This window comes from Crotalus tigris, unplaced genomic scaffold, assembly GCF_016545835.1.
Source record: "Crotalus tigris isolate CLP2741 ecotype Arizona unplaced genomic scaffold, ASM1654583v1 scf7180000020347.5012614909:4044961, whole genome shotgun sequence".
Lineage (NCBI taxonomy): Eukaryota > Metazoa > Chordata > Lepidosauria > Squamata > Viperidae > Crotalus > Crotalus tigris.
This window is the reverse complement of record NW_024097978.1, coordinates 2,680,249-3,207,656: the sequence shown is the minus strand read 5'-3', so window position 1 is coordinate 3,207,656 and position 527,408 is coordinate 2,680,249. Positions and strand designations below refer to the sequence as shown.

General features: G+C 40.2%; 8 protein-coding genes across 30 annotated transcripts; 6 read left to right on the top strand and 2 right to left on the bottom strand.

Annotated features, from left to right (window-relative positions):
• Window positions 1–2,516: 2,516 nt before the first annotated feature.
• LRRC58 (leucine rich repeat containing 58) lies at window positions 2,517–22,828 on the top strand. Its single transcript, XM_039366619.1, has 4 exons — window positions 2,517–3,045; window positions 7,224–7,352; window positions 17,537–17,814; window positions 20,994–22,828. The coding sequence occupies exons 1-4, from the start codon at window positions 2,582–2,584 to the stop codon at window positions 21,200–21,202; spliced, it is 1,080 nt and encodes a 359-aa protein (XP_039222553.1). The 5' UTR covers window positions 2,517–2,581; the 3' UTR covers window positions 21,203–22,828.
• Window positions 22,829–44,531: 21,703 nt separating this feature from the next.
• GPR156 (G protein-coupled receptor 156) lies at window positions 44,532–78,897 on the top strand. 4 transcript variants are annotated; one of them, XM_039366621.1, is made up of 10 exons: window positions 44,532–46,414; window positions 47,096–47,254; window positions 48,504–48,640; window positions 51,955–52,090; window positions 55,098–55,208; window positions 57,487–57,612; window positions 69,199–69,294; window positions 71,817–72,053; window positions 74,656–74,817; window positions 77,075–78,897. In XM_039366621.1, the coding sequence occupies exons 2-10, from the start codon at window positions 47,120–47,122 to the stop codon at window positions 78,497–78,499; spliced, it is 2,565 nt and encodes an 854-aa protein (XP_039222555.1). In that variant the 5' UTR covers window positions 44,532–46,414; window positions 47,096–47,119; the 3' UTR covers window positions 78,500–78,897. The 4 variants fall into 4 exon arrangements, with proteins under 4 accessions (XP_039222555.1, XP_039222556.1, XP_039222554.1 ...); XM_039366622.1 differs by having other exon boundaries at window positions 44,534–46,414; window positions 55,098–55,190; window positions 74,653–74,817; XM_039366620.1 differs by having other exon boundaries at window positions 44,534–46,414; window positions 74,653–74,817.
• A 5,230-nt stretch (window positions 78,898–84,127) lies between these two features.
• On the top strand, window positions 84,128–276,727 carry GSK3B (glycogen synthase kinase 3 beta). 7 transcript variants are annotated; one of them, XM_039366602.1, is made up of 13 exons: window positions 84,129–86,870; window positions 140,859–141,052; window positions 176,771–176,854; window positions 181,341–181,451; window positions 192,247–192,377; window positions 198,839–198,945; window positions 203,433–203,530; window positions 220,434–220,529; window positions 229,476–229,514; window positions 231,216–231,302; window positions 232,767–232,953; window positions 239,770–239,868; window positions 242,878–244,643. In XM_039366602.1, exons 1-13 carry the CDS (start codon window positions 86,783–86,785, stop codon window positions 242,919–242,921), a joined length of 1,365 nt encoding a protein of 454 aa, XP_039222536.1. In that variant the 5' UTR covers window positions 84,129–86,782; the 3' UTR covers window positions 242,922–244,643. The 7 variants fall into 7 exon arrangements, with proteins under 7 accessions (XP_039222542.1, XP_039222536.1, XP_039222538.1 ...); XM_039366604.1 differs by lacking the exon at window positions 242,878–244,643 and adding an exon at window positions 272,560–276,727 and having other exon boundaries at window positions 84,130–86,870; XM_039366601.1 differs by lacking the exon at window positions 242,878–244,643 and adding an exon at window positions 265,321–269,690 and having other exon boundaries at window positions 84,134–86,870.
• A 5,753-nt stretch (window positions 276,728–282,480) lies between these two features.
• CFAP91 (cilia and flagella associated protein 91) lies at window positions 282,481–331,388 on the bottom strand. Of its 8 annotated transcripts, none has more exons than XM_039366612.1 (19): window positions 330,689–331,211; window positions 330,144–330,349; window positions 328,899–328,975; window positions 326,979–327,136; window positions 326,497–326,580; window positions 325,499–325,555; window positions 324,692–324,873; window positions 323,456–323,633; window positions 321,988–322,145; window positions 315,264–315,446; window positions 314,868–315,010; window positions 314,312–314,428; window positions 296,414–296,485; window positions 292,842–292,988; window positions 291,075–291,296; window positions 290,103–290,251; window positions 286,223–286,314; window positions 284,605–284,672; window positions 283,183–284,298 (listed from the first exon to the last, which is right to left on the bottom strand). In XM_039366612.1, exons 2-18 carry the CDS (start codon window positions 330,238–330,240, stop codon window positions 284,629–284,631), a joined length of 2,160 nt encoding a protein of 719 aa, XP_039222546.1. In that variant the 5' UTR covers window positions 330,241–330,349; window positions 330,689–331,211; the 3' UTR covers window positions 283,183–284,298; window positions 284,605–284,628. The 8 variants fall into 8 exon arrangements, with proteins under 8 accessions (XP_039222545.1, XP_039222544.1, XP_039222543.1 ...); XM_039366613.1 differs by having other exon boundaries at window positions 284,605–284,669; XM_039366611.1 differs by lacking the exons at window positions 284,605–284,672; window positions 330,689–331,211 and adding an exon at window positions 331,374–331,388 and having other exon boundaries at window positions 282,481–283,321.
• LOC120318669 (cytochrome c oxidase copper chaperone) lies at window positions 331,385–340,763 on the top strand. The gene is made up of 3 exons (XM_039366618.1): window positions 331,385–331,595; window positions 337,284–337,401; window positions 340,485–340,763. Exons 1-2 carry the CDS (start codon window positions 331,453–331,455, stop codon window positions 337,366–337,368), a joined length of 228 nt encoding a protein of 75 aa, XP_039222552.1. The 5' UTR covers window positions 331,385–331,452; the 3' UTR covers window positions 337,369–337,401; window positions 340,485–340,763.
• A 4,984-nt stretch (window positions 340,764–345,747) lies between these two features.
• POPDC2 (popeye domain containing 2) lies at window positions 345,748–370,728 on the top strand. 2 transcript variants are annotated; one of them, XM_039366635.1, is made up of 4 exons: window positions 345,748–346,743; window positions 358,967–359,075; window positions 366,493–366,987; window positions 369,385–370,728. In XM_039366635.1, the coding sequence occupies exons 1-3, from the start codon at window positions 346,253–346,255 to the stop codon at window positions 366,955–366,957; spliced, it is 1,065 nt and encodes a 354-aa protein (XP_039222569.1). In that variant the 5' UTR covers window positions 345,748–346,252; the 3' UTR covers window positions 366,958–366,987; window positions 369,385–370,728. The 2 variants fall into 2 exon arrangements, with proteins under 2 accessions (XP_039222569.1, XP_039222570.1); XM_039366636.1 differs by having other exon boundaries at window positions 345,749–346,743; window positions 366,493–366,865.
• PLA1A (phospholipase A1 member A) lies at window positions 370,597–422,485 on the bottom strand. Of its 2 annotated transcripts, none has more exons than XM_039366632.1 (11): window positions 422,210–422,485; window positions 414,966–415,167; window positions 412,573–412,750; window positions 409,881–409,989; window positions 407,299–407,436; window positions 405,969–406,058; window positions 401,965–402,132; window positions 399,039–399,128; window positions 381,319–381,427; window positions 379,882–380,046; window positions 370,597–371,728 (listed from the first exon to the last, which is right to left on the bottom strand). In XM_039366632.1, the coding sequence occupies exons 1-11, from the start codon at window positions 422,274–422,276 to the stop codon at window positions 371,644–371,646; spliced, it is 1,401 nt and encodes a 466-aa protein (XP_039222566.1). In that variant the 5' UTR covers window positions 422,277–422,485; the 3' UTR covers window positions 370,597–371,643. The 2 variants fall into 2 exon arrangements, with proteins under 2 accessions (XP_039222566.1, XP_039222567.1); XM_039366633.1 differs by having other exon boundaries at window positions 407,335–407,436.
• Window positions 422,486–425,623: 3,138 nt separating this feature from the next.
• LOC120318683 (SLAM family member 5-like) lies at window positions 425,624–490,587 on the top strand. Of its 5 annotated transcripts, none has more exons than XM_039366656.1 (8): window positions 425,624–425,779; window positions 436,972–437,259; window positions 439,759–440,004; window positions 441,142–441,222; window positions 441,696–441,847; window positions 447,478–447,564; window positions 456,616–457,006; window positions 490,242–490,587. In XM_039366656.1, the coding sequence occupies exons 1-5, from the start codon at window positions 425,713–425,715 to the stop codon at window positions 441,830–441,832; spliced, it is 819 nt and encodes a 272-aa protein (XP_039222590.1). In that variant the 5' UTR covers window positions 425,624–425,712; the 3' UTR covers window positions 441,833–441,847; window positions 447,478–447,564; window positions 456,616–457,006; window positions 490,242–490,587. The 5 variants fall into 5 exon arrangements, 4 of the variants coding, with proteins under 4 accessions (XP_039222590.1, XP_039222591.1, XP_039222589.1 ...); XM_039366657.1 differs by lacking the exon at window positions 490,242–490,587 and adding an exon at window positions 479,196–479,431; XM_039366655.1 differs by lacking the exon at window positions 490,242–490,587 and having other exon boundaries at window positions 456,616–457,269.
• The last annotated feature ends 36,821 nt before the right edge of the window (window positions 490,588–527,408 follow it).

Here is a 527,408-nt window from a genome sequence, read left to right as displayed (position 1 = left end):
GGTGCTAGAGGCGGCACTCGGAGCCCTCTCTGTGGGCACACGTGCCATTGCCCCAGCCTTGCCTCCCCCCACAACCCCCTCTCCAGCAGCCTCCGTGAAGGAAACTTGCCCCTGACAGTGGCCCACGCGGAACAGCACAGCCAAAGACATGGCAGCTAGGCAGTGTAGACAAGACGCTGCCCTCACACCCCCTCATGCAGTTGATGCTGCAGGGTGTGGGCAGAGGGTGTGGCCGCCATAGCGCTGCTGGGCTGCCTGGGCGATCTGTGGCGGGCCCTGGAGGTGGTGAGTGGTCCTATGGGCAGGCGGAACGGGATGGGGGGGCAAAGCGGGGTGGGTGGAGCAGGGGCGGGGGCAGTTTTTGGGCACTCGGTCTCTAAAAGGTTCGCCATCACTGACATATGCCACTTCCTTCAGAATCTTTAAATCATCTGGTCCTGACAATTTGAACTCGTCTAGAGTAGATAGGTGCTTTCTTACCAATTTCTTGCCTATTTTGAACTGCATTCCTGTTCTGTCTCCATGGTGCTGCTTTTTGGTAGATTGGACTATTTTTTGCTTTTGCGTGAAGACAGAGGCAAAGGAGGAATTAAGGAGTTCCACTTTCTCTCTGTTGCATGCTTGCCATCTTCTCCCATTATTAGACCAATTATTTCCTTGACCTTTTTCTTGTTCGTATACACTGAAACTTTTGTTGTTATTTTTTGCATTTGTGGCTTAATTTATTTTAAGTCAGCTTTCCTGACTCTAGCTATAAGGGGCAAGGTTGTTTAATTTAGATTATAGCTTTCTATGAAAAACCAAAACTATCTTTGAACTGCATCATTTCAGACTCAGGTAAAATCTCATACAATTGAACATGTATGCAAATAAATACGTAATTAATTTTTCTCTATGGAAAAAATTATACAGAAAGCCAAGCAATTTTTGTAGGGCACCACCATAATAGACAGTTTCTAGCTTAGCCATGACACCATAGACATCTGCAGGAGGGGCAGCAGCTGTCTTTTCAAACTAGCCATTATTTCCCATTCAAAGCTTTTATTTAAAAATAGCTAACCAATAACACTTCTAGAAACAAATGATAACCAAAATATGCAGTCACTTTTCTTTATTCTGTTTATATTTTATAGTTCTTTAGCTACTGAATAAATATTACTAGTATTGGTATACTCACTGGAGATGGAAATTCTCAGAATTTGTTTGCTGCTATAATTAAATAAGAAATTTGGTCTTGTTGTTTTATGCAAAATCAAGACAGGAATAAACATAGAAATTTGTAGCATTTTTAGTATTTGCTTGTGGATGCTTGTTTGCTGTTCGATGCTTAATGCACTGAATAAATTTCTATAGGAATTCCTGCCAAATGTTAGAGACCTCCAAACTGCAGGTAGTCATCAATTTATGACCACAGTTGGAACAAGAATTTTTGTTGCTAAGCAAGGTGGTTGTTGAGTGAGCCACACCTGATTTTACCACTTTTTGTCATGGTTTTTAAGTAAATCAATGCATAAGTGAATCATATGGCCACTAAGCAAATCCAGCTTTCCTCATTGACTTTGCTTGAGGAAGCTAGCTGGAAAGTTGCAAATGATGATCAGGTGATCCTGGGATGCTGCAACTCTTATAAATACTTGATAGTTATCAAGTGCACAAATTTTGAACAAGGACTGTGGAGATGCTGTGATAGAACTAAGGACCAGTCATTACTTTTTTCAGTGCTGTTTTAACTTCAAATGGTTGCTAAATGAATGCTTATAAGTTGGGGACTACATTAATACCTCAGTATTCAACTACTTCAAAATTCATCAAATTCGATACTCAACATGTTTTGAAGAAGATCTCTTATCCCGGTACTTATCTTTCTACCCCTACTTGAAATGCAAGGTAGATCTTGCTGGCATCAGCTGACTCCTTCTGGCTGAAATACAGGGTCACATGGTTTGCTCAGTACCCATTTTAGTACTTGGGAACGAATCCTGGATAAGTACCTAGGTACCACTGTACCTGTATACTGAATAACAGTAGATCCCAAGTGTTTCATACTGGAGTTTCACTAACTTTACCTGGAAAGGCCCTCAACTGCTCCTTTGCATTGCCTATATACAATACCCAGCTAGATGGACCCCGACCCTCTTTCATATAAAGAGATTCCCCATGTTCCTGTTATTTTTCATTTTCACGAAAAACATAAGTTGTCAACTGTGCAGTATGAAAAAGTCATCTTGCTAAAACAAAAAAGTAAAAGCCAAGTTTCTGAATGGAATACATACTGAACGTTCAAGCAAATTACTCTGCAAGAAAAAATACGTCGGCCTAACCCTAACCCTACAGTTAAAAAATGCCCGTGGAGGCCATTGACAGCACACTGGGCCCCTGAACTCCACGACGCCCCTCAGAAAAGCCGAATCAGAAACACCCTCGATCGGCGGGCTAGCCCATTCCTGCGGGACCAGCCCGGGAACCTGTATAAGTCTCGACCGATTGCAGGAGAAAGCGGCCGAAGCGCGGCCTGACGTTCTGCTACTCAGGGCCCTACGAGCGCGATCGTACGCAGGTTCCGGGGCTCGGTCTTGATGAGATGGCGGAGGAAGGAGTGCAGGCCGAAGCCGAAGCCCGACGAGCGGGCGAGGAAGGCGAGCTGCGGGTGAGGGGCGTCGCGGAGCCGTCCTCGCGGCGCCTGGTGCTCCCCCCCTCCTGGCTGTCCCCGGCGGGCGAGTTGCCCGCGAGGCTAGGGAGCTGGTATCCGGCCCTAGAGGTCTTGGACGTGAGCGGGACGGGGCTGTCGGTGCTGGGCCCCGAGCTGCTGGACCTGGCGCATCTGCACACGCTGCTGGCGAAGAACAACCGGTTGGGGTCCCGCGGGTCGCTCCCGAAGGGCCTGGCCAGCGCCCCCCTGGGCCAGTCCTTGCGCCTCCTCAACTTGAGCGGCAACCGCTTCACGTACTTCCCAGCCTCGCTCCTGGGCCTCTCCCGCCTCCAGAGCCTCAGCCTGGGGAGCAACCGGCTCCAGAGCATCCCCCCCGCCATCCAGGAGCTCAGCAGGTGAGCCGGCTCGGAAGAGGGGCCAAGAGGCTCCCGGGGAAGCCGGCTACGGGTGGCCTTCCGAACCGAAGCTTAGGCTGCATTTTGCGGGAGGTGCACCAGTGCCCTCGATCGAAAATGCGGCGAGGCTCGCTGCTGTTCCTCGAAATGTGAGCTCTGCTTCAGTCAAGGCACGCATCTTTTAGGAGGTCTCAGTGGTTTTATACTACCAGGTTATTTCAAGTAGGGCATCAGCTCATTCGGTGTTTTTCTTGAGTATTGATAATCTGGGGGTGTTCTATACACAAACTCCCAGTAGTCTCTTTTAAAAAATGGATTTATTATTTGCTTCTTTAGCCATGCTTTTGGCGGGGGAGAGACCTCATTTCATCACACTTGCCATATTTATCTTTTACTGATTTTGTTGTAATTTGTTTGTTTCACTGATGTGACACAAATTTAATAAATTATTATAATTATTTAGAACTTTTATATTAGACTACTTGTGTACTGCTAAAATATAGGCAACCAATAGTTGACACCAGAAAGCTTTAACCAGCCTTTATGACCATTTAGTAGCCTTCTGGATTATTGTAGCTTTGGTTGAATGCACTTAATACAACATACTTGAATGGCTTTAAAAAATATCAGACGGTGCAAAGATAATATTTATAAAAAAATACAACATTATTTGAATTTTTTTTTTCATCCAGGCTATTCAAAATGTTTCGTATTTTTGTATTTTTCAATTCCCACAAACTTATTTCATAATTATATTTTTGGGCACAGAAAAATCACAATCTGCTGATCTTGTATCTCTAGTGAGATCTACAAAAGAGTGTAGGGCAGACATTACAGTATGGGAGTAGGTGGTCTTTCAGGTAATTTCAACACTTTCATTCATTTTAACTTCAGTTATAGTTTAATATAAGAGTTTAAGAAATGTCTTCAGGATGAGTTTGAGAAGTGAGTTGGAGTTTTATTTTTTATTGGATTGGTTTATTATCGCCGCTTAATGCTCCATGATACAGCTAGATAGATTCACGCATATACACAAAGATACAATATTAGATTGTCAGCTTTGTTTTGGCCCCCTTTTTCACAAGAAGGTCATGTGGGAGAATTGTAGCTTAAAAATAAATTCATAAATCTTTTATTTGGAAATATCAATTTGGCCATCTACAAAATTGTTACCTTGAATCAATTTTTCTCCAGTGAAATGCAAAAGCTAAGTTTCTTCCTCTTTTCCATATTTTCACATTTCAATTGAAAAATACAGCCTCATTTCAGGAAGTAATAGTTGAAAATTATTCTTTTTTAACAGGCAGGGAATAGTATTTGTGACCAATTTAGACCAATTTCATTTAGTTTAATATATTATTGTGTTTTGTATTTTCTCTTTATCTGTATATTTAATGAATATTGTAATTTAATTTTGTTCATATAGATACCTTGTAATGAAAACAATGAGGGGGGTTAATCTTCAATTTATACAGTATTTTTATTTTCTTTCTACTATCTGTTTTACATATTATAACACTAGGAATGTTCAGTCACAGTAAGTGTTTTTCTCTGTTCTGCTGTTTTGGAAATAAAGCATATTAATTACACTGAAAAGCAAAAAATGGGAAATATCAGTGAGTAACCATAAGAAGCCTGGGACATGAACAATGGTTTTTGGGAGTATAATGGGTCTGAGTGTGCACCAATTTTCAGGAATAGTCTTTTATTCTCCAAGGGTCCTAGTCATAGAATCATGACATACTCAAGTAAAAAAGAAATCTTTGTAAAGGGGAGGACATATCTCAGAAATGAGAGTGCAAATGTGCAATTGCAAGCCTAGCTTCCAGTTCAAATACAATTGTTCCAATTTTCATCATTTTAGTCCATATCTTGTTTTCCAGTCACTATTGCCAATATTTCAACTCAGGGACAGTTTGTTTAATCTGTTCTAATCTCTCATTGTAGTTTCCTATGTTCTTCCCTTTTCAGTATGATCAGTTTGCTTTATATATTTAAGAGGCTTCTGTAAATTTAGAAAAAATAGTGCAAGATCCTCTTGAAAATAATTTTAGAATAATACTAGAAATAATATTTGATAAGTATCTGTTTAATACTTTGCACAATTCCATTTTCTTTTAGAATCTATTCATAGCTGATTTGCAGATGCACAGTCATGTAGTATATTTTTCTCACTGTCTTATTATTTTCTGCTAGTATTCTCCATTTTGCTACGATGTAAAGGTGTTGCAGGCATTGCCTTCAAACTTCAAATATCACCTGGTAATTAATTTTGTATATTTAGAGGCATACTATTTCTGAGTATTGTGGTTATGTGTTTAATTACTAAAGTATTGTTACTATTAATTATTAAAGAATAGTTTAATAGAGCTAAGCTTTACCACAAAGTTCACTACACTCTAATGCTAGAATTAGAGACCTAGGTCCAAATATCTATTCATTTGTGAATTTAACAGATGACCTTGTGCCAATTGCTTCCACCAAGTTAGTTTTTATGTGCTGACTTGAGCTTATAAGCAGACAGAATGTACTTATAAGGAACAATATTGTATCACGTCAAGATCAAAGTTCGCTTTTTCCCATTAATGAGCCGAGGTGAGCCGAGGTGGCGCAGCAGTTAGAGTGCAGTACTGCAGGCCACTTTAGCTGACTGTTCAGCAAGTCAGCAGTTCAAATCTCACCGGCTCAAGGTTGACTCAGCCTTCCATCCTTCCGAGGTAGGTAAAATGAGGACCCAGATTGTTGGGGGCAATGTAAATATATATATACATTGCTTACTGGTGTACACCGCTTAGAGAGTGCTTGCACTTAAAGCGGTATATAAGTCTCATAAATAAATAAATAAATAAATAAATAAATAAATAATATACTGAAGAGGCATAAAAACAATTTATTATTTATAATTTGATGTGGACCAATGTGGTTTGTGCCAGTTCTCAATTGGTAATAGATGAAGCAGCAAAGGTAATCTAAATAGGACTCAAGGTAAATCCAATAAGCTTTATTAGAGGAGGAGTGCAGCAGTTGCCTCTCTAGCCTCACTCAGATTTACCAGGGTTCATGTGGGCTTGGCCCAATAATGGCTTGTATTATTTTTCTTCTTTTCCTTTTGCATTTCCTGGGGGAAAATAAAGCATACTTGCCTAATATCAATGCTGTCAATGTATTGCTGTCATTACTAGATCAGGTGTCAGATAGAGCCATGGTGGTGCAGTGATTAGAGCGCACCACCAGCTGCCAGCAGTTCGGCAGTTCGATTCTCACTGGCTTAAGGTTGACTCAGTCTTCCATCCTTCCGAGGTTGGTAAAATGAGGCCCCAGTTAGTTGGGGGCAATATGCTGACTCTGTAAACTGCTTAAAATGGGCTGTAAAGCACTATGAAGCGGTATATAAGTCTTAAGTGCTGTTGCTGTTGCTATTACTTGATCAGGTGTCAAATGACTCCTCCCAAATACTTCGACAGAAATAAACAGAAGAAAATAAAGTCACCATGGCATCTCACTCAGCAAACTGGCAGGGCATTTTATTGTCTTTGAAACCTCTTCTAAAATAGGATTATGGCCAATCAGAAATATCAATCCAGATGCCTGCTACCTTCCTGCAAATACAGCTTTAAGCATAGGCATCTTCAAAGGGGTGGAATGGGAAAGGAATGACAAACCATGTGTTGTAATGCAAACTATGGCTGCTGTACTTGTATCCAAATTGGAATACAAATACAGAGATTGGGTTCACTTCATGATGCATGTTTCATAACTTTTACATGTACCAGAAACCTACTGCTTTGAGGACCTTGTAATGCTGTGCTGAGTATTGATTTCTTTCTGAGTGGTCTCAGCAACTGTCTGGCAGATAGAAATTCAATAGGAAACACTTATTCTCTTTGGGAGGCACATATCAGAGCTTGGAGACAGAAAGAAATTATTTTTCATCTATTATTATTTTCTTGATAGCATTTTTTTTAATTCAAGGGACCTATCTGGAGGAACGTAACCTGATGAACCATTTCCTCTACCTTTGCTTTTAAGTTTGTTTGTTAAAGTTTCTTTAATGTAATCATTTTGTAATATATAAACGGCTGAGGTCTACTGATTTATGTTCTAAATGACATGCTGAATCAGTACTCTTATTGGAAATGGATGCAAACTGTATGTATTGATTTTTATTTCTCTTTCAGTTTAGAATTTTTATATCTTGGAGGAAATTTCATTACTTCCATTCCACCAGAGTTAGCAAACCTGTCTTCACTAAGTTACCTAGTCCTCTGTGATAACAGGATACAGAGTATTCCACCTCAGTTGGCACAGTGAGTATATCTAGCCATGTTACTCTTTTTGATATCTGTGTCCTGAATTTAGTTGCCTATAAAACTGATAACTATTTTCTTTTGAAGCCTTTTTGTGTGAAAAGGAGAATATCTTCTATATATTAACACAATCTCACAATGCTGCATCACAGTCAGCAAATTGTACAATAATTGTACATGCTGATCTATAAATTATACTGGTAGATTGTGATTACTGTGAGCTCAAATAGTGTGATATTTGATTTAGCGAAAATTATATACTATTATATTAGATATACTATTTCCATTGAATGCTGAAACCAATTACAGATAGTGCTTGAGTTACAACAGCATTTGGGACCAAAACTTCCATTGGTAAGCAATACTGTCGTAATGTAAAGTATGACATCACATTATTACATGACTTGTGATGGCAATCCCTGCAGTCTCTGTTGCCATTATTAAAGGAGGATTGTGGCTTGTTAAGCAAGTACCTCCTTGCAACTTTTTGCTGGCTTCCAACAACCAGCAGGAAATTGCAAGTCTTAGGTGGCTTGTAAGCCGGCCACAGGCAGGTAAGTAAGTGGCTGCTTTCAGTGGGAGATCGGATGCATGGGTCACCATAGAGACGTAGCACAAGTGCAGTGAGGCTCAGGGAGCGTGCACATGTGATGGAGATGGACAGCTGGACTTGAAATGGCTGCTGTTGGGTAAGAAAGGTGTGTAAATTTGCCAGGTAACCATAGCAAGAGTGCAGCAGGGCTTGAGGAGAGTGCTCAGGGGTGTGCAAGTGGCAGGGTAGATGTAGCACAAGCTCAGCAAGGCTCAGGAGGATGTGTGAGTGGCTGGGGAGATGCAGTGCGAGCGCAGAGGGTCTGTGACCCAAGCAACTTGTGATCTTCCTTGTCAACTTCTCCAATGAGTTTACTTTTGGGAAGCCTGTAGGGAAGGTCTCAATCATGTGACCTTGAGTAACTGCAACCACCATAAATGTAAGTGGGTTGCCAAGCACCCAGAGCATGATTACATGACTGGAAGTGCTGGGATGGCCAGAACCTCAAGGACTAGCCAACAAATTCCTTCACTTTTTTAAATAAATATTTTATTAATTTTCTATTTTTACAATCAAGTGCCTAATAGACAACATGATGAATGAGTCCATTAGTAATTCCGTGGTACATGTAAGCTTCTTCAAACTAAATCCATTATTACACCCTCCAGTACATCCTCTCTTCTTCTGGTAATAGACATTTTTCCACACTAAGCAAATACAATTTTTATTATTATTAGTAAATATACAATTACCTATCATTTGTTACATTTTTCTAATAGTGTCAATAATATCAGTTTAGAATATCTTTTCTAACCAAAGAATATCTTAATTGCATTTGCACTCAATATCCATTTATTCAGTCCATATCCTGTTTTCGCTTTTTTCAATTTTAATTTCCCATCCATGTTCAAAATATCCTAATCATTTATAATTTCAGAACAAGTTATATTTGGGTAACCAAAAACTTCCCTTATTCAAAGTTCTTAGCATGTTCTTATTTCCCTTTTCATACTAAGATATAATATTCTGATTACAAATCCTATGTATTTAGTTATAATAATACTTCTATTTCTAGCAATCTATTCTTAACTATATTCAAACATCTAATTGGTAATGTAACATCCTCTCTAATAGGTCAAAGTTTCTGTTTCCTCCAGTCTTACTCTAGCTTTCTTCCTTTGATAACTAACTTTCCAAGTCAGTACATCTGGATTGTCAAATAATTCTTCCTCTATTTTTATGTATATTATTTGAAACAAGAAAACAATTTGGTTATCCAATATTATTATTATATCTTCTGAGTTTTCATTTATCTGAGTCTGGTCATTTGTTTCCTCCTTTGAATCATCAATATTTGTGTCAGCATTCTCTAGTTTTCCTTCTATTTTCTGGTTGCTGGTTCCTTCTCTGTAGTATTTTTGGAAGAACTAGCCCATTGATGTTCATTAAACAGCCTCCCTTCTTCTCTGGTATCCCACAATTCTGTTAACGGCTTTAACTTCCATTCCATCAGCTCTCCTTCCTTATCCTCCAGTATGTTCTGAAATCTTGGTTTATAAAATGTCTTTTCCATTTCCAGTATTATCGTTGTGTCTTCTAAGACTTCATTTATCTGAATGATCAGTAGTTTCTTCCTTTAGAACCTCAATGTTTGTATCAGCATTCTCTAGTTTTCCTTCTATTTTCTGGGTTGCTGGTTCCTTCTCTGTAGTTATTTTCTGAGTTTGTAGATTTAAATTAGAAAATTGGTCTTTTATCTCCTTTGTGTTATTTTTAATCTCATCATGAGCTAAAGCAATTGTTTCTTGTATTAATTTCAACATGGAGAGAATTTCTTTTCTTTCTTTTTTTTGGTAATTGTCTTGGTAATATGGCAAACTAAGGCTTCTGGAGACACGTTAAGGATGGTTTTTTACTATTTAGAGCTAAGCATTTTATTTTTTGTAAGCAGCCTTTATACATTTATTCAACCAACCAGCTGTTCTTAAACCTCCCCTAATCAGATATAAGTAAAATTCAATTTTTTCTGTCCAATGAGAAATATATCCTTTCTGTCCAGGGAGAAGAAAGAACCAGTAAACGTTGTTTAACAATCAAGATTTATAATCCAAAGTGTTCCATCATATCAGGCTATTATAATGTATGTTTCTTCTACAGGAAAATAGTTCCACAATACAGTTCTGAAAGTCATTATTTGTGTTCATAGTTCAGACAGGCCAGTTTTAGAGTAATATTATCATCTCTGTCATACAGATAAGCAGCTCCTAAGTCTGTTCCTTTTTCTCAGCTGCAATTCTCAAAAGTAAAAGCCTCCAAGACCAGCCAAAGTCTTATCCAATTTGCCAGGATTCTTTTAGGCATAAATAAGTTGTAGTGCCATAATTCAGCACTAGATGTCATCAACATCATTTTTCAGTTTTTAAATCCAAAACTTATATTGTAAACTTTTCAAGTTTTTTTTTAAAAAGTCTTAAAAACACTTTTAGTCCCCAAATTTCCAAGCCTTATATATGGACGCATATGGTTAACAACAGGCACTCATTCGATTTCAAGGGAGCAGAAGCCATCACCCAGGATGCCTCCAAAGGAGGACACCTGCTGAAGGAGGCCTGGCTCTCCAACATGGATTCAATCAATCGATGCATAGAATTGCCCCCGGCATACCAGACATTAAAAATACACAAGGAGCAAGTCAGAATGCGGATGGCGCTTACCAGAGGCAGAACCAGAACCGGAGAAGGCAGTCATTGCATGGCTAGGCAAAGAAAGGATTTGGAGGGAATAGGGACGATAGGAATGGATGGTGAAATATTGGAACCACGGATGGATGGATGGGGTGAAAAGGAGGGAGGAAGTGAGCATGGTGAATGGTCGATGCTGCTGGATCTGGGCGCGCGGTCTAGGGTGACAACTGAGGGAGAGGGAGAGGGAGGGCGAGTGATGGGCACACTTCCAGGATGGGGTTAATGGGGCTTGACTAACAGGATTCACAGAAATAAAGGGGTAAGAAAGGGTATATCCTGGCCGCATTATTATTTAATCTATACATTAATGACCTGCCAGGGTTAACGAAGGATTCCATGCCGATGATCCTAAATGCATACTGTAATAGCTTGCTCTATGTCGATGATATCCTATTATCGTATTCACAAGTAGGATTGCACAGACTATTAAGAAGGTTAACTCCTATTGCCAGGACACCTTCCCTAATCATCAGTTAATCTAAATAAAAAATCATGGTGTTTGGAAAACATCATGAGAGACATAGATGGCAATTAGATGGTGAACCAATTGAACAGGTTAACACTTTTGTATACTTAGGCATAATGTTTTCCAAGACTGGATTTTGGGTTTGCCATCATCAATGGAGCACACTTAGAGCAAAGGCTCATTTGAATCTACTGCTTAAATTAAAGAATCATAGTTATCCAGGATCCCTTGTTCCATTAATCAAAGTATATATAAAGCTAAGGTTACTCCTATGCTTTTGTATGGAGCAGAGGTTTGGAGTATATACTCAGTTACAACACTAGAACAAACGCAGTCTCAGCACCTGAGATGTATTTTGGGCATAGATCCAAGAACATCTGCTGCAGCAGTTAGAGCTGAACTGGGAATTCATACAATTCATGCTCTATCCAAAATTAGAATATATAATTACAGGCATAAAATTAATGAGTGATAGACTCCCAAGTTATGCCTACTAGAGCAGATAAAATTACAATCACGAACTTCCTGGTTCACTAAATTGACAAATTTTGTAAGAAGCTGTGGCCTTCCTGTCTCTTACGTAATGGGGGAACAATCTAAAAAAAGAGCTGCCCAAAGAATTATGGATACTGAAGCACAAAATGACATAGCCATTCTTAGTAAGATTGGTAACTTGAAATGGCTGAGCAAATACAAACACACTTGTCAAGCAGACAGCTATTTGAAGTTACAACTGCCAAAATATCTTAGGGAAATATTCACACGAGCAAGATTTGAACAGCTTGACACAATGGTCAGATATGAGAAATTCCACTCTATATCCTATAATGGACGTCTCTGCCATCAGTGGAGTGGCAGAGGTTGAGGACCTGGTTCACATCCTATTTTACTGCTGCCTATATAAGAGGGTGAGAGATAGGTACCTTGGCCTATACACTAAACGAATGACCCATTGGAACCCCCATACCAAAATATCTTACCATATGTGCGGTCAGAATTTGAAAATTACATTTAACACAGCACAGTACCTGAGCAAAATGGTTTGGCTGAGATTGGCATATGTGAGACTGATTGGGGTAGATTGTAGGGGTGATAGTAAAATACAATTTTATCATATTTTATCTATTTACATCTTAAATTGCCCTATTTGATTCTAATTTCATTTTAAAAATATATTTTATCCCAATTTCGTTTTAAATTGTATTTTATTTCTATTTTATTCTAAATTATATTTTAACCAATTCCATTCTAAATTATTTTACTGCATTTTAGTATAACATGTGTTTGGAACGCTGCACTTTGATATGGCCCATAGGCCAATCAATAAAGGTATTACTAAGTAAGCAAATAGGGAAAACAAACAGAAGTTTGACAAGGGCCAATGCTACTTCAGAAAGGACTGTTAAGAAGAGATAGGATACAGTTTATAAAACTTGAGAAGGAACCTCACCATTCTCGTCAGGAGGATATCAAATGAGAATAAAAAGTAAGTGTAACTAAAACACAGAATCAAATATACTGAAAATTATGTTATCCTTGAATTCATGATATCTACACTGGAGGAGGACGAACTGAGAAGAGCTACCTAAAAGTTGAACTTTGAAAATGGATTTTAATGAACTTCAAAGGAAGATAGATCAGATCCATTGGCTTGAATTCCTTGAAAGAAAAATGCAGGAAGACGGGAAAATCTATAAAACAATTCTCATAACAGAAAAACAGGATAAATTCAAAGGTACCACTGTGTACATGTGCAGTTTCTCTAAAATACTTCAGAGAAAAAGCAAAATTTACAGAAAATGGAAGAAAGAAAATATAACCAAAGAGGTAGGATGTCAAGAAACTGTAGGAACTAAAGGCTAAAGTTCAGAATGTGGTGAAGCTTGCTAGAGATAGCAAAAAGAATAAAAAGATTCTTTATGTACATTAGAAATGAAAGTAAAACAAGGCACTTCTGAAGAAAAAGTGGTGAAGCAGTAATGGACAATGGTGAGAAGGCAGAATTTCTCCTATTTTGTAACTATTTTCCCCTCTGAAGATAAATAGAGCCCTAGCTGGTCATTATACTGCAGAGGAATGAGAAAAGGGTAATTTAGGATAGACAAGAAAAGAGAACTTAGCTACAAGTAGATCTCGCTTACTGACTGCCTCATTTGGTGTTCACTCAGTTTCCATGGTGCAAAATGAATAACTGATCAATGCAAATTTATGATCTTCAGCATGTCCCTCAGTCATTCAATTATCATTACAGTCTATATACATTATCCTGTGCCTGACCTGTTGCTTCCCTCCCCCTTGCAGAGCAGAAAGATTGGAGAGAAAGAGATTACAAGAGTTAGCAAGAAAACATCAGCAAGAGAGTAAGCAGGGGAATACATCAGCTGTTTGGGTAGAACACTTGCGACTCCCAGTTCCAAGTGTGCTCTGGAATGCCAGTTATTTTGATGTGTATTCCCCAATGTGAGCCTGCTTACTCTCATGTAATCCCTTTCTCCAACAAATGTAAACACAATATTAATTCCGTTCTTGCTAGTTATCCCAGTACCAGCATAAGCATTCCAAAGGGTGGGAAATGGACAAAAGGAAAGCAGAGTCATTGTGCTGGAATCTCCAACTAGACTGGAGGGAGAGATTAAGAAGTTGCTGAGCTTAGACTCCCTGCATTGCAAAAAAGGGCACAGGTCTGAGCTCCCCCAGAATTTCTGAAACTTCATCTGACTGTTCCCAAGGAAATATCACATAGGTGATTAAAATAAACCTTCTGCTTGAGATTATTCACAAGTTGCTTGTGCCTGACATTCACAGTCATGTGATTTCCCACTTAATGATTGCTTGCCTAAAAACAGAGAAGCTGGTCCAAATTGTGGTTGCTAAATGAGGTCTGTGTGTAATTTAAAAAAATTCAGAACCAGTTGACTTACATTCTACAGCACTGTAGTGTACAAACTTGCAGACGTGATTGCAGTACCAATCTTAGTAATCTTGAAAAACTTCAAAAGGTTATATGAAATCCTAGAACACTGGAGGAGGCAACCCATCTTCAGAAGAAGGATTTGAAAACTACAGATTTGATAGCATGACATCTACAGTAGGCAAGGACTTTGACCAGATTGTCAAACAGCATGTTGATAAGTGCTTGGATATTTTCATGCTAAAATTAATAGGCACCAGCAAGACAGCACAAACTTTCTTGCAAATAGATTGTCCAACTTCGTCTCCTTTGATAGAATTGCTGTACTTAATAAGTGTAATCAGGGTAATTCCCTAAATCTATTACACTCAAAAGTACATATGTTTGTTACAGAGCCATGCATATTGTCCTATTTTGGTTTATTACAAATTAGACTCATTTTTAAATTACTGAATTCTAAAAAGCAGCTTCATTATTCTAAAAATTAATAAGTAATATAGAGCTTTCAAAAAATGCAAAAACACTCTATACTATAAAAAGGAAAAGGCCAGCATATAGTGGAGTTCAATGACTAAAGGAATGGTGAAAAGCGAAAGGCTTTGGTTATATTAGTCACAACATCTGCAGCTAGTCTGATAAAAAAAACTACAAAAGAGATGGTTTGCATCCATCAAAGAAAGGGATTGAGTAACTTGGCATTAAATTTACGGATTTTCTGGAGAAACATTTTAACTAAACAATGGGGACAAATAGTTGATTGATACAGAACATTTCTGTCCCCAGCAATCTAAAACTAATAGGGTTATCAGTACTTGTAACATGCTGTAGATGTTTGTGTGCATAAGAATCTCAACCTTGCTGTTAAGGAAAATCAAACTTTTGATAGCGTGTGCCATTTTGATAGTGTGTGCCATATCATGTGCACTAATCAAACTGGTGGTAAGGAAGTAGAACTGGGGCACAAAACAGATTATATAGAAAGTAAACACAGGGTCAGTCAAAAAGGACTCAAATGTCTATATACCAATGCACAAGAGTATGAGGAATAAACAGGATGAATTAGAAAATCAAGAAAATGAAGGGCAGATGTGATATTGTTGCCATTATGGAAACTTGGTGATATGAAACCCACAAATGGAATATACAGCTAGAGGGATTTAAATTATTTTTTAAAAAAACAGACCAAATAAAAGAGGAGATGGAGTTGCACTATATATAAGAAATAACTACATCACTATAGAAATAGAGCACAATGATGAAAACTGTCTTGAATACATTTGGGTCAATATAAAAGGGGGGAAGACATTTCCATAGGTGTATACAATAGGCCACCCAACCAAACAGGAACCAAGCGGAAGATCAAACAGGTTCCTGACAAACCTAGCAGGCAACTTTGTTTCCCAAAAGGTAGAGAAGGGAAATAGGTAATCAGCCATATTGGGCTTAATTCTCACTAGCAGAGATGAAATGATAGAAAGTATTTAAGCTACAGGAACCTTGGGGGGAGTGATCATGCAATATTGAAATTCAACATTATGCAATATTGGAATTCAAGCATTAGAATAAAGTCAAACTAGAGTCTTGGACTTTAAGAGAGCTAATTTCAATAAACTTAGAACTTGGGAAGGATTCTATGGATGCAAATCCTCAAAGGGAAAACAACCCAAGAAACTTGGGAAACTTTGGAAAGTGAGATTATAAAAGCTCAGTCTAGCACAATACCAATGAAGAAGAAAAATAACAGGTCTCAAAAAAACACAGCATGGCTGCATAAAGAACTCTCTGCTACATTAAAAGACAAAAAGGACAAGTATAAAAAGTGGAAACGGGGGCACATAACTAAGGCAGAATGTCAGCAAATAGCCCAAGCCTGCAAAGGTGAAGTGAGGAAAGCGAAGGCTCAAAATGAACTAAGGCTTGTGACAAAAGTCAAAAATAACAGTGAACGAGTGGTCCATTAATGGGAGAAAGTGGCAAGAAGGTGATAAGCAACAGGGAGAAAACAGAACTGCTTAACTGCTCATTTTTTGCATCCCTCTTAGGCAAAAGGAAAAAACAGTCCAACTTATCAAAAACAGTACTATAAAAAACAGATTAGGAATACAAGTTAAAATAGACAAGAAAATGGTAAGTAAGCACATGTCCACCTTAGACAAGTTCAAATCACCAGGACCAGATGGATTACCCACCAAGGTTCTGAAGGAACTGGCAGACGCTATCTCAGAACCACTGAACTATATCTTTCAAAGATCCTGGAGCACCGGGGAACTACCAGAGGACTTGAAAAGAGCTGATGTAGTTCACATCTTCAAAAAAGAAAAAAAATAGATCCAGGAAATTACAGACCTATCAGCCTAACGTCAATACCTGGGAAGATTCTGGAAAAGGTAATCAAGCAATGAATCAGCAAAGTCATAACCAAAGGCCAACATGGGTTTGTCAAAAACAGATCTCATGCCAGACAAATCTTATTGCGTTCTTTGACAAAGTGACAAAATTAGTGGACCAAAGGAATGCGGTGGATATAATTAGTTGGGCTTCAGTAAGGCATTTGATAAAGTAGATCACAACCTACTATTTGATAAGATAGAAAAATGTGGGTTAGGCAGCATCATCAACAGATGGATTTGTAATTGGCTGGCCAACGTGTAGTCCTCAATGGAACTTTATCCACATGGAGGGAAGTATGCAATGGGGTACCCCAAGGCTCTGTTTTAGGCCCAGTACTCTTCAATATCTTCATCAATCATTTGGATGAAGAACTCATTAAATTTGCAGACAACACCAAGCTGGCAGGAATAACCAACACTCCAGAAGATAGGCTTAAGATACAGAAGAATCTTGATATACTTGAACATTGGACGCTATTTAACAAAATGAAATTCAGTGGTGAAAAAAGCAAGGTTCTACATTTAGGCAAAAAAACCCAAATGCACAGGTATAGTATAGATGGTACCTGGCTCAATAGTCATAACTGTGAGAGGGATCTTGAAGTTCTAATAGACAATCACTTAAATATGAGCCAGCAGTGTGTTGCAGTTGCCAAAAAAGCTAACAGAGAGGGATAGAATCAAGATCATGTGAGGTGTTAATACCATTTTATAATGTCTTGGTAAGACCACACTTGGAGAGAAGCGATCTAGAACTAAGGAAAAATTTCCTGATCAGTGGAACAATGTGCCTCCAGAAGTTGTGATTGCTCCAACACTGGAAGTTCTTAAGAAGAGATTGAATAGCCATTTGTATGAAATGGTATATTGTTTCCTGCCTGAGCAGGAGGTTGGACTAGAAGACTTCCAAGGTGCCTTCTAACTATTATTCTGTTCTGCTCTGTTAGTACTGTAAATGCCATAGAAAAATCCTTCTCTGTGTTCATATTTTTTATAATAGCTTCACCATGCATATTAGGGAAGTGCATTGTTTAATACACAGATAAATAATATCTGTCATCCTGGAAGAGGGTTTGTTGCTCCTTTTGGTGTACTTGATGGTAGAGTCTTACCATTATTTTTCCTGTTTCTGATTTTCCAGGTTGCATTCACTTCGCTCTCTTAGCCTCCACAATAACTTACTGACATATCTTCCTCGGGAGATCCTCAATCTAGTTCAGCTTGAAGAACTGAGTTTGCGTGGGAATCCTTTGGTTGTGAGGTTTGTCCGTGAACTGACCTACAATCCTCCAAGCCTCCAAGAACTGGCTGGACGCACTATCAAAACTCGCAATATTCCTTATGTTGCTAGTGATCTCCCTGGAAATCTCCTTCGATATTTGACTCTGGCCAGCAATTGTCCTAATCCTAAGTGTGGAGGTACATTATTTTCTCTGCTTTTAAGAGAAAATTAAGTTTAGAAATCAATAGCACTTTTTTCAAGACATTTGGGAAACTATTTTAATGTTTTTTTCCTTAAATGCTAGGCTTAAAATAAAAAAAAACTCATCAGTAATTTTTATTTTTATTAAAAAAATTAAAATACAAAGCACAAAAAATTAACAAGAATAAACAAAAAACAAAATATTTTAAAAGTGCATTAAAAAAAGACACAAACACATATACATATATTATTCCCCTTATTGAACACTGATAAATATATTGCAACAATATTAGTTTCCCACCCCTTGTAAAACAGGCCCCAAACATTTTTAAACTTCTAATTCTATTTGCAAATTATTAACCTGTTATCTATCTATCTATATTAATGGCAAAATAGTTAACAGGTAGAAAAGTGATGGCGAACCTTTTAGAGACCAAGTGCCTAAACTGCAACCCAAAACCCACTTATTTATCGCCGGGTGGCAGGTGGGCGTGGCCCACTGGGTGGGTGTGGCTGTGGTGTTCATGGCAGACTGGGTGGGTGTGGCCAAGGCGGGCATGGTCACCTCAATGTTGCTCATGGGGAGGGATGCCTGTGGGGGCCGGGCAGGATTGGGGGAGATCCAGGGGGGTCTCTGGCAGGTGGGGCAGTGGGCAGGAGGCTTGTACTGTGGGGTGAGGCAGGGTGGGGCGAGGGTGCCATTGTCACAGGGCAAAGTGAGGCAGGGGCCAGGGAGGCTGCTGCCTCATACCATCGGCCCCCGCACACAGGCCAGTGACTGCATGGGGGCGACAGTGTCCATCAGCAGCCACAGCCTGCTGGCCCCTCGACTGGCGCACTCTGGGCTCTGCAGCCCACCACCAGCAGTTACAGAGAATCTGCTTCTTGAGCTGGACGGCCTGCCGACAGCTGAGGAGGCGATGCAGTGGGAAAAGGAGAGCATGCAAGGCCAGGAGGGATGGGACGGGGGGGAGGGAAACCAGTTGTGCTGGGATGCATCCAGCCACATGGGACCTCGGCAAGTTAGCGGGCGGCTGGTTGAAGAGGGACGGTGGCCATCTCTGGGGCATGGTGCATGTGCCCACAGGTAAGGTGACCAACTTTTTTACAATGAAAAGGAGGACACAAATAAATTGAAGAAAAAATATCGTAAATAAAAGAAACTTTTATTCATTTCAACAATAATACAGACAACTTGCACGTGCAAAGTTTGCTAGCCAGGTGTTTTGGCGTGCTTAGCAGCAATTCCTATTGGCTTTCGAAAGCCAATAGTGGGAGTAGCACAGCTCATGCAAAATTTGAAAAAAAAAAAACATCAAAAAAAGGTGCCGGAATGCCGTTCTGAGCGTTCTATGAGGGGAAAAAAAGCCCTGCAGATTAGTCTTCAAATATCGAAAAGGAGGGCATGAAGGAGGACACTTTTTGAGGGAGGACAGAACTTACAAAAGGAGGACTGTCCTCCCTAAAGGAGGACGGTTGGTCACCTTACCACAGGGAGGGCTCTGAGTGCCACCTCTGGCACGCGTGCCATAGGTTCGCCACCACTGAGGTAGAACAACAACAAAAACGAGTAAAATTTCAAAACCCTCTTGTTAACAAACTATTATTGCATTCAATTTGTAGAAAGTTTACCACAGCTTCTTATCTATCCCAAATAATCCCAATAGATAATTCTGATTCGTCCTGGATCAAATATCCATGTTTGTTTCTTAATACCATCTCTTATCAATTGTTGTCCAGTTTAATATAATAAATCCATTCTCCAAAGTCGATCTACCTTCCCCCAAAAGTCCAGATGAAATTGTTTTCCAGGTTGACTATGATAAATCCATTCCCAATCTCCTTCAATCTTCTTAGGGGAAACCAATTGATCACATACCCTTTCAATTAGTTTTCTGCTGTTGTAAAGGAATGCAACCCTGAACTTCTGGAAGGCATGTGCAATCCTCTCAGTTAGTTCTAAGTCTGTAAGATCCATATTTCTTTTAGTGCCCTTCACCGAATCTACCACTTTCAAATCAAATTTCTTTTATGAACATGATTTAACAACAGTTACTTGCATCGGGGCATTTTTTGTAACCATTATTATTTTGTCAAACATTTTAAAAAAGTTTTCAACATGGGTTTGTATATTACCAAATAGTCTTTTTTTCAAATGCCTATAATCTGATACAATGTGGTCTTGTAACCTAGCAATGAGAGATAAAACTCCTCAGAGAGAGGGAACAAAGTACATTGAAGTAATATTCCTCAGAGTGAGAAAATGGAGAGACAATATTTTTGGATATTTCGATCGAAGATAATAAAAAATAAAAAAATAACCTCCCGACTATTTGCAAGCTAATAAAAGACAAAATCCCTGTAGTGAAAATCCAATATAAATGTAAAACAAGTCCAAACACTTTCACTACTCAGAAACATGCCGTGACTTTCTTACAGAGAGGCAAGAGTTATTCAAAACAGTCAAAAAGATCAAAGGTAAAGGACAAAAAAACCCACAGATAAAGCAGAAGTTTAAAATAAATCAGCATTCAACCAGCCGGTTAACATTTAGACATAAAAAGCAAATCAGAAGAGAAACTTTAAAAAGTGTAATTAAAACCCAGGCTTGCTTACAAGAACGATCATCCTGCCATAAGGATATTAGTTCTGGGTGAAAATGCCAATTTTTATAATTTGTGTTCCAGTTACTTAGAACTGTCAGATTCCAGACATTTTATTAAAAGGTATATGCCTTTTAATAAAACTTGTTAGTCAGAAAAAATGCTGTGGAACTCCAATTTTTTTTTTGTCACAATAAACATGTTCCCTACATTGAACTCAATGGTATTTATTTCTAAATAAAAGTGAATAGATTTTTATTCTCTATACCTCAACCCAATCTAAAACACTGATGTCCAATTTAATTTTTGCACCTTCCAAAGAATTGTGTAGCTGGATTGGAATAAGTTCCATCTACTCTATTGATATGTTTAAAGAGCTGATAGCCAACAGCTATATAACCAACCAACCAGCCCCTCAAACAAGAGACAGTGGTACCATTGACTTGATTTAGTTTAGCAGCTGTCATAAACTAAGGACCTAATGACTTAAAACACATGGAAAATGATGTATGTACATGTTTATACAACAACTGCAAACACTACTTTAAAAACATCCTTTCTTCTCTCTTTAGGAGTCTACTTTGACAGCTGTGTCCGCCAAATAAAATTTGTCGATTTCTGTGGGAAGTACCGTGTTCCACTGATGCACTACCTTTGTTCCCCTGAGTGTTCTTCCCCTTTCAGTTCTGCATCTCAGAGTTCTAATTCCCAGAGTGAATCTGATTCAGAAGATGAAGCCATTGTTGCTGCACGCAGAATGCAAAAGGTTCTTTTGGGATAGGAAGAAAAGATAATACAAGAAGCAAGTGCCTGATGTCCTTTGGAATGGGCTTGCCTATATTATATTATTCACTGAAAATGCACCTGTAGAATTATCCATGAGAAAGCCACTAAATGCCTTAGAGGGAAATTAGTGTAAAGACATCTTACAGCTTGCTACCTGGAAGGACACTCTTAAAGCTTGAGATGTTTCAGGAATTCTTGGCACTGGTGACTTGTTAGAGATGTTTTAAACCAGGGGTGTCAAACTGCCAGCCTCTAGGCCAGATGCGTCATGCCGAAACTGCGCCTACCCCATTGCCGGCAATGGAAAAAAATTGCGATATGTCGCGACACGTCATGTGACATTGCAAGTTTGATACTCCTGTTTTAAACTTCAGTTCTGAGACTGACTTTAAGGTGGATTTTCTTTAATCACTGTGATAACATGCTTATCTAAGAATACAGAGTAGGAGTTCTTTAGTAATGTGTTTAGCAACTGTTGTACTTGAATATTGTTCTTCCCATAAAGCTGCTTGGGCTTTATATATTTATTTTTTAGCAAAATTCCTCCAAAACGCACAAATATCAAAATGTGTTACTTCCTTCTTATTTGGTTTCACTGCCTATGATCAAATGCTATGCTATAATAGCGTTAATGTGCCTTTCCATATTTTTATACCAGCTTCATTTTTCTGTCCTTCAGTGCATTGTTAAATCATACCTCCAAACATTTGGCAGCAAAATTATTGCTTTTTGGTAGCACTTTTCCTATTTTTTTGACCCAAGAACTGAAATAGGTATATTAATGCAGGGCAAAAGACAGACAGAAAAATTGTATTTTGTCAGGTAAATTGCCCCAGTTTCCTCCACAGGGGCTAAATTCACTCGGCTGCTGCAGTGCTCCCTATGGCTTGTGCTCTTGAAAGTTGTGGTTCACCAGAATTGGGAGTTTCTAATTTCTGTGTTATGCTATAGTGCATCACTAGTGCCTTCCTTGGGTTTTCTTCTTGAAGACTACCATTTTCTAACTTGTGAGAAATATAAAGAATTCACTGTTCAAATTCATTTAAAGCAAAATTGCATTTTTTTACATATACCTTGGTGCCATTATTTGCCACCTTTTATGTTATGGGTAGCATTCTATCATATATAATTATCTGTACATGTATCCATATATTTAACATAATATAACTTTATTTTGTAAAAAGTCAGACATTTTTACCAATCCGTTTATTTCTTCTATTCCCTTTATTGCAAAGTTACTTACATTATATCCTTCCTCTCTTCCCTTGTTCATACTCAAATTTGATCTTATCATACATGCATTGCCTTTTTGTAAGACTTTGACCCAAACTTCCTGCCTCTTACATTTCTAAGCATGTTGAATTGTTGAAGATACCTCATATATTTAGGGATACTTCTAGTCTCTACAAAAGATAAATATTCACAGAGGAGTTGCTTTTTATTAGACATCACTAAGTTTATCAGTGACAGTACGTTGGTGAACTTAGGCAATCATTTTTTAGCACACAACAGTCGCACTATCAGACAGTTGTGACTCCCCTTTTCATACAATAGATATGCTCTTCTCTACAGATTTGTGGTTTAATCTTTGTTTTTTTTTTTTGAAGCGGTGTTTCCTTTGCAGACTGAATGAGTATTATCAATAGTAATCCCATGTTGAGTGCTGAGTAAAAGTAATACTTTTGCAATGAACAGCCTCTTTTCTGAATCATGTTAGGAATGCTCTCAGCTACATAGAAGGCTATATGTATAAGTGAGAAGAAGGGAATCTCACATAGAAAAATCCCTCCATTTTAGGGAGAAAGGAATGCAGTATTATTAACTGGGATCTTTGCAAGATTTGTGAAAGAAATTGGGAGCTACAGCTACTTCTACTTTTCCATTGTGGCTTCTGCCTCCAGTGAAAGATTATCAGTTTGATAGGGTTGGTTTGTGGACATTGCATGAATACATATGTATCATTTACTCCCATGTCTTTGAAATATATATATATATATATATATATATATATGTAGGTCTTTGGTTGTTCGGGTTTTATCCCGCGTAAAATTGGAAGTGTCTTGGCGACGTTTCGACGAAGTCCCATTCGTCATCTTCAGGCTGGTGTTTTCAGCTTCGTGCTTCGAGCAGCAATGTGTGGTCTTAGCTGTTTCTTCCTTTTAACTGCCAGTGGGGGTATGAGCTGATTGGGTGGGAGCTTGGCTGTGTTCTGATTGGGTGGAGGTGTGTTCTGATTGGTTAGGGGCTTGGCTGTGCTCTGATTGGCTGGGGGGTTGGCTGTTGGCTGTGCTCTGATTGGCTGGGGGAGTGTTCTGTTTGGTTGTGCTCAGGTTAGTCTGAGTTGCAGGGGGGTTTAAGATTTTGGGCTGCCTTGCTATTTTTTGGCTTCACGTTCGTGGTCGTGCCTGATCTTCATGGAGGGTGTCAGTTTGCTTCATGTATGGATTGGAGGGGTTTAAAGTGGCTAATGATGCAGCTGTGGTCTGGCTTCTGGTTTGTGGTCGTGCCTCATCATCGGTGTGGCTTTGGGTTTGCTTTTTGTGTGGATGTGTGGTGGTGACATCCTGTGTAGTTTTTGTGAGTGTGGGTCTGGTATCATTTTTTGTGTTAGGGAGTCGTTTGTCAACAAGGGCGGGTTTCCAAATGGCTGGTAGGCGGCTTCGTGCTCCTAGAAGCACGAAGCCAAAAGCACCAGCCTGAAGATGACGAATGAGACTTTGTCGAAACGTCGCCAAGACACTTCCAATTTTACGTGGGAGAAAACCCGAATAACCAAAGACCTACATACAAACACCCGCGAAAACCTCAGAAAACATACACATATATATATATATATATATATATATATATATATATAGAGAGAGAGAGAGAGAGAGAGAGAGAGAGAGAGAGAGAGAGAGAGAGAGAGAGAGAGAGAGAGAGAGAGAGAGAGAAATCTTATGGAGTGGATATGGTATGCATCCTTGGCCAGAATCCCCTATCAGATTAATTTATATTTAGATTCAGATGTCATTGAACTCTTGTTTCTACCAACCTCAGCCAACTGCAATACAATAGTGTATTGCAAGTTCTTCAGCATCTAGAGAACAAGGATAATCTGAAATAACTTTCACAAAGAATGCCTTTATAAGTGTTCAAGAAATGCTGCTTTTAACAGTAATATATATTCTTTCCCATATTCCCTTGTTAATATAAGCTAATTTACTAAAATTATCAATAGAAAAAATCCTTTTTTATCATAACATGAAATTAATATTGCAACTTCAATTTAGAATTAACTCCTATATATTCACTAAGTCTGGAAATAGATTTATACAGAGTGTTTTTAGACCTGAACTGGATTATTATTTCATTTTAGCATTATAATTGCAACTGATGCATGTAAGCTTATATTCATTCAATCTGCAATTTCCATCTTGAGAAATAGTCTCATCTTTCCTCTAAATGTTTTATGTCATATCAACCCAATTCATGATTTTGGAGAACTTAAAATGTTTGTAAATTATTTGATGACATTTACGTTGGTTCTAATTAAGGTACAATCTAACTGAATGTTTGTTACTGTTTTTCTTAGGTATAAGATCTCTATTTTCTCTGTTAATTTATTAATGATTTATATGCTTAATTGAATCTTGATACTATTTGATGTCAGTCCTATACAGGTAAAACTTAATATTGATTCTTGTTTAATCTGGCATTTTTGATAATATGCTTAGGCAATATACATTTTCTGGTTTTTCCATGGATTGATCTTATTCTAAACTGTGATTCAAAATATTGTTTGTACATGTGCTCCACTCACAGGCTTGCAAGTTTTCATTAAAGCATTATTTAGATTTTGTTTTGATTCTTTCTTTCCATGGCATAAACAAATGCCAAGTCTGAATGTCCTTAATGTCCTCATTTCTGTGGCTGTGTATTCTTCCAATCATTTCTTTATCCATTAATGCCAGAGGGAAAGTTTATAAATTAAAAATTAGCAGTTTAGGATCTGTACAGAAAGTTTGGAGACAATATCTGAAGCAATTTGCATAGTTTTTGTATATTTATATTTCTCACTAGTTAAACTTTAAACAGTTTTCTTGTTGAATATTTTAATACGCTTTGCTTGATGCTTATCACTCTTTCTCAAAGAAAGTTGAGTAGTTTTTCTGATTTCTTAAATTTGTAAAATAGTTTAGATTTCTTGCCAAATAATATCTTTGTCTTTTAATTTATATTTTATTTAGGATTATAGATCAAAGATATTTAACCAACAATGGGAAATAATCATTTTTATCATGTTGTCTTTTTAACAGTCATCAATGGGCTTTTTGGTGAAAAGAGTATTGATGTTCAGACAGATGTTTATAGTATAATAATAAAGTTTATATCTTAGAAACTGCCAATAAGGAACATTCATATTTGTATAGCAACTTGGTTGAATCTAAAAAAAAGTCACATACATGGTATAGAAAGAGAAATTTAGAACACATATTTAGGAGACATGGTTTCAATAATCTTAGACAAGATCTAGGCAATATGTCAGGAGAAAAGGAATGCAGGAGGGATGGAAACTTACACAAAATAACATATTGAAAATATACTCACATACCATTCCTTTTAAAAAAAATGGAAGGCTGCTTAGGACACTTGAGTTGAAAAAAGAGACTGCTATAATAAATATTAGCAAACAGAAAATAAACTGCAAAAAATAACTAAACGGTGAAAAGAGGCTAGGGTGGCAAGGGAAATTAAAAGCATTGAAAGGATCCCTTTTTTGCTATACCAGTCAAAAAAGAGGTGATTTACTTCTAGGAAATTATGTTTGGTTAGCAACAGGTGACAGGGAGAAGAGACACTTCCTTTGCAGATAGGCCTCCAGCATAGCAACTAACGAAAGGAGAGAAGAAAACAACCCAAGGCAGGTTGGAGTAGATAGGGAAAATTTGGCTAATATGAATCAGTTACAGGTCAATTACAGAAACTTGAAGGGGTTTGTGATGGCATCTTGGAGCCCCTTTCTGTAGTTATAGTGCCTGAAGAACTGAGAAATGCAAATGTGGAAAGGGGGGGGAGTAAATGGTAGACTAATTAACTTGACACATGCTAGCAAAACGTGGAACAATTTATAGGTAGTCGTCAACTTATAACCACACTTGGGACTGAATTTCTGTTGCTAAATAAGCGATCCCCAATCTTTCCAGCTGTCTGGACCAGCGGCAGCAGCTGTGAGGGAAAAGGGGATGGTTTCAGCTGTGCACGCTGCTTGCGCAAATGCAGCTTTGCATGCTCGCCTGCCACTTCCAAGGCCTGGTTCCCAATGAGTTGCAGCCGTTGTACCTGATCTTATCATCCTTTTGGACATGGTGATTAAGTGAATCATTAAGTAACTATGGTCACTAAGCAAATCCAGCTTCCCCATTAATTTTGCATGCTGGAAGCCTCCAGAAGTTCATAAATGACGATGACATAATCCTGGGATGCTGCAACTCTTGTAAACACATGCCAATTGCCAAGTTGATTGTGTGACAGTTGTAAATGCAAGGACTAGTCAAAGATCACTTTTTTCAGTCTTCATAACTTCAACTTTAATGGATGGTTATAAGTCAAGAACTTGTATAAAGCAATTGGTTTATAAACATTTAGAAAATACATAGAAGGTAATAATGAAAATAATGAATTTATGTAAAATAATGCCAAACTAACCTGAGCATTTTGATATAGAGAACAATTTAGTTGACTTTGGGAATACAATAGGCATGGAGTGCGCATAGATTTACTTTGGTAGGAAAAAATAATCAAAGAGGCTCCATTTTAACCAAGTCATTGATTAATATGACTACAGTATATATATATATCCAGTTAGAGTTTGTAACCAACCCCCTTTTTTCTTGCAATAAACTTAACTAATGATCCTTACAAGAATCTAGCTTTTATGGTTGTGAGCAAGAGGCTCAACAATGGTCTTATTGAATGTCTTCCAGCCTTGGGTTTATTTTCCAATATCCTTTTGACACTGGCCTGGTTGTGAATGTTATATCTATTTGCTTTGGCAGAATATTGCAGTCAGTTTCCATGCAGTGTGCTACACCAGTTTCAGCATGCTGTTGACAATCAGCTGTTTAGCGGAGCGCCACAGCTCCTCACTTTCCTTCCAGCTGGCGATGACTTGGGCTGTCTGGGCTTACCAGGCAGCCTTTCTTCCATCCTTTTGGAAGGTTTCTTCAATCCGTCTGGACCAATTGCCGTTTGGTCCGGACTTGCAAAGCATCCCTCCTTCTTTGTTATCCCTCCAGGGAACTTTCCGACCCCTTGGGGTTGCCAGGCAGAATGAAATCGAGCTAAGAAACTGGAGCCCTGGCTTCTTCCACCCGTCTCATCAAACGCCAACTGGAAGTCTGGGACCAAAAGTGTTTTTAAGACCTTTTTATTTTTTTTATTTTTCTACAGAAAAAGACTTGAAAAGTTTAACAATATAAGTTTTGGATCTAAAAACTGAAAAGTGGCATTGATGACATCTAGTGGTGAATTACAGCACTACAACATATTTATGCCTAAAAGAAACCTGGCTTGAAGCCCAGACCTAGATAAGATTTTGGCTGGCCTTGGAACTATTTTATTATTGAGAATTACAATTGAGAAAAAAAAGGCTTGGGGCTGTTTATCTATGTGTCAGAAATGATAAACATTTTAAATTTGGCCTGTCTGAATCTTGAACATAAATACTGACTTTCAGAACTGCATTGTGGATTTTTTTTTTTTTTTTTTGGAACACTTCGGATTATCAATCTTGATTGTTAAACAACCCTTAAAGATTCTTCTCTCTCCCTGGACAGAAAGGATATATTTTTTATTGGACAGAAAAATTTGAACTTTACTCATATCTGCTTAGGGGAGATTCAGGAATAGACAGTTGGATAAATCTATAAAGGCTACTTAATAAAATAAAATAATAAAATAAAATATAATAAAATAAATAAAATAAAATAATAAAATGGATGTTTCATACTCAGCGTTAAATAGTAAAACATCATCTTTAACATCTGTTCCCAGCAGCCTTAACTTGCCATATCATCAAGAAAATACTGATGAAACACAGAAAGAAAGTCTCTCCATGCTGAAATTAATACAAAAAACAATTATTCTAGCTTGTGAGCAGGTTACTAATAACACAAAGGAGATAAAAGAACAATTTTCTAATTCAAATCTACTAACTTAGAAGACAACTACAGAGAAGGAACCAGCAACCCAGAAAATAGAAGGAAAACTAGAGAATGCTGACACAGACATTGATGATTCAAAGGAGGAAACAAATGACCAGACTCAGATAAATGAAAACTCAGAAGATATAATGATAATATTGGATAACCAAATTGTTTTCTTGTTCCAAATAATATATACAAAAATAGAGGAGAATTTTTTGATGATCCAAATGCACTGACTTGGAAAGTTAGTTGGCAAAGAAAGAGAGCTAGAGTAAAATTGAAAGAAACAGAAGCTTTGACTTAATAGAGGGGATGCTATATTATTGATTAGAGGTTTGAATATGGTTAAGAATAGATTGTTAGAAATAGAAGCATTTTTATAACTAGATAGCTAGGATTTATAATCAGAATATTATATTTTGGTATGAAAAGGGAAATAAGAATACATTAAGAACTTTGAATAAGGGATTTTTTTGGTTGCCCAAATAAAACTTGTTTTGAAGTTATAAATGATTGGGACACTTTGAACATGGATGGAAAACTAAAATTGAAAAAAAGCAAAAATAGGATATGTATTAAATAAGTAGAAATTGAATGCAAATGCAGTTAAGATATGTTTTGGCTAGGAAAGATATTCTAAACTGATATTATTGATATTATTAGAAAAATGTAACAAATATTGATATGTAGTTGTATGTTTGCTAACAATAATAAGAATTGTATTTGCTTAATGCGGAAAAATTGTTATTACCAGGAAAGAATGTACTGGCGGGTATAACATTGGACCTAGTTGGAAAAACTTATATGTATCACCGAATTCTTAATGGACTCAGTTATCACGTTGTCTATTGAGCACTTGTTTGTGAAAATAGAAAATTAATAAAACATTTATAAAAAAAAAAAGAGGCTAGACAGTCACTTGTTTGAGATGGACTAGAACAGGGCTTTTCAACCTTTTCACCCATTGTATCACTTTTAAGATATGGCAACATCCGAGTACCACCAGTCGCCTAGCAAGGTGTCAAAAACTTGATGACCCCCCCCCCAAAAGTGATAAAAGTGATAAAAGTACAGGTAGTCCTCAACTTACAATAGTTCGCTTAGTGACTGTTCGAAGTTACAATGGCATTAAAAAAAGTGCCCGCCAAGCCACAGCCGAGCAAGACGCCTGCCCACCTGGCAGCACTCTTCCTGTTTCATTGTTGTGAGCATTTCTGTTGAGGATTGGCAGCGGGGGTGGGGTGGGGGTGTTTGGTTTTTATTCCCCCTGTCTGCTGTGTGGTTGCAACAGGTTTTGGTCACTTCACATGACCCTGGGACACTGTGACCGTCATAAATATGAATCAGTTGCCAAGCACCTGAATGTAAATCACAAGACCCTGGAGATGCTGCAACATTCCAGCTGATCGGTGCTTCTTCTGTGCTCAGCAGAAGCGCCATGATCAGTGCTGCTTTCCAGCTGATTGGTGTTTCTTCAGGGCTCAACAGAAGCACCAGGATCAGCGCCTAGCTCCAGCTGGCACCTGGCGCTTCCACTGAGCCCTGACAGTCCCGAAGCGCCAATTAGCTGGAAAGCAGCACTGATTGATCCTGGCGCTTCCGCTGAGCCCTGACAGCCCTGCAGCTCCAGCCATCTCTCTCTCAGGCTCCCACAGGTTCAGCTCATTCCCCTCCTCCACTACTTTTCTAGGATGATCGCGTACCACCTACAAGGTGCCAATGTACAAGTGGTACCCGTACCACTGGTTGAAAAGCCCCAGACTAGAAGACCTACAAGGTCCCTTCCAGCTCTATTCTATTCCAAATGTGTAGAGACAGTGCAGTTTCAGATGCTTCTGACACTATGTTTATTGTGGAATAAATAAATACAATACAAGCCATCACTGTGCAGAAGCCATCTTTTTTAGAGAGTGAGAATACAACAGGAATAGGAAATGCATCACAGGAACAATAGAGATGAATCATAGAGTAGCAATGTGACACAGGAAATAAATATAATAGAGATGAATGATAGAGCTACATATAACAACCCTAACAGAAACTGTCCCTAGAGAAAGGAGGAGAACCATTGTAAAACTGTTGTGAATTTATATTTAAAAGGTCAGTGGAATAAACATCAGGACCAACCCAAGCTTACAAAACAGAGGACTGCCTTTTGAGTTTCACAAAAATCTTTCGTGAGTTCTGTTGTTCTATCTGAAATATCCTTAAAGTTTAAACAATAATTGTTTTAAAAAGTAAGAAAGATTTCATTTTTTACAACAGTAAAATATATGGCATAATGAAATAGCATGAATTTAAAAGACAAACTCATTCACACTCTTGTCATGTAAATTCCCCCCTTCAAATAACTACATAGCCTGAAATCTAGTGTTGCCCATGTTTTGAATAGTTACTCTTATGAAAGTAAAAAGAATCCTGCTCACAACGTATGTAGGCTAGCATTTTGCACCATATAATAGCCAGCTATATATCTTCAGGAAGCTTGAATCATGGATAGGAGAATGAAGGTCCTCCATTAATATTTTTTTTACACTCCCCTTTCATAATTATCTGCATTGTCATCACTTCTGATTGCAGTGAATTCCTTGTGTAACCATATATTATGTACCAGAGCATTTTCATCATCATCATTATCATCATCATCATCATCATCATCAAATTGGAAGGGACCTTGGAGGTCTTTGAGTCCAACCCCCTGCTAAGGCAGGAAACCCTACACCATTTTGGACAAATGGCTGGTCTATTGGGCCTGAGATATGATACTGTGAAAACAGGATACAAGTTTTCTTTATCCACATTTTATACCATACATAATATTTTGTACCACTATCAATGTAGCATTATATTATGTATCGCTATAAATTAAAAACCCAGCACTACTTTTTAATGTTTTAATTGAAACAACCTGCCTCCAGAAGCGGTGAATGCTCCAACACTGGAAGTTTTTAAGAAGAGACTGGACAACCATCTGTCTGAAATGGTGTAGGGTTTCCTGCCTGAGCAGGGGGTTGGACTCGATGACCTCCAAGGTCCCTTCCAACTTTATTATTACTATTATTATTATTATTATTCACACTTTACCCATTATCAACTTCTCTCAAACAGTTCTTCTAATTATATGTTTGTCATAGTATTAATTATAAACAAAAATACTTTCCCAAAAAGTGTTTTGAATATTCCTCCTGATATAATCTATCCTGATATAATCTATCCATACCCACTATTCAAAATAATTTTATTAACATTTATTTACTAAGGGCTGAGTAAAAACATTTTCTTGCTCTCATAGCAACTTGAATCATCCATTCATTCATTAATAGAAAATATAATATTTTCCTTTCTGATACCCTTAAGTGGTTAATCTGTTGAAATATTTATTGGTCTGCCCTGCTCAGAACAAAGCAGAACAATGAGTTAACCTAAGTAGAAGTAGTGTATACCTTTTTTTAATGACAATTATCAGCACTTTTGATCAGTGACGTCATCAAAGTAAACAAGCCCACGTGCTGATTATGTCAGCAGGGCACGGCCCTAAAAGGAAGTGACGTGCTCAGCCCCCACCTTCCGGATGTGACGTTTTGGCTTAATCCCACATTTTTAATATCGGCATTGGAGTACATCTTTAAAATATTTTCATAGTCCACTCCTTTAGTCCGGTTCAGTAGAAAAAACGCACAGTGTTGCCCGCAGGTCACAGCGCTGGGGTGTTGCAGTTGACGTTGGTGAAATGTGTACTTCTCAGCTTGCTGCTCTAAAAACATCACTATAGAGCCAGGAAAGTCAGGGCTATCCGGCGGTCTTCCATAAGAATCAAAAAATTCACCATATCCAGGAGATGGGAAGTAGAGGGCCAGCCAGTATTCACCAGGCAGAGTGTGAGGGTGAGTATTTACAATTAAACCAAAAGGTCTTTTGGAGATATGTCTCTGGGGTAGCAGATCACAAGGGTAGACCCCTAGAAAGGCAGTATTTCCAGAGAACAATTGGAGGAGCTGCAGTGTATCCATACTCACATATAATCAAAAAGCACATTCCTTGTGTGACTTATTTCAATAAGGTTTTCAAAAATTGCAAAGAGAATCATGTTGACGGTGTTGGGGAGGGGTGGTGCAAATCTAATTTCGGCTCTGAGGTTTCCATTCTTGATCAAAGAATACTGCTCAGAGCATCCCTGATCAGGACTCAAGTCAAAACAATACAAAGTATACCCTCGGTTAAACTCTTCCCGGCTGATTATCAGTGGCCTGTCTTTCATGCTTTTGCCTGTGGCTTGCACCATCTGCATGTACTCTCTCACAAAAAGACTGTGTTCATAATCAGGCTGAAGAGGCTTTGCGGGGATCTGCTCGCCATCACAATACAGAGCGCAAAAATTGACATTGCAGTGTTGAAAATTGAACGGGTTTCTTTCATAATCCCCACTAAAAGATGCATTGTCCACAAATCCAATCACTAATTGTTTAGGTAGCTGCCCCAGAAATAGATTTTCCTGATTACACAGAAGGCTCCCTGCAGGAATGCTGTAAACCTTCATCCCCACTCGATCAATGGGGTATTTGGCATTGGAGGTGAGCAAAGCTTCTGCATGGCCAAGGCGCACTCCCGGGGCTATTTTTACACGTTGCACCTGCCAGGAGTTGTACTTTATAATTCTCATTGCCGTCCTTCATCACACAAAATTCATTTCTGCTTCTTGTGAGTTTGACTTTCACATCAACACCGTTAATCAGCAGTCTGTCTTGAAAAAACAGATCGCTATGCAGAGGCCCTAGCAAATCCCATTTACGACTACCGGCCGTGTGTCTTGCTCTCGCTTTGAAACCGGAGTTCCCAGCAGCTGTCAGCAGAGTACTCTCCATGAGTTCTGAGTCATCTTTGTAAAAACCTCCAGCTGTAAATTGGGTACCCAGTGCATCACTACCAAAGTTCAGAATCAGTTCAATCATGGCCCGATAAGAATAGCAATGATGGCTCTGTGTAATGAGCCGATCTCCCAAAGTAACATCCAGCTGGTTAAATAGTGATGCTATAGGGTAGTTGGTCAGGCCCACCCTTGCCCCATCATCAATATCCGTCCCATCCGCCTTTACAATCTTGCAACTCACATACAGCAGGGTGTTGTTTAAATCCGTGTAATGCTCACCATGCCCCGTGATAAAAAATTCCAGGGGAGCGTTGGGTGTTAGCGCTGATAAAGGAGGGATCTCGACATAGGTACTGTTTTCAATACTGGTCTGTGTAGGCGCCAGTTGAAAAAGATCCAGTTCTGATTTAACACATTCCTCTGAAGCAGAATGAATAAATGACATATTGTATTAGAATATGTCTTCCTTGTCACAGAGCTTCCTCTTCTGCGCACGTCTCCTCTTGGTATGACAGGCCTTTTTCACAAGTCTTCTCTTTTTAAACGGAATAGGCGGGCCCGATGCATAATTCTTCCTGGCTATGAACAACCCTGATCCATCCTGCCCCCTTTCAACAACTTGGGATACAAGATTCCCTGCAACATCTCTGACAATGTTTTTGGCAGCAGATTTCACATGCGGCTTAATGATTTCTAATCAAATGCCTCAAAAAAGGCATTGCTTTTCGAAAAAGCCCACGGAACAGACCCCCTAACCCTGTCCCATACATAATGGGGGCTCCTCGGAAGCCTGGAAGGCCTCCACTGGCTTGTGCCCTGTAGTAAGCCACGTAGTCTTGAGGGTTCCCGTGCTCCTTGATTACAACCATCCTTCACTTTTCCAAGGCCTAAAATGAAGCTTGACAATCACCTTCCCGTTATAAAAACGCACGTTTTTGTCCTGGTTGGTTTTGATTTCTATAGTAACGGTATCGATGTGATGTTTGCTGACTGGTACATAATGTGGACGGTCATAGGTTATTGTGATGAAATCATTGTCTTGCCCTTGCACAGGCACACAGCGCAGTAATGGCACATAGTAGTCACCCACTATCTGGAGCTCTACAATGTCTGTGTAAACATATAAGGTGTTGAATCCAGGGAACGTACTTAACAGATGTCCAAGTTCTCCGCTAACTAGAATGGTATGCGGTTCATCACCTTTAAGGTTAATTTTTCGACCCACTGCATCATACTGTAGGGTTGTCTTAGGGCCGTCCTTGGCACTTGATATAAGCTTGTTCATATTTTCTAACAGTTGTCGGATGCTAGTATAGTATCCGCTTCTCAAAGAAAAATGCCATCTCTTTCTCTCATTAGCAATTTCAAAATATCCAGGAGAAGTTAATGTGTGCCAACTATGCGGATACTGTATCTCTGCTAGCCCTACTTCCCATGACCCTGGAAGATCCAACGATCTTGCTAATTGTATAGTAAAATTAGAATTTCTGTTTTGGGGGAAAATTGCTGCTGACGCATTGCTGGGAAAGGTGATGTAAAACTCTGCCATATCAAAGATGCTGTACTTCAGTCTCCTTAACCCAACTGTTGAACTTCTCTGGCCATCCAATCCATTTGACTAGAAATTCTCTGTGTCTCCCCCGGCCTCTTTTTTGGATAATTTTCTCTATTCTGTATATGCGCTGTTGGTCAGCAGGAACCTTTGGAGCTCCTCAAAGTAAAAAGTCCCCTTTACAGGGTCACCAGTGTAATCATTTAATCTATACACCGCTCTTTCCCCCCTTGTCTGCAGTTCTTTGATGATGAATATCTCATCCGTATAGGTTTGCTGATAGCCCTTTTCAAACTTACCCTTCAGTCTGGATACCCTGACATGATCTCCCATCTTAAGACATTTTTCCTTTCTTTTTCTTTTTAAAGTTGCCCCATAAAGTCTCATCCACACACCCCTTTCGTTAGACAAATTTACGGTGTTAGGAGCAGTACCGATGCTACGATGGTAAGCGCTATTGTACCCCTGAATAGTATCTGCTAAAACGTCCACATACCGGTGGGTATTTCTAGCTGTGAAATATCTCCAGAGTTTGTTTTTTAGGGTTCTATTAAACCTCTCTATAACGGCTGCTTTAGTTTCGCTATGAGTGACAAAATGATGAATGCCATAACGTGCTAAAAGTTTCTTCAGTGGAATATTCAAGAACTCTTTACCTGCATCTGTCTGTAATTTTCGGGGTGCACGTCCTGTTTGAAAGATATTCTGGAAAGCGGATGTAACTTCCCTCCCTGATTTATCAGATAAAGGGGAGGCCCAGGCATATTTAGATAACACATCAATAACTGCTAAGATGTACTTTTTTCCATGATTCTCCTTAGAAAATTTGGAGACATCTATGAGGTCAGCCTGCCATTGATGATCTAAGCCAGACACTACTGTTTTATTTCTAGGAAAATTAATTCTTGCAGGCTTATGAAGCGTATAAGCGTCTTCCCCTGACAGCCACGTCTTGACTTGCTTCATGGTCAGGTTTTTATCATGTTTTCTAGCTTCCTGAAAAAGGGCATTCACACCTCCATAACTCCCTACACACCCCGGAGTATAATAAATACGACTTAAAAGCTTTTCATGCATCGTTATACTGAAAGACCACTGACAAATGTTCAAGTGTTGACATTAACACAGTCTTTTATTGGTTATACAGAATTCAGAGGGTGCACGGCTCCGCCATCAGAAAAATATCCCTCATCACCACTATCAGAATCAGAAGATAATACTATTTTATAATACTCTGACCCGCCTGTGCCCCACAAATCACGTCCGCAATCACAAGCAAACCAGTCTTTACACAAATTGCAGCTCTTTAACTCACAAGGTAGATAGCGTGGTCTCTGGGATAGCTCATAATCCCTGTTATAGTCTAGATCAGAAAAATCTGCAGAAGCTTTCTGACCATGGCGATTACCACAGGAATCTAAAAGCGGGGTGTCTTGAAGTGTTTGCTGTCTAGGTATTACTAATTCAGAGTCTGCAAAATATAAAGCACATCCTGTTAGCGGTGTATCCGCTCCAGCACCATTTACATTATCATAAATAAAAACATATTTACTTACCATTGCTGGGAGATAATGTAGTATCATTCACCATTTCACAGGCTGTCCAGTAAGTACTCTGCATCTCATCGTTAAAGTTACAACACACCATGCTACAGCCATGCAACACAGGTCTGAATAAAAAAATTTCTTTATCATAACCCATGCAACAGATTTTGTTGCATTCTGTTGGCTGGGGCCTTGTATCAGAGTGTCCGACGCTATCTTTTGCTATTGGTGTAAAAACAGCTTTGGAATCAGAGGTTGACATCTTCAAAAGACTGCTGGGGTTAAATCGCTAGCTGTTCAGGCCTGCCCACACAAACTCCCCTGCCCCTTGCAATAACACACCCTTGAGCATTGCGCATGCCCAGATCACGGGGAGCATGACATGCCCGGGCATGTCCCTGCCCGCACAAACTCTCCTGCCCTCTTGCAATGACACACCCTTGAGCATTACGCATGCCCAGATCACGGGGAGCAAACTCCCCTGCCCCTTGCAATGACACGCCCTTGAGCATTGCGCGTGCCCAGATCACGGGGAGCGTGACATGCCCGGACACATCCCAAACAAAGCCTAACCCCCCCTTTTTTACTAGCAGACAGACAGAAACACGCATGGCTATTTGCTGCTTGCCTCTTGTGAGCCTGGTTGGCTGCTTGCCTCTTGTGAGCATTTTAATTCCTGTTAATATTCCTTGTCTTTTGCTATAGTGGGGAGGGGGGCAGAATAAATTTTATTCAGGATGCAAATGGCAAAATATGTGTCTTTAGATTTTTTACAAAGGTAAAAACCAGCTGTTGGTTTTAAAAGGGGCTGTGTTTGTTTGTTTTTCCCCCTGCGTTCGAGGAAATGCTTTTAAAGCCACCTAGAAATAAATACCTTTTAGAAAAAATATCTTTTAGAAAAAGGGGTTAAATGCAGGCTCTGGCTGCCTTTCAGGGGATTCTTTTTCCCCAGCTTTTGAGGCACTGATTTTTAAAACTCCACAAAAATTAAAAGCATCGTTAGGCTAGAATGATTAGAAATAAAAAGCCTTTTTTATTTTTTATTTCACAGCTCCCCAAAGTAGGGCTTGTTTCCCAAAAACACAAACAGCTCCCCAAAGTAGGGCTTGTTTCCCAAAAACACAGGCCTCTGCTAATTATTCACTTAGCTCTTTTTGGTTTTGAATGTCCATAGAATTAGTCTAGGGTTAACCTAATCATGTACCCAGAGGATTGACTGCCAATCTTGATGGGATAGGCCAAAACGTCACATCCAGAGGGTGGGGGCTGAACACGTCACTTCCTTTTAGGGCCGTGCCCTGCTGATGTAATCAGCTTGTGGGCTTGTTTACTTTGATGACGTCACTGATCAAAAGTGCTGATAATTTTCATTAAAAAAAGGTATACACTACTTCTACTAACCTACTCACATTATTTTAGAGCAACATGAAGGGTGCACCCTGATTATTTTTGTTGTTGTTGTTGTTCTATAGAAATGTGCATCCTATTTAGATTGGAAAGTTTCTTATATCTGTAGTTGTGGCACTGGGATTTAGAGAATACAAATGTCACATTAGGGTACAGTAAGTAAGTTATATCCCTTATATATCTGGACCTCAGGTATTTGAAGCTTTTATCAATGTGATGCTTGACAAGTATGTTGGTTTCCAATTCTTACAATGCTCCATTACTGTTCTCAAGGAAAACATCTTTCAGGAAAATAATTATAAAGCCTATATCATTATTAAATTGAGCTAGAATAAACACTAGCTCATTAGTGCAGGAGTATCTCTCTTCTGCCAAACTATCACATTTCTGTTAATAGTAATAATTTATTCTGACTCTTATTTTTCCTTTCAAAACCTCTATACACCTGATGACGTGGAATGTGATCCATGAAAGCTGATAAATAATAAATTGGTTAGTCTTCAAGTGTCACAAAGTCTTGTTTCTTTTTTATCAATATCTGATTTGCTCTAGCAGTTACTATAAGTACTTCCATGAAAAGTAGTGCTATATTCCAAAAAGTAAAGATGACTAGTTAAAAAGTTGATATGAGGAATTAAATATAAGCTTAATCACAGTTATTTATACATGATTGTTCCCCATATATTTAATAATTTCTCCTTTCTTTTATATATAAACTGTAATTTAGAAGCAGTTGATGGAATCTGAGGATTTAAAGTTTTAATGAGCTCAGTCTCCAGGGCCAGATGTAGTACTGGCCCTGTACATTCTAGAGTACTGAAGGAGCTAGCAAAATGATTGCAGAACTGCTCTCAGTAATCTTCAAGAATTGCCGGCAAATTGGTGAGCTCCCACAAGACTGTAGGAGAACAGATGTTGTTCCTATTTTTAAAAAACTGAAGGGAGGGGAGGAGAACCTAGGTAATTATAGATCTATCAGCTTGATATCCTTGAGCAGATTATTAAACAGCATATTTGTGAGCACTTGGAATAAGAATTAGAAAAGCCAGCATGGCTGATTTATAAATAAATTATACCAGTCTAACCTTACCTCACGACCCAATTTGGTGTAGTGGTTAAACAGAGTGGTTAAACAAATGTGAGTTTGTAGTCTTGCATTAGGCACAAAGACAGGAGGGTGACCTAGGTCCAGTCTCTCTCAGCCTTAGGAAGAAGGCAATGGCACAGCACTCCCAAAAATGCTGCCAAGAAAACTGCAGGGACTAGCCCAGGAAGGCACTGACTCAAAGGCACTTAAAACACAAACACAAACACAAATCTTATTTCATATCTTAAGAGTTACTGGCTTAACAGACCAGAGGAGGTTCATGAATTCCAATGAAATTCTCATTAACATATTAAATTATGGCTAGATGATACAACTTCAAATGGATTCATAATTGGTTGAATGATATTCCTCAGAGTACTCATAAATGACTTCATATCAGCTTTGAGAATATTATTAAGTGGATAGCTACAGATTTTGTTCTCAGTTCCGGGCTGTTCAATGTTTTTATTAATGAACTAGATAAAGGGGTAAAGTTTTTATATTCACAGTCTGGGAAGGAGGAGATAGTATGAAAATTAAAGAAAGTTTTAATTTTGTATATTCCTCTTTTACCAGGTAAATTAACAGTGAGCTGTGTTCTGGGCACCACAGCTTAAAAAATACATTAACAGACTGAAATGAGTTCCAAGTTTGAAGGAGAGTTGCTAAAATGATTAGAAGTCTGAAAATCAAGCCCTTTATAGTACATATTAAAGGAACTGGGTATGTTTAGCTTATAGAAAAAAAGACTGGGGAATGATCTGAGGAGATTGGAAGTCAGGAAAGCTAAGGTTCAAAATGAACTAAGATTTGCAACAAATGTCAAAAATAATAAAAAGGAAGATCTTTCAACATGTAACAAACAAGAAAAAAAGTCAGGGAAATGATTGGTCCACAGATGGGAGAAGATAGCAAGGCGGTGATAGGTAGCAGGGAGAAAGCAGAACTGCTAATTCATTCTTTGTATGTATCTTTAGACAAAAGGAAAACCAATCAAAAGCAGTCCCATAGAAAACAGAATAGGAATACAAGTTAAAATAGGCAAGAAAATAGTAAGAGAATACCTGTCTACTCTGGGTGAGCTCAAAAGACCAGGATCAGATGGATTATATTCCAGAGTTCTGAAGGAGCTGGCAGACGTCATCTTGGAACTACTGAACCATATCTTTCAAAGATCCTGGAGCACTAGTGGACTACCAGAAATGGAAAAGAGCTAATATGGTTCTAATTTTCAAAGAGGGGAAAAAATGGATCCAGGAAACTACAGACCAATCAACCTGACAACAATATCTGGGAAGATCTTGGAAAAGTTAATCAAGTAACAGATCTGCAAACACTTAGAAACAAGCAAAGCTAACAGAAGCCAACATAGGTTTGTCAAAAACATCATGCCAGACAAAGCTGAGTAAATTAGTGAATCAGAAATACTGTGGACATAGCTTACTTAGACTTCAGTAAGGCATTTGACACAGTAGACCACAATCATCTACTTGGTGAAAAAGAAAAATATGGACTTGACAACATCACCAACAGATGGATTTGCAGTTTGCTGACCAATCGCACTAAATGTGGAGTCTTCAATGGAGGGAAGCACGCAGTAGAGTACCACAAAGTTCTGTCTTGGATCCAGTACTCTTCAACATCTTCATAATCTGATGAGAGGATAAAAGGAGAGCTCATTTAATTTGCAGATGACACCATACTGGAGGAATAGCCAACATGCTAGAAGATGGGTGAATTCCACTATGTATTTTTTTGAGGACATCAGCTATATTTTTTTTCCTTTGGATTCTTTTTTAAGGAAGTGAGATGGGTGGACCTATCAATTGTTTCAACCAACCAACCAATCCCCCGTCATCATAGATCAGATAAAAAGTCTGTAGTAATTACCTAAATACTTCCACACAAAACAGAGGTCCTGGGTTCCTGTTATTACTCAGAAGATGGTATTTAAGGCAGGTTGCTATCTGGAATAGTGAAGGTAACTAAACCATCAAGGCTAGTTGCTGCTGATTCTACTGCCCTTTATATTCTTTTTTTTTTTATTAAAAAGTTTTATAAATTTTACAGAAAATAAAAGACAATACAAAAACAAAAAACAACATATACAAATAAAAAACAAACATTACCCAACAAAACCCCCCTTCCCCCACCCCTACCCAACCCCCCCTTCCCCCCCCAGGGCCTCCCAGAGCAGAATATAGGCTTAATTAAAAAAAAGTTAAAAAAATTTATATTTATAAAAAAAGAGAATATAAAATAGAAAATATATATATAGAGAGAGTTAAAAATTATGAAAAAACTATATAGTATTTTTTTATATCAAATTTAAATTGTATGAATTTTATCCATTTATCCCAAACAGCAAGAAATTTCTCTTGCGTTTGTCCCTTTAAGAAAGCCGAAATCTTTGCCATTTCCGCCAAATGAGACACTTTAAGAAACCATTCCTGCAATGTAGGCAAAGATTCCTTCTTCCAATATTGTCCTACTAACAGCCTCGCAGCTGTAATCAAATTTAACATCAATATAACCTCCTTTGTATCACAATCAATAACTATACCTAACAAAAATAATTGTGGAGTAAATTTTACCCTCCTTTTAAAAATTCTCTGGATATTCCACCATATCTTAATCCAGAATGCTTTTATCTCTCTACACGACCACCAAATATGATAATAAGTAGCGTCCATACAACCACATCTCCAACATTTAGGTTGTAAGTCAGGGTACATAAAAGACATTTTTTGTGGATCAAGGTGCCATCTATAAAACATTTTATAAAAATTCTCCCTTAAGTTCTGTGCTTGTGTAAATTTGACATTTCTCACCCAAATAGTTTCCCAGGTGTCCAATGGAACTGGCTCGCCAAAATTCTGCGCCCATCTAATCATACAATCTTTAATTAGTTCCGTTTCTGAATCCAATTCAACTAAAACCCCATAAATTCTCTTAATGTGGGTTTGTCTTTGATCCTTCACTTGCTTAATAAGATTTTCATCTTCTCTGAGAAAACCCACCTTACAGTCCATCTTCCATCTATCTGATAATTGCCTATATTGGAACCAAGAATAAATAATATTTTCTTGTGCTAACTCTTCCCGTGATTTTAACTGCCAGTTTTGTCCATCCCATTTAAGTAACTGTCTATAAGACACCATATCCATTTTAACCCCTCTTTTTATTCCTTCTATTGCATGCCAAGGTATAGCCCATAATGGTACTTTGAAATCACTTTTATAATATTTTCTCCAAATCCTAAGTAAAGAAGTTCTTAAGATATGAGATTTAAAAGCCCAATCCATTTTTTTATTAAATATTAAATAGGCATGCCACCCAAAAAGTAGATTCCATCCCTCTAAGTGGAGTATATCAGAATTTGTCAAATTTACCCAGTCACTAACTAATGTTAAAACCACCGCATCATAATATAATTTCAAATTCGGCACCTTGAGTCCTCCCCTCTCACGGAAATCTTGCATAATTTTAAACTTAACCCTTGGCTTTTTCCCTGCCCAAATAAATTTATTAAGGCCTTTCTGCCACTCAGTTAAATTGATCTCATTCTTCAAAATCGGTATCATTTGGAACAAAAAGAGAAACTTGGGTAGAATATTCATTTTTATCACTGCAATTCTTCCCATGAGGGATAATTGCAACTTTTCCCAATTCTTCAAGTCTCTCTGTACCCTAACCCACAACCTTTCATAATTATTTTTAAATAATTTTGCATTAGAAACAGATAACATCACCCCCAAATATTTTACCTTATTAACAATTTCAAAGCCCGTCAAATTAACCAAAGTCTGCTTCTCCCGACTAGTCATATTTTTAGGTAGAATTTTAGTCTTATTAACATTAATCTTAAAACCCGAAACCAAACCATAATTATGAATCAACTATAATGATTTTACTACAGAATAAGTAGGTTGCGACAAAGTGATGACCGAGTCATCCGCAAAAGCTCTTAACTTATACTCTTTTTTTATTAACTTCTATTCCTTTAATTTCCTGCGACTCTCGAATTTTGATCAACAGTATTTCCAGTGTTAAGACAAACAGCAACGGTGATAGTGGGCAACCCTGTCTAGTACCTTTCTCTATTGTAAAAACCTCTGACAAGCCTCCATTAACGATAAGTTGTGCCGTTTGTTTTTGATATATTACCATAAGAGCTTGCAATATCTTTTCACCAAAATTCATCTCTTCCATTACTCTTAACATAAAATGCCAATTCAATTGATCAAAGGCTTTTTCAGCATCTAAAAATATCAGCCCTGCAGGAACTTGGTTGTTTTTATCTAAATATTCTAATAAATTAATAATTTGTCTGACATTATTTTTCATGTACCTTCCAGTTATGGACTGCCCTTTATATTCTTATTCTTTTAAAATTTACTAAAATTTACACTCCAATACATCTGAATATATCAAGCTGTGCTAGGTTTAACCTAGTGGAAAGTAAGCATGCATAAAGATTATAATTGAATAATTCCAATTTTCATAAATGTTTGAAACAGAATATAACCAGTAAGAGAAAAACAAGACAAACAAAGCCATGAATTCATAGATGACCAGGTTGAGCCTGAGGGAGGGGTCAAAGGCATCATCAGTACTGAGTCCCTTCACACCCAAAAGAAATCTAAGTTCAGTCCACCTTGAATTCCATTGACTCTTATCTACCATCAGTTTGCTTTGACCATTAGTAATTCAGATTCTTATAGAGAGCATAAGCTTGGAATATGCCTTTATAGTCACTTGAACTGCCTGGACTTCTGATTTCCTGCACTTAGCAGAATGTGCCCTCCATCCATTATAACTACAGTATATTCCTCATAATGTTCTCCAAGAAATTAATTGGATGCAACAAACTCCTAACTGGTGGCATTATTTTTACACTTTGTGGAATTCTACATCTTCTCAAACCTATCCGAAAAAAGAAACAAAACAGATCCAAATCTGGGATTTTACAGGAATTTTAATATTAAACTATTCAAATGTGTTGTCTAGACCATCAAAGACAATTTTGTACAGATGAGTCAGCTGTCTGTAAGCTACAGTATCACCAATAATAACCTGTTTGTCAAGAAATATATCCACAGTCAATTACCTTAATTATGTATTAATATCAAAGGAGAGGTAGATGGGTAAGCTGGTGAGATGTTATTAATCTTTTTTTAAGAGGAAGAAATGGAACTGGCAAGTCTGAAGAGGTCTAGCTAGGCATATATTTTGATTGTTTTGCAGAAGGGGGATGAGGAAGACAGTAAAATATCTTGGAACCATATAATTAACAACACTGTACACATTTATTCATTTATGAAATTTGTCTACATCCTAAAACTATCTAGACCCTAGCACCTTGCCAAATTCAGAGTGAAAATTCAGTATAGAATAAGAGTTAATTAAAATAGCAATTCCAATTCACAATTCAGCTAATATTAGAAGTAAAAGACTACAATTATGAAAAATGGGATTGCTGGGTACAATTAATCTTCAAGATCCTCTGGAAGTGCTTCACCTGCTGTCAGGGCGCTTCAAATGTATTTGTCTCCACCTTACCTCTTTCATTTATTCCTTCCCTGCTTGAGCTTATGTATTCATTTACAGGGCCTGCCATTCTGTTGGGGTGGGGTGCTTGCATGGGGAGGGGGAATGTTATCTGCTTTGCTCTGCTCTGTACAGGGTGCCCTCCCTCTGGGTGAGAGGAATGTGACCTGAAAACATATGCCTTATCTCCAGACAATGGAACCTAGGACCATTGGGAAATGAAACTGAGAGAGAGAGAGAGAGAGAGACCTTGAGAAGCTGGCTAAATCTCCAGATTCTCATAACAAACTGACACCTGTGGATTGATTGGATTTCAACCAGACAGTTGGACTTGGGTGAGGGGTAGGAGTCCTGAATTTCCTTTTTTATGTAATCCTTTACGTGCTAAATCTTTAGACCTTGCTTTGCTCTCTTGTGATCACTAACTCAATAAAAAGTTCCTTCTGGGACAATGCCTGTTTCAAGAGTTCTGCTTTCTTGGGAGATCTAGTTGAGGCAGGTCAATGTCTTGCATGCGCATCTAATATTTGGCTAAATGTTATGTGCTCCTAAAGTGTCTTGTAAGGAAAGAACCCTCAGAGGGATTTAAGGCATGATTTAATTAATCCTGAATTCCATTCTGTCTCATGCATCACTATATGGGAAAACATATGTACAAAACCAATCACTTTATTTGGAGAGAAGTCTTGTGGCGTCTGAAAGGGGCAGCCATTAGTAATAAAAATACACGAGAGGCAAACGCGATTCTAGGTCATGTACATCTAAGAAACTTCCATTCATTATTGAAGCTGCTCGTTTCTCTTCGAATAGCAACCCAGCTTCAGGCTTGATGTTCCAGCTTTATTCCACCAGCCGCCTTTTGAAGCCTTTGTTTTCCTCTGAAGAAGCGACCAGCTGCTCCCAGCAGCTTGAACCAAGCCCTCTTGTTCAGTTGATGCTTCTGCCCGCAATATCGTCGCCGAATCGGATTCGCCGAAACGTGCACTCAGCTTCGCGCACAGAAGGAATGAGGTGTACAGCAGGGAGTGCGGAGCACCTGTCTTCCAGTCCCGGACCAGCCACCTCGAGAAGAACCGGCGAGAAGCAGCACAGCGGCAGGAGGGGAGCGCTTGCCTGGCTTGGTCAGATCGCGAGGGTGAGAGCAATAGACTCAGCCCAATCTTGTCCCCCCCCCCCCCGCGTCAGCATGATTTTTTTCATTTAAAAAGAAGACGAGTAAGAGGTGTCCGTGTCCTTTCCCCTTTTTATCGATCCAATACTATATCAGACAAACGCAAAGCAAGAGGAGCCAGATTGCTAGAAGAGAAAGTTAATGCAAAGAGGCGATTCTGCTATAAGGTGGAGGGACGTTCCACGAAGTCGTTGCAAATTTCAGGCAAGCGAGCTAAGAAAATGAAATCGGACGGGGTGGAGAATGGAAGAAACACTTAACCGATGGCGGAGACCCGTCTTTCCTGAGTTTTGCAATGTTGCAGAGACCGTGTTCCTTCAAACCATCAAATATGGATTAATTGGCAACAAAGGCTCCCTCAAGGTTACAATTCTTCATCGTACGTTCGTTGTCAGGGCTGGACTCTCTTTTGTTCTTTCTGCTAACTGATATAAGTTAAAATACTTTGTCTAAATATCCTCTTCCCCTCCATTCTCGCATAATAGCAAGTCAGGGCAAATTTCAACAGGAAAAAAAAGATTCTTTCTGATAACATCTACACTCATAAACAACTTTCTCAAGGTCAGGTATACAGTTGTAGGGACCAATAGGAGCAGTTCTCCAGTTTTGCTACACGCCCCGCCCAGAGACCCTTTCGGTGACTGCAGGGTGAGGAGAGGGAGGAGGAGGGGCTTGCCCAAAGCCGGCCCTCCACCTGAGCTCCCCTGCCTTCGCCTTAATTGCACGACAATTGCCGCAAGTAGCAGAGTTAAGGGTTACATGGGGAGCCTCGCATGTCCGACAAGGGCTGCTGTGATCAAAACTTAACTTGAACCCGGGGAGAGTGAGTACAGCTACAGAAGGTAAAACCAACTTTTTCTTTTTTTCTCTCTCACGCTTGTGCTAGGCCGAATAATTTTTACACATATGTTTACACAATTTCTAGCTTTGTTACTCATTAATAACAGTAAAGATTAAGGACAATTGTATTGGTTTAAGCATGTGCACAATTTCTGTCACATTTAATCTGGATTCCTAGGCCAGGCTGGATTCCTGAGTGGCATTACTCAGGCATCATTTTTATTTTATGTCATTTGACGGTACAGCAAATAAATACAGTTTTTATTTTCAAAATACCTGATTTTTGTAGTTCATTTTTCACACTTTTGCAAAAATCAGCATTTTTTAAATAAATGTGTACAATAGCTGGTATTTTGGTTATAGCTGTGCCATGTGGGTGAACAAAGACTTCCTTCAGCTATTTTCATTCTTTTTATATGCATGCATTATAATTTATGAGATAGATAGATAGATAGATAGATAGATAGATAGATAGATAGATAGATAGATAGATAGATAGATAGATAGATACTAAACAAGAGGCCATGTGAGTTAAATTATTACAGTCTAATAATTTTGCTCATGATTCCTATCAGTCAACTCAGGACTTTTAAGGGTAGAGAAATTTCTGTCAAGTAATTCTCAGCTGTTGCTGCATATATCTGAGTCTCAGTTTTTGAGATCAACCTTACTTCCTATACCAGGCCTAACTAAGCTCTGCTCAGATCATGTGGTTGAATCAAGGCTTAGAATGTGCTGTGGAGATGGGGTCCAATTATTCCAAGTTATATGAGAATAATTTTGATTATGAGAGCCAAGAACGACAACAACTGATTCTGAGGGATCTCTGTACTTCAACAATTGTAAGTATCTATAAATAATGATCTATAAAGCCAAACACACACAAACTGTGTAATTGGCTCATTCAAATTGTGTTTGTGTGTGTGTGTGTTTGTGTATGCGTGTGCAAGTAATTTGCAGTACTCAGAACAATAAAATGTTCTTGCCTGATCTTAAGCTATATAATTTAAAAATAACAGGAAAATATCAGCTGTATTGCTGCCCTCTCTGGAGTTATAATACTGATGGTTTTCTCTTAATTTTTCCTGTTTGGGCACAAGCCATTTCTGACAAAATAGAATGGGAATTATATACCATCATTCAAACAAGTTTAAAAAATCTAACTGTTGAGTCAGTATATACTGTATAGACATACGATGTAAAATGTAAGAACATCCAGAAGAAAAGTGCAGCATGAAATGTGACACAGTTTTCTTTTGTTGATAAAATTGTTAAGTAGCACTGGGCCACATATGGAGCTTTTGGAGTATCTGTTCATTGTAATCTCCCAGCAAGAGAGGTCCGAAATCTGTTGGACCTCCTGCTTCCAGATAAAGTAACTGGTGCAGCTGAAATCTTCTATTAGCATTACACGTTGCCTTCTTGAGAATTTGACAAATTGATTCAGAAACATATTGTCCATTGCTTAGGTAGGTGGTAGTAGTAAATTTCTATTTTTATTTTTTTTAATTCCACCAAATTTTTATATTTTTATATTTCTTTAATTTTTTATATTTAGAGTTATTCATTTCTCCATGGGCAATGTGGATTCTTTATATCAGCCTTTCATCAAACTATGCAGGGAAATGAAATAAAGAATTAATATGCAGTATTTTATCCATATAATCAAGCCCTAAAAACTTCAAAACATGCTTTGTTTTGTAAGTCACTTGAATTATGTTGCCTCTGTTTTTGACCAGGTCAATTTAGGGATTGGCTTAATTGTGGTGTAACATCAAGTTTAGTCTACATTGTAAACAAATGCAAGAGTTGCGTGAAACATATCCAGTATTATAGAAATAATACAGACTGTTGACTCAGTTATAAAACAAGTAATCTTTAAAAGTAGAAAAGATAGGTTTTCCCACACTGAAGTATATTTTTTTCTTTTACCCAGAAATGGTTAAGACAAAGGCACTTCTGTTCTTGGTATATGAGATATAAAATATTACAGTGGATTCACAGTGAATTCTTATGAGGCAGGCCGCCTCACCTTTTTGGGAGAGAAATTTCCAAAGAGTTCTTACTCCTTTCACCTTACTTTTTCTTCAGCCATTTCCAGAGACCCGCTGTAAGAACACCTCTTCTTTTTCAGTGGCCCTCTTGGCGATTGTCTGGGCCTTTAACACCAGTGGAGTTCTGCTCAGTTTTTTCCTCATCGTCTTCACAATTCGATTCAGAAAAAATAGGTAAGGCCAAGTCAGTCCTATATTTTTACTCTCTGGGTAAGATCTTCTGATTCTTTGTCATTCAAGAATTTCGCAAGAGAAGAATCTTGGTTTTGTTTACAGCAGTTTTATACTTTCAGGGTCTGCAGTGAACATGGCTGTGGATTCCTTATTGTCACTCATGAGGATGAGGTCAAACCTCCCAAACACAGAGAGGGCAATAAATGGGCCTTGATAAGGCTCTGGAAGTTTTAAGGGCCAGATTTTCTATAAATGCTCACATAATGAAAATTTAAAACTAAGGAATGAGCAGGTTTTTATATTTATTGTTCTGCCTATTCTCCCTAGAGCAAGGGTCCCCAACCCCCGATCCATGGACCAGTACCGGGCCGCAGCATGCCAGCAACTGGTCTGCACAAATAACCAAAGCCCCATCCGTGAGATGCAGTCAGCACACAAAACCACACACTCTCGAGTCCGTAATAAAACTTCTCTCCACAGAACCAGTCCCCGGTGCCTAAAAGGTTAGGGATCTCTGCCCTAGAGAAAATCTTACAATATGTTTATTTCATTAATTCTTACATTTCTGAATTGACAAGGATCTTTAACATCTCCCTGCAAACAGCCTGTGTTCCATCATGCTTGAAAGTAGCCACTATTGTCCCAGTCCTGAAGAAAACAGCAATTAATTGCTTAAACAACTACAGACCTATCGCATTAATGTCTGTAGTGATGAAATGCTTCGAAATTGGTCCTCCAACACCTTAGGACATGCCTCCCATCGGACTTTGACAAACATCAGTTTGCCTACAGGGGGAATAGGTCGACAGATGATGCCGTAGCTACTGCCTTACATTCTGTAGCGAGCCATCTGGAGAAACGCAGAAACTATGTCAGGACGCTTTTAATTGACTACAGCTCAGCTTTCAGTTCTGTTCTGCCGAGCATCCTTATTGAAAAGCTGACTGACTTGGATTTCCCCCCCTCCATCTGTGACTGGATCAAAGACTTTCTGAGGGACTGGCCACAAACAGTGAGGGTCGGGTCTGTCACATCCACCTCCCTGAAGCTTTGCACTGGCTCGCCAGGGCTGTGTGCTCAGTCCCTACCTGTATTCACTGTACACACATGATTGTGTATCGTCTGACCCATCCACTGCGATCATTAAGTTTGCAGATGATACCACCGTATTGGGTCTTATTACAGGTGGAGACAAAACAGCGTACAAAAACTATTCTCATGGTGTCTAGAAAACAATTTGCACCTGAACATTGGCAAGACAAAGGAGATAGTGTTAGACTTCCAGAAGAAAAGAGAGGAACCTGCCCCACTTTACATCAGGTGTGTGTATGTGCGTGGAGTTTCCTTCTTTAAATTCCTGGGAGTCTACCTCAGTGAAGATCTCACCTGGAAAATCAATACAACCCAGGTGGCCAGAAAGGCCCAACAGAGACTCTACTTCCTTAGGGTCTTGCGAAAGAACAAAGTGGAACAACAACTGATGATCTTCTTTCACCGGTCCACTATAGAAAGTGTCCTCTCACATTGCATTATGGTGTGGTATGCTGGCTTGACAGCCGCAGATAGAAAGACATTACAGAGGGTGGTGAGCACAGCACAAAACATCGTGGGCTGTCACCTGACACCACTAGATGACATTGCTAGGGCCCGCTGCCTTAGAAGAGTGAGGAAAATCCTCAGGGACGACTCACACCCTGGTCAGCACTTCTTTACTCTCCTACCATCAGGCAGGAGATATAGAAGCATAGCCAGTTGCACCAACAGGATGAAGAACAGTTTCTACCCATGGGCTGTCAGACTTTTGAGTGGGAAATAACTCCATGTATGATAGACTTGTGGGGCTGGCGCGTTGTGCAATAATTTCACATGGTGCAATAAGATTGTGTGTTGTCACTTTTGAATTGTGTCGGGGGGGTGCACGAAGGGAGGCTTAGCCAATCTTATTGTACACATGTACTTTGACAATAAAGGTTGATTTGATTTGATTAATTTGATTTGCATATATAGCAGAAAATAATTACCAAGGTAGTCCCAGACAAAGAAATGGTTTGAAAGGTTCAGAATAAATTATTATATGAAGTAATTGAAAGCAGAATGAGCCAATCACCTCACAGGCCAAATGCTGAATAGTGGTAGCAGGTATTTGATTTGTTGACCTGTATCCTTAGAGCCTGGGTATTGTGTTCAGATTTGAATGACAAGATTGTGTCCTTACCGCTGATGAAGAAAAACTCAGCTGCCTATCTAATCAGCTGTTGCATGTGAGGAGCCTCCTATTTCCTCAAGTAGCAAAACATCTAACTTGTGCTTAGTGGGATGAGTTTTTCAAGGATTAGCATGGATAATGTGAGCTTATGCAAGAGTTAAGAACATTTTGCCCCATTAAATGCCACCAAAATACAAAAAAGGGGCTGCATTTTTTTTCTTCTGTTCGTTTTGGGAATGAAAAAGAGGTGTTGGTAGGCTGCACAAGGTTCACAGTTTTTGCATCATTGCTCTAAAATAGCAGATGTCCAGCTAGCAAATCCAAGAAAGGAACTCCTGGAACATTGTTCTTTCCAAAAGTAATACTTTTATTGAATACACTACATTGGCTTAAATGAAGCAAAACCGGCTCTGAATTTCCTGCTCAAAGGTCCATATAATTAAACATGAATTTCTCCTTTGGCTATTCTCCTTAGTCCATTGCATTGTCCAATCATCTACACTCCATTTGTTATGGGAGCTGTCTGGATCATTCAGACACCTGTGCAGCGTGTCCTTGAAGGGGGAAGCAGGGCCTCAGGATCTGCAGACAGATTCTTAGCATTCCATTCCCACCCCAGACAATTCAACCACCCCCTCCCTATTATTGTCAAGTTGAGAGCAGAGAAGAAACTAGGTGAAAAGTGAATCATTCTTGACATAAAAGATCACTCAAGCTTGAGGAAACAATTACTAAGTACGATAGTTAATTATCCTGAATTTCTTGACAACTTTAGAAACCTTTGACAATAGGACCCTTCTGCACCAGAATTAGAGGTGGGGATTAGGGACGCTATGCTTCAGAATTCTATTCCTAGTGGAAGAAAATGTCATTTTTAAGATGATACTTCAGGGAATGTAATTAACTTGGAAGGAGGGAGCATTTTGGTTCCGGCTGATACTTTTTCAGTCAGGAAGAAAAGCAGAATAGTGAAATCTAGGTACAGTGTGTCAAGAAACAAACTCTTGTAGCACATGTTGGAAGGAAAGGAAAGGATAAAGAAAACACAGTTACTTCTTTCAATAACTCCTTTTCTCATATTCTCTCCTTTATCCATTATCTTCTGCAGGATTGTGAAAATGTCTAGTCCAAACTTGAATGTTGTGACTCTCCTGGGCAGTGGCTTGATTTACGGCAGTGTGTATCTCTTTGGAATTGAAAAACAGAATCCACTGAGCAGACCATCCTTAGAGATGCTGATTCAAGTAGGTGAATGCACGTTTTGAGAACAATTGTGAGATTTACTATGTATTGATCTTAGTGATACAGTTACACAGCAGATTACTGATATACAGAGGAATATGTGGAAATGAATAAGATTTTATTTTTCAGTATTTTCCTTTCAGAAGCAACCTTTCTGAAGCCTTTAAACATTTTTTTTAAGTTTCTAGCATTTAAAATTCCAGATTCCTGTCAATTAGCACATAATGCAAAAAGGAAAAAAAAGATTTTTTTAAAAAAAATGAAAGGAGAAAAAGAAAAGAAAAAAGCCTTTCCAAAAACTAAGTAGATTGTATCTAGTGAGTTAAAGTGAGAGACTCCTGTTAAATTCACGTTGAATTTCAGCACAAAAATCATGCTTGGGTTTGTAAAATATGCTTAATATTAACCCGAGTAGTTTCTTACCTTTCAATCTGATAGCACATAATCACAGCAACTGGGTCAAGAGCCACATTTGGGAGTATACAGAGAACCCCCCCCCAATTTTCTTCAGGCCTGCCTAGTATTTTCTTTGTATTTGTACTTGAACAGTACTATTGAGGTTGTGTTATGCCAATAGACCAGGGGTCCCCAACCCCTGGTCCGTGGACTGGTACCGGGCTGCGGCATGCCAGCAACCAGGTCGCATAAACAAGCAAAGCCCCATCTGCGTGATGCAGGCAGCACACAAAACCATGTCCCCTTCGGTCCGCAGAAAAACCTCTCTCCATGTAACCGTTCCCTGGTGCCCAAAAAGTTGGGGACCTCTGCAATAGACCCTTCACAGTTTAGCTCCATTTAGTTTTCTGTATCTTCTGGTGCCATCTGGTGTTTACCTGCAATGTTGCAGCCCAAGTATGCTAATCCTAGATATGGAGATTCTCAGTTATCCAGATCATAGTTGTCTCATAGGTGCTTTTTCAAAAGGCAACTGGGCTGTTTTTTCACTGAGGAAGAAGAAGTTTTGCTTCTCATGCAAGAAGGTTCATCAGTTCTGGCAGGATGCTGGGGTCAATAGAAGAATTAGTTCTGACAGGATGGGTGGGGGTAGAAGGATCATATTTCTTTGCAGTCGTCTGGTCGTTAGCATTCTTCCTGAGAGCTCTTGAGGCCACTGGCACCAGTCTGCGGCATGCCAGAAACCGATCCATGCAAACAAGCGAAGCAGTATCTGCAGGATGCAGGCAGCATGCAAAACCATGCCACCTCCGGTCCACAAAAAAAACCTCTCTCCACGGAACTGGTCCTTGGTGCCCAAAAGATTGGGGACCTCTGCACTAGGGGATTTATCTGTGCCCTCAGGGTCACCTGTATCAGAGTACAAATGAGGTGAAATCTTTTGGAACTACTGAAAAGATTGCTTTGTAGAGAGGAGATGTGTCTTATCTGTTGAGAGAGGGCTGCTTGGTGTTAAAATGACCTCTTTTACTCCTCTTTCAAAGGAATGGCCCTCTGTATCCAGAATGTGGGTAGATATACGGCAATATATCACATAGCTGTTCTCAGTTTTTTGGTGCAGACATTTGTGAGAGGATGGTAGAAAGCTTCCCCTCAACCCATTGAGGAAATGCGTAACAAAGTCTGCACGTTTTATATAGCTTGAGGCTTTAAACAAAAAAGAGAATGTAAGATTCTGCCACTTGTTGGTTGGGGATGAGATGAAGTAACTGGGACACAGCAGGAAAATGGTGTTGCTATGGTATGTTTATGCCATAGTCCGGTGCAAGTGGTGCACAAATTAAATCTTTATATTTACAGAATATGAACAGTCCATAATGTAAGAACAAGGGAAATATTAATTTAGCCTAAACTTTACAGTACTGCAACCTCCTAAAATAATACATGGCTTTGTACACCCCCTGAATAAAATTAATGATCATTTTGGAGATGGGGTTGGATGAGAAACATACCATTTATTTTTAATCTTTAATCTGTATATCCCAGTTCTTCAAATTTGCAGTACTGCATCTACCTACTTCAAATTTGCATAAGTGAAGTAAGGGGCAAAGTTCAGAGCAATGTTTGATCGACTCCCACTCTGCCTGATTTTAAAATCTCATCTGATTTTAAAAAAATGTAACTCTTTGCTGAAATTGCTTGTGTCTCCTGGGAGGGAGTTCAAATTCATAATTGGAGAACTCCTGTCCTAGCAAGTGATCAGATGAAACAGGTTTATATAGGACTGCCACTTCCTATGTCTGGTCATCTGTTAAATCATTGGCTAGGTTCAGATAATTTTCTAGGCCACAACCAAACAAACTAAATTTTGGTGTTACATAATTATAGCCACTATAGTTTGTAATGATAATTTATAACTGATGTGAATCCAGTCATTCTGGTTTGTTCAGTAAATAATGGGGGCCTAATACTTTGGGTGAACGTAGTTCAGTAGGTTCTTCATCCCAAGAAGCTTTAGGAATAAACATTCAGGCAGTCAGATGATAACAGATGTATATTGTGATGCACCCCCTCACTTCATACTTAGGTTCTGATGCGAATAGGTGACTCACAGTTATCATGGTTCCTGTTTTATCCCTTGTCCCTAACCTTCCCTTGTTAATAACAATAATAATAGTAGTAGTAGTAGTAGTAATAATAGTAATAATAATAATAATAATAATAATAATAATAATAATAATAATAATCTAGAATTGGAAGGGACCTTGCAGGTCTTCTAGTCCAACCCTGTGCTCAGGCACGAAACCCTATACCATTTCAGACTTAAGTGTACATGTTTTTAAAACAAGTTTTTAAATGTGGCTTTCTCTGTAACAGGTTACAGTAACTATTATCTATCCAGTTATGGTTACAGTTTGAATTTTAGAAACAACCTGAAGCTTTAATTATGAATTTGTTGGGTCAGTTATCTTCCGTTTGTATACTGTACTTATCCTTTTGAAAATATGCTGTGTCTTCTAGAATAGGTTGCATATCACTCATCCAGGAATATTACAAATCTCCGCTACCATGTAATTTTACATTTAGACTGATGGATCTTTCCCATGCCAACAGGTGAGAATTTGTATATTGTACATAAGTGGTTCCTTGGTTTTGGGCCCTATCCTGGGAAAGAGTTGGCGTTTATACAGAGTGTTCACTCAAAAGGTACCAGACAAAAGAGTGGTAAGTCTTGCACACAGAAAGAGGAGCAAAGCTGAACTTTTGGTGGTATTCTTGTTGTTGCCATGCTGAGGTTTGTGTGCAGGCTGTGTTTTTTTTAATCGCTCTTGCTTGAGCGTGCTTCTGGGCACAAATTTGATCAGCATCTACTGCAGCCTGTTTCTATTTAAACACATAGAAACCAGGCTTGATTAGACATCGTGGTTTTATTATTCAATTTTTGCTTCATCCTTCCTCCCAGTCACTGGTTCAAGCAAGCCATTACTTTCCTCACCCTCATAAGTAGGAAGGCTCTATCATGTTACTCAAAACTGAAGTAGTTGCAAAAAGCAAAAGATGTCTGGTTGAAAGCCTAAAAGAAGCAACAATAGCGCTTTGCCCAGCAGAATGGTTTCCTGCCACAATAGGATAAGAGATAAGATAATCTTTATTGTCATTTTTTACTATGAGCACACTGGCCCACATTAAAATGAAATTCTGTTGCCTGCTCTCAAAAGAAAGTATGTATATACCCATACACATACATAATACACATATACACATGCTATATACATACATACATATGTATGTATGTATAGACCTGCTGCATACATACATACCCACATAAATATTAATCACTGTCCATTTTGAATACATACCGGAAAGAGGAAAATTGAGAGTTCATCAGGTTGATGCTATGGAACAAAACTGTGGCTGAATCTGGATGTTCTGCTTCAGATACCACGAAGCCTCCTCCCAGAAGATAACAAGGAAAATAGGTCATGAAGAGGACATGTAGGGTCCCAGACATTCCTGTGGACCTTGCTCAAACATCGCTTATATGCTATGCCCTAGATAGAAGGAAGTGAATTACCAATAATCTTTTCTGGTATCCTCACCACTCTCTGCACCACCTTCCCATCTGAAGCAGTGATACTTCCAAACAAGTAGTGCAATATGACAGGATGATCTCAATCATCCCTCTGTAAAAAGTGGGAAGGAAGTTGTGCTTTCATCCTATGTTGACAGGTGAACAGATAAATGTACACAAAATATACTGAATAAAAATGGGGTTGTTAGCAATTTATTTTAATTTTCTGTGGAAAGGAGGGGAGAAAGTTTTGTTAGTCCAGGAGTTGTGGCATTTGAGAGAGCAAGATGCCTTGTGAAACTGACTTTTAGAACTTTTCTACTGTTATCCTAAGGGGAAACTATTTATTAGCACTGTGTTGAATCATAGTTTGAGGCATATTAGTGCCTTTGCTCGCCAGTTCCAAAAAGTTAGATCAATGTCTAAACAGTGTGGTCCCTAGTTAGGTTTCATCTATTTTACATCTTACAATTTTATGGTCTAACTGGGTAATGATAAACCTTATTGGAATTAATTTCTACATTTATTTTTATTATACCCCATATTATTCATATATATGATTATCATCAACATTTCAGCAAAAGTCACGTCTAGGTCCCCTTTATGGAATTTTTGCATAAAGTGGAAAAATAACATAATTTGTATTTTTGATTAGAAAAAATGGGATAATAGAAAAGAGTAAGCTTTCTTTTGTGATTATAAAGCAAGAGATAATTTAGTAATTGTGCTTATATTTGCTGGAAAGGCAATACAAAGTTTTATCTTTCTATTTCTTTTTATTTTTCCTTTTGCATTTGTGTTTCTTTTCTACTTTTTCTTTTTATTTGTTTGTGTTTTATGTTCTTTGTAATACTTTTAATAAAAAAATATTTTAAATACTTCCAGTAAAAGTCAACAAGAATTGTTTCTTACAATCTAATGTTAGATTGATGTTCCATTTCTGTCTATTTTAGACATATCTTGTTTTGATTTTTATTCTATATAAATGTGTGATCTGTTTCAGCAAATGTCCAATGTTTCCTTTACTTCGCTGTTCCTTTGCAAAGGCAAGTTTTATTGCTGAACTTTTGATAAAACTATTATATTGTCCCTTAGAAGAGAGTAGTTATACTTGTATCAGTTTTTGCTATTGTTATTAATCCTATATTTTGTATGTATGAATTATATTTTATCCCACTATACCAGATCACTCTGTATTTCTAATTTCTATAATTCTATGCAAAAAAAGATCATCAGATTGTTGACCTTGAGGGACTGAATTTGGAAGGAGGGCTTCAGGGAGATGAACAATTCACATTGGTCCTTAAGCAGACTGAATTGCTAAAGAACCAATCAGACTAATGGTTGTATAATCTAAAGAAAAATACAGTATTTTTGTAAATAAATTATGAACACATCATGAAATGGGAATATTGAATATTTGCATTGCAGATTATCAAAGATTTTCAGCTGCTGGTAATGTTATTACTGTTAGTTCTGGCTGATATTATCCTGCTCTTCATATGGATCTCCTTGGACCCAGTCCAGTGTCTCCAAAATCTTAATGTAGATGTGAAGGTAAGACAGAAAGATTCAAATTAGAGGACTGAATAGCAAATAATAAATATTAACTTTTTTGTTTGAAGAATGATGGGAAATGTACAAATTGCCCTGTTACTATAAAAAAATGGGATATTTCTGTTCCCCATGCGTCTGAGAAGCTTCTATGAGCATAATTAACACAAGTTATTCATGGATAATTTCTGAATTAAAAGTTGACAAGGCAAACCAGAGATTATCTGTAAGACATGTACACATACACACCGTTAAGAATATACCATTTTATTTATTTTATGTATTAGCTAACATCAGACTTATATTCTGCTTAAAATCTTTAGTACCCTTTGGTGTTCAGTTACTAAAATCATCACATTTTGTTACAACTTGCAATACTAGAATAGCCAAAATAAGACTGTTTCCCAGGAGAAGTTAATTTTTATAGTAAATTCCAAAAATTTAGAGTAAAAATATCCCAAATTTATTTGGAGCCTTAATCCATTTATAACTTTCCTAGACCAAAAATGTATGTAGATTTTTATTGTTTATTTTAAACTCTTTTAAGTTCGCAAGCTTAATTTTAATTAATTTTTTTGGTTCAGAGTTGAAGGTAAATTTACCTGATGAAGACTTTTTAAACTTGTCATTCCAAAGGTTTCTGATAGCTTTAAGATAATCAATAGGCAATTCCAAAACGGATTAGGGGTACAGATCTGCTTTTTGCGTAACTACAGAGAGGTGAGGGATATGAATCCTTTGGTTCAAGTATCTCTGATTAGAAAATATCCTTCCTGAGAACAATTACAAAACCGGTTGACCAGCAGACTCTGTATTTGCCAGGAAGCGAACATTTTAAAGTTACATTGCCCCATCAAATGTTCAAGGAGAAAGTTGCCAGCTAGGCTTTCTTTTAATGATGATGGGTCTCTGCATTCTTAAACTTGGGATTGTGAAGAAATTCAGTTGTTAGGACTGAATGTTGGTATATGTACAGTAAACGGAATGCCTCTGCACATGTCAAGAATAAATTAATTTTTAATTATGAAATGTAGTTTCTCCCAGCTGTAAACCAAGATTTGCAGAACAGAAGGATTCATCTGAGCCGCAAGAAAAGTAATTTGAACGTTAAGCTTGAATTTTAGAATCTGAAGCAGTTCTACAAGAAAATGCCCAATTTAAACTTTTTGGATCTTAATGTTTATATTGATTTTTTTGTCATTACTGAGTTCACGGAGAATATCTATGAGGTCACTAAGGGTTAAACCTGGCTTGGTAGTACACAATCACTATTGCATAATCCCAAGGAATCCCCTCCAACTGCAAGAATAAATTGTGCTGTGCACTATTTGGACCAAACTCAAAAAACTCAATAGCAGCCATGTGATCTTGCTTGATGAGGGAATTGTCAGACTAGTTGCATTCTTGAATATAGTGAGGAAGAACCCAAGGAATGCACTTAGATACCTGTTTCTGGGCTAAGAATTGGTAAAACAAAAAAGCTATTTTTGAGGATTTCCAGTAGCAAACAGCCAAAAAAAAAAAAAACAACCCCAAAATGTTTTGAGCATTGTAAAATCCAATGAAGGATTTTAACAACATTATATAACTATTAAAGATAATTGGCCTAGAAAAGATACAATACTTCCTCCTTAGAATGCTTAATTTTGAAATGAAAGGTGCAGTACTTACTTTTGTTTTTCTCTGGCTGAACATTTAATAACAAATTACAGAAATCACTAGCACAGCGGTTCTCAACCTGTGGGTCGCGACCCCATTTGGGGTTGAATGACCATTTCACGGGGGTCGCCAAACAACGCAGTCCGCCATTTTCCCCCCTTTTCTTTAGCTGTGCTACTCCCTCTTATTCTATTGGCTTTTGAAAGCCAATAGAATAGACTCTGTTCGAGAGACTCTATTCTATTCGAAAGCCAATAGAATCTATTGGCTTTCGAAAGCCAATAGAATAGACTCTCTTGAATTGTCCAGGCTGTCTCTGCCCTGCTAAGCCCATCAAAAGCCCAGTCTGGAAACGGTGCTGCAAGTTGTCTGCAGCTAAGGCGAGGTTTCTGGACGTTTCCACCCCTCCCTGCTGAGCAACTACTAAATGTAAGTAAAAGAGGGCCAGGGGTGGGAGGTGGGAGGCCGGTGGGCGCAGGGAGGGTTGCTGGTGGCTTACCTCCCTTGGGCTGGGCCAACTGGTAGCCCAGCCGGTGGTTGACCTGCGCCCTTGCTGCCGCATTCCATGACCACCCAGGAGCGCCTGGGCCTGCCTACTGCCACACCGAATGTGCGGGGCAGCGGCGGGCGCAAGGAGGGTTGCTGGCGCGCGTGGGCCCGGCAGATGCCTTACCTCCCTTGGGCTGGGCCAGCTGATGGCCCAGCTGGTGGTCGGCCTGTGCTGTCGCTGCTGCTTGCCAGCTACGCCTCGGCCGGCACAGGGGGCGGCACCACACATGTGCGGCGCTCCCGGGCTGAGGCAGTTGCTGGGCGATGGCCCGTGTGCAGCCGCAGGAGGGGAGGCGGAGCGTGCGGGCCTCCTCCTGCCCTGCCCGCAGGGAAATACAGGTAGTCCTCAACTTACAACCACATGGTTGGGGTCGCGGCATTAGGAAGGTTGAGAACCACTGCACTAGCATATAGTGAGACAAATAAATGATAAGGAGTATGAATGAAAAATAGTGTTTGTGGATCTATATCTATTATCTATAATAAATCTCAATGTAGCTGGTCTGGTCTTACAGAGTGAGATTGAATACATGTAGGAAAGAATAGGTTTAGTTATGAATGAAAGAGCTAAACGTATGCTTGAAATAATAAATTGGTGTCATCTAGGTTCTTGTGAGTATTAAGAAGGAATCTATTGGTCATAGTTGTATTGCTGTACTTCAGTGACTGATAATGAAAGAATCAAAAAGTACTCAGAAGATATGAATGAATGATACGACAAAACTAGATAATACAAAAATAAAATCATTAGGCCATTTGTAGACTCTAGAATGAATGAGAATTGTGACTGGCAAAACTTAGAAAAAGGGTTTTTGGTTTTGAATACATGATTTAAACAAAAATCTGCTCATGCATACATGTGGAAAAGGAATGAGGTGGAAAGTATTGGTTTTTTTCCCTCCTAAAATAGTGTTGGACTAGCAGCTTCTTTAGCTAGCTCTGGAGATATTTTCATTTTATTCAGCTTAGCTTTTGTTATTGTTTTCTCATTCTTGAAATCCTATTTTATCTTATTTGAATTGCTCTTAAGATTTTACCTATTTTATACATTTAAACTCCTGACCTGCAATTTAAAAGCATCTGACACTATGGGTAGGAAAAAGAAACAAAGAACCAGCTCTGGATATTTGAAATTAGTCAAAGCAACAAAATAACCTGAAATTAAGGAGAAACTTCCTAACAGTGAGGACAATTAACCAGTGGAACAGTTTGCCTTCAGATGTTGTGAGCTTCATCACTAGAGTTTTTTAAGAAGAGACTAGACAGCCACTTGTCTGAATTGATACAGGGTTTCCTGCTTGGGGGGGGGGGGCTGGACTAAAAGACTCCAAGGTCCCTTCCAGCTCTATTCTGATTCTGAAAACAACAGTAGATTAATGAGTTTTTCATCTCAAAAGTTTTCTACTGAGAGCAATTTCCAGTAAACAGTTACAAAGTGCTCTCCCAGCAATCGGATTAAATGCCAAATTTTCTTCTCCATAATGAAAATTATGGACTCTTATGCACACTGGCTATTCTGAAGAAAATATATTGCCTTTTAACTATTAATTATTTCTGTAAAACTGAGAATCTGAAGAAAATCTTTGATGTCTTTAGAGGATTCTCTCAAGAAAAATACAAGCAAATTATTCCCAACCTTTTAATTAATAAGCAGCCAGTAAACACCAAATGTTGTGTTCTCTTAAGCTCAGATAATAAAAGGAATATATCAATATGGACATTTATTTATTAAATTTCTACGCCACCCATCTCACCTAAATGAATTTACAACACTATAATAAAATAAGTTCTGCCTTTTTGTAATAACGGTATAACTGGGAAGATGAATATCCAAAGACTTTGTCCTTTTTTTTTCTAAGCCAATTATTTCATAGCTATTGACCTTTGTTCATATTAAATTGAACTATAATTGGCAGACAATGATTTAGTTGTTTTTTTTTTTAGAAATCTAACATTATACCATCATCATCATACTTTTAAAACTGAGGATTTTTCTGAAGATTTTTGAAATTATCCCTATTTGGGTCTTTACGATCAAAATGTGAGAACCTTTCTAAATAACATTACATCAGCTCATACACTTCAAGATGTCTCCTATACCTCGACAGTTGTCAGATTTCTTCTGCCTTATCTCTGACCTTGACAGCAGGAAGTGTAGATAAATGTTTCACCAACATAAGGAAAATATTGCTTGGTCCTTTTGAAAAGGAACCAATTATCTCTTACAGCGTGATGACTAAAGATAAACAGATATTATTCAAAATTGAAGGGTTTGCCCAAGCTGTGAAAAGGTCCAAGAGAAAGTAAAGCAGGAAATCTGGTTTCTAATTCTAACCAGAATTACAAGGTTAGTAAGTGCATTCTGTTAATGCTAGCCCTAGTGTGTCAGTCCCAAGTAGACCAGATAAGAAATACAGACCAGGTAATTCTATTTTAATGTAAGGCTGTGATAACAGATTCTTGTAAGCCTGAAAGTACAAATATCCTGCCATCTCCTTTACTGCCTGAAAACTTCTGAGCCTCTTCTGCCCATTATACAACTGTGGATTATGCCCTGTTTTATCTGACCATCCCCTAGACAGAATCTCTTTCCTGGGTCCCAAAGTCATTGCCACATACCATTACAAATGCCACAACTGATTAGGCATCTCGTATGAAATGACCTTTTGAATCTGATCATATAATTGGAGTCAAGTGAATACCCAGCAATAGATTCTAGAGTCAGTTGAGTCAGGCATGATGTTTTCATTATAAAGTCTAACTTTCCTCTCACAGATTGCTTTCTGGATAGAACAAACTGGAGAATTATCTGTCCCAATTTATTTGGGATTATCCTAACACTGGTTTTAGATTGATAAGTGATTTGAAAGCCGGACTTGGCACTAGTGACAAGTTCAACTATTGGGCCCAAGATTCTACTTAGGGCAATTTAATTTCATACAATGTTTTTAGTCTTGCTAGCTTCTTTAAAATTAGATTGTTGCTAGATAGGGATCATTTCCCACCCTCTCTTCATGTGGACCTTAATCCTCTTTTGACCTCTTTGGATATTCCCATCAAGGCTTGGGTCCAGCCATTCTTAGGCTTAGGTGGCCTGAAGAGATTGCAAGAGCAAGGCAACTCCTTCTTGCCTTTGATATGTCCCTTGAGCTTCATGGGCTTGAGGGATCAAATTTTTTAGGAGCCTTAGCCAATATAATGTTCTGATATACAACCTCTGGAGTTCATTATTAACACATTTGCACTTTGTGAGCTTTTGTCTTAGGCAGAAACCCTAGACTAGAACTGTCTGCAAGCTATGGTAGATCTGGTGATAATTTTCAAACATTACAAATTCAGTAACTGTCCCACTCAGGAATCAGCTATTTGATCTTAAAACAGGTTACAAAACCCAAATAAAAAGAATCAAAATTTTAACACGTGCTACATACACACAATTAGGAATGACTTTTTCAAGCTACAAAGGATAGAAATGCCACCCCTTTTCTGGAAAATAATTTCAATTCAACTTGATAGCTCAGCCAGAAACTAAGCTTCCGCCTTATAGAAAGAGTTCTATAACATGCTGTGCAAGTTCTCTCCTACTAGCCCTCTGCCTCAACATATGCTCAGTAGCTCAGTATTTAGTACACATGTCAATCTTTTATTCACAAAATATCTTTAATATTTAGATTTCTTAGTATCATATGTCTGCATATATAGTGTTATGGTATTAATACTATATTTATTTTTATAGATTTTACTCATTTCTAAGATTTTAGAAATACTCATGCTTTTTAATCAGTATTTTGTAATAACTGACAGTAATTTTACAAAATGTTGATCAGTGACTGGAATAAAGTTGCCTCAATTGATTTTTTTATGATTTAAAAATGAATGAATGAGAGAAAGAGTGTGTTGTGTATAAAAAAGGAATAAAAGATCTTTCGTATTCAGAAGAATGAATGGAAGAGTGATGAAAGAAGATGTGAAAGCTGTTTGGAAAAGACTGAAAACAATGTTACAACATGTTACAAAAGCCTGTAGTTTACATAGTTTACACAGACATGTAAAACTTGTGAAGTAGGGATAAGCTATTTTCAGATTAGACAGAACTGTTAGGTAAACATGAAGCAAGATCAATTCAATACTCAACAGGACAAGAATGACTAGGAGTTGATTGATTTGAAAGGGAAGCAGGAAAGACTAGAATTTCAGGACTTCCGACACAGTTTGCCGCTGTGGTGAGCTCCATCTTCCACATCCGATATCGCACCGCTGGGGGACCCTGGAAAGGGTCGAAAGTTGCCTTGTAGGGGCGACAAGCAAGGAGGGGACCCCCGCTTGATCATGGAAGGGCGATAGCCCTTTCGCTCGATCCAGGGCAGCCCTCCAAACCGGCAGACAAAAGACCGGGCATAGAAATATGGCCTGTCACTAGGCTGCAGACAGCCAAAGTCAAACTTACCACCAGGCACCTATAAAGCAACGTGGATGAGACTGGGTGAGATCTGAACCTCTCTTCAATCCTATTTTTTCTACCTGTATAAGCTGCCCAAAGTATTTTCCCCCCTGTGGAGAGAGGGTAAAGGAAATTCTATCCCACCCTCTAAAAACAGCGGCGACTGTTATCCAGGGGAGTTTAAAATCCTGAAAGAATAACCTGATTTTAACTGGATTTCTATCTTTTTAAAATTTGAGGACTAAAAGATCTTTTATTCTTATTGAAGATTTGGGTTTTTACTTACAAAAAAGAAAATTGGAAAAAAGGATTATAAAAATTTTGGACTTAATTTTTTTTTAAAACAGTATGGCTGACATCTTGTGGCTAAACCTGATATTACAACTTGTTATTGTCTAAAAGAGACTTGGCTTGAAGCACAGACTATAGATAAGACTTTTGCAATCTTGGTAGATATCAGCTGTGAGAAGCCCAGCTGTGTTCTATACTCAGTGACAAAATTATTTTCACTCCCTGATTATAAAGCTTTTAATTTAACACACCACTAAGAGAACATGGATGAAGATCAGGAACAGATTCTCTTTATGTTGAAAGCAATTTATGAAACTATTCTTACAGCTTCTGATGAAATAAGAAGCTCAAGAAAATAACAAGATGTCTGCCTATATATGCGCACCCAAACTTTGATTACAATTAAAAAATCAACTACACAGAATATAATAGAAGAAGTGGAATAATCAAATACTATGATAGAAGATTCAACTGATCAACAAACACAGTTAATGTAAAACCAAGAAAAAGGACTGACAACACTGAAAATGGAAAAGACTTTCTATATAAACTAGAAGAAACCTGAGGATCAAGAAGAACAGACCGAAGGGAAGATAAACATTTCAGGACAACTACGTTGAGATGGAAAAATAGACAGACGATTTGTTAGCTCTTCCAAAAAAATGGCGACTGAATGGCCTCTTTTATCTCAAACAATATATATAATAACAGAGGGAGACCTATTTGATGACTTAAAAGCACGGATATGGAAGGTGAGTTGCAAAGAAAGAAAGCTAGAATAAGGCTGAAGAAAATGGGAGTTTTGACTTATTAATGAGGATTAAAATAGAATATACTCAAATAGACAAGATGTGTACTTTGAACATTAGATTTTGTTATGAACTGAGATAAAGAAAACTTTGGTCATTTAAAACCTGGAAGTATAAATATTAAAAGTTAAATTTAAATATTGATTTGTTTTCTAAAGATTGAATGTAAAAGTAATTAACATATATATAAGCTAAAATCTATTGATAAATGTAATAAACATGTTTTTACTTAGCTGATATAACTGTACTACCTTAAATAGGAGATAGTAGACATTAAGAGAAAAAGACAGGAAGTATTTGATGTTGAAGCAAGAGAAATTTTGGTTACTAAATTTAAGACATTTGGAAATTAATAGAAAATAAGAATGTTATACTGTATTATTAATTAGATGATGTAAGATGATGAGAAATAGAATATATTCAATTAGATAAGACATGTATCCTGAATATTAGACTTTATGATGAATTGTGATAAAGGGAACTTTGGTTACTTAAAACTTGGAAATTATAAATATTAAATGTTAAATTTAAATATGAATGAGAAACTAAAAAAATCGGGAAAAACTAATTAGGACATTGATTGTCTATAAAGACAGTTAAAATAACCAGGATATGTATAAGCTAAAAATTATTGATATATGTAAGAATGTTATTTTTATTTAATTGATATAATAAAAATTGTATTGGTTTAAACATGAGACAGTAAATACTAAGGGGAAGAGAAAGGAAATATTTAATGTGGTAGGTTGAGACTTGTACTAAAGATACTTCTATGTCATTGAGTTATTGAGTAACTCAGCCACCACGCTGCTTTTTAAATACTTAAATGTAAAACTAGGAAATCAATAAAACATTAAAAAAAGACTAGAATTTCAATCTTGGGCTGACAAATTAATATGCCAAAATGTATATGCTGCTTCCTTTTCTGATTCTAGGTAGCCTATAACATATGAGATAAAATAATATCATAAAAGCTATCCATAAAATCCAATAAATAAAAAACAACATTGTTAAAACTGTAAGTAAACGTGTCTTCAAACAATTGTTCTCTTCAAGAAGACTGTTTTCATAATATTCTGAAACCTTATCAGAAAAGTGCACATTTAACATTGGTGCACAAGCTATTGAGGGGATAGTACTGACAGTATCCAAGTAATTCCCCCATGTCTGTTCCTTCCCAAGTTTTTTTTAAATAATATTTTTATTATTACTATTATTAAATAATATTTTACTAAATATTACTATTTTACTATTACTAAATAATATTGTTACTATTACTAAATAATATTTTATTTATTATTATTATTACAGTTAAGTATTTAAAAAGCAACGTGTTGGCTGGGTTAATCAAGTTACAACATCAGATATTTCCTCTCTTTTCCCCTTAATATCTATTATCTCAAATTAGGCTAATACAGTTCTTATTGTTATCAACTAAGTAAAAACATCTTAGTTACATTTATCAATAATTTTTAGCTTACACATATCTTAATTGTGTTTGCATTCAATCCTTATATAAAATCAATGTTTCGTTATTGCTTTCTTCCCAAGCTTTAATTTCCCATCAATATTCAAATTAACATTTGGTATTTACAATTTCCAAGCTTTAGGTAACCAAAGTTTCCCTTATCATAACTTCTTCCTTTTTCCTTTTTCATAACAAAAATCTAACATTCTAAATGCACATCTTATCTATTTGAATATAGTCTTACTCTGTTTTCTAAAAGTTATCTATTTTCCACCATATTAAACCATCTAATTAATAATACAGTTTACCCTCTAATAGATCAAAACCATTATATGTATTGTCTGGGTTAACCAATAAATCAGTAATATACATAAATTCTTTCATTTAGGTCTATTTTTTAAAAGCTCAAATACTCCCTCTCTTTTTCTGGTAATATCTATTTTCTCATATTGGACAAACAAAATTCTTATTTTCAACTGATTTTCAAATATTTTATATTAAGTGATCAAAATTTCCCTTATCTCAACTTCTCTCTTTCCCTTTTTCATACCAAAGTCTATTAGTCTTGTTACACATCTTACCTATTCAATTATAATGCTACTTTATTTTCTAAAAATTATCTATTTTCTACCATATTCAACCCTCTAATTAGTAATATGAAATCCCCTCTAATAAATCAAAACCCTTATTTTCTTCAGCCTTACTCTGGCTTTCTTCCTTTGCCAACTAACCTTCCATGTCAATGCTTTTGAATCATCAAATAGTTCTCTCTCTATTATTATATATATTATTTGGAATAAGAAAAACCAGTTGGTTGCAGTTTTTTGGGAAGAACTAGCCCAGTTGTATTCATTAGATCGCCTCCCTATTACTCCAATTTCCCACAATTGTCCTGATAGGTTTTTCTTCCATTCAATCTGTTCTTCTTCCTTTTCCTCAAATTTCTTCTGATTTTGTAAAAAGTCTTTTACAAAAGACTCCCTTTTCTAATTTTTCCGTTGGCTGGATCTGTTAGTCAATTGAGTCCTCTGTCTTAGTGTTTGATTGTTCCACTTCTCCTGTTATTTTCTGCATTGTTAGTTCTTTGGTTGTAGTCAAGATCTGGGTTTATATATTTAAGCTGGCGTCTTGTTCCTTTATGTTGCATCTTATTTTGTCACAAGCTGAAAGAATGGTTTCGTGTATTGATTTCAACATGGAGAGGATTTTTTTCCTGATCTTCATCCATATTCTCTTGATAGTATGTTAAGTTGAAGACTTTAGAATCAAACGTTAAGAATAGTTTTTTGTTTTTTATAGCTAGGTAAGGGACATCTATTTCACGTGTTATAGGTGGTCTTTATAATAGAAATTGTTTGTCAAGTAAGAGTTTGTAGTCCAAGGTATTCCATCATCTTGTGTGATAACATATGCTTCTCATGTAAAGAAATAGGAAAGCAATTCCTCACATGTTCATAATTCAAACAGGCCAGATATGCCACCCAGAAGTTCCTTCTTTGCAGCTGAGTTTTTCACAGGTGGTAGCTGTCAGTCAGAGAAGTTTTTTCTAGAGTCTGGGCTTCAAGCCAAGTCTCTTTTAAGCAATAGCAAGTTGTAATACCATACTTCACTACAAGATGTCACTGATGCCATTTAAAGTTTTTTAAGTCCAAAGTTTTTATGATAGTTTTTCCGAGTCTTATTTCTTTTTTTTGTTTTAGATAAAAACAAACGTCTCCAGTAAGAATAGAAATACTTTTAGTCCCCAAGTTTCAAAAGCATATATATACAATTAGATTAAAATTGTTCTTATAGTTGCTCTGTTTCCCCTGGTTAGTTAGTGGCCGATGTTCTTAGAGGGTGGGGTAGAAATTCCCTCTCTTCTCACAGTGGGAAAAATACTTTGGGCAGCTTTTACAGAAAAAAATTCTTAAAAGTCTTAAAGAGAAGATCAGATCTCACCCAGTTTCATCTGCGTTGCTTTAAAGGTGCTTGGTGGTGATTTTGACTTCGGCTGTCAGCAGCTTAATGATGAGCCATATTGCTATGGCCGATCTGTCCCCTGCCGGTTTGGAGGGCTTCTCCAGATCAAACAGAAGGCCCACCGTGATCAAGCGGGGGTCCCCTCATTGCTCGTTCCCCCTACAGGGTGACTTTCGACCCTTTCCAGGGTCCCCAGCGGGACGAATTCGGACGCGAAAGACAGAGCTCGTCTTCCAGCATCCGCGCTGCTGCGATGGCAAACCGGAAGTCGTCCTTCCCAAGTTTTTAATTTCTTTCTTTAAAAACAATATCTTAGAATTAAATTCTATGATAGGAATATGGAAATAAAGTGTTAGGATTTTGAACATCTTGCAAACTAAGAGATTCTTAGCTATTTTAATCTTCGGCAGGTCACTGACAAAGGATTGAGTTACACACTGAGTTATGGATACGTCTGTAAATCGCTCTATTCTGAATTTTGGTTTATTCTTCTTCTGGGATTTAAGGTACATAATTCATTCCAATATCTCATTGATAAAAGAAAGGCTTACAAGCTCATTGTCCATTATACCTAGATATTTAAAGATTAGAGTTATTTAATGTAGGGACAATCTTTTTGTACAAATATTCTTATATTTATTATGCTCAGTTGTGAAAGTTACTTCTGATTGATGAAGGTGTTGCTTCCTCAAGACGAGAAACACTTCTTATGCTTCGTTCCCTCTACTTCTATATGGACATTGAATTCAAAGCAACTTGTGGTATATCTTGAAACTTTATAAAATAAGCTTAAAATAATTGCTACCATCCAGCTTTTTCATTCAGCTATAACGTAACTTATATAAAGGGCAGGGGGATAATAGGTCATCAAAACAGCCCCCTCCCAAGTTGTACCACCAAAATTTAGGGACAAAACTCTGTGTTTTGTTCACTAATATGGACTTGACATTTACCAGCATCAACCAAAATCCAGGGCCTCCAGCAATCTGGCCACCTAGCCCTTGAAATGGGTTCAGTGAGTAACTAGCAGCCAACTGAAGGTATCCTTTCCCTTGGAATGATCCATGTTTTTCTGGTAAAATAGCATTCATAATGCAAAAGCATTAAGTTATGGGACTGTAGTGTAATTTCCTTCCCAATCTGCCCTCTACTACCCAAAGTACCAAGATTCCATCATCAGATTGGAGAGTTACTTCACATATCATGGTTGTTGGAGAGTATCCTTTTGCTTTTGCATTAGGAATGCTATTTTACCAGAAAAACATGGGTCATGGGAAAGGCTGCCTTCAGTTGGCTGCTAGTTACTCGCTGAACCTATTACAAAGTTTTATTAGTTTATAATATACGATACAATCGAAATACAGAGTAAATAGCGGAAAAGATGGGGAAGGGAAAAGGGAATAGAAAAGTGAGGTAAGGGAGAAAAAAAGGGGAAAAAAGGCATTCAACTTTCTTCAGTGCAATAGAGTATCAACTTCAAACCTCAACTTTTTACGTTTACAAAATAGTATAAACTAGCCATTTCAATAACATCAAATCTATCTAATTGGTAAAGCCCACAATCAAAATTTCATTTTTTTCCCCATTTCAAGCACAAAATCTAGAAGTGGTTTCCATGTGGCAATAAAAGAACCTATTACTAGGGCCAGAGAGCCAGACTGCTGGGGGCCCTGGATTTTGGTTGATACTAGTAAATGCCAAGTCCATATTAATGAACAAATGGATTTGACATGTATTACTGAAACCTGGTTCAGCAACAGCAGCACAATCACACACACTGAAATCTGCTTGCTCACATCTGAGTTTACATCTGCTTTGAATGCCAGGATAGGGGGAAAGGTTTGGTGGCATTCAGGAGTACTGATCATGTGGTGGGCTGTAAATGCTTTTATGTGATATTGGGTAGTATAGACAAGCTAGGAATTTTACTCATGTGTCACCTGGCTTCTGCAAAACAGTCGCTTTCTGGCTGTCCAAATCTCATGGCTGGGCTGGTGTTGTAGTCCTTCCAGCTTTTACTGTCAGGGGACTTCACTTACCGTGTTATGGAGCTTCTTTGCTAGGTTTCTAGGATAATCTAGAAATTCATGGCAGTCATAGGTTGAACTAGTTTATCATAGGCACATGTGTTGGGCATATAATTGGCATTATTTCAGATCTAGTCTTTACTAGAGCAGCTGTTATGTGATTTGAAGATAGAGGATATTGCTGTATTCAAATCACTTCCTGGTTTGTATTCAAATCACTCCCTGGTTTGTCTGATTGCCTGGAATCCATACTGGTTGGGAGGTTCTATTAAATCCCCAGACCCCTTAGGGTTCTGATAGGCATTTGGAGAGTTTTCCTGCTAATTGCAGGCAGTTCGTTCAAGCACCTAGTTAATCCCTGTGACTGGGGTGTAAAATGAAAATGCTCCTGGGTGGCTTTATCCCCTTCCACAAATATGCAGAGGATTCTTGGGTCAACAAGAAGCACTGGGAAATAAGAGGGCTGGAGAAAGACTGGAAGTGAACTTGACCAAACCTTTGTATGAATACCTACCTGGAGGTGATAAAAGACAGAGAAACACTCTAACATCATCCTTCTAATAACTTTCTTTTTTGGGGGTCTGAGAGTTAGCAAGATCTGCCCACAGGCTCTTATGAAAATTTGGTCAATATTTTGCCACAACAGGGATCAAATTTACATAAGCCTAGGCTCTGTATGGGCAGTTTGTACAAACCTGGCAGAAGTAGAATCTTGAAAAGTAAACTGGAAGTCATTCCATGTGGCAGATTTCAGTGAAGAGGATATGGTTCAGGGCAGCATCAGCTCCATCATAAGTGAACTGGATGCCTATCCCTTCTAATATTATGCAGGGATGATTACTAGAGTATGGCTGCTATTGTTCCATCACTGATTTTGAATCAAGTGAGCAGTAAGGATATTTTATTAAATTTTATCAGTGTATGATTAGATTAACAAAATGGAAGTTTAGACTTAACTCATGTTTGAACCTACTAAAATTTTTTTCTGTGTTATTTTTCAGGGAATCCTACTGATATATGGAATTTACCTTGCAGGTCTAACAGATAATCTCAGTTGCCCACCAGTTAATCAGTCCCTGACACTCATAAGTGCAGTAGCCATTATTTTCCTCTTTATTGGAATTATGCTGGTGGTTAATAGTTTTTTCTATTTGTGGCACAATCTGATATATGGATTAACTTCAGGAGGAATCTTTGTCTGTATGTCTTCAATAAATTGTTTGATCTTTATCCCACAGGTAAGAAAGCGATGAGCGGTATTGCAAATTACTTTTCCCCAGAGTCTTGCATATAAATGGAATTCCTGATACATAAAATATACAAATTAATTAAAAATGGTTAATCTTATTGGTAAGATAACTATAGTTTACTTGGCAAGAAAATGCAATTATATATCCTCAGCTCATAATAAATGTATTCTGCTTCACATTTCAATAAGCCCATGGCAGGACTCTCATCATACTGGAACTTGCAAATACACTTTCTTAGCTGTGCTGTACAGTGATTCAAGGACTTATATAGTTGGGTGCCACACCACATATCCTATTTTAATACTACATAGATAGTTGTAGAATTGTAAAATGGTAAGAAAAGGAATAATTAAAAACCCTCATAGTATACACCTTTTTGATTTTAATGTCAGGATTTCATTAAAATGGTTTAAATCTGGTTCTTGTTCCTTTATATAATGTTACCATTTTTGACGTATGATTTCTCCAAAGATGAAGTATCTCTTTTAGCCTGAAAAAAATGCAAATACAATTTAAATGAGCACATAAACTCACACACTTTGCCTCTTGTGAGCAACTGTCCTTGACTTATTAGATAAGGATAGACAAAGCACAGAAAGAAATAAGCCAATTGTATCGGACTGTGGATTCATGAGACAGTATTCTTCTGTTCAGATACCACAGCTTCCACACTGTAAAGGGAAATAAGGTTGAACCAATTTTACAAAAGTAAAGTTCAGGTCAGCTCAAGATATCAATGGCAAAAATCTAGGGTTTTGCTAATAAAAAATCATTTAAAACCTGAAATTTGCCCTATTAAATTCAACAGTCATGATTATATTGCACAGCAGAGTCTGTGCCTCCTTATAACATCAAAATTCCTTGAATGCTACTTGTGAGTGCAAGTTGTTAACCTTTATAAAAGGTGACATTACTTGCTTAAGAGCAACTAAATTGCATTGATTGACAGGACAAAGGTTCAGTTCCAAGTCACTGTCAGATAACCTCATGGAAACCATGGGCTATCCTCAGTTGATTTCAGTCTAGATATTCATATATTTTAGTGTGGCCTATTTATCTGAATATGTCTTAAATATTTGGCTTTATCTCCTGTAGTCTGTAAAATGCAATAAAGTTTGGGAGACAGGAAATTGTTTAATGAGTGAATTCCCACTGAATTTGAGGTTACAGTGAAATCTAGAATGAGTTTGTGAGCTCATTTTGTAGAAAGCAATTAAGGAATTTGTTTCCCAGTTTCAGCACCGTTTTGTTCATAATTTGTGTTGTGGTCAAAATTTGATAAACAATTTTATCCCTAACAGTATATAACTTTTAGTATTATTCAAATGATAGGTTATAATCTTTACTTTATTAAATGTATTGTGGCTGTCCAGTAGAGAAGATTCTGGGCAGTTTACAGTATCAATTAAACAAGTAAAAACAGCTAAAAATAAGTATGCCTATAAACTAAGACTACATAATAATGCAAAAAACAAAACAGAAAAAAATCTCTCTTCACCCAGCCACATTCTGGGTGTCATGTTCCACCACCATGTTCAATAAAATATCAAATTATTTTTCTCTTTATGATCAGGAGATTTTTATATTTTAAATTAAAATATTAGATTTAACAAATTACTTATTAGAAAACCACCGCTGTGAAATAGGAAAAAAGAGATTCCAGGACCTTGCAGATTATAGAAAGTTGGGCAATCTGTCTAGAGTAGGTGGATTAAAAATTGAAACAGAGCTAAAGCAGAGCTTTAGGATTCTAAAGCAAAAATACTTCTAGGAGTGAAGCTTGAGGGTTAGCTTAGAACTTTCTTATGCTGAGGAAGCAGATTTAAATGATTTTAGGAGGCTGGGAGATATGGTGAGTGGGGCAAAGATGCAAAATGTGAGAGGCTACATTGTGAGAGTATACTGAGGTGAGGCATAGGGGTTATACTCTTAAAAATTTGTACTCAAATTATTTCACAACAAGTTTGATGTGTTTTCACCTCAAAATAGTTAGGCTGTGCAGCTGGAGAGGCTTTGGCGAGGCTTTGAGGGCCATTTTTGAATCTAGGATCACAGGTATATCTTTTCTTTCCATAATTTGTGTGGTAATAACTGACAAATGATATAACGCAGGTAATAAATAAGTAATATTAATCTTATCCCAAACTTAGGATAGGATGCCCGTATTCCTCAGTGATTAAAAAAACCTCAGGTATTTGTAAGAGTTGATTTCATATATGTGATTCAAACATTTTGTATTGTACTGTGAAACATTTTGATGCTATAGCTGCCAACTGACAAAGCTGCTCCATTGCTTTGTTGCCTTCTTTCTTTAAATAGTGAAAAGGCCTGCAATAAAAGACTTTGTCCCAGAAAAGCGTGTTCAAGAGAAAGAGAGAGAAACGTGGACAAAGGAAATGAACTTTGCCTTCCAAATGAAAAGTGTGCATGTGTACAAAGGAATGAGATCTTTACCTATGAGAACAAAACAACCCAGCAGTTTCAAGACATGCCCCCCCCCCACTATTTCTCCATAGCTTTCACTTTTTGTCTACTGTACTCTTTCTATCTTGATTCTTACTTCTGAAAATTCTATTTCAATATTCAGCAGATCAGACAGTGGAAGACTTTTGAAAAACAAGAAGTTGATACCAGCAACATGGCCAAATATTTTACAGGTTCCAACAAGAATTTCCATTCTACAATGTATAGTGATGAAGAGATATACCAGCTGCTCGGCGAAAAAAATACTATGGCGCAGCAGCTTACAGAGGTGGGAAATACTTACATAATCAGTAAAAAAGAATGAAAATACAATAGCTCCTCACTGTGCAACCATTCTCACATGCTGTATGAACATATTTAAAGTATCTCATAGAATAAAAACTGAGCTTCAGATAAAATGGGATAAAAACAAGAAAAAGGATTAAGTCTGCTTCATCCTTAAACGACTGATTTAAAAGGTAAAGTTTTCCCTGTCAGTCGTGTCTGACTCTAGGGCATGGTGCTTATCTCTGTTTCTTGGCTGAGGGAGGCAGCGTTTGTCCGAAGACAATTGCTGTGGCCATGTGGCTAGCATGGCTATATGCCAAAGGTGCATGGAATGCTGTTAGCTTCTCACCAAAGTGGTACCCATTTATCTACTTGCTTTTGCATTGTTTCAAACTGCTAGGTGGGCAGGAGCTGGGCTAAGTAACGGGAGTGATAAATATGGCAGACGTGAGGGAAAAAACTACTATAGCCCATGGTGTGTTTTTTCCCCCGTCAGATATTTTAGAATGGTAGGGAAAATGTACAGGTGACCAGAAATCTATATTATTAAAAAAATGCTATCTGGATGTCATAAATCATAAAATAACATGCTCATTTCAAAGAGGATATAGATACAAATTGCTGAATAAGAAATTGTGCGAGAAGACAGTTGCTGTGCACACCTATCTGCATGGAAATGGACTATTTTCGTATTTCCAAATACCTATTAAGTGGAGGAAAATTTGAGAAGTTAGCCTTTTATAGGATCTTTCAATGCATACTGAAAAAAATAGTTCATTGATTATCATTCCAGGAGTATGAGAGGACTTTAGCAAATACTCTATGATTTTTGCTCCCATGATGGAAGCGGTTTAAATATAGCCACTTCTCTGGCAGATATGGCATATAACCAATCCATTGAAAATTTTATCAACTATCTTGACTTAGTAAACAAGACAGAAAATCCTTGGAATAAAAGAAGTAGCAAGGTACTTTTTATAGCAACATTTCCAAGAACAGAACCCTAGGTTAAACAGATAGTTCTCCTGAGCAAGCAGAACTATTTTTAGAATATGCTTTGGCTTCATTTGGTTGAAACATGTCAGAAGAATACTTAGTAATTTTCAGTGGGGAAAAATCCCCAAAGCCATGCAACCTGATCTTACATATGAGTTGTGTGATGTTCCTATCTTGTGTTTCCTTTTTTTAAAGTTTTTTAAAATACTTAAAAAAAATGAGTATCAATTGAGATTCAGGTCATGGTTGTTCCAAAGGTGCTTTTTCAAAAGACAAGTGGACTTCTATTTTTCCTTTCGCTTCTCAACCAAGAAGCTTCTTCAGTTCTGATTCTGAACTGAAGAGCCTCTTGGATGAAAAACAAACGTCTGCAAGGAAAAACAAAGTCCAATTGCCTTTTGAAAAAGCACCTTTGGGACAATTGAGTACTGTAGGTAAATCTTTGTATCCATAACCAATGCTTATGCCACTTTAATCAAGCAAAAATCTAGTTGGCTTATGAAATAAATGAAGCATTTCATAAAGAGGAATCATAGCCTCACATATTAAGTGGAGATTTCAGCATTTGCTTTGCTGTTTAGTCTGAAGTAATAAGTCCGTTTTGTGGCGTTTCAGATTAGGTCCAGATGAAAGGAATACTTTTTTACAGTATATGCCAAATATTTGAAGACTGAGGTTAAAAGGAAAAATTAAAAAGTGCAGTGGTACCTTTTTACTCAACTGCTTTGAAATTCATCAAATTTGTTCTTCAGTGCATTTTGACATGAAAAATTTGTCCCAGTACTCATCATTTGTTTGGTATTCAATGCATAAGCTAGAAGTTGATGATGTGATCTGCCTTTTAACTCACTATATTATAACTTATGGGAAAAAATTGTTTGCCCCTCATCATTTTTGGTACTTATCCTGCCTCCCAGAACCAATTAAGGATGAGTACCAAGGGACCATTTTATCTTATAGTTGCATTTCATTAACAGTGCATACAATGTTAATGCTTTGTGTTTGGAAAGACTTTTAATATAAGATTGATAAGCAATATTCTGCTTTTCTCCTCCTGTGTTTCTTGTTTGTTAAGTACATTTAGTATGTATATCATTATTAGCTAACGTGATAATTTTTATTGAAGTATAACATTTATTATTTATTCCAGCTCATTCATTTGCATAGCAGGCCTATTTTTTTCAAACATTCATTTTATACAAACTCTAATTGTGTTTTGGTGCATTTAAATCAAAATATTTATTATAGTTTATTTAAAACAGAAAGATACAGCAATTGCAAATCTTCAAGAACAAATGAACACTGTTAAGGAGAAGTTGATGAGACTGGTGGCTATAGAGCAGGGGTCTCCAACCCCAGGTCCGTGGATCAGTACCAGACCGCGGCATGCCACAACCGATCCGCACAAACAAGCAAAGCCCCATCTGCAGGATGCAGGCAGCACACAAAACCATGCCCCCTCCGGTCTGTGGAAAAAACTCTCTCCACATAATCGATCCCTGGTGCCCAAAAGATTGGGGACCTCTGCTATAGAGGATAACCACAGTGTTGTTGGTTCTCCATTTCTTTCTATGTCCCATTTATTGCCTTCTCATTCTACAGCTAATTTTTCTTCAATGGCAACTGAAAATCTACCATTTTCATTTAGCCAGGAGCTGAAACCATTGCAGAATTCTAAGCTCTCAAATTCACAATACTTAGCAGGATTACTTAGTAAAAAAAGGTCTATTGATGACCTAGAACATACAGATCAAGAGAATATATCATTAGACATTACTGCTAAGTGTAAACTAGTGAATAAGAAGAATTCAGGTGCTAAGTATGATGAAGATCAATGGTTTTCCCAATCCAGCACTTTACTTACTAGGGAGAAGCTACATGAACACAGTTTCAGCACACTGAGCAAAGGAGCAAGGCAACAACATTTTTCAGCACTGAACCAAAAGCAAAGCCCAGAAGTAAGTTCTCCAAGCAATAAAAAAATTCAAAAAATCTTGCAGGACCTGAGTGAGAATCACATTACTATAACACAGCCATTTTCCAGGGAACTCAAGTACAATTATGAAAGGAGAATGATATTGCAACCGAAGAAGATTGGAAAGAAAGTCCCCTTCAATTTTTCTAGTTCCATGGCCTCCAGTATTCAGTGTGGTGTGAATAAATCAGCCAGCAGAATGCAAAGAATGAGCAGATTAATAGAATACCCTTCTTCAGCACCAAGAAGCACCGAGGATGGAGATTCTTTGCATCAGCTTCCACCTTTGCCATCACTGATGCTTAAGAACTCACTGCAAACTAAGCCTGACAGTGGGTTTGGATCATTATACAATGAAGGCTATGGCTTGCTGCTAGACAATCATCTAGTAGGGAACTATGCATCCACATTGTATCCCACAAACATGAGGAATTTTCATTATCAGCAGAAAGATTTTCTGACAAGAGCTATTCCAGGTCTTTCTCCCTTGCAGCATTTTTACTTTGATTCTGGCAGCAGTTCTTCTGGTGAGAGAGCCTATTGTCACCAAACACAGGCTTGTGAAATTTGCCATTGCAGTCTCTCTTCTTCTAGTGACAGCTGCATGATTGACACAGATCCTGAATATAGTACATTAGATTATGCAAGACGTTATAGCAAAGCTAAACAAATTGTGAATTTCAATGAAGATTTGGAACCCACTTATGTATAAAAATTTGAAGTTATTATACATTTGGTTTTTGGTAGTAAATGAGAATATTCTCAAAAGCATGGCTTCTCCTGTAAGTTGTTTGAGCCTATAAAAAATAAGTTACATAGAAACCCAGGTAATATATTTTCTATAGAATAATACCAATTTCATTTGTGATTTACTAGACCTCTTCCAAAAAATTCAGTATCTATCTATCCACCCATTCATTTATTACTTTTTTCTAATGCCTGTGCATAAGGAAGAAGCATGTTTGTGAGCAAACTCAAATTACTCTCAGTGTGTTAATTACCAGAAACAAGCTTGGTTTATCAAGAAGTCTTTCATGACTAATTAGAGATAGGTATCCTGAACAGCTATAAGGAACATTTCTGGATCTACTTTTCAGTCTTTTGATTAAAGACTTGGATGAAGAGGCAGAAGTAATTATTAAAGTTGCAGATAGAAAATTGAAAGGGAGAATACCACGGAAGACAGACATACAATTCAAAATTCCTAGGTTTGAGAAATATACTGAAAGCAACAAAATGAAATTTAATAGAGGCAAGTGCAGTGTTCCTCACTTAGGAAACAAAAATCCAGGCACAGGTAGGGAATATTTAGTTTGGTTGTAAAAAGTATCTTGAAGTAGTAACTTCTTGTAAGCTGAGGATGAGTCATCAATGTGATATGGCTATATAAAATATAATTAAAGTCTGAAGTCTGTTTAGCATCATAGAAGGGTGACATAGAAATAGTGACATGGTCCCCTTTTTCTCTTTGCACATATATACCTGTGTGGAAGAGATTACTTGGCCAACTCAACTATTTGTATGTAATTATTTTTACTTGGCAAATTTTCCAAATTGCATTAGTGAATTATAAATTCTCTTATCTTTTAGCTGTGTTGCTACTTGGAACAATTGATGATAATAAGAGTTTTGTAATCTGACATCTGCAGAACAGAGGGAAAATAATGGTGTATCTACATATATTTTAGCGGAAGATTAGTTATCTGGGTCCCCAAGTTAATTGAGATACATAATCACACCATCTCTAGGTGTCCTCTGCTAGGAATCTTGTATATTGACAATGGGTCAACTATCTAAATGATGACCAATGATGTCAAAAGCTCCCAGATGCTAAATCTTGGCCCAGGCCTAATAACCCAGGAAGAAAACTATTATGCATCTGCTAGATCAGGAGGGATATCCTCTGTGGTTTCTTTGGAGTTACTGCCAAGCTGAAGGAGCATGGATTGGTACATTTATTAATTTTTTTATTGTGTTTTTCCTCATAACAACCTTATGAGGTAGGTTGGGCTGAGGAAGAATGACCAACACAAAGTCACCCAGCTGGCTTTTCATGCTAAGATGGGACTAGACTCAGTCTTCTGGTTTCTAGACCAGTACCTTAAATACTATTTTTTTAGTTTTTTCCTTCATAATTGTATATTGTTTATTTTTGTGTTTAATAAAAATAAACTGTCCATTTGATAGAAAATTTCTTTTGTTTAAAGGAAGTTGTTGCAACTCAGAAATACAAATTGCTTGAATATGAACTAGTGAACAATTTTCTGAATGGGAGATACTCCAGTGATATGAACAAAAAAAACGCTTTGAAAGCTTTTACAGAACCAATGCTGCCACCAAAAGGGTTTAAAAACAGATTAAACTCACTTAACGCCTTGCTTAACAACAGAAATTCTGATCCCAATTTTAGTTATAAGTTGAGGATTACCTGCATGTGAAGAAAAATACATGTGAAGAAAAATACATGTGAAGAATTAAGCCTAGTATTTAAAAATTACCTGAGATAAATTAACTTCAGATCAATTAATGTTATTTCTTTCAAGATGATATCTGTTGTATGTGAATGGAAGTTGACTAACTTCTTACCTTGCAAGTTTGCATCTACCACTTTCTGTACTTCTAAATCTATTGTCCACTGGGGCAATATAGCAGAAGCATTTTCCTTGTCTAAAAAGTATGACTTAACGTTTTCTATAACATGCGTCCTGTTGGTTGGACTGATGCTCTCAGAGCTTCCATCATTTCCATGCACAGTTTCTCACTTGATCCCACCAACTGATGACCTTCCAACAGTGAACTGGTATGCAACTTCCCTATAGTCAAACATGGCTATTTCAATTTTTTTCCTTAGAATGATGCACCACAAGGGTAGTGGTCACATATTATCCTGTTCTTCTGAAAACTGAAGCCAGATCTTATCATCCCAGAAATGCCATTTGGGGGAGACTTTACAGAGAACCATACATCATTTTCATTATCACCTGTTCCTAGCATTGTTATTAATTTGAAAATGGAATCAATGGTTTTAGTTAATTCTTATTTTCCTTCATATCTTGTCTGAAACCAATGATCAGGACTTGTTTGAGGATCACTTAGTGGAACAATGGTTGAAGAATCCCAACTGATTCTAGCAGATCATTTCATATATAACTCCACAACTTAAAAAAATCAAAGAATTAATTGTAGGAGATAATTAATCAAATTTGATCTCTTTTTACAGTACAGTAATTGATAACTTTAAGGAAGAATTTACCTTCTAGTTCGCCATAGGCACTAATCCTGGCAATTACAAGATAATACTTTCCAATCTTTTTAGTAAGTTTATCCATTTACTGCTATCTGGATAGCAGTTTCATGTCTTGTTACACTGCCCCTTGTATTATCCTTTTATTCCAATGTAATAATCTTCTTAGCTGTTTGGATCCGGTTGTAGAAGAGAACAATGTTTTAATTAAAATATCCATCTTCATAAATTTCTAGGAAGATTATGAAATTTTGTTGTCATTTCTGACTTTTGCACTCTTCTTCTTCACCTGCATCAAGAGGCTCTTTAGTTCCTCTTCACTTTCTGCCATTAGAGTGGTATCATTTGTATATCTTAGGTTGTTGATATTTCTCCCGGCAATCTTAATTCCAACTTTTGATTCATCTAGCCCTGCCTTTCTCATGATGTGCTCTGCATATAAGTTAAATAGGCAGGGCGACAGAATACCGTCTTGCCGGGCTCCTTTCCCAATTTTGAACCAATCAGTGGTTCTGTTTCCAGTTCTCACTGTTACTTCTTGACCTGCATATAGGTTTGTCAAGAGACAAATAAGATGGTCTGGTACTCCTATCTCTTTAAGAACTTGTCACAATTTGTTGTGATCCACACAATCAAAGGCTTTAGAATAGTCAATGAAGCAGAAGTAGATGTTTTTCTGGAACTCCCTAGCTTTCTCCATGATCCAGTGTATGTTGGCAATTTGATCTCTAGTTCCTCTGCCTCTTCGAAATCTGGCCTGTACTTCTGGAAGTTCTCGATCCACATACTGCTGGAGTCTAGCTTATAGGATTTTAAGCATAACTTTACTTGCATGTGAAATGAGTGCAATGGTGCAATAGTTTGAATATTCTTTGGCATTGCCTTTCTTTGGAATTGGAATGTAAACTGACCTTTTCCAATCCTGTGTTGAGTTTTCCAAATTTACTGGCAAATTGAGCGTAGCACTTTTACTGCATCGTCTTTTAAGATTTTGAATAGCTCAGCTGGAATACTGTTACCTCCACTAGCTTTGTTGTTACTCAGCTTTCCTAAGGCTCATTTCACTTCACATTCTAGGATGTCTGGCTCGAGGTCAGCGACCACCCCATCATGGTTATCAGGGACGCTAAGCTCGTTCTTGTATAGTTCTGTGCAATTTTGCCACCTCTTCTTAATCTCTTTTGCCTCAGTTAGGTCCCTGCCATTTTGGTCCTTTATCATGCCCGTCTTTGCATGAAACATTCCCTTCATATCTCCAATTTTCTTGAAGAGATCTCTGGTTCTCCCTATTCTATTGTTTTCTTCTATTTCTTTGCACTGTTCATTTAAGAGGGCATTCTTATCTGTTCTAGCTATTCTCTGGAATTCTGCATTCAATTGGGTGTATCTTTCTCTTTCTCCTTTGCCTTTCGCTTCCCTTCTTTCCTCAGCTATTTGCAAAGCTTCCTCAGACAGCCATTTTGCTTTCTTGCATTTCTTTTTCTTTGGAATGGTTTTAGTTGTTACCTCTTGTACAATGTTGCGAACCTCCGTTGATAGTTCTTCAGGCACTCTATCAGATCTAATTCCTTAAATCTGTTACCTCTACTGTATATTCATCAGGGATATGATTTAATTCATATCTGAGTGGCCTAGTGTTTTTCCCTACTTTCTTCAATTTAAGCCTAAATTTTGCAACAAGACACTCATGATTTGAGCCACAGTCAGCTCCTGGTCTTGTTTTTACTGACTATAGAGCTTCTCCATCTTTAGCTGCAGAGCACATAATCAATCTGATTTCTGTGTTGACTGTCTGGTGATGTCCATGTGTAGAGCCGTCTCTTGGGTTGTTGGAAAAGTGTGTTTGCTATGGCCATCATATTCTCTTGACAAAATTCTATCAGCCTGTGCCCTACTTCATTTTGTACTCTAAGGCCAAACTTGCCTGTTATTCCAGTTATCTTTTGGCTTTCTACTTTAGCATTCCAATCCCCCATGATGATAAGGACATCATTTTTTGGTGTTGATTCTATAAGGTGCTGTAGGGCTTCATAGAACCACTCAATTTCATCCTCTTCAGCACTAGTGGTTGGGGCATAGACTTGTACTACTGTGATATTGAATGGTTTGCCTTGGATTCGAACGGAGATCATTTTGTCATTTTGGGGATTGTATCCCAGTATTGCTTTTTCTACTTTTTTATTGACTATGAAGGCTACTCCACTTTTTCTGAGGGATTCTTGCCCACAGTAGTATACCTGATGGTCCTCTGAATTAAATTCACCCATTCCTGTCCATTTTAGTTCGCTGATTTCTAAGATGTCGATGTTCAGTCTTGTCATCTCTTGTTTGACCACATCCAGCTTGCCTTGATTCGTGAATCTTACATTCCAGGTTCCTATGGAGAAAAGATTTTTACAGCATCGGACTTTCCTTTCACCACCAGATATATCCACAGCTGAGCATCCTTTTGGCTTTGGCCCAGTCGCTTCATTCTTTCTGGCCCTACTAGTACTAGCCCTCTGCTCTTCCCCAGTAGCATATTGGACACCTTCCGACCTGAGGGGCTCATCTTCCAGCGTCATATCTTTTTGCCTTTTGATACTGTCCATGGGGTTTTCATGGCAAAGATACTGGAGTGGGTTGCCATTTCCTTCTCCAGTGGATCACATTTTGTCAGAACTCTCTGCTATGACCTATCCGTCTTGGGTGGCCCTGCATGGCATAGCTCATAGTTTCATTGAGTTATGCAAGCCCCTTCGCCACAACAAGGCAGTAATCCATTAGGACTGTGACTTAGTTATTAAGCAAAGTGGTTGCTAGGTGAAACTGCAACTATATGACTTACTTTAGCTTGCCTTTGCTTTACAGACCTGCAAAGATTGTAAATACAAGAACTGGTTGCAAAGTTATTTTTTTCATCACCATCGTAACTGCGAATGGTCACTAAATGAGGCAGTCATTAAACAAGGACTACCTAAAGTTGTATTTTTTTTAAAAAAATACCTCACATTTATTTTTATAAATAACTCAAAGTGACAAACATTCTTAATATTCCCTCCTCTTCTTTTCCCAACAACATGCATGGGAGGTGAATTGGGCTGAGAAAGAGTGACTGGTTCAAAGTCACCAGCCAACTTTGATGCCTAAGGTGGAACTACAACTGTTTCCATGTTTCTAGCCTGGTGCCTTAACTAATTTCTTATAGAGCTTAGTTTCCAACCACTTGATCAACCTTGTTGCCATTCTGTAAACTTATTCTACTACCGATATGCTGAATAGGAGAAAGATTTCTACAAGGCATGATATGGTCAATGCAAAAGACAGTTAACTCCTGATGATTTGGCAATTACATTTATATCAATGCAGTATAATTACAGTTCATTTGCAGTAATGTTATACTGTTGACTAATTCAAATTCTGGTCAACCACAATTCCAAGTGTTATCTCATTTAATTTTTTGTTATGTATTTCACAGCCATCCTTTCAACTCTTGTTAATAAAAATGTGAATGGAGCAGAAACCTACAGCATACCGTTTAGTATTTCCTTTCAGTTTGATGAACTAATGAACTCTTTTCAAGAGTCTTGAGCCAACAGTATTCACGTAATTAAAGCCATAATTATGTATTTTACCAATCTAAACTTCTGAGGTATTGTTTAGATGTCATGCTGTTGATCAAAAATGAGATAAGGTTAGCCTGTCAAGACTTGTTCTTGGCAAATTAATGCTGACCTAGCAAGAGAAGTTTTTGGGCAATGCACAAAATGATTTTTTAGACGGTGCAGCTATTTGGTACGGTCTTCTCAAAGGTTAATATATCAATACTTGTGATTGAACATTTAGAGGCATCGTACCCTCGAAGGCAAGTGGAGGTAAACTATAGGAGAGAGCTAGTTCCTTGTTCGGCAGCACAGTGCAAGTAATCGTGGAAAGCAAATTGCTTAGCTAAGCGGATCCACCTGGAGTCGTGGTGGAACTTCCTTTCTTCCCTCAAACCGCGGCATCACTAAGATTAACTCGGTTATCGGCGCGCAGGGCGACGACTGCAGTTTACTGCGTCCCTTAAGCGGTACCGACACATTTGACTGGGCCTCCCTCCCCAGCGGAGGAGGCGACATACGGCCATCAAAGCACAGCAAGTTCCAACAAGAGAAAATCCGAGTTACAGCCGTGCTTTCGGGGCGACGGAGCAGCTCTGTCCCGCCTGCAGTGCCTACTGGAGGACGCCCTTAGCGCCCCAATAGGGGCTCTGGCGCCCCAGAGAAGTTCCCGTTGAAGCTCCGCCCATTTCGCATCAGCCTCCTCTCCGAGTTCGTCCAAATGCCGTGGGAAGTATACGTGAGTTCCATTGGTTCTGCAGCGGTGACAATTCAGGCCCCGACGTTTTTCATTGGATCCCAGAAAGGAAAGAATGTGCTGCCCGATTATTTTCGTAGCTCTTCTGTCATTGGCTGCTTATATAGCGCGGATGCTTCCTTTCCACAAGCGGCGATTGGTCCCGATGTAGTGCTAGAAGGGAGGGCTCTGTGCGTTCACTTTCTTCTGATTGGATTTTTCTCCGAAGCTATTCGGCTCGGAAACCGTTCGGGTGTTCGGCTCGGCATCCACGGAAGACGCTTAGCAAGGCTGCGTAACTGGGCTTTGAGGGGAACGCGTGCGTAATACCGACGAGAGCGCAGCGGTTCTTTCCGAGTCCAGAGAAATGGGGCGGTCGGTTCCGTATTCCCGAAGAGTAGTCCGTAGGGGCGCGTAAGCCGAGTAAGGAGCTAGAACCTGGTGGCCGTACCAACAGCAACCGAGAGAGAAGCTGCTGCAACGGCCCCGTAAGCGAGTAGCGGACAAAGGAACCCGAGCGAAGGGGTGGCGGAGGCGGGGCCAAGCGAGACCCATCGCCAGCAACGTCGCAGCCGGCTGAGTCGGAAAGATCTGCCGCTTAGCAGAACCATGGATCACCCCGCCGTCCTCCAACTGCACTGCAGCGCCGTCCGCCTGAGCCGCCCCTCCGGACGCGATTTGCCCGCCCCACGGGCGCTATGAGAACTCCGGCGGCACTCGGCCCCCGCGTTGTCGAGCGAGAGACGGAGTGACCAGGCAGGTAGGCAGGCAGGAAGGAAGGAAGGCAGGAGCCCGCTCCTAAGGCCGCCCCTCCCCCGCGCCCTTCCTGCCCCCGCCGCCTCTCCTCATACGGCCCCGGCGGTTTGGCCGCCACTCTGTCAGGTTCTTTTCGGCAGCGGACGCGCCACCCTCGCGTCATATTCCTCCGCCGGCAAATAGTCCGTCCCTTCACTGTGTCTCCCCAGCGCCCCCATCCCGAGGGAAAAAAAAAAACCTCTCTTCTGGCCGTCGCCTTCTCACGTGACTGACTCGCTACCTAGGAAAAGGAAGGAAGGCGGGCGAGCGAGGAAGAAGAAAGGCGTCGCATCGGAGAGCCGAGCGGTGCTGCTTCTCTTTCCTGCCCCTCGCATCAGAAAGGGGCGGGGAGTGACTGGATTGTAGGGCTGGGCGGAGGCGGCCGCAAGCCCAGGCGCTGCCGCTGCTATTGCTACGGTAATAGGAATGAAGAGGATGGTGGCCTGCTGACGATAAAGCGAAGTGGAAAAGGGGCTGGGCAAGACTAAAGGCGGGCGCCCTCCTTTAAGGGTGGGGGGCCTGATCTTCACACTCTCCTTTTCTTCGCTGAGAGGACGAAACGGAGCAGAGAAAAGGAAGAAAAATCAGAGGAGGAGAAAGTCGATCCGATAGGGAGGAAAAGCTAACAGCTAACAAACCATGTCAGGGCGCCCGAGAACCACCTCCTTTGCAGAAAGCTGCAAACCGGTGCAGCAGCCTTCAGCCTTCGGCAGCATGAAAGTTAGCAGTGAGTATTGATTTCCATCCTCGGTCCTTTTTACATAAGCTATTCCAAAAGGAAGCATATGGTTTTTATATTTTTTAAGAATATTTCATTTTTTGGTTTCCATACATTCAGAATTGTCAGATCCATGCTGTCTTTTCAGCAGCTTTTTCTTTTTTCATCCACCCATATCTTGATTAGGCCTATCCTATGGCTTCCAACTAGGGAAGCCTTCCAGTGTATTTTCTCTATATTCCATGGTATGTTACCACAGGTTTTTATCGTACAGAAGTGGCAGATATGCTTGGTGATTAATAATGCTGTACGTATTTTGTGTACAATTTTTAAGATTGGTTGGATTCTGCAGAGGTATCTGGAACTATGTATTTGATTCATGGCACAAGCTTTTAAATGATTAGGCAATGACTGCATTCTCTCATTCTATTTCATGTATGGTAAGTAAGAAAAAATGTTTACTATGTACATTTTAAGGATTTTTCATCTAGAATATAAATTTTCATTTGATTGGTGGTGCAATACTTTCCAAAGTTGAGGGCTGTGTTCTGCATGTTTTTAGATCTCTCTGTTTCATACTTGACAAATAATTGGGATTTTGTGATGAATAAATCAACTTTTCAGTGTATAAATCGTGATGGGTATGGCACTGAATACTTTATCTATTAATACAACTTTATATAATTCTATTTTTCCTAGTCATAAAAATTAAGGTAGGATAGTAGACAAAACTTGTTTTTAAAGATACTGTGGTATTGATAGTTATATTTTGAAGCAGTGATGTGCAACAAAACTTTAAACCGGCTACTTCCTTTCTTCTGAGAGTGGCTCTCCCATCCAATGCAATGATTACCAACATACTTCTAGATATTCTATTTTATTAGAATAAATGGCCTTAGAACTTTTATTAAAGATTATTTCTGAAAAAATGTGATTGAATATTCTTCCCTTATTTTCTGAGAAGTCTTATTTTTGTTTGAAGAGGCTGACCTCCAGAAAACTAAAAGAATATGTAAATCTACAAGCCAGACAATCAATAACTAAAATGTGTGACAGCTACCTCTTTGTTGTTGAAGTTCCATGCAGTAGCAACAACATGTTTATGAAGTCTCAAGTAAACTGTTGACTTGGTGAATTACAAGTTACGCATGTTTAAATTAAAGATTAAATTCTACCCAATCCTAATTTAAAATTTAGATAGTATTTCAGATTTTTAAAAGCATTGCTGACAATCATACAATCTTTGATTACTTTAAAACATAGAATATTGTATATTTTGCCAATTGTTTCATGTAAATATTAGATGAGAACCCTTGTGTTAATTTATTTCTCAAAACTTTACATCCTACATCACCTTAATAACATAGTATATCAGTTTGCAATTCTGAAAGGGTTCAATCAGTTTATTGATGGGAGAAAGTTAAAGCTGCCCATAAAAAATGTAAAATTGTATCTTTTTCTGTCAATTATGATGAAGAAACATGACATAGGTTTTGTGGTATGCAACTGTTATTTCAAATGAAGAAATTACCATAAAAACCAATCTATTCAGAAACAGTCCCTATTGACTTAAATTACCATATGTATAGTAACTTATGCAGCTTGTGAATGCAATCAGTATATGACCCATAGTGCTACATATAAGCCTTTCTCAGTCCAGAGATGTTTAGTCATGATGTGACTGATTAAGGGATTTCCCAGCCAAAATTGTCATTTTGGGAAATGTTGGGATTTCAAATCAGTACATTTCAAGGGTGCTATGGTTGGAGAATCATAGGTAGAATTGAAACCTAGGTCAGATAATGCCTGAACTTACAATTTGCAACAAGTCAGGATTTTTTTTTAAATATTAATATTGTATCTGATTTGCATCCAAAACTAAGCCATAATGGATAAATTCATTTTTCATGCTGATGCCAAAATCAAACAAGTCATACTGTGACATAATGCTGTGATTCACACACTTCTTTTAAACATGTTTGAATCCGAGTGGGTCACATACAGTATAGCATCCAGAGACCTCCAAGATTGTGATACTGCAGTTACAGGAATGTAGTTCGGCCCATTAAAAAAGGGAGCTTGGAAAAAATCTGTGCAATGAAACAGGTGTGTTATTAGAAAAATGCTCCCATTTTTAGTACCACCTAGGAAAAAACCTCGAGTGATTTCTGCACAATCCTTAGTGATTATCACATATCTTACAGCATTTGGAGATGGAAATGCTGGCACTTGGTCATAAGAAAGATTGGCTATTCTTTAACTAGTTACAATACTAAAAACAGTTTTGATAATGCTATCAAGGCAAACTAAATGTTTCCTTATAGAATTAGGATATGGCAATATTGAAGTACCACCAGTTGTCTAGCAAGGTGTCAAAAACTTGATAACCAAAAAAAAGGGGAAAAAGTGATAAAGTACAGGTGGTCCTTGACTTACAATAGTTTGCTTAGTGACTGTTTGAAGTTACAACAGCACTGAAAAATGTGACTTATGACCATTTTTCACACTTGTGACCATTGCAGCATCCCCAGGGTCACGTGATTTACATTCGGATGTTTGGCAACTGATTCATATTTCTGATGGTCAGAGTGCCCCAGGGTCATGTGATCCTCTTTTGCAACCTTTTGACAAAAAAATCAATGGTCGGGTGCGTGGCCAACTCAACGTTCAGGTCGGGGGCGCCTGTGTGTGTGGAGGGGTGGGCGGAGCTGTGGGAGGGATCCAGGGATCTCCAGTGGAAGGGGTGGGACTGAGGGCATGGTCCAGTGGAAGGGGTGGGCATCAGGGCATGGTCCATCGGAGGAGCCTCACAGTTCTGGGGGACTCCCAGTTGGGCAGCAGAGGGCAAGCGCCCAGCCCAGCCCTTGAGCTCTGGGGCACCAGGACCCTGCAGCTAACCCAGTCCAGCCCCACTTCCCTGAGGGGGCGCCCAGCTCTGCTTACTACCTCCTCAAGGCTGCTGCTGCTGCTGTGCTCACTCTCCTTGGCTAGGTTGCTCATGGTGAGTGCAGGAGGGCAAAGTGCGTGAATCAGAGGGACGCCGACTTCCTCTCCATGTGAGAGGAAGGAGACCCGGCTTTGTAACCAAAGCATCCTTTGTGATAGGATGGGAGACCACCATGATAGGCCAGGAGGAGGGACAAGGGGATGGCGAAAGGGCAGCAGGGCTGCTGGTGGCCAAATGCTAAGGCAGGACTTCCCTCAGAGCCTCCCTCTCTCTCAATATAATCTTCCTTCCTTCCTTCCTTCCTTCCTTCCTTCCTTCCTTCCTTCCTTCCTTCCTTCCTTCCTTCCTTTTTCCCATTTCTTTTTTTCCTTCCCACTTCCTTCCCCTTTCTTTTTTTTTCCTTCCCCACTTTCCTTGTTTTCCTTACTTGCTCTCTTCCCCTCTTTCCCGTTTCTTTGTCTTTTCTCTTTCCCTTTCTCCTTTCCTGTCCCTTCTTGGATGCTCAGATGCAAAGGGGAAACATTTCTGATGCCCCTTTTCCTTGTGATCAAATGCCACTTTTTGCTAGTAGTTTGTGGCCACTTAAAAGATTGAGAAAAACCAGACTCAATTTGTGCTTGGATTTAGTGGGGGCATCCAGACAACAGTAGAGCAAAACTGTCAAAATTGTTGTGATAGTTGATCAGAGCTCCTCTGTTTTTTATGTGCAACAGCTTTACCGTTTAGGAACAGAGGTAGCTTAGTTGCTTTTCTATTAATATATAATCCTTAAAAGGGCTTCCCTATAGGGACTCTGCCTTGGTCTAATTCAGACTGGAAATATAGCAAAGTAAAATATATCCCCCCACTCTGCTTTGTCTTATTTTCCCACTGGAAATGGCTGTTAGCAACACACAGGGAAGGGATACTTTCCTAAGAGCTCACAATTCAAGAATACCAATGTTAAAAATACCAATTGCCAACAAAGTTCTGTCTGTGACAAAACAGAACACAAAATTGCTTTCTCTTTTTTATTGGAGCATTTCCTATCAAGTTGCCTCTCCCTCCCTCCCCTGCCTTTTTTTTAAAACTGCCAGAAGTTCTGGGCAGAGGTGGCCACAGGCAGGCAGCGGTGGGCAGAGGCTTTCCATTTTGACCCCTATCCCCTGTCGTTGCCTCTGTGTGGCTCTCAGCTCAGCTCACCTCTCCCAGACCTGGCACGTGTTTGTGTGTGTGCGTGTGTGTGCATGCGGGTGGGGGGGAGTCTCACCCCTTGTAGTCCTGCGCCCTTAAAGAGACCTTCTGTGATGGCAGGCTGCAACTAATGAAAACTGGTTTTCTTGGAGTACTTGTTTCTTTTTCTCAATGTGCCACCAATCGCATCGTGCCCTGCCCCTCCTCAGCTCCCGCCTCCAGGCCCGTGGAAGGCTGCAAGAAACTCTCATCATAGCTTCTCTTGTCTCTCCAGTTCTTTTCCTCCCCAATGTCACAGCATGGGGCTGCAAGGAATGAGACACCCCCCCCACGCGCGCGCGCGCGCGCACACACACACACACACACACACACACAAACAAACAAACAAACGTGCATGGATCTGGGAGAGGTGAGCTGAGAGCCAACCAGAGGCCCTTCAGGCACAGAAACAACGGGGGGGGGAGGGGTCAAGATGGGAAGTTTCCTGCCCAGAGCCTCGGGAGCTTAAAAAAAAGAACCTGCAAAGCACTCAGAATGTGGTCCCCAGGGATGCCGGACCCAGTGTGCTTGCTGCCTTCTTTGCATGCTCCCAAGGGGCTGGGCGGGGATGGGGCTGAGGCAGCGACGTGGCCTATTGCTGGTTCCAGGGCTGCCCCATGGATCTAAGGCTGAGCACATTCTGGCTTTGATGGTAGCTACGAGGTTGTAAATTAGCATCCAGTTGGCCTGGGCTGTCCTCTTTTCTTTCTAAGTGGTCAGTAGAGATGGTCAGCAGGGATGCCGGGCACTTGTTGCTGCCTCCTGGGCGCACACCCAGGGGGTGGGGCTGGGGCAGCCCCTCCCCTCCAAAACCTCTTTTTATATCCTTTCCTCTTCCCCCTTCCTTTTCCATGCACCTCCAGCTACGCGCTGCTTCTGGAAGCGACAATCAGCCGGAGAGCGGAGCTTATCTTGGGGCTTCTGCTGGGTCCCGACAGCTCTGCAGCTTCAGCTGTCTCTTCCTCAAGGCTTGTGCGACATTGCCACCGCTTCAGCTAATTCCTCTCCCTCCCCACTACCACTTCTCTAGGATGGTCACGTACCACCTGCCAGGTGCCAAAGTACTACCAGTGGTACACGTACCACTGGTTGAAAAGCCCTGATCTAGGTGGAAGAGGATATTTAATTTTTAAAAATCTATATCCACAGTAATTGCTGTTAATAATGAAGGAAATTATTCAGTGTTTACTTACGTCAGTGTTTCCCAAACTTGACAATTTTAAGTCATGTGGACTTCAACTTCCAGAATTCCACAGCCAGCGTTGCTGGCTGTGGAATTCTGGGAGTTGAAGTCCTCATGCCTTAAAATTGTCAAGTTTGGGAAACACTGACTTACGTTATCCAATATTATACCTGCCCATTATGCTGTTTCTTTCATAAGCATAAAATATTTCAAGAAAAAAATTAATAGTAGGGTTTCAGCCCATTTAAATGCATTTTCAGTGAGAAATACCAATATGTATTATTCCTGACTAACTGATTGAAATATTAATAAATTTAAATATAAATAATACATTTGAAATCAACACACATGTTAAGTAAAAGTGTGCATCATCATTTCTCATTTGTGAGAAATGGAAGAATGGCAACTCTAGTTTGTATATCCACAGGTCTTAAGATAAATAAAATACATTGTCCAATTAGTCTACGATACTGTTTTATTCAGTGTTTTTTTAATTGATTAGTAGAACAGATGCATCCACTAAAATCTTACACATATAATGTAGTATTTTAATGTAAAGATTTGCATGTATTGAATCTTTTGTCAAAGAATAGAATCAGCCAGTTTTACTTTAAAAGCAGTCATGCTTTAGACCAGGGCAGTGATAGCAAACCTTTTAGAGACTGAGTGCCCAAACTGCAACCCAAAACCCATTTATGCATTGTCGAGTGCCGGGTGGGTTTGGCCCATTGGGTGAGCATGGCCCATTGGGTGGGCATGGCTGTGGTGGTAACGGCAGACTGGGTGGGACTAAAAAGTTCAATCAATCAATTCCAACTTTGCAAGATCTTTTTTTTCCCCGCGAGAAGTTACAATTGACTGAACCTTTTTTTTTTTTTTTTGCCTAAAGCGAAAACGTTTTATAAAACCCAGCTGAAGGCTTAGGACTGGGGCGACAGCGCACATGCCCACAGAGGGGGCTCTGAGTGCCGCCTCTTGCACCCATGCCATAGGTTCGCCACCACTGGACTAGGGCTCTCAAACCCCAGGCTGGATTTTGACAGATTTTAATACCAACAACATAACCTAGCTCCTGTGCATACACAAATGAAGCTTCACATGTATGCCCACTGCTTGTGCGGACTGGTTCTCAAAGAGTGGCGGACCGGATCAATACATAAAGTTTGCATCCTTTTCTGATAGATCAGAGCAGTGTCCTCAACCCTTGGTCTGCGGCCCAGTACCAGTCTGTAGCCTGTTGGGAATCAGTCTGCTCAAGTGGTGGGCAAGCATGTAAAGCTTTGTGTCGACAACCCCGGGAGCTAAGTTGCGCATGTGAAACTATGCCTTCTTCCCCGCTGCCACTGCTGCCACTAGTCTGTGGAGCAAGAAAGATTGGGACCGCTACTTTAGGCTATTAATCCTTAGCTCTGCTTACTGTAGTTTATGGAATGTTTAGTCCAGAAAATGGGGCCTTTCCTAATTTGGGCAATAGCAATGGCAGTTTCAGTTAGGGAATTCTGGAGATGGAAGTGTGTCTTGAGTTGGAGAAGGCTGATTTAAGTACTAGATTGGTTATCCTGATATCAACTTTGTTTCTTTTGCATTTTAAACTATTGTGTTATATCCTTTAATACTTTTTAAAAGAAAATCTTGGATAGCTAAATCTATATATGCACACATTCACAAATGCATGCACACACATTTTTCAACCCGAGGTCATGCTGTTGATTTTAAATCTGTCAAAATCTATTGTGCATTTTACATTTAGCATAGGAACTCAGTAGATTTAGAATGTGAAATAGCTACGCACTAGTGGTTTCACAATCAGTTAAATGGAGTATCTCATGTTTTAGGTAAAGTGAAGTGAATGCACTTTTGAAATAAATGTTTTAAATCTAATTCCTATATAGTAACCATTTGCTTATTGATGAAGCATAGCATGATTCAAACTTTCATTTAATATTTCAAGTTATGTGGGGTCCTTGGTGCTCTCTGAAAAATGTTGTACCATTTCTGTACCACCATTTCTTTATCAATTTTCTTGTGATAGATTTTATTTATTTTAATCTCACCTTTATTATTTTTATAAATAACTCAGTATGCCTAATACTCCTTCCTCCTATTTTCCCCAAACAACAATCCAGTGAGGTAAGTTGGGCTGAGAGAGAAGTGACTGGCTCAAAGTCACCCAGCTGGCTTTCATGCCATTGTCTCCATATTTCTAGCTGGTACCTTAACCACTAGCCCAGGCTGGCTCTCTTTTTGGATATATCCATCTTTTACCATGTCCTTGTTTTCAATTTATTTTTAGATCAAGAAATTGTTTTACATGTAAGGCTGATATATGCATTATACAGGTTTCTTTGATGAATGCTGGCATGAAGTGTATGATTTTACATTTTCATCATTACTATAATGGAATGTGAAAACAAATTTATCAGGGTAAAAGAAGATGGTGGGAGATTTGTACTTTCAGACTTGCAAGAAGTTTCTCTTAATGTATCCTTACAATACAGTGTCATAGAATCATAAGGTCCTGGACAAATTGTTGTCCAATCTTTTCATGTAAACCTCCAATGCTGGTGCTTCCACAACTCTGGGAGACAACTCTGGGAGCTGTTCCATTGATTAATTGTTCTCACTGGCAGGAAATTCCTCCTTATTTCTAGGTTAGATCTCCTCCAATGAGCTTCTACCCATTGCTTCTAATCCTACTCTCAGGGGCTATGGAGAATAAATTGATACCTTCTTCTCTGTAGCAGCTTTTCAAGTATTAGAAGACTGCTATCATGTCTCCCCTCAGTCTCCTCTTTGTTAAACTAAACATTACCTAATAAGCTAACTATACCCAAGTAGAATTAGTTCATCTTGCTGTGTTTCCTATCTATTTCTCTTGAGAGGCTGACAGTTACAATGTACAAAATAGTTTTATCACTTAAGTTTTTTTAAAATATTCTTAAAGTCTTGTGATGAATTAGAAGATTCTTTCCTTCTTTGACTTTCTTCTTTTACATATTATTGTATTTATCAATACGATTTATAAAGTTGGATATTTTGTGGAAACCAACATAAATTTCTTACCTATCTTTTAGGCTTTGACTTTTCAAACCAGATTATGGGCTGATTTATATGAGCAGGTTGCCCTAGCTCTGGTATTGGCCGATAATCATTTGCTGAGTGTAGGATCCATGATGGCATCCTGTCTATGCTCCTAGCCCACTAGAAAGGCAGCCACAACCCAGTTATAGATGGTACTGCTCAGCTACAACTTCCTCACCTGTGGTTGAGTACTATGCAACAGGGCAAAAATGCATCTTCCCTACCAGATCCTACAGATACTAGTTGCTGCTCTCCTGCTGGACAAATCTTTTGAAAAGATTCACTGAAAAGCTGGACTTTCCCCCCCTTTTTTTCTTTTACAAATTCATTGGTGGAAAGGTCAAAAGGTGCATCTTTCTTTTCTCTTCTTAAAATCAGATGAAGTCGACAAAGAGTTCTACCAATTTCTTTTTTTAGTTCAGATGATTGGAATAATGGTAAAACCTGTGGTGTTTTCTTTACTATTATTATATTGACGCCATGTAGGAGGGTGTCAAATCTGAGGGTGATTGTGTGGAGGGAGATTCATATAAAAGGTATAAAAGTGAAAAACATATATCCTCAAAGATGGATCTATCCCTCAAGGATGGAAAGGAAAGTGATTAGTGCATGGATTCCAGTCATGATCAGAAGAGTAAGGAATTAGAAAAGTCACCTGTTAGGAACCAAGATAAGCCATGTTCCAGATAATATCAGACTGTCACTACAGCCAAAATGAAAGAAGGGTTGAAATCTGGAAAGGTATTGTTTAAGTTGATTTCATTTCTAGATGGTTTACATGCAGGAGTCAAGCAGCCTAAGGCTCCTGTGTGAAAAGTGAAAAACCCTACAATAGATAACAGTGTTACAGAATGAACAATAGAGTTAATTGTTTTGGATAAAAAAATCAATTATATATTTGTAAGAGTAATTAATTGTTTAAAATGTGTAATCCATGTAGAATGTTGGTTAGTGAAATTTTTGGTCAAGTTTAAAAAAATGAAGGTGGTTAGTACATTTGATTAAGAAATAAAATAATTGTAGACTTAAAGCAGTTTATGAGTTTAAGTTTTATCATAGGTACTATAAAAATTGTAGTTACATGTAAACTTGAAAGGTCTTAGACATAGCTTTCCAAGTCACAAGAAATAATCTCAACTACTTTTGAAGCATCCATTAAAGTAAAATGCAAATTATGTAATCAAAATAGTTTTATCAATAAGTTTTCTCAAAAATCTGGAATACTAGCAAACTGTAAAGTAGCAAGTGCGTACATTGCATATATTATTTCAGGCCAGGGTAAAATGTCATCTGACAAAAATCTGTATTCTTTTGTCAGATTTGTAATTACTTGGATCTGTACTGTACAGTATTGTAATGAAGAGTAGTATAGAAAAGTTAGTTAAATGTGTGTGTGTGTGTTTGTGTGTGTAAAATATGTTAAATGATAGAAAAATTTCAGTCACTGGTCTTCAGTTTTTTGGCAAGGTTTTTAGAAGTGGCTTGCTGTTGCCTCCTTCCTAAGGCTGGACAAAAATAACTGGCTCGGGGTCACTCAGTTGGCTCAGTGACTTAAGGCGAGTCTACAATCATGGTCTCCTGGTTTCCAACCTGCTACCTTAACCACTACACCAAATTGGCTCTCATATTCATTTAGATTACAGGGATTAGTGCTCAGAATATATCCTATAATAATTCTATAATTGTGTTTTCACATTCAACCAATTAAATCTATGGTTCTTAATATATTCCGGAGTAAAAAACAAGCAGTACTGTGGATACAGATATTGGCTATTTAGAGTGTCAATATGCTGCAATTGTTCTGTTGCCTACACTGTATAATTGAATGAAAATAATCCTAATTTCTGCGCATTACCCAGGGTCAGAACCAGGTTTCCTATTGCCCTGATTTAGTGATGGATGATTATATCCATTTTCCTTTCTCATTGCAAATATCTTGGTCCTCTTTCCATATCAGTTTATTGATATAAAAATAATATATTTGTTTCAATGCATTATTTTAAGACTCATTCTTATACTTGCTTTTCCTTTTGTAATACTATTTATCTCTCCATCCCATTATAAAATAGGAAAAATAGTGCAGTTTTTTAAAATAGATTTAATATATGGATTACTATTGTGAAATATACTACAAAGTCAGGCTAGGATTGGCAGAAAAAAAGACTCATTATTCATGCTCAGATATTGCAAAATGCAGCAGCTAGGTCACGGGTTGGCAACCCGTGATCTTTCAGCCGTCTCCTGCGGCTCCCTGTCCTCAGCCACCATGTGCAGTCTGAAAAAAAAAGTGGGACTAAAAAAAATTCAATCAATTCAAACTTCTCATGAAGTTTGAATTGATTGGTTGAACTTCTTTCCTTCTTCGTACTGCACGTGGTGGCTGGGAGGATTGCTGGAAAAGTGTCCCTGGTAAGGAGCCGTGGGTGGTCGGTCTCAGGGTACCTTGTCCCTGCCCAGCGGGTCTCCCTTCGCCCTGCTCCGCCGCCACCTCTTTTAGTTGGGGGGGTCACCGGGGGTCTTCCGGAGCTTCCCCTCTCTGCCTGCGCCTTTTGGCCATCTCATGGGCAGCGGATTCCCCCGTGGCGCCCTCTTACGATGGCAAAGTGGCTGAGGATGTGGCGGGGTGGCAGCTGGGCCGTGCTGCCGCCACTGGAGCCATTGCCTCCCGTCCTGCTTCTCTTCCCCGCCCATTCGGCTGAGGACATGGCGGCTAGGCCGCGCCACCACCATTCGGAGCTACTGTCTCCCGTCCTGCTCCCCCTTCCTGCCCGTTCAGCTGAGGACTGGTGGGGGCGGCAACTGGGCCGGGCCGCACCACCGCCACTAAAGCTGTTGCCTCCCATCCTGTTCCCCCTCCCCACCTGTTCAGCTTAAAACGCAGCAGCCGTGCCACCACCAACCAGAGCTACTGTCTCCCGTCCTGCTCCCCCTCCCTGCCCATTCGGCTGAGGATGTGGTGGGGCGGCGGCCGGGCCGCGCCACCGCCACCGGAGCCATTGCCTCCCATCCTGCTCCCCCTCCCTGCCCGTTCGGCTTAGAACGCAGTAGCCGGGCCGCGCCACCACTAACCGGAGCTGCTGCCTCCCGTCCTGCTCCCCTCCCTGCCCAGTTCACCAGGGTGATTTCATTGCCATTAAGACACTGCTTCTGCCCAAAAAATTAATGGCATAAGGGAGCTTTATTGGTGTTCTTCCTCTTGTCTTCTCTAAACATCCTATATATCTGGGAAGGAAATCTTTGATCCTCCAGATAGGATTGAACTACAACTCCCAGAGTCTTATCAGCAGGTGTTATAGTTCAGCAACACCCAACTGAGTTCCTCAGCTCACTTCTCCAGCATGATAGATGTAGCATCCACTGGTGGGTAATCTCAGCCTTCCTGCTCAGTTGAGACTAAGAAAAAAACTTCAGCCACACCTCCTTTGGGCGGTCCTTTCCCAGTTTTTTTTTAGTCTCAGCTCAGTAGGATGCAACTTTGGTGGCTCTTCTGTTAGATTAGTTTTAAACTAATTTGATTCTGGAAAATAGAGTTATTTAGAATTTAGACTTAGGTTTGTTTTTGTGTTTTTTTTGCAGTTAGCAGTTTTAATTCACTTGTTTTAAGTGCTTAGAGGCAGTTAGAGTCCTAACTTAGAAGAGGATCTTAGGCCTCTGTGAGCCGATTGCAGCTGACTCTGACTGGCTGAGGAACAGCGCTAAGCAGCTGTTCTGCGCTTAAATGGAAGCTGTTTTTTCAGCGATTTGGAGTGCGGCTTGATTGTCTGGTCCTTTTGGAGCGTGGCCGGGCTGGGAGGCCTCATTTCTTACCATCGTGGCCAGGACGCTCCAGCAGGTGCAGGACTCGATCTGGATCGCAGCGGAGGCTGCGCAACTAATCGCAAGTGTTCTGCCTTATAAATAAAGAGGGGAAAGAGCAATTACTGCAAAGGTCCCTCATTGTTATCAATCCAGACAGATTGACGGTTGGAAAGTTTCTCCCTGGGGCGTCGCCATTTTGGGAGACGAGGAGGCTTGCGGCCGCCATTTTGTTTTAGTTATTGGCCGTGATCGCCATTTGACGGCCTTATATATCCATAGAGGCCTTATCAGGCCTGATCCTTTAATACCGTAGCCTGCTGTGTTAGGCTCTCAAGGGGGGAATTACACAGCACTCCATTGCATACTTCCTAAAGGAAAGGAGCGGCCTCATTCAAGCAGGAATATACATACACAATTCTACTCTGTTTATAATTTCTGAGGGACAGTTTGCACTACCTGTTCCTAGTAGTTCACGATGCTGTGTCAGCAGGGCCTAGTCAGGCAGTTCTAGTGGACTGTCTGGCTGTTTGCCATTGCAGTTGTTCAGAGTGTGGGAACCTCCCTCTTTGAAAACCAGATCTGCGTGTTTTTTCCCCCATTCCTGGACATCTCCTATTCGGAATATCCAGCGAGCGATGGCAGACAGTGAAACTCCTCAGACATCGCAGGGTTCTGGAGTTCCCCACACACAAACAAAACACAGATCTTCTGAATTGGACATGGGGGGGGGGAGAAGAAAAAGGCCAAGACAAAGCATTTAACTACCAAGGAACCCTCCAAGGCTGCTGAGCTAGGGGCCTCGAGGAGACATCAGGCATTGAAAAAGGAATTTTCCAGAGTTCAAAGGCTCAGATCCAGTGAGGCTGAAGTGGTTCCCCCTGTTTCACTTGACCGGTCCCCATTTGAGCCTCCATGTGTGCCTTCTTATGACGCTCCCAGGGTTTGGTCTCCTCAAGGGGAAACTGAATAGGTTGGTCCCTCTCCTCCTCCTCCTCCTCCTCCTCCTCCTCCTCCTCCTCCTCCTCCTCCTCCTCCTGTTTCTTCTGCTTCCTTCACACAACAAGTTCCGGCAGCCACAGCAATTGGAGTTCGCTCTACAGAACTAGGCATGTGGACAGAGCAGTTCCAGGCATTCATGCACCATTCGTTTAACCAGTTTATGGCTTCTTCCATGGGTCAAGGGTTTCCCCAGGTACCACCGCCTCCGCCCATATCCATCTCAAGCAGGGCGTGTTCAGTTAGCTGGCTCAGGTGTCTCTGAAACATCTCAATTAGGAGAAGGGGAATCTGTGGACCTGGAGTCGGTAGACATCCCCATGTCAGAGGATGAGGAGGCGGCTCTGAATCTGACCCTGACAATGGGTCTCTTTGATCCTTCCCTGTTCAGGTCATTACTCCTAAAGGCCTGTAGCACGGCCAAATTGGTCACAGAGCAGGAGCCTAAACCATTTATCTCCTCTACACAGGAGTCTAATCCTTGGTTTGCTGAAAAGATAGTGGAGGAGAAACAGATTTCTTGCCCTGCTGTATTCCACACCACTGTGGAGAAACAGTGGACCTCATTGGCCACTTTGCCTTCTCCCAATAGCACGGAAAAGAAACTCTTTAATGTCTCTTCCTCATTTGACTCCCTTCTAGAGGTGCCTACTGTGGACACTCCTCTCACTTCACTATTCTCCACATCTACAGTCCCGGGGGATATGGCGGAAGCTCTAAAGGCAGAGGACAAAAGGTTTGAGTTTTCCTTTCGCAGAGCTCACCAGGCCTCGGCATGGGCGATTAAGGTGGCAATGTCTTCGTCCTTTTTCATGAGGATGTCCATTATGTGGCTCCGTGAGCTACAGGCTCTGATCCCTCCTGACCAGGTATGTACACACCAGACGTTGGGGAAGCTAGTAGCTGCGTCAGAATACACGGCAGACTCTTCCCTCCAATCGGCCAAGTTTTCCGCTAGGTCCATTGTGGTCACTGTTTCATCACGCAGACTGCTGTGGCTCAAACAGTGGAGGGCGGATTTAAAATCAAAGTGGCGCCTATCAATGGCAGCCTATAGTGGAAAACAGCTATTTGGTCCGGTTCTTGAACCATACCTGATAGAAGGGAAGAACACACGAAGGGTCCTGGCGCACCCCTCTAAGAAGGTGGATAGAAGGCCTCAGCAGGAATTTCGCAGGCAGGCCTTTCGTGCCGGGGGTTCTTGGGAGTGGAGGCAGCCCTTTCAAACCGGGCAGTCCTGGGAATGGCCCAGAGGTTCTCGATCCTTCTCCCCCAGACAAGATCGACAACAGGACCGCCAAAGTTCTGGAACTAAGGGTTAATTCCAGTCCAAACGTCCCTTTTGAGGGGCAGGGGGTCGTCCTTTCAGGAAATCCAAGTGACGCCAAGGCGGATCCTCCTATGGGCGGTCGCTTAGCGCTGTTCAGCGACACTTGGGAGGTCACCACCAACGACTCCTGGGTAAGGGAGACCATAACATATGGTCTCGCCCTAGAGTTCCTATCCATTCCCTCAGACCATTTCATTCAGTGTCCCACATCAAAAAAAACACAAGGCCGAGTTAGTGTCCAAGGCCATATCTCATCTGCTAGAAATAGAAGCCATAGAACCAGTACCTCAGGATCAGACAGGAAGAGGGTTCTACTCCATCCTGTTAGTAGTTCCCAAGGCCTCGGGAGGTTGGAGGGCAATTCTGGATTTAAAGGGACTAAATTACTTCCTAGCCTACAGGAGATTCAAGATGCAGTCCCTCAAATCCATTCTTGCCAGTATCAGAAAAGGGGATTTCCTCTCCTCCATAGATCTGACCGAAGCGTACCTTCACATTCCCATCCTCCCTCAACATAGAAAATTCCTCTGGTTTTGTTATGCGCACCAGCATTACCAGTACAGGGCTCTACCCTTCGGCCTCTCTTCGGCCCCTCGGGTATTCACAAAGATATTGGCAGTCTTAGCAGCCCACCTAATATTGATGCCGATGCACGTACAATGTTACCTGGACGATATAATTATCCAATCCAGTTCATTCCGTTCCGCCCAATCGGACCTACAGATTACAATAGAGACACTACAGAAACACGGATTTTCAATAAACTTCAAAAAGAGTCACATAATCCCTTCCACTTGAATTCTCCATCTAGGAAAAATAATAGATTCCATCCTTTGCAAGGTTTATCTCTCCCAGGAGCGCAAAGACAGTATCAGGTCGCTTATTCATGGAATCTGGAGAGAGAAGGTAGCTCCACTGGTCCAGCTGTCTCAGCTGTTGGGCAAGATGGTTTCCTGTCTTGGGTATTGTTCCGTAGGCCAGACTGCACTCCAGAACTGTCCAGTGGTTCCTCCTTCCCTTCCAGAGACGGAACGTGAGTGCCTCAACAAGGAACGTGAGAGTTCCACACCACACTCTATTGTCCCTCCTATGGTGGACGTCGTCAGCACTAAACAGGGGGTCCCTGTTCAAGGAACCTCCCAGGCTCACGTTGACTACGGATGCCAGCCTATTCGGTTGGGAGCACACCTACAGTCTCACATGGCACAAGGACAATGGTCTCTCACACAACATAAATTGGCTAGAACTCAGAGCAATACATTTAGCACTCTGTCAATTTTCCGACCTTGTGGCGGGGAAGCACATCCTGATAATGACGGACAACGTAGCAGTCATGGTCCCTCATGCAGGAAGCACTGGATCTGGGTCTGTGGGCAGAATCCAATCTGAGATCTATCAGTGTGTAACACATATCAGGGGAGGCAAATCGCCAGGCCGATTCACTGAGCAGGGCGACGGTCGACCACTCGGAGTGGCGTCTAGATCCAGCTCTGTTCAGGGAAATTTCGGAAAGGTTCGGACAGCCACAGGTGGATCTGTTTGCCTCAGCGACAAACTCCCAACTCCCCAGGTACTTCACAAAGTTCCGGTCACCGGGGGCGGAGGGAACGGACGCCCTCCACAGCAAGTGGCCCAGGGGACTGCTTTACACATTTCCCCCTCTGCCACTAATACCGGCAACCATCCGGAAGCTACTTCTAAAACAGGCGGAGGTAATCTTAGTTGTTCCACACTGGCCAAGGTGACCGTGGTTTGCCGACCTCGTAGATCTGTTGCTCTCTTCCATGGAGGATTCCGCCGGGTCGCGTATCTCTCAGTCAAGGGAATCTCCAACACCTAGAACCCCAGTGGCTTCAACTAGCCACTTGGCACTTGAATGGGAGAGTTTAGTCAGACAGTCCTATTCGTCTGGGGTGATCTCCATGATCCAAGCCTCAAGGTGACCCTCCACTAATAGAATTTATGATGCCACGTGGAAGAATTTCTGCATGTGGTGTAATTCACATAATCTTAGACCTTTATCGGTCACCATCCCTGATATTTTAGACTACTTTTTGGAGGGACTGAATAAGGGTTTATCAAATAGTACCATCCGCAGGCAAGTTGCGGCATATCAACGGTCCTCACGTGTGACAATCTACACTCATTATCACAATACCCGGCAGTTGCCGCCTGTCTAAAAGGGGCAATTAACACCAGACCCCCTATGATGCACCGATATCCCTCATGGGATCTACCAAGAGTGTTGCAAGCCCTCTCGACGTCACCATTCGAGCCTCTAAGGTCTTGCTCACTTTACTCCCTCTCTGAAGGTTGCCTTTCTGGTAACCATCACGTCAGCAAGACGTATTTCGTAACTGGCTGCCCTCTCGGTCAGAAATGATCTGTGTATATTTCTGGAGGACAGAGTCGTCCTTAAATTGGATCCTTCTTTCATTCTTTTTTTTTTTCAAAGATAATTTTTATTAAATTTTGACATTTTACAAAAAACAAAACAATCTTCCCCCCAACCTCCCCAACCCTCCCATTCCCTCCCCCGACCTTCCCAGAGCTGGATATAGGCTTAATTAAAATTTCATCAAAAAATCTTAAAAAAAAATATAAACCATAAATAAATCTAACATTAGTTAAAAATCTAAATACATTAATTAGAAAAATTATAAAATAATTAACAATAGTATATATATAAAGAAAACATGAATACAAAAAATAAATGTTTAGAAAAGAGAAGAATGAAAAAAAGGAAAAAAGAAGAACAAAGAAAGAAAAAAAAACCAAAATATTCCATTTTAAATATAAATTGTTAAAAAACTAAATAATATTTTTTTATATCTAACTTATGTTGTATAAAATCTATCCATTTTTTCCATACCACAACATACTTCTCTTGCGATTGATCCTTCAAGAAAGCCGAAATCTTTGCCATTTCCGCCAAATAAGAAACTTTAAGAAACCACTCTTGCAAAGTAGGCAAAGATTCCTTCTTCCAACATTGCCCTACTAACAACCTTGCGGCCGTAATTAAATTTAACATCAGTGTAGTCTCCTTTGTATCACAATCAATAACAATACCTAACAAAACAATTGAGGGGTAAATTTTACCCTCCTTCTAAAAATTCTTTGAATATTCCACCATATCTTAATCCAAAAAGCTTTTATATTTTTACATGACCACCAGATATGATAATAAGTGGCGTCCAAACAGCCATATCTCCAACACTTAGGCTGTAAGTCAGGGTACATAAGAGACATTTTTTGTGGATCAAGGTGCCATCTATAAAACATCTTATAAAAATTCTCCCTTAAGTTCTGGGCTTGTGTAAATTTAACATTTCTCACCCAGATAATTTCCCAGGTATCCAGTGGGATTGGCTCACCAAAATTTTGTGCCCATTTAATCATACATTCTTTAACTAATTCTGCTTCTGAATCCAATTCTATTAACACCCCATAAATTCTCTTAATGTGAGTTCTTCTTTGATCTTTTACTTGTTTAAAAAAATTCTCATCTTCTCTAAGCAAACCCACATTACAATCTACCTTCCATCTATCCACAATTTGTCTATACTGAAACCATGAATATATAATATTTTCTTGTGCTAAATCTTCCAAAGATTTTAACTGCCAATTTTTACCATCCCATCTAAGTAATTGTGCATAAGAAACACTATCCATCTTAACTCCTCTCCTTATCCCCTCTATCGCATGCCATGGTATGGCCCATAATGGAATTTTAGAATCAGTTCTATAATATTTCCTCCAAACCCGAAGTAAAGAAATGCTTATAATATGAGATTTAAAAACCCTATCAACCTTTTTATTAAAAATTAGATAGGCATGCCATCCAGAAAGTAAGTCCCAACCCTCCAAGAGGAGTATTTCTACATTTGTTAAATTAACCCAATCACTAATTAATGTTAAAACCACAGCATCATAATACAATTTCAAATTCGGTACCTTGAGTCCACCTCTCTCACGAGTATCTTGTATGATTTTAAGTTTTACTCTTGGCTTTTTCCCTGCCCAGATAAATTTGTTGATACCTTTCTGCCATTCATTTAAATTAACCTCATTCTTTAAAATAGGTATCATTTGAAATAAAAAAAGAAACTTTGGCAGAACGTTCATTTTAATCACCGCAATTCTTCCCAGAAGAGATAATTGCAACTTCTCCCAATTTTTCAAATCTCTTTGTATCTTGACCCACAGCTTTTCATAATTATTTTTATACAATTTTGCATTAGAGACAGATAAAGTAACCCCCAAATATTTTACCTTGTCAACAACCTCAAAATCTGTCAAATTAACCAAAGTCTGCTTATCGAGATTAGTCATATTTTTGGGTAATATTTTAGTCTTATTATTATTAATTTTAAAACCCGAGACCCATCCATATTGATGTATCAATTGTAATAACTCTACTACAGAATAAATAGGTTGTGATAAAGTAACCACCAAGTCATCTGCAAAGGCTCTTAATTTATATTCTTTTTTATTAACTTCTGTTCCTTTTATTTGCTGTGATTCTCGAATTTTAATCAACAATATTTCCAAGGTTAAAACAAACAGCAATGGTGACAATGGACATCCCTGTCTAGTCCCTTTTTCTATTGTAAAAACCTCTGACAAACTCCCATTAACTATAAGTTGTGCCGTTTGTTTTTGATAAATGAGACCAAGAGCTTGTAAAATTTTTCCTCCAAAGTTCATTTTCTCAATTAATCTTAACATAAATTGCCAATTCAATTGATCAAAAGCTTTTTCAGCATCTAAAAATATCAATCCTGCAGAAACTTGATTATTTTTATCTAAATATTCTAATAAATTAATAATTTGTCTAACATTATTCTTCATATACCTTCCAGTTATAAAACCTATTTGGTCTGTGTGTATAACATGATGCAAAACCCTCATAAGCCTGTCGGCTAAAATTTTCGCAAAAATCTTATAGTCTACATTCAAAAGAGATATAGGTCTGTAGTTCTTTGGTAAAATAAGGTCTTGATCTTCTTTTGGAATTAAAGATATAAAGGCTCTACCCCATGACGAAGGAATCTCTAAGCCCTGTAATATATTATTAAAAAGTTCACTTAAAGGTTGAACCATCTCTTGTACCAAAGTTTTATAATAAATAGATGTCAAGCCATCCGTACCCGGTGCTTTACCTAATTTTAATTCTTTAATCACCATCTCAATTTCCTCATTAGTAATCAAACCATTAATTTCTTGTTTCTGATCTTCTGTTAGTTTAGGGAAGTTGGCTTCGTTTAAATAATTATCTATATCTGAAACCTGTACTTTGGTACTCTTATATAATTTTTGGTAATAATCTAAAAAAGATTTCTTAATCAACTCCTTCTGATAAACCAATTTACCATTATAGTTTATTTTATCTATAATTCTCTGTCTCTGTTTCTTTCTCAATTGATATGCCAACCATCTCCCTGGTTTGTTAGCATTACAAAATGTATTTTGTTTCATATACAATAAGTTAGTTGCAGTTTGATCAGCCATCAACATATTAAATTGTGATTTAAGCATTTTTATAGATTGTTTAACCTTCTCATCTGTAGGATTTAGAATCAAAGTTTTTTCTTTTAATTTAATCTCATTTTCCAATCCCTTACGTTTCTGAATCTGCTTCTGTCTGTGAGCATTATTCATTTGTATCAAAATCCCTCGCATAAAGGCTTTACCTGCATCCCATACCATAGACATTGAAGTTCCCTTATGCATATTTAAAACAAAATAATCCTTTAAATGCTCCTTTAATTTTTGGACGTTCTTTTCTTGTCTAAATAAGTTTTCATTCATCCTCCACGATCTCCTCTCCTCTTTTTCATCGACCAACTCCATCCAAACTGGACTATGATCCGTCAATGTCCTAGGAAAAATTTTAACGTTCTTTACCCTGAAAAATAAATCAGTTGTAATCAAGAAGAAATCAATTCTTGAAAAAGATTGGTGTCTATCTGAAAAGAAGGTGAAATCTCTCTCCTCCTGATGCGTTCACGCCAATAATCTCTCAGCTCCCAATCCTCTTTCAACTCAAAGAAGGCTTTAGGTAATTTAGCCTGTTTGAAAGAAGTAGAAGATCCTTTTTTATCTCTTTGAGTATCTGACACACCATTCCAGTCTCCCATTAATATAACAGATCTGTAATCCAACAAAGTTAGTTTCTGATGTAGCAGTCTATAAAATTGTTCCTGTTGTTGATTTGGTGCGTACAATCCCACTATAAATACTTTCTTACCATATAAGGCAATTTCAATCATAACATATCTCCCTTGAAGATCAGATTCTACCAAACAGGCTGATAAATTTTGCTTAACATAAATAACTAATCCCCCTTTTTTCCCAGGAGCAGAAGTTACAAAATGAGATCCCAAGTGAGCGTTAACTAGATATTTTTGATCTTTAAGTGTAATCTGTGTTTCCTGCAAACAAATAATATCATTATTATGTTGCTTTAAGTAGTGAAAGATTTTCTTTCTCTTTTGAGGGGAATTAAGGCCATTAGCATTCCAGGTCAGGAGCTTTACCATCTCCCTTAACCAGAAGCCTGGAGAAGACTGCTTGAAGATCTGCCATTGAAGAATGTGCTGCAGAACTCTTGGGTCTTGCTCCTCCCACCGGCAGTGAAACAATTTCTTGAAGAGATTCTTTAACTTCTTTCTTCTGTTGTTCCTTTTCCTTACGTCTATGTGCTGCACGGGTCATTCTTTGCTCTTTGATCTCTGTTTGTTGCGACCACTCCGCTTGTAGCTTTCCAGCAACCATCACACCTAATCCTTCAGACTGCTGTTCCACCTCTTTATCATCCAGACCTTTCTGCATCATAGATGATGGTGAGCCTGCTCCCAGGACCGAACTGTAAAACTCCTTTGCTTTAGTAACTGTATTAAGTCTATAGCGCGTCCCCGCATGGCTCACAACAATACCCATCGGAATCTCCCATCTAAATGGCATCATTCTTTTTTTAAGCTCATTAGCTTAAAAAGGCAAAGTCTTTTCTCTTTCTTAAAATTTTAGATGGGATCTCCTTTAAAATAATGACATCTTGAGCAGCAATCTGGAATCTCTTATTATAGAAAGCTTGTATGATTTCATTACGCAGAGATCTCTTTGCAAAATAAATCACCACATCTCTTGGTAAGTTTTTTTGTTTTGCGACCCAGGAGTTAACTCTGTAAATTTTTTCCACTTCTCTAAATATCTCTTCTTTATTTCTATTCAAAATAACAGTAAGGTCATTTACCACAATCTCTGTCAGGTCCTGCTGCATATCCTCTTTCAGCCCCCTAATTCTTAAAGCATATTCTATTTCCCTATACTGAGACATAACAATATCATCTTGTGAAATTTCCATCTTTTTTTCCATGCCTTCAAACTTGTCTTCCAGAATATCAACCTTGTCTGCAACCTCTTCCACTCTAGAATCTAGCTTCTCAACCACAGAAGCAAGTCCTGTTAATGCCATAACTATGTCTTGCCTCAGAATAGTATTGTTCTGCTCCAAAAGCTCCTTCATTTCCCCTCTGATTTGGATTTTATTCTGCTCTAAAAGCTCCTTCATTTCCCCTCTGATTTGAGATACAGCATTTCCCATTATATCTTTCATATCTTGTACCGTTATTGTTGGCAAAGGAGGAGAAGGTGGTGGTGTAGCTTTAGGTTGTTGTGCCGGTAGAATCGCAGGAGAAGAAGCCACCTTTGGAACTGTAGAAGCTGCTTGTCTCTTTGAAGCCATTTAAAAAAAAAACAAAAAAAATCTTGTTTCTTCTTTCTTCCTTCTTAAAAAAAAAGCAATAAAAATATCCTCAAAAAAAACAAAAAAAACAAAGGAGAGTTTAAAAATCTCAAATCCACCTTTTAAAAAAAAGGAAAAAAGTTTAAAAGAAAGCTATATAGTCCATAACGTTCCGTTTGACTCACTTTTTTCCGAAAAAAAAAACTTTCAAATCGCCATTTTACTTTCACTCTCCACTCAAACAAAAAAAAAGGAAAAAAAGAAAATCAACCTAAACTAAAAATCAAATAAAAACCAATAAGTTCAATCCTTTACCCAGCTCTGTCCGCTTTAAAAATAACTCACCAGGTTTCTTTAAGCACGGAGGTGATAGCAGCGTTTTGCTTTGTTCCCAAAGGATCAAAGACAGCTGGGAGGTGGAGGCAACCCGAACTCTGAGGGAGCTCTCTTTTCACCCCCCCAAGAAAAAAATTTCCTGGGGGATTTGAGAGGCTCTACCTCTATTCGGGTGATTCTCTTCCCCCCCCTTCGCCTGGGAGGGGGATTTCGAGCCGCGGGACAGCTGAGATCTGCTGCGCTCCGCGGTTCTCACGCTCTCCCAGGAGGACGGCTACAAGGTAGCCGCCATCATCGACGCTATACACCGGAAGTCCCTCCTTCTTTCATTCTGAAAGTCAATGCATGGTTCCATAGGTCCCAGGATTTGATTCTTCCAGACTTTTGTCCCAACCCGTCACATCGTCTGGAGAGACAGTGGCATAAACTAGATGTGCGCAGGGCTTGCAGCATTACGTTAAGCAGACTGCCGCCTTTCGCAAGTCGGAGGCCCTGTTCGTGCCTTTCAGCCCTCTTCCATGGGTAAGAAGGTATCATCTTCAACCATTGGGAGATGGATCAGGGCATGCGTTGCTCACGCATATAGATCCCAGTCTTTACCAGTGCCGACAAACATCACCACTCATTTAACACGTAGCGCGCCACATCAGCGGCCTGGTCTACCCAGGCTTCTGTTGAAGAGATCTGTAGGGCAGCGACTTGGTCTTCTCCCTCTTCATTTATAAGGCATTACAAACTTGATAAGTTCACTGCAGCGGATGCCTCATTTGGCAGAAGGGTTTTGCAGCAGGTTGTTTCCTCACGGGGACATCCTAGATTGTCCCTCCCGGCAGGGACATGGGTAGCTTTGGTATGTCCCACCGGTGGATTCTACATCTGTCATGCTGGAGAAGGGGCGTTGTCTTACCTGAACGCTTTTCTCAGCATGATGATGTAGCATCCACACCCACCCTTAACAGTCAGTCTAGGCAGGTGTAATTACAGGAGGAGCCATTGCGTCAGACTTCGTCATGGTTGCTTAGCCTCATCAAAACTGGGGAAAGGACCGCCCAAAGAAGACATGGCTGAAATTTTTTTCTTAGTCTCAACTGAGCAGGAAGGCTGAGATTACCCACCGGTGGATGCTACATCATCATGCTGAGAAAAGGCTTTCATGTAAGACAATGCCCCTTTTCAGTGCAGGATTATATTGCTTATAAACATCACGCTGTCTTCTAAGATTACCAGAAGATGCATCTAGTTTGCGCCCCTTCTTTTCATGTTACTGTGTCAGCCATATAAGACAACATCATATAGATTACTTTTACAGAGAGAGAGAGAAAGAGAGAGAAAAAAGAAAGAGAAAGAGAGGAAAGAGAGAAGGGGAGAGAGGAAAGAGAGAGAGAAAGGAAAGAGAAAGAAAGGGAGAGAAAGAGGAAGAGGAAAAAGAAAGGAAAAAGGGGGAGAGGAAAGAGAAAAAGAGGAAAGGGAAAGAGGAAAGAGAAAGAAAGGGGGAGAGGAAAGAAAAAGGAAAGAAAAAGAGGAAAGAGAAAGGAGAAAGAGGAAAGAGAGGAAAGAGGAGAGAGAGAGAAGAGAGGAAAGAGGGAAAGCGAAAGGAAAGAGAAAGGAAAAAGGGAAAGAGAAAGAAAGAGGAAAAGGGGAGAGGAAAGAGAAAAAGAAGAAAGGGAGAGGAAAGAGAGCAAGGGAAAGGAAAGAGAAAGGGGGAGAGGAAAGGGGGAGAGGAAAGAGAAAAAGGAAAGAAAAAAGGAAAGAGGGACAAAGGAAAGCGACAGACCCTTTTGACATCTAAAATGAAGATAACACTGCATATATCCTTTTTTACCTTTATTTTATATATAATACACACAAACACACACACACACACACACACACACTCTCTCTCTCTCTAAAGGTAAAAGATATATGCAGTGTTATCTTCATTTTAGATCTCAAAAGGGTTTTTGCGGCTCCCAGTGTTTTGTTTTCGATGGGAAACGGGTCCAAGTGGCTCTTTGAGTGTTTTGGGTTGCCTACCCCTGAGCTAGGTTGTTAACAGCTGCAGCCAGAGAGAATCATATTATACTGCTCATGAGGGCGCTGCAGTGCTTGTCTGTTTTTTTCTGGGCCCATTTCAAGATACTGTACTGACTTTGACCTTTAAAGCCCTCAACGACTCAGGACTTCATTGTGACAGGGAACACCTACAGTGGAGCAAAAAAGTATTTAGTCAGCCACCAGTTGGCAAGTTCTCCCACTTAAAAAGATGAGAAAGGCCTGTAATTGTCATCATAGGTAGACCTATGAGAGACAAAATGAGAAAACAAATCTAGACAATCACATTGTCTGATTTGGAAAGAATTTATTTGCAAATTATGGTGGAAAATAAGTATGTGGTCAATATCAAAAGTTCATCTCAATACTTTGTTATATATCCTTTGTTGGCAATGACAGAGGTCAAACGTCTTCTGTAAGTCTTCACAAGGTTGGCACACACTGTTGCTGGTATGTTGGCCCATTCCTCCATGCAGATCTCCTCTAGAGCAGTGATGTTGTGGGGCTGTCGCTGGGCAACACGGACTTTCAATTCCCTCCAAAGGTTTTTTATGGCGTTGAGATCTGGAGACTGGCTAGGCCACTCCAGGACCCTGAAATGCTTCTTACGAAACCACTCCTTCGTTGCCCGGGCAGTGTGTTTGGGATCATTGTCATGCTGAAAGACCCAGCCACGTTTCATCTTCAATACCCTTGCTGATGGAAGGAGGTTTGCACTCAAAATCTCACGATACACGGCCCCATTCATTCTTTCCTGTACACGGATCAGTCGTCCTGGTCCCTTTGCAGAGAAACAGCCCCAAAGCATGATGTTGCCACCCCCATGCTTCACAGTAGGTATGGTGTTCTTTGGATGCAACTGAGCATTCTTTCTCCTCCAAACACGATGAGTTGTGTTTCTACCAAATAGTTCTACTTTGGTTTCATCTGACCATAGGACATTCTCCCAATCCTCTTCTGGATCATCCAAATGCTCTTTAGCAAACTTCAGATGGGCCCGGACATGTACTGGCTTAAGCAGGGGGACACATCTGGCACTGCAGGATCTGAGTCCCTGGCGGCGTAGTGTGTTACTGATGGTTGCCTTTGTTACGTTGGTCCCAGCTCTCTGCAGGTCATTCACTAGGTCCCCCTGTGTGGTTCTGGGATTTTTGCTCACCATTCTTGTGATCATGTTGACCCCACGGGGTAGATCTTGCGTGGAGCCCCAGATTGAGGGAGATTATCAGTGGTCTTGTATGTCTTCCATTTTCTAATTATTGCTCCCACAGTTAATTTCTTCACACCAAGCTGCTTGCCTATTGCAGATTCAGTCTTCCTAGCCTGTGCAGGTCTACAATTTTGTTTCTGGTGTCCTTCGACAGCTCTTTGGTGTTCACCATAGTGGAGTTTGGAGTGTGACTGTTTGAGGTTGTGGACAGGTGTCTTTTATATTGATAACAAGTTCAAACAGGTGCCATTAATACAGGTAATGAGTGGAAGACAGAGGAGCCTTTTGAAGAAGAAGTTACAGGTCTGTGAGAGCCAGAAATCTTGTTTGTAGGTGACCACATACTTATTTTCCATCATAATTTGCAAATAAATTCTTTCCAAATCAGACAATGTGATTGTCTGGATTTGTTTTCTCATTTTGTCTCTCATAGTTAAGGTCTATCTATGATGACAATTACAGGCCTCTCTCATTTTTTTAAGTGGGAGAACTTGCACAATTGGTGGCTGACTAAATACTTTTTTGCCCCACTGTATTTGCTTCTGGTTAAAGGTCTTGCTGGAGAGATTCTTCTTGAAGTACATTTTATATATTCTAATAGTAAAACTTCCCTGAAAGTATGTCCCATTTGTGGAATTAGAATTCAATTACAATTTTGGCTGTTTAATTTAGGTTGTGTTAAACACTGCAAGTTTTATAATTTTCGTTCGTTTTATCACATATGTTGATGACTGTTTATCTGCTTGTATATGTATATAACATATAATGACCTTTTGGTAACTTATTTTGTACACTATCCTGGTGTATTTTGATTAGTAATTTTAAAATCAAATCTGATGTTAAAGGAGAAATTACTTATCTATTTCTCCTCTTAAATCCTCCATAGAAGAAATTGTGTGTTGTTAGAGGGGGTGTGTCTTCAGTTTAAAGGAAAATGTCTACAACATAGAGTTGCTATCTCTTTGAGTGTTTCTTATCCATTACTTGTATTCCCAATCATGATTGTTCATTCCCATTATACATCATGTGTTGTTTCTTTTATCCTGGCTTTGTCTTTTTTTGTATTCATGACATTAAAACTATGGAAGTATAAAAGCAAAAGGAAAAAAAAGAAAGAAATATGAGAGAATAAAATAAAAAGTGAAAGATAACAAGGAGAAAAATATATCTAAAATGATTTTTGGTGGTTTTGTCTTACAAACATAATTGATCCACCCAAATAACATATGGTTCCCTTCTTCCCATAAAAAAATCTTTTTAATCAAAAAATCCCAAAATCACCAATTCATTTTTATCCATTTTCAGCAAAAAGTCCATGCCAGGCAACTACATGTTTTATATATCTCATTCAGAAAAAATTGTACATCTCCCTTTAGTTTCACTTTGAGCAAACCAAGAGATTCATGGGGAAAAAAGCAAATACAGGTAATCCTTTGGTTACACTGATAGTTAGGACTAGAATTGGTATTGACATGGTCATAAGTTGCTATGTCACATGGACTACATGCATCATTAAGCAAGGATCTTACGTGACACTGACTTTAGATTTCTCCATTGACTTTTGCAAGCTTACAAGAAACATTCGAAATCGTGATCATGTGACTGTGATAATCAAAATTCTGAGGATTAGTTAAGTCCCCATTATTCAGGACAATTGCAAGGTTGATCACTGAATGAGTGGTTGTAACCCAAGAACTCCAGTACAAGTAATCCTTGGTTTATGACAGCATTTGAGACCGAGATTGCTGTTGTTAAATAATGCAGTTGTAAAGTGCAATATCATGTAAAAGCATAATATAGCAACGTCAGTCCTGGCAGATCTGGTTGCTATTGTATCTCTAGGACGTATGGGTCATTAAGCAGGAAGAGGAGACAGTTCTCAAGTGTTGGGGAGTCCCCATTAAGTGGGAAGAGGTGGAAGTCCCCAGTTGAGGGGGAGTGTGCAAGGGCCATGAGTGGCTCAATGGGGGCTCAGTGGGTAGTTCAATAGTGGTCCACAGGCAGTTCAGTGAGGGTTGCAAGTGGTCCCTAGAGGGTGGAGACCACAGGTTGGCAGAAATAAATACCCATAAGTAATATTCTTAGTATTATCTGTTCTAGTGTGGAAGGAAACTTATAGAAAACAGGCGAGAAAATAATCAAAAATTTGTTAAAAGCATCAGAGTGACATTTTCCAAAGAAAATTACTAAGTAAAATTTATCTCTTGAAGAAACGGTTATCTAAATTGCCAAGTTAGGTAATTTTGAAATTAGTCCTTTATGAGGAACCTTTACATTTTTTTCACCGATACTGAAATAATAGCATCTATTTAGAAACTTTCTTTCCATGGGTAGGTACTTTATTATAGACATCCCTTTTTTCATATGATTTCCTATAACATTTGAAATATTAGATTGTAACAGCCTGAGTTTAGGATTACTATCTTTGTTTGTCCGTTTTAGTTTAGTAAAATGGAACCTTTTAGCTTGATGGTACATGTGGAATTCTTGAGAGATATCAAGAGTCCATAATAAAAAAGCAGAAATGGAAAGAGGACAATTTACAAAATGAGGCAGAGCTAGATCAAGGAATTAATGTAAAGCAATGTTAGCAAACAAGTGTATTAATGAAATTTTGGCATATATCTTTGATTATTAATTTCTTGCATTTTTAGGCTTCTTTGAGTATCAACCTGAGGGTCAGACTCATCCTCTGCATTACCAGACATGCAAAGGCTTTTATAAAGAACTTGATTAAGATGGCAGGTGCCCTAGGCTTATAAATTAAATTATCTCTGGTTAATAATCAGAGCCATGGTGGTGCAATGGTTAGAATGAGTATGTATGCTAATTCTGCTGACTGCCAGGGGTTCAATCCTCACTGGCTCAAGGTTGACTCAGCCTTCTATCTTTCAGAGATCTGTAAAATGATTGTTGGGGGCAATATTTTTTTGGGGTGTGTTGTGCTATAATTGCTTTTTTCACACAAAAAGAAGTTATAGCATAACATACCAAAAAAACTACTGTGAAAGACAAACTAGAAACAAAAATTAAAATAAGCAAGAAAATGGTAAGAGAACATCTATCTGACCTTGACAAATATAAATAACCGGGACCCAATAGTTCTCCAGCACTGGAGATGGATAATCCACTCAGTGGGTTGAGACTGTATTTCCTGCCCAATCAGATCAGTCAGCCAAAGTTGCCACGCCCGTCCTGGACCATGACTTCCCAGTCTTGACTGATCTTGCCCAGAAGATAGACGTCTCAACTTTGGCTCCTAGGCAGGTACAGTCTCTCCCATTGGGGGATTATTTCTACTGTAGCTAGGATTTTTAGCTTAAGCTAGTTGGAATTAAACAGGTTATTTTAATTGAATACTCTAAAAATTTCTAACTGAAACTTAGACCCCAAAGGGGATTTTTTCCCTAGTAAGGAAGGGAGGGAGGCTCTTAGAATCCTTCCTGTCCCAATTGCCTCCCCCTCTGTTACCCACGTCGGACGGGTTTTCCTTTTAACATACGATAGTGCCGGGGAGCGAAAAGGACACGCGCGCGGGGAGGAAACGCCGGGGACGCTGGCGGGCGGCGCTAATCAGCTGGGGAAGCGAGTCGCCGTTTGTTTTTTTTTAACTCACCGGGCGATCTCTCAGAGTTTTCAAAAGAGCCGCCATTGCAGGGGCAGCTCAGCGCACGCGCGGCCTTTGTCTTCCTCATGCACATGGCTCTGCGAACAAGGAGGGCTACTGAGCATGTGCGGCAGCCATTTTAGCACATGCTCAGTAGCTACCGGCCTTCTTTAGAAACAGACAAAGAGCCATAAAGCGTGGACGGCCAGAGGGGGCGCACGCACGGCCGGGTTTTTGGATTAGGATTTAGAATAAGGACATTTAAGACCACTTCTTGGACGGCCTAAGGGTAAGGAATTCTTCTGCACAGGAGAACAGAGTTCCTTGCAGTGATACAACTCCCTTAAAAGGGCGTTTTTCTCAGAGCTGTACTCCAGGACTTGGTGCCTTCCAAAAAAAAAAAAAAAGAAAGAAGAGTTTGTCTTTGGCTCCCTCCAGACTCGGGTCCCCCATTAGTGGCCCGTACACTTCCAAATTTTGGTGGTGGGTTCCAGGCATCCCCAGTTGCGTGCCTGTCCTTACCCACCATAGTCAAGCCGGATTCCAGGCATTCCCATTAGCGTGCCTGTTCTTATCCGTGCACAGTGACTAACTCTGACCATTTTGCAGAGTCTGCTCCTGAGTTCCAGACGCCCCCTGTAGTGCGCCTGTCCTTACTCTGTATTGGAGCTCTCCTACTACCTGGGTCCCCCCTATCGTGGCCCGGTGTTAGTGGAGAATGGAGGAAGCAATCATTCCCTCCACTGGAGCCCTGCCTTCATCCTCTGGAGCACCCGCTTCAGAGGATTCGGAATCCTCTGCAGCCCCTAGAAAGGCTGCAAGGAAGTCATCAAAGAAGGCTGACAAGCAGGCAATCAGAAGACACCAAGCCCTAGAAAAAGAATTCAACAGAGCCCAGAAAAGGGCCAGAATTGAAAATAGGCAGAGTGGGGGGATAGGCCCCGAACTACCGCTGGGACTCCCTTCATCCCCACGGGCTGTTTGGTCAATGGGGAACTCATCACAGTCCCAGACAGGGGGCGGGACAGGCGAATTCTCATCGCTCTCCCGATCTCCCTCCCCACGGAGGATACAAGAAACCCTGATGACCATGCTAACCACAGCCCCAGCAGGGTCGCAGACAATGGTTACTCCTCCTGCACTGATGGGGGATCTGCTAGCTACCCTAATAGTGCAGGCAGTAGACAGGGCATTTGAGGCCAGGGCTCAGACCTCCAAAGCCAAACCTCTAGGACTTAGAGCGAGGCATCGGGAGGAAACGGAGGATCATCAGGATCTCTCCTCCCTCTCAGACTCGTCGGTCTCCGAGGAAGCTTACCTGGACCAGCCAGGTACGTCACAGGGGATTCAAATGTCCGAGGAGGAGGAGGACAACTCACCTCAAGGGTCGTCCTTCAGCGGCCTGTTTAACCCCTCTCTTTTTGTTACCATTCTGCGCAAGGCTGAGGCCACAGCCCATCTTGGGCATGGAACAACAGCGGAAAATGTCACAGTCGACACGGAGGCTGAGCCAACGTTCGCCGAAAAGGTAACCACTCAACACCGCATACCATGCCCGACCATGTTCCTAAACACAATAAGGAAACAGTGGGCAACGCCAACCTCCCTACCGCTTCCTAGCAATGCAGAGAGGAAGCTATTTAACGTGGCAAGGGAGCTAGAGGGAACCTTGGAAGTGCCGGTGGTGGACGAGCCCATAGGACCCCTGATATCGGACACGGCCATATCAGGAGATTTTGCTGAGGCTCTTAAAGCCGAGGACCGAAAGAGTGAGTCCAACTACAGGAGAACGCACCAGGCAATAGCTTGGGCTACCAGGGCGACCACCTCCACATCCTTTTTCACCAGAGCCACACTATGTTGGCTCCGTGAGTTACAGGGCTAGGTTCCCATGGAGGACGTACGTACTCACCAGGAACTCAGCAAAATGGTAGCGGCCACGGAGTATGCGTCAGACGCGACACTCTTAGCGACCAGGTTTTCAGCCAAGGCAATGGCAGCAAACAACACGAGCAGGCGCCTCCTCTGGCTAAAGAACTGGCAGGCTGATACCAAATCCAAGTGGAAGTCGGCTTCGGCCCCGTACCAAGGCAGCGAAGCTATTTGGTGAGGAGCTAATGCCTTACCTTACAGAGAACAAAGACAAGCGCAAGGTCCTTAAACACATACTTAAAAGGCAGGACAAGAGACCCGGTTCCTGGGGAAGGAAGCAATCCTTTCGTACGGAAACCAGGGTCAACTACTTTCAAAATTCCCAACCCATCCAGGCTAGACAGGATAGGGAAAGACAGGGAGACAGACAGAACACAAGACATAGACAGACACAGGGAAGACGGCCCTTTCGGGGGAACAACCGCCCATAGGGGGCAGACTAGCAGGGTTTGCCCCCCAGTGGGAAGAGACCACCACGGACGTATGGGTTAGAGACACCATACGTCACGGCCTATCCCTAGAATTTCTCTCAAAGCCCCCGAACCGTTTCCGCCCATGCCCCTGTCCCACGAACCCAACAAAAAGGAGGCTCATGAACGAGGCCGTTCAACATCTCCTAAACATACGGGCCGTAGAACCGGTGCCTATGAACCAGAGAAATCAGGGGTTTTACTCTATCCTCTTTGTGGTTCCAAAACCCTCGGGGGGGTGGATAGCCATTCTGGACCTAAAAAGGCTAAATTTCTACCTAAAATACCGCAGATTCAAAATGCAGACACTACGCTCCATCCTTGGAAGTGTAAGGAAAGGGGATTTTCTGGCATCGATCGACCTCACGGAGGCATACTTGCACATCCCTATCTCTCTGGCTCACCGCCGCTTTCTACGGTTCGCATACAGGGGGGACCATTTCCAATACAGGGCGCTTCCATTCGGCCTGTCATCAGCACCCAGGGTGTTCACCAAGATTCTGGCGGTTCTGGCAGCACACCTAAGGAACATTCCGGTCAGAGTCCAGTGTTATCTGGATGATATTCTAATCCAATCATCGTCCGCCCAACAATCTCAGGCGGACCTAAGGTTGGTGATAAAGCTGCTACAGGACCACGGCTTCTCGATGAACTTTCCAAAGAGCCACCTAACCTCAACTACGAGAATACTCCATCTGGGAGCTGTCATAGACACAAAGGAGTGCAAGGTGTACCTATCACAGGAACGCCTCAGCAGCATAAGGAAAACTGTAAAACAGGTAAGCCGCGGTCAGTCAGTGACGCTGGTCGGCCTCTCCCAGCTGCTAGGGAAAATGATATCGACCATAGCAATAGTTCCTTGGGCAAGGCTGCACTCAAGAGAACTGCAGTGGTTCATGCTCCCGTTTCAGAGACAGCAACTCAGTGCATCCCGGAGAAGGGTAGGCATATCTCTGGGAGTACGACACTCCCTCAGATGGTGGCTATCTCCGGCCCTCCTCAGAGAGTCCCCCTTCAGGGAACCAGACAGAATAGTAGTCACGACAGATGCAAGCCTATTCGGCTGGGGAGCCCACTTGGGGACCAAGTGGACACAGGGCCGCTGGTCATCGGTGGACCTCCTACACAACATAAACTGGTTCGAGCTATGAGCTATTCACTTAGCGTTAAGACATTTCCGGAGCAGCATAAAAAGCAAGCACGTACTAGTCCTGACGGACAACGTGACAGCCAGATCATGCCAAACCAATCTTATTTCATTCTTTGATAAAGTGACCAAATTAGTAGACCAGTGAAATGCTGTGGACATAGTATACTTAGATTTCAGTAAGGCATTCGACAAAGTAGACCACAATTTTCAAGATGGACAGTATTTAATATTTATTTGTTATGTATATGTAGGGGTGTGGGTCTATACATACATTGTATGTAGTATGTTTAGGTGTGTGTCATGTATGTGTTTCACTTTGAGAGCGGACAACTAAATTTCAATTTTGATGTGTGCCGTTGTGCCCACAGTAAAAAAATGACAATAAAGCTTATCTCATCTCATCTCATCTCATCTCACAATCTGCTCCTTGGTAAGCTTGAAAAAGGTGGAATAGAGTAGACAACATCACCACCAGATGGATTTGTAGCTGTCTGACAAATTGTACCCAACGAGTAGTCCTCAATGGTACTATATCCACACAGAGAGAAGTAAGCAGTGGGCTACCACAAGGTTCTGTCTTAGGCCCAGTATTCTTCATTAATGACTTAGATGAGGGAATAGAGGGGAACTCATCAAATTTGTATATGACACTAAAGTGGCAGGAATAGCCAACACCCCAGAAGATAAGCTCAGGATTCAAAAAGATCTTGACAAACTTGAACAATCGGCCCTATCCAACAAAATGAGTTTTAATATGGAGAAAAGCAAAGTTTTACATTTAGGCAGGAAAAATCAAAGATATAAGTACAGATTAGGTAAGACTTGGCTCAAAAACAGTAACTGTGAGAGAAACCTTGGAGTCCTAGTGGATGATCACTTGATTATGAGCCAGCAGTGTGTAGCAGCAGTATTCCAGTATTTGAGGGGCTGCCACAAAGAAGAGGGGGTCACGTTATTCACCAAAGCACCAGAGGGCAGGACAAGAAAGAATGGTTGCAAACTGATCAAAGAGAGAAGCAACCTGGAATTAAGGAGAAACTTCCTGACAACGAGGACAATTAACCAGTGGAACGGCTTGCCTTCAGAAATCATGGGCACTCCATCACTGGAGGTTTTTAAGATGAGACTAGACAGTCACTTGTCTGAGATGGTATAGGTTCTCCTGCTTGAGTGGGGGGCTGGACTAGAAGACCTCCAAGGTCCCTTCCAGATTCTCTTCTCCAGCAATTGAGATGGAGAATCCACCAATGGGTTAACTCTGCCTTCCTGCCCTTTAGACCAAGTCAGCCAAATTTTGTATGCCCGTCCTCGGGTGACCACTCCCCATTCTTGACTTGGTCTTCGCCCAGACGGATGTGACAAATTTGGCTCCCGGTCTAAGGCAGGTAGTAGATATTAATTGATTGTGGATTCTCTCTCTCCTCATTCACAGCCTTTCCAACAGCACTGGGATCAGCGCTGGATGAAATAGGCTGTAGAAGCCAAGGAGGGTCCCCCCCTTTTCATATCCGCAGATCTGAAGCTTCCTTGTGACTTCAAATTTAAAGAAGGGGGAAAAAGACCCAGATCAATTGCCTGTGCTGGGACCAGCGCAGCAGCCGTTCTCACCAGAGGGAGTCCCTAGGAATCAGAACTCAGGAAAGGGGAAACCCTGTGGGAAGCCCTGATCAGCTGCTAAGCGCTAGAAACAGCGCTACAGCCGGCAGGGCTCGCAGCAGCCAGGCCAAAGGGGAAAGCCCCAAGAAGGATTGGATCAGCTGCTAAGCGCTAGGTTGAGCGTGGCAGCCGGCAGGGCTCAGAGCAACCAGGCAAAGGGGAAAGCCGAGGTGGTGCAGCAGTTAGGGTGCAGTACTGCAGGCCACTTTAGCTGACTGTGTTCAGCAGGTCAGCGGTTCAAATCTCACCGGCTCAAGGTTGACTCAGCCTTCCATCCTCCCGGGGTAGGTAAAATGAGGATCCAGATTGTTGGGGGCAATGTAAATATATATGTATACATTGCTTACTGGTGTACACCATTAGAGAGTGCTCGCACTTAAAGCGGTATATAAGTCTCATAAATAAATAAAAGCCCTGGGAAGGAGCGAATCAGCTGCGAAGTGCTGGGCTCAGCACAGCAGCCGTCTGGGTTCACCCATCGGAGCGGCGGCTGCCATTCTTCCAGGATGTCTCTCTTTCCTCTCGTTTAGTTACGGGGGGAAATTTCCTAGCGACACAGAACCTTCGGCTTGTGAGGCGTCCTGAGCGATCGCTGGATTAAATGCAGGGATCGTTCCTCTGTTGCTTCTTGTTGCTCCGGCCACCATTTTGGAAAGCGGAGCACGCAGCGGCTGCAGGAGGCAGCCTTCTTCCATCTCAAGTTTCCTGCCATGGAAACTGTAGCCGGGCAAGCACTGCCCCCTCTTTCTCTCCAGGAACTGTTCCGGTTGCCATTTTAAAGCCAAAACAGACATGGCAGCTGCTCCATCATTTAACACAATCCCTCATGGGGATTCCTAAGCTAACTTTATCCCTTCACTCCCCCTCCCCTATAAGCAGGGGAGAGCTGCACAGAAACGACCCTCGTTGCCGATGCTCTCCTTTAACACACAATCCACTCCTTCTCCCCCCCTCCTTAGTTCCTATTCTTCTTTAACAATAAATAATAAAGACATTATAATAGATAATAGATAATAACAGATTTTATTTAATAGGAAATTAATTAATAACAAAATTTTAAATAAAATAAAATAAAATAAAATCTACTCAGTCTTACACAATCCATTCTTAAAAACGCCTGCCTAGTAATCTGGTGCAAATTGTTAACCTGACCACATTAAGCATATCTGCAGTCTACAGCGAGCAGGATTGCCACAACAGTAGACAGACCGGACAACCTCCTACCACCGGTCAAGTGGTCAGAAGAGCAGGACAACCACTCCCTGCTGTACCTGTTCAGCCTATCGCCAACTGATCCCCTGCCACTGAGAAAGCTCAATTCAGGATGGAGGAGCCCACGGTGTCTCAACCCAAGAACACCACCTCCCCTTCCACCAGCTGCAGAAGCCAGAAATCCTCCAAGCAGGAGGTGGCAGGCAGGATCAAAGCCAGAGCTAAGTCCATTTCTGGAAGGAAACCTTCCAGGTTGGCAGAGAAACAGGCTAACAGAAGGCACCAGGTTCTGGAGAGGGAATTCTCCAAAGCACAAAAGCAGGCCAGGACAAAGGCGGAGCAAATGGAGGAGGCGCCTTTCGATCTGCCCTTGGGACCCTCTACCCAAGGAGTATGGTTCCTGAAAGGGACGTTCCAGGTCCCTGAGGAGGAACAAGCCCAAGCAACCACACCTGAGGCCACCCTCAGCCCCACAGCGGCAGGGCTAGGAGGGGCGGAGACCAAAGGTCTCCCCTCCGAGGATCGGTTCCAAACCTTAATTGAGCAGGCACTCAACAGGATACTGACTACTAGGGCTAACCACAGGTCGAGGACCGAATCCGTAATGGCCATTATCCCAACCTGCTTCCAACCAGGGGAAACCGGACACTAGGACTCCTCCTCTCTACCACGGTCCTTTCAAAGCAGGGACTCCTTCCCTATGGAGGATGTCCAACAGGACCTGTCATGGTGGGAGGAGGAAGACCCTATTCCAGACCCCCTCCATTCCGAGGGGTATTCAAATCGTCGTTTCTTCCTTTCCCTGCTCCACAGAGCCAATGCTATGGCCAACATTGGACCGGACCATACCCACAGCCAGACCCACCGCCCGATGCAGACCCATTGTTGTGGGTCAGCACCACGTTCCCTATCCGACACTCTTTCGGAATGTCATCAAGAAACAATGGTCATCATCGGGCACCTTCCCCCCCAGGGGGGAACAAATAGGAAACTGTTCAGCGCAGCACCAGAACAGTCAGAGGATCTTGAGGTGCCAAAGGTGGATGAACCTTTCGGTTTCCTTTTCTCCCCGTCTCCAGTGTCGGGGGACATGGCGGAAGTCTTAAAGTCCGATGACAAGAGATGGGAACTCACATTCCGCAGGACCCACCAGGCGGCGGCATGGGTAGTAAAGGCCGCCACCTGTGCATCCTTCTTTGCATGAATCTCCTTGCTCTGGATTTGTCAACTATAAGCCAGACTCCCCCAGGAGGACGTGCATACACAACAAGACCTGAGCAAGCTTGCTGCAGCATCAGAGTATGTCTCGGATGCCACGCTACATGAGGCCAGGTTCTCATCCAGAGCGATAGCATCCAATGTCTCAGCACGCAGGATGCTATGGCTCAGACACTGGCAAGCCGACCCACACCTAGGCAGGACCGCCAACCAGACAGGCCCGGCCCCAGACCCAGGCCCCTGAGCCAGAGCAAACGGCCCTTTTGGGGAGGGGGTGCCCCTACAGAAGGTTCAAATGACTCCCAAACCTCTCCCCCATAGGTGGCAGACTGGTGCTCTTCACCTGCCAGTGGGAAGCCACCACCACAGACTCCTGGGTTCGCCAAACCATTTGTTATGGCCTGTCCCTGGAGTTCGTATGCAGTCCCCCAGAATGCTTCATCCCTTGCCCCCAATCAAGGAATCCCGCTAAAAGCAACCTCTTGTGAGAGGCTATCTGACACCTCCTAGAGATAAAGGCAATAGAACAGGTTCCGGCCGGAAACCAGGGGCGAGGATTCTACTCCATCCTCTTTGTGGTCCCCAAGACCTTGGGGGGGGGGGTTGGAGGGCGATTCTGGACCTCAAGGGTCTGAACCATCATATTGTCTATCGAAAGTTCAAGATGCAATCCCTCCAGTCCATCTTGGGCGGCATAAGACACCGGGATCTCCTGACGTCCATAGATCTCACGGACACGTACCTCCACATTGCCATCACTCCCAGCCACCGGCGCTTCCTCAGGTTCTGTTATGCGGGACACCACTACCAGTACCGGGCCCTCTCGTTCGGCCTATCGTCAGCCCCAAGGGTCTTCACCAAGATCTTGGCAGTATTGGTTGCCCACCTACGAACGATACCGGTGTGCGTTCCATGCTACCTGGACGACATCCTCATCCAGTCCCCCTCCAGGTTGCCCAATCGGACTTAGTGCTGACAATCAGGGTTCTCCAGGAACACGGATTCTCGGTCAACTTACAAAAGAGTCAGACCAGTCCATCCACCTTTCTCCTACACCTGGGCGCCATTATAGACACTATCGGGGCAGGTCTACTTATCACAGGAACGTTGCGACAGCATCTGGTCCCTAACGTTAGGGTACGCAGGGAACAAACAATTCCACTGGTCATGCTATCCCAGCTCCTGGGGAAGAAGGTATCATGCATTGCAATAGTTCCTTGGGCCAGGCTACATTCCAGGGAACTCCAATGGTTTCTCCTTCCATTCCAGAGGTTGAGACTCAGCTCTTCCAACAGGCGAGTAAGGATCCCACAGGAAACCTTGCGGTCCCTCAAATGGTGGGCATCACCAGCAGTAGCCAGAGGATCACATTTCAAGGAACCCGACCGGTTCACACGACGAACGCCAGTCTGTTTGGTTGGGAAGTGCATCTGCAGTCTCAGTGGGCACAGGGACAATGGTCTCAGGCGGATCTGGAACACAACATCAATTGGTTGGAGTTAAGGGCCATACACTTGGCCCTTCTCCACTTTCACGGCAGGGTAGCGAGGCAACACATCCTAGTCCTCACAGACAACGTGTCAGCAAAGGCATATATGAACCAACAGGGGGGCACCCAGTCCAGATCCCTCATGTCCGAGGCCCAAGCCTTGGGATCCTGGGCGGAGGTGAACCTCGCCTCCATCAGGGCCGAACACATCTCAGGGGAAGCGAACAGACAAGCAGACTTCCTTGTTGTTGAAGGGCTGCCTGTCTTTGAGTTTTCCGTCCTTCTCCAAAATATCTTTATAACTAACAAGTTTATCATAATTAATCAAATTCGGGTAAGCAAATGCTTCCATCCTTGAAAGCCACTCAGGAATTTTCATATACATTTTGTGTCTAACTTTCTCCCATTTAGAAAGTAAAACATTTCTTATAGCATGGTTTTGAAAGTACTTATGTGTTTTAGCTTTCTCGTACCATAAAAAGACATGCCAGCCTAGTTGAAGGTCATATCCCTGTAAATAGAGAATTCGCTTATTTCTCAGAGTAATCCATTCTTTAAACAAAAGCAAAATAGCTGCTTGATAATAAAGTCTCCAATCCGGAAGTCAAAAACCTCCTCTATCTTTCGAGTCTTGTAGAAATTTACATTTAATTCTTTCTTTCTTTCTTTGCCATATAAATCTTAATATTATTGCATTTAAATCGTCAAAAAATTTCTTACCCAGCTTTACAGGAACTGTTTGAAATAAAAAAATTAGCTTTGGTAAAATGTTCATTTTAGTAGTCGCTATTCTTCATAGCAATGCCTGGTGGACATGTTCTATTGCAAAAAAAAAAAAAAAAAAAAACATTGGTCTAAGATTCATAGATGGTTAGAAAAGATGATGAAAATCCAGATAGAATTTAAACTGGAACTGTTCCTGTTAGGTATATTAAGACCTAACTATGGCAAAGAAAATGATTATTTAATATTACATGTAGTAACAGCTGCAAGAATATTATTTGCCCAATTTTGGAAAAATGAAAATCTACCATCAGACCAGATTATAATTTGGATTGTGCAGAAATGGACAGATTAATGTTAGAGATGGAGGAAAAAGAAGATTCAATCTTTTATAAAACCTGGGGAAAATTTTATCAGTGGGTTGAAACACGTTAGAACAGTGGTTCTCAAGCTTTATAATGCCGCGACCCCTTAATACAGATCCTCATGTTGTGGTGACCCCCAACCATAAAATTATTTTTGTTGCTATTTCATAACTGTAATTTTGCTACTGTTATGAATCGTAATGTAAATACCTGATATGCAGAGTTTATTTTCATTGTTACGAATTGAACATAATTAAAGCATAGTGATTAATCACAAAAACAATATAGCAATGCTCGATGGAGAAGCTTACTCTTCCTTGCTCAAAAATGTTGGGAGGGAGGGAAGGGGAAGGAAGGAAGGAAGATTGAAGGGAAAAGGAAGGAAGGAAGGAAGGAAGGAAGGAAGGAAGGAAGGAAGGAAGGAAGGAAGGAGAGAGAGATTGAAGGGGAAAGGAAGGAGATGGAGAAGGAAGGAGGTCCATTGGTCGGGCTGGCTGGGGATCGCAGGGGTTGGTCTCCCTTGGGCCACGGCTTGCGGGAGGGCTGGCCCGCTCAGCGGAGCCTCCAGTGGGCCGCTCCCAACAAGGATCCCGGGGCTTCCCCAGGCGGCTCCAAGGCCATGAGCCCTGGCTGCACTTCTCCCAGGGGGTGGGGCACCTGGGCGCAGGGCCAATCAGGAGCCCTGCAGGAGGTAAGTCCTCCTGAGAGAGAGAGAGAGGGGGGGAAGCGAAAGTGCCTCCCCCCCTCTCTGCAAATGGCGGAGGAGGCCATGCGGAGATGGATGTGGAGCGGTGTCTCGCTTCCAAAGACCATTGGAAATATGTGTTTTCCGATGGTCTTAGGCGGCCCCTGTGAAACGGTCGTTCGACTCCAAAAGGGGTTGCGACCCACAGGTTGAGAACCACTGAACTAGCAGAAGGTAGCTGTGATTTTCGAAAGTTTTTTTTTTTTTTTTATCATTTGGGAAATACAATGGTGCTTTTGCAATTGAGCTCTGTGAGTTTGTAGCATGATAAGCCATTACTTGTGGTATGTAATAGTTTTCTCACTTTCTCATGCTGTCTTGTTTAAAGGAGAAATTAACTCATCAACATAAGCAATAGAGACAGGTTCAATCTTCATGGCTTTTAATTAATTAATTTGTTATAGTATATCTCTTGATATTTATAATATTTGTAACAAGTAGCGAACCAAAGATAGTGCTCTCTCCATATACTTCTTTTCTCACACAAATAAAGAAATAAAAGAAAGTGATAAATTGCATCTTGATCAGTTTTTGGTGGCCACCATAGCATTAGCAATAGCAATAGCACTTAGATTTATATACCGCTTCACAGTGCTTTACAGCCCTTTCTAAGCGGATTACAGAGTCAGCATATTGCCCCCAACAATCTGGATCCTCATTTTACTGAAGGGTGGAAGGCTGAATCAACCAGAATCAAACTCCTGGAGTGAGCAGTGAGTTAGCCTGCAGTACCACATTCTAATCACTGTGCCACCACAGCTCTTAGAACAGTGGTTCTCAACCTGTGGGTCGGGACCCCATTTGGAGTCGAACGACGATTTCACGGGGGTCTCCAAACAACGCAGTCCGCCATTTCCCCCCCTTTTCCTTAGCTATGCTACTCCCTTTTATTCTATTGGCTTTTGAAAGCCAATAGAATAGACTCTCTTGAATAGAGTCTAATTCTATTGGCTTTCAAAAGCCAATAGGAATTGTCCAGGCTGTCTCTGCCCTGCTGAGCCCAACAAAAGTCCCATTCTGCAAACGGGGCTGCACCAGTTGAGTAGTCCTCGACTTACGACCGGTTGAGTAGTCCTCGACTTACGACTGGTTGGGGGGGTGGTCGCAGCATTAAAAAGATTGAAAACCACTGTCTTGGAAGAAGTTCTAGTAGAAGTTCAAAAATTTCCTCTGAATATTTGGATTATTGTCAGTTGTTATAGGATTGGCAAGTTTATTTAGAAGCATAATTTTCCATCTTGATGATGTCTACTCTATGCTGATAGATTAATACATTTATTCCACATCAGTTTGAGACCCAGCTTACGCTTATATGGTCTGCTTGGCTCTGCCATAAGGTACTATCAGCTTATCTTGTGTTACCAAAGTTGATGTCTACACTTTTAATTAATTAATTTTTCAGTCCATTTTCTAATTCCTTATCAATTATACTGTCTCACCTCTTGAATATTAGAAAGGTCTTTAGCTTCTACTGGATGTGATTACTTGGTTTGTACTTGAACAGGAAGACAGAAGAGGAATTCCAGGGCTGGAGACTAGTCAGAAAAGTAAAAAAGGAATATACTGTGGAAGAAGGCAGTGGCAACCCACTTTTGTACCATATTCTTTTGTCTCGTAAACTGCATGGGTGGTTTATGGTATCAAACTCAAATGACACTTTATCTTTACCTTAGCCTAAAAATATTTTCTTAACCCCAGAAGAACTAATTTTGAACTTGAAATTTAAGTTGGAAATATCTGATTTTCTACAGTCATTAATGATATCAGAATGGAGCAATAGTTTGTAGAGAATTGGATAACTTTATAGTTAATACTTTATTTTTGTTTTGTTTTAGTAACAAACTGAATGAAACACAGAATTTAAGGGTCAATTTCCTAAACCAGGGGTAGGCAACCTTGGCTCTTTTATGACTCGTGGATTTCAGCTCCCAGAATTCCTGACCCAGCTTGGGAGTTGAAGTCCACGAGTCATAAAAGAGCCAAGGTTACCTACCCCTGACCTAAACAATCTGTGGAACTATATTCACAGGATATAGCACGAGGAAGCAATTTGTTGTTTGCTCTTCCAAACTTTCATGTACCCATTCCATATATATGTATAGTTTTATTAAGAATGTTGATTGTAGTAATAAAATCTAATACTATTTAAAAAAAAGAAAAAAGATCCTACAGAAAGAGTAAAAAATGCAAGAAAGGAAAGAAAATAATATAAAGAAGTTGCCTCCAACCTTCACCACAAGTATAAACAGATTTAGTGAGTCTTCATTGCCTAAAAGATTACAAATATTTATCTCTTCATCCAGTATCTCAACTCTCATTTGTACACATCTATAAAACATTATCTTTTTAGTCCTGGTGTCAGCAAAAGTCTAAAAGTTGCCAGAGGTAACAATGTATCTTGTTTTAATCTTGATCAAATAAACCCACTTTATATTCCTTTTATTTCTTACAGTCTTATTCTTTAGTTCATTCAAATATTGTCATAGGGTTTGATTTCATTTCTTCCTTGACTCATCCCACAGAATTCTTCTACACTTTAACAAGCCACTTCTGTAAATCTAGTAGGAAAAAATTATTCCAGTCACTCTATTGGTTTATCATTTGTATTTTTCTTTTGTAGATGTGAAACATTCTTTTCTAAGACATTCTCTTAGCTGTCAGTTGTAAATCCATTATTCATACCATCTCTATCTTATCAGCTAAAATTTGCTCTACATCTGCTGTTTCTTCAGTAATATCCTTTGGACATAGAAGCAGACATCATTACTGACATTCTTGATACCATGACTACTATTTTCCAGCATGACAAGTGGAAAATCCACCAGTGGGTTCTGCTTGTCTTCTGCCTGTAGACTAAGTCAGCCAATTTTTGCTCTGCCTCTCCTCCTGAGATGCCCCTTTCCTAGTCTTGACTTAGTCTCAGCCTGGACAGACAGGTTTTTCTTGACTCCAGACTCAAAGGACTTTAAATCAGGTTGTATTCTTCTATTATTTTCATCCAAAGGGGGGGAAGCGAAGGACAAACGGAGATTCGCCTTTTACTGCCTTTTCATTGTGGCAAATTGCAGTGCAGCCACGAGGCTTGATTTTAGGACAGCTGATCCCGGAGGGAGAACAAAGAACTGGATGCCATTTTGGCTCTGCATGGGCTCCAGGACTGGGGAGGATTCCACCCCCACTCCCTCCACACCCCAACTATAGGGATTGCCTCAGTTCCCCCTCTTCCGGGACAGCCAAGGATTTTTAAAATTTAAGCCACAGGGACCGGGATTCCGCGAGGATTCCCTGAAGCCCAGCTGATCCGCAGAAGCCCAGCTGGCCCACAGATAACGAACCGGTCCCCGAAGCTTACTGAAACTCAGCTGGTCCATGGAAGGCATCAGATCTCCTGCGGTTTCTAATTTTTTAGTCCAGCTGATCTGCGGTGAGTGTCAGGGCTCCCACGGCTTCCATTGGCAGCCCACTCTCTCTGAAGCTCAGCCGGTCGATGGGGAGCCTTAAATTGCCGCACGCTTTTTTCCTGGACCTCAGCCAGCAGGCGGAGCGCAGGGAGGCTTCTAACGAGCTTGGGGGACTCGGCCGAGCTGCAGAAAGCTACTCAGGGAACAGAATCTTCCTCTGCTATCCCTAACCTCCATCCTAAATATTAAATATTAAATAAATAAAAAATAATAATAACTGCAAGACTCAGTCCAGATCGTCCCAGGACTAGAATCTACAAGGCCTCCTAATAGAGACCTCTCTTTCTCAGGCTTGCACCGGGATTATATCCCATTGACAAATGGCAGACACAAGCGCTATCCAGACAGCGCAGGAAATCTCCATTAGCCCCCTGATCGCAAGAGGCAAAAATCATCCAAGCAGAAAGCGGCTGGCAGGATCACAGCCAAGACAGTATCTGGTAAAGACAGCGGACAGGGAGGCCAAATGTCAACACCAGGCTCTGGAAAAAACAGTTTTCTACAGCGGAGAAGAGGCAAAGCTCAGTGGAGGAGGGGCTAGAACCACCTAGTTACAAGGACGAGGAAATATTTGGCCCGAGAAAGCCTAATCAGGAACCTCTGGAAGCAGAGGCTGACACAGAGCAGGGGAGCGGATCTCCCCTAAATGAGGGGTCTGGAGGTCCAGGGATGGAAACAGGCACCCGTATTTCAGACAATCATGGAGCATTGTCATCAGAACACTTACAATCCCTGATATCTCAGGCCGTCTCTCAAGCCATGGCATCTTCAAGACATCATTGCTTCAGAACAGGGTCTGTAGCTTCCCAAGAGGAAGCCTCTGTGTACCAGGATTCAATTTCCCCCTCCCGGTCCTCCAGAGGCAGGGGATTTCCTGCGGAGGACCATGAGCTGACAGATCAGGGGCTGTCAGAGGAAGAAGACATATCCCTAGATCCTCCACCATTCGTGGGCCTCTTTAATCCATCCCTTTTCAAACCCTTGCTTCAGAAGGCCAGCAGCACCGCAAAGATTGAGAGACCTTTGCTTCCTCAGAAGGGACCATCAATTAGTCAGGTCACAAACAACGAGGTTTTCACAGCCCACTTACACACAACAATTTATTCTCTGCCCCCCTCTCTTCTTTGATTCAGTTCAGAATAACATGGGGCCATCGGGGTCTTTCCTTCCAATGGGGGGAACAGACAAGAAAATGTTCAACGTAGATCCGGCTCTATCGGAGGTAATAGAGGTTCCGACAGTAGATGAACCCCTAACTGCTCTTTTTTTCTCCATCCATGGTAGCCAGGGATGTGGCGGTGGTCCTGAAATTAGAAGATAAGAAGATGGATCTCATCTTCTGCAAGGCACACCAGGCCTCAGTGTGGGCAATCAAGGCAGCCGTCTCTACATCCTTTTTCACTAGGAATTCACTTCTCTGGCTGTGTCAGTTCCAGGTGAGTATCTCTCCAGAGGAGGAGAGAACCCACCAGAACTTAAGGTTAGCGGTGGCAGTGGAGTTCATGTCAGATTCATCCTTACACGCATCAAACTATTCTGCAAGGGCACCGGAGCATGCAGATTGCTGTGGCTCAGACAGCGGAGAGCCGACATTAAGGCAAAGTGGCAGTTGGCGGCAACACCCTACAAGGGCGGCTGCCTTTTTGATGAGGCCCTTGATACTTATCTTATAGAGAACAAGGACAAATGCAAGATTGTGGCCCACCTGTCAAGGAGAACGGAGAGGAGAGTCACGTCCTACCCGCCCTTTTGATCTGACACAGGCACAGAGTAAGGTTCCCATTCTCGTCCCTATCAGCCTAGGTCAGACCGACAGGGTGATAGAACCGGCAACAAAGACAGGTTCAGACAACAGTTCCAATCAAAGCGGCCCTTTCGAGGAGCGGGAGGTCGCCCCTACAGGAGATCAAATGACGGCGGGGAGGACTTTCCCATTGGTTGCAGGCTTGCTCTCTTCGCTTACAAATGGCAAGCCACCACCATGGACCTTTGGGTCCTAAATACCATCAGATTCGGCCTCTCACTGGAATTCATTTCAACACCCCCAAACCGCTTCATTCCTTGTCCATCTCCAAGGGATCCAACCAAAAGGAATCTTATCAAGGAGGCCATCCAACACCTACTGGACATCCAGGCCATAGAACTGGTAGAGAAAGATCAGTGGGGACAGGGATTCTATTCCATCTTGTTCATAGTCCCAAAGAGTTCGGGGTGGGGTGGAGAGCAATTCTAGACTTAAAAAGCCTCAACAACCACTTGGCTTACAGAAAGTTCAAAATGCAAACCCTACAGTCAATATTAGCAAGCATCAGAAAGGAGACCTCCTGACATCCATAGATCTGACAGAGGCCTAACTTCACATTCCCATACTTCCGGAACACCGGAGGTTTCTCAGATTCTGCCACACAGGGCAGCATTTTCAATACAGGGCCCTGCCTTTTGGACTTTCTTCAGCTCCCAGAGTATTCACAAAGATACTGGCGACACTCGTGGCACTTCTGCGAACAATTCCTGTGCGCATTCAATGTTATCTGGACAACATTCTCATCCAATCTCCGTCAGTTCAGACAGCTCAGTCAGATCTAGCACTGACCCTAATAACCCTTCAGGAACACGGCTTCTCAGTAAATTTTCAAAGAGCCAGACGGTCCCACTGACCCAGCTTCTCCATCTAGGAGCTGTGATAGACACAATACAGTGCAATGTCTACCTCTCTCGAGATCATCAGGACAGCATTCGAACCATGGTCAGATTGATTCGAAAGAAGCGAACCACAACACTGGCCACACTTTCCCAATTACTAGGAAAGATGATTTCATGCCTTGCAATCGTGCCCTGGGCACGACTACACTCCAGAGATCTGCAGTGGTTCTTACTCCCATTCCAAAAGAGGAGAATGAACTCATCCAACCAAAGAGTAAAGGTACCACCAGGGGTCCTGGAGTCACTCCAGTGGTAAAAAAGGGACATGTGTTCAAGGAAACTGACCGAATCACTCTGAATACGGATGCCAGTCTAGTCGGTTGGGGAGCACACCAACAGTCACAGCTGACACAGGGCCAATGGTCAAGGGAGGACCCAAAACACAACATAAACTGGTTAGAGCTCAGAGTCATTCACCTGGCCCTTCGCCACTTTCACAACACATTAGCGGATCAGCATTTCCTGGTTCTCACAGACAATGTGGCGGCCAAAGCCCAGTCAACCAACAGGGGCACACGATCCAGGTCCCTCATGACCGAAGCACAGGCTCTGAGAACCTGGGCTGAGAGCAACGTAGCCTCCATCAAGGCCGAGCACATATCAGGAGAAGCAAATCATCAGGCGGACTTCCTAAGTAGGGCAACGGTAGACCACTCATAGTGAACCTGCACCCTGCTCTCTTCAGGGAAGCATCAGAGAGATTTGGCCACCCAGTGTTGGACCTATTTGCCAGCTCCAAGAATGCTCCCAAGGTTCTACTCCCACTTTCCATCACCAGGGGGCAGAGAGAGCAGATGCACTTTGAGGTCATTGGCCGGAAGGACTGCTATACGCCTTCCCACCGCTTCCTCTGATACAAGCAATCATCAGAAAGATATTGCAGGAACAAGCAGAGATAATTCTCATTGCACCACACTGGCCAAGATGGCCGTGGTTTGCAGACCTCGTAAGCCTTTCTACATCCCCACTATGGAGGATTCCACACGATCAAATCTCCCTCAGCCAGGGGGCTCTACTTCATCCAGGGCCACAATGGCTCCAATTAGTCTCCTGGCACTTGAACGGAGCATCCTAGAAGGGGAGATCTTTTCACAAAGAGTCATCAGGACAATCCAGGCCTCTAGAAGGTCTACAACTAACAGAATCTATGACTCCAAATGGAGAAATTACTGTAGCTGGTGCACAAAACAACAGCTAGACCCCTTTAGCATCTCGATCCTAAGGATCTTAGACTACCTAGCAGAAGGCTTGGATAGGGGATTAGCGCCCAACACAATTCGCAGACAGATGGCCGCCTTATCCACCATTCTTACCTATGGCAACTCTGAACCACTAGCCAGGCATCCAGTGGTACGATCCTTCATTAAGGGCGCAACAAACAACAGACCACTCGTGGTCCACAGATATCCTTCCTGGGATCTGCCTAAGGTTCTACAGGCCATTACCTTACCCCCATTTGAACCTCTTCGGACCTGCGACTTACAATATTTGACCTTTAAGGTCGCCTTTTTGGTCGCTGTTACTTCAGCTAGGCGCATTTCAGAGCTGGCAGCACTATTAGTTAGAGAGGATCTGTGTATCTTCCACACGGACAAGGTAGTCCTACATTTGGACCCTTCCTTCATTCCCAAATTAATTCCCTATTTCACAGAACACAGGAGGTAGTGCTACCAGACTTTTGCCCTGAGCCCTCCTATGAATTGGAGCGCAAGTGGCACACCTTAGACGTTCGCAGGGCTTTAAGACAACACATTAAACGAACGACACCCTTCCGCAAATCAGAAGCCCTGTTCATCTCCTTCCACTCTCATGCAAGAGGTCAAAGGGTCACAGCATCCACAATCAGAAGATGGATTAGGAGGTGCATAGAAGAGGCATACAGGGGACAGTCGTTAATAGTCCCCAAGCAAATCACTGCACACTCCACTCGCAGTGCTGCCACTTCAGCAGCCTGCGTGACTCAAGCACCGATTGAGGAAATATGCAGGGCGGTGATTTGGGCATCACCTTTCCCCCTTTATAAGACACTACAAGTTAGATAGGTTCGCATCTGCAGAGGCCTCCTTCAGCAGGAGGGTCCTCCAAAGTGTAGTATCAGAGAGTGGGACACAGGCCCAGACTGACTCCCATCTGTAGGGACAGTGAGGCTTTGGTATGTCCCATTGGTGAATTCTCCACTCGTCATGCTGGAGAAGGGGCATTGTCTTACCTGAACACCTTTTCTCAGCATGATGATGAAGAATCCACTCCTGCCCTTAGGGTCAGTCAGGTCCTATGTGGGGAGAGAATTGAGCCAACACAAGATTACATAGCCAACAGCTTTTGCCTCAGTCGAGACTGGGAAAGGGGCGTCTCAGGAGGAGAGGTGGAGCAAAAATTGTCTGACTTAAGTCTACAGGCAGAAGACAAGCAGAACCCATTGGTGGATTCTCCATCGTCATGCTGAGAAAAGGCGTTCAGGTAAGACAATGCCCCTTTTCTGATTTCAGTTTTCAAAAATCTCCTTTAGTATTTTCATTGTTAGAAGGTTTTGCAACATTTTACAAGTTTGTAAATCTTTCTTCTCCCTAAAATCTTTGGTCCCCTCTAGCGTTCAGTTTTTGAAATCATGAAATTACTTAACTTTGCTTTGTGTTGTAAAAACCAAGACAGAATCTATTTCTGATAAGAAGTTACTTATTCTTTATAATTAATTTCAAAATCTGTAATAAATGTAAAAAATTGAATATTCCAATTTTATCTGACTTCTTAGTCTATTTATAACTTTGATCTCAGAGATCAAAATCTTGCTTAGGTTTTTTTTGCTGTTTATTTCAGATTATTTACATTCTTCAATTTATGATTAAAATTTTCATTCAGGATTGAATGTAGACTCACCTGGTGTTTTCAACATCATTCCAGTGGTCTCAAATAGCTTAGATGTAGTCAATGAGCAATTTCTGAAAATAATTATGAAGTGAGGTTTGCAAACTTAGTGTCTTTTAAAAGTCTCCACATGGTTGTGAGCAAGATAGCAAATCTGTCAATATCCATCTCGAGAATCCAAATAAAACTCCAGGTTCATTCCGTTTCCAAAATTCTTACTGTTTATTGAACACACGGCATGGTAATGTTGAAGCAAAACTAACTCTGAAGTTCCCAGAAACCAGTTAATAGAATTAAACAATAATTTCTCCGGCCAAACCCCCACCCTCTCATGTAGTTCATGTAAACAATTTCACATTGTTATGGGAACTGTCTGCTTCCTCACCTGCTGTAGTGTGCTTGGAAAGGTTCCAGTCTTTCACGGTCTTCAGTGGCATTGTAGAGATTTTATTTCTCCATCTAACCAATTCTAAAACAACACCTCCCCCTTACTCTAATGGCAAGTTGAAACAAAGAGGCACGTAGCTGCCAAAGTTTCATTCTTGACATATTGACGCCCCCGAAAGAAGAATGAATCTGGAAATCGTTCTTGACATACTCTGTCTAAAATGCATGTGGGCTATCTCCAATCCTCTCCTTATCCATAGTGGTTCCAAGGAACTGGTCTGCTCAATCCCAGATTTTCCTGTAGCCATTTTTAAGAAGTACTGTGTTTCCCCAAAAATAAGACCCGGTCTTATATATATATATATATTTTTGTCTTATTTCCGGGGGATGTCTTACCTGCTTACTTTAGGACTGCTGCAGCCAGGCCTCCCATGACATCAGTCGCGCTGCTGCCTGAGTTCTTCTGTGGCCACTTGTGGCAGCACGCCATATGGTGTATTATGTCACTGAGCTGCTCACACCAGGAGGCTGCATGATTCATTGTGCCAGTGCTGCTGCTCGTGGCAGGAGGTCATGTGGCTCATAGTGCCGGTGCTGCCGCTCGCAGCAGGATGCCATATGGCTCGTCATGACAATCGTGCTGGTGCCACCGATCGCAGCAGGAGGCCATGTGGTATGTTGTACAGTGGCACGCGTGAGGTTAGTCTCAGTCACACTAGCCACCCTAATAGTATGGTGCTAAGCTGCAGCCAGCCCAGCTTAGCAGCATGGTATTCTGCAGTACAGTATGCAGGGTACTCTCACTGCCCTGTACTCCCAACGCCTTGTTTTCTGCCCCCCCTCCAGATGATTTTTGCAATTTTGGCCCTTTGTGAGACAGCTGCTGACCATGCAAGGCCTTCTTCCCAAAGTCCTGCAAGGAACGGGCTATGTACAACCTGTGAGAAGAAGGCCTGGCATGGTCAGCAACTATCTTTCCTGGCCTTCCATGCTCACCTCCTCTTCAACTCCCTCTCCCACTAATTCACTTAAACCCTCACATTTTTGCCCTTTTAGCTACCCTGCACTCTGCTGGCTTTGCCTCTTGCAAGGAAAGCAGATGCCTCATGAAGGGCCAGGCTGGGAGTGCTTTTTCAGCAGTGGGAGCAAGAAGACAACAAAGGCAGTTGGGAGCAGCAGAGTATAGGGCAGCAGGGCAGCAGAGGGCAGGACAGTAGAGATGGCAGAATGCAGGGTGGCCAAAGGGGCAGAGAGGAGGGAAATAGGTGGGTGTGAGGACTTGAAGTTCCTCTGCAGTTGCAAGTGCCAGGGCTGTTTGCCAAGCGCCTGAGTTTGTATCATGTGACTGTAGGGGCATTCCAAAGAGATAACGTGGGAGACTGGGCACAACTACTGTTTGTTCAGCATCACCATAACTCTGAATGGTTGTAAATTAATGGTTGTTAACTAAGTTCAGATTGCAAATCTGCAAGAGCCGTCTGCAGCTGTCATGTGCAATGCAATTTTTGTCTTGAATCCAAAGATTTGCACAGCTTTACTGGTCAACAGCTTTCTGCTGTTGAAACAACTACAGACTAGATACTCTACTGTAAGAGATGTTCTGATCAGGAATTAATAGGATAGGGAACTCTCTCCTGTTTCCAGGCAGATAGCAGCAGGAAGGCCTCATTTGGTAGAAAAAAGCAACACAAGTAAATCAGCCTTTGAAGACGTTCTGCTTATCATTCATTGTTGCTTCCTATATTTAGAGACCAAATTATGATTTCTGATTATGGTTTGTTGCTGGGAAATAGTTTGCTGTAAGGGTCAGATGAAGGTACAGTGACAAGCACAAGTTTTTGTTGTGTGCTGATTTTCCTATTTCCAGGACCAGGAGGCCTTGCTCAAGCGCTCAAGCCTTAGTCATCCTCTATTGGATGACTGCAATATGCTCTACATGGGGCTGGCCTTGAAGACCACTTGGCCATTACAACTATCCAGCATGTAGCAATGCACTCAATTCTGGGTGTTTCATAATTTTCCCACGTTACATTGCTGTTGTACAAGCTGCATTGGCTTTCAGTTCCTTCCAGGTGCAACTTAAAGTGCTGGTTATTGGCTTTAAAGCCATAAATGGCATGACACCAGGTTCTCTGCAGAACCATGTCTCCTTCAGGATAACTGCTCCTACCATCAGGTCAGATAAGGTGGCATACTCCAGTGTTGCCATCTGGCCAATGCCTTGGAGGTGCATCTTTTCCATGGATGCCCTTGTCTTTTTTGGAATAGCTTCTCTGAAATTCAGAGGGCTACTACCCTTTTAACCTTGTGGGAGGGTTGTGAAGACCTGCCTCTTTCCCCAAGCACTGGGCTGGGTTGGAAATGAGTTTAGCAAATGTAGAGTTGATAGGATATTGTGGTGCTGTGGTTGTAAGTATGATGTCTTTTGGGAGAAAGTTATATTTTTTCTTTTTGTTTTTTCTTTTTGATGTTGGTATGAGCTGCCTAGCATTATCATGCATAAGATAAGTGGCCACATAAGTTTTGTAAATGAATAAATGAGTCACAATCTGCATTACTTATGAACTATACTTTCTCCCTTTTTATGAGAATCTAAATTTTACACTGAGAATGGGTAATCTTTGGAAAGGGAAGGGTTACATTCAGTATTTTTATATTATATTTTACACTCAACATTATATACAAATAAATGAATAACAAATTTTGTGTGGGTTGAGGGTTGCAAAATTGGTGGCATTACATGACATGGGAATGATTGGTTTTGTGGAGGAATAGGAATGGGTTTTTTTAAAGACAAGTAGTGTATAGAATGCAAGAATTGGACCCATCCCTACATGTGCATATCCCACAAGCACATACCTTTTTAATTATTCATCTTTCTTAGTTATTCTTTTTCTTAGATATCAACTGTGAATTACGATAGGAAATTAGCAATCTGGCCTGGCCCTCTGTTAGTTGACAATCAGTGGCTAATGAGGTCAAAATGTTTGGTTTTCTGTTTTTAATGGTGGCAAGAAACAGTGATCTGTTAAATGCAGGTCATGTAAATCTATTGGTCAGAGGTAAGATTTAATTGGGGGACTTTACAGGGCATGCCTTTTGTATCTAAGGTTGAACATTATTCTTTCATAGTATAGACATTAAAAATATTATTTTCATAACATATTTATTAATATAGAATATTCTTGTAATGGCCAAATGTGATTGGACGCACAAGGAATTTGTCCCCAGTGCATAAGTTCTCAGTGTACATACAAACAATAAAATGATAAAAATAAGATACCAATAGGAGAAGGTAATAGGAAAGATGAAAAGGATAATATTAATACAGCCCTACTACATGGGTAAATATCCTTAGGCATAAGATAATGCTGTGGAAATTAAGTCTTTAGTAGAGTGATGGCATGAGGAAAAAGACTAGTTGTTTTGGCATTCAATGCCCTCTAGTGGCATCCCAAGGGAAGGAATTGAAACAGTTTATATCCAGGATATGAAAAGTCTGTAGATATTTTCTCAGCCCTCTTTCTGGCTCATGCAGTATATAGATTTTCAATGGAAGACAAGCTGGTTGCAGTTGTTTTTTCTGTAGTCTTGACTACCTGTACCTGTCCTGTTTGGCTGCTGTACCAAACCACAGTTATAAAAGTACAAATGACAGATTCAATAATTCGTCTGTAGAAGTGTATCAGCAGCTCCTTGGGCAGTCTGAGCTTTCTGAGTTGATGCAGGAAAAACATCCTTTGTTGTGCCTTTTTAATGATGGTTCTAATATTAGGTGTCCATTTCAAGTCCTGGGAGATTATAGAACCCAGAAACGTGAAGGTCTCTACTGTTGATACTGTGTTGTCTAATATTGAAAAAGGTAGTAGAAAAGGAGAATTCCTCCTAAAATCCATTGTCATATTTACATTTTTAACTGTTCAGCTCCAGATTGTTCTGGCTGCACCACAGGACCAGTTGTTCAATCTCCTGTCTGTATGCAGACTCATCATGGTTTCAGATGAGGCCAATGATTATTATATCATTGATAGGACCAATATATTATATCATTCATATGACCAATATATTAAATTATGCCTTGCAAATTTTTCTCCTCCAGCATAGATTTAACAGTATCTCATCTTTTTCTTATTGTTCCAGGAGACAAAGATGGCAGCAAAGTGACTACAGTAGTAGCAACTCCTGGACAAGGTCCAGATAGGCCCCAAGAAGTTAGTTATACAGACACTAAAGTGATCGGGAATGGATCTTTTGGTGTTGTTTATCAAGCCAAACTCTGTGACTCAGGAGAGCTGGTTGCCATTAAAAAAGTTCTGCAAGACAAGAGATTTAAGGTAAAGAGATAAAAAATATTATTAAGAATAACTTCTGTCCTTCTCTTTCATTCCTTTCTGATTGATTTTTCTCCAAATAATAAATATATTATATACATTGATATTTCAAATATAGTCTGGTGCAAAACAAACCTTGTGCTGAAATATAATGTATTTTTAATTTGATAGATGGACAATAAATAAAGAAAAAGAAAAATTGACTGATTTAGTGTTTTTATTTTAGTCATAAAGATGAAGGTTTCCCCCCAAAAAACTGAATGTGATTGCTTAGGGAAACTAAATTAATAGGATAATTTTAATAGAATAATTTTACAACAAGCATTCAGTTACTATTTTATAGAGAATTTGTTGCTGGGTTCTTGCTTTGCACTAGAGCACAGTTTATTTTCATTGTGGTCTATTGAATAACAGTTGGTTGAGTTATTTAGTGCATTGAGTTCTAAACCATGGTTTACAAAGTATAATGGCTGAGGTTGTGTAATACTTGAAACTTATACATATAAATAGATAGCTATTTATAATGTGATTTAATATGTATAAGTTTTAAGTATTGCACAAGCATGGTTTAGAACTCAATACATTAAATAACTCAACTAATTGTTATTCAGTAGACCACAATAGCTAGCTATTTATAATGTGATTTAATATGTATGTTTCAAGTATTGCACAACCTCAGCCATTGTACTTTCTAAACCATGGTTTAGAACTCAGTGCACTAAACAACTCAACCAATTGTTATTCAATAGACCACAATGAAAATAAACTGTGCTCTATTTGTAATTTTACATAAGGTTTTATTTGGAAATGGCTTTTTTAAAACTTCTGTTCTTGGTTTATATCCAGCTAGAATGGCTATTAGTTTACAAACACCAAGTAGCACTTAAGATGCATTTTTATTCAAGTACATGAATTTCTGTATCTTATTCTACAAAAGCTGAGATAGTGAAGTTTCAAAAGAAGTGCCCAGAAGTTAATTTTTCAAAAAGCAACCTGGCATGATATTTTTAAAATTAAGGTTTGGTTATTTGGTTATTTAAGGTTTGGTTGGTTTATTAATTTATACTTGGTTATTTTTGAGTAAGTCTTCTTAAATTTAATATTATAAAAGAAATTACATATATACATACAGCTGGACAGGTCATTTTGGGCAACAAATTCACCCTCATGATGTATGGAGAATTCCAAGTGAAAGCATCCCCAGAATTGTCTTTGTTCTTCGTTAAAACACAGTCAGTGAAGAGGAGCTTGTCACTTCTGTACTTAATTAAATTCATCATTGAACTGCTTTTATTGTTAGAATATTTTTCCCTAACATTCTGCCAGTATTTGACTTCTTTTAATTAAAATTTATTGATCTGGAATGGTATAGAACAAATTTTGAGTGTCTTCTGACGACATTGTTTTAGATGCATGAAGGATATTTACTCCTCTGTTCTCAAGGCTATTATTCCCAAATGTTATTCAGAAGTATTGTTGCCAAGCCAGGTCTCCCCCAATAAAACCTTTCATTTCCATTTCTTGAGTGAAGAAATTTGTATTTGTCTTGATTAAATCTTGCTCTGTTATTTTTGTGTGTAGAACCATAAAGGAAGTAAAGATGATCTAATACAGCGGTTCTCAACCTATGGGTCGCGACCCCATTTGGGGTCGATCGACCATTTTTCGGGGGTCGCCAAAGGCGGCGATCCGCCATTTTCTCCCCTCTGGGGGCGGCGCCGCGTGTATGCGCCGCGCATGGGGGCGCTGCTGCGCGTGCGCGCCGCGCATGGGGAGACGCCCCCATGCACGCCGCACTGCGCATGCGCATACCATTTGTGTGACGGGGGTCGCCGTTACACAAAGGTTGAGAACCGCTGATCTAATAGATCCTACAATAAATGGGAAGTTAAAGACCATAAGATTTAAGATTCCTTACAACCATAAAGTTGTAAGGAATCTTAAATCTTATGGTCTTTAATTTCCCATTCATTGTAGGATCTATTAGATCATCTTTAACAGATGACCATTCAGCTTCTCTTTGAGGAGTTTTCTAGCAAAGTAGAACTCACCACTTTAAGCAGTAGCCTGTTCCACATACTGACATTTTATATAGTCAGGAAGTTCCTGTGTTACTTAAATTTACTTCCTTGCATTTTCAATTTATTGGTTCTGTCTTTCCTTTTGAGGCAACAGTGAATGCCCACTTTCTCTTTTTGTGACAACCTCTGAACATATTGAAAATTGCTATCATATCTCCCCTTGGTTGTATTTTCTATAGCACAAGTCCCCAACCTTTTGGGCACCAGGGACCAGTTATGTGGAGAGAGATTTTTTTGCGGACTGGAGGGGGTTGGTTTTGTGTGCTGCCTGCATTCCGCAGATGGGGCTCTGCTTGTTTGCTGACATGCCACGGACCGGGGGTTGGGGACCCCTGTTCTATAGGCTACACATGGTAGAGTCTTTGGCTGTTCTTCATCAGGTTTGTTTACTGATCTCTCAGTTTCCTGGTAGTCTTCTGAACCTGTTCCAGTTTGCTACCCTCATTTTTTTAATGGTGGTGCCCAGAGTAGACTTTAAATAGGAATTTTAATAAGGCAGAGTAGAACAATCACTTCCTGTGATCTGAATTCTGCATTCCTGTTAATGCTTCCCAAGTTGACATTTGCCCTATTCGTAGTATTATAGTGCTGTTGGCTCTTGTTTAACTTGTAGTTGACAAGGACATCCAGATTCTTTTCATATATATTACTACTAAGCTAGGTCTCCCACAGCCTTTCATTTTCTTTACCCAAATTTGGAACTTTATATTTTAGACATTTTATTCATTTCAGTTCATTGCTGATTTTTTTTCTCTCTCTAATAATCCATCCCAGCTTTCTCTCATAAACTTAATGGGTTACCTTCAATTCCCTTATCCAAGCAATTGTGCTTTATTTATGTTATAATAAGCTAACCCTCCCACCCAATTTTGTGTCATAAGAAAATTTGATAAAACATTTCTTTTATTTCTTCATTTGAATCATTAAAAAGAGTTCAAGAGAATACATCGTGGACCAAACTTTGATCTTCCTTTAAGGAACCATTGACTACTTGATTGTTTGAGCTAACTGTTGATTCACTTAATTGTCATGGCATGCTATCTATAATTAACAAGTCAGGTGATGTGATGAACTCCTACAATTCCTGCAATTTATTAAGTATAAAACAGTGAAACAAAGTTCATATGATTAACATGTTTTTGACAAATCCTTACTGACTTACGATAATTGTGCATTGTTGTTAAGTTGCTTAGATTTGTTCAGTTTGTGATCTACTATGGAATATTCCAGGTATAAGTATCACATTCAGTGATGTGCTCCGTGGATTTTGCCCTCTTTCTACCATCTGATACTTTATTTATTCTCCAGATATCTTAGAGATAATACATAAAGATTCAAAAAACATTATTGTTCCTAGGATATACTTAATCTAATCTTGGAGATTAAAACTGATTAAAAGTTAGGAAGTATTAATCTTATTGTATTTCTGTGAATCTTAACCTTCAATTTTATTCCTTCACCTGAAGAAACTTTTAGTGTTTTACCTACTTCCACCAAAATATATACCCTTTTTGTTTATGCTTTTACTAAAGTTAGAACCGTTCTATTAGTAAATAGCAGAATCTTGGTAGTTAAAATAGCAGTATAAATTGTATTATACTCTCAGCATTTTCCAGATTGCTTTGATTATCCTAATTTTCAAATAGGGAGATATAGCACACACAGACCTGGAATACTGTCTCAATCTCTGGGGCAATCCATATAATTGTTTTATTTAGATGTTGCATAACATCTACTGTTATTGACATTATTTTCACATAATAATGCTAGTAACAGGCTCTGGTTATTATCCTGAGTCCTATGACTGGCCTATTCTTCCCTGGCCATTGCTAGCTGCTGCTTCAATGATAATTGTTAGATTGGAATGCTTTACCTTCCAACTGTTACATCAGACAACTTGGGAGAGTAGCCCAGCTTCAACTACAATCTTTTTGGCCTGATTTTCCTGGGAGTCTAGGGATAGGGATAGATGGAATTTTGGTGAAGTGTGATGAGCAGATGCTGGTGATCCACTTCAGTAGGCCTTCCTCCAGATTGCTGAATACTAGAGGTAGGGGCAACTTGTGGATATTTGTACTGGGGTGCACTAGATGTGAGAATGGAGCATGTTGTCCAGTTCTAGGTGGGCATTGAGATGGGCAGAAAAAAAACTGGGAAGGGAAGAGGGCAAGTAGTTCCATCATTGTTGTGACCAAGGAGGAAGATATAGTGGGAGGTTGAGGGTGGGTCACTCAAAGGGGCAACAGGACCAGTGTTAAAACTTGTCCTGCCTTCCAGACCTCAATATTTATCCTGGAAGCCAGGTCATTGGATCCTTGGTGGCCCTGGACTCCAACAGCTGCTTCTGAATGCCAGACGGGTATGTAAAGACCTTCTTCATCCATGACTTAATTATGGATGAGGCAGCTGATCAGGCATGTATAATTGAGACCTGGGTGAGTATGCAGCAGGGGTGCCCCTCTTAGAGATATGCCATCTGAATTTGGAGTCTGGCATCAACTGCCACTCTAGTACAAGAAAATATGGTACTTGTTATCCAGGAAGCCTTGATGTTTTCATAGGTTCTAGTCTGCACCTAGTTGCATACGAGTCTCTGGTTGAAGATGATTTTAGGAAACAACTGAGTTTGTTATTGCTATACTGGCTTCTTCTTTACAGCAACATCCTTGCCTGAGTTGATAGATTCTGTTGCTAGGTTGGTGATGGAATCCCCAAGGGTTTCTTGGGCCTTGGGGGTCTTAATCTCCCCCTGGGTGATACTGAATGATAGGCAAGTCAGGAGTTCACATGCACCATAGTGACTAAGGATCTGACTCAGATAACTGAAAGTTCAACGTATTGGGGGTTGCACACTAGTTGTGGCGTTTATCTTGGAGCAGTTGCAACATGATCTGCATATAGAAGATGTTATCATAGACTCTCATAATGGACATCTCCTCTCTGATTCCATATTGGTATTACCCTCCAATAGGGAGGTGGGAGCTATTAGATTGGTGCACCTCAGACAACTAATAGACCCACAGTGTTCCAGAAAGAGGTCCTCCCCCCCGCCACAAGGATCTGATGGATTATTAAGCTGAGGTCCTAGTGGTGACTTGGAATTAGCAATTGACAAGGGCTTTAGACTCTGAGTGGAAATGATAGCAAGAACATCGTTGTCATTTGTGGGTGCAGACGAAATTTGAAAAGTTATTCCAGTGTATGTTATTCATGTAGGGTTTGGTGATTGAAGTCCTTTAATTCAGGGCTTTTCAACTGGTGGTACTTTAGCACTTGGCTGATGGTACGCGAGCCCTAGTTAATTGTAGTGGGAGAGGGAACCAGTTAAAGTGGAGCTACACGGACCTGGAGGAGATCAGCCGGAGCTGCAGAGCTTGGCAGAATCCCCAGGATCTGTGCACGTGGTAACATGGTAATTGGAGCTTCCAGTGCACCCGGAAGAGAAAAGGAGGAGGAGGATGGAGAGAAGAGAAGGTATAAAAGGGGCAGATGGAAAAGAAAAGAGGCTTTTCTTAGCAAAGCAGTGAGAGACAGAGTGAGAGGCCTGTTTTCGGAGGAACAGCGACCGAGCGGTCCGTTTTCTGAGGAAGGGTGAATGACCAAATGGCGTGTTTTTGGGGGAAGGGTGAGCAAGCGAATGGTGTGTTTAGCAAGCACGTGTTTTCAGGCGAAGGTTGAGTTAGTGAGCAAGTGAGTTGGGTAGGAGCGCAGCTATAGCTGATTTGCGCTTCTGCGGAGCCACCCAGAAGCGTGGATCAGCTGGAGCCTGGTGCTGATCCTGGCGCTTCTGTTAAGTTAGCAAGCAGCATGTTTTCCAGTGAAGCATGAGCAAGTGAGCTGGACAGGAGCCCAGGATCGGTGCACGCAGCTTCAGCCAATCAGCTGTAAAACCACATTTCTGGAATTCGGGTTAATTTGGGGTAAATATTAAGGCAGCCATAGTTTATTTTCCAAATCTGGATGAAGGAAGTTTAGAAAGCTTCAGATGGGATGGCTTCCTTGTTCCTAGGTATCAGGCTGAGGAGGGATAGGAAAACCTTTTTTTGTTTGGGGGTCAGAGGGGCTCCATTGGATGTGGCTTTTGGTGGCCTTTTGTGGGGGGAAGAGTGGAGGTTCTAATGATTAAAATGGGGAAAATAGGCTGCTAATCTCCTGGGAATGCAAACAAAGGTGCTGGGAGTCATCTCTAATTATGGACTGGTCATTTTTGTCTTGAAAAATAGACTTGTAGAAACCCTGGAAAAATATCTGGATTCTTCAGAAGGACCCTGTTGCCTTTCCTGTTTTGTTAACTATTGCTGAGTTATTGCTAAGGCTCAGAGTTGCTCATTGGTCCAGAATTTTTTATTTCAATAAAACAGTATGTTTTATTTTATTTTTTTACTGTTGCCTTAAGATGAATTGGGAATCTCTGCCCAATCATATTTGCTGGAGTATATTTCCCCTCAGTCTACCCAGAATGGTCCTTCTACCTGTGGCTGTGTTGTTGGAGTTCAGCAACAACAAATGTTGTAACTTTAATTTGAGAGGGTTGCAGCTGGCCTGTCTGATAGAATTGATCCTCTCTAGAACTTCTTCTCTCTGATAAAAACAGGGCTGGGAGGGAATGGAGCTTTGAATGATCTCTATGTAAATCAGGTGGTTTTGAAGAAGGATATCCATTCCTTTCTGAAAAGTACTTAGAAAGGTGCTCTCAACTTGAATAAAATGTGTAAAATTCTTCAGTGCAGTTTTGTGGGTGGGAGCAGACGCTCCTAGGTAGCTAGGCAGCCACATCAGTAAAAGGTCTGAAGCAGCAGTGCTTTAATTGAAAAATGAGCTCTGACTGGTAGGCAGCTCACTGAACACCTTGCATGTGGAAGTTGGTTGCACAACAGCTAAATTATTAGACATATGAATATTTCTGTGATAAGGTAATCATTACTAGAAAAGTGATTAAGTATAAATTACTGATAAAAGTAGTCATTATTTAGTGACTGCCTCATTACCAACTGATGGCAAAAATAACTGGGCAACCTATCCTTGCATTTAGAATCTTTGCAGGTCTGTAAAGCTGAACAGAGTTCATAATCACAGCAGTGGCATCTCTTAGCTACTGCCTTACTTAATGACCAAGTAACCAGTTCCACATGTGGATGGTAATTGAGGATATCTGTATTGTCAAAAGCCAAAGTGCAGCTATTTTCAGAATGAGTGACCAGCTACAGTAAATCTATCTGAAAAGCTTCTCAAATGTGGAGCATCTGGGCGGGTGTACTTTATCACTTTTTCCCTTTTTTTGTCGTTAAATTGTTTTACACCTTGCCAAGCCACTGGTGGTACTCAAATATTGTCATGTCCTAAAAGTGGTACAGTCTGTGAAAAGGTTGAAAAGCCCTGCTGTAATTCATAGGAAGAATATTAGGTGCTCCCAAAAGTGACTGAGAGGATGGGTGAGAGTAGCAATGTTCTTGTACAAAGCAGGGTTATGTGCAGCATCAGTATGGGGTGGGAAAGAAGACAGTTGTAAAGCATCTCAAGTGTTGGTTCAGCTTCCATTTTATAAGTAAATTGAATTGAAACTTTGCCACTAAGATTTCTGGACTGCTGATGCTGATGTTTAGTGCCAAGTCACTTCACAATAAAATCTTGCTTATCTGTTATTTGACCGTAGATGACAAAATGACTTAACACTGTAGCTGCTAATGACCCAGAGTCAAAACAGTCATTGCTTCCATTTTCTGTTTGTTTCTTGACAATGATAAAATATTTGATAAAGAATGGCAACTACACTCACCTAATGCTAATGCATGTGACTAATGGTAGTCATACCATGCCTTGTAGCTACAAGAGGTGGAGTTAAATATTTCCTGTCATGTCCGACTTCCGGTTTTGCGTAGTAGTGCAGCAGCTGAGGGATCACGGGACTCTGATTTCTGCCTGCTAGGAGACCCTAAATGGGCTTGAAGTTGCCCTGTAGAGGCAATATAGAAGGGGGGAAGTACCGCTGATTGTGGAGAGACAGCGGTCAATCTGATTGGTTTGAGAAAAGCTCTCCAGAAAGCAGCAGGAGAAAGGCTAGCTTAACTTCCAAGTCTAGCCCAAGCTACAAGCAACCAAAGTCCAAAAATACTACTTCAAGCTGACTATAAACAATGTGTTTGGAACTGGGTAAGAACAGTGATTTTCTCTCTTCTACTTGGAAATTGATTTCCTGGAAAAAAAAGAAAAACCCCAAGAAGCAAAAAGCCTCCAAAGGTGAAAAGGAGGGGGACCTTTGCCCCACCCTCCTGCAGACAGAAGCAACAAATTAAACTTTTCAGGGGGAACAGAAATATACTGAAATAAAAAGAATATAAGACTAAATTTGGATAAGTTTGAAATTGGTGGAATCTGTTAAGATTTTCCTTTTATATCATGAAAATAGAAGTAAATAATTGTCTATTACTGAAAGAACTGGTGATGACATATAATGGTGGATGAAAATGTGCAACAGCAGCTTTTCTATTACAGGGACTGGCAAAGCCCAGAAAAAGATAAATTTGATTCTGGTGACCTTCAGTATCTTAATAACAGAGAACAGCTGTGACAAAAAAGAAAAGAAAAGAAAAAAGAAAACATTTTGGGCTATCTACAAAGTGAGAATTATAAACTCTTAAAAAAAAAAAAGATTTGACCTTTCTGGATTACAAATACTAACTCAACTGTGACTTTAAAGCTATCTGCAGAAAAACGAAAACCCTGATTTTTGGCTATCATGGAAAACCAGAGATCTGCTGAAAGAATATACCAAGAAAAAACAAATACTTTCCAGAAGGAGATATATGCTATGTTGCAACTAATCCAAACAACCATAATCTCAAACTGAGGAAATTAAAAATAATTTTGAAAACATAAATGAACACATTTCCAATTTAACTTTACAACATAAACATTCTCAGAAAATAAAAACAATGAGTGAGCAGAAAAAAACAAGACAACTGAATACGAGACAAGAGAGAGATTCCAAGGTGGAATTTAACAATACAAGGAAGTATGACTTAACCCAGATGGAAAAAAATTAGAGGAAACTCTGGACATGGAAAAGACAAATTATACTTTAATATTACAAAATGAGTTTGAGGACAAGAAAAAAGATTTGGCGAAATGGAATTTGCCAGGAGGATTACAAGAACTTGAGAGACAAAAAATAATAAAATCAAGAAAGAAAAAAAAGAAAAGATTTTCAATGAATACGAAGGGGCGAAACCTTCCTCTAAAACAGTGGTGGCAAACCTATGGTGCCAGAGGCGGCACTCAGAGCCCTCTCTGTGGGCACACGCACTGTCGCCCCAATCCTGGGCCTTCAGCTGAGTTTTATAAAACCTTTTTGCTTTAGGCCTCTACCGCTGTGTGGAAAAAAAAGGTTCAATCAGTCAATTTCAACTTCTCGCGGGAAAAAAGATCTTGCAAAGTTGGAATTGATTGAACTTTTTAGTCCCACCCAGTCTGCCATTACCACCGCAGCCATACCCAACCAATTGGCCACACCAATGGGCCGGCACTCGACGATGCATAAGTGGGTTTTGGGTTGCAGTTTGGGCACTCAGTCTCTAAAAGGTTTGCCATCACTGCTCTAAAACATCTTACCTGTTTTGCCTTTTGTACCTGCAACAACATTTATAAAATTATGGGAAGCATATTGAATAGGAAAGATGTTGGGCAAAAAAAAAAAGTTTAAAGTGAGAATTAAGAAATTAGATGATACTCCAGAGGGAGTATTTAAAAATTAAATATTTGTTTGAATATGTTTAAAAAAATAGAAAGATTTTGAATATAAATGAAGATTAGTTTAAGAGGGATGAACCCCTCAAATAATATAGTATGTCTTCTTTCTTTTTTCTTTTGTGTTTGGTTTTTTGACATGAGAAATATAAACATTTTGGGATGGTTTATATAAAAGAAATGCTTTCTCTATTTTGTCTTTTTTTCTTTAAGATATGAGAAATGTAAAAATGGGATGGCTTGTATGAGAAAAAAGATTTAAATACTTAAGTGTAACTAATTTTGAAAAAATCTTAACCAGTAAGAACGCTTTGAATATTGTAGGGAAAACAAATTTAAATAAGAATTTTGTAAACAGGATTTATGATGAGGCAATCAAGATGATCAATGAAAAGAAGCTTTATATTAATGTGGTTATTATTTGCAGAAACATGAGAAAAATGTCTATATTTAATTGTCATTTATTTAAATAAGAACTGTATTTAAGGTTGGTGAAAGAATATTATTGGAAGAAGATGAAATAAAGTAAAGCTAGTATATGGACTATAGAATTATAGAAATTAATTGTTATTGATTGTTTTTTAAACAATTAATCCAAACAATTGGATTAAACAATCCAAACAACACGCTTTATACGAAATGTTAAGGTATATGTTAAAAATCAATAAAACATACCGTATTTTTAAAAAACATTTCCTGTCATATCCCTAATTTGATATCCATAAAGTTTGTAATATCTATCTTGCAACCCAGTGGCATTCCTAATTACACAAGTAGTTGAAAAAATCCCAAGATGTTGTTCATAGCAATTTTAACATCCATGCTGAGGATATCTTGATAGAGCCAAATTGGGACATAATTGCTTCCAAGACTACCATAGAACAGTGTTTCCCAAACTTGACAATTTTAAGGCATGAGGACTTCAACTCCCAGAATTCCACAGCCAGCAACGCTGGCTGTGGAATTCTGGGAGTTGAAGTCCACATGCCTTAAAATTGTCAAGTTTGGGAAACACTGCCATAGAATACTTCCACATTGTTGTGTGACCATTGCATAGTGCAAGATATGCTCTTGATTTAGTTTTTGCCTCAGCTTGTGTTGATCTGTACATTGAGGGAAATGAATAATAGCATTCTCAAAATCAGATTTAGTGAAATTTGGTCTTATTGTAACAGTCCCTGTAATCTGCCTGAGTAGGAAAATACTCATCTATCCATAGAGACTTAAGGAATTCAGTGAACTATTTATATTTAATATTGTATGGTGACCTATAGTAATTAGGGCTGGTAATTCTGCTATTTTCATGTTCTCATTATGTAATGCTTCAGTTTGTTAAGTAGCGACAAGATTCATTCGTTACTTATAATAGATCATATACTACCCACTATCTTCTAATAGCATTTGAATGTCTTAAAATTTCTTTACTCTTCCATCTTTGGTAAACATTCTATCCAGCTACATATTACCAATTTTTTGTTCCATTTTCCCTCTCAAACTCAACTACTTTGATCTTTGACACAGTAATTTCCAGATCACTACTCCATGTGGCATCATGTAATCTGTTTCATTCTCCAGCATGATGAATGTAGCATCCACCGGTGGGTAATCTCAGCCTTCCTGCTTAGTTGGGACTAAGTCAGAACTTTAGCCACGCCTCCCCTGGGCGGTGCCTAACCCAGTTTTTGACTTAGTCTCAGCTCAGTAGGACACAATTTGCTTGGCTCTGACGTTCCCCCCCCCCGCACAAAAAAAGAGCAGATCTTTTGATTTGGAAGCGGGGAGAAAGAAAAAGGCCAAGACAAAGAACATAGAGCCCTCCAAAGCAGTTGAGCGAGAGGCCTCTAGGAGACATCAGGTGCTGGAGAAGGAGTTCTCCAGAGCTCAAAGGCTCAGGTCCAGTGAGGCTGAAGTGGTTCCTCCTGTTTCACTGGACCCATCCCCATTCGGGCCTCAATTCGCGCCTTCTCATGATGCCCCTAGGGCATGGTCTTCTCAGGGGGAAACTGAACAGGTTGGTCCCTCTCCTCCTCCTCCTCCTCCTCCTCCTCCTCCTCCTCCTCTTCCTCCTCCTCCTCCTCCTCCTCCTCCTCCTTCCATCACACAACAGGCCCCTGAAGCAGCATATACTTCCACTGCAGCTGGAATTCGTTATTCAGACCAACAGGAGGCATGGTCAGAGCAGTTCCAGGCGTTCATGCATCATGCCTTTGGACAGTTGATGGCCTCATCCATGGCTCAAAGGTCTCTATAGGTACCACCACCTCTGCCCATATCTTTACCTCAAACGGGGCGTGCCCTGTTAATTGGCGCTGCTGATTCTGAGACAGCCTCTCAGTTAGGGGAAGAAGAATCTGTGGACCTGGAGACGACAAGACATTCCTATATCAGAGGATGAGGAAGCTGCACTGGATCCGGCCCTGACATTGGGTCTTTTCGATCCTTCCCTGTTCAGGTCATTGCTTATGAAAGCCTGTACTACGGCCAAATTGGCTGCTGAGCAGGAGCCTAAACCATCTACCTCCACTGCACAAGAGTCTAATCCCTTGTTTGCAGAGCAAGTAGTTGAAGAAAGACAAATTCCTTGCCCAAGTGTCTTCCGCACCACTGTGGAGAAACAGTGGTCCTCATTGGCCACTCTGCCTTCTCCCAATAGTATGGAAAAGAAACTCTTTAATGTTTCCTCCTCATTTGCTTCCCTTCTAGAGGTGCCTACTGTTGATACTCCTCTTACATTATTGTTCTCCACATCCACAATTCCGGGAGATATGGCTGAAGCCCTAAAGGCGGAGGACAAGAGGTTTGAATTTTCTCTCCGCAGAGCTCACCAGGCCTCGGCATGGGCGATCAGGGCGACAACGTCTTAATCCTTTTTCGCAAGGCGTCCATTATGTGGCTTCGTGAACTGCAGGCCCTGATTTTTCCTGACCAGGTGTGTGCCCACCAGACATTAGGAAAATTACTTGCTGCTTCAGAATATATGGCAGATGCATTTCTCCATTCTGCCAGGTATTCTGCCAGATCTATTGCGGCCACTGCCTCATCCCGCAGTTGCTGTGGTTGAAACAGTGGAGGGCAGATTTAAAATCCAAGTGGCGCCTGTCAACAGACACGTACAGTGGTACAAAACTGCTTGGTCCTATTCTAGAACTATACCTTATAGGGGGGAAAGATAAGCGCAAGGTTCTTGCGCACCCCTCTAAGAGGCCGGATAAAAGGCCCCAGCAGGAATTCTGCAAGCAGGCCTTTCGTGCTGGAGGTTCCTGGGAGTGGAGGCAGCCCTTTCGGGCTGGGCAGTCCTGGGAATGGTCCAGAGGTTCTCGATCCTTTTCCCCCAGACAGGATCGACAGCAGGACCGCCAAAATCCTGGAACCAGGGGTCAGTTCCAATCCAAGCATCCCTTTCAAGGGTCCGGGAGTCGTCCTTACAGGTGGTCCAAGTGATGCCAAGGTGGATCCTCCTCTAGGCGGTCGCTTAGCACTATTCAGCAATGTTTGGGAGGTTACCACCACTGACTCTTAGGTAAGGGAGACCATAAGATACGGTCTCGCCCTGGAATTTATAACCACCCCTCCAGAACGATTTATTCAGTGTCCCACCTCAAGAACCTCAAACAAGGCCGAGTTAGTATCCACGGCCATATCCCATCTGTTAGAGATAGAGGCCATAGAACCGGTACCTCTGGAACAGAGAGGAAGGAGATTTTACTCCATTCTGTTTGTGGTTCCCAAGGCCTCGGGGGGGGGGTTGGGGGTTGGAGGGTCATATTGGATTTAAAGGGACTCAATTACTTCCTAACCTACAAGAGGTTCAAGATGTAGTCCCTAAAATCCATTCTGGCCAGTATCAGAAAAGGGGATTTCCTCTCCTCTATAGACCTGACAGAGGCGTACATCCACGTCCCTATCCTCCCACAACACCGCAGATTCCTATGGTTTTGTTACGTGCACCGGCATTATCAGTACAGGGCTCTACCCTTCGGGCTTTCCTCGAGTATTCACAAAGATATTGGCAGTCCTGGCAGCCCATGTCAGATTAATTCTGGTGCGCGTACAATGTTACCTGGCGATATAATTATCCAGTCCAGTTCTTTCCGTTCCACCTGATCAGACCTTCAACTAACAATCAATACTCTTCAGGAACACGGATTTTCTGTGAATTTCAAGAAGAGTCACACACCCCTTCAACTTGTCTCCTTCACCTAGGAGCAATAATAGACTCAAATCTTTGCAAGGTTTACCTCTCACAGGAGCGCAAAGACAGTATCAGGTCACTTGTCCACAAGATCCGGAGAGAGAAGGTGGTTCCACTGGTCCAGCTGTCTCAGCTGTTGGGGAAGATGGTCTCCTGTCTGGGAATCATTCCGTGGGCCAGACTACATTCCAGAGCTCTCCAGTGATTCCTTCTTCTCTTCCAGAAACGGAACGAGTGCTTCCACGAGGAAGGTGAGAGTCCTACATCACACACTGTTGTCTCTTCTGTGGTGGACGTTGTCAGCAATGAACAAGGGATCCCTATTCAAGGAGCCTCTCAGGCTCACCTTGACTACGGACGTCAGCCCGTTCGGCTGGGGCGCCAACCCACAGACTGACATGGCACAGGGTCAATGGTCCCAGTCAGATTTATCGCACAACATAAATTGGCTAGAACTCAGAGCAATCCATCTGCACTTTGTCAATTTTCCGCCCTTGTGGTGGGAAATTACGTTTTAATTCTGACAGACAACGTAGCAGTCAAGGCCCATGTCAACAGACAAGGATGGACTTGGTCGTGGTCTCTCAGGTTGGAGGTCCTGGACCTGGGTCTGTGGGCAGAGTCCAACCTGAAATCTATCAGTGAGGAGCACATATCTGGGGAAGCGAATCGCCAAGCTGAGCAGGGTCACGGTTGACCACTCGCAGTGGCGTCTGGACCCGGCCCTGTTCAGGGAGATCTCGGAGAGGTTCAGACAACCACAAATGGATCTGTTTGCCTCCCCGACAAACTCCCAACTACCCAGATACTTCACAAGGTTTCCCTCACTGAGGGCGGAAGGAACGGATGCTCTCCGCAGTAAGTGGCCCAGGGGGCTCCTTTATGAATTTCCTCCTCTCCCCCTGATACCAGCGACCATCCGCAAGCTTCTTCAAGAACGGGCGGAAGTAATCTTAGTTGTCCCACACTGGCCAAGGTGACCGTGGTTTGCTGACCTCGTGGATTTGTCCCTCTCCCCACCGTGGAGGATTCCGTCGGGTCGCATCTCTCTCAGTCAGGGGAGACTTCAACACCCAGACCCTCAGTGGCTTCAACTAGCTGCTTGGCACTTGAACGGCAGAATTTAATTAGACAGTCCCATTTGTCTGGGGTGATTTCAATAATCCAGGCCTCAAGGCGACCCTCAACTAATAGGATTTATGATGCCACATGGAGAAACTTCTGCACGTGGTGTTCCAAACAGAACCTTAGACTGTTGGTGGTCACCATTCCTGACATATTAGACTACCTACTGGAGAGCCTGAATAAGGGTCTATCGCATAGTACCCTCCGCAGACAGGTTGGGCCTTATCAACTGTCCTCACATGCGACAAAGATCCACACCACAACAAAATCAGCCATTAACTGCAACTCACAAGATGGAAAATGGCCATTTTTGCCGTGGCGCAGATCTGTGCCTCCTCTTGGCCTCAGCCCTGGCGGTGTGCTTTCCTCCTGCCAAAGCGCCGCCCGCCTTGCCTGGTACTGCCCCAGCCAGAGGCAAAGATCCGCGAGTGTGTGCCCACAGGGACGGCTCCGCATGCCACAAGTTCGCCACCTTGGTCCTACAGGAACAATTTGCGCTTCCATTTGAGATGCAGAGAACATAGACTCATCTCCAACAGCCTGCACTGTCTTCAACAAAGAAGGGACACAGCGTAGAAAACATCTTACAAGCCAAGAAGGCTCCATACACATTTGCACTACTCAGGTGACCCCGAGGACACAGAAAACTTCCAAATGACCTCAACAACTCTCTAAAAAAATGCTAACGACCAGCATCTATCCTTTCATTCCTCACCATCCTTGGGTGAGAAGTGAAACATCTTCAAAGAAAAACAAGAAAGTTCCAGTTGCCTCCTGAAAAAGCACCTTTGGGACTCACTACTGGGACTTGCAATGCAGGAAAAAATGGCCAGAGACATATCTGATAAATTTGTAATGATTTTTTTCCTAGACAATTCTGATGTTTCATAGATTCAATGGCACAGAAAAGGGTGACCAGATATTTAGTGGCTACAGCATTCAACATGCTGTAAGGGAATTTTTCAATGTTGGGGAGGGTGTTATGTAAAGAGATGTGCTAAAGTCTTTACAGTTATATTTATGAAGAAAGAAAATAGAAAAATGTTTTCATCTCTATCCTCCAATTTTGCAATCCAGAATCATTTAAAGCTGAATGATAATATTCAAAGCAGACAAAAATGAAGTGTATAAAACTACTTGTGAGATTTTTATCATGAATTGAGTGGTATTCGACTGGACAGTTTAAAAAAGGGTTTACACAAATACATGCAGGATAACATTATTGTTGGCTTTATGCTAAATCCAGTATTGAAGAAACTAAGCCTCTTGATACCTGTTGTGTGGGAAGGTGCTGTTGAGCCCTTGTTTTGCTTGTGAGTGTCCAGTTAATAGTTGGCTTACCATTGAACAAAATGCTACTGTATGTATACTTACGTACATTTATTCATGGAGATAAAAAATATCTCTCTGGAGCCGTGGTTCTCAACCTTTTTAATGCCGCAACCCCCAACCGGTCGTAAGTTGAGGACTACTCAACTGGTGCAGCAGCACCGTTTGCAGAATAGGACTTTTGGTGGGCTCGGCAGGGCAGAGACAGCCTGGACAATTCCTATTGGCTTTTGAAAGCCAATAGAATTAGACTCTATTCAAGAGAGTCCATTCTACTGGCTTTCAAAAGCCAATAGAATAAAAGGGAGTAGCACAGCTAAGAAAAAAAAGGGGGGGGGGAAATGGCGGACTGCGTTGTTTGGCAACCCCCATGAAATGGTCGTTTGACCGCAAATGGGGTCCCGACCCACAGGTTGAGAACCACTGCTCTGGAGTTTAGATTCCTCTCCCCTTAGATTTTTTTTTTTTTGGTATTCTCATCATAGAGCCATGTAGTTACGACAAGATTTTTAGCCACTGAATTTAGTGGGGAAAATAATTACTTATAAAAAAATCAGATGTATGTATGATAATTCCAAATTATTCTTGATAATTGTGGTCTGAATAGATCATTATCATAGATTTAGCAGGGGACATTCTTGACCCTCTGCTGAGTCAGGTGATCCAGATGAAAGTGTCAGATCTGAGATTCACTTGAACATAACCTGTAAAAGAGAAACTTCTCATCTCAGGGTAATTTTTATTGTGTAGCTCCTAATGCTATATTCTAATAATACTACTAATAAAACAATATTTTATTGTTCCAGTAATAAAATAAATCTGCAGTAGGAATGTAGGCAAAAATTATTCCTTGACCTACATTCCAAAATTAGAGAAAATGTTTTGATGTTCTATATCACATCCTGTCAGTTTCTTGACAAGTACTATCTTATCTCTGTTCAGCTTGGTTTCCAGTGCTAATAATGCCCAGCTTTCAATCACTGTTTGTAGGACTTAGTGTCTAGATCTCTGATTATTCTGCCTGCCCTTCTCGGAATTTGTTTGAATTTATCTAAATTGTTCTTAAAGTTGGAGTGCAGAACTGGACACAGAGCTCAAAACAGAGTTTCACCAAAGTAAAAATAATTTAAGTGCATGTCTTTATTTGTATTTTTGCAGCCCAAGTTTCTATCTTTACAGGTAAATATGTATGTGACATGAGGGCATGTGTTTCTGCTTATAATTTTTCTCATGTTTTCCATTTGAGGCTTTCTTTGTATTATGGCTTCTGATCACCAGATGTCCTTGCTTATCAAAGATCAAATTTCTAATCTAGTATTTTTCGAACTACAGAAAATGTATTATTTCTTCTAACCTCCATATGTCAATTGTTGCCAGAAATAGTTTTCAAAGAGATGAAAATATTTTTGGTGATCTCCCCCATTGTTCCAGTCTTCTCCAAATTTTTGGTGATCTCCCCCATTGTTCCAGTCTTCTCCAAACTTCAAACAATTAAGTTGCAGCTGCTGCATGGCTGTTTTCCAATGACCTTGGTATTTTGCCTTTTCCTTCAGCTTATTTTATTTTTATTTTGAGACCATTCCCAGTTGATTCTGTTCTATCAACAATAAAACAGCAACATTACAAACAACTTGTACTTTAGTATTCTTATTGAAAAAAATAATTGAACCCTCATTAAGCTTGAGGCAAAGGTACGGTGAAATAAAACCGTTTTAAGTTGTTTAAGCAAAACCACGAAGGTAAGAGTGGTATGTACTTCTCTCAAGCAAGAGTTCTATAAAGGAAAGACTGTTACTAAGAAGACTTGCCTTTTATCCATGCCCCATGTAACTTGGAAAAAGAGAAAGAAGGAATAAGTAAAACTTCCTCATAATAAAGGTAGTATGCTTGTTTCCTCTAAGGAGAAGTGCAAGCTTTAAAAATCTGAAACTGACAATTTCAATCTAAAACAAAATGCTTAATCAAAGCCAAATCAAAGCTTAAAACAAGGCCATTTTTGAACAAGTAGTTTCAACGTCTAGTAATCATTTTACTTTTTTAAAATTCATGATGTACTTGGATTTTAGAAGAATTTCTCTAGCATTTGCAAATACTGTAATCCTACTTTTCTGCTCCTTGGCCTGAGGCTGAGAGGGGAGCATAATGAAAGCATAAAAGCCCTGCTACATGAAACTGTAGGACCATGTAGTGTCACATATAGTGGCCACCTGACTGCGTTTAGAAGTGGGTGAGGGAGGCTGCCATTTATAAATCTAATTGCTCAAACTGAAACTGGCCATTTTGGACTATCTGTTATGGAATATGTAGAGAGAAATTAGAGTGAAATTTGGTTCTTGAGTCATCTTTGTTGTCCCCCTCTCAGCATTTAGTGTTCTTCTTTTGCAGGCTCTACACTTGGGTGTTACTCGTGGTAGTGTTTTTGACTGAGCTTACTTCGCTGAGAACGTTGCTGTGTTAATATTTTGAAATAGAAAAACATGCAAACTGCTACTACTCAAAGTTTTCTTTGGAGCAAGCAAGTAGTATTTATTTTTTAGAGTTGCTGCAAGCAAAGTTCATAATGGAAAACGTATTTACTCATAATAATATGAAGAAACATATTTCAAATCTATAGTCACCAAAGTATTTTTTCCTACTGCAGTTCTTTCTTGGGTATTAGAACTTTGGACATTGAATTATAATATCATAAAATATTAAGAATTGGAAAGAATCTTGAAGATCATCTAATATAAATCTTTCCCCAGTCAATAATATATTACTACAGAATCCCCAAGAGATGGCCATCCATCTTCTATTTAAACATTTCAAGAAAGGAGACCCTACCATTTTCCAAGGCAGTCTTTGCCACTGTTGAACAAAAATGAATTTTATCAAGAATTCATTGTTCATTGTAAGTACCAGCTTCAAACAACTTAAACTTTATCTCAGATGGACAATATGAAAAATGAGGCAACTGCATAATAGGAAACAGAAAATGGAAAACTGTAATCCAATTAACTAAATACATATTGTTGAACAGGACAAGTATTAGTGATGCTAAATACATAGTTTATATTTAGAAAATTAAATAGAGTGGGTACTGCAGCAAGTTTTAATCTGAAAGATATACATTCAAAATGAAAAGTTTGGTTTAAAAATTTAGTGTGCTTAACTAGTGCTAAAAATTTGGGAAGTAATGGGAAAAGTTAACATTGTGAAAACTGAAGTAGAAAAAATATTAATATATGAAAGAAAAGTTTGCAGTGTTAGTCACAGTAAAGTTCAGAATATTAAAGCAGTAATTTTCTGGTGAAATGTAAATCTATAAAAGCTGAGCACAGGGAAGAGACACTTTTGAATTATTGATTCAGGGGTGATTACTGAAATTATCAAACTAAATCAAATTATCTTTATTCGGTCAAAGATCAGAAAATAAAACACAAGAGTCACAATTAATATAAAAGGAAAAATTAGTTATTTTAAAATATCTAAAAGGGTTAAAGTTAATACTATGGTATACTGTGCAGACAATAGAACAGTGCTTGGCTGTGTTCAGTGAAATAAAATCAGATTGATCTGATAATAATCTCTTGAGATAAAACATATTGGAATTACCAGATATTTAGTAAAAAGTGGAAATAATAATTCCCGGTGAGCATTGGCATAGAGAGAGCAATAGAGAATAACATGTTCCATTGGTTCAATTATTCCTCAATTGCATGGACACAGTCTCTGTTTAAAGGGAATTTTTTGGTATCTTTCTTCTGTTAATGGCTATTGGGAATCTGGTTAAGGATAAAACTTTTCTGAATTTTGGGATTGTTATGTGACTGAGATATTTCGGATTGTGGTTGAAGAAAATATGCAGTGTCAAAAAGGTATTTCTGGATAGTTCTGGAAAGTCTGCTTGCAGGTCTAAATTAACACAACCCCCCATTTGAGATCAGCTGTGCATGTTCATAACCCATCACGTTGATGTCTGGTCATGAAAAGCCATAAAGTTGCAATTTGGCATGTTTTCCTAACTCAAGGAACACTAGAAGCAGTCAGTCATAATTAAAGGGACCAAACCAACTGGAAAAAAGGAGAGCTTAAGCCAGTAAAGCAAGATGAAAGTCCAGGCAGAAAGAAGTTTCAGTTTAACTAGGACAGATTCATTGTGAAGGTCCATGTTCAAAACACAGTGAGATGCTTGAAAGATGGTTGTCAAAAACTTAAACTGAAGTCTTTCCAAAGGAATGATTGTATGGGCCAAAAAGGAGCTAGGCTCAGATCTTAGCTGATTTAAGACTTTAATTGCTGCAGATATACTATTCGAAAAATAAAATGGATGTAAAGCCAGCACTGTTTTTTGTGCATTTAAAATAATATGAGATTTATGATTGCATGTAGTTTGGAAGACAGTCTCCAAGGCCTAGAATAGACCTCTATAGACATGCAACAGCCTCCCCTCCCCAGCCTCCATTCTGGGCCTCGGAGGCCTGGAGGAGGCCTCCGACGCCCAGAATGGACCTCTGGAAGCACACAAAAGTCCCCCGGCCTCCTTTCCGGGTGGGAGTGGCCTGGAAAAGACCTCAGATGCCCAGATCAGGCCTCCGGAGGATCTTGGAAGCATACCCTGGCTTCCTTTCTAGGTGGCAGTGGCCCGGAAAAGGCCTCTGATACCCGGATCAAGCCTCCAGAGGCTCATGGAAGCCTCCCCTGGCTTCCATTCCATTCTCTGTTGCAGAGAACAGAAGTCAGTAGCGTGAGATCTTGCACCACTGATCTTGTGTGATCTTGCGTTACTTTAGGCCTCCATTCTCTGCAAACACACTGAAGGCCTGGAGCAGCCAAGAAAGTGAAGGATCTCTCAATCTTCACAAGGTGAATATCCACAGACCTAGTGTCTAGGGAGGCCTGAATGGGGGGGGGGGAAGAAATAGCCAGGGTGAACGTTGCAGTGCTACTGCAGTCATTTGTAAGGGTGAATGACTGCCATGGTGTGGCAACATTCATAATTTTGGGACTTTTCTATAAACATTAGGGGCGCTTATCGTGTAGCTTCGAACATTTGCTAAGGGAACACTCGTATCTTGGGGATTACCTGTACTAGCAATAGAAAAAAGTGATTGCTGATTTGAGTTTTCATGTATCACAACAAAACCATTCCAATAAAAAAGATAAAAAGAAATAGAAGGCCAAAGATATGGACATCAGAAATAAATCATAGTTACTGTAAAATATCCCCGTCATATTTTTAAAAATAATCTAATATTGTTATTTCCAGTGAGGGAGAAAGGGAAAATTTGTTTCTCTTTAGTTCATTTATTAAAATATGTGTTTAAAAGAATAATCCAAGTTATGGAAAATTGTTTATCATCTTTTAGTGAGAATCATTTACAAAAGTAACTATTAGATGCTGAAAACTGAAATAAAATTATATTAAAGCAGACAAACAAATGAACTTTTCAACCATCCAAAGCAGAAAATGAAGCTCTTGGAGAAAAAAAAAATATCCACAGAAGCATGAAAGGATTTATTTGCAATGCTTTGAGGACAAAAGGGCTACATTAAAAAAAACCTTGAAAATTCCTTTCATAAATTAAATTTTCAGGCAGCTATATGGAAAGGAGTAGCTGGGATGATAATCTTGGCATTCTCTGAACATTCTGGTGATGTTAGTACTTCTTTTATTAGTGTTTCCATAGCAGGAATAGGCTGATTGTTCTGTTTTGAAATTCCAGCTGTCTATGATTATGCTGCAAAGTGGTCAAGAATTTAAGGATAAGAGTTAATAATAGTAGTAGTAGTAGTAGTAGTAGTAGTAGTAGTAGTAAAGTTGGAAGGGACCTTGTAGGTCATCTAGTCCAACCCCCTGCTCGGGCAAGAAACCCTACACCATTTCGGACAAATGGCTATCCAGTCTCTTTTTAAAAACTTCCAGTGTTGGAGCATTTACTGCTTCTGGAGGCAAGCTGTTCCATTGATTAATTGTTCTCACTGTCAGGAAGTTTCTCCTTAGTTCTAGGTTGCTTCTCTCTTTGATTAGTTTCCACCCGTTGCTTCTTGTCCTGCCTTCAGGTGCTTGGAAAATAGCTTAATTCCCTCTTCTTTATGGCAGCCCCTGAGATATTGGAATACTGCTATCATGTCCCCCCTTGTCCTTCTCTTCGTTAAACTAGACATACCCAATTCTAGCAACCGTTCCTTATATGTTTTAGCCTCCAGTCCCCTAATCATCTTTGTTGCTCTTCTCTGTACTCTTTCTAGAGTCTCAACATCTTTTTTACATCGTGGTGACCAAAACTGGATGCAGTATTCCAAGTGTGGCCTTACCAAGGCATTGAAGAGTGGTATTAATACTTCACGTGATCTTGATTCTATCCCTCTGTTAATGCAGCCTAGCACTGTGTTGGCCTTTTTGGCAGCTGCAGCACACTGCTGGCTCATATTTAAGTGATTGTCTACTAGGACTCCGAGGTCCCTCTCACAGTTACTACTATTGAGCATGGTGCCACCTATGCTGTACTTGTGCATTTGGTTTTTCTTGCCTAAATGTAGAACCTTGCTTTTTTCACCATTGAATTTCATTTTGTTAGTTAGTGCCCAGTGTTCAAGTCTGTCCAGATCCTTCTGTATCTTAAGCCTGTCTTCTGGAGTGTTGGCTATTCCTGCCAGCTTGGTGTCGTCTGCAAATTTGATGAGTTCCCCATCTATCCCTTCATCCAAATCGTTGATGAAGATGTTGAAGAGTACTGGGCCCAGAACAGAGCCCTGGGGCACCCCACTACACACTTCCCTCCATATAGATGCAGTTCCATTGAGGACCACTCGCTGAGTACGGCCGGTCAGCCAGCTACGGATCCATCTGGTGGTGGTTCTGTCTACCCCACATTTTTCTATCTTGTCAAGTAGTAGGTTGTGATCTACTTTATCAAATGCCTTACTGAAGTCCAAGTAAATTATGTCCACAGCATTCCTCTGATCCACTAATTTTGTCACTTGGTCAAAGAATGCAATAAGATTTGTCTGGCATGATCTATTTTTGACAAACCCATGTTGGCTTTTAGTAATGACTTTATTTGCCTCTAGGTGTTCGTTGATTCGTTGTTTGATTATCTTTTCCAGGATCTTCCCAGGTATTGAGGTCAGGCTGATAGGTCTGTAATTTCCTGATCCATTTTTTTTCCTTTTTTGAGGATGGGAACTACATCAGCTCTTTTCCAGTCCTCTGGTAGTTCCCCTGTGTTCCAGGATCTTTGAAAAATATAGTTCAGTGGCTCCGATATCACATCTGCCAGTTCCTTGAGAACTCTGGGGTGTAATCCATCTGGTCCTGGCGATTTGAACTCATCTAGGCTGGACAGGTGCTCACTAACCATTTTCTTGCCTATCTTAACTTGTGTTTCTGTTTTGTTTTTTATGGCACTATTTTTGATAGGTTGGTCTGTTTTTTTTTCCCTTTGTGTAAAGACAGATGCAAAAAATGAGTTAAATAGTTCTGCTTTCTCCCTGTTGCTTGTCATCTTCTTGCCACTTCCACCCACTAATGGACCAATCATTTCCTTCACTTTTTTCTTGTTTTTTACATGTTGAAAGAAGCTTTTTTTGTTATTTTTGACTTTGGTCGCAAGCCTTAGTTCATTTTGAGCCTTGGCTTTCTTCACTTCATCTTTGCAGGCTCGGGCTATTTGCTGATATTCTGACTTAGTTATGTTCCCCTCTTTCCACTTTCTATACTTGTCCTTTTTATCTTTCAGTTTGTCAGAGAGTTCTTTATGCAGCCATGCTGGTTTCTTTTGAGAGCTGTTATTTTTCCTCTTTGTTGGTATTGTGCTAGACTGTGCTTTTATTATCTCATTTTTCAAAATTTCCCAAGCTTCTTGAGTTGTTTTCCCCTTGAGGATTCTCATCCATGGAATCCTTCCCAAGCCCTCTCTAAGTTTATTGAAATTAGCTCTCTTGAAGTCTGAGACTCTAGTTTGACTGTGTTCTATTGGTTGTGCTTCTATAATGTTGAATTCTAATATTGCATGATCACTTCCTCCCAGGGTTCCTATGGCTTCAACACCGTCTATCATTTCATCTCTGTTAGTGAGAATTAGATCCAAAATGGCTAATCCCCTAGTTCCCTGCTCTACTTTTTGGGAGACAAAGTTGTCTGCTAGGTTTTCCAGGAACCTGTTTGATCTTCTACTTGGTGCGGAGTTTGTCTCCCAGTTGATGTCAGGGTAGTTAAAGTCCCCCATTACTATTGTGATGTGCTTCCTACATACCTTAGTTAGCTGACTAGCAAAAAGTTCATCTATTTCCTCTGTTTGGTTGGGTGGTCTGTAGTATACACCTATGGCAATGTCATTCCCCCCCCTTTTATATTGACTCAAATGCATTCAAGACAGTTTTTATCATTGTTGTACTCTATTTCTGTGGAGATGTAGTTATTTCTTATATAGAGAGCAGCTCCACCTCCTCTTTTATTTGGTCTGTTTCTTTTAAATAATTTAAATCCCTCTAGCTGTGTGTTCCATGTGTGGGTTTCATCCCACCATGTTTCCGTAATGGCAACAATATCGTATTTGCCCTCATTAACCTGAATTTCTAGTTCACCCTATTTGCTGTTCATACTCTGTGCATTGGTGTATAAACATTTGAGTCCTTTGTGGGTGGCCCTGAGTTTCCTTTCTACATAACCTGTGTGGTGCCTGAGTTCCCCTATTGTCTTACTACCAATTTGGTTAGTGCACTTTATGTGGCACTCGCTATTAGAGGCTTCATTTTGCTTGATAGCAAGGTTGGTGTTCTTGTCCACACACACATCTATGCTACATGCACTGATAGCCCTATAGTTTTTAAATTGCCGGGGACAGGGTTGTTCCGTATCAATTAACTCTCTGTCCCCACTGTTTAGTTTAAATTTCCCTCCAGAAAATCTGTGAATTTATAGCCGAGTAACTCAGTCCCTTTTTTTGATGGGTGCAAACCATCTCTTTTGTACATCTTTTGATTGGACCAGCTACTAACATCGTGACTAATATATCCAAAGCCTTCCCCTTTACACCACTCCTTTAGCCACATATTGAATTGTGCTATGCGCTGGCCTTTTCCGTTTTGCGCCTTATAGTTTGTCTTGAAATGTGTTCTACAGTCTTCCACAAATTGTCAACATTGGTTTGTTGTGCTGTTCATGATTTTTTTTCTCATTTGAATTGTTTGCAATTGTGCTGTTAGTATTTTGTTTTTAGATACTCCATTTTTTATAAAAATCCATTTTCTTGAAGTCCTAGATGAGCATTTGACATTGGTAGGACACACAGCTTCGTCATTTGATGGTTACTGTCCACCTTTCCACTCCACCTCTTCCCCATTATTTACTATCATGTCCAAGATAGCTGATATCTTTTGTTCTACCACTCTCCAAAAAACAATTACTTGGAAGGATCTGTTGTTATGGATTTTTCTTAAAATAGCCATAATCACATGAATTCTCATATGAAAATAGAATTTGCAAGAGTTAGCTATCTCATGGGATTTTGGTAGTGTTTAATTTAATTTATGGAAGCTATTTTTCTATGCATGTATAATCAATCAGAAACTAATCCCTTAACCAAGACTTACATTAGCACTCTCTCATTTTGTATTTTGAATACTGTATTGTGTGTCCTGTAAATGTTATGTTGGTGGGGCTCTTCAAAATCATTTCAGAAGAGAGCCAATTTGGTGTAGTGGCTAAGGTGCTGTTCTGGAAACCAGGTTACTGTGAATTCTGCTACAGTTCTGCCTTCGGCATGAAAGCTGGCTGGGTGATTTTGGGCCAGTCACTCACTCTCAGCTCAAGAGTTGTGGGAAAAATAGGAGGAAAGAGTATTAGGTATATTCACATCTTTGAATTACTTACAAAGTAATAAAAGTGGGATGGGGGTGAAATCAAATAAATAAATAATAGTTCTTGATGGAAAATGTTGAACAATTGGAGCACTGGATAAATGAGGCTTTATTACTTCAAAGGAAGGCAGCTTTCAGCAGAAGGAGACAGTGGAAGCAACTTTCAATAAAAATGATAGACAAGCAGAAGACAAGACAGCAGATGTGAAGCATATTGGAAGTAAAACATATAGGAAATACTCTGCTCTGCTGGATGTCAGAAACAAGTGATGATTGATTCAGCACATCTGCAGGTTCCGTCACTGTAAAAAGTTTATCCAGTGTAAGCTGTTTGTCTGCTTTGGCTCCCAACCATCCACACAGGGCCTCTGGCATTTCTTCACAGCCCTGAAAGTTACATGAAGAGAGGCAGCTTCTTCCATTTCCATCTTGCCTTGCTTCTGAATCAAGTATCCCCCACTGAGCAGTTGCGTTTAACTTATGCTTCCAGAAACAGGACTTTACAAGCCAGCAGGAAAAGGTAGTGTTCAAAAGTATATACAGTACAGGTAGTCCTTGACTTATAACATTTCATTTAGTGATTGTTCAAAGTTACAATGGCACTGGAAAAAAGTGACTTATGGCTGTTTTTCACACTTATCACCACTACAGCATCTTCTTGGTCACGTGATCAAAATTCAGAGACTTTGCAACTGATTCTTATTTACGATAGTTGCAATGTCTTGGAGTCATGTGATGCCCTTTTGCGACCATTTGATAAGCAAAGTCAATGGGGAAACCAGGTTCACTTAACAGCCATGTTACTAACTTAACAACTGCAGTGATTCACTTAACAACTCTGGCAAGAAAGGTTATAAAATAGGGCAAAACTCACAACAGACGTTTTACTTACCAACATAAATTTTGGACTTGATTATGGTCGTAAGTCAAGGATTACGAATACTTGCTGCCTTGCTGATCCTTGCTGATTACATGCAGAGAAATATAGCATATCATGACTGAATGATAAAACTTATTTGTTTGAACTTTAAGCTCTAAAGCAGGGGTGTCAAACTGCCGGCCCATGGGCCGGATGCATCACGTGAAAGCTGTGTCCACCCCATTGCCAGCAATGGCAAAACTGTCTCGATACATTATGCAACATCATGTGAAGTCACGAGTTTGACATGTCTGCTCTAAAGAGTTAAAATGGAAGTATGTGACATGTAGAAGGAAACACAATACTCAAAAGAAAGAAGCAGCATACAACTAATAAACCCCTTCTGCCCAATCCAACCCAACCCAACCAGAAACAGCCCCACTAAAACTGCAATCAATTTCTTCCCTTAGATCAGGGGTGTGAAACTGCCGGCCTGCGGGCCAGACATGTCATCCAGAAGCTGCACCCACCCCATTGCCGTTAATGGCAAAACCGTCCCGATACGTTGCACAACATCATGTGACATCGCGAGTTTGACATGTCAGCCTTAGATGGAAACACGCAAATCCATAACCTCCCCCTCAAAGAAAACATGCAGACGTCTAGCAAAGAAACAACTTCAAATATCCCTAAAAAAGTCACTTCAAATGTCCCTTATAAAGTTACATCAACAAACACACCAGAGATAATTACAAAAGCACCCCAGACTACAGCCCCCCCCAAAGGAAAGCGAGTGTTGGTAATAGGAGATTCTATCCTCAAAGGAATGGAATCATCCATCTGCAGACCAGACATACAATCCAGGGAGGTATGTTGTCTCCCTGGAGCAAAAATCAAAGATGTGGCTGAGAACCTAACCAAAATAATTAGGCCTACTGATTATTACCCTTTCCTCCTCCTCCACATTGAGACAAATGACACAACAAAGAACCTGAGTACAATAGTGAGAGATTACAAACAACTAGGGCCTAGGCAATAAAGTTAAGAACTAGGAGCACAGTAGTGTTCTCATCCGTACTCCCAACGAAAAGCCAACACCCATTGAGGGGAAAAAGTATTCTAGAAATAAACCATTGGCTAAAGCAGTGGTTCTTAACCTGGGCGATATTGCCCCCCAGGGGGCGATTTCACTTTTCAGGGGGGCGATGGAACGAAAAGGGGTGACACGGGGGCAAAGGAATGAAAAGGGGGCGATATGGGGGCAATGAAGCGAGAAGATTTGGGGACACTTTTGAGACTTTTTCGTACAGTGAATCGCTGTATATCTGTCGTACAAAAACATCAGATCACTCGCTATTAGTGGATTGAATTGTGTTTTCAAATGTTCCTCCAGCTGGCTTCAGTACAGAATGCCCTACATATGTGAATACGCATCGCTTATCTTCATCCGCATTGCGCAGCAGCCTTTACCCATACAGTGGCACGCCATTGGCCAGCATATGGGAGATACGGGAAAAAGACTGGAAATAAATTATTTGCATCGATATGTCCTGATGACAATTTTAAAGAAAACAAAAAAAAAGTGTTTGCATAAATTGAAGAATTATTTCCTATGTTGTGATTGAGAGGTTATGTTGGGGGAGGGGGGCGATGACAACTTCCTCATTGGCTCAGGGGGGGGCGATTCGTTCAAAAAGGCTAAAGGATTGGTGTCGCCAAGAAAACTTTGGTTTCCTGAATCATAGACTGCATTTCCTATGCAAAGGACTCTTGGCAAAGAATGGGCTGCATCTCACAAAACCAGGGAAAAATGTACTCGGAAAAAGACTGGCCCAGCTCATCAGGAGGGCTTTAAATTGAATCTGAGGGGGGAGGGTGATCAATCTTTAGAATCTCTAGAACCCAAAACCAATTATAAATCCCAAGAAAACAAAACAAACCAAGAGGTAGGGAGTGATGATAAAAAAGAAAAACCCAAACAATAATCAGGAGATGCAGGAAACACGCCCATGAACAGGCATAAAAGTCTTAAATGCTTATATACAAATGCTCAAAGCTTGGGGAACAAACAGGGTGAACTAGAAGCAATAGTATATGAGGGAGGATAGGACATAGTTGGTATTACAGAAACCTGGTGGGACGAAACCCATGAATGGAATGGACTGATGGATGGATACAAATTGTTCAAAAGAAACAGGTCTACAAAAAGAGGAAGGGGAGTTGCACTATATGTAAGAGAACACTACATATTTACAGAAATGCACATGATCCAACATAAAATCTCTCCAGAATATATATGGGTCAATATAAAAGAGAAAAAAAGTGACATTACCATAGGTCTATATTACAGGCCACCCAACCAATCAGAAGAAATAGATGAACTCTTTGCCAACCAGTTAACAAATGTATGTAGGAAGCATACCACAGTAGTAATGGGAGACTTCAACTATCCAGATATCAACTGGGAGACAACCTCTGCAGCGAGTGGGAGATTAAACAAATTCCTAACTAACCTAGCCGACAACTTTGTCATCCAAAAGGTGCAGTAGGGAACTAGACATAAAGCCATACTGGACTTAATTCTGACTAATTGAGAAGAAGTGATAGAAGGAGGGAGTTGAAGTTGCTGGAACCTTGGGCGAAAATGACCTTGTCATATTGGAATTTAATATAACATAAACACAAGCAACAGAAAACAATCCAACCGGCTTCCGGTTTTGTGTAGTAGCGCAAGCAGCCAAGGGATTGTGGGGCTCCGCACCCTATGGCTGATTCTTCTCTGTTTGGGGATCCTAAATGGGCCAAAAGTTTCCTCGAAGAGGCCACAAAGAAGGAAGGAAGCCTTGCTGACCATGGAGAGATGGCAGTCAATCCGGAAACCTCCAGAAACCAATAGAAGAAAGGCTAGCATCACTCCAGAATCTAGTCCAAGCTACAAGCAGCCAAAGCCAAAAAACACTAAGTTAAGCTTGATCATAAACAACGTGTCTGAAACTGTTTAAGAATATACCTGATTGATCTCCTGGGGGAAAAAAACCCAAGGAAAAAAATCCTCTGAAAGTGAGAGAAGGGGGATTTTTGTTCCATTCTCATAGACAGAAGTGGCAAATTAAATTCATATGAGGGAAAGAAACATATTGAAATGAAATAAATATAAGACATAAATCTGGATAAGTGTGAAATTGGTGGAAATAGTTAATATTTTCCTGGCAAAAGATTATTAATGAAAATAAAAGGAAATTTTCTGTTTTAAAAATTGAAAAATGAACTGGTGCTGACATCTAGTGATGGATGAAAATACATAGGAATTGACAATACAGGAATTGACAAGCCTAGGAAAAGAGAACTTCTTATTGTGACCTTCAACGCTTTATCTAAACAAAGAACAGCCATAATAAAGAAAAGAAAAGAAAACATTTTGGGCTATCTATAAAGCGAGAACTATAAATTTTTTTTAAAAAAGTGACCTTCCTAGATTATAAATACTTACTGAACTGTGACTTTAAAGCTATTTGCAGATAAAGGAAAACTTTGATTTTTTGCTATCATGGAACATCAGAGGTCTGCAGAAAAAGCATATCAAGAAAAGACAAATAGTTTCCAGGAGGATATGTATGCTACGTTACAACTAATACAAATCACAATGACTTCAAATCATGAGGAAGTCAAAAATAATTTTGAAAATTTAAATGAACATATCTTCAATTTAACTTCACAGCAAACAAACTCAGAAAACAACAAAAGAGAGCAATCAAGTAAAGCAGATAACTGAGCATAAACCAGAGGAAAGAGGCTTAAAGATGAAATTTAATAATGGAAGGAGCTATGATTTAACCCTGGTGGAGAAAAACCTGCAGGAAATATTGGACATGGAAAAGACAATTTATGCTTCAAGGTTGCAAAATAAGTCTAAGGACAAGAAAATAAAGGAGAACTACGAGAATTGGAGAGACAAAGAATGATAAGAGAAACTATGAGACAGAAAGAAAGAAAAAGATTTTCAAGGAATATGAGGCGAAGCATCCCCACAAAAACACCTTACTTAACTCATCTCTCATACCTACAACTATATTTACAAAACTATGGGAAGATTCTTTGGTTCAGAGGAGCACACTTATTAGGAAAGATGCTTAGCAAAAAAAGGGCTAAAGTTAAAATTAAGAAATTAGATAATGGGACTTATCGGATGGAATATTTAAAGATTAAGCACTTGCTTGAATATGGTTAAAAATAAAATTGTGGATATAAATGAATTTTAGTTTAAGAGGGATAGACTTTTTAAGCAATATAGAATTCTTTATTTATGATAAGAAAAATATAAAAATGGGATGATTTATATGAGGGAAATGTTTTAGATACTTAAGGATAATGGATTTTGAGAAAATTTTAATTAATAAAAATGTTTTGAAAAGTTTTAAAAGATTAACTGTGGATTTATTAGATGGAATACTTAAAGATTAAATATTGGTTTGAGTATGTTTAAAAAGAATAGAATTTTTTGGATATAAATGTAGTTTAGCTTAAGAGGGGCATGTTTTTTAAGTAGTATATTCTTTCTTTTTTTCTTTTTTGTTTCAAGATATGAGAAATGTAAAAGTGTTGGGATGGCTTGATGAGGAAAAAGACTTGAATATTTAAGTGTAATTAACTCTAAGAAAATCTTAACAGGGAAAAATGTTTTTTGAACATTGCAGGGAAAACAAATTTAAATGAGAACTTTAAAAAGGATTTCCTAAAGAGGAAAACAACCCAAGAAGCATGGGAAACTCTGAAAAATGCAATGACAAAAGCCCAGACCAGCACAATACCACTGAAAAAGAAAAACAAGAAATTCAAGAAGAAACCAGCATGGCTGCACAAAGATTTTTCTGACAAACTGAAAAATAAAAAGGACAAATACAAAAAATGGAAAGAGGGGCACATAACTAAGGCCAATTATCAGCAGAACATGTAAAGATGAAATCAGGAAGCAAAGGCTCAGAATGAACAAAGACAGAACAGAAATCATGGATAATAAAAAAAAAGCCAAGGAAACTGTAGGTCCACTAAAGAGAGAAGATGGCAAGGAAATAATAGGCAATAGGGACAAAGCAGAGCTGCTTAACTCATACTTTCAATCAGTCTTCACACAAAAAGAAACTATACCCCAACATACCAAAAAAACCACTGCAAAAGACAAATTAGAAACAAAAATTAAAATAAACAGGAAAATGGTAAGAGAACACCTATCCAACCTTGACGAATATAAATCACCAGGGCCTGACAGATTACATCCCAGAATTCTGAAGAAGCTGGCAGATGTTATCTCAGAACCATTGCACAACATCTTTCAAAAATCCTGGCGCACCAGGGAAGTACTTGAGGATTGGAAAAGGGCTGATGTTCCTATCTTCAAGAAAGGGGGGAAAAAAACAGATCCAGGAAACTACAGACCAATCAGTTTAACATCAATACCTGGGAAGATTTTAGAAAAGATAATCAAAACACAGATCTGCGAACAACTAGAAGCAAGCAGATTTATAATGTAGCCAGCACCGGTTTGTTAAAAACAGATCATGCCAAACAAACTTATTTCATTCTTCAACAAAGTGACCAAATTAGTAGATCAGCGAAATATTGTGGACATAGTTTACTTAGACTTCAGTAACGGATTTGATAATGTAGACCACAACCTACTCCTTGGTAAGTTAGAAAAAGGTGGAATAGACAACATCACCAAAAGATGGATCTGTAGCTGGCTGGCAAACTGTACTCAACGAGTAGTCCTCACCGGCACTATATCCACATGGAAAGAAGTAAGCAGTGGGGTACCACAAAAGATTCCATCTTAGGCCCAGTACTCTTCAATATCTATATCAATGACTTAGATGAGGGAATTGAAGGGAACTCATCAAATTTGCAGATGACACCAAACTGGCAGGAGTAGCCAATGCCCCAGAAGACAAACTCAGGATCCAAAAAGATTTTGACAAACTTGAATAGGCCCTATCCAACAAAATGGGTTTCAGTGTGGAGAAAAGCAGGAAAAATCAAAGGTACATGTACAGATTGGGCGAGACCTAGCTCAAAAATAGTAACTGTGAGAGGGACCTTGGAGTCCTAGTGGATGATCACTTAACCATGAGCCAGCAATGTACAGCAATACCAAAAAAGCTAATACAATCCTGGGTTCTATAAACAGAGGCATAGAATCAAGATCACACAATGTATTAGTACCGCTTTATAAAAAGCTAGTAAGATCACACCTGGAATACTGCAGCGAATTTTGGTCACCATATCACAAAAAAGATGTTGAGAGTTTGGAAAAAATTCAAAGAGCAACTAAGATGATCAAAGGCTTGGAGACTAAAACATACGAAGAACGACTGCAGGACTTGGGTTTGGCTATTCTAAAGAAAAGAAGAAATAGGGGAGACATGATAGCAGTATTCCAGTATTTGAGGGGCTGCTGCAAAGAAGAGGGGGTCACGTTATTCACCAAAGCACCAGAGGACAGGACAAGAAAGAATGGTTGGAAATTGATCAAAGAGAGAAGCAACCTGAAATTAAGGAGAACTTCCTGACAGTGAGGACAATTAACCAGTGGAATGGCTTGCCTCCAGAAATTGTGGGTGCTCCATCACTGGAGATTTTTAAGAAGAGACTATAGACAGTCACTTGTCTGAGATGCTATAGGTCCTCCTGGTTTAGCAGGGGGCTGGACTAGAAGACCTCAAGGTCCCATCCAGCTCAGTTATATTCTATTCTAAAAAGAAAAGAAAAGGAAAAAACCTCAAGCAGTCTCAAACAGTCCTAGCAAATTGGGGCAACTTAAAATAATGAGGAATAATTTACAAAGACAAATGCAGAAACCAATAGAGGCAGCTCCACTCCTAACTGAAAATATATGTATATTGACTTTGATATGATCAGTTACAAGGGAACTTACAAAATGTAACTTCTTTTGCCCTTGTGATTCTTCCCCCTTTTTGTTTCTTCTTTTCCCCTATTTATTTCCCCCCTTTTTGTTAAACTGACCATTGAAAAAGATGTTCCTTCATTAAAATTTATTTCATTTCTATTTCCTATTGGTTTGTATAATGTTTACAGTAAATTACTTAAGTAATTTGTTAATTTCTGTAAAGAACAGCAGAATTGCATTGTAATATTTGATTACTATCAATTGGAAATTAAATATTTAATTTTATCACGATAGTATTTGTATTTTCTTTTTAGGAGAGTCTGGGCTTTTTTGGATATAATCCAAATATGGTATGGATTGCTATGGCATATGCTTTTTTCTTTCTTGCACACTTTACATATTTATAGCATCAAATGACAGTGAAAATAATAATAAAAGTTAACAGATGACTGCAGAGTTCATGACTTCGGAAACAAAAATCAAATGCATCGCTGTAGCCTGGGGAATACTAGGGCTGATACTTGAGAACAAAATTTGGGAATAGTAGATGATTGCAAATAGAATCTGATCCACTAATGTCATGTGGCTTCAGACAAGGCAAATACAAATTTAGATTTCAGCAACAAATTATAATTTGAAAATCATGGGAAACAGTCATTCTATCTTATTCTACTTTGGTGAGACTCCCATCTCAAAAATACTCCTCAATCCTTTACCCTACTCTTTAAGAAGGATTTAGAGTAGAGATCCCTAACCTTTGGGGCACCAGGGACCGGTTACATGGAGAAAGGTTTTTCCACAGATCGGAGGAGGTGCTGTTTTGTGTGCTGCCTGCATCCTGCAGATGGGGCTTTGCTTATTTGTGTAGAGCAGTTGCTGGCATGCATGCCACGGTCCGGTACTGATCCATGGATTGGGGACCCCTGATTTAGAGAACTTGGGGCAGGATCAGAGATGAGATAACCATAATTAGGAAATTAGAAACTAATTCTTATGAAGAGGAATTTTAGACCTTATTGATAAGAAAATATTGGCTACCCAAAAGGTAAAGATACTATATAGAAAAAAGTAAAGTCCTGTTTTATATAATCTTAGGCTGTAAGTCACAGAATAAAAAGACAGATTCCAGCTGAATGTTGGAAGAAACTTAATGTAGAAGCAATTGCCCAAAATGATAATAGAGTTCCATTTGCGGATTCATGAGGTAGCTAGATAATCTTGCTAGAATGGATGCTTTAATTTAGATTCCTGCATTGAATGGAAGTTGGATTTAACAGACATAATGGGCCTTTTCAACTCTTCGATTCTGTAAGCAGTCTTTGCAGGAATCTAATATATTGTAAGACATTTTTTCTTAGGAATTGAGAAATACTGGGTTAAACTTTCCAATTTTTCTGGTAATTTGTATGGTGCTTTAATTTTATTTGAACCTATTTTGTTAACTTATACTTTAAATGGTTTAAAATACTGAACATATTGTCTAAGTGCACTAAAAAAATTCATACTACATGTTATTTCAGTAAAAATTAATGCAGAATATATTGTATCTTTTTTCAGACTGACAAAATGTACAAGCCCTATAGCAAATCATATGAAGTGATAAGATTTTAGAAAATGACCTTTTAAATAATATCCTTTCTTTTTTTAGAATCGAGAGCTTCAAATCATGAGAAAGCTTGATCATTGTAACATTGTCAGATTACGTTATTTCTTTTACTCCAGTGGAGAAAAGGTAAGTTGAAAAAAAGATATTCTAGAATGTCAACAGATGTGTAGAACAAATGCAAGCAACAGACCAAAGTGTCTGTCTGTTTGAAAATTCATTATCTGACAACAAAAGTAGGGGGTGGTTGAATGCATACACATAATACGTACACAAAAGCAGCATGTATTTTGTCAGAGCATGCAGTCTTATTGTGCGAAATAACCCAGGAGTAAACACAGTAAACATGGTCTATAGTAAATGGTGGTTTATCTTACACTATCTACAATATCATACACCAGGAATAATATATATACATGAACTAATACAGCAGAATCCAACAAACCAACAGTTACAGCAGGAAACGGAAGAAAAACACATCAGCAGAGCCTTCCCTTTATACAAAGGCTCTTAAAGACTCACAGACCCTGCTGAGTCATTCCCGTTATTACATCTTATATTACATAAGCTGGTTAGCTGTTAAATTAATACCTTGACACTCCTCCCATTTAAAGCTAAACAGCTGTCAACCCAAATGCTTTTACATACTCTTGATGCTTACCTGCATTTAAAGGCTTAGTCAACCTATCGGCTATATTGTTGTCAATGGAACAATGCTGTAACTTTATCAGTTTATCTTTTACAGTCTCCCTGATGTTATAATATTTTATATCTACATGTTTGCTTCTGCTTCCAATGTGTTCTCCCGTTGCCATCTTTATACATGCAGCATTGTCCTCAAATATTGGCACAGCTTCTTTTACATCAATATGTACATCTCTTAGTAATTGGACATACCAGATTAATTCAGAACATGCTTCAGACAGTGTTATAAATTCAGCTTCAGCAGTTTGCAATGCTACTGAAGGTTGTTTTGTGTACTTCCATCCAATTATGGTGCCAGTAAACAATATCACAAACCCTGAGTTTGACTTTCTGTCATGCATTTCATTTGCCTAGTCACTGTTTACATAGCATTGTAATGATAAGCCATCAGATAGCTTTATCCTTAGCCGTAGGTTCATTGTGCCTTTTAAATATCTGAATATTCTTTTTATCCCTAACCAGTGTTGTTATTTGGGTGCTGAAGTGTGCTGACTCAAAATGCTAACCGCATTGACTATATCTTGTCTTGACCATTGGGATAAATACAATAAGCTACCTATAGCTGAATGGTACACTTCTTGGTCACATTCTGTGTTGTCTGCTATATCATTCTGGAAGCTTGGTGTCATAGGCGTTAATACACTGTTATAGCCTAGCATTTCCTAACAGCTTATTTTATTTTCCTTGTTTGGCTTAACATATATCCTTCCTGTTTTGGTTTTCTTATCTCCACACCTAGATAATTCTTTATTTCCCTCAGGCTTTTTAACTGGAACTTATTTTCAAGTTGCTTGAAAAAGGAGTCAACCTGGGAGCGATTCTTAGTAATAAAACACAAGTCATCAACATAAACTATCAGGAAACATTCTCCACCATTATACTCCACCGTTATACTGTACAAACATGGATCTGCCTTGCTGCTTCTAAAACCTAGCTCTTTGAATCACTAAACACTGATTCCAATTTCTTGCTGACTGTTTTAACTCATATGGCTTTATTCAATTTATATACATACCCAGGGTGCTTAGTTTCATAACCTGGAGCTTGTGTCATTCATATATATATACATACATACATATACATATACATACATACATACATACATACATACATACATACACACACACATATATATTTTACCTTGAATGTGCACCCTGTCAGCCCAAATATGGGAGAAAGAAATCTTCTTTCTTTTCTTTTCTTTTGCCTGTATCAGTTCAATCCAGAGCCATCCACAAGCAGCAGTCGCCAACTGCGACATCATTTTACATTTTTAGGTTGCTAACAAAGAATAAGAAAAATAACAAAAAAAAAGAGCCGAGGTGGCGCAGCAGTTAGAGTGCAGTACTGCAGGCCACTTTAGCTGACTGTGTTCAGCAGGTCAGCGGTTCAGATCTCACCGGCTCAAGGTTGACTCAGCCTTCCATCCTTCCGGGGTAGGTCAAATGAGGACCCAGATTGTTGGGGGCAATGTAAATATATATATACATTGCTTACTGGTGTACACCGCTTAGAGAGTGCTTGCACTTAAAGCGGTATATAAGTTTCATAAATAAATAAATAAAGAGAGAACTGGTATAGCTATTTCGAGTTCCTTTAACTCTCTTCAGCCAGACTTACTCTTCTGAGATTCGAACCTGGGCTATCTGCATGTTAGGCAGTTGTTATAACCTCTAAGCCACTGAGGTTTTCGCGGGTGTTTGTATGTAGGTCTTTGGTTATTCGGGTTTTCTCCCACGTCAAATTGGAAGTGTCTTGGCGATGTTTCGACGAAGTCTCATTCGTCATCTTCAGGCTAGAAGCATGAAGCCGAAAACATCAGCCTGAAGAGGACAAATGAGACTTCGTCGAAACGTTGCCAAGACACTTCCAATTTGACACGGGAGAAAACCCGAATAACCAAAGACCTATCTACCTACCTACCTACCTACCTAGCTACATACATACATACATACATATATATCTTCCTCTAATTCAGCGTTTAAATATGCAGTGGTACTATCGGAGTGATATATGGTATAACTGCGTGCAGCTGCTAAAGCTAATGCTAGCCTTATGGTCTCACCTCTTACTGTTGGTGCAAACACTTCATCATAATGAACATTTTTTCTCAATGTAAATCCTTGCAAAACTAACCGTGCCTTATACTGCAGTTCATTATTGTGTAAAACCTTTTTATGTAGCCATTTGCACCGCACGGCCTTTTATCCTTCTGTTAATCTCATAAGGGTAAACACCTGATGCACATTCATAGGCTCCATTTCTCTGTCCATAGCCTCCTTCCATTTATCCTGTTCTACTTTAGGTAGTGATAACATCTCTTGGTAATTACGGGGTTTATATCTTACACTATACACCAGGGGCGTCAAACTGCCGGCCCATGGGCCGGATGCATCACGCGGAAGCAGTGCCCACCGCATTGCCAGCAATGGCAAAACTGTCCCAATACGTTGTACGATGTCATGTGACATTGTGAGTTTGACATGTCTGCTATACCTGACTTGCTGAGAACCAGTCAGGAGGTACGCCTTTATTGCTACATTCAGACCTCCTCAGTATCATCTGTTCCTGTGTTTCTGCGACTTCTCTCTTTACCTCAGATCTATCCTCTTCTATTCCTACTGTTTCTGAGCTTCCATTCTGTTCTTCCTTCATTGGGCTTTGTGTAGTCTCTCCTTCCTGAGAACTAGCACTACGTGTTGGTGTGAATACCTCAGTGTTAGCACACACCCTGTCCCAATTGTTTTGTTTTGCAAAACTAGTAGACTTTGAAATCACAACCTTCTTTGTTCCATCTGTGAATCTATACCCTTTGGAACCTGGCTCATAGCCAACAAACCTAAGTTTCCTGGCCTTTTTCTGTCCCTTCCTTCTGGTGTTTCTGGGAATAGCACCCAAGCATAACTGCCAAATGTCCTTAGATGAGCCAATGAAGGTTTCCTTACGTATAACAGGTAATATGGAGTTTCATTGAAAGTAACACAGTAACCTCCTGTGTAATAAATGTACGCAAGAACACATCAGCAGAGCCTTCCCTTTATTCAAAGGCTCTTAAAGAGACACAGACCCTGCCGAGTCATTCCCATTATTACATCTTACATTACATAAGCTGGCTAGCTGTTACATCAATACCCTGACATATTTTAAAGTAGTTTATTAAAAAAAACATAGAAGACAGGATGTTTGAACCAATATTTGCAGTCTGGCTCGTAGTTGAAAGCAACACATATACATCTCATTCTTGTGAAATACTACATTAATCTTTGTGCTTTGAGAAAGAAGCTGATTAAAGTGGATAAAGAGAAAGAGCTATTCTAACTAGTAGCAGACCTCTTAATAGTTAAGTAAATGTTACATCATGACATTATAGGTTAGGGGTGTCAAACTCGCAATGTCATGTGAGGTATCACAACATTTTTTTCATTACTGGCAATGGGGTGGGTGCAGTTTCACCATGATACATCCAGCCCACGGGCTGGCAGTTTGATACCCCTTCTATAGGTCAAAAGGTAAGTACACCTTCAGGGAATAGAATCTGTTTTTAGGTTACATTTTGAATGTTTAAAATGTTGAGGGAGGGTTATAACATACTTATAATATATTTCACTATCTAGTTCCTCGTGAGCTCTTTGGTCACTTCCCTCTTTTTATTCTTTCCCTTTAACGTAGTAGATGAGATTACTTCATAATATTCATATCTCTATATCTCTGTTTTAAATAAAAACTATATGATAAATAGTTGCATAAGTCAAATTTGCATTTGTCAGATAACAAATTTTAGCAAAACGTTATTAAAAATTTCTATACTATTATACTACTATACTATTATACTACGCTATAATAGTAATGAATGTTATGATAGATACCTTATTATTGTTTTTCTTGTTTTCTTGCTTTTTCTCCTTTCCAGAAAGATGAGGTATATCTTAATTTGGTGTTGGACTATGTTCCTGAGACAGTATACAGAGTGGCAAGGCATTATAGTAGAGCCAAACAGACACTCCCCATGATATTTGTGAAGGTAAGTGAAAAGAATTGAGAAACTTGATAATTCTTGGTTATGTTATTTGTCTGTATTTGTACCACTCAGAAAGTTTTGGAAGTGAATTTACTTAGTAGGAAGGCCATCCTTTTTATCTTTGGAGTCAGTATGCTCTAAAGTTGTAACTCCTATTATTTCTCCTTAATCGTTATTTGATAGCAGAATATCCATCACCTCTGTAATGGGGGGTATTCAAGGCCATGTACTTTCACATTTTATTTTATTTGCTTGTTGTTTCTCTTTCTTTTGTTTTTCTTCTTTCCATTTTGCAGTTTGTTTTATTGGAATTGATGCTGACTGTGAGTGATTGACTTTTCACCTCCTGAAAGATTTGTGGAACTTGGGGCTCTATTTAGAATATAATAATAACTTTATTGTCACTTTGAATGTACACTAATCTGCATACATTAAATTGAAATTTCGATGCATCAGCTATCAAAGGGTCACCACCTCTTTTTTTATAAATTTTTATTGATTTTTATTATAATTCAAAAGTACTTATTCAACAAACATTGTCTGAGTTTATCATTTACTAATAGAAATTGAATTCCTAATCCCTTATTCTTTTCTCCAGCCATTGATAAATTAAGTCCCAAATTTGAAAGTATTCTGTTTTGTCCAATATGGTTTTCTTTGTAAGAGGTTGACGTTGTCAATTTATAATTTCTTTCCCACAAGTTTTGCCATTTCTCTAAGTCTATATTGTATCCAAAATTCTTTGCCCATGTTATCATTGTTTCTTTTACTTGTTCATTTTCCATTTTCAAATTCAATAAAAAGTTATACATTTTCTTAATTAGTTTATCATCAGAGGTTAATAATATCTGATCAAACAAGGTCTACTCTTTATAAAATCTGTACAATTTAACATCTTTCTCATATCTCACTTGCATTTGTAAATATGCCCACCATGATAGATCAGTACCCTGATTTTCCATCTCTTGTTTAGATTTTAAATTCCCTACAGAGTTTAGAATATCTTTATATGTCCATATTTTCTCAAGACTGACTAAATTTGGATATACAAATGCTTCCATTGTTGAAAGCCATCCTGGAATTTTCAAGTATATTTTACATTTTATTTTTTCCCATGTTAGTAATAATGCATTTCTAATATAGTGGTTTTCAAAATATTTATGAATTTTATTTTTCCCATACCACAGGAAGGTATGCCAACTGAGTTGTAAGTCATGTCCCTCCAAATACAGCAACCTTTTATTTCTAAGAGTTATCCATTCTTTTACCCATGTTAGTGCTAATGCTTGATAATATAAAACCCATTATGGCAAGCCAAAACCTCCATTTTCCTTAGCTTCTTGTAACATTTTCAGTTTAATTCTAGCTTTCTTTCCTTGCCAAATAAATTTTAAAATTAGAGAATTTAAGTCTTCGAAAAACAATTTCTCTAGTTTCATAGGTATCATTTGAAATAAAAACAATATGTTTGGTAATATATTCATTTTCACCGTAGCAATTCTTCCTAAGATCGACAGTTGCAAGTTTTTCCATTTTTCCAAGTTAAGTTTTATTTGATTCAGTAATTTTATATAGTTATCTTCTCTTATTGTTGAACATCTTGCTGTCAGGTATATTCCCAAGTATTTAACTTTTTTGACTATTTGTAATTCTATTTTTTCTGACATTGTTTTTTTTTGTTTTATCTGTAAGATTTTTAACTATAACTTTAGTTTTTTTCTGTTTATCTTCAGTCCTGCTATCTCTCCAAACTGTTCTATCTTTTCCAATGATTTAGGAATCATCTCTAAAGATTCCTGTAGGATAAACACCAAGTCATCTGCAAATACTTGCAATTTATAAGTTTTACCTTTTATTTCTAGTCTTTTAATTTCTGGGTCTTGTCTAATATTTCTATTTAAAATTTCCAAAGTTAAAATAAATAACAATGAAGATAGTGGACATCTTTGTCTTGTGCCTTTTCTTAATTTGAAATTCTCTGTATAATCTGTATATTGTTTTAATCATATTTATAAAATTTTGTCCAAAATTGTTTTTAGTTGTTGAGTCATAAATTGCCAGGAAACATTATCAAATGCCTTTTGGGCATCTAGAAATACTATTGCCAATTGTTTCCCTGGATGCATTTCATAATATTCCAATATGTCCATTATAACTCTTAAAATTATTTTTTATTTGTCTCTTTGGTAGAAATCCATTTTGATCTGGATGTATAAATTCAGTTAGAAATCTTTTCAGTCTCTTCGCTATTATTGAAATGAAGATTTTATAGTCCACATTTAGTAATGATATTGGTCTGTAATTTTTTATCTGTGTCAGGTCTGAGTCCTTTTTTGGTATCAAAGTAATATTTGCTTCTGTCCCTGTGTTTGGGAGTTTAGCCTCCAATAAAAGTTCATTACACAATCTTTCAACGGTGTACTTAATGTAATAGTAATAGTAGTAAAGTTGGAAGGGACCTTGGAGGTCATCTAGTCCAACCCCCTGCTCGGGCAGGAAACCCTACACCATTTCGGACAAATGGCTGTCCAGTCTCTTCTTAAAAACTTCCAGTGTTTGAGCATTTACTGCTTCTGGAGGCAAGCTGTTCCACTGATTAATTGTTCTCACTGTCAGGAAGTTTCTCCTTAGTTCTAGGTTGCTTCTCTCCTTGATTAGTTTCCACCCGTTGCTTCTTGTTCTGCCTTCAGGTGCTTTGGAAAATAGCTTGATTCCCTCTTCTTTATGGCAGCCCTGAGATATTGGAATACTGCTATCATGTCCCCCCTTGTCCTTCTCTTCATTAAACTAGACATACCCAATTCTAGCAACCGTTCCTTATATGTTTTAGCCTCCAGTCCCCTATCATCTTTGTTGCTCTTCTCTGTACTCTTTCTAGAGTCTCAACATCTTTTTTACATCGTGGTGACCAAACTGGATGCAGTATTCCAAGTGTGGCCTTACCAAGGCATTGAAGAGTGGTATTAATACTTCACGTGATCTTGATTCTATCCCTCTGTTAATGCAGCCTAGCACTGTGTTGGCCTTTTTGGCAGCTGCCGCACACTGCTGGCTCCTATTTAAGTGATTGTCTACTAGGACTCCGAGGTCCCTCTCACAGTTACTACTATTGAGCATGGTGCCACCTATGCTGTACTTGTGCATTGGTTTTTCTTGCCTAAATGTAGAACCTTGCTTTTTTCACCATTGAATTTCATTTTGTTAGTTAGTGCCCAGTGTTCAAGTCTGTCCAGATCCTTCTGTACCTGAAGCCTGTCTTCTGGATTGTTGGCTATTCCTGCCAGCTTGGTGTCATCTGCAAATTTGATGAGTTCCCCATCTATCCCTTCATCCAAATCGTTGATGAAGATGTTGAAGAGTACTGGGCCAGAACAGAGCCCTGGGGCACCCCACTACACACTTCCCTCCATATAGATGCAGTTCCATTGAGGACCACTCGCTGAGTACGGCCGGTCAGCCAGCTACGGATCCATCTGGTGGTGGTTCTGTCTACCCCACATTTTTCTATCTTGTCAAGTAGTAGGTTGTGATCTACTTTATCAAATGCCTTACTGAAGTCCAAGTATCTTGTAGACGTTTGTACAACTCTGCCGGGAGCCCATCTGGACCCGGTTTTTTTTTTTTGTCTTCTTATAGCCTCTGTCAGTTCCATCGTTATTTTCTCATTTAACATGGTTTTAATGTTTTCTGGAATTTTTGGTAAATTATTTTTTTCCATATATTGAATCGTTTTCTCACATGAAATTTCTTCTATATCATACAGTTTCTCGTAATATTCTTTAATTATCTTTTTTTATTGCTTCATTTTTAAATTGCAAACAGCCTTTTTCATCTACTAAATTGTTTATCATTTTTTCTCCTTCTGTTTTTTTAAGTTTGTAAGCTAGTTTATTTGCATTTTCAAAAAAAGTTTTGTTTTGCTCTTTTAATTTGCTGTGCCAATTTTTCTGATTCTATTAAATTTAATTTATGTTTTATTATTTCCATTTGTCTTTTCAGTATTTCCTTTTGTGAATTTATTTGTAGTTCTAATTCTAGTTTTTTAAATTCTTCCCTTAACAGTATATATTGTCTTTTTGGGGGGGGGGTTTCACCATGTATATTATAGCTACACCTCTAAAGTATGCTTTGGCTATATCCCATACGTTTTGTAATGTTGTATCTTCTTTTTTATTTTCTTTTATTTTAAAAAAGCTCCATTTCTTATATTGCTAATTCTATACATTCTTTCTTTTTTAATATGGATTGGTTCAGTGTCAATCTTAATTTTTTTTGTATTCCTTTCTACGTCATTTTTACAGGATTATGGTCTGCCCAAGTGCCTAGTTCTATTTCAATCTCCTGCATATTAGTTCTTAATTCAGGCATCATCCAAATCATGTCAATTCTGGACCAAGATTTATGGCTATTCTTGTAGAACGTATATTGTAATTTTTCTGGATTGGTTTCTCTCCAAGTATCTTGTACACCAATTTCCTCTATCATGTTAAAAAAAGTCTTAGGTAATCTTTTTCTTCCTCGTTTTCCTGTTTTGCTATTTTTATAGTCTAATGTTCCGTCTACTACTGCATTAAAATCCTCTACTAGGCAAATGTTTTGATATTCCATTTCTGCTGTTTTTCTATGAAGATTTTGATAAAATTCTTCTTGTTTATTGTTTGGTGCATATATTACTACCAAAATCAGCTGTTTTTGATGTAAAAATATTTCTACCATCACAATTCTTCTTTCTTCATCTGAATACATCATTTTAGAATCTATTGTCTCTTTAACGTATACCGTTACTCTTTTTTTGTTGTTGTGCTGATGCATAATAAAGTTTCCCAATTTTTGAGTATTCCAAAAGTTTATAGTATTGTTTTTTTATATGTGTCTCTTGCAGACAAATTATATCAATATTTAATTTCTGCAATTTTTTTAAGATTCTGTTCCTTTTTGATGGGGAATTTAGTATTCACTGAAAATTTTTTTTTCCTTTTTCCTTTTATTTACTTATATTTAGGTCTTGTCGCTCTCGTAGTCGTCTGCTCTCTTGCCATTCCCTCACCCTCTTGAACTGGCTTCTTTTTCTCTTCTTCTGTTTATGTAATTGTTTTCCTCTTGTTTGTTCTGTCTGTTTTTGGTCTTTTCTGTCCCCTTGTTGATGTTGTACTCTTTCATCCAGGAATGCTCTGTTTCTTTCGTCAAAATCTTCTGCCTTCCAAACTGAACCCAATTGATATCTTGTATTATTCAAGTTGATTAAGATCCCTTCTGGCATTAATCATCTAAAGTTTACACCTTTTGCAATTAACTTTGTAATCAAAAAGTGATACTGTTTTCGGGTGTCTCTTATTCTCTTAGGAATCTGCTTCAACACCACAATTTCTTTGTTTTTGTATTGTAATGGGTCATCCCTAACTCTTCTCAGCATCTCATCTCTTATGGTTTTCTTTAGAAAGCTTACATAAACTTCTCTAGGCAATTTGTGTTTTCTCGCATAGCTTGAATTCATTTGAAATATTTCATCAATTTCCATTTGTGTCTGCTCTATTTGTTTTTAGAGCTTCCGCCAGTAGATTGATAATCACTTCTACTATATCTTCTTCCTTATCTTCAGGTATATTCTGGAATCTTAAATAGTGTACAGCTTTCTCCATTTCTAAGCTGCAACTGCTCCTTCTAAGCTTTGATTTGCTTGTTCTAACCTTTCATTTTCTTTCATTAATGCCTCCATTTTTATCATTTCTTCTGATTTATCTTCCATTTTCTGAATTCTTTGTTCATTTTTGGCAATCATTTGTTGATGGACATCAAATTGTGTTTTGATGTCAAACATTTGCTCATTTAGCTTATCTAAGTTGCTTTTTTGTCTCTTCATAAATTTTCTGCATTGTTTTTTGAATTAGCTGTAGTGTAGCTTGCATCTCTTTTTTGAAAACTATTGTTTTTTTCTCATTGTAACATTGTTTCAATAGATCCCTGACTTGCTGGGCTAGATGTTCCAGAAGAGGGTGCAGAAGAGGGTTTTTTTTTCATGATTTTAGTGAGATTTGGCACACTCATTTTTCAGTTGAGCAGGTTTTGTAAATCCAGAAAGAGAAAGGGGGGGGACCAACTGCCTTAGCCTATAATCCAGTGGTCTTCAAACTTGGCCCTTTTATGACTTGTGGACTTCAACTCCCAGAATTCCTCGGCCAGTGTGCCTGGCTGAGGAATTCTGGGAGTTGAAGTCCATAAGTCATAAAAGGGCCAAGTTTAAAGACCCCTGCTATAACCCATCCGTGAAACAAACCAATTGCTTTAGGTTAATCCAAATGTTCCAGTTAGTTTAAAGATGTAAAATGCCCTCTATTTCCAAATAGTTTCTATTATGGTTATATCTGGGGTCAAAAAGGTCTTTTATAGCATAGAATCACAAAGTTCTTTTTGTTTACAGCAGGTGTTAATTCAAGGTCAGCAACTTCCCCAATTCTTTTGGTGTTATTTGTAGTATCTACTCTCACCACTAGATGTCCTTATTTACTGGACTGTCTATATCCAGCTTTTAAAAAGTTCTTTTCAAAATGCTTTCTCACAGAAAATAAATTAAAAAATTTTCCACGTCGTAAAGGTTAGCCAAATTTTCTTTAAATCAGTCACAGTTTCATTTTTATATAGTCTTTTGTATTCCTTAATTTCGTTCCCCCATTTAAAATTGTTCTCCAGTACAGGAGATGGAGAATCCATCAATGGGTTTTCTCTGTCTGCCTGCTCTTGAGACCAAGTAGCCAAACTTTACACGCCCCCTGTTGCTAGGAGATCCAGTCTTGACTTGGTCTCAAGCTCTTGAAGAGGTATCAGGTTTGGCTCTCAGAGCATAATAGCAGGTTAGAGATCCATTTGTGAATTCTCCTTACCCAATAATTTCCAGCACTTCAGGGATCAGCGCTGCCTCAAATCAGCTGATTTGAGGCTTGACAAGTGGGGGGGGCAGCTGCAGCTTCCCTGTTCTCCTTCCCCAGGGCTCTGGGGAAACTCCTCGCAGCCATTTTCCCCTCATCAGCTCTCCCTGAGCACTCCAAACTCCCTCAAAGTTTGCTGCCCAAGACCTCCAGAGCCGTCCCTAACAGCTGCGGCTGCCATTTTGGCTGCCACTAAAGGCACCGAGCTTCAGACACTGACATCGGAGCCCACCTCTAATATCGATCTCAGGCAACTCGCCAATTTAACACTCCTGCACAGCATCTGGTGCTGCTGCTACGGCCCCCTCAGATTCTGGCAACTTGCCTTCGAGGCCTCCGGAGACCATCCACAATGGCCCCAAAGTAGTGGCCGCCATTTTGGTGGCTGTCGAAGGCAACGAAAGTTCAAACGGAACTCCCTGTCGCTTCTCTTGCCCTCGGAGGCTTGGATAATTCTCTCGTCTCCTCTGGTCTAGGGTCCCGGCTCCAGCGCAGCCCTGAACAGCCCAGTAACAAGAGCCCTACCCCAGTGGCTGCAGCCCCAGTAATTCACTAGGCAGCAGTAGGGAGGCGTTCAAACCTTCTTAGCTACCATTACAGCCACGCCCAAATACTTGGGCCGCCATTTTAATCCCCAGCCGCCATTTTGAGTTATCACCATTTCCTTGCCAGGCCTTCCTTTCAGGCCCTCTGAGCCCTTCATTGGGCCATCTGGTGCACCTTGACTGACCACCTAAGGCTTCCGGGTGGAGCCCAGAGCGGGTCCCAACCATGCCTTCGGCCTTACCTTCACAGCCGTGACCTAATTCCCAGAGAGATTTATTATCTGGTCAGGTGGTCGGGAGCAATCCACATTACTTGCTCCAACTACTCTTCCCGCCAACTGCTTGCCTGCCAGAGCTCCCTCTCAAGTTTCCTGAAATAGCTCAACCCAGGATGGAGGACTCCATGGTACCTCAACTCATGAGCACCGCCTTCCCATCCTCAAATTACGTCCAGTACAAAACCTCCAAACAGGAGGCAGCAGGCAAGCTCAAGAACAAGGCTAAGGCAACCCTCAAGAAGCCTTCCAAGTTGGTGGAGAAGCAAGCCAGCCGCAGGCACCAGACTCTGGAGAAGGAGTTATCCAGATCGCAGAGACAGACAGGACACAGACGGATCAATTGGTGGTCCCTGAATTCGACCTTCCTATAGCCCTTCGACCTCTGCTCAGGGCATGTGGTCATTAGCGGAAGCCCCCACCACACATTGCCCCCCTTCAGTGGCAGCTCAAGACATGGCTATCAGCCCTCCTACGCTTCCAGCAGGCTCGGCTCCCAAGGCCACCTTCACTCCAATGGCTGCCGGACTCGGGACCAGAACTTGGGGACATTTTCTCCAATGGCCGCTTTGAGGCCCTGTTCTCTAAGGTGGTAGACCGGGCACTCGCGGCACGGTCTTATCAAATGCCTGGACAGGAGGCTTCTAACTCCGTTATTCCGCCTTATGTACCTCCAGCAGGGATTTCCCTATATCAGGAACCCGCATCTCCCGCCCATTCCTCAATTAGCGGCTACTCATCCCCGACGGGAGGTGATCAACCGGAATTCAACTTGTCAGAGGAGGAAGAGCTTCCCCCTGACCCCTCCCCGTCGGGAGGCCTTTTCAATCCGGCCTTATTCCTTCCCTTGCTTCGCAAAGCCACCCCGATAGCCAACATAGGGTCCAATCAGTTTCTTCAGCCACAATCCACATCCAAGACGAGCCAGAACCCAGTCTTCTTCGAAACCGTGGCAGCCCAGCACCATGTTCCCTGTCCTTCTATTTTTCTCAAAGGGGTTAAAAAGCAATGGGTTTCCCCATCATCTTTCCCCTCCATAGGTGCCACAGACAAAAAGATATTTAGCACATCTACAGGCCTAACTGAGGCCCTGGAGGTACCAAAGGTGGATGAAGCCTGGACCCCTTTCGTGTCCCAGACTGCGGTTTCCGGGGTCATGGCTGAGGCGCTCAAGGCAGAGGATAGAAAATGGGACTTAGCCTTCCTAAAGACCCATCAATCGGCCGCATGGGCAATTAAAACAACCACTTGCGTGTCCTTTTTTGTCCGAACCACCCTCCTATGGCTTTGTCAGCTTCAGGCCAGACTCCCTCCCGAGGATATTTGGACCCATCAGGACCTAAGCAAGATGGTTGCGGCAACGGAGTATGCATCGGATGCAACTCTACAGTCGGCCAACTTTGCTTCCAGGTCCTTAGCCTCAAACGTTACCGCTAGGAGGATGCTATGGCTAGTCAGCAATGTTTCTTCCTTGGTTATCCTTCATGCACATTACTCCTGTTCCATGATTTTCTTCACAAGCACTGGCATTAGATAATGTAAGTGATCTACAAATCCTTTGCCATTACCCTCTGCTGATCCTCAGAGAATTGTACCTCTTGCTCTTGGGCTGAGTTTTGCTAGACAACCATTCCTGGGAAGGGTAACAATGATATGTATTTTCTTCACCATGTGGCTGCCTATGGATTGATGGCCTCATACTTCCATAACAGTCTTTTCCAGCCTTATGAACATTAAAAAAACTTTCCTCAGCTTTATTCAGTTATTTATACTCTATAATATAAATATAGGATTTATATCTTATAGGGATAGGATTCATTTGTACAAATTGACAAAAAAGAACAGACTCTGATGGTAACATCTAACGTGGGCTTTTTTAAATAAGGGTAAGCTCCTCAAACTCACATTTTGATTGCCATCTAACTCTGGTTGAGCTTGATAGCATAACCAGATCTTGAGGATTTTTTGTAATATCAAAAGGGATGAAAATAATCTATTGGCTAGGGGCATAATATTTCATTACATCCTGATATGTGCTCCTTTACTCCTGGATTGAAAGGTGCTGGGCCTTTTTTTCTTGGACTGCTTAATGGCTTTTGATGCTATTTACTAGACTATTCACTCCTCTTTAATAGTGATCTTTGTGATTTATATACATGAGTTATATTTTTATGGAGATAAAGCCCTTTGTGCTCAGAACATTCTAATACTTCCAAACTGTTTGCAGGGGCTTTCCATTTCCACTTCTCTCCTTGCTAAGTGACTAGGCTTAGTTCCCACTTAATTTTCAACTACCCAGTGTTAACCCTTCTCTTCATGAGAACTTCCTTCCTTCCTTCCTTCCTTCCTTCCTTCCTTCCTTCCTTCCTTCCTTCCTTCCTTCCTTCCTTCCTTCCTTCCTTCCTTCCTTCCCTCCTTCCCTCCCTCCCTCCCTAATACATCATAGAATGGAGGAGTTGTACATGTTTAGTGTACAAGTTTGCAAAATTATGGTTGATAATGGCTATTAAGCTTCTGTTTGAAAACATTCCAACAAACAGGAGACCCATAATTTATTTTATGTTTGCACTGAATAAGACATTCCAAGTTCCTTTCGATTGCATTTCAGGTAAATTTAGCTAGCTTTTTCCAAACGGGACGACTTATATGAAGTACTATTATATAGAATAATATAAAGACATGTTCTTAATATTCTACAAGTAGGGTTGTGTTACATAAATAGATTTTGTCCAATGTGAGAAAAACATATTAATGATGGGAGCTTAGATAACTTTTATATTTTTGTATCATGATAGTTTCTATGCACCTAACTCCTTTGATTTCCCTAATGCAGCATTCTTTACAATTAGCCATGCTTGTTGTGGCTTACTGGAAGTTGCGGTTGAAGAACATCTGAACTATACCTGCTGTACCAAAAGAAATGTGAAAAAATGTTATGAAGAAAAAATGCTTATTGAGATAGTATTTCAAGTATTATAAAAATCTTATAAAATTACTATTTGCCAGTGTTTTGATATGGAACATATGATCATAATATTTGCTTTTTATGTTACAGTTGTATATGTATCAATTATTCCGAAGTTTAGCTTATATCCATTCCTTTGGAATATGTCATCGGGATATAAAACCACAGAATCTTTTGTTGGACCCTGACACAGCTGTTCTAAAACTTTGTGATTTTGGAAGGTAAATATTTTCAGGACTTTTCATCAGGATGTAAAGAACTTTGTATATTTGTCTCTTCCTTAGGCCATGTTAATTAGCAATATATGTTAAAAGCTTTGTATGAACAAGATTTTTTTTTTAAAAAAAGTATATTGGAACAAATTTTACTGATCTTTTGAAAGAACATAGTATATTCTGCTATAGAATTACTTCAATCGAATCCACCTTTGCTGGAATCAAAGCTGTTTAATTGCTGAGAATAGCTGTAATCAGTCTTCTTTATCTAATTTATCTCCCAGCAGCAAAAAAGCAAAATAATTAAATTATGTCAGAAAGGAGCCAGAACTCATAGATGCTATTGTGTTAAATTTGTTCTTCTTGTAAAGCTTTGTTTTAAATCTCCGAACCATAAATAGATAAAGCCAAAGAAAGACCAATCAGGATTTCAGATACTTAGTGTAGTCAAGCTACAAGGTTGTTCCATTCCATTAGAATAAATTCAGGTCCAATGGATTTCCTGAATCCAACTTTTTATCGAAGCTAACCCTAACCCTATCCAAAGTATGTTGCAGACATGCTTTGCCACCCTTACTTTGCCAGTAAAAAAGACAGATTAAAAATTGTGCCATGTATTCTAGGAGAAAGATAATTAAATGTTATTATCTGAAGACGTGTCATATAGGTTTACAACAAGACAGCACTTATTTAGCAAAATAATAGGCTGATCTGGTTTTCTCAGGAAGTGAAGAGGTAATGCCATTGAAAAGTGGTTTAGAATGCCTTGGCAGAACACCCAAAGAGAATTTGACTGAGCACTGGTAAAAGCTCATCCTAGACCCCATATGGTGGCAAACCATTGTCTTTTCTGCACTTACTGAGCCTGAAGAGTCCTGTTCAACAGCCCATTCAATATTACCTGGATCTTTAGAGAAAGTTGGAAGGGAAAGGTTGCTTGCAGACACCCCAGATGATTTTGAGGGTTTCATGGCAGACCAGATGAATTCCATGGAGCCTTCCCAATGTCATATTCTATGATTCAAAGCTATGTGTTTGGGAGAGTATGGCTCCCAGCAGATGTCAAGAGATTTATAATTCATGGCCCCATTCATGGTGTTTGGAATGCCTGGATTAAATATTGAAAAGCAGCATAAGCCATGTCACCTTCAGGATTAAATTAATTCTGAATGACAGAATAGAGGAAACTTTTATGTTGTAGGCTTATTCTGGATTGTTAATTATCAGAGATGTTCCACATATAACTGCGGTTTCTTATGCAAAAAAGATAGCATTTCTTGTTGCATATTTTCATAGGATAATCAACATGTACTTAGTAAGAGATATTTTCCCTTAAAAAAGTAAAATATGGATAAATGTGTAAAATGAAATTTTCAACTGGTGCAAACTGTGGAAACCTATATGCAGGCAGACGAAAGCAAATACAAGGGGCTGATCATTACCTATAAAACTCTGTGGTGCTTAGATCCAGACTGTTCATTGGATATTCTCCTCCAGAGCCAATCTACCCAAAGTCTCTTCAATCCATGCTCTAGATTCTTCCACCACAACATATCAGAGTGGGGAAATCCATATGTGGGGGTCAGTTGATACGTCTTTCCCAGCACCCGGTAATAGGTGGAACCTCTCCTTGTTATATCTTGATTGTGTCCAATAATTATGTTGGGGAGAATGAACGGTTTCTATATCAGACTAATATTGTGACATCACCCACACCGTAGTTACATTTATCATTGCAGCAGTTAAAACTAGGTAACAGTTAACTTCAGTCAGCTTGATAGCTCAGCATCCTTGGATTATTTTATTTTTCTTTCTTTTCTCTTTCTCTCCTCCAATACTATAACCCTATATAGTCCGATTATAATACACAACCAAGTAGGCATTAAGTAAGCATCATCAATTATGCCCAAAATATTCAAGATAGAATTTTATTATTATACATTTTACATTCTATCATTATATTTTTAATTAAGTATTTTAATATTTTAATACTCCACTAGACTTTATGTACCAATTTAGCTTCAGAACTATTTAATAGATAAACATTGATTACAACTTTTGCTGTTTCATAATTTAAATATGCTCCGGTATTCCAGTACCTACTATTTCCCTTCTGCTTTGTATAATTTTTTGGCTACCTTTATCCCATTCCCCTTTCCCCCTATAATATTGTAACTGAATCGTATCTATATTTGGTCATTGACCATGATAAAGTATTTGATTAATCAATATGATTGATAATTTAGTTTAAAACTTGCCTGTTTTGCTTGGAAATCTTTGGAGGACTGATGTTATATGTTACTTTTAGAGTTCTCTGTATTAATTGAAGAATCATATGGACATGGTTTTTCATGTATATCACCCGGATGGTCATCACCATGAACTCCTGAAAATCTGCAATTCGTTTAGAAAGAATTCCTTAGAGCGAGAGATAACATATTGCCGTCTGCCCTTCTCTATGGCAGATATAATAAAATACCTATAAATAATTATTCCTTGGTATATAATAAAATCAGGACAATTAAAAATCTTATTTTTATCTATATCTATAGGTACCTTTTTATTAATTAGCATAAAATTAAACTTATCCAAAGTTAATGTATATGCAGAGTATTTATTTTATTACTGTATCATTTTTTTTTCATTTTAATTCCAAGACAGTAAAAACAGAAAGGTATACATTATTGGACTGGATGTAGTTGCTTGAAGTTTGGATGAAATTGAGAAAGTTATGTTTCTTAATACATTTCAGACTTCCCTTCCCTAGTGAGAAGGGAAATAAACAAGTCAAGTCATCAATTTGATTTTCATGTTTGCTGAAGGAAGATGCTACCATGCTGTAGATAAGACACTGTGTATCATACTGTAAAGTCATAAAAATAGGGACATTTTGTTTGGAATGTCAGCTGAATATATTCCAAATGTAGACTGTGGTTAGAAATCAAAACTCATCTGGAGTAGCCCAGAATAGGGCATAAGATTCAATCTGGCAATCAATTTGAGTTGATATCTAATGCTGATATGTATGAGTTGTAAAAGTTGGAATGGGCTATCTGAGTTACAGAGAAATCATCTCTTGGCTGAATTCTGCTGAACAGTGGTCTGGAATGCAAAGGCACTATGGTCAGAAAATAACATGCTTTGCCATTTCCACAGGAGCTGTTTGAAAAACAATATCTCATAGTTCAGGAGAGTAAGTAAGATAGGCTGGATAGCAGATCAAGCAGACTTGGATAAGAATGAGGTAGAATTGGTCCCATAAAATGGCAGGGAGCTGGCTTAACTACTGTTGTAATCAGGAAAGGTGGAAGTGATGGGGAGACCTGGTTTAGTAATGTGGATACAGATTGCATGCGAATCGAGCATTGTTTCATGAGGCACAAGAAACAGTTGGGGCTGTTTTAAGCAATGCAGTATTAATGCTTAATTTTAGATTCTCTTATTTTGTTTATTTGTTTACATTTATTGGCCACCCAACTCCAATTTGTAACAGATAACTGTCTTTTTCAATCTTAGTTACATGTCTGGAGGAATTTTTTTTACCAAAGTTTCTTTGAGGTTGATACCTTAAGGGCATTAGAACAGGGCTTTTCAACCTTTTCACCGACTGTACCACTTTTAGGCTATGGCAGTGGTTCTCAACCTGTGGGTTGGGACCCCATTTGGGGTCGAATGACCATTTCACGGGGGTCGCCAAACCACGCTGTCCGCCATTTTTTCCCCTTTTCCCTAGCTGTCCTACTCCCTCTTATTGATGGTCACACCCACTTGGGGGTCACCACAACATGGGGAACTGTATTATGGGGTCACGGTATTAGAAAGGTTGAGAACCACTGGGCTATGGCAATATTCAAGTACCACCTAGCAAGGTGTCAAAAACTTGATGACCAAAAACCAAAAAACTGTTCGAAGTTGCAATTGCACTGAAATGATTTATGGCCATTTTTCACACTTATGACCATTGCAGCATGCCCAGGGTCATGTGATTTATATTTGGATGCTTGGCAACTGATTCACATTTATTATGATTATAGTGTTCCAGGGTCATATGATCCCTCTTTGCAACCTTTTGACAAGCAAAGTCAATGGCAGGGCTGCTAGTGTCCAAGTGCTAAGGCGGGACTTCCTTCCCTCCCTCCCTCCTTCCCTGCCTCCCTCTTTCTCATGCCCACCTCCTTCTGAAGGAAAAATTTGAACCCCCCCCATTTTCCCTCTTCCATATATTCATCAAACAAGGAAAAGCCTCCAGAGACAGAAAAGTGAAGCTGCTGAGGGAACTAGCTTAAAAAGGCACATTCCCCTTTAAGAATTAGCTACTAGCTAGAAAGGAAAGTTAATGAGTGCAGCCGGCTAAGACAGCCTCCCCAAATGGCTCCACTCATAAATAAAGGAATGCTACAGGCAAAATCCATTCAGGAGAAAAATACTTCAAAATCCCTTGCAGTAAAACTTACAGCTAACAATAGCAGAACAATAGAAGCTAACAGGAGACATCAGCCAAATAGAAATTGCCAAATACTCCTTAAGAACACAAAACCCACATTGCACAAATCCCAGAACTTCAAAGTCACAAAAGCATATAAGAATCCTTCCACTCTTCATCTCCCTCCCTCCTTTCCTGTCTTATCTCCAGCTGATGCTACCTTTCTTCATTCCTCCTGGAGGGCAATCCCTCCCCTGCTGCATTTCTTGCCTGTTTGTTGCTGCCAGCACAGGTGGCTGCCACAGAAGTATCAGATCGGCTCATGTCCGGCTTGCTTGGACTCCTTGATCTCCTCTCCTTCCCCCCCTCCTTCCCCTTCGGTGCAGCTCGAGCTGACTCCACATCCTCCCGAGGCTGCTTCTTTTTTTCCTCTCCCGCCCAAACTGCCTCCTTTCATAGCTTCTCCTGTCTCCGCCCCCTTCCTCTTCCTTTCTCATGGGGGAGGTGAGCCAGAAGTGAGCTTGGGGTGAGGCTCAGCCTCAGCCACTCTGCAGCTCCAGAGGACTCTCTCACAGTAAGCCCTTGCCTGCGCTGGCTCTTTCCCTCCCCCATTACACTTGGCTAGCAGGGCTGCGTACCACCTGCCACTTGTTAATGTACCACAAGTGGTACGGGTACCACCGGTTGAAAAGCCCTGCATTGGAAGACTTAAGTGGTCCTTGGGCAGATCTTTGTTAGCTGTACTCAAAACTAGCTTATCTTAGGAGTTGATGTCTAGAAGTAGTTTTGTTCTTTTCTGAAGTGACTTAGAATATTTGTGTTTTACATTGGGAAATGAAGGCTTGATATTTAAGTCATATAAATATATTTTAGATAGACTTGAAAGAATTCCAGATATTTTGTTTTGAGTTGAGTGAACAGGATACTTGGAGTTTTGAATTTCCTTAATTTATTTGCAGTTGATGGGGCTAGTTGTTGTATTTATGTCTGTTGTATTTATGTCTGTATGAGGATTGGAATTTGCAGCAAATGGCACAAAACCAGAATGGCAGACTTGTATTGGTTAGTGATTAAAAACTCTTGTCATGTCCTTGCATCAGAGGGTAACAGTGTTTTTAACTAGGGTACCTCAAATTGGCTAATTTATAGAATGTATCCAAAAATCTCATGACTTCCAAGGGACTGAAATGTGGGAAAGCTAGCCCTGCTTCAGTGCTATGGGCTGCTGCTGCTGTGATCATTTTCAACAATCAATTTCCCAGCCAATCCCTCACTCTCTCCCCCACCCAGCAGCAGCAACTTACCTGTCTGGTGGAAGAGAAGAGAAGGGGGAAAGAAGGGAGGGACAGAAAGGAAAGAACCCCTGCACACCCTTCCTGGCTCATGCTGTTCCCCCAAAGCCTTCCCTGACCTTAACACTTCAAAAGAAATCATACATTTTAAAATTTATTATAAATATGAACTATATCCTTGTTTTTTTTTTAGGATAATATTTTTGTTCATTTTGTTCATTGATTAAAAAATTAATTGGATTATTCAGTATATAAATCTTCAGGGTCTTTATGTTTACTCTTTACCTTTTAAAATATTTTTTTAAAATAAATATGTCTGATCCTTTGGGATCAATTAACAAATATTTCCTGGAAAAGTGATAGATTTGTGCTACTAATATTTGAAGAGTTTTGTATTAAGAATTTATATTTTATCCAGGGAGATTTGAAAAAAAATATTTCTGAATTTTTGATGTTATCTGCAGACATAGTTCATGTTGCTTTTTCCTGTTTGCACTAAATTTCATTTAACTAGAGTATCTGGCTCATTAACATTGAATTATAAAATGGTTTATCTATCATAAATCTTAAGTATTAATGCTAAATAAATTTGCATTTTTATATTTATCTTAATACTTGCATTTATGATAAATGCCATTTCTGCTTTTTTAAATTTTAGAGGAAGCATGTATACTCCTTTAAATATTATTTTACTGAAAATTATATATTTTGAATATTGAACACTAAGTTTTATATTATCATTCCATTTACAGCGCAAAGCAGCTAGTTCGTGGAGAGCCTAATGTCTCTTACATCTGCTCTCGATATTATAGAGCACCAGAGTTAATTTTTGGAGCCACAGATTATACTTCTAGTATAGGTATGTATTTGTTTTTTCACTTTTAAACTGAAGTGATCAGTATATTGAATAGAGAACAAAAGTTTACATGTGGCATTACATAAACATATTTCTTCTCATAAAGGAAAATAGAGGAAATCCATCCAGTTGGTAATTTCCTTTTTTCCTTGGTTACTAAAGCTCTTATATATGATCCACCATGGCTCTTTAGAGTCCTCAAAAGAAATGTAGCAGACTCCCAACTGGACTCCTTGATCTATAAATATAACCTCTACATTTTAGAAAGTAAAGAACCTGGTTTTATATACCATTTAGGAAACACTATAATGTTTTAGATTGTTTAAATGTTGCATGAAAAAAGATTGGGCTTCTTTTCAGGTATCCAAGCCCGTATGAAGGAGGATAATGATCATCAACCAATCATAATCCATTTCCAAGGCAGATGTGGTACTAAATTGTTTATGCTTCATGATAAGATATTATTAACTAATCTCAAGTGAGGTATCTTTCATTGGGAGAATTTTAAATAGATAAAAGTTCCCACCAGAGCTTGTAACCAAGCTACAAAAAAAATCTGTCTACATGTCAGAAAGCTACTAAGGGTAGTAGTGTATGGACAAAAATACTGTTTTGCTTCCAAGGAATTGCAGAAGAGCAAGGTGACAAGTCACAGAAAGAAATGGATTTTCATATTTTTAAAGGGATTGGAGTTTTATCTTGTTTTTAATAAAGCAGGTTTGTTAAGACAACTGGAAAGTTTTTAAAAGGTCCCTTGAGGAAAATTTTATTCTTAGGATAAGAATATACATTTCTTCGTAACAATCCATATGGAGTTTGCCATTGAATTTTTTTTCTCAAACTACAATCCAGCCTTGGATTACTGGTATTAATCAGGTCTGATCCTGCTTATCTCTCCAAGATCAGATGTATCTGGCGAAGTGCTACCACTACTAACACTCCAGAAGCTTAAAAAGCTTATTTTTGTTATTATTATTATTTAAAAAATAAATAGAACATTTCCCTACCAAAAATCAATGAGTGTATACTAAATTTATTGAAATAATCTGTGGGGCTATAGAATAGTGGCCAGCAAGATCTCAGTTTCTGGACTAGTTGATGAGTATTGTTGGATATTTTCAACTATATTTTACCAGTATTTGGTAAAAATAGTACATTGTATTTACGAATACAATACTTGCAGTTTGGATATGACTTATCTGTCATTTTCTTAATTTTAATATTGCTGTTGCTCAAAATTGGTTCAGGCAATGAATAATGCAAGCCATATTTAAAATTGATTCCCTCCCAAGCCGTGCTTTATTAAATTTACATTGCATTTTAAAATTATTTCTCCTTTAAGTCTATTTCCATTTTAAAATATAAGTTAAAATAATTTTTCTTTGAAATCCATCCCTTGTCACCTTTAGACACTTTAGCATTTAATAATTGTTATGCAAAGCTCACTTTCTGTCAAGAAACTTCACATTGAGCTATTGTTTTTTTTCTCAGGAGTCTTGGCTGTACTGAAGAGAATAGTTGGAAACAGATTTCTGAGAAGACTAAAGCTACTTCCCATTTATCTAGCCACTCCTAAATTATCACTATTGCAGCCACTCCTTCTTTTGCTGAAGCTTCTAAAAGCTCCCATGATTACTGTTGCCACAAGACCCATCAGCCATAAAGTCTTCTTATTGAAGAAGGAATCTAATAGTTGCTAAGGCACCAGGTAGAAAGTGGGAGACTGTGAGTTCTAGTCCTACCTTAGTCATGAAATCCAGTTGGATGACTTTGGGCCAGTTGCTCTCTCTCAGCCCAATGCCCTTCACAGGGTTTTGTGGGGAAAGCAGGAGGAAGAAGTGTGTTGGATAAGTTTGCTGCCTTGAGATATTTGTAAACAAATAACGGCAGGGTATAAACAAATGTTTCCAGAATTAATTTTTCTTCATCATTGTATCATTTGCAGAATATGGCTGATATCATATGATGGGGATTGGCAACATGCCATGTAAAACTTCTTTGATGCTATTGACCTTTCAGAATGATATATTTTAGATAAGATTGCATGAAATGTTTGATGTTTTGATTACTTTAAAATTGTTTAATTTCTTTTCAACACCCACAAACTCACATTAGGGTACCTACTACCTGAAAAGATTGCTGATTCCTCGGCTGTGTTGTGTCGCTTGACTATATCATTCTAGTCATTATTTCAAGGATAAGGCAGGAATAAGAATGATGTGTTGAAGCAGCTGAGCTACAAGAAAATACTAGATTTGTGCCTTTTTTTAGCTCCGAGGAATTTATAAGTATGCATAGCATGAAAAAGGTGTATTTAAACTTTTTTTTTCTATCTCAGAATATTAGAACTGCAGGCAGTTCATTGAAATTAAATATGGGGAGATTCCACAACAGTAAAAAGGCAGACAGTACTTAAAAATGCTTATTTAAATACACACTAAACTGTTGTACAAGGAGAGCCATGTTAGCCTATGTGGTGAAAACTTCCAGTTAACTTTGCAATATTTTGTTGCCAAATGTATTAATGGCCACCACGTTTTAAAAGAGGAGCAAATCTGTGGAGGATACAGTTAGCAAAAGTTACTAATTGTCATGTTTTTATTCTATAAAATATAAATGATATACTTTGAAATCAATTTTTAGGGAGAAAACAGTGTAAATTACTCTGTAAATTAGCAGTTAGTAGTTGTGTGACACACAGTGGTGGGCTAGATATTGTGCATGACAAATTAGTGAATCAGAGAAATCTGTGGATATGGTTTACTTGGACTTCAGTAAGGCATTTGATAAAGTAGACCACAACCTACTACTTAATAAAATATAAAAATGTGGGTTAGACGGCATCAATACCAGATGGATTTTTAACTGGCTGACCAACCTCACTCAACATGTAGTCCTCAATGGAACAGCATCTATATGGAGGCAAGTATGCAATGGGGTACCCCAAGGCTCTGTCCTATGCCCAGTACTCTTCAATATCTTCATCAATGATTTAGGTGAGAGGATAGATGGAGAACTCATCAAATTTGCAGATGACACCAAGCTGGCAGGAATAGCCAACACTCCAGAAGATTGGTTTAAGATTCAGAAGGATCTTGACAGACTTGAACATTGGGCCCTATCTAACAAAATGGAATTAAACGATGAAAAAAGATTCTACATTTAGGAAGAAAAACCAAATGCACACATATACGGTAATATAGGTGCTACCTGGCTCAATAGTAGTAATTGTGAGAGGGATCTTGGACTTGTAGTGGAAAGTCACTTATATATGAGCTAGCAATGTGCAGCAGCTGCTAAAAAAGTCAACACAGTTCTAGGCTGCATTAACAGAGGGATAGAATCAAGATCACGTGAAAATACCACTCTGTAATGCCTTGGTAAAGTCACACTTGGAATACTGCATCCAGTTTTGGTTGCCACGATGTAAAAAAGATGTTGAGACTCTAGAAAGAGTACAGAGAAGAGCAACAAAGATGTTTAGGAGACTGGAAGCTAAAACATATAAAGAACAGTTGTTGGAATTGTATGTCTAGTCTAATGAAAAGAAGGACTAAGGGTGACATGAGAGCAGCGTTCCAGTATCTCGGGTTGCCACAAAGAAGAGGGAGTCAACCTTTTTATAAAACCCTAGTAAGATCAGAATATTCTGTTCTGTTCTGTTCTACTCTCCTCTCTCCACTCCACTCCACCACTCCGCACCTGAAGGCAGGACAAGAAGCAATGGATGGAAACTAATCAAAGATAAGCCACCTAGAACTAAGGATAAATTTCCTGACAATTACAACAATTAATCAGTGAACGACTTGCCTCCAGAAGCTGTGAATGCTCTAACACTGGAAGTTTTTAAGAAGAGACTGGACAGCCATTTGTCTGAAATGGTATAGAGTTTTCTGCCTGAGCAGGGAGTTGGACTAGAAGACCTCCAAGGTCCCTTCCATCTCTGTTATTCTGTTCTGTTATATACCTTTAGTTCTAAATTAGATTAGCTCTCCTTATTTTTTAAAAGCTCTAATCATGTATGGCCCATATAATGTAGTATAAGATACTGGACTAGGAATGGGGAGAACCAAATTGGAATCTACCCTTCTAGCTCTGAATATTCATTGGATAACTTTAAGCTAGCACTCTTTGTGACCCCAGCCTCCCTCAAAGCTTGTTGTGGGTGAAAAAATTCTAGATCCACTATCTTGAGCTTATAAAAAAAAGGCAGGACATAAATTTGAACACTAAATAGCAATACACTAATTGCAAAAATGAGAGTATTGGAATATAAAGGCCCTGAATGCTGCATGTGCCCCTGATCTCCAGATTGCTTATTCCTTCTCTAACAGAATGAACTTAAAAGGTGAAAAATAATTGATTTATGTATATGCTGTCTTCTTCCTTGTGTATAAATTACTTATATTTGTGAAGTAAATATAGACATAATTGGATATGCAAATTGTAATTTTCCTCTATGTTTTCTTTTTCTCCCCCTTTCTCTCCAGATGTTTGGTCAGCAGGTTGTGTGTTGGCAGAATTATTATTAGGACAACCAATTTTCCCAGGAGATAGTGGTGTAGATCAGTTGGTGGAAATAATTAAGGTAAGAGGGTTTTTATTATCTGAACGTTATTTTAAAATATAGAACAAACTTATCTAATTTCTTCTTTCTAGTTAAAACTAAATACGATACCTTTCAAAATAAGGAGCAGATATTGTGGAGATAACCAACTGCAATTGTGGTATCTTAACTGATTTTCCAAAGATGGGGAAGTTAATCTTCCATATTCTAGAAGATTGCTCAAGCCAAAAAACCAACAAAAAAAGCAAACAAAAAGTAAAAGGTTGAAAATTTCTTAAATTAAGGAAAATTTTATTCTAACCTGGTTACCATTTCTTACCTATATTCACAGTAAAGAGATTAGGTACGTACCTGAGCCTTTGGAATCTTCTAGAGATAATAAAATTTGGAGATGGGGGAAGTCCTTTCCTTTGTCCTTACTTTACATAACTAGTGCATGGGTCGGCAACCCGTGGCTCCGGAGCTGCATGTGGCTCTTTGAGCCACCTCCTGTGGCTCCGGAGGCTACTCCGCCATTTCCAGAGAGACAGAGAGGCACTTGCACTTCTCCTCTCTCTCTCTCTCTCTCTCTCTCTCTCTCTCTCTCTCTCTCTCTCTCTCCCCCCCTCTCTCTCTCTCTCTCCCTCCCTCCCTCCCTCCCTCTCTCTCTCTCTCTCCTTGCCCCCTCGCAGGGCTCCTGATTGGCCCTGCGCCTGGGTGCCTCAACCCCTGGGAGAAGGGAGGCCAGGAAATTCCTTTCCCAGGCTAGCTCAGTCCGAGGCGCACATGGCCGGAGAGCCGTGTGGGGAAGCCCCGGGATCCCCCCAGGGAGTGGCCCACCGAAGCCTCCGCTAGCATGGGAGGCTCCAGCATCGCTGGTGGACAGAGCTGACCGATTGGCGGGCCATTGCAGCAGTTCCAGCCCGAAGATGCCGGCAGCGCAGAAGGTGGCCGGCTCAGCTGCCCAGGAAGCGGCCTGGGGACGGCCCGGGGAATGATGCCGTCGCTGGCCGCCGCTCCAGCTGGGACTCCGCGCTGCCCAGGCTCGCCCTCTGCCCATGGGATGTAGCCCCGGCGCCGCTGGGGGGGCTAGTGCAACAACAGGCCATCCCTGGACAGTGGCGGCACTGGTGAGTGCTGCTCCAGGGTTCCTGGATGGCATAGCAGAGGCGGACAAGGAGGCGGCGGCAAGCAGGATGCGCAGCATGTCGGGCAAAAGGCTCTCCAGGCTCTTGTTGGCCTGGTGGCGCAGTGCCACCTGGGCGGCCATGACGCGCTGCCACTCTTGTGGCCTTTCAGCTGTGAGAGCACACCGTGGTTGCGGCAGCGCATGCACTTGGCTGTCTGCTGCAGGGGCGCCCAGGCCGGCTGAGCCACCGGGCTGCCCATGTACAGGGAGCCATAGCCGTTCATGGCACCCTCTCACCGAAGCCGCTAGATCCACCTCACTCGCACCAGGTCCATGTTCGTCCAAACGCGGTGGCGCTTCCCTGGCTCTCTTGGCGCCGAAGCAGGCGCTGAACTCGCCCTCAGCTCAAGTGCAAGTTGGCTGATGGCTCCCTCGCCCACCTTCCCCACCTCTCAGGCCAGTCTGCGGTGCCCTGGGTGCCTTTCAGCGCCTTCTGCCTTCTGCCTCCTGCCCCCCTCCCCACCCATTTGGTGCCAACCGCCCACTCACCCCCTTCCCGGCTCGAGAGTGGAGGCCCTGACCATCTTTTCGCTGGCCAGCCCGGCATTCACACAACGACGCGGGGCGGGGCTGGCGAGAGGGATGCACCTTCCCGGCCTGCAAACGCCTGCAATCCAGGTGGGCATGGTGGTCAGGAGGGGGAGAGGCCGGTGGAAGCTCTTGCGGGGTCCCACTTGGACCTGGTACTGCCTGTGCTATGCCAGCTGTCTCCAGTGCTGCCCAGCTGAGCACCCGCAGGGTCCGGATCACGCTGGGCGGAGGGGCTCAGGCAGGGCATGGAGGGATGCAGAGGAGCTGCCCCCAAATGCTAAGGCGGAGGAGGGGACCCCAGTCATTCACCAGAGTCCCGGTATGTCTTGCTGGGCGTGGACCTGATAGGTTTGTTCACCAGGGTCCTGGCTGGAAGAGGAGAGGTCCCGGGCTGGGCTCGCTCTCTATCTCTCTCTGAGCATCACTGCAAACTCGCTGTGTGCCCAGGGAGGGGAGAGCTTAATAGAGGCGCGGGGGGCACGCTCAGCCACCATTCTGGCTGCTGCGCCTGGGCTCCAGGGCCACTACCCTCTTCGTGGCAGCGGCATTACCTTCCATGCTGGTCCTATGGCAAACTAGGCACGCCCCCGCATGCTCACGGGAAGGATGGGAAAAGGGGTGGAAAATGCTGGTGTTGGAGTGGGGGGAGGGAGTTGGGGGAGGAAGAAGGGACCTGTGGTGGTGGGGAGTGTGGGAGGAAGAGTCGGAATCCAAGATGCTCAAATCTGGGTGGGCTCCCAGCAAACACGCGCCAAAGAAGTGAGGGGAGAAGGAAGAGAGGAAGAGAAACAGCGGGTGGGGGGAGAAGCGCCCCGTTTCTTCTTCTGGGGCAAACTCTGTGCTGAAGCCAGAATGGGGGGGGGGATAAGGAGGAAGAGGAAGAGTGTCGATTGACAAACTGTGCCAGCCAATCTCTTTGGGGGAGGCGGCGCAGGATGGAGAGGGCAGCTTACCTTGGAGAGGGAGAGAAAGAGAGAGGGGAGAGAGGGATAGGAGAGAGAGACAGACCCTTTTGACATCTAAAATGAAGATAACACTGCATATATCCTTTTTTACCTTTATTATACACATACATACACAAACATACACACACAAAGGTAAAAAAGGATATATGCAGTGTTATCTTCATTTTAGATATCAAAGGGGTTTTGCGGCTCCCAGTGTTTTGTTTTCGGTGGGAAAAGGGTCCAAGTGGCTCTTTGAGTGTTTTGGGTTGCCTATCCCTGCTCTAGTGCAATGCCTACTAATCTCCTTAAGTTTGTTTTCAGCTGCAATGACCAGAACAGTCTTTTGAAGTTTCATCATTCAAGTGTTTTGAGAATTTGTCCAGATGAGTTAGCATATTTGCCTCTCCATATTGGATACAGCACCCATGATCATTCTTTCTCTAAACACCTCATCTTAGCTTTCTGGCCTTGAGGGCTATATCGGTTAGGACAAGCCTACTAACAACATAGAACAATCCAGCCAGAGTTCAGTTCTTTTTCTTTGTCTGCATTAAACTTTAAACTGGCAGATTGAAGCCACTTTCTTAGCTTTGTTGTTGGCCAAAAACAAGTCATTATTGTTACTATGTTTCTGGTACTGTAGTAGCTGACATACCAGCAGATGGGCCGGGTTCTGTCTCTCTCCACATTCACATAGTGTGTTGTTATCTGCTAAGAGCCTTCACTTGAGCATATTGGTTTTACATTTAAGCACTCCAACTTTATTTGACTACACCATATAGACAGAATCTTGCTAGATTAAATCTACATTACTCTTATTCTAACAGGATATACTCTGGGAAATTCTAGGGAGTGGCTATCCTAAATCTCTTCCGGATTCTCCCATCCAGCTCTGGGTTATGTTTTCTCTTGTCTCTCCCCCCCCCCCCTTTGGAATATGTTCCCTCCTTCCTGGGAAACTGCCACTTCACCATCTTGTAATTCTATAGCTAGTCCTCTAGGGAAGATTCTCCCTTCAGATAAATAACCCTTACCTTTGTGCCTTGAGGATACCCACACAATGAACTCTTACAATCACTGTTAAACTTCTCCAAAATGGGTTTAGTGCAGTCACTCATCCACAATAATTCTCTGTTAAGACTTTGCCATTTTTGTTTGTCCTAAAAAAATGTAAATTGTGATTCTCTTCCTCTATAATTCAGACCAATTGCAGAACATCTTCCCATAGTGAAACATATGCATGCACACATGATGGGGGGGGGGAGAGACACCATGGGACATACATCACAAAACACTCTATAATAACAATGTGCCATGTAGTTGAATATTGAAATCCAGAAAAATAAATAATATTCCATTCCCTTCCTCCAGTGTAGTTTCTGACATAGGTCATCCACCAGGACAGCCAAAGCAGTCTCAAACCATATCTCAGATGAAATTCTAATTGAAATTAGTTTGAAATGCACCTGCAGCTGTGAGTCTACCCATTTTTTTTCTGTCACCATATTCAGGAACGGACTATTTGATGTGTGTGCGTGTTTGTTTGTGTAATTTTTATTAAGGATTTTAATTACAATAGAAGAAATATTGAAAGAGAGAGAGAGAGAGAATATATAAAGAAATTACTTCCAACCTTCATCACATCTTACAAACATTTTTATAACTCTTCACCCCCTTTTAGTTTATTTACAGCCAATGATGGTTTTATCCCATATTTTATCTATAGACATTCCATAAAGCATCATTTTTTTCAGTCCTAGTGTCAGCAGAAAGTTCATTTACGATTTGCATGTCCAGTGTGATTTGTCTCCATGTCATTCTGTCATTTGTAGATTCATTTTCAATACTATCTCTGCCTTGTCAAATAAAATTGTTCCTTTTCTGACATTTCTTCCAAAACTTCTATTGGATGCAGTCTATCCATGTAAGCAAACATCACTATTGCCATCATGGATAATAACTTCTAATTCCATTTTTCAAAAGTTTCCTTCAATATTTAAAATGATTTGGGTCATTTTACAGCTCCCAGCTAATTAGTTGTTAATTGTGTATTTTTCTCCATGAACTACAAACTTTAGTTCCCTCTAGTGTCCAGTTTTAGAAATTGCTTATATTTGTTTTGTAAAAGCTGAAACAAATCTATTTGCATTGGGAAGGGTCCTGTATAATTAATTCCAAAATTTTATTCCAAAGTTATCTGGAACCTTAATCCAGATTTCCAAGTTTATGGTTATCTAGGATCAAAGCCTTACTCCTCTTTTTGCTTTTTATTTCAAACTTTTTAAATTCTTAAAATTATTTTTTAAACCAACTTAAAGTTTCAAGGAAAAATAAAATACAAATTAACAAAAAATAAAAAATGACAAGAGAGAAGAAAGAAAAACAATCAGAAATGACTTCAAACTTTCTCTAGTACAGGTACACATATACTATAAAGTAATCTTTAAATTGATTAAAATTTTCTTTCGTGAAGGATTAAAAGAAAACTCACATGACATTTTCAGATTTGTCAATCAAAAGGTTTCTAATAATTTAAAAGTAATTAACAAACAATTTCTGAATGTAATTAGAAAATGCATTTGGCATACGTAGTGTTCTTTGAAAGGTGCTGATTGCGGTTGTGAGCAAGATGTTGTCTTCGGTACTCAAAATGTTCCAGAGACTGCTGTTTTATGATCTCTTCACAAGGAACAACTATTTAGAATACATGTGAGCAGTCTCCAGTCTTCTTCTTGTCTAGGGAGGTTTTAAAGAGTTGGTCCACTCACCAGCTCTTTCTTTTTTGCAGTTGTTAATTCTCCTTTTTGTGGAGGCAACTTTAGTTGACCATTTCTATCCAATTCTCCAGGAATGAACTATTTGAGATTGGCTTACAGAGGTCACTTGGATCCAGGGACGATTTTTTAAATTAAAAACATTTTAACTGCTTCCTTTAAGCAGATAGAACACATTCCACACTTAAGTAAGCATTGATTACCCACCCATCCCTTAACTGGGCTTTCTGTCTGATAAGCAAGAATAAACGTCAAGCGGGCATGTTAGCCTATATCTCTACATCTCATGAAAAAAAGAATTTACAGTTATGTGAAAAAGTAAGTACACTCTCTTTGAGTTCTATGATTTTATATATCAGGACATAGTAAAAAAAATCATCTGGTCCTTAGCAGTTCTTAAAAGTAGGTAAATACAGCTTCAAATGAATAACAATATCATTTATTTTACAAAAAGAAAATCAAAATGGAGAAACCATGTGTGAAAAACCAAGTATACCCTTACTGCTTCCCTAGGTAATGAAGAGGCTAAGTAGATTAGCTAAATGCTACTAATCAAGTGCCCTTGATAAATTGATTATCAGCAAGTGTGACTACCTCTATAAAGCCTACGTTAGCACTGAGGTGTGTACTAACACAATGCCAAAGAGTAAAGATATCAGTAATGATCTTAGAGAAGCAATTGTTGCTGCCCATCAATCTGGGAACCGTTGAAAAGCCATTTCTAAACAATTTAAGAGTCCATCATTCTACAGTGAGGAAGATTATTTACAAGTGGAATACATTCAAGACAGTTGCCAATCTTCCCAGGAGTGTATGCTACAGCAAATTCATCCCAAGGTCAGATGGTGCAATGCTCAGAGAAACTACAAAAAAATCCAAGAGTTACATCTCAGACTCTACAGGCCTCAGTTAGTATGTTAAATGTTAACATTCATAGTACAATTAGAGAAAGAATGAACAAATATGGTTTGTTTGGAAGGGTTGCCAGGAGAAAGCCTCTTCTCTCTAAAAAGATCATGACAGCACAGCTTGGGTTTGCAAAGTTGCATCTGAACAAATCACAAGATTTCTGGAACACTGTCCTTTGGACACATGAGACCAAAGTGGAGATGTTTGGCCATAATACAGGTAAGCCCTTGACTTACAACAGTCTGTTTAGGGACCATTCAAATTACAACAGCATTGAAAAAAGTGACTTATGACAGTTTTTCACACCTATATGACTGTTGCGGCATCCCCATGGCCATGTGATCAAAATTCAGACACTTAGAAACTAACTCACATTTATGATGGTTACATATCACATGATCATGTTTTGCAACTTTCTGACAAGCAAAGTCAATGGTGAAGCTAGATTCACTTAGCAACCGTGTCACTAACTCAACTGCAGTGATTCATTTAACAACTTTGGCAAGAAAATCATTAAAATGGGGCTAAATTCACTTAACAAATGTCTCACTTAGCAACAGAAATTTTGGGCTCAATTGTGATCATAAGTCAAGGACTTCCTGTACATAGTGTCCTGTTTGATGAAAACCAAACATCTCATACCAAATGTCAAGCTCTGTGGTAGAGGGGTGATGATTTGGGCTTGTTTTGCAGCCACGGGACCTGGGCACCTTGTATTGACCATGAACTCCTCTGTATACCAAAATATTCTAGAGTCAAATGTGAAGCCATCTATCTGACAACTAAAGCTTAGCTGACATTGGGTCATGTAACAGGATAATGACCCCAAGGACACCAGTGAATCTACAACAGAATGTCTGAAAAAGAAAAGAATGTTGCAATGGCCCAGTCAAAGTCCAGATCTCAGCTCAATTGAAATGCTGTGGCGGGACCTCAAGAGAGCTGTGCATAAACAAATCTCACAAACTTCAATGAACTGAAGCAGTATTGTAACGAAGAGTGGGCCAGAATTCCTCAAATGTGAGAGACTGATAATTACTTCAAGTTATTACTGCTAAAGGTGGTACTGCAAGCTATTGAATCATAAGTGTATTTAATTTTTCCACACATGGCTTCTCCATTTTGGCTTTCTTTTTGTAAAATAAATGAGGATACGGTGTAATATGTTATGTGTTGTTGTTCCTCTGAGGTTGTATTTACCTACTTTTACGAATTGCTAAGGTCCAGATGATTTTACCTATATTCTGATATGGAAAACCATAGAACTCAAAGAGGATGTACTTGCTTGTTCACATAATCGTATGTAAAAAGAAAAGCCCTCTGCAGTATCAGCCCAAACACTTGTACTGTGGACCCATATCCTTCTTGGTTGATGATGGCCTCCATGGAGTTGACAGGTAGCTGGGTTGGGGTGGTGGTAAAGACGTAATATTCCTCCTATCTTTGAAGGAGGTAGTGGTATGCCTCTTGCTTATGAAGCCATTGCTTGACCCGTGGGACAATTATCAGCCTGTCTCTGTTCCCCCTCTGCCTTCCAATTTGCAGAATTTTGTAAAGAACGTGGTTGGGCTACAACTACAGAGAACTCTGGACAAAATGAACAACCTGGTTTCAGACCAGAAATGGCATTGATTGCACTTACTGATGGTCTCTGGTAGGATAAGCTTAGAAGTAAGGTGGCCCTTCCAGTTGTTGTCAACTGGAAGGGCCACCTGTCATCCAGAATCTGTCATCAAGTTAATGGATGCCACAAAACAAAACTTACCATGTTTTGGATAGCTCTGCCTCGTATTAATTTCTGTAGTATAGTTATATCCAATTCTCTCTCTTCATCTATCTGTAAAAGAAAACAAAAGCCTTGAGAAATATGGCAATAAGCTAAAACTTCTGTTTTCAAGAATTATGACCTGTCTGATTCTGGATAAATTAGTTGGTACATTTCACTAAATTTGCTTATTGTTTCTGGCTACAGTGTACTGCCCATATTCTTACAGACATAAAGAAATGTAGTATAATAATAATAATAATAATAATAATAATAATAATAATAATAATAATAATAATAATAATAATAATAATAATAATAATACAACTTTCAAATTACTAACTGGTGTGGTAGCTGATGCAGTACAACAGCATCTAGTTGAAATCAATCTCTTTCCACCTGAGCAGAAAGGAAACCGCCCCAATAGCAGAGGAACAAAAGATCAACTCCTAATAGACAAAATGATGTTGGAAAACTGCAAGAAAAGGAAGACCAACCTGAATGTGGCATGGATTGACTACAAAAAGGCATTTGACTCTCTGCCACATGACTGGATAATCAAGTGCCTAGAAATAACAGGAGTCAGTAGAAACATCAGAAAATTTGTGCAAAGATCGATGGCACAATGGAAGACACAGTTGCAGATCAATGGTGAGAGGCTGGGAGAGGTTAATATCAAGAGAGGAATATTTCAAGGAGATTCATTATCACCATTACTATTTGTTATTGCACTGTTTCCTCTGTCAACAATACTGAATAACTCAGGACATGGCTATCAAACATCAAAAACATCTACCAGACTATCCCATCTCCTTTACATGGATGATCTGAAGCTGTATGGAAAAACATCATCTGAAATAGAATCGCTGCTCAACACTGTCCGTATATATAGCCAAGATATTGTTATGGAGTTTGGCTTGGACAAATGTGCCACACTTACTATCAAACAAGGAAAAGTAGTGAAAACTGAAGGAATCAAGATGCCCCACGAAAATAATATTAAGAGTCTGGATGAGGAAGATTACTACAAATACTTGGGTATCCTTCAAGCTGACAACATCAAGCACACTGAAGTCAAGAAAAAGATTAGAAGTGAATACATCAAGAGAGTGAAGAAGATCTTAAAGTCCAAACTCAATGGAGGAAATACCATAAAGGCAATCAACACCTGGGCAATGCCAGTCATTAGGTACACAGCTGGAATAGTGGACTGGACTCAAGCAGAACTAAAAGCAATGGATAGGAAGACCAGAAAAATAATGACAATGAATCACGTCCTTCATCCACGCAGTGACATTGACAGACTTTATCTACCAAGGCAAATAGGTGGGCGTGGAATGCTACAAGTAAATCAGATGGTTGAAGAAGAAAAAATGGCTTTGGAAGAATATCTGAAGAACAATGATGAAGATGCAATGAAATTAGTATATCAGGAAGGCTTACTGACTACTGGAGAGACCAAACTGGCCTACAAGAAAGACCAAATGAAGAACAGAATAGAGGCATGGGAAGACAAAGCAATACATGGCCAATACATGAAAAAAATAGCTGGGAAAGCAGATAATAATAAAACCTGGCAATGGCTAAGAGCAGGAAAATTGAAGAAAGAGACCGAGGGACTAATTCTGGCTGCACAAGACCAAGCCTTAAGGACAAATGCATACAAAGTCAAAATTGAGAAGACAGCAACAGACAGTAAGTGCCGCCTATGCAAGAAGCTGAAGAAACAGTGGACCACTTGGTAAGCTGTTGCAAGAAGATTGCACAAACTGATTACAAGCAGCGGCATGACAAAGTAGCAACAATGGTGCATTGGAAGATCTGCAAAAAATATCATTTGCCTGTAAGCAAAAACTGGTGGGATCATAAAATAGAGAAAGTCATAGAAAATGATTAAATTAAACTGCTCTGGGACTTCAGAATTCAAACAGACAAGCACCTGCAACATAACACCCCAGACTTAACAATTGTCGATAAGAAAGACAAAAAAGTCTGGATGGTGGACGTGGCAGTGCCTGGAGATAGCAGAATAGAAGAGAAAGAACTGGAGAAGATAACAAAATACAAAGACCTACAAATAGAAATAGAAAGACTGTGGCAAAAGCAAGCAAGGGTAGTACCAATAGTCATAGGCTCCTTGGGCGCAATCCCAAAACAACTGGAGCACCACTTGAACACCATTGGCATTGACAAATTTGCTATTAGTCAAGTGCAAAAGGCGGCCTTATTAGGAACTGCTTCCATCCTGCGACGATACCTGTAATACCATCAAACATCCACATCTGCCTATCCCAGGTCCTGGGTAAGGACTCGATAGGTAGACAAAATGCCAAATCCAGTCTGAACATCTGGCTGACTGTGTGATGATCCATAATAATAATAAAGTTGGAAGGGTCCTTGGAGGTCATCTAGTCCAATCCCTGCTCAGGCAGGAAATCCTTTACCATTTCGGACAAATGGCTGTCCAGTCTCTTCTTAAAAACTTCCAGTGTTGGAGCATTCACCACTTCTGGAGGCAGGTTGTTCCACTGGTTAACTGTTCTAACTCAGGAAGTTTCTCCGTAGTTCTAGTTTGCTTCTCTCCTTGATTAGTTTCCATCCGTTGCTTCTTGTCCTGCCTTCAGGCGCTTTGGAGAATAGCTTGACTCCCTCTTCTTTGTGGCAGCCCCTGAAATATTGGAACACTGCTATCATGTCCCCCCTCGTCCTTCTCTTCATTAAACTAGATCACGAGTCGGCAACCCGCGGCTCCGGAGCCGCATGCGGCTCTTTGAGCCACCTCCTGCGGCTCCGGAGCCTTCTCCGCCATTTTCATAGAGAGAGAGACAGACAGAGACAGAGAGGCACTTGTGCTTCCCTTCTCTCTATCTCTCTCTCTCACACACCCATGCAGATTTGCCCCTTGCTCCCGATTGGCCCTGCAGCCGGATGCCCTGCCCCCTGGTGGCCAGGAAGGGCCTTTCCGGGGCTGGCCCAGTCCGAGGTGCATGTGGCCAGAGAGCCGCGCGGGGAAGCCGCAGGATCGATGCTGGGAGCGGCCAAGCAGAGCCTCCGTTGAAAGGGCCAGCCCTCCCGCAAGCTGCGGCCCTAGTGGGCCAAGCAGGAGCAGACCCGGAGATGGAGGGTGAGTGGGGAGGAGGGAGGGGACTTACCTGCACCAGGCGGAGGGGCAGCCGAGCCGGCCTCGTGTCTCCCCGGGCTGGGCAGCAGGCCTGGCGGGGCCAGCGGCCGGCAGGGGCATTGGTTCCTGCCCTTCCCCGGGCCAGGCGGTAGGCCCAGCGGGGGCAGCAGCCGGCGGGGGCATCGGTTCCTGCCCCTCCCCGGGCCGCTGAGCCAGCCTCGCGTCTTCCCGGGCTGGGCGGCAGTGGCGGCCGGCAGAGGCATTGGTTTTTGGCCGTCCCCGGGCCGCTGAGCTGACCTCGCATCTTCCCGAGCTGGGCGGCAGGGGCATTGGTTTGTAGCCGTCCCCGACCGCTGAGCCGGCCTCGTGTCTCCCCGGGCGGCAGACGGTGGGGATATTGGTTTCTGGCCGTCCCCGGGGCGCTGAGCCTGCCTCGCGTCTCCCCGGGCTGGGCGGCAGTGGCGGCCGGCAGGGGCATTGGTTTTTGGCCGTCCCCGGGGCGCTGAGCCAGCCTCGCATCTTCCCGGGCCGTGCGGCAGGCGGCGGGGGAATTGGTTTGTAGCCGTCCCCGGGCCGCTGAGCCGGCCTCGTGTCTCCCCGGGCAGCAGACGGTGGGGATATTGGTTTCTGGTCGTCCCCGGGGCGCTGAGCCTGCCTCGCGTCTCCCCGGGCTGGGCGGCAGTGGCGGCCGACAGGGGCATTGGGTTTTGGCCGTCCCCGGGGCGCTGAGCCTGCCTCGCGTCTCCCCGGGCTGGGCGGCAGTGGCGCCTGACAGGAGCATTGGGTTTTGGCCGTTGCCGGGCCGCTGAGCCGGCCTTGTGTTTCCCCAGGCCAGGCAGCAAGCCCGGCGGGCAGTGGGGGCATCGGTTCCTGCTCGTCCCCGGGCCGCTGAGCCGGTCAAATCAACGGACGTGGAGGTACTGCAGCTGGCTTTTTGATTCGCCGCAGACCTCCATTGACTTCCATGGGGATTCTTGGCAATGAATGGGGCTGATTGAAATCGCTTCAAGAAGCAAGCTGCAGAGACACAGAGAGCAGAGACACAGAGAGCTGCAAATGATCTCCACAGGAGATGCAGCAAGGGCAGGAGACGAGAAAGAGTCCGCTATGTCTGTGCAGAAGCCCCGAAAGCTTTCTTCCTCTCCCTGCCTTTCTTGCTGGCCCTCTGATGTAAGCATCTGCTGGGTTTCCTCAACCTCCCCCCCCCGTTTTATTTTAATCCCACCATCGCCTCCCTCTTTCGCAAAGTTGACATTCCTAGGACTCGTAGCTCGCTTCGCTCCTGGAGTCACTTGGCAAAGTTTGAAGGAGAGGCTGCCTGCTCCCACCTCCCACGGAGCAGAACTGCTGCTTCCTCACCTCCCAGCGAAAGAACCCCAGAGAGCTGGAAGGCGTCCTTTCTCCCACTTTCCGCTTCCCATCCTCCCTTTTCCAAGCACCCCTCCCAGAGCAAACCAGAAGCCTCAACTCCAGCCTCCTGCAGCAGGCTGAGATAGGCGAGCCCGAGCGACCGTCTTCTGCTGCCTCAGAACATTCACTGCAGCAGCTCTTTCTCCCCGTCGGCTTCCTCCTCCGCTCCCTGGGAACCTTCGTGCCAAAAGGCAGCAAGAAGAAAGTCCCAGAGAGGGAGAGCGCGGGGTGAGGGGAGAGCAGTCTTTTCCGAAGGGAAGAGAAGCCAGGACTGCAGAGCCGTTCATACCAGAGCTGGATGGGGGGCAGGGCAGGCGCACGTTTCGCCTTAAGCTCCTCTCTTCAATCAAGCCCTGTGTTCTGTGCGCATGCGCGTGCGCGCGCGCACATTTTGCGGCTCCCAGGATTTTTTTTTTGTGAGGGAAATGGATCCAAGTGGCTCTTTCACTGTTGCAGGTTGCTGACCCCTGAACTAGACATACTCAATTCCAGCAACCGTTTCTTATATGTTTTAGCCTCCAGTCCCCTAATCATCTTTGTTGTTCTTCTCTGTACTCTTTCTAGAGTCTCAACATCTTTTTTACATTGTGGTGACCAAAACTGGATGCAATATTCCAAATGTGGCCTTACTAAGGCATTGTAAATTGGTATTAATACTTCACGTAATCTTGATTCTATACTTCTGTTAATGCAGCCTAGTACAGTGTTGGCTTTTTTGGCAGCTGCAGCACACTGCTGGCTCATATTTAAGTGATTGTCCACTAGGACTTCAAGATCCCTCTCACAGTTACTACTTTTGAGCAAGGTACCCCCTAGACTATACCTGTACATTTGGTTTTTCTTGCCTAAATGTAGAACCTTACATTTTTCACCACTGAATTTCATTTTGTTAGATAGTGCCCAGTGTTCAAGTCTGTCCAGATCCTCCTGTATCTTAAGCCTGTCTTCTGGAATGTTGGCTATTCTTGCCAGCTTGGTATTGTCTGCAAATGCGATGAGTTCCCCATACTAAGGCATTGTAAATTGGTATTAATACTTCACGTAATCTTGATTCTATACTTCTGTTAATGCAGCCTAGCATTGTGTTGGCTTTTTTGGCAGCTGCAGTACACTGCTGGGTCATATTTAAGTGATTGTCCACTAGGACTCCAAGATCCCTCTCACAGTTACTACTATGGAGCAGGGTATCACCTATACTATACCTGTGCATTTTGTTTTTTCTTGCCTAAATGTAGATCAGCGGTTCTCAACCTTTGTGTGACGGCGACCCCCGTCACACGGATGCGTCGCGGTCGCGACCCATAGGTTGAGAACCGCTGATGTAGAACCTTACTTTTTTTAACCATTGAATTTCATTTTGTTAGATAGCACCCAGTGTTCAAGTCTATCAAGATCCTTCTGTATCTTCTGGAAAGTTGGCAATTCCTGCCAGCTTGGTGTCATCTGCAAATTTGATGAGTTCCCCATCTATCCCTTCATCTAAATCATTGATGAAGATGTTGAAGAGCACTGGGCCCAAAACAGAGCCCTGGAGCACCCCACTACATACTTCCCTCCATGTAGATGCGGTTCCATTGAGAACCACACACTGAGTATGGCCAGTCAGCCAGCTATGAATCCATCTGGTGGTGATGCTGTCTAACCCACATTTTTCTATCTTATCAAGTAGTAGGTTGTGGTCTATTTTATCAAATGCCTTAAGGAAGTCCAAGTAAATTATATCCACAGCATTCCTCTGGTCCACTAATTTTGTCACCTGGTCAAAGAATGCAGTAAGATTTGTCTAGCATGATCTGTTTTTGACAAACCCATATTGGCGTTTAGTAAAGACTTTGTTTGCCTCTAGGTGTTCGCTGATTCGTTGGTTGATTATCTTTTCCAAGATCTTCCCAGGTATTGAGATCAGGCTGATAGGTCTGTAATTTCCTGGATCCATTTTGTCCCCTTTTTCAAGATGGGAACTACTTCAGCTCTTTTCCAGTCCTCTGGTAATTCCCCAGTGCTCCAGGATCTTTGAAAGATATAGTTCAGTGATTCTGAGATCACATGTTCCAGTTCCTTCAGAACCGTGTAGTCCATCTGGTCCTAGTGATTTGAACTCATCTGGGGTAGACAGGTGCTCATTTACCTTTTTCTTGCCTATCTTAACTTGTATTTCTAATCTGTTTTTTACAGTACTATTTTTGATAGAACTTTTTTTCCCTTTGTGTAAATACGGATGCACAAAACGAGTTGAGTAGTTCTGTTTTCTCCGTGTTGCTTGTCACCTTGTCACTTTCTCCCACTAATGGACCAATCATTTTCTTAACTTTTTTCTTGTTTTTTCTATGTTGAAAGAAGCTTTTTTTGTTATTTTTTACTTTTGTTGCAAGCCTTAGTTCATTTTGAGCCTTAGCTTTCTTTCCTCATTTCATCTTTGCAGGTTTGGGCTATTTGCTGATATTCTGCCTTAGTTATGTGCCCCCCTTTCCACTTTTATACTTGTCCTTTTTGTCTTTCAACTTATCACAGAGTTCTTTATGCAGCCATGCAGGTTTCTTTTGAGAGCTGTTATTTTTCTTCTTGGTTGGTATTGTGCTAGACTGGGCTTTTATTAGCTCACTTTTCAAAATTTCCCAAGCTTCTTGAGTTTTTTTTCCCTTGAGGATTCTTCTCTATGAAATCCTTCCCAAGGTGTCTAAGTTTGTTGAAATTAGCTCTCTTAAATTCCAAGACTCTAGTTTGACTATGTTGTATTGCTTGTGCTTACATAATGTTGAATTCCAATATTGCACGGTCACTCCCCTCCCCAAGGTTCCTATGGTTTCAACACCTTCTATCATTTCATCTCTGTTAGTGAGAATTAAGTCCAATATGGCTGATCTCCTAGTTCCCTTCTCTACTTTTGGGGAGACAAAGTTGTCTGCTAGATTTGTCAGCAGTCTGTTTGATCTTCCACTTGGTGCAGAGTTTGTCTCCCAGTTGATATCAGGGTAATTAAAGTCCCCCGTTAATATTGTGATGTGCTTCCTATATACCTTAGTTAACTGACTAGCAAAAAGTTCATCTATTACCTCTGTTTGGTTGGGTGGTCTATAGTATACACTTAAGGCAATGTCATTCCCCCCCCCTTTTATATTGACCCAAATGCATTCAAGACATTTTTCATCATTGCTGTGCTCTTTTTGTATAGAGATGTAGTTATTTCTTATAGAGAGAGCAACTCCACCTCCTCTTTTATTTGGTCTGTTTCTGTTTTCTTTTAAATAATTTAAACCCCTCTTGTGGATTTCATCTCACCAAGTTTCTGTAATGGCAACAATAGCATATCTGTCCTCATTTATCTGAATTTCTAATTCACTCTGTTTGATGCTCATGCTCTGTGTGTTGGTGTATAGACAATTGAATCCTTTATGACTAACCCTGTGTTTACTTTCTACATAAACTGTGTGGTGCCTGAGTTCCCCTATTTTCTTACCACCTGTTTGATTAGTTCACTTTGTATGGCACACACTATTAAAAGCTTGCTTTTGCTTGATAGCAAGGTTGGTATTTTTGTCCACACACACATCTATGTTACATACACTGATAACCCTATAATTTTTAGATTGCCAGAGACAGGAATGTTCTGTGTCAATTAACTCATTGTCCCCGCTGTTCAATTTAAAAATTTAAAACTTATTTTTTATGATCTCATTTGATTATCAAAGCTGGTGGCTGATGCTCACATTTATCTTTGCAAATACCACACTTTCAATAGCCATGATATTAGCTTGCCAAGAGGGAGAGTTATATGGATTGCATCAGGATTGACTGTTCCTTAACTTTTATTGGGATAAAATACCTTTCATCCAGGTATTTCATTTCCATCAGATTCCACTTGGGACTGGACATTTTCTCTGCCTTTTTCCTTATCATATGTGATATGGGTAATGGAAGGATTTATGTCAGAAAATCGGTTAGCAATAAAAGTTTTTGAACAGGCTCTATGCAGGCACAAAATTCAAGTCTGTGAATCCACAAAAAGCAACTTAAAAGTTCACCAGTACTGCATAAGTGTGAATATGACTTAAGATTACTGTAATTTTTTTTTGTTTTGCTGGTCAGTTGGTTTGGTTTACTTTGAAAACCAGTTTTGCCTTTTGTTTTGTGCCAAAAAAAATTCTGATATTTCAGACAGGCTCAAGGAAATTAAAATGCATATCATCCTGGATAGAGATCTATGCATTTGTATTTTTTTGCAGTGAATTTACTGTGTGTTAAGGGTAGCGATCCCTTTCTTGAAGAAATGTTTAATATTTCATCCTTTTTATTTTCCAGGTCCTTGGAACTCCCACAAGAGAACAAATTAGAGAAATGAATCCAAACTACACAGAATTTAAATTTCCTCAGATTAAAGCACATCCATGGACTAAGGTGAGTCTGTTTGAAATGGTGGTATTTGTATGTATGGTGGGTCATATTCAACACTGAGGTCTGTATATTTATTTTCAAAAGCAATAAACAGAACCATCACACTATATTATGTAATAGTCCTACAAATTGCTAATCTAATTATTTATATTCAGAGTAATATTTTTGTTAATATATTATTTTGTTAATATTATTATTTTTCTTCTCATCTATAATCCTCCATATTTCCACACAGCTGTTTAGAAGATTTTATGATAATTACTGATAGCAATTTGGGATGGGTATGCTGCCATATATATTAAAGGACAGGGAAATAGCAGAAGTGTATAGAAAATGCATTTTCTGCATAGAAAATGCCTTTTGCTTAAGTTATTTGGAAAAAACTTTCAGAGTAGGTCTTTCTTGAACAGCATCGCTTCTTCTATATGAAAAGAATGCCAGACAGATTGTGGCTGAAACAAGGTCATTTAGAAAGAAACAGTGAGAAAGTATTGACATCTTTACTGAGATAGCACAGTTTACAAAAAAAAAAGGGGGGGGGGTGTGAAGGGAACTAGAAAGCACAATTTCTGGCCTCCAAATAAAATAAAGGTCCAGTGAGGCTAAACTATACTAAGTGGCAATCAAAATGGAATGGAATGGAGCAGAATGGCCAATCCACAGACTGTGGTTATACTCCACTTCTATCTTGGTTTTTGAAAAACTACTTCATTGCTAAGATTTGATGTTTTTGCAAAAATAATAAAGTTACAATTTTAAGCCCATTTCTGTTTCTTAATGTTTCCAAACTTTTCCTAAAAAATGAAAATATTGAAGATTTCACTCTCCCTATACTCCTCAGAGGTTAAACATGTATTTTAGGGTAAAATTGTGGTTTAAAAACTTTACAGTTGAACTATTTAAAAAGAACCCAGAACTATTCACATGTCCATGCAACGTATCAGTTTTATTTCCATTCAAAAGCATAATACAAAGTTCTCTTTCTTCCATAACAGTTAAATCAGACTGCTCTTTTTTACAAGAATGAGAAAGTATATTTATGAAGTTTGTTTCTCTCTTGTTAAAAAATCAGGCCAGGCCTTCCCTTTCGCAAGGGGTTCTTCCTGATAGGTGAAGTTTGCACTTTCACAGTAGCTTTTACTCCAATCGTAGACTCATGTTTGCAATTTGAGGATGTCTTGAATTGTAACAAAGTTTACTTGCTGGCAAGGGATATAGTGTAAAGATTGTTGAAGCTATAGGATGATATGAGAATAATCAACTAGGTGAAAAAACACTGCAGCCATTGATCACTAGCTGTGAAAGTTCATTCTTGCTCATTTTATTTCTATTTCAATGATCAATGTGGACGGTAGTTTTGCAGAACCTTAGTTAAGCTCTGTGGTGTGTAGTCTGTTGAAAGGAACAGATAGAGCATTAATAGAAGAACCTATTTTGTTGATCCAACAGTTTGGAAGCAATATTTCTGAATCCCAAAAAGATCCTGCCAGTAACATTTCTATTTTGAGTTGCTAGAATTCAGAACCCTAAGACATGATATTGAAGCCAATCTGAACTAAAACACATTCATGCACCTTTTATTAATTGATTTTTAGTTATTGAAAAAGAAAGAAAAAGAAATGAATGTTCTTAACCGATACATAGTGTTCTGTAAAAGACTATAGACTAGTCTATAGAAAAATGTTAAGCTGTAGTATACTGAAGTGTTCTGGGCAGAAGATGGAATATTGCAAATAGAATCTTCTTTTTATGAGACAGCATTCTGAATCAGACATATGATACTCGAACCAGTCCTCTTAGTCCTGATTTGTTCCTTTGCTTATAAATGAGTTCATTTCATGTTAAGCGCTTGGACTAGCTTATATGCTAGTATTAGAAATTAGTCCAGTTTTGGAAATCAAGACATTTTGTTGATGTCACTGTTTTCTTTGACATCTCCGTAACTCTGCTTCTCATTTACTATTTTAAATCATATAGAAAAAATTGTTCCTTTTGGAATTTTCCATACTATTTACTAGATCATGTCTTTCCTTTTGTACATCAGATTTCCTTTCAAAGACTGGTGATTCTTTTCTAAGACTCTTCGCTAAGACTCCTCATTTAAGATTTATCTTATTTTATGTATACTTGCAAACTAAACAAAGCTTAAAAAAAGTCACAGCATAAACTTCAGTAAAAAGCATGGGAATATACAGGCTTGTATAAAAAACTTTTTAGACAATACCAAAATGACAAACTTTTGGTAGTGTGATTGCCTCCATTATAAAAATGTTCAGACTTAAATGTGCTTTAATTCTCTGGTATGTTTAATACATTTATTTGAAGAGTTCTTTCCCCTCAAAAATACTTTTAAAATGCTTTGAGTTAATTAATGGTAAGTGGAATTTGCCATGCCACTAACACATCTCCTGCAACCTTTGGAGCCAAAGAAAAATTAGTTAAATATGAGCCCATATTGGGGGAAACTGCCAGCATTGCTCTAAGATAACAAACATTTAAACAGAATGTTACTTTGGATCCATTCCTGGTAACCTCTTTATCCATAAGAAGGAAGAAAAAGTATATGCTTGTTTATCTTCAGACCAATATGATTTTTTTTATCTTAAGAATTATAAGAGCTTTTTATATAGTAATAATGCAAAAATTTTGGTATGTTTGGGAAATGATAGGGTAAATTGAATGTAAGGACTACTGTGGAGTGCCTGATGAACCTAATCTTGAACGTTGTAAAGAAGATGACTTTTGGGTATAATGTTAAAAAGGAAGGCCAGGTCCTGTAACATGCAGAGACTTATTGTAGCACTGTAACTTTGTCTGACTTAACTTGGGAGGATGAAAGAAATTCAGTTTAAAAAAAACCTCTAAAATTAGAATATATAAAGTGTCCATAAACACAACATCAAAACAGCAATCTGCACAAACAGAAAAATATCCACCATCCTTAGAAACCCCAAAGATAAAATTGAATTAGAAAATCAAGGAGTATACGAAATCCCATGCACCACTTGTCCCACCACATACATCGGACAAACCAACAGAAGAATAAGTGCACGCATTGAAGAACATAAGAACTCAGTCAAAAAAGAGGAACCAACATCTTCCCTGGTCCAACACCTTAAAGCCACAGGACATGAAATTGACTTTAAAAATACCAGAACCATTGCCAAAAGTGAACATTTTAATAACAGAATAATCAGAGAAGCCATCGAGATAGAAAAACGCCCACACAGCATGAACAAGCGAGATGATACCTCCCGCCTACCAGCCATTTGGAAACCCGCCCTTATTGACAAACGACTCCCTAACACAAAAAATGATACCAGACCCACACTCACAAAAACCACACAGGATGTCACCACCACACATCCACGCAAAAACAAACCCAAAGCCACACCAATGACGAGGCACGACCACAAACCAGAAGCCAGACCACAGCTGCATCATTAGCCACTTTAAACCCCTCCAATCCATACATGAAGCAAACTGACACCCTCCATGAAGAGGAGGCACGACCACAAACGCGAAGCCAAAAAATAGCAAGGCAGCCCAAAATCTTAAACCCCTCTGCAACTCAGACTAACCTGAGCACAACCAAACAGAACACTCCCCCAGCCAATCAGAGCACAGCCAAGCCCCTAACTATTCAGAACACACCTCCACCCAATCAGAACACAGCCAAGCTCCCACCCAATCAGTTCATACCCCCACTGGCAGTTAAAAGGAAGAAACAGCTAAGACCACACATTGCTGCTCAAAGCACGAAGCTGAAAACACCAGCCTGAAGATGACGAATGGGACTTCGTCGAAACGTCGCCAAGACACTTCCAATTTTCCGCGGGAGAAAATCCGAACAACCAAAGACCTACATACAAATACCCGCGAAAACCTCAGAAAACAAATAAAAATAATTATATATACAAATTTAAAATTATATATACATTCATAAAATTAAATCCAAATATTAAAAAAAGTAAAATTACTTCACTCCTTTGAAGTCCAGTTGTACCTTTTAATACTTTACTAGCTCCTTTCTGCAGTGGTTACTAGTGTATTTGTCACTGTGTTATATTTTCCCAGAAACAACAGAAACAATAATGAGCTGGCCCTAGAGAAAAACTACAAATTTTAAATTCAAACATTTGCAAGGATTATTAATATATATAACTGTATATTAAATAGTTAAAATTATGTGTATTATATATTTGAAATATATACAGTCATAAGTGATAGATGTATTTGTGTACTATATTAATATTTACATTACACAATAATGATAGTGAGGAGTTTTAGCCAAAAGAAGCAATACTGCATGGATAACAGTTATGAATTCTTGAAGGTGCTTTGCCTAGTACAAATATACTTGCAAACTTTTAAAAATAATTTATCAGACATTTCTGCCCTTTCTTTATGTTCTGTAGTACCATATATATATTTTACCAGTTAGAGTTGTTTTCTTACCATGCTAACCAAAACCTAACAAGATGAAGATTCAGAGGCTATAATGTTCTTCAGAATGAGGATGATCTTTTAGAATTTTATATGGTTTTATTTGTTCTCTGATAGTATTTATGAATATGTCCCAAATTAGCTAACTTGTTCATGGGTTAGTTTGGAGTTAATTCACATTTCAAAAAGCTTCCCACCTTCCTGTGGGAGGTTTATCATGGAATATAAAGTGGAATCTAAAATGGTTATCATACTTCACTTTAGCATTGCAGGTCTGTTTTGTGTGTGTGTGTGTGTGTGTATGCATGTAAATTTATTGTGATAAATCTAGAGTCAGTTGAAGTCAGGCAGTGCCCACATTGAATTAATTAACTGAACAAATTTGACAATGTTCAGTGAGAGAACTAATGACAGTTAAAAAAAAAACACTTGAATGCAATTTGTCATTGGAAAGGGCAGGGTTTAGCAGTTGATACTCAGATGCCCACTCTCCCCAGGTAAGGCAGTTGTGCTCATGATGATTCATCACTCTGAGAAGCAGGCAATGGGATTTTCAGGTGTTTTTTTTAAGAAAACAAATTGATTCTGCAACCTGAAAAGATTTGCAAATACCAGACTGAGATTATTTCTATGATTTCAGCCATGAAGACAGCAAAGAACCCCTTTTGCATGACAAACATTTAAGTCTGACTGAAAAATACAATTTTTGGTTTATGTGTTTGCATCTGTATATGGCAGAAGATATAGCCTTTTCCTCTCTGATTTGCCAGAAGACAAGAGACAAGTTTTTCAGAATAAAGCAATTCATTTTGCTAAGCAGGAATAAAAGATAATTTTTCATGAAGCTGTTTTCAGCAGTCAATCCATTCCATTGGCATCTCGTTGGAGGCTAAAGCTAGAAGCGAAGACCTATTTTCACAAGGATAGTTTATATAAGTAAAACTCAATGCTCCTTGGACAGTGTTCAAAGGCTTTTATCAACAGCCCACAAATGGGACCTGTAACATTTTATTTATTTTCTTCTCACTACCATCCATGGGTTTGTTGACACTTGTTTTCTCGATGGAGAGCAACTCGTGGTAAGATTTTATTCTTATGTATCTTCATTTCTTGATCTAACGAAGGGAGCTTAATATGTTTTGTGCCCTACCAGAGTTTTAGCTTGATTCACAACAGTTTTTTCTTTTTGCTTGTTATGGTTAAGAAAAAAATGTACAGAACAGATTAATAATGCATTCCTATTTTATTGGACATTTGAGTTCCAATTTTTAATGGGAGGAATTAGTGTTCTGTTCTGATGAATATAGTGAACAATTATGTTAGAGCAAACTGAAAAACAAATACATACCATGGGAAAAACCCAGGAAAAAGAAATGAGTCAAATTAGTTTTGAAGAGTTTGCAAGTGTATTTATATCAACAAGTAGCCAATTCAAGAGTTTGTAATAATATATTTTCAGCTATTTTAATTTATTTATTTAAAATTCAGTACCTTATTTATTATATGCAGTACATATTAGAATATAGAGTAGATTAGAGAAAAAATATAGAATGAGATACGATTGCCTGAAAAGACTTAAAATGTATGTCAACACTATCTAATTAATAAATGAAGTAAATGATGTCATATAATAATAGCAGGATCAAGATATTGTAAAATGAATTTAGGATTAGACTGCCAATAACTTTATGAAGCTATTCTCTGAAAAATAAGTATATATGGTTTTCTATAAGTATTCAGTAGAAATTCTTAAAAATTCCCATTTTGGCTTCTTTTTCATAAATATATAGTATCGCCAGTACATTTTTCCACATGTCCTTTTTTGTTAAAAAAAATCACTTATTGACCCACCCCCCAAATAAAACTTTTTTAAGATAAAAGAAATTCCTTTAACTAATCTTTTGAACTCATGGTTTAAAAATGTCACTTTATATAAACGAAAATTAGAATTCTCAACCACTTTCTGAATGCAACACAGTTCCATGATCAGAACATTGTGGGTAGGATCGGATTCATGGAGAATTATGTAACATTGTGCTTTAATCCTTGACTTGATTCATTGCCTTTCTCCTTTTTCTCTTCTATGTTAAGATTACTCTGTTGAGGTATATAGCTGCTGTATTCTTTCATATTGCACTTGAATAGGCCACATTTGTCCAAAAAAGCAAAATTTCTCAGCATCATATTGTAGCCTTGTTCATAGTCTCAGTTAACTACATTTCACCACTACAACAACACAAAACAGCAGCTAAGATTTTCCAACAGTGTTTCAAAGAACAATCTTTGAGTGGCTATAATTGTTTCATGCCTTTAATGAGTAGTTCTAGAAGTTCTGTTTCACTCAAAAAGCATTTGTACAGTGTTATTGCTGAATACAATTTTTTTTATTACAACCAAGTAAAATTCCATAATACTTGTACTCCAGTGTGCTGGGCCCATGGTAAGTGGTACAGCATGTGGGACAAAGTTGTAGAAATTTATATTGAACTTGGAAAATGTGCCACTTTAAAAATGGTATAAATGCACACTAATATTTTGCTTCCAAGATACTACACAGTGTTAAATCCTGTCCAGATAAAATCATGAATGTATAATACATAAATTTTAATGGACAATTATTATGATAGATTTTTTAAACCATTATTCCAGGTTGAAACCTTATTATGATCTTTTAAACTTTTCCATAAAATAAGAAGATGCTACTAATATTATCAAATCTTAAGGTTTTGAGAACTATAAAAAGAATCTTTAGCTAAAAGAATTGATGGGCAAAAAATCCTACAAACAGTACTAGGTTTAATGTATTAAATATAAATATGAAAGATATCAATATGGGAATGAGAATAACTAGGTAGAAATAGAACATAAATGAGGAGGGATAGAACTCTCCATAACAATGCAATGCAAATTGAACATGTTTAGGGGCTACAAAATGGTAATTCCTATATGGCTGCAGAGGAAAATGAAATGGCATATCCTGGAGAAAGTTGGAACATTCCACGGAAGTATATTCCATGGCAATATTCATGATAGGGTTTTTTTTTCCAGCATGGCATTTTATGTCATTTAACATACTATATTAATAAGTAAACTGAGCAAATTATTTAAAATACTATCTGTGATTATAGTAAATTATAATTTACTAAGAATTGAAATCATATAAGTTCTAGTCAGCATTCACATGTGTCACTTTAGTTTTCTGCTTCTGGCTTTCCTGTGCATTTATTTGGCCGTATTTAGTCTGCATACTAAAGGTTAGTCTGCCCACTTGCATTATTCTTTGTGTTGTCAGCTTTTCCTTTCCTTGGTCAAGATTGCTTCAGATTTCAATAGATTTCCTTGAGACGGGCCGGCTTTTAGACCCAAGTGCTAAGTTTTAGTCCGCAGACTAAAAACTAATCCGCGGATTATTTATGCAAACAATTCCCTCACTGAAAACTACATGAAAAAACAGTAACTATTCTCTTCAAAACATAATAGTGAGGGCAGTTCACAGCTAACAGTGAACCTTACAATATGTCCTTTGACACCTATGCACAATAGAATGCTGAAAACATCCTTTGTTTTGGTAGCCCCATTGTGCTTAAGTGTTGGCAAACTGTATTATTGACTGCTTGATCTGTAACTGTGACAGTCCCTTGCTTTTAATGTTAGTTGTTTGTATGTTGTTAAGTAGTTCTTAGTGGGTGAATAAAACATCAGAACAGTTTGGGGTGGGAAGAATTAAAGAATGCAGTATCTTTCTGTCATCATCAGTTGCTCTTAAAAAAGAAAAACATAAATCCCCTGCACTTATAAATGACTGAGGGCATAAGGGAGGAAACCACAATAAAGGGGAAAGTAAGTTAGATCCTACCATCACTCCTGAAGTGTCATGTCCAGTTCCTGAAGCATCCTAATGAAATATCAGCTAAAAATCTAAACGCTAAAAATCCATTGGCGGGGAAGTCAATCCAAGATGAAGAATAATCCGCGGTGGCCTGATGTAGCTTATAGACATTTAAAGTGGTCATCTTAGAAATGAGAAACTTAATGATTCTCTCTCTTAGAAGTGTTATATCAGAACACTTTTCAGCTTGTGCTTTTAGGATAAATAAACAGGAATAAATGAGTCTGCGCATGATTGCATGTCTCATGCTCCTTCCTGTGTCTATCTCTCTCCAAGATAGGGAGGAGATCTATAGCTTAGTTTTGAAAATTCAATATAATTTTACTTTTATACAGACATTTGATTTCATATTTTTGTTACCTTTTAGTAAAATCGCTGGCATTGGAACATGCATTAAAGTAAAATGTTTCTATATTATGCCTCAGCTTTGCAAAATTATTTTTATTAATTTTTGGACTTGCTGCTGGTGTTTAAAGGTTCTAATTGTATTAAACATTTAATATTTCCCCATCACTTTGGATTTCTTATAATATTGGATATATTTTTCCTTGCTGGACTATACTTTTGGATTGACTCCCCCTGTTTGGATTATTTCACTGCATTATCATCCTTAGGACTCGTCAGGAACAGGACATTTCACCTCAGGAGTACGGGTATGTATATAATTTTTTTTCCATATCACCAGGTTAATTGCTGGGGAAACAAAAACAAAATTAGGATTGAAAAGTTTACACCAAGTTATTAGACTACAAGGAGCAGTCAGCTTAATATTCTCTTCCTATTGTAAAATTAGATGTTTGGGAATAGAAGTAATGTTTACATTTTTCAACATTTATGCAAACATCTCATGATTCATTTCAAGTTTTCAAAGAAAACCTGATAGTGCTTGCAATTATGTTGGCTGCTTCAATTTTAATTATAGAACATGAGAAGAAATATGAGAATAATTTCTGCTAGCTTATTAATGAATGCTATATTAATTGTCTCCCTCAAAATAAAAGCAAATTAAAGATTGTCATAATTAGAGATGATAAGAATGATATTTTAAAAGATCTGGTAGATACTAGATTAAGTATGTTTCTTTACAAATATTCCCTTTGGCTGTAATCATTAGATTGAATTGCACTTGGAATTTCATATTGGGACAGAAATACCTAATCTATGTGTGTAATGTGTTTATGAGTGAACATTGTATAGATCACAAAAAGGTATGAAAATATTATGCCAAAAAAGATATGGCATAAGGTAAGAAAAGGGAATATAGCTAAAACTAATTCTCCATAGTCTTCCATTCATTTCTGTCCTCATACAAAGCATCCTTGCTTCCATCACATCCATTGCCTTTTGTTTTGTTTCACTTTTGGAAATTGAACAAAATCTAGTAATCATGTACTGAAACGTCATTCAGAATAATGATCTGACTAAGAAGTTTGTTTACCCTTGAGGGAAAAAAAGGTTGGTCTTACTACACAAACTCCCAACATGAATTTGAAGCACATGGATTTCACTTTTTGATGAGATTTCAAAAAGCAACAATTGCATCCTCAGTAGAAGATTCTCAAATCCACATACTCTTCTGTGTTTCAAAGAGAGATCATACAATTCACCCCAGGGCTTATAGTGGAAAAATACTTTACATTTCCTTGTTCTGTAGTATTTGTGTTTGCCCATATCACTAAAGTAATAAACCTTTCCTAAGAACAAGTTGAAACAGGGAAACAATGTAGAGCAGGAAGCAGAAATTTTTTAATAACCGGGAGCTTTGGTGGCACAGTGGTTAGAATGCAGTATTGCAGGCTAACTCTACCCACAGTCTGGAGTTCGATCCTAATGGGGCTTAAGATTGACTCAGCTTTCCATCCTTCCGAGGTCAGTAAAACAAGGACCCAAATTGTTGGGGGAAATATGCTGACATTGTAAACCACCCAGAGAATGCTCTAAAGCACTATGGAGTGGTATATAAATGCTATTGCTATTAAAATAATAATGTGACATTAATGTCCCATGTCATTTTAATACATAACTCTCAAAATTATCTAAGAATAATAAAATTATGCACATCTAATGAATCAGTTAAAACATTTTAGAATAAAAATCCAAATTAGTTCCCATATTGAATATCTGGAGGAAAAGTTTGGACCAATGGCATTGATTTCTTTGCTCTTAAATTCTACCTCCACTGTTCATCTCATCATATATATTTTTACATATGTAAGACTATTTTTCAATCTCTTATCCATTCACTTTATTTCAAAATGTGTGCCCAAGCACAATTACTACTGTATTGTGTTTTCTATTCAGAAGCTGCTATTGCAATAGTTCCCCTCATATTATTTTCATCTGAAAATTATCAGGTCTATAAAGCAATTGCCGCTCTTGGAATGAAAGAATTAGGAGAACAGCTGAGAGTGCCTCATCACTCTCCTGGCTTAAGTTATAAGGTAAGGCAAGGCTAAGTGAGATGAAACAATATTCACAGGATTTCAAATCCTGCTTTTTCAGGTCCTTTTACAGAGGGAAATATCCTAGTGTATGGATTTGGGAGCATCTTCTCTTTCACACAGTTTACTCCTACAAATCAAAAACTGGATTTCAGTGCAATTAGAAGAAAGGAGCTATATGGGGATGGGTATTTAAATATATGGGTGAGTGAGAGGTGTTTCTAGTGATGAATTGGAGTAGGAAGAGTTGTACTCTCCTTTCATCATCCAATCACTCTGTTACATCAAAGTTGCCTTGTCAAAAAATGCACGGCTGCTCCAGCATTAATTTGGGATTTTTATATAGAGGTTAAAAATTAATAAGCATTTTGGTTCTTTTGGTTTTCATTTACTCTAAATTCTATTCTGTTCTGTTTTAATCTGGTGTTTGGACTCTCCCTCATAAGTTTGGATTGCTTTGTAGAAACTCATCATTTTTGTAGTAGTATATAAAATTAAGCTCAGTCTCTCCCCATCTATATTAGAAATTAGAATATCTTTGAAGCACTTTCCTTGTGGTTGAAGTTAATGTGTCTTTTAAAAATGTATTTATGCAGATCTGCATTTGATTTTGCATGTGGTCTATATGCTATTGCATTCATTTTGTGGAAATGTGAATTCAGTTTATTACACAATACACTAAGGGTTTAACCATTGTTTATCCTCCCAAGACCTTTCACATAGGTAAAAAAAACAACACAGTTTAGAACTAGAACACAACCTATGGAGGCAACCCATTCCACTGATTAATTGTTTTCACTATCAGGAAGTTTAACGTTTAAGGCAGTCCTGAATTTCCAAGAAAATATGCAGTGCAAAAGTGATGATTGCATGTTGAGAATGGAATGGAATAGAATAGAATAGAATAGAATAGAATAGAATAGAATAGAATAGAATAGAATAGAATAGCAGAGCTGTAAGGGACCTTGGAAGTCTTCTAGTCCAGTCCCCCGCTTAAGCAGGAGAACCTACAATATCTCAGACAAGTGATTAATACCCCTATTAGCAAATTAGCATAAACCAGTTTGGTAAATCCAAATCTACGTTTTGGATTTAGTCAGGTTTAAATAGGATTATATAACACTCAATCCTCAAAATATCCCATCACTTGCTTTTTTCCTCTTTTCCAGCCATCTGCATAACCTAGTGGCATCATTTATGTTTTTAAAGGTATTGTTTCCTTTCTTCCCAAATTTCCTCAGCTTGGTGCCGTATATCTGTCATATCCTCAGGGATTTTGTAAATTCAGCTTTATTCAATATAACTCCTTGCCAATAAGCATTTTTGCCTTAGCCAGTTGGTAAAGATATTAGCTTTTTTAAAAATACAAAACAAAATAATACCTACACCAGCTTAATTGTTCAGGCTCATAGTCTATTAATATGTAAAACAAAATGGTCAGCCTGTCCTCTTTTTTTTCCATAGGTCTTCCGACCCCGCACTCCACCAGAAGCAATAGCTCTATGTAGCCGCCTGTTGGAATATACCCCAACTGCCCGCCTGACTCCACTGGAAGCATGTGCACATTCTTTCTTTGATGAATTACGGGACCCAAATATCAAATTGCCAAGTGGTCGAGAGAAACCTGCACTCTTTAACTTTACTACTCAAGGTAATTTGGAAACATTATGCCAGCATATGGCATCCTATCAAGTAAAGTTAGGTGAAATGATGAATAAAGTGTTGGGCGCTTCAAAAGAAAATACTCTTTCCACAGCATAGATGATTGGAACAAAAGGAAACATTTACAAATTGTGTGTGTCTTTGTCTGTGTCTCTGTGTGTGTGTGTGTAGCCAGTTCATTCTTGATAGAGACAAGATGATGTAAAATATAATTGAATCCATAATTTAAGTGATCTCTATCACAGTTAGCAAGTCATTTCCTAGTTGATTATTAATAAATGAATGTAGATGAAGTTATAATCCATAGTGCAATTTTTACTAAGCAATGAAAATAATAATTAATTCAAAATAAGTAAGCTAGAGCACCAAATAGTCAAATTTTAAATATAAAATAGTAAGCTTATACACACAGTGGGATTAAATATATTTTCAAATTGTGCTAAATCTTCTATCCTCTATATAAATAAAAATGTAAATGTTCATTTGTTCAAAATCTTAAATCTCTGAAAGTTCTTCTCCGATTGCTTTGAAATTTTGACACAACGTTGCATTTGAATACGCACGTGTTTTTATATACTACTACTACTACTACTACTACTACTACTACTAATAATAATAATAATAAAAATAATAATAATAATAATAATAGTAAAGTTGGAAGGGACCTTGGAGGTCATCTAGTCCAACCCCCTGCTCAGGCAGGAAACCCTACACCATTTCAGACAAATGGCTGTCCGGTCTCTTCTTAAAAACTTCTAGTATTGGAGCATTTACTGCTTTTGGAGGCAGGTTGTTCCATTGATTAATTGTTCTCACTGTCAGGAAGTTTCTCCGTAGTTCTAGGTTGCTTCTCTCCTTGATTAGTTTCCACCCGTTGCTTCTTGTCCCGCCTTCAGGTGCTTTGGAAAATAGCTTGATTCCCTCTTCTTTATGGCAGCCCCTGAGATATTGGAATACTGCTATCATGTCCCCCCTTGTCCTTCTCTTCGTTAAACTAGACATACCCAATTCTAACAACCGTTCCTTATATGTTTTAGCCTCCAGTCCCCTAATCATCTTTGTTGCTCTTCTCTGTACTCTTTCTAGAGTCTCAACATCTTTTTTACATCGTGGTGACCAAAACTGGATGCAATATTCCAAGTGTGGCCTTACCAAGGCATTGTAGAGTGGCATTAATATTTCACGTGATCTTGATTCTATCCCTCTGTTAATGCAGCCTAGCACTGTGTTGGCCGTTTTGGCAGCTGCAGCACACTGCTGGCTCATATTTAGGTGATTGTCTACTAGGACTCCGAGGTCTCTCTCACAGTTACTACTATTGAGCATGGTGCCACCTATGCTGTATTTGTGCATTTGGTTTTTCTTGCCTAAATGTAGAACCTTGCTTTTTTCACCATTGAATTTCATTTTGTTAGTTAGCGCCCAGTGTTCAAGTCTGTCCAGATCCTTCTGTATCTTAAGCCTGTCTTCTGGAGTGTTCCTGCCAGCTTGGTGTCGTCTGCAAATTTGATGAGTTCCCCATCTATCCCTTCGTCCAAATCTATATTGTATAGATGTCATACCTGTAACAGGTAAAAACATGCTTTTTGTGAAAAACAGCGCCATCTGTTGGACATAAAAGCAGCACACGCTACGATTTCAGACAATCACTATATCTGCACAATGGAACAACAAAAAATATTGTATACCCACAAGCATTGTGAAATTAAACATATTATAAACGTGCACTTTCTCTTTTCTTTCTTTTCCATTTAACCAGCCTGAGCCACAGCAATGCATGGCCAGGAACAGCTAGTATTAAATGAAATCATTATTTATGTTTCATATTTTTGGGAATCATGTCTGCAGCCCAAACTTTCTGAAGAGGCAAAGTAACCAACTAAATAGTTCCTTCCAAAGTAACCAATAAATATACATCATGCACACACATTTTAAAAGTGGTGTCTTCTAAGTACTATAAGGGAGACCCCCCTTTTCAGATTATTTTTCCTGCTCACATTTAATAGTTAAAATAATACTTCTTTTTCTAAAAGCAGTATTTTTTAATTAGAAATGTTTTTACATATTAATGTAGGAAAATCATACCGTACTTTCTGGCGTATAAGATGACTTTTGAAAGCATTGAAATCGGCGCCGAAGTTGGGGGTTGTCTTATATGCTGGAAATAACAGTAGTTTCCGGTGTATAAGATGACTTTCTAGACATGCGACTCGGTGCTGAAGTCGGGGGTCGTCTTATACGCCGGGTCGCCTTATACGTTGGAAAATACGGTAAGTTCTATATAGCTCTGAATAAGTTGCCTCTGAATAGGTATACATTTGATGTTAGCCAAAAGGCTAAGAAATCTTCTGAATAAGTATGTGTAGGTCTTTATTATTATTAATGCAGTTCTATTTGGAAGAATAGTTATTTGTACAAAAAGTGAAAGTAATTCTTCACTCTGAGCATTTTTTCTTTATTGTCCCATGAAATTGTGGAGTATATTTTTTTGTACATGGTCCAATAGCACTTGAACAGCACAGCTGCTTTTTAAGAAGCTACCATGCTAAGTCAGATCATTGATCTGTCTGTATCAGAATTATCCATGCAGCTTATCAGTGACTCTCCAGATAGATTTTTCCCCCAAACTTCAAGAGGAGTTAGTAATAAAGCAGTTTATTCTTCATGATAGAGTTTAGTAATAAAGCAGCTTATTCTTCATGATAGAGTTTAATCAGCTGGTTTCAAAGATGAACCATTATCATCTTCGATCTGCAACGTAAAAGACCCAGTTTGGTCTACTGTAGTGATTAAGACATGAGTTTTAGTCCTGCCTTAGCCATGAAATCCAGCTATATCAGACATGTCAAACCGATGGCCCGGGGGTCGGATGCGGCCCACAAAGTGGTTTCATGTGGCCCACCAAGCCATCCTGGAAACAGTGAGGGAACGGCCCCCTCTGCCTTGGCTCTGGCCCAGGCCAGCCGGGAGCCAATGTACAATTTTGTGGTGGCTATCTATGCTGAAACGCATTCAATCTTAGTTCCACAAGGCTGTCTGGAAACAGCGAGGAACCAGGAGAACCTTGAGCAGCAGCCTTGAGGAAGTGGGGCTGGGCTTGGTGCTGCAGGTGCTCAAGGGCCAGGCTGGGCATTTGACCTCTGCTGCCCAGGGCTCCGGGCAGCTTGCACCACCATCCAGCCCCCCCTCCCCGCATGGCCTGAGAGGAACAGTGAGGCTCCTCCAGTGGACCATGCCTTGGCACTTGCCCTGGTCCCACCCCCTTCTGCAGAGACCCTCATATCTGAGCCACTCCTGCCCAGGCCCCCACAGGCACCCTTGACGTGAACGGTGTAGAGCTGGCCACGCCCACCCAGTAGGCCACACCCACCTGGACCCCTGAGGGCAACTGCAATGCTGATGTGGCCCTCAATGAAATTGAGTTTGACACCCCTGAGCTACATGATCTTAGGCCACTCTCTCTCAATGTAATTCACGTCACAGGGTTGCCATGAGGAAAATAAGAGGAGGAAGGGGTGTTGGATATGTTTGTTGTCTTGAGTTGTTTGTAAAAATAATAAAGGAGGGATGCAAATAAATAAATACATGCAGATAGTTGCAACTTCTTTGAGCAGTTCTTTTTTATTATTTGTTAGACAAGTCCGCTCAAATACAATTATAAAATCATTTTTGTTTTTTTATACCTCTGAAAATATGCAATTGTGATAAATTTATAAAGTGAGCGGTATTGCAGGCCAGCTTCCTTATAATTCAGTGGTTCTCAACCTGTGGGTCGGGACCCCATTTGGGGTCGAACGACCATTTCACAGGGGTCGCCAAACAACACAGTCTGCCATTTTTTCCCCCTTTTCCTTAGCTGTGCTACTCCCTTTTATTTTATTGGCTTTTAAAAGCCAATAGAATAGACTCTCTTGAATAGAGTCTAATTCTATTGGCTTTCAAAAGCCAATAGGAATTGTCCAGGCTGTCTCTGCCCTACTGAGCCCGCCAAAAGTCCCATTCTGCAAACGGTGCTGCACCAGTTGAGTAGTCCGTGACTTACGACCGGTTGAGTAGGCCTCGACTTACGACCGGTTGGGGATCGCGGCATTAAAAAGGTTGAGAACCACTGTTATAATTAATTAGAAATGTTAGTACTCTCTGCCATTTGGAAAATACGGAACAATCTACCTCATCTTCTACATGAGACTGCTTTTCAGATATTTGGAGACAACCATTGTGTCTGCCCAAGTGTATTGAGTATAGAGTGTGGCTTTGAATGATAAAGGAAAGATCTGTTGCCAAGACAACAATCAGATAAATGAAGCTTGAGCCCAAACCAAGAAGGTGGTTGAGGTGTGGGAAACTGACTGAGGCAGCATCTCCTACCTCTCAATTCACAGGAAGATAAGAGGAAGGGAACCACATTCAAACTTGCATGATTCTGTTACTGTAGCTCTGCTAATAAAAGTGGCTTTAGAGCTACAGGACGTCTGTTTCTTAGTCTGGTCTACCTTATAGAGCTGGCATCAATCTTCCAAGTCTAAGTGTTCAGAAAGTAGCTTATGAGGAGGTATCTGACATTCCGCAATAGTCTTGCTGTTTATATGCTACTATCCAGAGTATGAAAAAAACAAGATGAGCTTTGAACTCTCTCTATAAAGAAAAATACAACCTGACCAAGCCTCTTTGACTGGAATATATTGAAGTAAAAGATCAAGTTGACTGGGATCCTTAGCAAAGCAGGAATGGAAAGCACATTTAAAAGCACTTCCAATAAAAAAAACAGACACCAGAACAAGCCAACTGACTACATAGAATGCCTAGTAATTATTTAAAAACGAACATGACACATAAGAATATATAAGAAGGATGAAAGATCACTAAGGCAGGGTATACACTCTTAGCCCATAATTGCAGAGATGATATATTCAAATAAAAGAAAAGGTGTTGGTCTATAGATGTTCCTGTTCTTACGAATAGCAAAGAAATGATAGAAATGTTCCATTTCTTTGTCTTCCCTAACAAGAAGGATTTCGTTTCATTGGAGTTCCAAAGAACACGAAGAAGTATGATTGCAGCTTGAGACTAATGAAAACATGGTCAGGGAATAATTATTTATTTTAAATGAGTTAGAATATAGAGGGTGAATAAGTTGCATCTTGCAACACTGAAAGAAATTACTGATAACACACAAAGACAAATGGAACAAACCAAAGTTTTAAAAAGTGATTTTTGAGGACCATTGTTTGATAGTAATGATAGTAATTTTTTAATGAAAAAAGTAAAAATACAAAAACACAAGTATTAAAATTTAATGAGCTGCTTCCAGCTGAGAAAATATGAAAAGGTGCATCAGAATCTGCTGCAAAGCTTTTGTAAGATGCTGATTCTGTTGCTTTCATATTTAAAGAATTTTTGTAAAGCAACATTTTTCCTTTAAGTTTTCTAAGAGATATTATATTGTAAGCTGATTATTATAATATATGATACTAATGTTATAAAAAAAAGTTGACAGGATTTTTTTCATTACTAGTAAACAACAGAAGACATTTCTGTTCATGTACAATTCTGAGGCAAATGCATAGATAATTTCAGTCATTGAGAAGGTCTTCCAGAACTCTAAGCTTCGTTCCACATGCAAAGGCTAAAAGTAGATTTTGGTTTGTTTTTCAATTTAATTGTGCAGCTTATGTGCTATATTAAAGATGGAAAAAAAGTCTGAAATGATTTGTCTTGGTCTGATGATTATTTTTTTACCTCCCCAAAACCTTGCATTTTAACCCACTCTAGATAGCAAATTACCTTGAAATGCCCTCTAGCTGGCTAGAGTAGTAAAATTGTAAAAAAATATCCTGGAAAATGGCAGTGGCAAACAATTTTTGGAAACTGCCTTGGGAATTGTGTGGATTGCAGTTATACAGGAAGTTAATCTTGTCACTGTTGTCAGAGAACATGGTAGCCAATCTTGACTGATCTCGAAAAAGTTTAAGCAGGATTAAAACTGGGAATCCATGAGTAAAAGCCTGGGCTGCAGGCAAGTAAAAAAGAAAGTATGCAAGAAAAAGATAATGGCTAAACACCTTTGTATTGTTACCAAGAAACAACATGGACTTACCTATGTGGGCACCAGGAGCTAACTGTTCTTTTTCATAACTTCACTAAGATATTTGTAACAGTAACTAAGCCAAGGTAAACCAATATAATTTGAATTTCTTTACTTTTGTGTTGTTGCCAATAATTTATTATTATTATTTTAAATAATATTTCTGACTGATATTCTCCTCTCCCCCCCCCCCCCATTCAACCATCTCTGAATCTTGGAAACTGCCTGGACAAATTACTATAGGTTTTTTTTGCAAGATTTTTCAGAAGTGGTTTGTAATTGCCTCTTTTTTAGGGTTGAGAGAAAGTGACTGGCCCAAAGTCACCTAGAACTCAGAGTCTCCCAGTTTCTAACCTGATGCCTTAACCACTACACCAAACTGGCTCTCATGACATTTTTAGTCTCTTATGATGGACTGTTTTATTTTTTTGAGAAAAAAGATTGTGGCACATGATCTACAATTTTAATAGAAAAAGGGCAATTTTGTTGTTGTTAAAAACAATATTGGCATTCTTCTGTCCTTCCCATATACTTCACAGCATGGTGTTTGGCAGCACTGGTGGGATTTAACCTTCTTCCTCTATTCTTCCATGGCAGTAATGATTATCGTAGAACTTTTCATAGAGTATCCTTACATTTCTGGCTTCATCAGGAGGTCTACTAAATTAGGTAATCGAGTCATGTTTTGTTATAAATGATCTTTCTTCAACTTCCTTCTAGAATTGTCAAGCAATCCATCTCTGGCTTCAATCCTCATACCTGCTCATGCTCGAAATCAAGCCGCTGTTTCAACTCCTACCAATACTCCAGCAGCCTCAGGTGAGATCATATTTATATCTACCATATTTTTTCTTGGTGTGCAGTTCTTCCACTCACAATTTTCAGTGACACAAATGCTGACCATCCCAGTGTTGTTACCATTATTAAATCTAGAATCAATATATTTTACAGGTTTGTCACAAATCTCTAATGTAAAGTTTTAGAAAATTACATGCAGATTTAGCATTGCTTGTCCAGCATCATAGATTAGGACCTCAGCACCATTGGTTACATTAAAACTAAGTGTGGTGTGTCCAATGATGACTGGTCAGGCCAATTTGGGCATGGAATGTCCTGGCACATATTGGGCAAACAGGTGCAGTTATTGCACTGAAAGCTCTAGACCAGTGATGGCGAACCTTTTAGAGGCCGAGTGCCCAAACTGCAACCCAAAACCCACTTATGTATCGTTGGGTGCCGATTGGGCGTGGCCCATTGGGTTGGTGTGACCAATTGGGTGGGCGTGGCCCATATGGTGGGCATGGCTGCGGTGGTAACAGCAGACTGGGTGGGACTAAAAAGTTCAATCAATTTCAACTTTGCAAGATCTTTTTTTCACTACAAGAAGTTAAAATTGATTGATTGATTGAACCTCTTTTTTTTGGCACATGGCACAAGGCCTAAAGCGAAAAGGTTTTATAAAACCCAGGTGAAGGCCTGGGACTGGGGCGACAGCGCGTATGCCCAAAGAGAGGGCTCTGAGTGCCACCTGTGGCACACGTGCCATAGGTTCGCCACCACGGCTCTAGACTTATGCAGCTAGCAAGATATAGGTCAGCAAGCTTAGTTACTAAATCTTCAGCCACTGCTGAAACCATGCTGGGGTTTTTCCACCTAACCACATTAATTCTTTTCATAGTTTTGCTTCCTTTTGGTTATCTTTTGAGTCTGATGTGGAGCTTCATTTTGGAGAGAACGAATAAGATGCCAAGCTTAGAGCGGAGGTGCACCCAGGAGGTTGTGTTACTGGTAGGCAAACAGAAAGTGGTTATTGGTGATGAGTTTGTGGGCTGCACAGGTCTTCACTAGGAGTAGACCATTACTATCACACTTGTTCACTCCATGTCTCCCAATGATTCCCCTGCCAAGCTGTAGAAGCATACCTACTATTGCATTAAAGTTGCCCAGCAAACTGCGAACAGGTCATCTAATTCTTCATAGAATCTGTCTTTTGTCTCTCAAGGATACACAGGCACTGATCAGGTTAGCTTAATGGTAACTGCAATGATTCCAAACAAAATGACTTCTGTCAACCACTTCCAACCCAACTCCAGCATCATGACACTCATCACTGCCATATACTGCTCCAGAAAAAAGTGTATCTACCTTCAGTTCCAGCCAGTTGACATTCGTTGAGAAGAGTTTCACTCAGGGCCTCATTATACAGTGAGGGGGGAAATTATTTGACCTCCTTCTGATTTTGTACAAAGAAATGATCAGTTTATAATTTTAATGGTAGGTTTATTTTAACAGTGAGAGACAGAATAGCAACAAAAAAATCCAGAAAAATGCATTTCAACAAAATTGTAAGTTGATTTGCATTTTAATGAGTTAAATAAGTATTTGATCCCCTATCAATCAGCAAGATTTCTGGCTTCCAGGTGTCTTTTATACAAGTAACGAGCTGAGATTAGAAGCACTCTCTTAAAGGGAGTGCTCCTAATCTCAGCTTGTTACCTGTATAAAAGATACCTGTCCACAGAAGCAATCAATCAATCAGATTCCAAACTCTTCACCACGGCCAAGACCAAAGAGCTGTCCAAGGACGTCAGGGACAAGATTGTAGACCTATACAAGGCTGGAATGGGCTGCAACACTGTCATTAAGCAGCTTGGTGAGAAGGTGACAACAGTTGTGCGATTATTCGCAAATGGAAGAAACACAAAATAACTGTTAATCTCCCTCAGTCTGGGCTCCATGCAAGATCTCACCTTGTGAAGTTTCAGTGATAATGAGAATGGTGAGGAATCAGCCTTGAACTACACAAGAGGATCTTGTCAATGATCTCAAGGCAGCTGGGACCATAATCACCAAGAAAATAATTGGTAACACACTACGCCATGAATGACTGAAATCCTGCAGTGCTCACTAGGTCCCCCTATTCAAGAAAACACATGTACAGACCCGTCTGAAGTTTGCCAATGAACATCTGAATGATTCAGAGGAGAACTGAGGAAAGTGTTGTGGTCAGATGAGACCAAAATCAAGCTCTTTGGCATCAGCCCAACTCGCCGTGTTAGGAGGAGAAGGAATGCTGCCTATGACCCCAAGTACACCATCTCCACCGTCAAACACGGAGGTGGAAACATTATGCTTTGGGGGGTGTTTTCCTGCTGAGGGGACAGTACACCTTCACCACATCAAAGGGATGATGGACGGAGCCATGTACCATCAAATCTTGGGTGAGAACCTCCTTCCCTCAGCCAGGGCATTGAAAATGGGTTGTGGATGGGTATTCCAGCATGGCAATGACCCAAAACACATGGCCAAGGCAACAAAGGAGTGGCTCAAGAACCTTAATGACTTGGAGAGGATCTGCAAAGGGGAGAGGGGCAAAATCCCTCCTGAGATGTGTGTAAACCTGGTGGCCAACTACAAGAAATGCCTGACTTCTGTGATTGCCAGCAAGGGTTTTGCCCCCAAGTACTAAGTCATGTTTTTCGAAGGGGTCAAATACTTATTTCACTCATTAAAATGCAAATCAATTTATAACTTTTTTGAAATGTGTTTTTCTGGATTTTTTGTTGTTATTCTGTCTCTCACTGTTGAAGTAAACCTACCATTAAAATTATAGACTGATCATTTCTTTGTCAGTGGGCAAACGTATAAAATCAGAAGGGGATCAAATAATGTTTTCCCTCACTGTATCTTACAAGCTCTCTGGCAACTTAAGCTGTTCTCCTAGTCTGCCTCTTTCTTACAGGGTTGTCCAAAAGCACGAACATATTCAAGTGACAATGGTGAGAGGTATCATCTTGTGTTTTTTTCTATGTTTGTTCAACCACCAAGATGGGATCCCCACTAGTTGTGGGGAACTGACCAGGATGCAGTAAAGCAGGCAAAGTTTGGGGCAGCTGTTCTAGTCTCTTCCTCATACTGTGGAGGTGAGCAGTGCATATCTCACCTAGGCAGGTACTGGTTTCAATGCTGTTTTGGTCAGTGAAAAGTGACTATTAGATCCGAGTTGCTTGTGTGCAGGTCCCTGACTACAACTCCCAGTGTATTTATGCTTAGTACTTTGTCACTCATAGCTGGAGGACTTTTTTTATTTTTACTCCTTTCAAGATGATGATGTTGAGACTAGTGCATAATTTTGATTTAAATGAAGGAGGGTTGCACAGTGTCAGCCTTAGTCTCTCTTCCCAGTTCCCATCTGAGTCCCAAGTTGAGACCAATCAGACATAGCACTAAGCACAATGGATGACCAGGACATCTTGTGCGCCTTGTTGTGCTTTTCATAAGAAACAAGGAAATTTTATCTAACTCAAGTGGCAGCAACCAACAATCTTTGCATCCTTTCTCTCCCTTTCTCTCTTCCCCCTCCCTCTTGTGTGATTCGTTTAGTGATTGTTTTGCCCAAACCAATTGTGTTCTTAAACCAAGACTACCTGTATTGAAGGATTTCCTAGTGCATTTTACCTTGCTAGATTCCACCCTAAAATGACAAATCTTGAATTGTCAGCACTGCCTGCTTTGAGACCTGCTAACACTTAACTGAAGCAGAGTGTGCGGGATCTAGGTATCCATAATGACAGAGCCCATCCTTTTATAGTATGATTGTCCCTAGATACTTATTTAATATTTTATATCCTCCACATCAGAGACTATTTATGTTCATTCATAGCCTATTAAAACAACAACTAGCAGATATATAAGTCTCCCATATAAATGCAAAACATGGTGTTCAGACTTGACAAAGATAGAATCTATCTCACAAGTGCTTTTAAAGTATTCATTGTACACCCAATGGTGATCAAGTTTAATATTTCCACCTCTACATGGCTGGCAAAATGCTTATCAATTACTATAGTTGTTAGACACTGTCTGGTTCCCTCCTCATGTTATTAATAGCTGCTCTTTTAGAATTTTCTCATAATTTTATATTTTCCTTTTAGAGTTATTGTATTGTATGGTCTCTTGTGTGTGATTGGTCTTGAACTATAAATGAATTATAAAATAGTTATGAAAAAGTGACAATAAGAAATTAGTAAGCAATTGTAAACACGCTTCTAGTAAGTACTATTTTGTTCCAAAATAACAATGTTAAATGCTATAAAAATGTTCTTTTAAGTGCTGATCACAAAAAACTCTAAAATATTTATTCTTTGACTGACTATTTAACAAAATGTTATCCTTCCTGGGTGTAGTTCTTTTCTGTCTTGAGGCATAGTGCAAAAGAACTTACATTTTAGAAACAGAGATAAGACACCCTGAGCAAAGGGAACAGAGATAAAATAAACTTTTCCAACATACTTCTTGTAGAAAAGCTTTTATTAAAGCAGTTGGCTAGTTTTGTTCAGCATAATTTAGGATCCCCAAAAGTCCCATCTGTTCTATAATTCTATTGTATTTCTAGCAACAACAGCCATGCAGTCTTTTCTGACTTCAGTATTCAACTCTTTTGTAACAGCAGCAACAATTCTATTGGAAATTTTACTGACTGAAGCAATATAAACTTAAACTATAATAACATTTGGAGCTGTGATAAAAGAACTAAACAGGAACCTGAATATAAAATATTTCAAGAAGTGTTTTGAGTGTACAAGAAGACCAATGTAAGATTTCATTCTTCTCATACTTAGCAATGAAGTAGAGAATGTCAATTAAAAGGATAATTGAAAGAAGAAATAAGGTTATTTACTTAACTGCATTAATATAGTAGACTCAACTAAAATAGCCTTCTTCCTACAAACATGTTTCATCCCTAAGATGCTGATAATACAAAAGATTTTAGCACACCTTCAAGTTCACGTGCCAAGGAGTCATAAAACACATGACATATCCTCTGTAATTTTTCTGCTTCTCAAAAAGAGAATCTGCTTTTTCTGCTGCTAAAGCACCTTTAGAAGAAAGTCATTTTGCAACTAACAGTTATTTCTCCCTCCTAAATTAAAATAATTATATTATGAAATTACTTTTCAGAAACAAGTCCATGTTTTTTTTCTTTTTTCTTTGAATCAATAATTGTGTATAATCTTTTTAATATCAAATCAATGTCAACTCTGTTGGCCTTTCAATCTCCCAGTGGCCTTTTCAGGGCTCTCAAAATCAGCATGAACATCTTGCTTCTTTTCATGTAGGAGAAGAAGCATTATTTTATCAGCATGTGAAATTGTGCAAATGAACAAATGTTCCCTTTCTTCTCCTACTCTCTCTCTCTCTCTCTCTCTCTCTCCTCTCTCCTCTCTCTCTCTCCCTCCCTCCCTCCCTCTCCCTCTCCCCCTCTCTGGGGAGGATGTACAGAATTTCAGTATACTCCTTCCCTCTTGAGGGTATTTAATTTGAGGTTGCAACTTCCTCTGAGTTCGGAGATATTTTGAAAAACTCATTATTTTTCCAAGTCTGTCTCCATCTACAATTTCTTTAGAAAGGTCAAGTAATAGTTCTTGTCATTTCTAACCTCTTTTGAAACACTTTGTTAAGTTTCTTCCTGAAACCATGCTTATTTTTTGCTTTTTGTCTATTTCTAGCAATATCCATTGTTTCTTTTTAGTAAATTAGTGGGGAATGCTGTGGGCATAGTTTACTTAAACCTCAGTAAGCCATTTGACAAAATAGACCATAACCTACTTCTTAATAAGATAGAAAAGTGTAGATAGCATCACCATCAGATGGATTTGCAACTGGCTGACCAGTCGCACTGAATGTGAGGTCCTCAATGGAACTACACCTACATGGAGGGAAGCATACATTGGGGTACCTCAAGTCTATGTCTTAGGCCCAGTATTCTTCAACAGCTTCATAAACGATCTAGATGAGGGGATAGAAGGGGAACTCATCAAATGTGCAGCCACCTAGCCAGGAAGAATTGCTAACACTTTAGAAGATTTAAGATTCAGAAGGATCTTGACAACTTGAGCATTGGGCCCTATTAAAAAAAAAATTAGTTCAGTAGTGAGGAAAGTACAGTCCTACACTTAGACAGGAAAAATCAAATGCATAGGTATAGAATAGGTGGTACGTGGCTCAATAGTAGTAACTGTGAGAGGTATCAAGGTCCTAGTGGACCACCTAATTATGAGTCAGCAGTGTACTGCAGTTGCCCAAAAAGCTAGTGCTATCCTAGGCTGTATCAACAGAGCAATTGTTAGAAATCCCTTTATACATTTTCACTAGTCATCTGGGGTCAAGTACCAATGATACATCATTTTGTAAAAGTTTTCTTTCATACTACAATTTAATGAGCCATGGTAGTGCAGTGGTTAGAATGCAGTACTGCAGGCTACTTTTGCTGACTCCTGGATGCCAGGAGTTCGGCAGTTCAATTCTCACTTGCTCAAGGTTGATTCAGCCTTCCATCCTTCCGAGATCAGTAAAATGAGGAGCCAGATTGCTGGGGGCAATAGGCTGGCTCCGTAAATCACTTAGAGAGGGCTGTAAAGCACTGTGAAGTGGTATATGTTTAAGTGCTGTTGCTATAGTGCTATTAATGTGAATTTTAGTCCATACATTCCCCCATTTTTCTAGCATTATATTATACCCATTTTTTGCTCATTTTACCATACACTCTAACATATTCATCTTCTAGGTTCATCTTAAGTAACATTTCATACACTTTAGAAATCAAGTGGTCATCTCCAGAAGATAAATTACACCCAATTCAGATTTCCTGTGAAAAGAAAACTTTTTAGTCAAATGTAAATCTTTCAAAAGTTCTATAATAATTAAACCAATCACAAGCAACTCCTTTACTTATTAGTTCTCTTTATCTTAAATCTCTCTTTTTCAAATATCAATAAGTCTCAATAAGTCATCCATTTACATTTTGAAATCGTCTCTTTTTTATATAGCGCTTCATGAGATGATAGCTAAAGTGGCACTTTATGAGCTAATCTTTTATACTTCCATCACATACATGCAATTCCATCATATATTTACAATCTTAAAACCAGGGTTAACTTTTACTTTGTCATATCACAGATAGGCATGTCACCCAAATCTCAAATCAAAATCTTCAAGGTCTAATAGCCGTGGATTTGTTAAAGTTATCCTGTAAGGATCTGCTTCAAACCCTCATCCCAAGAAAGCAGAACTCTTGGAACAATTCCATTCCAAAAGGAACTTTTATTAGGTGAAGTTGACAGCAGGCATAGAAGGTAGGATCTGAGGGTTTTCCATTCAAATCAATAGGTTAAAGGAGCAAAAAGCAAACCCCACCCCAATAGTTCATCCGGTCAGTTCAAACGGCCCAATTCCCAGGTGTTACGTCTGCTGTGGGAACGAGGCTGATAATACTCCTTTCTCCAGCACAGGAGATGGATAATCCACCAATGGGTTAACTCAGTCCTCCTGCCCAATCAGATCAAGTCAGCCAAACTTGCCACACCTGTCCTGGGCCAGTTTTCCCAGTCTCGACTTGATCTTGCCCAGAACAGACGTGCATGTTTGGCTCACAGGCAGGTAGATCTTAATCTATTGGTGAATTATCCATTAGTCCTTAACTTCTAGCCCTCTGAGTAGCGCTGGGACCAGCACTCCTCTAGAGGACTCTCCCTTCATCTGATCCCCATTGGGATTCGGCAGCAAACGGAGGCTTCCGTTTATCCCTTTCTTTCTGGGCTCAGCGCTGCTGCAATTTCCCCCCCTCACTCCAGCTCACCTCGGCGTCAGAGCTTGCAGCTGCAGCTCCGACAGCCTTACGGCGATCGGATTCAGCTCCGTGGAGGCCGCAGGGCCTCATTTCACAGCCACTCGCACAGGAGGCTTCCAGAGCTTCCGAAAAGCCACTGATCAGATGGGGAGGCCGTTTTTCCCCTGCCGCCTTCCTCCCGTACCGCGTCCGGTTGGGTGAACAGCTTTTCGTCCGTTCGGAGACGAAGAGGGAGAACGGTGTTTGGGACACGGCCACCATCTTGCAGACCGCATGGCCATTGCAAGTCCTTGCTGGCAACAGGGGAGGCGGGGGAAAGGGATTCCCCCCAATCTACTTCACCTTTGTTTGGAGTTTCCTTCCAAGGGGCATCTCTTCTCCCTCATTGTGCATCAGCCCCTGGAAAATAAAAACACATAATAAAAAGAAAGCCCAGGCCTAGTCAGGAGCCTCACCGGTTGTGGCCGCCATCTTGGAAGCTTCATCATCTTCCCAAGGCCGCCATTTTGGAAGCTCCTCATGGTTCCAGTCCAAGGCCCTACTGGGGCCTTTTCTAACCAAGGCCCTTCCAGGATTCCTTCTAGCCAAGGATTGCCTGGGACCTCTCTCGTCAACCTTGGAGACTTTCCTCTTGTGGCATTTGTCTTTTCCTCTTTTCATTCCTTGGCATAGGCCCAATTGATTTCATTGGGCCCTCTGGTGTCTCCAGACCTGGTCACCACTTGGCTAGCTGATTAACACAGTAGTTCCCAGCCCCTGACTCTGTATTAGTTGCCACCTTTTACATTGCTGGCTTGGCAACACAGCAAGCCTTACTAACAGGCCGCAGTCCATGTCCACCCTCTGGGGGACATTATAGCGTTGGCAAGTAGGACCGGTCTTTTGGATACCACCGGTTCGGTGACTGGGGGGGGGAGGACAGTTCTTACCAGCCGTTGTCCTACACCCTTACTAGCCAATTGATCCTTTTTTCCAGGGGTACCCTCTCGTACACCTGAAAAATTTATACTAGCATGGAGGATTACATGGTCTCCCAATCCAAGGATGCCTCCCTTCCTTCCTCCATCCGGAAAAGGCACAGGTCCCCTAGCCAAGAGGCTGCTGGTAGGATCTCAGCCAAGGTTAAACCCAAGGCTGTCTCTGGGAGGAAAACCTCCAAATTGGCTGAAAAACAGGCCAGCAGGAGACACCAGGCATTGGAAAAAGAGTTTTCAAAGGCTCAAAAACAGGCCAGGGTTGAGACTGCTCAGACTGAGTCCACCTTCTTTGCCTCTTGGTCCCTCCTCTTCTGCCTGGGAAGTCTGGTCACCGGTAAAGCCTTCTACTTCCTCTGGTCAGCCCGGTCCGGAACCTGACACACATACATTCAGGTCTCTGACCACCCCACGGGCCCAGCAGGCCCCAGAAGCCACCTTCATACCCACGGCTGTGGGACTCAGAGTGGAGGAGTCGGCCCTTCATCCCCTAGAGGATAGGCTCCAAGTCCTGGTTGCTCAGGCGGTGGAGAGGGCTCTCGCGGCCAGGTCTCCACTGGTACTCAGGGCAGATTCCTTGCTTTCCCTTCCTCTTTCTCGCCCAGCTTATCAGAGTTCTCACGATCCTCCCTCCCCATCCCATTTCTCGTATAGTGGGGTTTCATTAACCCTGGAGCAGGCACTTGATGCCTCGTGGTCAGAGGAGGAGGAATCGGCCCCGGATCCGCCTCCATTCGGTGTTCTATTTAATCCATCTCTCTTTCTACCCCTACTTCGGAAGGCCAGCTCTGCAGCGCACTTGGGACCTGACCGGTCCGCTCTAGCAACAGCTGCACCGGATTCAGAGGTGGACCCCATTTTCATCGAACCAGTTGTTACCTAACACCATGTTCCCTGTCCACCATTATTCCTCAATGCAGTTAAGAAACAATGGGCTTCCCCGGGTACCTTTCCACTTGCAGGTGGGAACAATAAAAAACTGAGGCACTGGACGTGCCCACGGTGGATGAGCCCCTGTCTCACCTTTTCTCCCCTACCACTATTTCAGGGGATATGTCTGAGGCCTTAAAAACTGAGGAACGCAGTCGGAACTGGCGTTTAGGAGGACACACCAGGCAGCGGAGTGGTCTATCAGGGCTGCTACTTCAGCCTTGTTCTTCACTAGATCCACCCTTATTTGGCTTCATCAGCTCCAGGCCAGGATCCCCCCGGACGATGTCTGTACGCATCAGGAGCTGAGCAAGTTAGTGGCCGCAACGGAATAGGCTTCTGATGCAACTCTACATGGTGCAAGGTTTTCCTCCAGGTCCTTGGTGTCCAATGTGACGGCCTGTCGCATGCTATGGCTAAGACACTGGCAGGCAGACGCCAAGTCCAAGTGGCGTTTGGCAGCAGCCCCATACCAGGGTAGCAAATTATTCGGGGATGCCTTGGCCCCATTTCTGACCAAAAATAAGGATAAAAGGAAGATTCTGGCCCACCTTACCAAACAGTCCGATAGGCGGACTAATCCTTATAACCGTAAGCAGTTCTTTTGATCTGCCCCTATTCCTTTGACTACACAACCTTCATGACCCTTCATGCCCAGACAAGAGTGTCCGGTCGATAGACCAGCCTCAAGACCTAGGCAACAGTTTCAGTCCAAACGGCCCTTTCGAGGTGGGGGACGTCCCTTCTGCAGGAAGTGACTCCAGAGTGGATCCTCCCGTAGGGGGCAGGCTGTCCCTATTTGTCAATCAATGGGAGGTCACCACCACAGACGCCTGGGTCCTGGACACCATTCGACATGCTCTATCCCTGAAATTCACTTCCAGTCCACCAAGACAGTTCATTTCTTGCCCCCAATCAAAAAAATTATTAAGGAAAGGTCTCATGCAGGAGGCCATCCGTCACTTATTAGACATAAGGGCCATAGAACCGGTACCTCCAGTTCAATGGGATCACAGATTTTACTCCATTCTCTTTGTGGTTCCCAAGACCTCAAGAGAATGGAGAGCAATCTTAGATCTAAAAGGCCTAAACTTTTATCTGGTATACCGAAGGTTCAAAATGCAAACACTTCAGTCCATCTTAGGCAGCATCCGAAAGGGGGACTTTCTAACGTCCGTAGACCTCAGAGAGGCGTACTTACACATCCCTGTCATTCCCAGCCACCGCCGTTTCTCAGGTTCAGTTACGTGGGGCACCATTATCAATACAGGGCACTCCCGTTCGGCTGTCATCGGCTCCAAGGGTGTTTTCCAAGGTTCTGGCGGTCCTAGCCACACACCTGAGGTTGGTGCCAATTCAGGTGCAATGTTACCTGGACGACATCTTAATCCAATTGTCTTCCCCCTAGGGGGCTCATTCAGACCTGAGACTGGTGATCAAGGTCCTACAGAGTCACGGCTTTTTGGTAAACTTCAAGAAAAGTCAGACGGTCCCATCGACCAGACTGCTCCACTTGGAAGCCATAATAGACACAATAGAATGTCGGGTTTATCTGTCCCAGGAATGCAGGGACAGCATACAGGACCTGGTTCTCAAGGTCTGCAGGGACAGGACTCTGTTACCCTCCGGTCTCTCCCCACTACTGGGAAAGATGATATCGTGCATAGCAATCGTTCCCTGGGCCAGGTTACACTCATGGACTCTCCAGTGGTTTCTGCTTCCCTACCAGAAGCAGGGTACCAGCACTTCCGACCGAGAGGTAAAGATTCCAACACAAATCCTGCGCTCGCTCAGATGGTGTATCTCTCCCGCCATGGCCAGAGGATCTCTCTTCAAGAAGCCTGGTCAGCTCACGATCACAACAGACGCCAGCCTGTTTGGCTGGGGAGCACACTATCAGTCGCAGTGGGCCCAGGGACGATGGTCTCGGTCAGACCTGAGACACAATATCAATTGGCTGGAACTCAGGGCCATACATCTAGCTCTTCGTCACTTCCACCACAGGATTGCGAGACAACACGTGTTAGTCCTCATGGACAACATGGCGGCAAAGGCCCATGTGAACCGGCAGGGAGGTACCCGATCCCGTGCCCTCCTGACCAAGGCCCAGCTGTCAGGGCAGACCACATCTCGGAGGAGGCAAACAAACGGGCAGACTTTCTGAGCAGGTCGACCGGGGACCACTTGGAATGGCGTCTGCACCTGGATCTATTCAGGGAGATCTCCTACAGATTTGGCCTCCCCATCATAGACCTGTTCGCTTCCCAGGCAAACACACAACTGCAGCGATTCTTTTCGCACTTCCCGGCTTCGGGGGCAGAGAGAGTAGATGGCCTTCGGGTTCCATGGCCGGAGGGCCTCCTCTATGCTTTTCCCCCTCTTCCTCTTCTTCCGGCGGTCATCCGCAAGCTCCTGCAAGAGAGGGCAGAGGTTCTCTTGATAGCCCCTTACTGGCCGCAAAGGCCATGGTTCGCCGACCTCGTCAGCCTTTCCCTGTTATGTCCTTGGAGACTTCATCGGACCGGGTGTCCCTAACCCAGGGGGATCTGATTCATCCGGACCCTCAATGGCTTCAGTTAGACGTATGGCACTTGAGTGCCGGCTCCTATCCCGGGAGTCCTGTTCGCCGGGGTCATTTCCATAATCCAGGCATCTTGTAGACCGGTTACCAACCGCATCTATGATGCCATGTGGCAGAATTTTTGCCGGTGGTGTTCCACTCACCATCTGCCTTTATCGGAATTGATCATTCCAAATATTTTGGACTACTTACTCGGGGGTCTGAATAAGGGATTAGCACCTAATACATTGTGCAGACAGGTGGCAGCCCTTTCTACATTGATTACTTGCGACACTGTTAGTTCTCTGGGCCAACATCCCTTGATCCGTTCTTTCCTCAAGGGCGCAACTAATACTAGGCCTCCTGTCATCCACAGATATCCCTCTTGGGAATTGGCTCGGGTCCTTCAGGCTCTCACCAAAGCTCCTTTCGAACACCTCAGCTCGTGCAACATGAGATCCTTATCTCTCAAGGTCGCCTTCTTGGTAGCCATCACTTCGGCCCGGCAAATTTCTGAGATGGCAGCACTCTCAGTCAGGGATGATTTTATGTATTTTTCACTGGGACCGTGTTACCCTTTGCTTAGACCCCACCTTTGTCCCTAAGGTTAACTCCCTATTTCATAGGGCTCAGGATATAGTTCTCCTGGATTTCTATCCTAATCCTTCCCATGATCTGGAACGTCAGTGGCATTCCTTGGATGTTCGCTTGGCTCTCCGTTATTATATCAAGTGGACGGCTGCTTTCCGCAGTTCTGAGGCACTTTTTGTCTCATTCCATCCTTCCTTCAAGGGTCAAAAGGTCTCGGCCTCCACGATCGGCCGGTGGATAAGAGCCTGCATTGCAGGGGCGTACCAGTCCGATTCCTTGCCGGTTCCACATTGTGTCATGGCTCACTTTATGCGCAGTGCAGCCACATCTGCGGCTTGGGCCACTCAGGCTTCCATTGAGGAGGTGTGTAGGGCGGCCACGTGGTCTTCACCTTCGCCGTTTATACAGCATTACAAACTGGACAGGTATGCATCTGCTGAGGCCTCCTTTGGCAGGAGGGTTCTGCAACAGGGGGTGCCCCGTGGCATGGTTCCAAACTTGCCCGCTTCCCTCCTGTAAGGACAGTGGGCTTTGGTATGTCCCATTGGTGGATTATCCATCTCCTGTGCTAGAAGGGGGGCACTGTCTTACCTGAACGCCTTTTCTTAGCATGGAGATAGATAATCCACACCCACCCATTTAGGTCCTTAGGCCTAGGGCTAGGTTCAGTTAGCCAACATGTCATGCTGTCAGTCAGTAGCTGCGCCTTCGTCGAGACTGGGAAAACTGGCCCAGGACAGGCGTGGCAAGTTTGGCTGACTTGATCTGATTGGGCAGGAGGATTGAATTAACCCTTTGGTGGATTATCCATCTCCGTGCTGAGAAAAGTCGTTCAGGTAAGACAACGCCCCTTCCCAAGGCTGTGAAAATGATGTTGGGTTTTCGGACCTTCCTTTCTGCAGCGAGAGATAAGTCCCCAAAAGTTATAGAAACGCTTTCCAAAACTCCAAGGTAAATTGCACTCCTCTGTCTGATATAATCGTTATGGAGCTCCATGTAGTCGATAAATATGCTGTGCAAACAATTTTGCTAAAGTTTTTGTGGTGAGAATTTTTGGGCATGGATAAAATGTACCTGCTTGGAGCTTCCGTTTCCAGATTGCGGCGCTGGTGGACGTGCGGGGCAATCGCTTCCTCCGCTGTCCGGTTTTCTCCTGCTGGGGACCCTGAAAGGGGTCGAAAGTCACCTTGAAGGGGCAATGACCGTGAAGAGGACTTCCTGTTTGATCACAGAAGGGCAGTAGCCCTTCCATTTGATCTGGAGCAGCTTTTCGGACCGATGGGGAAAAGATTGGCCATTCACATGGCCCATCATTAAGCCGCTACCTGCCGAGGCCAAATTCACAACCAAGCACTTGAAAGCAGCATGGAGGAACCGGGTTAGACTTTACCTTCTTGTATCCCAGGTACTTTCCTGTCAAAAGCCCTCTGAAATTTCTTCCCCCTGCGAGGAGAGAGGGAAGGGAATGTTTTTTTCCCACCCTCTAAGATGGCGATTCCTGACTATGCAGGGAAAACAAAGCCCTGAAAAATACAATTAAACAGCTGGATTTATTTTACCTTGATATTTGGGGATGCAAAACTCCTATTTTCACTGGGACCTGTTACTTTATCTACGAAAAAGAATTCAATCTGGATAAAAACCTAGCCTGATCTTGAAAAAGATTCTAAATGCTGTCAGGGACATCTAGTGGCGAAGATTGGTATAGCAAGTAAATACTTTTCTTAAAGAGACCTGCCTACAGCCCAGATTTGTCCTTGGTATTATCTAAAAGAGATAAAAAGCTGGGAAAACAGCTGGGCAGTGAACTTGCTTTATAGGAACTGTGGAGATGAACATTTACTGACTTTTATCTAAGAAATAGCCTTCACTAAAGGACTATCCATCACTGTGTTGGAAATGTATAAACTTAAACTTGAAAAAATTATTGAAGCTACTGAAATAATTAAATCCAGATTGAAAGATAAAGGTGCCAGCTTAAACCTACAAAATGAAACTCTGAATTCAATGAAAGAGCCTACAATCCAAAAACCAACAGAGGTGGAAGAAACTAATACCAAGACAGAGCAACTTAAAGATCAACAAATACAATTTACGGAAAACCTTGACAGACAAACCCTGATCGCAACTGAAGAACTTACAACCCAAAAAGCAACAGAAGTGGAACAAAGCAACACCAACATGGAGGCTGTTAAAGACCAACAAATACAGCATACTGAAAACCTAGATAATCAAATAACAACTTTAAAGCCGGACGTGATTCTCTACCTAAACCAGAGGAAACCTGAGGAACAAGATAACCAAATTGTACTGAAGGAGCCATCAGGACAACAGCCTAACGACTATGAATGGACCAGCCTTTCTGGAAAATTGATAACTAGATGGTCTCCCTTGGTTCAAGCAATATGTGCAACAATGAAGGGAGATCTGTCTGATGATTTAAAGGCATTGGTATGGAAGCCTGTTTGGGACAAAAAGAAAGCCAGAGTTCGATTTTTTTAAAAAATGGGATTTTTTGATTTATGATAGAGGATTCTAAAGCCTCAACTAATGGGCTAACGGGAGATTTTTAGATGAAGGGAAATATGATTATTGCATTTAAATATTCTTGTTAAATGATAAAAAAATAAGGGATTAACTGGCTTAATATTTAGGATTTAGACTTATAAGGGAAATGAAAATTAACAATTAGAAATTAGCTTCGAACTATTGTTTACCCCAAATAATATAGATGATGGACTTGAGACAGTAAAGAACACCCTATCAGCAAATGATGATGTATTAGGATGAGAAATAGAAAATGTTTATGAAATAAGATAAGAATATATTTAAGTAAATAATATGTATGTTCTAGATATGATAACTTTTATGTAGTGAAATAAAGGAAATTTGGACTACCTGAAATTTAAACACTATGGATATTAAAGGTTAAATTGGAATATTGTAATAAAAAATTAAAAACTAGGTAAAACTTAAAAACAGGATATGGATATGTATTAGCAAAAATATATTGATAAAGGTTTTAATTAACTTTGTTATAATTAAAAATCTATTAGCCTAAATGTGATATAACAATTGTTAAGGGAAATAAAGAAGGAATTTCTGATGATGTAACCTAAAATATGTACTAAAGATTTTATTATTGAATTACTGATTACCTAGTCACCACACTGCTTTCCGAATACTCATTGTAAAATTTGAAAACCAATAAAATTTGTTTAAAAAAATGCACCTGCTTGGAAAATAAGTCCATTATGACCCAAATTACCATATTTTTCCCACTTTCTGGTAGCTCTACAATAAAATTCATAGAAATCTCCCTCCAAGGAGCTGATGGGGTAGCTACAATTTGTAATAATCCTGGGGCTTTCCCCTGTCTTCTTTTGGCTGCTGTGCATATTGGGCAACTAGCCACATAGCTTTCAATGTCCTTTTTTATTGCCAGCCACCAAAATTGCCGTTCCACCAAATGGAGTGTTTTCACGAACTCAAAATGTCCAGCGAATTTGCAGTCATGGCAAAACTGCATGAATTTTAGTATTTGGCTCTTTGGAATGTAGAGTTTCCTCCCACTCATGGAAATCCGTCGTTCATGGTGCACAAATTTTTATGGCTCAGTAATCATTTGTCTTTCTCTAGCGCCTTCCTGAACTCTACCCCAGCTTGGCTCATTAGAGTTTTTGGTGTTTTGATTTGCACTCGAGTGGTGACTGGTGCAGCTAATTGTTTTGATGGCATGAGTGGGTCTGTTATCTCTGATTTGTTGCTGTTGTATTGCAGTAATCATGATAATGCGTCTGCCTGGTAGATGTTTTATGGTGAAGTTGAACCGGTGGAAATACTGGGACCACCTCGCCTGTTTGGGAGACAACTTTCTAGGTGTTTTTAGGGCTTCCAGATTCTTGTGGTCAGTCTGTACTTGGAAAATGATTTTATTCCCTTCCAAGAAATGTTGCCAGGTTAAAAGTGCCCACCGGACAGCGTAAGCTTCCTTTTCCCAAATTCCCACCTTTGTTCTGTCTCTGTAAGTTTTCTTGATGTGTAAGCACAAGATTGTAATTTTCCTTCATTATTCTCCTGAAACAGTACTGCTCCCACTGCTACGTCACTAGCATCCGCTTGAATTACAAAAGATTTCTCAGAATCCAGGTGTTTTAATACTGGTTCTGCTGAGAAAACCCTTTTTAATTTCTCAAAAGCAGCCTGGCATTCTACAGTCCATTTCAATGGTTGACTGGGCTTTGGTTTTCCCTCCCCTTTTGTCTTTAATAAGTGTGTGATGGGCAACACAGTTTGTGCAAAAGAGGGGATGAATTGGCAGTAAAAGTTTGCAAATCTGAGGAAACTTTGGAATTGTCTCCCGGTGCAGGGCGGAGCCCATTCTAGCACGGCCCATACTTTTACGGGGTCATCTGCCATTTGATGAGATGCAATACCCAAGGTAGTCGATTCTATCTTTATGGAATTCACACTTGGATAATTTGGCAAATAAATGGGCCGCTCGCAGCTTGTTTAATACAGCTATGATCAGTTTCTCATGTTCCTCCTTAATCTCAATTAATATCAGGATGTCATCTAGGTAGACAAGCACCCCCTTATAGAGGTGTTTCTGGAGCACCTCATTTATCAATTGCATAAACACTGTGGGTGATCCCTGAAGCCCAAACGATAGAACTCTGAATTGGAAACAGCCTAAGGGACAATTGAAGGTGGTTTTCCATTCATCCCCTTTTTTTAATTCTGACTCTGTAATAAGTCTCTCTCAAGTCCAACTTTGAAAAAATCTTCCCCTTATACAGTATACCAGCATATTCTTCATCAAAGGGAAAAGGTAGAGGTTACTTTCACCCACTGCACTGAAAGATCTTTAATATACACAGAGACAAAGAGACCCATCCTTCTTTTCACAGAATAGCATGGGGGCTGCTGTTTTCGGCTTCACCAGTTGGATGAAACCCCTTGCTAAATTCTTTTCCACAATTTTTTTCATTTCTTCTAACTCCCACGGGGTCATGGGGTATAGTTTTGGTTTAGGCAACTTGGCCCCCGGGAGTATTTCAATGGCACAGTCTGTGAGTCGGTGGGGAGGTAATTCGTCCAACCTCTCTTCGCTGAATACTTCAGCTAGATTTCAGTATTCCTCTAGTATGCTTTCCAACTCACCCTCGCTTACTACGGCGGCACTTTCCGGGGACTTCATCCCCCCTCCCTTTGGCATGGGTTACCTTCTGGGCATTGGGATTTCCTTTCGGGAATCTCAGTTCTCCAGTCCTCCACTCCACCCTGGGATTCCATTTCGTTAACCATGCCATGCCTAATATGAGAGGGCATTCCATTCCAGGAGTCACCACGAACGTTAAAGTCTCTGTGTAGTTCCCTATGGTTAGTTGAATGAGTAGCGTGGCAAGAGTGGCCGGGACTCCCATTGCAATGAACACATCTAGTTGGCCAAAACAAATTGGCTTCTTCAGCCCCTTCACCGGGATTCCTAAGTTCCTCAGCAGGGTTGGGCTTATGAGGCTATGAGTGCAGCCGGAGTCTATTAGGGCTCTTAGGGGGACTTTTTCCGACATCCCTGGGCTAAACAGTTCTACAGTTCTGGTGAGGGGTGCAATGGGTCCACTTACCAGGGGTTCATCCTCTGAACCGTCCTCCAAACACTCTGAGGGTTCTCCAGTCTGGGTTGAAGTTCCTCCCCCCTTCTTGGATGGGGTTAGGACCTCAACAACCTCCATGCTTTTCATCACTGTTTCCTTCGGTTTCAGTGGGGTTTTCCTTTGCTTCCCCCCTGCAGCTCGATCGGGTTTCCAGACGGGGTTTTTTGAGCGACACTTGCCAGCACAGTGCCCATTCTTCCCGCATTTGAACCAGCCCATTGCGCTTGAGGCGGCAGGGGTCTGCTTCGTCAGTTGTTGAGGTGGCTCTGCTGGTGATCTTCCCATGCGTCGTTGTCTTCTGGTACGATCAATTTCAGCTTCCTCGGCTAGGATGTACCAATCTTGGAATCGGTCAGGATCTCCCTGAGGAATGCAGGCATAATACAAGTCATCATTTAGGCCGTCTTTGAAATGCCTGACCAGGATGTCCTCCGGCCACTTCAGCTTGCTAGCTAGTACTCGAAATTCTTGAGTGTATTCTGCTACTGGCTGTCGTCCTTATCTGACAGTTTTTATGCATTCTTGAGCCTTCCAGTTGACCAAGGAGTCCTTGAACTGCCACATGAGAGCTGCCATGAACTGGTTGAAATTTCGCAGCTCTGGGGCATCAGCGTCATGGAGGTCCACCACCCATTCGGCTGTGTCGCTATCTAAAGCCATTGACACGATTCTTATCCAGCCGTGGTTGCTAGGTATTTCACAGTCATACTCTTCCTTATAACTCAGGATTTGTATCAGGAAGAATCCTAGCCAACATGGCTCTCCACTGTATTTCACTCCCAGCGGAGGGAACTTTTGGATGGATCAATGTCCTCTCCGTCTCCTGGGTCGATGTCCATCACTATCCCCTGGTGCAGCTCGCCCAGGGTTGGCTACAGTTGCAACGATGGTTGCTGCCTCCATAGCACTGGTGGAAGGGCCTGGGGTTGCTACTTCGGCCCCTCCTTCAACTGTCCCCTCGGCTGAGCCTGGATTTGCGGTACCATGGCATGGGTCAGCTTTCTCCTCCTTCAGGGAATCGAAGGCAACTCTCAGCATGTTGATAGCTTGCTCAAGGAACCGGTTGGAGCAGGGTGGCCAGTCATCTTTGTCTTCACTGAGGCGAAGTGATCGCTTCGTCTCGACCTTCCAACCTGGCTGGTGACTGCCGTGTTTGAGGGTCACCTTTCTGGCTCTCTTCTCCCAGTCCTTTCTTCCAATACCCATCGAGCACCTTGGCTTGTCTTGGCGCTTGGTGACCACTACTTCATCCAAGGAGCTCGAGGACTGCTAGTTATATCTGCTGGGATCTGCCTGGTGGGAATCTCCCCTCCCATAGCGGTCTCTTCCCTTTCTGTCCCGATTTCAGATACCATTTGCATGGTCCCACGGTAAGGGTCTTCCTTCCAGGTTGACCGTTTCTGCAGATCCTGCCTAATGTAAGGTCCCGCTTCAAAACCTCATCTCAAGAAAGCCTGACTCTTGGAACAATTCCATTCCAAAGGAACTTTTATTAGGTGAAGTTGATAGCAGCCATACAAGGCAGGATCTGAGGGTTTCTCACTCAAATCAATGTTAAAGGAGCAAAAATCAAACCCCACCCCAATAGTTCATCCGGTCAGTTCAAATGGTCCAATCCCAGGTGTTAAGTCCACTGTGGGAACGAGGCTGATAATAGTCCTTTCCCAAGGCTGTGAAAATGTTGTTGGGTCTTCGCACCTTCCTTTCCACAGTGAGAGATAAGCCAGATGTCTGAAGGTACATTCCTTTCTCACCCCAGGTTGGGATCAAGGGGGGAATAGTTCAAAGAGCAAGCAGATAGAGTAAGCAGAGAGGATACATTGTAGCAGCTAAGCGAAAGGGCAATCCCCCTTTACAATACATACAATCCCCCAAAAGCCTCCCCTCTTCCCCCAGGAGTTTGGCAGAATCCAGAGAGAGGAAAAGGAAAGGAAAGGAATAGGAAAAGGTACCCCATCAAAGAAATGGGTACTGACATATCCAATCTTTTAACCATACTAGACAACAAACATCATAATATAAACATAGATTATATTATGAATCGGGATCCATTTCTATTCCCTCATGGGAGGTGCAGTAGCCCAGATAGTTAATTTTACGACGGTGGAATTCGCATTTGGATAGTTTGGCTGCTCAAAGCTTCATGAGCAGGCTCTGAGTAGTTTTATGTGTTCTGCCATTGTCTTAGTATAAATTAAAATGTCATCCAGGTAAATTAACACTCCCTTATACAGGTGTTCATGTAGTAATTTGTTTATTAGTTGCATAAACACAGCAGGGGCCCCTTGCAGTCCAAAAGGGAAGACCTGGAACTGGAAGCATCCTAAGGGGCAATTGAAAGCTGTTTCCCACTCATTTCTGCTTTGATCCTCACTCAGTAGTATACCTCCCACAAATCCAACTTGGTGAAGACCTTTCCCTTGGCCATATGGGCTAACACAGAGGTACCCAACCCTTTTGGGTTGGCAGCCAAGTGGGAAAGGGAGTGGCAGACACCTTTACACACGCATGTGCTAAAGGGGCTGTGAGCACCTCAAATGGCAGTGCTAGCACCTGTGCGACACTCGATGCGAGTGGGAGGGTAAGTGCGTGTACATGTGTGCTGGCCAGCCTTTCACATGGCCCAGTGGCTAACAGGCCATGGCTCGGCAGTGGGCCATGGCCCACAAGTTGGGGACCCCTAGGCTAGCATGTCCTTCATGAGGGGGAGTGGGTAAACTTTTTCCACACACACCGCGTTGAGCCCACAATAAGACACTCATACATGAAGGGACCGTCCTTCTTTCCCCTAAACAGTATCAGGGCAGCCACCCTCAGTCTTGCGGGTTGGATGAATCCACAGTTCAGGTTTTTGTCTATAAAAGTCCACAATTCCTCCAGCTCCCTAGGGGTCATGGAATACAGTTTAGGTTTGGGTAGTTTGGCCTCCAGTAGGATTTTGATGGAACATCTCAGAAGCATCTGATCAAGATGTCTTCTGGCCAGTCAGTTGGCAAGCAGGTCGCGAAACTCCTGGGTGTACTTGGCCAGCTCCCTGCGCCCTTTATGCAATTTTTGGCTTTGCAATCAGCTAAGAAGTCCTTCTAAGTGCAACCAAGAAGCAGTTTCTCAGCTCCAGGGTATCATTGTTGTGGAGGGTGACCATCCATTCAACTATGGCCCCCTCTAACGCCATGGTCATGCACAGCACCTTAGCCCCTTCGGTGGCTGTTTCTGGACCATACTCTTGCATGTATGTCTAAACTTGTGCCAGGAAGAATCCCAATTTCTCGTGGTCTCTGTTGAACTTTACTTCCAGGACTGGTATCTTGCGCCCTCTCTGTGTTGCTGGTGCTGCTCCTGCAGACCGGGCTGCAGGGCCAGGCATTGGGGCAGTTGGGGTTGCTAAGATGGCAGAGGTAGTTGCCCCTTTGCTTGCCATGGCTGGAGATGGCTCGTCAGCAGATGTGCCACCCGGGCTAGGACTTCTCGAATCTTGAGACTACCAAAAGCCCACCCCAGGAACTTTATGGCTTGCTCCAGCATCTAATCCTCTTGCTCCGGTTCGTCTGCGCTCGTTTCTTCTTCCATTCCTGCAGCTCCACTCGGGTCTCTCACCAGCAGCTGCCACGGTCCCCATGGGTGAATGTTACTCCCATGCATTTCTTTTCCCATTCTTTTTCCCAACCATCGAGGTCTAGGTGGGTCATTCTCTCCCAGCCATCTGGATAGATCCAGCCCTCCAGGAGCAGATTTCGAGCATGCTTCTCCCCCAGGCCTCGCTCTCTTAGTTGCTTTCAGAGAAGAGCAACTAAGATGATCAAAGGTCTGGAGACTAAAACTTAAGATTGGCTATGGGATTTGGGTTTGGCCAGTCTAAAGAAAAGAAGAAATAGGGGAGACATGATAGCAGTGTTTCAGTATCTGAGGGGCTGCCACAAGGCAGAGAGGGCCAGGTTGTTCACCAAAGTACCAGAGGGAAGGGTGAGAAACAATGGTTGGAAACTGATCAAAGAGAGAAGCAACCTGGAATTAAGGAGAAACTTCCTGACAGTGAGGACAATTAACCAGTGGAACAGCCTGCCTTCAGAAATTGTGGGTGCTTCATTACTGGAGGTTTTTAAGAAGATACTGGACAGTCACTTGTCTGAGATGGTATACGTTCTCCTGCTTGAGCAAGGGGCTGGATTAGAAGACTTCCAAGGTCCCTTCCAGATTCAATTCTGTCCCGTTCCATTCCATTCCAGGTTGCTTCCTTGAGCCGACATCATTTGCATGGTCCCCACGGTAGAGGCAGTTTCCTCTCTGGGTTGTCCACAATTGCAAAGCTGGCTTAATGTTACATCTACCCCAATCCAATCCCTTAGGAAAGAAAAGCCATTTGGCTAAAGCATTTGGTTAAAGCAAAGGATCCTTTTACTAAGGATGTTGGTTACAGTAAAATCAAGCCAGCTCTGAAATCTACATGCTCACTAGATAGAAAAAAAGTGTAGTTTTGCCCCCAGCCCATCCCCTCCCCCCATGACCAGTCCATTTCCAGCCAACTGGAACTTGCCAAGATGTTTTGAGAATTCTGAGGTATTTGGGGGGGAAATCTGCATATTTCTCAGTGTGTGGGATGCTGTACAAACAGGATCCGGCTGCTCTGGTGCTTATCACCTGTCATTTCCCCCCCTCCTGATATCCTATCATGTACACACAAAACTATGTTGCCCTTTTATCCTTCTCCTTTACATCCTTCTTCCCCCTTCTTTGTTTGATGGCAGGATGCCTGTGAGGCGTCAAGCCAACCAGGCAGAGCTGACAAACTCTATTAGTATTCCAAAATATTTTCAGCTGTTTTCAGTAACATGTTCACTGTCATCCAGTCTGAGGAACTGCCGGCTTTCCCAGGTAGACTAGACAAGAAACACAACCAGATGAGCTAATTGTACTTTATGGTCAGACTACATTAACAGAAATTGCCAGTGTGAAAGAACAGATCTCCCACTGGCTCTTTTATAGCCTAAGAAGCCAGGGAGTCTCTTTCTCCACCCATTATGCATCTGTGACCTGTACCCTCTCTCATCTGACCATTCACATGGTTTTCTATAGTAAAATACAGGGGTGATTTTCTTCCATGTAATATGAAGGATGTCTTTGCCATTGATACTCATGTGATATCCCTGTACAGCATTTTTCCATATTCCTAAAAGAATCCGTTTGTTTAAACTGGGCAACTGGAATAGGACACACATACACTGCCTTGCCACTGTGGAGAAGCAGAGTAGGACTTGGGAGATATAAAGAATGGTTTCTATAATTGACTGAGTGAAAATTTATTCTATCAGTTTTTAATGATTACTTAAACCTATTCAAGAAAGGAAAATCATCAGTGAGACTTGGAATGGGAGGAAAAGGAATAGAGGGGCCTGCATAGTTATATTGTTTTAACAGAGTATAAAGAGTATAAAGGCAATTTATCTTGAATGAATTAATCTAAAAGGCAAATAACGTATCTGGGAGAAGGCATTGGCAAACCACTCCTACAGTGGTATTGAGAAAACTGTATGGACATGTTCATGAAGTCACCAGGAGTTGAGTTTCATTCAAGGGAACCCTAGTGTCAGCTTGATGAGGTAGACCAAACAGGAAACACAACCAGATGAACTAATTCTTCTTTATTGTAAGGCTACATTAAGATAATCTGGCAAGTCTGAAAGTTCATCCCTCCCTCCATCTTCTTTAAAACCCAAGGAATTAGGGTTTTCTCTTGGCCCACCTACAATCCCACTGCAGGCTAAATTGCCTTTTATCTGGCTATTCCTTTCTACATGTCTCATTGCCCTGTATACCAAGATCATTCCTACATATCTTTATACACACAGGTCAAATAATTTGCAAATCTCTGGAAGTGTTTAATGCATTTTCCACCACTAATAACCATTGATACATACTCAATATATTGTCCTCTAAAGCTCTTTTGTCTATGGCTATCAATCACAACCATGACAAGAAGTCCAGTAAATCATGTTTCACAAAAAAAAGTGTTTCTGAGTATTTCATATACTTGGCTACTATGCCATTTAGGATTGTGAAGTCCAAAAGCAACTCTGAATTGAGCCCAGAAACAATGGGATAGTGAAGCTGTTGATTCAACCAGTATTAAAACTCATTGAGGAGAAAATGGATAAATACTTTCTCCTCTGTATCTAGCTCCAGCAGAGGTAATCCATCAAGGTGTCTCAAGTGGTTTCACTATCATAGTCAAAGTAAAAGCCCAATAGAAATCAGTATCATTTACATGTATCTTGAGTTTGTTGATTATCTTTTTCAGTTTTTCGACAGATAACAAGCAGACCAGCAGCTAGCCAGATTGTTAAAACCCACTTTACTGTCTTATTCACTATCTGCTTTGCACAATGAATGAACATAGGGGAAAGTTGCTGTTGGTGATCATTTCTCTATTGTTTTATTTGTTTAATATGCGGCATCGATTTGATTAGTATTTTTGGTTTATCTTCTAATGGTGTCTCAAACAGATTTTCCTTTTTCAACTCTTTGTTTTAAAAAAAATCATTCTGTGAGCCTGCTGAAAAATTACCTTGTCAAACAGAAATAGGACCATGCCTCTTCCCTCTTGCTGAATAATTTTGCTTATTTAGTAGTTGTCTGTTTTGTCATATTAGCCTCCAGCCATACTGAGCCCAATGTTAAACATTGTTATTACTCTTCAATAAATAAAATGTGTGGAGCATGTCCAATAGCAGATGAAAAACATTCTGAATTATAACTTCTGATGCCAACGATGCCATTCCCTCTGGAATACACCATTTCTAAATGACAAGTTGGGTCTTTCCTGAGTTCATTTATTCTTCCTGAGTCAAAAGGCAGAATAGAAACTTGTCCATAAAAGTTTATATTATTGACATGTAACCAGCTCTTTCATATTTTTTTTTCTGATATTTGCAGATGCCAGTGCAGGTGATCGAGTTCAGATCAATAATGTAGCTTCAACATCAGCTTCCAACTCCACCTGAAATGATCTCAAGCAGCAGCTTGTACAGGAACAATCACCAGTAATTTTGAGTCTTACTCAGCAATACTGGTCACGTTTGGAAAGAAAATGTAAAAAGAAGGGGAAAAACTGTTCATTATAGTGTTGGATTTTTAAAAAATTGTTGTTCTTATTTAACCTTGTAAAAAACCAGTTTCATTGTATACTTACTCTGCAGGCTCTTTGGGGCAGGGGAATAAGTGGGGTGGGGAAAAGGGAAATGGATTATTAGAACACCAATTTCTCTTTCCATGACAATCTTCTAATTTCAGATAATTGCTGTTGTGTACTTTAGAATCAGGAATCTTATCTGACGACCTCCAACAATCACCGTTATCATCAGAAAAAAAGGAAAGGAAGAAACCCCTCATTCTGTTGAAGCCTTGTATTTTTAAGTGAAGTTTCAATTTTTGGTGTAGTGCACAACTTGAATTTGGTTAGGAGTTTAACAGAAGTTGCTCATCTTGAGTATTATTTGCTGGAATTAAATGTCTTCATGTTGGGTGAGGAGGAAGAACAAGATGAGGTGCTACACTATGCTGAGTTGCCAAAGGGAACTAGGAAGGAGGGGGGGGGGAGTTACAGTGTGAAAAAAAGCTTGAAATAATAAGGAACAAATCATCTTAAATTTTCATTTGCCTCTGAAGAATTCTGCAGACATTATACTATTGGCTTGAATATACCTATCCCAATGTTTTAGGAGTTGGATAATAAAAAAAAAGGGTCTGGAAAACATAGAAGAAAGCCTGACTAATCTATACCCACACCTCAGTAGATGGGAGTTAGGTGTACATGTCCCTCCATGCCAGAAAATACAAAAATCCTCCTGCATTCTGTTCATTCCTTTTGATTCTAAATTGATTCTGTTCTTGAGGAGGAACATTGGGGGGAAAGATGCAAGGATATAATGTGAATGGACATACTATTTTCATAGCATACAGGGCTTTTAAGTTGATAGATTTATTTAATGGGTAGAATTAAATCCTGATTTATATTTAAATTCACCGTTTTCAGCCTCTTCTTTTCTAACCTTTGTTTACTGGTTTTCAGAAGTTGCTTTTGTCACAGTGGAGAATATTAATCTGTAGAAAAAGAGTTCACTTGCTCCAAGTGTCAAGTATGTGTGTATGTATATATTTTGTGTTTTATATGTGCACACAAGCATTCGTGCATATATATAGCGCTACTTTTATTTTTTACATCTAGAGCAGAAATGCCTGTTTGCTACGTCTTTGTTCTGGATAATTAAATTGTGGCCAAAGGTCTCTGTGACATGAAAGCAATATGCCTTGAACAGTTTGAGAAAGAATGTCATTACTAATGCATAAAGCACTAATGGATTCTTGTGACTAGCTTCCTCTTTGAATTGATAGCTGTACTTACTTAGCTTTGCATCAGATTTGCTTTTCCTTGCAATATCTTTCATTGGTGAACCTTTTGAAATTAGATTTGGACCAAGGAGAGTAAGTAGTTTATATTCATTTCTTAGGTGTGAAGTCATTGGGGGAAGAAAAGTAGAGTCTCAAATGGAGAATGGGGCATGCCCAGAAAGGAGTAGTGGCTTCTCTAAAAAAAAAAAAAAAAAAAAATCAGATGACTTTAAAGACCATACGCATCACAACTTAAACTAGACAGTCAGGAAGCTTTCTTTCAAAAACTAAAGCTAGAGAACTAGAAAAGAACCCATAATGGGTGAGAGGCCTGGAAGACTCTCTTGCTGCATGGCTTGAGCCTACTGGCATCTTTCATGTTGAGCAGGCGGCCATCATAGTCAAAGCTCAGTTTTGTGGTCTGAATTCAGGAAGAGGAGATCTTAGGAGGTTTTGTATTATTTTCATTGATTTAAATAATAGGAGAGAAAAATTAAAAGCTTTAACACTTTTTTTAATATGTGTGTCTGTGTGCGTGTGTGTGTGTATATATATATAAAAACTAGGATCCTGATTTTTTTTTCCCTAAGGATCATGGCAGAACTGCAAGCAAAATTTTATATAAATCTAGATCTAGGTGTTTCAGTATCATTTTTTGTAAATAAACTGACAAAAGCTCCTCACCAAATTCAAGTTTGTACATTAGTTCTTAAACTTTTAAGTTGTATTGCTTTATATGTAAATACGTGGACACAGGAACTGTTATTAATGAACAAATGTTATCATTCAGGGCAGTTAATTTGTTTTAATAATCAGACAAAATGTAGACAAGCTTTTTAAAGCCATATAGTTCTAACTATGTACAGTAGATAACTGGCCTGTATTATTGTAACAATAACTCTAGCAATGTATAGTGTATCTATATAGTTTGGAGTGCCTTTGCTTCCATGATTTTTTTTCCTTCCTTTTTGTAACAGATGCCTCATATGTGCAGATATGCTTCCCTTTTTTCAGCCATTTCATGGTCAGTAGCAGCGTTAAAAAAAAATGTGTCCAAACATCCATGGCTGTGTTCATCCTGCTGAATTGATAGCAACGAGTTACAGCTCAACAGTATCTGGATAGCCACCATTTTCCCAGTATTTTTGCACACTTATTTAAACATATCTCCACTGTAACTGGTTTCATTATATAGATAACACTTTGGTATCTAAAATGACAGGTTTATCGTTTACAGATTCTTGCCCAATATGTTGTTCGGTAGGTCTTGTTTGATCACTGCTGCTTAGAGCTTTTGCTTGGTCATGTTGTTTATTCAGAGACAGAATTGGAGATTGTAAAATAAGTAAGCAGCTGTAACTGGGGAGGGAAGTACTGGGATCAAATACATACACCTGTATATTTTAGATTTAAAAATCTTGTAAGCCTTTTTGGACAGAAAGAAAGTTGTGGTATTAAGTGTCTATTACAAGGGTAGGCAACCTTGGCTGTTTTATGACTCGTGGACTTCAACTCCCAGAATTCCTGAGTCAGCTGACTCAGGAATTCTGGGAGTTGAAGTCCACGAGTCATAAAATAGCCAAGGTTGCCTCCCCCTGGTCTACTTCCATAGATTAGCAACTCTGTTCTCTGTTCTCATTTACTTGCCAATTTTTTATGAACATTAATTTTTGTGCTCAGCACAAAGGCCTTGCTTTTAAAACTCTGCTCATATATATTCAACTTGTTAATATTCTACATGAGGTTTTCTTTAATGACAAAATGCTGAACTTTTTATCAAACCAAAGGTTGCTTTTTTAAAAGTTTTTTGTAACCATCTTCTGTTCATTCCAGTAAGACAGAGGATGCCATTTTTCTGGTGACATAAAAGTCAGTGAAAATATTTTGTTTCTGACAGTCCACTTGGAATTTAAATTTTATGGTTTGTTTTTAAATGAAGTACCGTATAGTCTCTCAATCTATCCTTTGCGTTGCAGTTGTGCATAATCCTACAATGGCATTAATGATATTCTCTGTGTCATTGACTGAAAATCAGAAAAAAGGCACTAGTAATCTTAATTTTGAAGTATGTCCTTTCAAACAATGTTATGGATTTTTTAAACATATTATTTTAATGCCATCTAGCTGGTGCTTGAATAAGCTTCTATGAATAAGCCAAGAAATAGTTGATGTCTGTAATTAGTGTTAATTTAAAACAATCCCTAATTAAAAATATTATCAGCATTTTTCTCCATTAAATATCTTAGCCTCTAGAGATCAAAGCCAGTAATAAAAAGCACAGTTTGTTGTTTAGCCCAGAACTGATATTTTTCAGATGTGCTCATCAGAACTCCTTTTAATTCCTAATATTTCTACAGGAACTAATTCCTTGCTTCATTTTGCAACAAGGCAATAAAAGCAAAATGACTGGTACCTAAAGGGTTAGCTTGAGATATGTCTCTTTCTAGTGTTGTTTGTTCTTGGTTTTTTGGGGAAAAACACAAAAAACCATTTATATATATAAATAATACGCTTGCTTGTAAAATTTGCATTTGTTACTATGTTGCTGATCACTTGGGCTTGTACACACAATTAGCGTGATCACTTTCATCTTAAAAGCAGAGTTCTAAATATATATATAATGGACTATGGGTTGTATACAAACTATTGCATACACACGCAAAGCTGTCTTGATTCAAAGAAGCAAAACATGTATAACGTTATTACTACTTGAATGCCTCTGTGACTGATTACTTTTTCATTTTAAGTATAAACTTTTTTGTGGTATGTATGCTTAATGTTCATTATTTTATCTCCTCCCTTCGGCTCCTTTGTAAATACATTATGTTCTGTGTGACTTGGTTTGGAAATAGTTAACTGGTACTGTAATTTGCATTAAATAAAATGTAGGTTAGCCTGGTCATGAAATTTAAAAATTACAGTGTGTGGTCTTCATTTCAAAATATTTCCTGTCTATTACCTGCACTCTTTGCTGTGGCCTCTTTTCTAGACCTGTCCCTCTTCTCCACTCAGAAGGTGGGTTGGAATATAATAATAAAAGGACAAGGAATTGGCATCTTTTCTTTAAGTCATGATGTTATTAGAAGCCAAAACAGGTCCTGTGTTGTGTTTGTTTTGGTAGGGAAAGAAGGGAAGCCTTTCATGAAGCCACAGCCTCTACTGAACAGTTCACCCAGGGGGTGGGCTTAAGGGCTTTTCTAAAGCATTCTTTAGATCAGGTGCTGCTTCTAAGAGGGCACCCTATCGTATCAGGCACCCTTTACCGTATCAGCACACGTTGTTTATCTTTGAACTGACCTTTTGTCCTTGATAATGTATTATCAAATGTGATGTTTATTTGCACAAGCAAAAATTTAGGTCAGATGACCAGACAAATCTGTTCTGTCAATATACTAGAAAGCTAGATGCACCATCATGTGACTACTGCTTCAATAAAAAAAAAACCCAATATATTGCCAGAGACTCTTCATTTGTTATTGACTACACAAGCACTTGCTAGCTGGAGTAGGACAAAATGGGATTGGAACGTATAGGAAGTTGACTGAAACAAGCATAAAAGCCTCATTTTCAGATTCCCTGCCACCTGCTTCAGTCAGCTAAATGGATTGGAGACAGAAGTAAAACCATCCTTCAGTGTTTTCTCTCCTCCCCCACCCTGCTTTTCTATAGCATATTTGCTGCATTTTTTTTTATTTTGCTTCTCCTAAAATGATTTCTCTTAATAATAATAATAATAGTAGTAGTAAAGTTGGAAGGGACCTTGGAGGTCATCTAGTCCAACCCTCTGCTCGGGCAGGAAACCCTACACCATTTCGGACAAATGGCTGTCCAGTCTCTTCTTAAAAACTTCCAGTGTTGGAGCATTTACTGCTTCTGGAGGCAAGCTGTTCCACTGATTAATTGTTCTCACTGTCAGGAAGTTTCTCCTTAGTTCTAGGTTGCTTCTCTCCTTGATTAGTTTCCACCCGTTGCTTCTTGTCCTGCCTTCAGGTGCTTTGGAGAATAGCTTAATTCCCTCTTCTTTATGGCAGCCCCTGAGATATTGGAACACTGCTATCATGTCCCCCCTTGTCCTTCTCTTCGTTAAACTAGACATACCCAATTCTAGCAACCGTTCCTTATATGTTTTAGCCTCCAGTCCCCTAATCATCTTTGTTGCTCTTCTCTGTACTCTTTCTAGAGTCTCAACATCTTTTTTACATCGTGGTGACCAAAACTGAATGCAGTATTCCAAGTGTGGCCTTACCAAGGCATTAAAGAGTGGTATTAATACTTCTTGTTCTAATTTCTCCTAACTTACTTAGATATGCTGTCTTTTTCTCTTCCCCTCTTTCTGTGTCCTGGTTTTCATGTGAGAGATCCTTTTTCCATTATATTTTCTTAGTTTCACATCTTTACTGCAAATGTGTCTATATACATATGCATACACATTTTTCCCAATGTTTTTTTTCTAGAGCAGAGAAGTGTTTTAATCTATAGTAAGGATTTTTTTTTAAAAAAAGTTATTCCGTTTCCATTATACCCTTCAATTTTTCAGATTCTGACTTGGCTCTGTCAGGAAGTTGTTCTAATTTTTCCATTTTGTGGAATAGCCTTCCAAAATCTTGCCAGCTTTGCTGGCCTTAGTCATAGATTTCAAACATCAAGAATAAGTACTATTTCATCAGTGTTGGTAAAGAGCATGGCTAAACTGGTGACTATTATTATGCAATTCCAATTGTTCTTTTTGAAATTAGATTATCTTGCCAGGGTTGCTTGCAACATGTTAATTGTGTTATCAGTTAATGAACTTAAAGGGGTGATCAGGGCCTAATTAATGGAATCTGAAATCTAGTCAGGAGTGTACCTTAAATCCTATTGAACTAAGCCCTTCCTACACGTCTGACCACTATTGCATACTTCCCATTTTTTCCTATGAATTCTTTGCTGTTACCCACTGTGATACTACCTAATGCTTCATTTCTGCTGTTAACATTAACTGATTCCAGTTCTGTGTCAATTTCCTTTTCTTTCTTAAGCTCCTTGCATTGCTCTCTTAGCAAGCCTGACTCTCCACACTGCCCAGACCAAAAGGATCTGGTTTGTTGTAATACTTTCTATTACGTCATGGTACTACACCATGGTAAAATACAAAGGTCAAGTCTGCTGATCCACTTGGCGATGATGAATCCATTAAACTACAAACTTGCTTTGTAGATTGATGGCCCAGTTCTGATTCCATCCCCTTAAGATTAGGAATCTTATTCTAAAAGTGTATATATGCATTATTTGATTCTTTCCATTAAAATATCTTGTGAAATTGCCAATGTGTACACACACAAACACACACATATGCCTTTTAAGTCAGTGTTGATTGGTCTCTTTTATAATACGTTTGATTTATGCATTTTATTTTGCACTCATTTTACTTTATTTGTATGAATTTAAAAATATGTTTCTAAGAAGTCCATAAGTTTTACCAGACTCTGAAAGGGATCCATGCCAAAATGAGACTTTGAACTCCTGAACTGAAGATGGCACTAATGCAGACTATCTTTAGATATTGCAGCACATGCCAGTAACTAAGGAAGATCATAGGAGTGTCATTCACTCCTGGAGCAATTCCTTTAATTTAAAATGTATTTTAGTGAATTGAATGAAATTATGTGGGTGCTAAGAACATCAATTTTTTTCTAAACTTTTAAGCAGCTTGCTTATTCATAGGATAAAAAACGTTCTGTTAGAATTGCTGCATGTTATTTGTTTCAAGCTATTAAAATCTTCCTTTTTCTCTTAAAATCATAGTAAACTGATGATGCATGGATGCTGATGCTGCGAAACAGATCAAATCAGAACTTACAGAACAATCCTTGGGACTCCAAGGACAAACAGAAAAAAAAGGCTGTGCTAAAGAATATGAAAAAGAAAAAAGTCTTATTGTTACATTTATCCTCTGCTGCAATCAAATTGATTTCTAGGTTCTTTTAAAAAGATATAGTAAATACAATATCAATAGTTATACAGTAAAATTGTGTGTCTGTGCGTGCGTATGTAAAATTGATCCATCCTGAACCAAAGCATCCCACTCTTCATTGGTTTTATCAATTCTTCCTTGGATTATTGCTCTGTAGCCATTCAGATGTGGAACAAATGGGTAATATAGCTATTCTACTAGACAAATATGACCTCATCTTATATAAGCTCCTCACCTGAAATTATGCCTATAAATACACTCGCTACCTATGCTCTAGATCTCTGCCAGTCTTAACCAGCCTTAAGTGTTAATCCTGGAAAGCTAGGTGGGTACAGCTATAAAAATATGGGGGCTGTTGTCAGATTTAGAATATAGAAAATATGCTATGCTAGCCATCTGATGCTGCAGACACCCTAACTTCAGAATATTTCAAAGGTTTGCAAAATCCCAGTCATGTTGTGATTTGAATTAGTTTTTATTTTCTCAACTGTCATCTGGAAACGGTTCTCTTTTGTAAGACCTTAAATTTTGTTACATCCCATTGAAACAGCTTGTTGAATGTATTTTATTGCCAATTTTAAAGTATAAAACAGGACAAGCAGCATACTATATAACATGTCCACAGAATGAATAATGTTCTGGTACAAGACTAGCAAAACTGTCAAGTAGCCTGTTCATAACTAGTATTTCCTGTGTTGCGCTAGACAAAACAGACTTTCTTGGACTTTCATGTGAACCAAGGTCACGGCTGCTCCCAAGACTGCAGGCTGGGCGTTTCATAAAAAGCCCACCAACAAGCTGAGTGGGGAAACATAATTGCTTGCATAGTTTTGGGGGTGGGATTTTCTTAACTTTGTATTGGGGAATTGCTGTGCATCTCTTCAGACTTGGTTTCACTTTTGAAATACCGATACTCTGTATCAATAAACATGTTCTTTGAGGAATTTGCAAGCCTTGGAGTTCTGCTTTATTTGTCTTTGTCGATCAGAATCTTGACGTTAAACCAAGTCTCATAAAACTTTGTTTCTTGGGGTGCTGGGCCACTCACTTTTGGGAGAGCAGTAAATACCTGGTGAAAACTCGAGATGGAGGAGAAAGTTGAAAAAGACTCTAAATGTTATTGGGGACATCTTGTGGCAAAGCTTGGTAGAGCAGTTTATTCCCTCAGGCCTGACCATGGTATTATCTATGAGAGTTTCTACTCAGAGAACAGCTGGGCATGCAGTTGGTTCCTGACTCTTGTTTAATAAATAGCCTTCACTAGAAAGACCGTTTATAACTATGTCAGAAAGGGAGCAAAAAACTTTGGCTATGTTAAAATCCTTATTGAAAGTATGCTTGCAAACACTGAAAAACTCAAAGCTCTTTCGAAAGACAAAAGTGCAGCCTAGAGCCACAAAGTAAAATCTTGATTGCAGCTAAAAAACTACTAATTCAAAAAACAACAGGAGTGGAAGAAGTGGATACCAAGATAGAGGGCTTTACAGATCAACAAGTGCAGCCCACTGAAAATCCAGACAATGAAACAATGACTTTAAAATTGGAAATGACTATCTATACAAACCAGAAGAAACCTGCGAAAGAAGATGACCAGATCGAATTGAAGACAACTATACCAGAACAACCACGGGGATCTGTGTTATCAGGGCAAAAACCCAATGATTATAAATGGGACGGATCTTTCAGAAAATTGGTTACGTTTTTTTATTATTTTTATTATTTTTGGAGAGAGAGTGATGGGGTAGTATTTCCATCGTTGCTCTTTTTGATTTCCTAGTGGCCTTCAATGACATTAATCATGGTATCCTTCTGGATGGACTGCAAGGTTAGGGGTGGCACTGGTTGTGCTGGTTTTCTTCCTTCCTCTGGGGTCAGTTGCAGTCAGCGTTGTTTGGGGGCAAAAGCTCCTTCTCTGAGCCTCTACTTTGTGGGATTCCATGAAGTTCTGTATTCTCTCTGCTTCAGTTTAACATCTACAAAAAGCTGATGGATGAGGTCACCTGACAACATGGAGTAAGGTACCATCCATATGCTGAATACACTTTCATCCCTGGCAAATAAAGCAATGTCCTTTCTCGGGATTTGGAGGCTGTGGTGGTTTGGGTGGGGAACGTCAGTCTTCAGTACAACCTTGGCAAGATTGAGTGGCTTTGGGTTTTGGGGCTTTCAGGTTCTGAGAACTTACCATGTTTGGTGCTGGATGTCCTGTGTACAATCTGAAGATTTCTTTTGATTCACTATTCTTACTTGATGGACAGCTATCAGTCATGAGTAGGAAGGCCTTTGGTGGTAACATCAATCCTGGATCATAAGGCTCTATGCTCAGTCACTCATGCCCCAGTTTCCCATATGGATTTTTGATTTTGTGTTCTACATGGACTGCCTTGAAAAGTAGCTGGAAAGCTGCAAATCCTCCTGGGGTAAAAAGTTATGTGTGTCCCTGGATCAATGCACATTACACCTCTGCACTGGTTGCCAGTTTGCTTCTGGGTTTAATTCAAGATACTGGTAATGAGCTATAAAGCCCTATATGGCATGGATCTGGGTTATTTGAGGGCTACCTCCCCCCAGTTGCAGCTCCCCATCCCATCTATAAAGAAATGTCATCTGATGGGATTCAGAAGAAGCTTTTTTGTGACAGTGCCTGGCCTCTGGAACTTCATCTCCACTGAAGTTAGATTGGTCCTGACGCTCACCTTTTGGAAGTCTGGTGGAGGAGCACCGGTGGATTCATGTTTTTAACTCTTGGACTGGTGTCCTGGGAGTCTCCTGTACTTTAGGCCCAGGCTCACTGCTGCCCCCAATGACTAGTGCAATGCAGGACTGGGCTATGGTCTCTGTGGTTTTGCATCACACCGAAGCACACACCCCAGCTTGTATGTGGCCTGTGCCAGGCTTCCCACAACTTCCATCACCCTGAGGCATGCTCCACTTAATGACTCATGCAATTGCTTAACAACGCAATCAAGAGTGGTTGGATTGTACTCATTGAGCAAAGTACTTGACTTACAACTGCAAGGATTTATTACCAAAATTCCAGGGTCCATTTTGGCTGGTAAGTGAAGAACTACCCTGTAGTGCCAAATTTACATGCTTTCAAAATTAGCCTTCAACATCTTGCATTTATTCCTGTTTGTTTCAATAAGGAATGCAATATTATTTACTAATTTTTGAGGATTGCCATGATTGCTGGCTGTTAGCAACTTTACAGAAATATTTATTTCCTAAAATTTGCATTTGAACTTAGAAAAGCATTCTCAATGAAAACATTGGAAAGCATAACAGATCAAAATTTTCTCTCCTCAAAACAGAAGCATTGCTTTTTCTTTGGAATGTCTCTGAAATGTTTAGCTGTTCCATGATCTCTATTGGTCAAACTAAGACTGCACCATTACAACTGTCCACACTGTATTAATATTAAAACCCTGGCTCCACTACACATAGGACAGAGCATTCTTTTATCTGCCCAGTGCCATTCCCTAAAGATGGCATAGGAGGATTTGTATACTAAAGGAAGCTATCTCATTTCTTTCTTTTTGCCAACTGCAGACTACTTAGCCTAAAGAGTCTCAGCTGTTTGCTTGCACAAAGCTTTCGAAATTAAGTTAAAAGTGGCAGAATCCTGAGAGCTTCCGGTGGTTCGTGCCGGTGATGGCGGCTACTTTGTAGCCGTCCTTCTGGGAGAAGCGTGAAAACCGCGGAGAACAGCAGACATCAGCTGTTCCGCGGTTTAAAATCTCCCTCCTGGGCGAAGGGAGGGAGAGGAGTATCACCTGAATAGAGGTTGAACCTCTTAACCCCCCCAGATTTTTGGGGGGTGGGGGTGTAAAAAGAGAGTTCCCTCGGAGTTCGGGTGCCTCCGCCTCCCAGCTGCCTTTGATCCTTTGGGATCAAAGCAAAACGCTGTGGCCACCTCCGTGCTTAAAGGAGACTGGTGAGTTATTTTAAAAGCGGGCAGAGCTGGATAAAGGATTTGATTTATTGGACTTTATTTGGACTTTAGTTTGAAATGTGATCCTTTTATTTCTCTTCTTTTGCTTTTTTTCTTTGTCTGGAGAGTGAAAGTAAAATGGCGATTTGAAGGTTTTTTTTCCGGAAGAAAGTGAAAGTGACTGTAACGTTATGGATTAAACAGCTTTCTTTTAAAAAAAAATTTTTTTCCGTTTGAAGGTGGATTTCTCTTTGGTGTTTTCTTTTCTTTTAAACTCTCCTTTCCTTTTTTTGAGGATTACTTTTATTTTTAAGAAGGAAGAAAGAAGAAATAAGACTTTTTTTTTCCCTTTTGAAAATGGCTTCAAAGAGGCAAGCAGCTGCTACAGTTTCTAATGTGGCTTCTTCTCCAGCAATTTTATCGGTACAACAATCTAAAGCTACACCACCACCTTCTCCACCTCTGCCAGCAGTAACGGTACAAGATATGAAAGATATAATGGGAAATGCTGTATTTCAAATCAGAGAGGAAGTGAAGGGGCTTTTAGATCAGAACAAAACTGAAATCAGAGGGGAAATGAAGGAGCTCTTAGATCAGAACAAAATTCAAATTAGAGGAGAAATGAAGAATCTTTTAGAACAGAATAACACTATTTTGAGGCAGGATATAGTCACGGCCTTAACAGGACTTGCCTCTGTGGTTGAGAAATTAGACTCTAGAGTTAAAGAAGTGGCAGAGAAGGCGGATATGTTGGAAGAAAAGTTTGAAGGTATGGAGAGAAAGATGGAAATGTCACAAGAGGATATTCTTATGTCCCAGTACCGTGAGATGGAACATGCATTAAGAATCAGAGGCCTGAAAGATGATAAGCAAGATCTGACTGAGATTCTTGTAAATGACTTTGCTGTTATTTTTGAATAAAGAGAAAGAGGAAATATTTAGAGAAATCGAAAAAATTTACAGAGTTAACTCCTGGATTGCTAAACAAAAAAATTTACCAAGAGATGTGGTGATTTACTTTGCAAAGAGATCTCTGTGTAATGAAATTATACAAGCCTTTTATAATAAAAGGTTCCAGATTGCTGCCCAAGATGTCATTATCTTAAAGGAGATCCCATCTAAAATTTTAAGAAAGAGAAAAGAGTTTGCCTTTTTAACTAATGAGCTTAAAAAAAGATTGATTCCATTTAGATGGGAAATTCTGATGGCTATTGTTGTGAGCCATGCGGGGACGCGTTATAGACTTAATACAGTTTCTAAAGCAAAAGAATTTTATAGTTCGGTCCTGGGAGCAGGCTCATCATCATTCATGATGCAGAAAGTTTTGGATGGCAAAGAGGTGGAACAGCAGTCTGAAGGAGCAGGAGTGATGGCTGTTGGAAAGTTACAGCCGCAGTGGTTACAACAAACAGAGATCAAAGATCAAAGAATGACTCGTACAGCACATAGACGCAAGGAAAAGGAACAACAGAAGAAAGAAGACAAAGAATCTCTTCAAGAAATTGCTTCGTTGCCGGTGGGAGGAGCAAGACCTAAGAGTTCTGCAGTACATTCTTCAATGGCAAACCTTCAAGCAGTCTTCTCCAGGCTTTTGGTCAAGGGAGATGGTAAAGCTCCTGACATGGAATGCTAATGGTCTCAATTCTCCCCCAAAGAAAGAAAAGAAAGAAAATTTTCCATTATTTAAAGCAACATAATAATGATATTATTTGTTTGCAGGAAACACACATTATATCCAAAGATCAAAATTTTTTAGTTAATCCTCGTTTGGGATCTCATTTTGTATCTTCAGCTCCTGGGAAAAAAGGGGGAGTAGTTATTTATGTTAAGCAAAATTTAGTAGCCAGTTTGGTGGAAGCTGATTCCCAAGGGAGATTCGTTATGATTGAAGTTGGTTTGTATGGAAAGAAAGTACTTATAGTGGGACTTTATGCACCAAACCAACAACAGGGACAATTTTATAGATTGTTACATCAAAAATTGACTTTGTTGGATTATAAATCCGTTATTTTAATGGGAGACTGGAATGGTGTTTTAGATACACAAAGGGACAAAAAAGGATCTTCTATTTCCTTTAAATAGGCTAAACTACCTAAAGCCTTTTTTGATTTGAAGGAAGACTGGGAGCTACGAGATTATTGGCGTGAACATAATCAGAAGGAGAGAGACTTTACCTTTTTTTCAGATAGACACAAATCTTTTTCAAGAATTGATTTTTTTTTTATTACAACTGATTTATACTTCAGGGTAAAGAATGTTAAGATCTTTCCTAGGACATTGACGGATCATAGTCCAGTTTGGATGGAACTGGTCGATGAAAAAGAGGAGAGGAGATCGTGGAGGATGAATGAAAATTTATTTAGACAAGAAAAGAATGTTCAAAGTTAAAAGAGCACTTAAAGGATTATTTTGTTTTAAATATGCATAAGGAAACTTCAATGTCAATGGTATGGGATGCAGGTAAAGCTTTCATGCGAGGGATTTTGATACAAATGAATAATATTTATAGACAGAAGCAGACTCAGAAACGTAATGAACTGGAAGATGAGATTAAATTAAAAGAAAAAATTTTGATTTCAAATCCCATAGATGAGAAGGTTAAAGAATCTATAAAATTGCTTAAATCACAATTTAATATGTTGATGGCTGATCAAACTGCAACTAATTTATTATATATGAAACAAAATACATTTTGTAATGCTAATAAACCAGGGAGATGGCTGGCTTATCAACTGAGAAAGAAACGGAGACAGAGAACTATAGATAAAATAAACTATAATGGTAAATTGGTTTACCAGAAGGATTTGATTAAGAAATCTTTTTTAGAATATTACCAAAAATTATACAAGAGTACTAAAGTGCAGATTTTAGATATAGATAATTACTTAAATGGAGCCAACTTCCCTAAATTAACAGAATTTCAAAAACAAGAAATTAATGGTTTGATTACCAGTGCGGAAATTGAGAAGGTGATTAAAGAATTAAAATTAGGTAAAGCACCGGGTACGGATGGTTTGACATCTGCTTTTTATAAAACTCTGGTACAAGAAATGATCCAACCTTTAACTGAGCTTTTTAATAATATATTACAGGGTTCTCAGATTCCCCCGTCATGGGGTAGAGCATTTATATCTCTAATTCCAAAAGAAGATCAAGATCTTACCTTACCAAAGAATTATAGACCTATATCTCTTTTAAATGTAGATTACAAGATTTTTGCAAAAATTTTAGCTAATAGGCTTATGAGGGTTTTGCATCATGTTATACATACAGATCAAACAGGTTTTATAACTGGAAGGTATATGAAGAATAATGTTAGGCAAATTATTAATTTATTAGAATATTTAGACAAAAATAATCAAATTCCTGCAGGATTGATATTTTTAGATGCTGAAAAAGCCTTTGATCAATTGAATTGGCAATTTATGTTAAGATTAGTTGATAAAATGAATTTTGGAGAAAAAATTTTACAAGCTCTTGGTGTTATTTATCAAAAACAAACGGCACAACTTATAGTTAATGGGGGTTTGTCAGAGGTGTTTACAATAGAGAAGGGGACTAGACAGGGTTGCCCATTGTCACCGTTGCTGTTTGTTTTAACTTTGGAAATATTGTTGATTAAAATCCGAGATTCACAGCAGATAAAAGGAATAGAAGTTAATAAGAAAGAATATAAACTAAGAGCTTTTGCAGACGATCTGGTGGTTACCTTATCTCAACCTACTCATTCTGTAATAGAGTTATTAAAACTGATATATCAATATGGACGAGTTTCGGGTTTTAAAATTAATAATAATAAGACTAAAATATTGCCTAAAAATATGACTAATTTGGATAAGCAGGTGTTGGTTAATCTGACAGATTTTGAGGTTGTTAATAAGGTAAAATACTTGGGGGTTACTTTATCTGTTTCCAATGCAAAACTGTACAAAAATAATTATGAAAGGCTGTGGGTCAATATACAAAGAGATATGACAAATTGGGAAAAGCTGCAATTATCTCTTTTGGGAAGAATTGCGGCGATTAAAATGAATGTGTTGCCAAAGTTTCTTTTTTTATTTCAAATGATACCCATTTTAAAGAATGAGGTTAATTTAGATGAATGGCAGAAAGGTATTAATAAATTTATCTGGGCAGGGAGAAAATCTAGAGTAAAACTTAAAATTATGCAAGATATTCGTGAGAGAGGTGGACTCAAGGTACCGAATTTGAAGTTGTATTATGATGCAGTGGTTTTAACATTAATAAGTGATTGGGTTAATTTAACAAATGTGGAAATACTCCTCTTGGAGGGTTGGGATTTAATTTTTGGATGGCATGCCTATCTAATTTTTAATAAAAAGGTTGATAGGGCTTTCAAATCTCATATTATGAGGACCTCCTTACTTCAGGTTTGGAGGAAATATTATAGAAATGATTTTAAAATCCCACTATGGGCTATTCCATGGCATGCGATAGAAGGGATAAGAAGAGGGGTCAGGATGGATAGCGTTTCTTATGCACAATTACTCAGGTGGGATGGTAAAAATTGGCAGTTAAAATCTATGGAAGATTTAGCACAGGAAAATATTATATATTCATGGTTTCACTATAGACAAATAATGGATAGGTGGAAGATAGATCAGAATGTGGGTTTGCTTAGAGAAGATGAGAATCTGTTTAAACAAATAAAAGATCAAAGGCGAACTCACATTAAGAGAATTTATGGGGTCTTAGTAGAATTGAACTCAGAAACAGAGTTAGTCAAAGAATGTATGATTAAATGGGCACAAAACTTTGGTGAACCGGTACTATTAGATACCTGGGAAATTATTTGGGTGAGGAACGTTACATTTACGCAAGCCCAAAATTTAAGGGAGAACTTTTATAAAATGTTTTATAGATGGCATCTTGATCCACAAAAAATGTCTCGTATGTATCCTGATCTACAGCCTAAATGTTGGAGATGTGGAAGTTTGGATGCTACATACTATCATATTTGGTGGACGTGTAAAAATATAAAAGCTTTTTGGATTACGATATGGTGGAATATTCAAAGAATCTTTAGAAGGAGGGTAAAATTTACCCCACAATTGTTTTTATTAGGTATTGTTACAGATTGTGATACTAAAGATATCACATTGATGTTAAATTTAATCACAGCTGCAAGGTTGTTAGTAGCACAATGTTGGAAGAAGGAATCTCTGCCTACCTTGCAAGAATGGCTTTTTAAAGTTTCTTACCTGGCAGAAATGGCAAAGATTTCGGCTTTCCTGAAGGATCAATCTCAAGAGAAGTATGTTGTGGTATGGAGGAAATGGATAGATTTTATACAACACAAGATGGATATTAAAAAATATTATTTAGCTTTTTAATAATCTATATTGAAAAGCCAATTTTCTTGAAAAGCCAAACTTTTTTTCCCTTTTTTTTATTATTATTATTTTCTTCTTTCTTCTTTTCTATTTCTCTTTTTTTATATATATATTACCTTTAATTATTTTATAATTTGTTTAAGTAATGTATTTAGATTTGTTTATAGTTTTATAACTTATATTGAAAAGTTAATTTTCTTTTCATATTTTTTATGTATTTTTTTTGGGTATTTATGTTTTTCTTTTTTATATATATATATATTGTTGTTAATTATTTAGTAATTTGTTTAAGTAATGTATTTAGATTTATTAATATTTTATACTTTTCTTAAGATTTTTTGAAGAAATTCTAATTAAGCCTATATCCAGCTCTGGGATAGTCGGGGGAGGGAAGGGGAGGGTTGGGGAGGGACGGGGAAAATTGTTTTGTTTTTGTATTGTAAAATCTTATAAATTTTCAATAATAATAAAAAAAAAGTGGCAGAATCCTCATACTTGTTGAAATTTTAAGATAAAAGAATATGTGAGTTGAGTTAAACATCATATAGGTTTTGCCTTCTTGAGAATATTTATGTTAGCCTATTTATTTTACAAATAGAGTTGTCTGCCCAAGGGGAATGGCACATAGGTTGATTTCCAAGATCCTAGTGGTTGGAGCATAGAGTCATCACTGAAGAACTGCTCAGGTTCTTTCAACCCATGAGAAGATGATTCAAGCCACCTCTATCAGCACAAAGCTTTCCCCATCTCTGTGCCTCAAGTGTGGGAGCCAGATTTACTTCTTCCCAAAGCATTTTCTTGTAGAATTACACACATAGAATCAAACTGCATCTATTTCAGAGTTAAAGCAGCAATAGTTTATTGACAGTGTTGCTGACTAACAGGTATTCACTTGCTAGATCAGTGTTTCTCAACCTTGACAATTTTAAGGCATGTGGAATTCTGGGAGTTGAAGTCCACATGCCTTAAAATTGTCAAGGTTGAGAAACACTGTGCTAGATAGACACACTTTAGTATCCTTGAGGAGGCGATGCAAGAAATGTACCATATTTTTGCTTCATTGTTCAGGAGGCTTGGCAGATTCAGTGCAAGGGCTATCTTCGTGCATTTTATCTTGCTGGATTTGACTGTCTGGTGGCTCAGCAACATCTTGACCAGTAGGTGTAACAGAAAGCAATCCAATCTGAGGAACACCTACACTGGATGCTTGTTGAAACCCTGGGGAAAAGAGCTGTTCTACTGCTGTCTCTGTGTTTCCATGGATAATCTGATGAGCAGCGTGAATATGCTTTCTCTGAGCCTGCCTCACTGTTTTGAGAAAAAGAATGAAAAAAGAGAAAGAGAGACCAACAATGGGTTGGGAACGTTCAGTCCCCCTTTTTTCCCTGCCCTCTCCAATGAAATACACATATGAAGACAACAGTCTTCCAAAGCACAGGACTGTAACTAAACCTATTTCAATGTGATATTTGGTTCTAATAGTGTACAAACCCAAACTTTTAGGGTGTGCCAGTCATTCCCCTACTACAAGAGATGTGACATAACTGGGAAAGAGACCGAGTTCTTTCTCATCAAACAAGTCCCAACAGGCCCTTAACAAAGTAGAAATTATTTCTCTATATTGAGCCACAAGCCAAGGCATCTGAAAGATAGAATATAATAGTGAGATAAGCATGCAAAATGGAGTAAACAAGTATCACTAAAAGCTAATTGCCAATGCATGGAATTACAATGATTTCCTTAAGATGGAGGTCAGCAACTAGGACCAAATAAAATCAAAGTTAGCTTCATAATGCTTTCCAAGCACTTAGGCCGGAAAACTCAAATGCACAAATACAAAATAGGTGGTACTTGGCTCAACAGTAGTGCCTATGAGAGGGATTTAGCTGTCCTAGTGGACCACCACTTAAGTATGAATCGGCAGTGTGCTGCAGCTGCCAAAAAAGCAGAGAGGGACAGCACCAAGATCATGAGAAATGATAATAGCACTTATTAGTACTGCACTAATAAGATCACATTTGAAATATTGCATTCTGGTCACAATACAAAACAGATGCTCAGGTATTAGAAAGAGTACAAAGATGAACAACAAAGATAAGGGGTCTGGAGGTTGAATAGTATGATGAATGGTTAAGGGAACTAGGCATGTTTAGCCTGAGACCTAACATCAGTCTTCCAACACTTATGGGGCTCTCATAAAGAAGAAGGGGGACAATCCATTCTCCATAGCACCTGAGGGCAGGACAAGAAGTAATGGGTGAAAATTCATCAAAGGGAGATCCAACCTGAAAGTAAGGAGAAATTTTCTGATGGTGAGAACAATTAACCAATGGAACAGTTTGCCTTCTGAAGTTGTGGGTGCTCCACTGCAGGAGGTTTTTCAAGAAAAGACTGGACAACCATTTGTCTGGGATGGAATAAGGACTTCTGATTTGGACAGAGGGTTGGATTGGACTGGAAGACTTCCAAAGTCCCTTTCAGCCCCAGGATTCTATGAATCATACCATCCCTAAAAATGTGTATCTTAGAGGGTGGTATCATTATTATATCATTATTGTTGCAAACAGTAAAATAGGAGGAACCATATCTACCTGGAAGAAAAAATACACTGCCGTTCATTTCTTCAAGCTTAGGTCAGATGTCATTTCTGCCTCTCCTACTAAAGGAAATGATTTGAGAAAGTCAAAGAATATCAAAAAGAAGTTAGTAGGTGCTTCATTGATGACAGAAAAGCCTTTGATTGGGTTGATCACATCAAACTGTGGAAACTGTTAAAAAATTGGGAATCCCAGAATATGTCATTATCTTCATGAAAAATTATATGTAGGTCAGGAAGCACTAGTATAGACAAAACATGGTGAAACAGACTGGCTCCAGGTTGGCAAAGGAGAGTGGCAAGACTGTATTCTCTGCCCTTACTGTAGTTACTCAACCTATATGCAAATACATTGTATATTGGAAGCTGAATTGGAAGAACATGAGCATGGTTTTAAAATCAAGGGATATGCAAGCCTTAGTACTAAATGTCAAAAAGCAAAGTGAAAAAATGGGATTAAAATTAAATATAAAGATGACCAAAGTAATGACAATAGATAGAACAACCAACCTTAAAATTGCCAATGAAGATATTGAAGTGTCTGCCTTTTATGATCAACCATCAACAGTAGAGGAACAAGCAATCAAGAAATATGTTGCACACTAGTACTTGGAAGTTCATCTTTACTTTTTCTTTTTTGGACTACCAGTAGAAAATCTCATTTCTCGCTTCGTGAGGGTGTTAGTTTGCATAGATGCTGCTGTCTTCTTTAACCAGAATTTACTTTCTCAATTATGTACATATGTGAAGCTCAAAGGGATAAATTATCTATTTGTAACTGTGGTTTTTCAAGTAATTCCCTGCGTTTTTCCTCAACTGTAGCCTATCTGCCCTTATCTGCCTTCTTGTACCATCAGTTTCTTGGCTACTGTTTCAAAGTTTTAGTTTTGAAAATGTGAGAGGAACAGCAGGGACTACCATTTTTATTCATGTGCAGTCAGCATAAGGGTTGAAGCTGATAAGGCTGAAAAGATCAGATTCTTGTGCCAGAAAAAAAAAAGAATAAATAAGGGAGATTACAGAACATTCTAGATTGGGCATCAAGAAGCTACAGAACCAGTGACTTGAAAAATGAAGAGGAAGAAATCCAAAATTCAAACTCTGAAACCTTGAAGGTAGGAATCCTGCATGTAAAGACACAGAACCTCGTGCACATTGGGCTTTATTCTGCAATTCTCTAAAATTAGTTTATTCAATTTTCATGAGACTGCTTAGAAATGATGAGCAGGAAGAGAATCTAACTGCCATACTTGACAGGGAGGATGTGACAATAGGCTGCTGTGAAAAAACTCAGTTTTAGAATGATCCAAAGGATTTGTGCTTTGTATTGGCATAGAGCCTGGTTGTGCAATTGCAGAGATTAAAAAAAACCCTACAATGTTAAGTTATAAATCCCATTACACAATTATTGGCAGACTGAATCCTCTATTGTCTTTGCTAAGTTTATTTTGGGCAACATATTATACCAAGTTACCCATTATTTGCTGCAGGTTTACTGATGATGTATTTGAATGAATTGTTCAATAGATAAAGCATTGCATAGCTGGATACTAGAACAAAGCAGCCAGAATAAAAATTAACACAAGAGGTAAACATGGCGCTCTTTTTCTCACCTTTTTCCTTAATGGTCATTTTTCTCACTTCAGGGATCAGGAAGCCATAAACTAGCTCTGCCACAATCTCTTCAGACTGTAGATTACTCTGACTATAGGGGGGGGGGAAATCAGATAAATGAAAATGGTTACATTTTTGGCATTTTGTTCTTTTCTCTTTCATACCAAGAGCATTAGTTATTCATGTACCAATCAATGAGACAACCTCACCATCTGTTTAAATAATGCAGGTAAAAAAAAAGAAATGTTCTTTGGTCCGCATTTATTTCAATCCTAATTCAGGATCAGTGACATCTCATCTCCATGCACAATTATAAAAAATGATAAGAAAAAAATATTGCTGCAGGAAAATGGAAAAAACTGAATTGCATTATTTTTTTCATGAAAAGAGAGGGAAGATCACTTTAAAAATGTATATGTGATATCCTCTTAACTTCAAATCACAAATCATGAGTTAATAGAACAGACTATTTGAAAGTTCAGAAAAGAGAGACTCCCCAAGGAGTCTGAAATCCAGAGGAATTTTGTTTGGAATATAAAAACTATCTTATTATATGCAATTAGTGGGCTCTAGGCCCCTTTATGGATTACTGCCTTGTCGTGGCGAAGGGGTTTGCGTAACTCAATGAAGCTATAAGCTATGCCGTGCAGGGCCACCCAAGACGGACAGGTCATAGCAGAGACTTCTGACAAAATGTGATCCACTGGAGAAGGAAATGGCAAACCACTCCAGTAACTTTGCCATGAAAACCCCATGGACAGTACTAAAAGGCAAAAAGATATGACGCTGGAAAATGAGCCCCTCGGGTCGGAAGGTGTCCAATATGCTACTGGGGAAGAGCAGAGGGCTAGTACTAGTAGCGCCAGAAAGAATGAAGCGACTGGCCCAAAGCCGAAAGGACGCTCAGCTGTGGATATATCTGGTGGTGAAAGGAAAGTCCGATGCTGTAAAGATTTTTTCTCCATAGGAACCTGGAATGTAAGATCCATGAATCAAGGCAAGCTAGACGTAGTCAAAAAAGAGATGACAAGACTGAACATCGACATCTTAGGAATCAGTGAACTAAAATGGACAGGAATGGGTGAATTTAACTCAGATGACCATCAGATATACTACTGTGGGCAAGAATCCCTCAGAAGAAATGGAGTAGCCTTCATAGTCAATAAAAGAATAGGAAAAGCAATACTGGGATACAATCCCCAAAATGACAGAATGATCTTAATTCGAATCTAAGGCAAACCATTCAATATCACAATAATCCAAATCTATGCCCCAACCACTGGTGCTGAAGAGGATGAAATTGACTGGTTCTATGAAACCCTACAGCACCTTATAGAATTAACACCAAAAAATGATGTCCTTATCATCATGGGGGATTGGAATGCTAAGGTAGGAAGCCAAAAGATAACCGGAATAACAGGCAAGTTTGGCCTTGGAGTACAAAATGAAGCAGGGCACAGGCTGATAGAATTTTGTCAAGAGAATACGATGGTCATAACAAACACTCTTTTCCAACAACCCAAGAGACGGCTCTACACATGGACATCACCAGACGGTCAACATAGAAATCAGATTGACTATGTGCTCTGCAGCCAAAGATGGAGAAGCTCTATACAGTCAGTAAAAACAAGACCAGGAGCTGACTGTGGCTCAGATCATGAGCTTCTCGTTGCAAAATTTAGGCTTAAATTGAAAAAAGTAGGGAAAAGCACTAGGCCACTCAGGTATGAACTAAATCATATTCCTGATGAATATACAGTAGAGGTGACAAATAGATTTAAGGAATTAGATCTGATAGACAGAGTGCCTGAAGAACTATGGATGGAAGTTCGCAACATTGTACAAGAGGTAGCAACTAAAACCATCCCAAAGAAAAAGAAATGCAAGAAAGCAAAATGGCTGTCTGAGGAAGCTTTGCAAATAGCTGAGGAAAGAAGGGAAGCGAAAGGCAAAGGAGAAAGAGAAAGATACACCCAATTGAATGCAGAATTCCAGAGAGTAGCTAGAAGAGATAAGAATGCCTTCTTAAATGAACAGTGCAAAGAAATAGAAGAAAACAACAGAATAGGGAGGACCAGAGATCTCTTCAAGAAAATTGGAGATATGAAGGGAACGTTTCATGCAAAGATGGGCATGATAAAGGACCAAAATGGCAGGGACCTAACAGAGGCAGAAGAGATTAAGAAGAGATGGCAAAACTACACAGAAGAACTATACAAGAATGAGCTTAACGTCCCAGATAACCACAATGAGATGGTCACTGACCTCGAACCAGACATCCTAGAATGTGAAGTGAAATGGGCCTTAGAAAATCTGAGCAACAACAAAGCTAGTGGAGGTGACAGTATTCCAGCTGAGCTATTCAAAATCTTAAAAGACGATGCAGTAAAAGTGCTACACTCAATTTGCCAGCAAATTTGGAAAACTCAACAGTGGCCACAGGATTGGAAAAGGTCAGTTTACATTCCAATTCCAAAGAAAGGCAATGCCAAAGAATGTTCAAACTATCGCACCATTGCACTCATTTCACATGCTAGTAAAGTTATGCTTAAAATCCTACAAGCTAGACTCCAGCAGTATGTGGATCGAGAACTACCAGAAGTACAGGCAGGATTTCGAAGAGGCAGAGGAACTAGAGATCAAATTGCCAACATACGCTGGATCATGGAGAAAGCTAGGGAGTTCCAGAAAAACATCTACTTCTGCTTCATTGACTATGCAAAAGCCTTTGATTGTGTGGATCACAACAAATTGTGGCAAGTTCTTAAAGAGATGGGAGTACCAGACCATCTCATTTGTCTCTTGAGAAACCTATATGCGGGTCAAGAAGCAACAGTGAGAACCGGACACGGAACCACTGATTGGTTCAAAATTGGAAAAGGAGTCCGGCAAGGCTGTATACTGTCGCCCTGCCTATTTAACTTATATGCAGAGCACATCATGAGAAAGGCAGGGCTAGATGAATCAAAAGTTGGAATTAAGATTGCCGGGAGAAATATCAACAACCTAAGATATGCAGATGATACCACTCTAATGGCAGAAAGTGAAGAGGAACTAAAGAGCCTCTTGATGCGGGTAAAGAAGGAGAGTGCAAAAGTTGGCTTGAAACTCAACATTAAGAAAACCAAAATCATGGCATCCGGCCCTCTCAATTCCTGGCAAATAGATGGGGAAGAAATGGAGGTAGTGACAGATTTTATTTTTCTGGGCTCCAAGATCACCTCAGATGGGGACTGCAGCCAAGAAATTAAAAGACGCTTGCTCCTGGGGAGGAAAGCTATGGCAAATCTAGACAGCATACTAAAAAGCAGAGACATCACCCTGCCAACAAAAGTGCGTATAGTCCAGGCCATGGTTTTCCCAGTTGCAATGTATGGCTGTGAAAGTTGGACCATAAGAAAGGCTGAGCGCCAAAGAATTGAGGCCTTTGAACTATGGTGCTGGAGAAGACTCCTGCGAGTCCCTTGGACTGCAAGGCGTTCAAACCGGTCAGTCCTAGAAGAGATCAACCCCGACTGCTCTTTAGAAGGCCAGATCCTGAAGTTGAAACTCAAATACTTTGGCCACCTAATGAGAAGGAAGGACTCACTGGAGAAGGGCCTAATGCTGGGAAAGATTGAGGGCAATAGAAGAAGGGGACGACAGAGAATGAGATGGCTGGATGGAGTCACTGAAGCAGTAGGTGTGAACTTAAATGGACTCCAGAAGATGGTAGAGGACAGGAAGACCTGGAGGAACATTGTCCATGGGGTCGCGATGGGTCGGACACGACTTCGCAATTAACAACAACAGGCCAGAAGGAGATCAGTCTTTATAGTACCATAACCACTTTTGTTATGTTCACTTTATGAATGCTGCTATTTCTTCAGGAGCCCATACCGTGTTTCCATTTCATAAGCAATATTGTTGATTTCTACAGCCATTCTTTGAATCTCTTCCCTAGATTGTTCTTCAGCTGTACTCTCCATGCTGTTCAAGATAACATCTTCTAGATAAGAATCAACTGTTTTTTGGTGTACTTTAATAACCTGAAAAAAAAACCCAAATCAAAATATTTTTCCCCACTGGTATAAGCATATTTATCTTGGGAATAATTTATTATTTGGCTCATTTTTCACTATTCTTTTTCTTTGGAATTATCCTGCTTCATTCACTTACTTTTTATAAAGTAAGTGAATGCTTACTTTATGCTTGGATAATATAATTTACCAGATCAGACTCCTGTTCCTTTCAATACTCTTTTAATGAATGCTTCTAGACCTAGTTTGCAAAGTTGTTTAAAATGTACAACACTATTGCATCTCCAACATGTTCAATGTGGGATAGTAAATTCTGCCTTGAGTTATGTTCAAAGATTACCACTTTGGGGATATTTTTTGCCTTCCCAGCCTAGCCAAGAGGTCTTCCCAGATGGCCTCCATTCCACACTAACCCATTGACAACTCCTATGTCTCTAAATGAAGTAAGTCCTCCTTATTGATCTTACTGGTGTAATGTTTCCTATTGTTCATTTGTAAATGAGTAATTGTACTTTAATCAGCTTCTCTGAATTACCCAAGCACTATTGTGATTAAATGCAGAGCATGATACAAATTTAATCCTCCAACGAGGAGGCTAAAGAAGCACTTAGTGGAAAACTGGATGATGTGAGATGAAAATGATAATACAATACTACTACAGTTGTAAGCTATATCCACTTTCAGCAGTTTGATTTCCTTCAAAGAAGTATTACCTATGCACATATTGGACACAGGTTTAAGACATATTGTGAGGTAATCTGAACAAATACAATTGTGCCATGACCTAGCTTAAACCTCCTTGAGCTTATTTAATAGTTTTTCCCACACTTGCCTGTCTAAAGATCTCATCCTCTTCACGTCTGCGTCTCTCCTCTACCTGTCGACGTCCACTTTCCTCTGCTTCCCGGATTCGGCGCTGCCTTTCTGCTAGCATAGCAAAAGCATGGATTCTCCGCTCATCCTGTAGTCGAGTCAGTTCTTTAGAGAGGAAATCCAACATATTTGCAAGGACTCTTCCTTCTACACGAGCCAAATGCTTTTCCATGAGAGACATCTAAGGGAGTACGGAAATATTTCATTCCTTTTTTTATTTAATTTGTTTATCATTTCAACAATTTTATCTGCCTTTCAGAGCTAATGTTTAAAACAACCTCTGCATTATACTAAATTGTTAGTCATAACTCCATCAACATCATCTTTAATGAGATTGATTGATGTCTAAGCCTAGAATCTAACACCAGAATCAAACCCTGAGGGGGGACTAAAATTATATTATTTCTGATATTATGAAAATAACCAGGCTTTCCTGAACAATACAAGTCTTTACATACTTTCATATATAAGAATTGGCTTCCAAAGTTTTCCTCAGAAAAAGTAGATACTGGTACAACATAGCGAATTTGATAGTAATGCTCTATGTTCTCTAATGAGTTGTCAGCAACCATTATTTACCCAACTACAAAGAAAAATAATTGGAGACTCATTCTGATATGTTTAAACATTAGGTCAGTGATGGCGAACCTTTTAGAGACCGAGTGCCCAAACTGCAACCCAAAACCCACTTATTTTTCATTGGGTGCCAGGTGGGTATGGCCCACTGGCTGGGTGTGGCGAAGGTGGGCGTGATCACCTCGATGTTGCTCATGGGGAGGGATGCCTGTGGGGGCCAGGCAGAATTGGGGGAGATCCAGGGGGTCTCTGGCAGGTGGGGCAGTGGGCAGGAGACTCGTCCTGCGGGTGAGGCAAGGCAGGGCTGGGGTGCCATTGTCGCAGGGCGAGGTAGTGGCCGGAGCGGCTGCTGCCTGATACCATCGGCCCCCGCACAGAGAGGCTAGCGAGCGCATGGGGGTCAACATTGTCAGCAGCCACAGCCTGCTGGCTCCTCGACTGGCGCACTCGGGCTCCGCTGCTCGCCACCAGAAGTTCAGAGAAACCGCCTCTGAGCTGGACAGATGGCCGACAGCTGAGGAGGCAATGCAGTGGTTCGTGCCCAGGAAAAGGAGAGGCCAAGAGGAATGGGACGGGGGAGGGAAACCAGCCGTTCTGGGATGCATCCGGCCACATGGCACCTTGGCGAGTTAGTGGGCGGCTGGTTGAAGAGGTATGGTTGCCATCTCCGGGGCATAGCGCGCGTGCCCACAGAGAGGCCTCCGAGTGCTGCCTCTGGCACATGTGCCATAGGTTTGCCACCACTGCATTAGGTTGATTTTTTTTATATTTTAATCTTTTAGTTCAGTTTTAGTTGTGGTTTTTATAAGTATTTCATAGGTGCTTGCTCTTTCGTTCACATAACAACATTAAAGAAGAACATTAGTATATTTATTAATTTTTAGTATTTCACTTTTGATGTTGGACTGAACAAAACAAGTGATTTCCCAGGAACGTAAAATTATAAAAGTACCATAGGAATGAACTTTCCTAACATTCACCACACCCTTCTAACTATTCTAATTAACACCAAAGACTGAAATTGGTTGAAAACTCTGCCCTGAATACCGTATTCTTCCCTAGATGGGAAGTTACCATCATTAGCTTCTGTTACACATATTTTGCAAAAATAAATTACTATAAAATCAATTTCCTCCATTTATAACCAAACCTTATGTTCGTGCAAATCCCGCTGCCGTTGTAAGGCTAAAGTCACTTGTTTTTCAGCCTTCTTCAACAACTGTCCATCTTCCTGAAGTGCATGTGTAGTGCGTAACTCATAAATCAATTCTAGACGTTTTTCCTTTCCTTCAAACATCTGTTTTTAATATTGAGAAAGCCAAGGACATGGTTGATTTAAGATAGTCAAAGTGAATGGCATCTTCCAAATTTGTTTCTTAACTTTTTAAACAAATATTTATAATGAAATATTTTTATAGCATATGTACATAGGAAATGACAATAAAAACACATATAAATATATAAAATACAGCAACTTATTCATATAGTTTCTATTCTATGTCAGGACACCCAGGATAGATAGAATCTAACCACAGAAGAGTAGCTTTGGGTATTTTCCCTCAACACCTGTGAAAGTCTTACTTCTACAGTTTTGCAGCTGTGGTACTGCTAGAAACAAAAATAGAATGAATGAAAGAAGCAGAATATGTTGCTTGCAGTGAGTTTAAATTGTTCATTCAGCATGCAACTACTCCAGAAATACGTATGTTCCATCATATATCTTATGAGCTGGAAAGAAAAGAAAGCAACTACAACAAATGCCTTTTTTTTTCATTGCTGCCTAATGGGCAGCTCCTTTAATGAAGAATCTATATACGTAAAAAAAGCTCTGAAGCAACTCAGAAGTAAATACGCTGCCATGTGTGTGTCAAAATTTAAAATACAACTTAATTTCTGTTTCACCTCCAATTTATCAATCTGAATTGAGAAAGGAAGCCATATGCTCAACAAATAATCATGCATACTTTTAAAGTTAGCTCTTCATATTGGATGACAGGCATTAATTAAGACTCTTGTTTATCTATACCTCAAAAGTGGAGAAAGCATACAGATAGTTCTCACTTATCAATTGCCTCATTTAGTGACTGTTCAAAATAATAATGATGTAAAAAAAAGCTTTGCATTTATGAACCTAGAAGTACCCTGTAGTCAAGTAATTGCCATTTCTGCGCTTCACAACTAGCTTGTGATAAACAGAATAAAGGCACAAGTAAAATTGCAAGTCATGGTCATGTGGTGTTTCACTTAATGATGATGATGCTTTGCTTAACGACTGAAGGGGTAGTGAAGTTTTAAGCCCATCACAATTATGCGGTTTTTGTTTAGCAATCTGAGCGCTTAGCAAAGTTGCCATTCAAAATTGTGGTTGTTAAACAAGGATTATCTGGACATTAAAGTACTTTAGATTGCAAAGGTTAAATAAAAAGATTCTTATGTCGAAACAAGAAGTTGGCAGCTTTGGTTGCTTATTTTTTAAGTTTTATATCCTATCTTTTCTCCACAGCTCAGGGCTGCTTACTATACTATTCTCTTCAGTTTATTCCAATAACAATCCTGTAGGAATAAGTTACACTTTTGGGTTGTTATGGGAATAAACTGAACTGGGAGATTATGAATGGACCTGAAGTCTTCTGCCTTCTGAAATGGCTTTAGCACATCTTAAATTATATGCTCCTATGGCTTGCAGACTGTCCTGCATGTGATGGAAATGCCCATTTTGTGAAGTGCCTCAGGGTTCTATTCTTTTAAATCATGTTTTCTTTATATCAGGTTGAACGTACACTTACTCCTTCCTTGAATTTCCTATTTAATCAAAGAAGCTCTTGTTAATTGACCATTCCTTGACAAACTTCTTAATTTTTTGAATTAATTCTTCATTCAGTGTAGCTTTATATGGTTGTACCATATTTCCATTTTTTCACCTTCTTCTTGTCCTAGGTATAACCTTACCAGAGAGCTCCAATTCAATTATACTGGCTTTCTCATTACCTATTTGATTACATTGCTTTTTCTTCTAATAAACATAGTATTCAGTTGTTGCTTTTATATCTTTGTTTTTGCCTCCAAAACTATTTTATTTCCTTCAACATCTATCCAAGTTTATTGTGGATAAATCAGAGCATATTATTGGCCAATAAACCATGATCAGAAATGAAAATCTAAAATTATTGCAGAATAACTAAGATTTGTCATGGTAACTGAACTAAAAAAACATTTAGACCTGCTTCTTTGCTCCTTAAGCTACTACAGAGTTTGGAATACAAAAGAAAAAGGAATTAAAACAGACTAACAATGTTAAATCATTATTTACCTCTGTAGTTTTGTAAGTTTGGACTCAATTTAGAATTTGAATAGTATAAAACTGGGATGTCAAACTGCCGGCCCATGGGCCAGTTACATCATAAGGAGGCCGCGCCCACCCCAACTCTGGCAATGCAAAAAAAGTCATGAGGCGAGTTCGACACCTGTGGTATAAAATATGGCTGCAATAGAAGGGAACATAAGTAGCTCAGGGTTGAATAAGGAATCCTTGGTATTCTTTGAGCTTAGTTGTTTGCTTGCAGATATTTTATTATACAACTAGGTAACTTTATCAGTGCTAGAGAGTGTGGGTTTGTTGCCTGCTTACGTACAGTAGCTTGCCTGCCAGTATTTGTAGGAGTGTGGTTTTCTCTCTGATAATTCCTGAGTAGGGTTTTCTGCTTGATTGTTTGTCTAGTGCTCATCCTTGCTTATCTGGATGTTGGTTGCTGGAGAGGATGTGTTCTGGTTTTTTTGTTTCCTTCTTAGCTTTTTTATTGTCTCTTTTGAATGGTATATAAATGTGGTTTATCTCTATGTGTTTATTGATACCTGATTTGCCTGAATGTCAAGTTTTTAGGCATTTCTTTTGGATTTAGTTTGGTATAGGATGTCCAGTTTCCCAGTTGAAATTATAGTTCAATCTGTTCATGTGTTGTGAGGTTAAACAGTTTCATTGTGTCAGTGGTTGTTATAGTCACCGTCACCTCTTACACCAGGCATGTCAAACTTGTGACGTCATGTGACGTATCGGAGCTTTTTCGCCATTGCCGTCAATGGGGTGGGCATGGCTCCGGTATCATGAAACCGACCCGCGGGCCGGCAGTTTGACACCCCTGTCTTACACTGTATGTTGTAGAGGACTTGTTTTTTTCTTATTGGGCTACTGGGCCATTTGGTTTACTTAAGATATTTTGGAGAGCTTTAATTGCTTTGTGTGCTATGGTAATGCCAAGTGGTTGTAAGTCTATTGGTTGTTTCTGAGGTGTTTTGGATATATGGTAGTGTTATTTTTTTCATAGCTAGTTTGGTTGGGCTGTAGGGTTTGAGTGGTTAGGCACTTTTTGATAAAGTTATATGGGTATTCATTTTGTTGGAAGATGTACAGGTGATCATTTCCCTTTTTCTGGGATTCTGGCTGGTTGCAATACATTTGTACTGGCTTGAATAATGTTCTTACACAGTTCTTGTTAGGTTGTCGGAGGATAGAGGATATATAAGATATAGTTCCATGAGATATCTTAGTTGACCTAAACACCCTATTATAGTTTATAATGCCTTCAAAACAATTGGAAGGACATGATTCATATGGATGTGAATTTTTTTCTTGTTGAAATCATTTAATATAAACAGTTGGGAGACAGATGCAAATATTGACAGAATCTGTCATCAAGTTAATGGATGCCACAAAACAAAACTTACCATGTTTTGGATAGCTCTGCCTCGTATTAATTTCTGTAGTATAGTTATAGCCAATTCTCTCTCTTCATCTATCTGTAAAAGAAAACAAAAGCCTTGAGAAATATGGCAATAAGCTAAAACTTCTGTTTTCAAGAATTATGACCCATCTGATTCTGGATAAATTAGTTGGTATATTTCACTAAATTTGCTTATTGTTTCTGGCTACAGTGTGCTGCCCATATTCTTACAGGCATAAAATATGAAGAGAAACAATTTGTGTATCCAAATGAAAGTGGGAAATTCAAACAATAATGACATAAATAAATGTATAATAATAATAATAATAATAATAATAATAATAATAATGCAGTCTTACTCAGCAAACAACAGAATAAGGCTGCCTGCATTGAAGCTTGTTCCAAAGAAACAGCTAGCACAAGCATTAAAAAATGCAAATACTGCAATATCAAATATAAGCACCAATTCACTGCAAGAAACAAACCAACTAATGTACAGCACAGCTGCAGTTATAACTGAATACCTGGGATGCAAAATCAACAAAGAAGAAAAACAAACAAACAGTGCACCACAAAAAATGGAAGGTTAGACTAGAAAATAAGATCAGCAAGTTAAGATCACATGCAAGCAAGCTAGAACAGATGAAAGAAAAGAAGCTGAAGAACAAGAAGACCAAAGAATACCTAATCAAGAAATACCACTTAGAAACAAGGAAGATCAAGGAAGCACTGGAAATAATAAAGCAACAAATAACAGCTATAGCCAGGAAAATCAGTAGATATGAAGCTCGAATTGCAAACTATAGGCAGAACCTCCAATTTCAATCCAATCAGAAATGTTTCTACCAATCCATCAATGGAGAAACTGCAAGAATCAGTCAGTACCTGACAAGGAAGAAACAGTGCAGTTCTGGAAGCAGATATGGGATAACCCAAAGAAATACAACAAGGATGCGGCTTGGTTAAAAGAGGTGGATGCAAATAAAACAGAAGTTGAAATGAAAGAACTAGTAATAACAAAAATGGTAGAAAAAAAGAGCAAGGAAAATAAAAAATTGGTCAGCACCAGGTGAAGATGAACTGCATGGGTTTTGGTTGAAACATCTAACTGTTATACACCCACTCATTGCCAAACAGTTCAACAATATACTACAAGGAGGAGAAATTGAAAAGTGGCTAACAACTGGGAAAACCTACCTAATAATGAAAAATCCAGCAAAAGGGGCAACACCAGGTAACTACAGGCCAATTACCTGCTTACCAACAACTTTCAAATTACTAACTGGTGTAGTAGCTGATGCAGTGCAACAGCATCTAGTTGAAAACAATCTCTTTCCACCTGAGCAGAAAGGAAACCGCCCCAATAGCAGAGGAACAAAAGATCAACTCCTAATAGACAAAATGATCTTGGAAAACTGCAAGAGAAGGAAGACCAACCTGAATGTGGCATGGATTGACTACAAAAAGGCATTTGACTCTCTGCCACATGATTGGATAATAAAGTGCTAGAAATAACAGGAGTCAGTAGAAACATCAGAAAATTTGTGCAAAGATCGATGGCACAATGGAAGACACAGTTGCAGATCAATGGTGAGAGACTGGGAGAGGTTAATATCAAGAGAGGAATATTTCAAGGAGATTCATTATCACCATTACTATTTGTAATTGCACTGTTTCCTCTGTCAACAATACTGAATAACTCAGGACATGGCTATCAAACATCAAAAACATCTGCCAGACTATCCCACCTCCTTTACATGGATGATCTGAAGCTATATGGAAAAACATCATCTGAAATAGAATCACTGCTCAACACTGTCCGTATATATAGCCAAGATATTGTTATGGAGTTTGGCTTGGACAAATGTGCCACACTTACTATCAAACAAGAAAAAGTAATGAAAAATGAAGGAATCAAGATATCCCACGAAAATAACATTAAGAGCCTGGATGAGGAAGATTACTACAAATACTTGGGTATCCTTCAAGCTGACAACATCAAACACACTGAAGTCAAGAAAAAGATTAGAGTTGAATACATCAAGAGAGTGAAGAAGATCTTAAAGTCCAAACTCAATGGAGGAAATACCATAAAGGCAATCAACACCTGGGCAATTCCAGTCATTAGGTACATAGCTGGAATAGTGGACTGAACTCAAGCAGAACTAAAAGCAATGGATAGGAAGACCAGAAAAATAATGACAATGAATCATGTCCTTCATCCACGCAGTGACATTGACAGACTTTATCTACCAAGGCAAATAGGTGGGCGTGGAATGCTACAAGTACATCAGATGGTTGAAGAAGAAAAACTGGCTTTGGAAGAATATCTGAAGAACAATGATGAAGATGCACTGAAATTAGTATATCAGGAAGGCTTACTAACTACTGGAGAGACCAAACTGGCCTACAAGAAAGACCAAATGAAGAACAGAATAGAGGCATGGGAAGACAAAGCACTACATGGCCAATACATGAAAAAAATAGCTGGGAAAGCAGATAATAACAAGACCTAGCAATGGCTAAGAGCAGGAAAATTGAAGAAAGAGACCGAGGGACTAATTCTGGCTGCACAAGACCAAGCCTTAAGGACAAATGCATACAAAGTCAAAATTGAGAAGACAGCAACAGACAGTAAGTGCCGCCTATGCAAAGAAGCTGAAGAAACAGTGGACCACTTGGTAAGCTGTTGCAAGAAGATTTCACAGACTGATTACAAGCAGCGGCATGACAAAGTAGCAACAATGGTGCATTGGAAGATCTGCAAAAAATATCATTTGCCTGTAAGCAAAAACTGGTGGGATCATAAAATAGAGAAAGTCATAGAAAATGATAAAATTAAACTGCTCTGGGACTTCAGAATTCAAACAGACAAGCACCTGCAACATAACACCCCAGACTTAACAATTGTCGATAAGAAAGACAAAAAAGTCTGGATAGTGGACGTGGCAGTGCCTGGAGACAGCAGAATAGAAGAGAAAGAACTGGAGAAGATAACAAAATACAAAGACCTACAAATAGAAATAGAAAGACTGTGGCAAAAGCAAGCAAGGGTAGTACCAATAGTATAGGCTCCTTGGGTGCAATCCCAAAACAACTGGAGCACCACTTGAACACCATTGGCATTGACAAATTCGCTGTTAGTCAATTGCAAAAGGCAGCCTTACTAGGAACTGCTTCCATCCTGCGACGATATCTGTAATACCATCAAACATCCACATCTGCCTATCCCAGGTCCTGGGTAAGGACTCGATAGGTAGACAAAATGCCAAATCCAGTCTGAACATCTGGCTGACTGTGTGATGATCCATAATAATAATAATAATAAAGTTGGAAGGGTCCTTGGAGGTCATCTAGTCCAATCCCCTGCTCAGGCAGGAAATCCTTTACCATTTCGGACAAATGGCTGTCCAGTCTCTTCTTAAAAACTTCCAGTGTTGGAGCATTCACCACTTCTGGAGGCAGGTTATTCCACTGGTTAACTGTTCTAACTCAGGAAGTTTCTCCGTAGTTCTAGGTTGCTTCTCTCCTTGATTAGTTTCCATCCGTTGCTTCTTGTCCTGCCTTCAGGCGCTTTGGAGAATAGCTTGACTCCCTCTTCTTTGAGGGAGATATTGGAACACTGCTATCATGTCCCCCCTCGTCCTTCTCTTCATTAAACTAGACATACTCAATTCCACCAACCGTTCCTTATATGTTTTAGCCTCCAGTCCCCTAATCATCTTTGTTGTTCTTCTCTGTACTTTCTAGAGTCTCAACATCTTTTTTACATTGTGGTGACCAAAACTGGATGCAGTATTCCAAGTGTGGCCTTACTAAGGCATTGTAAATTGGTATTAATACTTCACGTAATCTTGATTCTATACTTCTGTTAATGCAGCCTAGTACAGTGTTGGCTTTTTTGGCAGCTGCAGCACACTGCTGGGTCATATTTAAGTGATTGTCCACTAGGACTTCAAGATCCCTCTCACAGTTACTACTTTTGAGCAAGGTACCCCCTATACTATACCTGTACATTTGTTTTTTCTTGCCCAAATGTAGAACCTTACATTTTTTACCACTGAATTTCATTTTGTTAGATAGTGCCCAGTGTTCAAGTCTGTCCAGATCCTCCTGTATCTTAAGCCTGTCTTCTGGAATGTTGGCTATTCTTGCCAGCTTGGTATCGTCTGCAAATGCGATGAGTTCCCCATCTATCCCCTCATCCAAATCGTTGATGAAGATGTTGAAGAGCACTGGGCCCAAAACAGAGCCCTGGGGCACCCCACTACACACTTCCCTCTATGTAGATGCGGTTCTATTGAGGACCACACGCTGAGTACGGCTGGTCAGCCAGCTATGAATCCATCCATTTTTCTATCTTATCAAGTAGTAGGTTGTGATCTACTTTATCAAACGCCTTACTGAAATCCAAGTAAATTATATCCACAGCATTCCTCTGATCCACTAATTTTGTCACTTGGTCAAGGTATTTGTCTGGCATGATCTGTTTTTGACAAAACCATGTTGGCTTTTAGTAATGACTTTGTTTGCCTCTAGGTGTTTGTTGATTTGTTGTTTGATTATCTTTTCCAGAATCTTCCCAGGTATTGAGGTCAGGCTGATAGGTCTGTAATTTCCTGGATCCATTTTTTCCTTTTTTTTGAAGATGGGAACTACATCAGCTCTTTTCCAGTCCTCTGGTAGTTCCCCAGTGCTCCAGGATCTTTGAAAAATATAGTTCAGTGGTTCTGAGATCACATCTGCCAGTTCCTTGAGAACCTTGGGGTGTGATCCATCTGGTCCTGATTTGAACTCGTCTAGGCTGGCCAGGTGCTCACTTACCATTTTCTTGCCTATTTTAACTTGTGTTTCTATTAGTTTTTTATGGCATTATTTTTGATAGGTTGGTCTGTTTTTTCCCTTTGTGTAAAGACAGATGCAAAAAACGACTTAAATAGTTCTGCTTTCTCCCTGTTGCTTGTCACCTTCTTGCCACTTTCCCCCACTAATGGACCAATCATTTCCTTCACTTTATTCTTGTTTTTTACATGTTGAAAGAAACTTTTTTTGTTATTTTTGACTTTGGTCACAAGCCTTAGCTTTCCTCACTTCATCTTTGCAGGCTCGGGCTATTTGCTGATATTCTGCCTTAGTTATGTGCCCCTCTTTCCACTTTCTATACTTGTCCTTTTTATCTTTCAATTTATCAGCAAGTTCATTATGCAGCCATGCTGGTTTCTTTTGAGAGCTGTTATTTTTCTTCTTCGTTGGTATTGTGCTAGACTGGGCTTTTATTATGTCACTTTTCAAAATTCCCCAAGCTTCTTGAGTTGTTTTCCCCTTGAGGATTCTCATTCTTTCCAAGCCCTCTCTAAGTTTATTGAAATTAGCTCTCTAGAGTCCAAGACTCTAGTTTGACTGCGTTTTATTGCTTGTGCTTCCATAATATTGAATTCCAATATTGCATAATCACTTCCTCCCAAGGTTCCTGTGGCTTCAACACCTTCTATCATTTTGTCTTTGTTTGTGAGAATTAGATCCAGAATGGCTAACCCCCTAGTTCCCTGCTCTACTTTTTGGGAGACAAAGTTGTCTGCTAGGTTTGTCAGGAATCTGTTTTATCTTCCATTTGGTGCAGCATTTGTCTCTCAGTTGATGTCAGGGTAGTTAAAGTCCCCCATTACTATTGTGATGTGCTTCCTACAGACCTTAGTTAGGTGACTAGCAAAAAGTTCATCTATTTCCTCTGTTTGGTTGAGTGGCCTATAGCCGTGGTGGCGAACCTATGGCACGCGTGCCACAAGTGGCACGCAAAGCCCTGTCTGTGGGCACGCGCGCCGTTGCCCCAGTCCTAGGCCTTCAGTTTTAGAGTTTTATAAAACCTTTTCGCTTTAGGCCTTCACCGTCATGTGCAAAAAAGAGAGGTTCAATCAATCAATCTATTTTAATTTCTCGCGGGAAAAAAAAGATCTCGCAAAGTTGGAATTGATTGATTGAAGTTTTTAGTCCCACCCAGTCTGCCGTTACCACCGCAGCCATGCCCACCATTTGGGCACGCCCACCCAATTGGCCATACTCACCAAATGGGCCACGCCCAATCGGCACCCAGTGATAAATAAGTGGGTTTTTAGTTGCAGTTTGGGTACTCGGTCTCTAAAAGGTTCGCCATCACTGGCTATAGTATACACCAAACATGTCAAACACAAGGCCAGCGGGCCAGATATGGCCTGCCATGGGCCCAAATTTGGCCCCTGGAGCTGTTCACAGAAATGGCAAGGGACCGGTCCCTGCTGCCCCAGCCCTGGCCCACCCCAACCCGGCTGGGCAATCTCCTGGTGCATGCACAGGAAATGGTGAGCACTCGGAGGCTGGTGGTGCGCAGGAGCAGCTGCAGCTCATTTGCCTCACCCCACCCCACCCGGCCTCGCCCCACCCCTCCCAGTCTCGCCCGTCATGCTTTCACTGGGATCGCCCCACCCCTGAGTGGGAGAGCCATGGCCGGCAGCTTCCTTCCTTAGCATGCAGGAAAGAGAATGGGAGCGTTAGGATTCTGCCTGCCAGCATGCAATAAGAGTTTGCAGGGGCTGTCAGGGGAACATGGCAGGTGAACGGCAGCAGTTTTTGGTTTCTGGAATGGGGGTGTTGAAAGCAAAACTGCCCCTTTGGCAGGTGTAGAGTGGAGGCAATGGAGGAGAGGATGGACTGAAAGGAAAGTCACTGCTCCACACGGTTTTTTTTTTAAGCTGCCAGAGGCTCCGGACAGAAGTTTCCCATTTTGACCACTTCCCCTATCGTTTCCTCCTGCTCCATGGCTCTCAGCTCACCTCTCCCAGAACCTGCTCGAGGACCAGGCTGGATCCCCCCAGCCCTGCCCAGACCACACAGGTGCCCCCAACACAAGTAATGTTGAACTGACCATGCCCACCCTGACCACACCCACCCAGCCCCCCGAGGTCAACCACAACCCTGATGTGGCCCTCAGTGAAATTGAGTTTGACACCCCTGGTATACACCTATGGCAATGTCATTCCCCCCCCCTTTTATATTGACCCAAATGCATTCAGGACAGTTTTCATCACTGTGCTCTATTTCTGTAGAGATGTAGTTATTTGTTATATAGAGAGCAATTCCACCTCCTCTTTTATTTGGTCTGTTTCTTTTAAATAATTTAAATCCCTCTAGCTCTGTGTTCCATTTGTGGGTTTCATCCCACCATATTTCCGTAATGGTAACAATATCATATCTGCCCTCATTAACCTGAATTTCTAGTTTGCTGTTCATACTCTGTGCATTGGTGTATAGACATTTGAGTCCTTTATGACTGACCCTGTGTTTACTTTCTACACAACCTGTGTGGTGCCTGAATTCCCCTATTTTCTTACCACCTATTTGGTTAGTGCACTTTGTGTGGCACACGCTATTAAAAGCTTGATTTTGCTTGACAGTAAGGTTGATATTCTTGTCCACACACATCTATGTTACATGCACTGATAGCCCTATAATTTTTAGATTGCCGGGGACAGGGATGTTCTGTGTCAATTAACTCATTGTCCCCACTGTTTAGTTTAAATATTCCTCTAGAAAAACTGTGAATTTATTGCCAAGTAACTCGGTCCCTTTCTTTGATGGATGCAAACCATCTCTTTTGTACATTTTTTCATTGGACCAGCTACAGACATCGTGACTAATATAACCAAAGCCTTCCCCTTTACACCAGTCCTTTAGCCACATATTAAATTCTGCTATACACTGGCCTTTTCCATTTTGTTCCTTATACACTGATAAAACCTCTGAAAAAGTAAGCCTACAGCCTATTCTGCTAAGTTCCTGCCCCAAGCTCTGGAAATCATTCTGCACAGAGTACATCTTTTTGGGACAGATTGTTAGTGCCAAGATGTACAATAGCCTTCACATCACAGTCGTTGCTGGCATTTTTGATTATTTTAGAAATACGCTTCTTGTCCCTACTGGCAGTAGCACCTGGAAGACACCTGACCTCTATCAAAACCTCAGTGTCCTTTCCTAAATTTACATCCCTTATAATTGAATCACCAACCAGAAGGTGGCTTTTCTTTTTGGATGTCTTTCTGTTCTTGCATGACTGATGTGTAATACTTGGTTCGCACTTCTCCCTGTCGAAAACAAATTCTTCATCTCGGACCATGATCCCCTGTTTATTTGAGTTATCATCACAAATACCTTTACCTGTCTCCTTAGTGTCCCTATTAAAGTCAGCAAGGGCACTGTATCTATTGTGAAGGGACACAGTGAAAGCTTTGTGTTTATGGTTCACAGCTCTCACCCTGCCAGATCCCGTGGTTGTTTACACTGCCCTTCTCCTGCAGGATCTTTGTGGTAGAGGGGGCTGATAGCGTGGAGGCTCGATAGAGTAGAAGGGCTGACCTGGACTCCTAATTTCTGCCTGAAGAGCACAGATTACAGACCCTAGATAAATGATCTGACCTTGTAGAGTAGTTATTTGTTTACAGATAGGACAGTTTCCAAGTTTGAAAAGGGTACTGCGAAAGACAGCTGCAAAACAAGTGTTGCACTGAACTAAGCCAGTAAATTAAGAGTAATAAGCTAAAAAAGCAGATCAGGAGGAGATATGAGCCAATCAACTATCAGATCCTCTAGTACAGTGGTTCTCAACCTGTGGGTCGCGACCCCATTTGGGGTCGAACGACCATTTCACGGGGGTCGCCAAACAAGGCTCGCCAAACAAGGTCGCCAATAGTCTATTCTATTGGCTTTCTATTTGAAAGCCAATAGAATAGACTCTATTCAAGAGACTCGTCTAGTAAGTCAAAATAAGCAACTGTTATCAGCTGCTGTTTGCTGATTTGCTGCCTCTCCTTAAAAGCAATCCTAATTGGCCCAATGTACTGTTTCAATGTTCCAGTTAAATCAGGGGTGTGAAACTGCTGGCCTGCACCCACCCCATTGACAAAAATGGCAAAACCGTCCTGATACGTTGCACAACATCATGTGACATTGCAAGTTTGACATGTCTGAGTTAAATCATGAGGCCAAACATGCTGGTTGCAGCAAACAGCACACTCCTAGAATGAAAGTGTGATAGTAGAAGATGGCTGACTATCAGGCAGAGTGATTTGTAAAGAGACCTTCACCAGTAGATAAACAAGGTGCCCTCAGCAAAAGAACAAAAAAAAAACAAAAATCCCTGGCTTTAATAGGGAATAAAAGTAAATTGAAGGCTGAAGTTTCTAAGTGAAGATATAACTCTAAAATATAATCATACCATATCCCCACCTCTTCAATTTTACATCTTTAATTGTTAATACAAGGATGGAACCTGGATTTCTTTTGGCAAATAAGGTCTTTAAAACCAAAGCTTTCATTATTCACTATTTTTCAATTTTACTTTCATAAGATCTTTCAAGATACAGGCTTTTTCTTATCCATTCAATACTCTCTCTGGTGCTTGATCTATATAGATAACAAATCTTATTCATGTTTTTCTTTTTCTCATGCTGAAATATGAAGGAATAGACTAATCTTCATATTGAACTAATCTGTAATTCACCCTTCAAAGCTTATCTTGTTAGATGATGACAAATCTGATTGCTTCACTATAGCCTTTTGACTAAAATAATAATTAACAGATCTGGCTGCTCAGTGCTCACTGTGTTAAAGAATTTATTTTTTCCTCTCTCCTCAGTCTGGGAAGGAGAAAACAAAGCATATTTTCTATTTCTTCTTTTTTTCTGATTTGAAAAGTATTACTGTTTTCTTGAAAGGCTTGGTTTTGCTTTTTTATTTGCAAAATTTCCAAAGAAAATTTTAAAAAGTCTTTCATGTTCCAGTAAGTCAAAGAATAGAGTGACATCTCTGTGGTCCAAGTTTCTTTCTCCAAAATAAGCCAAGCCAGTTTCCAAAAGTGAGCAGATAAGGGCAAGTTATTCATTTTCATATTTTTCCTGATTGATCAGAAATAAATAATCTTTTCTCTGTTATGTCCTTGTTCTTACATTTGTCCTATGAGCCCATTATCTACAATTGCCACTTCTCTTTCTTTTTCTTAAATTTGCTGTATCGACTTTTCTCTATGTTTGCAAACCGGAGCACTGATCAATCAATCCCAGATTTTTGTCTTAGCCTTTAAGCTGCTAACTGCTTTAGATCCCTCTTAGTTTAAAGTATTGAATATCAACTGATTATTTGATTGTTTACAAATTATTATCCCCAAATATTTAATAATTTCTATGTATTGCTTTTTAATTAGTTTTATTTGTTGTTTTTAAAAATATTTAAGTTTGTTAAAAAAACCTACAGGGTGTGGTCCCAACAGAATTCACCCAGTTTGTTATTGTGCAAAAATGTCAATAAGGGAGTTGCAGGCTTTCTATCACCAATGAACATATTATGTTAGATTGCAATAATGAAGAACTGTCAGAGCAGTAGGATGCACTAGAGGACAGAGAAGATGATTCTGCCAGATTTGGTTATTAAGAGCTCTTGTTAAAAAATTCCATAAAGAGTGAAGCTTCTGTTTAGGGTTTAATTTGCATTGAGTAGCTAAAATTACCACAAAAGCTTACTCATGCCTTAGCCATGAAAACCAGCTGAGTGTCTCTGGGCCAGTCATTCTCTCTCAGCTCACAAGGTAGTTGTTGTGGAGAAAGTAGGAAGAGAAAGGTGTGTTGGATATGTTTGCCACCTTGAGTTATTTGCAGAAATGATAACAATGGGGTGCAAATAAATAAATAATAAATAAACAATTAGCCAAATAGTGACTGCTAAGAATAAAAAATATAAACTTAAAATTATCTTTAGGAAGTACATATTGGGATTAAAATTAAAGGAGAATCGGAGTAATAAGAAATGTAACAGTAAGTGGTGATCTGAATGGAAGAAATTCAGCATTAAAGGAAATTGGGTGTCAATGCTGCTAACATCGGATGTTCTTGCTTTGATAACAGATGAAAATGCAGCCATTTTCTCTATTGCTTTTAGAATTAGTTGATGCTGGGAGGGGGAATAGGGATGAGAGTCCAGCTAGTCATAATAATAATAACTTAGTCGTGGGAACCCAAGGACATTGGGCCCAGAGCTGATAGTGTTTTGGTAGGTTGGAGGGCTGGGGAGAAAGCCCGCGCTTCAAGCTAATTGGGGAATGTGATTTATGACTGTTTATTGGAGGAGGGAATTGCACTTTGTTACTTTGTATCCTGGGGAGGGGAATTTAGTTTCTGGTTTCAACTATGTAGTGCCGATACGTTGTTTCTCAAATAAGAGATTCTTTAAAGTAAACAATGCCTCGAAGTTCTTTTGAAGAGTTTTATCAGTTGGAACCATGACATTAAACCAGAAACTACAAATTTTACCTATCTATCTTGGGGTCCCAAGCCCCAGTCGCTGTCCCTAGAGTTGATTGATAGACCAACAAAGATTTGGGAAAGTTCCCAATATGGAAAAGGAAGGGATGCCTGAAACCAGCACACTGGCAGTGGCTACTATCTCAGGGGAGGGAACGCAGGGCAGTGCACTGGTGGAGAAGGATCCTTTTCAGGTCTCCCAGATGGGAGCAAGGCCCAAGCCGTGAGGACAGCTGATCTGCTCGTCGGAATGGACTTTGCCCAGTGGAGACTCCAGACAACTCAAGACGGCCTTGCCATAATCAGGTGCTTCGAAGGCAGATGAGGACGAGCTGCAAAGAGGGGCTTCCTGCAAGTCGCGTTCCCCGGACCAGTGGAGAGCCGCGAAATCGACTACCGCTGAGAACTCTGGTGAGTGGAAGTACCTGTCTGCAGTCGGTAGCCAAGAATGGTACCAGGCAGCAGTAAGACTGGATGTCTAGCTTGCCCACTATAAGAAGCCCCCACTGCAATAAGCCGGGCTGAGAGAGATCAACCCAAACGGCTGTTACCTCCCCGAACGCCTCCAATCGCCGTGGCTACTGAAAACCCCAAGCTACCTGCAAGTCCACTGATTAAATGCTTCAGATGTTGCCCAGTCCCTTACCCTCAACAGCAGAATAGACCAGGACCACCAGTGAGGAAGAAACCAGCACAGCATCTGGCAAAAGTGAAATCCAACTGGATCACACAGGAACCCATTACCCAAGTCACATCCCCCACGCAGGAGAGTGCTGAAGTCCAAGCCAGACCTGCTGCTGTTCTACCCTGCTATGACAGCGACGACAACAAGAATGAACCGATGGTGAGTTGACCCATTCCGCCTTTTTCTCTACCTGCCAAACTCACAATCAATAAGACAGGCGCAGGTAGATCTGAAAGTGTTGGTGGACTCAGGATGCTCCCAGTGCATTATTAGTTTGCCACTTGCCCTGAAAATGGGCATACGAGCCAGGCTGCTCTCCAAACCGATGAGGTTTGAGCAAGCCAATGGCTCCCTAATGGGAGGAACTTTAATCACGCAATTAACTGAACTCCTCCGCTTAGAAATAGGTAAGCACTGGGAGTTCATTCGTTTCATGGTGGCTCTGAAAATGACTGAGGCTGTGATCCTAGGGATAGCCTCGTTAGACAAATGGAAGCCATTTATCTGGTGGGAGAAGGGAATGAGAACTGTGAGGTTAGCTATAGGAACCGAGCCCCCCTTAACTCAATGGACGTTACAGGAGAACTTAGCCCACCTAATGAGCTAGCGCAAATAGCTGTCCTGTGTCAACCAGGTGAGTCACTCATCCCCAGCGAGTACTGGGACCTAGTGGAGGCGTTTAGTGAGAAAGAATGTGACACCCTGCCTCCCCACCAACCTAATGATTGCTCTATCGAACTATTACTGGGAACCAAACTCACATGACGCTATGTCCCCCCCTGAAATGGAGGAGATGTAGCAGTATGTGGACAAGAACCTAGCGAGAGGATTTATTGAACGGGCCAAGTCTGCTGTGGGAGCCCTGGTGTTATTTAAAGAAAAAAAAAGATGTGTCGCTTCATCTCTGCGTGGACTATAAAGGACTAAACGCTGTGAGTGTGGAAAACAAATACCCTCTCCCCCTCCTGAAGGACTTACTAACCCACCTGGCAAAGGGGAGTGTCTTCACTAAGTTGGATTTGAGAGAATAAAGGAGGGAGATGAGTGGAAGACTACTTTTAACTGTCCCATGGGGAGGTACCAATTTAAAGTCATGCCATTTGGACTACAGGGGTTCCAGCAGCTGATTAATCAGGTACTACATGACCATTTATATCAGCGGTTCTCAACCTATGGGTCGGGACCCCATTTGGGGTCGATCGACCATTTCACGGGAGTCGCCAAGCAAGACTGTCCGCCATTTTCCCCCTTTTCTGGCGGGTGCCTTACCTCCCTTGGGCTGGGCCAGCTGGTGGTCCAGCCGGTGGTCGGCCTGCTCCATCTCTGCTGCTTGCTAGCTAAGTCTCGGCCAGTGCAGGGGGTGGCACCACGCATGCGTGGCACTTCCGGGCAGGGAAAGTCCTCGACTTACGACCGGTTGGGTAGTCTTCGATTTACGACCGGTTTAGTCCTCGACTTACGACCGGTTTAGTCCTCGACTTATGACCGGTTGGGGGTCACGGCATTAAAAAGGTTGAGAACCACTGATTTATATAAAGGGGTTTTGGTATATCTTGGTAACATCCTGATATACAGCATGAACTGAACTGACATCCTCCCTTTCGCAGAGGTGGCTTACAATAACTCTGTTCACAGCAGCACCGGCTTCACGCCTTTTAAAGTGGCCACAGGGAAAGAGTTCAGCCCAATACCCGAATATCCTCAGGGACCTTCCACTTCCCAAAGTCTTGATCAAAATACCTAAAGTCCCTACAGCTCTGTAAAAAACTTGGACCAAAATATATAGGACCTTTTCCAATTAAAAGAATCATAAGCCCAGTAACAGTAGAATTAGAATTACCCAAAAATCTCAGGCAAATACATCCAATTTTTCATTGCAGCTTGCTGAAAAGAGAGCATCAGTCACCTTTACGGCCAAAAATCCCCACCACCACCACCTCCAATCATGGTGGAGGGCGAACAACATTTCAAAATAAAGGAAATCCTTGACTCTAGGAGATATGGAGCGACTCAGTACCTAGTTGCCTGGAAACACCTCCCTGCCTCACAAAATGAGTGGGTCCATAAACGTCATGTCAGAGCCCCGAAGCTATTAAAGAAGTTTCACACAGAGTACCCTAACAAGCCTGACTAACTTTTATACCTGTTTTGTTTTCTTTCAGGTGGATCTGTCTTTTTTTTAAGGGGGGTAGGATGTCAGAATCCAATTATATTTCATCTCTAGTTATCAACTATAGAAAACCCCATTTCTGCCTTCCCTGGATTCTGCCATACGGTGAAGGGAAGGGAGTGAACAAAGGGGCTTTATGGCCCTCACTTCCTTCAGTACACTTCAAAGAGACTGAATGTGGATATCGCCAAAAGGACTAACCATAAGGATGGGGCTATTACCTTTCATGTAGTTCTCTCTGAAGTCTCCATCCAGCCGGCAGTTCTTAAGGAAAAGAGGGTGGGAGCGTAATGCCTGAGACTGTCGCTGGAAGAAGGGGGTGATTGGGTGGGGCTACTGGGGAACCCCTTAAAACCTTGAATGGGAGAGCTTGGACCCCAAGTCCTGTCTAGAACGCCTGCAACCATTTTCTCTTAATAAAGGATGCCTGTTGGAAGAATTATTCCAAGAGTTCTGTCTTCTTAAGATGCAAAGTGGGGTGGGTCCTTACAGTGTGAGGGGGTGAGAAGAAGTCTGGAAAACCATGAAAACTGCTTTAAAAAGGCTTCTGAGACATATAAAAAACAGGCAGATAAAAAAGGGCTCCTCAAAGGACATTCCAAGTTGGGGAAAAGGTTTATTTGTCCACAAAATATTTACGGCTTAAGTTACCTAGTAAGTAGCTAGGACCAAAGTACTTAGGACCCTTCCCCATTGCAAAGATTATTAACCCGGTCACGGTAGAACTAAAACTTCCCAGACGTTTAGGGAAAATTCACCCCGTATTTCATTGTAGCCTGCTGAAAACTTTTCGGGATTCCACCTTAAGACCTCCCCTTAAGAAGGCACCTGGACCTCTCGTAGCAGCAGGACAGACTCACTATGAAGTGAAGCGTATTCTTGATTCTAGATTTTTTAAAGGGAAATTGCAGTACTTAGTGCAATGGAAGGGGTATCCATTGTCTGAAGCCACCTGGGTGAAATCTAGCAATGTAAAAGCTGACAAACTCATTAATAGATTCTATAAAAAACACCTAACAAACCTAGAGGCAATCCTTAACCTATGATTTTATTTGCATTACAGGATTTGTCCTTTTTGTAAGGGGGACTGGATGTCAATGCTGCTAACATCGGATATTCTTGCTTTGACAACAGATGGAAATGCAGCCATTTTCTCTATTGCTGTTAGAATTAGTTGATGCTAGGAGGGGGAATAGAGATGAGACTCCAGCTAGTCATAACAATAATAATTTAATCATGGGAACCCAAGGACATTGGACCCAGAACTGATAGTGTTTTGGCAGGCTGGAGGGCTGGGGAGAAAGCCCGTACTTCAAGCTAATTGAGGAATGTGATTTATGATTGTTTATTGGAGGATGGAATTGCACTTTGTTACTTTGTATCCAGGGGAGGGGAATTTAGTTTCTGGTTTCAACTATGTACTGCCAATACTTTGTTTCTTGAATAAAAGATTCTTTAAGGTAAACAATGCCTCGAAGTTCTTTTGAAGAGTTTCATCTGTCAGAACCATGACATTGGGAAGAAAAAGAGGCAGCAATAAAAGAAGCATAAATATAACAAACTAGATTTCATTCGGAAGCCCACTGATTTTGGGATTCTATTATCTGACTCTTGGTGGGCTGCAACTCTCTTTTGGACTGAGGCAACCAAGAACCAATCCAACTTTTTTGGTTTGAACATCTTCTCTATGGCATGAGAAATACCTACTCTCTGGCTTCCTTCCTCCTAATTACTACTGTCATCTTTTCAGGTTGTGACCTCTCTTTGTACTTGAACACTTCACTTGTGCTACTGGTTTTTAATCTTTCCTTGTCAGCCTGAATTTATACCTGATGTGAAACTTGATGAAGATCTCATCTATGTTCTTCTAACCTGCATCCTTGTGCATTAATAGCTTCCACTTATAAATGTTTTTAGAACTAAGTTAAACTCTTTTTTTTTTATTAAAGAGTTTTATAAATTTTACAAAAAATAAGAAACAATACAAAAACAAAAAACAACATATACAAATAAAAAACAAACATTACCCAACAAAACCCCCCTTCCCCCACCCCTACCCAACCCCCCCTTCCCCCCCACAAGGACCTCCCAGAGCAGAATATAGGCTTAATTAAAGAAAAAGTTAAAAAAATTTATAAAAAAAGAATATAAAATAGAAAATATATATATATATAAAGTTAAAAATTATGAAAAAACTATATAATATTTTTTATATCAAATTTAAATTGTATGAATTTTATCCATTTATCCCAAACAGCAAGAAATTTCTCTTGCGTTTGTCCCTTTAAGAAAGCCGAAATCTTTGCCATTTCCGCCAAATGAGACACTTTAAGAAACCATTCCTGCAATGTAGGCAAAGATTCCTTCTTCCAATATTGTCCTACTAACAGCCTCGCAGCTGTTATCAAGTTTAACATCAATATAACCTCCTTTGTGTCACAATCAGTAACTATACCTAACAAAAATAATTGTGGAGTAAATTTTACCCTCCTTTTAAAAATTCTCTGGATATTCCACCATATCTTAATCCAGAATGCTTTTATCTCTCTGCACGACCACCAAATATGATAATAAGTAGCATCCATACAACCACATCTCCAACATTTAGGTTGTAAGTCAGGGTACATAAAAGACATTTTTTGTGGATCAAGGTGCCATCTATAAAACATTTTATAAAAATTCTCCCTTAAGTTCTGTGCTTGTGTAAATTTGACATTTCTCACCCAAATAATTTCCCAGGTGTCCAATGGAACTGGCTCACCAAAATTCTGCGCCCATCTAATCATACAATCTTTAATTAGTTCCGTTTCTGAATCCAATTCAACTAAAACCCCATAGATCCTCTTAATGTGGGTTTGTCTTTGATCCTTCACTTGCTTAATAAGATTTTCATCTTCTCTGTAAAAACCCACCTTACAGTCCATCTTCCATCTATCTAATAATTGCCTATATTGGAACCAAGAATAAATAATATTTTCTTGTGCTAACTCTTCCCGTAATTTTAACTGCCAGTTTTGTCCATCCCATTTAAGTAACTGTCTATAGGACACCATATCCATTTTAACCCCTCTTTTTATTCCTTCTATTGCATGCCAAGGTACGGCCCATAATGGTACTTTGAAATCACTTTTGTAATATTTTCTCCAAACCCTAAGTAAAGAAATTCTTAAGATATGAGATTTAAAAGCCCAATCCATTTTTTTATTAAATATTAAATAGGCATGCCACCCAAAAAGTAAATTCCATCCCTCTAAGTGAAGTATATCAGAATTTGTCAAATTTACCCAGTCACTAACTAATGTTAAAACCACCGCATCATAATATAATTTCAAATTCGGCACCTTGAGTCCTCCCCTCTCACGGAAATCTTGCATAATTTTAAACTTAACCCTTGGCTTTTTCCCTGCCCAAATAAATTTATTAAGGCCTTTCTGCCACTCAGTTAAATTGATCTCATTCTTCAAAATCGGTATCATTTGGAACAAAAAGAGAAACTTGGGTAGAATATTCATTTTTATCACTGCAATTCTTCCCATGAGGGATAATTGCAACTTTTCCCAATTCTTCAAGTCTCTCTGTACCCTAACCCACAACCTTTCATAATTATTTTTAAATAATTTTGCATTAGAAACAGATAGCATCACCCCCAAATATTTTACCTTATTAACAATTTCAAAACCCGTCAAGTTAAGTTAAACTCTTAAGAACAATCAAAACTGCACCTACTAGTGATGGTATTTCCAATTCTGGAGTGGGTGGATGAACCAAAATCTTTGATAACCTCTGAAGAAAACGTAGTGGCTTATGTGGCTCCTTAATATGATATTTCCTGTCTTGCAATATCTGGAAAAGTTGTATAATATAAAAAATCAGTCCATATCTAATTGACCCAACATTATTTTCTTATTTACTATGTACTTTGTTCACAGTAAATAAAATTGTTCATACATTTTACTATATTTATAGAAAATTTCTGATCCTTGAAATTTACTATATTTTTACAATCTAATAAAAAAGGAATTTGGAGGAGAGAACCTGGAGAAAATATAATATTCATTCCGCTTTTAAAGGACTGTATGAAATAGAAATGAAAACAGAAGGAAACAAGGAGACAATATAACTCTGAAAACTAGGAATAAATAACAATTTGGCATATTTTGAATCTGTAATTTTTCTTGATTTCTTACTACAACTTAAGTTACATTCCCAAAACCAAAAGGGCCACTTATATTGCAGGTGCCATGTACCAAAAGTTGAAATGCAATCAGAAGGAATAAAATACCTGGTAAACCTGTGCTAATTCCATCTCTAGTCTAGCAGACCGTTTAGTGAATCCATCTTTTGTGGTTAAACTTCTGGGTTTTGGAGCTTCAGTTCGGGGCTGTGTAACGGAATTAGGAAGAAATGCTTCTAGTTCAAGTAATCCTAAGAAAAATAGATGATGAACATAAGGACTAGAAGATACGTTTTAATATTGATGTAAGAGAACTAACCTTTTTGTCCAAGATATAAATGGAGTTTTCTCATTCATAAGAGTATCTCTATTGGTTTCAATGGAGAAACATAGCTTCCAAAAGTACTAGTGCACAGGATGCATATGAATCTAAGTTCCCACACTGGCAGCTTTGTGTAAACACAGTGATCCTGGAATGAATGAATGTATTTGAACATGACTCACCTTCGTAGGTGTTGAGAAAGGAATTCTTCACTACATAACGATCTGCATGATTATCTGGAAAGTAGCCAATTCTTGATAATGGAGCATAAGGCTGTGATTCATATTCAGTGTATTCCTTAATTACATTTCTTCTCTCTAGTTTTCCCTCCACATTTTTTCCCTTGGCTATTAATCTTCTGATTGCTGTAAATAAATTGCAGATAAAATTACACTGGTTTTAAATATATCAGTTGACCTCTTCATTTCCTTGAAGATTAGGATTTGGCTAATTATTTCCATTTGCTAAGAATGGGATGCTGAAACATTTTGTTGCATTTTTGTTAGCAGCCAGTTACCCAGAGCAGGAATGTGGAGAATATAAACAGGCAATTACAAACATGGTCAGCTGCAATGAATTCATACTATACAAATGCAGTTGTAAGAACCCACCCCACTTTGCATCTTAAGAAGACAGAACTCTTGGAATAATTCTTCCAACAGGAATCCTTTATTAAGAGAAAATGGTTGCAGGCGTTCTAGACAGGACTTGGGGTCCAAGCTCTCCCATTCGAGGTTTTAAGGGGTTCCCCAGTAGTTCCACCCAATTACCCCCCTCTTCCAGTGACATTTTCAGGCATCACAATCCCACCCCTTTTTTCCTTTCTGCCGGCTGGATGGAGACTTCAGAGAAAACTACATGAAAGGTAAATAGCCTCCTTTGTTATGATAAGGCCTTTTGGTGCTATCCACATTCAATCCCTTTGAAGTTGTACCGAAGGAAGTGAGGGCCATAAAGCCCCTTTGTTCACCCCCTTCTCTTTCTTTATGACAGAATCCAGAGAGGGCAGAAATGGGGTTTTCTATAATTGATAACTGGAGATGAAGTATAATTGGATTCTGACATCCGGCCCCCTTAAAAATAAGAGAGATCCACCTGAAAGAAAACAAAACAGGTATAAAAGTTAGTCAGGCTTGTTAGGATACTCTGTGTGAAACTTCTTCAATAGCTTTGGGGCTCTGACATGATGTTTATGGACCCACTCGTTTTGTGAGGGAGGGAGGTGTTTCCAGGCAACTAGGTACTGAGTCGCTCCATGATATCTCCTAGAGTCAAGGATTTCCTTTATTTCGAAGTGTTGTTTGCCCTCCACCATGATTGGAGGTGGTGGGGGGGGATTTTTGGCCGTAGAGGTGACTGATGCTCTCTTTTCAGCAAGCTGCAATGAAAAATTGGGTGTATTTGCCTGAGGTTTTTGGGTAATTCTAATTCTACTGTTACTGGATTTATGATTCTTTTAATTGGAAAAGGTCCTATATATTTTGGTCCAAGTTTTTTACAGGGCTGTAGGGACTTTAGGTATTTTGTAGATAAGTACACCATTTCTCCTATAATGAATGGTGTAGGCTCAACCCTTTTTTTATTGGCTTGTGCTTTGTATGCCTGCCTAGCTTCATCTAGTGCTTTTCTAACTATTGGCCAGGTGTTTTGTAGTTTTTCCATCCATTCTTTCAGTGAAGGGATCGTTGGTTCGTTTGGGGTTAACTCTGGCATGGGGTTGAAACTTTGACCGGTGGCTATTTGAAAAGGAGTGTAACCTGTGCTCGAGTGGACTGCATTATTGTAGGCAACTTCTGCAAAAGGGAGTAAGTCCACCCACTCGGTCTGCTGGAAACTAAGAAAACATCTTAAATATTGCTTAAGTACGGAGTTCATTTTTTCAGCCCCCTCCCCATTTCCTTGTGGGTGGTGGCTAGATGTCAGTCCCTGAGTGGTTCCTAAGAGGCATAAAAATTCCTTCCAAAATGCAGACGTAAATTGCAACCCCCTGTCAGAGATGATGCGTTGGGGTGCCCCATGCAATCTGTAAATGTGCTGGATGAAAAGTTTTGCTAAGGCTTTTGCAGTGGGAATCTTTTGGCAAGGGATAAAGTGCACCTGTTTGGAAAACAAGTCCGTGACCGTCCAGACCACAGTATTCCCATTGCTTTCTGGCAATTCCACTATAAAATCCATGGCTATTTCTCTCCAGGGGGCTGAGGGACTTGCCACTGTTTGCAATAGTCCTGGTGTTTCCCTTGCAACCTCTTTGCCGTGGCACATTTTGGACAACTGGCTACATAACTTTCAATGTCCTTTTTCATGGATGGCCACCAAAATTGCCGTTTAATTAAATGTAAAGTTTTTACAAATCCAAAATGCCCTGCTGATTTTGTGTAATGGCAAAGCTGCATGAAAGTGACTCTTTGGGTTGTTGGTATATATAACTTTTCCCCTACCCAAGGCAACCCGTCTCTCATTGTGTACACACTTTTGTTTTTCTGGAACCATTCATCTGTTTCCAAACTTTTTCTGAATTCAATTCCAGTTTGGCTGTCCAGTTGTGGTTTTAATTTGGCTTGGGTTCTTGTGGTTATTGGTGCTGCCAGTTGTGACTCTGCCATTATTGGTTTAGAGTCTGTGGTTCGTGTGCTGTTATATTGAGGCATGCGAGATGGGATGGGACCAGCGGGCTTGTTTGGGATTGAGTTTCCTGGACGTTTTCAGGGCTTCCAAATTTTTGTGATCAGTCCACACCTGGAAGGGGATTTTGTTGCCTTCCAGGAACTGTCGCCACGTGAGTAATGCCCAACATATCCCATAAGCCTCCGTCTCCCATACGGGCCAGCGCTGTTCTGTTTCCGTGAGTTTCTTGGATGTATATGCACAGGGTTGCAATACTCCATCATCATTTTCTTGTAATAGAACAGCCCCCACTGCCACATCACTTGCATCTGCCTGTATTACGAAGGGCTTGTCCATGTCTGGGTGCCTTAGTACTGGTTCGGCAGAAAAAAGTATCTTTAGTCTCTCAAATGCTGCTTGGCACTCCATTGTCCATGTTAGTGGCTGGCTAGGTTTTACTGAGGATGCTCCCTTCGTTTTTAGTAAGTTAGGGAGGGGCAAGGCTATCTGGGCAAATGAGGGGATGAATTGGCGGTAAAAGTTTGCAAAGCCCAGGAAACTTTGTAGTTGCTTTCTTGTGCGGGGTGGTGCCCAATCTAATACGGCTTTGACCTTCTCTGGGTCCATTTCAATGCCCTGGGGGGATATGCGATAACCTAGGTAGTCTATCCTTTCCTGGTGGAATTCGCATTTTGAGAGTTTGGCATATAGGTGGGCGGCTCGCAGCTTCTTTAAAACCGCTATGACAAGGTTGACGTGTTCCTCTTTTGTTTCAGTAAAGATAAGAATGTCGTCCAAGTAAACAAGGACCCCCTTAAACAGGTGCTCCCTTAGAACGTCATTGATTAATTGCATAAAGACTGCAGGGCCCCCTTGTAATCCAAATGGCAAGACTTTGAATTGATAGCACCCCATGGGGCAGTTAAATGCAGTCTTCCATTCGTCCCCTTCCTTAATTCTCACATGATAGTAAGCTTCCCTTAGGTCTAGTTTAGAAAAAATGTTCCCTTTCGATAGGTGTGACAGCATGTCTTTCATGAGGGGCAGAGGGTATAGGTTGCTTTCACTGATTGTATTCAGGGCTCTATAATCCACGCATAAAAGTAAAGAGCCATCCTTCTTCTCTCTAAACAGGACCGGGGCAGCCACTTTAGGCTTGGCTGGCTCAATGAAACCTCTCTCTAGGGTTTTTTTATGAATCTTTCCATTTCCTCCTTTGGGCTCATGGAGTATAATCTGGGCTTCGAGAGTTTTGCCCCAGGCTTGAATTCAATGGTACAGTCTGTGGGTCGGTGGGGGGGGAGCTCATTCGCCCTCTCCTCACTGAAAACTTCAGCAAGGTCTCTATATTCCTCTGGTATTTCTGTTAATCTTTTTTCCTCTCCTATGGATGCTTTTTCTATTCTTGATTCTGGTAGCCTCCCTTGGGGTTTTAAGTCCATAGGGTTCCCCTTCGGGAATTTGATTTCTGTCGTCCTCCAATTTACCCAGGGGTTCCATTTTTTCAACCATTCCATCCCTAGAATCATTGGGCATTCCATACCTGGGGTCACCACAAACGTTAAGTCCTCTTCATGGTTGCCCAGGGAGAGGTGTATTGGCAGAGTGGCTAGGGTAGCTGGCACCCCCCCTGCTATGGATCCATCTAGCTGGCCAAATGAGATGGGTTGTTCCAGTCTCCTGGATGGGATGCCCAGATTCCCCACTAGTGTTGGGCTAATGAGGCAGCGGGTGCAGCCAGAGTCTATTAAGGCTTTCACCTTCACAGCTTCGGGCATGGGGGGAATTAATATAGTCACTGTCTTGAGGATGGGTGTAATGTGTCCACTTACCAGGGGTTCGCCCTCCGAGCTGTCATCTGAGGCATCCACCGGCCTGTGGTGTAGGCTGGAGTTCTTTCCCCTTGGTGAGCAGAAGTGGGGGGTTCCGCAATTTCCATCATTCTCATGGCAGTTTCTTTTGGCTTACTGAAGACTTTCCGGATTTGTTGATTGGGGATCTGTCTGGGTTGTACTGGGGGGCTTTGGAGCGGCATTCTACAGCTCGATGCCCTTCTCTTCCGCACTTGAAACACCCCATTTGCTTCTTGGCTGTAGCCGATGATTTCACCGGTTTGTGTGTCAGCTCAGGCGGCTCCATTGTTTTCCTCAGCGGTGTCTTTTCAATATATCGATCTCTGTTTCCTCTGCCAAGATGTACCATTCCTCAAGTTGGTGTGGGTCCCCTCGGGGCAGGCAAGCGTCATATAGATCATAATTTAGTCCGTCTTTGAAATGGCTAAGGAGGATGTCTTCTGGCCAATTCAGTTTGCTGGCAATGGCTCGGAATTCTTGTGTATATTCAGCCACCGGGCATTTGCCTTGCCTCATCGTTTTTATCCTTTCATGGGCTTTGCGATCAGCCAGGGGGTCTTCAAATCATCTTCTCAGAGAGGACATGAAACGGTTGAAGTTACTGAGTTCTGGGGCATTGGAGTCATGCAAGTTCACCACCCAATCTTCAGCCGGTCCGTCCAGGGCAGATTGCACGATCCGGATGTGGGCTTTGTCGCTGGGGATGTCCTGCCTGTATTCCTCCATGTAGCTGAGGACTTGGATTAGGAAAAACCCCAAGCGTGTTGGCTCCCCTTTGAATTTCACCTCCAATGGCGGACGTCTTGGAATGGATCAGTGCCTCCATTGTTGGTGGTAGTGTCTTCCGTCCAGATTGCCATCTGTGGTCCGGTAGGGGGTGGGGACTACTGGATCAGCAGATGTCCCCAGGGTTGCAGGTTCCACGTCCCCCTCGGTGTGTCTCCCTTTGCGGCTCCAGGAGCTGGGGCGGCTGTAGGGCTCAGGATTCTCCTCTCTTAGGGAGCTGAGAGTTCTCTTCATCAGGTCAATAGCTTTCTCTAGGATCCAGTCTGAGTACGGTGCCCAGTTTTCTCCCTCTTCACTTGCGTGCAGGGATTTCTCCATCTCCTGTTTCCATTATGGTTGCTTGGTCCCCCGTCTCAGGGTCACCTATCTTGATTCCTTTCCCCACTCACTTTTCTTTCCAACGCCCATTGACCAGCAAGGCTTGTGGTCCCGTGTCTCCACCACTTCTTCTCCTGAGGAATCTGACCTCTCGGATCCCAACATCTGGCAAGGTTCCAATTTGGTCAGCGGCTCTCTTTCCAGGGAGTTTTCCCCCTTTCTTGCTCCATTGTCTGACATGGTAATTTTTTGCAAAATCCCCCGGCAAGGGTCTCCCTTCCAGGTGGATTAATTTTGCAAGTCCTGTCTAATGTAAGGACCCACCCCACTTTGCATCTTAAGACAGAACTCTTGGAATAATAGTCCTAGCCATGTTGTGTTGCATCAATTTTCTGAAGCTTGAATCAAATCATGCTGGCCAAATGGATAGCTCTAACCTAGGGGTTCCCAGCCGGGGGTGCGAGACGATATTCCAGAGTGCGTGAAAACTTGGGTTTAGAAGTTTCAAAATTATAGTGTATATGCATAATTCATTTTGAACTTTTGTATATTTTGCGAGAATATATCAGAAGCGTTCTAGGGGGGCGGGGTATAGAAAAGATTGGGAACCACTGCTCTAACCAATTATTGTCCTTGCAGATCTTTAGATGTTAATATAATCTATGCCAGACATCTATACTGGAAGTTATTACATTAATTTAGTGCTGAGAATAAATTGGCAGAAGATGAAACTGATTTTGAAGATAAGCATTCTATCATGGACCTAGTGTTAAACCATTTAGTCAGAAACAAAAAAATGACTCTACATGTAGCATTTGTAGACTTCAAGATTTGTAGAATTCAAGATTCTTTGACATTTTGCCAATGAAAAAGTTTCTTGCCATCCACAATCATATTTCTATAGGTTCAAAATTATGATCAGAAATTAGGAATTATTTTGTGGATATTGGGAACAATCTATATGTCTTGACAGACAGAAATTAAAATATTCAGCTAATTGCTGAAGATGTGTTCAACAATCAATACTGTGATTAATCTTAGATCCTTTATGTAGAAGCAATCTCATTTTGTTTTGGAAGATTTATTGGTTTTGTAGGTGTTCAGACTCTTTTCAATTACATAGTAGTAGTGTGAAAGCTAACAAAAAGACAATGGAATATGCTTGTAAATAGGGTTGTTACTACCAGAGATGAATGCATGCGTAGTCTCTGTCAATTATTCAATGATGTGTGTGTGTGTATGGGGCAGGGGGTTGTTCGCTTTCTATTTCTCAACAAGCCTTCTATTGCTAGAAATTTCAGCTCTCTTGAGAGTATACTTACTATGTAATGATTTTGCTCCATACCTTTTATGTGTTCATGTTGAATCTTTTTCACTTTTTTTTCTTTTTCTTGCATGAGTTTAAACCAGTGTGTATCTAAGCAACTGACATTTAATTCATTGTGCTTCTCTTCTCGCTTCATCAACAAGCCCTTTAGAAGGTTTAGTCTCACTTCTTGCAGTCTTCAAAAGAGCAAATATATGTCCATTTGTTATAAATATAAATATTATTATATCCCTTATCTATTAAAAGGAATAATGATGAGTTCTTTATGTAGAAGATATAAAATAGATTCTCAAGAGAACTTTATATGAAGTTCTACTAAACCTGGTATTGGAAATAGTGTATAAGAAATTAATAATAACATAATTTAGATGTCTACAACAAATGGCTAGGGTACTATGTAGCACCAACCATGCATTGCCAAAAACTTTAAAAAACTTGTTTTCTGAGATTGCAGAACCCAAAGGCAGATCAGTAAACATCTGACAGGATAATGCGCCATTAGTAGACTGCATGTAGCTTAACACAAATCTCTCTTATGCTAAGGTTTAATCTTATAAATTGTTATATTACAATATAACATACAATCTCAATAGTGAATATTGTATATAAAAAGAAGACTTTCCATAATCATTATTAGGTTTGATTTTGACTGACACATATTAGCTAACAATTCATTTTCAGGCCTACAAATACAGACTATCAAGCTTATTTCTGTTTCCAGTAACCAAGAGAAATAACCAGTGTATTGGTTAAGATATGAGGCTATAAATCAGAAGATTATGAGTTCTAGTCCTACCTTAGGTACAGAGGCAGCTAGATTACCTTGGGCCAATCACTTGCTCTCACCCGCTAGGAAGGAGACAATGGCAAATCACTTCTGAAAAGCCCCAACACGAAAACTGACAAAAATTCATTTGAAGGCACACACACAGAGCCAACAGAAATAGTAACTTTATATACATTTGAAAACTGTGTGGATTTTAGTTCCTGAAATTTATATTTAAAAACGGGAGGTTAAAAATTGCAAAGGCTTGTGTACCTCCCAAAATCCTTATAGAATGCTCTTGTTGTAAGTTAGCAACATGAGGCCTTGGATAACATTTAAACTGCATTTAAATGCATACTGCATTTCAGAATGCAATTCTATATGGACAGTTCATAACCAGCCAAAAATTCCTGTCTTCCTTTTAAGTGCTAACTTGAAGAATTTTAAGAAATTCAGAAGCTTACACATATTATAAGTATTGCCTCTTTGATATTTTATTCTAATTATGTCTTAGTGTTTCAGTTTAGCAGAATTCAGTCAAAGAGCAACAAGGGGCCATCAGAAATCCAAGAAACCAAATTTGAACCGAGTGACATTTGGGGCCAAGAAGTATTCAGATAACACACACAGTTTTCCCTCCAGATATTGCTTTATCCCATTACCAAGTCTGCAGATTCCAAAGGATGAGGGTAAGAACACAGGAAGATAACAGCTACCTACTCTTCTATTTCTTCCTCCCGAAAGGCCCACTCCTTTCTCTCCATTTCCTCCATCATTTTCCTCCGTTTTGCAATGTGTGCAGCATCATTCAGCGGTGGAAGAGTGGCCTCCCAGGCTCGTTTCTCCCGGGCTCGTTCTATTACTTCTACTTCTGCCTGAGTTGCTGGAAGGCCATGACCTTGAAAGAACAGGAAACAATAAACAGACAGACAGCTCAGAACACAGTATTGTGAGGCATATGAGCCAAAATATTATTTTAAATTCTAGTATAATGCAAAATTCTAAAGCTAAAACTACCCCTTGAAAAATAAATGATTAGAAGAGGCCATTTTAAGCCATCATATCCAATCCCTTCCTCAATGCTGGAATCCAAAGAAACGCATCCACCCATTTACCACCCCATTTGATAATCCCCATCAAACCCTTTTCATAATATGAAAATTGGAATCTGCTGTCCTATAATCCAGAACCATTATTTTATTCCTTACACATGTTTGAAAAGTGCTATCATATCCCTTCTCTAGTATCTTAAAATTTAAACAAATCAACTTCCTTAGATGCTCTTGGAATTTTTTATTCCACTGATTCCTGTTGTTAGATTCCTTTTTCTGAATCTATAAATCTTGATCTGCTTCTAATGCATCTTGGGGTGTATCTGAAGAGTATAATTTCATTTTGCTCTATGCAGAATTTTTAAAGAGGAGTTGTGTACAAAAATAATATTGTTCACAGTAATGTTTTAATAATATGATTAAGTGAAAAGATCCTAATTTTTTGTTCTACCCTTGTCTTCTTTTGGGAGCTTGCTCTCTGCTATACAATTTAGGTATGAAACTCCTTTATTTTATAATTAATATTATAGTTTCTTTCCTTCAGATGATAAAGTGTATGCACTGATGAGGATACAATGGATGTGACTGGTCTTAAAATCTACCTGCTTCCATTATATTTCTGTAACTTTACTACTTAGCTATTGTCAATAAAAGGGGAACAATTGGCAGGATGGAAGACAGGCAAATAGGGATGGAGTTCCTGACACAAATTAAGTCAATGAACTTTGTAAAGCACCCTGACTATTGGAATTGCTAAAAGTCTTAAGTGCCCTTGTAATAGATATGAGGTTGTTTCTTCTTTGACAGCCAAAGGTATGAAAGGTCACGTCATGGGAGGTTAACTGTATTACAGAAAAACATTGTACCCTGTGTGCCTCATACATTCATCAATTCCTAAACTCACCCCAAGTCAGCGTGGCAAGAGTTAACAATTCAGGTATTGAACCTGAAGGTATTATGTATTCAGGGCTATAGGGGTCTGTCTGAGCTTCACCATCCCGATAATCTGTTTGTGTTTCCACGGTTCGTGAAATGAGATAGGCTGGTTTGTCCTTGGATTTGGAGGGATGAGTCTGTAGCTCTGACCTAATATGCAAGGAATCAAGCAACATCTTTCAAAAGTTCCTACATGATTAAAATAAGATTTTAGTTATGTCACATTATAGTATGCTCTTTTATTATTGTTATTCCACAATGTTAGTAACAAAGTTCAAAAATATTACATTCCATCCTTCCTAAACCACCTTAATCTTGTTATTTCCTTTTATAAATTACTTTCCTCATTATTTTGTTGCCCTTGGATTCTGTTATTAACTTAACGCAACACACACACACACACACACACTTCATTCATTTTCCCAGTCTTCCACCTAGGACAGGGGTAAGCAACCTTGCTTCTTTTATGACTTGTGGACTTCAAGTCCCAGAATTCCTGAGCCAGTCATGTTGGCTCAGGAATTCTGGGAGTTGAAGTCCACGAGTCATAAAAGAGTCAAGGTTGCCTACCTGACCTAGGACATAGAGATATATAAATACATGTGTAGTTCATATGAGCATCCCAGGAATTGAGGGAGGCTCTGTGTGTGCCTGCCTATGCTTAACAATATTTAATCTAAACTGTTTTTATGCTTTTTAATGCAATTATTAGAAAAACTAATATCTTATCATTTCAGTGATTAAACATTAGAGCTAATACTGATTTATTACTTACTTTGACATTGCATAAACAACATTCAGTGGAATTGGCTTATCAAATGGGATGAAAGGTCTAAAAATAAAAACAAAATTAAGAATAAACCAATGAAACAAAAAGGATATTTCTTCACTTATAATCTCAGGACTTTTATTTCACCAGCAACTACATATTACTTAACTGATTACTTTTCAATAACTTAACTGATTTGAAATTGTCTATGGATATTTTAATTTTTGTTTTATATATATTTTAAACTGCTGAGAGTTGCTTGATTGTGGTTGGATAAAAGTTTGCTTAAGAAATAAATAAATAATAACTAGTCTCCCTTACCTATTGCAGAAATATATGTTTTCATTTCAATTTTCATTTCAAACATATGATACTAAGCTTTTTATGTATATATATAAAAAAATCTGCAAACTTTTTGACTTATTCTTGACAAGTTTGAGAGTAATGTATTTTCAATACATTCAAGCCTTTTCTGTAGTGGCTCCGACCTGGTGGAATCAACTTCCCCCCGAGGTTCGAACTACTCCCACACTGCCGGCCTTTAAGAAAGCCATTAAAACTCTCCTGTTCCGGCAGGCCTGGGGCTGATGTCCCGGGGGGGGGGGGGATATGATCGGATACGCTGTATGAATGTATTTATTTTATTGTTTTATTTTCAGATTATTGTTTTAATTTTGTATGCCGCCCTGAGTCCCTTGGGACTGGGCGGCATATAAATTTTAGAAATAAATAAATAAATAGTTGAAAAACTTTGTATTAAAAAGATAAAAACAATTAGTATTGTTTCTTACAACACATATGGAACTCTTGTAATCTATACTATGTCATATTTATCTTTAACCAAGGCATCTGATCAAGACGCTCCTGAACCTATAAGTACTTGGGGGAGGGTGCATGTGTATAATTGAAATTAGGAAAAAAACTTTATTTCTAAAGTACTTTGGGAAGTATTTTGGCAATAGCTATTAATTTGGTCATTGAAATTTAGTTTATATGCTTTCCACCTTTCAAAATATTTCCAGCGATTCCTTCCACTAACTTCAGGATCTTCATATTCAATTCTGGGCACCTGAAGTGAAGGTGGGGTTCTATAAAGAAAAAATAATATATACAAATTATTAGTAATCAGATATTTCAGAGAAATGTAACACTCTAATTTTTTTATAAAGCTTGTTTTTAAAAGTTAATGGGGCTTCAATAGGTAACTACCAACAACACCTTGAAGTGACAAGGGTGAAGCTTTTTCAAACTTTACTAGGAACTTTTGTAGCTGGACCACATTTACATAGCTTTCCTCAATGGGATCTGCTTTTCATGCTTTAACAGTTACTCATTCCCAGAGATTGCATAACTCAAAGCAAGTCTGAACTGCAGACTTCATGGTCTGCTAACAATATCATGAGTCACTGTACAGGAAAACTTACAACAATTGCAAACGAATCATCATTTGGCTTTCTTTAAAAATATAAAATATAAGGACACTTACACCACAAGCTGCTGAAAAGTCTCAAAGCATTGTTGTGCCCTTCCTCTCCACCTTCGATCAATGAATGGAGGAACAGGATTTTTTTCTTCTAATTGCACAAAGTACGATGGATAGTGAATCAAATTACTAAACATGGCTTTAAATTCTGGTACTTTTCTCTTTTTATATGAAAAAAGACAGAAGTGCAACATTAAATATTATTATGTTATACCTAAGGCTTAAATACAAATATAATTAATACAAATATAATTCATCATTCATCACTGGTTCCTTTTGCGCGAAGCGCCTAAGGCAGCAAATTTCTTCCAATGAATCCTATCTGTGGCAGTGTCTTTGGCATCTTCAAAAATGAGAGCCAAGTCTTAATATTTTCTTCATATAAATGACTTAAAACAAGCAAAATCTTAAAAAGTTTGACAATTATCATAAGAATTATATCTGTAGTTGTATATAATTAGTTTTTCATACAAATATAATGATATACAAATACAAATATAATTCTTATGATAATTGTCAAACTTTTTAAGAATCTACTGTTTTAAGTCATGTATATGAAGAAAATATTAAGACTTGAACTCTCTTTTTTGTGGGTTTTTTTTCCTTTTGGAACTTGTTTATTCTTAGACTGTTCAAATAACTAAAATATTCAACTGCTAATATAGGATTTACCATACTTTCCAGACAGAAATAACAGCTTGTGCAACAGAATTTTATTTTTAGTAAAACATTACAAGTAAGCTAAATCTATACTAATTAGTAATTTAATTTTCTTCTTTACTATATACAGTATAAAAATTATTGAAGAATTGTATTAGTCATGGATAGAATAGTTTTATATTTAACTTGGCTATACACTTATATACATACATATATTCCACTATTCGGGTAGCTTGACATGATCACAACTCAAACCAAAATTTCTGTGGCTAAGCAAGACAATTAAATGAATTTTGCCACATTTTATAACCTTTCATGCCACAATTGTTAAGTTAATGACTGCAGTTGTTAAGTTAGTAACACAGTTGTTAAGTGAATCTGGCTTCCCCATTGACTTTGCTTGTTAGAAGATTGCAAAAGATGATCACGTGACCATAGGGCACTGCAACCACCATAAATATGAGTCAGTTAACAAGTGTCTGAATTTTGATCATGTGACCATGGGGATGTTGCAATGGTCGTAAGTGTGAAAAATGGTCATAAGTCACTTTTTTCAGTGCCATTGTAACTTCAAATGGTCATTAAATGAACTGTTGTAAGTTGAGGACTACCTACATTTCTGTGTGCTAAAAAGGTTGGAAATTTCTGTTTACATAAACATCTCAAACTATTATTAAAAGAAATCATGCAACAATCTATATCAGTGATGGCGAACCTTTTAGAGACCGAGTGCCTCCAAACCACCCCGCCACCTGTCCTCGCTCCGCCGTGCCTGCTGGACCACCCACCACCTCCATGGCCCACCACAGATCACCCAGGCAGTCCAGCAGCGCCATGGTGGCCACGCCCTCCACCCATGCATTGCAGCATTATCTGCGTGCGATGGGGTGCAAGGGCGGAGTCTTGTCCCCGCTGCCCGGCTATCATGTCCTTGGCTGCGCAGCATTGCGTAGACCATGTCCAGGGGTGACTCTCCTCCGGAGGGCTGCTGGTGAGGAGGGGGTCGTGGGAGGAGACGGGGCTGGGGCGACAGGGTGTGTGCCCACAGAGAGGGCTACGAGTGCCGCCTCTGGCACGTGTGCCATAAGTTCGCCACCACTGATCTATATCTATATGATATATGTAGATATAGGTACAAACAATGCATTATTTTTAAAGTTATATTTCCTGTGAAATAGATTTCAAAATACCTAGCAACAGCAAGTTATTTTTCACAGAAATACAAGTACTCTGAAAGAATAGTTTTAGACTGTAATCACGTACCATTTCATCATGAATAAGATGAGCTTGGACATTTGCCTGTGCATGATCTTTTTCACTTGATAGCTCATACAATGGATCTAAAATACATATATAGAAATGGAAACATTTTAATAAATTTAACAAAATATATTAGGCTAAACAATCCTGTTAAGCATCTATTTATTCGTAGCTTATATCCTTTCTACTTGGGCTTCAAGTTTAAGAGTGAAACTACCTTGCAAGCTCTGGTATAAATTCTGATGTAAGAAGTGGATATGGGAAATTAATTGTGATGATACATTGGGAATTCTCAATAGCTTTTATTTATATTTGTCTTTTTATAAATGAGGTGGAGTAGAGAAATACAAAAGCAATCAAGTCATTCAATGAAACAGTAAATGCATACAAAAAGCAAGTTAAAATTACTCTGTATTTGCAAATGAATGTTAGGATGAAAAAATTGTGATTCAGTTTGTCATAAAAACATTTTTAAGAAGTACCATTCACAATCAAGACAGTTATAATTATGATATCCATAACAATCATATAAAGTGCAAAATAATGATCAATGCCTATTACATAGATTAATTTTTAGTGTGAATGGTCTATAACAGTACAGGTAGTCCTCAAATTGCAACCACAGTTGACCCCCAAATTTTCATTGCTAAGCAAAACAGTTAAGTGAGTTTGGCCCCATTTTATGATTTTTTTTTTGTGCCATAGTTAAATGAATAATGCAGCAAGTGAATCTGGCTCCCCCCACTGACTTTGCTTGTTGAAGCCGGCTGGGAAGGTTAGGAATAGTGGTAACATGATCCTAGGACAATCTGTCATAAATACATGCCACTTGCCAAGTATCCTTCATGACAATGAAGACACAGCAATGGTCATAAGTGTGTAAACTGATCATAAGACACTTTTTTCAGTGCTGTTGTAACTGTGAACAGTTAGTAAGCAAATGGTTGTAAGTCAAGAATTACCTGTAATAGAAAAATCTAGGATATATATGGATTTTATAACTACCAATTATCAGTGACTCTGATTTCAAGATGTGTTTACCTACACTTAGTTTAATTAAGATGACCAGTCCAATTTTCTTAGTCCAGAATACACTGAATCACAGAATTACTTCAGAAACTGGACTAAAATTGGCTGGATGGTTTGTGGCTCAGTGTGCCCTGCAAATCAAGCCAGTCGATTCCCGAAAGTTCACTTCCCCGGCCGCTATAGAAAAGCAAGCCCCATCAGCCCTATCCCCTTGGTTACCATAAAGGAAATCAAAAGCCCGGTTGGGAGCCATCTTCCTCCGATACCGGATCCCAGTGTGGTCCAGCGGCTGAACAACGGTCACCGATTGAGTCATCTTGCGGCCACCTTGGTCTCAGCCGCCGCTTCGGATGGTTGTCGGCGCCGTTCACATAGCAACCGTTTCCCCAGCAACAGAGCCGAACTAAAAAGACTCATGTCATTTCCTGGAACGATACCAAAAAGCGGACGTTGGAGTGCAAATTGCCGAGCCGCTGTGTCGCTTGGAGTCTTGACGCTTTGGCCAGAAAAAAGGAGCAATGCGTCAGTATCAACAAGGCTTTTCTTTCACATTTGGACGAGTTAGGAAAAGAGCATTTCCATTAAGAATATATTTTTGGGAGAATTTGTCTCGAAAACTCAAACTAGTCACCCAGAAAATTGAAAAGAAGCCACCGGGTATTATAAATTCCAATGTAATGAGCCATTTGTATAACATCTATGCGCCTGGATGGGCGAATTTGCTTCTAGTCGACTTTTGTGACTTCACGGACGTATCCACTTACCGTCTTCCATGTTTTGTTTTGTTTATTTACCCCCTACGTCCAGGGATTGTCTTCTCTGTTCTGATCAGATCCGACGTTGTTTATAACATTCTGCTGCCACCTAGTAGAGCTTTACGGGCATTACCTCAATAAAAGCATTTATTTTAAGAATTCAAAATAAACAACGAAACTACTATTTAAAACTACAGTATACAGTAGTTCGAAAGTCCACCTGACCTAGTTGACAATTCCTTAGAGAATGAAGGGGAAAAAGTCATATTGTAGATCAAAAGGAATAATGATCTTAAAATTAAAAAATAATGATCTTAAAACTAAAAAACTAAAAGGATTTATTTGCGGCTCGGTTACTTCGGGGGCCATTAGACAGTCTGCCGTAAAAAAAGTTGACCAGTAATCTTAAATGCCTCGTTGTCCTCCATCAGAAGAAGCATCGCCGCATTTCCTTAAGAAACTTCTTCATCCTCTGCTCGATCTTGGATTATTCCAAGACAAGGTTTGCATATAGAACAGGGGTCTTCAAACTCGGCCCTTTTATGACTTATGGACTTCAACTCCCAGAATTCCTCAGCCAGCGTGCCTGACTGAGGAATTCTGGGAGTTGAAGTCCATGAGTCATAAAAGGGCCGAGTTTGACGACCCCTATATAGAACGTGGGAGATGTGACGTCACAAACAGCTGGGAGTACCGTAACCTAGTGGCGACGACGGAAATCCGAGACCGAAACTGTCCTTCCCCATAGGCCTGCGTCCTGGCTGCTTGGGCGCATGCGCAAAGCAGAAGGGATGTCGAACCTAGCCTCCTGTGATCCGGCGGGTCTCCAAGCCCCCACTCAGGCGGAGCAAAAGCCGCCTCCTTCGCTGAAGCCGTGTTGTGCCTGCCCCGAGACGAAGCAGGCGCGCGACGCCTGGTGGGTAACGGGGGTTACGGGAGAAAGGGCACGTGGGCAAACTAGGAACCTCGCTGTGACGTGCGTAGGCGTGGGGCGCCATGGTCAGTTTTGCACTTCGGCAAACGGTATCGAAGTAGCCAAACCTCAGAAGTCAATTTCCCCGGGTGTTTTTAAACGCTTCTTCTAGACTGGTCCAAAGTCGGGAAATGGCTAGTAGAACGTTTGTCCTAGTTATTCCGTGATAGGAGAAAGCGCCCCTCGTTGCTGGAGCAACAGAAATGTGCTGTTTCTCGATTAAGTCATAAAATAGTCTCGCGTCTTGTTCTAAAATGAATGCGTGTATTTCTTCCTGGGTAGAAATGGTGATATCAGATAATAGACGAGCTTAAGATTATTGTTAAATGTTTTAAACTCGGTTTTCAAACATTTAAAAATGAAGCCTTGCCAGTACTAGTACGAACGATTTATTGGAAAAGATTGCCTGGAAAACAAAATCATATTATTATTGAAATTTATTATGGCACTTTATATTTAGATACATACAAAATATGTTGTGGCTTCAGTCATAGATTGTCAGAGCACGCATAGTCTTATTGTGCTGAGGTAACCCAGGAGTAAATACAGTAAACAGTGGTTTGTATTAAATGTGGTTTATATTACACACTATCTACAACTATACACTAGGAACAAAATATATACACGTGATCATTCAGCAAACTCTAATACATAGCAGTTACAGCAGGAAATGGACTGGAGAGAAAGACTCTAGCAAGGCCTTTCCTTTTATACTCAAGCTCTTAAAGGGATACAGACACCTGCTGAGTCATTTCTAACATTGCATCATTCATCTCATGTTATACAAGCTGGTTAGCTTCTAAATCAGATGTCAAACTCGCAATGTCATGTGACATCACGCAACATATCGGACCTTTTTCCCTATTGCCAGCAATGGGGTTGATGCGGTTTTCTGGTGACATGTCTGGCTCGAGGGCCGGCAGTTTGACACCCCTGTTCTAAATCATTACCTTGACATAGACCAGGGTAGGCAACCTTGGCTCTTTTATGACTTGTGGACTTCAACTCCCAGAACTCCTGAGCCAGGAATTCTGGGAGTTGAAGTCTACGAGTTATAAAAGAGCCAAGGTTGCCTACCCCTGACATAGAGCATGAAGTGGCTAATAATTATTGAACTGCCAACTTAGTATTAATACTGTATGGAGCAATTTAACACCCCGTTAGTATTAAAAACTTGCTGAATAATGTGCTTTAAGTCGAATATAACAACCTTCATTCTCGAAAGCTATGCAGAAGACAGTTATTGGGTATGGATATTGCTTTTTGTAAGGGAAACTGGGTTGGTCTTATTTAAATTAGAGGACTGGAGGCTAAAACATATAAGGAACGGTTGCTAGAATTGGGTATGTCTAGTTTAACGAAGAGAAGGACAAGGGGGGACATGTTAGCAGTATTCCAATACCTCAGGGGCTGCCATAAAGAAGAGGGAATTAAGCTATTTTCCAAAGCACCTGAAGGCAGGACAAGAAGCAATGGGTGGAAACTAATCAAGGAGAGAAGCAACCTAGAACTAAGGAGAAACTTCCTGACAGTGAGAACAATTAATCAGTGGAACAGCTTGCCTCCAGAAGCAGTACATGCTCCAACACTGGAAGTTTTTAAGACGAGACTGGACAGCCATTTGTCCGAAATGGTGTAGGGTTTCCTGCCCGAGCAGGGGGTTGGACTAGATGACCTCCAAGGTCCCTTCCAACTTTACTACTACTATTATTATTATTATTATTATTATTATTATTATTATTATTATTATTATTATTAAATACACTGAAGTTATTCTTTAATCCTAAAATTTTCAAGCCTCAGGGGAACTTGTTAATTACACTTTTGAAAATACCTAGCTTAACAGTGTCTCAATTCATTTTACCATATATTTAAAATATATGTGGACAGATTCTCACAATTTCTAATACCTAGTTAAAAAAAGATTTACTAAGACAACTTTTTAGAAATTAAAAAAAACAGTTTAAAAACAAAGCATACTATAGCTCAGGGGTCTTCAAACTTGGCCCTTTTATGACTTGTGGACTTCAACTCCCAGAATTCCTCAGCCAGGCATGCCAGGGCCAAGTTTGAAGATCCCTGCTATAGCTGAACGTGCCTCAAATTTACACTCAATCAAACCTAGCCCTGGGTGCTATGGAAGTCCTGAACTTTGATAGCAGTTCAAGGCTAAATTTCTCCTCTACAAATGTTTGGCCAGTCTTGTGCAATACCACAGTCTCTAGCATGAAGGGCAGAATACCCTGCTTCTGGAAATTTGATGAATCTATATGCTATGTTTTGCTCCCAACCAAACTAGAGGACTAATTAAGGGGTAGAGGATTAATCAAGGGGTTAAGCTAAGGCAGGAAGCTAGCTGTCCAGTCTCTCTTTTCTATATGAACCCAGTTTTTTTAAACCTCTTCCTACAAAACTGTGGAAGTCTCCCAATCTTTACTGAAGCAGTTATATAGTGGTTTTATTTTCCTTTAGCCAGCATAAGGGCTGTATGTTCCTGAACAAAAACTTCTTAATTCCAACAATTGCCAGCTAAAAATTAATGGAATTAAAACATTTGCCTTCTCACTGTCCAACACCTCACTCTCTGGAGAAAGAGGCTTGGTAGATGCAGAATTATCTCTTTAATCTTTTCTAGAAAAAAGAAGGCAGTTACCACCCATTATTTTCAAAGGTGGTTGAGAAACATATGTATATTTGTATATTTACATCTGCATCTACATCTTTATATCTCCATCCATCCATCCATTTATTTTTCACAGTTTTGGTGGTGTTCTAGGAAGAAAATTTCCATTTTAAAACTTTAAACCCTGAAGTTTTAGGAGGAAGTGGTAAAATTAGATATGTTTCCCCTTACTCCTCAGCATCACTAACGTTTGCATTGTTTTGCTTTGGGGATTGTAGTGCACTCACTGGTGCTTCATAAACAATGAGGTCACTTTGGAAAACAATTTGCTAAAGAGTTGTGGGTGGCTGTGAATGGCTTTGGCATTGATTACACTGTTTGCTTCATTTTTCTTCTTCAGAGCTCAAGTCCCGCTCTTTCTTCTGCTGCTTAATACAACTTGCTTCCAAGTCTTAAATTTCTTCATGTTAAATTAATTTTATTCATTTCAAAAATTTAGAACTGTATAATGATTCTGGGTATTGTCTCTTTGTGTATGTGTATATTTGTAAAAATAAAAATCCATATATTGCTAGCGTGGCCCAGGTTAATATTGAACATTATTTTACAGTTGATTCTTGTTATTTGCAAATTCCATACTGCAGATTTATCTACTCACTAAAGTGTATTTGCAAAATCAATTCTTATGATGCTTTTGCAAACATGCCAAGGAGCAAAAATGTGAGTCACCCAACACACACATTCCCAGTTGGTATTCACTAATTCAGTGATTGCAGCAACTTTATAAAATGCAACTACTGCATATAACAATAATTCTTTATAATGAGGTAATCAATTGAGTGTGGCGTGTTCTATTTAAAATGAGGCCTTTGTGAGCAACCATGCCTAAATGTCAGCAATTTTATAAATCAATATAGTTCTGTGGTAGCTATTTTGAGGTGGTCATTGATACCTCCCAAGGAAATATTCCAAACCTCAAACAGATTGACTAGTTTTTCAAGTTTGTTTGTTTCTTTATTCAATTTATAAGCCATTTATCTTACATATGTGACTCTAGACAACTCACAATACGAAAATACACAGTATAAAAAAGAAAACACAAAAGTTGACCATCAGAAAACAACTATCAAGATAGCCAGGAAATGGGCTGTGTCACATGACCAGGGCCCCATAATTGGGCATCCAGTTTTCAGGGCCTTATAAAAGGTTAGTAAAGATATGGCTAATCTAATCTCACAGGGGATATTGTTACAAAGGGCAGGTATCATGGCAGAAAAGGCTGTCCTGGGCTCTGCCAGCCAGTCCTCCATGAGTGGTGGTACCCAGAGCATCCCCCTTCTGCTGAATGGGGTAGAGACAATTGAGGAGAGATGGTCCTATAAGTAACCCATAAATTGGATTTTAAAAGGTCGCTACAGCAAGTGTAACTATCACTTCTATATGTTTTGGTCTAGTGGCCTGCATCAGTATTGAAATAGAAAATTCTGAACCATCTTCAAAATCAAGCCTATATAAATACATTAAGTTAATGAAGCTTGGAAGCAACTTGATACATCAATATCCAAAGTCAAATCTGTCTGGTAAGACAGATTTGTTGCTGGCATACTAATTTAAGATAGTATAATGTACTCTTACTCAAGAATATGTAGATCTACACAGCAGGTAAGCCCATCTTGCATACATTGTTCAGGGAAAGTATAAAAAAACAAATATTGTAATTCATACTATCACCTGTGTTGGTGAATTCTTCAATTCATAGTAATTTAATTTCATTAGGGTTGAATTGTGTTTTATTCAATGTCACAAATAATTTGGTGGAAAATTTAAATACTCTTTCACAAAGTGCAATTAAAAGCAGCTGAAAGGTGAAAAAAGAGCCAAAAAGAAAAGGAACAAGAAGCTCCTCTTCTCTTGCATCTGACTTTCTCTTCAAATTTAACATGGTTCTGCTTTTTTTGTTTGCCAGTGATGATAATGTTGGTAGTGTCCTGCTCTTCCAGGTCTCTCCACATCTTCCAATCTTTGAGTTGGTCTGGTTGGTGTCACCTTTGAATAGTGTCCAGCAACCTTGTTCTTTGGCCTAGTTTCCTTTTGCTGCTAACTTTTCCAAAGATAATTACCTTATCCAACGAATTCCCCCACATGACACAGCTAAAATAAGTGAGATGCAGTTTTGTGATTTTGCCTTCCAGTGACATGTCTGATGTTATATGCTCCATTACTTCCTTATTAATACCTTTGCTATCCAAGAAATATGCAGGAGCCTTCTCCAGCATCATAGCTCAAAAGAGTTGATTTTCTATCTGTCTTGCTTTTTTAAGGTCCAAGCATATGTAGCTACAGGGAACACAATAGAGTGGACTAACCTACATTTGGTTGCCAGACTGATGTCCTTGCTTTTTCATATTCAGCTCATGTTCATCATTATTGTGTGACCCAGTGCAATCGAATATTTTATTTCTGGGCTGCATTCACAGCTTTGAGTGATCTGTGATCCTAGGAGAGTGAATTTTTCCACACATTCTATCTCTTCATCATCAGTTTCTATTTTGAGGTTTCCGTTCGTTGCAGTGGTTATGAGCTTGGTCTTTTTGATGTTTAGAAAGAGAACAAAATTCTCACTTTCTTCTTTGATTTTCTTGATCAGAAGTTCCTGACCCTCTTTGGTTTCTGAGAGGAGAGTTGTATCATCAGCATATTGAAGATTGTTGATATTTCTTCCTCCAATCTTAACTCTGATTTTTGATTCTTCAGGATCTAGCTTCCTCATGATTATTTCAGCATACAGATTGAATAAGAAAGGGGAAAGAATGCAATCTTGTCACCAGTGCTTTTTATTTGCCAGTAAAGCAATTCAAATAAGATCTGACTATATTAAATGACCTGGATAAGGGAAAGAGGAGAACTTGGTAACATAGGAGTATTATACCTAGTCAGAGCTGAAGTCCAAGGCCTTAGTTGAGGCCTTAATTTATGAAATCACTTAAAGGGGAAATGTTGTGTTGCAGCATCATCGAAAAAGGAGAAGAAAACTGTGGCCATCTTATTGAAGCTCACAAGGAGTGCATGAGAGCTTTGGGTTTTAAGATATGAACAAGATGAGTCATATATTGGAATCTTTCATAGGTAGGTAACTAAATTGTTATTTATCAAAACATGACAATAAAAAAATACGGGAAAAATATAATAATTTCCTAGCAATTACCACTGCATTTGTGAGTATAGAAATTTTTGTGAAATGCGAAGATTATTTTTGTAATAATCTATAATATGCCTATTGCATTTTCCTGTTTCCAATTTGTCATTCAAATGTGTTTTGAAAATTTTATTTTAGTTTGAAAAACTGCCTTGTTTTGCTGCAATGAAAGTGAAATAGTATTTCTTCTTCTCTTAATCCAGGGGTTACAAACTCACAACGTCATGTGACATGTGACGTATCGCAACTTTTTTGCCAGTGCCGGCAATGGGGTGGGCGCGGTTTCGCCATGATGCATCCGGCCCGCGGGCAGGCAGTTTGACACTCCTGTCTTAATCATATTTTCTAGCAGTCTTTCCTATTTTCCTTTTTAAACCTAAAACTCTTTAATTTCTTCAGAGATATAAATATCCCAATGTATGGATGAAATAGCTCCTTTTATCTTCTCTATTTCTACTTGGAAATAGGACTTGGCACAATTAAACTGAATGAGCCAAGTATTCTTTCTAAGGTAAAAAGTTTTTTTTGGCAAGTAGTATAATTTTATACTTTAATTATACCCATTCTACTTAATAATGCATGTATGAATTGAAGGTTACTATCAAGCGTACATTGGCTGCATCCTCACAGATTGAATCACTTTTAATGTACACTTTAGGGATATAGACCGAGTTTGAGAATCAATGAACTTTGTCACTTTTTGTCTGCAGGAGATATGTTCCAAAAGTGTTATTTCCTTAAAAGTTATGTATTTCCCAATAACAGAGTATCTTCATTTTGATTTCTATCAACAGCAAAATGAAAAGACCCTTATAACTGATAGTCCTACACATATCTAGTAACATATAATAACCCCACCATAGGATTCACATCCTGCTGCTGATTTGGGAATTTAGAAAATCTGAAAATATATTAATCCTGAAAGAATAAAATAACCAATGTGTAGGGTCATTATATGTGAAGCAGGTCCCCAGTGTTCTGTGGTCTTTGTTCTATTTTAACTCTAACTAATTGATATATATTTATAAATTAACTGTGATTTTTGGCTTGTCAGAGGACTCCTGCTTTCCTTTCTCTGTTGAAGGAACTGCAGGACCAATCTCCTGTGTTATCTTTTTTAATATAAAGACAGGCCTCTATAATAGAATATATATAACTGGAAGGGATCTTGGAGGTCTTCTAGTCCAGCCCCCTTAGTTGTTGCCATCTTTTGCTAAGAAATGTGAAATATATATTTTCTACTATCTGGAAAATAGTTCAGCTTATATATTTTTTGTCTGCTACAAGCATTTGCATACTCCTTCTAAGATCTAAGGCTTGCATAATAGAATTAATTGGAATAATTTTCACACACATAGTCCAGATCATTATCATACATACCTCAGCCATCAACTAAAGTAACAAGGTCATGATAACCAGATACTGCAGGGATCCTCAGTTTACATAGCATATCCTGCCTTAACCCAAACCCTAGAATAGGGAAGCTACAAAGAATAATACTCTTTGCCAGCAAAATGGAATAAACTTTGCAAGTTTTGTTAGAATGGTAATAAAACATATCAAATATTTGACAAAAGCACTACAAGAATGTTTATGTTCCTTTAAAATCTGGGAGGTTTTTTGAAAAGGGAGGTACGCCATTTAACTTAATTGTGTTCAAATCCATCATCATTTTTTCTGTCAACAATAACTGAAGATTCATCCTGAATATGATTTGAGTTTGAATATATACTAATATACATAAGAATCAGACTTTTGTTGATTTCTTTGGGCAATTAGCAAAAATTCTGTGTATAATGAGATAAATATATAATACTGGGGAAGAAAACCATTAAATTACAGCCAATAGTACATAATAACTTACAGTATATGATATGATATACTATGCTATGCCCTGCCCTGCCCTGCCCTGCCCTACCCCACCCTACCCTACCCTACCCTACCCTACCCTACCCCATACCATACACCATACCATAACCATTACCATACCATATCATACCATACCATACCATATTTTCTGTGTGTAATATGTAAGGACTTTTTAAAGAATTACTTAACTAAAGAACTATAAATGAAAAATCTACTGAAAATTAACAGTTATATAGAGCAAAAACGTAACAGGATCATATGCTGCCATTGCAACATTAAAATGGAATAGGCCTGCTTGTTCTGAATTAGTTCTGTGATTGAAATCCAGTATTCTCTCCATTGGTATTCTGCCTTCAACAACAGTTTGCAAAAGTTTTTTTTTAACTTCTGCTCTGATAGCCAAAAGTTCCAAGACAGAGGACTAGAACATTGGAGAGATCCAAATCCAAAGGAAGCTGAATTAAAGTAGTGCTGGTTTTTCCACAAGAATGTAAAATATCTGTCCCAATTGTCTCTAAGTTTATTCAAACTGAATGTATAAACTAGAAGCATTACTTATTACAGTATATGCATAAAAGCATTGCATAAAAATGTTATTTGATTCTGTTTTTAATGTCTGGATATTCCAAATCTATTTTTTTATTGTTAAGTCCTAGATAACTATAATTATTACTAGAGAATTGGTGACCTGTTGGGTTATTCTTTCAGAAATATTTCATTACAAGATTCCTCAAAGCTTTCAACAATGACAGAACTTCTAATGTATTGCCTTCACTGGAAAAGTTGGTATACATTGAGAGATCTTTCTGTCTTGAAAATAGCCCATGTTGAACTGTATAGTACAGTCAAGCATCAGCACAGTAAATATTTTATGACATTTTGTAATGTCATAAACTGTTTTATAGTCAATTTTATGTTTTAAAATGTTTTATAAAAATTGCCATATTTAATTCCATGGGAGTCATGGGTCCTGGATTGGGGATGCATTCTGTAAATTAACCCATTTGCTGTATCTCAAATGGTTCAGAAATTGTTGCCCTATGCTGCACTGTTTCCTCCAATTAAAACTTATGGGATTGAGAGTTTTAGTAGTATATAGATAAATAGTAAACAGTTTCTTATATTTTTTCCCTTTTTCCTTTAGGTGATTTACTGTGGATAATTGGAAACTTTACTTCCACAACTGGTTGAATTGCTTTTTGATGTTTTTTATGAGAAGATGAAGTTTTGGGAAAAAATATTTAAAATAAGTTTTAAAATCACAACAATATATTGCCTTAATCTATAGTTTGGATTTGAGAAATTGTGATACTAAATTATTCTTAGTATTTAAAGTTCTAATTTAAATAGAGCATTGTTTCTTTCCTGTATATAAAATATTATGAGAGTGAGCAATAAAGCAATTTGGTCTGAATACAGGTAATTTTGTTGAAATTAATAAATTTGTCTGCATGGATTGAGTTTTGTTCAGTTTCCTGAAGCCTATAAAGTGGCAGAAGAATTGTTCACATTTTAATTTCAAAGTATGAAGAGTTTGGAAGAAGCCATTTAAGTCATCAAGTCCAGCCTCCTGTTTAGTGCAATAATACAAAATTCTGTTCAGCTTATAGTAGAACAAGCAAAGAAGATTTGACCACCTTCTCCCATCATTAAGAATTGCCTAACACAGTGGTAACACCTATGGCACGGGTGTCAGAGGCGGCACTCAGAGCCGTCTCTGTGAACATGCGTGCCGTCGTCCCAGTTCTAGGCCTTCAGCTGGGTTTTATAAAACCTTTTCACTTTAGGCCTCCGCTGCCATGTGCAAAAAAAAAAAGGTTCAATCAGTCAATTTCAACTTCTTGCAGGAAAAGAAAGATCTTGCAAAGTTGGAATTGATTGATTGAACTTTTTAGTCTCACCCAGTCTGCTGTTACCACTGCAGCCATGCCCACTCAATGGGCCACACCCACCCAATGGGCCACACCCACCGGGCACCCAAAAATGCATAAGTGGACTTTGGGTTGCAGTTTGGGCACTCGGGTCTCTAAAAGGTTCGCCATCACTGGCCTAACATTTTACTGGAATCTCCTTAAGTTAAGAGAGTTATCCCTAGCCTGCAGTCTGGAGTAATATAAAAAGGAGTAATATGAACTTCAGGAGTGTTATATAGGAAAGAGACTGCCATAAGAAAGACACACTCCCTAGCTTTCATTAGATAGCAATATTTAGGACCCACCCTCTCTGACCTAGTAGACCAGTAGATGTTCTTAGGGGAAAGTATAGGTGTCATATAAACCAGGGGTCCCCAGGCAGCAGCCTACTACTGGGCTGCAACCTGTTCAAAACTGGGCTGCACAAGCAGCAGGCAAGCACGCGCGTGAAGCTCCAATCGCGCGAGCGGTAGGCCTTTGCACTTGCACGTAAAGCTCCACTTGCACAAATGGAGGGTGCTTGATCGGAGCACGAAGTTCCACTTGCGCACTCTCCGGTCATGTGAGTGAAGCTTCCCATGCGAGCTCAAGAGCCCTCTGCTTAAGGGTCTTCCACTCATGAGTGGAGCTTCACACATAAACATGATGTCAGAACCCATTTCTCTATTGGATTGGTTCTGTTTCTTTCCCATTTCTCTATTGGGGTTGGTTCTGTTCCTTTTGGGTTCTTTCTGTGGGTTCTGTCATTCTCCTGGGGCAGGGGTTTGGCTCCAGGAAATGCATCATTTTTCCTTTTGCTTAGTCACAATGTATCTGCTCTGCCTTTCCTATCTGCTTGCTCTTTGAACTGTTTCCCCTTGATGTCAACCTGGGGTGAGAAAGTAATGTACCTCCGGCCATCTGGCTTATCTTGTGCTGCAGAAGAGAAAGGTGCAAAGACCCAACAACATCTTCACAGGCATGGGAACGGACTCTGTTATCAGCTGTGTTCCCACAGCAGATCTAACACCTAGGGATTGGCTCATTTGAACTGACCGGATGAACTATTGGGGTGGGGTTTGCTTGATGCTCCTTTAACCTATTGATCTGAGTGGGAAACCCTCAGATCCTGCCTTCTTTGCCTGCTGTCAACTTCTCCTAGTAAAAGTTCCTTTGGAATGGAAATGTTCCAAGAGTCCTGCTTTCTTGGGATGAGGTTTTAAAGTGGGCCCTTACACGTGAGTGCCTTCCACTTGTGCATGAATGGAGTTGTGAACAAGTGTGTGTGCCTGCCACTCACATATCCTCCCCCCCCCAGGCCAGCCCACCAAGATGGGAATGCTGATACAGACTTTTAAAGGTGATAAGCAGCACCTTGATTAGCATCTGGAAAGAAACTGCAAGCCAGTGCAGCTTGTACAACAGGTGCTACATTGGCTACCTTACTGTGTGTGCTGCTGCATTCTGGATCAGTTCTAGATAATCTTCCAAGGGCAGCTTCACGTAGAGTGCATTGCAATAACCCAAATGCGTTCTCATCCAGGCTGGCAGCAGCTCTTACTTTCTTTCATACTTCTTTAAGGCAAGCAGTTAAGAGACTATAATGCTAATATATACCCTAATCGAGTATCTTACACTGTATGTTCAAGTCACGTTAATTTCATTTATAAACCTCTGATTTTTGTCTGGAACTTAATGTTTTTATCAGCTACCTGGACATGCTCATTGAGATAGCTCCTGTTGCATCGTTCTGGATGCCTTCACCAGTGTGACAGGGGAAATAGGATAGCCAGCATATATTTTTGTGCATACATGCAAAATTGTACTATGACAATATTACTCATTATTCTTTCTGGACAGTACTTCTCAGAATTGAGAGTGACTACAGTTAGCCTAAAGTCCCCCAGCCGCTTTTCATGCCTAAAACAGGAGTTGTGGTCTCATTTCTAATCCAGTATCTTTAAGCCCCACAAAAAATTGTACTCTAACTAAAACTAGCTTGCATTAAAATATTCCCCTATACATCTCAGTATCTTTCTATATATGGAAATCATTCTTGCTTTCTTCAGGTTCATATACTGATTTGTACACCACAGCTGTTATGACTACCATTCCGATGCTTGTCAGCCTGCCCACACTTAGGAATTTTGACCACATGCTGGCCGGGGCTCTTTAACTCCTCCACCATCTCTGCCCTTTTGACCATTGTGCAACTGGCATTCCTTGGTGGTGGTGGCAGCACTGGTGCTGACCAAGTGCCCAGGGTTCTCTGCAGTCTCAGCCAGCTGCCTCAGCCTCCAGGCTTCTATTTCAGACCAGTTCCACCATCAAGGAGTGCTGTCTCAAGCCCCATGCCACAACCTGCCACCACAGCACCATAGTGCAAAGCCTCAGCTGCGCCTTACACCCTGTGCTTGGTTCATCTCGCCAGCCCTGCTGTCTTGCACTCTGCTCTCCCTGCACTCCATTTGCCATGACTATCTAGCCTCCCTGCTGCTCAATGCTCCATTTGCCACCTGGTGCTGCTGACCTGTGCTCTCCTCACCCTCCAGAGGTAATGGGGTGTAAGGCAACCCCCAGACAGGAAGAAGGAAAGGAGATAGGTGGGCGATGGAAATTCTAGTCCCAAATTCCATTATTTTCTGAGGACTATCTTGGTAACATTTTGGCTCTGGAAATCTCTTATGAACCTTTTGCATAAAAATGGGGGAAAAAAACCCTTGTGATTTATAATTTTCATGATTAGGCTAAATTATAGACAAAAAGTATTATGATATAACTTTTAGACAGGTTAAATATGTGAAGAACACTGGAAGCTACTTCTTTCCTAATTTCAATGTTTTGCTTGCTTTCTCTTTTTCTTTATTTTAAAATATTTTGCATTAGTTTTTAATCCTTTTAAAACATTTTTAATAAAAATCATAAAAATACCTCAAACTATTTATTTTCATTGTTTAACTTTCTTGTTCTCCTCTGTCCAATAATAAGCCTAAAGTAAAAGCCTGTAAACTCATTCCAGTTTCTCATGTTCTGAAGAGAGCATGTGATTTATAAATTTATATTTTCATTCTTGTTATTTTCGCTCATACTGCCAAGCAATTTGAAAATATTAGCATAATATGTATGTGGATATATTTGATAAAACACATGCTAGTGATCTTTCAGTGGGATTGATAAGGAGGATGTACTACTAACGGTAGGACGAACATGGAAAATTCAATGGATTTAAAATCCTCCCAAGTGTTGATGAATTTTGATTTAATCATGCCACCCAGTAAACGCAGTGGGAACAACATCACTCTTTTTAGATTTTTTTCCAACATAGTTTGCAATTTCCTTTAAATCACAGTTTAAAAAATTGGTAAGTAAAAGTTTGCATAAATGGAATAGCTGAAAAATATTAATAAGAATAAAAGTCACTTCATCTCACTGCATTGGAAAAAGAATACACTGGTGCCATCCCAAAGCAATTATAAAAACGTTCTGATAATTAAACAACAATGACAAAACTGAAACTTTCCGCTGAGTACAGAATAGATTTGACAAAAATTATCTGGTTTAGGAATTGGGAGAATTGTTCCTTTTGTATTATGTCAGAGTGCTTCAACTCCAGTTACTAATATGCTTGTTTGGATCAGTCAATCCCTTTAGAATTAGACAAGAATGCACACTGGAGAGTGAAGAAACAAAGAATGCACTATGCAAGATGTAGCACACTCACAAGCTGTCCCTATTTCTGGACCCATGTTGCCAGGAATAGATTCAAAGTATTCCACAAAACAAGGGAGCCAGCAATCCTAGAAAGTACTATAAAGACTATATTTTCTTTCTATAACTGATATTTTCCCAAATGGAAGACAACTCTGAATATAAGCTATACCAATTCAAATGTAAAATTGGACACTAAACTTCTTACCTGCTTCATTTAATATATTCTCAGTTAATTGAAGACAACCTTCTCATTTTAATTATAAATTACTTGGGGTGGGAGAAACCAGCTTCAATTTCAGAAAAGGAATCGTCCTTGCCTATTCTGATTTTCTGCTGATATTCTCTTAAGTATCCCAGCTATCTGCATCTTCTGTATTATTATATAAAACTCCCTTTTTATGATCCTACAATCTCTTAATTTGGGGTAGAGTCAGAATGGCTGAATGAAGCTGAGTGTTTACTGGTTGGATGCCCTTCCTGACGTCACAGAGTTCGCAGTAGATATTTTTTCTTTGCGCTCTAGGAGAGAAATATCTGCCACTACTTAGGATTGAACTCTCAACCTTCTGAGTGGACACCACACCACTCTTTCTGTATGATTATATATCATATTATGAAGATATTTATTCAAATCCTTTTTAGTCTCTTAATTTATTGCTTTAGTTGTAATAATGAACTCTTCCTCATCCTCCTCCATGTAAAAATACTCTGGTGATAAAGGATATCAGAACAAACAGAACTCTGCGCAGTATTCACAAACAATGCTCTGTAATCTAGTTCTCAGAGTTATGTTAAGTGGCAAATGTCTGGCTGGTCTCTCTTCCCGTTCTAGCCTTTGCTTCTTGGATTCCAATTCCAAACATGGTTATCTATGTAGTGCCTTGCTCTTCTTTCATGCCTCAGTGCTATACATTCCAAATTAAACACTAGTGCCCTCTGCTTGTCTTCCCCACCCCTTTAGCTCTCCCTGCTGCTCTTTCACTGTGTCTATTTTAATTTATCTCAAGGCAGGGGAGAGAGAGAACAAGCTGCAAATACTCTTAGCTACTCTGATTTTTCCAGTTCTCAAAAGGCACTTCCGGGATAGAATTTCTCATGCTTCTACAAGTTCATCAGCCAGGTCTCAAATCCCATCAAGAAGGCGGGGTATTGATTGCAATTGGTAGAAAATAACTGCAGGAGTTGTTGGATGCAAATACATAATTTCAGAAATGTTCCTCTAAAATCTCCATAGAGGTGTCGGTGTGGGAATTGGCTTCAGTGTATTCCATTAATTTCAAAGTGAGTTAGGTGTAGAAATTACGGGAAAATGAGTGAAGAAAACACTCTTTTGGATCGGATAATTTTTAATCCAGTTTTGTGTGAGAACTGGAAATACATTATGGAAGGAGCAGCCTATCACCTCGCTAGTTTCTTCCTCCTCCTTGGCTATATGGGAGGTAGTGGAACCTTTGGTGCCATCTATATTTTTGGATTGTTGTCCATTGGCTTTCTTTGCTCTGCCATATGGGGCTGGCTCAACGCTTGTGGATTAGACATCATCATTTGGAATGTGCTTTTATTTCTGATCTGCTTGTTTCAGCTAGCACATTTAATTTACCAACTCCGTAAAGACACTTTTTCTGAAGAATTTGATCTCCTGTACAAACAAATTTGCCAGCCTTTGCAAGTGCCTCTCCAAACTTACAAAGAAATAGTCAAGTGCTGTGAAGAACAGGTCTTGCCTTTGGCCAAAGATCAAACTTACACTGTGGAGGGCAAGACACCCATAGATCGTTTGTCCTTCTTGCTCTCTGGCAGGTAGGTCTCTCTTTCTCCTGAAAAAATACCCTGTCATAGTGGTGCTTTTGAAGACTACTAAGTGGTTTCAAAGGATAGAGAGGCAAAGGAGCTGCATGCTTTGCTCTTTCTCACACTATGGAAGAAAAACCCAATCTGCATTCTGAGGAGTTGCATAAGTGTGTGCATGGTCATTATTTCTGAGAACGGCCTTTTTACCTGGATAAAATGGGGACGGGGAGCATACGAAGAAGCATTTGATCATGTGACTCATCATTTTCAGTGTGTATTTGAACCGCCCAGAAACAAAGTTTAAGTGAAGGCCTTTAGCCCTCTTAACTTTAAAATATGAAAATAAAATATAAAAGGAGGGTGATCAGTGGGGAAATGAAAACTAATGGGCTGAGGCCCCATTGCTTCTCTGTTGTAAACTGACTCCTCCAAATTTAGGAAGGTTAATATATTGCGGACACGGGAGGCAGAACATAGGTTTCCATTACCAGGAGATATTGGGGTGATTTGCAATATATTCGCAGTTATTTAACAATAATAAAAAGAATTTTGTCTGCACCCTAAATGGTTGAATGAAAAATATTTGGTTAGTCAAAAGGATTTCATTGTTAGTTAGAAAGTCAAGCCTTATTTCAAGTTAAGAGTTCAAACCATTTTTGAATTCAGAATTCTTTAATTCTATTTCCTATACTTCTCTCCAGATTGGGGGGGGGTTCCAAGTTTTTAATAAAAAAACAAAGTAGACCCTCCTACCCTGAAGATTGTTCACTCCTATGTACAATCTTTGAAACTGAATATACTGTATATTATGTACAAATATATGTTCACAAATGGCAATTTTTTTAAAAAAAAGAGCTTTAAAAATTATAGGTTTTATAGAATCATATTACAATGAGACATATCTGAAGTACATAATAAGAGATCGGCCCTATTAAATGCATGTCTGCACCTCTAATCCCTACTGCCATGGAGCATTGTATATTAGAAAAGATACAGTTTCTAAAATATTTTATAGATCACTTATATCATTACTACTTGTGTAATTATTAATTACTCTTTCCTAGCTTCCAGAGAAGTTCTTATTTTAGATGTTGTTATATTTGTAACATTGTCTAACTGTAGTAGTTAACTATTGTATAAATAAATGTAAGTCAGAAGGATTTAATCAACTGAAGGTTTATATTAAAGAATCAGGCAGAGAAATGATCAGAAATAATTAATTGTCTTTCCTTTTAAACAAAATAAAACCTAATAAGGAATCTGAATGGTAGGAATATATTCTGAAATTTGCTTGAGAAAAAGGCATTCAAAACTACCAGCATGCAGTCTTACTGTGACCCAGAGATAATGTATTTAGACAGGGAAAGAAAAGCAAATGCCTGCAATGGGAATGCAGGGATTTGGGGATCTGTTTTATGCTCGCTAAAAATATCTTTGCTAAAAAATTTAAAAATCAAGAGTCTCTGGCAAAGAATAAAGAAAAGCAGAGCCAGGAACTTATTTTTTAAAACGCCTAATTTTTATTGAAGAAGATGAAATACATGCAAGATTGTATAGAGCATCAACAGATAATACATTCATTTACAGTAGCTATTTAAAACCCCACAAAACAATATTTGCAATAAAACTACTCTGGTTGAGGCAATGCGTTATGTTTTTCAGCTTTTCTTACACACTTCCAGTATTATCATCTTACTTTTGTGATTTTTCATATATTCTACAAATATCTTCCATAACTATTTGAAAAAGATCTACTAGCCCCATATATCGAAAACTATACTTTCAAACTTTGTTGAAAATCTAGCAGGCACTGTTCCTGCTGTTGACGCAGCTTACAGTTTCACTTTTTTTCTCCTCCCTCCCTCCCTCCCTCTCTTGGAGATGCATCACACTTTTGATTGTGGGTGAAAGTTCGTTCTCCGAGCTTGTGGGTTGGTTTCTGAACTTTTCATTACCAGGCTAGGTAGCATCTTCAGCTCGGAGAACGAACCTTTCACCCTCATCCTACACCCAAGCTACAGATATTCACCACTATTGCAAAGTTTTGATTGTATGCAACTTTTGATAGATCAAAATGCTCATCTCCTTTTTGTATGCATTGTTCCTATTCGGATGATCTTCTATTCCTCCTCCTAAAACTAAACTTAATAATAATAATAATAATAATAATAATAATAATGATGATGATGATGATGATGGTGATGATGATGATGATGAAGATGGGAGGGACCTTGAAGGTCATCTAGCCCAACCCCCTGCTCTGTTTTTCATTTTTTTTTCATTTTTCCTGCCAAACTTTTAATTTTTCCTGCCAAATTGCCAAATTTGCATTTCTCTTTGTTGAAATTCATCTTGTCAGTTACTGCCTGGTGCTTCACTTTGTTAAGATCTTCTTGAATGCTGAATGTTGACACAGTCCTCCAAATTATTTGTGTGGTCCATAGATTTCATAGTCTCCTTTTCAAATCAACTCAAATTTATTACAGTCCCAAGGTCAAATACAAACCAGTATCTAATAAAAGGTTCTATGCATAACAAAAAAAAATGCGATAGAATCTAAAAAAATTAAGAACAAAGATACTAAAATAAATCTAAATAAAATGCTAGTATAAGAAGTTCCAGATCTAAGTAATGGTTTACTTGGTAATGTACAAACAGTGGCAGAAAACTGGGTAATCTCACAGGTTATTTTCAAATAGCCAGAAGGAGTTTTCCCCCTACCCTGAAGACAAGAGGAAAATGCATCAGACTCAAAACATCATGTCACTTTCTGAACCTCTGGAATGAGGCCAGCAGAGCTGACGCCTTGACACAAGACTGGCGCTTGTTGCACCAGCTGCTCCAGAGGAGGCAGGGCTGGTGCTTCCTGAGGAGTTCTGGCTGGGGGCACATGCAGTGGCACCCCCAGCTGCAAGAATGCTTCTGTCCTCGCATACCAGCAGACTACTGTAGTAGCTGAGGGGCTTGATAAGCAAAACATAGTATCAGTCACGTAGGCATTTAGAAGAGGATCTTTTTCTGGCATTTAAATTCATTATTTCCTGCCTTTATTAATAATGGCTCTAATGGCTCTAAATCAAAAGTCAAAAGCTGTCAGGAAAGGAGGTAGCTTTGTTTTATCCTTGGAAGTATTTGAATTACATCCGGTTCAGCCCACATTTCCATAGAACTGTCAATAATAGTTCAAATACTAAATATAAAAAATATGTAAATTAATTTGGTCTAGTGATTTAGTTAACATTTTAATAGTTTCTTTTATTAGCATTCTTTTATTACTCTGGGTATTTGGCCTACTCCTTTCTTCTTTTGATTGTACAGATGTTATATTAATACTTTTTAACTAAAGCCTACTATTAGTTTTATCTGCTTGTTTGAATATGAATAAATTAAAATAAAATTCTGAAGTTCTTCTGCAGTGAACTTTGACCTATTTAAAACTTTCCACCATATAGCACTGCCTAAAGTCTTTTATTGTCTTATTGTCTTTTACTGTCTATTGACTGAGTTTTAAGACTTTATCAGTGTATTAGCATACCAATACACACCCATACCCATATACATATAAACATAGATACATGTATTCACACTAACATACTGAGAGCCAGTTTGGTGTTGTGGTGAAAGTGCTGGTCCAGAAACCAGGAAACCTTGCATCCCAGCTTTAAAAACCTCTGTGTATCCAAACCGAGATATATCTTTCTTGTGAATAGTCCTTCAAATAAGTGGAATTTTTTGCCATTTCTGCTAAATTGGACACCTTGAGTATCCATTTTTCCATAGTAGGCAAAGAATCTTTCTTCCAATATTGCCCCACCAATAATCTTGCAGCTGTTATAAGATTCAATATCAAATTAATTTCTTTAACATCAAAATCTACAATAACACCTAACAAAAATAATTGTGGCGTAAACTTTATCTTTCTCTTAAAAATCTTTTGAATGTTCCACCAAATCTTAATCCAAAAAGTTTTTATATTTCTACAAGTCCACCAAATATGAAAATAAGTTGCATCTAAGCTTCCACATCTCCAACATTTGGGCTGTAAATTAGGATACATACAGGACAGCTTTTGAGGATCCCAGCTTTAAAAACCTCTGTGTATATCTAGTGATATGCGATCATACTCCATTAAATAATTGTTTAATATCTTATTTAAGAATGTGTGACATCACTGGTTAAAAAAATAATGTACGATTTAATTTAATTTCCATTGGTGTAAATTAGTTTTCTTAATTGAGGTAGATAAGATCATGGAAACTGGTGGGCTTTATGCTATTTTGAATTTCAGTTCATATACCCACGGATCTTGTGGAAAACCTATTATGTTTTTAAAAATGTTTTCTGGAGAAAAATGCAATTTGTATTTCCATATCCAGGTAATCCTCAACTTACAACCTTTCATTTAGTGACTGTTCAAAATTATAACGGCACTGAAAAAAGCGACTTACGAACTTTTTTCACAGTTACATTTTTTGCAGCATCTCCATGATCATGTGATCAAAATTCAGATGCTTGGCAAATGGTTCATATTTATGACTGTTGCAGTATCCCGGGGTCATGTGATCATCTTTTGCAGCCTTCTGACAAGCAAAGTCAATGGGGAACACTTAACAACCATGTTACTAAGTTATCAACTGCAGTGACTCACTTAACAATTGTGGGATGAAATGTCGTAAATGGGGCAAAATTCACTTAACAAATGTCTCACTGAACAATAGAAATTTTGGGCTTAATTGTGGTTATAAATTGAGGACCTCCTGAATTTCCTTTAGCGATTAGTTCTTCTTTTCTACAAAACTTTTTATAAAAATATATCTCCTTTTTAGCTTGTTAAATGATTGAAATGCAAATGTGAAATTGGAAAATCTATACTTGATATATTCTTTATATTTTTTTTCCAAATCACTTACCGCATATTGTAAAAACTAGCAGCCTTTCATTAACTTTATGTACTTCTCTAAGGAGATAATATCATAGAATAACAGAATTGGAAGGGACCTGGATGTCTTCTAATACAATGCCCTGCTCAAGTATTGACTCGTTGAACAGTTTAGTCTCCAGACTCTTATCATCTTTGTTGTTCTTCTCTGAACTCTTTCTAGAGTCTCAACATTAGGTTTCATACTCTTTAAATAAAGTTTCATGTTATCTTTATCCTTTAATATTGACTCTAAATGACCAAGTAAAGCTAAAATTATTATATTTGTTTTATTTATAACTTTATTTTTAATAACTTATTTTATAATTACCTTTTTTCTTCACTGTTGTAGAACAAAGTACTTGAGAAGGAGGCAGGATAGTTACAATTATACTAAGAATTAGGAGTAATTGTCGATATAACTGAAATCTGTTGAAGGTAATAGCAACAACAACAACAACACCCTTAACAGCTCTTAGGTCCTTGGTTAGGACTTGAATTGTGGAGTTTTTACCAGTCCAAGACTGTGAATCGAATTGAAGATAACAACAACAACAAAAACAGCAGCAATAATAATAACCACCCTATTTGGAATTGCCTATATACTCATGCTACTTTAACAGCTCTTAGGTCCTTGAATCAAACTGAAGATTAACAACAACAACAACAACAATAATAAAGATCTGCAAGAATATAATTTGCCTGCAAGCAAAAACTTTTGGGACAGATTGAGACTTTTATGGTGGGACCATAAAATAGAGAAAGTCATAGAAAATGAAGAAGCTAAATTACTCTGGGACTTTAGAATTCAAACAGACAGGCATCTGTTACGTAACATCCCAGACGTAACAATTGTTGATAAGAAAGACGAAAAAGCTTGGATAGTGGATGTGGCAGTGCCTGGAGACAGCAGAATAGAAGAGAAAGAAATGGAGAAGATAACAAAATACAAGGACCTACAAATAGAAATAGAACAACTGTGGCAAAAGCAAGCAAATGTGGTACCAATATCAGTAGATGCCTTGGGTCTAGAGCACCACTTGAACACCATTGGCATTGACAAATTCGCCATCAGTCAATTGCAAAAGGCAACTTTACTGGGAATAGCTTCCATCCTGCGATGATATCTGTAACACCATCAAACATCCACATCTGCCTATCCCAGGTCCTTGGAAAGGACTCAATAGGTAGACAAAAAATGCTGAATGCAGTCTGAACATCTGGTTGACTGCGATGAACCAATAATAATAATAAAAATTTATCCTTATGTTTCCAACTTTTAGTAAAAGGGTAAATCACCTTAGTATAGCTGGGTAAAATTATTTGCAGGATCTGAACACAACTCCCAAGGAACCTGAAAGTATGTACCTATCATGAAATGGGCTGCCTTTCAAACCCAAATATTGGAAAAATGGGATCAATTTATTAAACCTTTAGAGGAAAATTATTGTTGATAAGCAAAACATTAAGGAAACAACAAAAAACCTGTTGAGTGTTAAATATATGTAAAAAATGGAAGTCAAAATTTATGGACTTGCAGATGGAAAACAGATCAGAGACAAAATAACACAATATGTAACAGATTGAGACTTTGAATTTAAATGGGAGAGGCTTTGTTGTTGTTATTGTTAATTGCGAAGTCGTGTCTGACCCATCGCGACCCCATGGACTACGTTCCTCCAGGTCTTCCTGTCTTCTACCATCTTCTGGAGTCATTTAAATTCACACTTACTGCTTCAGTGACTCCATCCAGCCATCTCATTCTCTGTCGTCCCCTTCTTCTATTGCCCTCAATCTTTCCCAACATTAGGCTCTTCTCCAGTGAGTCCTTCCTTCTCATTAGGTGGCCAAAGTACTTGAGTTTCAACTTCAGGATCTGGCCTTCTAAAGAGCAGTCGGGGTTGATCTCTTCTAGGACTGACCGGTTTGAACGCCTTGCAGTCCAAGGGACTCGCAGGAGTCTTCTCCAGCACCATAGTTCAAAGGCCTCAATTCTTTTGCGCTCAGCCTTTCTTATGGTCCAACTTTCACAGCCATACATTGCAACTGGGAAAACCATGGCCTGGACTATACGCACTTTTGTTGGCAGGGTGATGTCTCTGCTTTTTAGTATGCTGTCTAGATTTGCCATAGCTTTCCTCCCCAGGAGCAAGCGTCTTTTAATTTCTTGGCTGCAGTCCCCATCTGAGGTGATCTTTGAGCCCAGAAAAATAAAATCTGTCACTACCTCCATTTCTTCCCCATCTATTTGCCAGGAATTGAGAGGGCCGGATGCCATGATTTTGGTTTTCTTAATGTTGAGTTTCAAGCCAACTTTTGCACTCTCCTTCTTCACCCGCATCAAGAGGCTCTTTAGTTCCTCTTCACTTTCTGCCATTAGAGTGGTATCATCTGCATATCTTAGGTTGTTGATATTTCTCCCGGCAATCTTAATTCCAACTTTTGATTCATCTAGCCCTGCCTTTCTCATGATGTGCTCTGCATATAAGTTAAATAGGCAGGGCGACAGTATACAGCCTTGCCGGACTCCTTTTCCAATTTTGAACCAATCAGTGGTTCCGTGTTCCAGTTCTCACTGTTGCTTCTTGACCCGCATATAGGTTTCTCAAGAGACAAATGAGATGGTCTGGTACTCCCATCTCTTTAAGAACTTGCCACAATTTGTTGTGATCCACACAATCAAAGGCTTTTGCATAGTCAATGAAGCAGAAGTAGATGTTTTTCTGGAACTCCCTAGCTTTCTCCATGATCCAGCGTATGTTGGCAATTTGATCTCTAGTTCCTCTGCCTCTTCGAAATCCTGCCTGTACTTCTGGTAGTTCTCGATCCACATACTGCTGGAGTCTAGCTTGTAGGATTTTAAGCATAACTTTACTAGCATGTGAAATGAGTGCAATGGTGCGATAGTTTGAACATTCTTTGGCATTGCCTTTCTTTGGAATTGGAATGTAAACTGACCTTTTCCAATCCTGTGGCCACTGTTGAGTTTTCCAAATTTGCTGGCAAATTGAGTGTAGCACTTTTACTGCATCGTCTTTTAAGATTTTGAATAGCTCAGCTGGAATACTGTCACCTCCACTAGCTTTGTTGTTGCTCAGATTTTCTAAGGCCCATTTCACTTCACATTCTAGGATGTCTGGTTCGAGGTCAGTGACCATCTCATTGTGGTTATCTGGGATGTTAAGCTCATTCTTGTATAGTTCTTCTGTGTAGTTTTGCCATCTCTTCTTAATCTCTTCTGCCTCTGTTAGGTCTCTGCCATTTTGGTCCTTTATCATGCCCATCTTTGCATGAAACGTTCCCTTCATATCTCCAATTTTCTTGAAGAGATCTCTGGTCCTCCCTATTCTGTTGTTTTCTTCTATTTCTTTGCACTGTTCATTTAAGAAGGCATTCTTATCTCTTCTAGCTACTCTCTGGAATTCTGCATTCAATTGGGTGTATCTTTCTCTTTCTCCTTTGCCTTTCACTTCCCTTCTTTCCTCAGCTATTTGCAAAGCTTCCTCAGACAGCCATTTTGCTTTCTTGCATTTCTTTTTCTTTGGGATGGTTTTAGTTGCTACCTCTTGTACAATGTTACGAACTTCCATCCATAGTTCTTCAGGCACTCTGTCTATCAGATCCAGTTCCTTAAATCTATTTGTCACCTCTACTGTATATTCATCAGGAATATGATTTAGTTCATACCTGAGTGGCCTAGTGCTTTTCCCTACTTTTTTCAATTTAAGCCTAAATTTTGCAATGAGAAGCTCATGATCTGAGCCACAGTCAGCTCCTGGTCTTGTTTTTATTGACTGTATAGAGCTTCTCCATCTTTGGCTGCAGAGCACATAGTCAATCTGATTTCTATGTTGACCGTCTGGTAATGTCCATGTGTAGAGCCGTCTCTTGGGTTGTTGGAAGAGAGTGTTTGTTATGACCATCGTATTCTCTTGACAAAATTCTATTAGCCTATGCCCTGCTTCATTTTGTACTCCAAGGCCAAACTTGCCTGTTATTCCGGTTATCTTTTGGCTTCCTACCTTAGCATTCCAATCCCCCATGATGATAAGGACATCATTTTTTGGTGTTAATTCTATAAGGCTATAAGGGATAGGCTTTGTAGAATACCAAAATGAAATTCTTTCTCAAATGTTGTTAACAGGGTTAAAGAAATGATACTACAAGTGGAATTTATCTAGGAAGATATTGAAGTAATACCTGAACAGATGCTGTGATATTCCCTTCCTCTCTCTTCAAAACATTATTGTAGCCCTTGACAGATTTATCAAGAGTGATGGGGGAGGTGATGGCAGCTTGGTAAAAATGAACAGATCTCCCTTACAAAAATAGTAACTGGAATGATTCTTCAGAACAAGCACTCGGAGGAGAAGAAAGGTATTCCAAGATTACATGACAGTTCTGCCCCAGGCCAAGATCTGCTATGAAGAAAAGCTCGTTATCTATAATAGAGCCACATTGGTGCAGTTTTCATATGCTGTAGTAATATTATCTTAAATATGGAACTTAAAATTTCCACATACAGCAGGTGTAGACCTGTAAGGTGAAGGTCAGGTTGAAATAACTTCACAAAAGTATAGTAACATGCACAAAACCAGCTAACATGCTAACAAAATTTGAAACTTTCATAGATTATAAAAAAAGAAGAGCATATCCAGCATTCACATGATTAGCTGAGGTATTACACACACACACACACACACACACACACACACACCCCAGTTCTAATAATGGACCTTTGCTTCCTTTGAACAGGAGAGCATAGGAAAAAAGAGCAGAATTATTTGTTGTTCCAAATCAGGAGACTCATCTTAAAGGCCATACTTCAGACTATCTCAGTACAATTCTCACAAAATACATTGTGCCTTGATTATCCTAGTGGACCACCACTTACGTATGAGCCAGCAGTTTGTTGCACCTGCCAAAAAAGCCAATGCATCAACAGAGGGATAGTATCAAGATAATAATAATAATGATAAAGTTGGAAGGGACCTTGGAGGTCATCTAGTCCAACCCCCTGCTCAGGCAGGAAACCCCATACCAGAAGAGACAGTTATCAAGAAGGATCATGGTAGCCAGGGTATTACTAGAAAAATTAAGTTTACGCCAGAAATACAGCTGGGGTAAATGGCCTCTGAAACCCAAGGGAATTAACACAGTTTCTGAGTTAAATGAAATGCAGGACGGTCCTCCAAATATTACTTTTAAGAATCTGGACTGTGCTATTTCTGTAGGTTGTTGTGTGTGTCAGAAGAATAATTTTGGGTTTCAACTCAAGCCAGGGTTGTGCAAGAGTAAATAAAAATGAAATCCAGACAGCTGTGAGGAAAGGAGAAGTATTTATTTTCAAAAGCAAAGAGGTTTGGCTTGGGAGCAACTGCACAAAAATGGGATATAGAGAGATTGTTTTATAGGGGAGCTTGTCCTGAGTACGAAAGTGCATACATGCTGATTCTAGGATGATATTTAAGGGTGTGGGTATGTGTAGATAGATGTCATCTATGATATTTATTCTTGTGAATATGAAGTTCCGCTGGGTGACCATTTTAATTTACTCTGATATGTGAGCTAGGTCTGGGTAATTTATCTGGGGGTTTGAAGAGGTTTGAGTAAAAGATTTTTTCCCCATTTGCTATTTTTACTTGATTAACTTACTTGATTAATTGACAGCTTGACTGTCAATTATCTAGTGGAGACAGATTCTTAGTCCATTGTGGATTCTGTAAATGTTTCATGGAAGATAGAGACAGCATAAGGAATAAAATATATTTTGATATAAAATTTGCCATATAATATAATGGGTGAGAAATTTTACTATAAGGACTCTTATTGCATGAACGTATTCTTGTTTCCTTTAGAGTAAAAGAAACTGAGTATAGCCTTAGTAATATGATTATTAGCTTTATTGGAAATAGATTGAATTTGTTCACACCCAACTTTAGAGTGTTGAAAAATTTTACATAAGATATCTAAAAGTTAAAACTTGGCCTCTAGTGTTATTCTTTATCTGCCATATCTCAGTCCCTTTTTAGGAATGTGTTCAAATTAGCAGTACAGCCAAGTGAATGGAGGCAGTCTGGAGCAATAGCAAAGCCAAAAGAAGTCACAAGATTAACCTTTACTCTTGACAATAATGTTTTAATGTAGCAATACTGGATGGTGTTCTGGAATTGGTTTCTCATTGTGATGAAATTCAGAAAACTTTTATCAGGTATGTATCTTTAATCATACTGTTCAAAATTTATTCTGTTGAAAGAAACTAAAGAGACTAGTCAGCTTGAATGCAAAATATTTAAAATTTCTCTTTAAAGTTCCTAGACCAGTTCCTAGACAATTGATGTCTTTTTCCCTGGAAGCATTCAATAATGCAATGTTTATTAAAACCCTAGGATAAATTTGTCCTCTGTTTTAAGAAAGAATAGTACCTAGTGAGCATTATATGGTTCATATACAAGCGTCAGCAACAATGTAGAAAAGCAGCTCTGCAACAGAAAGAGGTGAAGATCATGATCCAGTCTGGAAGGTGGGAATGCTCTCTAGGCAACGGTCTTGGTGAATCCAAGGACCTTGCCTCATCTTCTCTAAGGTCTCTTTTCAAATGAGAAAAGTCTTTTGATTGGTGGGACAAGATTATAGGTTGTCACAGACCCTTAGCTTTTTTTCATCATAGACAAAATGGATAGATGCATACAGGGCTGAACTAAATGGTTGTCCTGTACACAAAATGGCCACACCTGATGAGGGAGGCGAACTCTGAAAAGGCTCTGTCTAAAACAGGATAGTTGACACATGGGGTATCATTGCTCTGACAAAAAGTATTCCCCTTCTTCAGTTGTGCACATGTGCTTCGGAACAAGGACGAAGCCAGAAAGGGAAGGGAGTTGTTGCATCAAACCTTCCGCTTGCAATGAGTCATTGTTTACTAGCCCTGGTTAGAGCTGTGAAGCTTGCTTCCTGTGAAATGCTTGCTTCTTTTAGGAGCATATTAATGAATAGCAGTTTGCACACAGAGCTTGAAGCCTCACTATTGTTTCCTTCTTCCTGGCTATTCTTTGCACCTGCCTGCCTTGTCTTCATGTTACTTATATTGTGTGCAGAACAATCTGCTATTGTTGAATAGTATTTTTTTTAAACTGCCACTTTGTTTCCACAGATATTGATGTCTAAAACAACTCTATCCTATATAAAGGTGTTGTTTGTATTTAAATGACCACCTGCATGGACCTTATCATATGTCTTTTAATTGTTCAGCAATTGCACAACAGCCTTTTTAATTTTAATAATTTCCCTGCCCTCCTTTTTCTCTTTCTACAGGGTTAAAGTAAGTCAGGATGGACAGTTTTTACATTATGTTTTCCCATATCAGTTCCTGGATTCCCCAGAGTGGGAATCATTACAGCCTTCTGAAGAGGGAACATTTCAGGTAATGTTCTTCATAATGTTCTGATTTCTTTATAATTTCCATCTTTCATTTTCTATTGAGGAGCAAAGAAAATGTTTGTGTAGTTCAGCCTATTTACTACATCTTGGGATGTTTGCCTCCATTCTTCCTGGCTAGAATAGAATAGAATGGAATAGAATAGAACAGAACAGAACAGAACAGAATAGAATAGAACTGGAAGGGACCTTGGAGGTTTTCTAGTCCAGCCCTCTGCTCAACCTGTACTGTCTCAGACAGGTGAATGACTAGTCTCTTCTTACAAATCTCCAGTGATAATAATAACAATAATAGTAAAGTTGGAAGGGACTTTGGAGGTCATCTAGTCCAACCCCATGCTCAGGCAGGAAACCCTACACCATTTCAGACAAATGGCTGTCTAGTCTCTTCTTAAAAACTTCCAGTGTTGGAGCATTTACTGCTTCTGGAGGCAGGTTGTTCCATTGGTTAATTGTTCTCACTGTCAGGAAGTTTCTCCTTAGTTCTAGGTTGCTTCTCTCCTTGATTAGTTTCCACCCATTGCTTCTTGTCCTGCTTTCAGGTGCTTTGGAAAATAGCTTGATTCCCTCTTCTTTATGGCAGCCCCTGAGATATTGGAATACTGCTATCTTGTCCCCCCTTGTCCTTCTCTTCGTTAAACTAGATGGAGCACTCATGATTTCTAGGGGTAAACTATTCCACTGGTTAATTGTCCTCACTGTCAGGAAGTTTCTCCTTAATTTCAGGTTGCTTCTCTCTTTGATCAATTTCCAACCATTGTTTCTTGTCCTTCCCTCTGGTGCTTTGGTGAACAACCTGTCCCCCTCTGCCTTGTGACAGCCCCTCAGATACTGGAGCACTACTATCATGTCTCCCCTGTTTCTTCTTTTCTTTAGACTAGTCAAACCCAAGTCCTGTAGCCATTCTTTGTATGCTTTAGTCTCCAGGCCTTTGATCATCTTAGTTGCTCTTCTCTGAATTTTTTCCAAACCCTCAACATCTTTTTTGTGACATGGTGACCAAAACTGGCTGCAGTATTCCAGGTGTGGTCATACTGGGTTTTATAAAGCGGAACTAATACTTAGTGCGATCTCGATTCTATTTCTCTGTTTATACAACCAGGATTGTATTAGCTCTTTTGGTTGCTACTGCACACTGTGATTGTTCACTAGGACTCCAAGGTCCCTCTCACAGTTACTTTTTTTAAGTTAGGTGTCACCCAATCTGTTTTTGTACCTTTGTTTTTTCCTGCCTAAATGTAAGACTATGCTTTTCTCCACACTGAAACTCATTTTGTTGGATAAGGCCCATTGTTCAAGTTTGTCAAGATCTTTTTGGATCCTGAGTTTGTCTTCTGGGGTGTTGGCTACTCCTGTCAGTTTGGTGTCATCTGCAAATTTGATGAGTTCCCCTTCAATTCCATCATCTAAGTCACTTATGAAGATATTGAAGAGTACTGGGCTTAAGAGGGAACCTTGTGGTACCTCACTGCTTACTTCTTTCCATGTAGATGTAGGCCATGGAGGACTACTCATTGAGTACGGTTTGTCAGCCGGCTACAGTTCCATCTGGTGGTGATATTGTCTACTCCACCTTTTCCTAGCTTACCACAGAGTAGGTTGTGGTCTACTTTGTCAAATGCCTTACTGAACTCTAAGTATACTACGTCCATTGCATTTCACTGATCTACTAGTTTAGTTTAGTATATACTAAGCTGCTCTTCAAAGAGGAGAAACTTTCCAAAACCTCTTGCAAAAACTCGACTTGCAAAGAAGAAACTAGGCATACTTCAAACAAATCCTAACTGAAGAGATTAGATATTCGTGAGGTCCAGGATAGGTTTCCAAACTGTGGTGTCCTGGAATCTTTTCCATAAATTCTTTTTGAATTTCTGAATTGATGGAGGTTCTATTGATTCTCTTTGTTCATAAATCAAAGAAGGAACATTAAAAGAACGGATATTGCAGCAGTATAAAACAAAAGCAGTTGTGCTGATCATAAGAGATCAAATCTAACCCCATAATTAAAGTAATACCTTTCTTGACCAGCTGCAGATTAACACATTGCAAAGAACTCCTAATTTGACAAGATGCTTTTACAAAGTATAGCAAAAAAAGAGAAGCCACATTTGTAACCACAACATTCCCTCCTTTGCTCAGTTCTAATTTTTGACTTGGAGTTTTCTATTTTGGCCTCTTGCACTGGTATGTGAGACTAAGATCAGGACATTTCCCCCCACTGTTATGCATATCAGGAGCTGATAAAGGATTACCGTGCATTGGCCGGCCATGCTATGTTTGTCTGAATCAGCTGAGCGCTCAGTTGCCTCCAGCTCCTGCATTTTCACAGTATACTTTTTATACACTGCTCAGCATAAATGATTTCCATAAATAAGCAGATATATGGAATTATTGAATTCAAGCAGTCAACAATCAAGTCCAAGGCTTTGTTTAGTGCAGGAATTGAAATGAAAACCCCCTATTAGATGCTGGTTCAACTTTTTGAACAAAGCTTTTTGAACAAAGGGCAACCTTGAGTATTTTGTTCTACTATTAAATTGCTCTTGCCATTAGAAAGTTTCTCCTAGATGGACCTGTAAACTCCTTTCTTATATAAGGCCATAGGATATGTATCTTGGTACAAAAGTGAACAGGGCTTTGTCTCTGTGTACCTTTTCAATCTCTGAAACAGACATGTCAAACTCGTGACATCACGTGACGTCACGCAATGTATCGGAGCTTTTTTACCATTGCTGGCAATGGGGTGGGCACGACTCCGGTATGATGAAACCAGCCCGCGGGCCAGTAGACACCCTGCTCTGAAACAATGCTTTCAAATCCTCTCTCACCCACTTTTTACTTGGTTCCTGCAATTTTTCTTCATATGAACCAATCCCTGGTTATCCCTGCTATCCTTTTCTGCATCTTTCTTTCTTTCTTTCTTTCTTTCTTTCTTTCTTTCTTTCTTTCTTTCTTTCTTTCTTTCTTTCTTTCTCTCTCTCTCTCTCTCTCTCTCTCTCTCTCTCTCTTTCTTTCTTTCTTTCTTTCTTTCTTTCTCCCTCCCTCCCTCCCTCCCTCCCCCCCTCTCAAAATTGGAAACAATACCTTGGATCTAAGAGTACAAAATATCAGTTCTCCTTCTGATGATTTGGAAACATTTCAGTTAAAGTGTCTTACAACTGAACTTGCAGTTTTAGTACCCACATCCTGCTGCTGATTTATATTCAGCTTTCTGTCAACTACAACAATCCTTTTCACACCTATTTCCAGGCCAGGAAGCCCCCATCTCATCTGCACATTTGATTGCAATAACATATACTCAGTATAAAAAACCCTAAATAAATACTTTGTTATTATTTTAATTTCACTGCCCAAAGTCTTATATCATTAATTTATTTAATAATAGCCATGGTTACACTTACTATTATTGACCACTAATTTAATAATAAGCGTAATTAGAATCCTTCTCCTGTTGTGTAAGATGCTGCCTTCAGGCAACAACAAGCCCTGCCTGCACACATTGGCAGTGATCTCATAAAGTACAGGAAGAAAGAAAGAGCAACAATGCATTGTTATGCTAGTGCATCCACAGCAGGAAATAAGGCAAATGCCAGTACAAAATGGCTTTCTTGTTTGCAAGCTTTCAGGGTAGAGAGATTAGGGTGGAGAATGGGGTGAATAAGATGTGATAGTTATAGAGAAAGAAATATAGAGGACTTTTTATAGGACTAGATATAAGCAAAAGATTGGCAGAAGAATGTTATAAATATGTTGTACAGTTAACATATGATTGACCTCAAAGCTCTGTGTGTGTGTGTGTGTGTGTGTGTGTGTGTGTGTCTGTTTGTGTGAAGAGGGAATGAATGGCCTGTGGTTTGTGGGTTAACTTTCTGTATTTTAGAGTGCCACTTAATACATTTCCTTCATTGTCATACCATCCAGTCCACAATTAGCAACCAGCTTGTTAATTAGGATGCCATGATATAAACACTTTGTTGAAATGAAGATATATTGTTGAGTATTCCTACAATTTATTAACAAAATAACTCAGTCCAGAAATGAGACAAATTTAGTTTGATAAGACTCAATCTTTATAAATCCATGCTGGCTACCAGTAATGCCTGCATTACTTTAAGAAGTTTGCAAATTTACTCTTCATGAATTGCACTAGCTTTTTCTCAGGTCCTAATAGAACATAGAATTGGAAGGGACTTGGAGGTCTTCTAGAGCAACTGTCAATAGTCCGACTAGCAAACCTAACAAAAGTATCCCACAAGGCAATTGAGTCCCAAAAGGTAAAGTTTTATTGAATACATCATCTTGGAACTGAGGAAGGAAAACCAGCTCTGAGTTTTTCTGAGCGAAAGCTTGCTTAATTAAACAATAGATTCCCTTGCCCCCACTCACTAGATGTTCACAATATCCAATAGTAATACTCCTTTTTGCTATGGGAACAGTTCACTTCTCCACTGAGCACTTGTGGTAGTGACCTTGGCATTTTCCAGGCTCTCATGGTCCGTGAACAGCTTCTTGGCATTCCATTTCATCCCTTCACTATCTACATCTCCCCCATTTCTATGGCAAGTTGATTAGTGATAGAAGATAGGAGGCATCATAGTGATTCAATCTTGACACCAACCCCCTGCTCAGGCAGGAGACCCTATACCATTTTAGACAAATGGCTGTCCAGTTTCTTCTTAAAAGCCTTCTGAAGGCAAGCCATTCCACTGCTTGATTTTTCTCACTGTCAGGAAATTTCTTCTTAGTTCTAAGTTGCTTCTCTTTTTGATTAGCTTCCATCCATTGCTTCTTGTCTTGCCTTCTGGTGTTTTGGAAAATAGTTTGACATCTTCATCTATGTGGCAGCACCTCAAATATTGGAACATTGCTATCATGTCTCCCCTAGTCCTTCTTTTCATTAGACTAGACATAACCAATTCCTGCAACTGTTCTTCATATGTTTTAGTCTCCAGCCCCCTAATCATTCTTCTTGCTCTTCTTTGTGCTCTTTCCAGAGTCTTTTTTATATTGTCATGACCAGAATTCCAAGTGTGGTCTTACTAAGGCTTTGTAAAGCCATATTAAAACTTCCTGTGATCTTGATTCTATCCCTCTATTAACACGGTCCAGAACTGCATTGGCTTTTTTGATTGCTATTGCACACTGTTGGTTCATATTTAAGTGATTGTCCACTAGGACAGGGCTTTTCAATCGGTGGTACACGTACCACCAGCGGTACTTTAGCACCTGGCAGGTGTACGCGACCCCTAGCAAGTGTAGCAAGGGAGGGAACCAGCTAAAGCGATGCTGCAGAGACCTGGAGATCAGCTGGCGCTGCAGAGCTTGGCAGAATCCCCAGGATCTATGCACGTAGCGACATAGTCATTGGAGCTTCCGGCACACCCAGAAGAGAAAAAGAGGAGGAGGGCAGAGAGAAGAGAAGGTATAAAAGGGGCAGGTTTGACAGGAGAGGGAGAGAAAGAGCGAGAAGTAAAAAGGTTTTTCTTAGCAAAGCAGTGAGGAGAGACAGAGTGAGCGGCCTGTTTTCGGAGGAAGGGTGAGTAAGCAAGTAGCGTGTTTTTGGAGGAAAGGCAAGCAAGCGAGCAGCTTGTTTTTGAAAGGGTGAGTGAGCGAGCGGTGTGTTTTTGGGGGAAGGGCAAGCGAGTGAGCTGGGCAGGAGCCCCAGGATCGGCATGCACTTCTGCAGGGCTATGGGGGCTCAGCAGAAGCCCCAGGATCGGTGTGCCCAGCTACAGCTGATCGGCAGGAGCCCGGCGCTGATCCTGGTGTTTCTGCTGAGCCCTGACATCCCTGCACAAGTGCCAATCAGCTGTCAGGGCTCAGCAAAAGCACCAGGATCAGTGCAGGCAGGCAGGCAGGCAGGCAGGCAGGAAGGAAGGAAGGAAGGAAGGAAGGAAGGAAGGAGATGGGAATGAGAAGGAGGGAGGCAGGGTGGGAGGGAAAAAGGAAGGAAACCCTCCCCACGGTAACCACAATGCTAATGTGGCTCACAATGAAATTGAGTTTGACACCCCTGATATAAAAGGTTGTTAAGTAAATCTGATTTCCCCATTGACTTTGCTTTTCAAAAGGTTGCAAAGGGGGATCACATGACCTTGAGACATTGCCGCCAGTGAAATATAAGCTGATTAAACAAGATGTCATATCTAGATATTATAAGATAGATAAAAAGTATAGTATTTTTATAATACATGATATAAAATATTGGGAGGATATACCTAAACGGGAAAATTTGGACAGATGACTAATATGAAGAAATTATGACTGATAAAAATTGGATTGAATATAAGGGGATTTAAGCGAGCAAAAATTATAAAAATAGGATGTATGCTGAACTAATGAGATGAAGGTTATGAGAATAATATAAGCTGAAAAAATGTTATATATATAGATTATTATTATTTGTATAAATATAAAAAATGCCTATATCTAGTCAGTTTATATATTGAAAATATTAAGAATTATATTTTGAAGGAGAATACAAATGGGAGAAGGGAAGATCAAAGAAATGTATCATTAATTAATATATTAATTATGGAATTATCAAATTTAATTATTATTGATTGTTAATTAATTATTATTGTCCTTTTTGTCTTGTCAAAATATAAACCAAGACAACACGCTGTACACCAGGCACTGGAGATTGTTATACTTAAAAACTAATAAAATATCTATATATATATAAAAAGAATTCTTCTACCTCTCTCAACTGTAATTCAGAAAACGTCAGCCAGACCATCAGAGAGTTCCTTCAGTATCTTTGTATGTGGTTTATATATCCCTGTAGATTTTACACAATGCATAATTCAACTGTGGAATTCATTACCATAAGATTGGGTGCTGGCTACTAATTTGGTGGCTTCAAAAAAAGGGTCGGACCAACACATGGAAGTCAAAGCTGCTAGCCTTAATGATGGTGTAACTGCCTCTAAAGACCATCTGCTCTGAGACTGGTGGGCTTCCTTCTGCACTTGGTAGGGCGCTGTGAGAACAGACTAGATGAGCCAGGGGAATCTGCCCCTGCTGGACACTACTTATGTTCTTATTTAGCTTTATTCAAAATAAAGAAATACTCTGTATGCTTCCCTTGTTTTTGTCAATCTCAAACATCAATCCACTTTCCCAATGTCACTGAGCTTTTTAAAAGTACAAATGTAAAAATACATTCGCAATAACTGTATACACTGCGTTCCAAACTATTCAAGAAATATTTGATCAATGTATTGTAAAAACTCATTTTCAAAGATAATAATGCACACAAATAAACATATTCAATATGAATTTCTTTCAAAATGTGGATTTCTTGTATATTTGTATAAGTCTAACAATATGTGAGGTAATACAGTGAATTTGTTATCCTTAAAAACAAACAATTGAACTTTTTTCTTTTCTTTCTTTGGCAGGTAACTTTGACAGCAGAGACTGACTCCTGTTTTATTACTTGGCAAAGAAAAAAGCTCTACTTGCTTCTGGCTAAGGAGCGCTACATTGCCCGACTCTTCTCTGTCCTCCTTGGCTATGACATCTCAGAAAAGCTCTATGCCTTGAATGAAAAGCTTTTTGCTAAGTTTGGCCTTCAATTTGACATCCGCTTACCCAGCCTCTACCATGTCTTAGGACCTACTTCAGACACAGAGGTGGAAAAGGCAGAGTACGAAGAGGCAGTGGTGCCTGTAGGTGATTTACCTGCGGTTGGCCAAAGTGCTCCTGGGGTTTCTTGCACTGTGCCTCATTCTACTCATCCTAGGAAATCTCGGCCTGACAGTGACCTGTCTGGTGAGGACTCTACCAGTCTTGTATTGGAAGATTTTGCTGAGTTGACAGGGTCTTTTATGGACTATATGAGTGAAGGGGAGTATTTGAAGTGAGTAAACATGGGCACACTTCACCCTGAATAAGTAAGTATTCTTTGTGCCTTTAAAAAGAAACATATCTAGATATGCAACGAAAGGGTAACTGATGTATCCAGCATACTGATTGCCCCACATTTCCTTAGAACCTGTGGTATATCAATTCTTAGTTCATTTGCTGCAAAAAGAGTGCTTTGGGTCATGATTTTGTCAAACTTCATCTCATTTTTGTATGAAGAACTACTAGCTTCCTTAATGACTGTAAGAATGCTGTTGACCTGATTTTGGTATTTAACAACATAGCCATGGCATTCTGCTTAGCCAATTAACTAAATGTAGGCTAAATGGTTTGAGAATTAGTTCAATACATTGTTAGCTCAAAAACTGAACTTGGATAATGCTCATTAATGATTCTTCATCGAACTAGAGAGAAGATACTACTTAGAATGCCATGGGGTTCAATCCTAGGCATGTTACTCTTCAATATTTTTATTAGAGATTTGGATGAGGTGGAAGGAATATTTATTACATTTAGAGATGACATAAAATGATATTAGACTTGTATGAAGCAATTTAGATTTAATACAGTGATAATCACTGCAGGGATCATTTGGAACCATGCCCCGTTGCCATGAAATCTTACAGTATCCCTCACACAGTGCCCATCCTAGGAAGGGGAAGGAATGGATATTGGAGTGAATAATATAACAGATTCACTCTTCTGTCTATGTGCTTGTCCACAAGAAGATTGAATTACACCATTTCATTTTTCATTGGTGACACCAAGACCATGGATTTTTGCTATGATACTTTTGTCATATTTATCTCTGTCAGCTTTAATATCTTTTTCAAAAATGGTTAGAATCATGTGCTGCATACTATGTCCTATTAATTGATGTTTTCATGAGGTTTTGGTTTGAAGGTGAATATTATTAATATACTTGTTTGTTTGTTTTTAAATTTGTGTTTGAAACCATTCTGCAGAGCAGGGCTAGGCAAATCAGGCTGTATTCCCCATCATCCCATTTTTTGTGATTTTTCAGTTCATATACATGCAGTTCGATGACAAAAGTGCCATTATTTGGTGATGTTATTTTTAGGAAATTTGGGCAAAATGGAAATCTTCAAATTTTAACTGTTCTCCTTCACCCACCAATTTGGAGTTATTTGACCAAAGATCAAGAATTCAAAATTTATTTATTTATAAATGTTTAGACCATCTATCTCCCCTATAAGGCAACTTTGGGCAGCAAAAAGTTGTTCGTTTTATTTTAAAATCTTTTATAGGCTGCATTTTAAAACAACACTTTGCCATAGCTACACTTCTTAACAATAACAACTTTACAAATTAACAAAACTCTTGTTAAAAATCCCATGAATACGTAATACTATGATTCAGCTTAGAACATGTGAAAGGTTTAAGTAAGACGGTCTCTTTAAATATAGTACAACCAAATATCAATTTCCAGAAAGGAGTTTGTGAGCATAGGAAAATAGGAAGAACATAAGGCTCCAACAATACATTTATTGATCTAAATTAGCTAATTGCAAGTTATCTTGAGAAGCAAACAAAATTTACTTTAGCAAAGGATTTGAAAGAGAAGATCTTGGTCTCCTGATAAATTAGATTCAAACTCTCCTTAAGAATATTTTTTCACTAATTCTTATTAATCTGAAACAGCTTTTTGGTGGAGGCTGACTGCTTTATTGGTTATACTCTCCATTTCTGATATTCAAAGGCAAGCACTAACTGTAAAAGTCATTGAGAAAATCCATTTTTAAATATGTCTATGGAGATTCTCAATCATCCAGGTCATGGCTGCTTTAGAAGTGCTTTTCAAAAGGCAACTGGACTTCCTTGGTTGTTTTCCTGGAAAACATTTCGCTTCTCATGCAAGAAGCTTCTTCAGTTCTGGCTGAAATGAACCAAAGCTCCCAGAACTGAAGAAGTTTCTTGGATGAGAAATGAAACATCTGCAAGGAAAAAGCCAAGGAAGTCCAGTTGCCTTTTGAAAAGCACCTTTTAAAATATATTTTCTGTCAGTTCTAACAGGAAATCTATTGCATGGAAGAGTGATGAAAAGAGAAAAAAAAAAGTAAGGTTTGCTCTGATTTCCTGCAATGCAACCTGTGCACCCTCAGATCTGTTGAGTTTCATCACAATGTTGGGATTTGATTCAACAAGATTACAATTCTAAAGCTTTTCTCCTTGAGATGCCAGGTTTACCTCCCTCCCCCTGCTTATTCAAGGTGGGCAGGACTTAGATCTCTTGTGGGTATGAAGGGACCTAAGGCTGATGATGCACTTGATCCCCCGCTCAGGCTCAGCTTGGTCATCTCCTTGGTGAAACATTAGGATAATGTTAGCTTAGGCAATAGAGTTGCTTCCTTTAAAATTGGGCATAAGCTAGTTCTTACAATAATTATGGCTTCTCTTTCCCACAGCTTTGGGAAACCACCTGAGGACTAATCATCCTGCCTTTGCAAAAGGACGAGCCCCTCTGGCTCCAACTCAGACCCCAGAACTCTAGAGAACAGCTATTGGGAATCCAAGACCTGTATGAAGCAATCAGGTCACTGATTGCCAATCAGGATGCCCTTCATTGTTTGTCTATTAAAGCATATATAAAATTTTTGTCCATATGATGCACTTTGAAAGGTATGCATAGAACAGAGAGGCAGCGATGGGATATTTTCTAGAGTATATCAATCTGCTCTGCCACCTGGATGTTTGTATTCTTGAACACTTGATATATGTTAAATATATTACATGTCTTGGAATTATGATGGTATAATTAATTGATGGAACATGATGGAGGTTCTATTGATTCTCTTCTTTCATAAATCAAAGAAGAAAGAAAACTATCTTCCATTTATTCCTTCCATTTTGGTGATCATTAGTGTGCTTGCTAATGTGAGGAGTCTTTCTTCACACCAAAGCTATATTCTTCACAAAGGCATCCCACGATAACACAGACCTTAAATAAACTTTCCCCCCATACCTGGAAGATTCGGTATAACATGCAACAAGTAGGCTGCCATCTGATGTATAATACTAGATACATATTATAACTGTGAGGCAAGATCTGTACTTTCAGGGTAAAATTGAAAGATTTGCCTTTAAATTTTAAACAGTTCACAACATAACTACCTAGGGACCACAGGATGAATCTATTAAGACAGTAACATCAACTGGAGAAATTCTCTTGAAGATGCATCTGCTTTCCAAACTCTGTTTAATAGGAGCAGAGTAAAAGGCTTTCCTTTTGCTCCTTATTGGTATTCAGAAAGGATCAATATATCCCTTTCCAATTTGGGCTAGTTTATAGTGATTTATAATATTTTAAGTGTTGGCTTTTAATTGTTACCTTAGCTGTTTTGAGTAAGTTATGGAGAGAAAATCAGGATATAAATTAATATAGCAACACTGTCTTCTTTCTTCCTGCAAAGGATAATATACCAATTATAGGGATGCAATGAATTGAGAGGATGAAGCATATAGTATATGCCACTATTAATTTCCATAATTCACCCAACTTGCATGACAGAAATGAAGTTGCTTTTCAGTAGGGCTGCCTCCAGTCACATCAGATTCTCTTCAGAAAGCACTGGTGTATAAAAGACTTACAAAATGACTCTAGGAAGCCCAAGTGAATGGAAAGTTAAATCAAAACTTTATTTTATATATTATTAATGAGACAAAGGTTCTACAGTTAGCAGTTTGGAGGGTGTTGCTTTTAAAACCTACAAAAACATCTTTACAAAATAAAATTAAAATAGTGATGCCAAGTCTGGCAACCTGTCCTGATACTGTTACTGTCTTTGTTTTAATACCAAAGGATTTTGCTGAGACAGAAGGAAGATCTTCACTTCTCCCACAGAAATCAAGATCAGACAAAACATATATATGTCCATCTTCTATACTTTTCCTGTTTTAGATTAGGTTATATGACATAGAAAATCTTTATATTTTCAACATGCCAGTTGTCTTGAGCAAAGATTTTAGATTAAGGGGTAGAATTTTGCTTCCATTTACTGCAAAATACTAGTTGGATACGAATGGAAAAAGTTTTTGCTGTATTGTGTAAAGTCTTCATCTGGTGCACGAGTGTCAAACTCAAACTCACCGTGTCACGTCATGTGTCACAACCTATTGTGATTTTTTCACATTGCCGGAGCTAGGGTGGGTGCGACCTCTGCATGATGCAACTGGCCTGGGGGCCGGCAATTTGATATCCCTGATCTAGTGGGTCAGAAAACTGAATTGAATGTGCTAATGAACATAAGGAGTAGAAGAGAAATTCATGAAATTCCCTCTTCCTTGATAATGGCCTTCCACTCTTAAAAACATGCCATTTGTTTCCTTCTAAATGAAGAACTGCATTTATACTGTAAGGAACACTTCAAACAATTAGCACCATGTACTCATTTTCACTCCAGATTTATTAGTAATAGGTCCTGTTCAATTAGGTGCTGTTCCATTTTATGTACATTGTATTTATTTTCTTCATAGTTGTAAAACTATTTAATTTTTCCTAAAAACAGGCTTAAAATTATTAACAGTTGAAGTGAAACAAGTATTCTGTGACAGAAAACACATATTCAAAAAATTAACGCTACACATTTGATTTTAAACTTAAGTATCTACTTTCTAAGTTACCTGTCTACCTGTTATAATCTCTGTGTCCACAAGGGAAAACTGTGCTAATCACACTGAATATTGAGATTCTGGAGAAGGGGGTTATGGTTTGTAATAGTCATCACTTGTGGCAAGCATATCATCTTCTCACTGAAGAAAGAACAGAATAAAGTTAAAGCTTGTAATGCATTTTTGGTAAATTGCCATGCAACAATAATAATTTACAATAAGAACTATAATTCCAGTTCTTCAACCCGCCTTTCTGAATTAATAGCAGATACTTTTCTGCTCTGTGACATTATTTTTAATAATTTGTTTTGTCAGAACACTTTTTTGTGATGGTGGTGGTAGTGGTAGGCTTTCAGTCCTGGGCTATCTTTGCTAAGATGTGTTATCTTCTACAACAGAGGTCAACAGCCTTCTGCTTGCAAGCAACAGCGCTTGGCCACCAAAGCGCCTCAGGGGCATATGATTAGGATAAGTTTGGAGTTTTTGGAAATATGCAAAATAGATGCATTAAGCACCTGGGCTAAGTTCTTATGTACCTAGTTCTTTCAATCTATTTGTCTCCCAAATGCTACTCTTTGTTTTTCTCTTGGAAAAGGACATGTTGATCTAACATGACATGTTAGGCTGTATTGTCTCTTTAAACAGCTACTACTCAGAATTCAGCTGGCAATGGAAAAGGCACATCAAGAAAAGTAAAAGGTATGGAGATAAGGCTACGCTGGGAAAAAGAAACAACCAATGGCTCCTGAAATATATTAACTCCTTAATGGCTTGATCAATTTTCATTTTCTAAACTGCTTTTGCAATTACTCAAAGAAAGGATGACAGTTGCAACCAACATTACCAGTGGTAATGTGAAGAAATGGAGATGGGTCAATTTGTGTTAGTCCTTAATTTTAAGTTTGGTTCCTGTTGTATTGAAACTGATTTCATCTCATTCACTATTCATACTTGAAAAACCTTAAATTATGGCAGTTTTGCCTGTTCTAGTTTGTTTTAGCAACCTTTGTCAGCTGTCAAAACTTGCCTTTTCCTCCAGCCCCACCATCAACTCACGTTAAGGAGAGCAAGTGGTAGATATTGTAATGCTGGCTGGTGACGCTTCATGGGTGGAAAGGAAACCAAGGAAATCCCTAATCCCTTTTCTTAACTTCCTCTGCATGTCACAAATATGAAAGCTACCACTTGGCAATAGTTATGGTGATGGGACAAGATTGAGGTCATATCAAGCAAATATGCCAGTTTACAAGCAAAATAATTTTACCATTGCTTTCAAAAAAGAGGGATTAAGGAATGGAAATGGTGCTTCTTGAGGCTGCCTCTGAGTCTGTTTAAGCTAAAAGCAAACAAAGGGTTCCAAACTCATATATTTTAAAATAAATATACCATATAGACAAGGGCTTTTCAACCAGTGGTACAGGTACCACCTGTTATGTTTTCCGTTTATTGGCAATTGACGAAGACACATGGTGAAAACAACAAGCTCTTTATTACTCTTCTCCTACAACCAAACAAACAGCAAAAGGCACGTAGGCCTTTTATAGTGCCTGAAACCCTGACAGTGTGAACCAATAGGAATTGACCATTTTCGCGCCTTGCGCATGCGCACAAGGCTGGCGCCATTCTGTCTGGTCCTGGGCAGCTTTTGGATTGCCGGTGACCAATTGCAACAATTCTGAGCCTGCTTTCAGCTCTTGCAGGCTCAGGACACAACACCCCTCCCCCCTAGATGAAACACACCTAGCTTACGCACAGGTGCATCATGCAATGCAGGGAGAGTGGAACACAGATGCATTATTCAAATGCACAGAGGGTGGAAATGCTCGGATCTGCATGCAGGCAGACACCTTTCAAAATAATTATTTAACTCAGTTAAATATATCCAAAATCAAAATAGTATATGAGACTCTCTGAGTGTTACCCCCTCATTCAGCGACCTCATAGCAAAGTTCCTTATATGTTGACAGGAACCTCACATAATCTCCTAGATGTTTATGCGGGCACTTTGCCCGCTGCTACCTTCTAGGGGCTGGTGAGGGTGCCTGGCCTACCTGCTCACCTACCAGGCTAGGCAGGCCAGGACTTTGATGCCCTGAATACCCAGGTGGCCCCGGTGAAGGTGCCTGGCCTACCTGCTCGCCTACCAGGCTAGGCAGGCCAGGACTTTGATGCCCCAAATACCCAGATGACCCTCTGAGTCTGCTGACTGCTGACTGGCTGGCTGGACCCTCTGAATCCAAGCCAGTATACCTTGGGGGGGGGTGGAAGTCCCCGAGTCCACAATGGACTTCTCTTGGGAACACTGTCCTTCGAACCCAAACAGCCTCCGCAGCTTATGAGGCCCTGTTAGGCCTGGGAACCTGTGACCCAGAATGCATATTATGGTCCTCCCCCCCCCCAGAGCAGAGCCAGGAACGGGAACGTTGCTGTCCAGTCTCCAACGCAGTTGGTCTATGTGCCTGCAAAGAACGCGGCCATCCTCCAAGGCAACTTTGTATGACAACGGCCCAGAGACCTTGCAGACCACAGCTGTGTCCCAGAGATGTCCAGGCTCATAGTTCCGTGCCCAAACTGGTTCATCCACCAGAAGTCTCCTAGGTGCCCACAGTTGTGACACATGTGAAGCCACTCGGTCTGAGTGCAACCTGTCCAGTTTGGTGATGAGGTGGCGACCCCAGCGGAATTCTGCAGGGCTCTTCCCTGTGGCCATGCAAGGTGTGGTGTGGTGTGCAAGAAGGAAATCTGCTAACCTGTGATGCCAGTTACCATAAGTCAGTTTCTTGACAGCATCCTTGGTAGTGCGCACCATTCTCTCTGCCTGTCCGTTGGAAAATGGGTGGAAGGGAGCAGAAGTCACATGCCGGATCAAGTTGGCTTGAAGAAAAGCCTGGAACTCAAAAGAGGTAGATTGAGGGCCATTATCTGAAACCAGGACATCTGGAAGCCCGTGTGATGCAAAAATTCCTCTCAACACCTGGATGTTCCTGGCAATAGTAGTGGAGGAAACAGGAACAACCTGTAGCCACTTGGAATGGTTGTCAACGATGATAAGGAAGAATTGCCCCTGAAAAGGCCCAGCATAATCTATATGCACCCGTGACCATGGGGTTTGAGTTTCCTCCCACCTATGTACTGGGGCCTGAGGCATTTCAGGCCATGACTGTTGGCACACTTGGCACCCGTGCATCTGAGCCTCGATGGCTTTATCGAGTCCAGGCCACCAAAGATGGCTGTGCACAAGTGCTTTCATCCTTACTAAACCAGGATGTCCCTCATGCAGAGAGAGCAAGATTCTAGACCTCAATGAGGCTGGGATTATTACCCTACTACTCCATAACAGGCACCCCTTGAAAGTGGAAAGTTCATGCTTCTTGTGCCAGAAGCTTTGGAACTCAGTGGACACATGTCAGGCCATCCTGACAACACCCAGGTCAGCATGCGTGTGAGCGTTGATCAGTGGCAGTTTCTGCAGCCACGTCCCTAGTATTTAGGGGAGATTCAGGGAACTCCTGAATGGAAAGAATATTAATAGCAGGGGCAGGATCTGCCTCTATCTGTTTAAGAGGTAGTCTGCTTAGGCCATCTGCATGACCCATCTTTTTTCCAGGTTTGTGAATTAGAGTGTAGTCATATGCTGACAGGAAAATGGACCATCTCAGCATACGTGGGGAAGTAATATGTGGTGTCTGTTTGTTAGTGGTAAACAAACCCAGAGAGGCTTATGGTCTGTGTAGACTGTGAAATGGCGACCATATAAGAAATCATGGAATTTCTTTATGTCAGCCACTATGGCCAAGGCTTCTCTGTCAATCTGAGCGTAATTCTGCTCTGCAGATGACAGAGTCCTTGAGTAGTAGGCCACAGGGACTTGTGTCCCATCAGCCTTCAGATGGCTAAGTACTGCTCCCACCCCATAAAGAGATGCATCGCATGTGATGCAAACAGGCAGTTGCTCATTGAAATGCGCTAAAACAGCATTTGAAGCGAGCATGGCCTTAACTTCATTGAAACTCCTGTCATGGACTTTAGTCCACTGCCATGGAGCTTGCTTGTCTAAGAGCCGGTGTAACGGCTCAGCCACTGCAGCCTTATGTGGAAGGAATGCGTGATAGAAATTTAAAAGCCCCAAGAAAGCTTGCAGCTCACTTTTGGACTTGGGCTTGGGGCCTGCTGAATTGCTTGAAGCTTGGATTCAGCAGGATAAATGCCTTGGGCATCAATCCTGAACCCTAAGAAGTCAGTGGAAGTGACTCCTACCTTGCATTTATCCTGCTTCAATTTAAGGCCTGCTTTGCGAAAATGAAGCAAGACAGCCCTTAACCTTTCTGCTAAATTTTGAGATGAGTCATTGCTCATCCCCAGCAATGAGGACGTCATTGAAGTAGGGACAGACCCCAGGAATACCACAAAGTGTGCTCTCCATGACACTTTGGAATATGCCAGGGGCTACATTTACCCCAAATTGCAGTCATTTGACTTTGAAGGCCCCCCTGTGAGTTACAATCGTCTGGGCCTCTGCAGATGCCTCATCAACAGGTAGCTGTTGATAGGCCTGTGCCAGGTCAAGTTTCGCAAAAATGTACACCCCCTTGAAGGAGGCCAGAATGTGGCTTACAACTGGCACTGGATATGGGTGCTGTTGCAACGCTTTATTCAGTGTGCACTTATAGTCTGCACATATACGGACTTCCCCATTAGCCTTTAGAGGCGTTACTATGGGGGTTTCCCATGGACTAGAATCTACAGGTTCTAAAATGCCGTGCTGGAGCAATTTGTCCAGCTCAGAATCTATCTTACTTTTGAGGGCAAAAGGCACCCTTTGGGCTTGACCCTAATGGGCGTGATAGTTGGATCTAACCATAGTGCAATGGGAGGCCCCTTGTAGGATCCTAGCTCTGAACTAAACACATCCTCAAACTCCTTGCAAAACTCTGCAAGGCCCAACATTTGCAAATTGTGCAGCCCAGTTATTTGGATTCCCAGAGCCTCGAACCAACCGAGTCCAATAAGACTCATAGGTTCACCCCCAACTACCACCACATCCAGGAAACCTTCAAAATCCTTATGCTGTACCTTGAGCATGGGCCTCCCCTTTTACACAGACCTTAGAATTTTGAAAATCAATGAGTATTAGATTCGATGGCCTGAATTTAACTCGAAGCCCACTACTATTGCAAATCCTTTTAAAGGTGTCCAGTGAAATGATCGATAGAGCGGACCCTGTGTCCAGCTCCATCAATAAGGGAACCCCTTGCAACTTCATGTTAATGCGAAGTTTTTTCTTAAGGGGCTTGTGTGTTCCTGTTGTTAGAATGCTCCTGCGCGATGCGCAGAAACCCAACGTGTTTTGGCTGGGGACCCTGGTACCTTTCTGAAGCAATTCTTCCCGAGGTTGGACCTTCTGGCAACCCAAACAGACAGAGGCTATGTGGCCTTGCCTGCCACACGCCCGGCAAATGGCGGAGCGAAACCTGCAGTCATCTCGCTTGTGGTGTCCTCTGCACCCGAAGCACTGAAGAGATGTTTGGGCGCCCCTTCAGCCTTCTTTCTGCTGGCTGGTGCAGTCTGTCCACCTCCTCTTCAGAATCTGCTTCGGATTCTTCTCGAGCGTCCTCTTGATGGATGGTAGTGGTAGCTGGAGGGTTCCTGGCGAGCCGCAAAGCCTTCACAGCACCGCCTGCTGCTTCTTCAGCTGCCACCTCTCTTAACGCGTCTTGGAAGGAGACATCTTCTTTTGCAAGATCTTTTGTTGTAGGTCTCTGCTTCTTAAGCCACACATGAAGCGATCACACAGCCTCTCTTCCAGATCCTTGAACTCACAAGGCCTTTTTTAAAAAATATTTTTTATTTTTAAACCAACAAAACAAAACAAAACACAACATACATACATACACAATATATACTCCTCCCCCTTTTTTTAACAGCAATTATGTAATGGTAATCTTCTATTATTTACATTTCTCCCCCTTCTTCTTTAGAATATTTATCCTTATTGCCCCATTGTTTCTTATTTACATTTTTCTTCCTTCATACTCTACTTCTTACTAAGAATAATTCATATTATTATTATACATTATTATACACATATTTTCACTTTTGACCTTTCCATATTTATTCTCCTCTATTATTTCTAGTCTCCCACCAGTCATACCACTTGTTCCATGTTAGATAGTACTCTTCCTTTTCTTTTATCTCTTTTGTTAATTTGTCCATCTCAGCACAGTCCAGGATTTTTCTTATCACTTCTTCCTCTGATGGTATATTCTCATTTTTCCAGCACTGTGCATATGCTATTCTTGCCGCTGTTATTATATGTAAAATTAAGTACCATATTTCTTTATTATATTTTCTGTTTAAAATACCCAGCAAAAAGATCTCTGGTTTCCAGTCTATGGGTTGGTCTATTATTTCTTCGATCCATCTTCTTATTGTAGTCCAATATTTTTTCGCAACTGGGCATGTCCACCATAGATGATAATATGTTCCGTGTACTTTTTTACATTTCCAGCATGTTGGCAAATTGTTCTGGAACATCTTGGCAAGCTTTGCTGGTAGAAGATACCTGGCCGCTTGTCTTAAGGTAGCAATAAAGTCCGCAGCAGATTCACCTGGCCTCTGGTCTATCTGCTTGAACGCGTGCCTCCAAGCGATCACAGATAATTTCAGATGGAAATGTTCCTTCAATATTTTCTTCAAGTTAGCATACGATACTGACTCCAGAAGTGCAGGGGCCACCAGATTTTCTGCGATGTCAAAAGCTTCCTGTCCACAGGCACACAAAAGAGTTGCTGCCTTCAGGCCGTCTTCTCTTATTTGATTTACTCTAAAGTAGTTCTCCACCCATGCTACGTATGAATTCCATCTCTCTGGGTGGGAGACATCAAAATCAGTCAAACAGCCAATCTTCGACATCGTAAGCTTGACGGTCTTCGCTAATTGCCTCCTCTGCAAGCTAAGATTTGGGAAAGGGTCCTTTTGCCGAGCTCACCTCCAGCAACGCTGTATTGGTAGGCTGAGTCGCGAATGCAGGACGCCGTCTTCCTGATTATCAGGACTTCCTTGGTGAGTCCTAATCCTTTTCCTTGCTTGCAGGGATCCCACCTTCATCGTCAGTGTTATGTTTTCCATTCATTGGCAATTGACGAAGACACATGGTGAAAACAACAAGCTCTTTATTACTCTTCTCCTACAACCAAGCAAACAGCAAAAGGCACGCAGGCCTTTTATAGTGCCTGAAACCCTGACAGTGTGAACCAATAGGAATTGACCATTTTCGTGCCTTGCGCATGCGCGCAAGGCTGGCGCCACTCTGTCTGGTCCCAGGCAGCTTTTGGATTGCCCGGGACCAATTGCAACAATTCTGAGCCTGCTTTCAGCTCTTGCAGGCTCAGGACACAACACCAGCTATGGTACATTGGCATCTGGCATCATGACCATCCTAAAATAGTGGTAGCAGGGGAGGGGAATGAGCTGAACCGGTGGCAGCACCGCACAAGCCTGAGCGAGAGATGGCTGCAGCTGCAGGGCTGTCAGGGCTCAGCGGAAGTGCCAGGATCAGTGCTTCTTTCCAGCTGATTGGTGCTTCTTCACGGCTGTCAGGGCTCAGTGGAAGTGCCAGGATCAGCACCAGGCTCCAGCTGGAGCTCGGCGCTGATCCTGTTGCTTCCGCTGAGCCCAGAAGAAGCACCAATCAGCTGGAATGTTGCAGCATCTCCAGGTCTTGTGATTTACATTCAGATGCTTGGCAACTGATTCATATTTATAACGGTCACAGTGTCCCAGGGTCATGTGAAGTGACCAAAATCTGCTGCAACCACCCAGCAGATGGGGGGAATAAAAACCAAACACCCCCCACCCCACCCCCACTGCCAATCCTCAACAGAAATGCTCACAACAATGAAAACCTCGGACAGAAGGAAGAACGCCACCGGGTGGGCAGGCAGGTGTCTTGCTCAGCTGTGGCTTGGGGCACTCTTTCGGTGCCATTGTAACTTCAAACAGTCACTAAACAAACTGTTGTAAGTCAAGGACTACCTGTATTTTATCACTTTTTTCCTTTTTTTGTGGGGGGTCATCAAGTTTTTGATACCTTGCTAGGTGACTGGTGGCACTCGGATATTGCCATATCCTAAAAGTGGTACAATGGGTGAAAAAGTTGAAAAGCCCTGATATAGACTAAGCGCCTCAAATGCATCTTAATTAACTCTATGCAGTATCCCCAAATAAATTAAAATTCAGACAAAGAATCTTTCAATACTTTTTTTGCTAAGTAAAAAACAGTATTTCTTGCTTACTTTTTATCCACAGGTAGAGGTGCAGTACAAAAGTGCCCAATAATAGGTGGCTCATCTTTCTTCCTTTTCCAGAACTTGTGATGGTGCTGCAACATCACACTTTCTATCTGGCATAGTGGAGCAGAATGGATCAGCAAGCCTTTGCCCAGCATTTGCTGCTTGGGTCTGTGAAGCCCAACAGAATATAAAGTGTGAGAAGAGGAATCAAAATTTTATTGACTTTTTGTAGGAACATAAATGGATTGTAGTTAAGCTGCAGAATGAGCTCCAAATCACTCTTAATGCAAGCCAGGCCATTTTCCATGAAGATCCAAAGGAAATTCTATGCTCTCTGCAACACCTTTATTTTGTACATATTAGCTGAAGTGCAAGAGGAGAGAAAATCACATTGGGAAGAATCAAGCACTGAAGGAAAAGCAAAATCAGCATTCCCAAATAACTGCAATTGTTTGCTCAGCTTTGCTTCAACTCTCTCTGGGCTGTACATTCAACATTGCTGTGCACACATAATGCATATATAAGATTGCACTTAGCATTTTCTTGGTTATTCATTTAGCTGCACAATTAAGAAGCTGATAGTAAAGAAAATTGATGTGGCTCCAATACTTACACAAACAATCAAAGTCATGATTTTCTGAGATTTCAGTAAACCCTGATTTTGAACACTTAGTTAAACTCTACAGAAAATTCTGCAATTGAACAATTGCTCAAGTTTTCATAGACTAGCATCGCAAATCTATATGCTTCAAATACAAATGTATCTGGTTTTATTGTTATTATAACATGTGGAAACATCCAAGGCACAATCCTAATTAAATAAGTGTTAGTGGGTGGTGTTAGGGCAGGGGTCCTCAACCCCCAGTCCATGGACCAGTACCAGGCCGCAGCATTTCAGCAACCAGGCTGCCCAAACAAGCAAAGCCCCATCTGCGAGATGCAGGCAGCACACAAAACCACACACCCTCCATTCAGTGGAAAAACTGTCTCCACTGAACCGGTCCCTGGCGCCCAAAAGGTTGGGGATCTGTTTGTTAGGGTGTGTTCCAGAAATCATTTCTATCAACTAAGATTATTTTTTTCTGAAAAAAAGATCTGCCAATATATGCTGTGAAAAATAAAATATGCGATGAGAGTGGACTAAGAGAAAAAACATGTTATACCACGTCCCAATTTTAGTCAGTCTGGGTAGATATTCACAATGCTAGTGCAAAGTGAAGCCAGGCTGGGGTAGTTTTCTATTATCTTGCAGCACACTGAATCCAAGAGTAGCATAAAGCAAGCAAACATGCACCACATATTTGGAGTCAAGAGGTAGTTAGATTTGACACAGAACAGATTCAGCAAGTCTGACAGCTCATTTTGGCTAGTTAGGATTAGGAAAATTGTGCAAATTGAAAGGAACAAAAAAGGACATTGGAACTGTCCATTATTACTCACATGATGAAGCTGGTGCTAGCTGAGGAGTTGCTCGTGAGAAAGGTTATCTCAATATTGGTATCTGAAGCTCTCCTCTGCTGCAAGTGGAATTCCACAAGTGTATGGTGTACTAAGCAACAGAGAAAACACATTCTTGGCAGGAAGCACTAAACATAATTAGCCTCCATTATTAAAAAGAAAATTGTTGCTAGGTTCTTTGTAAACTCATCCAAGAATATCCTCTCCCCCATCAGTCATATCCTTTAAAATCAATAATTGGTCTGTAGTACTTTTTATTGTAGGAGAACATATGTGAGCTGTTGAGTAATACACCACAAATAGTCAATTAAAATGTTATAAGCTTCTCAGTTATCAATGGCAGAGTTACTGGTTTCTGGTCATCCAGATCCTGTTTTTTTTTTTTTGAAGATAGGAATAAGATTTGACTTCTCTTGTTCTCCTTATATCTAAAAGACAATGAATCCAGCCAGACCATTAACAATTTTTACCATCCTAAATGAAATACTAGTTTTTCTCCCAGATCTAGTCTTGCATCTGTTCCTCATTTGAACATATTAGGTTAGTTAGTTTTATCTTAATATATACTGAGATAAAATCTCCCACTTTTACATTTTTTTTAATCCTTAAAAGACCCAGCAAAAAGAAACAAACTCATGGAACAGGTGACTGATACTATTGTGGTATGCAGTCTATGTTCCATGTATGTGCTTATCCCCAAAGAACGCCCAAATTATACATATATTAAATGTAAACTATACGAACTACTAGAAGAAAAAGTAAAGCATCTTGTCAGAATCCAATTATATTTCATTTCTAGTTATCGACTATGGAAAACCCCATTTCTGCCCTTTCTGGATTCTGTCGTACTATGAAGGGGAAGGGGGATGAGCAAAGGGGTTTTATGGCTCTCACTTCCTTTATTAAAACTTCAAAGGGACTGAATGTGGATCTCACCAAGAGGACTGACCATAACAATATGGCCATCAACTTTCATCTACTACTCTCTGAAGTCTCCCTTCTGCTGGCCGTGAGGAAAAGGGGGTGGAAATGTAATGCCTGGGATTGTCGCTGGAAGGACGGTGGGGTGGGGGCTGCTTGGGAACACTTAAAACCTTGAATGGTAGGGGTTGGTCCCTCAGATCCTGTCTAGAATGCCTGCAACCATCTTCTCTTAATAAAGATGCCTGTTGGAAGAAATATTCCAAGAGTTCTGTCTTCTTAAGATGTAAAGTGGGGTGGGTCCTTACATTAGACAGGATCTGCAGAATTAGTCCACCTGGAAGGGAGAACTTTGCTGGGGGACTTTGCAAAAATTACCATGTCAGACGATGGAGCAGGGAAGGGAGAAAACTCCCTGGAAAGGGAGCTGCTGCCCCGACTGAAAGCCTGCCAGATGTCAGGATCTGAAAGGTCAGATTTCTCAGGAGAAGAGGTGGTGGAGACACGAGACCCCAAACCTTGGTGATCAATGGGCGTTGGAAAGAAAGGCGAGTGGGAAAAGAAATCAAGAAAGGTGACCCTGAGACAGGGGGCCAACCAACCAGAATGGAAGCAGGAGATGAGAAATCCCTGCACGCAAGTGAAGAGGAAGGGAGCTGGGCAACATACTCAGGCTGGATCCTAGAGAAAGCTATCGACCTGATGAAGAGAACCCTCAGCTCCCTAGGAGAGGAGAATTCTGAGCCCTATGGCCGCACCAGCTCCTGGAGCTGCAAAGGGAGAGACACCGAGGGGGAAATGGAATCTGCAGCCCCGGGGACGTCTGCTGATCCAGTAGTCCCCACTCCCCGCCGACCCGCAGATGGCGATCTGGATGGAAGACACTACCACCAACAACAAAGGCACTGATCCATTCAAAGACTCCCGCTGCTGGACATGAGATTCAAGGGGGAGCCGACACGCTTGGGTTTTTCCTAACCCAAGTCCTCAGCTACATGGAGAAATACGGGCGGCACATCCCCAGTGACAAAGCCTATATCTGGATCGTGCAATCTGCTCTGGATGGGACGGCCGCAGATTGGGTGGTGAACTTGCATGACTCCAATGCCTCAGAGCTCAATGATTTCAACTGTTTCATGTCCTCTCTGAGAAGGTGATTTGAGGACCCCCTGGCTGATAGCAAAGCCCGTGAAAGGATAAAAATGATGAGGCAAGGCAAATGCCCGGTTGCCAAATATATGCAGGAATTCCGGGCCATTACCAGCAAACTGAACTGGCTGGAAGACATCCTCCTTAGCCATTTCAAAGATGGGCTAAACTATGACCTATATGATGCTTGCCTGCCCCAAGGGGACACACACCAACTTGATGAATGGTACGTCCTGGCAGAGGAAGCAGAGATTGACATACCGAAGAGGCACTGCCGAGGAAAACAATGGAGCCGCTCACCGCCTGACACATGAACCAGTGAAACCATCAACTACGGTCAAGAAGCAAATGGGGTGTTTCAAGTGCAGGAGAGAGGGGCATTGGGCTGTAGAATGCCACTCAAAAGCCCCCCAGCACAATCCAGACAGATCACTGGCCAGCAAATCCGGGAAGTATCCAGCTAAGCCAAAAGAACCTGCCATGAGAATGATGGAGGCTGTGGAATCCCCCACCTCTGCTCATCAGGGGGAAAGAACTCCAGCCTACACCTCAGACGACAGCTCAGAGGGCGAACCCCTGGTAAGTGGACCCATTGCACCCATCCTCAAGACAGTGACTATATTAATTCCCCCCATGCCTGAAGCTGTGAGGGTGAATGCCTTAATAGACTCTGGCTGCACCCACTGCCTCATTAGCCCAACGCTAGTGGGGAATCTGGCATTCCATCCAGGAGACTGGAACAATCAATCTCATTTGGCCAGTTAGATGGGTCCATAGCAGGGGGAGTGCCAGCTACCCTAGCCACTTTAACAATACACCTCTCCCTGGGCAAACATGAGGAAGACGTAACATTTGTAGTGACCCCAGGAATGGAATGCCCGATGATCCTAGGGATGGAATGGTTAAAGAAATGGAACCCCTGGGTGAATTGGAGGACGGCAGAAATCAAATTCCCGAAAGGGTACCCTATGGACTTAAAATCCCAAGGGGAGATACCAAAATTAAGAATGGAAAAAGCATCCATGGGAGACTACCAGAAATACCAGAGGAATACAGAGATCTTGCTGAAGTTTTCAGTGAGGAGAGGGCAGATGAGCTCCCCCCCCCGATTCACGGATTGTGCCATTGAATTCAAGCCTGGGGCAAAACTCCCGAAGCCCAGATTATACTCCATGAGCCCAAAGGAGAAGGAGGAAATGGAAAGATTCATAAAGAAAAACCTAGAAAGAGGGTTCATTGAACCAGCCAAGCCTAAAGTGGCCGCCCCGGTCCTTTTTAGAGAGAAGAAGGACAGCTCTTTATGCTTATGCGTGGATTATGGGGCCCTGAATACAATCAGTGAAAGCAACCTATACCCCCTGCCCCTCATGAAGGACATGTTGCCACACCTCTTGAAAGGGAATTTTTTTTTACTAAACTAGACCTAAGGGAAGTTTACTATCATGTGAGAATTAAGGAAGGGGATGAATGGAAGATCACATTTAACTGCCCAATGGGGTGCTACCAATTCGAAGTCTTGCCATCTGGATTACAAGGGCCCCAGCAGTATGTATGCAATTAATCAATGACGTTTACGGGAGCACCTATTTAAGGGGGTCCTGGTTTACTTAGATGACATTCTTATCTTCACCGAATCAAAAGAGAAACATGTCAACCTAGACAGAGCAGTTTTAAAGAAACTGCGAGCCACCCACCTATATGCCAAACTCTCGAAATGCGAATTCCACCAGGAAAGGATAGACTACCTAGGTTATTGCATATCCCCACAGGGCATTGAAATGGACCCAGAGAAGGTCAGAGCAGTATTAGAATGGGCACCACCCCACACAAGAACGCAACTGCAAAGTTTCCTGGGCTTTGCAAACTTTTACCGCCAATTCATCCCCTCATTTGCCCACATAACCCTGCCCCTCACAAACTTACTAAAAATGAAGGGAGCATCCTCAGTAAAACCTAGCCAGCCATTAACATGAACAATGGAGTGCCAAGCAGCGTTTGAGAGATTAAAGAGACTTTTATCTGCCAAACCAGTACTGAGGCACCCAGACATGGATAAGCCCTTCGTAATACAGGCGGATGCAAGTGATGTGGCAGTGAGGGCTGTACTATTACAAGAAAATGATGAAGGGGTATTGCAATTCTGTGCGTATACATCCAAGAAATTCATGGAAACAGAACAGCGCTGGCCCATGTGGGAGAAAGAGGCACATGGGATACTTTGGTCATTACTCACATGGCACCAGTTCCTTGAAGGCAACAAAATCCCTTTCCAGGTGTGGACAGACCACAAAAATTTGGAAGCCTTGAAAACACCCAGGAAGCTCAACCCCAAGCAAGCCCGCTGGTCCTAGCATTTTCACCAATTCCACTTTACGCTCAAGCATTTGCTGGGGGGAAGGAACTTCCTGGCAGATGCATTATCTCGCATGCCCCAATATAACAGCACGCGAGCCATTGACTCTAAACTGATGATGGTAGAATCACAACTGCCAGCGCCAGTAACCACCAGAGCCCAAGCTAAATTGAAACCACAGCTGGGCAGTCAAACCGGAATTGAATTCCGGAAAAGTTTAGAAACAGATGAATGGTTCCAGAAAAATAAAAACGTGCACAATGAGAGAGGGGCTGCCTTGGGTGGGGGAAAAGTTACATATACCAACAACCCAGCTTTGCCACAACACAAAATCAGCATGGCATTTTGGATATGTAAAAACATTACACTTAATTAAATGGCAATTTTGGTAGCCATCCATAAAAAAGGACATAGAAAGTTACGTGGCCAGCTGCCCAAAGTGTGCAACTGCAAAGAGGTTGTAAGGGAAATTGCCCGGATTGTTACAAACAGTGGCAAATCCCTCAGCCCCCTTGAGGAAAATAGCCATGGATTTTATAGTGGAATTACCAGAAAGCAATGGGAATACTGTTGTCTGGATGGTCACAGACTTGTTTTCCAAGCAGGTGCACTTTATCCCTTGCTAAAAGATTCCCACTGCAAAAGACTTAGCGGAACATTTTATCCAGCATATTTACAGATTGCATGGAGCACTCCAAGGCATCATATCTGATAGGGGAGTGCAATTTACGTCTGCATTTTGGAAGGAATTTTTATCCCTCTTAGGGACCACTCAGGGACTGACATCTAGCTATCATCTACAAGGGGATGGACAAACAGAACGTTGTCACTCAGTACTTGAGCAATATTTAAGATGCTTTCTTAATTTCCAGTAGTCCGATTGGACGGACCTACTCCCTTTCGCAGAAGTTGCCTACAATAATGCCGTCCACTCCAGCACAGGTTACACTCCTTTTCAAATAGCTACTGGTCAAAGTTTCAACCCATGCCAGAACTAACCCCAAACAAACCGGTGATCTCATCACTGAAAGAATGGATGGAACAATTACAAAACACCCTCGCCAATAGTTAGAACAGCACTAGATGAAGCTAGGCAGGCATATAAAGCACAAGCCAATAAAAAAAAGGGTTGAGCCTACACCATTCATTATAGGAGAAATGGTGTACTTATCTACAAAATACCTAAAATCCCTACAACCCTGTAAAAAACTTGGACCAAAATATATAGGGCCTTTTCCAATTAAAAGAATCATAAACTCAGTAACAGTACAATTAGAATTACCCAAAAATCTCAGGCAAATGCACCCAATTTTTCATTGCAGTTTGCTGAAAAGAGAGCATCAGTCACCTTTATGGCCAAAAATCCCCCCACCACCACTTCCAATCATGGTGGAGGGCGAACAACACTTCGAGATAAAGGAAATCCTAGATTCTAGGAGATATCATGGAGCAACTCAGTACCTAGTAGCATGGAAACACCTCCCTGCCTCACAAAACAAGTGGGTCCATAAACGTCATGTCAGAGCCCCAAAGCTATTAAAGAAGTTGCATACAGAGTATCCTAACAAGCTAGACTAACTTTTATACCTGTTTTGTTTTCTTTTCAGGTGGATCTCCCTTATTTTTAAGGGGGCAGGATGTCAGAATTCAATTATATTTCATTTCTAGTTATCGACTATGGAAAACCCCATTTCTGCCCTCTCTGGATTCTGTCATACTATGAAGGAGAAGGCGGATGAGCAAAGGGGTTTTATGGCTTTCACTTCCTTCATTAAAACTTCAAAGGGACTGAATGTTGATTTCACCAAGAGAACTGACCATACTTAAAACCTTGAATGGTAGGGGTTGGTCCCTCAGATCCTGTCTAGGACGCCTGCAACCATCTTCTCTTAATAAAAATGCCTGTTGGAATAGATATTCCAAGAGTTCTGTCTTCTTAAGATGTAAAGTAGGGTGGGTCTTAGAGGCAACTCTAGCCAAACTCCAACCTACCCAAGAAAGCTTTACCCAAATCAAACCAAATAATGACCCTGCAGATAAATCCTTGGAGGAAGACAAATGGAGGTATGCCATACATAGAAGGAAACACAATAATCAAAGAAAAAAGCAGCATACATCTATCAAACCCCTACTGCCCAATCTAACCCATCCAGAAACAGCCCCATTAAAACTGAACAATTTATTTCTCCCCCGGATGAAAATATGCAGACCCACAACCTCCCCCTTAAAGAAAATATGCAGACACTTAGAAAAGAGACATCATCAAAACTCCCTAAAAAAATAAAACCATTAAATACATCTGTGATAAACAGAAAAGCACCCAGACTGCACCCCCCCAAAAGGAAGGCGAGTGTTAGTGATAGGAAATTCTATTCTCAGAGGAACAGAATCAGCCATCAGCAGACTTTTTTGGATGGAACCTTGTGGGGTAGGCAAGGAGTGTATGATGTGTGTGAGTTCCGGCACCTTTTTTTTTTTTTTTTAGAAAAAAAAGCACTGGTAGGAAGCATACCACAACAGTATTGGGAAACTTTAACTACCCTGATCCAACTGGAAGACAAACTCTGCAGTGAGCAAGAGATCAAACAGATTCCTAACCAACCTAGCCGACAATTTTGTCATCCTAAAGGTAGAGGAGGAAACTAGAAGTGAAGCTATACTGGACCTAATTCTTACTAATAGAGAAGAAGTGATAGAGTTGAAGTTGCCGGAACCTTGGGGGAAAGTGACCACATCATACTGGAATTCAATATAATGCAAACACAAGCAATAGAAAATAATCCAACCAGTGTCTTAAATTTTAAAAGAACTGATTTTAACAAACTCAGAGACAACCTAGGAAAGATTTCATGGATGAAAATCCTAAAGGGGAAAACAACTCAAGAAATGTGGGAAACTCTGAAAAATGAGATCATAAAAGCCCAGTCCAGCACAATATCACTGAAAAAGAAAAACAAGAAATTTAAGAAGAAACCAGCATGGTTACACAAAGATCTCTCTGATAAACCAAAAGACAAAAAGGACAAGTACAAAAAATGGAAAGAGAGACACATAACTAAGACGGAATATCCCCAGATAGCTAGAACCTGCAACGATGAAGTCAGGAAAGCAAAGGCTCAAAATGAACAAAGATTTGCAGCAAAAATCAAAGATAATAAAAAAAGTTTCTTTCAACATATTAATAACAAGAAAAAAGACAAGGAAACCATTGGTCCACTAAAGAGAAAGATGGCAAGGAAGTAACAGGCAGTAGGGAAAAAACAGCTGCTTAACTAATTCTTTGCATCAGTCTTCATGCAAAAAGAAACCGTAGCCCAACTTACCAAAAAAATTGGTAGAAATAAAAATTAAAATAAGCAACAAAATGGTAAGAGACTACCTATTTAATCTTGATGAATACAAATCACCGGGACCTGACAGATTACATCTCAGAATTCAGAAGCAGCTGGCAGATGTTATCTCAGAACCATTGTATCATATCTTTAAAAAATCTTGGAGCACTGGGAAACTACCAGAGGGTTGGAAAAGAGCTGATGTGGTTTCCATCTTCAAGAAAGGAAAAAAAACAGACCCAGGAAACTACAGATCAATCAACCTGACATCAACACCTGGGAAGATACTGGAAAAAATAATTTAAAAAACAGATCTGTGAACATCTAGAACCAAATAAAGTTATGACTAGTAGCCAGCACGGGTTTGTTAAAAACAGATCATGTCAAACCAATCTTATTTCATTCTTTGATAAAGTGACTAAATTAGTAGACCAGCAAAATGCTGTGGACATAATATACTTGGATTTCAGTAAGGCATTCAACAAAGTAGACCACAACCTATTTTTTGGTAAGTTAGAAAAATGTGGACTAGATTTTACCACTGGATGAATTGTAGCTGGCTGACAAACTGTACTCAACAAGTAGTCCTTAATGGTACTACATCCACACGGAAGGAAGTAAGCAATGGGATACCACAATGTTCCGTCTTAGCTCAGTACTCTTCAATAACTTCATAAATTACTTAGATGAGGGAATAGAAGGGGAAGTCTTTATTGTCCTTTATTGATGTTTATTATTACAGCCATGGGCCAACACAAAAAATTAAATGTTCAAATAAAACAAAACTAAACAGAACCGAACAAAAGAAGGCATAGCAATATATTACAATTAATGATATAATCAATGGGTAACTTAAGTCTGCCTAATTTTACAGACAGTATAACAAAACCTAGTTACCTTCAGAAAACTTAATCATACTGACGTGACAATAAAAATACATTGAGTATGGCCTAATGATGCATAAAAACACATAATAAAATTAAAAGATCTAAAAATATTTATATATGTTTCTGGTAAATCCCCAGTGCTGCTGCACAGAATCTAGCTACCTGCGCCATGATCACTGCCTGCTCATCCTTAAACAGCCACTGGAGATAGATGCTTTCCGAACAACCAGGATACCTATCGATTATGGAGAGGATATGATTTTTCCAAATAACTCCACAGAAGGAACATCAAAGGAGTGTCCAATGGTCTCCACCTCTCCTGAGCCAGAGAAGCAGAGTCTTTCAGTCAGTGGTGTCTTTTTATACTTGCCGTACAGGACAGCTGATGGAAATGCATGGCATCATGCGAGTGAAAATTCTTTCTGGTGGCTTACTGACTCCAACTGGCTAAGATAACTGGCAAGTGTAGCAACATATCTAATAGAGTCTGGAGCCAGAAACAGTGGAGCTTTAACTAAGTCTGCTTGCCTCTATATGTCCTCTATCCTTTGTCGCAAGGTTTGTTTTGTTTGGTCGTAGTCCAATTTGAATATTGAGGCTGAAGAGAAGCCTAGTTTGGCAAGGTTGAACTTGACTGCCTTGATCCATGAAGAGGAGAATTTGTCTTGATGTATTAATGGAGCAAGGCCTTGCAGAGAGAAATTAAGTCTTAGCCAGATATTTAAGGAAGCTATACAGATTCTTGCTTCAGCTTTTATCAATCCTGTCTCCAGGCACAGAAGTGCATTTGAGACACAACGTAGCATCTGGAAAATTGTTCTAATAAATCTGGATTGAACTCTTTCCAATGGTGTGAAACACGAAGCTGAGGATCTGAGCTAGGTCCCGTAGAGAAACTGTGCTAGCGACTTGGCTAGAAAGAGCTTAATTGTGGCTGGAACATAGTGTCCTCCCTTTGTGCAGAAAAATTTAAGGATTGCGTTCGCTGATTATTGGCTAGAGGCAGTTGCATATTCTCCATGTGCTTTTTGTGAGCCAGTGGCACGGATGACCACTCCTATGTACTTAAAGGTGCCCTATTTTATGGCTATTTAAATACCATGAGTACAGTTTTGGCCTTTTTGCAAAAGCCATAAACTTTGTTTTCTCATAATTTATGTCCAGTTTATTTTAATTGCAATACTGGACAAAGGCTCACAAGGCTCTTTTAAGGCCAACTGGAGTCCTGGAGAGGATCACAGCATCATTTGCATAAAGCATCAGAGTAATGCTTCAATCACTTATTTTTTTGGGGTGGTAATTTGGTTTATTTGACCATTCTACCATGTTATTTGTATAAAAATTGAAAAGATTGGGGGCCAAAATGCACCCCTGTTTAACCCCCTTTTGAGTTTCAACTGACCTTGAGAGGGACCCTTCCATGTTGCACCTCACCTTGAGGGGTGTTTTAGTATTTAAGGCACGTAACAGATGGAGAAGCCTGTGATCAATTGAAGCAGCTTCCAGCTTCTCCCATAGCTTAGTCCAGGGGTAGGCAACCCAAAACACTCAAAGAGCAACTTGGACCCATTTCCCCCCAAAAACAAAGCACTGGGAGCCGCAAAACCCTTTTGATATCTAAAATGAAGATAACACAGCATAAATCCTTTTTTACCTTTATTATAGGTGTGTCTGTATATAATATAATATATATATATCTCTGTGTGTGTGTTTTCTGAGGTTTTCGCAGGTGTTTGTATGTAGGTCTTTGGTTATTTGGGTTTTCTCCTGCATCAAATTGGAAGTGTCTTGGCGACGTTTCAACGAAGTCTCATTCGTCATCTTCAGGCTGGTGTTTTCGGCTTCATGCTTCTAGGAGCACGAGGTGCTTCTAGGTGCCTCTCCATTGCTCCTAGAAGCACGAAGCCCAAAAAACCAGCCTGTGAAGATGATGAATGAGACTTCGTCGAAATGTCGCCAAGACACTTCCAATTTGACGCGGGAGAAAACCCGAATAACCAAAGATATATATATATATATATATATATATATATATATGTATGTATGTATGTATGTATGTATGTATGTATGTTATGTATGTATGTATGTTATGTATATATATATATACTATATATATATATATGATTATATATTGATATATGTATAATGTATATAATGTTTTCTGGAGTGTTTTCGCGTGTATTGTATATAGGTCTTGGTTGTTCGGGTTTTCTCCGCGTAAAATTGGAATAGTTGTCTTGGCAACGTTTCGACGAAGTCACATTCGTCATCTTCAGGCTGGTGTTTTTAGCGTCTTGCTTTGAGCAGCAATGTGTGGTTTTAGCTGTTTCTTCCTTTTAACTGCCAGTGAGGGTATGAACTGATTGGATGGGAGCTTGGCTGTGTTCTGATTGGGTGGAGGTGTGTTCTGAATGGTTAGGGGCTTGGCTGTGCTCTGATTGGCTGGGGGAGTGTTCTGTTTGGTTGTGCTCAGGTTAGTCTGAGTTGCAGAGGGGTTTAATATTTTGGGGTTAGGGAGTCGTTTGTCAATAAGGGCAGGTTTCCAAATGGCTGGTAGGCGGGAGGTATCATCTCGCTTGTTCATGCTGTGTGGGCGTTTTCTATCTCGATGGCTTCTCGATTATTCTGTTATTTAAAATGTTCACTTTTGGACAATGGTTCTGGTATTTTTAAAGTCAATTTCATGTCCTGTGGCTTTAAGGTGTTGGACCAGGGAAGATGTTGGTTCCTCTTTTTTGACTGAGTTCTTATGTTCTTCAATGCGTGCACTATTCTTCTGTTGGTTTGTCCGATGTATGTGGTGGGACAAGTGGTGCATGGGATTTCGTATACTCCTTGATTTTCTAATTCAATTTTATCTTTGGGGTTTCTAAGGATGGTGGATATTTTTCTGTTTGTGCAGAATGCTGTTTTGATGTTGTGTTTATGAAGGATCTTACTGATTCTGTCTGTGGTGCCTTTTATGTATGGGAGGAGGGCTTTGCCGTTTTCTTGTTCTTTGTCTTGGATTTTGGTGGGGGTTTCTTTTTGGATTAGGTTTGTAATCTTATTTCTATGGAATCCATTGGATGTTAGTACATTGGTGAGAGTGTGTAGTTCGGGTTTTAGGTGTTGTTCGTCAGCTAAGCGTTTTGTTCTGGAGATGAGTGTCTTGGCTACAGAGTTGATCTGTGCTGGGTGGTGGTGTGAGAGAGCGTGCAGATAGCGGTTTGTGTGTGTTTTCTTCTGGTAGATGGTGTGTCCTAGGGAGCCATTGGATTTCTTGTAGACTAAGACATCCAGGAAGGGAAGTTGGTTGTTAGCTTCTGTTTCCATGGTGAACTGTATTTTGGGGTGTAGGCTGTTGAGGTGTGTGAGGAAGTTTTCCAGTTTTTCTTTCCCATGTGGCCAGATTATGAAGGTGTCGTCTACATATCTGAGCCAGAGTTTGGGTTTGTGATCCGATTTTTCTAGAGCTTGGGTTTCAAAGTGTTCCATGTACAGGTTGGCAATGACAGGTGAGAGGGGTGATCCCATGGGTGCTCCTTCTGTTTGTTTGTATTTTTGTCCGTTATAGATGAAGTATGTGTTGGATAGGCAGTGGTTGGTCAGATCTAAGATGTGTTTGGGGGGGTTATATTTGTTTTGAAATATATATTTGTATATATATTTGTATATATATTTGTATATATATGTATATATATGTATATATGTATATATATATAATGTTTGTGTGTGTGTGTGTGTGTGTGTGTGTAAGTTAAAGGTAAAAAAGGATATATGCAGTGTTATCTTCATTTTAGGTGTCAAAAGGGTCTCTGTCTCTCTATTTCCTCTTCCTCTCTCTCTCTTTTCTCCCCCCTCTCTCTGTCTCTCCCTCTCTCCGATCTTCTGCTCACCTGGCAAGCTGGCTTCAAGCTGTTCTCCAACAAGCTGTTCTCCAACAAGGCAACCTTGGCTCTTTTATGACTCATGGACTTCAACTCCCAGAATTCCTGAGTCAGCATAGCTGGGCTAGCTAGCTCTCTCCTGCCCTTCCTGCTTCCTGCAGAGATGCAGCAAAGGCAGGAGCCCCGCCAGTAAGCTTTTCAGCTTGTCGGAGAACACCGTGAGTCTACTCTCTTTTACACGCACACGCACACACACACACACACACACAGAGAGAGAGAGAGACAGAGAGACAGAGAGAGAAGGGAAGGGAAGACAAGTGCCCCCCCCTCTCTCCAAATGGCGGATGAGTCTGGGAGCCACAGGGGAAGGCTCAAAGAGCCACATGTGGCTCCGGAGCCGCAGGTTGCCAACCTGTGGCTTAGTCCTTGTAACCGTATTAAAAGCTGTCTTGAGATCTATAAAGGTGGTGTATAATGATACAGTTCTATTTGATACATATTTTTCAATCAAATGTTGAATAACTAAGCACTGATCTATGGTGCCTTTCCCTTCTCTAAACCCGGCTTGTTCTTCAACAATCAGTTTCTCAAGATCCAGCCATTTCTTTAATTTATCTTGGAGGTGTTTGGAATAGAGTTTCCTGATTATATTTAGCAGACATATTGGTCTGTAATTGGTAGGGTCATCTCTCTTTCCCTTTTTATAAATTGGGGCCACAGTTGCCAAGCCCCAAGCCTCTGGGACATGGCCACTGGGTCAATATAGGTGAATAGCGCTGCCAGGATGGGTATCCACCACTTCATGTTGTTCTTTAGTAATTCAGCCAAAATGAAGTCAGCTCCTGGAAACTTTCTGATCCTGAGTTGGCCAATGAGGGATTTAATTTCAGACTCTGAAACTGGAGCTCATTCAGGTAAATCCTTCATTGTATATCTTGTACTCTTGCTGGATGGGTCTTCATACATTCTCTGAAAGTGAAGTTCAAGTTCAAGTTCTAGGAGATATATGGCAGTATAATGGGGTATAGATTCTTTCAGAGTAGCAAGCTATTAGATGCCAGAATAAAGAAGAGTTCTTTTGCTTTGCTGCCACAATGAGCTGTTCCCAGGAAGACCTTGTGTCTTGTCTCTTCTTGAGTGCAAACAATTGCTTAAATTGTTTTTGGAGTGTGAGTAACTGTTTAAGAATTGCTTTACTGTCATATCCATTCTCACTTTTGTACTCCTTGTATGCCATGGTAAGAGCTTTCTTGACTTCTACACAATCTTTATCAAACCATCATTTGGAGGCAATGCAGGGCCTCTTAACTGAGAAATTTTGGTCATGTGCTAGTAATGGTTGTAGCTCATAAACTAAGCTTTTATATAGTTCTAATAAGTCTTGAGTCAGGTTCGTTGATATAAAGTCTGTACGGATATTTTTGAAAATTATCCTCTGTTAGGGCTCTCCTCACCTTCTGATCAAGTTGTTGGGTCCATTTTACCTGACATCTTGTTAGGCCTGCTGTAGAGATTGCAGGGATAAAACGGTCCTTGGAAGGTATCTGCCAGATAAAGGGCTTCATGTGTATACACAGTGGTAGATGATCACTTTCTAGGTATGGCAGAACTTCAAAATTTTCTATATAATGTAGTAACTCCATAGAAGTTAAGATATGGTGGTGCTAGTTTGGTCCCTGTCATAAATGTAAACTCACCAGGGTAGTCGCCAGCCCATGAGCCATTAGATATGAAAAAGGTAAATTTATTAGCCAACTTTGCAAGACAGAGGCCAGCATAATTAGCTCTAATGAGAGTCGTATGAAGGAGATGCTGGTTTGTATAGGAACCTCTGATGGTGGGTACTGATTATATTTCATAAATAACGTATAATCATCTGGTCCCAATCTAGCATTACAATCTCCCCCTAGTAGGACCCTGGCATTTGGGTGTTCCATGACTTGTTTATTAACATAGTGTTCCAACTCCAGCCATACAGCAGTGGTTTCAGCTTTTCTTAGTGAAGGAGGGAGATAAACATTAATTATTAAAAGCAAGACCGAGTCCAACTTGAGAAGAAGGGCCATAGCTGTATGTTTTAAAGGGGTGATGTGTGGGCTCTGCTCTCAAGTTGCTAGAAATAAATATATCCAGCCCTCCTTTCAGTCTCCCTGGGCCTCTACCTGGCCTTGCTTCTACCTTATATGAATGACAGCCATTAAGCAGGAGATCATCAACAGTCCAAGTCTCTTGCACTAATATAATATCCTTATCTATCAGAGGATCAGAGTAATTAAGGCCTCTAAATCGATATTACCCAGCTACGTTCCATGACATGATGTTTAAAGTATTTTTCTTGCACTGGCCTTTGTATAATCAGTTCATGTTCTCAGTAGGAGCACTCGTTGGAAGACAGTAATAATAATAATTGTTATTTGATGCATTTAACCAAGAATTAGGCAAGTTGTGCGAGACTATGGGGACATCATCTATAACAGCAAATTGAGCCCCATCATTTATGTGGGGAAGGAAGCATGCCTCTGTCTCTGCCTCTGGAGCAGAGAGTCTTCACCTTTCTCAGCAGAATCCCCATCTAGAACTCATATAGATTTATGTCCATTTTTGGGGGGTGCAGTTGGGGGTTCATCTTGTGAGGGAATATTAAAGGCACTTTTGACTCAAGTGAAGGTGGAAGATGGATAGTATCCTTAGAGTCTGCATGCTTAGAGGGTGCTGAATGCTGGAACAGGTTTTTTTTGCTGTTTATCAGGGTCTGAGTAAGTCAGTATACTTACCCCACTGTCAGCCTGAGTAACAATACTTTTTTTTACAATTGAAGAAACTGTAAGTGGTTGGATAACTATATTGCCACAAATCTGAGCATTTGGTGAAGCCAAATTAAATAGAGGCTTTGCTGTAGATTGAGTTTATGTCAATGCTTTTTTTAAATCGTCCAGTCTCTGAGTATTATTAGCTTGCTCAGATTCTGGCAATACACCGATAAAGTCTATCAACATTTCTTCTGGCATGTTCTCAGCAGATGCAGTAACTGTGGATAACTCAGTTTGTGGATCACTTCTCTGCTTTCTCAAGGTTGATTCAGCTGCCACTGCTTCAAGCTTATCAGTATGAGGTCTGTTGCTGCTTGAATGTAAAGCAATAGTTCCCTATTGCTTTACATTCAAGTAAAGCAATAGGGAACTATTGCTTTACTTGAATGATCCAGGAGTGGGCACACTTTCTCTGAGCAGAAGACATGTATTGGAAATATTGAAAAACTGCTCAGGAAGGGCTTCATTCTAAAAAGCATTGAAGGAATTATGGACTGCTTGAAAGATAACAAAATTTGCATATATTGCCTTCTTGCTGGCAACCATTCTGTGTGTAGTAAATCTATCATAGTGTACTTGTAGCGGAGCAGCTGGCTCAGAGACAGACTAACAGCTTGTCTATCACTCCAGTGCCCTCTATTCCTTCTGTTGTTGTAAATTTGCAAGGTAACCTGGTTGGTCTGCAAACTGAAGTTATAATGGTCACCTCTTGAACTATCTGATTGAGTGTTGTTTTCTTTGTAGGTATTCTTTCCTCTCACGTTTTTAGAAGGGAGAGAAGGATCTGTTCTAGTTTCCATTTCTGTATTAGTCATCTCATGTCTATCATTAGATGTCCTCCTGGGTCCTTCTGCAATGTTTGGGTGACTTGTAATAAACTTTGCAAAAGACTCTTTCAAGCAGTCAACCTTATTTGTGACAGTTGATAAAAGCATTGAATTTACAATTTGAGCTGTAAGCAAACATTGTCTGAAAAGGAGATCTATGGCATTCTCCCTTTATAAATTTGTTACTATCCCATCCTGTGCAAGGAAAGTGGGTGCTGAGTTCCAAGGAGGGGAGATAATTTCTGTGAGAGAACAGAAAGTTCTATAATGTTGTTTGCTTTCAAGTTTGGTTTGTAAATCCCATTCCAATGAGTCACATCTTCGATTTTCTGCTGTTTCAGTGGCTTGGAAGAATTCTGTGCTGCCGTGTGAACATGCTGTCTCTTTCTCCTTTTTCCTATTCTTGAAAAATCCTGAGTTCAATGGTATATTGTTATTCTCAGACCAGGAGAAAAGAAATGTTGAAGGGGAACTCATTAAATCTGCAGATGACACTAAGTTGGCAGGAATACCCAACACACCAGAAGACAAGTTCAGGATCCCCAAAGATCTTGACAGACTTGAACAATTGGCCCTATCCAACAAAATGAATTTTAATATGGAGAAAAGCAAAGATTTACATTTAGGCAGGAAAAACCAAAGGTATAAGTATGGACTAGGTGAGATTTGGCTGAAAAACTGTAACTGTGACAGGGACCTTGGAGTCCTAGTACAGTATATGATCACTTAAATATGAGCCAGCAGCATGTGGTAGCAGCCAAAAAAGCTAATACTATCCTGGGTTGTATAAACAGAGGCATAGAATCAAAATCACATGAAGTATTAGTACCACTTTATAAAACCTTAGTAAGACCACACCTGGAATACTGCAACTAATTTTGGTCACCATGCTACAAAAAAGGATGTTGAGACTAAGATGATCAAAGGCCTGGAGACTAAAACATATGAAGAATGGTTGCAGGATTTGGGTTTGGCTAGTCTAGAGAAGAGAAGGACTAGGGGTAACATGATAGCAGTATTCCAATATTTGAGGGGCTGCCACAGAGAAGAGGGGGTCAAATTATTCTCCAAAGCACCAGAAAGCAGGACAAGAAACAACATTTGGAAACTGAACAAAGAGAGAAGCAACCTAGAATTAGGGAGAAACTTCCTAACAGTGAGGACAATTAACCAGTGGAACAGCTTGCCTTCAGAAACCATGCATGCTTCATCACTTGATGTTTTTAAGAATAGATTAGACAGCCACTTGTCTGAAATGGTATAGGTTCTCCTGCTTGAGCAGGTGGCTGGATTAGAAGACCTCCAAGGTTCCTTCCAGCTCTATTCTGTTCTGTTCTGTTCTAGGTACTTAGATCTTTTCTAGTAGAGATAGATATAAACAATTCAATCTCAGTAAGGAGCTTTAAAGCAGAACTTTAACTACAAAATCAAGAAGAAGATTATCCATACTATGTATTCATTTTACATTTGAAAGCTATCAGTATCTTTGGTTCTGAATTCTAAATTATTGTCCTCTGATATTACGAAGAAAGTTTTCAATTTTCTGTTACTCACCACAGTATGGTGCTGATGCAGCTGTGGCCAAGTAAACTTTAACCTCTCTAGGCAATGTTTTCATGTTGAGTCCTCCATTATCCAAAAGTCCTAAATTAATATTATAATACAGAAGAAAACTGAATTTCATGGTGCATAAGTAAAAAGTGAACATGCCGTTAGTACTGGGTATTGAATATGAGATTTTGTAGGTCTCACTTTTCATTTAAATAATAAAATTAGGTTTGAAGAGGGAAAACTTAAATGTTTGAATCAGGTGAAATTCAAAGTGTGCAAGGTAAAGGCAGCATCTGTATCCTTTTCCTCCTATCCATTAATTATACCAGCTATAGCAGGGCTTTTCAACCAGTGGTACGGGTACCACCTGTGGTACATTGGCACCTGGCAGATGGTACGTGACCATCCTAGAAAAGTGGTAGCAGGGGAGGGTAAGGAGCTGAACTGGTGGCAGCACTGCACAAGCCTGAGTGAGAGATGGGTGGAGCTGCAGGGCTGTCAGGGCTCAGCGGAAGCGCCAGGATCAGTGCCAGGCTCCAACTGGAGCTCGATGCTGATCCTGGTGCTTCTGCTGAGCCCTGAAGAAACACCAATCAGCTGGAAAGCAGCACTAATCCTGGCACTTCTGCTGAGCCCAGAAGAAGCGCCAATCAGCTGGAATGTTGCAGCATCTCCAGGGTCTTATGATTTACATTCAGATGCTTGGCAACTGATTCATATTTATGATGGTCACAGTGTCCCAGGGTCATGTGAAGTGACCAAAACCTGCTGCAACCACCCAGCAGATGGGGGGGGAACCAAACACCCCCACCCCACCCCCGCTGCCAATCCTCAACAGAAATGCTCACAACAATGAAAACATTGGACAGGAGGAAGAGCGCCGCCGGGCGGGCAGGCAGGTGTCTTGCTTGGCTGTGGCTTGGGGGGCACTTTTTCAGTGCCATTGTAACTTTGAACAGTCATTAAGCGAACTGTTGTAAGTCGAGGACTACCTGTAATTTATCACTTTTTTCCTTTTTTTTTTTTTTTGATCATCAAGTTTTTGACACCTTGCTAGGCCACTGGTAGTACTCGGATGTTGCCATATCTTAAAAGTGGTACAATGGGTGAGAAGGTTGAAAAGCCCTGAGTTATAGCATTGACTCTTAGAAGAATTCACACATAGGATATTTCTCTTCCAGTAGGGGCAAGCAATATCCTGTGTGCTGTGAGTCAAAATGCAGGGTCTAAGGGCCTAGGCCTTTCAGGAAGCTATTTGAGGATGTGGTGAAATCACTAGAAAACAGCAGGGACCAATCTCAGGGAGACAGTTTCAGAAATGAGAGAGTTAATTATGACAATGGGAGCAGACTCTTTTGTAAACTAGATAATTTCCATTTCTACCTTTTAACTCCCCCCCCCCGTCAAATCTGAAAAAGGGTTGGGAATGTTAAATTGGGAATGTTAAGGGTCAAAATGGGGAACAGTATGTTTCTACAAGTTTTCTTTTTACAACCGCACTCTTAATTTGAAAAAAAAAAGAGCACTGAAGAAGTTTTTCTTAAGTTATGCTTAAAGTTGGAACCTCAACTAAGACCCAGTTTGTAAGATCTATTTTGATTTTTACTAGAAACCTAAAGTCTGCTACTGTAAAGTAAGTATCACTTTCCTTGGTGCTGAGTTTAAGTGCTCTTCACCCATCCTTGACTGGCAGATACTTATATTGGCATGAAATCTGCTTTCTCATATAAAATGTTGTTCTTATTGCTTATCTTTATCCTCCTTCCATTTCCTCTGTTTTCAGTCTCTGTCAGTCTCCTATCTTCCTTTTAAGATAATGAATGACAAAGTCTTGATATTTAGAAGCACCTTGAAGCTGTCAGATAGCAGGGGAACACTATTTTAACACTGAAATAGCACATGACAACTTAAACCACTCTTGTATGGGCTATGAATGAGATACAGCAGGGATATCCACAGAGTATAATTTAAAAAATCGAGATGGTGGCCATGATTTTGTAATCAAAGCTCTATCTGATTTTTAGGTGTATTGCACATTAAAATGGGTAAAGCTTCAATCACAGCCTTGTAGCTGATCTCTTATTCTTTTTTATCATGCCTATACAGTATACACCTCTGAGATGAAGGCAATGTCATGGGGAGAAAGTTGGAAAAAAATATATGCTGCTTTAGCATATTTGTAGTATTGGAGTTCTGTGCAAGTAAGTCAAGGTCTTAGAAGATATACTCATTTTTTAAACACAATAGGCAGCATAACTACCCTATTTTAATTGCCATCTACATTATCCTCGTCTCAGTTCCAGTCCATGTTTTCTGCAGACTTAATGTGTAACTTTCATGCCATTAAACACAGGCAGCGGATAGATAAGAGAGTGGGAACAATTCATTGTTGTCTTTGCAGCTTTTTCTGTTGTCATAGCAAAACCTCTATTCCAAAATTTGGTACGGTAGAAAAACTCTAGGAATCTGTTTTGAATCTTAGGATTGGACTGAGTTCTTCAATATGAAAATAGGTTCCTACTCTTCTCCCTCCCCCCCCCATGTAAGTATGGATAGTTCATTCTTTCTTTTTCCTATTCCTTTTTTTAAAAAATAAATGAGGGAATGGGAACAAAATGGCTTTATTACTGCTACAGTCTGATTTACTGTGTACATACTTGGAAAGTAAACAGCAAACTCTGCTGCGGAGTTGGAATCAAATGTTTCAACAACTTACATTTTAGAATTGTTCAGATTTGGGGTATGCAAGTTTCAACTTTGACAGAATTTTCAATAAAATATTATGTCCTCAACAGAGACTTTGATTTCATTTATCATTTAATGGGAAACACATTTCTCACTGAAGATGGAAGGCCTGCCATATCCTGACTCCATTCACATTCCAAATTTTCAAAGTTTAGATTTTGAGATCACTGGAGAAGTAACATACCTAATGTGGGACAGGAGAGCAAGAAAGGATCGAAGCAATCTAAACAGTGACCAGCTAAGAAATTCTTATAACTGGAGCAAGGGAAAGCCATCATTGGACAGGAATCTTTCAAGACACTGATGTAGAAATGCACAGCTCTCATATGGTCACAGATCAGGTACTGGTAGCCTGGAAAGGGAAAGAGACGGAGCATATGAAACTGCGTATCAGTCATCATCTTGGTGGATGATGCCATGTCTCATTATTTTTAATTTTTTTGTTGGCCATCAAAATATAAATCTGATTACAGTTTTGCTATTTTTTTAAAAAAATAAGTTAATTGGCATAACAATTGAAAAGTAATAAAAAGGGGGAAATGGTCTGGCAATGGGGAAGGTGGGTTATTGGTGACGGCTTGCAACTCCTTGGACTAATTCCTGGAGTTTTCATGGCAAGGTGTTTTTTTTTCCAAAATGGGTTGCCTGCTTTTTAGAGAGAATGACTGACCCAAAATCACCCAGCTGGTTATGTGCCTTATGTTCTCAGAGTTTCTGGCCTGATGCCTAAACCAGTACATCAAATAGTCCTCTGTGGAAATGTATAGGAATCTTTTCTTAAAAAATGGTCCAAATTGGATGAAATGTGTAGGGCTGAAAGACCTGAGAACAAGATCCCCTTCCCCCTTTTCCAGGAGAGGCAGACAAAGGCATGGAAAACAGAGGATAAGAAAAGGGGAAGTAGAATGGGGGGGGGGGGTTTAGCTTGCAGACAGAGTTTGAAAAAGCATTAATACCGTGGTGGTTAAAGAAAGATAGGCAAACAAAATGAGGAAATCACAGATGAGGACAAAAGAAAGCTGGATTCTGGTAAAAGAACATAAATGAAAGGTCTCACTTCTGAACTGAACATTTGCAACATGTTAGAACTTAAGGACCTACAACTTGAAAAATGCTGGTCATGTTTCAGGAAAAGGATAGACAGATAAAATCCATTTACAACACATACAGTAAATGAAAGGGTGAAACTTTTCCAGCAGGTGAACTTAAAACATTCCCTCCTGGTAACTTTGAGCTGTTCTTAAGAGTACAGAGAGAGAAAGGGAGAAGAAAGAAAAAACAAACAAATACATTTTTCTTCACTCTGTTTGTTGGCCAGACAAACAGAGTGAGGGTATTTTCCTTTTGGTGGCTTATTTTAAGCAGAATTTTAAAATTCTTTTCTCTTTGGATTAGAGACAATTAACAGTCACATTTGCCTCACACACAAAGACTTTGACACACATATATACACAAAGACAATGAAAAGAGAACAGAAAAGGGAAACAGAAATCTTAGTTTTACATATCCTAGTCATTCTCACCATAAATCTCAGTTAACTCAAATTAAGGAAAGCACAAATCTTAAACATACCGTGTGGTTGGAGAGAGAGAGAGAGAGAGAGAGAGAGAGAGAGAGAGAGAGAGAGAGAGAGAGAGAGAGAGAGAGAATCACTATTTTTTATTTTCCCCTTGAGTACCTTTATTTAGCCAAATTGGTTTCTTAGCAAAGCCCTGAGCAAAGTCTTTTTTAAAATAGTTTTTCTACCTATCTCTTTTTCATACCTGCCTGAATGGGTAGCTGATTCCCATCCCAGCCCTCAAGCAAGTTTTCCATTGGGGAGCCTAGCATGACCCTCAAGCTAGAGCTTCCCATGTTTCCCTATTCCCGATATAAGGATTCACTTTGTCTCTGCTGGGTCCTGGCAAATTTTGGGGTTCCTAGTGAAGCCCCTCTCCCAGTCTACAGTTTTCAAACCAAAAAGAGTCTGGGGGGGATTCTGCTTCCTTTTACAGAGTATGGACCCCCCTCCAAGGGAACTCCACTGTCAGTTTTCAGACCAAAAAGGGGTCTGGGAGGACTCCAGCTGCTTCCCGCAGTGAATATGTGCACCTCCTTCCCTGGCCTTTTCCTCTTCCTGTCTTCAGTTTTCAGACTCACTAAAGTTCGGGAGGACCTCTGCTTGCTTCTGAGAGGTATAGATCCCTCCTAGCCCAGGGCTTAATTTCCTAACTTGGGGCTTTGCTTACAGGACTTTACCAACTAGTTGCCCAAATCCAATTCTCTCATTCATTCATTCCATTCCATTTTCACACAGCCTCTCCCTTTTCCCTAACACTCTGGCCAAACCCCCATGCTTTCCATGGTCTGCCACTTGAACAGATCCTTTCTGCGGTTAGGAAAGGCTGGAGGAAGCAAAATCCAACTGTGATTGGGAAAAGGGTCTTCTCACTCACACACAGAGAGACATATACACATTTCCCTCACTCCCCTGGGTTTTAAAGTTAAAATTTAGAGGTATTCACCTTCACCTTCTTTCCAAAGCAGCCCTTGAGCTCAAACCCAAAACTCCCTTTACTACCCTGGCTCCACATGGGTAGGGCCTGGGAAACCCATCCACAGACATAAGGGGTCTGCTGCCAGCAACATGGGGCTTACCAGTCTCAGCCCATTGGAGAGGTTAGCTTGGAGTCCCATCTGGAGTGCCACATTGTTGAAGGAAAAGTCTTCATCATAGTTCAGTCCAAGTCAAGAATAAACAACATGGTGACTGCTTTAGAAAGAAGGTTGCAGTTTATTGAAAAGGAGAGCCAAACAGAAAAATGGCTCTGGAAGAAAAGAGAGAGAGCACATGTAGGGAGTGGGTTTTTATACTTTCTTGAGCCTTTTGTTTGGAGCTGTTCCTGTGGCATGAACTTTGACCTAAGTCTGAGTGTGACTTTCTGGTATTCTGATGGTGGTGGGTTAATCCTATTATGTCCCAAAGATCAATCCTGCTTCCCTGGGGCTGTGGCTGATGACTCTTAGATTTTTGGTGTGAGGAATGGTTGATTCTAGGGATCTTTCTTCCTAATCCCAGTTTCTTGACTCCAATCTTTCTCACAAGATTATCACATCTGCTATTCTACAGATTTGGTTTCTGTTTGGGACAGAGAGACTTGGGGGCAGGGTTGGTTTCTGCTTTTAAAATCCTTTAGGGAAATATATTCTGCCTTTTAAAATTTTCCAAAAATATTTCTTTCTTGGGGGGGGACTTCCCACAATAGCCTCCATTTGAGCTTATGTCCAGTTCAAATGTCCACTGTCCAAATGCTCTTGCATTTTCTACAAATAAATATCAGATTTTTTTCAGCTAGCTGGCCAAGCCACAAACATTGCAGGCCACGACTACAATGCTGGCATTATCTTATTAGGCTAAAATCATTAGAAAAGCATTTTCTTTATCCCTTCTTAGGCTCTCAGTTTTCCAAATTTAAGTACAAATTCTTAATTAAGGGCCTTTTCCCACTGCTGCTCACCACTTATCCTTGAGTCAATAGAGAATTGTAGCAGCCTGACCTTTAATATCCCCAATGCTGATAACTACCCTGACTGCTTCTATTGCCTCTGCAGTTACTACAGCCTTCTGTATTTGTTCCAAAATAATGAGTGACAAATTGTATATAATTTGAGACTGTCCTTGAATAGTATTAGAAGAAAGGAGAAAAAGCTATTTTAACTTTTGTAAACTACTTAATAGCACCTCATAGACCAGGGGTCCCCAACCCCCAGCCCGTGGACTGGCACTGGGCCGCAGCATACCAGCAACTGGGCCGCTCAAACAAGTGAAGCCCCATCCACTGGATGTAGGGAGCATGCGAAACCATGTCCCCTCTGGTCTGCAGAAAACTCTTTCTCCACAGAACCAGTCCCTGGTGCCCCAAAGGTTGGGGGCCTCTGTCATAGACATAGGAACTCCACAGAAAAAAAAGAGACTGCTACCTGCTCAGTTTGTGCTGTGGTTTAATAGAAAGTGGAAAAGACCCTCAAAGGGAAAATTTATCAGAGACTTCCCCTTAAAATCCCTTACTGAACTCCTCTGAAACCTCCTGTTAATTCCCATTTATTGATACAGATATCCCTCATGAGATTATATCTACTGTATCTGTGCAAGCTACATTGCTTTGACAGAAAAGAAGCTTCAAATAATCATCCAAGAACCATTATTACCATATAAGATGAAACGGGGACATCCAGGCTGATCTTTCCCTCCATTAAGATAGTAATCAATGTGCCCCACGGGTATTCGGATACCAAAATCTAAAAAAAAACTGTGTTAGAATTTATTTTAAAATGATGCAAGTATCTAGAGCAAAGCTGCAGCTGGAAGCACTGATCACACATATGTAGATACATAGAGGCATGAAACAGATCTTTCCACAAGATTTTTTTCCCCCAGAATATTTCATCTAATTCTGTTCCAATTACTGGCCAAGCAAATAAAAGAAAGCTAACTGTTGAAACACACAAAATATGCATGCATTTGAGCTGTGCAAAGTATTACAATTACTGATTAATTGCAAATTGTAAAATTCATTATGAAGAAGTTTGAACTTTGAAAGACTGAAGTTTTTAAAAAGGCAAAAAATCCAAATAGCTTCACAGTAACGGGGGCAAGGGGGGAGGGGATCCAAATCATTTGTGTGCTGGATCACCCCAACAATTGCAAAATACATTGCTCCTTGGATAGATGGAATAGCAGGGTCATAACTGTTCTCCTGAAATCCAAGAGACAAAGAATAGAGTGGATTTCTATATGGAGGATGTTCTAAAATTAGGGGCCACTGCTGAGAATGTTTGTTTCCAAGGTCCTATCAGATAGCATCCCTAGACAGATGGGGCTTAGAAGATGTTTGATACTCTTTGATTTGATTAGATGAGCAGATGCATAGAAAAGAATATCTGAATCCTTAAAGGCCCAGAAGCTGATTGGGAACCAGTGCAATTCCAAAGGATTGGGTCACCCCTGTGTAACAAGATACCCCATCACAGCCCAGCCTGCTGCATTTTATACCAGCTTTATATTTCAAATGTTTTTCCAGGTAGCCCATTTGTACAGCATTGACAATAATCTAAGCAGGAGGTGACTAGGGCATGACTATGAGCAAGAATTCCCAATTCTGGAATGATCATAATTAACACCCAAAATGTAATTTTACAAAAAAAACCTTTGGGCCACAAAACCAAATGCTTCTTAAGCATGAACAGGAGGAAACCTAGATTGCAAACCACTTCTGAGAGAGAGACTTCAACCCCATTCAGAGCACAAGGTAGTATAGTAGTACCCTGGAATTGTTGGTCCATAAATCCAAAGTCAACCCATCAGAAGAACTAAGATGAAATAGTATAGCTATGACACAGAAACAGCACCTATTATCTACAATTATTACCCCATCTTAAAAAGTAGAAGCTAATAGTAAACAATGATTTTCAAGAAGGATACAAAAACAATTTTAGAAATGAATACACCTGAAATGTTACTGTCTTTAAAAAAACACACCCTGAAATATAATTGGAAAGCAGGTCATTAGCTTACTATCCGAATCTGTGTGAATGGCTTCTACAAAGAGAGCATCCCCAGGATCCAGACGGTCCTCAGGGCTGGCTCTGGTGTATTTTGGCCCCGCTGGATCCAGAGCTGAAATATGATGATGAACAATAAGTGGCAACCAGTTACACTTTTCATTTGGTGAATTTGGAGGACAGCAAGTGATTGTGTGGTACAAGGTCACCTGAAATGGATCATTTGTGATTCAGAAGACAGAGCCTGAACTGTTGAAACAGTTGTTAGAGGTGGCGCAGCAGTTAGAGTGCAGTACTGCAGGCCACTTTAGCTGAGTGTGTTCAGCAGGTCAGCGGTTCAAATCTCACCGGCTCAAGGTTGACTCAACCTTCCATCCTTCCGAGGTAGGTAAAATGAGGACCCAGATTGTTGGGGGCAATGTAAATATATATATACATTGCTTACTGGTGTACACCGCTTAGAGAGTGCTTGCACTTAAAGCGGTATATAAGTCTCATAAAATAAATAAATAAATAAATAAAATAAATTGAACTTATGGCATTTTTCATAAGAAACAAAAACAATACTAAATTCTTCAGTCATCATAATCCTTTCTGTGTTGCTATTACTATTATTTTGTTTGAAAAAAGGTTTGAGAGATGGGATTAGGAAACAACCCAAATCACAATGAAAACATTTCTTTGAATAAAATAGTAAAAAAATATATGTCCCTTATTTATAGGACTTTTATTCGATACTATGGCTAAACCTCTATATTTATAATTATTGGGAACTGCTTAAATCTTTTGCAAAACCAACCAGTTGTTTTGTCAGCAAGATAGCCTAACAGAAGGTTGATCAAAGCTATAGAGCAAGATGGCACAATTTATTGAGAAATCTAAAAGGAATAAAATCTATATGACATTAATTATGTTTTTCTTCATAAAGAAGATATTTTAAACAGAGGCTAGAGGGAGGGAGAGTGGAGTTTTATTGCTTCCTTCGTAAGGAGGATATCTCAAACGGAGGCAAGAGAGAGAGAGTGTGTAGAAAGGAGCTAGCTGAGGCTCCTATCCTCAGATTTTAACAATAAAGATAAAGGGGGGGGGGGTTTGATGCTGAAACCTGACTGAAGAAGAAGCAACAGAAGGAGAGGAGAGACTGGTGGTGGCTATTGTTGCTGCAAAGCCTGGAGGCTATTTGGACTGTGACTATTGCTGCTGGTACAGGTTTTAGACATTATGGGGGAGTTGCCCTGGGGGACGAGCTATTGCTACAGCACACTGACTGTTGTTGTTTCTACTACCGTCTGGAACCGGGGTTTTCCTCCATCCCACTTGACTCTCAACGATTGCTGAGGAATCTTTTATTCCTGCTGCTATACCGTCCTTGGGCTGTTGGATATCATCATAGCATTGACTATCGTGACTGGTTATTTCCATTTCTGGAAGCCCCTCCTTGACGACAAGAGCCTGCTACCTACTAATTCTGCATGGGCTCCGGCTGGAAGAGACATCTTATCAATCCCTAGAGAACACTACTGCAGGGCTTGACAAAGGGGGCTGGGGCTGGGAGTGCCTGGTTTTTGGCGGCCTCTGAGGCGGTAACGCTACACTTCTACAAAGTTGGAAAAGTGAAAAATAGGACAATATACTACTCATCAAACTCTCACGAAGGAGGATACCAAATCCATAAGGGTTTTAGATATGTAAGAACAAAATAAAACATGTAACAAATTTAAAGATATATTACATCACAGTTTTGGCAATGCAGATCTTGTGGCTTCACATTGGCCTAATGTTTGGACATTCTTGTTTCTTCAAAGTACCATAGCCAAAGGCTCACCCATTCCCTTACTTATCACAGGATTATAATTTTTAATTTTATATAAATTACGTTATAAGAAAAATGTGTTACGTTTTGCTACTGTAAGCATATGCTCAATTCAGTTCAGGTTTATTACAGGTACTGACCAATCTTTATACAAAGCTAAAATAATAAAATACCAAGAAATTAAGAACAATGAAAAAGAACTAAAGAAATAGATGGATAAAATGCATAAAAACTTTTAAGTGCAGACTTTACAATACTAAAAGAGAAATAATATGTTAGCAATAAAATATTAATAAAATATAATTAAAGATAAAGGTTTCCCCTTTCCAGTTGTGTCTGACCTTAAAGGGTGGTGGTCATCTGTTTCTTACTCAAGGGAGACAGCATAGTCCAATGATATTTCCATGATCATGTGGCCAGCATGATTGTATGCCGAGGCACACAGAATGCTGTTACCTTCCCACCGGAACGGTACCTATTTATCTACTCACATTTGCATGCTTCCGAATTGCTAGGTGGGCAGGAGCTGGGACAAGTAACAGGAGCTCATTCTGTCACGCAGTGCTCATATTTCAAACCCAGGCTATCAGCTTACCAGCTGGCAATCTCACTATCTTTAACCACTGAACCATTGCGCCCCAAAATATAATTAGTTAAGAGCTAAAGTAAGCTCTCTTCAAATATCAATTATTAAGAAAAATGGCATAAACCATACTAACATATATTCACCTTGCTGCTTTCCTTACCAGTAATTCTTCCAAGGTGGCCTTCATAGAATTGGCCCACCAGGCCCCCAACGTGTGCTCCAAGGCTCACCCCAATAAGATGGATGGATGATTCTGGCACCCCCACAGCCTGAAGATTGGGAAAAATAATAATTAGGACTTCAAATTTTTCTTCTAAATGCCCTCAAAACATACAGATAATTTCCCCAACAATCTAACCAATTGGTTCATGTTTTTCTCTGGACTATTTTGCTTAGATGGCAAAAAAAAAAAAGCAAAATGAAGGTAACTCTAAAAGAGTTAAGAGTTTCACATATACTTTATTGCAATAAGACTTTGTTAGTTGCAGCAATACTTTTTAAATTTTATTATGAACAGCATTAGAGAATAGACAAAATACAGAGGAAGTAAGGGTAGTTCATATATGTAGTATGACAAAGGGAATCTGGACAGGGCTAATCTGCAAGGCAATAATCAGAAACATGGTTGCAGAAATATTATTTTTTAAAATATGTATCATTTGAAGGTAAAAAGGTATATGTGATACCTGTCTGCATTTCTTTAAACAAAGTGTGTCTTTTCACAATCACATAATCACAAGGTAATGCAGGTGCTACTTTTGTGTACATGTAGGTTCCAGAGGATATAGAATCATAGACTCATAAGGCTGGAAGGGACCTTGGAGATCTTCTAGTCCAACCCTCTCCCTGAGGCAGGAGTTCTTATTCCATCCCAGACAAATGGTTGTCCAATCTTTTCTTGAAAACCTCCAATGATGAAGCACCCACAATTCCCAGAAACAAGTAGTTCCATAGATTAATTGCTCTCACTGACAAGAAATTCTGCCCCAGTTGAATTTTTCTCTGATAGGTTTCTACGCATTGTGTCTTGACCTACCTTCCTTTGGAGAATAAGTCGAACCCCTCATGTCTGTGACTGCCCTTAAGTATTGGAAGACTGCTATCACGACTCCCCTCTAAGCTTCTCTTCATTAGGCCAAACATACCTAATTCCCTTAGCTGTTCATCATATGGCTCCATATCCCTTATCATCTTTGTTGGGCTTTGTCATTCTTTCTAGGGCTTCAGCATCTTTTTTGTATCATGATGTCCAAAACTAAATGCAGTATTCCAAATGTGGCCTCTAATACAATACAGAGTGATATTCTAACTTCTTGAGATCTTGATGCTATCCCTTTGTAATGCAGCCTGCTGAGGTCAGGGCCATGTTAGAGTGGCAGGTACCATGAACCCGCCGTCAGCTGCAGAGCTTCCTGGGATTTGCAAATTTCTACCAGCAGTTCATCCCCTCGTTTGCTACAGTGGCCCTACCCCTAACGGACCTGCTCTGCACGAGACACACAAGGGCAAGCCTTGCCCCAGTCAACCACTGGCGTGGACTCTAGTCTGTCAGAAGGCCTTTGAGGACCTGAAGGCTCTCTCCCAGAATTCCTGAGCCAGTATGTCTCAGCTTAAAAACCTCTCCCCTTCCCTTCAGTATGGTTGGCTCAGGAATTCTGGGAGTTGGAGTCCACGAGTCATAAAAGAGCCAAGGTTCCCCACCCCTGTCTTAAATGGTTGCTCTGTGGGAATTGCTTCCCATGAGGAAAGCTGAGTGAGAGATTTACTAAGGCTTTGGAAATGGGCAGAGCAAAGAGGAACACGGCATCCGCCAGGCATTTTTTGTCCAAATTGGGCATCCAAAGCAAAGGGAATAAACAGTTGCGGAGTTTTGAAAAACTGCCAGGGTTGCTGCACCTCTTCCTGAAATGAAGTGCTCCGCGCAGCCCAGCCTCATCCTGCATAGCTGCCACGATGCCTGGCTACTTGTCCAAAATGAAGTACAGGTCAAAGTCCCCATAGCAGGCAGCAATCCCTCCTCTCGCTGCCCCCCTCCCCCATCACAGGGGACTACCAGGGCAGCCAGGAAGAGCCACTGCAAGGCCCAGGGAAGAGGTCTCTGCACTGCACAAGCCATTCCCAAATCCAGGCAGCCCAAGGCAGCAAAGGTCCTGGGGCTCTGATCCTCCCAAGCTCCTTCAGTGGATGGTTAGGCAGTAGTGGCAGCGGCTTCTCAGGGGATCAAATCCTCACGCTCAGAAAGAACAGGAAAAGGCTGTCTGGGGGTGGGGTTTTTTTGGGGGTGGTTTCAGATTTCCCTTCTGCTCTGCTTTCCCTCTGGTCCATTTTCAGAGGCGCCTCTGCCTTGTGCTTCCAGTGCAGCACATGCGAGCCCGCCACTGTTGGCCAGGCGATTGGCAACTTCCAGACGGTCTTTTTTCCCCGTTGCTTTGTTTTGCCCCAGATTTGAGGAATGTGTAAGCTCCATCCCCCCTCCTGCCCCCTTCCCCACGAAGAAAAGACCTGGAATCTGGCGCTGAGCCCCAAAGAAGCACCGATCAGAAGAAGCAGTGATCAGCTGGAGGCCAGTGCTGATCCTGGCGCTTCTGATGAGCTCTGACAGCCCTGCAACTCCAGCCATCTCTCGCTCAGGCTTGTGCGGTGCTACCACTGGTTCAGCTGATTCCCCTCCCCTGCTACCACTTCTCTAAGGTGGTCGCATACCATCTGCCAGGTGCCAATGTATCACAGATAGTATGTGTACCACCGGTTGAAAAGCCCTGGACTAAAAGACCTCCAAGGTCCCTTCCAGCTCTATTCTATTTTACTTGAGCAACGTTTGATCCAGTATTTTCTCAGGGAGTTCTACTTACCAGTAACTTGCGGATAAAACTAGAAATTTCCAGTCCCAATTTCATAACATTTTCCACTGCAGTAGGATAGGCTGCTGTGGCTCCCTGAACCCAGTCTACAGCAATCACGTTGACTCTGGCTACCTCTAGGAAGGCTTGAATTAGTGCATCTATCCATGATGGTTTGGTGCCTAGTGCCCTAAAGAGAAATAAAAGTAAGAGAATGTGGGAGGGCATCTCTATTTATAAAGGAAGAGTGAAGCCTGATCTGCAATGTTTAATGTCCAACAAATCATGAGACCCTCAATTTACAGTAATGCTGATGGGCTCAAGCTGCGTTCATAGCAGATATCTCAGCTTCCTAGAAACTTAATTTTTCAAAATTTGGCTTATTCAACAGCATGTTCATAACCAAGATTTGTCGCTTTACTAGATAATAATGAAGCCATATACTGTATACAGAGATTTGTCTGCTGCAGTATACAGAAGTCAAGGCCCACACTTAGATCTGTGACTAGGATTAAGATTCTAAAATTTTTCTTCACTATTCAGTGGATACCTTGCTGTTCTCTTGATGGCCTTGGAAGGCACCTATGTGCTTTGTGTTGACTTAAAAGTTCTGTCTAGCCTAGGACTCTCTGACTCCTTCCTGACTATGTTCATTCATCCCTTGAAGAACATCCTTCTCTATATTCTCCTTCTCTTCTTCTTATGGGTCTGGAAGTGCCAGGTGCCTGTAGTCTGTATCAGTGTTTCTCAGTGTTGACAACTTTAAGCCGTGTGGATTTTAACTCCCAGAATTCCCCAGCCAGCATCATTTCCCATTTTAAAAAAACGTTCTAAGTGTACAAATTGGCATATGCTTATGCTAAATGTTATTGTCAAGAAGGGGACTCCCCACCACCACCTCTGTCCCTGTCTCCTTCCATTTCTATTTTTCCCATCAGTCAGAATTTCCACTATTTTGTGCATCTCTATCCATTGTTCCTTCTGTCACTTATCAGCGGGAAATGTGAATGTTTTCATCTCTCCTAGGTTTTTTTTTTTTTTTTGAGGAACTCTCTCCATTCCAGAACTCTCCCACCATCTTCAGATGCAGCAATTTCTGCCTCTCATGAAGTCATACAAACCTCTCCTTCCCTGTCCGTAAACATGTGGGAACTGCTGACAGGTGAGTGAGAACTGCAGATGGAATGAATGAAGATGAAGAAGATGAGCTTCATGAACACCATCTGGTAACTTCCCAAAATAGCCAGTAACTGGGTATCTTTATCAGCAAATGAAATATTTCAGCCTGCCGTTCCTGCACTGAGTCCAAAATATACTCAGATTCTTCTTCCCATCACAGGATGTGGGAACTTTGAGGGAAGAGACATGCAAAAGTAAGGGGGGGGGGCGGCTTCCAGGACCCAGAGAGAATGATGGGAAACTAGGTATGTGTTCAGTGTGAGGGGAACCTGCAGGCAAAAGGTCACAAGAATGACATGTGTAGCTACAAAGAATGGACCTGGGCATATAGTTTCTTAGAAAAGCATATAGAAGGGAGAAATTGGAAAGAAAACAAGATGTGAATTCCAACATGGACGGGGATGGGTGGAGTTCCCTTCCTGACAATGACATTTAGCATAAGCATACGCCAATTTGTACACTTAGAAAGTTTTTTAAAAATGCCCTTGGAAATGATGCTGGCTGGGGAATTCTGGGAGTTAAAATCCACATGGCTTAAAGTTGCCAAGATTGAGAAACACTGATAGAGACTATTCTCAGAGACATTCCCACTGAAGCAATGGGGTGCTAGAATTGGCTTACACCAGCTCAAGAATGCCGAGATTATTAAATTTTCTAGAATTTTGTGAGCTGGTCAACAGCCGAGGCAAACCTCAATGCCTAGCCCACTGTAGCTAGCAGTGCAGTACAAGGACTATGGAGCCAGCAGAGCCAGTTCTTAAGCATTTAGCAGTACACTGACTTTGGAGAGTCAGTCATTAATGATCAATTCAATGGATCTGTTCTCTTATGTATGTACAGTATATTCATAGATATTACTTCGAATGATTACTTTTCACTGTTAAAGCAATCCCAATTATCAATACACTACTTAGTCCCATAATGTCAGCCCTCCAGACAAGAAGCACAAACCATGAATATTAACACTACCTTTATTGTAAGTTTACAGTAATAGTGTCCAGCTAGTCTGAAAGGACTTCTCCCCTCCTTCACTGTTACTTTCCAGAAAGCTAGGGAGGAGCTCTTCTGGAGCTACTTCTCACACCCCTTTTCCTTCTGTGGTCTGAGATGCCTTTTGCATGACGGTTGCCTAGGCTGTGGCTCTTCCTCCTCTCTCCCAAGATCATTCCCACATACCATTACATATAACTGGTGGAGGGCATACGTTCACTTTTGAATATTTGTACCTGAAACCATGAATGATTATCTTAGTTCCCAAGCTGGCATTGAATCCGGCCTCCTGGATGTCCTCCTGTTGTGAAAGCAGCTCTCCACAGCTGGGATTGGAAAAGGGAAACAGAAGAAATCGAACTTGGAGATTTGTACCCCATAGTAAATGTGCAGATTGGAACTCAGCACACTGTTGATTTTTCATAATATTTTTAGACTCTGAAATGTAACAATAACAATAATAAACATTAATAATAATGTTAATATGTCAACAGTAGGAGAAGCATCTTCCAGGGAGACTCATTTAAATCTTTATTATTTGTCATTGCTATGATCCCACTTTCAATTATTTTGAAGAAAACAAATCATGGCTATCAAATAGCACAAAATGCTAATAAAAATCTCATATGCGCTTTATATGGATCATCAGAAGCTTCATAAACAATTAGAAGTGAAATCCAGTCACTGACAAACACAATAACACTTTTTTAGCACAGCTATAGCAACAGTATTTGGCCTAGAAAAATGTGCTACAGTAGCAATAAATTGGGGTAAATGGAATTGAAATGCTGAATGGCCAAACAACAGAAACCACCAGGATGAAACCTACAGGTATCTGGGTATTTTAGTGGGATAACATCCAAACATGGACAGGTTAAAAATCTGATTAGTAAAGTGTTATATCTTTAGTTCTTTAGGCATTGAATGAGGCAGAGTGTTGAAACAGCAACAAGTTTATTAACTCAGAACAGAAGCAGCCCTAAAGGCCGCTGCAAAGCTATTTATACAGTTAGCCTCTAGGAGGCAACCAATAGGTTTAAAGTAACAGTTTCCCACCCCAAATCTCATTATCAGCTTAGAGACAGCCAGTCTGGCTTTCAGTAACAGCAACTGTTAAACAATACAGCAATGTAGGTCAGACATTAAGCAAGTGATTTAAAACAGTTGTGGCCAATACATTACATCCCTTCCCGCTAAATGGCTCAAATTCTCAATAGCTGGACATAGTCCTGCAGATATTTAGGCGGCCTTCTTGGCTGTTCTGAACGTCTAGGGGTTGCAGGGGTCTCCCGGTTTACCTGCTTGCCTGCCCGGCTGGGTAGACCATGACTCTGAGGTCCAGTGAAGTCAGGTTGACTCGGGTCCCTTTGGCTGGCCAGTCCTGGTCAGCCCAAACCAAAGTCCAATCATGCAGCAAAGTCTGCAGGGCTGTCCCTCAGCGCAGTTTGCCGGTCCTGTTCAGCGGATACTGTCTGTCTGTCTGGGGGAAGCTCTCCTATGGCCTTTTCCCCGTCTCCTTGAGTAGGAGTTCTGTTGGAGCTTGCAAGCTCCTCTGTTGGACCGCTGTCGCATGGCCCTTGTGTGTGGCCCTCTTGAGAGGCCTGAGCCAGCGACTGGTTTGCTAGCCTTACGCAGGTGGTCAATGTGCTGATGAATGACTTGCCCATCTTCCAGGACTACCTCATAAGAGAGTGGTCCTGACACCTTAACAACCACGGCTGCCATCCACAAAGCCTCTTACCTGTAATTCTGGGTCCAAACCTGGTCACCCACTTGCAATTTCCGAGATGCCTTTGGCTGAGCAGAGTCCGAGGCACCCTGGTCGGGGTGCAGCCTGTCCAGCTTGGTGATCAAACGTCGGCTCCATCTGAGTTTGGCAGGGCTTCTGCCCATGGTGGTACAGGAAGTTGTGCATTGGCAGAGTAGAAAATCTGCCAGTCTGTGGTGCCAATCCCCTGTGACAATCCATTTTAGTGATTCCTTGGTTGTGCGGACCATGCGTTCTGCTTGGCTGTTCAAGGCCAGGTGAAAGGGAGCTGACGTGGCGTACCGTATTAGATTTGCCCTGAGGAAAGACTGGAATTCAGAAGTGGTAAACTGAGCCCCATTGTCAGAGACTAGCATGTCTGGAAGTCCATGTGTTGCAAAGATTCTGCACAGTTCTGGATGGTCCTGGCAGTAGTCATAGTAGAGACTGGTGCGACCTCTAACCATTTAGAATGGCTATCTACCACTATTAGAAACAGCTATCCCTGAAAGGGCCTGGCAAAATCGATGTGGATTCTTGACCACGGTGTGTGTGTGTCCTCCCATTGGTGGTCAGGGGCTTGCGGCATCTCCAGTCTGGATTGCTGGCGCGTGTAGCAACTATGTACTTGGGCCTCGATGGCTTTATCTAGCCCTGGCCACCAAAGGTAGCTCCTCACAAGTGCCTTCATCCAGACTATTCCTGGATGACCCTCGTGCAGAGACTCTAGGACCCTGGGCCTTAAAGAGCTCGGGACTATGACCCTACTTCCCCAAAGAATGCACCACTTATGAGCTGAAAGCTCATCTTTTCTCATGAAGAAACTCTGAAATTCTGGCCCTGGACATTTTCCAGCCATCCTGTGTGTACCCTATTTAGCACACAACTCAGCGTTTTGTCAGCTGCTGTCTCAGCAGCTATATCTCCAGCGTGAAGGGGAGATTCCGGCAAATCCTGGATAGCCAGGTTGCATGCAGCCGGTGCTGGATCTGGCTCCACATGTGGCAGGGGCAGCCTGCTCAGGCCATCTGCATGGCCCATTTCCTTGCCCAGTTTGTGAATCATCCTGTAGCTGTAGGCTGACAGGAAGATAGACCACCTCAGCATCCGAGGAGACAGAATCTGAGGTGTCTGTTTATTTGTGGTGAACAACCCTAGGAGTGGCTTGTTGTCTGTGAAGACCATGAACTAGTGGCCATACAAGTAGTCATGGAACTTTTGAACTCTGGCCACAATGGCCAGAGCCTCCTTGTCAATTTTCACGTAGTTGCGCTCTGCAGACGATAGGATTCTGGAGTAATACGCGATGGGCTTCTGCCTACCATCAGCCATTAAGTGGCTTAACACAGCCCCAATCCCATATAGGGATGCATCACATGCAATGCAGACAAGCAGATGCTCACTGAAATGAGTGAGAACTGAGTTCGACGACAGCAGTGATTTGACTGCTTGGAAGCTATTCTCGTGGACACTGGTCCACTGCCACTGAGCTTGTCTATCCAAGAGTCAGTGTAATGGCTCTGCCACTGTGGCCTTGTTTGGGAGGAAGGCATGGTAAAAATTAAAAAGGCCTAGGAAAGCCTGAAGCTCTCCCTTTGACTTCAGCCTTGGGGCCTGCCGGATTGCTTTTAATTTGGATTCCGCTGGATGAATACCTTCGGCATCGATGAGTAAACCAAGGAACTTGGTTGACACTACCCCAATCTTGTACTTTTCTTTTTTTAGTTTAAGTCCTGCGTCGTGGAACCACTGAAGGACGGCCTTAAGCCATCCAGCCAGAATCTCAACCGGGTTTTGGGTTTTAATGCGAAAGGCACTCTATGAGACTTGATCCGTATTGGAGTTATCATAGGATGAAGCTTGAGGGCGATTGGAGGACCCTTGTACTCCCCTAGACTAAAACTGAAAACATCCGTGAAGTCTTGGCAGACTGCTGACAGATCCGCCACTTGTGTTCGGTGAATGCTGGTTACTTGAATGCCCAGTGCATCAAACCAATTGAGCCTTATGAGGCTTGTGCATTGGCCTTCCACCACTACAACATCTAGTGGCCCACTGAACCACTTGAATTCCACCAGAAATGTGGCTTCGCCTTTGGCTGCCACTCAGGAGTTTTGGAAGTCTGTGAGTAGTAGATTAGATGGCTGGAGCTTGGTCCATCTGTTGCTACGATGGCATAGGTGCCTGAATGTTCCTTGTGAAATGATGGACATGGCTGAGCCTGTGTCTAGTTCCATCTTGCATGGAACTCCCTGAAGTTTGACCTGTAGTCTAAGCTTCTGCTTTAGGGGGCGATGGGCACCAATGTGGAACACGCTTCTTTGGCTGGAGCAGAATCCTACTCAGTGATGACCTGGGGCCCTAGTACCTCTCCTGAATGCATCTTATTTCGGGCGGTCCCTCTGATGACCTCAGCAGACGGCAGCAAAGTGGCCTGGTTTGCCACAGGCCTGGCACGTTGCAGTTCTGAATCGGCAATCCGTGCATTGATGGCAGCCTCCGCAGCCATTCATCTAAGGAATGGAACTGCCTTCCCATCTGGCTGCGGTCCCTTCTCCAGTGCTTTCATAGCTGGTTGACTTCGTAGTCTGAGTTGGTGTCTTCCATCCACTCGGCGTCCTCGTAGTGGACAGTTTCAATGCTTGGCATGCTTTTGGAGGGCCGCAGCGCTTTAATGGCCCCTCTGGAGGCTTTGTCCACCATGACCTCCTTCAAGGCCTCTTGTAGCGAGAGAGTCTCCTTAGTGAACAGTTTTTATTGGAGCTTTCGATTCTGGAGTCCGCAGACTAAGCGGTCTTGTAGTTTCTCCTCCAAATCTGTGAAATTGCAGAGTCAAGACGCTTGACGAAGAGCGGCAATGAATTCTGTTGCAGACTCGCTGGGTTGTTGCTCCTGCTGCTCAAAAGCATGCCTCCATGCTATAACGGATAACTTGGGCTCAAAGTGGTCTCGGAGCTTTTTTTTCAAGGGGTGACCAGGTTCTCTGCAATGTCAAAAGTGGTGGGGCTGCACACACAGAGAAGCATTGCGGCCTTCAATCCATCTTCGGTGACCTGGTTGGCGCGGAGGTAATTTTTGATGCGGGAGATGTAGGACACCCATTTCTCCAGGTGAGTTACGTCGAATTCTTTGAGCTTCCCAACCTTCGCCATGGTGGTTTGTTTCTTCATGCAATGCCTTGCGCTGCTGGCTTCTGTGTAGGCCCTAGGACAGATTCTTAAGGCGTGGTGGTCTCCAGCATGGCTTGCTGGCAGACCGAGGGGGAGGGGGACATAGTTCCTGTCAGGCTTTGTGCTGATCTCACCCCCTAGTGACTTCAAGCTCTCTCTCAATGAAGCAGCACATCCCACCTTCATTGCCACTGTTATATCTTTGGTTCTTTAGGCATCGAATGAGGCAGAGTGTTGAAACAGCAACAAGTTTATTAACTCAGAACAGAAGGCCGCTGCACAGCTATTTATACAGTTAGCCTCTATGAAGCAACCAATAGGTTTAAATTAACAGTTTCCCGCCCCAAACCTCATTATCAGCTTGGAGACAGCCAGTCTGGCCTTCAGTAACAGCAACTGTTAAACAATACAGCAATGTAGGTCAGACATTAAGCAAATGATTTAAAATAGTTGTGGCCAATACATTACATAAAGAATACATCCAAAGAGTGAAAGAACTGGAAATGCAATCAAAGCTGGGCCATATCTGTGATATGATACATCGCTGGATTAATAACTGAACACAAGCTGAACTGGATAGTTTGGAGCAAAAAATAAGAAAACTGATGACTAAAACTACGAATTACATTCCAGTAGTGATATTGATAGATTATACTTGCCCAACAGAAATAGGCCCAGAGGTTTACTTCAAGTCACACAAAACTGTGGAAGAAGAAAAGCATGCGTTGGCTGATCATGTAAAGGACAGCCAAGAACAAGGATTAGAATCATAGAGTTGAATGGTCCATTTAGAATATCAAATCCAAATCCGTACTCCGTACAGGAATTCAAATTAAAGTAACCCCAACAATTTAACCTCCACAGGAAAACATTTACTGAAGAGGCACCCACAACTTCTTTGAGTAAATTGGTTCTTCTGTCAAAGTTATTGAACATTCCCAATTCCTTCTTTTTCTTCTCACAAGATTTAATTTCTATTCCTGATCTTCCCTATTATGCTTCTCAGATCCTATAAAAGTTTATCTCTACTTTGTTTGTTCTACAAAGGCCAAAAAAGAAAAAAAGAAACTATATTCCACTTAATCAAGCATGACAGACTGAAAAAAATGAGAAGATAAAGTTGGTTTATCAGGATAATTCCTAAAACTGTAACCTTAGAAATTAAGTTAACAACTAAAAATTTCTTTCTTGAGATCCTTGATTTTTCTTATACAATTGTTCAGATCCTCACATGAATCCAGTTTTTGCTGAGTGAATAATTTCTAAGCTCAGATGGCTGTCGAAATACTAGCATTCAACATTTAGAGTACTGAAAGTAATCTTATAACCGGAACATTTAATGCTTCTTTCCCAAATGAGTAATAACATTAATGGCTACCAGCCCTTAGCAGTCTCAGGAGAATTACCTTTATTCATCAGCATCTCGAGAGATTGTTGAACTGAGCCACAACAGAGGGCATGATATGTATGCAGGCATGTACGTAGAATGAATGAATGATTGAATGATCCTCAAAAGTAAATAGACACGTTTAATACCCTAAATGTAATTGCAGAAAGCTACTAATTCAAATCGTTGTAAGGCTGGTTTAAATGTTTAAATGATATCCTCTTTCGAAAAGTTCACAAACATTTTTCTTGAATATGAAACCTATCACTTTTACTTATATATGTTTCTGTTTTATTATTTGAGAGGTAAGTTTTAAAGTTTATCTATTATTACCATAAAATTAAAATTGAGAGAAAATAATGTTCCTTTTCATGATTTGTTTCTGTTCCTTTATTAAAAAGAGAATTTAATCCATATAGCTAATAGCTCCCAAACGTTGTTCCCTTTGCATACATTTTCCCCTGGTACAGTGTGTCCTGCAAATTAGAATATTTTGAGTTTTGCTCTCCCAAATGTTCCATGGTTCTCTATGAAGAATTTTGCAAAAAGTGTTGCATAGCTTGGATTGGATAATGCACACTGTTTGTGTGATGGAGTGTTGCCCTGTGCATTATCCAATCTTATTTCTGTGTCTTTGATTTTAGAGGATTTTGCTATTTATTAAACTTCATCCACTTTACAGAATTTGAAATTTCTTATCTAATCCCTTTTTGTTTTGGACACTCTGAATCATTAGCTGTTGTTAGTGAAAGCGACCACCTCACTGGCAAAGGCAAGTTTTTAAGAAAAAGCATGAGATTTTGATACATTCATTGTCAGGAGTCCATCTTCTTGTATCCTTCCATTGCAAAAGCTTTCCACTGATTTCTGCTTCTTTCCAGGTATGCTCCATAAGAAGCCTATTATCTAATAAGTATTACATTATTACATTACATTTCAAAAAACTATTTGAAATATGGTACAGTAGTTACTTTTATCAAAGTAATGTTGATTCTTCTTCAGCCAGACTTGCTTTTAGATGTTTGATAATCTTTTCATCTAAGCTTTTCACTGATTTACCCAAATAGATATTAAATTTGAAATTGCTCAGAACTTTTTTTTATAACTTTGTTTAAAAAAATGATGCTTGCCATCTGAATAAGTTGACCCTCCATCTATCACCCATAATTTCCTTACCTGCAAAAATGAAAAGTGGTTGTACCATGAGTACTAAAGCTGACCATCTTCTGAGATTCATATTCATCCTTCCTGCAAGATTTTTTGGTGGATGATGAAATCCAAAGTAGATGAAAAAGTGTGTGAATTCCAACCCTTCTTCTTGTCTATTTTTCTTTTTTAAAAAAACTGGTCAATTATCCAGATGCCCTGAGACTTGGGGATGAGGGAAGAATTGGGACATTTGTCTCTCTTTCTTTGCTTGTAATACCATTTGTGGAAAGAGAATTTATTCAATTGCAGGAATATGCTAGGAGGAGGAGGAGTTACAAGCCCTGTTTTCTGTTTTGTTTTAAAGAATGGTTCATTTCAATAGCTCTCTGTTAAGTTTGCTGGATAAACACTGATGAATCCAAGCTTCATAACCATCTGGGCAAAGTATCAAAGTACTATTTACCATCTCCTCTTCAAAGACGGGTAAAACGAGACAACTGATTAGAGATCTGAAATCAAGGTTATGGGTTTAGGTCATTCAGTGTAAAGAATGTTGTCTGGCATACACAATTCTACTGCGTTCCCTTTGTAGCTGCTAGAGTAGGAGAGACCAATGTGGTGGTGGAGGGAATTGTTTTTCTTTTGGGGGGGAATTTGGCTAAGACACAAGATAGGCATCTTAAGCCTTGAAGGTCTTTGATGGTTTGGATAACGGGTATAATTAGCAATTTATACAGATAATTACTGTACATTCATAATAGGACATTATTTATTCATTCATTGATTGTTATAAGAACACAAGAAGTGATAATACTGCTTTATATTGCACTATTGAGGTCAGACTTGGAATATTGCTTTTGGTCATCACAATACAAAAAAGATGCTGAGACCCTAGAAAGTGTGCAGAGAAGAGCAACAAAGATGATAAGGGGGTCTGGAGGCTAAATCGTATGATGAATGGTTGAGGAACTAAATATGCCTCGCCAACCAAAGAGGTTTAGGAGGGACACGATAGCTTTCTTCCAGTACTTGAGGGGCTGTAACAGGGAAAAGGGGGTTGACTTATTCTCCAAAGTACCTGAGGGCAGGACAAGAAACAATGGGTGGAAGCTCATTAAAGAGAGATCAAAGAAGTACAGAGATATTTTCTGAGAGTGAAAGCAATTTATCAGTGGATTAGTTTGGCTCCTGGGTTTGTGGGTGCTCCAGTCACTAGAGGTTTTCAAGAATAAACTGGACAACCATTTGATCAAGGTGGTATAAAATCTCCTGCCTTGAATGTTCTAATTATTTCAAGTGGACTATGGCCTACTGTATTCACAATAAAGAAGAGTGAATGTTGTCCTGTTGCTGTTTGAGAGAAAAGATTAAACATCCTTTCTCTGCTGGGCTTCAGAGGAGTCCTCGTCTATCAGCCAGGTCTTCTTCATGTACTGCAGGGGCAGGGCAAATTTATCTAGAGCTGCTTCATCTTCTGTGAAAAGGGAAGCTGTTCCTCAAAATGTATCACATTCAAAATACTACTCACTTGGCTAACCAGTTTGCATTGTCCCTGATCTTGTTGGGATTTTCCCATTTTGTCTTCTTTGTTAGAAACTAACATAAAAATAGGAAGGGGTGTCATGCAGAATTGGGGAAATAGAAGTAGGGGAGAAAAGCTATCTTGATTCCTTCTTCTTTTTCATGTAAAGTCAGTAATGGTGATCACTAAATAAAAGGGCTATAATTACTGGTTGTCACTCTTCATGGCACAGGGCTAAGATATTTGAAGGCCCATCTCTCCAATGGTCTCTGCCCACCCACAAAGATCATATAGAAACAGTATGCCCTGAGTCTTTTCTATTAAACTGTGAGACCCAGGAAGTGTGCCTTCTCTGTCATTGTGTCTGCACTGCAGTTGGGATGGTCTTGATCCTGCTGGGCTCTTCCCTTGCATGAGCCCTTGGTGTGGGTCAGTATGGGTTCTGTGAATTATTGTTCCTGGAGCTATGGGTGTTATAATGATAGGTTTTGTCTATCATTGGAATGCTACTACTGAGGTCTTCTTTGCATGACATAATGTTGTTAAATTAATCATTCAGTATAAATTGGATGACTAAGCAGGGGGAGAGGAGTAAGGACCTGTATGCAGCTCATTGCTGCGGTATTCACAGGTGGTTATATCATCCAGCAGATTGAGAAGAGTTGCCGGACAGGACAGATCACTTTTTGAGCAGGTTGGGGTTGTTCTCTGCTGGTCTTCGCTCTCTCCTCTGATACAGAGGACTGGCAAGGTTGAAAGAGGCGCAGTCACAGAATAAAGTATAAAGGATTAAGATGAAAAATTTCCTAGACAATCAGGCATTGAGAGAGAAGAGGAAGAGATGATAAGCTTGTTTCATTTGAGGAATCTAGACTAGAATAACAGGATTGGAAGGGACCTTGTAGGTCATTTAGTCCAACCCCTTGCTCAAGCAGGAATCCCTAAACCATTTGTGACAGATGGCGCTCTAGTCTCTTCTTGAAAGCTTCCAGTTATGAAGCACCAACAACATCTGAAGGCAATCTGTTCCATTAGTTGATTGTTCTCGCTGTCAGGAAATTTCTCCTTATTTCCAGGTTGAATTTCTCCTTGATCAGTTTCCATCCATTATTCCTTGTCTGGCCTTTGGAAAACAGGTTGACCCCCTTTTTCTCAGTGAGATCTCCTCAAATATTGGAACACTGCTATCATGTCTCCCCTGATCCTTCTCTTCACTAGACTAGCCATGCCCAGTTCCTGTAACCGTTCATCATATGTTTTAGTCTCCAGTACCCTAATCATCCTTGTTGCTCTTCTCTGCACTTTCTCCAGAGCCTCAATTTCTTTGTTATAGTATAGAGACCAAAATTGATTGCAGTATTTTAGGTGTGGTCTTACTATGGCTTTATAGAATGGTATTAGTACCTCATGTGATCTTGATTGAATCCCTCTGTTAATGCAATTTAGGATTGCATTGGCTTTTTGGGCTACCACCGCACTGTTGGCTCATATTTAATTGATTGTCCACTAAGACTCAAGATCCCTCTCACAGTTCCTTCTATTAAGCCCAATTTCACCCAATCTGTATGTGTACTGCCCCCCCTCTTGCCTAAGTATAAGACTTTACTTTTGTCTATGCTGAATTTCATTTTGTTAGTTAGGGCCTAGTGTTCAAGTCTGTCAAGATCCTTCTGGATCTTGAGCCTATCATCTAGGGTGGGAACCACATCAGCTCTTTTCCAATCCTCAGGTACTTCCCGGGTTCTCCAGGATTTTTGAAAGATATGGTGCAGTGGTTCTGAGATGACATCTGCCAGCTCCTTCAGAACTCTGGGATGTAATCTGTCAGGTCCTGGTGATTTATGTTCATCAAGATCAGAAAAGGGGTTCTCTTACCCTTTTTTGTTTATTTTAATTTTTACTTGTAGTCTGTCTTTTTCAGTTATGTTTTTGGTGGGTTCAGCTATAATTTGTTTTTGCGTGGAGACCGCCCATTTTCACTTTCGATATTCACTGTTCAGCTCCGACTATGACCATCTGGAAATGTCTCCTCTGGGCGGTCCTGGGGGCAGCGGCCGCGCTCTGTGTTGCGAAAGGTAAGGAGACGCTCCCTTTGCTCGCCCCCCCTCCCCGCGCCCTTGTTCTCCGTCTCCGTACTCGGATCTTGGCTTGGCTGGCCTGAACGGGGTCCGGTTTCAGCGGGGCCTTCTTACCAACAAGCCTCCTCATCACGGAAGAGGTGGTTTGATAGGGGCCCGTCCATACAGGCGACTTACGCCGCCTCCTCGCATGCCTGGTTAGAGAGGGCGCGGACTTTTAAGAAAAGAAGAGTTACAAACGCGTTGTGAGGATTTTATGATGCACCCGAGACGCCAAGTCGCTCTCTGCCACCCTCGGGCTGCCCTTGGCCACAGGGCAAACGTTTGAGTCCTTCCGTTTCTCGAGGACTAAAGCGCTCCCAAAGACCAAATCCGGAACAGACGAACTCTGGCACTCACAACGCTCTCCCCTACAGCAGTTCGGGGGGGGGGGGGAAACCAAAAAAATCCCATATGAGCTGAGAATGACAAGGGGCCATGGAAACCACAGCTCCTCTTCCCTGACATGGCAGCTTTTATAAGAATTCAAGGACTCATTTTATAACGAGTTACCTGGTAAAATATCCGGGAAATTCTGGTCTCTTTTATATACAGCTATTACTATCAGATCAATATGATACAGTTTCTTTGAATGTAGCTAAGTTCTGCTTTACTGTCTGTAAAATTAGGCAGACTTGGCCACTGTTGTTCCATTATCTCAGCACTAACTACACTATAGTGTTAAGTCTTGTTCTGCTTTGTTTTATTTTATTTCAGTGTTTAATTTTGGTCTGTGCCATAATAACACTGAAAGGCCGAGCCTCTCTTTTTCCCATGGCCCTCCGAGCAAGGGAGGACACCGGAAAGGCTGGGAACGGCGAGCGTTGCCGGAAACAGGGTTGCGACTTCGATGCAAGTGGCTTGTCTTTTATTTGTTGAAATTTCTGCTGGAAACGCTTATGGGTGATGTTAAATAGCGCTCTCCGTTAATGTAGTTACCGTTTATTTACTTTTCATGACATTTGTACTCTAAACTATGCACATTGGCTCTATTCACCCTATCCTTCAGTTTAAAAAGTTTGTGAGGCGGATAGAAACCCACTTTATCCTTAGTTGCTTTGGTGCTGCTTTCTCTTCCCAATGTTATCTGAATAATAGCCGGAGCCATGGCAGACATAAGTTGTTGATTGAAGGCTACCCAGTGAGCTTCAGGACTGGAGGATTTAGAGCAAGCATAATGCATTTTCTCTGGGCAATTTAGATAAGAGGAACCATGCTGGATCATACCATGTCCAACCAAAAGCATTTAAGAAGCTCCAGAAAGCAATAACCCTCTTTCCATCATTGGGTAAAGGGTTTCAGGGTTTAGTGACCCTAGACTAAACAACAGAGTTGCCAGTGAAATATCAGGAAATCTGTCTAGACTCTAGACTGCAGTCACTAAATCTTGAAACTCAGTCCTGCCCAATACATACTAACCATAATAATAATAATAATAATAATAATAATAATAATAATAATAATAATAATAATGTACTAAAGTACTAATAATGTACTAATATGAACAATAATAATAATAAAGTTGGAAGGGACCTTGGAAGTCATCTAGTCCAACCCCCTGCTCAGGCAGGAATCCCTATACCATTTCAGACAAATGGCTGTCCAGTCTCCTCTTAAAAACTTCCAGTGTTGGAGCATTCACCGCTTCTGGAGGCAGGTTGTTCCACTGATTAATTGTTCTAACAATTGAAAGCATAAACTAGTATACAGTATTCCTCTTTCTTCTATTGTTCCCCTCCAACAACTGAAGTTTAAGGCATATTACTTTGGGTCATTTGGCATTATTTTTATATTGATATTCTGCCTTTCACTCAGTAACATTCATAGTACCCCCTACTGGTATCTTTCCCTACAACTATTCTATTAGGTAGGTTGGGGAGGAGGTGAGTAAGAGACAGTGGCAAAGACAAAATCCATCACACTACTCTCCCATTTTATGTTTAAAAATCAACTGAAATAAAATAGTCTGGGCTAGTTTACACTAATAATGTGTATTTTTACTGAAGGGAAAATGGGAAAATCCTTCTCAAATTTGCTGTCATTAAGAATAACTTCACATTTTAGTTGCAATAAAAATGATTTTATGATAGAAGCTTTGGTCAGTTGGTGGTACACAAAGGTTGGATTTATTTAAATCAAAGTAACTTAATTGATGTGTAACATAAAATAACAAAAAGTTCTGTTTTCTGATACATGTCAAGTGGCTTTTACAATATTTTAATTCATTCCTTATTTATTTATATCCTGCCTTTATTATTTTTTATAAATAATAATTCAAATATAAGGTTGCAGTTGATTATAACTATTATATTTAAAGGACATAATAAAAAGTTTCCATATGTTTTATCTATTATTAAAGTTAAATTGTAAATTAAAAATATCTGATCATTTCTGCTTTATGACACTAAATTATTACTTGCTTGAAAACTAATTGCCTAGGAGAGGGATATCAACACTCCCTTTATGAAGTTTCAGATTGTTTATAAGCCCTCAAACAATTATTATATGAAAATAATTTAATTAATATTACTTTAACTAATAGTATTATTAATAATAAGAAAACAATAATAGAACAGAACAGATCAGAATAACAGAGTTGGAAGGGACCTTGGAGGTCTTCTAATCTAACCCCCTGCTCAGGCAGGAAACCCTACACCATTTCAGACAAATGGTTGTCCAATCTCTTCTTAAAAACTTCCAGTGTTTGAGCATTCATAACTTCTGGAGATAAGTTGTTCCACTCGTTAATTGTTCTAACTGTCGGGAAATTTCTTCTTAGTTCTAGGTTGCTTCTCTCCTTGATTAGTTTCCATCCGTTGCTTCTTGTTCTGCCCTCAGGTGCTTTGGAAAATAGCTTCACTCCCTCTTCTTTGTGACAATCCCTGAGATATTGGAACACTGCTATCATGTCACCCCTAGTCCTTCTTTTCATTAAATTAGACATACCCAATTCCAGCAACCATTCTTTATATGTTTTAGTCTCCAGTCCCCTAATATTTTTTGTTACTCTTCTCTGCACTCTTTCTAGAGTCTCAAGAACTTTTTTACATTGTAGTGATCAAAAAACTGGATGCAGTATTCCAAGTGTGGCATTATAGAGTGGTATTAACACTTCATGTGATCTTGATTCTATCCCTCTGTTAATGCAGCCTAGAACTGTGATGCCTTTTTTGGCAGCTGCCACACGCTCTTGGTTCATATTTAAGTGATTGTCCACTAGGACTCCAAGATCCCTCTCACAGTTACTACTATTGAGCGAGGTGGCACCTATACTACACCTGTGCATTTGGTTTTTCTTGCCTAAATGTAGAACCTTACTTTTTTCACCATTAAAATTCATTTTGTTAAATAGCACCCAATGTTCAAGTCTGTCAAGATCCTTCTGTATCTTATGCCTATCTTCTGGAGTGTTGGCTATTCCTGCCAGTTTGGTGTCATCTGCAAATTTGATGAGTTCCCCATCTATCCCCTCATCCAAATCACAGCTGTTGAAGAGTACTGGGCCTAAAACAGAGCCTTGGGGTACCCCACTGCATACTTCCCTCCATGTAGATGCATTTCCATTGAGGACTACATGTTGAGTGCAGTTGGTCAGCCAGTTACGAATTCATCTGGTGGTGATGCTGTCTAACCTACATTTTTCTATCTTATCAAGTAGTAGCTTGTGGTCTATTTTATCAAATGCCTTACTGAAGTCCAAGTAAATTATATCCACAGCATTCCTCTGGTTCACTAATTTTGTCACCTTGTCAAAGAATGCTGTAAGATTTGTCTGGCATGATCTGTTTTTAACAAACCCATATTGGCTTTTGGTTATGAAACCAAACAGAAAATAGATAAATGTCACCTTCAGGATTAGGGAATGGTATGGAATTCAACAGAGATCTCAAAAGAATAGTTGAGCCCAGTTGACTTTCCATCATTCACCAACACCCTTTTGAACCTCAACCATCTGTCACCCAGAATTCAGCATTTACCAAAAACACTACAGCATTTGAGAGGTAGGACTTCACCAAACTGCACCAAATTATTGTTTTGGTTTCAAGCTACTGCTAGAATAATGTTTATGTGTTGTAACTACAGACTTGTTTTTCTAGTTTATCTAACCTGTTATTATAGTTCTTTAAAGCAGAAAGTTTGGACTTTATTTCAGATGCTTTTAATTGGCTTAGTAGTATAGGTATTGTTGTAATATGAAGAAAAATGTTTCTCTAAGAGAGAAAAAGTAAATGTCTACAGCATATCTTTTGAATTCAATACATGGATTATATGAGCTATACTAGTAGTATACTAGACTAGTACTCCCACTAGTAGTAGTAGATTAGGAATGAATCAGAATAATATTCCTAGGTCAGCAGAAACAGAAAAAGATGGCAGAAAGTTGATACAAGAATTAGCCGAAGCTCTAAAGTTTGGAGAATGGGGAAGTTAAAGTGTATGTGTGGGTAGACCACCTTCTTCAGATGCTAGTCCTGCCCAAGTGAAGTTTCTTACCATATAAGGAGTCCTAAGTCAGCAAAGGAGGAAAATAGAACACCTTCTTGGAAAGCAGAAGTAGTTGGCTGGGAGTTTCCAAGTTTGGTAGAAGTGCCAGAAGAGGAAGTGAAACTCCAAGGGAAGAAGCAGAGGCTCAAAGTGAAAAACCCTTAAGGGAGTGAGAAATTCCTAACAGAGAAAAGAGGAGTGAAAAGCCATGGTAGACAAACTTGTTTGTGGGGTCTTTGGTGCTGTCTGAGCTTGGTTGTTTTCTTGCAGACATTTCATTTCCCAATAGGTAACATCATCAGTGCATCATCTAAAAGTGATGATGTTACCTATTTACATAATTGTAAGGACTTGCCTCAATTAAGCCTCCCAAGAAAGCAGAACTCTTTTTTTTATTGAAAAGTTTTATACAATTTTTTAATACAATATAATATCCCCCCTACCTCCCCCCCACCTGACCCTCCCCCCCTCACTTCCCAGAGCTGATTACAGGGTTAAAAAAATAAACAAATTCTAGCTTAGCTTATCCAACTGTACAAATAATAAAATCCCTAAAATACTTTAACTCAAATACAAAAGAAAAATTTCAAGCAAAAACATAAATAACAATATAAATAATTCGCACTTTAAATTTTAAGTTATTCAAAAACTAAATAATACTTTCTAATTCCATATTTGTTCTGTACAAAATTTATCCATTTTCTCCACACCGAGATGTATCTTTCTTGTTAATGATCCTTCAAATAAGCAGAAATTTTAGCCATTTCTGCTAAATTAGAAACTTTAAGCAACCATTCTTCTATAGTAGGCAAAGAATCTTTCTTCCAATATTGTCCAACCAATAATCTTGCCGCCATAATAAGATTCAACATTAAAATAGTTTCTTTAACATCACAATCTACAATAATACCTAACAAGAATAATTGTGGTGAAAACTTTATCTTTCTATTAAAAATCTTCTGAATGTTCCACCAAAGAAAGCAGAACTCTTGAAACTTGCATTGTCTCAACAGGAACTTTTATTGGAAGTCATTGATAGCAGGATAGTAAGGCAGGATCTGAGGATTTCCTGCACGAAACATTACATTAAAACAGCCCTTTCAAACCCCACCCCAACTGTCCATCTGGCTGGTTTGAATTGAGCCAATCCATAGGTGTTAAGTTGTTGTGGGAAAGAACCAATAAGACACCATTCTCAAGGCTGTCAAGTCTCTCTGCAACTTCTTCCCATCCGACTTGAGATAAGGCAGATAGCCGGAGGCAAATTCCTATCACATCCCAAAGTAAGATACTTCAAAGAGGATAAAACAAAGCAAAGGAAGTACATTACAGAAAACCCACAAGTCATTCCTCCCCATTCCCAACCCAAGCTTTCCCGCCCCCCATAGAATGGCAGCATGAAATGAAAGCATAAGAAAGATATACATTGAGGTTCTGACAATAATAAATCATCTGCAAGAAAACAACCAAGCTCAGAAAGCACCAAGCAGCCACAGTTCAACCCTGAGATACAAATATTCTCTTATATTGGTACAAACCTTTATGGAACAGTGTGACCTTATATAGATCTAAGATGTCTCATGTAACAAAACTTCAAAATAGTTTGAAATATTTTTTTATTGCAGTCCATGACTAGTAGTAATGCAATACAGCAGTTTCCTGATGCCTACAGTAGATGATCTACTGTAGGTATATGAAATACCTATTCAAGGGCATAACCAAATGCAAATATGAGATACTGAATATCTCTGGAAAGGAATTCTGAGTAAAAGACAGCCTTTGCAACAACTCAAATAGTTGTCTAGAAAAATAACTTGATTGTCATGGTGCACCAACAGCCTTTTAGAAATTATGGACAAAGTTCTTCTAGGCAGAATTGCAGCAGTGTGCAGCAGCCGCCAAAAAAGCCATTACTAGAGGGACAGAATCAAGATCACATGAAATATTAATACTACTTTACAAAGCCCTAGTAAGACCACACTTGGAATACTGCATCCACTTTTGGTCACCACATTATAAAAAATGTTGAAGCTGTGGAAAGAGTGCAGAGAAGTGTAACAAAGATTATTAGGGGACTGGAGGCTAAAACATATAAAGAACTGTTGTAGGAATTGGATATGTCTAGTTTAATGAAAAGAAGGACTAGGGGTGATATGATAGCAGTGTTCCAATATCTAAGGGGCTGCCACAAAGAAGAGGGGGTCAATCTATTCTCCAAAGCACCTGAAGGCAGGACAAGAAGCAGTGGATGGAAGCAGTGGATGGAAGCTAATCAAAGAGAGAACCAACTAGAAATAAGGAAAAATTTCCTGACAGTGAGGACAATTAATCAGTGGAACAAGTTGCCTTCAGAAGTTGTGGGTGCTCCATCACTGGAGGCTTTTAAGAAGAGATTGGACAGTCAGTTGTCTGAAATGGTATAAAGTTGCCTGCTTGAGCATGGGGTTGGACTAGAACAGGGCTTTTCAACCAGTGGTACGGGTACCACCTGTGGTACATTGGCACCTGGCAGGTGGTACGCGACCATCCTAGAAAAGTAGCGGGGGAGGGGAATGAGCTGAACCGGTGCTAGCACCGCATAAGCCTGAGCGAGAGATGACTGGAGCTGCAGGGCTATCAGGGCTCAGCGGAAGCACCAGGATCAGTGCCACTTTCCAGCTGATTGGTGCTTCTTCGGGGCTGTCAGGGCTCAGTGGAAGTGCCAGGATCAACGCCAGGCTCCAGCTGGAGCTCGGCGCTGATCCTGGTGCTTCTGAGCCCTGAAGAAGCACCATCAGCTGGAAAGCAGCACTGATCCTGACGCTTCTGCTGAGCCCAGAAGTAGCGCCAATCAGCTAGAATGTTGCAGCATCTCCAGGGTCTTGTGATTTACATTCAGATGCTTGGCAACTGATTCATATTTATGATGGTCACAGTGCCCCAGGGTCATGTGAAGTGACCAAAATCTACTGCAACCACCCAGCAGACAGGGGGAATAAAAACCAAACACTCCCCCACCCCACCCCCGCTGCTAATCCTCAACAGAAATGCTTACAACAATGAAAACCTTGACAGGAGGAAGAGCACTGCCGGGCGCTGTCTTGCTCAGCTGTGGCTTGTGGGGCACTTTTTTCAGTGCCATTGTAACTTTGAACAGTCACTAAGTGGACTGTTGTAAGTCGAGGACTACCTGTACTTTATCACTTTTTTTCCCTTTTTTTGGGGGGGGTCATCAAGTTTTTGACACCTTGTTAGGCGACTGGTGGTACTGGATGTTGCCATATCCTAAAAGTGGTACAATGGGTGAAAAGGTTGAAAAGCCTTGGACTAGAAGACCTCCAAGATCTCTTCCAATTCTGTTATTCTGAATGTACTATAAAGCTTATCTGAATGATGTTGCAATTTACAGGATTATCCATAAGGAACATTTGTAGCAATTAAATAATGTCATCTCATTTCCAGTTTCGAAGAAGAACTCATCAGTTCAGCCAAATGTCCTCTAGATTATTCTGAACTGCAATATTTCAGCTATGTAATTGGTCAACAAGTAATTTAACTAGAAGAGAAAAGGTGCAAGCTAATCAATAGATTGAACTCTAATGACAAAGAAAAATGTAAAATGATTCTTAAGTTATTGTGGATGGTTTATATCTGATTTTTCCACTAAAGAAAAAGTTTTCAAATTCTTAATTAAGAAGAGTAAACCTCTGAAGCTTCATTGGATTCCTGAATGCCAAAAAGCCTTCTAAGAGTTTAAAAATTGTTTTGTGTAGTCAGCTTGTGTTAAGAGCTCCGTACTTTAATCTTCCATTTTTTAAATGTATCTGATGGGGAATTAGGAGCAAACCTGTTACCACACTTAGAGATGGAGGGTATTCAATTTTTTTTTAAAGCTCTTACTTAAATAAAAAATGTATTCAGAAAAGAAGGCCTATGTTCTGGAGCAGGAGGTGGAAAGTTTTAAAGTGAATTTTGATTCATGTGTGTCTATTTAAAAAATGATGGGATTGTAAATTACTTTAGGCATAGATTACCAACCATTACTTTATCTTGAAAAAATTAAAGTCACTAACTGAAGACTCACCCAGTGATATCTCACACTATAGCCATACAAGTTTGTAATTCAAACTTTGTAAATCAGTCAGGAAACAACAAAAATGGATGGTTATCTGTTTAGATATGAAAATGATTCAGAGATTGCTATCTGCAAAACAGGAATCAATGAATCCAATGGAAGATTTGGAGAGCACACCCCACCCTTCCCAAAAGAAGGGCTATGTGAGAAAATGGAAAACTGATACCTGCTACCCTGTTATGTAACCACCAAGACTTACAAACTGTACTTTCTTGCTGATAATTTGAGTTTGAGAAATAGCTGACAGAAAGTTTTATAGAGAGCCTCTCATATGAAGAGAGTAGTTACAAAATATACTTTGAAATGGGCTAGGGGCTAGAGACTAAACTAGAAGAGATGCATGATTCAGAATTAATGTAAGGGAGTTGACCTAGTAACTGGTACACAAAGAGAAGAATGATATGGCCTGGGATTGTCTCCCAGGCCGAGATAAGGAGAGTAGGGAGATTGTCTAAAGACATCAGAAGGAAGATTAAGCCTGTGTAGCTGGTAGAGATTGCCAGCTGAAACTTATCTGAAGGCCTTGATTTGGAGAATTTAGTAACAGTTACTGCAAAAGGACTCTTTTGAGAAATGGAACACTAGCAGAGCGACTGTTGTCATCTTCCCTGTATTTCTAGAGAGATTTTTATTATAATAAAAATCCTAATCTCTAGATTTAAAGAGCTTTAAACTAAATACTAAACCTGTGCTACACTTAACACTAATGTCTATGTCTATTCCTCTGTGTTGATCTAGTTCCTAAACAATCCTATGGACTTTTCTGTTGTCCTTTCTTGCCTGAATTTATAAAAACCTTAATTGGCTTCTGATGCTGCCAGCTACACTGAACTGCTGCCAGAAACATTGGCAAACCCAGTTTCAATCAGTTTCTCAGTTTGCACTGGGAGGGGCCAGGGGACAGGAAAGGAAGGTATCTTATCAGCTGTTGGTTGGCTTAGACTTTCAGTATCTCTGTAGGAATATTGAGACTGCTGGGTTCTGTTTTCCCTTTCAAATTTCATGCTGTTGACTTGTCCAAGCCAACTCCTCCTTCAGTCTTAGCTAAACTGTCTAAGTCAGTGGTTCTCAACCTTTTTAATGCCGCGACCCCCAACCGGTCGTAAGTCGAGGACTACTCAACTGGTCGTAAGTCGAGGACTACTCAACTGGTGCAGCACCGTTTGCAGAATGGGACTTTTGGCGGGCTCAGCAGGGCAGAGACAGCCTGGACAATTCCTATTGGCTTTTGAAAGCCAATAGAATTAGACTCTATTCAAGAGAGTCTATTCTATTGGCTTTCAAAAGCCAATAGAATAAAAGGGAGTAGCACAGCTAAGGAAAATGGGAAAAAAGTGGCGGACTGCATTGTTTGGCGACCCCCGTGAAATGGTCGTTCGACCCCAGATGGAGTCCCGACCCACAGGTTGAGAACCGCTGTTCTAAGTGCTATTGCTATTGCTATCATTGTGATGGAATTTGCAGCTGAAGGAGTGGGGAGAAGGGAGGAATGCCACTAGTAGCCTCAGGGCTTCACAGAGAGACGCAATGCTTTAAAGAGAAGGGGCCAAGACAGGAGAATGCACAGTCCTGAACTGGATGAGGGAGGAAGGAAAAGGTTCAGGGTATCCATGCTCTAGAATCTTCCAGGGTATATCTACTAGGTTAGATAGTTATAGCTTTAGTCTGGCAAGATTCTGTCTATTAAGTGTCTAAGCAAATAAAGAATTGGATTGGATTGGATTGGATCTCACTGTGTCTCTTTGGGCTTAGCCTGACAATAATCCTTTGAATGCTGATAACAGAATTGGGGTAGCTGAAGCTCTGTTTGTATCCATTAGCTGATCATAGTTGGCATTGCTATCTACTTAAAAGAATCAAATTCATAAACAAATATTTTTCTACATAAAGAACAAAGAAAACAAATAGATCCAATTCACAAGAAGGGCTTTGGGTGCTGTGTTTTAATTGATCCATTCTGAGAAACAGGGACACTGCGGGTCTCTGTTTCCACAGTTAAAGTTCTGTTTCCCTTCTATAAGGACTTAGGTGCAAAACAGGAGTTATGAAGCTCTGCCTTCTAATCATCACGTTTTTGCACCCTGAATACTGTCTTTCTGATACAGGTCTATATCTTCTAAGAGACTGTGTGCTCCTTCTCCTACTTCTTATTTTTGTCCCTTTTTATGTTTAGTGTTCCAGAGTTCTGTCTGTATCCATGATGGCCTTTGTATCTTCCTTCCATTTTAACCTCTTATCAAAATTAGGCAACTATTGTCTTTTCAGTAACTTCCCATCTTCAGGATTTAAAGCCATTGGAAGTGACCTACCCTGCTGAAATTCTGTATTCAGACCTGACTCTTCTTAGTACCTCATCAGCTTCATATTACAATTTCTGGACTGCTCATCTATTATATGTAAGCGCACAGACTCGCACATGTCAATGCACAACTTCTTACTCCCTTTTTGTATTTTTACAATATGCTTAACCTAAAAGCATAATGTGATAGATATGATGTAGCTGATTATTACAGGCAGCTTATTTTCTATTTTTCTATTTCTTTGATTGTAGATTGCAGTAATCATAAATTCATAGTTGGTGTTGAAGGAGAAGACATTGTTTTGTCACCATCAGTTAAAGGCAATCTAACAAGAATTTATTGGAAGAAAGGAGAAAATATAGTGGCTAAATCCAGATTCAGTTTTCCTCCTGGAAAGGAAAATCAAAGACTGAGTCTTGATTCTTCCTCTGGCAATTTGTTTCTCAAAAATCTTTCAAAAGAGGATACTGGAAATTACACAGCAGAAGCTTTCATTAATGAGGAAATCAAAGAAACATGTTTTGATCTGAAAATACTAGGTAAGTAGCAGTACACTAAGTCATATACTAAAGAGGCAGAAAAGTTCTATTTTCATTTTAAATTAACATTACATTAATGCTTATATTATCACAGTGTAAAGTAACATGCCATATTCTGTACTGTTGTAATATAATGGTATTAATAGACTTTATAACTATAAAAATGAATATTTGGCATAATTGTAAAACCCAATATAATTAAAACAGAAATTTTGGTCAAGTCTTTATGTGCTGTGTGCTCACTCACATGCACACATGATGGTGGTTTAGTGGTTTTTGGGAGGACCCACCGCACTTTGCATCTTAAGAAGACAGAACTCTTGGAATATTTCTTCCAATAGGCATCTTTATTAAGAGAAAATGGTTGCAGGCGTTCTAGATAGGACTTGGGGGTCCAGCCCTATGGTTCAAGGTTTTAAGGGGTTCCCAGCAACCCCACCTCACCCCACCATCCTTCCAGTGACAATCCCAGGCATTACATTTCCACCCCTTTTTTCCTCACTGCTGGTGGAAGGGAGACTTCAGAGGGAAGTAGATGAAAGCTGATGGCCCCATTGTTATGGTTAGTCCTTTTGGTGGTATCCACATTCAGTCCCTTTTGAAGTTGTACCGAAGGAAGTGAGGGCCATAAAACCCCTTTGTTCACCCCCCTTCCCCTTCATCGTATGACAGAATCCAGAGAGGGCAGAAATGGGGTTTTCCATAGTCGATAACTAGAGATGAAATATAATTGGATTCTGACAATTTTATTCTCCAGCAATTCCCAGAACAGCTAAAAATAAACCAATGCTAGTCCACAGAGCAATGGCCAATGAGTCCACAAGGCACTCAAAAGTTCCCAAACAAGATAAATACACCAGGCAGATTAAATTAAATCTGCAATACAAGAGAGTCCAGGAGGCAAGAGTCCATAAGGCATGGTCCAAAGTCAAGGCACAGTGTCAGTCCAAAGCAAGGCAGGAATCGCAATGATCAGGAGACACACAGCTAGGAAATGAATATATTGTTCCCAACATTATCTCCATCTGTCTGCTGTGCTAAATAGTCAGCTTCTGGTGCATACTATCAAGAGGGACGAGGCTGCCTCCTTGCCAGTAATCGGGATAACCTTCGCTGCTCCTGTCTTTTTGGGCCAGGTGCAGAAGGCAGTTCTTCTTCCTCATTTCTGACCTGCTGTACCTGCATGCTTTCCCCACCTGAAGTCTTACGGCTGTTCTGCTGCAGCTGTGCTTCAGCCAGCTCTCTCTAGCCGCCTATTCATCAACTGCTCCACCTTGCTTGGACTTGCAACACTTACCTCAGAGCCATCAGCTGATTCCCCTCCTGACATACCTGGGATTGGTTCATCATCCTCCCAATTAACATCCAGAGAGGCATCTGGGGAAGCATCTGGGGGAGTCATCACACTTTATGGGGGAAGGGATGTTCAGTTGCTGTAAGTCCAGTCACAGGCATGTCAAACTGCCGGCCTGCAGAACAGGCATGTCAAACTGCCGGCCTGCAGGCTGGATGCATCACGCCAAAATTACATCTACCCCATTTTCCGGCAATGGGGAAAAAGTTGCAATATGTCACACAAAGTCACGTGATGTCGCAAGTTTGACATGCCTGATCTAGAATGTCTCTATTGATTTCTATATCATAATTCAACAGTTCAGCTGATTATCCATAGAAGCAGCAAACATCCTTCAATGTTATATCACCAAAATTCAGGATCAAAAAGGCCAGATTTAACCAGTGCATTTTTTTTGTTTTTATTCACAACTGAGAAAGAGAATGGCAGCAGGAGGTCTCCCATTTATACAATCATAAAACAATATAAAAGAGACATAATTAAAATGAAATGCATTTTGCCTTTGAAATACCAGTTTCTACCAGGTATTGACCTTATTTGGTTTCTGAAACACCCATTTCAAGGTAATTACACTATGGTATGATCAATAGCAAACATCAATATTACATTCTTTAATTTGGTGATATAAAATTAATGTTATTAAAAATAATCAAACCTAAAAAAATTTGATGCACACTTCAATAAAATATATATATATTTGGTAGTTACACCAAATGCCAGAAGTCTATTGAATACATTTTTTACATATAAGTTTTAATTGTTTCCCTCACTAATGGTTGTTTTTTTTAATGCCCAACAGATATTTGTGCAGCTAAATTAAGCTACCTGTTGAACATTTAGGTGCCATCCCAATAGTTCATTAAAAACAAAATAATATGCAATGAACAATTTTATTTACCTGATGATGAAAGTCTTTATACACACAATCCGATAAGTCAAAGTTTGAAAACACTTTGATTAGGAGAGAGGCGAAAGACATTTTTATTTTGAATAGGAAAATGAGTACCTGTTCTAAGAAGTGGGGGGAGGCATTTGGCTAAAAATCCAATTTAAAGGAAGCTATAGAAATATTGTCATGTAACCCTTATACATGTAACTGAAATTTCTATTTTATTTATCACTTTGTCCTTCTCTTGCATCTTCAGTACCGCCTGATATAAACTGCACTGTTAACAATGATGCCATTCAATTAAGCTGTACATCAGCAAGTCAGGATCTACCTTTGACCTACTCTTGGGACTACATCAGAAATGAAGAAATTATCTATGTAAAGGATTCAGTTATCCAGCTTCAGAGGAACTCAAACCATTTTCAGAAAATTATATGCTATGTTACAGCTTCCAATACAAACGCCAGCACCTCCATCAATCTGAGTGACTGTATTACAGAAGGTAGGTTTTGGGATTGTTTATGGATAGTCTTTGCCTTAAAACCACAATAGATACTGGAAAATTCATTGTTAAACAGTATGGTCATTAATCATGTGGCTGCACCCAGTTTTATGACCTTTTTTGCTGCAGTCATTAAGCAAATCACAGCTGTTAAATGAGACATTTGTGACTTCCTCTGTTAGCTTTCCTGGTCGAAAGCCAACCGAGAAGGCCACAAATGGTGATCCCTTGACTGCGGGATGCTGAAACTGCTGTAAAGCACCCAAAGCACCCAAGAGGAATAACTGAAGTGGGCCCAGAAGATGGGTTAGTAATTCACTGCAGATGTCTTAATAAAATTGCAGTACAGGTAGTCCTCAAATTACAACAGTTCGTTTAGTGACTATTTGAAATTACAACAAGACTGAAAAAAAATGACTTATGACCATTTTTCACATTTACAACCATTCTAGCATCCCCATGGTCACATGATCAAAATTTGGAAGCTCAGCAATTGGCATTTATTTATAACAATTGCAGTGCCCCAGGTGCACGTGGTCCCTTTTGTGATCTTCTGAGAAGCAAAGTCAATGGGGAAGCCAGATTCATTCAACAACTATGTTACTAACAACTACAGTGATTCCCTTTACAACTGTGGCAAGATAGGTCATAAAATGAGGCAAAATTCACTTAACAACAGTCTCGCTTAATAGCAGAAATTCGGGGCTCAATTTTGATCGTAAGTTGAGGACTACCTGTACAACAATTTAGATTCCTGGAAGACAGGAGGAGGACGCAGCACCTAAATAGCCCCTTCTAATTCTGTGATTGTAAGAGACAGGTTCCTTAACTTTGTCTAAATTACCTCGTTTCAGTTTTTATGTTTGTCTCTTCTATTATTATTATTTAATTTCAACATATTTTCCCTCCTTTATATTTATACATGATTGTGTTCATACCTAAATAATTATTGGTTTAATTTTTTGATACTAGTTGTATTCTGTTGCAATGTAATTAATACTTATATATGTTGTCTGGAAAACTTGAAAAAAATCAGCAAAAAAATGCTAAATTTAAAATTCTGGACATATTGAACATAAGGATGTTTTCTGATTTTGGATTATTTTTAATATAATATTTTCAAATTTGTTTTTTAAGAACCTGGTCATCAGTCAAGAAGTAGAATACATTTAATCGCAATACTAATAATTCCAGTTCTAATATTTTCCTGGTGGCTAAGTAAGTGAATTTTTTTGCAGTTAATTTTTCTTCTACTACTCTTTTTCTGGAAATAAGTAAGAAATTCTGAGTTTTGTTCTGTGCTCACAGACACACATAGACAGCTAGCAAGCAGAAGAAAAGCTGCTTAATACTGTATAAACATAAGACAAAGTTTACTTACAAGACTGTGTATATACATTTTGTAAACACATTTATAGAGTAACCAAGTGTAAATTAATTCTTAGAAATTAATTCTTAATTTGTAGAACTTAACTAAATGATTTAAATTTCTGCCACTTTACGGTACTTATACTATAAAAATCTTTCACTGTTTTCCTTCCTTCCTTCCTTCCTTCCTTCCTTCCTTCCTTCCTTCCTTCCTTCCTTCCTTCCTTCCTTCCTTCCCTCCCTCCCTCCCTCCCTCCCTCCCTCCCTCTCTTCCTTCCTAGAAGTCAGAACTTCATTTTCTCTCTGCTGGTTCTTTTTTGCAGATTCTTCTTCGGCTTCAGCTGCCTCAGGTTTCTTCCTGTTTCTTCCCTTTGACTACGGTTTGTCTGGCTCTGGCTTCCTTTGCTACATGTCCCATCTGGTCATCTCTCCTTGCAGCAACATCTTCAGTCAAACCTAAAAGAAATTACCTGCTGTAATTGTTGCTTTTAGTTCTTTCTTTTTTAAACCTACTTTATGAACAGCTTGAAATTAATTCTAAGATGTTTAAACTCTCTCTCCCCTTCTGTGCAAGTACCCATGTGTTTAAACTGGGCAGGTGTCAGAATACTGCAGCAAAAAAATCTTGAAAGTCTCACATAGCATTTTTTTCTGATTCAGGAAAATTCATCTTTCCATGTACACCATGTTCCAATGAAAAGGAATCTGATATGTTTAAGAGTGTATACTAATTATGAGAATTGGAAACAAACGTCTGAATTCCCATATTTTGGGGCTTCAGTTCAGCCTTAACAAGACAGATTACTTGTGTTTGGGGACTATCAAATTTTGAGAACTTGCCTTCTTTGGTCTATCTGCCACAAACAGACCCGGTACACCACTGGGAAGGTCCTTCTGTTCAATGAGCAGGTGGTAGTTGTAGCTAAGAGTCCTTTTACACAATTTCAGGTTGTGTGTCAGAATAACAGAGTTGGAAGGGACCTTGGAGGTCTTCTAGCCCAACCCTCTGCACCAGCAGGAAACTCTATACAGTTTCAGATAAATGGCTGTCCATCTCTTTTTTTTTTAATTGAAATTTTTATAAACATTTTACAATAAAATCCCTCCCCACCTCTCTCCCTCCCCCCTCCCACTAACCCTCCCCCCTTCCCAGAGCTGAATACAGAGCTAAAAACAACAAAAAACATAAAAAATTAAATAAACATCAAACAATTATACATAAATCCTAAAAAGTTTTTAAACCTCTTTAACTCCATTACAATAAAATCAACAAATCTAAACATAACAACTTTATACAATAAGTTATTCAAAAGCTAAATAATACTTTCTAATCCCATATTTGTTCTGAACAAAATTTACCCATCTTTTCCATACAGAGTTGTATCTCTCTTGTGAGTGGTCTTTCAGATAAGCCGATATTTTGGCCATTTCTGATACATAAGAAACTTTAAGAAACCATTCCTCTAAGGTGGGCAAGGAGTCTTTTCTCCAATATTGCCCAATCAATAACCTTGCTGCCGCAATAAAATTCAACATTAAAATAATCTCTTTACCATCACAATCTTCAATAATACCTAACAAAAATAATTGTGGTGTGAATTTTATCTTTCTATTAAAATTTTTTTGAATATTCCACCAAATCTTGATCCAAAAAGCCTTTATATTTCTACAAGACCACCAAATATGATAATAAGTTGCATCCATACAACCACATCTCCAACATTTGGGCAGTAAGTTAGAATACATACGAGACATCTTTTGTGGATCAAGGTGCCATCTATAATACATTTTATAAAAATTTTCTCGTAAATTTTGAGCTTGGGTAAACTTAACATTCCTAACCCAAATTATCTCCCATGTATCTAATAGAATCAGCTCTTCAAAATTTTGAGCCCACTTAACCATACAATCCTTAACTAATTCTGTTTCTGAATCCAATTCCACCAAAGCATTATAAACTCTTTTTATATGGGCTCGATTTTGATCTCTGATTTGTTTCACCAAATTGGTGTCTTCCACAATAAAACCCGTTTTTTGATCTATACTCCATCTTTCTAATAACTGCCTATACTGAAACCAAGAATAAATAATGTTTTCTTGCAATAAATCCTCCATTGATTTTAATTGCCACTTATTCCCTTCCCACTTAATCAATTGCTTATAAGAAATCCTATCCATTTTCACGCCTTTCCTTATCCCTTCTATAGCGGGTCCAGGAATTCCCCACAATGGTATTCTAGAATTTACCCTATAATATTTCTTCCAGACACGCAGTAGAGCAATTCTTAAAACATGGGACTTAAAGGCCCTATCCACCTTTTTATTATAAATTAAATACGCATGCCATTCAAATAATAAATCCCATCCTTCCACAGAGAGTATATCTAAATTTGTTAAGTTAACCCAATCACTAATCAAAGTCAAAACCACCGCATCATAATACAATTTTAAATTCGGCACCTTGAGTCCACCTCTCTCTCGAACATCTTGAATAATTTTGAGTTTGACTCTTGGTTTTTCCCCAGCCCAAATGAATCTATTAATCCCCCTCTGCCACTCTTCTAAATTTACCTCATTCTTTAAAATAAGTATCATTTGAAACAAAAAAAGAAATTTAGGCAGAAGATTCATTTTCACTGCAGCAATTCTCCCTAATAAAGATAATTGCAATTTCTTCCAATCATTCAAATCCTTCTGCATTTTAAGCCATAATACTTCATAATTATTTTTATAAAGTTTTGCATTAGAAGCAGTTATATAAACCCCCAAATATTTTACCTTTTTTGCAATTTCAAAACCTGTCAAATTAACTAACATTTCCTTATCCAAATCAGACATATTTTTTGTTAAAATTTTAGTCTTATTGTTATTAACTTTAAAACCAGAAACTTGCCCATACTGGTTTATAATCTGCAACAATTCTACTACTGAGTCAACTGGTTGAGACAAAGTTACAACCAGATCATCTGCAAAAGCTTTTAATTTGTATTCTCCCTTATTAATCGTTATTCCCTTTATTTTAGATGATTCACGAATTTTAATCAGCAAAATCTCTAATGTTAGAACAAACAACAATGGAGACAGAGGACACCCCTGTCTTGTGCCCTTCTCAATTTGAAAAACCTCAGATAAGCCTCCATTAATTATAAGTTGCGCTGATTGTTTTTGATAAATACTTCTAAAGGCTTGCAAAATTTTTCCCCCAAAATTCATTTCTTCAACCAATCTCAACATAAATTGCCAATTCAACTGATCAAAAGCTTTTTCCGCATCTAAAAAGATCAAACCCGCAAGGATCTGGTTGTTTTTGTCCAAATATTCAATTAAGTTAATAATTTGTCTAACATTATTCTTCATGTACCTCCCAGTTATAAAACCAGTCTGGTCTGTGTGTATAATTTGACTCAATACAACCATGAGTCTATTCACCAAAATCTTTGAAAAATTTTTATAATCTGTATTCAAAAGAGATATAGGTCTATAATTCTTAAGTAGAGTAAGATCTTGATCCTCTTTTGGAATCAAAGATATAAAAGCCCTTCTCCAAGATGGAGGTACCTCCAAACCTGATAAGATACTATTAAAAAGTTCCTTTAAGGCAGTGGTTCTCAACCTTTCTAATGCCGTGACCCCATAATACAGTTCCCCATGTTGTGGTGACCCCCAAGTGGGTGTGGCCACCAATAAGAGGGAGTAGGACAGCTAGGGAAAAGGGAAAAAATGGCGGACAGCGTGGTTTGGTGACCCCCATGAAATGGTCATTTGACCCCAAATGGGGTCCCGACCCACAGGTTGAGAACCACTGCTTTAAGGGCTCAATCATCTCCTTCTTTTCACTAGACTAGACATACCCAATTCTTGTAATCATTCTTCATATGTTTTAGCCTCTAGCCCCATAATCATCTTTGTTGCTCTTCTCTGAACTCTTTCCAGACTTTCAACATCTTTTTTTATTTTGTGGTGACCAAAACTGTATGTAGTATTCTAAGTGTAGTCTTACCAAGGCATTATAAAACAATACTAACATTTCATATGATTTTGATTCTATCCCTCTGTTAATGCAGCTTAGGATTGTGTTGGCTTTTTTGGCAGCTGCAGCATACCACTGCCTCATATTTAAGTGATTTTCTATGGTTCAGTGGTTAATGGCACTAAGCTTATCAGTTGGTAAGCTGATAGTCTGGGTTCAAGACCAGTGCACCATGCAATGAGATGAGCTCCTGTTCCTGCCCAGCTAGCAGTTCAAAAGCATGCAAATGCAAGTAGATTACTAGGTACCACTTCGGTGGGAAGGTAACAGTGTTCCATGTTCCTTTGGCATGTAGCCATGCTGGCCTCATGAGTATGAAAATGTCTCTGGACAATTCTGTCTCTCTTGGCCAAGAAATGGATATGAGCACCATGCCCTAGAGTCGGACATGATTGGATAGGTGAAACCTTTTACCACTAGGATTCCAAGATCTCTCTCGCAGTTGCCAGGTTCCACCAATTCTATACCTGTAGGTTTTTCTTGCCTACATGTAAAAAATTACTTTTCTCTCCATTGAATTTCATTTTATTACACTGGGCTCAGTATTCAAGATCCTTTTGGAACTTGAGCTTATCTTCTGGGATATTCCTTCTAGCTTGGTGTTGTCTGCAAATTTGATGAGTTCCTCTTCTATTCCCTCTAAATCAATTATGAAGATATTGAAGAGTATTGGGCCAAAGACAGAACCTTGGGGTACTCCACTACTACTTCCCTCTATGAAAATGTAGTTACCTTAAAGACTACATTTTGAGTGTGGTTTGTCAGCCAATTACAAATCCATCTGGTAGTGATACTGTTTGTCCCATATTTTTCTAGCTTACCAAGAAGTCTACTTTGCCAAATGCCTTACTCAATGCGAATGCATTTTGCTGGTCCACTAATTTAGTTACTTAGTCAAAGATTGAAATAAGATTTGATTGGCATGATCTCTTGGCTTCTAGTTGTAGCTTATAACTTTGTTTGCTTCTAGGTGTTTACAGATCTGTTGCTTGATTATGTTTTCCAAGATCTTCCCAGTTATTGACATCGGGCTGATTGGTTTGTAGTTTCCTGGATCCTTCCCCCCCTCCCCCCCCGTTTTGAAGATGGGAATCACATCAGCTCTTTTCCAGTCCTCTGGTAGTTCCCCAGTGCTTTATCTTTGAAAAATAGGGTTTAATGGTTTCAAGATCATGTCTGCCAGCTCCTGCAGAACTCTGGGATATAATCTGTCAGATCCTGATGCTTTGAACTCATCTAGAGTGGACAGGTGTTCTCTTACCATTCCCTTGCCTATTTTAAGCTGTATTCCTAATCTGTCTTTTACAGTTCTGTTTTTGGCAGGTTGAGTTACTTTTTCTTTTTGTGTGAAGACAAATGCAAAGAATGAACTAAGCAGCTCAACTTTCTCCTTGCTGCCCATCACCTCCTTGCCATCTTCTTCCATTAGTGAACTAATTATTTCCTTGACTTTATGAGTGTCATAAATGGGTGTCAGTTACACCCATTCCTAGATCAAGAGGTTCTAATTCACTCATGCCCTGTTCACCTCCAGAATAGATTATTGAAATGCATGCCATATGGGGCTGATCTTTAAGAGCATCCAGAAGCTACAACCGGTGCAAAATGTAGTGGCAGGGACAGTTGTGTGCAATCCTCGATCAGTACACATTACATCCCTGCTTTGTGAGCTGCACTGACTGCCAGTTTGTTTTTGAGTTCACTTAAGGTGTTGGCAATACCCTATAAAGCCATACATGGGCTGGGGGTGACTGTCTCTCCCCAGTTATATCTACCCATTAGGTCTTGCAGGAGAGGCATGTTATGGCTCCCATCCACTAAGGAATGTCATCTGACAGGACACAGGAGAGCCTTTTCTGCAGCAGCGCCTGCTTTTGGGGACATCATTCTCCAAACGTTAGGCTGGCCCCAACCCTGTGTTTATGACTTGAGTTGAGTGTGTGAGACATTACAATTGAAATATACTGTATTAATTTTTGAAATACATGAATTTACTGTATTTTATCATCAGGAGTCTCTTTAATAAATGCTATTTAATGGTTTATTCTAAATTGGCTCCTTTTGTTTTCTATTAGAGAAATATCTGGAAAAAAGGAAAGAAAGAAAGAATCTTAATGAATCATAATCTGGAGTAAAGAATCTAAGAGGAAATTATAAGGAAGGTAATAAGATTGTATCTTTTGTTGCATTTGTATAATAACCTCCCCTTGCATAAATATGCTTTCGAGTTTCTTTTGAAATGTTTGCTTTTTTACTTTCATTTGTTAGTGTATTGGAGGGTTCTAAGCATCTTCTAAAATGATTGAATCTTAATTAATCAAACTGCACAGCACTGTTTGAACAACCTCCCCTAAAAATGAAAGATTGGAGAGAGACCAGGATCCAAAATAAATGGCTCAAGTACAAGTATTTTTTTGACTTACAACTGTAATTGAGCTCAAAATTACGGTGATAAGTTGTGGTCATTAAGCAGGTTACCAATGTAATCATGCCTGATTTTAAGACCTTTTTGGTGGTGATCATTAAGCAAATCCATTTTATCCTATAAGTGTTTTTTTGCTGGAAATTGGAAGTATACACTGGAAAACAGTAAAAAAAATGACAAAAATCATAGACGTGCAATTGCAAGATGCTGCAAATGGCTATAAAGTTGTTAAGTGCTCAAAATGTGATCACATGATCACAGGGGAGGTGTGACCCTCAGTAAATTGAAATTGGGTCATTTTTTTTGGGGGGGAAACCTGTTTTAACTTTGACTGGTCACTAAGGAACTAGTCATTAAGTGAGGATTATCTGTAATATCTTTTTTTTGAGAAGAGGGAGAAATCTGTGTCTTCTTCAAGGATGATGTATCGCTCTGTTTCCCAAGAATCTATGAACCACTTTTCCCAGGCAACCTTGTCATTTCCACAGGTGTCAAAGTGAACCTTTTTGGCTTCATAGTCAATGTGTTCAGACTGATCCCTCATAATCCCACAAGACTTTGCCTCTGCATCAGTATTGGACTTGCCCAGTCAATATCCTGCCCCAAGTGAATGTAAAGGATTTTATCCTTTAGAGGTTTTGCAACTTTATCAGAATAACCAATCTTCTGTTCCATCTTTTCCTAAAAGAATCAGGTCATCTTTGAGAAGGCTACCAGGTAGTAATCTCACATAAACGAGCTCTGATTTTCACTGTGTAAGGTTGAGCCTTAGTTGTGCCCATATTTGGTCATATTCACCCATTATTGTCCATCAGCATTGCTACAGAATCTTCATCTTCAAGAACTCTTGAGTATACCAAGGCAGTTCCCCATCAAGCAGTTGCTGTACACGTGGTCCTTGTTTAGTGACTGTATCAGGTGATGAAAAAATAACTTTGTGAACAATTCTCACATTTACAACTTTTGCAGACCACTAAAGTAAGATCATAAGCATAGTTGTGGTTTCACTTAGTGATTGCTTTAATTAACCAAATTGCTAGTTGCTTAGCAAGGACTACCTGTACAGGGAAAGACTACTCAAATAGGAGATCAACACAACTGCCCATCAAATCCTTGGGAAACTCAAGCATCCTCTAGAAATTGAGCAAATCCATAAGATATCTGAGGCAGATTAACTCAGTGGATCCCTGTATAGGTTGCAGATAATTATCTAACAAAGACTGACATCAGTGATGCTCACTTTTGGATCTCATCTGTTTAAAGACTATAACCAGGTATAACAGTGGCTTCACATCATGCCTCTACCCCAGCATAAGTTCAAGTCTCCTAGCCCAGGGCTTTTCAACCAGTGGTATGCGTACCACTTGTGGTACTTTGCCACATGCCAGGTGTTACGGCGATTGCTAGCCAAGTGTAGCAGGGGAGGGAAATGAGCCGAAGTGAGCCAAGTCTGAGGGAGAGGTAGCTGCAGCTGCAGAAATGTCTGGGCTTGGCAGAAGCCCCAGGAGCCAGCAGAGCTCCAGCTGATTGGCTCCAGCTGATTGGTGCTTCCAAAAGCAGCTCTGAGCTGAAGATAAACTGAAGAAAAAAGGGAGGGGGAGGAGAGGAGAGGCTATAAAAGAACGTGGTTAGGGTGGGGGAAGGGAAAAAAGAAAACAGGAAAGGTTTAATCCCTTTAAACAAATGTAATTAGTTTTACCCCCCTTAATTGAGTCTGTCTGTGGCTTTTAAAAAGTTTTCTTTGAAGGTAAACTGGCTTAACGTAAAGGTAAAGCTTTTTGCAATTGCCGGAGTCTTTCAGTCTAGAATTGCAACATTGTGACATGTGACATGCCTGAGGCAGCTTAAATTAAGAGAGAGAAAAACGGAGTTTGTGTTTCTTTATTTTCTTGCTTTGCACTTGATTCTTGTGTCTTTAAGGATACAGGGAAGGGATTGGGGTGTGTGCGCATTCTTACTACATTGTTGAAGAGCTCAGAAGGGCCAACTAACTAGCTCAGGAATCTACAAACTTAGCAACTTTAAGACCTGTGGACTTCAACTCCCAGAATTCCTCAACCAGCCATGAGGGCTGAGGAATTCTGGAAGTTGAAGTCCACAGGTCTTAAAAGTGCCAAGTTTGAAGACCCCTGAACTAGCTGGTAGTGGTTTATATTAATAAACATGGATAAATCCATCATACATTTGTCAGTGCAAAGTGATTCAGCAAAGGAACAGCTACTGAAGAAATTAAAACTGGTATTTTTTTATTTTTTTCTACAGTTTGTAATATTTTATTAGATTATAGAATAAAATAATAATATACAAAAGCAAATAGTAGGACACAGTGGGGAGGAATTTCCCATTTTAATTTCCATTTTTATTGTTTTAGAACTATTTATCTTTTATGATTTTAATGTAAGCCCCTGCAATTGCTTCAAAATGAATGGGTGGCAAATAAATTTAATAAATTAAAATACATTTATCTTTATGTAGCAATTTATCAAACAGAGCCAAAATATTGATGTGTAAAAAGGTGTTCGTGTTAACACATATTATTCCTGCAGAAAACCAGATGTAAGCTCTTACTTGTGAGGTTGGGCTTAAGTGTCATGTTGCATTTATGATACTTCTGGTGGTGAACTATATGTAGAGAATAAGAAAAACAACTTTGACAGAAAAATACAAGAACTGTTACCTAGTCAAAGAGGGCTGAAATAGTATTTAAGTTCCCAGAAGCAAGATAATATTCAGAAATGACTCAGGCACATACCTCACTGATCATTGGCATGTAAAAAGGTTGGGAGATACAGCACCAACAGATCTGTAAGATTCTGTTATTAAAGCCAATATCAATAATAGTAGTCCTAGTTTTCTTGCAGAGCTGATTTTCCAAACTGGTTTACCTAGTGGAGCTGATACATGTCTCTGCTTGAGTTGCTGGATCTCACCATTCACTCCTAGACTGATCAATTTCATGTGCTAGGATATAGGGCTTGTCAACCTTCTCACCAATTATACCACTATTAGGATAAGGCAATATTCGACTACCACCAGTTGCCTAGCAAGGTGTCAAAAACTTGTTCACCAAAAAAAAAAAAAGGAACAAAGTGATAAAATACAGGCAGTCAAAATGTAAAGCAGCTAAAAAAAGTAAACCTGAGAAGCGCTCAGAAGGCAGTCCCTTTCCCAGCAACTTACTTACTTACTTACTTACTTACTTCCTTCCTTCCTTCCTTCCTTCCTTCCTTCCTTCCTTCCTTCCTTCCTTCCCTCCCTCCCTCCCTCCCTCCCTCCCTCCCTCCCCTGCTTCTCTTTCCTTCCTCCATGCTCAGGAAGGGATAACGGGAGGGGGAGAGATTGCCAGCGCTGCCAGTGGCCATGCTGCCCCTGGCTGTTGCTATCCCACACAGGCAGGGAAAGGGAAGTCTGCTGGCTGCGAGGCTAGGTCAGCGAGCGGGTGTGGCACTGATCTACTGGTGGAGGCCATCAAAGCTGGAACACGCTCAGCCTTAGACCCACGAGGCAGCCCTAGAGCCAGTGAGGCCCCCCGCCGTCTCTGCCTGGAGGTGCACAGAGAAGGCGGCGAGCGCATGAGCGCTGGCATCCTTGGGGAAAGGGAAGTGCTTCTCTTCCTTTTTTCTTTCTCAGTGGGCAGCAGAACGGTCAGCAGGGATGCCAGGCACTCGCCACCTCCTCTTTGTGTGCCCAGGAGGTGGGACGGGATGGCTCTTTCCCACCAAAACCTCCTTTTATATCCTCTCCTCTCTTCCCCCTCCTCCTCCTTTTCTCTTCAGGGCACCACCACCTTCCAAAGCGCCAATCAGCTGGAGACCGGTGCTGATCCTGGGGCTTCTGCCAAGCCCTGACAGCCTTGCAGCTCCAGCTGTCTATCCCTCAGGTTTGTGTGGTGCTGCCACCGCTTCAACTTATTCCTCCCCCCCAATACCACTTCTATAGGATGGTTGTGTACCACTTGCCAGGTGCCAAAGTACCACTGGTGGTACATGTATCACTGGTTGAAAAGCCCTAATTTAGCCATTGGTTTATTTCTAGATTTTTTCCCCCTCATTGGGTGTTGGCCTTTCATTGGAAGTACTGATCAGAACACTACTTGTGCTCCTAGCTTTTTAACTTTATTGCCTAATTGTTTGTAGTCTCTCACTATTGTACTCAGGTTCTTTGTTGTGTCATTCATCCCAATATGAAGGAGGAGGAAGGGGTAGTAATCTGTAGGCCTAATTATTTTGGTTAGAATTCTCAGCCACATCTTTGATTTTTGCACCAGGGAGAACACATACTTCCCTGGATTGTATGTCAGGTCTGCAGATGGATGATTCTGTTCCTTTGAGGATAGAATCTCCTATTACCAATACTCACCTTCTTTTTTTGGGGGGGGGGCTGCAGTCTGCGGTGCTTTTCTGTTTATCTCTGGTGTGTTTGTTGATGTGACTTTTTAAGGAATGCTTGAAGTGACGTTTTTAGGGATATTTGAAGTTGTTTCCTTGCTAGGTGTCTGCATGTTTTTTTTTGAGGGGAAGGTTATCGGTCTGCGTGTTTCCATCTAGAGGGAGAAATTGATTGCTCAGTTTTAGTGGGGCTGTTTCTGGTTGGGTTGAATTGGGCAGAAGGGGTTTGTTAGCTGTATGCTGCTTCTTTCTTTGAGTACTGTGTTTCCTTCTATGTGTGACATACCTCCATTTGTCTTTCTCCAAGAGTTTATCAGTAGGGTCAAATCCTCTGAGAGTTATTTGTTTGTTAATTGGTTCTGTATGGGTAGAGCTTTCTTTTTATGTTGGGGTTTGGCTATAGTTGCCTCTAAGTTCCTTACTTTTTCCTGTAGCAGTTCACATAGTTTGCATCTAATGCATGTGTAATTTGGGTATTCTTTGGGCATGAGCACATACATGGAACATGTATTGCATACCACAATAGTGTCAGTCATCTGTTCCATGAATATGTTGATTGAAAATCCCTCTTTTTGGTTGGTGGATGTGCTTTGCTGTTAGCCTTGTTTCTAGCTTCTCTATTCTGGGTAATTATGCCTATTTTTTCTGTCCTTTTGTCTGTCTGTTTGTGCTTGTTTTTCTGCCTTGCTATTTTGGCTTAGATAAGTATGTGGTGGTATGTTCTTTGGTTTTAAAGGGAAAAAAAATGCAGTTTATGTTGAAGTTAAGAGTTAGTGTTGGAATAGGGCAGTGGTGGTGAACCTATGGCACGTGTGCCAGAGGCAGCACTCAGAGCCCTCTCTGTGGGCATGCGCGCCATGCCCTGGAGATGGCAACCGTCCCTCTTCAACCAGCCGCTCGCTAACTCACCGAGGTCCCACGTGGCCGGATGCATCCCAGCATGGCTGGTTTCCTTCTCCCCTGTCCTGTCCCTCCTGGCCTCGCATGCTCTCCTTTTCCCGGGCACGACCCACTGCATCACCTCCTCAGCTGTTGGCCGGCCATCCAGCTCAGAGGCGGCTTCTCTGAACTGCTGGTGGTGGGCTGCGGAGGCCCAGAGTGCGCCGGTTGAGGGGCCAGCAGGCTGTGGTTGCTGACGGACACTGTTGGCCCCCATGCACTTGCTGGCCTCTGTGTGCGGGGGCCAATGGTGTCAGGCAGCAATGGCACCCCTGCTCTGCCTTGCCTCACCCCACAGGATGAGCCTCCTGCCCACTGCCCCAGCTGCCAGAGACCCCCTGGATCTCCCCCAACCTTTCCCATCCCCCACAGGCATCCCTTCCCATGAGCAACATCGAGGTGACCATACCCACCTTGGCCACACCCACCCAGTTTGCCATGACCACCATAGCCACACCTACCCAGTGGGCCATGCCCTCCTGGCACCCGGCAATAAATAATTGGGTTTTGTTTTGCAGTTTGGGCACTCGGTCTCTAAAAGGTTCGCCATCACTGGAATAGGGCTATTTAATGAAGGGAAGAGCTGCTTTCTCCTCCACAGGGAATTTGCTTTTAGCTTTCTGCTCTCTGCCTAAAGATTCTTCACTATCCTTCCTTTTCTTAATTTGCTCCTTATGTTTCTCTATCCTCTCTGTCTTGGTTTTTGACTGCTTTTCTGTGCTCAGCCAGTCTTTCTAGCTACCCCCAGTTGCCTCCAGCCATTTTTGATGAGCAGGTTTAGTAGCCAAGTTTTCTCCACTGGGCCTTGCCACCAACTGCCGCCATCCATCACTCAGTCATCCCATCGCTCCGTCTCCGGCCATTGCTCTGTCTCCGATGTTCAGGCTGGTTCTCTTGAGCTGCTGGTTGGGTCCTCCACTGCTCTGTTGTCTCTGCCATGCTGCCTCGCTGCTGCCTGTAGGCCTCCCAATCTGCCGCTGCCACTGCCTGCCGCCTCTGCGCTGTTCCCAGACGCCTCGCCGGTCAATGGCTCCCTGTTGCCACCTCTGCACTGGCCCCAGCCGCTGCCCCCAGCTGCTGCCTATCATGTCACCCCAGTCCTTCTCTTTGTTAGACTAGAGATTCTCAGTTACTACAACTATTCATGATATGTTTTGGCTTCCAGATCCCTAATTCTCTTTGTTGCTTTTCTCTGCACTCTTTCTAGAGTCTCAATGTCTTTTTTTTTTGTATTGTGGCGATCAGAACTGGATACATTATTCCAAGTGTGGGCTCACCAAGGCAGTATATTCTGGTACTAACACTTCAAGTGATTATGATACTGTTCCTTTGTTAATGCATCCTAGGACTGCACTGGCTTTACTGGCAGTTGCAGCACAATGCTAATTCATACTTAAGTGGTTGTCCACTAAGACTCCTAGATCCCTTTCATAGTTGCTACTGTTGAGCCACGTGCTATTCTATACCTGTGCATTTGCTCTTTCTTGCCTAAGTGTAAAACTTTACTTTTCTTGCCACTGAATTGCATTTTGTTGGATAGGCCCCAGTGTTTAAATCTGTCAAGATATTTCTGGATCTTGAGCCTATCTTATGGGGTATTGCCTGTTCCTGCCAGTTTCATGTTGTCTGCAAATTTGATGAGTTCTTCTTCTATCCCCTCATTCAAATCATGTTGAAGAATGCTGGCCCTTAAACAGAAGCTTGGAGAACTTCACTGCATGCTTCCCTTCATGTAGTTGTAGTTTCATTGAGGGCTATACACTGAGTGCGGTTGGTCAACCATCTACAAATCCATCTGGTAGTGATGTTGTCTATACCACATTTTTCTATCTTATCAAGAAGTAGGCTGTGGTCTACTTTGTCAAATGCCTTGCTGAAGTCTAAATATACTATGTCCACAGCATTTCACTCATCCACTAATTTAGTCACTTTATCAAAGAATGCAGTTAGATTTGTCTGGCATGATCTGTTTTTAACAAACCCATGTTGGCTTTTAGTAATAGCTTTATTTGTTTCTAGGTGCAAATCCATTGCTTGATTATCTTTTCAAGGATTTTCCCAGGTATTGAGGTCAGGCTGATTGGTCTGTATTTTCCTGAATCCATTTCCCCCACCCCCTTTGAAATTGGAACCACATCAGCTCTTTTCCAGTCCTCTGGTAGTTCCTTAGTGCTTTGAGAACTTCAAAAGATTTACATGGCTATTTTTTCTTGGGGAAGTCTTGTCTACTTTTATTCCTGTCACTGTACAGTTCATGATGTTTTTCTTCAGATGTCTGCACACTTTGTTACAAGAGGAGGATATAAAATTGATTGCTTAGCTCCAATGGGACTAGCCTGACCTGGGTTGGACTGCATGGACATTATTATTTATTTTATTTTTTCTTGTGAGTGTCATATTGCCATTGGTCTATCTCCAGGGTTCTTTTTTTCTTTTTGAAAATTAGTTGTTCCTTACTGTGTTCAGTTTGGTTACAATCTTCTTCCTTTAGTTTCTCATTTTGTTGTTTGAGTCTCAGAGTGGCTAGTCTATAGACCCTTAACTTTTTCTTCAAGTCATTCATTTAGTTTACATTTAGTACAGATATAATTTGGGTCTTCTCTAGGCATGAACACACATGGCACATATTTGGCAAACCACAACAGCGTTTTTTCCCTCATGACTATGTTTTTCTTCTTATAAATACTCTTGCCAATGCTCTGAGTAGATGCAGGGTGCCTTCCTTCTTTTAAAATTTGGTTTAATGCAGGATTTTATTTTTTAAAACATTTTTTTCAATACTGCATCTTTTAGCTTTAAAACATTTATTTTGCTCCCAAATTTGGTTACTCTTGAAAAAATACTTCAATGTTAACATTTTACAATCTCTAATGTTGAAGTGAACGTTAAATGTAACATATCAAAAGCAAATCAAATTGCCTTCAAGATATAGTTTGTAATCCACAGAGGGAAGAAGCAAAAGGAATAAAAGGAGAAAAAACCCTCTCAGCTCTTAGTAATTGTGAAATGGTATAGAAAAGTTGTAAATTTTCATTTGCTCACTTTGGGTCCCTTCTTTCTTTTAAAATTTTAAAAACTTTAAAGATTTAGATTTTTTAAAAAAAATTTAAATGTTAAATTACAAAAGTTCATTTTTTTAAAAAAAATGTATTGTTTTTTATTTTTGTTAATAAATTGGTCTAATTTTAATCGCTGGATCCCTTTTTCTTTTATTTTTTTAAATATTAAAATTTAGGGAATTAAACAATAAAAAAATAATAAAAATTAATTTAGTTTAATTGAATTCAATTTTGAAAACAGTAGAAACGTCATCTTGTGGGAACAAATTTCTTTCAATCCATTCCCTGTAGCTCTGAGGTAAGTATATTAGTGTAGCCAAGTATAGCCATGTATTTCATGATTTAAATTTAGTTACATGAGAACCAGATTAAAGGATTTCTACTTGCTGTTCTTTGTTTCAGAAGCTTCTAATCTTGAATCTTGAAAGGAGTCAGGTTTGATTTTCCAAGGATGGAAAGTGACAACATGAAAATACCTCTGCAGACTCTCTTCAGTCCAGTTCATGCATTAACTCCTTTTATCAATTTTGCTGAATTGTAATTTGTTTTATTTTGCTTTTCAACTATTTTTATTTTTTATTCATCTCAAGTTCTAATCTACTGTGGAATTTTAAATAGTTGTGGACTGCTTTATTTATTACACAAGCTCTTCTGTGTACCACTATGAAAGCAATCAAGAGACAGCAAGAAAATGGAGCGATACAGAATAAACTCAGAATTGGTGACTCCTTCAAAACCATCAAAGCAGCCTAAAATTGCTGAATATTTAGCAACAAAGAGCAAAAACAAAACTGTGAGTACAGTCAGTAATAAAATAAAACCAAGAAGTTCTAATGATGTTTTTATTGGCTGTGATGTTCTGGAATGGGACTTAAAAACTGAGACTGAGCATCAGCAACTGCTAGATCTTTCTTCCTCCCTGGGAAGAATCATACCAACTGAATGATTTTAACAGCAGAGCTTCACCCTGAGGCTGATGCACCCCTTGCCACCCCCTCCATCTTTTTCTAAACAGGTCAACTTGAATATTTAAGAAATAAATAAGTTTCATAGTAAGCCAGTGCCTTCTGACTGCACAGTCATTTCTATTTTTGAGCAATTGTCAACAATAAATAAATAATAAAGTAAATACTTTGGGAAAAAATCTTTGAAAGAGCTACTCAAAATCATTCAAACAAATCAAAATTGTACATGGGAAGGAGGCAGGAGATGGAAGGATTCTGGTGTTAAGAATTGCACATGACAACACCCTGCCTGTTTCTTGGTTTTCATACGAATTACTTTATAAAACCCATTATCCTTTCCTTTCTGCCTATTTTTAATAGTTCTGAAAGTTTCCCTTACTCTTTTGCACCAATTTATATATGAGGCTTTGAAGACTGAATTCTTTTAAATTCTTTTAAACACACTTTTTCCTATTTAATGCCTCCTTCAAACATGTTTGCACTAATATTCATAAAGGTGTGACTTTTTCAAAAATTATGAAGAAATGAAATATTTGTATTTTTTTACTGATACTCATAGGGTTTTTCAGATATATACAGTGCTTTTTTTCTAAAAAAAAAAAAAAAAAGGTGCCGGAACTCACACACATCATGCAACCTGCCTTGCCTACCCTACAAGGTTCCGTCCAAAAAAGGTGCCGTGTATGTATGTATGTATGTATGTATGTATGTATGTATGTACATAGATAGATAGATAGATAGATAGATAGATAGATAGATAGATAGATAGATAGATAGATAGATAGCTTTGGTATTTAAAATGTTTGTAAAGCTGATTCCTAGTTCTCATAATTATGGGGAAAATCTCAAATCTAAATTTCTGCTGCTCAGTGCCGTGATAAACTAGACAGCAGTTACCCTTTTCTTCCACCGTGTTGCTACAGTGTTCCCTGCAGGATGCACATTTCTCTCTCTAATAATGCATTGGCTTATGGATGCCAATTGCCAATTTGATATGACAGTATGCTGATTTACTTACTATCTTGGTCATCCATCAGTTTAAATGATGGCTCAATTTCTGACTACTGCATTGTTTAATAATTCTTTAGAAAACATTTTGTCTTTCTTCACTTAACTTACTGTATAATTATTGCAATAATTAACTATGGGTCTGAAGTCAAAATGACAGAGAAAATGGGAAGCATCCATTGTTCTGAAGGGGAACAGGTTTTTGCATCTGATAATGAAAGAACAGCCCAAAATTGGAGTTATTTCAGAGAAGAGAAAGATGAGATTAGATCTTTAAAATCATTTCCAACAATATGATTCCATAAGGTAAAAGGCATGACATAAGAAAAGGAAATATAGCTAAATCTCATTTAATTGGCACTATACCTCTCGTTATCTTTTTCAGGAAACAATGGAGTTAAAAGAAAGGGAGAAAAAATAATTAAAGAAATGACTTCCAAATTTCACTACAGCAGCTGCAATTAAAGTTAAGCTTTGGGTTTTTATTCAGGAATGCTGGTGCTTGGATAGTAATCAATTCACAGAAATACTATAAATCTTTTTTTCCCCTTAACTCTAGGACTATGAATGATAGAAAGAGTAAAAGTACAACAAGTGTGTTTGTGCGTGCATGCATAGGTGCAAACAAAAATATAGCAGATATCTGAGATATGAAAACTGGTACAGTTTTATTACAGAAGTGATATCTTCAAAGAGACCTGAGTAGAAGGAAATCTTTGCATTGCTCTGGGCAAACTCAGCACTAATTTTTTATCTGCACTAACGGAAGGAAAATCAGTGCCATGATTCCTACATGTCATATTTCTTTTCAAAGAACTTACATGAGCAGGATTGTAAAATTTTAATTCTAACTTATTGTATTGTAAATTGGGGTTTGTTTCTATTAAATTAAAATAAATGTAAAAGCAACTATAAAAACAAAATGGGTGTCCATTTCACTGTCAATGTACCTGAGATTGATGTCTTGTTCTTTGGGGCAAATGATGAACTGATTAGGTAAATACCACAATTTAGATACTTGTATCAGATGTTGGTCATTTGGTGGCATTATCACAGTTGATGCCTCTCCATGTTGCAAAGTACTTCTCTCCTAGTTACCTGACAAAGGCTTATTCCAGTCACACATTTCTGATTATATGCTGAAAGTTGCATCTTCAGAATTTAAACACCACAGTATTCTTTGTTGTAACCTGCTAGAAAGAAAGGTCTAGCCATAGCTGGCTGATTTTGTAGAAGAAAAAAAACAGGAAGAAAATTGTGTTATTTTTTGCTAATGACAAAGTGATACAACTGAGCAGACCTCTTCAAATATTGTAGGGATCTTAGGAAATGTCTGCACTATCTCACTCTAACATGGTGCCAGCTCTTTTTTTGTCCAGTAGTACTGTATATTGATCCCTATTATTTTCAAGTCTTAGAACAGACATGTCAAACACAAGGCCCAGGGGCCGGATGCGGCCCATGAAGTGGTTTCATGTGGCCCGCGAAGCCATCCTGGAAACAGTGAGAGAACGGCCCCTGCTGCCTTGGCCCTGGCCCAGGCCAGCCAGGAGCCAATGTACAATTTTGTGGTGGCCATCTATGCTGAAACGCATTCAGTCTTAGCTCCACAAGGCTGTCTAGAAACAGCAAAGAACCAGCCCTTGCCACATCGGCCCCACCCCCTGGGTGCATGCTGGGGAAGTGTCACCCTTTGTGAGGAATGAAGAAATGGACCATGCCTTGGCACTTACCCCGGTCCCACCCACTTCTGCCCGAGACCCTCAGATCTGTCCCACTCCTGCCCAGGCCCCCACAGGCCCCCTTGACGCGAACGATGTAGAGCTGGCCATGCCCACCCAGTAGGCCACACCCACTCTGTCCACACCCACCCAGTAGGCTGCAGCCACCCTGGCCACACCCACCTGGCCCCCTGAGGGCAACCGCAATGCTGATGCGGCCCTCAATGAAATTGAGTTTGACACCCCTGTCTTAGAATGTATCTTGACTGTATCTTGCCTGATGTATGAATTCTGTATAAATGAAACCCCTGTCTTAGAATGTATCTTGACTGTATCTTGCCTGATGTATGAATTCTTGATTTCTTTGCTCAGTTTCAGGGAGTTAGTTGAAATTGGGCTGGAGGACTGGTTGTTAGGAAGGGCACTTGAAAACTGCTCACCAACTTTGCTCATAGGGAAATGTCAGTCCTTTGAGATACATACAAGAAACCATAACCACAAGTACTATCTTTATTGTAAGGTTGCAGTTACAGAATCCTGCAAGGCTAAAAGCACTTCTCCCCTCCGTTGTCTTTACTTTCCAGAGAACTAGAGAAAGTCCCTTCTAAGGCATTTTCCGTACCAATCCTTCTGTGAGGGTGCAATGACTCAGCGGTTAAAAAAGCTGAGCTTGTCAGCTGGAAAGCTGGCAGCCCAGGTTTCAGACTTGTGGAGTACCACACAACAGGATCAGCTCCCATTCCTGCCCACCTAGCACTTCAAAAGCATACAGATGTGAGTAGATTAATAGGTACTACTTTGGTGGGAAGGTAATAGCATTCCATGCACCTTTGATGTATAGTCACACCAGTCACATGATCACAGAAAGTGCCTTCGGTCAATGTTGGCTCCCTCGGCCAAGAAACAGAGCGCTGGGCCCTAGAGTCGGACGTGACTGGGCAGGGAAAGCTTTACCTTATCCTTCTGCGGATTGAGATATGTTTTGTCTGATTGTTGTTCAGGGTGTGGCTCTTCCTCCATTCTCTGAAAGTTATTCTCACAGCCCACTTCAGGGAATAAGCATCCTTTATGGTCAGGAAAATTGTCTTAAATTATGGATATTTTTGCACTAAATTGAAAAAATAAACCTCCATATAAAGCTGAAGGGCAATTTGCAGACTTTCCCCCATAGAAACTATATGTCTGGTTCCTGGAATAAAATTGAAAGGAAATATCAGTAGGCAGAGGATTAGGGTTAGGGTTAGAGATACCTGACTTAGCAGGGCCAAGGCCAAGAAATTAATAATAATAATAATAATAATAATATGATGATGATGATGATGACGATGATGATGATGATGATGATGATGTCGATAAGAAAGACAAAAAAGTCTGGATAGTGCACGTGGCAGTGCCTGGAGACAGCAGAATAGACGAGAAAGAACTGGAGAAGATAACAAAATACAAAGACCTACAAATAGAAATAGAAAGACTGTGGCAAAAGCAAGCAAGGGTAGTACCAATAGTAATAGACGCCTTGGGTGCAATCCCAAAACAACTGGAGCACCACTTGAACACCATTGGCATTGACAAATTCGCTATTAGTCAATTGCAAAAGGCGGCCTTACTGGGAACTGCTTCCATCCTGCGACGATATCTGTAATACCATCAAACATCCACATCTGCCTATCCCAGGTCCTGGGTAAGTACTCAATATGTAGACAAAAATGGGAACTACATCAGCTCTTACACATCAGCCTAACTGGTATCTTACACACCAGCCTAACAAGAGGGAAGGTACACTTTTCCTGCCAGTTTCCACAAATATTTTAGGATCAGGATATGAGCATATGCAGTGGTGGGATTCAAATATGTGAATAACTGGTTCTCTGTGTGGATGCCACTTCCGGAAGTCCATTCTGGGCCTGGGCAACAAAAAATTAGTTACGGGTTCTGGCGAACTGGTACAAACTGGCTGAATCCCACCACTGAGCATGTGCGACACTGAACTGTTACCACTCTACACTTGAGTGCCTCTCTCTATATGACAGCTTGAACTCTAGACTGATAAGATATTTACTGACAATCCTTGATTTCTTGTTATTGGCACATAGAAGAATAGGGTAAGATGGGCTTGGCATAGACTATCCATCTGCCAATGGGCCCTCTCAAAATACTATGCTGCTTGCTTATGTGGTCATAGTCTCAAAATATATTGAAGAGTGTTAGTTCATTCTTATCACCACAGGACAAGTGCCCTTAAAATATGCTACACTTGAGAGTCTCTTCATTTAGGCCTGTGCCTACCTGTATATATCTCCATTAAGAATTACTATAAATTCGTGTTCTGTAATTGCAGACTGCCAATTATGTGTGTGTGGCGATTCCATTCCAAAAAAGCTAAAGTTAAAAATAGCTGGTGTATTTTGTTTCATGGATGGCTAACATTCTGTTCTATCCTGATGTCATTCTGCTATTTGTGGCCTCATCATTTTCTAGGTCCTAGGGCCATTAAGTGCATGCCTATATACATGTAAATACTGAAGTGAATAAAGCCTCAACTGCCTTACTTTTGTGAATTTCTGTTTTTCTAAAATGCTCAGTGCTTGATCTTCCAATCTTCCTATTAGAAGGAATATGTTGGATGTTACCAAGTGCATTGACTGCATTTGTAAGTCTCTTGCAGAGATCTATTCTGCTCCTACCATCTTAAAGCCCACTTCCTCTAGTCTAGTCTGCTTAATTAATTAACACTTGTTTCCCCTTGTATTGTCCTAAAACTTTGCTGTGCCTAGTTATTTTATTCATGTGAACTTAGTTCTATATAATAATTCAATCAAGTAAGGAAATAATGACATTCAAATTTTACGAAAACTGTAAACTTCCTATTTATTTACTGATATTTTGTTCTTTTATGCACAATATTTCCTTCAAATTTTCAATAAATAAAGAGGTCAAAAACTCTCCCATTCTCTTTACATATAAAGGAAAGGACATTTTGAGGAGCAAAAAAAGAACCAACAGAACAGATGTAAATACAGATCAGTACAGAAAGGCTAAAGAATTTTCTAGCTACTTTGAATGCTTTCAAGTCCCAAAGCTTTGATGGTATACTGTACACCCGAGAATAGTGAAGGAAGAAGCTGAAGAACCATTGGGTCATCGTGTCAATTTTTCTTTGGGAAATGCCAAAAGACAGGAAAAGAACAAATGTAGTTCCATTCTTCAATGAGAAAAGAAAGGGGAGTCCAGTAATTACTACCACTGAGCACAATATCTCTGCATGCAAAGATGTTTGCACAGATAATAAAGCAGGACATTTATAAGCACACCAATCAGTGCTTCCCTCCAAGCTGCTATGGAGCTATTTATGAATCCTCTGTGCAGTCATTCATCCAATTATGAATCCATCTAACAAGGGTAAGATTTATTTTATTTTACCATTTTACTAATTATTTCATGAGTTGGTTTGCCAAATGCTTTATTATGTAAAAGTCTCAGTGGCAGACCTTTTCTTCCAAAGGTTCTCCCATTTAGTCTCTCTATATGCCAAACTGGCAGGAGTAGCCAACACCCCCGAAGACAAACTCAGGATCCAAAAAGATCTTGACAAACTTGAACAATGGGCCCTATCCAACAAAATGAATTTCAATGTGGAGAGAAGCAAAGTCTTACATTTAGGCAGGAAAAATCAAAGGTACATGTACAGATTGGGAGAGACCTGGCTCAAAAACAGTAACTTCCGCTGGGGAGCGGCGTTGATGGCGGCTACTTTGTAGCCGTCCTCCTGGGACGGCGTCAGATCTGCGGAGCGCAGCGAACATCAGCTGGCCCGCGGTTCGGAATCCCCTTCCCGGGCGAAGGGAAGGGGTAGAGATTGCAAGAATAGAGGTAGAACCTCTTAGCCCCCTCTGGATTTTTCTTTTGAGGGGGCAGAAGGAGCGTTCCCTCGGAGTTCCTGCTTTCTCCGCCTCCCAGCTGTTTTTGTCTCTTCGGAGACAAAAGGAAACGCCGCTACCATCTCCGCGTTTAAAGTGTTCTGGTGAGTAATATTTAAAGCGGACAGAGCAGTTTAAAGGATTTCTTTTTTAGTTTAGTATTTTATTTTAATTTTTTTCTAGTTGACTTTGATTCTTTTCCCTTGTTTCTTTTTTGTCGGCACGGAGAGTGAAAGTAAGATGGCGTTCTGAAAGTACTTTGTTCTTTTGTTCTTTACTTTTTTTTCCCAGAAAGAAAATATGGACTTAAATGAATACATTTATTGCTTTTAATTTTCTCCTTTATTTTTTGATCGTGTTTTGGGCACTTTTCTTGGCTTTTTTTAAAAAAACTTTAAGAATTTTAGTACTTTTTTTTTTCCTTTTTCCTTTTAAGAGGAAAGAGAGAGAGAGAATAATACTTTGAAAAATGGCTTCAAAGAGGCAACCGGCCTGTATACTTTCTAAGGTGGTTTCCTCTCCTACAACTTTAACGGTACAACAACAACTTAAAGCTACACTATCAGTACTGCCTCCACCTTCTCCTCCTTTGCCAGGTTTATCTGCACAAGAGATTAAAGATATAATGGGAAATGCTGTATCCCAAATTAGAGATGAAATGAAGCAACTTCTTGAACAGAGTGAATCTGAAAGCAAAGAGGAAATGAAAGACCTCCTTAAACAGAATAAATCTGAAAGTAAAGAGGAAATGAAGTAGCTGCTAGAGGACAATAATACTATCTTGAGGCAAGATATAGTAACAGCTTTATCAGGCCTGGCTTCTGTGGTTGCGAAATTGGATTCTAGAGTGGAGGAGGTCGTAGATAAGGTTGATTTTATTGAAGATAAATTCCAGAATATGGAAAGAAAGGTGGAAATTTCACAAGAGGATATTCTTATGTCCCAGTACAGGGAAATGGAGCATGCTTTGAGAATCAGGGGTTTGAAAGAAGATATGAATCAAGATTTGACAGAGATGGTGCTTAATGATCTAGCTCCTGTTTTGAATATGGATAAAGATGAATTACGCAGAGAAGTGGAAAAAGTTTACAGAGTTAATTCTTGAATTGCGAAACAAAAGAACTTGCCAAGAGATGTGGTGATTTATTTTACAAAGAGGCCTCTGCGTAATGAAATTATACAAGCTTATTACAATAAGAGATTTCAGATTGCTGCCCAAGATGTCATTATTTTAAAGGAAATTCCATCAAGAATCTTAAGAAACAGGAAAGACTTTGCTTTTCTAGCTAATGAACTTAAAGCAAGATCGATGTCATTCAGATGGGAGATTCTGACGGGTATTGTTTTGAGCCATGCGGGGATGCGTTATAGGCTTAACACGGTTGCTAAAGCCAAAGAGATTTATAATACGGTCCTGGGAGCAGGCTCATTTTTATCTATGATCCAGAAATCTTTGGGCGGCAAAGAGGTGGAACAGCAATCTGAAGGATTAGGTCTGATCTCTGCTGGGAAGTCACAAGTGGAATGGCAACGTCAAATAGAGGTTAAAGAGCAGAGGATGACCCGTGCAGCACACAGACGCAAGGAAAAGGAACAACAGAAGAAAGAACCCAAAGAATCTTCTTCTGAAAGTGCTTCATTGCCGGTGGGAGGAGCAAGACCCAAGAGTTCTGCAACACATTCATCAATGGCAGATCTTCAGGCAGTCTTCTCCAGGCTCCTGGTTAAGGGAGATGGCAAAGTTCCTGACCTGGAATGTTAACGGCCTTAACTCACCTCAGAAAAGAAAGAAAATCTTTTATTATTTAAAGCAACATAATAATGATATTATCTGCTTGCAGGAAACTCATATTTTACTTAAAGATCAAAAATATTTAGCTAATGCTCGTTTGGGATCTCATTTTGTATCTCCTGCCCCTGGGAAAAAAGGGGGAGTGGTTATTTATGTTAAGCAAAATCTACCAGTTTGTCTGGTAGAATCAGATCCTCAAGGAAGATATGTAATGATTGAACTTGGTTTATATGGTAAGAAAATACTTGTAGTGGGATTGTATGCACCAAATCAGCAACAAGAACAATTTTATAAACTGTTACATCAGAAAATAATTTCGCTGGACTATAGATCTGTGATATTAATGGGGGATTGGAATGGTATTTTAGATACACAAAGGGACAAAAAAGGTTCCTCTATCCTTTTTAAACAGGCTAAATTACCCAAAGCCTTTTTTGATCTGAAAGAGGATTAGGAATTGAGAGACTATTGGCGTGAACGTAATCAAGAGGAGAGAGACTTTACCTTTTTTTCAGATAGACATCAATCTCTTTCAAGAATTGATTTTTTTTATTACAACTGACTTATATAATAGGGTAAAGAACGTAAAAATTTTTCCTAGGTCATTGACGGATCATAGTCCAGTTTGGATGGAGCTGATTTATGAAAAAGAGGAGAGGAGATCCTGGAGGGTGAATGAGAATTTATTTAGACAAGAAAAGAATGTTCAAAAGTTAAAGGAGTGTTTAAAGGATTATTTTGCTTTGAATATGTATAAGGGGACATCAACATCAATGGTATGGGATGCAGGTAAAGCTTTTATGCGTGGGATTTTGATAAAGATGAACAATGTTCATAGACAAAAGCAGACTCAGAAGCGTAAGGAACTGGAAGATGAGATTAAATTAAAAGAAAAGTTTTTGATTTTAAATCCTTCAGATGAAAAGGTAAAGGAATCTATAAAGTTCTTAAGAACATAATTTAACATGTTGATGGCTGATCAATCTGCAACTAATTTTTTGTTTATGAAACAAAATATATTTTGTAATGCCAATAAACCAGGGAGATGGTTGGCCTATCAATTAAGAAAGAAACAGAGACAGAGAACAATAGATAAAATAAATTATAATGGTAAATTAGTGTATCAGAAGGAATTGATTAAGAAATCTTTTTTAGATTATTATCAAAAATTATATAAGACTACTAATGTACAAATTTTAGATATAAATAAATATTTAAGGGAGGCTAACTTTCCTAAATTGACAGAAGATCAGAAGCAAGAAATTAATTGTCCAATTACTAATGAGGAAATTGTGACAGTTATTAAGCAATTAAAATTAGGCAAAGCGCCAGGTACGGATGGTTTGACACCTATTTATTATAAAACTTTAGTAGAAGAGATGATTCAACCTTTAGGTGAGCTTTTTAATAACATATTGCAGGGTTCAGAGATCCCTCCGTCATGGCGCAGTGCTTTCATATCCTTGATTCCAAAAGAGGACCAAGATCTTACTTTACCAAAGAATTATAGACCTATATCTCTTTTAAATGTAGACTATAAGATCTTTGCAAAAATTTTAGCTAATAGGCTTATGATGGTTGTGCATCAGCTTATACATAAGGACCAATCGGGTTTTATAACTGGAAGGTACATGAAAAATAATGTTAGACAAATTATTAATATATTAGAATATTTAGATAAGAACAACCAAGTCCCTGCAGGGCTGATATTTTTAAATGCTGAAAAAGCTTTTGATCAACTGAACTGGCATTTTATGTTAAGAGCAATTGAGGAGATGAATTTTGGAGAAAAAATATTACAAGCTCTTACTGCTATATATCAAAAACAAACGGCACAACTTATTGTTAATGGGGGTTTGTCAGAGGTTTTTACAATAGAAAAAGGTACTAGACAGGGATGTCCTTTGTCACCGTTGCTGTTTGTTTTAACATTGGAAATTTTGTTGATTAAAATCCGAGAGTCGCAGGAAATAAGAGGAATAGAAGTTAACAAAAAAGAATATAAGTTAAGAGCTTTTGCAGATGACTTGGTGGTTACTTTGTCTCAACCTACTTATTCTGTAGTGAAGTTATTACAGCTGATATATCAATATGGATTAGTTTCGGGTTTCAAAATTAATAATAATAAGACTAAAATATTATCTAAAAATATGACTACTTGTGATAAACAGATTTTGGCTAATTTGACTGGTTTTGAAATTGTTGATAAGATAAAATATCTGGGGGTTATTTTATCTGTTTCTAATGTAAAATTGTTTAAGAATAACTATGAAAGGTTGTGGGTCAGGGTACAAAAAGACTTGAAAAATTGGGAGAACTTACAGCTATCTCTCATGGGAAGAATTGCAGTGATTAAAATGAATGTCCTGCCAAAATTTCTCTTTTTATTTCAAATGTTACCTATTTTAAAGAATGAGGTTAATTTAAATGAATGGCAGAAAGGCATTAATAAATTTTTTTGGGCAGGGAAAAAACCAAGGGCAAAGTTTAAAATTATGCAGGACTTCCGTGAGAGAGGTGGACTCAAGGTACCGAATTTGAAATTATATTATGATGCTGTGGTCTTAACATTAATTAGTGATTGGGTAAATTTAACAAATTCAGAGATACTCCATTTGGAGGGATGGGATTTACTTTTTGGTTGGCATGCCTATTTAATATTTAATAAAAAAGTGGATTGGGCCTTTAAATCTCATATTATAAGGATCTCTTTACTTAGGGTTTGGAGGAAATATTATAAAAGTGATTTTAAAATACCATTATGGGCTATACCTTGGCATGCGATAGAGGGGATAAAGAGAGGTGTTAAAATGGATACGGTGTCTTATACACAATTACTTAGATGGGATGGTCAAAATTGGCAGTTAAAATCTTTGGAAGACCTAGCACATGAAAATATTACCTATTCTTGGTTTCAATATAGACAATTAGTAGATAGATGGAAGATGGACCGTAATTTAGGCCTGCTTAGAGAAGATGAAAATCTTTTTAAGCAAGTAAAGGATCAAAGACAAACTCACATTAAGAGAATTTATGGGGTGCTAGTGGAACTGGATTCAGAATCAGAATTAATTAAAGACTGTATGATTAAATGGGCGCAGAATTTTGGTGAACCAGTTCTACTGGATACCTGGGAAACTATCTGGGTGAGAAATGTTAAGTTTACACAAGCCCAGAATTTAAGGGAGAATTTTTATAAAATGTTTTACAGATGGCACCTTGATCCACAAAAGATGTCTTTTATGTATCCTGACTTACAACCTAAATGTTGGAGATGTGGCTGCCTGGATGCCACTTATTATCATATTTGGTGGTCGTGTAAAAATATAAAAGCTTTTGGGATTAAGATATGGTGGAACATTCAGAGAATTTTTAGAAAGAGGGTAAAATTTACTCCACAATTGTTTTTGCTTAGTATTGTTACTGATTGTGATGCTAAGGAAGTTATATTGATGCTGAATCTGATTACAGCCGCAAGGCTGTTAGTAGGTCAATACTGGAAGAAGGAATCTTTGCAAGAGTGGTTTTTTAAAGTATCTTACTTGGCGGAAATGGCAAAGATTTCGGCTTTCTTAAAAGAGCAAACGCAAGAGAAATTTTTTGCTGTATGGGAAAAATGGATAAATTTCATACAATTTAAACTGGATTTGAAAAAATATCATTTAGCTTTTTTATAATTTGTATAAAAACTCTACTTTTTCTTTTTTCTTCTTCTTTGTTTTTCTTTTTTAAATACTTTCTCTTTTAAAGGATTATAATTCTTTTTTCATATATATTTTATTTTTAATTATCTTATAACTTTGTTAATTTTTTTTTAATTAAGCTTATATTCTGCTCTGGGAAGCTCCGGGGGGGGAGGGAGGGGGTGGTTTGGGAGGGGTTGGGGGAGGGTTGTATTGTTTTGTTTTGTTTTTGTTGTTGTTGTTATTGTTTTTTTTCTGTCTTTGTAAAAGTTTTTTAAAAATTTTTCAATAAAAAAAAAAACAGTAACTGTGAGAGGGACCTGAGAATCCTAGTGGACGATCACTTGAATATGAGCCAGCAGTGTGCAGCAGTAGCCAAAAAGCTAATACAATCCTGGGTTGTATAAACAGAATCAAGATCATGCGAAGTATTAATACTGCTTTATAAAACCCTAGTAAGACCACACCTGGAATACTGCAGCCAATTCTGGTCACCATATCACAAAAAAGATGTTGAGAGTTTGGAAAAAATTCAAAGAAGAGCAACTAAGATGATTAAAGGCCTGGAGACTAAAACATACAAAGAACAGCTGCAGGATTTGGGTTTGACTAGTCTAAAGAAAAGAAGAAAAAGCAGAAACATGATAGCAGTATTACAGTATTTGAGGGACTGTCACCAAGAAGAGGGGGGTCACTTATTCACCAAAGCACCAGAAGACAGGACAAGAAACAATGGTTGGAAACTGATCAAAGAGAGAAGCACCTGGAATTGAGAAACTTCCTCACAGTGAGGACATTTAACCAGTGGAACAGCTTGCCTTCACTGGAGATTTTTAAGAAGAGGCTAGACAGTCACTTGTTTGAGATGGTATAGACCCATGGTTGCGAACCTATGGCACACGTCCCAGACTGGGCACGCAGAGCCCTTTCTGTTGGCACGCCTGCCAGAGGGATGCTCCCCTCCCCCTCTCCACATGAGCCTGACTAGTGCGAACTGGAGAGGGCAGGGAAACCGAATCCAGTAGTGCTCTCACAGGAACAGCTGCGAGAGCTGGGTGGGGACAGGGGAACCTATAAAAGCAGGTTTTTGCAGGAGTGCAGTGAGAGAGCGAGTGAGCAAGCAGACGGCCTTTGGAAGCAATTGTGGGCATGAGTTTGGAGAAGACAAGTAGGACGCGGTGTCCATTTGTGCTTTGCAGAAGGCTAACGGGGGAAGGAGGACACGTAGGTTTGGACTTTGGAGAAAGGGAGAAAGAGAGAGAGGGGAAGGAAGGATGGGAGGGAGAAGGAAGAAGAAGGAAGGAAGGAAGGAAGGAAGGAAGGAAGGAAGGAAGGAAGGAAGGAAGGAAGGAAGGAAGGAAGGCTGGGCCCGCCAGCTCTGCTGGGCAGATGCGTGGCCAGGCCTGCCCACGTGATGCCGAAGCCAGCCAGCCCTTTGGTGGGAGCACGGGGGGAGGTGGGAGAGCAGCTACCCCGAGCGCCATGCTTGCCTCCCTTCAGGCTCCCTCGGCCTCTTTCCCCCCTCCAGGCTGGGGCTGGTCAGATTCCTCCCGTGGGCCGCACTGTGCCCGTCCCCGGTCAGCCCTCCTCCTCCATCCTCCTCCTGCGGGCAGACCGTGGCTTACTGAACCGGGTGGCGCCTTTCCCCACATGCGTCCTCAGGCAGAGGAGCTGGGCAGCTGTGGTTCTCACTCCCTTCCAACCTCCATCTGCCCGAGGCCCAAGTTCGGCATGCCCGGCTGGCCAGCAACAGGCTGGAGAGTGCGAGATAGCAGCAGCTGCCCCAGGATGTAGGCTAGGCAGGGTGGGTAGGGGAAGAAGCAGTGTGGAGGCTCCGCACCCAGTCCAGCTCCGACACGGCATGGCAAGCAAGGCAGCAGCCCCAACTGCATCCTCATGCATGTGTACTCCCCCGCCATGCCAGGCAAGTGGAGCCACAGCGTCTGCCCACGTGCGTTCTGCCGCAGATGCTGTGGCTTCACTTGCCTGGCAGGGCGGGGCTGCACTCACGCACGGGGATCCATGTGGAGCTGCTGCCTCGCTTGCCATGCCATGCTGGGTCTGGGGTGGACTGGGCATGGAGCCTTCACGCCACTTTTTCGCCTGTGGACATCAGGAGCACCCATCCTGCCTACCCCGCATCCCGGGGTGGCTGCCGCTGTCCCACACTCTCCAGCGCTGAGCTTGGGCCTTGGGCAGATAGAGGCCGAAGGGGAGTGAGAGCCATGGCTGCCCGGCTCCTCTGCCTGAGGACACATGCTGGGAGAGGCGCCGCCTGGTTCGGTAAGCCGCAGTTTGCCTGCAGAAAGAGAAGGAGGATGGAGGAGGAGGGCTGGCTGGGGAGGGCGCAGCGCTGCCCACGGGGGGAATCTGACCAGCCCCAGCCTGGAGGAGGGGAGAGGCCAAGGGAACCTGAAGGGAGGCATCCCGGCATGCTGGGCTGGCCAGCAACAGGCTGGAGAGTGCCAGACGGTGGCACCTGGGATGACTGGTAGGTGGGCCGGGCGCTCCCGATGTCTGCAGGGGAAGAAGCGGCGAGGAGGCTCCACACCCAGCCCAGTCCAGCCCCAGCATGGCATGGAAAGCGAGGCAGCAGCCCCATGTGCATTCCCTTGCACAAGTGTGCCCCCACCCTGCCAGGCAAACGAAGCCACGGCATCTGCGGCAGAAGAGTGCAGGCGGGCAGTGGAAGGCACGAGGAGCCCTGATCCCAGCACAGCCCCTTCCCACTCTTCTCCCCCCCCTTGGAAGAGCTGCAGGGCTCAGAAGCCTCCCTCCATACCCCCCCCCGCCCCCAGGCAAGAAAACCATCGTGAGACACTCTTCTGTTTTAACTTTTTTTCCTTGTCACTTTTTGGAGTTTTCATCCTGCTTTCATGAGATGGCAGCATTTGGGAGGGGATGTAGCTGCACCCTTCCTCCCCCCAGCCATCAGCTGAGCAAGACGCCCTCCTGCCCACTGCCCCACCTGCCGGAAACCCCCTGGATCTCCCTCAACCCTGCCTGATCCCCACAGGCATCCCTCCCCAGGAGCAACATCGAGCTGGCCACGCCCACCCTGGCCATGCCCACCCAGTCTGTCATGACCCCTGTAGCCACGCCCATCCAGCATGCCGTGCCCATCTGGCAGGCCACACCCTCCCGGCACCCGGCAATACATAAGTGAGTTTTGGGTTGCAGTTTGGGCACTTGGTCACTAAAAGGTTCACCACCACTGGTATGGGTCCTCCTGCTTGAACAGGGGGCTGGACTAGAAGATCCTTCCAACTCTATTCTATTCTATTTAAAAATATATAGTTAAAATAACTCTCTTTTTAAAGATGCTCCTCCCTTGAAATTCCTATTTGTCTCTCCTTGGCTCTTTAGTACTTTGAGAGTGAACATAGAACATAGAATAACAGAATTATTCCACTACTGTATAATGCAATATTGAAGAGCAATATTAAGGGCAACACAATGGTGAGTAAAATGTGACAGATGCGTGTATATAATGTATGTTTTTATTTGTGGTTTTTACTGATGTGTATTGTGCACTGTGGATAGCATTCAATTTCATTGTGAGATACACAATGACAATAAAGATATTATATTCTAATTAGAAGAGACCTTGGAGATCTTCTAGTCCAATCCTCTGCTCAAGCAGGAGACTTTATACCAGGGGTCCCAAACCCCAGGTCTGTGGACCAGTACCGAGCCATGACATGCCAGCAACCGGTCCGCACAAACAAGCAAAGCCCCATCTATTAGATGCAGGCACCACACAAAACCATGCACCCTCTGGTCCACAGAAAAACCTCTCTTCACAGATCCAGTCCCTGGTGACCAAAAGGTTGAGGACCTCTGCTCTATATCATTTCAGACAAATGCTTGTCCAGTCTCTTTTTGAAAGTCTTCAGTGATGTAGCACCCACAACTTCTGAAAGCAAGTTATTCCACTGGTTAATTGCTCTCATCATTAGGAAATTTCTCCTTAATTCCAGGTTGCTTCTCTCCTTGGTTAGTTTCCATTCATTGTTTTTTGTCTTATCTTTTGGTGCTTTAGAAAATAGTTTGACCCTCTCGTCTTTGTAGGAGCCCCTCAAATAATAGAACCCTATCATGTTACCCCCTAGTCCTTCTTTTCACTAGACTAGACATACCCAAGTCCTCTGTTTGTCATATGTTTTAGCTTCCAGCCCCCTAATCATTCTTGTTGCTCTTCTCTGCACTCTTTCTAGAGTCTCAACATCTTTTTCATATTGTGGTGACCAAAACTGGATGCAGTATTCCAAGTGTGGTGTTATTAGAGCTTTATAAAACGGTATTAAAACTTCATGTGATCTTATGGACCAGGATAGACATGCTATGGTTTACAAAGGAATTAGCCTTGGAAATTCAAGAAATTGATATTGAACCTAGCCTCTGGGCAGACCATAATCCAATAAGTTTTCACTTGAAAGGACAAAGAAGCAGGCCAAGATGGACTCTCCAAAGAGTGATTCTTAAAGAAAAAGAATTTAAGTAAAGAATGGAGAAAGAAATGCACTTTTTCTTTCAAGTGAATGACAATGAGGATACATCCTTGCAGAACATTTGAGATACGGCAAAAGTATACATGAGGGATATAGCAATTTCGAACATGGCTAAGAGAAACAAAGAGAAAAAACAATATAGGATGAGGCTCGAGGAAGAATACAAACAGGCCGAAACACAATTTCAGAGAGATCCTGAAAACAAAGGATTGAAAAACAAAATGGATTTAATTAAACATAAACTCTATATAGAGGATTCGGAAAAGTTAGCACAAAAATTACAGGCAGCTAAGCAAAATAACTTTGCGCATGCGAATAAACCGGGAAGATGGCTAGCATATAAACTAAGAAGGCAGAAAGAGAAGCAATGGGTTATTAATTTGGAAGATGAGAAAGGAGAGACTATAACAGCGGTTCTCAACCTTTGGGTCGCGACCCCATTTGGGGTCGAACGACCATTTTATGGGGGTCGCCAAACAACGCGATCCGCCATTTTTCCCCTCAGGGAGCCGCGCCGCGCATGCGCGCCATGCATGGGGCGGCACCGCACATGGGGGCGCCGCCGCGCATGTGCACTGCACATGGCGCTGCCGTGCATGGGGGCGCCGTCGCGCATGCACGCCACGCATGGCGTGCATGCACGTCGTACATGGGCGCCGCCGCGCATGCGCGCTGCGCATGGGGCACCACTGTGCATGCACGCCCGTGCATGGGCGCCGCTGCGCATGCACACCACACATGGGCACCGTCGCACATGCACGCCACGCATGGGGCGCATGCACGGTGCGTCCTTATGACCGGGATCACCGTATAAAAAGGTTGAGAAACACTGGACTATAAAAAAGGGAATCGCTCAAAGATACTATGAAAAACTATATAAGAGAAATGAGGGGGGAAATGTAGAAAGGATAATAGAATACTTAGAGAAGGCAGACTTACCAAAGATTCCTCATGTTAAATGAGGAAATAAGAATGGCTGAAATAATCAGGGCTATAAATAAACAAAAGATCAATAAGGCGACTGGTCCAGATGGAATACCAGTGGAACTATATAAAGAACAACAAAGTGCACTCAATCAATACCTAATAGAAGTTTTCAACGCCATATTAACTGATGCTAAAATACCTAAGTCCTGATCGGAGGCAAATATAATATTGATTCCAAAAGAAGAAGTGAAAAAAACACGGATACAAAATTATAGACCTATATCATTATTGAATTCTGATTATAAAATTTTTGCCTCAATAATGGCGGAGCGATTCAAAAAATACCTAATTGATTTCATACATTTGGATCAAAATGGGTTTTTACCAAACAGGCAGACTAAGCGGAATATAAGAACAATTTTAAGACATCCTTGAATTTTATGAATCGCATAGTGATCGTCAAGTGGCACTTCTGTTCCTTGATACACAGAAGGCTTTTGACAATGTCAATTGGCAATTTATGATCCAACAACTAAAATTAATGGATGTCGGGGGGAAATTTTTAAACATGATAACCGCAATATATGCTGAACAAAAGGCCCAGATCATAATAAATGGAGAGGCCACTGATAAATTCAACATACAGAAAGGCACAAGGATGTCCTCTCTCACCATTGTTATCCATATATACATTAGAAATTCTTGCTAGAGTAGTAAGACAAGAAGAGCAGATTAAAGGACTTAAGATCAAGAAAGAAACATACAGATTTCAAGCTTATGCAGATGACTTAGCATTTATATTAGAAGACCCAGAACAATCAAGGCAGAAATTATTCAAAATATTGGAAGAGTATGGGGATCTGACAGGTTTGAATATAAATAGAAACAAAACAACGTTTATTACAAAAAACATGACTAACATACAAAAAGGAAACCTCGAGGCAAAATTAGGTATACAAGTAGTTTCCAAATTAAAATATCTAGGGGTAGTTATTTCAGCACGCTGCTCATCAATTAAAGAAGACAATTATGGCAAATTGGTGAAGAATATAAAAGTAGATTTAGACCGCTGGAAAAATTTACAACTCTCATTACTCGGGAGAATTGCTGCAGTGAAAATGAACATCTTACCTAAATTGATATTCCTGTTTCAGAATATCCCAATCCAATTAGACAAGAAATTTTTCAAGGAGCTGAATAAATTAACCTTAGAATTTGTGTGGTCCGGTAAGAAGGCAAGAATAAAATTAAAGGCATTACAGGATGCCAAAGAGAGGGGAGGTTTAGGTTCCCCAGATTGGGAGCTATATTACCAAGCAGCGGCCCTAACATGGATTAGAGACTGGATAACCTTAGAAAATAAAAAATGTTTACATTGAGAGGGTTATGACCTCCAGCAAGGTTGGCATGCCCACATATAGATGGGGCAAAGCAGAAACTACCAATATTTTTTAAGACATAAGGTTCGGCAAGAATTAATAAAAAGCTGGAATATAGTTAAACGTCAATATTACATAAAGATTCCAGCTTGGCTATCGCCATTGAAGGCAGTCACATGGCCCAATTTGTACAGAAAAGACAAAGCTATTATATATAAAGACATCTTGACAGAAGAAGGTTATTTAAAACAAAAACAAGAGCTAAGACAACAAGGAATAGACATGGAGTGATGGTCTTATCTCCAGATACAAGCAAGATACATGAAGGATAAGCAAGAATGGGGAATTAACAGACAAGATACGGGGTTAGATAAAATATTGCTAGGCCCGGAGAAAAAACAAATAAAGAATATTTATAAACACCTGTTGGAATATAAGCTATATGAGGAGCAGGTTAAAGAAACAATGGTGACATGGGCAATACATCTAGGCTATAATATAAATATGGATCAATGGCAGCAAGTATGGGAGTGAAATAACAAAATCACAGTAGTGACATCATATAAAGAAAACCTGTATAAAATGGTTTACGGATGGCATCTCCCTCCAGCCAGATTAGCCAAAATGTATAACGAATATTCATATATTCATCTATGTGTTGGAAATGTAAAAAAGAAAAGGACACCTTTTTTCATGAATGGTGGACATGTAAAGAAGCAAAGATGTACTGGCGTATGGTCTGGGAATGGGCAATAGAAATGACTAGGCAAAACATTCAATACAAACCTGAGACATTACTATTAGGAATACTAGAGGAAAAATATAAATAAAGAGGACACATATTTAATTATCCATGTGGTCACAGCAGCAAGGATACTATTTGCTCAAAAGTGGGAAGCAATGGAAGTACCGAGGGGGAAAGCACTAATAAAGAAAATTATGTATTGCGCAGAACTACTGTAGATAGGATAACTAAAAGATTAAAAAATCAGGAAGAAACAGAATTTTATCGAATATGGAATAAATTTTATAGATGGAGGGAAAAAAATGGAGGTCACAGTAAAGAGATAAGTTGAGATAGAGACCAGAAATGTATAGTTGTATATAGATATATTATATGTAATTAATGTACAATATGGACTGAGATGTCAGTCAAAGACGATTTACCATGTTCAATGTTTTTAATCCTTTTTTTTCTTTGTACCCAATAAAAACTTAAAAAAAAAAACTTCATGTGATCTTGAGTCTATCTTTCTATTAATGCAGCCTAGGACTGCCTTGGCTTTTTTGGCTGCTGCCACACACTCTTGGCTCATATTTAAGTGATTGTCCACTAAGACTCCAAGATCCCTCTCATAATGGGGGCTTTAAGCCAAGTTTGTGAGTAAGCAACTTTTCATTTCACCGGGGAGCGGGGCACAATGGACCAGTTTTTTTCCCCCTCTCATGGAAATCCAATATAAAATGAAAGCTATTGTGAACAGTAACAAATGTAATAATAATAATAATAATAATAATAGCCATCAATCAATTGCAATAGATGGCTTTGCTTGGAATAGCATATATCCTGTGACGATACCTGTCAACGCTGTAACAATGGATGTCATCACTCTGACAACTGAGAACCAGAAGCCATTTTTACTTTTGCTTTTAATGTACCTTTTCTATTCTTTTAGAGTTCAGATATAGAAGGGGGGATGGGGTAAATGCCTGAGGGATTAGCTAGCCATAACAATGTAGAAGTGTGAGAATACAAGGACATGTTCTGATAAGGTTTTGGCGGGCTGAGGGGCTGGGGAGAAAAGCCCGTGTTTTGTACTAATTGGGGAATGTGATTTATGACAGCTTTTGTGGGGTGGGAATTGCAATTTGTTACTTTGTATCTGGGAGGACGGAAACTCATTCTTGGGTTCAACTATGTAAGTGCTGATACTTTGTTTCCTAATAAAATGTTCTTTAAGGAAGAAATCTTGCCTTGAAGTTCTTTTACTGGTTTCATCTATCGGAACCATGACAATACCTCTGAGACCACCAAACTTCCAGATCTGCCTAACCCAGGTCCTTGGGAAGGACTCAATAGATAGACAAAAATGCCAAATCCAATCTTTATCTCTGGTTAACAGTGTGATGAACAATCAAGCAACATTACACTGCAAATACTTAAACTAGGTTAAATGGTTTATTGTATGCTTATATTTTATTTTACATAATCAGATTTTAAGCTTATTTTAACAAAATTCAAGAATTTTCATATATGAAGCATATGGGGTTTCTATCTGGATCAGATTAAATTTCATTTAACAGTTGATATTAGTGAATCTATTAGTGAATAGTGAATCTATTAGTTTCAATATACTTGTTTTGTCTTTTTTAACAATGTTGAAAATATCATTTGTGTCAGATAGGAAGGTGAGAATGGGGGAAAAGGTACGCAAAGAAAAAAGGTGAGGTGCAAAAAAAAAGAAAAATACAGTATGTTTCTAATCTTGTGAACTAAACATGAATTTTCCAAAAATATTTTGAATATTTTCTGAAAGTGAATAATTGGTCTTATAATATAATATCAACCAGTAATAGAGACTGAAAAGTAAATTGAAGGAATTGATACATTATTATAAAAGAATTTATATCAGCCTCCTTTTTCTTCCATTTTAGAAGAGACAAGAAGTTTCTTTCCCTTACTTAAATTTATAATAATAATAATAACAACAGCTAAGGCTATTTGTTTTCTCTAACATTTATTCATTTAATTGTTCAATGTACAATGTATATACAGAGTGTACTAATTGTTAGTTTAATTGCTACAAATATTGGCTTAGCCTGGAATTAAATGTCTTGTTTCTCAAGACTTGCTTTTAGTACTATGTCTGGGTTACAATTCCAAGTAGCCTTTATTCACTGTCAGATCCCCAAATCCTTATTGTCTCCCTTCCATATATATATTCTTGTGCTTTGCTTTGGGACCTACCATTTAGCTGGGGGGAGGGGGGATATTTGCTTTTGCTTGGGATAACTTTCGCTTTCTACTCTTTCCTACTGCCTCCATCCTTTTGAGATAGGAATGTGTTTCCCTTATCAGGAAGACAGTTACAGAGAAACAAAACTGGAGAAGACCTTGAGATGCATGCCAACTGTACCAGTTACCTGCTCATCGTGTCACCTGTGGATTGGCTGGATTTCAAATGGATACTATGACTTTGGTGGGAGGAGGAATATTGTTGGTTTAATTATACCGTTGAAGCAGGATTTTCCCCAGATCTCACCTTGACTTCCCTACTGTCACTAACCCCTAATAAAAGTTTCCTTTTGAGACAATGCCTGTTTCAAGAGTTCTGCTTTTTTGGGTGGTTAGCTGAGGTGGGTCCTTACATTCACACAGAATGTAATGGGGATGTTCATCAGTTGGGTTCCTTGTCATTTTATTTTTCATTAAGAACCAGAATTCAACAGTGATTATTGGAAGGGATTGCAATCATTATAGCAGGTGGCTATAGGTATAGGTTCTATGTTCTGGAACTACATCTCTATTATGGCACTTGGACCACAGGAAGCCAGACCAGAATCTCAATATAAAATATAAATAAGCTCAATCGAATTATAATATTAGTGACTTCACATGTGTATTAACAACAAGTTTCTGTTCAGCTAAGTCAACTGTTTACAACATTGAAAACATTCTTCTGAAAAGAGATATGTTGATGACCGCAATTTCTCTTTCCACCAGTGTGTTGATCTAGTTTGCAACAGTAGCTTAGCAATTCTGAATCAAGAAAAAAAAGCATAGTCAACACATCCATCATGGAAGATTTAAAACATATTTGGGAGTTTACTACAGATATATATAAATATTTTAATAAGAACATGAGATGTTACTGTTTCTTCAATTTTACAAACTATAGTACAGCAATTATGTTTCTTATATGAGGAAAATAGTTTACATATGCAATCTGTACTGGAAAAAAGGTTACTTGAATAGCCTCCTACACAAAAATGACCCACCTAATTATTCTAAATTGTTAATGTAAATACTGTAACTATTACCACCGCATATTTGTTTGCCTCGCAATCATTAACAAGTGGCACACTTATTCACATGCATGCCTACATGTATAACATTATTATTTTATAATGCATTGCATAAAATATTGCAATATTATTCACAGTTTACTGTAGTAGTTAAGGCATCAGACTATAGACCAGGAGCCTGGGAATTCTATTCCTGCCTTTGACATAGAGCCAGCTGGATGACCTTGGAGCAGTCCCTCTCCCTCAGCTGCAAGAGCAAAAAATCACTTCTGAAACTTTGCAAAGAAAATACTGTAGGGATTTTTCCAAGTGGTCACCACTGTCACCACTGACTTGAAGGCATGCACTCATACATACATGATATGCACACCTGTCTGGAGAACCTGTTTAATTGATAATATACTACACATAGAGCATAAGAACTTACTAGATCTCAGGTAGAACCAGCTGTGTCAATATATAATTTCTTACAGCTTTTCAGGGAGACAAGATAAAAACAAAATACTTGCTCATAACTATAGCTTGAAATAATCAGAATGTGCAGGGAACTTTTGCTGACCATCTTCAAATTATAAATGTGGTTGGTTTTGCCCATAACATCTAAGTAAAATCTCTTTTGAGCTCGACTCAACTTCTATTGACTTACATATACACTTATATAGTTTGCTTAACATAATACTAAAAGGGCTTGCCTTTCAGGAAGTGTGGTTCAACATTCCAGTTGTCTCCTTCTCTAATATTTTCTTTTTTTATGTGTGTGCCAAGTCAGTTTTTACTCCTAGTGACTGCTTGTACTATCTCTTCAGTTTTCTTGGCAATCTTTTTTCCCCCCTTCTGGAAGTAGTTTGCCTTGCCTCTTTCCCTGGACTGAGAGACAGTGATGAACCAGGTGGCTTTGTGCTTAGGCAGGACGAGAACTCAAGGCATCCCAGTTGCTAGACTGGTGCCTTAACCACTACAGAAAATTGAGTCTAGTGATTTCCTATTCTGTAGCTAACCTGTTTAGTTTCTGGAGATCAGCTAAATTGGTTAGATACTGCCATCTCAATCTCAATCAGAATAGAGCTGGAAACCTTGGAGGTCTTCTAGTCCAACTCCCTGCTCAAGCAGGAGACTTATACCATTTTAGATAGGTAGATGTCCAATCTTTTCTTAAAAACCTCTAGTGATGAAGCACCTACAACTTCTAAGGCAAGCTGTTCCACTGTTAGTTAATTGTCCTCACTTTAGGAAGTTTCTTCTTAATTCCAGGTTGCTTCTCTCCTTGATTAGTTTCCATCCATTGTTTCTTGTTTTACCTTCTGGTCTTTGAAAAATAAGTTGACCCCCTCTTCTTTGTGACAGCCCCTCAAATACTGGAATACTGCTATCATGTCACCCCTAGTCTTCTTTTCTCTAGACTGGCCATACCCAATTCCTGCAACCGTTCTTCATAAGTTTTTGTCTCCAAGCTTTTGATCATCTTCTTTGCACTTTTTCCAAGCTCTCAACATCTTTTTTGTAATGTGGTGACCAAAACTGGATGCAGTATTCCAGGTGTGCTCTTAGTAAGGATTTGTAAAGTGGTACTAATACTTCATGTGATTTTGATTCTCTGCCTCTGTTTATACAACTAAGGATTGTATTTGCTTTTTTGGCTTCTGTTGCATACTGCTGGCTCATGCTTAATTGGTCATCCACTATGACAGGGGTCCCCAACCTATGGTCCACGGCCCGGTACCAGGCCATGGCCTGTTGGCCACTGGGCCCCAGGAATAGCTGACAAGCCCCCCTACTCACAGTAGCACTGTCATGCGGGTGCTAGTAACCTCATTTGCACGTGTGGGGACATTAGCACTACTGTCAGCGTCATGCAGCCACCAGCAGTCTTTTTGTACATGCATGTGGGTGCTAGCACCCATGCCATGGGTGTGCATGCCCCACTTGTGCATGCACATGAACGATAGCACCACCATCATGTGCGTGCCCATTCGTGCATGCGTGCATGGGGCCACGCACCCACCCAATTCCCTGCTGCTTCTTGGGGTTGGGGAGGTATGCACCAGGTCTCCAAGGTCCTTCTCACAGTTATAGTTTTTGAGCCAGGTTTCATCTAATCTGTACTTGTACTTTTGGTTTTTCCTACCAGGTGTAAAACCCTTTCCAAAGCCTCAACATCTTTTTGTAGTATGGTGACCAAAATTGGTTGCAGTATTCCAGGTGTGGTCTTACTAGGGTTTTATACAGCAATACTAATACTTCGCATGATCTTAATTCTATGCCTCTGTTTATACAACCCAGGTTTGTATTAGCTTTTTTGGCTACTGCTGCACACTGCTGGCTCATATTCAAGTGATCATCCACTAGGACTCCAAGGTCCCTCTCACAGTTTTTGAGCCAGGTCTCGCCTAATCTGTACTTATACCTTTGATTTTTCCCGCCTAGCTGTAAACCTTGCTTTTCTGCACATTAAATTTCATGTTGTTAGATAGGGCCCATTGTTCAAGTCTGTCAAAATCTTTTTGGATCCCAAAGGTTGTTAGTAGGGCAATGTTGGAAGAAGGAATCTTTGCCTACTTTGCAAGAGTGGTTTTTTAAAGTTTCTTATTTGGCGGAAATGGCAAAGATTTTGGCTTTTTTGAAGGATCAATTGCAAGAGAAGTATTTTGTGGTATGGAAAAAATGGATAGATTTTATACAATATAAGTTGGATATAAAAAAATATTATTTAGTTTTTCAATAACTTATATTTAAAATTTTAAATATTTTATAGACTTTATTCTTTTTTTATTTTTATTTTTATTTTTATTATATTTTCTTTTATCTTTTTCTTTTTTCTTTTTTTATTCTTTTTTCTTTAAAGCATTTTTCTTTTGGTATTTATGTTTTTCTATATATATATTATTGTTAATTATTTTATAATTTGTTCAATTAATGTATTTAGATTTATTTATGGTTTATATCTTTTTAAAGATTTTTTGAAGAAATTTCAATTAAGCCTGTATTCAGCTCTGGGAAGGTCGGGGGAGGGAATGGGAGGTTTGGGGAAGGGTTGTTTTGTTTTTGTAAAATTTTTAAAAATTTTCAATTAAAAAAAAAATCTTTTTGGATCCTGAGCTTGTCTTCTGGGGTGTTGACTATTCCTGCCAGCTTAGTGTCATCTGCAAATTTGATGAGTTCCCCTTCTATGCCCTCATCTAAGTCATTTATGAGGATATTGAAGAGTACTGGGCCTAAGATGGAACATTGTGGTAACCCACTGCTTACTTCCCTTCGTGTAGATATAGTACCATTAAAGTACCATACTCATTGAGTATGATTTGTCAGCTAGTTACAATTCCATCTGGTGGTGATACTATCTTACATTTTTTAAGTTTACCAAGAAGTAGGTTGTGGCCTACTTTGCTGAATGCCTTGTTAAAGTCTAAGTATATTATGTCCACAGCATTTTGCTGGACTACTAATTTAGTCACTTTGCCAAACAATGAAATAAGATTGGTTTGGCATGATTCTTTTTAACAAACCCATGCTGGCTATTAGTTATAACTTTATTTGTTTCTAGATTTTCACAGATCAGTTTTTAAATTATTTTTTCCAGTATCTTCCCAAATATTGATGTTAGGCTGATTGGCCTGTAGTATCCTGGGTCTTCTCCTTTTTGGGAAGATGGGAATCACATCAGCTCTTTTCCATTCCTCTGGTAGTTCAATGGTTCTGAGATAACATCTGCCAGCTCCTTCAGAACGTTGGGATGTAATCCATTAGGTCCTGGTGATTTATATTCATCAAGGACAGACAGGTGTTCACTTACCATTTTCTTGCTTATTTTAATTTTTGTTTCTAGTCTCTCTTTTACATATGTTTTTGGTAGGTTGGGCTATGGTTTCTTTTTTGTGAAGACCTATGCAAAGAATGAGTTAAGCCGCTCTGCTTTCTCTCTGCTGCCTGTTACTTCCTTGCCATCTTCTCTCTTTAGTGGACTGACTTTTTTTATCTTTGTTGCAAGTGTCTTTGTTCATTCTGAGCCTTTGCTTTCCTGACTTCATCTTTGCAGGTTCTGCTATATGCTAATATTCTGCCTTAGTTATGTGTCCCTCTTTCCATTTTTTGTACTTGTCCTTTTTGTCTTTCAGTTTGTCAGAGAGATCTTTGTGCAACCACGCTGGTTTCTTCTTGGATTTCTTGTTTTTCTTTTTCAGTGGTATTGTGTTGGACTGGGCTTTTAGAATCATATTTTTTAGACTTTCCCAAGCTTCTTGAGTTGTTTTCCCCTTTAGGATTTTTATCCATGGAATTTTTCTTTGGCTTTCTCTGAGTTTGTAAAAATCAGCTCTCTTTAGATGAGAGAATAGAAGGGAACTTATCAAAATTGCAGATGACACTAAACTGGCAGGAATAACCAAGACCCCCGAAGACATGCTCAAGATCTAAAAAGATCTTGACAGACCTATCCAACAACATGAAATGTAATGTGGAGAAAAGCAAGGTTTTACACCTAGCAGGAAAAATCAAAGGTATAAGTACAGATTAGGTGAGACCTGGCTCAAAAACAGTAACTGTGAGAGGGACCTTGGAGTCCTAGTGAATGATCACTTGAATATGAACCAGCAGTGTGCAACAGCAGCAGCAGCCAGAAAAGCTAATATAATCCTGGGCTGTATAAACAGAGGCATAGAATCAATATCATACAAAGTATTAGTACCCTTTTTAAAACCCTAGTGAGACAATACGTGAAATACTGCAACCAATTTTGGTCACCATACTACAAAAAAGATGTTGAGGCTTTGGAAAAAGTTCAGAGAAGAGCAGCTAAGATGATCAAAGGCCTGGAGACTAAATCATATGAAGAATGGCTGCAGGACTTGGGTTTGGCTAGTCTAAAGAAAAGAAGAAATACGGGTGGCATGATAGCAGTATTCCAGTATTTGAGAGGCTGCCACAAAGAAGAGGGAGTCAAATTATTCTCCAAAGCACCAGAGGGCAGGACAAGAAAGAATGGTTGGAAACTGAACAAAGAGAGAAGCAACCTAGAATTAAGGAGAACTTCCTGATAGTGAGGACAATTAACCTGTGGAACAGCTTGCCTTCATAAATCGTGGGCACTCCATCAATGGAGATTTTTAAGAAGAGTCTAGATTGTCACTTGTCTGAAATGGTATAGGTTGACCTGTTTGAGTAGGGAGCTGGACTAGGAGACCTGCAAAGTCCCTTCCAGCTCTATTCTATTCTATGAATGATATTCACAATTTAGCAAATCACTAGAGGTCCCTATTGCATAAAAGATTGCACAAAAAGTGGTGATGCCAGATGGCCATATTTATTTAGATCTTCATTTGGAACAAGAATTGCCTTGGTCAATTGGTGGTGCTGTTTTCCCATTGTTTGCCAACCTAATGCCATTTTTCCATTATAGCCACAATAGGATTGCTTATGAAAACTGTGATGAAAGCAGATCAGCAGGGTATTATTCTGCAACAAAAATGAGAGTCCAGTGGCATTCAACATGTCCTACAACTCTTAATATTTTCTGCCAGGGGGCATTAGCATGCCATATCAGTATCAAACAAGATAGATTTGTCTGTTTCTTGCTACAGTTATCTAGAATTTAAACTTTCTTAGGACATCCTGTTAGAGATTATTAGAGGACCAATGGAGTTTCAAACTGATACTGCAGTAGTGATTTGTTGAACCATATTAACTGTTTCTCAGTGAAGAGAACTTCTGTGAGATTGTCATGAAGCCAGATCAAAATGAAATCAATACTCCCTCCCCCACTCTAATATTATGCAATTAAAGGAAGAACAATTACCAAAAACCAGTTCTTTGGGCTAGTGCATCATTCAGTCTTGGACCTCCCCCCTTTCAAGTCCTGGAAGGAAGAGATTCCTTCTAAAATGAACTCAGATATGACATGTTGTATCATAGTAGAGAATCAGAAGAAGTATTTTAGATGAGATCAGCTTTGAAGTTGTCCAGAGAATTTCTGTGCTGTAAACTGATCTGCCTCCAAAACTAGATTCAAAATTAGAATCAGAATTTTCAACAATATATAGAAATGAATACTATTCCTTCCATAGCACCTGCCAGATTCTAATAAAAAACTGATTTTTAAAAATATAATTCTTTAATTAAAGGAAAATAAATTGAAAGTGGCATGTTGTAAAATTAAGAGACAGTGTTATATTTATATCCAAAAATGCCACAAGTCAGAGCCAAAGATAAGTTGAGTTCAGCTGTGGAGCTTCTGGTGTGTTAGGGAGGGTATGTCCTGTGGAAGCCTGGAGGTTATGTGAGAACTCAGTGGGGTTCCATGAGAGGAAGCATCCCTAATCATTTTTCTATGGTGTAATGGAAAGGGTGGATTTTCCAGGTGATCTTCAGAAGCCTTTTCCTCTTCCCCGGGCAGTTTCTTGTGCTCATCATGATTCTTTGCTCTCTGTGTGTTTGAAGAGGCAGAGAATAGGGGCTCAGGGATTTTTTACTTTTTTATTTTACTAACAGGCCTATGGCCTCAAAAAGTCTGAAAACCCCTGCACCTGAGGAAAATAACTTCATTGGTTTTCCTGATAGGAAATAATTATTCTGTGACTGGCCAAAGCCTCTGCAAGAGCCTTTGGTGAGGGCATTCAATAGCATACCCTTAGTTTTCAAATTGCCGCTAAACCCAGTTTGGGGACTCTTACCTGTTGATGAATTCTAATTGTTAATATGACAAAAGAGTGAAATGAATAACTTTCTGTGATATATTCTTATTAAATGTATTTCTTTCCAATTTAGGTTAATTAATTTAAATCCAATATTTTGAAGAGTAACTCCCAACATCCCACTCAAGCACACTTGCCTATAGTTTAATATATGCTAAGATTCTTTAGCCTCTGGCTTCTCTCACTCACATAGGCATGTGAGGGAATACCAGATTGCCAGGAAATGTTCTCCTCTTTCCTTCTTTTCAGACTTCCAGGCAATGTGAGTCTGGGTTTCCCCATAGAGAGGAAAGCCCGTTAGATGACTAGATACCATTTTCTGGAAGCTGTGCTGAGCTGACAGCTCATGTGTCTGAGGATAAATTGTCTATGGGAAGGGAAGTGGGGAAGGAGAAGCTAACTTGTCCTTGAGAGCAGAAAGAGAGAGACAGAGCCGAGAGAAGGGGGAAAACTGTGAGACCACAACAGAAATTTGCTGCAGTGCTCTTTTTCTTTTTACAGGAATCTGCTTTTCTCCTCCAGGTAGATATTAATCTAATATTAAGTCATTTAACCTTTCTAATTATTCTCCTTCAGGTCAGCTGGTTTCCTATTAAACTTTCAGTCTCTGCTCTAAGGCAGTTATTGCTGCTTCCAACTAGTCTTACCTCCAAAGTCAGATTGCCTCTGGCAAGGAATTGGGCTGCTATTTATTGTGCCCTCCCTCTCCTCCCCCCCCCCGTTTCTTTACTTTTTCATAATTTCTATTGTAATTAAGAAATTAATCTTTGCATAATTTGTAGCATATCAAGACTATTTGGGTAGCTTTTTAAAACAATCTTCTGTTAAAAATGTGAATGGATTAAATTTCTTGAGTCAGTTCACTAAATCTCAATTATCATATTCATGATTAATATGATTAATTTTATTGCAGTAGAAATATTTTGTTTTCTGACAATTTTATTTTGTTTATGTCTAATTGTAAGCCAAATCACATCAATGAAGTTTGGGGCACATTTAGGAAGGTTTGAACAAATGACATGGACAGATATGTTTCCATTTTTGGTGCTGATAATATTTGAATGCCAGCTCTTGTAGAATATCCCTTGCTGTTTTTTCAGGGCATGCAGAAATTCCATAGGTACAAAGATCAAGTGAGTGGCACAATAACTTAGGGGTAACCAGCTTGGCAAGTATGTGACTTGCAGGTATAGTCAGTTCCTTTTCACAGGAGAGAACTTTGCCGCCCTCTGATGTTTTCTTAAGGTAGAAAAGTTGCCCTTGGGTAAACCCATGCTTTTGGAGGTATAATAGAGGTTCTGGTTTATTGTAAGTGGAGGGCAGAGAGCCAACTACCAGTGAATGGACAGGAATTGGATGAAGAAGTAAGCAATGGGAAGTGGGCAATTTCCTTAACTTAACTATGAATGTTGGGGATAAATAAAAAATATACCTGTCAGCTATTGGCAGGCAATATTAAATTGTCTATTGAAGCATCTTTTGAAAAGCTGCTAAACAAGTGTTTAGAACTCTTCTTTTATTTCACTACAGCAGCAGCCATTAGCACCTGGCCTACTATGTTATTTCTGGACCATCTTGAATGTTTCCTGGAGTTACTTTTGGCCATTTTAGCCCTCTTCAAAAATTTGTCAAACCTCAGCCCTTACCTTAGCATGCAGCAAATTTTAGATTGATTTACTTTTCTGTTGTCCAAAGGGTAAGTGGAAAGGGAAGGCAAAGCTGACTAAATGTGATTTTCACAAGACCAGCCTAAGAGTACTTGGGGTATAATGGAAAGGGTGGATTTTCCAGGTGATCCTAGAGGCATTAAAGATCCTGAAGGAGCTATCCTTTAAGCAAGTCTGGTAGGTTCAGTATTTTAACCACTTTAACCCTAACTCTTCACTACTTCCTGGGAGGAAAGAATTTCCTTATGAATGCCTTCCCTTGTATGCCCAATACAGAAGTGCCTGATAGTAAGTGCCAGCACTTACAAGGCAGCAGAGAATGGCCTCTCTGCAGCTGGCTAGAGACTTGTTGATTCAGCCACTAAAAGATGCCTTGTGGGGGGGGGGGTTTCCAAAGGCATAAGGATGACTTGATGTTAAGGGATGGCTTGGCATGGAAGGGGAGCAAATTGTACATCTCAGCCAGCCAGAGAACTTTGGTCCTGCAGAGGAACCCCAATGCAAAAACCGCAGGGCATTTTATGTTTGTGAAAACCCTTCATTTTGCAATGAAACAGTTTGGGTGGCCAAAGATGAAAAAGTACATAGAAACCTATGTGACCAGTTGCCCTGTATGTGTCTCCATGAAGTGCCTACCTGCAGACTTGCCACAGTTGATAGCCAACCCTGCTAGCCCTTGGGAGGAGATATCATAGAGCTGCCTGAGTATGCTGGGAATATTGTAATCTGGACTGTCGTTGAACTGTTCTCAAAGCAAGAGCACTTTGTGGTGTGTCCGAAGATTCCTTCAGCCAGGATCGTGCCAAGATGTTTGTGCAGCACATCTATAGACCACATGAGATCTCAGACAAAGGGGTGCAGTTCACAGCAAAGTTTTGGTGGGAATTCTTGAAAATGATAGGTTCCTTATAGGGACTTAGCTCCACCTATCATCCTAATACCAATGGAGCTGCTGAGCGTACTAATTCTTTGGTAGAGCACTGTTATGTGAATTATCAGTAGACTAAATGGGCTGAATTCCAGAGGTGGCATATAATAACTCGGTGCACAGTAGCACAGGTTTTATCCCTTTCAAGGTGGCTAAGGGAACTGAATTTGTGTCCATGCCAGAGCTCCCACAGGGTATCCCATCCTCAGTGTTGTTGGCTGAGTGGATAGATACTTTGAAATCCACACGGGGCACCATGTGTGAGGCACTGACTAGGGAAATTCAAAAGAGGCAAGCAGATCAGAGTAGAGATTCCCAGAGAGAATTTAGAGTGGGGGATAAGGTGTACTTGTCCACAAAATATCTGAATCTGAGGCAACCTTGTAAAAAGTTAGGTCCCAAATATATAGGGCCTTTTCAAATCACCCAGATTGTAATTCCAGTGACAATGGAACTGAAGTTGCCAAAAAACCTCAGATGGATTCATCTGGTATTTCATTGCAGTCTTTTAAAACCCTTCCAAGACTCTGGATTGAGACCAGTCAGAAAACCACCTCCTCCCCCCATCCTAGTGAGGGGAGAGGAGCATCATGAGGTCAAAAAGATCCTTGATTCCAAATACTACAAGGGAAAGTTACAATACCTAGTACTGTGGAAGGGCTACCCATTAGTGCATGCTGAGTGGGTGGCTGCTACAGATGTTAGGGAAACAAAGTTGGTTAAGAAGTTCCACACTAAGTACCCTCAGCAATCCCAATAAGAAATGCAGCAGTAGTTGGTTTGTAAGTAACAATATATGTATATGTTTATTATTGTTTTAGGTCTACCCTTCTTCCGAGGAGTTGGCATGTCAAGACTGACTCTCGTCTTCACCTGCATTTTGCCTTTGCTATCAGCTTGACAATAACAGGGAGAGGGTGGATGGAATGCAGGGATGGGAGAATAGTATTCAAACATCCATCGGCTTCTGTGAGACATTGCTGCCATCTCAAGGACACACCCAGCAGATGTCCCAGCGTGGCTGGCTGATTCCCATAACAAAATGAACAGAAGAGATTGGTGGACATTTTGGACTCTGGGTGGCCCAGAGGGAAAAGGGGGAATTAACTACACTTGCTTTTGCATGGGAAACCTAGAGCTGGTTTTGCTTCTTCTGTGTCAATGTGGTTTTTTTCAATAAAGTTTTATACTCTTGGTAAAATAATGTCCCAGGAGTTCCTTTTTCTGGATTTGCCATCTGGGCAGTTGACATATACATTTATTGTAAACTTCCCAGAGAGCTTCTACTCACTATTGGGTGATTTAATTTTTTTAAATAAAGAAATAAATGAAAGACTTTCAGCTCTAATAATGAAAATCAAGGAGCACTGTGGGGAAAAAATAAATATAAAGAAAACCAAACTAATGACAACAGTTACTGTCACTTACCTTACAACTGACAATGAAAATATTGAAGTGGTGGGTAGTTTCTATCTTTTGGGATCAACAGTTTGGTTTAGTGATTAAGGCACTAGGCTAGAAACCAGGAGACCGTGAGTTCTAGTCCAACCTGTTGAGTGACTTTGGACCAGTTATTTTCTCTCAGCCCTAGGAAGATGGCAAACACTTCTGAAAATCTTGATAAGAAAACTTTATTCAGGCATTTACCAGGAATCAACACTAACATGATTGCACCACAAAAACAGACAAAAAATATGCCCCTCCCCCAACTCTATAGTAAAGAAAACAGCAGTCAAGAAATATGCCACAGATTACCACTTGATAGAGAAGCAATGAAGGTTTTGGAAAAGATGTTTAAGATCAGAATGTTTTTCCCAGTGACATTCAAGCAAAAATCAGACTTTGAAGTAGCAGGATAGCAAAAGCATTGATGCTTTGGAACTGTCAGACCTTCAATGTATTTCTTTCTTACCAGGACCTGGCTGAGGTTTTTAGCGAGAAGGGCTCTAATGAATTCCCCCCCCCATCATCCCATAGACTGTGCTATTGAGATCATCCCTGGAGCTAAGTTGCCAAAACCCAAGCTCTATTCAATGATTTCCCCCCCTCCCGAGAGTTAGAAGAACTGCGCAAATTCATAGATAAGAATTTGGTGCGTGGTTTCATTCAACTAGCCAGACTGAAAATGGCCAGTCCGGTGATATTTTGAGAAAAAAAGATGGGCCTCTTCATCTCTGCATGGATTATAGATGTTTGAATGCTGTGTGCATGGATAATATATACCCCTTGACCCTCATGAAAGACATGCTAGCCCACCCCTCAAAGGGAAAGTTTTTCTCCAAATTAGACCTTCAGAAATCATATTACTGGGTTAGAATCAAGGAGGGGGATGAATGGAAAACTGCTTTCAACTGCCCCATGGGGTGCTTCTAATTCAAAGTACTTCCATTTGGGCTATAGGGAGAACCTGCAATATTTATGCAACTAATTAACAAGGTCCTCTATGAGCATTTGTACAAGGAGGTTTTTGTGTACCTGGACGACATATTAATTTATACCAAAATGAGCATGTAAAATTAGTCCGAGCAGTTTTAAATAAGCTCCATGCAGCCAAACTGTATGCCAAACTTTCAAAATGTGAATTCCACAAAGAAAAAAATTGACTATTTGGGCTATCAAATCTTTCATGAAGGGTTGTACATGGATCCAGAAAAGGTGCGAGCTGTTTTGGAGTGGGCCTCGCCATGCAGGAGGAAACAGCTGCAAAGTTTTCTGACCTACTGAAAACCAAAGGGGAAAACAAGCCAAAACCTAGCCAACCACTAAAATAGACTATGGAATGCCAAGTGACATTTGAGAAATTTATTTTTTTTCTGCAGAGCCAGTGCTAAAACCCCAGAACTGGAAAAACCATTCATTATTCAGGCAGATGCCAGCAATGTAGCGATGGGTGCAGTACTACTCCAAGAAAACCAGGAAGGCCAGTTGCAACCTTGTGCCTACACTTCAAAGAAGCTCACAGAAACTGAGCAGTGATGGGCCATCTGGGAGAAGGAAGCTTATACTGTACACTGGGCCCTCCTCATCTAAAAGCACTTTCTGGAAAGGAACAAGGTCCCTTTCCAAGTATGGACTGATCATAAGAACCTGAAAGCATTAAAGACCCCCAGGAAGCTGTCCCCTAAACAGGCTAGATGGGCCCAGCACTTCCACCAATTCAATTTTACTCTCTGGTACTTACCTGGTGGAAAAAACCTTTTGGCAGATGTCCTATCACAGATGCCACAATACAACAGCATGAAGGCTGAAATAGTCAAACCCCTGTTACCCACAAAGCAATTAACAGCCCCAGTCACCATGAGGATGCAAACTAAAAGCGTTTCACCACTGGACAGCACAGTAGCCACTGAATTCAAGCAAGCCCTGGAAAAGGAAAAGTGGTTCCTCAGCCACAAGAACCTCTGTTCAATGCAAGAAGGATTATCTTGGGTAGGGGGAAAATTATACATCCCTACAACCCTGAGATTAAAGTTCATGCAGCTCTGCTACAATTCAAACCTAGTGGGACATTTTGGGTTCATGAAAACCCTCCACCTAATAAAGAGACAGTTTTGGTGGCCATCTTTAAAAAAGGATATTGAGAGCTATGTGGCCAGTTGCCCCGTTTGTGCAGCAGCTAAATGGAGACAGGGAAAAATGCCTGGCCTTCTGCAGGCAGTTGCAAAACATTCAGCACCCCGGAGATCTCTATGGACTTTTTCGTAGAGCTACCAGAAAGTGCAAGAAACACTGTCATCCGGGTGGTAATGGATTTATTCTCCAAACAAGTCCATTTCATCCCTTATCAGAAAATTCCAACTGCTAAAGCCTTGGGTAAGATGTTTGTACAACACATCTATCAGCTACATGGGGCCCCACAATGCATAATCTCAGATAGGGGGGTTCAGTTCACCTCCAAGTTCTGGAGAGCCTTTTTGGACCTACTGGGCACTGACCAGAGCCTGTCATCCAGTCATCATCCTCAAAGAATGGGTAGACAGAAGGAACAAACTCAATACTAGAACAATACCTAAAGTGCTTCATAAATTATCAACAAGGTGAACTTAAAGATAAAATTAAATCTATGGATGGGAAATTTGAATCCTTCCACCACCAACTTATGAAAAATGAACAAAAACTAGAAGAAATGGAGGAAAGGATGGATAAAGAAGAGCAGAGAGTGGATGAAATGAATGAAAGGCTAATTCAAGCTAACAAAGAATTAGAAACCACAGTTATTTCTTTGGAACTTGAGAAGGCTGCTCATTATCTACGGTTTCAAAATGTAGGAGAGATGAAAGGTGAAGACCTCCCAGTAATAATGTCAGATATTCTAGCAGGAGCGTTGGGGTCTACCAGAGAGGAGATGGCCAACGAGATAGATGAGACCTATAGAATACATACAAATTATGTAAGACGACACAATCTTCCCAGAGAAGTGCACATTAGATTTATTAAGAAATCAGTTAGAGATGAAGTTCTTTTCAGGTTCAGAGATGATACATTGGAATATCGAGGTAAACAGCTGATCGTAGTTAAACAAGTACCCAAAAGAGTGAGAGACCTGAGAAAGCCTTACCAATACATAACTTCCAAACTGATAAGGAAAAATATCAATTTTAGATGGCTAACTCCGGAAGGGATTCTGGTAACATGGCAGGAGAAAAAGTTTCACCTAGACTCAACAGAAAAAGCAGAGGAATTCTACAAGGAAAACTTTGGTAGCAAGGAAGATTTAGTTGAAAGAGGAGCGAGAGAGGAAGGAGAGACACTGGTGCAAGCCATTGAAGCCAGAGGTAAAAGAGTTGAGCCTCGAGAGGACATTGAGGAAGGGAAAAATGAAGGAAAGCAGGAGGAGAGTAGGTTTAAGGAAATTAAAGAGGCTAGACCGATAAGATCAACAGTGGAAAGAGGGAAGGATTTACAAACTCAAGAGTCTAGACCAGCAATAGTAACTAGATCTAAACATAGATAAGGAGGGGAAAAAATGTGTTGAATCTATATCTATCAACGTCAACGGCCTCAACTCTCCAACAAAAAGGAAGAAGTTTTTCAATAGGCTTAATAAGATGAATTTAGATATAATAATTTTACAAGAAGTCCACATTAAAAAACAACATCAATATTTATGAAATTGTCCTAAACTGGGGAATATGTTCGCAGCACTTTCGCAATATAAGAAAGGAGGTGTGGTAGTATATATTAAACAAGAAATTGTGGCTAAGCAAATTTATAAGGACGAAGATGGCAGAATTCTAATTGTGGAAGTAACTTTGAATAAAACCAAAATTCTTCTGGTTGGAATTTATGCCCCGAATGAGGGGCAAAAACGCTTCTATAAGAAACTCTACAACATTATTAGCCAGTTGGAACATGATAGCATTTGCATAATGGGTGACTATAATGCAATTGTGGATAATAATCTAGATTATAAATGTGGAAAGAGTAGAAAAAGAATTAGAGGAACAATATCTGATATTTTCTTAAAAATGGCAGATGAGTTTAATATACAGGATACTTGGAGAGAAAGGAATCCTGGGAAAAAACAGTTTACCTTCTATTCTGGACGTCATCAATCTTGGTCCAGAATTGATATGGTGTGGATGTCAGCTGACTTAAATTTAGAAATAGAGGAGATTGTAATTGATACAAACACCTGGGCTGATAACAATCCGATTAGAATTAGATGGAAGGGGCAAAAAAACACGAGGAGATGGACTCTAAAAAGGGCAATCTTAAATCATAAAGAATTCAAATCAAAATTAGAAGAACAATTGGATCTGTTTTTTAAGTCAAACAAGAAGGAGGATACAAATTGCCAAAATCTATGGGATACAACCAAAGCCTACATGAGAGGTGTTGTAATTTCTTATATGGCTAGGCAACACAAAATCAAAACACAACGCCAAAGACAACTAGAAGAAGAACTACGTAAAGTTGAGGATAACCTGCAAAATGAACCACAAAGATGTGATTTGAAACAACAGATTGATTTAATTAAACATAAGATGGATATTATTATGAAGGAAGATCTAGGACAGCAGATAAAACGTACTAAACAAAATTTCTTTGAAAACGCAAATAAACCAGGGAGATGGTTGGCTTATAAAATCAAAAAACATAACAATAAGCAGAGGGTTACTAAACTTTATAACGTCAAAGGTGATATGGTATGCCAGAATGAAGGAAAAAAGCTAGTGGCATATGAGTTTTATAAGAATTTATACAAGGACGACGAAAAGAGAAATAACTATGACATAGTACAGTATTTACAATTAGTCGATTTACCCAAGGTGCCAGAAGAATTTAAAACTCTTCTAAATAAAGAGATAACACATTTAGAGCTCTCGGTCACAATTAAGAAACAGAAGAATAATAAAGCACCTGGGCCAGATGGTATACCTGCAGAAATGTATAAAATTGCACAAGAATCTTTAAGCCCAATGCTGTTGGACTTATTTAATGAGGTTTTAACCCAAGCTAAAATACCAGCTACATGGGAAGAAGCCTTCCTCACTTTGATTCCTAAAGAAAACACAGACATGACGCAAATTAAGAACTATAGACCCATTTCTCTTTTGAATTCGGATTACAAGATTTTCATGGCAATAATGGCACAAAGATTTGAAAAGTTTTTAGTGGATTTTATATATACTGATCAAAACGGCTTTCTATCTAAAAGATATATAAGAAACAATATTAGGACTGTTTTGGACATATTGGAATATTATGAAGTACATAATGAAAAGCAAATGTGTTTAATTTTTCTTGATGCACAAAAAGCATTCGACAATGTAAAATGGGATTTTATGTTTAACCAATTACTGTATATGGACTTTGGGGAAAATTTTTTAAATATGTTTAAATCAGTTTATTCTAAGCAGGTGGCCAAAGTAATAATCAATGGAGAATTGACTGAGAGTTTCCAAATTCAAAAAGGCACGAGGCAAGGTTGCCCACTATCACCATTGTTATTTATATTATCTCTTGAGGTATTAACTAGAGCAATCCGGCAAGATGAACAGATCCAAGGTTTAGAAATCAAGAAAAAGACATTTAAAATACAAGCCTTTGCAGATGATTTAGTTTTTATAATTGAAGAACCACTACAATCAGGGACTAGACTGATGGAAACATTGAATAGATATGGGGAAATAGCAGGTTTAAAGATAAATAAAGAAAAAACTAAAATGCTCATCAAAAATATGACTAAAATACAGAAAAATGAATTGGTTGACAGAATTGGTGTTCAAATCACAAATAAAATTAGATATTTAGGGATACAACTGACTGCCAAATGCGCTAGCTTAAAAGGGATAACTACGATAAGTTAATAGGAACAGATTCAAAAAGATTTTGATATTTGGACTAACCTACAGCTCTCTTTTATGGGTAGAATTGCGGTGATTAAAATGAATGTGTTGCCAAAAATCTTATTTTTGTTCCAATGTATACCTATAAAATTAGACAAGAAATTTTTTCAAATTTGAATAAAATGATGTGTAAATTCATCTGGCAAGGAAAAAGAGCAAGGATTAAATTAAAATTACTGCAGGACTCAAAGGAAAGGGGGGGATTTGGTCTTCCAGACTTGGAGAAATATTACCAGGCCGCAGCATTAGTATGGGTAAGAGATTGGATATTACTAAAGAACAGGAGACTATTATGTCTGGAGGGCCATGACCTACAAATAGGATGGCATGCCATATTATGGGATCATAAATATAAAGTACATAAATATTTTCGAAGACACTATATTAGGCAAGCTCTTATTGATGCATGGACAAAAATTTGGCAACCAAATTATACCCAAGTACCTAGTTGGATCTCACCGTTAGAAATATACGTACACCCAAAATTTACTCAATTAGACAAGACCATAACATATAAAAACATCTTAGATCAGTGGTTCTCAACCTGTGGGTCGGGACCCCATTTGGGGTCAAATGACCATTTCACGGGGGTCAGCAAACCATGCTGTCCGCCATTTTTTTCCCTTTTCCCTAGCTGTCCTACTCCCTCTTATTGGTGGCCACACCCACTTGGGGGTCACCACAACATGGGGAACTGTATTGTGGGGTCACGGCATTAGAAAGGTTGAGAATCACTGTCTTAGATGAAAGAGGGGAATTGAAATCCAGGAAAACCATCCACGATGAAGGGATAGAATTAGAATGGTGGGCATACCTGCAACTGCAGGCGAGATATTGGAAAGACAAAAAAGAGTTAGGCATTAAATTAGAACCAATAGAATTGGATAAAATAATTTTGGGGTCGGAGGATAAAATGATTAAAAAATTATACTACTATTTGCTAGATCAGGCAATGTACGAGGAACAAGTAAAAGTGACTATGTTGAATTGGAGCAAGGACTTTGGTCTTAATTTTGATCTGCACATATGGCAAGAACTATGGGCAAGAAACAAGAAGCTTACTTTGGCCACCTCTTACAAAGAGAACCTTTACAAAATGTTTTATAGATGGCATCTCCCACCCACAAGATTGTCTAAAATGTATACCAATGTTTCCCCTAAATGTTGGAAATGTAATTTGAAAAGTGGAACTTACTATCATATGTGGTGGGAATGCACGCGAGCGTGTGATTTTTGGAACAGGATTAAAATATGGCTGGAAGAAATATTAGAGCAAGCGGTAGAACTAAAACCAGAACTCTTTCTATTAGGTTTAACTACGCAAAAGCATGACAAAGGCGTACTTTATTTAATGCTACACATTTTAACGGCTTCCAGGGTGGTTTTTGCTCAAAATTGGAGGAATAAGGGAACTCCAACGGAAGAAGAGATCTTGCATAAAATTCTATCATGTGCTGAGATGGACAGGCTTACAATGATTATGAAAGACAAAACAGAACACGAATACTTCGAAATCTGGGGCAAATTTTACCGTTGGTATGAATTAAGAACTGCTCGGATTTCAAGTTAATGGTAGAATTAAAAGATATACATAACTGTACATATAATTGTATATATAATTGCATTGTATAGAAGATGAGGCTTATATAGAGGTTAAGAACAATGTATTAAACTTTTGTACTATGATAGGAACTGATAGGAAAATTCACTCTGGAATGTCATGTTTGTCCATTGTTGTTTTAATTGTATTATGAATAAAAATTTAAAAATAAATAAATAAATAAATTATCAACAAGACAATTGAACTGACCTGCTCCTGAAGTAGCCTATAACAATGCAGTGCATTCAATACTGGTTACACACCTTTCCAAGTGGCTACACAAGACAAAGCTTCAACCCGTTGCCTGAATTACCTGCCAATGAACCAACCATCCCTTCCCTTAAAGAATGGATCACACAATTGCAAAATATGTGGCCAGTTGTCAGAAAAGCTTTAGACAAAGCTAGAGAAGCCTATAAAGAGCAGGCAGATAAAAAAAAGAACGGAGCCCAAGCTTTTTAGGGTGGGAGACAGGGTATACCTCTGCACTAGGTTTCTGAGTCCTTGCAGCCCTCCAAGAAGTTAGGCCCAAAATTTGTGGGACCCTTCCCTATTAAATGCATCATCAACCCAGACACAGTAGAACTTGAACTCCCCAAAACATTAAGACAGATCCATCTGGTATTCCACTGTAGCTTGCTAAAGCTTGAGATGAGTTCACACCTAAGGCCAGCAGTAGCCTCTCCACCACAACCTATTATGGTGGGAGGTGTTGCGTCCCTCGCGAAATGGCAAGACACGAGAAGCAGTTGTAGTTCTCAGATTTGCTTTATTCTTCATTCAGCTTACACATTGAATGCTCCGACAACGCCCAAAACTCCCGGCCTCTTATATAGGCCTTCCCCGGGTCAATGTGTTACTTTTCGCGCGCCAGCACCCGCGCATGCGCACAGGCGCTGGCGACAGCCTGTCTGGTCCCGGGCAGCTTGCACCTGCCCGGGACCGCCTGCAAACGCCCCGAGCCCATTTGCAAGGCTCAGGACATAACACCCCTTTCCCCCGGGCTAAAACTACTACCAACATACAACCCTTTTTCTTGATGCAGTGCTCTACTCCCCCGTGCTCCTACCCTTCTACTGGCTCTGTTTAGCCAGCAATGTTATGTAATCCTCTAAGTACTTAGGAGATTTCCTTGCTCTCTGTGACCTCCTAAGCTCTGGGTGTCTGGCAGGTGCCCCCTGACCGAGGGGTGACGTGTGCCTGTTCCCCTTATCATGCCTTGGTGCCTTCCAAGGACTGTGCCCCAATGCCTGGCCTGCTTGCTTGCCCACCGGGCTCGTCAGGCCAGGGCTTCTGTCACTTTGTGACCTGGTTGACCCACCTAGCTGAAGGCTCTCTGGCCCTTCTAAGTAATGGCCACTGTTGGGCATCTCTGTAGAACCTCCTAGGTCCGTCCAAGACCTGTCAGGAGGCTGTCCATCCCCTGAATCCCGTTCTGTGCCCGGGCTTGTGTGGGTTTCTGTGTTTTCCCAAAACTCAGTTACTCCCTGATTTGGGTCAGAGATGTTGTAGTCGGGACTTGGTTCCTCGACCACCTCCCTGTATGTTTGCCCCCTTGTAGGACTAGGGGTAAGGTCAGGCCAACTCTGGGGATTATGTGCCAGCTCTCTTGCGGGGTATGATTTATTGGGATGCTCCCGGGTATCCTCCCTGGCTGGAGTACTGAGTGGTGCAGGTGAATAGTGATTGTGCCCCTGGGGTGACTCCCTGGCTGGAGTAGGCGTGAATGCCTGATGACTGGATAAGCTCCTTGAATTCCTGTTTGGAGCACTCGCGGAATCTTGGAATGGGCCATTTGTGGCTCCATCATTGTTGATGGGCAGCAGCTCGTGTCCTTCCCTTTGCCCAAAGGGGTCCCCCTCCCCCCCTGGAAAAGACCCAGGAGTCTCAGCTGGAAGGTCCCGCCTAGGGCGGAGTTGGTCAATGTGTCGACGCAGGACATGACCGTTGTCCAGGGAGACCTCGTAAGACAGAGGACCTGTGACCCTGGATATAGAAGCGGGGACCCATGTATGACCAGGCCCGTAATTACGAGTTCAAACCGGGGCACCCACAAGTAGTTATCTAGGTGCCCTGGGGTGTGAGGTAGATAAAGGCAGTCTGTCCGGATGCAACCGGTCAAGCTTAGTAGTCAGTTTGCTCCCCCAGCGAAGTTCAGCTGGGCTTCTTCCTGTAGAAGTGGACGGTGTGGTGCGATAAGAAAGGAGGAAGTCAGCCAACCTGTGATGCCAGTTCCCGTAGGTGAGTTTCTTCAAAGCGTCCTTGGTGATGCGAACCATGCGTTCAGCCATACCGTTGGTGGACAGGTGGAAGGGTGCAGAAGTGGCATGACGAATCATGTTAGCCTGCAAGAAAGCTTGGAATTCGGAGGAAGTAAATTGAGGGCCGTTGTCAGACACAATGACGTCAGGGAGCCCGTGTGCAGCAAAAATCCCCCTCAGTACCTGGATAGTCTTTGCAGTGGTGGTGGATGAGACAGGTACAACCTCAAGCCATTTTGAATGGCTATCAACGAGGACCAAGAAGAATTGGCCCTGAAAGGGCCCAGCGTAGTCAATGTGCACCCTAGACCATGGGGACTGTGTTTCCTCCCATCTGTGCACAGGAGCTTGGGGCATTTCTGGGCGAGAGCGTTGGCAAAGGTGGCATGCATGCACCTTAGCCTCAATGTCCTTGTCCAGGCCAGGCCACCACAAGTGGCTGCGCGCAAGGGCCTTCATTCGAACAATGCCAGGATGACCCTCGTGGAGGGACCCTAAGATCCTAGTCCTCATTGAGGTGGGAATGACAACTCTGCTTCCCCAAAGCAGACAACCCTGAGAGGTGGACAACTCGTTCCTTTTAGACCAGAAACTCTGAAACTCAAGACTAGGACAGTGCTCAGGCCATCCAGACAAAACCCAAGAAAGGACACGCGAAAGTGTGTGATCTGTGCCCGATTCAGCAGCTACATCCCTAGCGTTCAGAGGGGACTCGGGCAAGGCTTGGATAGATAGAACGTTGACAGCTGGCGCAGGGTCAGCTTCTATTACTGGCAGGGGTAATCTACTGAGGCCATCAGCGTGGCCCATTTCTTTCCCAGGCTTGTGAAGTAAGGAAAAATCATATGCGGACAAAAAAATAGACCACCTAAGCATTCTGGGGGAGATGATTTGGGGAGTTTGCTTACGTGTGGTAAACAGTCCCAGCAGAGGCTTATGGTCAGTGAAGACCGTGAATTGCCTGCCATATAAAAAATCATGGAATTTTTTAATTCCAGCAACAACAGCCAAGGCCTCCCTGTCTATCTGAGCGTAGTTGCGCTCGGCAGAAGACAATGTTCTGGAGTAATATGCAACAGGAACCTGAGTTCCATCAGACCTGAGGTGGCTCAGGACAGCTCCTACCCCGTAAGGGGAAGCATCACAAGTGATGCACACAGGAAGGGACTCATTGAAGTGTGCAAGTACACTGTTAGAAGTGAGCAAGGCCTTGACCTCATTGAAACTAGCCTCATGTTTTTGTGACCACTGCCACACTGCTTGTTTATCTAATAGCCTGTGAAGAGGCTCAGCTACACTAGCTTTATATGGAAGAAAAGAATTGTAAAAGTTCAGGAGGCCCAGAAAGGCCTGAAGTTCGGCCTTAAACTTTGGCCTAGGTGCTTCTAAAGTGGCAGTTAGTTTGGATTCAGCAGGGTGAATCCCAGCAGCATCAATTTTGAACCCCAAAAATTCAGTAGAAGGCACCCCTATTTTGCATTTGTCCTTCTTAAGCTTGAGGCCTGTTTTCCTGAACCTTAACAGGACAGCCCTTAGCCTTTCAGCTAAAATGTGTGTGGAGTCTCCTGCAATTAAGACATCATCAAAGTAGGGGCAAACCCCCGGTATACCCCGTAGTGTGTTTTCCATTACGCTTTGAAAAATCCCAGGAGCGACATTCACTCCGAACTGTAGCCTCTTTACCTAAAAGGCCCCTCTGTGGGTCACAATAGTCTGAGCTATAGCAGCATCATCATCAACAGGCAGCTGTTGATATGCTTGAGCTAGGTCAAGCTTTGAGGGAGGCCAGAATATGACTGACCACAGAAACAGGATAGGCATGTTGCTGCAATGCCTTATTCAGAGTGCATTTGTAGTCAGCACAAATGCGAATGTCCCCATTTGCCTTTAGAGGCGTGACAATGGGGGTCTCCCAGGGACTGGAATCAACAGGCTCTAGAATTCCCTGTTGGATCAGTTTGTCCAACTCAGTGTCAATTTTACTCTTTAAAGCAAAAGGGACCCTTCTTGCTTTAATTCTAATGGGCGTGACAGTGGGGTCTAGTTTTAAGGACACAGGGGGTCCTTTGAATGTGCCCATCTGGGGGCTGAAAACATCTGCAAATTCTTTGCAGACTTCCTGTAGGTCGAGTGTTTGTAGGCTGTTGAGCCCCGTGACGTGTATCCCCAAGGCCTCAAACCAATCGAATCCTATGAGACTCGTTCGTTCACCCCCTACTACTAATAGGTCTAGTGGACCTTCAAAATTCTTATATTGTACGTTAAGGGTGGCCTCCCCCTTAACACACACTCTCGAATTTTGAAAGTCTGTTAGCAAAATGTCAGAAGGCCTTAACTTGGCCTGAGTTCCACTGCCGGAACAAATCTTCCTAAATGTATGCAAAGAGATGATTGAACGTGCAGACCCCCTGTCTAGTTCCATAGTTAATGGAACCCCTTGTAGCTTCACCTTAAGTGACAGCTTTTTCTTAATGGGCTTGTGTGTGCCTGTCCTGAAGATGCTTCTTCGCGAAGCGCAAAAACCTACCCTATTCTGGCTGGGGACCCTGGTACCTTTCAGGTGCAATTCTTCCTGGGGTTGTACCTTTCATCGGTCCAGGCACACAGCTGCAATGTGTCCTTGTTTTCCGCACGCCCTGCAGATAGCAGAGCGGAAGTTGCAGTCGGTTCTCCTGTGGCGACCTCCACAGCCGATGCACTTGGGGAGAGCTGAAGAGCTTCCTTTCTGGTTCCCTTCCTTTGTGGGGTGGAGACGGTCGACTTCCTCGTCCGGATTCTCCTCGGAGTTCCCTTGGACTTTTTCTTGGTGCACGGATGCAACATCTGGACTGTTCCTGATCGGCCGCATGTTCTTGATGGCGCCACCTGCTGCTTCTTCTGCGGTGACCTCTCTCAAGGCATCTTGGAAAGACAAGTCCTCTTTGGCGAAAAGCCTCTGTTGTAACTCTCGATGCCTTAGCCCGCACATGAATCGGTCCCTCAGTCGTTCTTCGAGATCCTTGAATTCGCAGTGCTTGGCGGCCTTCCTCAATGTGGCGATGTACTCTTTGGCTGATTCTCCGGATCGTTGATCCCTCTGCTCGAAGGTGTGGCGCCATGCGATGACAGACATCTTGGGCTGGAAGTGCTCCTTCAGTAGCTTTTTTAGATCTGCGTAGCTGACAGACTCTAGTGGGACAGGTGCTGTTCTCCGCGATTTCGAAGGCATCTTGACCGTAGACACACAGCAGGGTGGCAGCCTTCAAGCTATCTTCCCTCACTTGGTTCACCTTGAGGTAGTTCTCCACCCTGGCTACGTAGGACTCCCACCTCTCTGGATGTGAGACGTCGAACTCCGAAAGCCTTCCAATTTTTGCCATTTTAGGAGATGGATCTATCAGACAGCCTACCCCCGAATGCGCACTGGATTGGCGGGTAGCTGCCGAGTCAACGCCGCTCCGCCGCTCAGGACTCACTTGGGTAAGCTTACACCTCTTTCTTTTCTGTTGATGTAAGGCATCCCATCCTCGTCGCCAGTGTTGCGTCCCTCGCGAAATGGCAAGACACGAGAAGTAGTTGTAGTTCTCAGATTTGCTTTATTCTTCATTCAGCTTACACATTGAATGCTCCGACAACGCCCAAAACTCCCGGCCTCTTATATAGGCCTTCCCCGGGTCAATGTGTTACTTTTCGCGCGCCAGCACCCGCGCATGCGCACAGGCGCTGGCAACAGCCTGTCTGGTCCCGGGCAGCTTGCACCTGCCCGGGACCGCCTGCAAACACCCCGAGCCCGTTTGCAAGGCTCAGGACATAACAGGAGGTGAACAACATTTTGAAATCAGGGAAATCTTAGATTCCAGAAAGCACCATGTGGCCACCCAATACTTAGTGGCATGGAAGGATCTCCCAGCATCCCAGAATGAGTGGGTATACAAGAAGCATGTGAGGGCCCCTAGACTGCTCAAACATTTTCATACTTGTTACCCTGATAAACCTGACTAACTGCAATGTTTCATTTTCTTTCCTGTTATTATTTTCTCTTCTCTCTTTTTTTTAAGGGGAGGCACGTCAGACACTCAATGTATTTCTTCCCTATGCTTTCATTTTTGGCTTCTGCCATTCTGTTGGGGGGGGGAGATTTGTGCTTGGAAAGGAGGGGAACGACCTATGGGTCATCTGCAATGTATTTCCTTTGCTTTGTTCTATCCTCTTTGAAGTATCTTACTTGGGGTAAGATAGGAATGTGCCTCTGGCCTTCTGCCTTATCTCCAGTCAGATAGGAAGAAGCTGGGAGAAACCTGACAGCCTTGAGAATGGTGCTTTATCAGTTCTTTCCCATGACAATGTAACACCTATGGATTGGTTCAATTCAAATCAGCCGGTTAAATATTTTGGGTGGGGTTTGAAAGGGTTCATTTAATGCAGCTTTTCGTGCAGGAAATCCTCAGATTCTGCCTTACTCTCCTGCTATCACTAACTTCTAAAAAGTTCCTTAAAACAGTGCAAGTTTCAAGAGTTCTGCTTTCTTGGGAGAATTAATTGAGGCAGGTCCTTACAGGAACATTGTGCTGAAGAAGACTCCTGACAATTTCATGAATAGCCAAGAAAACAAATAAGCAGATCTTTGAACAAATGCATCAATAATCAGGCTTAGATTATATTTTGGCTATATTAGGTGAAGACCTAGCTCTTTCATATAAATCTATAATACTTGGAAAGGTGGAAGGAAACAGAAGATAAAGACTAGAGCAGGGCAGATAGAACCCATTAACATGGTGATGTGTGGATTGTTGGGAGGGCTGAAGAGCCAGGTTGGGGACAAATCATCCTGGAGAAAGATCACTAAGAGTCAACGCTGACTTAATGTAATCAATAAATGTATTTATTTTCCTCCTTCAGCAACAGGGAGAAAGCAGCAGCAGCCCAGGGCTCATGTGATATCTGTGATTTTAATGTACTCTGAAAAGAAATTAATGTGACAGGTTTTGTCTTGAAAAGTAATGTTTTTCCAACTGTTAAATATTTACCCATCTGATGAGATGACAAGAAACATACAGTAAAGTATTCAACTTTCTCATGTGAAATGAACTCTTGTCACCAGAAAATGAAAATAGTTCCATGGATAATTATTCACAACCCTCCCCCTGAATGGGTTGGCTCATAACTGCTTTTACACTGAAACAGAAGTCAGGTCTTATAAGTGAAAAGGTCAAAGTATATAATGAAGGAACAGGAAGTGCAGCATTCCATAGTACCAGTGATTTCAGGAAAAGTAATGTGTATTTACACTTGTGCAAGGCTGTCACTCTGATGTATTTTTATTCAGATGTTTTTAAAGTGCCATATTGCATTATTTCTTGGCAGCTTTTAATACATAGCAGAAAGCTAGAATGGAGCTATCTTGGATCTAGTAGCTTGGATTCAGATGACTGCAAGTTTTCCTTAACAAGTAAAGAAGCATAACTCAGAAAGCATTGATCAGTCTGGATTAGCTATCATACTATCTGTAACATAAGTTATTTGACAAGCTATCCAAATCTTTCTTAAAAATTAAAGCTCTTTCTAGATTACACTAGATTAACCCTTGATGTGTTTTAGTTCTTTTTCTTTCTCATGTTTGCTGGTAGGCAGGCCTTCAGTTCAGTGGTGTAGGGTTCGGATAACTCCCATTTTGTGTTCCAGTGGGTGACTTGAATCAAAATGTAAATATTGATCTTTGTGTGAGGGTTTTCTGTAAACTTCAGTGTTAAGGCTTCTGTCTTCCTTAATGTATAAAGCACAGTCCAGGAAGGCTAGACTATTTTCCTTAACATCTTCGTGTGTGAATTTGATGTATCTGTCCACCAAATTGATAAGCTTGGTGAATGCTTCCAATTCCTGTGTTTTGATCTTGACCCAAGTATCATCCACATACCTATACCAGTGAGTGGGTGGAATTCCTGTGAAGGAGTTTAGGGCTTTGGTTTCTACCTCTTCCATGTAGAGATTGGCCACAATGGAAGACACAGGTGAACCCGTGGTGCAGCCATGTTTTTGTCTGTAGAAACCTTCACTATATTTAAAATAGATAGTGCTTAGGCAGAGGTCAATCATGGCACATATAGTCTGGGCTGAGGTTGGTACTGTCATCTAGGGTGCTGCCTTGTATCAGACTTCTTTTTACTACCGTGACAACTTCAGTTGTTGGAGTGCAAGTGAAGAGAGAAGCCACATTATAGAACACCATGGTCTCATCTGGGTCCAGTTTTATTTTGGTGGTGAAGTCATGTGAATTATTGCTGTGATGAGTGGTGTTATCAACTAGAGGAGCTAATACAGTGGTTAGATATTTTGCAATGTTGTAAGTGACAGAGTTGATGCTGCTAACAGTTGGTCTGAGTGGTGTTCCCTCTTTGTGGATTTTGGGGAGTCCATATATGTATGGCGTGGCTTCCCCAGGGAATTGAACAGCCCTCTCTCAACAGAGGGGGAGAGATATGACATTATCAATCTTCAGTTTACAACACAGTCCTTTCAACAGTTCCAAGAAGACTCCACACCCATTTGTACTTCTCAGGTGACCCTGAAGACAGAGATAAGCCTCCAGATAGCACTAACAACTCACTAAAACAGCAGTTCTCAACCTGTGGGTTGCGACCTCTTTGGGGGTCGAATGACCTTTTCACAGGGGTCGCCTAAGACCATCGGAAAACACATATTCTGATGGTCTTAGGAACCGAGATACTGCTCCACATCTGTCTCCACATGGCCTCCTTCACCATTTGCAGAGAGAGAGAGACAGGTACTTTCACTTCCCTTCTCTCTCTCTGTCAGGTGGACTTACCTCCTTCAGGGCTCCTGATTGGCCCTGCACCTCGGTGCCCCACCCCCTGGGAGAAGCACAGCCAGGGCCTCGTGGCCTTGGAGCCGCCTGGGGAAGCCATGGGATCCCTGTTGGGAGCGGCCCGCTGGAGGCTCCGCTGAGCAGGCCAGCCCTCCCACAAGCCGTGGCCCAAGGGAGACCAGCCCCTGTGATCCCCAGCTAGCCCGACCATTGGCCCCACTGGCTGGGAAGGCGTGCTGGAGTCCAGGCTGCTGGGAAGGAAGAAGGAGATGCAGCAATGATAGGAGAGGAGAGCCTCCTCCTGGGTCCCGGCACTGGCAGTGGCTTCCTTGCCCTCCTGTTCCTCCTGCTGCCCCCAGGTGGCTCAGGTGGGCGCTGGGACAAGAGGGGTGCCTGGGGGGAGCAGCCAGGCTGGCAGAGGGGCTGGCAAGGGCTGCGCGGCACCAGCCCCCACCGTGGCTCCATCGATGGGTGGAAGGCAAGGCCAGGCAGCACGGAGTCCTGGCTTGGGCGGCTGCTTCCTTGCCCTCCTTCTCTCCTTCTTCTTCATGCTGCCCCCCCCCCGGTGGCTCGGGCGGGCGCTGTCCCCACCATGGCTCCATCAATGGGTGTAGGGCGAGGCCGGGCAGCGTGGAGTCCCAGTTTGGGTGGCAGCTGGCTGGGGTGGCAGGGACCCCTGACAATGCAGCCGTGCTGCCACCGCCGCCACCAGAGCCACTGTCTCCCGTCCTGCTCCCCCTCCCTGCCTGTTCAGCTGAGGATGCAGTGGAGGCCGGGCCAGGGGCAGCAGGGACCCCCAACGATGCTGCCATAAGAGAAAGAGAGAGAGGAAAGAGAGAGAAAGAAAGAAGGAGGGAAAAGGAAAGAGAAAAAGAGAGGAAAGAGGGAAAAAGAGAGGAAAGAGGGAGAGAGAGAAGAGAGAGGAAAGAGAGAGAAAGAGAAGAAAGAGGAAAGAGAAAGAGAAAGAGAGGAAAGAGAGAAAGAGAGAGGAAAGAGAGAAAGAGGAAAAAGAGAGAGAGGAAAGAGAGAGAAACAGGAAAAGAGGAAAGAGAAAGAGGGAGGAAAGAGAGAGAGAAAGAGAAAGAGGAAAGAGAGAGAGAAGAGAGAGGGAGGAAAGAAAAAGAGAAAGAGAGGAAAGAGAAAGAGAGAGGAAAGAGAGAAAGAGAGAGAGAAAAAGAGAGAGAGAAAGAGGGAAAGAGGGAGAGGAATGTCGCTTCTCCAACCAGGCTGGGTGGAGCCGGCGGAGCAGCCTTCCTGCCCCCCCTCCCCAGCCAGCTGGATGGGGGGTTAGGGGTCACCACAATATGAGGAACTGTATTAAAGGCTCACAGGATTAGGAAGATTGAGAACCACTGCACTAAAAGAACGCAAATGAGCAGTTGTTTGCAAGGAGTATAAATCTTTCTATTCCCCACCATCCAGTCAAAGCTGAAGAAGCTTCTTGGATCAGAAGTGAAACGTCTTCAAAGAAAAACAAGAAAGTCCAGTTGCCTTCTGAAAAAGTACCTTGGGACATTCTGAAATCATCTAGCCAATAGCTAAACTGTGAGCCCAAACCATAAAATAAATAAGTAATTGACTTAACTAATAAATTTTTATTGTATTTTTAAATTATATTTGGTTGTTTTAATTTGATCTGTTCTTGTTTCAACTGAGACCTGCTTTTGGATTGTAATAAAATGTTCATTAATTCATTCTGTCCATGATCAGAAAAGAAAGAAAGAAAGAAAAAAAGAAAGAAAGCATCTCTCTTAATTTCCTCCTCCAAATTCATCTGCTCAGGGAAAGTATTTATTGCCTTCTGCTGGCCCAGGTGAGGGTAGTGACTTTTCTGGAGGCAAAAGAAGAATCCATATTTGGTCTACTCAGTGTTACTTTGCTAAGGACAACTTGTACTTTGCCACTCCTTTGGCACGATTAATCAGATTAGACTCCCATAAAAGCAATGAATGGGAAAATAAAATGAATATGATTCTGGGTAGATAGCAATTTTCTTATCATAAGGTACATTATTGAATGTTTATGAGGAACAAGGGCCATGGTTGTCTTTCCAAAGCTAACTTACAATATACTCCTCCTCTCTCTCCTTGCCTTCTAATTTGGCCCATAGATATTGTATGCCTTTTGTAGCAGTACAAATTTGCAAGAATACAAGGTTGAGAGTTGAGGAAATTTCTATACAGAAAAGAATTTAGGAAGGATAAAACTTTTAATTCCACTGAATGTACTGAAAGTTTAAAATCAACTAGAGAAACACTAGAACTTCAATTTATTTCATTTCTATATCAAACTTCTAAAATAGCTGAGAGTGGTTGACCTTAAAGTTTAAACAATTTTACTTCATTAAAGCTAAATTGAATAGATTAATATTGATGTGGTCAAAGTCATTTATTTGTTTTAAAAGCCAGGAAAAATAAAGATAGGTCTTGTAGGCCAATTTCAAGGAGTGTATTCCACAATTCTTTAACCATCCAAAAGAAAATTAAGGATCTTTATTTCAATTAAAATTATATGAGCCACCTCTCTAACCATCATCTGATGAGCAATTAGACATATTAGTCTCTAACAGGGTTTTGACATGTAGTGTTAGTCCAATTTCTGCTATCAGACCTGAGTGTAAGGACGCACCTCACTTTACATCTTAAGAAGACAGAACTCTTGGAATATTTCTTCCAACAGGCATCTTTATTAAGAGAAAATGATGACAGGTGTGCTAGACAGGATCTGAGAAATTCTCTCCCATCCTTCAATGTTTATGTGTTCCCAAACAGCCCCCCACCACACGATCCTTGTTCCCCCCCCTTTCCTTACTGCTGGCAAAAGGGAGACTTCAGAGAGCGAGTAGATGAAAGGCGATGGCCATATTGTTATGGTCAGTCCTCTTGGTGAGAATCAACATCCAGTCCTTTTGAAGTTTTAATGAAGGAAGTGAGAGCCATAAAACTCCCCTGGTCATCCCCCTTCCCCTTCGTAATATGACAGAATCCAGAGAGAGCAGAAATGGGTTTTTCCCAGAGTAGATAACTAGAAATAAAATATAATTAGATTCTGACACTGAGAGTCAATATCTTATTCCTGTGCATCTACTATGTAGACAGTTATGTCTCACCTGTAGACCTCTCTGTCCTCTGTGGTATACGGAGGAACTGAGAGGGATGAAATGAAAGAAGAAATGCCTAGAGTGCTGCTGGCAGAAGACAAGGGATGAACTCGATCGAACATGGGTAGGAGCTGCTATTAAGGCCTACCTCATGGCAATTCATGCGGTGAAGTGTAAATATGTCTCTGCACCAATTGCATCTGCAGATAGTTGACCAGCAACCCTCTTTAAGGTGAGCCTGGGGAAAAAGGAAACTGAGGTCCACCTGAAGGGATGTGCTGAGGAATTTGCAAATTTTCTGGAAGATATAATCACTCAACTTTGTTCCCAGTTAGATGCTGGAGTAGTTGCTGGTCAGGTGGAGGCCCTTGGGGCATGTTCTTGCCCTGTAATCTGGGAACAGTTTGACCCTGTTGATCCTGAGGAAGTGGAAAGGATCCTAGGGAGTATGCAAGCAAGCACCTGTGTTTTAGACCCATGTCCCTCTTGACTTGTGAAACCTTCCTGGGAGATGACATGCAGGTGGACTCTGGCAGAGATTAATGTTTCCATATAGGAGGGGGTAGTGCCCCAGCATTTTAAGGAGGCTGTGGTCCACCGTCTCTTCAAGAAGCCATCGCTGGTTTCCACCCTGTTGAATAATTTCCAACTTGTCTCCAATCTTCCCTTTCTGGGGAAGGTGGTTTAGAAGGTGGTTTGTGCGGCAGTTTCAGTGGTTTCTGATGAAATGGATTATCTGGACCCCTGCCAATCAGGATTCATGCCTGGATATGAGACAGAAATGGCATTGGTCACACTTTTTGATATTCTCTGGCAGGAGCGGGATGGGGGTAGTGCATCCATCCTTGTTCTACTTGATCTCTTGGTGACTTTCAATACCCTTCTGGGGCAACTTCAGGGGTTGGGAGTGGGGCCTTTGTGCAATTCCGGTTCACTTCCTTCCTTTGTGACTGCTCTCAGTCAGTGTTAATAGGAGGTGAGAGATCCAGCCCTTGCCCACTGCTTTGCAGAATGCCGCAGGGCTCAGTACTCTATCCACTCCTATTCAAATCTACATGAAATTGTTGAGTGAGATCATTCATCACCATGGACTGAGATATCATCAATATGCTGATGATACTCAGCTGTACATCTCAGCCCATGGTGAGTTAAGTGATACTAGGACCTCCCTCTTGCAGTGCCTGGAGGCTATTAGGGGCTGGATGGGGAGCAAGGGGTTGAAACTGAACCCTGGTAAGACCCAGTGGTTCTGGGTTTGGGGTTCTTTGGCCCATGAAGAATTCTCACCTTTGGTCTTGGATGGGGTGGCACTGCCCCAAACAGACCCTGTGCATAATCTGGGGGTTCTCTTGGATTTGCGACTCTTGCTCAAAGAACAGGTGGCAGTCATGGCCAGGAAGGCCTTTGCGCAACTGCAGGTTGTGTGCCAGTTATGTTCTTTCCTGGACCAACAATCCCTACTCATGGTAACTCATGCCCTAATCACCTCCCATCTTGATTATTGCAAGGTGCTCTACATGGGGCTGCCCTTATTCACATCTGGAAGCTCCAGTTGGTGTTCACATGTGTCACCTCTCTTACAGGAGCTACATTGGTTGTGATTTCCTTCCGGGTGCAATTCAAGGTGCTGGTTGTCACCTTTAAAGCCCTTCATGGCTTGGGACCAGGTTATCTGAGGGACTGACTCTTGCCTATCACATCCACCTGACCCACTAGAGTGAGGAGACAAGGAATGTTGCGAATCCCATCCCCTCAGGAGATGCATCTGGCAGGATTCAGAAGAAGACCCTTCTCCATGGTGGCTCCCTCCCACTGGAACAACATCCCTCCAGATATTAGACTGGCCCCCACCCTGACACTCTTTTGGAAGGCCCTAAAGACCTGGTTCTGCCAGTTGGCCTGGGGAACCCAGAGTGGGATGTGCTATGTCCTGGGCCTGCTGAGTGACTCAGCAGGTGCAGGAAGCGGCAGAGAGGGCCGGGTAGACCAAGTGGATGCCCAGGACCAGACAAGCTGTCTCCAGCCTATTGCACATGCGCAAGGTGGGAGAAATACGTTGCATTGATTGGCTGACACTGTCCACGCCATTTTGTTTGTGGTTCTGTTGGAGATTGAATAAAGAAAAGAGTGTTGTTACTCCTACCTCATCTCAATGCCTTTACATTAAAAACAGAACATCGGTAACGAAAGTGAGATGCGCTGCAAGGGAAACAATGAAAAGAAGATAGGCTGACTCACCACGGAAGGCCTGAAGTGCTGGGAAGTTCGGCATCCGAAGAGTGCGACTCTGTCTGCCAGTACAAGAATACTGGAAGAGAGTTCGGCAGAAGGGACCCTTCTCAAGCCTTGCAGCACGAGATGTTGATGAGGCCGCCGGGAAGTAACAATGTCCAAGTTAGGCCATCTGTCAGAATTTGACACAACTCATCCAGAACATTGGAGTTCTTACGTGGCCTGGGTAGAGAACTACTTTCGGGTAAACCAAGTTCGGGAGGACAGTCTTAAAGCTGCTACACTACTGTGTGTCTGTGGGCAAGAGACTTTCGATTTTGCGGAGAATCTGGTCGCCCCAGCATCACTTGAATCCATTGCTTATGCTGAGCTGAAGAGGATGTTGCAAGAACATTTTGAACTGAAGCTTTCGGTGATTGCATGGTGACACGCATTTGAGCAGAGGGACCAGCATCCTGGAGAGTTTGCTGCAGACTTTATTGCTGCATTGCGACAAGCAGTTAGGCCATGCAAATTCAAGGACCTGGAAGAAAGGCTTCGGGATCGTTTAGTCTGTGGACTGAGAAGTCATGAGTTGCAACAGAAGATCTTCACAAAGGAAGATGTTTCCTTCCAGGATGCCCTGAGAGAGATTTCAGCAGAAGAAGCAGCGGGCAGAGCTGTGAAGGCCTTGCAGCTCACCAAGAATTCTCCAACTTCGAGCGCAGTCCATCAAGAGGTCGCTCAAGAGATGTCCAAACAGGATGCAGAGATGGAGGTTGACTGATTGCAGCAGCCAGCAGAAAGAAGGCCCCAAGAGCGCAACAACAAGGCAACTGCATTCCTTTGGTGTTTCGGATGTGGAGAATGCCACAAGCATTCCAATTGCTGTTTCCGCTCCACCATTTGCTGGGCATGCGGCAGGCAAGGCCACATTGCCGCTATCTGTTTGGGTTGCCAGAAAGACCGGTCTTCAGAAGAATTGCTTCAGAAAGGTACCAGGGTCCCAAGCCAGAATAGGGTGGGTTTTTGTGCATCCCGTAGAAGCATCTTTAAAACTGGGGCCCATAGGCCGCTAAGAAAGAAGCTTCACATTGACATCAAATTGTAGGAGGTTCCCCTTTTGATGGAATTGGACACAGGATCTGTGTTATCAATCATCTCTCAGGACACTTTTAAGAACATTTGTAGTAGAAGCGGCCAGCGAGTCAAACTCAGACCGTCAAATTTAATTCTTACTGACTTCCAGAATTCCCAAGTCAGCGTGAAGGGGGAGGTCATGCTCAAAGTACAGCGTATGAACTTTGAGGGGTTGTTGGATGTAGTTGTGGTTGGGGGTGACTGCACGAGTCTCATTGGACTCGATTGGTTCGTGGCCCTTGGGATTCAAGTGACCGGACTCCATAGCTTGCAAACGACAGGCCTTGGATCGTACAAGGGGCCTCCCATTGCTTTACGGTTAGACCCATCTGTCGCCCCCATTAAGATTAAGCCCCGTAGGATGCCCTTCGCGTTGAAGAACAAAATTAATGCAGAGCTGGACAAGCTGATTCAGCAGGTTATTCTTCAACCTGTGGATAGTAGTCCATGGGAAACTCTCATAATTATGCCACTGAAGGCCAATGGAGAAGTCCGCATTTGTGCGTACTATAAATGTACAAATAGCAAAGCATTGCAGCAGCATTCTGGCCTCCCTCAAAGGGGGCCGAGTTTTTGCCAAACTTGACTTAGCTCAGGCCTATCAACAACTACCAGTTGATGTGGCAACGGCAGAGGCCCAAACAATTGTAATGCACCGGGGAGCATTTAAGGTTAAAAAGCTGCAGTTTGCGGTAACGTAGCCCCTGGCATTTTTCAAACTGTGATAGAGTGAACGCTCCAAAATATTCCAGGAGTTTGTCCTTACTTTGATGATGTTCTCATCACTGGGGAATCATCTGAAAATCTGGCTGAAAGGCTTAGGGCCGTCTTGCTGTGTTTCTGCCAAGCGGGGCTGAAGCTAAAGCAAGACAAATGTAAAATTGGAGTCACTTCCACGGAGTTTCTGGGGTTCTATATTGATGCTGAAGGCATCCATCCTGCTGAATCTAAGCTCCAAGCAATTCAGCAGGCCCCAAGTCCCAAGTCAAAGAGCGAATTACAGGCTTTTCTGGGACTGTTAAACTTTTACCATTCATTCCTCCCTAACAAGGCTGCAGTGGCTGAGCCTTTACATTGGCTCTTGGATAAACAGGCTCCATGGCAGTGGACAAAAGTTCACGAAAGGAGTTTTGCAGAGGTCAAGGCCTTGCTATCTTCAAATGTGGTTCTAGCGCATTTCAATGAGCAACTGCCTGTGTGCATAGTCTGTGATGCATCCCCTTATGGGATTGGGGCTGTGTTAAGTCCCTGTAGCCTACTATTCTAGGACTCTCTCATCTGCTGAGTGTAATTACGCACAGATTGACAGAGAAGCCTTGGCCATAGTAGCAAGCATAAAAAAAGTTCCATGACTTTTTATATGGTCGTCATTTCATGGTCTTTACAGACCATAAGCCACTGCTGGGGTTGTTTACAACCAACAAGCAAACTCCACACATAATTTCTCCTAGAATGCTGAGATGGTCTATTTTCTTTTCTGCATATGACTACTCACTGGTTCACAAACCAGGCAAAGAAATGGGCCATGCAGATGGCCTCAGCAGACTACCTCTACAGCTAGTAGAGTCAGATCCTACTCCAGCTCACCACATACTTTCCATTCAGGAGTTGCTTGAGTCTCCCCTCAATGCTAGGGATGTGGCTGCCGAAACAGCCACTGATCACACGCTAACACACGTGTTGACATGGGTGCTGTCAGGGTGGCCTGACATGTGTCCTGGCACAGAGTTCCAGAGTTTCTGGAAAAGGAAGCACGAGCTATCCACCTTCAAGGGTTGTGTCCTCTGGGGTAGTAGGTTAGTGATCTTAACCTTATTGAGGACTAGAGTCTTGTTTTCTCTGCATGAGGGACATCCAGGTATAGTCTGGATGAAGGCGCTTGCGCGCAGCCATCTTTTGTGCCTGGGCTCGATAAAGAGATCAAGGCCCAGGTCCACGGGTGTATTGTTTGCCAACAGTCTAGGCCTGAAATGCCTCAGGCTCCTGTACATAGGTGGGAGGTGACATATTTATTTATTTATTTATTTATTTATGAGACTTATATACCACTTTAAGTGCAAGCACTCTCTAAGCGGTGTACACCAGTAAGCAATGTATATATATATATTTACATTGCCCCCAACAATCTGGGTCCTCATTTTACCTACCCCGGAAGGATGGAAGGCTGAGTCAACCTTGAGCCGGTGAGATTTGAACCGCTGACCTGCTGAACACAGTCAGCTAAAGTGGCCTGCAGTACTGCACTCTAACTGCTGCGCCACCTCGGCTCTTATTGGTCGAGGGTTCATATCGACTATGCTGGCCCCTTTCAGGGGCAATTCTTCCTTCTCCTCGTGGACAGCCATTCCAAGTGGCTAGAGGTCGTTCCAGTCTCCTCCACTACTACTGCTAGGACCATCCAGGTGTTGAGAGGGATCTTCGCCTCTCATGGGCTTCCAGATGTCCTTGTCTCTGACAATGGACCCCAATTCACTTCTTCTGAGTTTCAGGCTTTTCTACAGGCCAACTTGATCCATCATGTCACATCAGCACCCTTTCATCCTGCGTCCAACAGTCAAGCTGAGCGTATGGTGCACACAATCAAGGATGCTTTAAAGAGGATCACTCATGGCAATTGGCATCACAGATTAGCTGACTTTCTTCTTTGCCACAGCACCACACCTTGCACAGCCATTGGAAAGAGCCCAGCTGAACTCCACTGAGGTCGCAGACTCATTACAAAACTGGACAGGTTGCACCCAGACCGGGTGGCTTCACGGGTGTCACAGCCACAGGCACCTAGGAGACTAAAAGTGGGTGATCTGGTCTGGGCAAGGAACTATGGACCTGGACATCTCTGGGTGACAGCAATGGTCTGCAAAGTCACTGGGCCGCTGTCATACGAAGTGTCTCTGGATGATGGTCAAGTGCTCCGTCATCATATCGACCAACTGTGCTGGAGGCTTTCCAGATACCCTTCCGCTCCTGACTCTGTTCTTGGGGGGGGAGGACCATCACTGGGCCACTGTCATACGAAGTGTCCCTGGATGATGGTCGGGTGCTCCGTTGTCATATCGACCAATTGTGCTGGAGGCTTTCCAGACACCCCTCCGCTCCTGACTCTGCTCTTGGGGGGGGAGGACCACGATTACGATTGTGGACCACAGTCTTTCCATGAAAGCGGAACTTCACAGGCACCAGTAGGGGGTTTTGCCAATGGGGTGGCTCCTGACTCTGGCACAGGCACCGGGTCCATGGGACATTGCTCGCAACCAGCTTTTCAGGCCATTTCATCTGCTGGTCTTGGGCTCACGGGACAATGTTCCCAAGAGGGGTCCATTGTGGACTTGGGGAATTCCACCCCACCAAGGAATTCTGGTCTGGGTTTACAGGATCCAGCCAGTCAGCAGGATGGAGGGTCGCCTGAGTCAAGAGGGCATCAAAGTCCTGGTCTGCCGAGCCTGGCAGGCGAGCTTGCAGGCCAGGCATTCACAACTGCTCCAAGAAGGTCAGAGCGAGCCAGAGGTCCACCCAAGCACTTACAGGACTATGTAAGACTCCTGCAGTAGGTGGGCAGGCTTAAGGATACTTAGAAATGAGAATGTACTCAAAAAAACAAGTGTTCGGTTATAGTAATGCAAAATAGTAAATATCCTTGTGGGGAGATAAAGGATTGACAAGGTATTAGATTTGTAGTATTGTAAAATATTAAGTACTTTGTTTTGAAATAAGAGGGGAGGGGTGTTATGTCCTGGGCCTGCTGAGTGACTCAGCAGGTGCAGGAAGCAGCAAAGAGGCCCGGGCAGACCACGTGGATGTCCGGGACCAGACAGGCAGTCTCTAGCCTATTGCGCATGCACAAGGCAGGAGAAATACATTGCATTGATTGGCTAACACTGTCCCTGCAAAGGGGTATAAAAGGAATCCACAACATTTTGTTTGTGGTTCTGTTAGAGATTGAATAAAGAGAAGACTGTTGTTACTCCTGCCTCATCTCAATGCCTTTACATCAAAAACAGAACAGGATGGAGCCCTTGAAATGGCTTGTATGAGTGGGTGTTGTCACTGGGGTGAGGGGGTGGGGGGTTACTATTTTATTACTTTTATTTTTTAATTATTTTTATTTCTTTTATACTGTGTTTTTTATCTCCTGTAAGCTACCTTGAGCAAATAGACAGCAATATAAATTTTCCAAAATAAATAAATAAGAGTAGGGATAACTTGTGCTCAAATTTAGTGGCTTTTCTGCAGAGCCTCTTTCATGTGGCTCAGATGAGAATGATGTCATCAATGAATCCCAGATATAGGGATAAATCATCAATGTATTTGATGACAAACAGCAAAAATATTACTTTAATTTTACAGTTTGATAGCTTTTGCAATTTCATTGCCCTATCACTACAAGTCACTTTCAAATCTGAAATATTTATGGAAATAGGAAACATAGAACCATAAGACTAGAAGTGACCCTGGAGATCCTCCAGTCTAAGCCCCCCCCCCCTCCAATGCAGGAGACCTTATTCCATTCTGGACAAATGGTTGTCCAATCTTTTCTTGAAGATCTTCAGTGATAGAGCACCCACAACTTCAGGAGGCAAACTGTTCCATTGATTAATTGTTCTCAATATTAAGAAATTTCTTCTTAGTTCCAGTTTGGATCTTTCTTTAACTTGCTTCTTATCCTACACTCAATGCTTTACAAATAAGTCAGCCCCCCTTCTTTGTGAAAGACTCTCAAGTATTGGAAGACAGTTATCATGTCACCCCTAATCCTTTTCTTTAAGCTGGACATACTTATACAGTTATACAGTTTAGCATCCAGACCCCTTATCATCTTTGCTGTTCTTCCCTGCACTTTCCACAATGTCAGCATCTTTTTTTTTTATTGTGGTGACCAGAACTGGATGCAGTATTCCAAGTGATTGCACTACTGCAGCATAGAGCCATACTATCAATCAATCAGAATACAGCTGGAAGGAACCTTGGAGGTCTTCTAGTGCAATCCCTACACCACTCCAGACAAATGGCAGTCCAGTCTCTTCTTAAAATCCTCCAGTGATGGAGCACCCACAACCTCTGAAGGCAAGCTGTTCCACTGGTTAATTTTTCTCACTATTAAGAAGTTTCTCCTTAGTTCCAGGTTGCTTCTCTCCTTGATTAGTTTCCATCCATTGTTTCTTGTCTTGCCTTGTGATGTTTTGGAAAATAAGTTGACCCTTCCTCTTTGTGGCATACTGGAAGACTGCTATCATGTCACTCCTAGTCCCTCTTTTATCTAGACTGGCCATACCCAATTCCTGCAACCTTTCATAAATGGTCTGTTAACACTCTCTTAATTTGAAATGAGCAATCCGGGACTCTGAAAACATATCCCCTTTTGCAAACAGCTCTCATTTTTATATATTGCCTTATTTGTTATAAGTATCTTTCTCTGTGCCCCTTGCAGTGTGGAAAACCCAGCATTAGCAGAAATGTAATCCCAAGCTAATGGAGAGGAAAAATACCCTACATTCAACACTGGTGACAATCTTGTGATCTAGATGCTATCCCTTTATTGATGCAACCTAAGACTGTGTTGGCTCTATTGGCAGCTGCAGCACATTGCTCGTTCATACTTAAGATGTTGTCCACCAAGACACCCAGATCTCTCTCACATGTACTACTGTTGAGCCAGGGGCCACCTATTCTGTACCAGTGCATTTGGTTTTTCCTGCTTAAGTGCAAGATCTTACTTTTCTCTTACCACTGAACTGCATCACATTGGATAGGGCCCAGTGCTCAAGTTTGCCAAGATTCTTTCTCAATCTTGAACCTACCTTCCAAAGTGTTAGTAATTCCCTCCAGTGTTATCTGCAAATTTGATGCCCCTTCTATCCCCTTATCCCAGTGATGGGATTCAGCTAGTTCGCACCACTTTGGCAGAACCAGTAGCTAATTTTTTGTTGCCCAGGCCCAGAATAGACTTCTGGAAGCGGCATCCACACAGAGAACCGGTTGTTCACCTATTTGAATCCCACCACTGCCTTATCCAGATCATTTATGGAGCTATTGAAGAGTACTGTGACCAAGGTACAGTTTGAGGTACCTTCTAAAGACTGGTGGCATATTTTAATATGGAAAATATTTAACTTTTCAGCAGTTGATTTATTTTTTCCAGTTATAGTGGTTCTTCCAAATGGTTTGATGCATGTTTTCTACTTAATTTCTCAATATTTGACTTTCTAAATCCAAATTTCAGGAATGGAGCAAATGTCCCAAAAAGAATTTCAGGATCCTGCTTTTAAGAAGGCCAGGAGGACCTCTTTCTAACACACAAACACAAAATGTACACAGTGGAAATTAGTATTGCCGGCTAACTCTGTCCATAGCCAGGAGTTCAATCCTGATCAGCTCAAGGCTGACTCAGCCTTCCATCCTTCTGAGGTTGGTAAAATAAAGACCCAGATTGTTGGGGGAAATATACTGACTCTGCAAACCACAGAGAGAGTGCTAGGGAGTGCTGTATAAGTCTAAGTGCTATTACTATTGCAATTGTTATTTCCAAGGGAATAAATAGGTATCTTTTTAAAGGGATGCTTCTAGGAAGGAATATTTGGCAAAATGGAAAGACAGTAAAGAGCTCTGGACTCATAATAATAAATTTCTAGGGTAAAGTAATATCCCGATTCTTTTAAAGTATGAGGGATTTTTTAAATTTTAGTTCCTTAGGACTGAGATTCTTGAAGAAGGACAAGCGCAATTACTACCAAAGGTATATTTTTCAGTTTTGTACTCCAGTTTTTAAATACTTTCAATACAAGTCTTTTATTAGGAGCACTATAAAACAGAGAATATTTGCAACCATATGTTTTGCATAAACAGGAGAATTCATTACAAATCTCTAACTTAAAAAAAAATCTAGAAATTTGCCTCATGAAAAAAATTAAAATTGAGATAAAGCAACTACTACAACAACAACACTTACTACCATTTGAGGAATTTACAAAGACATAGGCTGTAAATGAGTGAAAAATTCATAAAGAAAAGATCTCACAAGGGAGAAAGAGGCTACCACCTTCTGAGGTTTGCCAGAGGTGTTTACCAGGAAGGGAGAGGGGCTAAAAAGTCAAGATGGCAGATGTGTCATTGAAACCCTAATCCTTTCACTTGTATCTCAACAGGCATGGCATGAATCAAATTATCCCAGTCACCATTTTGACTTTTTTGACCCCTCCTCCTTCAGTTGCTATATAGATGTCACATCATTTGATCTTTAGTGCAATGCATAGGGAAGGCAGGAGTGCTAACTGTTCCTTCCAATGCACATTCCTTTGCCTTGTTAATTGTTACAGTGCACATGGGGGTGAACTAATTTCTTTTAGAAAACATACATAATTTTTCCATTTTTTTATTAAAAGAACTGTGTGCTGTTGTTAGGCTGTAAGATAGTGGATGACAAAGATCAACCATTAAGCTTCATGGCTGAGTCAATCTGAACCTGGGTCTCTTTGGGCTGAGTCCAAGATTTTTAATTACTAAACCACACAAGCTTTTTAAAGCTGATCTTTAACAAAACTTTTACATAAGTATCAGATTGCTGTTAAGTAGCTAAAACGTACTTTGTAATTTGAATAGCAAACACTTTGCCATCCTTGTATACCATTCTCTGCCTGTGTAATGGCAGCTGATGTAACAAATGACTATCTAGCTATGCAATTGTATGGCTATTAAGTAATGCTGACATCATGGCCTCACTGAACATTGCCAACTCCTGTGTTTTTGCAGCCAACTGATAATGTTTTACAGAACAAAACTACCCTCTGAATTGCTGTAGTGATCAGTAACAGAAATGTGGTTCACATAATCTTTGGAGGAGGCTATGCTCACATCTGAGGATATCCAATTGTCAGCCATTACCTATCTCTAATCTTTTCTTGAGGGGGGGGGGAATTTATTGAGACACTGATCAGAGACAGCATGGCTTGCTCTTGACTGGAGCTGGGCCTGATCCTGATCCTCCTCATTATACCACTTGCTGGCCTGTGATACCACTGGTATCTTTTATCAAGGTCCTTTGATAGTTTGGGTATTGTCAGGGGGACAGTACTACTTCAAGAGAGCAGGCCAGAAATGTAGCTGGATAGCCAGGTGGAGGCCACAGGCAGGGAGGATCATTGAATGCTTGACTTATAATCTGCCATGATTGACTGGGCAGATACAAATTAAATAAATGATGAATGGATGAAGCCCAAATATCTCTTTACCACACATGACAGATAAGGAGAGTGAGTGTTGGGCTTGTGCTTCATCTTGGAGAGCTCCCAGCCTTGTTTTCTGCTGACTTTTCTTGCCATCAGAGCAGAACTTTGCTCTTATAAGGCAGAAGGACACAGAACAGAGCTGAAAGGTCCTCAAACCTGTCACTTTGATGTCAGCAACAGCAGCTTGAAGCAGCCTGGAGGAAAGTATCAGAAAATGTGTACTGTGATTCTTTATAATCCTACATTTCATGACAGAAACACTTTTTAATAATAATTTTATTGAAGTTTTAAAATACAAAGATAAAAAATTAATACAAAGTAAGAAAAATACAAAAAATAAAAAACTGCAGAGAAAAAGGGGAGGAAGAAAAAAATATGTAAAAAAAGATATGTATAGAAAGATATGACTTCCCTCTTCAGCAAGCAAAGTACAATTTTGATAATGTATTACCTTCTCTAATATTTCAACCTAAAATCTCTTCATCCCATATCTTATCTTTTCTCTATTAGCAAATAATACAGGCCCATCATTCAATCTTTATCAGCAAAAAATCCACTAAGAGTGTCAGGCACAAAGGATTGGGACTATATGTTAAGTTGCAGTTCAAAAATGATATATTGCTCAAGCCTAAACACAAGATTCTAGTCAACTAAAGTTAAATACTGAATTGGTGCAAGATGAGGGTCAACAGAAATCAAGAGAGGTGGATTTAGACCATTTGTGGCAACGTGATGACTCTAAGCTGATGATGTGCTTAACTCCATTCCCCTGCTCTGCCTACTCTTCTCTTACATCAAGCCATCAAAAATAACAACATATAAATTTTAACCTTAAAGGAGTAAATCAAGTTTATGTTCCTTTCATTTACTTTAAACAGTAACCTATTTTCTCTAAAAATACAAAATATCCTTTCTTTCTTTTTTATTAAAAGTTTGACAAATTTAATACAATAAAGCCCAAACACCTCCCACCGCTTCCCCCCCTCCTCCACTTCCCAAAGCTGATTACAGGATAACAAATAAACAATCATAATCTAACTAACATTACCCACCTGTACTATCAATCAAACCATAACATACTTTAACTCCTTTTCAAAACAAATATTAACAAATTAAAAACAAAAATAATAATATAATTAAACCATAACACTAAAATAATATAAATTCAATCATATTAAATTATTAATAATAATCTAAAATCTACTCATAAGCAAGATAATACTTTTCAGTCTCATATTTCTTTTGAATATAATCAAGCCATCTTCTCCAGACCGAAATGTATTTTTCTTGTGAATGGTCCTTCAAATAAGCAGACATTTTCGCCACTTCTGCTAAGTTAGACACCTTAAGTATCCATTCTTCCATAGTAGGCAAAGAGTTTTTCTTCCAATATTGCCCCACAAGTAATCTTGCAGCTGTTATAAGATTCATCATCAAATTAATTTCTTTGACATCAAAATCAACCATAATACCCAACAAAAATAATTGTGGAGTAAACTTTATCTTTCTCTTAAAAATCTTTTGAATATTCCACCAAATCTTAATCCAAAAAGCTTTTATATCTCTACAAGTCCACCAAATATGAAAATAGATTGCGTCTAAGCTTCCACATCTCCAACATTTGGGCTGTAAATTAGGATACATGCGGGACAACTTTTGGGGATCCAAATGCCATCTATAAAACATTTTATAAAAATTTTCTCTTAAATTTTGCGCTTGGGTAAATTTTACATTTCTAACCCAAATTGTCTCCCATGTATCCAATAAAATCGGTTCTTGAATATTTTGAGCCCATTTAACCATACAATCTTTAACTAACTCCGTTTTGGAATCTAATTCTATTAAAACATTATAAATTCTCTTTATTTGGGCTCGAGTTTAATCTTTAATCTGTTTTACCAAATTCACATCCTCTAAAGTAATACCAACCTTTTGATCTAAACTCCACCTCACTAACAATTGATTATACTGAAACCAAGAGTGTACAATATTTTCTTGCTTCAGCTCAGTTAAAGACTTTAGTTGCCAATCCTTCCCTACCAAACTAAGTAATTCCTTATAAGAAATCCTATCCAAATTCACACCCCTAGATATTCCCTCTATCGCGTGTCCAGGAATTCCCCAAATTGGAATTTTATAATTTAACCTATAATAATACTTCTTCCAGACACGCAACAAAGCACTTCTCAAGATATGGGATTTAAAAACGTGATCCACTTTTTTATCATAAATTAAATAAGCATGCCATCCATATACTAAATCCCATCCCTCAAGAGAAAGGATATTTTTATTTGTTAAATTGAGCCAATCACTAATCAGCATTAAAGCCACCGCATCATAGTACAATTTTAAATTAGGCACCTTAAGTCCTCCTTAAAATATCCTCTTTCTGTGTCATATATTGATAAATTTTTAAAGCTTCATCATTCAGTTAATCAGAAAAGTCTCCATTCAAAAACAACATATTGAAATTTAATTCCATCAAATAATAATTAATTTCTTATCTTCATCTCCACTCAGAAACTACTTTACAAGTCTAACACTTTGCTTCAGTTTTAATACCGTAGCTTGCCGATTTCTCTAAAAATATAGAAATAAACTTATTATAAACTTATTCTTTCCATATGTTATGTATAAACAAATTTTTAAAGCCTCACACTCAACCATGAACAAGAAAAAACCATCAAAATCTGCTAGAAAAAATAAATCATATACATTTTAACCTTGGTCAAAGAAGCCAACTATAAATCTTTTTACTTTTAGAAGTTTATTTTAGATGTTTATTCCTTTTAAATAGTGTTCAAGAAGCTGATTTCTTTTCATTCTCTCTTTTTCTTTTCACTGGAGGAAAATGGGCAAAGGTGGAAGGAGGGAGGAGAAGGAAGCATGGCCAAGGGTGGGAGCCTAAAATTCCTATTCCATTGGAGATGGAGAAGACTCTCTCCCAGCTGAGTTTCAAGGCCATTGTGTCGAGGGTGTCCTGTTATATACCCAGCACCTCAGCATTCTCAAAACAATCTTGCTGCATCACACTGGCTGCTGGTGGACTGGTCAGGGGGGATGGATTTGGGAAAATGAAAAATTGCTTTGAACTTTGCATGGGGCTCTCAGATTTTGCCTGACTTTACTGCAACCACTTTCTCTCAGTAAATTTTCTTTTGAATCAATTCAATGGAATCAAAAGTTTTGTTTTCCTGAGGGGCCAGCTGAGGCAAGTCCTTACAATATGTTTCCCTATTTATACAAGAGGTTCTCTATTTTATTGATTTGTAAGAGCACTGGTAATTTTGTGAACATGTTTTTGGCAACTATCACTGCAGCAGAAGGCTTAGCCATGTGCATGGCTAGTTGCAAAACACCCAATGACTAAAAGACTAACTGCTCCCTGTAACCCATTAGGGTGCTTCCTGCTACTTCTAGCTTACCTGACTTTTTTTCTAAACAAATGATATAATCATCCTTTCATTGTGACAGAACTCTATGAAGGTTTAATATTTTAAATTTTATCCCAACAGTAAGTTATTCCTTCCTCATGAGACCTCTTCTAAATACATCGTATACCAACACAAACAAACACACATGAAGTGGAACAAAAAAGATAATTGTAAATGTATATGGGTATTGTTTAGTTCTGATTCAAGGAAAGATAGCACTTTAAGGGCAGAGTCAGAAAATGTCCCAGTGACTATAGAGATTCTCAGTCATCCAGGTCATGGTTGTCCCATAGGTGCTTTTTCAAGAGACAACTGGACCTTCCTGTGTTTCTTTTGAAAACGTTTCATTTCTCATCTAAGAAGCTTCTTCAGCTCTGACTGGATGGTAGGGAATGGAAGGATTTATATTCTTTGCAGACAGCTGGTCATTAGCATTCTTTTAGAGAGTCATTGAGGCCAGTTGGAGGTTGTCTGTGTCCTTGGGGTCACCTGAGTAATGCAAATGGGTGTGGAGCCTTCTTGGAACTGCTCAAAAGACTGTGTTGTGGAGCTGTGCTTTCTGCAGGATGTTTTCTGCCCTGTGTCCCTTCACTGTTTTGAAGATAGATGCAGGCTGTTGGGGATGAGTCTGTGTTGTCTGCATCTCAAGCTGAAGTGCAAATGGTTCCTGTAATCTGCAATTTTTCTGGAAATCCGTTCATGCTCCCACACCCTTCGAAGGGTGTTCATCCCAAAGTGCATAGCTAAATGTCTATGGAGATTCTCAGTCATCCAGATCATGGCTCAACAACTCTGTAAAAGAATGCAAATTATCAGCTATCTGCAAGGAATATAAATCCTTCCGTTCCCCACCATCCAGTCAGAGCTGAATCTCTCTGTGATTCTATTAATTCTCTTTTCATTCTAATGGCACACTTATTGGTTTTATAAACAAGAGTCTCACTTCTCCTTAATGGCATCCTCAGCTTCAATTGCCATTTCAAACTATGGTATGTTGAAGTATGGCTTATTGAACAAGCCATAATTGCATTACACATTAAACCATTTATGCACCACAGGAGATAGATTTGCACAATATACTATGTCAAAACTAACTATATATAATAATAACTCAGAGTACCCTGTGAACTCAATAAGACACCCACACAATACCTTTGGAAGCTTAATTAGATAACTGTTATTCTTGTTGCATAACCACATATTGAACTGGCTCACTCTTTCTAGGATATTGTCTAAACGTTCCATGAAATGTGAAGTTCAGAAATTATAAAAATATTCAGAGAATGTACAAACTCTTTCTTTTCCCAATAAACTTTTAGTTTGTGAGGGTCTCATTTTGGACAGATCATCAACTCATGAGTGTGACTGTACTAGAATTACCAAATGGGAGTTGCAAGAATTTGGTTGACAAACAGCAGATCTTACTGCAATTTACTGCTGTAAAAAAGTTTCTGTTGCTGTAGATATTAATCAATGGCTCTAAATAACTCTGCCTCATCCACTGAGTGTTATGGATAGAACAGAGACTACTTCTTTGTATTCAACTGTCCTATATTCTGACTACTTTTTTAAAAAACTCCCATAGAGGAAGAAGTAGGAAGGTTGCACAAGGCCTCCAGTTTTGAAATGCTAGAAGTATTTTATCTGGACTCACTTCTAGTCAGATCCTTTCTAGACTTGGCACTGATGAGCCATTTGAATGATACAACCAGGGCTTTTTTTGTCATAGAATGCCCAGAACGGAGTTCCGGCACCTTTTTTGGATGGAACCTTGTAGGATAGGCAATGACATGTGTGAGTTCCGGCACCCTTTTTTTTTTTTTTTTTTTTTTTACAAAAAAAGCACTGGACGCAACATGTCATTTGGCA

What these genes read in the sequence shown, in the direction of transcription:
- LRRC58 (XM_039366619.1), top strand. Translation starts at nt 2,582, where the DNA reads ATGGCGGAGGAAGGAGTGCAGGCCGAAGCCGAAGCCCGACGAGCGGGC. An exon ending in ATTCCACCTCAGTTGGCACA is followed by an intron (nt 7,353 to 17,536) that starts GTGAGTATATCT and finishes CTGATTTTCCAG; the next exon opens with GTTGCATTCACTTCGCTCTC. An exon ending in TCCTAATCCTAAGTGTGGAG is followed by an intron (nt 17,815 to 20,993) that starts GTACATTATTTT and finishes TTCTCTCTTTAG; the next exon opens with GAGTCTACTTTGACAGCTGT.
- GPR156 (XM_039366620.1), top strand. Translation starts at nt 47,120, where the DNA reads ATGTGGTTGAATCAAGGCTTAGAATGTGCTGTGGAGATGGGGTCCAAT. An exon ending in ATTCGATTCAGAAAAAATAG is followed by an intron (nt 48,641 to 51,954) that starts GTAAGGCCAAGT and finishes TATCTTCTGCAG; the next exon opens with GATTGTGAAAATGTCTAGTC. An exon ending in TGGCGCAGCAGCTTACAGAG is followed by an intron (nt 74,818 to 77,074) that starts GTGGGAAATACT and finishes TATTTAAAACAG; the next exon opens with AAAGATACAGCAATTGCAAA.
- GSK3B (XM_039366601.1), top strand. Translation starts at nt 86,783, where the DNA reads ATGTCAGGGCGCCCGAGAACCACCTCCTTTGCAGAAAGCTGCAAACCG. An exon ending in AGATTATACTTCTAGTATAG is followed by an intron (nt 198,946 to 203,432) that starts GTATGTATTTGT and finishes CTTTCTCTCCAG; the next exon opens with ATGTTTGGTCAGCAGGTTGT. An exon ending in CTTTAACTTTACTACTCAAG is followed by an intron (nt 232,954 to 239,769) that starts GTAATTTGGAAA and finishes ACTTCCTTCTAG; the next exon opens with AATTGTCAAGCAATCCATCT.
- CFAP91 (XM_039366611.1), bottom strand. Translation starts at nt 330,240, where the DNA reads ATGACTCAATCGGTGACCGTTGTTCAGCCGCTGGACCACACTGGGATC. An exon ending in CGCTGGAAATATTTTGAAAG is followed by an intron (nt 325,556 to 326,496) that starts GTGGAAAGCATA and finishes TTTTATTTTTAG; the next exon opens with ACCTTTCATCCCATTTGATA. An exon ending in AATTGGAAATACCATCACTA is followed by an intron (nt 296,486 to 314,311) that starts GTAGGTGCAGTT and finishes TTTCTTTTACAG; the next exon opens with ATAGATGAAGAGAGAGAATT.
- LOC120318669 (XM_039366618.1), top strand. Translation starts at nt 331,453, where the DNA reads ATGCGCAAAGCAGAAGGGATGTCGAACCTAGCCTCCTGTGATCCGGCG. An exon ending in AAGCAGGCGCGCGACGCCTG is followed by an intron (nt 331,596 to 337,283) that starts GTGGGTAACGGG and finishes GTTGTGTTGCAG; the next exon opens with CATCATCGAAAAAGGAGAAG.
- POPDC2 (XM_039366635.1), top strand. Translation starts at nt 346,253, where the DNA reads ATGAGTGAAGAAAACACTCTTTTGGATCGGATAATTTTTAATCCAGTT. An exon ending in TCCTTCTTGCTCTCTGGCAG is followed by an intron (nt 346,744 to 358,966) that starts GTAGGTCTCTCT and finishes CTCTTTCTACAG; the next exon opens with GGTTAAAGTAAGTCAGGATG. An exon ending in CTGAAGAGGGAACATTTCAG is followed by an intron (nt 359,076 to 366,492) that starts GTAATGTTCTTC and finishes TTTCTTTGGCAG; the next exon opens with GTAACTTTGACAGCAGAGAC.
- PLA1A (XM_039366632.1), bottom strand. Translation starts at nt 422,276, where the DNA reads ATGAATATGAATCTCAGAAGATGGTCAGCTTTAGTACTCATGGTACAA. An exon ending in ACCACTTTTCATTTTTGCAG is followed by an intron (nt 415,168 to 422,209) that starts GTAAGGAAATTA and finishes GTTACATTTCAG; the next exon opens with AGTCTAAAAATATTATGAAA. An exon ending in TGCATCAGCACCATACTGTG is followed by an intron (nt 381,428 to 399,038) that starts GTGAGTAACAGA and finishes TCTGTTGCTTAG; the next exon opens with TACACCATACACTTGTGGAA.
- LOC120318683 (XM_039366656.1), top strand. Translation starts at nt 425,713, where the DNA reads ATGACCATCTGGAAATGTCTCCTCTGGGCGGTCCTGGGGGCAGCGGCC. An exon ending in CGCGCTCTGTGTTGCGAAAG is followed by an intron (nt 425,780 to 436,971) that starts GTAAGGAGACGC and finishes CTTTGATTGTAG; the next exon opens with ATTGCAGTAATCATAAATTC. An exon ending in TTTTGATCTGAAAATACTAG is followed by an intron (nt 437,260 to 439,758) that starts GTAAGTAGCAGT and finishes TTGCATCTTCAG; the next exon opens with TACCGCCTGATATAAACTGC.